This window comes from Schistocerca piceifrons, chromosome 6 (genome assembly GCF_021461385.2).
Source record: "Schistocerca piceifrons isolate TAMUIC-IGC-003096 chromosome 6, iqSchPice1.1, whole genome shotgun sequence".
NCBI lineage: Eukaryota > Metazoa > Arthropoda > Insecta > Orthoptera > Acrididae > Schistocerca > Schistocerca piceifrons.
The window spans coordinates 472355953-472932668 of NC_060143.1; the positions used below are offsets into that span (position 1 = coordinate 472355953).

A 576716-nucleotide genomic window follows, 5' to 3' on the forward strand; every position below is an offset into this window, starting at 1 on the left:
GTTTTCCACAACAGCTTACTATCTATCCGAATGACTAGGATCTTGAACTGTTCTGTCTCGCTTATGATATGCCCATTCTGTCTGATCAAAATATTGGTTCTTGTTGAATTGTGAGTTAGAAACTGTAAAAACTGAGTCTTACTGTGATTTAGCATCAAATTATGCTGCTACAACATCCTTTACCACTCAACAACTCAACATAAAAACATGAACACTTTATCCTGTGTCCAGGTAGGGCAGAATCCCAACAATACTGCACCATAGATCTTCTTCCACACAGATTCATCCTTCCAGCCCTGTGGCTTAACTGTAATCAATATTCTCCTCAGGACAGTGCTTGGGTAAGATGTTCTCCAGGGTCTGCCAACAATAGGTGCTCACTCACATCATCTGTCTCCTCAGGATGGCCATGGTCAATGTCCAGCTGACAGATAAAACCCACTGCTGCAAGCATCTCAATCAAGTACATCTTCACAAGGCTCATGTGGCCCCGACAGAAGATTTCTCCTCAACTTTTGTTTCAGATCTGGTCTGCCTAGCATCTGGGAACAACAGCCACTGACACACAGCAGTCTTGGCACTCATGGACACCAGTCTCAGCAGCTGATGAAGTCAACCGGATTAAACACTTCCTCCAGACATCAGCAGCAGTGATGCAGACATCTGATGTGCCAAGATGTGTCATCATCTTTCCTCCAGCGGAGGCAGGGGAGGCATGTTATATCTTTGTACACAAACCATTGATATAACAGTACAGTGCCATGAGTTGCATACACACAAATTCAGGGGCCATGACCATGGTACCGTAAACAAGTAAATCTGTACAAAATCATCTGTAACACCAGGTGTGAAGACAATTCAGGATACCACCAATGTGACTCGGAGCACTCACCTTGCCAGCTAGTAGCAGCAGCATTGTTTCTAGGTGGTGCAGCTAGTGTGAACCTATTTGCCTCCACTACATCACAATGCCACAAACAGTCAGCAACCAGTTCATCCACCAGCTGATACTTAAGCCAATGTGTGCCCCACATCTGGCAGCTGAAGCCAGCTTGTCAACTTGGAAATGTCATAACAGGGCTACTTGGAGCCACCAACAGACTTCTTGCTATACTGAGACTTGGCCTCTTGACACTCATCCTTCTGGACTTTGGTATCTCACTGTTGTCTCACTTTGTGGTCTTTAATACGTAGTCTTCATCAACTAGTCAATCTAGGCGAACTGTCTAGCCACTGCTTACTGTTAAACTGAGATAGTTACTCTGGCTGCTAAACTGGTTTGTGTTCTTGTTCTTTAATGCTCCAGGATGGAGAAGACTGAATTTACATTGATATTAACAAACATACTGTTTATTGTCTACCTAAGTGTAAATTCTTCCACACAAAGCCATTTCAGAGTGTGCAATGGCAGTGACCATATTTTGATAACTCGACATGCCAACAATATCATAACTCTCCACTTTCTCTACACTATCTCCCTAATTTGTAGTTATTTTAAGCAAAGTCTGTGATGGTATGGTAAGACAACATTAGCTGCAGGTATTCAAAGTTGACTGAAAATTAGGAAGGTTGTCAGTATGTTGGTGAGCTTGGCGTATTGCTATGCAAACCAGGTATAGAAGCTTGCAGCTCACTGTAGAGGCTAGAACCAGGCATAGACCATGCACAGCAGGCTCAACCATGGCATTCAAGCCCCCTTACCACAGCATTCTGATGCACTGTAATCCCTTATAGAAGATCAATGGAATAAAAAGTCAGAGAATTCAAGTTGTCTCACCATCAGTTTTGTGGGTCAGGCTTTTATTCTAATCTTCTCAATATTCCAAGTATTGCTTGCTGCAGCGTGTAATGAAGACATAATTACTTCTCAACAATTAATAACCCATTATCTGTCGGTACGAGACATTTGTTTGATCATGTCTTTACTCTGTCCAAAACACAACTGGAGTAATACTTTTCTACAAATAAAAAAATATTCAAAAGTAAAAACTTTTAATGCCTAGACCGCAATTTTCCTATCACAATTAAAGGCCAATAACTAGCTTTGGTTGCTATCTGCAACCATCTTCAGATCTGTAACACATATAGGAAACAGAGCCTAAGAAAATGATGAACAATCAAGTGGATACAAAAACACTGGACAAAACCTGAGCAAAAATAATCGTGAGCCAATTCCAGATGTAAAAGTGGACATTTGATAAAGCCATTTAACAGTGTAGTATGTTGTTGTTGTGGTCTTCAGTCCAGAGACTGGTTTCATGCACTCTCCATGCTACTCTATCCTGTGAGTTTTGTCAGGCCTGGCTCTGCCAAGGCTGTCAGTAGTTCTAATGGAATGTTGTCTACTCCCGGGGCCTTGTTTTGACTTACGCCTTTCAATGCTCTGTCAAACTCTTCACGCAGTATCATATCTCCTATTTCATCTTCATCTACATTCTCTTCCATTTCTATAATATTGTCCTCAAGAACATCACCCTCATCTAGACCCTCTATATACTCCTTCCACCTTTCTGCTTTCGCTTCTTTGCTTAGAACTGTGTTTCCATCTGAGCTCTTGATATTCATGCAAGTGGTTCTCTTTTCTCCAAAGCTCTCTTTAATTTTCCTGTAGGCAGTACCTATCTTACCCCTAGTCATATGCACCTCTACATCCTTACATTTGTCCTCTAGCCATCCCTGCTTAGCCATTTTGCACTTCCTGTTGATCTCATTTTTGAGACGTTTGTATTTCTTTTTGCCTGCTTCATTTACTGCATTTTTATATTTTCTCCTTTCGTCAGTTAAATTCAATATCTCTTCTGTTACCCAAGGATTTCTATTAGCCCTCATCTTTTTACCTACTTGATCCTCTGCTACGTTCACTCTTTCATCTCTCAAAGCTACCCATTCTTCTTCTACTGTATTTCTTTCCCCCATTCTTGTCAATCATTCCCCAATGCTCTCGCAGAAGCTCTCTACAACCTCTGGTTCTTTCGGTTTATCCAGGTCCCCTCTCCTCAAATTCCCACCTTTTTGCAGTTTCTTCAGTTTTAATTTACAATTCATAACCAATAGATTGTGGTCAGAGTCCACAGCTGCCCCTGGAAATGTCTTACAATTTAAAACCTGGTTCCTGAATCTCTGTCTTCCCATTATATAATATATCTGAGACCTTCCAGTATCTCCGGGCTTCTTCCATGTATACAACCTTCTTTCATGATTCTTGAACCAATTGTTCGCTATGATTAAGTTATGCTCTGTGCAAAATTCAACCAGGTGGCTTCCTCTTTCATTCTTTACTCCCATTCCATATTCACCTACTACGTTTCCTTCTCTCCCTTTTCCTACTACCGAATTCCAGTCACCCGTGACTATTAAATTTTCGTTCCCTTCACTATCTGAATAATTTCTTTTATCTCATCATACATTTCATCAGTCTCTTCATCATCTACGGAGCTAGTTGGCATATAAACTTGTACTACTGTGGTAGTCATGGGCTTTGTATCTATCTTGGCCACAATAATGCGTTCACTATGCTGTTTGTAGTAACTTACCTGCATTCCTATTTTCCTATTCATTATTAAACCTACTCCTGCATTACCCCTATTTGAGTTTGTATTTATAATCCTGTATTCACCTGACCAGAAGTCTTGTTCCTCCTGCCACCGAACTTCACTAATTCCCACTATATCTAACTTTAACCTATCCATTTCCCTTTTTAAATATTCTAACCTACCTGCCCGATTAGGGGATGTGACATTCCACGCTCCGATCCGTAGAACGCCAGTTTTCTTTCTCCTGATAACAATGTCCTCCTGAGTAGTCCCTGCCTAGAGATCCAAATGGGGGACTATTTTACCTCCAGAATATTTTACCCAAGAAGACACCATCATCATTTAACCATACAGTAAAGCTGCATGCCCTCAGGAAAAATTACGGCTGTAGTTTCCCCTTGCTTTCAGCTGTTCGCAGTACCAGTAAAAATATGAACAACATACTGTAATTTTGCAGGTTGATGGTCACATAGGAAATTGTCCAGTTGCATGAGCAGATGTTGGATCAAAAGCTCATTACTTGTAATAGTATAACAGATATTATCGTGAGAGCAGTAAATACAACAGTGCCAAAAACTGTCAGCTGTTCCGTAACTGTAAATATATATGCCATACAGTTCTTAGTAATGGCTTCTTTGAATACAGGTATGGGACAGCTGACAGTTTTTAGAACCATTGCATATATTGCTCTCACAATAATACCTGTTGTACTATTGCAAGTAATGAGCTTTTGATTCAAAGTCTGCTCACACAGCGACAATCCCCTATATGACTGTCAACCTATAAAATTACCGTATGTTATACATATTTTTACTGTTATGTTGTACTTTGATGTTTTTATCATTTGACTCTCATGTATGAGCTGTCTTTTACACTGCTATTTACATTTGCCCGCACTACTCTGTACTTTGATGTTTTTATCAATTTAGTCTCACATATGATCTATCTTTTACATATGGCACGTTTCCAGTTAGCTAAAAAAGACAGCTTGTAGTTTATAACTTCATTTCCCTGTTCCTTTTATATTTTTAAAATTAGTTGGCCTTAGGTGCAAGTTTCTTGGATTTTACTCATGAATTAATGCCAGTTACATAGGATCTGCTTCCTACTAATGGCATGTTGCCTGTTCCAGACATAATAGAGATCTCTACCTTGTAATCTTAACTTTGTGTCGTGTTATCTTTATATTTTAAAATCCATTTGGAAGTAGAGTAAGCCTTTTGAGATTTCTTGTCTACAATTGTTTCGACAGGTCTACACGATGGCTTGCTCACAGTGATCTTTTCACTATGTACCGCTATGTTTTGGTACTTACAAATGAATGCTGCTGCTGCTTGACTATGGGTAATGATGCTTTCCAATGCTTATTCACCACCTTTTCATATTTTGAATGGTATATTATCTGACAAGCATTAACTTAGTTTATAATGCACTGTTCAATGGCTCTGTCAAATGTTTACTTTTACACCTAGAACTGGCTCCCCATTATTTCTGCTCATATTTTGTCCAGTGTTTTTATATTCTACTTGATTGTACATAATTTTCTTAAGCTATGTTTCCTACATGTGTTGCAGATCTGAAGAAAGTTGGATATAGTAACCAAAACTAGTTATTGATCTTTAATTGTGATAGGAAAATTATGTTCTAGGCATTACAAGTTTTCACTTTTAAAAATTTTTTATCTAATAAACCACACTAAGTCCACCGCCTCTCTCCCCTACCCATGTTAGCTTCATTGACTCTTCAGTAAAGTTAAAAAGACACCATAAACAATGAGTAAATGCACAGCATGTGGAATTTATATCAGAGCTACATTGTAACAATATAATGAAAAGAATAGTGCTACTCACCATATAGCAGAGATGCTGAGTCACAGAAAGGCACAACAAAAAGGCTGTCAGAAATTTAGCTTTTGGGCAATGAGGCCTTTGTCAAAACTAGACAACACACACACACACACACACACACACACACACACACACACACACAAATGCAACTCACACACATGGCCACAGTCTCTGGCAGCTGTAGCCAGACTACGAGCAGCAACACATTATGGGAGAGGCAACAGGATGGGGTAAGGAGGAGGCTGGGGCACGGAGGGGGAGGGTAGCAGGGTAAGGGTGGGGGACAGTAAGGATCTGCTGGGAGTGTTCCCAGGGACACGGTGGAGAGTGGGGCAGCTAAGTGCAGTCAGGAGGTTAGACGGAGGGTGGGGGAGAGAGGCGAGTGGATGGGTGGGAGGGGGGGTTAGCAGGAAAGGAGAGCATTAAAAGAACTGGGCGCATTGGTGGAATAGAGGGCTGTGTAGTGCTGGAATGGGAACAGCGAAGGAGCTAAATAGGTAAGGACACTCACTAGTGAAGGTTGAGGCCAGGAGGGTTATGGGAACGTAGGATATATTTCAGGGAGAGTTCCTACCTGCTCAATTCAGAAAAGCTGGTGTTGGTGGGAAGGATCCAGATGGCACAGGTAGTGAAGCAGTCACTGAAATAAAGGATGTCATGTTGGGCAGTGTGCTCTGCAACAGGGTGGACCAGTTGTTTCATGGTCACAGTTCATCAATGGCCGTTCATGCTTATTAGTTGTCATGCCGACTCTAGAATGCAGCACAGTGGTTGCAGCTTAGCTTGTAGATCACATGACTGGTTTCTCAAACAGCACTGCCTCTGTTGGGATAAGTGATGTCTGTGAGCAGACTGGAATAAGTGGTGGCGGGAGGATGTATGGGAGAGGTCTTGCATCATCTAATACAGGGATATGTGCCATAAGGCAAGGGATTGGGAGCAGTGGTTATGTAGGGGTGGACAAGGATATTTTGTGGGTTCAGTGAGCAGCAGAATACCACTGTATGTGAATGGGAAGGATAGTGGGTAGGATATTTCTCATTTCAGGGCACCACAAGAGGTAGTCAAAATCCTTGCGGAGAATGTAATTCAGTTGCTCCAGCAGTTCTGGGTGGTACTGAGTCACAAGGGGAATGTTTCTCTGTGGCCAGACGGTGGTGCTTTGGGAGGCATTGGATGACTAGAAAGATAAGGCATGGGAGATTTGTAAACAAAAATGGACATCTTCAGATCTCAAAGAATATTACCAAAACTTTTAGTTTTGTTATTCATGCCAGTTGTTATGCATATCATTTACATACACAGACCATTGTGCTACTCAGTATAGTGAATGATCACTTTGTCATGGACATATTTGGGAATAAGTGTAATGGAAGTAAAAATGGTTATGGAAAATACAAGATCAAAAACATGAAATATAACATGTCAGAGGTGCAACTATCTCATTGAAGAAGATGTTCTATTGTAACATTATACATTGTACAATAATACCATGATTGTGCCAAACATGCACAGAAATTTCTGTTCAATTACATTAGGCTGTAGGATATTGTCTGCTGAGTTCATGTTTACAAGTGATGGCACACTGCCGGGCAGCAGTCGAACGGGCTATTTAGTGATTAGAAGTGCCACCATGTGGCAGCAGTCTTTTACATAATAACTTAGAAACATAATAAATAAATATTTTCAATGTTTGTATAATATGTATACCAAATTGAGCATAGATTTCGAAAACTGAATGAAAGTCAAGTGTAGATTTCCAAAATCGAATGCCAAATTGGCATTTAGAATATCAAGTACCTTGAAGTTGAGGTTATGCCATCATACACATACAGGCAGTAATAAGATAGATATTTATACCAGTTCAGTAGTTTACAAATTGGAATATGGTAATTGCAAGACACTCTACATAGGGCAGACAACAGGTTAATTTTCAGTGAGATTCCATGAACATACTAACATACAAAATAAAACTGGATACAAAATACACATAAAAACTACTAAACATAAAATCATGGACCTACATCAAAAAATGAAAGTGCTAGATAAAGCTAAAAAAGGAGTGTAACAAGATCTGTTACAGAACCTGCAGATATATAGTAATAATACTCGAGCACCAGGTAAGATATAAAATGATCAAATTGAACTTAATCATGAAAGTGTTTTCAACATCTTCAACAATATTTTTCATATAACATTGGATTGCCAATGTTTTCCCTTGTTAATATGCAAATAACAGGTCAATATTACTTCCTAATGTTGTCTGCTACCTACGCCTTTTGATGTTTATAACTCATTGTTGTTATTTTTCTTGATCACAATTCCCATACTAAATATCACCTGGGCAAGGGGCTATGGTATGTATCATATTTAAAAACCAGTACAGCTTACATCTGAACTATGGCAATATATTATCCTGTATTAATGATGTAGCTATTTTTACATAATGTCAGTGTTACGCCAACCATGACCTAGACATGGGGCTACATATAATGTTGTGTGATATGGTACATCAGATTAAACTTAAATTTTTATTTTTACAGTTTTCATGTTATTATAGTACACTCTCTCAATACTGCTGTTAGTTAAACAGATATTAGTATATACCTTTGAATATTTGTAATTCTTACTGCATAGTTCATATAATGAGAGCCTATTCCAAATTAAGGCATGCATTATATAACAGAAAACATCATACGATACTCAACACACTAGGTCTTTTAAATGGCAATAATGGTAGATAGCATAACCTAGACATCGGGCTAGGTATCATATCATGCTACGTATACTCAACTTTGTACAACTGTACAATATGATCATCACTAGTTTCCTATAGAAGCAGTTACTTTTCTTATAAGTCAGTAATTGTATTTACCATGACCTAAACATGGGGCTTTCCATCATACATTTACACTGTAGCACAACAACAAAATTAAATAAAACTGTAACTTACAGTTTATATGCACTTGTTATACACCACCTCAATAATGCTGTATATGACAAGGACAGTAACATGTTTCTGGGTATTATGTAGACCTTAGTATGCAATTCATACCCCTCAGCTCAGACCTAAATCATCTATCAGATGGTATCATACCAAGCTTAATACTAATGTATGTTGTGATTATCACATAGTTCTTTACATGTAGTTTGTATTATGACCTAGACCCAGGGGATTAGTATTCTAGGTGATGGTTTGTAATATCATCTAGACCATGAGTTACAAATCATTCAGTGCTCAACAAGCAATGCTACTGTGTTGCACAAGGTAACAAAATTGCAGAATGTACATGATATAAGAGCATTTCTAATGGTTTCTTAAACGGTGTGTACTATGAAATTGGTATTTTCGATATTACAAAGATTCATTCTGACATATATTAGTGGATGTAACATTGTTACATATGTCATTAATAGTATTACATAACTAATACTCTCTATAGTTTTTGCGATTATTCTGCTTGTATAATGGTTCAACATTTTTTCAGGGTAGCTCACAACATAAGTTATAATTCGGCTGATATAATCTGTTCACAGTGTCCCACATGTGGAGCGAGGAGATTGGCCAAGTACTTCACCAGCTTGTATATTGGTGGACAAATGGTGGATACCATTTTATTCATCTGTGACTTATTGAGGGCGACGTTATGGTCAGCTTGATGTGGTGGTGTTGTTTATGAATGCGACTATCAAAGATCCTTGATCTGGTGGCCCAGTTCTGTGCAAGTGACTTGATGAAGCTATACGGGCACACTCTTATGTCTTCTTATCTTCTGTACAATGCCAAGTTTTACAATCAAATGGATAGCATTACAATGGACAGACCATTAGTTCTAGCAGTTGCAGACCTCTTCATGGAGATTTTCAAAGATATTGCCTTAGACATGTTGCCATTAAAGCCTAGTTGATTCTTTCAATAGGTTGATGAAATTTTTGTCATTTGGCCCCATGGATGTGAGAAATTTGATGAGTTCTTGGCCCACCCCAATGGCATTAACAGTAGTATGTAGTTCACTGTGGAGGTAGAAAAATACAATGCATTGCCCTTCCTTGATGTCTTTGTCTGCCACAAATAAAATGGATGCCTTGGCTATAGCATCTATAGAGAACCTACCCACACTGATCTGTACTTGCATGCCATCAGCTGTCATCACCCAGCACAGAAGCCCACTGTTTTAAAAACATTTGTGCATCATACAAGAATGATATCTGATGCTGATAACCTGCACCATGAGATGAGCCACCTATGCAATGTCTTCAGAAATGATGGCTAGAACATTCGTCAAATAAATGATGTGATTTCAAGCACGAAACCCAATAAGATCACCTACAAGGAGCAGGCAAAGAAACTTGCTTTCTTGTGATCCTGTGTCTACATGTCAAGCAAGATAAGCCAACTACTGAAAAGATACAAGATAAATATATCTTCAGCCCTCTGACAAAACTTGGTCAATTAAAGACATAGCAGGTTTCAGAACACCTGGGATCTAGAAAATACCTTGTGAATGTGCCCAGACATACATCGGACAAACATTATGCACTGTAGAACAATGCATGAGAGGTTGTATTACATATGCTACCATGAGAAATCTGCTTTGTCTGAGCATGCATAAGAAAACAGTCATCAGATGAAATTTGATGAAACCTCTGTTGTGGCTCGCATTAATGGCTTCTGGGACTGCGTAATTAAAGAAGCAATTGAAATGAAAATCACCGATAACACACTTAATAGAGATGGCAGAGTGCAGCTCAGACCAACATGACTCACTTGATAAATACCTCCCTCAGAAATGGAGTATTCCCTGACCTTTTGAAAATTACTGAAATTATACCAGTGCATAAAAAGGGATTAAAAACTGACACTAAAAACTACAGGCCAATATCATTAACCTCAGAACTAGGCAAATTGTTAGAGAGAGTAATACTAAATCAAGTTGAATCATATTTCACCAAACCCAATCTGTTAAACAACCTACAACATGGATTTAGAAAAGGGAGATCTACTACAATAGCAGTAGCATTTTTTATACATGAAATATTAAATAAGCTGGACAAAAGTGACAAGGTAATAGGCACTTTCCTAGATATGAGTAAAGCCTTTGATACTGTGAATCATACCATTTTTCAGTGTAAGCTAGAGGAGTAAAGGTTGAGAGGACTAGCGTTGAAACTACTTACCTCCTATTTGAAAGACAGGAAACAGTGTGTAAAGCTAACTTATCAAAATACTGAGCAGCTCGTAACAACCAAATCAACCTTCAGGACACTTCAATGTGGTGTGCCTCAAGGAAGCATACTAGGGCCTTTTCTGTTCCTTGTATACGTAAGTAACTTATTTGAACCCCAAAATTGCATGGTTATAAGCTATGCCGATGACATATCCTTCATCAGCTGTGGCAGTGATATGCAATCTGCAGCTAACAGCACCGAGATCAGTTTCAATACTCTGTCCGCATACCTAACAGCAAACAAGCTTCTTGTAAATAAAGACAAAACGGTAATAATGAAGTTCATCCACAGTTATAACGCTGCCATAACTGATACTGTATTTACATCGCCATTGGGTCTTGCATATGCAAATTCACATAAATTTTTGGGCATTATTGTTGATGAGACTTATCATGGAAAAACCATGTAGATAATATTTGCAAGAAAATCAGTAGAAATGTATATCTACTGAAACGGGTCTCAGCCTTCTTGGACAATGATACTTTAAGGCAAATATATTTTGGGTTAATTCATCCACACCTTCAGTATGGTATTGAGATATGGCGTGGGGCATCAGCAGTTCATATAGATAGACTTTTTAGATTACAAAAAATGGCAGTAAGAATGGTAGCCAAGGTAAAGAAGAGAGAGCCTTGTAGAGACATCTTTAGAAAATATAAAATTCTTACAGTGTACTCCATGTATATACTGCAGACAGTCATGTTTGTGAAACAAAATCCTGAATTTAATATGAGAAACAGTAATGTACACAACTATGATATACGGGGAAGGGAAAATTTTCATAGAATTGTGACCAATAAAAAGGCAACGGACCACATCCCACACAGAATGGGAGCAATTTTCTACAATGCACCACCCTGTGAACTCAAGAAAGTAAATCTAAATATGCTAAAGAATAGACTGAAGCAATTATTAATAGAGAAGTGTTGTTACTCTATAGAGGACTTCAAGTTGTAGTGCCATCTTGGAAAACAGTGTATATAGACAACGTCTCCGATCTATCAGTGGTATGAAAGAATGTAATTACACACTGTATTATGTGTACTGTACTATTATAAATATAAGCTAAATTGTGTTACACTATAGAGGAATCTACTTGTAGTGCCCTTTTGAAAAATAATGTGTATCGACATGTGTCTGATCCATATGTTGTTATGAAAGAATGTAAATATTTTACTGTATATGTGTAATGTAATCTAAATTTTCCTGACAATGTCCGAAAACTTTTTGTTATATGGACAGAAAATAAATAAATAAATAAAATTATAAAGTTAAAGCAAACAAATTGAATGCTGAGTCAACATACACCCATATATGGAGATTATACGAGCACCAATGGCGTTACAGCCGACAGCTAGTGTTTATAAGGGCATACCAGCAGCCCACTGGCAGTAATATCACTTGACAATGGCCAAGGAGTGCTTGGCCAATAGCTAGTGTAATTTTAATCACTTGATGTGGCTGGAAACCTAAGAACTTTTCATTCTATTGTATCAACTATTTCTATTGTTACTTGTACGTATGACATTTTGAGGTAATAATAGGTCATATAGCATTGAAATGGGTTACAGGTCTTAAAGACTCAATTAGTCACTTGACACACTGGGCTTTATGGCTAATTGAATTTTATTTTGAGGTTGTGCATCAGCCATGGAAATCACATGATGTTGTGGATGGACTAATTTGCAAAATACATGCCATTGAAGATGTTGAGCGAGAAGCATGGAAGAATGACACAAAGCTCAAGCCCTGACCTGGCTTGTCAGCAGTTTGCAAGGCAAGCACAATTCAGCACTGCTGACAGAGTACTGTACAAGCAAAATGAGGTGTGGTCATTGTATGGTTGTACCAGCAAGTTTGCAGAACAAGATATTGAAGCAGGCTCATAATACCATTTTGGCAAGAGATAGTGGCTGATCTGCAACAGAGTGCCCAGTTGCAGAAAATTATTGATGGAAGATGCATAAACAAGATGTAGAGGACTACAAGTATGTAATTCCTTGTGCACAAACAGTAAAGCTGAGTCATCAGTGGGTTCCATTACAAAGGTTACCCGAGACAGACCATCCCAAATGTATGATGTGGACAGTTGTGGTCCCTTTGTACAAACAGCAACAGAAAATCGCCACATTTTAACTACAATGGATCATTTTTCATGTTTTGTGGGCATGATGGTTGCAACAAATCAACAGCTAGAAAGAGTGGCCCAGCCTATGGTTAAATAGTAGATACTGAAGTTCAGAATGCCAGAGACCATGATAACTGAGCAGGACACTAACTTTGTCTTACTCAATTAGGAACCTGTGTTGACCATCACACATAAACAAGTTACAGACCAGTGCACTGCACCACAGAGGAAGATTGAGAAACTAAACAGGACAGAAAGAAGAATACAGAACTATAAATGGTAATAGTCATACTAGTGATAGGGATGCTTTACTTCACTATGTAGTAGCAGTGTATAACTAGGAGATCCATCAGAATACAGGCTTGTTTTCATATGAAGCTGTTTTTGATCACAAGGTGACTTCCTCTTTTGAAACATGCAGTCCACCTCAGGAAAAGATATATTCTCCATTCTAAATTTTGCTGAAAGATTAAAAAGGTAAATATGAGGGGTGTCCTGAAAGTAAGTTCCGATTGGTCGTGAAATGAAAAACGCAGTGAAAATCCTACGAAGCTTCACACACATGTGTTGGGCAGTGTCTCCAGTATACCTGTCAGTCACATTATGTCACTCTTTACAGTTCTGAGAGCATAATGAGCACATAAAGATGCCTCAAACAACAGTGTCTCCCACCAAGTATGGGTACCTGTTGAGAGATTTCACCTGAGTTTATCAACCCCACATAACTTACCTGTCAAGCATTTCCTTCTTCATGACAACTCTCAACCACAAATTGCAGGGGCAATGAAGACACTCCTGCAGCATTTTCACTGTGAAATGTTTGATCTCCTACCATACAGCCCAGATGTGGCTCCCTCTGATTTTCATCTCTGCTCACATAAACATGAAGATAACATTTTGGCACAGACAGTGAGCTGCAGACCAATAGCGAGAATTGGTGGAAAGCACAGGCAGCAGCCTTCTATGACGAGGCTGTGGGGAAGTCGGTTCAACACTACAGCAAATGTCTAAGTTTGCGCGGTGAGTATGTAGATAAGTAGCTACATGGTGCAGCTCTGATTTTCACTGTGGTTTCCATTCATGACCAACATGAGCTTAATTTCTAGACAACCCTCATAGAAATGTCCTAGAATGGTAGGAAGGCACCCATAACAGGAAAGCAAAATTCCCCAAGTACTATGATGGGCAGTGGTTAATGTTAACTAAACCATACATTCCAAGAAGTTCATTTCACATTGCCAAGGACCTTATCAAGTAGTCGAGATGCCATCTTCACTTAACATGAAACTGCACCTCTCAGCCTATACCACAGGTGTGCTTGCAGGACAGATTCGTCCATTTCAGTGTGCTCCAGAAGCAGTGCCTCAGTTCTGGGCAGTTTCTTTTGAAGAGGAATGAGGGCTGGCTGACAACCTTGGGGCATGAAAAGGACAGGTAGGCTAACAGAGGATTTGTTCTTCCCATAGGGAGTGGTCCAGATCCAACCCATGACTAGTTCACAGAGAACAGAGGGCAGCAGCTCTAGCTCCAGTCACTGAGTGCAAGAAAAAGGAGAATGTAAAAGCTGTTAACTGTGGTGATCCTGAGCCTGTTGGGCAGAATCAAAGTGGCAGAATCTCTTAAGGAATGTCCTTTGAATAGTGGGGTACTATTCATGGAGTAAGCAGCATAGTAACATTAGAACATTTCTGGACATTGAGGATGGACTTTAACATATGGGTAATAGAAAATGAAATTCATGAACTGGAAGCAATCTTTGGGAAATTGCAATTCAAGATGCAAGACGAAAATGAGGTTGAATGACAATCAGGGGAATATCAGTATTGCAGTCAGCCATAGTATATTTACAGGAGCAGCTACACCAGACTATGAAGTTGGTCCTGTGTGTCAGACAGAAGACGGGCTGGTTAGATTCAGGAAGCAGAATCTTGAAAACAGTATTTGGTACTGTTGATGCAGAAGACTTAGAAAAGATAAACATGTTGCTGTAACAAGTAGATGTTAAAGATAACCAGGAGAACATTGAAAAAAATGCCATGCAGCTTGTGGGTCACGCAAAAGGATGTAGTTGCTCCTAAATAAATGTAGAGCAATGCACACAGGGTCAACAGACAAAAGGTGACAGACATTAGATTAGATTAGTACTTGTTCCATAGATCATGAATACGACACTTCGTAATGATGTGGAATGTGTCAGGTTAATAAAAGGTGTCTATACAAGATATTACATTAGACAAAATATTACATCACACTCAATATATATATATTATTTATTTTCTTTTTTTTTTTGGAGGTTGGGAAATTACCCACTTACCATATCCAAAAATTCATCTAATGAGTAGAAGGGGTTGCCATTAAGAAATTCTTTTAATTTCCTTTTAAATGCTACATGGCTATCTGTGAGACTTTTGATGCTATTAGGTAAGTGACCAAAGACTTTTGTGGCAGCATAATTTACCTCCTTCTGAGCCAAAGTTAGATTTACCCTTGAGTAGTGAAGATCATCCTTTCTCCTAGTGTTGTAGCCATGTACACTGCTATTACTTTTGAATTCGTTCGGATTGTTAATAACAAATTTCATAAGTGAATATATATATATATATATATCTAAAAAGAAAGGTGATGAAACTTACCAAACAAAAGCGCTGGCAGGTCGATAGACACACAAATAAAACACAAACATACACACAAAATTCTAGCTTTCGCAACCAATGGTTGCCTCGTCAGGAAAGAGGGAAGGAGAAGGAAAGACAAAAGGATATGGGTTTTAAGGGAGAGGGTAAGGAGTCATTCCAATCCCGGGAGCGGAAAGACTTACCTTAGGGGGAAAAAAGGACAGGTATACACTCGCACACACACACATATCCATCCACACATACACAGACACAAGCAGACATTTGTAAAGGCAAGCCCAAACTCTTTGCCTTTACAAATGTCTGCTTGTGTCTGTGTATGTGTGGATGGATATGTGTGTGTGTGCGAGTGTATACCTGTCCTTTTTTCCCCCTAAGGTAAGTCTTTCCGCTCCCGGGATTGGAATGACTCCTTACCCTCTCCCTTAAAACCCATATCCTTTTGTCTTTCCTTCTCCTTCCCTCTTTCCTGACGAGGCAACCATTGGTTGCGAAAGCTAGAATTTTGTGTGTATGTTTGTGTTTTATTTGTGTGTCTATCGACCTGCCAGCGCTTTTGTTTGGTAAGTTTCATCACCTTTCTTTTTAGATATATTTTTCCCACGTGGAATGTTTCCCTCTATTATATTCATATATATATATATATATATATATATATATATATATATATATATATATATATATATATATATATATATTTTTTGTGAGGCTACAGTGAAGATTTCTAGTTCTTTAAATAAGTGTCTGCAGGATGAACTTGGATGAGCTCCAGCAATTATTCTGATTACACGCTTTTGTGCAATGAACACTATTTTACTCAATGATGAGTTACCCCAGAATATGATGCTATACGAAAGCAGAGAATGAAAATAGGTGTAGTAAGCTAATTTACTCAGATGTATATCGCCAAAATTTGCAATGACCCTAATAGCGTAAGTAGCTGAACTCAAACGTCTCAGCAGATCCTCAGTGTGTTTTTTCCAGTTCAACCCCTCATCAATGCATACAACTAGAAATTTTGAATATTCTACCTTAGCTACCAATTTCTGATTGAAGTCTATATTTATTAATGGGGTCATTCCATTTACTGTGTGGAACTGTATATACTGTGTTTTGTCAAAGAACCCTGGACCCAGATGCAAAAGTCTAGATGCATCATTGCTGGCATTTTATCAGAGAAGCGACCCGGTGGCAACCATTTATAGCTACCACCAGTGCATTTGAAGCACTGGCTGTTGTTGTGTCAGGAATGGTGTAACAGTGGCTGGCTCAGATAGTCATAGCAAGGCAGGCCAACCCAGCAGAAGATGGCAGATCTATCAAGGTTGATGTACGTGGGACCGTAGGCACTACAATTTGGAGGGTGGCAGTGAGCAGCATCAAAACCCCTTGGTGCAGTGCTGGGAGGACCTCAGTTCTTGCCTCAGACTATGAGGTGTCAACAGGAACACTGGTGTACTGTCTTGCGAAGATGGTGGCAGAGTGCTGGCAGCCTGATGGCATTTGTAGATTTGCAACCTGGCTGCAATGAAGATAGCTGTGTCGGTGGTACATTTTGAGCAATTTGCTGCAACAAAAGCATAAATATATCTTGAGCAATTTGCTGCAACAACAGCATAAATATATCTACAATTGCTTTCCTTCCCATTATGTGTTCTCCTACTTGCACCTGGAGTAAACTGTTCAGAGAGCAACTTGCCCACTCCACCCATTCTGATGCTTATTACCCACACAAATAGAACATTTGCAGAAACTTCCTTAATATTTGACCCTCACATTGTCAACTTCAACAGGCATTGCAGATCACAATTAAGAAAAAATCTCATGTGATTCAACAATTGGTAATCCATGTTATCTATGTTAGATAGGAAATTGGAAATTTGTGAGGTTAGTTCTGACGTGTGTTAGAAATGTAACAAGCTTGCTTTGTTTTAATGTGTTGTGTTGAAGCTTTGGAAGAGGAAATCTGGCCAGGTACTATGTGAGTGCATGTAAAATTGATTATAAGTTGGTCATTTAATTGAAAGAAACATGCATTATGGTGTCTGAATGTTGTTCTTGTGGGACACCAGGTAGATAGGTAGTGTCTGTTTCAGTTCGATGAAAAAGACCTGTTTCAGTTTATATAAAGTGTGTTATGTGTAACAAGGTAGTGTGTAACTTAATTCTGATTGACTCTTGTGACAAATGTTGTCATTTTCGCTGTGCTGAAATGTCAGAAAATAATCTTCCAGATGGAAAAACTGAGTGGAAGTATTATAGCTGTGCAGATACAAATGCTAAACAGGCATGTCCGAGTAACATGATGGATGAAAATGCTTGTAGACTTGCTTCACATTGAGATGCCCTGGAAGAAATAACATTATGAAAGTTATTTCAGTGTTGCAAGAGGATATTAAAGCTCTCCAGTTAGAGAACATGAAACTAAAGGAACAGGTTAGTGCTACTGATTGTAATATCAGGCATTACAAGTATACTCTTAACAGTGAAACAGCTGTTCAGACATGCAACGATGTTATGCCTTGGGAATATGTTTTGAGGAAAAGAACATTCACAGAGAAGATCAAAGACTAAGAAAGCAACTTCCCCCATTTAAAAAATAGAGTTGAAGCATTAACTAAGAATCCAGTTTTCTGAATTTAAAAAATCATGTGTCTAAGTCTGTAAGCAAACATAAAATAAGGATTCTTTCAGACAGCCGTGGTCGTAGTATATCCAATTTATTAATTTCAGTGTTGAATGACACAACCAAGTTTGAAGTTGAGGGATTTATGAAACCTGGAGCCTTTCTGAGTAATGTTGTGGGTAAAACTGAGTTCCCTGAAATGTCTTCTAAAGATTTTGTTGTTGTAATTGGAGGATCAAATGATGTTAGCAAAAATCAAGCATCTGATGCCACCTCTGCCTGCAAGAGAACATTAGCTAGACTCACACATACAAACAGCACCCTAGTGGATATACCACATGACATGACTTGACTGAAGCTTCACAAGTAAGCAAAGAAGTATCAAAAAGTAATACTAGATACAACTAAATCTGTGATCATTTTAATAATGTGACAGTAACAAATGTAAGCACTTATAAAAGAGGCTATTACACAAAATGTGGACAGCACTTTAATTAGCCTGGTAAATTAGCTTTATGCCAGACTATTGAAAAAGTTGTAAGTGATAGGTTAAAATTGCAGAAAACAATCCAAAGTCTTAAACATGAATATCTCCATCAGGGAAACTTGCAATGATGACCAAGACTTGTTCTTACAGGTCTTGGTCTAGGCCTAATAACCTTCAACCACCACCATTAACTACAAAGTTAGATTATGAGAAACCTGTGCTACAATCAAAAGAAGACTGTGATTGTCTGCCCTTCTTTCATATAAACATAAAGCAAGTGAGAAATAAGCTGCATGATCTGGAACTAGTTTTAAAAGACTTGTACTGTGATATTCTGTGCCTAAATGAGCACTGGCTTAAAGAACATGGATCCAAGATGTATAGTCCTGCTGGTTTTACATTTTTAACTGGCTATTTTAGATCAGTTATGGAAAATGGAGGAGTGTCAATACTAATGAAAAGTGATCTCAAACATACAGTTACAATTATAGATCTTAAGGATTTAGTGCATGAAGGAGAAATTGAAATTGCTGCCATTCACTTCCCTGAAAGCAAGATTGTTGTAGTATCTATGTACTGTGTCCCCAAAACTGGTGCCAAAGTTATTGTCCAACATGTAGATAATCTCTTAATGTATTTACTAAGATATAAGAATCATAAAATTTTAATATTTGGTGACATTAATATAGATGTGATGGTGCAAAATTCTAAAAGTAGATTACTACTAGATACCCTCAAGTCATACAGTTACAATTGCCTTAACTATAAACCTACCAGGCAAAACACCTGTCTAGATAATGTCATGTCAAACATTGGCAGAGATGATGTAGTCTTAAATGTTGTTAAACCAATGCTCTCTGACCAACATGGAATTTTCCTGAAATTAATGGGGTTCAAAAATATCATGCTCAACCAATAGAACCCCAGACAGTGAGGCAGATAAACCCATAAAATGTAACAAATCTCGTGCAAAGACTTTTGCCCATCGATTGGTGTAATACTGTCATGGAGAATAAGACTTAAAGTGATGCTTTTGATTATTTCTTAGATACCATTACCACTGTCTTTAATGAATATTGCCCCTCATCACTAAACACAATACACTAAATGCAAGGAGAAAACAGAAAAGTAATGTAACTGACTGGTATACACATTACTTAAATAACTTAAGAATTTTGTTAAGAATTTACTATGATAAATCTTGCTCAAATAATGAATATAGACATTCATGTGCCAAATTAAAAACGCTTTACAGAAAAGATATCATTTCTGCAAAGGAAAAGCTAACAACTATATTTCTCAGTCCAGTAATAAATGTAACACAGCATGGCAAATAATTAAAGCAGAAACAAGGTTAATTGCAGAAAATTTACCTGTCCCTCAAAGTGCAGATGAACTAAATAATAGTTTCATAAATTCTGGAGAATTAGCTATAACAGATGAAAGAAATTTAGTGGACAGTGAAGATAGACTTCCCAATTTGTGGGAAATACAGTTGCCAGTAAACTTGTTAAAACTTGCTGAATGCAGTCAAATCATTGAGCAACTCCAGAACTGAGGACGTCTATGGTTTACATAATTTTATCATAAAGAAAATAACCAACACTGTATGCAATCCACTGTCCTACTTAATCCATAGGATGTTTACAGAAGAAACATTTCCAGACTGCCTTAAACTGACTATTGTCTTGCCCATATTCAAAAAAGGAGACAGAAATTTACTCCAAAATTACAGACCCATTGCAATAGTACCTATAACATCCAAAATTATTGAAACATTAATGAAAGACCAATTAAATGATTTTCTTGAGTCTTACAATCTCCTAAACAGGGCCCAATATGGATTCCAAAGTGGTCTATCGAAATAAAGTCAGTTCAGGAGGTTGTATTATCAATATTACATGGTTTTGAAAATAGGGAACACACCTATACAACTTTAGTAGATTTAACCAAGGCATTCAACACTGTCCCACATAACATTTTAAGCCCTCAATTGCTTGCATGGATAACACTCGTCATCCACATGACTTTCACGCTCAATTTTGTCTGACAGGGCTGGATTGAGTTTGTGCCATTTTCAGTACCTTTCTGTTAACTCTCCAGCTGTTAGCTCCAGTCATTGTTGGCTTTCAGTTATAAAAGATACATTGTTTATGAAACATTATTATAGTCTGGGGAACACTGGTCATCCACGCGAGCACTGCTGCCACAATCTGAAACAAAGTAAGTCTATATTACTTTATTGCTTTCCTAGATTCAATCGATCTATGATGTGCATAAATTTAGGCTTACTCAAACTGATTGCAGTTACCTTCCATGTTACCTAGCATTCTCTTTATTTTTAGATTTTGGAAGAAATATCAAAGGCAAAAAAACCTCAGACAGAGTTTAGTAGAGATCCTCGTTATAACTTCAAGTTGAACAAATATATTTCAAGGAAGACACAATACATGAAAGTCACAGATCAAGTAAACAGAGTAAGACGTGTGTATACTTTAACAGTCAAATCATAACTGAGTCCAAGTCTAGCGGCTGCTGGCTGGCTGGCCGCTTAGGTGGTGCTGCTGCTGCATTGCTGGCAGACAGCGCCACATGTAGAGGATGCGCGTGACTGTGCGGCAGCACTTTGAAAGATCGGCGAGTCACAACACTTTTCTCCCCTTTGAAGTTTTTGCACAGGTCTTGATGGAGGTGGCCTGTAGGTTGCTAAAATCCATAGGTGTTGTCTGACTGGCTGTAAAGTGTTGAGGAGAAGGCTTCCCGTACAGACAGAAGTGTCCCCGATGATCACGGGTCAAGATGACAGGAGACATGGGGGTCGAATTTGCTGGGGCTCCGTGCACCAATCTGCCCACTGCAGCAAATCTGGTTGTTATAACAGGAGACATGGGCGATGTGTCTGCGTCCGTAGGAGAAGGAGGTGAGTAGAGTTGCTTCGACAGATGGTCATCTGGTTCCTGCATGGGCATGACTCCTGGTGGCGTCAGTTCTTGTGCTGGCACCGATATGACGGTGGGATTCCAGTATCCCGAGCGTCAGGTAGAGCCGAAGGTGGTGTAGCGGCATCCGGAACAGGCATTGCCGGCACATGAGGCCGAAGCTGGTCGAATGATGCTGTGTCCGTCTGGATTTCATACAGGCATTGGCCACGGTGTCGTAAGATGTGGCCAGGACTCCATTTTGGCCGCCAGCCATATCGCCGTACCCATACAAGGTCGTCGGCGGTGAACTGGCCAAGTGAAGACACCCGCGGCCATGAGGTGGAAGGCCGCAGAAGATGAAGTAATGTGCGTGGCTGTCGGCCATGTAAGAGCTTAGCCGGGCTGTGGTCGCCCATGGGGGTGAAATGGTAAGAAGCCAGAAATTGGAGAAGCGCATCATTAGCAGCAGAAGAAGTCAGGTGTTTCCTCATCTGAGCCTTAAATGTGCGAACCAGTCATTCAGCCTCACCGTTTGACTGTGGATGGAACGGAGGGGCCGTGACATGCATGACGCCATGACGGGCACAAAAATCTGCAAAATTGGAAGAGGCAAATCGCAGACTATTATCAGTAACAAGAGTAGAGGGAAGGCCTTCCAAAGAGAATATGAAACCTAGAGCATTGGTGGTTGCCGCGGTCGTAGGCGACGTGCAACAGACAATGAAAGGGAAGTTAGAGTAGGCGTCAGTAATGAGAAGCCAATAAGTACCTAAAAAAGGTCCCACGAAGTCAGCATGAATACGCTCCCAGGGCTTCTCAGGCGAAGGCCACGGTGACAAAGATGACTTTGGGGTGACGGCCTGTGACGCACAAGGGCCGCAGGCAGCGACAATGTGTGCGATTTCAGAGTCGATGCTGGGCCAGTACACATGACGGCGTGCCAGAGATTTTGTACGAGAGACATCCCAGTGCCCTTGGTGAAGGAGGCGCAAGGCCGAAGCACGCAAAGACACAGGTACCATAACATGCGGCAAAGCATTTTTGATGGAAAGGATAACACCATCCCTAGCCGTGAGGCGGTAACGCAAAGCATAGTAGTTCCGCAACGGATCAGAAGTCTTAGCGGACGGACGAGCTGGCCAACCCTTCTGAATACAGCGTAAAACCCGGGAGAGGGTAGGGTCAGAACCCGTAGCAGCCGCCAGCCAGTCCCCAGTCATGGGGAACCCGTCCACAACCCACTGCTCAGCAACATCCAGGTAGAAACACCAAAGTTCGTCCCTATCGAATGCCAGATCAGGACCCATGGGAAGGCGAGGCAGTGCATCAGCATTCGCATGTTGAGCCGTCGGCTGGAAATGAATCTCATAATTGAAACGAGACAAGTAAAGAGCCCAATGCTGGAGGCAGTGTGCAGCCTTGTCGGGAAGTGACGTTGATGGATGAAACAAGGAAACAAGTGGTTTGTGATCCATAACAAGATGAAATTTGGATCCATAGAGAAAAACACCAAACTTATGAAGAGCATAAATAATGGCCAAAGCTTCTTTTTCAATCTGAGAATACTTTTGTTGGGCATCTGTGAGCGTTTTGGAAGCATAAGCAGTGGGTCATTCAGAACCGTGAGAAAAACAGTGCGCAAGGACTGCGCCGACCCTGTATTGAGAGGCATCCGTGGCAAGAACAATATGTTGGCCAGGTCGATAAGTAGCCAGGCAGGGGGCCTGTTTCAGCATAGTCTTCAATTTCTGGAAAGCCGCATCGCATGATGCGGACCAGTGAAAAGGCACGTTTTTATGCAACAGGTGATGCAACAGTTGAGCCACCGAAGCAGCAGACGATAAAAACTTGTCATAGTATGCTATTTTCCCCAAGAAGGCCTGTAGTTCCTTAACAGATGTAGGGCTAGGAAGGGCATCGATCGCAGTGACAGGTTGCTGAAGTGGACGAATACCATGCCTAGAGAGTTGAAACCCCAAGTATGTGATAGATGCCTAAAAAAATTTTGATTTCTGAAGATTACACTTAAGACCAACCGTCTGTAAGACATGAAAAAGTGTGCGGAGATTTTGAAGATGTTCGTCTGTGGTGGAGCCAATGACAACAATGTCATTCTGCAAGGCCAGTGGTATTCAACACCTGACGTCCGCGCCGTTTTCGCCACTGTCAAATGGTGCCGCTGAACGATTGATCTGGACTTTCAAGTCATAGATGTTGAAGTTGAAAGAGTCGCATTCTCGGGAGGACGCGTTATTGCTCTTTTTGTCCTCGTATCGCTCTCAGCCCCGAGATGGTCGCTCGCCAGCTGAGTTGCTCCACGGTCGCCATCATCGAACCTTGATGTCTTTGCTACATTCGCCACATCAGGTTCTGTGCAGCGGCAGACACCTGCTTTTGCCCCAGGCGACGTTGTCTACCACCGCCACTATGGAGGTTCATGGCGTTGGCTCGCAGGGCGCATTCTTCGCTGCCTCAGACGCGCTATGTATCTGGTTATGGGGGCCTCTGGTGAGGTGCGTCGGCATCTCAATCAGCTGCGCCTCTGTCGTCGCACGGGTTCTGCCGCTCGCCGTCTGCTCTCAGCGACGGTGCCGTCCGGTCAGCGCCCCGAGCACCCACCTACTGGCTCGCCTCAGCCCCAGGTGTTACCGACGCTGCCTTCCATTTTGCCCCATGGCGACGCGCCTACGCCGCCGACGCTGGTTCTCCCGCCGGCGACACCCGCAGTGGACGTGTCGCTGCAGCCGCCGGGCGCCCCCCGGGTCTAGCGCCGCCGATCGCTCCCTGTGACCAGTTGTCCTCCGACATGGAACTCTTACCCGCTCCGGACCATATGTCCTCCGACATGGAACTCTTACCTGCTCCGGACCATATGTCGTCTTCACCCGTCGGGTGCCCCGGCCCGATGAAGGTCGACCCTTCGGCCCCTCCTGTCTCTCTACAGGCGCGTACACCGCATGTTGGCGTGCACCCTGGAGTATGTTTTCAGGCGTTTCCTAGCTCCCCGCGGTCCGAATGGCAGGGTGCGGGTGGCACAGACTCGCCTGTTGTTGGGCTCCCCACCTCGTCGCATACGTCAACATGGGGTCCTCCCCACAGCTGGCGGAGGCCTTATACCACAACCGTACGCCGATTTGCGGGGGAGGAATGTGGTGTCACCCCCAGACACCACACTTGCCAGGTGGTAGCCTTTAAATCGGCCGCGGTCCGTTAGTATACCCGCGTGTCGCCACTATCAGTGATTGCACACCGAGCGCCGCCACACGGCAGGTCTAGTCTAGAGAGATTCCGTAGCACTCGCCCCAGTTGTACAGCCGACTTTGCTAGCGATGGTTCACTGTATACACACGCTCTCATTTGCAGAGACGACAGTTTAGCATAGCCTTCAGCTACGTCATTTGCAACGACCTAGCAAAGCGCCATATTCAGTTACTAAAAGTCATATCTTCAAGAATGTCTTCTGAACAGATAATATTGTGACTCATGTACCGTCAGGAGCGACGTTCATCATTAATGGATTAAAGTTAAGTACCAAACTGATTACGTCCGCTTTTTGAATTCTCATGCCTTGTCATGTTCCAGACCTCACGTCAGTATAGTTCTTCCCTCCTCACGCTAGCCTGCTTGAGCCAAAACGCGTGCATTTCGGCCTCCACTCGTAACACGGTGTTGGTTTTTCTGCTAACACAAAAGTTGGTATTGATAGAGGCCGAAAGGCGTGTTACGGACCAGAAACTGCAGGGAAGTAGCGTCGAGAGGAAGTTGATGATAAGCTTCTGACAGGTCAAGTTTAGAAAAATACTGGCCTCCAGCAAGTTTAGTGAACAATTCTTCAGGTCGAGGCATAGGGTAAGTGTCGATAAGGCATTTACAGTGGCTCTGAAATCGCCACAGAGAGGAGTACCACCATTTGGCTTAGCAACGACAACGACAGGAGAGGACCACTCACTGGAAATGACAGGAAGCAAGACCCCTGAAGCAGTGAGACGATCCAGCTCCCGTTTGACCTGATCACGAAGGGCCACGGGAATGGGCCGAGCCCGAAAAAACTTTGGCTGAGCAGTAGGGTTGAGCATGATATGAACTTCAAAGTCTTTTGCACGGCCTAACCCAGGAGAAAAAAAGGACGAAAATGTCGTCGACAAGGAATCCAATTCAGCATAAGGAAAAGCATCAGAGACGATAGTGGCAAGAGTCATCTATAGAGAACCCAAAAACGCGAAAGGCATCGAAACCAAAAAAATTATCCGCGTTACTGTGGTCTACCACAAATATGGGAACAGTGCGAACGACAGATTTGTAAGATACCTCAGCATCAAATTGTCCCAAGAGAGAAATCTTCTGTTTATTGTAAGTCCGTAATTGCCTAGTGACAGGTTACAGGATTGGAGAACCCAACTGAAGATACGTCTGAGAATTGATGATAGTGGCAGCAGAACCAGTATCCACCTGCATGCGAACATCTCGACCAAGTATTTGGACAGTGAGGAATAACTTCCCTGAAAGGGAAGAAGTACAATTGACAGACAACACAGAATCAGCATCAGCATCATGTGCATGAACATCATGTATGCGGTCGGATTTGCAAACGGATGACACATGACCCTTTTTTTTTTTTTTTTTTTTTTTTTTTTTTTTTTTTTTTTTTTTTTTTTTTTTTTTGCACACGGCCCAACGTTGTGGAAAATCTTCTCGTGAATGTTTCGTAAAACACCGCGGACATGAAGAAAGTTGCCGTGGGTTTTGCTGCAGTTTCTTAGAGGTTTGTTTACGGTTAGGCCGAGGCTGCGCTTGGGAGTGTACTGCGGCCACGTCGGCCGGCGGGGACACGCCACACGCTTCGTCAACATCGCACAGAGGTTGTATGCCTCTATTTGCGCTCCAGCGGCGCGAGAAATTTCAAAAGACTGAGCGATGGATAGGACTTCATCTAGAGTCGGATTTGCCAACTGAAGGGCACGTTGCCTAACTTCTTTGTCGGGTGCCGATCGGATAATAGCATCCCGTACCATGGAATCGACGTAGGATTCTTTGTGAACTTCAGTAACAAATTGACGCTTTCTACTGAGGCCGTGAAGTTCAGCAGCCCAAGCGCGATAGGATTGATTCGGTTGTTTTCGACAACGATAAAAGGCAACACGAGAGGCTACCACATGCGTTTGCTTTTGAAAATAGACGGACAGAATTGAGCACATTTCAGCAAAGGACAAAGACGCAGGATCTTTCAAAGGAGCCAATTGCGACAACAACCGATTCATTTGAGGTGAAATCCATGAAAGGAACAGAGACTTACATGTTTGTTCGTCCGCGACATGAAATGCCAAGAAGTGCTGTCGAAGACGTTTCTCGTAATCAGACCAGTCTTCCGCCGTTTCGTCGTAAGGAGGAAAAGGAGGTAGAGACAACGACGAGAGACGCCCCGCATTTGATGCCGCAACGAAATCACGAATCGCATTTGTGAGAAGCGTTTGCTGTCCTATGAGACCTTGCAATAGTTGCTCTAAAGTAGCTATGGAAACATGTGGGTCAACGATGGAAGAGAAAAATCACTACCTCGTCGCCAGTTGTTATAACTTCAAGTAGAACAAATATGTTTCAAGGAAGACGCAAAACATGAAAGTCACAGATCAAGTAAACAGAGTAAGACGTGTGTACACTTCAACAGTCAAATCATAACTGAGTCCGAGTCTAGCGGCCGCTTAGGTGGCGCTGCTGCTGCATGGCTGGCACTTTGAAAGTTCGGCGAGTCTCAACAATCCTAATGTATGGCTGGAATGGTTCAATGAGCTGTGAGATGAAGATGCTCACAGTGACTCAGAGACTGAGGGTTGTGTTCATGAAAGTGTTCATGATTCAGGAACAGAATAATAAGTGTCAGAAAATGATGAATATATGTCATACGAAGAAGTAACTCAAGAGGATGCATTTTTTTTTTTTGGGGGGGGGGGGGGGGGAAGATGGAATAACTAAAATTTAAAGATTAAAACAGTCTTGATCGCAACTTTTTATTTTTGTTGGAGTGACCAGTTTCGATTCTGAAACTTCCTGGCAGATTAAAACTGTGTGCCGGACTGAGACTCGAACTCGGGACCTTTGCCTTTCGCGGGCAAGTGCTCTACCACACAGTTTTAATCTGCCAGGAAGTATCATATCAGCGCACACTCCGCTGCAGAGTGAAAATCTCATTCTGGAAAGATCCCCCAGGCTGTGGCTAAGCCATGTCTCCGCAATATCCTATCTTTCAGGAGTGCTAGTTCTGCAAGGTTCGCAGGAGAGCTTCTGTAAAGTTTGGAAGGTAGGAGACGAGGTACTGGCAGAAGTAAAGCTGTGAGGACGGGGCATGAGTCGTGCTTGGGTAGCCCCATTGGTAGAGCACTTGCCCGCGAAAGGCAAAGGTCCCGAGTTCGAGTCTCGGTCCTGCACACAGTTTTAATCCGCCATGAAGTTTCATATCAGCGCACACTCCGCTGCAGAGTGAAAATCTCATTCTGGAGTTTCGATTCTATTTAAGAACCGTCTTCAGACTCTAGAACGGTGGGTGGACTCCGTGGAGCAAGTTGCGCCCACCCTAGATGCTGGATGCTTATTCCACAGAGTCCACCCACCGTTCTGGAGTCTGAAGATGGTTCTTAAATAGAATCAAAACCGATCACTCCAACAAAAATAAAAAGTTGTGACCAAGACTGTCTAATCTTTAAATTTTAATTTTAATAGATCGCTGATAATGTTTTTAAAAATTTTATGCAATAACTAAATGGAGTAAAAATAAATATCCTACCAAGGTTAGAAGCAGATGTTGTAATATTATTACACATTTGCCTGGACCAAAAAATCAAGCTTGTTTAAAAAGACAGAAATAGAAATTCTGAATTTGTTCTTGGACCAAAACATAATAAGCATTATCACAACATTCATTAATATACACATCAATGCAGGTCATGTTAACTTAACTAGGGAAAGGGATGCTAAAGAAACAGGTGCAATAAGATCAGAGTTTTCATTGCTTTGTTATACCTGTGTGGATCTTTGAGATGTTCTAAGAAGAGTATATCGAAATTGTGGGATAATTCAAAGGGAAGCGGACTTGAATCATGTTATTTATGCATGAGTGAAAACCAATTCAGGTTTCTGTTCAGACGTCTGAGGCTTGATACTATCCATGAAAGAGGTCTTCGCATACAGATTATCAAGTTGGCTGCTATCAGAGAGGTACTTGAACTATTCATGAACAATTGCCAAAACTATTATTCGCTTGGTGTATATCTTACTGTTGACGAACAGCTTTTGGCATTTAGAGGAAACTGCCCATTCAAGCAATATATTCCTAACAAACCTACAAATTATGGATTAAAAGTGTTTGCTTTGGTTGATGTAAAAACAGCTTACTTAGAATTTAGAACCAAACATCAGTAAGCAGTCAGTGGGACCATATAACGCTAGTAATTCAGCTAAAAATATTGTTCTTGGAATGGTCAAACCAGTACAAGGTACAATCAGAAATACTACTGGTGACAACTGGTTTACCTGTTTGTCTTTCGTCAAGAACTTCAGACGAAGAAACTGACTGAGCTGTGGCGGCTCGCGTTGATGCCGTTTCTTCTTTGGAATTTTCTCACAATCAAGTGGCGTCTTATTGCTCCCTGAGTTACTACCATAACGAGTTGCTGACTTGCCTCCATCAGAGGTGTCAGCAGCGCTTATTGATACTAGTACTATTGTACCATCTTTGGTGTGATAGCTATATTTCTGTGTGGGGTGTATGAGGCAGTTGGTTGGTTGCGACAGAGCAGCAAGGAAGTCTCCGCTTATCGATACTAGTACTGCTGTACCATCTTTGGTGAGACCACTATATTTCCATGTGTGGTGTGTGAGGCAGTCCGTTGGTTGTGACAGAGCAGAGAGGAAGTCTCCGCAGTGCGAGGTCAGGCCGGGGTCGCTGGTAGCATGCACGCGTGGTCGGATTTATGAAGCACTAGCTGTGAGAGCTGCAAAGTTCGTCTCCCACCAAACCTGGATACTGGAGTTGAGTAATCAGTTAACCTGTTATGAAACCTCAACTGCTGTGACATCTCTTCATTCACTGCCAGTTGTTGCTTTCTGGGCCGTTTCTGCAAGCAGCAACGTATGGTGTGCTGGAGTCGGCAAAATGTTGCAGCTGTCTTCCTGTATGGTGTTTAACTATTGAATTGATTGTAACTTATTTGTGAAGTGCACCAGCGGTATCTTCTGCCTTGTGGCCGTTAACATTCCAGTTACCTGCCCTGGTAGTTAGCATAGTTTTCCAGCAGTGTGTTTTCCTCGCTATGTCGATGCTGTCCGGCACAGCGTGTAGTTCAACAGCCTTGGTGTTGTTCACTTTTTGTGTGGTTATTGTGGCTTGACTGTATTTAGATGCCAATTGAGAAGACATAGAGCTGCTGGTATCTTTGTCCTCGCTGATATTTTCGGTTGTTGTGCCATTGGTCAGGTGGATGGGAATTGATTAAGTTGTTGGTTGGTTCTTCAGCAATACCTAGGTTGTGTAGCCATCTGATTATTTAGTATTACATTTGGCTGCCTGTCTTAACTAAACTTACGTTAGAGTTTCCTCCTCAGGCCGACCCTTGGAACGCTTCAGAGCACCACTGTTCTGTTGTTTTAGACTGTGATTTTCTTTTAGTCTCAAGTATTGTGCGATGCCTTCAGCCGTGCATTAATTTGGTTTGTTTTAATGTTCAGTATGTGGCCTTCAGCTGAACTTCTACGTGAAATATTTTAAGATAAGGCCTTCAGCCGCCTTAAATTAAAAGTTGAAAGGTTATTTGTATAAAACTTTTTAAAATTTACTTGCTGAAATTCTTGTTATTCAGGCCTTAAGCCCTCAGTTCTTTTATTTTGTAACTAAGGCCTTCAGCCATGAGTATTCCTTAAGGCAATTTTAATAACTTGTGTTCTGGCCTAAAGCCATATTGTTTCTGAATTCTTTTAAGGGTATGTGTGATTAAGTGTTTTAGCAAAATAAAGTTTGTATGTTTGTGCTACTAACAGCAACTGATTGGGGTCCCTTTCCACAACCTGATCCGCTCCGTCCTGCGAAAACAGATTTCAACTGGTAGCAGGGCGTGGTTACCTTTGTGATATTGCCATTCCAGTTGCTGTTAGTTTGAATTTTATTTCTGTTAGTGTTGCACCATATTGTATTCGTTGTTGATTGTTTCAGGTGCCTTATTTGAATGGCAGTCAGGCAGTGCCCAGGGATCGGCCTGTTGAGGAACGACCACTTTGTTTATGAGTTGCCGATAAGACGCCAGCCTATTGAGGGCAGTGTTCCGGACTTCGTGGCCTGCTTCCGTGTTACCGGTTGACGTGAAGCCGGCGGTGGTGGTTGAGACAGAAGCAGCCTTGGAATATTTGTTTAAGGCTGTTAGGGGCCTTGAGCACACAATGGGTGCTTTGGAGGGCACTCAACCTAGTGACAATCAATTGGATAGGGTGCAGGCACAGTTAGTGCATTTAACCAATCGGATAGAGGATTTGGGCATATTAGGTTTGCAAGATCATCATAAGAAATTAACTGTCGAGTTGGGGTCTTTGGTTAATGCATTGAAGTTTAAGCTCACATGTCTAGAATTGGATGGCAGGAGGTCTGAAGAGCGGGACTTGCTATATCAAAGGGGAACCAAGAGCCAGCCCGGGGGTGGTGTTGTTGTATCTTCTGTGAAGTTAGACACAGTATTTGCCAAATTACCTAATCCTTGGGCGTATTTCTTTCGAGAGATTACTGAATTAGTGGTAGATCAACTTGAGCAGGTCAAACATGCTGCTGCCTTTCGTGTTCCACACCAAGTAGCGATCATGGACAGCATTGTCCGCAAAATGATAGTCAGGTCCTGCAGAAAGTGTCATCATTTCTGTCTTTAAACTGGTCGTAGGTTGTGTTCCAAAAATGAATAGCATAGAGACAGAAATGATGACACTTTCTGCAGAACCTGACCATCATTTTGCAGGACAATGCTGAAGCACATACAGAGCAAGCTGTTACTGATTTGTTTGACTGATGAGGCTGCTAAGTGCTGTACCGCTTACTGCATTCCCCTGACTTAAACGCTCGTAAGTTCAACTCGTTTTCTAAACTGAAGGAAACACTTCACGGCATTCACTTCAGAACTGCTACAAATTCGTCGGGTAATAGACCGCGCCGCTCGAACTGTCAATGCTAAGCGTATCCTGTGACTTCTACATCGCTGGCAACGGGATATACACAATGCTGGATTGTGATCTTCAGTTCAAAGACTTGTGTGATGCAGCTCTTGGTTGAAGGTCAGTAAAACTTTGAAACATGTATCTATTTTGTACGAGCTGTAAATAAGTAGTTGCCACTATTAAAGTTCCAACCCTCATATAAATCAACAGGGCGTCTTCTTCCACGTACTGATGTTGTCTCCAGTAAGGTTTGTAATTTCACTATTTGATCTGAACCATATTTTTTGGTAAATCTGGTTAAACAAATTACATAACATCCAAAATCTCCGATTTTACCAGGGCCATGTCGACTTTTCTGATTACTCCTGGTTTATGAAACAGAAAGGAGAGAATGTAGGCTCCATATTTTTTTCTTTACTACTTTGTTATAAACAAAGAAATTCTTTTGTCTGAAGATTTTAATTATATTTTTATTTCATTTTTGCCAACAGAAGAGATGCTGATGACTGCGTTCTTGATTTCTGGCAGGGAGAGATACAAAAACTTTCCTAAGGGTATTGAGTGCACACGACCTATTTTTTTTGTCTGGTCTGCCACAAATGGTCCACTATCAGTAGTTTTGTAAAAATTTTGAGGTCTCTGAAAATGTGCAAAACTTTCTGGAGATATGTTGCTGGCATTTTGTTGAATAAGAGTAAAACTAGTATGGGTCGTTACATGTTGTGTGGCTCTTTATGCAGGATTACCCTCAGGGTTAACTTGAGAATTTTCCATAGCTGTTAAATTTGTGTTTCTCATAAACTGCCTAACCCTTATTATGACTCTTACCTCATCTCCTAGCTGAGATACTGGAAGTGTCTTGTTCTAATGGAAACATCTTCTGTTTCCCGTGAAGAATTTTCTTTTGTCGAGCACAAACTCCATTGGATGACCGACATCTTCTTTCTTGTTTTTCTGGGGTGATCTTAAGGTACGGTAACCTAAGTTGTTAAATGTCTAAGATTCCGATCGCTTATCTGATAACGTATTTGTTATTGCAGCTTGTCTTTTGCTAGATGTTATTAAATGTTGCGTCTCCTTATGGAGATATTCTTCTGGTAAGTCATGGATTGCATTGGCAATTTGTGCCAAAGTTTTGTGTTTTCCGGTGAGGTCATACTGACTTTTCTCGCCGTAATCTCCCTTTAAATCATTATTTGAGGAGAACTTAGTTTCTTCCATTAAGGTTTACTCGAACTACTAAAATACTGGATGTTAATCAAAGATGATATTCAAATGAGAGTTTTGTTGTGGTTATGGTTAATAGATGTGGGGTAGCTTTCGTTTCAGAGCTTTGTAGCGTCATTGTTTGAATGTAGTGACAGCGCCATGTGTTGATTGTTTAAAAATCCCGATACTTGCTATGGACGAGTATAGGAAAATATGGTAAGGTTGAAGTGATATTAGATTTTTTTTTCGGCTAATGTCACGTACAGAAAGATGTTTGTGCATTGTGTAATACGGGCGTACATATTTTACGTGTTGTGGGAGAGTGTGTCTCAATTTATCGTAACTTTATGTTTTAAAATATGGCCAACATTTTTTGATATGTTTTATGGTATAGCTAGACAAGCAGAATTTGTTACCTTAAGTGCATTTTTGATTGTTTACAAAACACTGTATCCCCAATGTATTGGAAGTATTTTGAGGAAACTTGACATTGAGCTACGCATTAAGGGTTTGTGTTTGTTTTATACGTTATTAAGTACGAATGTCGTCATTTTGCGAGAGAGGGTTACAGAAATGTGCACTCTCTGTTTGTAGCATTTCTTTGCCCGATTAACGCATTTGGTACATGTCATTTTATTCATCCACAATGTGACAGCTGTTATGAAATAATTAATTTGTTTTACGTACGTTGATCACGCCTCTTTATATCAATAACGGATCTGTTACAACAGGCATACAAGCATAATAAACAATTTCTACAAAGTTTAAGACTTAGACCTTTATGGGAAAAAAGCATGTAACAAGGAGTTGTAATTACGCCTTTTCAGTTAGTTAAACTCGGCTATGATAGTAGTAATAATGATAATCCTAAAAAAATGAACTGAGGAAATGTGTGAGTATAGGTTAATTACTATTGTTGCCAATCGTGTCGTTCACCAACCTGCTTGGACAGATGGCGTCAAGATTACAATAATATTACCGCTGTGACATGAACCCCATATTATAGTTTACACTGAACTACAAAAATGGATTGTGATCTTTAGTTGAAAGACTTGTGTGATGCAGCTCTTGGTTGTCTATACTGTGCATGTAGCCCTGAGTAACTACTGCGACCTACATCCTTTTCAACGTACTTATGGAGTTCATATCGTGGTCTCCCCCCTATAATTTTTAACACCTGAAACTTATCTCCAGTACTAAGTTGGTGGTCCATTGATGACTCACATTATCCTATGGTTACATGATCTACCCATCAAATCTTTAGCATTTTTCTGCTGCACCATATTTCAAAAGCTTCTATTCTATTCTGTAAACGGTGTATCATCCACATTTCACTTCCATATAAGGCTACATTCCAGAGAAATAATTTCAGAAAAGCCTTCCTGATAATTAAATCTATATTCCGTGTTAACAAATTTTGGTTCTTTGGAAATATGTTTCTTGCCTTTGCCAGTCCACGATTTATATCTTCTCTACTTCAGTTGTTGTTTATTTTGCTGCTGAAATAGCAAAATTCATCTTTTACTATAGTGTCTCATTTCCTGTTCTAATTATCTTAGCATTGTTTGATTTAACAAGACTACATCGTGTTACCCTTGTTTTGCTTTTGCTGATGCTAATTTTATATCCTTCTTTCAAAACACTGTCCATTCCATTCAACTGCTGTTCCAAGTCTGTTATGGTCTCTGACAGAATTACAAAGTTGTCGGCAAATGTCACTGTTTTTAATTTCTTCTAGCCTACTTGAACCTAAATTCATCCTCCAAATTAAACTTTTGTTTAATGCTTACTGAATGTATAAAAGGAATAGGCTACAACCCTGTCTCACTCCCTTCTCAACCACTTATCTCCATTCATGCCCCTTGATCCATATAACTGCTGTCTGGGTTCTATACAAGTTCTATATAACCACACACTCCCTGTGTTTTATCCTTGCTTCCTTCAGATTTTCAACTAGAGTATTCCAGTCAACATTGTCAAAAGCTTTCTATAAATCTACAAAAGTCATAAATATAGGTTTGGCTTTCCTTAACCTATCATCTAAGAGGATGTGTAGTCTGTACTGCCTCACGTGTTTGTACATTTCTCTGAAATCTACCAGTTTTCCCATTCATCTGTAAATAATTTGTGTTAGCATTTTGCAACCATAAACTATTAAACTTATGAAATACTCATACCTCTCAGCACCAGCTTTCCCTGGAATTGGAATTATTAGAATCTTCTTGAAGTTTGCAATTATTACACTTGGGTCATTCCATGACTAAAAATGATTTGATAGCCATTGTCTCAGATTTTGATATAACTTAGCATTGTTGTTGCTTTTATGAATCTGTTTAAGGGAGCAAAATATTTCTTCTTTGTCTCATACCATGTGGATTTGGCAGTGTGCTAAAGTTTCTAGAATTTAACGAGTAATTAATAAAAGTTGCAACAATTGAGACATACAGAAAAAAAGTTAACAAAAAGTATTGTAATTATTTGTCTAGAAACAATGTACGATTAATTCCCCATCAGGAGTCAAAAAAAGAGGTCTCACCCATATTGAAAACTCTTTTAGGGCCGTATGACATATCCTTATTATTCAGAGTTTCAGATACTTCCTGGAACCAGTTTCTTATTTTTCTCCCCAGTAACAGACTCGAGCTCCATTAACATTCAGCACCTTTTTGTGAGAAAGTTTCCTCTCTCTTAAGACAGCTGTATATAATTTTTTTGCAGGTTGATTGTTTGCAGTGTAGCCTTAGAACTTAACAGATTTTACATTTTCAGTGAGTTTATGCATAGGCATACATAGTTTCCTTGGTAACTGGAAACCTCAAACATTCCAGACCCAAGTGCATAATACCCCCCCCCCCCCCCCTCCAGTAACATCCATTTAGAGAACACACTCCATGAATCAAAACACCAACAACATATTTCTGAGGGAAAATAAAAAATTCCAAAATGTGGTTAAAAAAATGTAATATGTTAAAAGGTTCATATTGTAGGTGCCTTCTGTGCCACATATAATTCACTCAAAAAGGGTATAAATTTTTTTGTGGTAAGCTTAATGTGGCCTTAACACACACAGAACTCATCATCCCCATATCAGTCACATAAACTGAGTTACATGCACACGAAAATACAAAAATTTGAAAAATTACCTGAAAAACATGGATTTTCGAAGTGTGGTAGCACAAAAGGGACAAGTGGTATCCAAGCCAAATTTCACACACTATAAGTAGACCATAATGATATATATCCCTAAATTTCAGCAAGTTGTTGCAAGACATTTGCGTGCAATGGAAGTTGACGTGTATTTGGTGATGTGGCCATTGTTCCACAACAAAATTTTGTAAAAACATATCGTAAACTGTTCTGCCTCTTCTTATCCTCTCCCACAACTGTTTAATCACTAAGCAACAACATATAGACAGATTAACACAACCTATCATTAATGTTTACTGCACCTTAACTGCTAAAAACCAGTCGATTGTGCTTCAAACGGAAGTTTTCCCACACTTATAGCTACTGTACTCTGTACATTGAGTGGCAAATTGTACTGTCTTCCTGACACTGTGATAGGAACTGGAACTGTCATAAGAATATGTTCAAAAGGAATCCAACATCTGTCCGCCAAACGTGGCCAATGAAATGATCTTGCTGGTGCCATGAAGTTCACAAATACATCACCTTCTGCTTCACAGCACTCTGCAACACATCCTAAGTACCATTTGTCATCATAAACAGCAATAACATAGCAACTTTGTTGTATGTTGCTGCTTTTGCTTCTGAATCCTGAGTCAGACACACTGTGAAGACACATGTTGTGCATGAACCTATAGTTATAACCGGACAGTCTGCTCATCTGCACATTGTCAGAGTCCACTGGAGAGAAGTGATGATGGCTCCTTGTGTCTGCAACAGTTTTAACATGTTCTAGTCTGCTTTTTAGCAACTCTTAGACTGATTTCCCCTCATCTTTCAAAACATGGAATGATTGTATGCCAGAGAAATTTTTCTGTATCCAGGTAAATAATTGAGTAGGTGTTAGAATGTGACTTTCTGTAGGGTGCTGCAGACTAGCTCGTGATGCCATGCGCTTAATGGTAGCACCAATACCATCACATACATTTTTACCATGACTTGTTGCGAAAAAATTCCATTCTGCGTGAATCTGAAAATCATGGTAATGCATGCATAAATTTTTTAGATTTTTACAGTTTTTGTACTATCTAGCTGCCCCATCACTGAAGTATTTCGCAAAATGTATGTGAGGCAGCTTGTTTTTCACATATGCCATGACAGTGCGAATGTGGGCATGAACTGCAATGGCATCATGAATTAAACAGTCACTAAAAACGCACAGGTTCATGACAGACACATCACCTGATTCACGTCTATAGTAAATCCCAAATGGCTGGAGAGTTGCTTGACTGCTGTCCCAATGATATCCTTGGATGGCATCTTGAACTATAAATGCATAATTTTCTGAAAAGTCTAGTGTTACTATAATTTCATCTTGTTTCAAATTATCCTTAACAAAACTGGAGATAAGCCAATTGTGCTGTTGCTGTGAAGCTGTGTGTGGTCAGTCTGTCCGTTTTATAACAACACATTTCAACAAAATTTTCCACTGTACTTTGCTTTGTTTCAAGACTTGTGGGATCCATGTGTGTCCTTTGTTTATAAGAAATGAGTTCATCGTCAATCATAAGGAGTTCACCATATTGTTGTTGTGGTCTTTAGTCCTGAGAGTGGTTTGATGCAGCTCTCCGTGCTACTCTATCCTGTGCAAGCCTCTTCATCTCCCAGTATACCTACTGCAACCTACATCCTTCTGAATCTGCTTGGTGTAATCATCTCTTGGTCTCCCTCTACGATTTTTACCCTCCACGCTGCCCTCCAATACTAAATTGGTGATCCCTTGATGCCTCAGAACATGTCCTACCAACCGATCCCTTCTTCTGGTCAAGTTGTGCCACAAACTTCTCTTCTCCCCAATCCTGTTCAGTACTTCCTCATTAGTTATGTAATCTACCCATCTATTCTTCAGCATTCTTCTGTAGCACCACATTTCGAAAGCTTCTATTCTATTCTTGTCCAAACTATTTATCGTCCATGTTTCACTTCTATACATGGCTACACTCCATACAAATACTTTCAGAAACGGCTTCCTGACACTTAAATCTAAACTCGATGTTAACAAATTTCTCTTCTTCAGAAACGCTTTCCTTGCCATTGCCAGTCTACATTTTATATCCTCTCTACTTCGACCATCATCAGTTATTTTGCTCCCCAAATAGCAAAACTCCTTTACTACTTTAAGTGTCTCATTTCCTCAGCATCACCCGACTTAATTCGACTACATTCCATTATCCTCGTTTTACTTTTGTTGATGTTCATCTTATATCCTCCTTTCAAGACACTGTCCATTCCATTCAACTGCTCTTCCAAGTCCTTTGCTGTCTCTGACAGAATTACAATGTCATCGGCGAACCTCAAAGTTTTTATTTCTTCTCCATGGATTTTAATACCTACTCCAAACTTTTCTTTTGTTTCCTTTACTGCTTGCTCAATATACATATTGAATAACATCAGGGAGAGGCTACAACCCTGTCTTACTCCCTTCCCAACCACAGCTTCCCTTTCATGTCCCTCGACTCTTATAACTGCCATCTGGTTTCTGTACAAATTGTAGATAGCCTTTCGCCCCCTGTATTTTACCCCTGCCACTTTTAGAATTTGAAAGAGAGTATTCCAGTCAACATTGTCAAACGCTTTCTCTAAGTCTACAAATGCTAGAAACGTTAGGTTTGCCTTTCCTTAATCTTTCTTCTAAGATAAGTCGTAAGGTCAGTATTGCCTCACGTGTTCCAGTGTTTCTACGGAATCCAAACTGATCTTCCCCGAGGTCGGCTTCTACTAGTTTTTCCATTCGTCTGTAAAGAATTTGTGTTAGTATTTTGGAGCTGTGGCTTATTAAACTGATTGTTCTGTAATTTTCACATCTGTCAACACCTGCTTTCTTTGGGATTGGAATTATTATATTCTTCTTGAAGTCTGAGGGTATTTCGCCTGTTTCATACATCTTGCTCACCAGATGGTAGAGTTTTGTCAGGACTGGCTCTCCCAAGGCCATCAGTAGTTCCAATGGAATGTTGTCTACTCTCGGGGCCTTGTTTCAACTCAGGTCTTTCAGTGCTCTGTCAAACTCTTCACGCAGTATCGTATCTCCCATTTCATCTTCATCGCCCTTGTATAGACCCTCTATATACTCCTTCCACCTTTCTGCTTTCCCTTCTTTTCTTAGAACTGGGTTTCCATCTGAGCTCTTGATATTCATACAAGTGGTTCTCTTATCTCTAAAGGTCTCTTTAATTTTCCTGTAGGCAGTATCTATCTTACCCCTAGTGAGATAAGCCTCTACATCCTTACATTTGTCCCTGCTTAGCCATTTTGCACTTCCTGTCGATATCATTTTTGAGACGTTTGTATTCCTTTTTGCCTGCTTCATTTACTACATTTTTATATTTTCTCCTTTCATCAATTAAATTCAATATTTCTTCTGTTACCCAAGGATTTCTACTAGCCCTCGTCCTTTTACCTACTTGATCCTCTGCTGCCTTCACTACTTCATCCCTCAAAGCTACCCATTCTTCTTCTACTGTATTTCTTTCCCCCATTCCTGTCAATTGTTCCCTTATGCTCTCCCTGAAACACTGTACAACCTCTGGTTCTTTCAGTTTATCTAGGTCCCATCTCCTTAAATTCCCACCTTTTTGGAGTTTTAATCTACAGGTCATAACCAATAGATTGTGGTCAGAGTCCACATCTGCCCCTGGAAATGTCTTACAATTTAAAACCTGGTTCCTAAATCTCTGTCTTACCATTATATAATCTATCTGATACCTTTTAGTATCTCCAGGGTTCTTCCATGTATACAACCTTCTTTCATGATTCTTAAACCAAGTGTTAGCTATGATTATGTTGTGCTCTGTGCAAAATTCTACCAGGCGGCTTCCTCTTTCATTTCTTAGCCCCAATCCATATTCACCTACTACGTTTCCTTCTCTCCCTTTTCCTACACTTGAATTCCAGTCACCCATGACTATTAAATTTTCGTCTCCCTTCACTATCTGAATAATTTCTTTTATTTCATCATACATTTCTTCAATTTCTTCGTCATCTGCAGAGCTAGTTGGCATATAAACTTGTACTACTGTAGTAGGTGTGGGCTTCGTATCTATCTTGGCCACAATAATGCGTTCACTATGCTGTTTGTAGTAGCTCACCTGCATTCCTATTTTCCTATTCATTATTAAACCTACTCCTGCATTACCCCTATTTGATTTGGTGTTTATAACCCTGTAGTCACCTGACCAGAAGTCTTGTTCCTCCTGCCACCGAACTTCACTAATTCCCACTATATCTGACGTTAACCTCTCCATTTCCCTTTTTAAATTTTCTAACCTACCTGCCCGATTAAGGGATCTGACATTCCACGCTCCGATCCATAGAACGCCAGTTTTCTTTCTCCTGATAACGACATCCTCTTGAGTAGTCCCCGCCCGGAGATCCGAATGGGGGACTATTTTACCTCCGGAATATTTTACCCAAGAGGACGCCATCATCATTTAATCATACAGTAAAGCTGCATGCCCTTGGGAAAAATTACGGCTGTAGTTTCCCCTTGCTTTCAGCCGTTCGCAGTACTAGCACAGCAAGGCCGTTTTGGTTATTGTAACAAGGCCAGATCAGTTAATCATCCAGACTGTTGCCCTTGCAACTACTGAAAAAGCTGCTGCCCCTCTTCAGGAACCACACGTTTGTCTGGCCTCTCAACAGATACCCCTCCATTGTGGTTGCACCTACGGTACGGCTATCTGTATCGCTGAGGCACGCAAGCCTCCCCACCAACGGCAAGGTCCATGGTTCATGGGGGGGGGGGGGGGGGAGTTCACCCTACAGTTTGTTATTCATGTGTTCTGCAAGATTTGCCTTACCAGGACACTTTTCACACCTGTGTATCATGCACTGGTAGGAACTGATTTCACACACTAGCAGCTTCATTGCACCTCTGTAATCCAGACCAGAATCCTTTATAGCAGCTTAGCATCTTATGGGTCTCACATACACAAACATTGTGTGTTCCCCTTGCACTTACAGGCACAACCCATTTTGGCCGAAGATTGAAAAAAAAGATGATAAACCTACTTTGGTATTGGGATACTTATCCTTGAATTCTATATGTAGTTCTGATATGTTGCATAGCAACAGTCTTTTTTTGCACCTGTACACGTACATTTTCACCGTTACATAGTCTTTTTTTTCCAGGCATTATTCGGCTGTAGTCATTATTTTCATAAAACTCTGACACTAGCACCTTTACTTCTGAACTCAATTGCTTACCCTGACCCTGCTGAAGTTGTGGAAGCACTCCTTGGGTTGCTTTTATTTTCCTAGCTTGCTTTACCATACATCTAGAAACATTGAATTCCTTTGTAGTGTAGTCAATAGACCAGCTGGAAGGTGCAAGGGTAAGCATAGCTACTTTTTTTTGGTGTGTGGATATGACACATTTTTCTTTCAAATCATGCACAATTTTGTCCAAATCAGAGCATATCTGGCATGATTTCTGTTCCTTTGGAGCAGATAGTTCTTCCACTTCCACCATTAGTGTTTCAGCTATTTTGTGTTTTAATTCCATTTGAGCTTTTTGTAGTTTTCTTCTACCATAACTGGGCCTGTCTCTTTTCCCAACTTTGTGGGAGACGAACCAAGAGCAGTCACTGAAGTATTTAATCGCTCATCCGCTGTGGTTGTAGGTGGCTGATACTCTTAGTCACTTTCATGTAAACTATCAGAATATTCTTCATTTTTTAGCAGTGTAACACATCTGGAACATAACTTTTGTCCTGGTGAGTCCCATGCACTGATTCACTTTCAATACTGATTTTATATCAATTTCCCTGAGGCTACACTTCACTGTCTTCTTATGAATCCGAAATGGATCAAAACAACTTCTTTGTAGGAAAGAATACTTATCCAGAAACACTCTCATGTGATGATAACAAACACTAAAGTTTCGTGGAACTGTACTTCTTGTGCCCACAGGGTGTATCCTGGATCTCCATAGCAACAAATCTAGGTCCGATTCAGCCACATCATACAGTACAAAGCGAAAGCCACATTTTGTTCCATATGTTGTTTTATGACATTTAGATGCTTGTGCTCTACCAATACTGCAACTTTTTTGGACAAAAGCACCTCTAGTACACTCTTCTGCCTCCATACTGACTTTCCACAATAGTGCTGACCAGTCTGAACTAGAATCTTGAAACATGAGTAAGCTGTAATTGTTGCTTGTTTCCTTTGTTGTTCCTGCCTAACAATGACTCATTCTGTCTCTGAAATCTACCATTGTTTAACTTTCTGTTGCCTAATGGTTCCCAACAATTGCTGCAGCTTTATGTGAAACAAGCTGTTACTTGCTAAATCACGTTAAAAGAAACGTAACCAAATACATCTCTGTCAACTTTTATTGTACACAAATGCCTTGCAATAACAAGTTGAAATTTTGCCACATATTATATTATGGTCTACTTATGCAGTGTTTGAAATTTGGCTTGGATATCACTTGTCCCTTTTGTGATACCACACTTAGAAAATCCATGTTTTAAGGTAATTTTTCAAATTTTTGTATTTTCATGTGCATGTAACTCTGTTTGTGTGACTGATATGGGCAAGATGAGTTCTGTGTGTGTTTAGGCCACATTTAGCTTACCACAAAAAAAATTATACCCTTTTTGAGTGAATTATATGTGGCATAGAAGGCACCTACAATATGTACCTTTTAACGTATTACATTTTTTTAATCACATTTTGGAATAATATGTACCTTTTAACGTATTACATTTTTTAATCACATTTTGGAATTTTTTATTTTCCCTCAGAAATATGTTGTTGGTGTTTTGATTCATGGAGTGTGTTCTCTAAATGGATGTTACTGGGTTGTAAAAATTTCACTGGACTGTGTGGAATAGTTCCAAAGTTATTAAGTCCTGAAGTTGGGTCTGAAGATATTTTGTACACGAGTGTTCCACACTTGGTAGCATTGGTGTGCTAAATTTCAGCCAAATCTGAGACTTATCAGCTGGAACATTTTCTCAAATTGATTGAATTGACATGGAATGACCCATAAGCTATTGCAAGATTAGCCAGTATACAAAAGAAGTTAAAAAATTCACAAATACACGAAAGTGGCTAGAACTGGAGCCTTGGTCCGAATTATGGTTTTCAATTTCTTTAACCCAAATGCAGAGACCCACACTAACAGTAATATCATCGAAAGGGAAAAGGATAATGGAGTAACTTTTTATTCATTCTTGTTCCAAAAGGTATAAATTAACTGGTTTTTCACTCCTTCATTGTTTATTATTTCATAGATGAAAATAATTAACAGAACCCCCTGCAGGTTCTGGGGTTAGAATAGGCCCGATGTATTCCTGCCTGTTGTAAGAGGCGATGTAAAGGAATCTCTTACTTTTCGGCCTTCAGTTTTATGGTCCCCTTTAGGGTTTGACCTCCACGCTTCTCAAATTTTTCCAAAGTGCAGGCCATTTGCAGAAGGACACCTTATGCAATGCATCACATATCCATCATGCTGTAAGGTTGTCTGCACCTATTATTGCCAAGGCTCTGCAACTCCACCCATAATCCAGCTATTTGGCCGAGGACACCTTTTGGGTGCATAATCTCCGTCTGTTGTCCACAGCACTCTTTTTGTCCCATTGACAATACTGGATTTTGATGCACCCAGTATTCAGCCCGGTAGCCAGTCAATTGTGGTGGGGCCATCATGTACCCACTTGTTGGTAGCCCTCTGACAACACTGGGATTGCACTACTGATGTCTGAGCTGCAAACTCCCCACTTATGTCAAGGAGTAGTAGCCCATCGTCTTGGGGCATCAGGACTCTGTGCAATGGCCATCATGCCAGGTGGCCTTTACTGTGGTTGGGTGGCACCCGAGGGGAGAGCCCCAGACCGGTGGGGATGGCACCTTGGCAGATGATCCAGTATGAAGCAGACCAAGTTATCTTTTGCTGGAGACTGAATGGCCCCAGCAGTCTGTAAGATAGGGGAGGTTAAATTCAGTGCTTAGAAGTATGACCCCAAATTGTTCCTGTCCCTAGCTACACCATTGGAAGAACCTAGGGTTACAGAAAGAAGAGAGCCATATTCGCCTCATTATTTAGTGTACAGCAGAACCTATGGGGACTCCTTTCTGGCTACAAAGCCTCTATTTTTTTTGTAGAATGCCTGGATGATAAGTTCGGGGAAGTGTGGCGCTGTCCAAAATGCGCAGCAGATCATTCGTGATTCAGAAAGCATCTGCAGCTCAGTCACTGTTACTCACCTGTGTTTTTGGTGTGCTCACTTCATCTGGTGCGTGTATAGGGGACCTAAAGGTAACGGGGTTGCTACCAGTGCCTCCATCTTGGCTTTTGAGGGTGATTCGTTACCTGAAAAGGTCAAAGTGATGGTCTATCAATATGATCTAAAATCTCCCACAATGGAGTGCTAAAGTCCGGAAATTCGGGCACACGTCTTCCCTGCGTACTTCCAGCCCCACATGTTGAGACCGTAGATGTCCATCCGAATACTCCATTTGCCCCCCCTCGAGGAAAATTATGGTGTAAAAGACCCTGCACCAGCTGACTTACCAAGAGGCTAATTGAAAATATGAACAGTTACACCCCATTGTCATCTTCACATACTGCAACTAGAATGACAATATCTTCGCTGGCAACAGCAGTCCCCTCGTCTCTGCCTCAGGGTCACCGACTACGGTCCACTCCATTGGTGGTTGTTCGCATTTCTTCTTCCGTTGCTCCCAAAACCATCTCTTTTTGGCAACAATTCTTCCCTAAACACCAGGGACATTGGTCCCCAACTCCTATCTGAAGAAGCAACAGCCTGCCCTGGCTCTTCTCGCATGGAAGGGGGCCCTTGGGACTCTCCCTTCCTAGGTCTCCACCAATTCAAAAGTAGATATCAACCAGTGGCTGAAGGATGAAGGAGAAATTGGTTAAGGCACATGAGACCCTGATGACCACCACTCCCTACAAGTTCCGCATCTGAGGATGAAGTGGAGATTCTACTGTCCCCAGAAGACCTAGATCTCACCAATGCCTCAGCTACAGCGGAAATGGATAGGCCTACCTGCACCCATCCAGTGACAGCAGGTGACCCTAAGGCTTAAACTGCCTCCTTGCTCCCTCCATACCTTCCCAGATCACAGAAAGTCTCATCCTCCAGCGGAACTGCAGTGGTTTTTTCCACCATCTGGCTGAGTTACAGCAACTCTTAAGCATTACAACTGCTTTCTGCAATGCCCTTCAGGAAACTTGGCGTCCAGCAATGCGTACCCTCGCCCTTCATGGCTATCAGTTGTGTTACAAAAATTTTACTGGCTGTAACAGGATGTCGGGTGGAGTATGTATATATGTCGTGACCTCTGTCTATAGAGAACCTGTGCCCCTACAAACACCTTTAGAAGTTGTTGCTGTCAGGATGAGGACAACACAGGGAAGTACCATCTGCAATATCTACCTTCCTGAGATGGTAAAGTACCGTACCATGTATTGGCTGCACTAATTTCCCAACTCCTCCCATCTTTTCTACTTCGGGGTGATTTTAATGCCCATAACCCTTTGTGGGACGGTACCAATATTACTGGATATGGTAAAGATGTCAAGAATCTACTAACTCAACTCCTAAATACAGGTTCCCACACTCATTTCATTGTGGACAAGGCACATACTCGGCCATTGATCTCTTAGTTTGCAGTCCTAGCCTTCTACCATCTATCAACTGGAGAGCTGATGACGACTTATGTGGTAGTGACCACTTTCCACTCTTACACTGTCCCTCCCCTGGCATCACTTGCCTGGACACTTGCCCAGATGGGCTCTTCCCAAGGCTGACTGGGGCAGTTTCTCCTCTGCTACCACCATTGGACCTGTTGAATGGCAGCATTGATGAGGTGATCCAGACCATTACTACTACCATGTTTCTGCAGCTGAATCGGCAATACCTTGTTCCTCAGGTTGCCCCTGGCAGAAGATGGTGCCTTGGTGGTTGTCGGAAATCGCAGCGGCCGTTAGGAATTGTAGTCGGGCCCTCCAATATCATAAGTGGCCTTATTGCCTGCAAATGGCTCCATGCCCTGGTACGTCAACTAATCAGACGATGGTAGCAGGAGTGTTGGGAACAGTATGTCTTCACCATCGGAACATGAACCTCTCCTTTGCGGGTTTGAACTAAACTGGGACACCTTTACGGGTATTGGACTCCTGCACGTATACCTGGGATTTCCACATGTGGAACTGTATATACCGATTCAGGCACAATCACAGAGCATTTTGCCAAGCATTGTATTAGAACCTCTGTGTCAGAGAGCTACCACTGCGCCTTTCACACTCGAAAAGAATGTGTGGAACACCACCACCTCTCTTTTCCTACATGCCAACCTGAGCCATATAATGCTCTGCTCAGTGCCCCTCCAGACTGTCTTGACACAGCTCCTGGGCCAGACTGCATCCTTCACCAATGGCTGAACAGCTGTCAGCGGATTACCAGCGCCGTCTTCAACCGCATCTGGAGTGGCGAGGAAGCATCATCATTCCAGTGCTAAAACCTGGTAAGAACCTCCTAGATGTGGCTAGCTATCATCCTATTAGCCTCACCTCCGTTCTGTGCAAGCTGTGCGAACTGTGGTGATCTGGCAGTTGTGTTGGCTCATCGAGGCTCGGAGGTTTTTGGCTCTGTCCCAGCCCAGTTTTTGCCAAGGTCACTCCACCACTGACAACTTAGTCTGCCTTCTGAGCAACCTCTTCCCGCCGTCATCACCTTATTGCCGTCTTTTTTGACCTGACGAAAGTCTGTGATAGCGCTTGGCAACACCACATCCTCACTCCTTTGCATGAGTGAGGTCTCTGGGGCCCGCTCCTGATTTGCATACAGAACTTTTGTCACTCCACACCTTCAGAATTCGAGTTGGTGGTTCACACAGTTTCCCCCATATCCAAGAGAATGGGATACCACAGGGCTCTGTACTGAGTGTCACACTCTTCTTAGTGGCCATTAATGGTCTCACAGCAGCAGTAGGGTTCTCTGTATCACCCTTCTTATATGCTGATGACTTTTGTATTTCCTTCTGCTCATCTATATTTGGCGTACCCAGACATCGACTGCAGCGAGGCATACGAAAGGCGCAGTCATGGGTCCTCACCCACAGCTTTCAGTTTTCAGCCGCCAAGACTTGGGTCATGCACTTCAGTCATCGTTGTTATGCACTTCTGTCATCATTGTCTGGCCTCCCACATCCAGAACTTTATCTTGGTGACTTAATGTAGTGGAGATGTATTGCTTTTTGGGACTGGTTTTTGATGCCCGCTTAACTTGGGTTCCCCATCTTCATCAGCTTAAGCAAAAGTGCTGGTGGATCTTAACATTCTCCGCTGCCCTACACTGTTGCCGCTGTACAAAGCCCTTGTACAGTCCTGTCATGAGAATGTGGCATATGGTACAACATCGCTCTCAGCACTGTGGATGCTGGACCCTTTACACCACTGTGGAGTTCGACTTGCGATGGGGGCTTACCAAACAAGCCCACTGAACAGCCTACTCATGGAAGCTGGGGTTCCTCCATTGCGGATCAGGCGACAACTGCTTGCCAATTATACTACATAATATTCACAGCTCGCATAAACATTCAAATTACCGTCTCCTTTTCCTTAGCTCGGTGATCCATCTCCCGCAGTGGCTGCCCAGATCAGGGATTCCATCTCCTTGTACCAACTTTCCTGCCGGTCCACTCACGTACATCTCCATGGTCCATGCCTCAGCCACAGCTTCGTATTGACCTATTGCAAGGCCCGAATGACTCAGTTCCTTCTGAGGCCCTCTGCTGCCAATTTTTCTCTATTCTCGGTGATTACCAGGCCTCAGTAATAGCTTGCGCTCATGGCTTGATGTTTGATGACCACATTGGCTTTGCTTATGCTCACGCTGGGTGTAATGAACAGTGCTCCTTGCCAGATGGCTGCAGTGTTTTCACTGCAGACTTGGTGGCCATCTCTTGTGCCCATGAGAATATTTCCTCCTGCGCGGGTGAGTCCTTCCTCATCTGTAGTGACTCCTTAAGGAGCCTACAAGCTCTCAACCAGTGCTTCCCTCGCCATCCTTTGGTAATAAGTATCCAGGAGTTTGTTGGTAATGATTATCCAGGAGTCTGTTTATGCCCTCAAAAACTGTAGACGTTCAGTGGCCTTCATCTGAACCCCATGCCATATTGGAATCGTGGGAAATTAACTTCCTGGCAGGCTGGCGAAACAGGCTACCGATAAAGCGACCCTGGAGGATTGACACACCGGAGACTGGTCTCCAATCGGTCTTACACCCTACAGTTTTCAGGATCTGGAATACCAAATGGCACACCCCAAGTACACCAAATAAACTACATCTTATCGAGGAGACAACAAACATGTGGAGGTCATCCACGCTAGCACTCACAGGGGCTCCATTGTCCTTTGCCGGCTCCACATCGGCCTTACTTGGCTGACTCACGGTCACCTCCTCCGTCACAAGGATTGCTGTGGTTCTCGATTGACAGTAGTCCACATTTTGCTGGACTGTCCCAATTAGCCACCCTGATACTGTCTTTTAACCTTCCAGGCATGCTACCTAAGGTGTTAGGAGACAGCACCTCAACGGTTGATCTACTTTTACATTTAATTTTAGAGGGAAGTTTTTATCACTCAATCTAAGGGTGGGTGTGCGGCTCTCTCTCCCAGACCTTCACTCTACCTAAATTTTAACTCTTTCTTGCTCCCTGTGGTGCTGTCTGTTCGTCTTCTTTCTTTTACCATTTGTATTTCTTTTGCCTTGTGCTTAAGGCTGGGAGATTTTACTGTGTTGTAGAGTGTCTGTCTCATCCTTTTTTTATCCTTGCGATCAGCCAGGATACGTGTCTGACCTTGGAAAAAGAGACTGATAACCCAGCAGTTTAGTCTTTTTACTCCCCAGACCAACCAACCAGTTAACAAAATTCACATGCATGCGTACATTGTGGTGACTTTACATTTCCTTTTGTTTAACATCTATTTTGGTTTAAAAACTTGAAAAGTGAAAGTAATATGTAATAGAAAAGTGAAAGTAATATGTAATAAAAACACGATTAAATACTTTGCTTAATGTGCAGGCAAGAAATCTATTTATGTAATGCTCTGAACTGATTGTGTATGTTGTGGCATGTGTTCTACACAGGATATTGTCTGTTGCCAGTAAACATGCTCTGCCTGTGCCTATTCATTCTAACAGATAATTTGGTGGTAGTCATGTCCATTTAAAAGGCTGAACAATGTTTATATAACAGCTGGTATATGACATGTAGCTTCACTGTTGGCTCTCCCTTTGATAATAAATGTTTTGCCAGTTACAGGGCGGGTATAGGTGGTGGTAGGAGGGTGCATAGGGCAAGTCTTAGTGAAATTTTGTTTTTCTTGATATTGGAACAGTGTGAAAGTATAGCTGTGAATGACCTATTCCAATGGACAGTTGAGCTCAGCCTCTAAATAATACAGTATACGATAATAATTGTGATTAGTGTGACCAGTTATAGAGAAGTTTTTTTTAACAGAACTTGATCAGAAACATGAGAAAAATTTGAATCTTGAAACTATAGAATTAGTAAAAATGTTTTTTCAGAATGATGAACAGCCCTCAGGGGCTCAGCATTTGTTTGCTGGGTACAGGCTTGGTGACTCCAGGATTCCTGAGCTGAGGACTGGTAAGTGTGACCAATTCTCTGTCACTGTAAACTCAAGGCTTGCGTCAGCAACCACCATGCAGTGTGGTGGTGAAACATTGTGTGTCACAGGAAACGGGGATCTTGGCTTGACTGCCCAGACGGCGAGGATGGTATAAACCTCTACAAAAGTCCCCTCAATCACAAGATGTGCTGCACACTTATGAGATGCATGGCTGTTGAGGTGGAACAGTTGTTAGTGTGCAGCATCTGGGGAACCTGCCGCACCTCAGTTGTATAGGGCTTATCTAGGCATGTAGGGCTCTGTTTATGTGGACTTTTATTTTCCTATCTGTTCATGGAACTGGGATGGACCCTTTGAAATTTTCTCTTCCTCCTCCTGTGGATAGGGTGGGCTCCTAGGTACTAACATCCAATCAAACGAGGGTTCATGTAGCCAGTCCTCCAAGCTCGAGGATTACATAGTCTCATTCAGTGTCAAGAGAGTACATGCTTGGCCACCACAGGTCCCAGCTTTTGCAGCATTACTTCCTTTTTGTGCTGCAAGCTGATACTTCCACTATCCTTTCCCCCTCTGCCTTTCCTTTACATGGTTTTCTTGGTGCATTCTCTGCTTGGATCTGGTTTATGATTGGGACTTGAGTTTCCACTGCTGGTGTTCTCTACAACATTTCTACAATATTTCATTAAACAAACACATGGTCCCCGTCAGTCGGTTTGACCTACCACCAATTTTCAAAATTATCCAGAAGTGCAGATTGTGTAGAGAAGACAGCTCAATTCGGTATATGCTCCCCCTTTGAGGCATTCCATCTTTGCTCACTTCCCTTTAATAAGGTAATACTCCTGTGTTAGATTGTTGAGTGTGTTTATATAAATTTATAGCACGTTGTCATTTTAGTATTCATAAACATTTTATTTTATCTATTATTACTTTTCTTTTGTAATTTCATGTACTGACACAGTCCATGACCATGGAGATTTTCTCCTCAATTTTGTCTTGTGGGACTAGACATGTGAAATAAAATAAATAAATAAATAAATGACTTACACTTTTAACAATTCCCAACTGTAATATTACCTAAAGTACACGAAAACAAGAGTCAAAACTGAGTAGATCCACTATCTTGATAAGATACAAGTTGCTCTTTGTCTTTTGGATTGCTGTCACCTCTTCAGACTTATCTTCGATGTGTTATGCTAAGAACTGAGGTTTGTTCATTATGTGTGTGTCTCCTGTCAACAAACTAGATACTGTCATGAGTAGACTTCGCCATGACTTTAAACGGGAATACCTATCAGCTGATTTTAGTCTTAAAAAGGTGCAACTGTAACACCAACTAGTACAGGAATTTTCCCACAAATGATCAGACCACCGCACCCTACATTGTCACTTGTAACCTTTGCCAACCTCCTCTTTCCATACCTATTGAGATACAGGCCATGCCTAGTGAAACCTGATCCGTTGATGGACTCAACTGGCACCACTGCAATGTGAGCCATGCCCTCCGCCATCAGTGATTTCTTAAGATCCATTTAACACATCTCACAGCAGCATTAAGACAAGGCCGATCATGACACTGATCAGCTGTGTGAAGTACACACCAGTCTGGGTAGCTATCTCTTCCAGGTTACTGCGTACATCATACTCCTCATCTCTATCAAGACTATTTCGAGTTCCACTCACAGTCACTACCTGGTCCTCTGTCATAAAATTAAAGTAACAATCTTCTGAACAACCCTTCACAATTTGGGGTGACCCAGTACTCCCCAACACTTTCTGCAGCTGCTGGCCTACGCCTCTGCCCTGTGAACTACCTAATACCAGAGCCTCCTTTTTTCTATTTGAAACTGCAGCTGTCTTAGGGTCCTGAAGTACTGAGGTCTGCTGCATGTTTCCTACATCTACAGCTACAAGAGCCTCCTCTCCACTAAGCTCTGACAGTTGGTCAAATCTATTGGTGACATGAGAAGTACAACTGTCTGAATATCTCCTCCTCCTATCCCCCTGCGGGTTCGGGGGTTAGAATAGGCCCGCGGTATTCCTGCCTGTCGTAGGAGGCGACTAAAAGGAGTCTCACATGTTTCGGCCTTATGTGATGGCCCCCTATCAGGTTTGACCTCCATCTTTCTAAATTATTCCGAAGAGCGAGCCAATTGGGGAAGGGCGCCTTACATGGTGCACTGTATCCGTCATGCAATTAGACCTTTAGCCGTCTTTCTCGTCGTTGCAATGGTGTCCCGCTCATTTTCGATCTCTTGGGCGATTACCACGCTGCACTCTGCAGTGTTTCTTTTAACTGCGACGACGACCTTGGCCATTTTTGCACCTAAGATCCAGCACGGTAGCCAGTCCGTTGTGGTGGGGCCGCCATGTACCCTCTTGGTTGTAGCCCCCTGACAACACAGGGATCGCTCTACTGATGCCTGCGCCGTTAACTCCCCACGTATGCCAAGGAGTAGATGCCCATCGCCCTGGGGCATCGGGACTCCCGGCAATGGCCATCCTGCCAGGTGGCCTTTGCTGTGGCTGGGTGGCGCCCGTGGGGAGGGCCCTTGGTCGGAGTAGGTGGCATCAGGGCGGATGACCCGCAATGAATCGTGGTACATCATCTCTCGCTGGCGGCCAGCCGTCAGCAGTCTCTAAGCGTTCCAAAGCTCACTTTAAGGCTAATGTGTATGACCCCAAATCGTTCCCCTCCCTGGCCACACCATGGGAGGAACGAAAGGCTGTGAATGAGAGCGAAAGATACTCGCCCCGGTATCTCGTCTGTAGCAGAGCTGACGGGGACTTGTTTGTGTCTGTGAAGCCTCAGTTCTTTGTCGAACATTTAGAGGACAAGTTCGGGGGGGTGGAGGGCTTGTCCAAGATGCGGTCTGGATCGGTGTTGATAAAAACAGCATCCTCTGCCCAGTCACGGAGGTTGCTCAATTGTGACAAGTTGGGGGATGTTTCCGTTAGCATCACGCCGCATAAGAGTCTGAACATGGTCCAGGGTATTATATTCCACCGGGATCTTCTTCTGCAGTCCGACGATGAATTACGCGCCAACCTCGAACGACGAGGTGTTCACTTCGTCTGGCGCGTCCATCGGGGTCCGAGGGATAATCAGGTCGCCACCGGTGCCTTCATCTTGGCCTTTGAGGGTGATGTCTTACCCGAAAAGGTTAAGGTGATGGTTTACCGTTGTGATGTGAAACCATATATCCCTCCTCCGATGCGGTGTTTTAAATGCTGGAAGTTCGGGCACATGTCCTCTCGCTGTACTTCCAGCATCACGTGTCGGGATTGCGGACGTCCTTCGCATCCCGATACTCCATGTGCCCCGCCTCCTATCTGTGTTAACTGCGGAGAACACCATTCCCCCTGCTCGCCGGACTGTAGGATATTGCAGAAAGAACGGAAGATAATGGAATATAAGACCTTGGACCGGCTGACCTACCCCGAGGCTAGACGGAAATATGAGCGGCTCCATCCTGTGGCAATGACATCAATCTACGCCGCTGCTGCAATGACGGTTCTCCCGTCATCACGAATCGGCTCTAAGATCGGTCAGCATCCACCGGCCCCCTTGCTTGTGGGAGGCACTTCACACCCTGTTGCTCCTGCTCCATCTTCTCCAGGAGCAACACCCTCCCAACCATCGGGGACATCAGCTCCCCCTTCCCAGCCGGAGAAGCGTAAGACTTCTTCGGCTGCTCTCGCCAGGAAGGGATCCCTTGGGGACCTCCCTTCGCAAGTTCCGACCAGTGGAAAAGCGGACGCCCGCAAGTGGTTGAAACAACCGCCAGTCCCTGGTCGTCGGGCCTCGCGGTCGTCGTCTGTCCCTGAGACTGACCCAGTGATGCCCATGCAGCCTGAACCGCCGAAGGCACAGCGTGACAAGCAGAAAAAGAAGAAAGTCCCCAAGACCAACGGTATTGCGGTGGCACCGATCCCACCGCTTCCTACAAGCTCTGCCTCTGAGGACGAGGTGGAGATTCTGGCGTCCGCTGAGGACCTCGCTCTTGCCGGTCCCTCGGACGCAATGGATGGCATTTGCACGGATGCTCCATCGGAGGCAGCAGGTGACCCAGTGGCGTAATCTGCCTTCCCAGTCCCGTCTCGCCTTTCCCAGCCATGGACAACACCATCCTCCAGTGGAACTGCAGCGGTTTCTTCCACCATCTAGCTGAGCTCCGCCAACTTATCAGCCTTCACCCTTTCTTCTGCATTGCTCTCCAGGAAACTTGGTTTCCAGCAATGCGAACCCCCGCCCTCCGTGGCTATCGGGGTTATTATAAGAACCGAGCAGCTTATGAAAGGGTGTCTGGTGGCGTCTGCATATATGTCCTTCACACTCTGCACAGCGAGTCTGTCCCTCTCCAGACAGCCTTTAGAGGCTGTCGCTGTACGCGTGTGGACGCCACAGGCTGTTACCGTCTGCAGTCTTTACATTCCACCGGATGGTGATGTCTCGCAGCATGTCCTGGCTGCACTGGTCGCCCAATTGCCGCCACCTTTCTTGCTATTGGGCGACTTCAACGCCCATAACCCTCTGTGGGGTGGGTCAGTGGCAACAGGTCGAGGCGCCATCGTTGAGCATTTATTGTCGCAGCTCGATCTCTCGCTGTTAAATGATGGTGCCTTCACACACTTCAGTGTGGCGCATGGCACCTACTCCGCCATTGACCTTTCAATCTGTAGCCATAGCCTCTTACCGTCTGTCCAATGGAGTGTGCATGACGACCTGTGTGGTAGTGACCACTTTCCGATCTTTTTGTCACTACCACAGCGCCACTCTTGTGGGTGCCCTAGCAGATGGGCTATGAATAAGGCTGACTGGGACTTGTTCTCCTCCACTGCCGCTTTTGAGCCTCTCTCTACCGATGACATTGATGCGGTGGTTCAATCGGTCACCACCGGCATCGTTACTGCCGCCGAATCTGCCATTCCCCATTCCTGTGGGTCCCCTCGGCGGAAGGCTGTGCCTTGGTGGTCGCCTGAGATCGCTGAAGCGATTAACGGTCGCCGGCGGGCGCTCCAGCGTCACAAGCGACATCCCTCCATCGACCACCTTATCGCCTTCAAACGGCTGCGTGCGCGGGCCCGCCTCCTTATCCGCTAAGGCAAGATGGAGTGCTGGGAGCGGTATGTGTCCACAATTGGCCTCCATGTCACTCCATCGCAGGTCTGGGCCAAGATTCGACGCGTCTACGGCTATCGGCCACCTGTCAGGGTCCCTGCGCTCTCACTGAATGGAGCAGTTTGTACTGACTCCGACGTCATTGCAAATCGCTTAGCAGAGCATTTTGCTATGAGTTCCGCTTCTGCGAATTACCCCCAGGCCTTCCGCTCCATTAAAGAGCGGATGGAACGTCGGAGCCTTTCGTTTCGCACCAACCACCCGGAATCTTACAATGCTCCATTTAGTGAGTGGGAATTTCGCAGTGCCCTCGCTGCTTGCCCTGATACCGCTCCTGGGCCAGATGACATCCACTGTCAGATGCTGAAACACCTTTCAGTGGACTGCCAGCGGCGCCTTCTCGATCTTTACAACCGTCTTTGGGTCAAGGGGGAGTTTCCGTCGCAATGGCGGGAAGGCATTGTCATCCCCGTTTTGAAACCTGGAAAGAACCCTCTGGAGGTGGACAGCTACCGTCCCATTAGCCTCACCAACGTTCTTTGCAAGTTGCTTGAACGGATGGTGAGCCGGCGCTTGAATTGGGTACTGGAGTCTCGGGGCCTTCTGGCTCCATCTCAGGGTGGGTTCCGTAAAGGCTGCTCCGCCGCCGACAATCTGGTGAGCCTGGAGTCGGCCATCCGTTCTGCCTGTTCCCGCCGTCAGCACCTGGTCGCTGTCTTTTTCGACATGCGGAAGGCGTACGATACGACGTGGCATCATCACATCCTTTCTACGCTTCATGGATGGGGTCTTCGGGGTCCTCTGCCGATTTTTATCCGCAATTTTCTGTCGTGTCGTACCTTCCGCGTGCAAGTCGCGGCCTCGTATAGTTCCTCCCACGTCCAGGAGAACGGTGTGCCACAGGGCTCTGTTTTAAGTGTCTGTCTGTTTTTAATAGCCATTAACGGTCTTGCTGCGGCCGTGGGAAACTCTGTCTCCGCTTCCCTGTATGCTGACGACTTCTGCCTTTACTACAGCTCTCCTGGCATTGCAGCTGTTGAACGTCAGCTACAGGGCGCTATCCGTAGGGCGCAGTCTTGGGCTGTAGCGCATGGGTTTCAGTTTTCGGCAGCCAAGACCTGCGTTATGCATTTCTGCCGGCGACGTACTGTCCACCCGGAGCCGCAGCTTTCTCTTAACGGCGAACTTCTTTCGGTGGTGGAATCACACAGGTTTTTGGGGGTGGTTTTCGATGCCCGGTTGACTTGGCTGCCTCATATCCGTCAGCTCAAACAGACGTGTTGGCAGCATCTCAATGCACTGCGATGTTTGAGCCACACCCACTCGGGAGCCGACCGCTCTACCCTGTTACGGCTCTACCAGGCATTAATCCAGTCCCGTCTGGATTATGGGTGCCTGGCATATGGCTCAGCATCCCTGTCTGCGTTGCGGGTGCTGGACCCAATTCTCCACAGCGGGATACGCCTTGCCACTGGTGCTTTCCACACCAGCCCTGTGGACAGCTTACTCGTGGAGGCAGGTGTCCCTCCACTGCGGTTCCGACGCCAACGTTTGCTGGCTGCTTATGCTGCCCATGTTCTAAGCTCGCCCGGGCATCCTAACTATCGTCTCCTGTTCCCGCAGTCAGTCGTCCATCTGCCGGAACGTCGGCCCCGGTCGGGTTGTCCGATCGCCATACGCGTCAAGGAGCTTCTCTCCGGGCTTGGGCTTGTCCCTGTTCCACCTCCTTTCCGGGCACCTCTGCGTACACTCCCGTGGTGCGTTCCTCGCCCTTGCCTTCGGCTAGACTTGGCACAGGGATCGAAGGACTCAGTCCCTCCAGAGGCCTTCCGCCGCCGCTTTTATTCCATCCTGGCCACGTATCAGGGCTCTGGCATTGTTTACACCGACGGCTCGATGGTTGCTGGTCGAGTCGGTTATGCGCTCACTCTAGGGGACCATTCCGAACAACGTTCCTTTCCGGCTGGCTGCAGCGTTTACACTGCTGAGCTGGTCGCCATCTTTCGAGCCCTAGAGTATATCCGCTCCTGCTCAGGTGAGTCCTTCGTTATCTGTAGCGATTCCCTGAGCAGTTTACGAGCACTCGACCAGTGTTTTCCTCGTTCCCGTCTGGTGATGGCTATCCATGAGTCCCTGCATACTCTTGCGCGTTGCGGCCGCTCTGCGGTCTTCGTGTGGACCCCAGGCCATGTTGGGATCCCCGGCAACGAGAATGTTGACCGGCTGGCGAAAGAGGCGACTAGTGCACCATCTCTGGACGTTGGCCTCCCGGAGACAGATTTGCGAGCGTTCCTACGCCGCAAAATTCTGGACCTTTGGGACACTGAATGGCGCGCCCTGCCTTCACGCAACAAACTTCGGGCCATCAAGAGGGCTACCGGTGTGTGGCGCTCCTCCTTGCGGGTCTCTCGCAAGGAGTCTGTTGTCCTCTGCCGGCTGCGCATTGGGCACACTCGGCTTACGCACGGCCACTTATTGCGCCGTGAGGACGCGCCTCTATGTCGCTGCGGCTCCGTTTTATCCGTGGTTCATGTTTTATTGGAGTGTCCGTTTTTAGCTGCGCTCAGGCAGTCGTTTGCACTGCCTGACTCGCTCCCTGCCCTTTTAACAGATGACTCGGCTATGGCTGACTTAGTTTTATGTTTTATTCGGGCAGGGGGCTTTTATTCTTTAATCTGAGTGTTTCTGTTTTTATCTTATTGTTTTGTGTTGATTCTGGCCTTTGGCCTCCGGTTTTAAACTGATTTTTTAATGTGTTTCAAGTGGTTGGCTTTTCCTTTTTTATTTCTCTGATCGGCCAACCACCGTCGCACTCTGTGTGCTTTTAGTTCGTTTTGTCTGGTCTTTGTCTCAGTTTTTCAGTGTCGTCTGTGCTGTATTCTGTTACTCGTTTTTTATTCTCTGTGGGTGTTTTTTAGTACTTGGACAAAGGGACCGATGACCGTAGCAGTCTGGTCCCTTTAATCCCCCAAACCAACCAACCTCCTCCTCCTAGCTGCTTTCATGTGAGCAGCCTGTTCCCATTCCCCAGCACCCTCCTCACTGTATCCAATTCCTCCTTTGCATTTTGTAACTGCACCTGAAGGCACAGATCTTATGCTCATGCTTCTCTATTAACTTATTTTTTACTTATTTGTGCTACAGAATCTACATTTCCAGGGGAAGATCTCTCGAGAATGCCCACTGGCTTCCCCACTGCAACCCCCCCCCCCCCCCTCCTCGAACGAAAATATTTTGAACAAGTCTCGCATCATAAGCCACTACTCGTAAACCTATGACAAAGCCCACCACACTTCTCACTCAAAGTAAAATGTTAACAATTACTGAAAAAAACTAAATGTCTGCATTGCCTAAGTTCAGTTACTACAGTCTTAACAACTTAAAGAACTAACAATAGTAATATTGAATTTCACTCTGTACAATGATCTAACAGTTGTCATCTTGATTTTCGCTCCGTGCCAAGAAAGCAACTACATCTATTAACATAGCTAAACCACAAGTAATACCAATACCATAAAAACTTCATACAATTTCTTGTGTAAAACCAAAAATTCAGAAAAGGTTGAAGAATAGAACTGATGTGGAAGCATTTGTTCTAGTGTTCAAGGGACCATGATCTCAAAATAATGTGAAGATAATGGTTCACTGCTGTGATGTCAAACCCTGCGTACCACCATCTATGCATCACACTGCGGGTCCGGGGGTTAGAATAGACCCGAGGTATTCCTGCCTGTCGTAAGAGGCAACTAAAGAAGTCTCACACGTTTTGGCTTTTGTGTGTTGGTCCCCTGTAGGGTTTGACCTCCATTCTTACAAATTATTCTGAAGAGGGAGCCAATTGGGGATGGGTGCCCTACATGGTGCATCGTGTCCATTATGCACTTAGACCTCTCACATCCTTCATCGAAGTGGATCTGCACTTCCTCCTGTTTTCCAGCTGTTGGGTGGGGTCACCCTCCTGGGTGCGTTTACCTCCATCCACTGTGCAGTATCGTTTTCTGTGCTGATGTCCTGTCAGGTGGCCTTTGCTGCGGCTGGGTGGCGCCTGTGGGGAGGGCCCCTGTTTGAAGTGGGTGGCATAGGGCAGATGACATGCCATGAAGTGTGGTGGTCAAACACCAGCAGTCTCTAAGTGATCAAGGTCTAACTTCAATGGTAAGAAATATGACCCCAGATTGATCCCCCCTCCCGGCCACACCATAGGAGGAATGTTAGGATAAGGATGGCAACAAAGCTTATTCACCCTGGTACCTCGTATATATGAGAGTTGATGGAGAATCTTTCTTCTCAATGAAACCTCAGTTTTTTTGTGGAACATTTAGACGACAAGTTTGGGGAGGTGGAAGGCTTGTTCGAAATGCGGTAATTGTCGGTCTTGATCAAAACAGCATGCTCTGACAAGTCATGGGCACCACTTGCCTGTGACAAGCTGGGGATCTTTCTGTTTGTCACTCCCCAGAGGAGCTTAAATATTGTCCAGGGTATCACATTTCACAGGGACCTTCTTTTGCATTTTAAACATGAGCTGTGCGCCAATTTAGAGCAGCGGCGTGTCCATTTCGCGCAGCGTGTCCACCAGGGTCCGAGGGATAATCAGGTTGCCACCGATGCCTTCATCTTGGCCTTAGAGGGTGACACATTACTCGAGAAGGTCAAGGTGATGGTCTATCGCTGAGACGTAAAGCCATATATCCCTCCCCCGATGCAGTGCTTTAAGTGCTGGAAGTTCGACCATATGTCTTTCCACTGTACTTCAAGTGTCACCTGTCAGGATTGTGGACGTCCTTCACATCCCAATGCTCCTTGTACCCTGCCTCCCATCTGTGTCAACTGCAGAGAGCACCATTCGCCTTGCTCACCACACTGCAGGATTCTCCTGAAAGAAAGAAAAATAGGGGAATACAACATCCTGGACTGACTGACCTACGCTGAGGCTAAGGGAAAATATGAGATGCTACGTCCTGTGCATGTGACGTAAACCTACGCCGCCGATACAACAAAGGTGCTACCATCTTCCATTCCACCATGTACAGTTGGCTCTCAGAGCTGTCAGACCCCACCTGCCCCCTTGGTGGTGAGGGGCACTTCCCTCCCTGTTGCTCCTGCATAACCTGCTTCAGGAGCAACACCCCTCCAACCATTGGCGACATCAGACCCCACTTCTCAGCCGGAGAAGTGTAAGTCATCTTCGGTTCCTCTTATCAGGAAGGGATCCCTTGGGTCACTCCCTTCCCAGGTTTCTACCAGTGGCAAAGCTGACACCCACCAGTGGCTGAAGAAACCCCAGGTAGCTGGCTGTAGGGCTTCACAGTCCTCCTCAATCCCTGAGACTGAATCAGTGAAGCCCTCCCAGCCGGACAAACCTAAGGAGCAGGGAGAGAAACCTAAAAAGAAAAAGACCCCCAAGAACCAAGGCACTGCGGTGACACCCACGCCACTACTACAAGTTCTGTGTCTAAGGATGAGGTGGAGATTCTGGTGTCCACTGAGAACCTAGATCTCGCTGGGCTCTCAGACACAATGGATGTCGATTGCACGGGTACTCATCTGGTGGCAGCAGGGGACCCTAAGGCATAGACTGCCTCATTGAGTGTTTCATGCCTTCCCAGTCTCACGATCATGTAATCCTCCAGTGGAATTGTGGCAGTTTTTTCCACCACCTGGCTGAGCTATGGCAACTGTTAAACTTTACACCTGCTTTCTGCGTTGCCCTCCTGGAAACCTGGTTCCCGACAATGTGGATCCCTGCCATCCGTGGCTGTAAGGGATGTTACAGGAACTGAAGCGACTATAATAGTGTGTCAGGTGGAATTTGTGTCTATGTCCTGAACTCAGTATGTAGTGAACCTGTGCCCGTTCAAACCCCTGTTGAAACTGTGGTTGTCAGAATAAGGACAATGCGGCAAATAACTGTCTGGAGTATATCTTCCTCCTGATGGTGCAGTACCCCTGAAAGTATTGGCTGCACTGATTGATCAACTTCTTAAACATTTCCTACTTTTGGGAGGTTTTAACGCATGTAACCCCTTGTGGGGTGGCGCCATGCTTATTGACGGAAGTAGGGAAGTCGAAAATTTACTGTCACAACTCGGTCTCTGCTTCTTAAATACAGGTGCCCCCTCACATTTGAGTGTGGCACATGGCACATATTTGGCTATTGATCTCTTTGATTTGCAGTCCTGGCCTTGTCCCATCTATCCACTGGAGAGCACATGACGACCTGTGTGGTAGTGATCACTTCTCCATCTTCGTGTCACTCCCCCGGCATCATGCTCACAGACACCTACCCAGGTGGGCTTTAAACAAGGCAGACTGGGAAGCCTTCTGTCACTGCTGAATCTTCCCCACATGGAGCCATCAATGTTGTTGTAGAGCAGGTCACTAAAACGATCGTTTCTGGGGTGGAAAACGCGATCCCTCGTTCTTTAGGGTGCCCCCAGCTAAAGACAGCCCCTTGGTGGTCACCAGAAGTCACTGAGGCAATTAAAGAGTGTCAGCAAGCTCTACAGCGACAAAAGCGGCAACCTTCCCTAGAGCACATAATAGCCTTTAAGCAGCTCCGTGCCTGTATTCACCAGCTTATAAAACGATGGAAGCAGGAGTTTTTGAAAGGTATGTGTCAACTGTTGGACACCGTAGGTCACCTTCCCAAGTGTGGACGAACAACAGACGTCTTTTTGGGTACCAGACCTCAACAGGTGCCCCTGCCATTAACATCAATGACGAATTATCTAACAACGCAGACGTGATTGCTGAGCACTATGCTCGAGCCTCTGCGTCGGAGAACTACCCCCAGCCTTTCACACCCTCAAATGGCGGATGGAAAGGAAAGTCCTCTCGTTCACTACATGCCACAGTGAACCCAATAACGCCCCATTTACGGAGTGAGAGCTCTTCAGCGCCCTTGCACATTGCCCCTACACAGCTGGGCTGGGTCGTATACACAGTCTGATAATTGAACTTCTCTCTTCTGACTAAAAGCCACATGTCCTCGTCATCTTCAACCTGATCTGGTGCAATGGCGTCTTTCCGTCGCAGTGGCGAGAGAGCTCCATCATTCCGGTGCTCAAACCCGGTCAAACCCCACTTGATGTGGATAGCTACCAGCCCATCAGCCTCACCAAACCTGGAACCACGTGGCCTACTGGCTCCATGTCAGGGCGGCTTCCGCCAGGGTTGCTCTATCACTTATAATCTTGTGTCCCTCGAGTCTGCCATCCGAAAAGCCTTTCCCAGGCGTCAACATCTGGTTGCAGTCTTTTTTGACTTACGTAAAGCATACAACACGACCTGTCTTTGCCACATTGTATGAGTGGGGTTCTCGGAGACCCGCTCCTGATTTTTATCCAAAACTTCCTGTCACTCCATACTTTGCATATCCAATTCAGTGCCTCCTGTAGTTTCTCCTGTATTCGGGAGAATGGCGTTCTGCAGGGCTCTGTATTGAGTGTCTCTCTATTTTTAGTGGCTATTAACGGTCTAGCAGCAGTATTGCCATCAGTCTTGCCTTCTCTGTATGTGGATGACTTCTGCTTTTCGTACTGCTCCTCCAGTACTTGTGTTGCTGAGCGGCACCTACAGGGAGCCATTCACAAGGTGCAGTCATGGGCTCTATCCCACGGCTTCCAGTTTTAAGCTGCGAAGTCGTTTGTCATGCAGTTCTGTCAGCATCTCACCAGTCATGCAGAACCAGATCTTTACCTTAATGATGATCCACTCTCTGTAGTGGAGACACATTGATTCATAGGACTGGTTTTCGAAGCCCGATTGACTTGGCTACCTCACCTTCGTCAGCTTAAGTGGAAGTGCTGGCAGCACCTCAATGCCCTCCACTGCCTGAGCAACACCAACTGGGGTGCAGATTGCTCTACGCTGCTGCAGCTCTACAGAGCCCTTGTTCAATCCCGCCTTGACTATGGGAGTCTGGTTTACGGTTCGGCGGCACCATCACCGTTGTGTTTGCTCGACACAGTGCACCAATGTGGCGTTCGCCTAGTGACAGGAGCTTTTAGAAGAGTCCAGTGACCAGTGTCCTGGTGGAAGCCAGAGTCCGTCCATTGAAGGTTAAGCACGCACAAACTGCTCGCCAGTTACATTGCACACGTTCATAGTTCTCCTGTGCATCTGAATTACCGTCTCCTTTTCCCAACTGTGGCGGTTGATCTCCCACATTGGCGGCCCTGGTCAGTGCTTATGATTGCGGTTTGTGTCTGGTCCCTTCTGCCTGAACAGGAGTCCTTCCCGTTACCACCTCTCCTCGAGGTCCATTCACGCACACCTCCATGGTGTAGACCTAGGCTGCAGATTCTTCTGGACCTTTTGCATGGCCCTAAGGACTCAGTTAACCCTCTAGCTCTCTGCTATCACTTCCTCTCGATTCTCGACATGTACCGGACCATGAAGTGGTTTACACCGATGGCTCGATGGCTGGTGGTTATATGTAGGCTTTGCGTATGTTCGTGGAGGACATATTGAACAACACTCCTTGCCAGATGGCTGCAGGGTTTTCACTGCAGAGCTGGCAGCCATATCTCGTGCACTTGAACACATCTGCTCATGCCCTGGCAAGTCATTTCTCCTATGTACTGACTCTTGAGCAGCCTACAAGCTATCGACCAGTGCTACCTTCAGCATCCTTTGGTAGCATCCATTCAGGAGTCCATCTATGTCCTGGAGTGGCCCCGTCATTCCGTTGTGTTTGTGTGGACCCCAGGACACGTCGGAATCCCAGGCAACGAACTTACCGACAGGCTGGCCAAACAGACTATGTGGAAACCACTTCTGGAGAAGGGCATCTCTGAAACTGGCCTGTGTTCTGTCATTTGCTGCAGGGTTTTTCGGCTTTGGGAGACGGAATGGCATAACAATATGCACAACAAACTGCATGTCATTAAGGAGACTAATAATGTGTGGAAGTCTTCCATGAGGTCCTCTCGCAGAGAATCATTTGTCCTCTGCCGGCTCCGCATTGGCCATACGTGAATAACGCATGGTTACCTCCTCCATCTGGGGACCCACCTCGGTGTTGCTGTTTCGCACAAATGGTGGTCGTCCACCTCTTGCTGGACTGCCCATTATTAGCAGCTCTGTGACAGACTTTTAACTTTCCTAGCACCTTACCTTCAGTGTTGGGCGACAACATCTGAATAGCAACTTTAGTTTTACATTTTATTCGTGAGGGTGGGTTTTATCATTTGATCTAAGTTTAAGCATGTGTTCTTTGCCCCTCTGTGTCCTCAACCCTAGTGCTTTTAGGGTGGAGGTTTTAATGTGCTGCAGAGTGGCTGGCTTCTCCTTTTTATTCTCATGGTCAGCCAGCCATGGTAATCTGCTCTCTTGTTATATCTCTTATACATGTTTTTTTGCGTCTCTTTGTGCTTTTCTTGTCCGATTTTGTCCATTTTAGTGTTTGTTGTCCTTCTGTCATTCTTGTGGTTTTCTCCTCTCTTCCATCTGTGTTTTCTATGTCTCGATCATTTTACTCCCACCCTTGTGGAATTATTTTAATCGGAATGAGGGACTGATGACCTAGCAGTTTGTCCCCCCCCCCCCCCCCCTTTAAACCAACCAACCAACCATCTATGCACTTTTAATTCCTGTCTCAAATGCATGTCATTTCAGTGTACCAGTCAACCTACCTGTGGCAATTGTAGGTGTACAGAACATGATTGATCTCACAAGGGGCTCACAGTTCTTTTGTTAGCTCGTGTATGGCGTACACAGTGCCTCGAGCTATTGTGTCCCATTCTTCCTTCGTGAGCTGTATTTCCTTCACCGTGCCCTTCTCCTCGTCATTGCTCCTTCCCTGCTGCCCCATCCTTCCCCTCTCTCTGTGTTCTTATTCAAGTCAACTGGCTATCCACCTGGTTCCCTGTATTCCTTGATGTTTTGTTCCTGTTGCCTGTTTTTGATTCTTTTTTGTGTTTTTGGTCCCCCCTGGGTGTTTGACTTCCACTTCTAAATTTGTTGTCTTTAGTGTGATCTGTTTGGGCAAGACCTCCTCCCTAGCATCTACGGCGTGGATTCCCCTACTCGCCCTCCTTTGCCGCCACAGCCTCCTCCTGCCTCGCTAGGTCACCAGCATGTATAGCCAGTCTGTGTGGTGGAGCTGTCATGTACCCATGTGGCTGAGCCCCATGACAACACAGGGATCACACTACTGATACCTGAGCTGTTGTCTTCCCATGTATGCCAAGGAGTGATAGCTTGTCATCCTGGAGCATCGGAACTCCTGGCAACAACTGCTGTGATTGACGGCTCTTGCTGGGGCTGGGTGGCATCCATGGGGAGAGCCCCTGATCGGATTGGGTGGTGTCAAGGTGGATGTTTGGCACATGAAGTGTATCAAGCTTAAAAAATCTGGCTGTTCTCAAAACAGTTGTCTCTTCAGGTGGTACCAGCTTATTGAATGCTGCTACGCGTAACCCTGCAGTCTTCCCTTGCTTGGCCCCACCCTGGGAAGAGGGTCAGGTGGGATGAAACATTTTCCTCACTACCGGATCTGTACTAGGACGGACGGGGACACATTCACCACCATAAAGCCATTGTTTTTTGTGGAGAATATTGAGGATGAGTTTGGTGAAGTGAAGTGTCTCAGTAAGATGTGGCTAGTCTCCCTGTTGATCAAAGCTGCTTCTGCCTCCCAGTCCGCAGCTCTTTATGCTTGTGATCATCTTGGCAATGTCCTGGTTGTATATTACACCTCAGTAGTCTCTGAATATGGCCCAGATAGTGATTTTTCTTAGGGACCTCATCCTTCAAACTGATGAATTCGAGGCTAATCTGGAGTGATGCGGCATTCATTTTGTTCGATGTGTGCAGAAGGTTCGTAAAGACAACCACACTGAAACTGGCACTTGTATTCTGGCTTTCAAGGGAGATACTCTCCCCCTTCTCCTGTGGTTTCTCTTTCCCTTTCCTCCCCCCTGGCGGATCTCACTCTTGAAGTGCCCCTCCCTGCCATTCTCAAGATAGGAAGCCTGCAACCTCGGGTCGGATGAGGGACCCATGCTCTGAGGCCCCCAAAGCTGCTCGCTCTCTGTCTGGTCCAGAAATCACTGTCACCTGTTCCCTTCCTGGTAACACCCCCACCCACCCTCCCTCCTAGGGAGGAGGAGAAGAAGAAGAAGAAGAAGAAGAAGAAGAAGAAGAAGCAGTGTAAGTCCAAGGAAGAGTCTTCCCCAGCATATCAGGAGGCTTCACCCCCTCTCTCTCACTCCAAATCAGACCCAATTTTTATGGATGTCATCCGATCCTCTTTGGTGGCGGCCACTGACCCAATGACATGACCTCCTCTCGGCTTCTTTGTATCTAACCTGGACTCTCGCCACAGGGTCAATCCAAATGAAGTGGTCCAATAAAAATTAAGTTGGTTGCTTGCCCATTTTTAAATGTTTTAATTTTTTATATGTGATTACCCTATATTTGAGAATTTCAAAACAGTTTTTTTAAAAAATTTACCTTTTACCTTTACTGAATGGCGGCCAGTTTTCATTTATAAATTGCAACAGTGTTTCAGTTTAGAGATGTTAGCAAAAATATGTTTGCACTGGGTTAAGTTACAACATTGCAATTGACATTATTGTTTTTAGAAAAGTGTCCTCTGTAACATTGTCTATTACACAAAATACCCTAAATTCAAAAATAACCAGTCAAAATGACCTCCAGAGTTTGGTATCCAAATTTTCAAAAGTCCACTTTTTAGGCCCAAAAATAACAAACGAGGAGTGATTTATGAGAGTCTATTTTTTTCCAATAGTTAGATATCATACACTACTAACCTCATATAGAGCAAGAACACTTACAAATGCTTCCTTAATTTTTTATGAATTTTTGAAATTTGAAAATTTTCATTTTTTGTTAAGTTTTGGGTTAGTCATCTCAAGTGGGACTGAATATAAAAATATGACTTTTGCACAGTTTGTACACTATATGATAGCAACACACTGTAAAAATTTCAGCATTGATATCTGACTGTGAACAATCTGATTTTAAGGCTGTTGCCTATTCATGTGTGATATATTGGTGGGATATAATCAATTATTATTGAAGTAAGGTACTGAATTATATACAAAAAGTGGAAACATCACTGACATTAACATTTATATTATTTTGACATACTTAAAATAAATATTTTCAATTAACATCCTTCTAGATGTGACTGTTCCAACATCTGGTGGTGAATGTTCAGAACACTTATTTCTTCAGAGAGCTTCTGTGATATAGAATAAGACCTCCCAGTTGCTGTGATAAGTTCAAGCAATGAAAGTTTCCTTAAAACATTTTTCATTCGTTTTCAACTTTGTCACTAGTATATTTCTTGAATGATGTTCTTGGGCTAGCAGGGTGGTAAAAATGCACAAAAACATCATTGTTTCCCAAACTTATTCTTTCAACCTCTGCAACCACCACTGTCCATCATACACACATGGCACTATGCCATTCAACGTTAAAGACAGAGATGTAATTTTACTGATACAATGATCCTCATAAATTTTGGTTTCTAATGTTACATAGCTTAGAAGTAAGTTTTCTGCAATGCAAAGGAATCTGTAGAAATGCCTTGTCCCTTTTATTGCTGTATAGTTTTCAAATCTGGTTTGAAGTGTTGTTTTCATATGCAGAACGTCTTCTTCTTTCTTGATCGGAAAATAGGTAATGCCTTTAATATTATCCTTGCAAAAGACGTACATGTCCTGTACTGTGAGAATTTGGTCAGTGGTTGGTCTTTGTAGGCTGGCTTTACTTACTTCACATTTTGTTGTACCTCCTACTCCCCTCATACGCATTTTTACCACGGCAAGATGCAAAAAAGTGCCAGTCAACCTCCAACCCAGTCTACTTTGTGGTTGCACAGATTTGAAAAATTATTTTTGTTCTTATACTGACTACCACTTCCATCTAAATAGTACCGGGTGATCAAAAAGACAGTATAAATTTGAAAACTGAATAAATCACGGAATAATGTAGACAGAGAGGTAAAAATTGACACACATGCTTGGAATGACATGGGGTTTTATTAGAACCAAAAAATACAAAAGTTCAAAAAATGTCCGACAGATGGCGCTTCATCTGATCAGAATAGCAATAATTAGCATAACACAGTAAGACAAAGCAAAGATGATGTTCTTTACAGGAAATGCTCAATATGTCCACCATCATTCCTCAACAGTAGCTGTAGTCGAGGAATAATGTTGTGAACAGCACTGTGAAGCATGTCCGGAGTTATGGTGAGGCATTGGTGTCGGAAGTTGTCTTTCAGCATCCCTAGAGATGTCGGTTGATTTTGCGACTTCTGGTAACACCAAAGCCAATAATCGCACTGAGGTCTGGGGACCCGGGAGGCCAAGCATGACGAAAGTGGCGGCTGAGCACACGAACATCACCAAACGACGCGCGCAAGAGATCTTTCAAGCGACTAGCAATATGGGGTGGAGCGCCATCCTGCATACACATTGTACGTTCCAGCAGGTGTTTATCAGCCAGGCTGGGGATGATGCGATTCTGTAACATATCGGCGTACCTCTCACCCGTCACGGTAGCAGTTTTGCTGTCCAGCGCTATCTGTCGGACATTTTGTCAACTTTTTTTTCTCCCACCTAATAAAACCCCATGTCATTCCAACCATGTGCGTCAATTTTTACCTCTCTATCTACTTATTCCGTGGTTTATTAAGTTTTCAAATTTATACTGACTTTTTGATCAACTGGTATCTCAGCTTCTCAACCTTGGGAAAAATTTTCTTTCATGTAATTTATTACGTACTTTTGAAGCACATGTACAGCCAAAGTGTTGTGCTCCAAGTAGTCATTTCGAATGCAAATTGAAGAACTGCGAACTTCATCTCTCTCATTTTTAAAGTAGAGAATAAATGGACGCACTGTTGCCTGGTCATTGACCCAGTGGTACCCTTGTATTGCATCCTGAATCACAAATGTAAAATTTTCTGCAAAATCAGCTAGCACTATGCATTCAGTTTCATGAACTTGTGCATTTTTGTCCTTCAAAAACTTACTTTGGATTTTAGAAACATAGTGGTGACTTTTGAGTTTTTGTAAGTTATCAATTGAAGAGCCCAAGGACTCTTCTTGAGATTCAACCGCTGTTACCATTTCTGCCGTGTCAGTTGTGACCCACTGTTTGAAGGTAACACTGTCTGGCATTTCCTCATCATATTCGTGAAACAATTCAGTAACGGTTTCCTTACCAGGGCATTTATTACGCAAACTCATCATGCAGTCATAACTGTTAGTGTCACAGACCATTAAATCTAGTAACTCTTTGTAGTTAAGATCACTAAGTTTTGCACCCGCAATCACCAGTTTAACATTTTGATGATATAAACAAACACATACGTAGTGTGTCCCTGAGGATCCAGCCAAAATACACCACTTAGGGTGGAGGTCACAAAATTTTGACCTTCCAATTTTGCATTCAGGATGAGAATTTTTGAAAGCTACATAAAGTTCATTTAAATTTGACAGCACTAGTCGTTTCTGCTTTGTTACTTTAACTCCATTTAAAACAACTCTTTTGCTATCTTTGCAGCCTGGGCACATTCTACTGTTCTCGTCATTACTCCTTTCCTCTTTCCTAAAGCTGGAAGAATGCCTTGCTCTTTCACTAATTTTCGGGTTAGTTTAACCAAACAATGAGAAACGTTGAATTCATGAACTATTTTTTCTCTTGACCATGAGTCAGGGAGCAAACTTAAAATTTTAACTTTTTCCTCTTTAGATGTCATTGAAATTTAATTTCTCTGTTAAGCTCAAATATTCAATGCCAGATGATGCTGGTGGTATGTTCTCTTCTTTTTTAGAAATAATGTTGGTATTTGTATTATTAAAGCATGATTCCATGTCTTTTCTCGTTTTGTCTGAAATTTGTTGTACCTTATTTTCAATAGCTGCTTTTCTTTTTCTGCTACTTAATTTTATTATTTTTGAAGCAGGAGATATGTCTAACTTAGAACAAGCAAAATCCAACATGCTAACAGTTTCCTCATTAGGAATATAAATGTCACTAACAAGGTTATATGATTCTGGTTCTGGATTCACAACAAATATTTTTGACTAACAATTTGGGCACAGGGAATTTCCAGCAATCACATTATGTTTCACTTGGGAAGCTGTTTCACTCTCACATAACAAGGACAAATGTTCAATTTTTTCCCCTCAGACCTTTAGTAATGGGCTTTTTAAGAACTTTAAGTGGATCACAGCACTTTCTTCCAAAATGTGGTTGTACTTCAGAATATATTTCTTCTGATGTTACAGAAGAACTTGCTCGAAATTTAATCAAAGTTTGTCTAACTACATCAAAGTCCTTGACATTTTTCAAGTTTTTTAAAACTGAACCGTAAACTGTTTTGTGACACACTTCACTTGCTATGTGTCCAACAGAGCACTGTTCATCCATGTTATTACATTCCAGTTAATCTCTCTAAAAATCTCTCAAAATTAATTACAAATTACACACAGAACAATGCACATTAACACATTCTACACTCTCGATGAAGTATGTACATCCACTCTAACAGAGATTTCAGAACAAACTGACTACAACAATGCCACACCCAGCAATAATGTACTTTTACAATGCCATATCCAGCTATAATTTACTTCTTTATTGACAATAAACCTAAATGTAATTGGGCATTCTTATTACCATAAAACAAAAGCAAAAGCTCCTATTGTTTAATACTTCATTATTAAAAATAATTAAACTAAATGAATACTGGGTGATGGTGTTAACTTAACATATGCCACAATTAAATTTTATTACAATGAAATAATAAACCATTTAAATAGGCAATATCGATAAGATTAGTTGTAGAGTAATGTGAATTATCTCCTCATTTTCAAAAATTCATATCTTTGTTCACAGTCAGATAACAATGTTGAAATTTTTACAGTACATTGCTATCACATAGGTGTACAAACTGCGCAAAAATCATATTTTTATATTCAGTCCCATCTGAGCTAACTTACCCCAAACTTTACAAAAAATGAAAATTTTGAAATTTCAAAAATTCATATAAAATTAAGGCAACATTTGTAAGTGTTCTTGCTCTATATGAGGCTAGTAGTGTATGAAAATAGACTCTCAGAAATCACTCCTTGTTTGTTGTTTTTGGGCCTAAAAAGTGGACTTTTGAAAATTTGGATACCAAGCTTTGGAGGTCATTTTGACTGGTTATTTTTGAATTTAGGGTATTTTGTGTAATAGACAATGTTGTAGAGGATACTTTTCTAAAAACAGTCATGTCAATTGCAATGTTGTAACTTAACACAGTGCAGAGAGATTCAAATTTTCACTAATGTCTCCAGACTGAAAAATCGTTGCGCGCCTGCAAATAAAAATGGCTGCCATCCAGTAAAGGCGCAAGATAATTATTTTAAAAGTCTATCACACATTAAAAAATTAAAATATTTAAAAATGGTCAAACAACCATCACTGGACCACTTCATATGGATTGACCCAATCTGTTGAGAGTTTCAGTATGCAGATTGAATTTTGTTTTGAAATTTGGCACAATAATTTTCAGCACACTCGATCTGTCCTACGATATCTTTACCATCTACAGCACCTTCCTTTTCTCGAAAATGTGTACCTTATGGTTTCACCATGAAGCAGTGTTTTAAGAACTGGGGTATTTTTTCAACAAGTTCTTCAAATGCTTCAGAGGCAGTGTTTTTCTTCAGAACTTTCTCAATTTTTCGATCAATGATTTTCTCAGCTTTCCAAACAAACCACGTCATTTGTATTATCTGTTAAGGAATTAAGCTGACTGAGCAGATTCCTGATACCACAACTACCACTAGATGCAGATTTCATTTTTGGGATTGCATGTAAATGTAGTGATTTGTTGTAATGATGTATTTGTAATCTCCTTCTTATACAAAGCAGAATTAATGGAAATAAACAATGTAGCACCATAAAGATCCATGGTATGCTCATACATAGACACAACACTGATTAATCAGAACAGGGAACAATTCTATCATTCCCCTGACACCACGAGGCAGACAGGCCTCATGTTTTGCATTCTGCAGAGCCAGTTGGCCTTTATATAGGTCTGTTGTGCATTTCGACACCTCTCCCGCAGATTGCATTGAGACAGTCATGCAAGAAGTCTCTGACACAATTCTTCATGCTGCTGGCACTGTAATACCTGTCCCCATCATCGTTGACCAGTACCTTGGTGGACCTCAGACATAGCAGTCGCTATCCAGAATCACCGATGGCTGCTGCAATGATTTAAATGCCACCCTTCACTCACTAACGGTTGGTTTGTGGGGGGGGGGGGGGGGGGGGGGGTTGAAGGGACCAGACTGCAAAGACCATCGGTGCCTGTTTCCATGACCATGAGACACCCACAAGAAATAAAAACAGGCAATGGAGATGACAAGGAACTACACAGAACAAGAAATACACAGACAAAGACCAGACAAAAGGAAATAAAAGCTTATAGGGTTACAGTGGTTGGTGAACCGTGGAAACAAAAAAAGGAAAAGCCAACCACCAAGAGACACACTAAAAACCCCAATCCAAAATTGTAGGCCAAAGGCCAGACACAACACTAAAAAGAGGCAAACCCTCCTATCAAGCGATAAAAGCTCCCCTGCTCGAATAAAACTCAAAACTATGCCTGTCATTGCAGCACCATCCGATAAAAGGGCAGTAAGTGTGTCAGGCAGCGCAAACGTCTGCCTGAGTGCAGTTAAAAGCGGACAGTCCAACAAAATGTGGACCACTGTCAATGCTGAACCACAGCGACAGAGAGGTGGGTCCTTGTGGCGCAATAAAAAACCATGCGTTATCCAGGTGTGGCCAATGCACAGCCAGCAGAGTACAACAGAGTCCTTGCGAGAGACCCGCAAGGAGAAGTGCCACACACCTTTAGTCTTCGTGACAACTCGAAGTTTGTTGGGTGAAGGCAGGATGCGCCATTCATTACCCCAAGTACTAAGGACCTTCTGCCACAAAACTGACTGGAGATCACACTCCACAAGGCCAATCACCAAGGCTATGCACCGACAACCTGTTTGGCCAGCGTGTCAACACGTTCATTACCTGGGACTTCCGACATGACCTGGGGTCCACACAGAGACCACGGAGTGCCCGCAATGGGCAGGAGTGTGGAGGGGCTCCTGGATAGTTATCACCAGATGAAAGTGAGGAAAACACTGCTCGATAACTTGTCAACTGCTCAGGGAGTCACTACAAATAATGAAGGACTCACCTGAGCAGGATCGGATATACTGTAGGGCTCGAGAGATGGCGACGAGCTCTACAGTTAAAACACTGCAGTCATCCAGCAACGAGCGTTGTTCAGATTGTTCCCCAAGAGTAAAAGCATACCCAACTTGACCAGCAACCATCGAACCATTGGTATAGACTACAGCAGAGCCGGGAAATGTGGCAAGGATGGAAAGAAAGCATCAGCGGAGGGCCACAGGAGGGACTGAGTCTTTTGGGGCTTGTGCCAAATCCAGCCAAAGGCATGGGTGGGGCACACACCACGGAGGTATATGTAGATGGCCCCAGAAAAGAGACGGGAGAGGGAAAAACTCAAGCCCATAGAGAAGGGTCCGGACGTGAAAAGCAATCGTACACCCTGACCGGGGCCGCCATTTGGGAAGATGGATGACCGAGTTGGGGAACAGGAGATGGTAATTGGGATGCCCGGCCAAGCTACAAACATGTGCAGCATAAGTGGCCAGTAGCTGTTGGCACCGTATCCACAATGGAGGGACACCAACCTCCACAAGTATGCTGTTTACAGGGCTTGTGAGGAAAGCTCCAGTTGCGAATTGGATTCTGCAGTGAAGGATGGGGTCAAGCAACCGCAATGCGGAAGGTGATGCCGAACCGTAAACCAGGCTCCCGTCATCTAAATGGGACTGAATCAACGTCTGATATAGTCGTAGAAGGGTACACCAATTGGCACCCCAGCTGATTTGACTCAAGCAACAAAGAGTGTTAAGATGCCACCAGCACGTTTGTTTAAGCTGCCGAATATGAGGGAGCCAAGTCAGCTGGGGATCAAAAAGCAATCCCAAAAAATGATACGTCTCCACCACAGCAAGAGGTTCACCGTCAAGATAAAGCTGTGGCTTAGGGTGAACAGTGCAACGCCAGCAGAAATGCATGACGCAAGTCTTGGCGGCTGAAAACTGGAAGCCGTGCGCTACTGCCCAAGACTGTGCCTTATGGATAGCGCCCTGCAGCTGCCGTTCAGCAACTGTAATACAGACAAAAGTCACCAGTATACAAGGAAGATGATACAGACGTTCCCACTGCTGCAGAGCGAGCCAATTGGTAGCAACTAAAAAGAGGCAGATACTCAAGACAGATTCTTGCAAGACCCCATTCTCCTGGACTCGGGAGGAACTATGGGAATGGCCCTTATGGAACCCACTCTGAGACAGAGCCAGAAGGCCCTGAGACTCAAGTAGCCAACTCAATCTCTGGCTCACCATGCATTCGAGCAACTTGCAAAGAATGTTGGTGAGGCTAATGTGGCAGTAGCTGTCCACCTCCAGGGGTTCTTTCTAGGCTTCAACACTGGAACACAGGAACTCACCCCCAACCCAGATATGGTTGAAAAGGTCTAGGAGGCGTTGCTGGCAGTTCACCGAGAGGTGTTTCAGCATCTGATAGTGGATGCGATCTGGCCCGGGAGCCGTATCAGGGCAAGCGGCTAGGGCATTTTCGAATTCCCACCCACTGAAAGGAGCAGTGTAAGATTCGGGATGGAATGAAAGGCTCCGACATTCCAACTGCTCTTTCAGGGAGCGGAAGGCGAGTGGGTTATTCGTAGAAGCGGAACTCTGATCAAAATGCTCTGCAAAGAGTTCTGCAATCGTGTCTGGTTCTGCAATCGTGTCTGGTTCAGTACAGACTACTCCATTCAGGGAAAGCCCAGGGATGCTGATGGGGCTCTGAAATCCATAGAGCTGCCAAATCGTGGTCCAAACCTGCGATGGGGAGGTACGGATGCTAATGGTGGAGACATACCTTTTCCAGCACTCTACATCTACATCCATACTCCGCAAGCCACCTGACGGTGTGTGGCGGAGGCTACCTTGAGTACCTCTATCGGTTCTCCCTTCTATTCCAGTCTCGTATTATTCATGGAAAGAACGACTGTCGTTATGCCTCTGTGTGGGCTCTAATCTCTCTGATTTTATCCTCATGGTCTCTTCGCGAGATATACTGCTTGACTCCTCGGTGAAGGTATGTTCTCAAAGCTTCAAGAAAAGCCCATACCAAGCTACTGAGAGTCTCTCCTCCAGAGTCTTCCACTGCAGTTTATCTATCGTCTCTGTAACGCTTTCGCGATTATTAAATGATCCTGTAACGAAGCGCGCTGCTCTCCGTTGGATCTTCTCTATCTCTTCTATCAACCCTATCTGGTACGGATCCCACACTGCTGAGCAGTATTCAAGCAGTGGGCGAACAAGCGTACTGTAACCTACTTCTTTGTTTTCGGATTGCATTTCCTTAGGATTCTTCCAATGAATCTCTGTCTGGCATCTGCTTTACCAACGATCAACTTTATATGATCATTCCATTTTAAATCACTCCTAATGCGTACTCCCAGATAATGTATGGAATTAACTGTTCCAGTTGCTGACCTGCTATTTTGTAGCTAAATGATAAGGGATCTTTCTTTCTATGTATTCACAGCTCATTACACTTGTCTACATTGAGATTCAATTGCCATTCCCTGCATCATGCGTCAGTTCGCTGCAGATCCTCCTGCATTTCAGTACAATTTTCCATTGTTACAACTTCTCGATATACCACAGCATCATCGCAAAAAGCCTCAGTGAACTTCCGATGTCATCCACAAGGTCATTTATGTATATTGTGAACAGCAACGGTCCTACAACACTCCCCTGCAACACACCTGAAATCACTCTTACTTCGGAAGACTTCTCTCCATTGAGAATGATTTGCTGTGTTCTGTTATCTAGGAACTCTTCAATCCAATCACACAATTGGTCTGATAGTCCGTATGCTCTTACTTTGCTCATTAAACGACTGTGGGGAACTGTATCGAACGCCTTGCAGAAGTCAAGAAACGCGGCATCTAGCTGGGAACCCATGTCTATGGCCCTCTGAGTCTTGTGGACGAATAGCGCGAGCTGGGTTTCACATGATCGTCGTCTTCGAAACCCATGCTGATTCTTACAGAGTAGATTTCTAGTCTCCAGAAAAGTCATTATACTCTAACATAATACGTGTTCCAAAATTCTACAACTGATCAACGTTAGAGATATAGGTCTATAGTTCTGCACATCTGTTCGACATCCCTTCTTAAAAACGGGGATGACCTGTGCCCTTTTCCAATCCTTTGGAACGCTACACTCTTCTAGAGACCTACGGTACACCGCTGCAAGAAGGGGGGCAAGTTCCTTCGCGTACTCTGTGTAAAATCGAACTGGTATCCCATCAGGTCCAGCGGCCTTTCCCCTTTTTAGCGATTTTAATTCTTTCTCTATCCCTCTGTCGTCTATTTCGGCATCTACCATTTTGTCATCTGTGCGACAATCTAGAGAAGGAAATACAGTGCAGTCTTCCTCTGTGAAACAGCTTTGGAAAAAGACATTTAGTATTTCGGCCTTTAGTCTGTCATCCTCTGTTTCAGTACCATTTTGGTCACAGAGTGTCTGGACATTTTGTTTTGATCCACCTACCACTTTGACATAAGACCAAAATTTCTTAGGATTTTCTGCCAAGTCAGTACATAGGACTTTACTTTCGAATTCATTGAATGCCTTTTGAATTCATTGAACGCCTCTCACATAGCCCTCCTCATACTACATTTCGCTTCACGTAATTTTTGTTTTTCTGCATGGCTTCGGCTATGTTTTATGTTTGCTGTGAAGTTCCCTTTGCTTCCACAGCGAGTTTTCTAACTCAGTTGTTGTACCAAGGTGGCTCTTTTCCATCTCTTACGATCTTGCTTGGCACATACTCATTTAACGCATATTGTACGATTGTTTTAAACTTTGTCCACTGATCCTCAACACTATCTGTACTTGAGACAAAACTTTTGTGTTGAGCTGTCAGGTACTCTGAAATCTGCTTTTTGTCACTTTTGCTAAATAGAAAGATCTTCCTACCTTTCTTAATATTTCTATTTACGGCTGAAATCATCGATGCAGTAGCCGCTTTATCATCGCTGATTCCCTGTTCTGCGCTAACTGTTTCAAATAGTTCGGGTCTGTTTGTCACCAGAAGGTCTAATATGTTATTGCCACAAGTCGGTTCTCTGTTTAACTGCTCAAGGTAGTTTTCAGATAAAGCACTTAAAAAAATTTCACTGGATTCTTTGTCCCTGCCACCCGTTATGAACATTTGAGTCTCCCAGTCTATATCCGGCAAATTAAAATCTCCACCCTGAACTATAACATGGTGGGGAAATCTACTCTAAATATTTACCAAATTATCCTTCAGGTGCTCAGCCACAGCAGCTGCTGAGCCTGCTTTAACCGTGACCTTCACCCAAATTATTTCACATTTCCGATGACGAATAAGTCGGCAGGCTCGGGCATGGAGCCGTTTAAAGGCGATGAGTTGTTCCAATGATGGGTGCCGCTTTTAATGCTGGAGGCTCTGCCTGCGATCTATAATCGCCTCAGTGATCTTGGGGCACAGTCCTCCGCGGAGGGGACCCGGAAGAACAGGGAATTGCAGATTCCACGGAAGAAACGATGCCAGTGGTGATCGTGTGAACCACCACATCAATGGTGTCATGAGAAAGAGGCTCTATAGTGGCAATGGGGCGACGACAGTGACTCAGCCTGTTGCCACCAAGCCACCCCACAAAGGGTTATGGGCGTTAAAATCGCCCAGTAATAGAAAAGGTGGCGGCAGTTGGGCTATCAGTGTAGCCAATACATGCTGTGGGATATCACCATCCAGTGGAAGGTAAAGACTGCAGACGGTAACAGCCTCAGGCGTCCACACCCGAACAGCGACAGCCTCTAAAGGTGTTTGAAGAGGTACACACTCACAGTAAAGAGAGGTAAGGACGTAGATGCTGACACCACCAGATACCCTCTCATAAGCTTCCTTATTCTTATAATAACCTCGATAGCCACGGAGGGTGGGGGTTTGCATCGCCGGAAACCAAATTTCCTGTAGAGCAATGCAGAATAAAGGGTGAAGGCTGATGAGTTGTCAGAGCTCAGTAAGGTGGTGGAAAAAACTGCTGCAATTTCACTGAAGAATGACATTGTCCGTGGCCGAAAAAGGTGTGAAGGGACCGAGGAGACACTGGGTCACCTGCTGCCACCGATTGAGTACGTGTGCGTTCGACATCCATGGTGTCTGAGGGTCCGGCTAGGTCTAGGTCCTCAGCGGACTCCAGAGTCTCCGCCTCAACCTCAGATACAGAGCTTGTAGGGAGCGGTGGTACAGGTACCACTGCAAGGTCTGTATTCTTGGGTGCTGCCTTCTTTTTTTGTTTCTCTCGCTGTTTCTTGGCAGGGCTTCACCGGGTCAGTTTCAGGAACGGAGGCGGACTGCGAAGCCCTACGACCAGCTACATGTGGTTGCTTCAGCCACTGGCAGGGTGTCCCCAGGAAGGGAGTGACCCAAGGGACCTCTTCCTGGCGGGAGGATCCAAAGAAGACTTACACTTATCCTGCTGGGAAGTGGGGACTGATGTCCCCAATGGTTGGGGGGGGGGGGGGATGTTCCTGAAGCAGGTGGTGCAGGAGTAACAGGGAGGGAAATGCCCCCCACCATCAAGCGGGCAGGTGTAGTCTTACGGCTCTGAGTGCTGGCTGGAATTGGGGCAACGGATGGGGCTACAACTGTTCTTGTAGCAGCGGAGTATGAGGAGGTCATAGCCACAGGATGTAGGCGCTCATACTTACACTTAGCATCAGTGTAGGTCAGGAGGTCAAGGGTCTTATATTCCATGATCTTCCACTCTTTCTGTAAAGTCCTGCGAACAAGGAGGAGGAGGACAAGTTTATGATGCTCTCCGCAGTTGACACAGATGGGAGGCAGGGCAAATGGAGTATTGGGACGTGACGGGCTGGAAACACAGCGGGAAGACATATGGCCAAACTTCCAGCACTTAAAGTACTGCATCGGGGAGGGATAAAGGGCTTGATGTGACAGCAGTAGACCATCACCTTGACCTTCTCACGCAATGTATCGCCCTGGAAGGCCAAGATGAAGGCACCGGTGGCAACGTGATTATCCCTCGGACCCCGGTGGACATGCCAGACGAAATGAACACCGCGCCGCTCTAAATTGGCATGCAGCTAGCCATCAGACTGCAAAAGAAGGTCCCTGAGGAATGTAATACACTGGGCCATTTTTTAAACTCTTATGGGGCGTGATCATATTTAAACTGTTACGGGGCATAATGGTAACGAAAACATCCCCCAACTTGTCATAAGCGAGGAATGGCCGAGACTGGGCAGAGGGTGCTGATTTTATCAGAACTGACCCAGAGCGCATTTTGGACAAGCCCTCCACCTCCCCAAACTTGTCCTTTAAATGCTCTACAAAGAACCGAAGATTCATCGTCATGAAAGACTCCCCATCAGCTCTCGTCAAACTGGGTACCAGGGCGAATAAGTCTCACTACCATCCTTAGCCTTTTGCTCGTCCCAAGGTGTGGCCAGGGAGGGGAACGATTTGGGATCACACTTCTGCGCATTTAAGTGAGCCCTAGAATCCTTACACACTCTTGGTGGCTGGCCACCAGCAAGAGATGATGTACCACGCTTCATTGCGGGTCATCCTCCCTGATGCCACCCACTCCGACCAAGGACCCTCTCCACCAAGGGCACCACCCAGCCTCAGCAAGGGCCACCTGGCCGGATGGCCATTGCCGGGAGTCCCGATGCCCCAGGGAGATAGGCATCTACTCCTTGGCATACGTGGAGAGTTAACGGTGCAGGCATCAGCAGAGCCTACAGATGCCTGCACCATCAGGGGGCTACAACCAACAGGGTGCATGGCGGCCGTACCACAGCGGACTGGCTACTGTGCTGGATATCAGGTGCAAAGAAGTCCATGGTCATCGTCGGTGCAGAAAGCGACACTGCATAGTGCATGGGGTAAACTGCACCCAGGAATATATCCTCGCCCAAGCGATCTCTCCTCCTGAAACCAATTGGATTCAGAGATCGATACCAATCAGCAGCCTAAGTAACCACAGGCTGCGGGCTATAGAGCTGCTCGCTCATCCCGATCTTAACTTGTAAAAATCTTTGCAGACTTCAAACACTTCCAGGAGGAGGAGGACAAGTTTATGAGAAATCAAAGACTTATCCTGAGCCTTTGTTTCTGGACTAATGATGCAGGTAACTGCGATTGAAGACATAAACATGATTTGCTATCATTGTCTTCCTCGCCAGGGTGGTTATGCAGTGTAGTTGTAATGGTTACTACTGCCACCTCCCTCAGCATTGTGACTTCTGGACACATGGTGATGTAAGGAAATAAAATTCTGTGTTGCTTAATATGATGCAGCAACTCCCCAACCTTTCCTCCTCCTCCTCCTCCTCAGGAATTTTAATATGTGTAACACACTGTGGGAGAACTCCACAGACATTTTGGCATGGGCTTCCTCATTGAACAGTTTTGCTTAGTGATTTTCTGCGACAGATTCCCTGGCAATTACAGTGCGCATGGTCAATTTTCAGCCATTGGTCTTATGCTTTACCCACCCAGCGTAAGTTACTGTATTACAGTGTCCATAGTGATCCTTCTGACAGTGATCACTTTCCTGGGTCCTGTCACTCTCATTCCAACCTGGGTTTTCACTTGTGACTTGAATATTTCGACCATACTGTGTCAAAGGTAGGTCAGATGTGTTATGGGTGCCTCCTGCTGCCTGCTGAGTCCCAGGGGATACTTAACTGTCTGCTGGCCATGTCTTTTATCGTGTTTTATTTTTATCTGTATCTTTTTGATCTTTGCTATGCTTTTAGCCTTTCCTCTTTTACGTGATTGACTTCCCCTCCAACAATATAACAGGATATTGTTTATTTCATCACTGTTTCACCCCTGCTTCACATCACCTAAAGCGGTGGCAACATTACCTTTTTAGGGTTTGTTTTGTGAGCAAGGGGTTGGTGACCTAGCCGGCTCCCTTAACCTCTATGCAACCAACCCAACTGTATGATCCTGCAGAGGGCATTTTTGCATTTCACAACCACAGACTGCACTTCATCAATGTGAGATACAGATTTGCCAGTACCAGAGGTTTTTGATACATCACCCGGTTACGACTGAATCGTAGAATATTTCATTTGATAGATAGCAGATGGTACATTCTCCCGAAACCAGACAATGACATATAAAACGTGACGATATAAAGCATCCCCACCTCTCCCGAGAGATGTGGCACTCTAGTTAAGACACCACACACACATTTGGGAGGACTACTGAAATCCCCATCTGGATATCCAAATTTATGTTTACTGTTGTTTCCCAAATTAATTAGCTTAGATCCTGTGATGGATCCTATAAAGAGAAGATGGCCAATTCCCTTTCGTGTCAGGGCTTGTGTTCTGCCTCTAATGACCTCATCAGTAACAGAATGTCAAATCCTTACCTTCCTTCATTGTAAGTTCCCCAGTAGTTACAAAAGAAGCGCGTTTGACATAAACCAGCTGTATAAGAAAGAACTTGGGTCAAATGTTTAACCTGGCCTGTGCATTGTAAATGAAAGTTCCTTAGTTTCTACGTACATCTACGTGTATAATCTACAAGCCTCCTTACAGTGTGTGATGGAGGTACTCCTGTCATTACTATCACCTAGGTAATCTGAATATAAGGTGTATGGTAAGGCAGTGAATCTCTTTAATTTCAATTCTTCAATTGTGTGGCCATAGTGTCTGTAGTTGCTTTATAATTCTTGAGGGTATTTTTGGTCTGTTGTTGCAACTACAAAAATGCATGATTTTTTTCGCCAGATGCTTTTCACTTTATTGAGGTAAAGCATCATCAGTGGGCTGTAATTGAGTTATTTACATTTTGATTTGCTTTTTAGAATGAAAAACAGTTCGTTGAGAATAGGTAGATTCATACTTAATGGTGATTTTTCGGCTGATTTCTCGCTTAGATTGGGAAATGCGGTCTGCTAGCACATTTAAATTCACTTTGTCACAAGTCTTGGGGAGCAGACAGGTTGTGCCTACTATGGTTTTAATGTGGTTCTGGCTAGATTTTGGGTGCATGGTACACAGGTCAGTGAGATCTATGTATTTTGAGACAGATATGGCAGACTTCAAAGTTGTGTGAACAGTCCGAAGTGCTTTTTCAATTATCAGTAAGTTTCACAGGGAAGGCTGGCTAAACCAGGTCATTTTGTAAGCCACATTTCTCTGAGTTGTTTAACCCTTTATTCTGTTACTGTATCACTTAACAGCTGTTATTGATGGACACGAAATGTTTATTACATTTTGAGGAGATTTTCTTGCATCTTGAATTGTTACTTTCAGTAGAAAGCTCAAAATTCAAATATTATATATAAGGTGTACAACTTTGCTTCCACCATTTTTCCCCAACATTTGAGGCTTTAATGAAACAAATTGGGTATACATGTATCATTCAAAGTATTTTTCATTGCTGGCAACTACTGTCCCCCATCTTTCGGGCAGTGTACAAATCTTGCGTTGAAAAAATTGTTCATCGTCTGAAGTGATCCACGAATCGATTCAATAGGTGACTTCTTCATGAGATTTGAAGTGTTCGTCAGCCAGGCTGTGCGCCATTGATCTAAACAGGTGATAGTCAGAGGGAGCAATGTCTGGAAAATACAGCGGGTGGGGTAGGACTTCCCATTTTAACGCTTCCAAGTACATTTTGACCTCTTTCACAATGTGGGGTCGAGCATTGTCGTGCTACAAAATCACTTTATCGTGGCTCTTGCTGTATTGCGGCCGTTTGTGTTTCAATTCTCTGCTCAAATGCATTAATTGCATTCGATAACGAGCACCTGTGATTGTTTCATTTGGTTTTAACACCTGATAGTACATGACGCCAAGCGGGTCACACCAAATGCAGATCTTGGAGCCGTAAATATTAGGTTTGGCCATCAATGTGGAAGTATGGGCGAGATATCCCCATGATTGTTTGCATTTAAGGTTATTGTAATGAACCCATTTTTCATCCCCAGTAACAGTATGATGCAGAAATCCCTTCCATTTTTGCCTCTGAAGCAACTGTTCAAGCCGTTCAACGTCTCTTGGTATCAGCTCACACAGGACCCAAGTTCCTTCTTTCTGAATCATGCCCATAGCCTTGAGACATTTTGAAATGGCTTGCTGTGTCACTCCCACTAATCGTGCCAATTCTTCTTGAGTTTGACGTGTCTTCACTCAGCAATGTCTCCAACTCTGCATCTTTGAAAACATTCTCTCTTCCACCACTATGCCGCTCTATGATGTTAATATCACCGTTCTTGAAGCGTTGAAACCGCTCACGACATGTTCTTTCACTAATAGTGTTCTTATACGTACTTTAGGGCATTCAATGAGACTCAGCCGCTGTTTTCTTCATATTGAAACAAAACAGTAACACCTCCCGCAAATGACGAGAATTAGGCTCGTAAACTGACATTTTCAATCAAGAACAACTTTATGATGCAGACACAAATCGACTAATGTTTGAATGAGGTTATGTTGACTGAGGTCCAAGCTAACTGCCTGATGTCTGCGATCTGTTTCTTTTGACCACTACTTACCGTTGTCGCCACCTATCCGCAAACGGCGGAAGCAAAGTTGTATACCCTGTAATGATGATGATGATGATGATGATGATGATGATGATGATGTCGCTGTGAGAGTAAATCCGTGATTCGGTCTGCAGTTGGTAAAATGTTTAATTTTTTTGCCAGTTAATGATTATAAGCATTGCCTTTATATGTGATGAAATGAAGCTTTATTGTGGTTCACATTTCGATTAGGTCCTCTTCTAACTGATAGTGTTATCCATATCACAGGACAAAATAACATGAAAGTACTCTACTAGTAAACCACATTCATATTCAGTCTAATCTTTAGATGGAAGATAGCTTTACCAGCTCCTCCATATAGACTTTTAATGTTGACCTTTGTGTTTCTCAATTTCAGGAAAAAAGTGGATGCAAACCCAGATGAAGGATTTGTGTTTTCTGATGAAATATGGAAGAAGTACTATACAACTTCCAAAATACTCAACAACACTTTCAGATCAATTGTAGAATTTTGTTCTGAAGGTGATAGCAGCGGTGAGACAGTACAGGCTGCTAAGAGGGCTCAGAATTTAAGACAGCTATGTATAGTGTATAAAAAGAAAATTAAATGGGTAAATATAAGCTTTCAAAATTTTGAGTAAAAAGAGAATGATACTTAAGAGTGACAGAACGTTAGATTAACTTATTAAAAATTATTTGTTTCAGAAAAATCCAACTGAGCGCAGGTACCTCAACGTACTCCACCCTGTTGCGAAGTGTCCTGAAAAATCTCTTCTGGATGCTGTGCAGCATGAGGTCTATTGTTACTTGTACGACAAATTGACTCATTCCAATGCTAGATACCCTCTTACAAAAGAAGAAAATTCTCTCTTCAGTGTAAGTACTAATTGCTTATTGTCTTCGATAATTTGACTTTCAAAGGTTCCTTTAAATTAGAAATTAAATATCCAAGGACAGGGAATGATGGAAGGTTCTTACCAATTCTCTCTTTAATGGAAATACCACTTTTTTATTTTTTTTTTATTTTAAAGTCGGATGCAGATGTTTGAAAATTAGCTTCTGATATTATGAGGCACCTTTGTCATTTTACAAAGTCAAAAAAAGGAGGTTATCAAGAATTTTGTGCATGCTGCCATTGAAATGGGTTTCTGTTTTTAATTCTGGAAGAAAAATGTCAAAGATAACTTCGAACTATCCAAACCAATCACACAATCACACGCACTATTATGTACGGATGTCAATGTTTGGACAGGGGCTCCGCAGTAATCTCTGAATGTTTTTTACCTTTGCATAACCCCCCCTCCCCCAATGTGTGACAACCATCTAAGTTCATCCAAACCACCACTGCTTTCTTTTCTACAAAGTAATTTCAGTTTCTGAGTTTGTTCATAGATTCTGTAGGATTATACCTATCTTTAATTTGTTTGCCATTGGAAAATTTCCAGTCTCTAACATAGTGCTTTAGTTGTTTCCAACCACATGTGTGCAGCTGCTGAATGTCCTACTGCGTGACTTTCTCCTCAGCAAGTATGCATGCCGTTTGTCTGCCATGCGTGGCCACCCCTCCTATGCCTCATTCTTTGATGATTCCTGAGATCATCAATATGGGGCTCGTCCCTCTTCTCTGTTACCTCCTGGAGTCTGCTTTTGCCACTTGCTATGGCAGCTTAACTTCACGCTACCTGCAACTTTCTCAGTGAGTGTGGACCCTTCACCACCTTGGCTTTGTGAAGCGGCCCCTGTTAACCTTGGCCTTCATTTGCTTCCTAAGGACTCTACTCCAGCCTCGGTCTATCACCACCGGTTTCACGACCTTTGCATGGAACTTAGCTATAGTACCTTTGTATACACTGATGGCTCTCGGACTGATTTTGGGGTTGGGTGTGCCATTGTCATTGGCACCCGTGTCTTTCGATATCAGCTTCCGGCGCACTGCTTAGTATTTACAGTCGAGCTTTTCGCCTTGTTTCAGGCCAAGGAGTACATCCGGCGACACAACCTGTCCAATTGTGTCCTCTGCTCAGACTCACTCAGCGCCCTACAAAGTCTCTGTGCGCTGTACACTGCTCATCCCTTAGTGCAGTGGGTCCAGGAAAACTTTCACTTCCTCATTCTTGGTGGAGCCGATGTCATGTTTCTGTGGGTCCCTGGTCATGTCGGTCTGCCAGGAAACAAGGCTGCTGACACTGCTGCCAAGGCTGCAGTCTTCTTACCTCAGCCCGCGAGTACCTCTATTCCCTCCGATGATCTCTGCATTGCCGTCTGTCAGGAGATAGTGTCTCTTTGGCACCGCCAATGGTCCTCCCTTCACGGGAATAAGTTTCGGCCTATTAAGCCTCTCCCAGTGCCTTGGACGACCTCTTCTTGGCCCTCCCGCTGGGAGGAGATTATTTTTACTCAGCTGCGTATTGGGCACTGCCTTTTTAGTCATCGTCATTTGCTCAGTGGCGCTGCCCCACCACTTTGTATGTAAGCATTGCACCCAAAATTTTAACTGTCCGCCACTTCCTGCTGGAATGCCCCTTTTTTACCAATTTACGTTCCAGCTTGGGTTTGCCATCTGATTTATCAGCCGTTTTAGCAAATGACACGTGGACTGTCGACCGTGTTTTACTCTTTATCAGCCGAAGCAATATGGCAAAGGCCATTTAATTTTTAGCTTTGGACCTCCATTTTTTTCCCCGTGCTTTTTTAGCTGTCTCCTATTCTGTCCATTGGGATTGACATAATAGTTGTTTCCCTCATCTCTGTGTTTGTGTTCTATAGTTTTGACTTGGGCGCATATGACCGCAGTGTTTTTGTGACCAAAAACAAAACAAACGTGTGCACTAGTTAAATGCTCATCTAAATGTTTAATCATTATTTTTGATATTACATGATGTTAATGCACTATTTGTTGACGGCTTCAGTTGCTACATGTTATATACATCCGTAGTAAGCAGCAAAATATCCCACGGCATTCCCATCCCCTGCGTGGTGTGTGGTCAGTAGTACAGAATATTTTTTGGACTTGAAACTATGGTTAGACTAATGTGATTCCAAACATTTACTTAACAGATGTTACCTTTAGTCCTGCCAACAAAAATAAGAAATTTTTGTAATGTTAAAGATGATCTAGGTCTCCAAAAGCCAAGTACGCACAGTATTCCATGTAAATGTAGCATATCTCGCATGGAGCAGATGCAAGGAACATCAGTGACACACCCGCCTAAAAAAAAGGTGGGGGGTAAATCAACTGTCATCAAGCACTGTTTTGAATATGTCATGAAATGAAATGCAATGAGAGCAGTATCACGATGCAAATGCTTAGTTTTTGTAACAGCTTAATTGAGGAGTCTGTTAAACTAAAGGTGTTCGAAGGTCCAATAGGGCTAGAGGTTGGCATTTCACTTTATTAATAACTCATAGGCTGTCACATCCAGCAGAGCTGGGAAACTTTGGTTGGCGTACGCTGATTCTGTGATAACTTCATCTTGTGGTTATGATCACGTACAGGCATCATCCGCTTCCCAATATTTGTAAATAATATGCATGTGTCTTACAGTAGTCAAAATTAACTAGCAACTGGCACTGTTCTGTGCATCTAATTGGATTGGCTGTTCCAAGGAAGCTTTTAATATCAACCAAGGCCATTTGGTTTCATCGCCACAGCCACAGTGCAGGAGATTCTTAATTGTGAGTTGCGTTGATTGTAGCTATTAAGTTTGTAAATGAAGTGTTTTGTTGTTAGCTTTTGTTCTAAACAGAAGTATAGTGTGTTTCTGTTGCAGTTTTAAGATGGAAGAACATGACATGGAGAGATAGGAAGACTTGTTTGATGGAAGGGAAAACGAAAATTTTTGAGAAAGTTGAAGGTCATCGTGAAATGTATTGTACAGAGTTTAGAGATACCTGTGTCCACACGGAATACCATAGTTAAAAACAGAGATTTGATCTTGGAAAGTGTAAATAAAGATCTCCAAATGTGCAAAAGAAAAACATATACCAGTTACTCAAAATATGTAGAGCTGGAAAAATACAAAAATTGCTTTCAGATAGAAGGAATGCTTCAGACATCCTAATGAATAGCATGGTGTTACGTGGAAATGTGTTGAAGGGTGCTATTATACTTAGACATGAGAATTTCTTTGCATCTAATGAGCGGATTGAGAGTTTTAAGAAGTGGTGTAATGTGGTCTACAAAACTGTGTGTGGGGAAGAAGTATGAACTTAAAAAGACTGTTGGTGAATGGAAGACTGTAAGTTAAAAGATCTTAACAGGGCTGTGAACCTAAGGACAATTTCAACACTCTTCCAAATGAAACACTTGCTTCCAAAGGCAAAAATTACCATGGAGGGAAACGTAGTAAGGTCCACCTTACAATTAAGGTACACACCAGTGTTGATGCCTCTGGAAAGTTGAAGCACATATGTGATTGACTAATCAAAGGAACTATTTTGTTTTAAAAATGTGAAAACTTTGCTCTCGAGCTGCAATGTCAGTTATAAAGCTTGTATGATGTCAGAATTATTTGAAAAGCTGTTGCATAACCTTGCTGATAAAATGGGAGCGTACAGTAGAAAAAGTCTTCTATTTGTGGACTGCTGTCCTCCATGCCCCAAAAATGTAAATTTAGGAAATTTGGAGATAGATTTCATGCCACTGAACTGCACCAGCACCCATCTCCAACCGCTTGTGAGAAAGTGGGCTTTCCAAAACAGACAAAGATTATGGATCTTACCTACCAAATCTGTGTAGTGATATGACTGTGAAAGTCTCATCACTTCAACATGGGAAAAGGTGCAGTTAGTGCATGCAGTGCAAGATTTCCTCCATGTTAATGTCACTGTTGTAACTGTTGAAAGTGTGTCAGTGGAAGATTGGTCAGTTCTGTTATACAAGAAAAGGATGGCAGTGCAGGAAGTGATGGAAGTGTTAGTGAAAATGGCAATGGAGTGCCTTGTATTCCTGATGTACATTCAGTGGTGAGTAGTAGTATATTGCTGTTGCAGATTGGGACAGCAGCATTTTCCATTATATTTATGAAACTGAGAATCGTGTAGAAAAAATTCACTAAAATTTTTCCTAGATTTTAGTGAAAAACTGCAGATGTGTTTATTTGTCAAATTTATGTAAGAATATTGCTTTCAAATTAAAGATCAGTACAATTAAAAAAATTGCTTAGTTCTGTTTTACAGAGTACAGTAAACTCTAGATTAGCCTACCCACAAACAGACTATCTGTGGACTATTTCTCACCCACCTCCCTCCTGACCCCCTCTTTTACCCAGGAGCCAGTGAACGATAATGTCACGTTACAACATGACTGTAGTAAACGATATGTGCTTGAACACATCAAGCTTGGGACTGTATTGTTGTGGTGGATAGTGTAGTCATTTGGTTTCTGTTAGTGCCGAACAGGAAAGTGAAAATGTGCTTTGCTGGCGATACAGCGGAAACTGGAAATACTCACAAACTCGAAAAAGGCAGTATTGATAGTGGAATCTGCCATGGATTTACAATGGGGGTGAAACTACAATCTGTGATATTCTGAAAAGCAAAGACGGAATAATTCAGTTTGCTAGCAGTTCTGACTCAGCTAAAGGCTTGTCAAAGTGGAAGGCTATGAAAATGACTACATATGCAGGACTGGATAAAGCCATGTTGGAATGTTCTCAGCAGAAAAGAGCAGGAGGGCACACAAGTATGTGGTCAAATATGCACCAAACAGGTGCAGTTTTTCTTCAAAACTTTGGGGACTGAAGGAGATTTTAATGCACCTTCCGGCTGGTTAACAAGATTTAAACAGGGGAGATTGCCGTCCAAGCAGAAAATTTAAGTACAGATAATAAGGCTGCTTCTGAATTTTGTAATGATTTCCAGGAGTCTATTGCATGAGAAAATTTAGAGCTGGAGCAAATATACAATGCGGACGAAACTGGACTGTTTTGGAAGTGTCAACCAACAAAGACTTAAGCTTTTGAAGCAGAGCATAGTGCACCTGGTTATAAACCAAACAAGGAAAGGATAACTGTGTTGTGTTATGCTAATGGTATGGGATCACATAATGGTAAGCTTGGTGTAATAGATAAAGCTAAAAAATCTCACTGTTTCGCAGGAAAATAAATGCACAATTTACCAGTCCATTGTTTTCACCAGAAAGCGGCTTCAGTGGACCACACAGTATTTTAGACATGGTACCATAATTGCTTTGTGGCACAGGTGCAAGAACATTTAATGTTGAAGGGTCTACCTGCAAGGACTGGATTGTTTCTAGACAAGGTACCATCACATCCAAATGAACTTGTTCTGAAATCGGATGACGGGATGATATTTGTAAAATATTTACCCCCCCCCTTAAGTGACAGCCTCAATTCAGTTAATAGATCAGCATGCCATGGCTGCCATGAAGCAAGTTAGTTAGTTGATTGCATGTTCCATTGACCAATCACATGCTACGGTAGCCATTATGATGTGGAACGTGTCAAGTGCACAAGAAATGCACATATGAAACAAGATTTTTTGATATATATATTACAATACAGTGTTAAAGATTAATATTTCTATTATTTACCCCATTCCCTTAAATGGCACAACATGCATGTACTATATTTATAGATGTATTTATTCCTATTCAAGAATTCATCTATGGTATAGAAGGACTTGTCAAGGAGATATAATTTTAATTTATTTGTGAAGCTATTAGTGCTGTCTGTCTGACATTTTATTTCATCTGGTAATTTGTTGAAAATTTTTATAGCAGCATATTTAACCCCTTTCCGTGCCAAAGATAGGTTGCGTAAAGGATAGCGTAAGTCTTTCTTTTTTCTAGTATTATAATCATGAATGTCACTGTTGTTTTTAAACTGGTCCGTGTTGTTGAGAACAAATTTCATTAGTGAGTAAATGTACTGGCCTACAAGATGTGCGACTATTAACCCCACACATTATTCTAACCACATTCTTTTGAGTGGTGAATACTTTTTGTCTAAATGTTGTTACCCCAAAATATTATTCCGTATGACGTCAGAGAGTGAAAGTATGTAAAGTATGTTAGCTTACTAATTTCTATATCCTCAAAATTGGCAGTTATCCTGATTGCAAAAGTTGCCGAACCTAGTCACTTTAGAAGATCCAAAATATGAATTTTCCAAATACGATTCTCATCTATATGTGCACCCAAAAACTTAGAATGCTCTACCCCATCTACTGACTTCTGTTGATATGTTATATTTATTGAAGGAGCTGTACATTTTGCAGCAGAAAATTGTATGTACTGTGTTTAGAGCAAGCCCATTTGCAGAAAACCAATTAATGACTTTTCCAAAGACCTTATTTGTATCATTTCCAATTGGAGTTTCTTTTACTGGATTAATAATGATGCTTGTATCATCAGCAAACAGTGTCAGTTCAGCTTCTTGTTTCAGATAGGGAGGGAGGTCGTTCACATATATCAAGAATAGAAGGGGACCCATGATTGAACCCTGTGGAACACCTAATGTAATTTCACCGTAATTAGATGAAGTGGCAAACTTATTTAAATCACTTGACCAATATAAGGAAACTTTTTGCTTCCTGTTCTGTAGGTATGACTTAAACCACTCATATGCTATTCCATTTATACCATAGATTTGTAATTTCTGTAACATAATGTCATGGTTCACACAATCAAATGCTTTGGACAAGTCACAGAAAGTTCCTATTGGTGACATTTTACTATTTAAAGACTCTATTATGTGGACAGTGAAATTGTATATTGCTGTCTCAGTGGAACAAGATTTTTGAAATCTGAACTGTGATATACTAGGTATCCCATTAGTGTTGAGATGGCTAACTACTCTTGGGTACATTACTTTCTCGAAGATTTTTGAAAATGCTGTAAACAAGGATACTGGCCGATAATTATTGACGTACGTGGTGTCCCCCTTTCTGTAGCGAGGCCTGACAATGGCATATTTTAACCTGTCTGGGAAAATTCCTTGAGTTAGTGATGCATTACATATGTGACTCAGAACATCAGCTGTAATTGCTCCACATTGTTTTAATATCTTATTAGAGATGCCATCTACTCCAACAGAACATTTATTTTTCAAAGAATCAATAATGTAACTTATTTCACAAGAGGTCGTTAGGTGGAACTTAATCTGACTCATTTTTTCAAAACAGACTCTTCCATGTACTACCTAGCTTTTTCTTTTGAACTGTTCTCACCAATTTTTTCTCCTACACTTAAGAAATGGTTGTTAAATACATTAGCTACTTGTGTACTGTTGGTTAGGATGGTCTCGTTCTCTTTAATAGTTATACTACCTGCCCCAGTGGTTACTTTTCCTGTCTCCCTTCTAACAACATTCCATATTGATTTGATTTTATTGCTGGAGTTGTTAATTTCTTCTCTAACATACAAATTTCATGATTTCCTCACAACTTTTCTCAGTATGTTACCATAATTTTTATAGTGTAAAACTACTTCTGGCTCTTTAGTAGTTCTTGCTGTCTCATACTGTTTTCTTTTTCTTTCTGAACACACTTTAATACCTGTAGTAATCCAAGATTTCTTTGAAAAGTGTGTGGTGTTACATTTAGTAATTTTCTTTGGGAAACAATGTTCAAAAAGGGATATAAATTTATCAAGAAATGTGTTGCATTCATCATTAGCATTTGGATCAGTATATATATCTCCCCAGTTAACATTTCTTCAGCTTTTTCTGAAGTGCTATATAGATGCCGAGTTGAGTGACCTAACCCTTTACTTAATGGTTTCCAAACTGTACACCCTGTTAGGTTTTGTAAGTTAATCAGTTATGCATCATCGTCTCACAATACATTCACCACAGGGAAAGCATGTGTTTGTTTTACATACTCTTTCTGCACAAATACATTATCTATTAGTGTGCTACTGTCTTGAGCTCTTTGTGTAGGGAAATTGATCACTGATTCTAAGTTATATGTTGTTAATAACATTTCTAGTCCGCTTTTCCTATCAGAATTATCTAGAAAGTTTACACTGAAATCACCATAGATTAATAACTTCTTCTTTTTGTCTGACAGACAGCATAATAGGTGCGTTTATGAACAGCTCCCAGTCTCCTAATGGGGACCTCTACACTGTTGCTAATATCAATACTACATTATCTAGCTGAAGTTCACATGCACAAACCTCAAAGTGGTGATCATCACAAAATTTGCTTACTTCTACAGTTTTGCATTTATAACCTTGTTTTATGAAAATAGCAAATCCTCCTTTATCCATCCTAGATCTAAAAGTGTAAAATGCTAAACTACACCCACTTACACTGACACTATCCATGCTAACAAGTCTGCTCTTCGGAATCCCAAAGCGGAACGCAGGTTGTGAGCCATCCTGAAATATCCAACACATAATAAAGACGTGCCAACACTTGCCACCTAAAATGTAAACAGAATTCTTTCTCACATGTACACTGCCAGCGTTCTTTCTCCGTAGACAACTTGTAAACAAGCCTATATTTGGTTCTACCCTGATTAGGAGACCTCACTACCCGTGAGGCCATTTTCTAGGATGGCCTTCGGCTGTGCGTCTGAGGTATGACTTTTGAGGTTTTATATATTGAGGCTCTAGTAGTTATACCACAAAGGCCTATAACAACTATGCATCATTAATAATTAATAAAGTAGTCATGTATGTATATAGAATTAATGTAAGAGTAGAATGTTTGACATTGGATGATAGAGCAAATAAGAAAATATTTGAAGACCAAGGTGCTTTGGAGAAAGTTCGTATAGCCTGTAGTAATAAAATAGGTCCATTTAGTCTTAGACCTGAACGATCATCCGGAGTTCCATGGCGTAGATATAGTAGAAGAAATAGATTTAAGTTTGTAACATATTCAAAGCCTGAGACAAGTGCTGACATAGCAAAAGTAAAATCGTGGACAGATTTGGAAACAATGTCAAGCAAAAAACAAAATATTTCAAGGTATTAACCCGTTTTATATTGGATTGCAAATTGCTGGTGATGAACCTGCGAAGAATGATGTAGTTCAAAGTGAAGTTAAATATGTAACATTTGTTGTTAGAAATAGAGTGTACATGACTTTTTGTAAACGCAAGGGTACCATAACGTTCTGAATAAAGATTGTTATTTACAGCTGATGTCTGCGTTGGAATTTTTTTATGGCAACTGGGACCATATCAGAAATTACCCGGACGACCTGCGCCTCGCCTTCCTTGTTCCTACCAATCATGAAGTTTCTTTTATCCTACTTTTCTTGATTGTCATCTGTCTGGACTTTGGCTTTAACCTAGAAAACCTGTCTGCCTGAACCCATTAATCACAGGGATCACCCCTTGTGTGACTGTGGACCCCCTTACAGTTTCTGCTTATAGAGAAGCTAACTTATTTTTCCTCATCCTATTCAGGTGCAGGCCATGTGTAGTGTATCACCACCTACCAATAGCATTTACTGGAACAACACGTATGTGGGATTTTGCTGGTGTCTGGAGCATCCTGTTCAACTCAGTGTTAAAATGCCTTACAGCAATGTTTACCCAGGGCCGATCACGGCGCTGAAAGACCTCCACAAACCCCACATTTGTGTGCTCAGTTTCTGCTCCTATTTTATCCAGGTCACTCCTAATACTGTATCTTGGATTCATAGCCAGACTGTTTCCTGCGCCCCCAACTATAATTACCTGATCTTCCTTCTCAAAGTCCCTTCATAGCTGACCTAAGTTAGAAGAAATCTGGTACAAAAACTTATTGATGAGAACAGCTGTCTTCCAGCATTTTGAAACAACTGACTGTGCTATTCGCAATTAACGAATTGTCAAAATAAGGTAAAACAATCATCCTTAGCCAAGTTGCGGAAAAACATTATTAAAATTGATGAACTCAGTGATCCGATGACAAAGATAGCCTGTTAGCTGCTGTTTTGAAAAATAGTCCAGAGTGTGAAACTCTTGACAAGGAAAATATTTCTGAATGGTTAGACATTGACCACACAAAGCATGGTGCTATTGTTCATCGTGTACGAGGGAAATCCGAAGAGGAAAATGACAGTGCTGGAGATGACAACATTCCCTAGTTCCAGAAACAGTAATCAGTCATGTATCAGCACTTCAGTGGGTCGAAGGGTTACTGGACTACCTGGAACAACAAGAAGATGCTCCCCTTTCTGACAAGTTTGCATTGCGTAAAATTTGTGATGCGATGTCTAAAAGACAAGTTACCTTACTGAGATAGATATCAATGCAGGACTGGTTTGTTTCAAAGTAGTGTAGTGTTATATGAAATTGGCGTGCACAGTATTCTTTGTGTACAGTATTATCATATGTAATATGATGAATAAAGTAGAATTTATTATGAACATTAGTTAAGTGATTTTAATTATGACATTGTAATTAATTTTTGTTTTTGAACAACTCTAATACATTACCATGTACTTCAACTGTGGGTTATCCACGGAATTCAGTTATCTGTCATTTTCAAGTCCCCAATTACCATGGGTAATCAAGAGTACACTGTATACACTTAAAAAGTAATTTTCTACCTTTTACATCTTACACTATGTTTTAAAAGCCCTCAGAAAAATGTAAAAGTGGGGTTCTGCATCAGAACACTACCGGTTGAAACTTCTCTGTATTGCCAAGCGACCACACTTCTGATTGCTAACATTTTGGCCAGTTTGCTGTAGCAGTAGAAAACCATGGCCTTAAATTCCAGTAAGGGCGATATAGGTTGTGATATATTGTGGACATGGACACTGAAGCAGAGTTACAGTCCTTCAAGCCATACTTCTGTGTAAGCCGTTCAGGTAATCGCCCCACTTGGAGCATTAATTTCCCAGTATTTGTAAAAGAAAAGAAAATCCAAAGAATTAAAGAGACCAAGAGAATTTTTTCGTACTGGAGAAAAAAAGAATCCAAGGCACTATGACCTCCTGTTTTCTCAACTTCTGTTGCTTCCAATCTCAGAAAAGCTATAATTGTAGTCAGTTCTGCCATACAAAAACAGACAGTAGATATTAGCAAGAGTACATGTACATATAATAATGACCATGCTTCTAGATACGCAGCTACTTCTAAACCGTTTCCAGCAGAGGTCACTACCAAGCTGCAGAGGCAACCTTCAACTACAAAGGTAGACACACAAAGCAGTTTAACCTTATCCAAATAGCTTATATCACAACCATAAGTGGCAAAATCCACACAGTCAAAATCCAAAGAAACGTGTCAGAAAACCATCAGATAACAAGAGGTCAGTGTTATGTGATGACGATAACACTGAAATGGAACTGGATGCATATGATGACAAGCCAAAAGAAAACTCTCCTCTGATGACTTGTATATTGTGAAGAAATGTAAATAGTTTAAGAAGTAAAGCTTTTAAAGCTTGTTTTGTTCATACAAGAAACTCATCTCAAACATTCGGACAAACCTGTGTTTATGGCTTACATCACCCATTGGAAGGATGGTACAGATGATGAGACAACCAAGAGCGGAATGGCAGTATTTGTCCACTGTACATGCTGTTGTGTATGTGTCACTCCCATCACTCAATTTCCAATGTAGCATTCAATTTAATGCAACATTAAGGATAACAGTGCACTCCCAGTATCTTCCACCTCAGGAAAATGTGGATAATGTGGTCTCTAAGATCATCATAAAGAACTCGTGCGTCTCTTTCTCCTCCTCTGAAACTTCAGTATGCATCACAATTAGTGGGCCTGTACATACACCTGTCCTAAGGGTTGAGTAATGGAGGTGTTCCATCTTGTTGAATGATGTCTGCTTTCTCAGTTCAGAGGAAGTAACACATTCCAGCACTGCAAACGAATAATCCACAGTCATCGATGTGTCACTTTGCTTTTCTGCACTAGTTGATATTGTCCTTTGAGAAGCGACAGAGAAGTTGCGTGCTAGTAACCATTTTCCCTTTTGGATCTATTTGCCAGCTACATCAGCAGGTGCCACCAAAGTGCCTAAGTGAATGTTTAAAAAAGCCAACTGGATACAGCACAGCAACCTGGCTGTATTCTAACATCAATTGAGCATGCAGGTCATGATGGAATATGTGATTACCATCACTCACAAGGCTGCTGCTACTGCTTTCTTGACGTCGCCTGTTAAACTAGGCAGAGGGCCAGTCCCATGGTGGAGCAAGGAATGCCATCCATCTCGTGACAGTCTTGAAGCCTTTCATGTTGTTTGGGCAAATGTTTAGTGCGTGGTCAGTCAGAGCAAAAAGCAGTCATGGAAATAATTAGTACAGTCTGTCAACCTATTCACACCCCGAGAAGAAGGGGATGAGAAGAGTCAGTAGGAAAGATAATGCATCTTCTACAGTAGCCATAGGGGACAATGATACTGTAATCACTACATCTGAAGCTGTAGCTCATACAGTGGCAACATACTTTCAAGCAAATTATGTGTAATGTCCACACCACATTCCAATGCAAACAGGAATTAGCTGACAGGACATGATTGAACTTAAGCTTCAGTAACACTTCAGGGCACAGCAGTCTCTTGGATATGGAGGTTTTACAGCATGCACTGTCTGCAGCTCACAATGCAACAAAAGGACCAAAGTCCGCTACAATATGTTGTGATATTTGAATATTCATTTCAAGAACTGTCTCCTCACACTTTTTAACTGAATCTAGTCTGAGGGTCAATACCCTGATTCTCGGACATTTGCAATTATGATTCCCTCTCGTGAAATCTGGGAAGGATCACATCAGCCTAAATAGTTTTTACAGCCTAGTATTTTGCAATGGTACACAGAATTCACTTTAACAAATTATGAACAACTTCTTAGTATCAATTCTAGAAACCAGAAAGCTTAATAGTAGTGATGGTGTAACAATTCTAAACTTACTTTTGCAGGAGGTTGAGCAGATACAACACACACACAGAATTAGTATGTCACAGTGAAGTCTTTGAGGTAGAATACTTAGCTTCAGAAATGATCCCCATACACATAGATAACATTTATTTGTTACTGTCGATGTCATTTAACAGTTAGCGCATAGTTCTACACAGAATGAAAATCTTACATCAAGGTACAGCTGACTATAACATTGATACACTGTTCTGATTTTTAATAAAACTTGCACTGCTGGACCTGGTGTAACACAATGCTGTCATCATAAGCCATAATTGCAGACTGCACTGACTGGCACTGCACTTATGTCAGCACAAGTACTCTTACAGCAGTGGTGATGTATATAACGTCTTGAGGATGTGTCTACACCGACATCTCTCATTTGTTGTTGCTGCGTCAGCAGCGCCATTCCCTTCTTGTGATTCAATCATGGTTTGCTACGGGACCTCATTTTTTTGGGCGACACCACAAATGCTTTTCAACAAATTTTACCCAGGTGAACTATTTAATTAGAGATAGTTTGAAACAGATTTATTTTCTGCATATAAATGTGTAGTGAATTTTCGATTATTGGTATTGCATATCATCTGATGAAGCCCACTTCAGAAAGAAAATAGGCATAAGAACATGTTTGTAAAACAGAAATTGCATGAACACATGGAAGTGTCTATGCATGCCAAGGCTCTGGTGCCATATTAGCAATAGGTTGTTAAATGGTCTCTATGCATGCCCCGTAATGCAGTTTTAGGACTCAGCTGTGGGACGTAGCATCTTAGAACAAAGAAACATGTACATTTGTCTTCCAGACAGCACCTAAAGAGAAGTGAGAGGGCAAACAGACGAAGAAGAAGTCTGCTAAGAAACAAGTAACTACAGTAGCATCCACACCTTTCTCTACCAGTTTAGGGACTCAGTGTGAGATGGAAATTTTAGCACCCCCAAGAACCTCGATCTCGCTGACATCTCAACAGCGATGGTCTTAGCCACCAGCACTCAGCTGGTGGCTGCAGATGATCCTGAGGTGTATGCTGCCTCGTTGGTTCTTTCATGCCTTCCCAGACTACTGAAAGTGTCATCCCTCAGTGGAATTGTGGTGCTTATTTCCCCCATCTTGCTGAGCTACGACAACTCTTAAGCATTATATATGGTTTTTGCGTTGCCCTTTAGAAAACCTGGTTTCTAGCAGTGCAGACTCCTATCCTTTGTGGCTATCGGAGGTGTTACAAAAATCGTAATGCGTGTAACAGCATGTCAGATAGAGTATGTATCTATGTCCTTACCTCTGTACATGGCGAACCTGTGCTCCTTCAAACACCTTCAGAAGCTGTGGCTATCAAGGTAGGAAACTACCATCTGCAGCATGTAACTTCCCCCAGATGGAGAAGTACCACAAGATGTATTGGTTGCTGCACTAATTTCTCAACTCCCCCCGCCTTGTGTACCTCTGGGTGATTTTAACGTCCACAACCCTTTGTGGGGTGGAACCAAGCTTACTGGCCATGGTAGAGATGTTGAGAATCTACTAACACAACTCGACCTTTGTCTCCTAAAAACAGGTGCCCTCAGCATGGCACATGACACACACTCGGCCGTTGATCTCTCAGTTTGCAGTCGTGGCCTTCTATCGTCTAACCACTGGAGAGCTCACGACAACTTGTGTTGTAGTGACCGCTTTCTGCTCTTCCTGTCACACCCGTGGCGTCACTCACAGGACACTTGCCCAGATGGGCTCTTACCAAAGCTGACTCTGACACTTTCTCCTCTGCTATCACCATTGGGCCCCCATTGCATGGTAACATTGATGTGGTGATCCAGAATTTTACTACAAATGTTGTTTCTGCAGTTCAGTCAGTGATCCCTTAGTCCTCAGGTTGCCACCGGTGGAAGACAGTGCCTTGGTGGTCGCTGGAAATCGTTGTGCCCATTGGGGATTGTAGGCAGTCCCTACAATGTCATAAGCGCCATGCATCAATGGAGCATCACGTTGCTTTCAAACGACTCCATGCCCGGATCCGTCAACTAATCAAAACACAGAAGCAGGAGTGCTGGTAACAGTACGTCTCCACCATTGGAACACGAACCTATCCTTCCCGGGTTTGGACTAAGTTCAGACGCCTTTACGGTTATCAGACTTCTGCAGGTATACCTGGAATTTCCTCACATGGAGCTGTATAGACCGACCCAGATGCAGTCACAGAGCATTTTGCCAAGCATTATGCTCGTACCTCTACATCCGAGAGTTACTGCACTACCTTTTGTACCTTAAAACAATCTTTTACTACTGCCACCCTGAGCCATACAATGTTCCATTCAGTGAGTGGGAATTTCTCAGTGTTATTGCAGATTGTCCGGACGCAACACCTAGGCCAGATCACATCAGTCGCCAAATGATTAAACATTTGTCAGCGGGTTACCAATGCCACCTTCTTGCCATCTTCAACCACATCGGGAGCGATAGCAAATTTCTATCACAATAGCAATATTCCAGAGCTAAGACATGATAAGAACCCACATGATATGGATAGCTATCACCCTATTAACCTCACCAACATTCTGTGCAATCTGTTCGAATATACAGCGAGCCAGCAGTCGTGGTGGCTCCTTGAGTCTGGGGACCTCCTGACTCCATCCCAGGGCAGTTTTCACGAAGGTCGCTCCACCACTGACAGTTTGATTACCTGGAGTGGCAGCAACACACCCTTGATACATTGCATGAGTGGGGTCTCCAGTGGCCTCTCCCAATTTTTATACAGAAGTTTTTGGCACTCTGCACCTTCTGAGTTCCAGTCAGTGCTTCACACAGTTCCTCCCATAACCAACAGAATGGGGTCCTGCAGGGCTATGTGCTGAGCATTCCACTCTTTTTAATGGCCATTAACGGTCCCATAGCAGCCGTGGGGTCCTCAATATCACCCTTCTTATATGCCGACGACTTTTGTATTTCCTTTTGCTCATCTACTGTTGGTGTGGCTGAACGTCGACTTCAGGGAGCCATACCAAATGCACAGTCATCGGCCCTCACCCAAGGCTTTCAGTTTTCAGGTGCCAAGACTTGCGTCTTGTACTTTTGCCGACTTACTGTTCACCTGCACCCACAACTTTATCATGTTGACTATCTCCTTAACGTAGCGGACTCTTTTCACTTTTTAGGGCTGGTTTTCGACAACTGCTTAACTTGGCTTCCCCATCTTCATCAGCTCAAGCAAAAGTGCTGGTTGCACCTTTACTTTCCTCAATGTCTGAGTCACCCTGACTGAGATTCAGATCACCTTACACTGTTGCAGCTGTACAATGCCCTTGTACAGTCTCCTCTTGACTATGGAGCCTGGCGTATAGTTCAGCATCACCAGCAACATTGCAGATGCTGGATCCTGTCCACCACATTGGAGTTAAACTTTGTCCACCACATTGGAGTTTTAACTTGCAACGGGAGCTTTCCAAACGAGCCATGTAAACAGCCTACTCATGGAAGCTGGGGTTTCTCCACTGTGGATCAGGCGACAATAACTGCTTGTCAATTGTACTGCGCATATTCACAGCTCACCTAAACATCCAGGTTACTGTCTCCTTTTCCCTGACAAGGTGATCCACCTCTACATCTACATCCACATCCACATCCATACTCTGCAAGCCACCAGACGGTGTGTGGCGGAGGGTACCTTGAGTACCTCTATTGGTTCTCCCTTCTGTTCCAGTCTCGTATTGTTTGTGGAAAGAAGGATTGTCGGTATGCTTTTGTGTGGGCTCTAATCTCTCTGATTTTATCCTCACGGTCTCTTCATGAGATATACGTAGGAGGGAGCAATATACTGCTCGACTCTTCGGTGAAGGTATGTTCTCGAAACTTTAACAAAAGCCCGCACCGAGCTACTGAGCGTGTCTCCTGCAGAGTCTTCCACTGGAGTTTATCTGTCATCTCCGTAACGCTTTCGCGATTACTAAGTGATCCTGTAACGAAGCGCGCTGCTCTCCGTTGGATCTTCTCTATCACTTCTATCAACCCTATCTGGTACGGATCCCACACTGCTGAGCAGTATTCAAGCAGTGGGCGAACAAGCGTACTGTAACTGTTGTGGATTGGCAGGAGAGCCAACCCAGGAATATTAGAGGAAGCCGAAAGGCACGCGTTTTAGCTCACGCAGGCTGGCGTGAGGTCTGGAACAGGAAAGGGAAATTAGACTTTAGAAAAACGGACGTAGCTGGTGGAATACTTAACTTTAATCCATTAATGGTGAACGTCAGTCTGACGGTACATGAATTACAAGATCAATAGCAACTGATAATGGCGCCTTGCTAGGTGGTAGCAAATGACGTAGCTGAAGGCTATGCTAACTATCGTCTCGGCAAATGAGAGCGTATTTTGTCAGTGAACCATCACTAGCAAAGTTGGTTGTACAACTGGGACGAGTGCTAGGAAGTCTCTCTAGACCTGCCGTGTAGCGGCGCTCGGTCTGTAATCACTGATAGTGGCAACACGCGGGTCCGACGTATACTAACGGACCGCGGCCGATTTAAAGGCTACCACCTAGCAAGTGTGGTGTCTGGCGGTGACACCACAGTAACGAACTTCCTTTGTTTTTGGATTGCATTTCCTTAGGATTCTTCCAATGAATCTCTGTCTGGCATCTGCTTTACCAACGATCAACTTTATATGATCATTCCATTTTAAATCACTCCTAATGCGTACTCCCAGATAATTTATGGAATTAACTGTTCCAGTTGCTGACCTGCTATTTTGTAGCTAAATGATAAGGAATCTTTCTTTCTATGTATTCACAGCGCATTACACTTGTCTACATTGAGATTCAATTGCCATTCCCTGCATCATACGTCAGTTCGCTGCAGATCCTCCTGCATTTCAGTACAATTTTCCATTGTCACAACAACCACAGCATCATCTGCAAAAAGCCTCAGTGAACTTCCAATGTCATCCACCAGGTCATTTATGTATATTGTGAATAGCAATGGTCCTATGACACTCCCCTGCGGCACACCTGAAATCACTCTTACTTCGGAAGACTTCTCTCCATTGAGAATGACATGCTGCGTTCTGCTATCTAGGAACTCTTCAATCCAATCACACAATTGGTCTGGTAGTCCATATGCTCTTACCTTGTTCATTAAACGACTGTGGGGAGCTGTATCGAATGCCTTGCGGAAGTCGAGAAACACGGCATCTACCTGTGAACCCGTGTCTATGGCCCTCTGAGTCTCGTGAACGAATAGCGCGAGCTGGATTTCACACGGCCGTCTTTTTCGAAACCCATACTGATTCCTACAGAGTAGATTTCTAGTCTCCAGAAAAGTCATTATACTCGAACATAATACGTGTCCCAAAATTCTACAACTGATCGACATCAGAGATATAGGTCTATAATTTGCACATCTGTTCGACGTCCCTTCTTGAAAACGGGGATGACCTGTGCCCTTTTCCAATCCTTTGGAACGCTACGCTCTTCTAGAGACCTACGGTACACCGCTGCAAGAAGGGGGGCAAGTTCCTTCGCGTACTCTGTGTAAAATCGAACTGGTATCCCATCAGGTCCAGCGGCCTCTCCTCTTTTGAGTGATTTTAATTGTTTCTCTACCGTATTTACTCGAATCTAAGCCGCACTCGAATCTAAGCCGCACTTGAAAAATGAGACTCGAAATTAAGGGAAAAAAAAAATTTCCCGAATCTTAAGCCGCACCTGAAATTTGAGACTTGAAATTCAAGGGGAGAGAAAAGTTTTAGGCTGCATCTCCAAATCGAAACAAAGTTGGTCCATTGTAATATGAAACACAATTTAGGTCGAATGAATGATGATACAGCTACAGTAGTTTGGTTCGAATCGTAACCTTAGCAGTTAAGCTTTACCACGTAGCCATTGCTATGCGTCAGGCGCTCCATCCCTATTTATACGGGTACCCTTCCTTTTTCACGTGCTTCATCTGGTTTGAATTGATTGCTTATTTTTCTCTGATCTGATAAGTACCGTTTTCTTTGTTATAGGTGTTAACATCACTCTAAGCTCAAAATGCATTACTGTACTGTGTCATGCATTGTTTGTTGCATTCTGATAGTGCGTGTCTATGGCCTGTTGCCACTCGCGGCATTGCTTGCTTTTGTGCGCACTACCGCCGCTTACAATAAAAAAAAAAGGAGAGGAATCGTCTCATTAGCGAAACATCGGCAAGAGACTGCTATTTGTTGTTACTTACACTGCTGTTTTCTTTGATAATGAACAACAAGAACCAAATAATACACTGCGTATGATAGAAGATGTTGTGAACGAGAATTTAGCGAAATTTTTTCTCCGTTTGAAAATCTTTGCAGGCGCCTCTTTAGTACATTACATTCTGCACAGAAATTAGAGTCATCTTAGATTTAAAAATCTAGTCAATTGCTGTGCTTCATTTCTGACTGTATCACTCTTAGGCATAAGAATAATACGAATATAAACATGACACGATATGTATATTCTTACGCGTTTGCTGTTGTCTCACTCTAGTTTCGTAGTTTATTAGGCAGACAGGATTTAAATGAGATAGCAGCAAACACGAAACAATACATGGCAAAATGTTTATATTCGTATTATTCTAATGGTGAAGAGAATACTGCATGTGATTCACAATTCATAGAAGTTCCTATTAGCAACCATCTCTTCTCACAGGTATGAAGAAATTCAGAACGTAGAGTTGGCCATATTGACAAACATCGCAAACAGTCTTGCCAGTCAGATTTTCGTAGTACATTGAAATGCTGCTACATTGGATGATGAACAATACGGAATTTGTATTTACTTCGTCGGATAATGTATGAAAATGCAGTGGTCGAAATGCGGGCCGGAGGAAAAAAGCTCGTCTTCCACTTTTTTTTTTTTTTTTTTTTTTTTTTTTTTTAAATGACGCAGAGGATTTGATGCCAGTATTTATCTTTGTGCCTACAAAGCATGCCTGTGTAGTGCTACATATATTCGACGGCAGAAGTTAGTTGTGGCGGCACCCACCAACATTTTTCAGAACTTCCGCTTGCTTTGCACTCGATTCTAAGCCGCAGGCGGTTTTTTGGATTACAAAAACCGGAAAAAAAGTGCGGCTTAGATTCGAGTAAATACGGTATCCCTCTGTCGTTTATTACGATAGCTACCATTTTGTCATCTGTACGACAATCTAGAGAAGGAACTACAGTGGAGTCTTCCTCTGTGAAACAGCTTTGGAAAAAGACATTTAGTATTTCGGCCTTTAGTCTGTCATCCTCTGTTTCAGTACCATTTTGGTCACAGAGTGTCTGGACATTTTGTTTTGATCCACCTACCGCTTTGACATAAGACCAAAATTTCTTAGGATTTTCTGCCAAGTCAGTACATAGAACTTTACTTTCGAATTCATTGAACGCCTCTCGCATAGCCCTCATCACACTACATTTCGCTTCGCGTAATTTTTGTTTGTCTGCAAGGCTTTGGCTATGTTTATGTTTGCTGTGAAGTTCCCTTTCCTTTCGCAGCAGTTTTCTAAACGCATATTGTACGATGGGTTTGAACTTTGTCCACTGATCCTCAACACTATCTGTACTTGAGACAAAACTTTTGTGTTGAGCCATCAGGTACTCTGAAATATGCTTTTTGTCACTTTTGCTATACAGAAAAATCGTCCTACCTTTTTTAATATTTCTATTTACGGCTGAAATCATCGATGCAGTAACCGCTTTATCATCGCTGATTCCCTGTTGTGCGTTAACTGTTTCAAATAGTTCGGGTCTGTTTGTCACCAGAAGGTCTAATATGTTATTGCCACAAGTCGGTTCTCTGTTTAACTGCTCAAGGTAGTTTTCAGATAAAGCACTTAAAAAAATTTCACTGGATTCTTTGTCCCTGCCACCCGTTATGGACATTTGAGTCTCCCAGTCTATATCCGGCAAATTAAAATCTCCACCCAGAACTATAACATGGTGGGGAAATCTACTCGAAATATTTGCCAAATTATCCTTCAGGTGCTCAGCCACAGCAGCTGCTGAGCCAGGGGGCCTATAGAGACATCCAATTAGCATGTCTGAGCCTGCTTTAACCGTGACCATCACCCAAATTATTTCTCATTTCGGATCTCCGTCAATTTCCTTTGATACTATTGCACTTCTTATCGCTATAAACACGCCTCCCCCTTCACTGTCCAACCTGTCTCTGCGGTATACATTCCAATCTGAGTTTAGAATTTCATTACTGTTTACGTAGGGTTGCAGCCAACTTTCTGTCCCTAGTACAATATGGGCATTGTGACCATTTACTAGTGAGAGCAGTTCCGGGACCTTTCTATAGACGCTCCTGCAGTTTACTATTAGCACATTAATATTGTTATTCCCTGTTGCATTTTGCCTATTCCTACCTTACCGCGTCTTGTCGGGCCTAGGGAGGGAATTCTCTAACCTAAAAAACCCACGTGTGCACTCCACACGTACTCCGCTACCCTTGTACCTGCTTCCGGCGTGTAGTGCATGCCTGACCTATTCAGGGGGACCCGACATTTCTCCACCCGATAGCGGAGGTCGAGAAATTTGCACCCCAGATCTCCGTAGAATCGCCTGAGCCTCTGGTTTAAGCCTTCTACTTGGCTCCAAACCAGAGGACGGCAATCGGTTCTGGGAACGATACTGCAAATAATTAGCTCAGGTTCCACCCCGCGTGCGAGGCTTTCCGCCTTCACCAATTCCGCCAACCGCCTGTCGAACTGAGGATGACCTCTGAACCCAGACGGCAGGAGTCATTGGTGCCGATATGAGCAACAATTTGCAGTCGGGTGCACCCAGTGCTCTCTATCGCCGCCGGCAGGGCCTTCTCCACATCTCGGATGAGACCCCCCGGCAAGCAGAGTGAACACTGGCTTCTTCCCCGACCTTTCCGCTATTTCCCTAAGGGGCTTCATCACCCGCCTAACATTGGAGCTCCAAATAACTAATAAACCCGTCCCCCCGTGTGCCTGCTCGAACCTTGCTGAAGGAGCGGCCACATGTCCACTCACAGGAAGAGCAGGCGATGCCACACGGCGAGCCTCCACATTGACCCTCCGCCTCGTGTGCTGCAAACGCCGCTATCCCCCTGGGGAGAGGGTGGCCCAACCGCGCCTGGTACCCGCGAAGATGTCTCGACAGCAGGGACAGTGGGTGAAGCATGTAACACCTGGGGTGTACCATGCGACGCACCAGACTCCCCACTGCCGCTACACTCCGAGGCAGCAGCCTGAAGACGGCTGACCGCGCCCATCAACATGCTCAGCTGTTCGCGAACAGTAGCCAGCTCCTCCTGCGTCCGTACACAGCAGTCACACGTCCTATCCATCCTAAGAAATCAATTTACTGTAAAGAGTTAATCAACTTTTAACTAGACTGCTAATTCACTAAAGGCGGCTCATTGTTGACTAAACTGTGGTTGCTAAACACTTCTTGTAGAAAACAATGAAAAATAGTACTACCTGTCTCTGGACTGTATTGAAAACAAACACTAGCACTACTGGCACTAGGTTTGACAAAGGGACTCTCTCTGACTGTATTCAAAACAAACACGAAATCTATGGAACACTATTACTAGCACTCGACAATTAAAGCTTCCTAAAAGCAAAAACACACGGAAGAAGAAGTGACAAGTAAGAAAAATACACTTAATACTTAAATTAACGTACCTCGCTGCACAGCAGACGTGAAGCATATCAGGGATTACAATTGCAGGCTGTGTCTGGTCTCTTCTCACTGAACTCTAGTCTTTTCCCTGTACCACTTCTCCTCCAGGTCCACTCACGCCGATAACATAGATGACAAGTATAATGCTTTCCTTAAATATTTTTCATGAACCTTGAAAGTTGCTTTCCATTAGAACATTCTAAATGGGGTACTAGCAGTAAAAGGCAGCCTTGGTGGCTGACTAGTGGGGTAAGTATATCATGTAGAACAACGTGGGAATCTTATCAAAATGTTAGAAGTAACCACACTGGAGCTACAGTAGCCCATTACAGACAGTATTTTAAGGTGCTTAACACGTTGACTGCCATGGTATAGTCGGGTTACCGACCCCTAGGGGCCATTTACTTTTTTTCAATATCCTACTTTAGTTTGCGCCAAGTAAACTTGTTAAATGCAAATGAAGTGAAAATATGGCGTTTTAGTACCTTTTTTAAATTTTTTTGTGTGAGTTACATATGATTCACATGGCCGCAGAGTAAAGTTACCAGGTGTGTCATTTGCTATGTCACTAATAATTTTAGGTTTGTACTCCTGTCAGTTTTTCATTCCATAGCATTATTTGTGTACAGTTCTATTATTGCTTTCCTGCATTGTTGCTACAGTCTTTATTCATTGTTGTTTGCTCCGTAACAAAGTGATATTGTGGCAGAAGAAAATGTCTCGTAAAAATTATGAAGATGAACAAAGACATGTACAGCAGCTTTTAGATGAAGTTATGGACATAAGTGATGAAGATTCTGTGTCTTTATTTGGTGATATCCCGGACGAATTTTTACCAGAGGAGACCGGAGGTGAAACTGGAAGTTCTGATGATGGAATCACATCATTGAAGGTAGGAAGAAGAGTTTTATGTCCACATTCAGTCAAAGAACCAGATTTCACAGCTGTAAAAAACAGGCAACAAAGCATCTCTAACCGTGTTAGTGCCATAACTACTGCAGTTGATTCAGGTTCAATTGAAGTAAGTGTACTATCAAAAAGTTGTGAAGATGAAGATGACACATTTAGAACAAATTCTAGTGAGATTGTCTGGGGGCCAGTTACTGGTAAAAATATGAAAAACTCTACATTTATTCATTCCAGTTCTGGTGTAAATGCTTCTGTTGCACCAACTCTCAAAGGCAAGACACCATACGATTTCTTCAAATATTTTGTAACTGATGAAATTTTAGAATATGTGACTCAACAAACTAATTTGTACCCAAAACAAGTCTTAGAAAGTCATTCAGTAACTGTTAATTCACGACTGAAAAAGTGGACTGATGTCAGCAAAACTGAAATTGAACAATTTTTAGGATTTTTTTTATGGGTGTCACTAAATGCAAAACCGAGGATCCCAAATTAGTGGTCATGAAATATGCACTATCACAACAATGTAAAAAATGTTATGTCACACAATTTGAACTGCTTTTACGTGTGTGGCATTTTTCCGATGACAACCAGTGCCCACCGGGAAACCACTTATTCAAAATTCAACCTCTTATTGATAAATTACTGCAGAGATTTCAAAGTGAAGTTGTACTGAAGATAGAAGTTTGCATTGATGGAACACTTGTGCCATTTTGAGGAAGACTAAGTTTCATTCAGTGTATAAAGGATAAGCGCCATAAATTCGCAATTTAATTGTTCAAACTTTGTCTAAAGGGTGGCTACACCTGGAATATGAAAGTTTACTGTGGCAAGAATGCGAATCCTGGTGTGCCTCTTGCCACTTCTGTTGTTATGAGCCTTATGAGTGGATTACTAAATGAGGGCAGAATCTTATATACAGACAATATTTACACAAGTGTTCATCTAGCACACCAGCTTCTGGAACAATCAACACATTTAGTTGGTACTTCAAGATCAAACAGTAAACTGAATTCACAAGATGTTGTACAGGCAAAACTGAAGAAGCAATCTAAAGTACCACAGGTGTAGTAGTACTGAAATGGAAAGATAAGAGGGATGTTCAGATGCTGAGTATTGTTCATGGAGAAGAAGAAGCAGAAGTTCAAACCAGGAAGGGCACAAAAAAAACCAGCAATTATAATTGACTATAATCGGTCAGTCTTTCATAGATCTTTCTGACCAAATGAAGTCGTACTCGCATTGTCTAAGGCGGGGTGTGAAATGGTACTGGAAACTTGCAATTGACTTGTTGACAGGGTCAGCACTGGTAAATGCTCATGTGATTTACCAATACATCAACAACAAGAAGATCTCAATCACAGAATTGAAAGAGGAAGTGACTTTGAGACTACTCCATGCAGAAGATGCCGATGAGCCTGGGACATCTCTCACCAAAGCCACTGTGTTACATGCAGATTGTGCACTTGTGAACATGGGAGCAGCCAGACTTAGGTGTACAGTGTGCTATAAAAAAATGAAGAATGAATTTGGACGACAGCAAGTTGTCAAGAAATGCAAACAAACTGCATGGAAATGTAAGAATCGTGACTCATATTTTTGTGTAGAGTGTTTTTTCATAAAGAGCACAGTGCATACAGGTGTTAGAGAAACAAAGTGGAATGACCCAAATTTTTCAGTTTCATTGTTGTTGCAATTAGAGTTGAAGACTCAAAATAAAACTCTATTTGATTTGCAATCTACTGTGCCAGTAATATGTCAAACTAAATAATAAATAAATAATAAAAATAAGAAAAGTCCAATATGACTGAGCCATGTGAGTTATATATATCTCACGAATTCAAATGTCAATAACTACTCTTGAGCTCTTGAAAACTGTAGGCCACGAACATGATTTGTTACTGGGACCATTATCTACTATAACACCGAGTCACAGCACGCTCCTGTGAGTTACAACTGCACCACAGAGCTTTAAATGGAAAAATGTCCATGAGTTGTATTTATCGTATTTACTCGAATCTAAGCCGCACTTTTTTCCGGTTTTTGTAATCCAAAAAACCGCCTGCGGCTTAGAATCGAGTGCAAAGTAAGCGGAAGTTCTGAAAAATGTTGGTAGGTGCCGCCACAAATGACTTCTGCCGTCGAATATATGTCTGCCGTCGAATATATGTAGCGCTGCATAGGCATGCTTTGCAGCACAAAGATAAATACTAGCGCCAAAATCTCCGCGTCAGTAAATAAATTAAAAAAAAAGGGTGGAAGACAAGCCTTCTTCTCCGCCCCGAGTTTCGACCACTGCATTTTATACATTATCCAACGAAGTAAATACAAATTCCGTATCGTTCATCTTCGAATGTAGCAGCATTTCAATGTAGTACGAAAATCCGACTGGCAAGACTGTTTGGGATGTTTGTCAATATGGCCAACACTACGTTCTGAATTTATTCCTACCTGTGAGAAGAGATGGTTGCTAATAGGAACTTTTATGAATTGTGAATCACATACAGTATTCTCTTCGCCATGTGTTTGCTACTATCTCATTTAAATCCTATCTGCCGAATAAACTACGAAACTAGGGTGAGACAACAGCAAACGCGGAAGAATATACATATCATGTCATGTTTATATTCGTATTATTCTTATGCCTAATAGTGATACAGGCAGAAATGAAGCACGACAATTGACTAGATTTTTAAATCTAAGATGACTAATTTCTGTGCAGAATGTAATGTACTAAAGAGGCGCCTGCAAAGATTTTCAAACGGAGAAAAATTTTCGCTTAACTCTCGTTCAGAATGTCATCTATCAAAAGCAATATATTATTTGGTTCTTGTTGATCATTATCAAAGTAAGCAGCAGTGTAAGTAACAACAAATAGTAGTCTCTTGCCATTGTTTTGCTAATGAAACAATTCCTCTCTTTTTTAATTGTAAGCGGCGGTAGCGCGCACGAAAACAAGCCATGCCGCGAGCAGGGACAGGCCGTAAACACTCATTATCAGAATGCGACAAACAATTCATGACACAGTACAGTAATGCATTTTCAGCTTAGAGTGACGCAAACACCTATAACAAATAGAACGGCACTTACCAGATCAAAGCAAAATAAGCAATTGATTCAAACCAGACGAAGCACGCGAAAAAGGAAAGATACACGTATATGTACGGACGGAGCGCGTGACGCATAGCAATGGCTACCTAGTAAAGCTTAACTGCTAAGCTTACGACTCGAGCCTACTGTAGCTGTATCGTCATTCATTCGACCTAAATTGTGTCTCATATTACAATGGACCAACTTTGTTTCGATTTGGAGGTGCGGCCAAAACTTTTCTCTCCCCTTGAATTTCGAGTCTCAAATTTCAGGTGCGGCTTAGATTCGGGAAAATTTTTTTTTCTTGATTTCGAGTCTAATTTTTCAGGTGCGGCTTAGATTCGAGTAAATACGGTACTTCATGTGGTCCGAAGATAACACTTCCTGTGAGTTATATTTAACTCACTTTGTAGTCAAGGTGTTTTTATGAAGGCAAAGAGTACGTGGTACACAAATAGAATAGCTAATTCATAGGATGAAATTAAAACCATATGGTCAGTCATGAAGGAAGTGTCCGGTCACCAGCGCAAGGTCGACAGTATAAAGTCAATTCATAGTAAAAATATTTCTGTTACTGATAAGTCAGATTTATGTGCAGTATTTAACAATCACTTCCTGAGCATTGCTGGTGAATTAAATAAAAACTTAGTTACTACAAGGTATCATATAAATCTCTCAGAAAACGTCTTTCTGAGACTATTGTCTGAAATACTCCTCTATGATACTCACAAGGGGTAGATTGAGTCCATAATTAAATCACTGAAGACTAACGACTCACATGGATATGATTGGGTACCTAGCAGAATATTGAAGTACTGTGATGCACATGTTAGCCATGTACTTAGCCATATTTATAATTTTTTCCTTTAAGAATGATCTGCTTCCTGAATGATTACAGTATTCAGTAGTAAAGCTGGTTTATAAAAATGGAGCAAGAGATAATGTAGACAATTCTAGACCTATTTCTGTGCCATCAGTGTGTGCTAAAGTTATTGAAAAGGCTGTATATGTAAAGATAATTGATCATTTTATTTCACATAATTAGCTATCAAATGTACAGTTTGGTTTTAGAAGTGGTTTAACAACTGAAAATGCTATATTCTCTTTTCCCTGTGAGGTAGCAGATGGGTTACACAAAAGCTTGCAAACACTAGGCATCTTTTTTGATTTAACTAAGGCGTTTGATTGTTTTCATCGCAAAATATTGCTCCAAAAGTTGGACCATTATGGAATACAGGGAGTGGCTCACAATTGATTTATCTTTCACTTTAACAACAAACACCAGTAGGTCACACTATCCACAGTGTTGAGAATGGGTGTGATGTGGGGTCTGAGTGTAGCACAGTTAAATGAGGGGTGCCCCAGGGTTCGGTGCTGGCACCATTCTAGTTCTTCATTTATATAAATTATATGCCATCTAGTATTACAGGTGATTCTAAAATATTTCAGTTTGCTGATGACACTAGCTTTGTAGTAAAGGATGTGTGCAACTTTGACACTGTTATAGATAGTGCAATTCATGACATAAGTTCATGCGTTGTAGAAAATAAGCTAATGCTAAATCACAGTAAGACTCAGTTATCACAGTTTTTCACACACAGTTCTACAAAACCCGATGTTTCAACTTCGTAGAATGGGCATGTGATTCGTGAAACTGAACGTTTCAAATCTCTAGGCATTCAGAGAGATAGTAAACTATCATGGAAAGCTCATATTCAGGATCTTATTCAAAGACATAATGCTACCATTTTTACTATTGGAACGGTATCTGAAGTAAGTGATAGTAGTGAAAAGTAGACTGCTTTGGCAATCTTCATTCGCTTATGATGTATGGTATTATATTTTGGGGTAACTCTTCCCATTCTCAAAGTATATTTTTGGCCCATAAGCTGGCGGTTTGGGGAATAAATGGTGTAAGCTTGTGAACATCTTGTCGACCCGTGTTCATTAGTGTGGGTGTTCTGACATTGGCCTCTCAATATATATACATTCTTTGCTGTCATATCTTGTTGCTAATATCAGCGTATTCCCAAAAATTAGCAGTTTTCACTCAGTTAATACTAGGCAGAAATCCAATCTGCATTTGGAACCCACTTCCTAGACTCTTGTGCAGAAAGGTGTGCAGTTTACTGCTGCATCAATTTTTATTAAGGTACCACAAGAATTCAAAAATTTTAGCAGTAATCCACGCACTTTCAAATCAAAACTGAAGAGTTTTCTCATGGGTCACACCTTCTGTTTTTTGAGGAGTTCCTTGAAAAATTAAGCTGATTCCTGTGTTGCATTGTTGACTGCATTTACATCAACTTGTGGTTTGTCTTTTATTGGGTTCATAAATATTTTATTTTATCTCTTATTTTATGTTGGTATTTCATGTACTGACATGTTCCATGAACTTGGAGATTTGCTCACCAATTTGGTCCCCTGGAACTAGATGTGTAAAATTAAAACATAAAATAAAAACAACAACGAGGACTAGATTTGAACTATTCTTGCATACAAGATATGACTGTGGTGTTGTTTTTGTCCCAAGTGTACAAGCCACTCAATTAAGACACTATAAAATGGCTGAAACAAGAAAGCACTGAAAGTTCTTTTACAGAGAAGGTTAGTCTGCCTTCATACTAGAAGGAGGAAGGTATTGATGGTCTGCCTTCATACTACAATGCGGAAGTTAACGATCTTGGATGCTGTGCATTTTGCAAGAAGTGTGGGGGATTCCACACAAGAAAGCACAATCTGGAACTGCTTCAAGAAAGTTTGCTTTCATCAGATACTTACAGATGATGTCATGCCAGAGAATAAAAGATTTGTTGCTGAACAGTGGCAGCAAATATTGCGATTAGAAGAGAGCAGTGACTACTTCAGCTTCAAAGCATATGTTGAATGGTGGTGTTGCTGCCTTCTGTCTGTCCATGACAATTTATTAAGTCTTGCAGGAACAGATGACAGAAAACAAGAATAAAGGGAAGATGGGATGAACTAAAACCTTTGCCAGTTTGTACAATATCAAAAGCTATTGAAGCAATAGACACAGTTAAGCGTTAGTGTTGAGTTTTGAAGTTGACAAATAAGTGGTGAACATATTAACTAAGATGGACAAAACAATATTAAAAATAGGGTAAAATAAACAGCTATTGATATGTTTATGAAGCATCTGCGAAGTCAGGGCTGGATTCAGTATAATTAAGCTAAAATGAATGATAGATTAATAGTTGGTTAAAATGACAATCCCTATTCAGGTACCAAGTGTGATGTCCCGAACATGTTTTCGAAGGGTGCATTTTGAATTACAGTTTGTTGACATAACATGTCGGGAAGTGTGGCATTAAGAGATCACATATTTCCCAAATATGGTATCCACAATTCTGCATTTTCACTGATGAGAAAATCAAATCATTATCAAATTAGTGTCCCCCTCCCTACCACCACCACCACCACCACCACCACCACCACTGCACACTGTGATCGTCAAAATATGTGTTCCCTTCAAAAATGTGCTAACAAGACACCACTGAACAAGTATAGCAGAGAACATTAGCAAAATTTCTTTAATTGATTTTATAATAATTCCTTAAGACACAATGCTACCAATAGTAGCGCATTTGGGTGACAAATGTAAAAACTTCATCCTACATCATGATTTACACTGATAAGCCAGATCACTGTGACCACTTACTTAATAACTTGTCTGTCTGTCTTTGTAACAAAATACATAACTGATTCTGCATATCAGGGATCCAACAGTTTATTGGTAGGTTTATGGAGGTATGTGGCATCACTTGTCCATGCACAGGCCATGTAATTCGCTTAAATTATATTCTGCTTATTTGCATACGCGGTGATGGCACCCAATCGTGACCCAGATTCTAACGGTTTGGCGACAAGAGAAGCAGTGCAAAACTGGATTGTGCACTTTCCTTTTCTCTTATTACAACTGACTTACTTGAAACGTTCAGCTGATCCTCTTCTGTGGATACGTGGCTACGTCGATCTCCACAACTTCTTCTCCGAAGAAATAATGCTGGTTAGAGGGATTAAAAAAAACTCTCTCTCTCTCTCTCTCTCTCTCTCTCTCTCTCTCTCTCTCTCTCTCTCTGCTCTTGAAATAACTAGGTGCTCTCATAATACTTTCAGTTCTGTTCTGGTATATTTCCATTTCCACAAGTCTCACATAAGTATATAAATTCTTGCAAGTCAATTGCTTCTTTAACCATCAGATACAATTAAGTATATTTACAATGTGGTGAGTTTAATAACCACCAGAAATTCAAAGACAGTTCTTGCTTCTAGCAAGTCTAACACCTGAATTAAGAGTCTCTAGTCAAATCATATTTCATTTGTTCCTAACAACTACAATCATTACACCAACAAGGAATAACGCGTGCGTGCTCCTTGTACATCACATACAGCTTCTATGGCACAAGTGGCGAACACTTGTCTGCACCGATCGACCTCCACGATTCCAGTATTCTCCTGATACACGTCCATCCTGCACACACAAAAACCGTTGGCGTGGTAGACACATCTCCACTCTCCCACATTCATACTTAAAATATCGAGTATTCGAGATGGTGGAAGACCAAGTGTCTCTAGAATTTACCCCAAAATTCTCTAGGCACTACATATCCCTCCCCTTAGCTCCAACACGCGGTATTTTATACATATTCATTATGTACATTAATGTCTCCCATAATGCTAATTCACTTTTTAATCAGTGTACATTATATTTCTTTTAGTAATCATGTACTTAATATCTAGCTCTTCTTTCTTTGTTTTGAGAATAACTATCTGAGCATTTCACCTACTATTGGAGTTAGTACTTTTGTGTCTAGGAACCGTGCGGACAACATTCTTGATTTCCAATCACAAACTCCAGGTGTCATAGACACTTAATTATAATTTTCTTTATTCTACTTCTCTGTACTGCTTTTTCTTTAGTACATATTAGTTTACTTATCTACCATAGCTTGTAGTCTGGAGGAACTCTGGGAAAATGAGAGCGTTCTTTCTGACACTCATAAACATAAAACTTAACAATGCTAGTGGAATAGAGAATCCAAATTTACCAGAATAATCTCTACAAAATTTTGTGACTTTTGTTACAATACTGTCCTTTCCCCTCTAGGAACATTACCTATACCTTAACATACGAGCTGATCGTATGAGTACCCTTTCTCCTTCTGTTTTGGCAGGTATGCCCCTTTTTAATTCCTATTTTCCTATGGTGCAGGTCAATCCCCTCCTTGGTGCCCCTGTCCGCGCAGTATAGGTCAGCCTTTCTTAGGTCCGCCTACCTGCTCTTTTATATCCAATACATGCTGGGTGCGCCCTCCTTATCTTTCCTGAGTAGGTCTCATGGTTCATTACCCTCGTTTACATCTTTATGTACACTAAAATTAAATATTGTCTGGAAACTAAATCTGTTTCGCACTTAACACTCACTTCTTAATACTTCATTTAATCCCCTAGAGTCCTCCATTACGCTTCCACTCCTAGGCTTCCATTATGCACCACATATATATTATTCAATATATCATATATTTACTTATGCTATACTTGTCCCACTATCCTACAAATCGTCAGAACAATGTTCGACTGACATTCCTGAATAATTATCACAATTAGTTCCTCCCTGGCTTATGCTAATTAGTTTCTCCTTGGCTTATGCTAATTAGTTTCTCCTTGGCTTTTGCTCTCCTTAACTACTCACACTTCCTTCTTATGTATCCCTAATGTGGAATTATCATAGTATTTATATCCTTATGTACATATGTGATATAGAATCGTCATTGTTCTTATACATATATTTCCTATATATCCATATTAATAAATACCTACATGATAGTTTTCTCAAGTAACTAGGCGATGTAGAACCATCACAATAAACAGCCATGTGTGCATATTTCTCTATGTGCACATTCTTTCCCCCTACAACACTTGATGGTTCTTACATAAATTTTATCTGTACTTTCATTGTTTGCGTCTTCGTGTTTCATCGTGTGTATGCGTAAGTGTGTCTGTGTATCCTGATTCTTCGGCCTACTTATATGAAATAAGTTGAAGGTTATTGGAAACCACAGAAAATAAGGAGGACTTTAGCAACAGAAGTATATGAATATGTAAAGAGGGAAAGATAGACCGGTACTCAGATGAGAAGTAAGAAAGGAAAAAGTAGAAAAGGTTGCTAAGATTGAAGAAGAGAAAGAAGATAGCCCCAAAGACAGGAAACCCTTCCCATCCCCCTTCCCCAAGATCCCTACTTCGCTGGTACTTTAGTGAGAAGCCGGAGGAGGTATGGTGTTAAACGTCTCCTACAGAATGGAAATTCTCACCTTCACCTTTGAAGTCGCCAAAGAAAAATCTTAGCAACTCGTATGGAACGGCAAATGGTGAAGAATCAGTTACACTTGTCTATGAGGATTGTCTGAAAGATGTGGTGTGTATTTGGTGTTAGTTATGCTTGTACTTACCACCAACGTCTTCCAAAACTAATACAAACACTCCCCTTTTCATCACATTTCATAAAAGGTATAAAATGTTCTATAAAAATAGAAAATTATACACTACAATCAAATAGTTGTTCAGTTAATCACTTTACACTATATTTCATACACACATAAAATACTCTGTTCAGTTTATGTCGTCTAGACATCACTCGGTTTAACTAGTATCATCATGTTATACCTTTCACTCAAATAATATTTTATTTGTTTCATTTCATGACTAGAGATCACTGTTCATCTGTGATTCTCTTTTAAGTTTTCTACTTTACTGTCATATCCGATTTTCTATGTACTAAAATTATAGGATAGTTTAAGAATTCAAGAATAGATTACAGAATAGTTCAATTGAAGGAAATTTGGTGCAGGAAAAAATAGCACAGAAGAAACATTTAAAACAACTAGGATCTGACGGTCATCACTCTGCCCATTAACACAGAACATTAACGTCCCTGGGAGACAGAAATTTGGTGCAGGAAAAAATAGCACAGAAGAAACATCTAAAACAACTAGGATCTGACGGTCATCACTCTGCCCATTAACACAGAACGTTAACGTCCCTGGGAGACAGATGTGACTGCCCGGATCCCATGGATCTGAAATTAACCTCACTTGAGCAATTGCAAACCAGTACTTCTCGTTAAATTTTGTGTGAAAGTCTCCCCATAGCAAAACAATCACCTCTTTACTAGGTAACACAATATCAGGTAGAGTTATTCTGTTCTCTGCTCTATCCTGGATAAGTTTGAATTCTTTCCATAAATTATCTATGCCTCTCTTAGTATCATTAAGTTCGGAAGATAAAATTGGAGACACATTGTCGGAGGTTACTCTCGCGGCAACTTTTCTGTCTATCATCTCTTCTACCTGTTCATCCAGATTACTGATATTTATTATGTCTGAAGTGGCTAGTTTCTCTTTAAAATTTCTTTCTACATTATCAACTTAAATAGTGTGTTAACGCCTGCAATTTGCGATTGGACTATTGGTAATAATTTATCCTGTTTCTCAACACTCTCCTTTAAGGTGCGTAATCTATGTTTACAGCATCAAACGTAACCTTACAGCCACTTTGAAATGATCCTAGTTTTTTGCTCAATTCAGACTCTACGCTATTACATTCATGTTCAATATCAAATTCTAGTTTATTTGCCAAATCCTAAAATTGGTTACTCTGTGTCTGACTAAAGTCAGTGAACGGCTGATTGACGTGACTACTTGAAGAGCTAGTTAATTCATCCTTCAAATCTATTTTAAGATTTTCCACTTTTAGTGGTTAAAATGTCAAATTCAGTCTTCAGATTTCCCATGCCTTCACACAACTGGCTAAATTCCTTATTTTGTTTGTCTACTTTTGTACTTAACAATCATAAAGCTTTATTCTGAATGTCCAATTTATTATTTACTTGAGTATTCACTGTGTCTATTTCTCTACTTGAATTAGCCCTCTGTGCATCAAGCTTTTCACTTTAAGTGGCACTTCGTGCTTCTTGTTTTTCACTTAAACTCACACTCAGTTCATTTCTCAAAGAAGCATTTTGAGCATTTGACTCTGTTTTCTGGTCATCTAATTTAACATTCAACTCTTTTCTTAAAGAAGCAATTAGAGCGTTTACAGCTGCTGAATCTGCGTGCTGGGCTTCAATTAAATTCACTATTTCAGACATGACTGGCATTTCCCTAGTCACTTTAATAGCTGTGGCTGGTTCTGCTAGTTGCTGTTTGTGATCCATGTTCTTTCTAGTTTTAGATCTAGTGATAATTAAAAAAACACACCTCTGAGCATAATAACTATACTAACAGTCTATTATTGAACAGTGTCCTTAACTTTACATTCGAATAATTATTGTCTTTTGCTCACCCGGTGTAGAGTCTTAGGCTGCGTTAGTGAACAGGTGTGGAATCGGCGCTGGTGAACAGCATGGGTGCCGGCAGCGTCAAAGGTTAGTTTCAGCATCGGTGTCGGTGAACAGATTTGTAGTCAGCACCAGTGAGCAGCAGTTGGTATCAACTGCTGGTTACTGCATCCATGCCCCCGCGATCTGTATGAGGGCTGCTTACTCTCCACACTGGATCCTTGTTGTTGAATGGATCTTGTCGTAACTCTTCTTAGTCTAAACAGTTGAGATTTTCCTTACTTCTTCTTTTTGTCTGGTATTCATCCACTTTCACCCACTTTGCCGTTTATGCAGAATCCAACTCTGCGAAACAATTTCTCCGAACCCTATGTTCTGTGAAGAGTCGTGGATGTGCAACCATTTAGCACCTAGTGGTAGTTTCACTGTCCTTCTACATCTTTCCGTAGATACTCATGACAGTAGCATGTGAACATTCGACCAGCTTTGCCGTTTTCAAGATACTCGTTGATAGGCTCTGTGTAATAATAATCTGCCCTTTGTCAAAGTCATTTTTCTCGTTGGATTTCCCCGTTTGTGCCCATATCTTCACTAGGATGATCCCCCATCCATGTCTGTTCCACTTGCGTACTTTGTTACCGAATCATGTGGCTGCAGCCCCAGCAGGCGGCATCCAATGTCGTTGTGGGCAGTGGTCATAATGTTTTGGCTGTTCAGTGTATATATTTTCTGGAAGGCAGATTTTCGGGGCGAGAAATTGAGGAAAAAGGAATGCTGCACCCAGCACAGATTTAGAAACATTTAATCTGAAGTGCCTCAGTCATTGCTTGTCTCTTTTCTTCTAGTGAATTACATTTGCACTCCTCTATGAGTTACCCCTCTCACACATAATTCTAAATGACTTTTCATTTCTCTTGTGACAGCACCTTAAATTTTTATGTCATCTTCATTTTAACTAGAGAAGTTCTACCAAAGTGCATAAAACTTTTTGTGAGTTAATTTAGTGTCTATGTGAGCCTTTCTGTTGTGTGTAGTTAGCGCATATATGAGATATATATCTAAGAAATTATCATTTTTGCCACAGACATTGCACCAGCAGGTGTTACAAGAAAGACCTATGTTTTACAAATATGTTGAGAACATATGGCCTACACATCAAAAGAGATGCAAGAATATACATCCAGAAATAAAGAAGTATGTGGATACAGTATGGAAGGTAATGTTCATTTTATATTTTAAATTGAGAGTGTATGCATTAACATTTAGTTACTTTGAATGCTGTGCCAGACTGTTGTGCCTAAGTGTGTATTCTCCCGATATTTGTTTTCTTCAGCCTTAGATATTTCGAATTGTTAATATCATTTTAGTATATGTAGTACAAACTTTCTTTCTTTCTTTGTTTCTTTTGTGTTTCTGTCTTATTGTTGTAAATTCAGTTCTGATGATTCTGTTTCTATACATTTTTGAAATCCACCCTCTTTTGAGCTTATCCTCCATTATTCTCTATGTATTATCATTGATTCTTTAATGATATTAATTTCTTTCTTGAATCTGAAATTGTTGCTCTCTATTGTAGGTAATCTGTAATAGCCCACGTTCTTCTATTGTAATGTATTTTATGTTACACCAATTTGTTATATGTATGTCCCCGCCATAGCTCGAGAACACCTAAAACAATTTCATCTAAACAAGATGCACATACAAGGAAGTCCCCAACAAAAACAGATAGCACAGAATAAGCTCAATTTTAAAATATGGATATCTTTGCGAGTTCAGAAGTTAATGAAATTAAAGACAATAGAATCTGAAGATATGATAGAGACAATTACGACCACAGTCATAAAAAAATAGGCATTGTTTGAAAACGGTATGTCCTTCCTTATTCATGTGCAATTAGTACCGTCACCCAAAACAGAAGTTAACCTATTGTTGTACGTTCTATGCTTATTTGTCACCAATATATAAATAGGAGTTTCAGTGAAGTGAAGTGATTAAAGTAGAGAGGAGTGGAACAGTATGTGCACTGGACAAGGGCAAAAAGATTTTTTTTTTTTTTTTTTTTTACTCGCTCTGCAGCAGGCAAAAGCCACAGTGTTCTCAGTATCCAGATCATTCCCACAAGCTGTTGTCCACTCCTCCCTAGCCTTTATGCTTTCACAGAGCACCTGCTTTTGTCATAATTTCGCGAAGTTAATTTATTCTGACTTGCGGTTGGAAACTCTGGAGTGCTTGGAGTGATTAAAACTGAACGTGTTGCACATATGGCTTACTGTACAGGAAGATATGGCTTACTGTATAGGAAGAAATATTGTCATAGTAAAACACTTTTAACACCCTTAGGCCGTGTCCTAAGTGAGCAACAGAAGCGAGTGACAGCTCGCGGCAGCTTCAGGCAACAAAACACAACCGCAGGTGTAGTTACGGAAGTGTCCTATGTGAGCGGTTTCTGTGTCGCTGCATGTCTCCCCCTGCAACTTGCGATGTTTGAATTCAAATGTGTTTGAATCTTGTCACTGCAGCATGCGCGACACAGAGTGACAGCCATGTGTCTTCTTGGCAAAGCAGTGGAGCAGACACGACGGCAGCTGTGAATTACTTAACATCTGATTTTAAGAAAACAATTCAGTGAAAAAATTTGATTCTTCCGCAACCTATAGCTTGATAACCTTAAATGATAAAGGTCAGAATTTATTTTCGTTATTCATCATGGTTATGTTGCTGCACGAAATTGAGTACATGGCTCCACGAAATTTTTAAGAATTTGTAGAGATAAAATCACATTGTGTAGACTTTCCATATAGTTCATTTAAGGCCATACATTATTGCGTATGAAATGTAACCAATATATCTAAATTGTATTTAAAGTTGAGGCCGGAATGATCTCTCTTTTCATTCTTGAAATATTGGTTGTTATATCCGCGGATGAGTCGCTCGCGGCGCTTCTGAACCTTTCCTACGCTTTGGGAATCAAGTGGTCGTAAAAATCATCATATGGCATAAAAGGTTCAAGATATCGAAATGATGAATTTTGGGAATGACAGCACGCAGAAAGGACTATTTTATCATATGATTAACACTCGGTACGTTTTTGTAAACACATGAACAGAGTGAAAACAAGATTCCCTATAACTTACACCATGAGGTATTGTCCAAATTTTCATAGCCAAACAAAGGGAGAGAAACAGGTAAACGGGGTATCAAAGTGACCAGCATGAGGTCTAGTTTGGCATGAAAATATTTAACTTCTTGAAAGTAATCAGGGTAATGAACAAAAACTTTATTAATAAGCTGAGGAAAAATTGAAATATTTCACGAAAAGCTGCTGTAAATGAAGTTTCAAAAATGTCATCTGTTCAAGACCTAGCTATTTTGCACTTAAAGAGATACATTGGTGTGGTATTTGAATGTCAAAAAGACTTCCTTCGAATCAAGTACGTTAGGAAGGCAAACGAGGGGTCGGTAAGAGCATGCTTTCCGAATAATACTTGAAGTTCAAAAATGGAGGAAATCAGTCAGATATTTTATGAAATGATTTGTGTAAAAGAAATAAGTGGATCGGAGAACCGTTCCATGTGCCTTTGTATGATGCTCAAAATCATGAACAGAAAATGAGGTGCACCAAACATTTCCCTAATATTTTTTATGCCATACTTTTAGACAGATCATTACACAAAACGTTTGACTTTCTTTTCAAAAATTTTGTAAGCTTTACTTTTACAGACTATTTAGAGTAATTGAAATGCTTGGTCTTAACACTGACTGCTGATGGATTGCGTTCGCAACATCAAATATCTGTAAAATTTCATAGTTCATTGTAATTTATTAGGAATTAAATGTGTGTGATATACTGGGATAGGTGTGAAGATCAAGTTCTTTGGGAAGACCTTAAAAATATACGTAGCGATGCAGTGTAAACGGTGTACATAAAACATAGTACACAGAATCATAACTGAGTCAGTAAAAATATTAGAATGGCAGGGAATCGAACCCAGAACCTTTTCCTTACATGTAATTATTAACTGTATACGCTACCCCTACACGACAGCTAGCTACTGTCTAGTGGTATCAATCTGTGCGCTTATGTTAGTACTTAGCGTAGTCAGTCATGTAATAGTCATTCCTCCGCATTTATTGGCTGTTAAAAGTGCTTGATCATGTAAAATAGAAAAAAAAATAAGAATAAGAAAGAAAAGAAAAAACATTCATATGTAATTTATTGATGAGATAGTCGAATGCTCCTCTGCTCATTCACGTGTATTCGAAGAACTTGTCTGGTGATCTTTGTAGTTGACGATACTTATGAAATTCTCCATGGAGATTCCTCCCTTTGTAAATTTCATGCATAGCATTCCTTTTCACTTTATTTTATTAAGTAAACCTAACTCTGTAGCCTTACTCTCCAGCTACAGTAATGTACACGTTAAGGACGCCGTTTTATAGAAACAGCTGATTGGTGCGAACAGCCATCTTGTAGCGTGACATGGTCGCTCGCACACAGGACACCCAAGGTTTTCGGTCGATGTTGCTGCTTGTCGCTGGAGTGTCGCGTATCCAGAAGTGTCTCGCTTCTGTCGCTCATGTAGGACATGGTCTTAGTTGTCAGAGTTGGCGTATAAAAGTCGTAACATGTAAGCGTAACTCTTGAGTGGCTCATTGAGTGCAGTGGCACGTTGGAAGATATCGGAATCATTTTCAGGATGCATGCACGTGTGTGAGAATGAAGAGGCTGACATATTAAAATAATTGAAACCAAGCTACATACATTAGTGTTTAAACCATTGTTTTTGGGTTTGCAAGACTGTTTGGAGATAATCGTGGTGACATTTAACCCCTAGAGATGGGGCTGATAGTAGGAAAGGGGGACACTTAGCGCATAACTTTGAATACTTCTAGTAATTTCAACCATATTTGGTACAGGTATATATCTGAAAAAGAAAATTACTTGAGGCAAGGGCATCCGCAGCACACCTGAGAATGGAAATAGAAGCTTGTGACATAGAGGGATAACTCGTATCGACAGTTTTATGTTACTTGCTCAAGAGTGGGTTTACTCTAAAATTTGTTTATTCTTGTTCCTGGAGGGGAAACTGAAAATATTGCATATCATCAAGTCTCGTGTTAATTTAATATTTCAATGCATTTTTAAAAGATTTTGTTTTATAATTTATGTGCTATAGTTTTAAGTTTAAAAATGCAAATGAAAATAGTTTGTTTATTTTCTGTACATAAATTTAATTCATTTTCCTATCTACTGGCCAATGCTGGATAATCAGCTAGTTCTGATGTAAGTTACAATATAATGAAAAGGCTTCAGCTGCCAGAGACTGGTCACATGTGTGTGTGTGTGTGTGTGTGTGGGGGGGGGGGGGGTGTGGGTGTGGGTGTGTGTGGGTGGGAGGGGGGGGGGGGGCATGTGTGTGCGTGTGCATGTTGTCCATTTTTGACAAAGGCCTCGTTGGCCGAAAGCTAACATTCCGACTGTATTTTTGGTGTGCCTTTCTGCGACTCAGCAGATCCGCTATATGGTGAGTAGCAATTATGCTTTTCATTATATTGCTACATTCCAACCTGGATTTTCCATTGTCTGTTGTAAGTTACAAAGATAAGATTAAATTCTGATCTTAAATGAAGACCTTTGTTGAAAATTGAAAATACTTGTAATTTAGACTAATATAAATTCAAGGACAGTAACAAATAAACATTTCCAATAAAGCTTTCAGTAGGTTAGTTGTGGTAAAAAGAAAAGGTGCTAATTTCAGCATCAGTGTCTTAAATGAAAGCGTCTTGCACTTTGTCAAATAATTGAAATTTTGAATTGTCACTAAGCAAGTGTTCAACAAAATAATTCCACTAAAAACAAGTTTTATAAACTTGGTGAAATCCGATATCAGAGTAGCAGAGATTTCTTTGTACTAGAACAAAGTAAATCTCTTTGGGCTTTGATGTAAAGTTTGAATGACCTACAGAATTTTGAAAAGTTTTGGCAATGGACGTAGCAAATACATGATTGTCACACATACTGTGGTGGGGCCACAGTGGCAGACCGTTGTGGCTCCAAGGATGGACATGGTTCAGATGTGTTGCTACTTATTGAATCTTGTTTTGTTTATGTGTCTGTCTGCAACTGAAACTATCTGTTACACAGTGTTAATGTGTGACTACTCTTACTTCATCCGTTGTATGTATTCCATGTAGTACTTTCCAATTTTTCATAGTTTTATGTTGTACATGGAGTATAGGTGTAGTGATATTTAACTGCTTTAAAAATAACTTAGAAATGCTAATACAGCAGAGTCCTGCTAATATGAACCCCGGTAATGTGAAAATTTGGATAATCTGAACATGCAAAATGTTTGTCTAAGTATGGAAAACTGTGTGGAAAACTGCTGTACGTACACACCATTTTAATTTACACAGTACAGTAGACATGTATTAGAAAAATTGGCAAGAAAACATTAGGTTTAAACAATGCATAACAATGAAAGAAAAGCGGACATTTTATCCCTACTTTCTAGATGACAAAACCTCAGTCATTGTTTTTTGGTGTAATGAAGACAGTCTGTTATATGACGCATAGTTGCGTCATCATCTTATAAACATCAAATCAGTAGGTGTAGCAGTGGGCTATTGCTCCAGATAACGTAGCGTGAAGTCAAGGGCTTCTGCTGCATCATTGTGTGGCACCATCTCTTCGTTGTCGCTTTCAGGCTCATTGTCACTTCCGTCACAGCAGTCCACTTCTTCCTGGTCTTGAATCACAGCAGCAACTAAATCAGCATCAGTAAGGTTCTCCACACATGCCTCATCCACTACCATCCACTCATCTACGTCTCTTCACTAGCTTCTTCACATCCAGGGGATTGTCTGTACCATTTGTAGTAGATTTTCCTCTTCATTTTCAACTAGATTGTCCTAAAATTCAAAAGATGTCCACAGTTTTCTCCACGATTTTCTCAGAGTATTTTCTGCAATATTCTGCCATGCCTCAGCAGCCTGATAAACAACATCCTTCACGTTGGTCTTTTTTATTTTGTCCACTAAAGGAATGCTATCATCTTGGGTCAGCATTCTTAAAAATTGTTTTCTGTAAATCAGTTTTAATTTTTTGCAGTACGCCCTGGTCCTTCGGCTGTAGAAGTGGTGTAACATTCGGTGACAAAAACTTTACCAAAATTTCTCCATCACTTAATTCCTCAGTGCTGGGGTGAGATGGCACATTATCAATCAAAAGGACTGCACGGGGAGACAAATGATTTTCCTTAGAAAACTGTTGAACAGAGGGAACAAACTGGCCGTGAAACTATTCTTTGAACAGCTTACCATCCATCCGTTCTTTTTTCTGGTTACGATAATGTACGAGCAGGGACTTCAAGTTGCAGTTTTTTAAAGCTCTGGGCCTAGCAGATTTGCCGCTCAGCATTAAAGGCAGCTTGTGATTACTAGCAGTGTTGCTGCATGCTAATAAAGTCACATGATCTTTGCACATTTTAAAACCAGGAATTTGGTCTTGTGCTTTTGATGCCTGGCTTATTGTTGACAATGCCTTAAAATTATGGCCAGTCTCGTCAGCATTATAAATTTATCATTTCTTCAAACTCACCCAAGTATTCCTGTGCTGCATCATGGTCAGAAGAAAGCTTCTCTCAAGTAATTGTCAGCTGATGAATTCCATGGCGTTTTTTGAATCTGTCCAATTTGCATTAAAAGACTCATCACCATTCATTAACTTGTTCAGGTAAACAGCCTTCTCCTGAACCAGTGCTCCACTCAAAGGAGTTCGCCTTTCTCTTTCCTGGATAAATGAAAGGAAAAGAGTTTCATCTACTTTATCGTACTGGGACGGTTTCGAAGTCTGTCGAATTTCGAGCGTTTTTCTCAAAGACATTGCACAGGACTGTTCAAGCTTCATTTGGTTCCTCTTCCAATCATAAATGGTTGCTTTACCAACACCCAGTTCCTTTGCCAGTTTAGACATTCTCACCATTGTCTATCCGCTTCAAAGCATTCAGTTTTTCTTTGAGAGTTAACGTTGCATGTTTCCATTTACTCAAGATGAAAATACATACGCCACTACACCTGAACAAATACAATACAACTGTTACATGTGCCAGTGATCGATAAGTAACATAACCAAGCGCTTTGCGAGCCACTGATCTCAGACACTACAAAGGTCTCAACAGTGCTCAACCCCAAGGGCAGGGAGTGAGAGGGAGCCATTGCTCCCACACTTGTTCCCATTTGTTACCATGGTGTACCTACTTATTTGCTTGGTATACTTCATTCTAGAAACTCATCACCATAATTCCGACTAAACCGAACAAATCGGTAATCCGAACAAGATCCGGTCCCAATTAGTTCAGATGAATGGGACTCTACTGTACTACTTAAGAGAAAGCCCAGAAGTAGACAAAATACATTTGTTGTTAACAAATGTGAATACAACAAGTTAAACAATATTGTATTGCTATTAATCTGGACAAATAGCTCATGACAGTTCACGCACTACAAAATTAGCATTTATTGTTTCTGCTTATTAAATTACAGCGTACTTGGAACAGTTGCTAAACAGGAAACACTATTGCAATAGTCAATTGCTATATATTACAAGAATTACTTTACAAAAATCACCTACCTGTTCAAGGTGTTTTTTAGTTTCTTCAGTGCGTTTGGAAATCAAGAATATTTTGCTGAAAAAATGAATTTTAATGGTGTAATTATAACATCAAACAGTTGGTTCTAATATTGTGTAAGAAAGAAAATATGTAAGAGGAAAGGAAATTTTAAAGGTCCAAGAGGTTTGATTTTGGGTCGTTATTTTCAATTTTTAAATGACCTTTTTGACAAAGAACAAATAGATTCAGTCCCTTCTTCTAACTGTTATAGTCCACCCACATGAGCTCAAAAACATTTCAGATTGTCTCATTGTCCCTGTATTTGCATTCAGATCTAAAACACATTGTGGTTTCTACATTTTTTATTACTTCTTTTTCTTTATCAGTCTTTAACATCTCAAGCATTTCTGTTGTGTTAGTTAGTGCACATTTAGACATCTCCTTTGTTGCAGCACTTTGTGGAAAATATCATACCATTGGACATAAAGTGGACCCTTAGTTCCAGTATCTTGTGAAGTTTTGGCGTATTGCGCTTTTTCCTGCAAGCAGTACCACATGCAACTGTTACATAATCGTAGTGTGTGTCCAGATTCCAAATAGATCGTCCTGTGTGTTTGCCCTGTGTTTTATATTTTTTCCTTCATATTGTGGAACAGACCTGTTGTTTTGCATATTTTTATACACATGAAAATTTTAGATATAGACAGGCCAACATACACAACACAAAAGGTTTTGTTCCAATCTTATTTATTTTGGGTGAAATAAATAGTTTTAACAATAATTGCAATATGACAACAATAGGCTTTCATGAGTCCAGAGCTTATCATACAGTCGAAGTGCACTATGGAGTACAATGATAGATTTTGTTGACTATATTCCTTACTTAGAATAGTCTCCTCAGGTTCTGGCAGAATTGTGTAGTGGAACATTCTCAAAATTAATACAAAACACTATGAAGCCTAATTCACTAAAACTTGTTTGTGATAGTACAGAGCTGGAACAGTAATTTATAGTTTTCAGTGTATTCTCCGGAGCCATGAGATGTTGACAATTACCAGTAAGATTCTGCAAATCCTGCACCTTTCCACTGTGACAACTAAGTATGCATTTGCCATTATGCAAGACCTATTGTGCTTTTATGCTATTTTATCTAGTCGTAAGACAGAAACATCCTCGGAAAGACGCAACGAAATCATTTAGTTGTTCATTTTGTGTCCCGAATCCAAAATACCAAACACATGCATAAATGCAGGAAAGTTACTTTATCCAGTCTTGGTAAAACACACCTGTTTAGTGAGCATTTCACCACTATATTTAAAGTTGTGAAAGTCAAAAGAAATGTGTAAATAATTTGAGGAGAAAAGGTAAAAACTCACTGAATAATAGAGTCGTTGAGTTATGGAAAGGCACATAAAAAAGACTGATATCTTTGCTAACTTTTGGATGACTCCTTTTTTGACATGAGTACACATACATAACGATACTCGTACACCTGTATGGCTACATTATGCCAGCTGAGTACACTGTGCTGGACTGCCATTCTACAGCTGGACCCAGGTCAAGGGTTATATCTGGTGGAGTGGACGAGATGTGAAAGGCAGGGAGTGGGAGGGAGGATTGGGGAAGGATTGCTGACAGTTGGGAGGAAAGCAATAGGTGCATGTGATAGGAATGTGACACAAGCACCAACAACAGCACCAGTGAGGTTGGTTAGTGTGCAATGACGATGACTGGTGGAGTGGATTGGAAGGAGGAGACAGAACAGAGAAATGGGAGACTAGGGGGAAGAGGGTGTGGGTGTAAGATGCATGAAGTTAGGGCCCTGGGACAGTGTGGAGGTGGATGTGGGACAGGCTAGCAGAGTTTAAGGCCAGGATCAAAGGATGTGTTGCAAGGACATCTTCCATCTATGCAGTTTCAAGAAGTTGGTGTTGAGGGTAAAGATCCAGATGGTACAAGTCATTAAGTAGCCTTCTAAATCAAGCATGTTGTTTTGAGTAGCAGGTTTTGCCAATGGGTTGTCAACTATGCTCTTCGCCAGTTTGGCATTGGCCATACATCTGGGTGAACAGCTGGATGCTGATCATGCCCATATTAAATGCTACACAGAAATTGCAGCGGAGCTAATGTATGAGGACTGCTTTCACAGGTGGCCATGCTACTGATAGGATAGGATAGGATAGGATAGGATGGGGACAAGCCTGTGACAGGACTTAAGTAGGATGTATTGAATGGGGGGAAAAATACATGTTGACCATTTACAGGACTACAACCTACAGTACTATGAGGTTGGAAGTGTATGTGTTGTAGTGATGGATGAACATATTCCATATTGTGGATGGACAGTGGAATAATACACGGGTAAAATATTCATAATTTCTGGGCATGATAACAAGTAGTTAGCAAACAATATGGTTCAGTTGCTCCATTGCAGGATGATGAGGGAGTTGGTTCTTGGCAGTGCGTGGTGGACTGGGGTCTACACGTACGTGGTGTCCCCTGCCCTGGATAGGATACAGCTATCAAAAGGCAAGTATTGTGTTGATGGTTAGTGGGTTTGATAGGATAGTGATAGCCATCAAAGAGGTGGAGGTCAAATGCCCAAGAAGGTGCCATGCTGGGCTGAGGAGCACCAGATGAAGCAAATCAGAGGGAAAGGTGTCTTGGCCCTGCATCCATCTCATGAAGATATTATCAATGAACTTAGACCAGACAAGACATTTGGGATTTTGCATAACAAGTAAGGTTTCCTGTAGATGGCTTATATATCAGGTTGATATAATTAACGTTCAGCTACTCATGGTGGTCCAGTGCGGGCTGTATTTATCATACGGCAGCGAAATTTGGTAGATGTGCTAATGTTGAACCGGTCTGGAAAAAACTTGTTCCAGTTTTGGCCACCAGGTTCAGATCTGCCGTTGTTCGCTGTATGACGGATGACATCCATACTGCGCATCTGCTGCTTTCCTTGCAAACATCACCCACCCTTCTCAACCCTTCCTTCTCCTCCTCCTCCCCTCCCTCTGTCCCTCCCCCTCCCCTCCCTCTCCCCCTCCACCTCCCCCTCCCCCGCCGCCGCCCCACCTCCTATCTCTCCTCGCCCACTTCATCCAGCGCAACACCTCAGCTTGGTTAAACAGAAGTGCAGTTCCAATACAGTGTGTTCATCTGGCACAATGAAACCATACAGATGTGTTAGAGTGTGGCTGTGTATGTGTACTCATTGCGAAAAATGATTTGACCAAAAGCTAGCAAAGTTTTCAATCTTTTTTATTTAGGTTTCGATGAGTCAACGCCTCTACTATTCGGTGAGTTTTTACCTTTACTCCTTAAACTATTTTCATTTAATCAGAACTTTCCGTTACCATATAGCTGTTGTGAAACAACAGTGTGATTTATGATACTTGATGAGGTATTGGCTAAGCTCTGTACTTAAACATTGTATAACAGTTGTTACTATTTTTGACTTCTGAGAAAAAATACCATTTCGTCTATCTGAAATTTATACAAGTTATGTGGGTAGGCTGTGATGGATTCCTGGAAAACAGTTGTATGCAAATCAGAATCAAAAACAGAAATGAGACCACAATAGATTATGCACATATAAACAACCAACTAAGTGGCCTGAAATTTGAACAGGTACTGAGAGTTTTGGGCAGAAATTCTGCTATGTATGTTAACACCTTCGCAGAACACAGGTTTTTGAGAATAACTTCTTTTGTGATGTGGGTAAGAACCTTCAAGATATTATTTTGTGATGACTTTGTGTGGCTGTGTGATAATAGAAGGGTTTGAGGATACTAGCACTCAGCGCACGAGCGAAGGGAGACAGCATCTCCGAGGTAGTGATGAAGTGGGGATTTTCCCTTACAACCATTTCATATCAGGAATCCAGTAAAACTTCAAATCTCCAACATCCTGCAAGAACAGGACCAGTGATGACAGGAGAATCATTCAACACGACAGAAGTGCAATCCGTTCATGAATTGCTGCAGATTTCAATGCTGGGCCATCAGCAAGTGTCAGTGTGCAAACCATTGAATGAAACATCATCAATATGGGCTTTCAGAGCCGAGGGCCCACTCATGTATCCTTGATGACTGCATGACTCAAAGCTTTACGCCTCGCCTGTGCCCCTCTACACAGACATTGGACTGTTGATGACTGGAAATATGTTGCCTAATCGGACTAGTCTTGTTTCAAATTGTATTGAGCAGATGTACGTGTATAGGTATGGATACAACCCTGTGACTCCATGGACCCTGCATGTCAGCAGGGGACTGTTCAAGCTGGTGGAGGCTCTGTAATGATGTGGGGCATGTGCTGTTGGAGCAATACAGGACCCCTGATACACCTATATACATCTCTGACAGGTGTCACGTACGTAAGCATCCTGTCTGATCACTAGCATCCATTCATGTCCATTGTGCATTTTGACGATCTTGGACAATTCCAGCAGGACAATGCAATGCTCCACACATCCAGAATCACTACAGAGTGGCTCCAGGAACACTGTTCTGTGTTTAAACACTGCCTGTATACAACTGCTGGTCAATGTGGTAGCATAAAGGTCACTACAATTTCATTTAATTCGTAACTGATATCTATAATCTCTTGCAATCCACCAGTCAGCCTTAGTCATACACACATGCCATAAACATCACCTTTATCAGGTTGTGAATTTGAATATTATCCTACTGTTTCTGAGGTGTTGGGTGAAAGACCGACATTTCTTCTTTCTTGGTCTTTAAAGTGAGTGTGATATGAGTTCGCCCATTACTTTGAGTCAAAAAACCTGTCGTCTGAATTCCTTTCACAGGAGTAGTTTGTTTCGACCTTTCTTCTTTTTTCTGTTCACGGAATTCTTCGATTTCCTCTTTGGTCAAAAGAATGAGGGCTGTGGATGTGTAAGATTTCACGACCCTCATAAAATCCTCAGCATTCTGAATTGCAGCTGTATTTGGTCTGGAAATATTATATTTTGTAGCATGGTGCTTCAGCAGGCCTCCTACACCATCATAAGGCCCCTTCCCGTGACCAGTAGCACTGTATACCCAGTCAGTCGGCACAAGCAACCTGCTAACATCCTACTTATGTCTCAAGGCACCACTTTCAAATTCCCACATCCCCAAAAACTCCTTACCAACACCCCACCAAATACAGGTACAACATTCCAAGAACACTGTTGTTAACATTTCCACCAAAACATTCATTCCCACAGAAGTTTCAGTCCTATACAAAGGCCTTACCTTTAGCACTGCAACGAAATTTAACCATGCTGGACCTACTCACCCTGCCCCAATCTCTACAATGGAAACACTTCTTCGCCACCAACCCCTCCAACCAGAGTCAACAAAATCCCAAAGTTGAACCCTGCCTCTCCCAGTTTCTACCACCATCCAACAATGGTTCTCTCTCCCGCCCACCTAACCACCCCTGGTCAACTTCCATTGCTTCCTAAGAACATCAATCTTTCAGCGGAAGAAAGGATAACCGTGCATAACCTCAAAACAAATTGTCGTACTGGCAGACAAAGCTTCCACTACTGTTATTACGAATCACAGTGACTACCTGATGGAAGACCTCTGCCAGTTATTTGACTTTTCTACCTGTGAACTCTGCCAGAGTGTTCCCATCCCAAATGTCCAACATCTCCAACCCCTGCCCCTCGCAGAATCTCTCCCCTGGATCCATTCCCACACCCACACCCCCACCCCCACCCTATGACATCCCACACACAAACCAAACTGTGGCAAGAACAAGGTAGACCACCCTGTGATACAACATGCGGCAGAACATAATATGCTGATTTCAGTGGCTGCTTCACATCCTAAGCCATCTGGACCCTCCCATTGTGGTGTAACGACGTATTAGTTTTCGTTTGATATATGACCATGTGCAGACTTCGTCACCTACGTCAGTTACAACCCACTTCAAAAATGATTCATATTCTTTTTAAATTGTCATAGAATGGTTCTTGAACGAAACTGTAAAACATCAGTTGAGTCGTGTGCAGAGAATTACATCACTTGGGCCAATTGGTTTTCGTAACTTTTTCGAATTTAAATTTCGTTTGTTTCTCCTCAGAAAATTATATCGACACACGTTATCTTGATCTAATCAATATCAGAATCACACATTAAATAAACTTTTTAGATTCAAAGTTTCGGCCAACGCTGTCTGAATCAATAATCTTGTCAAATATATTATTAATCCGTTCACATAACTCTTCATAAATAAATCTTCAAGACACGTGTTTCAACTTTAGTAGCATACACTATTTTATTAGCTTCCTACACATACAGATGTGAACTTGAGCGTTGACAGACAGTGACTAACATTTCAATAAGATTAAGATCTATATGATGTCATTGTTGTACAAAAAGAGTATAAAACTTCATTTTTAATTTTTAGAAGCACGACGCAACAACTCGGTTCCAGGATCTTCTGTTGCTCCTTGGCTGTCGACCCGCGACGTATAGCGGCCAGCAATTTCCTCTCTGGTCGCGGCAACGAAGATGCTGTCCCCGTTCGTTGCGCCGACCTCTCCGTACATGAAACACATAAAAAAATACAAACTTTTAGATAATTCACATTTATTACAAATAATAAGAAAACACATAAACAAAACTAAATTAAACTTATAGTCACCTGCAAACTGGGCTGACTTTGGTGGATGGGTGACGCTTAATTTCGTCCCACTACATACCCCACCCACAAGCTCAGTTTGTCAGGTTTTAACCGGAATTAAAACTGTTCAATATACAATATTTAACTGTTAATACATTTTCCTCACATTTTACGTAACCTAGAGTCCTTGCTATTAGATAGATTTAATCCTTTTAATACGATATCATTGTGACTATTTGTCATTTACTCTTAATTGTGCTCTTATGGTAATTCGTAACCGAATATAGGGAGATTGCTCCTCTTCAGTTAATAGTTGCTAATAAATACTAATTTAGTACGTTCTTTAACGTTGTACATTAGGACAGAGCGTTCAAATTGTGATAGATTAGTTTCAGTTTCATTTATTTACTAGAGTTATTCTTTTCAAGAATGTATATTACTAATAAGTTTCTCACAATAACTAATAGTACTATTTACTTTACGTCATCCTCTTCCCTAATGCCTTATTTATGCCTGAGGTCAAGAAGAAATCAAGCAAAACTTTCTTTGGAATCTCGGCACGGCTTTCTTTACCTTCGGACACCTTGTTGGGTAATGGCCATTTATTTAGGAGAAACAAGCGAGAGAGCCCCATTTGGTGTGTTCTATATTAACACTATTACAAACCTCTATTAAAGGCACTCTGCTATGTTCTCGTGAGCCATATAGCTCTGGACGCCCATGGTCCCTAAAACTATTAACCATCCCCTTTGGTTCCTACTATCCGAGTAAATTTAAAATACGCAAAATTCCTTTAGACCTAAGAGCAAAATTTCCTCCATATAAATCCCCCTTTTGGTTATCTTTCTCTTTTTGAAGTACCAGTAGATTATTGTAGAACACATGTTTAAGCTTTCTGTCATTTATTTAAAATAACACGTAACTATCACGAAAAACTTCACATGAATAAACTATGAACGCTCTTCCGTGTGTAACATATACTAAATATTAACTTATTTAGGAATGAAGGGTTTCATTTGATCAACACTATATAATCCTTTAATTACACCTGATGAAGGTTCCATAAGAAGTAATGCTTTGGGATGTACAATCTTATGTACAACATATGGACCTTCAAAGATCAAGAAGAATTTTCTACATTCCTTACCGATCTTAGAACTTTTAGGATGAGATCGTACTAACACAAGATCTCCTACCTGAAATGAGGGTTCTATAGCCTGTTGATTATAACTTTTAATTCTCCGTTCGGCATTTTTTACAATCTGTTCGCAAACTTTTTCGTCTGGGATACATTGTTGGATCTCATTTACTGGTGGCCAAGGTAAAGCAGCTAGTAAAGGCTCACCTATAATTCGTTTGCCTAAAATTTCTATAGGTGATAATCCCGTCGTTAGGTGAGGCAATTCATTTAATATCTTTTCAAATTCAGGCATTAGTTTGGCCCACCGAGTATGTTTATGTGCACAATAAGTTCTACATAATCGTCCTAATTCTTTCATGACTCTTTCTACTAAATTACTTTGAGGGTGATATTTCGAAATTAAGATATGTTTGATTCCATATTGTCTTATCATATCTTGAAATCTTTGACTAATAAAGGCACTACCGTTGTCAGACATAAGTCGTTTAGGAATGCCCCAGTTAACAAAGTAATTTCGGGTGAGGCAGCGTATAACGCTTGCTGTATTCGCTCGTTTCAAAGTATACAGTTTCACATGTTTGGACCAACATTCCATTACAACAAACACATAGGTTAATCCTCCTGAACTCCGAGGCAGAGGGCCGAAAAAATCTAATGATAGTAGATCCCACAAACCTCGAGGAATTACAGCATATAATTTATAACGCTTGGATTTGTTATTAACTTTAACCTTTTGACAGGTTTCACAAGCCCTAATAATACTTCTCACAATACGTGACATATTTTTGAAATAATAATACTTCATTAGATGTTTAATACATTTATGAATTCCAAAATGCCCGTAACCTTCATGAATATAAGTAATTAACTCGTCCACAACAGTTTTCGGAATGCAGATTTTCCATCTCTGGTGTTCCCTCTGTGCTTTCCAATACAACAAGTCGTTAAAATATAACCACACACCCCGGGTGTTAACTGTTTTGTCCCCATTATTAAGGTTTTGTATAAGGTCCCTATATTGATCGTCATTTCTTTGATTGCATCTAACAGCAGTTACTATCCGTTTAACCTTACGTTCGTTCTCCTTAGTTAAAAGGAAATAAACATGATAATTTGTTCCTGGTTCTTCTGCAATATTAATATTCTCCATTCCTACGGGAAGCCTTGACAAAGCATCTGAAATTACATTCTGAGATCCTTTTATATACCTAATTTCGTACTGAAATTCTTGCAAGTATAATACCCAACGTAATAGCCTACGGTGAAGTAACCGGCAATTGTTCAAAAAGATTAAAGCCTGATGATCAGTATATACAATTGTTTTTCTTCCCATTAATAATCCTCTAAATCGTTGAAAACCCCATACCACTGCGAGAGCTTCCTTCTCGGATACAAAATAATTTCTTTCATGTTTATTTAAAGTTCGACTAGCGAATCCAATAGGCCGATATAATCCCTCTTCATTGGTCAGATCACCTTGGAATATTACACAAGACACACCATAATCAGAGACATCCGTACACATACCAAAGTCCTGATCGAAATCTGGGTGGTATAACATTTTGGCTTTGGTTAACGCTCCTTTTATCTTATTAAAAACTTCCTCTTCCTTTTGTCCCCAGAGCCATACTGACTTCTCTTTCAATAAATCTAGTAATGTAGGATTAACAATATCCTGCCCTGGAAGAAATCTTCTCAGAAATCCTACCATTCCTAAGAATGATTTCAATTGTTTCCGATTTCTAGGACTCGGGCATCGAGCAATAGCTTCAATACGTGCTGGGTCTGGCCTAATACCTTTACTGTCCTCTATATGCCCCAAAAATCTCACTTCCTCCTTTCCGAAGTAAGACTTAGATAATTTTAAAGTAATTCCTCTGTCAATTAAACGGTTAAACAATTCCCGTAATATCGTTACGTGTTCTTCCCACGTTTTAGTAGCTACCAAAATATCATCTACATATAAAATAATCTTTTGTAACAATTGCTGACCCAAAGCAGAATCTAATGCCCTAATGAAAGTTGACACTGATATATTAAGTCCAAAAGGTAAAACTTGGAACTGATATGATCTGCCTTCAAAAAGAAAAGCCGTATATTGCCGTGAATCCGGGTGTAATGTTACTTGATGGTAGCCGGCGGTTAAATCCATTGTACTCATATAACGAGAACCAGCAATCTTAAGAAGTACGTCCTCCATAGGAATAGGTCTGTCTCTTTCCATCTCTATAATTTTATTTAATTCACGGGCATCCAGAACCAGTCGTACCCCACCAGTAGCTTTCTTAACTACCCACAACGGACTGTTAAAAGCGCTACATGATCGTTCGATAATGTTTTGTTCTAGCATCTTACTTATTTCTCTACTAGCCGGTTCTTTGAATTGTACTGGAATGGTATAAGGTTTCTTAAAGAATGGTTTTTTATCTTTAATCTTAAGTTTACAAACGTAATCTTTAATTCTCCCCGGTTCATCTGAGAAGACGGCTCTAAATTCTAACATCAAAGATTCCAACTCTTCCTTTTCTTGCTCGGATAGACAATTCGTAGATAAACATTTTTCTTTCACTTCGGTTTCGATACTATTACTAGCCTGACATTGGTATACTGCATACCCAAGATCACTAAAATCTGTTAATAGATTCACGGTCGGTGCGTACTTAATCTGTAAGGATTCGTAGCAATTTTCAGGTACTTGACTATTAGAGAACCTCACTTTAAAAGTACATGCCTCCTTATGGATGATTAAGGAAGAATCTTTAAAATCTAATATAGCTTTATATTTACACAGCCAATCTATACCTAAAATTATGGCCACATTTAAGTTGGCTACGACGAGTACAGAGTGAGCAATTAATTGTTTAGCAATTTCAAAAGTTACATAAACTTCTTCAGTAATATTTTGACTTCTTTTACCAGTAACTCCTATAATTTTCACCCCAGTTACAGGTAAAGTCGGGAAATTCCAATATTTCCTTTTACGCTGAAATAATTCTTTGGATAAAATACTTACTTCGCTACCCGAATCAACTATAATATTTACTTCGGTATCTTTAATATAACCTTTAATAACGGGTTTATAAGTTACATTCTCCCTTATCTGATTGTCTTCCTGAAGTAAATCTTGTTGCCAGTCACCGTCCTTTTGGCAGCTTAATGATAAATTGCAATTGGGTCTTGTATAATCTTGACCAATAGTTCCCTTTAGTTGACCCGTACTAAAGGACTTCACTAGTTTTCCGAACTTTCTATGATGACGTCACCTACCACTTGCCCTTCATTAACTACTTGAGGATGATTTATCTCATGATCGTTATTGTATAATTTCCGCACTTTAGAGTTATTACCACGATTTTGTTGGCTCTCTTTATCTTTAGATTGACGTTTTATATAACAGAACCGGCTATGATTGTTGTTATTAGCTTTTCGTGGTTCTGAATTGTTATTATTATTTCGAGGATTGTCATTTCTACCAAATCTAAACTTCTTGTCTTCCCTTTCTCTATTAAGTATATCTAACTGCTCTAAATATCCTAACAATTCGCACGGCTGTGACCATTCTCTTTCTATCATTCTTTCCTTTACGTAATACAGTAACCTACTAATTAGGACTCGCATTAGATGATTTTCAATTAATTTAGCACGGTTTAAATTCCATTCAAAATAATTCCTATAACCTCCCCACCGTTTAGAATATGGAGGAGGGTCTAACAACTCTAAAGTTAAGTGTTGTTGTTTTCCTCTTGACCAATAATTTTGTTTAAACTGCTTAACAAAATCATCCCAATCCCTGAATTCATTTCTATGCAGTACTGCCCATTCCGCAGCTTCTGCTTCTAAATGTCCTATTACAAATTGAATGCGTTTTTCATTACTCCATTTAGGAGATAATGATGTTTCAAAAGCTTTTATAAAGATTATAGGGTGAAGTTCGCCTCCTGGTTTAAATACAGGAAATCGACTTGCTACATTTGAATTTGTCGTTATGTCATCCAGACATTCTGCGAGAGAAATAGTCAGATTTTGTTTAGATTGCAGAGACGGAGTTGCATCGGATTGGCTTGCCGTGATTGCTTTATTCATATTGTTGTCGTCCGAGCTAGCAAATTCGATGCGACTGTTGTCTCTGATTATGTTATTACCTCTGCTACCTGAAATGTTCTCGTTATTATCTAATTCTGATAACCGTTTAGTAATTTCCTGTATCCGCATTTCTGTATTGGATACTCGATTAGCTAATATCGATTCTTCACTGTGCTCACGATGTGAACGCTCTGTAACTTCATCAATGTTATTATCTTTGGCAGTCTCAAGATTACTGCATATTTCAGTAATTAAAAATTTCATGTTTTCGATTTCGGTATGGTCCTTTTCTACTTGATGAGTTAATGTCTCTAATTCTACATTATCTATTGAAGAAATCTCTACAGGTTTGGTAGAGACCTCTTTAATAGATTTCAATAATTCTCTGCGAACAGTTTCTGTTTGCATAGAAAATTCATCTCGTAACATATCGTTATTTTTCTGTATTTCATTTACAACTAAGATATTGACACTATCTAGTCTCTCGGATAAGTCAGTAATATCGTGTCGCATGCGAGCTTTTTCCTCGCGCGATTCCTGGATATGTTCTTCTAACCTTTTACAATTATCAGCAATCTTATTACTAAGTCCTACTAATTTTTCCTGCATTTCAACTTTAGAAGACTCTATTTTATCACTTAATTCTCGACTGGTTTCATTAAGATATTCCTGCAACCTGTCTGTTGATTTTGTTAGCTCCCCTTTAAGTCTAGCAGTATATTCCTCGTTAGACTGTTTTAATTCCTGTTTTAGTTCCTCTTTTAATCTAGCAGTAGATTCCTCGTTAGACTGTTTTAATCTAGCCATAGATTCTTCGTTAGACTGTTTTAATCTAGCAGTATATTCTTCGTTAGACTGTTTTAATTCCTGTTTTAGTTCCTCTTTTAATCTAGCAGCAGATTCTTCGTTAGACTGTTTTAATTCAGCTAGAAAATCCCCGTTAGATTGTTTTAATTTAGCGATCGCCCTAAAAAGGGATCTCATGCTCCTATCGGACATAGATTGCTCTTCGTCTGACATTTCACCTCCCGACATTATTGTAAGATATTAACTATTTACACACGCAGACTTGTAATCAACAATCCTGTAAAAGCACACTTCCTATGTACAACACTCCACTTCCAACTTGAAACAAACTCACCGGACACTAATATTGTAATTTGTAGTTCTCGATGATTAGTGTGCTGCTATGGGCTGCAGATGTAACAGCCGTCGATGCAGCCGCTGAGATGCTGCGACCCCGCTTCCGCAACCGGCAGGACGCTGAGTCGAACACCGGAAACGTCGCTAGCTGCAACCACGCCCGGCACCGCCGTAGACAGGCGAAGCCCTCAGCAACACCTCTAATACCAGCCGGAGGAACGCCCCGCAGCTGACGTACTGGGCCTATTAGTTTAGGGAGAAAAAAGGTTGTCGGGGTTTGCAGCGTTCAGCTGCTGCCCAACAGATGCGCCTTCTCGTGGAACAACTGCGTGACCGTACTGCTTGGCTGCGGCTCCGTCAGATGCCCACACCCACGAAGTCGCCGCTGGCTGGTGAAGGCTCCACGAAAACTCGCGTTGACTTCCGAAGGACTCTTGATGCTTTGTTTCGTACCTGTGTGCCTTAGTTGCACACAAGTCCTGTTTCTAAGGTCGCCACGGTTTAGTGTAACGACGCCTTAGTTTTCGTTTGATATATGACCATGTGCAGACTTCGTCACCTACGTCAGTTACAACCCACTTCAAAAATGATTCATATTCTTTTTAAATTGTCATAGAATGGTTCTTGAACGAAACTGTAAAACATCAGTTGAGTCGTGTGCAGAGAATTACATCACTTGGGCCAATTGGTTTTCGTAACTTTTTCGAATTTAAATTTCGTTTGTTTCTCCTCAGAAAATTATATCGACACACGTTATCTTGATCTAATCGATATCAGAATCACACATTAAATAAACTTTTTAGATTCAAAGTTTCGGCCAACACTGTCTGAATCAATAATCTTGTCAAATATATTATTAATCCGTTCACATAACTCTTCATAAATAAATCTTCAAGACACGTGTTTCAACTTTAGTAGCATACACTATTTTATTAGCTTCCTACACATACAGATGTGAACTTGAGCGTTGACAGACAGTGACTAACATTTCAATAAGATTAAGATCTATATGATGTCATTGTTGTACAAAAAGAGTATAAAACTTCATTTTTAATTTTTAGAAGCACGACGCAACAACTCGGTTCCAGGATCTTCTGTTGCTCCTTGGCTGTCGACCCGCGACGTATAGCGGCCAGCAATTTCCTCTCTGGTCGCGGCAACGAAGATGCTGTCCCCGTTCGTTGCGCCGACCTCTCCGTACATGAAACACATAAAAAAATACAAACTTTTAGATAATTCACATTTATTACAAATAATAAGAAAACACATAAACAAAACTAAATTAAACTTATAGTCACCTGCAAACTGGGCTGACTTTGGTGGATGGGTGACGCTTAATTTCGTCCCACTACACCATCCATCAGCTTTTCTGAAATGTGCAGACGGGAGTTATGCTTACAATACAATTCTCTGTTCCCAAAATTATCCCTATCATACCTCAACCTACGGTAACCTACTCCCCCCACACCCTCCTTCCAATACTTTCCACCCCATTTGCCATATCATCTCCTTCCTATTGATGTCCCTCACCCTCCTTGTGTGTTGCATTCAGCCGACACAACCCCGTCCCCCTCTGCCACTGCTCTGCTGCCCATCTTTCCCCTTCCCTGCTCCTTTCCTTTTCCACTCCTGCATGCCTCCCTGCCCCATAGATTCATGACAGTGTGCCTGTTGGCAGTCTTGTTATTCCCCACCCCCTCCAGATTTCTGCTTCTGGTCTGCATGACAGCTGCATCCCAATCCAATCTGCCGTAGATGGCAGTCATGTATGAGTGAGGTGTGCTTGTGTGTGTGTGTGTGTGTGTGTGTGTGTGTGTGTGTAAGTAGGCTTTGGCTGAAATCTAAATTTGTAGTAGTCTTTACATTGTGCCTGTCTGCAACTCAGCATACCATCTTTACAGTAAGTATTAATCTATCTTTTCTCTCATATTGTTGATGTTCCAACCTGGAGTTTCCATTGTTTAATATTGCAACTTAAACTATAGTATTTGTTGTAACTGCCTGCAGGCATCATTTTATGAAAATACTAGCTGTTAAAGTAGGTTTTCCAGAAATTCATTAACTAGATGGATATAAATAATTCTCATTTCTGCCATAACATATGGTGATTCAGTTTAACACTTTCTGATAGCTGTTAAAAAAATTTTGTTGCATGTATTTTACTCTTTTCTAGATACGTCTGTCTTCTGTTAATACTTATCCTCAGAAGTATTGTAATGTGAAAATGGTTCCACTGGTATTTTCTGGGAATAGCAAACTTGTCAGAGCGCTCCCAGCACCTAAGGACTCTTTTTCATCGGTAAGAGATATAGTCTGGCTTTTATAATTCATTAAAAATAAATTGCAAAGTTTTTAATTTCTGTTTTTGTTTGATTTAAGTGATGTTGTATGTTGCTATCTTATGATGGATAACATGAGGAGGTAGATCTAACAGTAATTGATATTTAGTTCAAAAAATAATTGTAGGTTGGGTGTTTCAACTCCAAAGCCCCTTCTCTTTATTGTTTTTTTTTTAAAGAAAGGATGCACAACTTTCAGAAATCAGGTCTCTGCATTTTTTTCTAAAATCATTATTTGACATATTTGGCATTTCTTTTTGTGTGTGTGTGTGTGTGTGTGTGTGTGTGTGTGTGTGTGTTCTTATTTTCTTGTGTTTAATACTATATCTATGTTCTATAATGAACCTAGGAATTGAAATTTCAGGGATAGCCAATGGCAAAATTATTTGAAAAAGTTCCAAAATTTGTTCAAATAATATGCTTTATGGAAGTGAGAGAAGAGTTTTGAAGAACATCAAAAAGCAAAGAGATGTTCATTGTAGTCACCTGGTTTAAAACAATGGTATAGTGAAATAGTGTCTAAAGATGTGAAGCAAATGATTTGATTTGTAGGTGGTGAGAATAAAATTGATATTAAGTGGTACTGAAACTTGCAGACAATGGGGCTTACCAAAGTAAAAAGTGACTGTACTCTATGATGATTGCAGAACCCCATGCCAGTTATGGCTTTGCCCTTTAGTTCTCCTCCCTATCTCAGTCTACGCCAAGTTGCATTATTGTGTAGTCCAGGGGCGGGCAGGAATCCTGCATGTGTGCGGTGCACTTGCATGTGTGCAGTTAACAGGTATTCTCCGTGCACACTGGGGCAAGTTGGTCACCCGCTTCTCTCCCCTCCCCACCATAATCTCTCTCTCTGCTCCTTCCTCTGTAATGTGTTTTGTTTCCTAGCTTGCTTTATTGAATGAAGGAATAATGTTAGTAGGAGTGCTTGAAAGAAATCATGGTTTGAAAGAGTACCTATTACCTACGATACGTTTTATTTAATTATCACAGCTGGAGTTTACAATATGTTTAATGTCTGGAACAAAATTTCTACATACAGACAAATGCAAACAGTTACGTAAATTTTCGTTACTGATGTTTGCTCTTAACCGAGACTTATTAATTTTCATGACAGAAAAAAAATCTCTCACAAACGTATGTCGAGCCAAACATTGACATTATCTTCGCGGCTTCACGATGGAGACAAGGAAACTCTTGCTGTGGAAAGTCATGATAAAAGTCTTTTACACATTTTGTCAAAAGGGACTTGTCTCTCAGATGAGAATTACACTGTAGATCTATTAATTCCATTTGCACACTGGGATGAATATCATCTACAGAAAGAGCAAATGGTCTCGAGAAACGTTCAAAAGCTTGGGATAAATATTTCCCCAAATCACTTGAGAAATTTCTCTTTTATTGCACTAAGTACGGAAACATATTCTTTGCAATTCTGTTCTCGCACAGTAGACAGAGTAGGGAAATGTGCTGCATTACCCGATGAGAGCTGTCGTTCCCACAGCTCAAGCTTGCTAGTGAAAGCATGTACCTTTTCAGCCATTTCACAAATTAGCTGATTTTCTCCTTGCGAACTTGTGTTCAATGCATTCATGTGTCCAGTGTTCAATGCATTCATGTGTCCGGTAATGTCCACTAAAAATGCGAGATCGGCAACCCTCTCTGGATCTTCTAACTTGGGGTCATACCTTCCCTTGTCCTTTAAAAACTGTTTTATTGGTATTCTCAGCTCAAAAAAATCTTTTGAGTGCATTACCACGGCTAAGCCAGCGGACTTCACTGTGGTATGGTATGTCCCTGCACTCTTCCCCAATTTTAGCTAAATATGTGTGAAACTGTCTGTGTCTAAGCCCATAGGATCTCAAATAATTAACTGCCCAACTAACCACTTGCATGACGTCCCCCAGTTTTGCTGCTTTTGCACAGAGTACTTCTTTGTGCAAAATGCAGTGGATGCTGTACAATGATTCTTCTGTATGCTGTAGGTTTTTTCTTAATAATACAACAAATCCCATTTGTTCCGCTTTCATTGCAGGTGGTCCGTCTGTTGTCACTGACACCAAACGTTCCCAGTTTAATCCAGCTGAATCGACAGCTTCTTCAACGGCTTTTAGGATGTCCACACCGGTGGTCGTGCTTTTTAAAGATATCATATCTAAAAAGTCCTCGGTTATGTGCAGAGCAGTGTCCACGCCACAGACATAAATCACTAATTGTGTGGTGTTTGAAATATCTGTGGACTCATCAAGTACAATGGAAAAAATCAAACTCCTCCACTGCACTCCTTAATTGACAGTAAACGTCACCTGCCATGGCACTTTTACGACGACTTACAGTATGTCGAGAAAGAGTGATAGCTCGAAACTGATTTGCATTCAGTGGGCAAAGTAAATCAGCAGCGTCATTGATACACTTCTTTATAAACTCACCTTCAGCAAATGGTTTTCCAGCTCTTGCTATATTAAGCGCAATCTTATAACTTGCACGTACCACTGGACTATCATTGTTGTCATCCTGAAAAATTGAAAACAGTGCTCCATAAAATGTTAAATCAATTAGATGAGAGACACGACGAAAGAAAGTCGCAGATCTCTCTTGACAACAGCAACTTACGTCGAATTCATGTAGTATCGTCAGATCGCTCTTCTTAAGCTCAGTCAGTTTCACCATCCGCTCAGAATGCGACGACAAAATGGTACTTGTACATTTCAAATTTATTAAACATTTCGAATTTTCATGTTTTTGCACAAAGAAAAAATGATTCTCCCGTTCCTTTTTAAAAGATAGCAGATCTCCACTTCTCCGTTTCCTTGATTCACTCTGCATTTTCCGTTTCTTGAAATACAACGTTCACTATGTAGTGGTCGCTTCTCATCAACTTCCGCAGCTTAGCCTGGTATTACACTGCCGCAACCTGCCGGCTGTTGCCACTGCCCCGGTCAACAATTGCACATGAGCAGCACACATGTAGCGCTGTGTGCTCATGAGCCGTGTGCAACGTTTGCCCGCCCCTGGTGTAGTCATTAGTTCACTTGGTTTTTTCTAAGGCACCACCACTAGAAAGTCTAGCCAGGTGTTCAGTCTCATTGTTACTGTTTCTTAGATGAGCCGAATATTTTACCTGAAAGAATTAAAAGAGAAATCGAAGGAGTGCCGTGAAATTGTAGTCAGTCACTTTTTGTTAAGAAAATGGTGTCTGATGTTCAGTGATGCAGCACATATAACAGATAATATTATTACAAATAACATGAAAGAAAGAGTTCATAAATGATTCATAAGTACATGCATCTTACATTGGATTGATCACGTAAGTTAAGGTTAGCTTATTTCATCAGAATGTTACAGGATTGAGTAATTAGGTAGAAGAGCTTCTCGTCTGTTCAAAAAAATTATAGGGGTCTGAAAAGATAGACATCCTGTGTCCATCTGAGCACCACATACCTGCAGGGCTACATAAATTACATATAAAAGATTTCACTCTAGTAGCTCACTCATGCAGAACTTAATATGGAAAAAAGAGGACTTGTTACATATACTAAGACAGAATACAGGTTCCAACAGATAGAGACAAGCAGATTCTTTAGTGTTCAGCACATAGAAGTGTGTGCTTGTGAATTAATATTGAAAAATAGTTCATTTTTAACTGTAACTGTATATAGATCCACGCTTGAGATTTTGAACTGTTTGAGAAATCTGGATTTCTTGCTATGCTATCTGACAGGCAGCAGCAAGTAGTTTATAATCTGTGGTGACTTCAGTGTAGACACGCACTCACGGCACTAAAAACAAACATCAGATGTTGACAGACGTATTGTTATGAATAAAATGTTTTCTCTCAGAAGAAATTAAAGAAATCACCAGCTCCCATGCCTTGTCCAGTTGAAAGCCATCATCATGATTTATAAGACCTTGTGCTAGACATATTTCCACAGATTCTTTAATTACTGGCTCCCAAAAGGATCTTGCCGGGGTCAAGATTTTTGTGGCAGAATAATCCATAGTGTGTGCTATGGTAATATACGGCACCCAGTCCATGCCTGAAAGAGAGGAAGGATACTTGCATGTGTATAATTTAAGCTGGTTGTTGTATATGGCATTTGTAACTGATATGACAGTTAAACCAAATGAGTTAAACATAGAACTTCAAGGAGAAAACCGAACTGTCATAACTTTTGTGTCTTCTATAAAGTTTTTCATGCAAAAAGTTGACCCTCAGATAGCACAGTTACAGAAATTAAATGTGAAACACTTTCCTCAAATACAGTCAGAACTATTGAATCAACAAATGTCATAGGGCAAGCGATTCCAAAGAACTATTCAGCCAACCTGACAGCACTGAAGGCAGTGGAACCTTCATAACTCATCCCTTCCAAAAAGTGGATGTGGAAGATATTTCAAGCAAACTGAACACTCTTTTCCTCTTTTGGTGAAACTGAATTTGAAGAGGAAATAATTTGACTTCAGAATGACATTTCCATAAAGTCCGAATACAATGAAGACAACTTCTGGAAATTAACGAGTGAAAAACCTACTCTGTGGTTTACCAGGGACTTTATATGTTCTGTATTTTTTGGCAGAATGGTCCTTTCAGAGAAATGCCACACTAGTTGGATGTGCTGCGTCATTTGTGCAACTTTGCTGGTATCAGTGGTCATGTGAACATTACACACCTGTGGGCAAGGTTCTGGATGTCGATGCAGCCCAGACACCTGTCAGTATCATCATATTGTAAGGGCATCAGTGGCAGACGGTACAGCTACCACAGCACAGATGAGAGGGCTTGTGAGCCGCGATATGTCAACATAAACTGTTGCGAACCAGTTATTAACAGTAGCACTGTGGACACACACACCTGTAGCCTTTCTTCCACTCACCCCACACTACAGTATCCACAGCATGATTGGTGCTGTCAAATGGTCACTTGAAAGATGGATTGGCGTGCTGTGATCTTCAGTGACAAAAGCAGTCTGCCTGCATGCAAGTGATGATCGTTTGCGCATACACCATAGACCTGGTGAGCATAGTCTATAGAGTGCATTTGTTCAAGACACACTGGTCTCTCCCCAGGCCTTATGGTCCAGGGTGCGATAAGCTATAAGTCTCATTCACCTTTAGTGTTTCTGGAGGGAACACTAACTGGCATCAGTACATGCAGAATGTTTCTTTTGCTGTTCTTGCAACGGGAAGGTTATGTGTTGTTCCGACAGGATAAAGCTTGCCCAGACACTGCCTGTGAAACTCACTCTGCTTTACAAGATGTGCAGCGATATCCCAGGCCAGAACGATCTCCTGACTTGTCTCGTATTAAACACCCGTGGGATATGTGACTCGCCAACCAACAACTCTTATGGAACTATGCAAACAGGTTGAGACGGGGTGGAGTAACATTTCCCAGGATAGTATTCGCCATTTGTATGTTTGACTGGATGGCAGAGTCACCACCTGCATTGCTGCCTGTGGAAGCTACGCCACGTACTAATATGGGTGTTTTAGCATGGGTTGATACCTGGTACCTTGTAACCACTCTGTAAATGTAATCCTTTCATGTATTCCATATGCACTGTTGCAACAATAAATCTTGAGTGAATTGGAAATATCTAAATGGGAGAAAAATTGATCCTTTGATTGTTTTGTCCTTTAGTTTCTCTGTATGGTGAATTGACTGAGTATCTACTTCAGATTGGCCACTTACTTTGAATCTGAAATTGTCTTGCCCTCTTTATGATCCATTGGGCTTGCGAATCATGACTTAAAGATTTGGAGTGTTGGCTTGGTAAAATTGGAGTGACGACTTCACGCAGTACGTATAGCAAACTTTTTAGACCCCACAGGGAGCTCACATCTCTTTTGTGAGTACGTAATTGGCCACTAAAGGGCTCCAGCCTTTGCAGCTCCACTTCGCTTTCTGTGCTGCAAGTCTATCCTTCTACTACAAGGTGCTACCCAGAATATCCTAGACTTTCATTGTACCCATCAAACCAGTAAAAGTACACCACTCTGCTGCTAGCTGTCTGAGGTACACATTTTAGCTACTGTTAGCTTCATCTTTGGTGTATGCAACAGTGAGTTGTAGTTTGTGTCTGGGAACATGTTTCAATGCTTCTGCAAATTGTGAAATGGATAACGTGAAGGAGCAATGGATTTGCATCAATTTCTATTTCAAATTGAGGAAAACTGCAGTTCCAATCTAACACAGTTTGCATGAGGTGACTGCTTTGAAGGGGATAGAGGACATTAGGACGCATGTGTAGTTCTTCTGAGTTTTACCGTGAAATTCTCGGGTATTGTGGGTAGCACCTCGTATTTTTTTCCCTCTCTGCCATTCCATTGGATGGTCTTCTTGATACTGATTGTGCTTGGATTTGGTTTGTGATTTTGTACATTCGTTTTGTTCCCTTCTGCCATTCATCAACTTTTTGTTCTTAACGATATGGTCCCCCATTGTTGCATTTCACCTGCTCTCTCTTTTCCAGATTTTACTTAATGGCAGATTGTGCAGTGAAGGTCACCCAACACAACATATGTTCCACCCTTTGTTCCTTTCTCTCTTAGCTTCCTTCCTTTCTTGTAGCGCTACTATGCCCACAACACAGCAGTCATTCCATTGTGTGTGTGTGGGGGGGGGGGGGGGGGGGGGCTGTTGGTCCAGTTACCTGCTGGCACGGTCCAAGCACCTGTACGGTGTTAGCACTCTGACCAAGCAGGGGTCGCAGTGTTAGCACCTGAGCTGGAAACTCCCCATGTAAGCCAAGAAGTATTTGATCATTATTGATTGTGCATGGGGTCTCTAGGCAACAGTTTACTGCCTAAGTAGCTGCTGTTGTGACCGGGTGGTACCACAGTGGAATATCCTCACATGAAGTGTTGTGGCTAGGAATCTTGCATACTCGGTTCACCAGACAAACAATGAAACAACTTGTATTAATAGTTTTATTGCAACTAGATGATTACAAATATTGAACTTTGATACATGTGCCGCAAGCAGAGGGCAACATACAAAATAATCAGCCTTTTCCGAATAGACAAATGCAAGTCTGAACTACATAGAGATTACTAATGATGGAGGCTACGATGCTTAGGCTAACGAAGTGGCTGTCCAAGTGGGCTGCCACCAGTCGGCTTCGGCACTGATGTCCTCTTCACCCAGGGGCTGTTGCTGTCACTTTGTCATCCTGGAGGGAGGCCGGTCAGCGTGTGATCAGCTGACCTATTCTCAGAGTCGTCTCTTCTTTGTCGCTCTCAACTGGCGTACCAGCACTGACTTCTTTACACCTTAACATTCCCTTCCAAAACGACAGACTGTCGTCATATGTGGAGCACTGCAATTGGGGGTGGGGGGGGGGGGGTAGGAGCATGGCGGAAGCTGTGGCTGCAGGGAGTGTCACACTTGCGTTCATACCTTGCCATCCAGCCTTCGCTCTGATGGAAATGTCTCCTGGAGAATACCCAGAAGGGTATGTGTCCATCTCCTGAGGCCCATACCCTGTTGCAGAAGGTGTCAGCCATGGGGCACGGGCGGGTCCTGCTCCATCAGTAGGATGAGAGTAGGCAGAGGAGGTGAAGGCTCCGTCTGCATGGGGTTGTTCCACAGTGATGGCATGACACCTTGTGGTGGCTACTGTGGTCGCGCTGTCCTCAGGATCCATGAATCTGGGGGAAGTGATACAGAAGGACCACCAAACACGTGACAGGGACGAATCTGATAGTGATGTCAGCACTGCAATCCATCTGGGCCTGAAATGAGATACATGCATGCACCATGTCGACAAAGGATCTCGCCTTGTGCCCCCAGTCTGCTGCCACTAAAAACTCTGAAAAACACAATATCATGCGGTGCAATTCGATACTTGCACCCTTCCTTTGGTGCTGGCTGCTGAGGAGGGTGGAGCAGTGCCCATTGGCAGCAGCCGCAAAGCAGTTCCGCCGGCGATGGTCCATCTCCTGGATGTGAACAATAGGAGGTGAGAAACAGTTGCAATGCTTGATCGCCGGTGTGTGCAGTGCAACGTTTGGCCATCTGCTGCTTGAAGGTTCTGACAAAATGTTCTGCTTTGCCGTTGAACTGTGGATGGAATGATGCAATAGTTAGATGCTGTATGCCACGTCATTCACAGTATGTTTCATTGTCCGACACTATGACTTCAGGCAAACCTTTGGGGTAAAAAATAGAGGACAACGCCTGAACTGTGCTACGTGCCGTTGTCGAGTTCATCAGCACAGGGAAAGGAAACTTGCTATAAGAATCTACCACAATTAACCAATGAATGTTCCAAAAAGGTCCCACAAAGTCTATGTGCACGCGTTGCAATGGTGATTGTGACTTAAGCCAAGCAGAGAATTTTTGTGGTGGGGTGGACTGATTTTCCACACATGCATGACACTGCGACATCATCTGTTCTGTTAGGATGTCCAGACCCTGCCAAGTACAGTGTCAGCGTGCTGACTGGTTTGTACGAACAATTCCCTGATGTCCTTGGTGAAGTAACTGCAACACTTTTTTTGCAATGCTTTGGGGACCAGCACACATGACTGTCCACTTTCATTTTGAACAAGAATCATATCTTCCTATCTAGCGTGGCTATGCTGATGTGCAAAGTGTCGGCGCACTATAGCATTCTTAATGCTGTGCAATGAGCGAGGCCAAGATGTGCGAATGTATTTTAGTAAAATGTCCAAATCGGAATCAGCTTCTGTGGCATGTGCAATTTTCCTATAGTTCAGAGGAAATGATTGAAGCAATTCAGAATCGTGAACATCAATGTGACAACAAGATGCAGCAGAAGTGCCAAAGTCTGTATCAGGGCCAATCAGAAGACGTGAAAGTGTGTCCGCATTACCATGTTGGGCGATACACAATCTCGTACTGGTGTTGAGACAACAACAATGCCCGCCTTTGCAATTTTTGGGCAATTCATACAGGAACCGGCTTTATCGGATGAAACAAGGACTGCAATTGCAATGGTTTAAGATACGTTGCTAAGTAGAGTTTTCCACCATACTAATAGTAGTGGAATTTGGTGACACCATACACAATAGCCAATGCCTCTTTCTATATTTGTGAATAGTTACTCTGAGCTTTAGACAGACTTTTGATTTGACAGCAATTGGCCGTCTTTATTGTCAAATCTGTGCGAAAACACTGTACCGATTCTGTAAGAAGAAGCATCAGTTTTCAACACAACTGGTTTGTCAGGATCAAAGTGAACCAAGTATAAGTTTTCGAAAAAGATTCTTGGCGCACAACTGTCCAAACAAAGGGGACGTTCTTGCAACGCAAGCAATGGAATGGAGTTGCGATTTGTGCAGCATTCAGTTGTTGTTGCTGTGGTCTTCAGTCCTGAGACTGGTTTGAAGCAGCTCTCCATGCTGCTCTATCCTGTGCAAGGTTCTTCATCTCCTAGTACCTACTGCAACCTACATCCTTCTGAATCTGTTTAGTGTATTCATCTCTTGGTCTCCCTCTGCGATTTTTACCCTCCACGCTGCCCTCCAATACTAAATTGGTGATCCCTTGATGCCTCAGAATATGGCCTACCAACCGATCCCCTCTTCTAGTCAAGTTGTGCCACAAATTCATCTTCTCTCCAATTCTATTCAATACCTCCTCATTAGTTATGTGATCTACCCATCTAATCTTCAGCATTCTTCTGTAGCACCACATTTCGAAAGCTTCTATTCTCTTCTTGCCTAAACTATTTATCATCCATATTTCACTTCCTTACATGGCTACACTCCATACAAATACTTTCAGAAATGACTTCCTGACACTTAAATCTATACTCAATGTTAACAAATTTCGCTTCTTCAGAAACGCTTTCCTTGCCATTGCCAGTCCACATTTTATATACACTCTACTTCGACCATCATCAGTTATTTTGCTCCCCAAATAGCAAAACTCCTTTACTACTTTAAGTGTCTCATTTCCTAATCTGATTCCTGCAGCATCACCTGATTTAATTCGACTACATTCCATTATTCTAGTTTTGCTTTTGTTGATGTTCATCTTATATCGTCGTTTCAAGACACTGTCCATTCCATTCAACTGCACTCCCAGGTCCTTTGCTGTCTCTGACAGAATTACAATGTCATTGGTGAACCTCAAAGTTTTAATTTATTCTTCATGGATTTTGAGTCCTACTCCAAATTTTTCTTTTGTTTCCTTTACTGCTTGCTCAATATACAGATTGAATAACATCGGGGAGAGGCTGCAACTCTGTCTCACTCCCTTCCCAACCACCGCTTCCCTTTCATGCCGCTGGACTCTTATAACTGCCATCTGGTTTCTGTACAAATTGTAAGTAGCCTTTCGCTCCCTGTATTTTACCCCTGCCACCTTTAGAATTTGAAAGAGAGTGTTCCAGTCAACATTGTCAAAAGCTTTCTCTAAGTCTACAAATGCTAGAAATGTAAGTTTGCCTTTCCTTAATCAATTTTCTAAGATAAGTCGTAGGGTAAGTATTGCTTCACGTGTTCCAACATTTCTACGGAATCCAAACTGATCTTTGCCGAGGTTGACTTCTACCAGTTTTTCCATTCGTCTGTAAAGAATTTGGGTTAGTATTTTGCAGCTGTGACTTATTAAACTGATAGTTCGGTAATTTTCACATCTGTCAACACCTGCTTTTTTTGGGATTGGAATTATTATATTCTTCTTGAAGTCTGAGGGTATTTCGCCTGTCTCATACATCTTGCTCACCAGATGGTAGAGTTTTGTCAGGACTGGCTCTCCCAAGGCTGTCAGTAGTTCTAATGGAATGTTGTCTACTCCCGAGGCCTTGTTTTGACTTAGGTCTTTCAGTGCTCTGTCAAACTCTTCACGCAGATCATATCTCCCATTTCATCTTCATCTACATTCTCTTCCATTTCTATAATATTGTCCTCAAGAACATCGCCCTTGTATAGACCCTCTATATACTCCTTCCAGCTTTCTGCTTTCCCTTCTTTGCTTAGAACTGGGTTTCCATCTGAGCTCTTGATATTCATGCAAGTGGCTTTCTTTTCTCCAAAGGTCTCTATAATTTTTCTGTAGGCAGTATCTATCTTACCCCTAGTGAGATAAGCCTCTACATTCTTACATCTGTCCTCTAGCGATGGCTGCTTAGCCATTTTGCACTTCCTGTCGATCTCATTTTTGAGACGTTTGTATTCCTTTTTGCCTGCTTCATTTACTGCATTTTTATATTTTCTCCTTTCATCAATTAAATTCAATATTTCTTCTGTTACCCAAGGATTTCTATTAGCCCTCGTCTTTTTACCTTCTTGATCCTCTGCTGCCTTCACTATTTCGTCTCTCAAAGCTACCCATTCTTCTTCTACTGTATTTCTTTCCCCCATTCTTGTCAATCGTTCCCTAATGGTCTCCCTGAAGCTCTCTACAACCTCTGGTTCTTTCAGTTATTCCAGGTCCCATCCCCTCAAATTCCCACCTTTTTCCAGTTTCTTCAGTTTTAATCTACAGTTCATAACCAATAGATTGTGGCCAGAATCCACACCTGCCCCTGGAAAAGTCTTACAATTTAAAACCTGGTTCCTGGATCTCTGTCTTACCATTATATAATCTATCTGGAACCTGTCAGTAACTCCAGGCTTCTTCCATGTATACAACCTTCTTTTATGATTCTTGAACCAAGTGTTAGCTATGATTAAGTTATGCCGTGTGCAAAATTCTACCAGGCGGCTTCCTCTTTCATTTCTTAGCCCCAATCCATATTCACCTACTATGTTTCCTTCTCTCCCTTTTCCTACTATCGAATTCCAGTCACCCATGACTATTAAATTTTCGTCTCCCTTCACTATCTGAATAATTTCTTTTATCTCATCATACATTTCATCAATCTCTTTGTCATCTGCGGAGCTAGTTGGCATATAAACTTGTACTACTGTGGTAGGTGTGGGCTTTGTATCTATCTTGGTCACTATAATGCATTCACTATGCTGTTTGTAGTAGCTTACCCACATTCCTATTTTCCTATTCATTATTAAACCTATTCCTGCATTACCCATATTTGTTTTTGTATTTATAACCCTGTATTCACCTGACCAGAAGTCTTGTTCCTCCTGCCACTGAACTTCACTCACTATTTCCCACTATATCTAACTTTAACCTATCCATTTCCCTTTTTAAATTTTCTAATGTAACTGCCCGATTAAGGGATCTGACATTCTACGCTCCGATCCCTAAAACGCCAGTTTTCTTTCTCCTGATAATGACGTCCTCTTGAGCAGTCCCTGCCCGGAGATCCGAATGGGGGACTATTTTACCTCCGGAATATTTTACCCAACAGGATGCCATCATCATTTATCCATTCAGTAAAGCTGCATGCCCTCGGGAAAAATTACGGACGTAGTTTCCTCTTGCTTTCAGCTGTTCGCAGTACCAGCACAGCAAGGCTGTTTTTGTTTGTATTACGAACCATATCAGTCAATCATCCAGACTGTTGCCCTGCAACTACTGAAAGGCTGCTGCCCCTCTTCAGGAACCACACGTTTGTCTGGCCTCTCAACAGATACCCCTCCATTGTGGTTCCACCTGCGGTACGGCTATCTGTATTGCTGAGGCTCGCAAGCCTCTCCACCAGCGGCAAGGTCTATGGATGGTTCATTGGGGGGGGGGGGGGGGGGGGCAGCATTCGGTATGAACCGAATATAATACTCATTTTCCCTAAGACTGACTGCAATTCTGTGTCATTGCAAGGAACTGGCAGGTCATACATGTATGGCCAACAAATGTGATGTGACTGAACAGGATGTACACCTTGACTGTTTATGACATGACCAAGGTACTGCAACTCAGGTTTTAAAAAATCACACTTGTCCAGTCTACACTTTAGTCCTGCATAAGATAACGTGCGAAACAAATCATGCAAATTTGCCTTGTGGTCTTCAGGTGTATGACCTGCTTCTACAATATCGTCCAAATAGTTTGAACAGTTTAGTACTTGAGCAGTCAGCTGTTCCAAAAGGCAAACACAAATGTTTAAACAAAGCCAAATGAATGTTCACAACACACACGGTTTGAGATTATTCATCTAGTGGTATTTGAAGTGCGGCCTGAAGGTTTTGGGAGCAAAGTCAGTGGACTTGCCCATTGACTAGTTTTTATGGACGCAACAGCTCGAATATCTTGCAATTCCTTAAGTTCAGCAGCCACATTGTCCCGTAATGCCCATCAAAATTTTGGCTGAGCATTGTCTTTCGCAGTAATATGTGCAACAAAATTGTTAGCCTTGCCTAAACCTTCAAAAAAGAGTTCAGGGAATTCCTTCAGCAAGCTGTCATTGGCATTGAACGCAGTCACTGACAACACATTGTCCTGAATTTGAAAACAAAACAAATCAAACAAATCTAGGCCAAATATGTTCTCACAATCGTGTGATTGTAACACTGTGGAAGTCAAAGTTTGCGTATGCAAGCAGTACATGGCAAAGAAAGTACATTTTCTGAGAATGGGAATGTCTCGTCTATTATACACCATCAGGTACATTCTAGATGTAGCCAGGTGTGGGGATCATAACAGTTATGTGTGTTACGATTCAGCAGTGTAACAGGGGCACCTGTGTCCAACTGAAATTTCGTACATTTTCCACTACGATGCAAATGAACAAAAAGTTTGTTGGACTGGCATAGCACTGAAGAAACTGTTAGCTTGCTAGTTTTGCTAATGCTTGCAGCAGGCTTTGAATACATTGCATTGATTACATGGGCCTTGTGACTAGAGCGTTGTGAGTGAGTGGAAGTCTTACGTTTGTTCTGTTGCAATCGTACGGATTGTATGTGACCTTTCTTGCCACAAGTGTAACACTGTGCTTGTCTGGAGAAGCAGTCTTGGTGTTTGCGCCGTGAGTAGCACTGGGGCATAACTTAATTCAATGCACTGATGTAGCCGCCTGTTTAGAGAACTGCTTACATGGCTTGGCTCGTGTGTGCTGTTGCTGCCTACTCGGCCAATCGTGAGCAAGGGACGACTCAACCTGACAAATTGGTGGCTGCTCAAATTTATCGGCTGCTTTGGCACCTGAATCATAGTCATCTAGAATTTGCACTACATGATGAAATGATGGATCTGACTGTTGCAAAATCTGTTCTCTAAGTTTGATATCAGGTACACGATTGCATCACGGAGCATAAAAGTACCACAAGCACATTTGAATTTATACCCTGTAGATGTGTTACCCAGTCGCAATAAGTTTGTTCTGAACTTTTCTTGCAACAAAACAATTGGTACCTAACTGCCACCACATTCACTTGTTGGTCATAATAGTTAGTTAGAACACCTAAAACCTGCTCATAGGAAAGTTCAAGGAAGTGGCATTAGGGAACAATTTCTGAGTGAGGTGAAAGACTGCACTTCCTTCTATTGTCGTAAAGTAATGTAGTTTCACAGTACCTGATACTTCGTGAGCAGTGATGTGGGCTTTGTGCTGTTGCAACCATTCGAGCCATTCCTCTTCTTTTCCTTTAAACTGGTGAAAAGGTGGTATGGCACTTAGAGCTAAAGTTGTTACATGTTGGTTGGTTGGGCACGCTGTGTTGGTCACTTGGTTGGCCAGTAACTGCTGTACCGTGCTTAGAAGGGTTGCAATCTGCTGTGTCTGAAACTGAAACATCTGCATTAGCTGCGTTGCTTCTATCACTTGCTGCTGAGGTGAAGAGCAGGGGGTGGGAGAGGTGGGTTGCTCATTTAAGAATAGGCAAATGCAATAAAGAGACAATGCAAGCAAGAAAAATAAGTACACAAGCAAAGAGCATTTCTGCAACACCCACCTGAAAACACTGAGTAGGAAAAACACTATCAGAGACACTGTTAAAACATGTAAACACACCCCACAAAGAAAAGACAAGGTAGAATTAAGGTGCCAGAAAAACACAAAAGCTGACAACGAAACAAAACAGAGACAATCAGTGGCAGCTGGTTGCTCTGGGTTCGAAAAGTTAACAGGGTGTCACTGTGTTAGTGCTCCTATATCATTGGCAACATGTTATTCAGACATCTTCGTTGCCATGTTGTGTCTATGAATCCAGCATACTCATTTCGCTAGACAATCAAACGAATCATATTAATGAGTTTTATTACAACTAGACAATTACAAATACTTACCTTTGGTATATGTGCAACAAGCAAAGGGTGACATACAAAATAATCGGTCTTCTTCAGAATAGACAAACACAAGTCTGTGCTACATAGAGATTACTAATGATAGAGGCTACGATGTGTAGGCTAAAAAGTGGATAACGTTGAAGCTGCTATCCAAGTGCGCTGCCACCAGTCGGGCGTGGCGCTTATGCCCTCTTTACCTAAGGGCAGCTGCTGGCACTTTGTCATCCTGGAGGGAGGTTGGTCAGCATGCAATAGGCTGACCAATTCTCAGAGCCGTCTCACAGCCGTCTCGTATGTCGTTTCCGACTGGCGTGTTGGCACTGACTTTACCCCATAACATGAAGCGAATTAAACTTTCTTCTGATGGTGTCCACATAGACCCAGCCGTCCCTTCTGAAGCTAAGACATATTATAAGGAGGAGAGATGTGAGCCCAATATGTTCCCCTCTGTGTCTATGCCAGGAGAGGAACCTAGGGTTGAGAGACAAGGTGTGAAATAGTCCCCCTAATACTTCATTTGTTCTAGGGCAAATGGGGATTCATTTTTGACCACAAAGTCTTTGTTCTTCATTGAACATCACGAAGACAGGTCTGCAGAAGTGACAGCGTCTTCAAATATGAAGAGTGCCTCTGTTCTGTTTAAAATGATATCACTTATGTAGTCACAAGTGCTGCTCACTTGTACATTGTACAAGTACATTGTGTCCAGTGGTGACCAAAGAATAATTGGGTGGATACTGGAGCCTTCATCTTTGCTTTTGAAGGAGGGTTGTTGCCTGAGAAGGTCAAGGTGGTGATGGGTCATGGCGGTGTCAGGCCATACGGTCCCTCTTCCCATGCACCAGCCCCATTTGTAGGATTTGTGGACGTCCATTGCACACAAATGCCCCTTATGCCCCTTCCACTGTCTATGTCATCTGTGGGAAGCACCATTGCCCCTTTTCACCAAATGGTGCCATTTTACAACAAGAAAAGAAAATTTAATAATGCAGGACTCTTGACTGACTCACATACTAAGATGACAAGAAGAAATATGATCATCCACATCCTACATGTATGACGATGACGTGCACTGTGGCAACAATGATGTCATTCTCTGTAGGGACTATACCATTGTACTCTGTGCTTTTTACATCAAGCCATTGGGCCCACTTGATTACACCTGCTCCCCAGATGACTGGGAGCCCTCCTCCTAGTGCTTCTGTCACACCCCATTTGGGAGTGTCAACTCCATACCCACTGGGCATGTCAGTTCCCAACCCTAACTGAAAAAGCAACTCCATCCTCCAGCATCCCTTACCAAAAAGGGAGCCCTCAGGACACTTCCCTCCCAGGACTGTACTGGCCTGCAGTTTGATACCATTCAGTGGTTGAAGTAGCCAGAAGTTGCGGGTCATAGGCCTTTGTGTTCCTGATCTGTCCCAGAATCTGGGGCACACAAGCCCTTGCAGAGGTTGTTCATTGAAGTAGAAGAAAGACAAGAAATGGTCCTCCAAAAAGGATATTCCTGTAACCTCCATGCAGCTGAACTCTACATGTTCTGCTTCTGTATGTGAGTTTGGGTTTGCAGTGGCCCATGTGCCTTGGACCCCTCCCACTCACTCACCCACCCACTCTCTCTCTCCCCCCCCCCCCCCCTCCCCCCCCTCTCTCTCTCTCTCTCTCTATCTATCTGAACAAATCTGTTGATGCCATATCCTTGCAACTGGTGGCAGCAGGCAGCCATGGGGCATGACCTGCGTCCTTGGACCCTTCACACCCCCACAGGAAACTGACAGAATGATCCTCCAGTATAACTGTAGTTTTTTTTTCCCACTACCTAGCTGAGCTACGAAGCGTCTTGGACGTTTCTCCTGCTTTTTGCATTCCCTCCAGGAAACTTGTTTCCCAGAAATGTGGACCATGGCTAACAGGGATATTTTAAGAATTCCATTGACCATGAAAGAGTGTTTGGCGATGTTTGGGCGCATGTTCTTGACTCTGTCTACAGCGGATACATTCCACTTTATATGAGTTTGGAGGCTGTGGCTGGTCTTGTGAAGTCATATGTGGAATTTACTATGACTTTGGAGGCTGTGGCTGGTCTTGTGAAGTCATATGTGGAATTTACCATCTGTAATGTGTATCTCCTTCCTAATGATGTAGAATTGCAGAACATTTTTTTTGCTGCACTGTTATCTCAGCTGTTCCCCCTCCCTCTTCATAGTGGGTGACTTCAATGCCCACCACTTTTTGTGGGCTAGAGCTGTGAAAACTCACTCACAGAGTTTGAACTTTACCTTTTGAATACTGGTATTCCCACACACTTCAGCACGGCACAAGAATCTTATTCGGCCATTGATCTTTCACTTGCAGCCCAGTTCTTCCTCCCTCCATTACTGCAGAGTCCATGATGACTTGTGTGACAGTGATCATGTCCTAATTGACCCTCTCACTGCATCAGTCTCCTAGGCATCCATCTAGAGGGGGCTACCTACAAAACTGATTGGGATGCTTCCACCAATGGTGTCACCTTTTGCACCCCACCACATAGAGGTATCGATGCAACTGTCCAGAGCTTACTTAGTGAACCCCTCTTCCTTGGGATCCCTCTGTCAGAAGACAGTACCTTGGTGGGCCCCTAGAATTATTGCCGTGTCCATTATAGATTGCAGATAGGCTCTCAAATGCACACAAGTGACATCAGTTGGTGGAGCTGCTCATTGCCTTTAAACCGTACCCATGTCAGCCACCACATAAAATGACAGGAACGAGAATACTGTGAACAGTATGCTGCTATCATTGGACTGAGTATACCTCATTCACAGGTTTTTGGCAAAGATTTGATGCCCTATGGACACCAGACCCCTGCAGGTGTACCTGGTATATCTGCAAATAGTCTACACTAACACTGACATTGTCACCGAAAATTTTACTTTGCATTATGTTTGAGCCTCTACATCTGAGAATTATCAGCCTGCATTTTGTGTCCACTAACAATGGAGAGACACACTTCACTTACCATTTACTACTTGTCACCTGGTGCCATGCAATGCTCCATTCAGTGAGTGGGAATTAGTTGGTGCCCATGCCCTTTGCCCTGACTTGGGTCCTGGGCCATTTTCAACCGTATCTGGAGCAAGGATGACTTCCCGTCTCAGTGGCTAGATAGCATTGTCATCCCAGTATTGAAACCAGCTTAACACCACCTTGAGATGAACAGCTATCACGCAAATAGTCTCTCTGATGTTCTCTGCAAGTTGCCCAAACATATGGTGAGTCATCAGCTCTGTTGGTACCTCGAGTCTTGGGGTATTTTGGCCACGTCCGAGGACATTTTTTGCCAAAGCTGTTCTACAGTTGACAATTTGGCCCGCCTTGGGTCTGCTAGGTGGTCGGCTTTTGCCCAGTGTCAATGTCTTATTGCTGGCTTCTTTGACTTATAAAAGGCTTATGATGTCACCATGTCCTTGCTCCCATAGACGACTGGGGCCACCGGGGCCCACTCCTGATTTTTAACCAGAACTTCTTGTTCCACTGTAATTTCTGGGTTCAGGTTGGTTCTTCTCTCACAGACACCCCCCAGCACAAAAGAGAACAGAGTCTCCCACGGCTCTGCATTGAGTTTGCCCCTTTTTCTAGTGGCTATCAGTGTTCTAGCTGCAGCTGATGGATCTAGAGTGTCACCCTTCCAGTATGCTGTCAACTTTTGCATGTACTATTGCCCCTAAACTGTGGGTGTTGCTGAACTCTGACTGGAGGATGCTGTGCGAAAGGCACAGTCCTGGATTTACACTCATTGCTTCCAGTTTTCTACTGCCAAGATACGCACCATGCACTTGTCACCATGTACTGTTCATCCTCAACCAGAACTCTACGCCTATGATGAAGTACTCAATGTGGTGGAGTCTCACCGCTTTTTGGGATTGGTCTTTGATGCCCAGCTGACATGGCCTCTCCATCTCTGACAACTTAAACAGAAATGCTGGTCACAGCTTAGTACTGTCAGCTGTCCCAGTAACACTAGCTAGGGGCACAGACTGCTCTATACTTTTGCAGCCCTACAAAGCTCTGATCCTGTCCCGTCTTGAGGAGCCTGGCATGTGGCTTGGCATCACCTTCACTCCTGTCTTCAGATCTGTCTTGACCTATCTCTTGGATCGAAAGAATCTGTAGACTCCATGGCCTTTTACTGTCTGTTGCTGGGCATCCTTGACACATTTCCAGGCTCAGATGTAGTATACACTGACAGCTGTGCAGTCGACAGACACACTAGTTATGCATACACACATACAGGGTGCGGTGGACTATGTTTCCTGCCGAACCAATGTAGTGTATTCAGTGCAGAATTGGTGGCCATTGCTCGACCCCTCAGCCACCTTCGTTCTTGCACGAGCTATATGTTTTTAGTTGGCAATTACTCCCTGTTACTACCACCAAGCTGAATGGTAGACTGTCTTTGGACCCTTGTCCAGGTATGGATTCCAGGAAACGGACTTGTTGGCCAAGTTGACTACCAGAGGGCCAACTTTGGAGGTGGAGGTACTGGAGACAGACCGTCTGTCAATGATATGCCATCAATTTATTGTTGGAGGCTTGGGAAACAGATTTGTGTACCCTGGTTTCTCTGAAGAAACTGCGAACTGTAAAGGAGACCACGACCATGTGGCAGTCTTCCCTTCCTGCTTCTTGCAAGGAATCTACTGTTTCCTGTTGGCTTCACATTGGCGAGACTTGGCTGACTCATGGCCATGTTCTCCAGTATGAAAACCTACCACACTGTTAGTATGATGCCTGTGTTATAGCGGCCCACATCTTGCCAGATTGCCGTAATTTGCTAGATTGTTCTAATTTGGCCACCTTATGGTGAAACCTTAAACTTCGTCACACGCTAGTGGGTGATACTTAAGCAGCTGATGTGGATTTACTTTTTACCCAAGAAAGTGGTTTTTACTCCTCTCTGTGATTTAGGCCACATTAGCCTCATTGCCCGTTTCAGGGATTGGAGGGGTGCCCCATCGCTTCTATGACTAAGGGGCCCCATGGCTGCCCTTGCGTGGTGGTCAGGTCTGGGTCCAGCCCTTCTCACATTTTGAATTCTTCTTATTCTTTTGCGTTTGTCATTAGTTTAGTGTCTTGTCATCATTGTTCTTTTTCCTGAGATTGTATCAGCCTGTCCGTATAGTTAGTTTTCATGTGGTAATGAAGGGTATGGAAACCATGGTCAATAGGAGTGAGTGCATCTTTAATTGCATAACGTGTCCTGGATGCCTCCAGCTGCTTTTTGGACATGCCAGCTCTACCACCTTCACCTCTTTTATGCCTCTCTCCCCTCCTCTTGCTTCTGTCTCTTGGTTTTCTTGATTCTCGGATACGGTTGGGTTCATTGGAATTTGTCCTCCCTCTCTGGGAACTGAAAGACCTGAGTCGAAACAAGGCCCCGGGAGTAGACAACATTCCATTGAACTACTGATGGCATTGGGAGAGCCAGTCCTGACAAAACTCTACCATCTGGTGAGCAAGATCTATGAGACAGGCGAAATACACTCAGACTTCAAGAAGAATATAATAATTCCAATCCCAAAGAAAGCAGTTGTTGACAGATGTGAAAATTACTGAACTATCAGTTTAATAAGTCACAGCAGCAAAATACTAATGCGAATTCTTTACAGGCGAATGGAAAAACTGGTAGAAGCCAACCTCGGCAAAGATCAGTTTGGATTCTGTAGAAATGTTGGAACACGGGAGGCAATACTGACCCTACGACTTATCTTAGAGAATAGATTAAGGAAAGGCAAACCTACGTTTCTAGCATTTGTAGACTTAGAGAAAGCTTTTGACAATGTTGACTGGAATACTCTCTTTCAAATTCTAAAGGTGGCAGGGGTAAATTACAGGGAGTGAAAGGCTATTTACAGTTTGTACAGAAACCAGATGGCAGTTATAAGAGTCGAGGGGTATGAAAGGGAAGCAGTGGTTGGGGAGTGAGACAGTGTTGTAGCCTCTCCCTGATGTTATTCAATCTGTATATTGAGCAAGCAGTAAAGGAAACAAAAGAAAAATTTGGAGTAGGAATTAAAATCCATGGAGGAGAAATAAAAACGTTGAGGTTCGCCGATGACATTGTAATTCTATCAGAGACAGCAAAGGACTTGGAAGAGCAGTTGAACGGAATGGACAGTGTCTTGAAAGGAGGATATAAGATGAACATCAACAAAAGCAAAATGACGATAATGGAATGTAGTCGAATTAAGTCGGGTGATGGTGAGGGAAATAGATTAGGAAATGAGACACTTAAAGTAGTAAAGGAGTTTTGCTATTTGGGGAGCAAAATAGCTGATGATGGCCGAAGTAGAGAGGATATGGAATGTAGACTGGCAATGGCACGGAAAGCGTTTCTGAAGAAGAGAAATTTGTTAACATCGAGTATAGATTTACGTCTCAGGAAGTCGTTTCTGAAAGTATTTGTATGGAGTGTAGCCATGTATGGAAGTGAAACATGGACGATAAATAGTTTGGACAAGAAGAGAATAGAAGCTTTCGAAATGTGGTGCTACAGAAGAATGCTGAAGATTAGATGGGTAGATCATGTAACTAATGAGGAGGTATTGAATAGAATTGGGGAGAAGAGGAGTTTGTGGCACAACTTGACAAGAAGAAGGGACTGGTTGGTAAGACATGTTCTGAGGCATCAAGGGATCACAAATTTAGCATTGGAGGGCAGTGTGGAGGGTAAAAATTGTAGAGGGAGACCAAGAGATGAATACGCTAAGCAGATTCAGAAGGATGTAGGTTGCAGTAATTACTGGGAGATGAAGACACTTGCACAGGATAGAGTAGCATGGAGAGCTGCATCAAACCAGTCTCAGGACTGAAGACAACAACATCAACTCCGGGAACTACTGCCTCCTTGACACACGAAGGATTGAGGGACCGCTGACCTTGTGGTTTGGTCCCAGCAACCCCACCAATCCATCCATCCATCCTTTTTTAGATCATTTTCCAAGGCAAGCAGGATTTATCATGGTCTATAGAAATATGAGAATGTGCAAGATTTCATTTGTAACTTTGACTTGCTGTTGACGTAAAGCTTTTCTTGTTTTCAGAAGTATGTTCCCACAAACTGTTATCCAACTTAAACTCGTATGCTAACCTTTGACTAAACAGAACCTCATTTGAACTCAGTTTCTCTTATATTCAATGGGAACTCAAATAAAACAAGAATATGGCCCTAGTCAAAATTTCCACTTACCTCGCATCTTGACAGCATTGTTGGAGATTTCTCGAAAACACTACAGCAAACAGGGTCCTGTGCTAGGAGGGAGGTGGAAAGACGGCAAATGCCTATCATTAGACCTTTGTTTCTGAGTATGGGCCCAACATTCACTTACTTCTGCCACTTTTTATATTGTACAATTTTTCTTGGGCTACAAAAGAAACTTCATAAGACATTGAAAGGGGAAAAGTTTCCTCCAGTGATAAAACTAACACTGTCAGAGTGTAAACTTGAACCTCTGTATCAGAGGCGACTACAAACACGAGGTTATGGATGAGGTTGTATAACAGCAACTAACTACTTTTTGGTATTTTGCACTACAAAATTGACCATGCTGCCTGAGACATTTAAAATCTTCCACAAATCTGAGTATTACTGACTGTCTTCTATAATTATGCCTGAGCCTGGGTGCTGCTACATGTGTTTGCATTTTGAAATCATGACTTAACATGGCATGAGTGTATTAGTACAGAATGCTACAAGGGTGTACCAGGGTTCATCTTCAGAATCAACTTGTAAATTGTCCATTATGGTCAGAAACAGTCAAAAAATCTTGTAAAGATGTTGCAGCTTACATTGTGCTGAGAAATAATTGTTAAGAAAGAAGTTCGATACATTGCATCTTTCCGAGTTAATTAGCATTGCAGTTAGCCAATCAGATTGTTGTGCATGCACATTAAAACGGCAGGTCAGATACAATTGGTGTCAGTTGTTAGATGAGAGTGCAGAAGACTGCTCAACCATTGGCTCCAGCTCGATCCTTACTACAATTCCATGTGCAATTTTTGTCCCTCTCTCTCTGGTTTTAGGGAACCAAATGAAGAACAGATTTGCTGACACCATCTCTGGCAGGCCACTTGAACTTTCTGCGCAACAGCTTGATTGGCTAACTTCGGTGTTAATTAACTTGGAAATGGTGGAATGTATCATATTTTTTCTCAAGTTATTTCGCAGCATAACCTATCCTGTAACATCCTTACAAGATTTTCAAACTGTTTCTGACCACCCAGTATAACACAACCTGTAGGTGTGCTGTGTTAGAATGATACTTTCTCTCTCCACTCCATGAAGTTAACAATCATTTACTGATAGTTTGAGGGGGCCGATAATGATAGGTTTCACTGAGAACAGTTACTGTTAAGCAAATCACGGACAGAAATGCGGACTGGCAACATTGAAAGGTGAGATATGTATCAGTGCAGAGAATTATCTTCTAAATTGGACTGGGGTTTTGAGTAATAACATGTGACTGTTGCAAAGGATGAGGATCCTGTAGAACGGGATTTTGGCCAGTCCTGATCCTCCAGCTGCTGGTATATGGGTATGTAGTTTACAGCCCAGACTGACTTCATTATTGAAAATAATTAATGTTAGCAAATGAGATCATGTTGTTAAATATGGTCTGAGGATTAGTTTCTGTTTAGAATTAAAATCAAAACCACAAATGTATAATTTACAAAGAAAGTAGGGTAGATTTGTTTGTAAATGTGTGTCAACTTTATTCACCACCTGGACCATAATCTAACTACAACTTCATAGCTGTTGTGTAGAGATTGTATGCAATTGTGTGAATCTTATTTCAAGCAATGGGCCCACAGACGCAATTTATCGATATTTAATGCTGTAATAAATAATTTTCGTGGAGCACTGAACTTTTTTTTAGTTATCAAGCCTGTCATTGACCACTACTAGAAAACTGTTTACCTATGTACTATCTTCTGTGAAACGAATCCAAGAGACATTAGGCTTGGAGGGAGGCCGCGTTAAGTTTTGGGGATACTAGTGTTATGTAGCTATCCCAAAAAATATTTCACACCGTGTGCTTTCATCCACATTGCTTAAGCATGTCTTGACTGAGTATCTAGGTGGTGCAGAAGCTATTTTAAACTCCATAAAGTGACTGCCAGATGAGGGGTTACCATATCAACTGTAAAATTGTATCAGTATCTACGGTAGGTACACATGGGTTTTTTTGTGAGTCATTGTGTAACGAAATTGTCATGGTATCTAAATCAGATCTATGTGAAAGATAATGGACTACGGTAATAAAAAAGTTAAAGAAACTGCACTGTTATTACATCTTTATTAAGAATAAAACTACCACATTTGGTAAACTGCATGATATATATTTGTGGGCTTTACAAGTTTTTGGGGAAGTGTTTATATTTAGTATCACTTCGACTCCACCTTTTTTTTGGAGGGTGTACTGGTTGTTATCTATCTCGTTTTTTGATAACTGAAAAATTGTGGAATCTTACGCGGTATATTGTGGTAGGACCACACTCTCACTACGTGTTTTTGAATGAGAATAATACGAGTAGATCCAGCACAATTTCAGCAAGACTTATTTATTAGTAGTTGCTGAAAGATTACACACTGCAGAGCTCGTTTGTGTAGGGGTTCTCGAAGTTTTGTCTGCAAAATAATCATTCCAACAAGCATGGCCTGGGTTTTCTTCCTGTTTGAAATAAACACTACCGGATCTGAAATACTTTCAGCAAAAAATTATATTTGTTTGTATTTTTTGTTAGTAACTACACCATTTTCACTATGAACATTGATACTATAAATGCATTATACTGCACTTGTCACATAAAACACATCCATCTCCCTCCAATACAGACATAGAAGTGGCAGGCAAGCCAACATGTGCCCGGAAGTTGCAGACATTCCTGCATTCTAGATTCTTTGGTCTGCTTACCTTAATAAACTCCAAAGATACATATAAATAAATACATATAAATATACAGCATTTAACATCTCAAACGAATCCATTATTTATCATAAAAGAAAATATTCATAATTAAATAAATTAAACACATTTTCTGGCAACATAATGAAATTACCTTAACTCTTTACTGTGGGCATCGTACTTTTCGCATGAGATAAACTTTATCTCTGACAGTTAATTACATTACAAGGGGGACATGCAGCACAAGATGTAATGGAGAGAGATGCAATGTTTGAAGGAGGAACTGATGGCTCCTTGATACGAAATGTGTCAGAAGAGAGAATAAATAGTGGAACAGATTTTGTGGTGTATTCATTAAATTCAAGGAAGCAGGATTTTTCAATATTAATGTCCTCTTTGCAAGTAGCAGTCTTTAGATAGACTTAATGTGTTCCATTAAGACCAAGTACATACAGAACAGGTCTCAACTTAGATTTCATCATACATCAGAGTGCTTCACTAGTCATGAACCCAACAAATAATTGTCTCATCCAGCTAATTACAGTGGGACCTAGAGTTGGATATTGAATGTAGGCCCCCCACCACCACCACCACTACCACCACCACCACCACCACCACCACCTTGTGCTTATTGTCCTCAATCTGTGGCAGTTTACCATTTCCTGATGGAATGTTCCTCTTTTAACCACTGGCATACCAATTTATCTTTGCCTTCTTAGTTATCAGCTGTTGACCACATCTTACTTTTCATCTGTCATAGCAGTATGATGAAGGACATTTAATCTTCAGTTTAGGACCTCCATTTTTCTATGTGGACCTTTCTCTGAGTACCTGCTTTTAGCTGTCTTTCCTTCTGTTGATTGGGCTTAATGTGTAGGCACTTTTAACTCCTTTTTTTGTCTTTGTGTTCTATGGTTCTGACTTAACCCTAATTGTCTTTGTGCCCAGAAATAAAACAATGTTGTGTGCCACCAGCTCTCAGCAGACAGGGTCAGACCATCAACACAGGCATGTCCACACTTGTTTTAATGCACCAGTGTTGAGTCAACACTGTAAACAAAACTGTACTTTCAGTTACATCCCTGTGAACAAGATGGTGGTTATCCCATGCTGTGGTCACATTGTGTGGTCCATCGCTCTGTATTATCATCTTCTGTCCACTGCTTCAACAAACTCATCTTTGTCATAGCAATGTGCCCTGTACGAGCCACAGTCTCACAATACGACCGTCGTGTTTCCTGAAGGCCAATCATTTTGCTCTGCTCAAACTCTTTCACATGCTGATATTGCTCTCTTTGCTTTCAACAAGGCATATTGACACTTTGTTGCATGTTTCTACTGCATTTGATGCCTCTGCACTGGCTGTGTGTGTAGTAGTATTGAGCTTGCCTGTTACATGAAAGGGGATACTCACAGGTATGTGTGTGCCATTTCTTTGAAATTGTAATCACTTATAATGGTTCACTAGTTCAACACTTCCTCCAGTTTTGGTCTGATTTAGACCATTCCCTCTGGGTGTTGCAATTTTCACAAACAGTAGAGTACTCCTCTTGTAGCCAGTTCACATTGTATTTGGTGCCATTTTCGTTTCATAATTGTTAAACATTGTTAATGTATGTTAAGAAATAGGAAACTTTCCAGTGGAATTTTTAAAAGCGTAACAGTAATTATAGCAAAACCAACAAAGGCAATATTGTATGGATGCTGTCTTATCCTAAGACAGCATCCAAAATAATTCTAAATACAGGCAAAATTCAGCAAAAGGAATGATCGACTAGTGTTTTGTGCAGACCACTTTGAGTTCAGAACTAGTACAAAAACAACAGAAGCAGTTAGGTATTCTGCTGAAAAGCAGACTAGAAAAAAAACGGATGGATCTCTTACACATTCATTGGTATGGAATGGTGTTCATTGGTGGGAGATAGGAGTTGCTTTCTACCACTGTGAAGAAAATGGGCTGTATTTAACAGAAAAAGGGTAACAAAAATATAAAACAATATTTAAGTGTGGTTGAAAAGGTAGCTAAAACCAGAAAAAGTAAGGCAGGATGTAGCAACTCACTGGTTATTAACACCTACTGCCAGTGGACATGTCAGGCCACTAAGTGAAGTGCAGTGCGTGCTCACATTTGAACAGAGTGCCTTCAGGTACCTTCTATCAGAGGCAGCACATTCATCAATGGCCTTCACCCAGTCCACCACGTTCTTGCAGCACTACAGCAGTGACACCTAATGGGAATAGTTTCTTTATAAGGACAATAAAATTGAATAACACCAATCAAATTAAGTAGGAAAAGATAAAATGATAATTAAATCGACACCCTAACTGCAAACAGGTGTTGATATACGTCATTGGGGACATGAAAATGTGTGCCCCGACCAGGACTCAAACCCGGGATCTCCTGCTTACATGGCAGACGCTTTACTGCAGATTAATCTACCAAATCCCATACGAGTTGGGGCATAGTGTGTGTGTTCGCACAAGTAGGTCAATGGCTGGGTAGCCATATTTTAACTATTTATGAAGGTAGTATCTGTTCCCAAAAGGACAGGAACCATTTATGACGGTGCAACTTCTCTGGAATGAAATGATAATTAAATCGACTCCCTAGCTACACACTGGCTCTCTTTCCCTCTACACCTACCCGAACACAGCTGTAATGCAGTAACTCTGCTACTACTAATAGTCATTTTACTTAACCTGGTAAGACTCCCAGCTGTCAGTTATTAATGTATTTGATACATGTACATTGCTTGCATTGTGTTCTTGTTGATGTTGCTTCATGGCCCTCACTACTGGCGTTGTATTCTTCTTGATGTCATTCCTTGACCCAATAAATTTGTATTTCTTTTATGGTCATGTATGTCCTTGCATTCATAGTTAGAAAACAGGGTTGTCGTGTACGTTTGTAAATCTTTAACATATGTGTTGAAGTCGTACAAACTATGAAAGAAAAAAATGGATGGATTAAAATATAGTGGAAAGATACTGTGTACTGTATTTGCTGATGACATAGCAAATAAAAGGCATGGGAGGCAATCAACAAAATCTTGTAAATGCTCCCCAAGGCATTAAAATTTCTGATGCATAAAACAACTGAGAAGAAAGTGAATGTAAATAAGAAGAAAAGTGAAGCAAGGGTAATTATGAAAAACTTTAAAGGACTGACATGGAAATAACCATGGTACTCTGAGTGAGTGAAGCTTGTTTCCTCTGATCTCTACACCCCTGTCGGTATTCATCCAAGAAAATCAGGTCACACTTTATGATGAAGATAATGTATGTTTAATGTACAACACATAAGTCAGTTGTTTACTTACAACTTAATGTCCAATCTCTTTTACTACTTATTCATTGTTGTTGTGATCAAGCTCTTTGACTCTTTTCTGTGATACCTTAAATAAATGTAATTGTGCATTCCATATGTACACTGTATTATTTATAGTGTGCATCACTCAAGATACTACTGTGGAATAAATTCTTTTGTAATGGTATACATGATATAAACTGTGTTAACATTTTTATGTGTTTGCACTTAAAAAATGTACAAATATCTCACTGGTGTAGTTCATTACTTTGTTATTTTGCAGGGAATTGCTGCCAGATATATACCACCTAATTACGGAATGGAACTAAAAGTGAACACAGACAATGACGAAATGGCAGCCGTATTTCCTCCAGAGAGCTTTGCAACAAAGACACCAGGTTAGATAAATTGACTATTAGCAGTAGCTGAGTTACTGCATTACAGCTGTGTTTGGGTAGGTGTAGGGAGAGGGCCAGTGTGTAGCTACATCTTCCTACATAATTTGATTAATATTTATTGATAACCATAACTCAGAAGTTGATACGGTGAATTAGATGAGCTGGCTGCAGACTTGATGTATAAATTGGTTGTAAATTCCTTAATATGATTTAATATATGCTCTCATTCAAGGGGAGTGTAAAAAATGAGATGACCTACATTGGTAAGAAACAGAGAATTTTCCAGTAATCTTCCACATGGTTGTTTTTCACAGCTTCGGATTTAGTAAAGTTTTTAGTGTGGTGGTGACAACAACTCGTCAATCCCTTTTGTCTGCTCAGTTGAACTTCATTCATTTGCAGGAACGTAAGGGATTGGTGCTGTGGAACATCAAACTGCCACAGTAGTGGAGTGGAAGCCTTAAAGCTGTTTTCACTCAGTGTGGATTTTAATGGGACGATCTACCAATGAAAATGTAACAAACTTATAATCTGGGTCCATTTTCTTAACGGTGTTGAGAGACTAGTGCTGGTCATAGACTGGTTTTTCTGGAAGTGTAGCTTTCATGCTATTTCCATATTTGCAGCACTTTCTTTCCTAAATTTTGGCTTGAACTATCTTGGTGTGGCCTGTAATTGAGATTTGTCCCCTCAGATCACAAATCATCAATTTCAAAGTGACATGCACATGTATCTTGTGGGTTGAAATTAATACCATTACAAGTTACTTCAGTTACTTTTCTAAACTACAATGGAGAGTAGTGTGGAATTCAGAATAGAAATTTTGCTTGGCCCTATTATGTATCCCACACCACTTTCCTTGATCTTAACGTCATCCTCACTGAGGGTTGGCCACACACTTCTGCTCACATTAAACATGCTAACAAACAACAGTACTTAAATTTTGACAGTTGCCATTCTTTCCCGTACAGCTTTGGCATTCAAGGCAAATACATTTGTGCAGTTGCAGACTCTTTTCAGCAATACACCACCACTTACATCAGTCTTTGCTTGACATATTTACCCCACCAGCCTAGTTAAGAAGCAGATTTCCTGGGATGTGACCTCCAGTATGGGTTCTGCTGATCCTTCCAAAACACAGCTTAAAAGTACACCTCTTGTCACTCAGTATTATCCTGGTCTTGGATATATTGATCAGCTACCTCGACAAGGCTGTGAATTCCTAAAATCATGCGTTTATTATGCCTGACATTTTGCTCAACACATTTAGGGTAGCTTTTCTTCACCTCCCCAGTCTCTGCAATATCCTGGTCAGACTGTATGCTGCTTCTGCTCCCACGTCCCTACCCTGTGGCCCCTACCCCAGTGACCATTCCTTCCATAAGACTTGACAAATGCACATCCCACCACCAGCTGTACCAATCCTGTAACTGGCAAAACATACTTTTGTGAAATGACACGTCATGTACCAAATGTTGCGTAAACATTGTATGGTCTTTTACATTGGTATGTCTACCACCAAGTTATTAGTCATGACGTGAATGGCTATAGAGAAAGGATACACACTGGCAACACACACTATCCTGTTGTAGAGCATGCTTTACAAAATGACAGTCATAACTTCAGTGCCTGTTTTATCACATGTGTCATCTGGATGATTGTAGGGTTAATAGCTTCACAAGTTTCATTACTAAGGAATTGCTTCTCAGAGGTAATGCTTTCCTTTTTAATGGAGTCTAGATATGGCAGCAATTGATTCTGTAGCCATTCCAACCTTTTGATGTCAGTTGAAAGGTACTGCATTCTGTCATCATTGTGAGTACGTGAACGATGTGATGTACTGCTGACATCGTGAAGTGTGTACCATTTTAACACATGCTCTATATCTTTTATAGTAGCTTCTGACGAAGTAAGATCCAAACCTTTGTTGTCAATGTGACTATTTAAGAAGCTTCAGTGCCACAATTACTTCTGGTGAAAATGTCTGCTTCACTTGCTCAACATTTATTTATCGAAGTTCGTGTGATCAGTATGTTTCCTAAAAAGAAAACTGACAGGTTTTGTAGTTTCTGAAGCTTGTAGTTGGTACAATTGTTTTCTGTATTCCTTAGAAATCATTCCCTCACCACAAAACATACTTATTTTTGGATAGAGAGACCTCAAAATCTTCAAAATGTGATACTTGTTGAAAACTGGAAACACCGGCCATTCATTTTTCTGGATGTGTCACTTAATGAGATGGTGATTTACTTTCATGCAACCTTTTCATCATAGCGCTGTTTATTTTGTGATTGTCTGTTACCAACCATGGCACAAAAAAACCCACATTGTTCTATTTCATGAATCACAGACAAGTAAGCTTATGCAGCTGTGTATCAGAAAGCTGCTTAATGAAGAAACACATTGCTGGTAGCCTGAACTTGGCTGTAAGGCTGCTTATCATGAAGCACAACACACAGTTGGCTAGAATTCGTAATTTCCTTTGCACATGTTGTTGTGACTTGCTACCATTCTCAAGCTGCTACAACTGCACTGGATCTTGTTCTCCAAAAAATACATCCAGTTTTCTGCGATACTGAAGTTGCGTAATTGACATCTCATCAATTTGCTACACTACAAAGCGACTCCACCTTTTCTAGATAGCTAGCTTCTGCTCCCAATCTTGATTTTGTGTAGGGTGTAATGTGTGATGAATGGCAGCTAGCTCTAAATGTGGGAAAATGTTAGCTAATGCTGATGAGTGGGACTAGCAAACCTGTAATGTTCGGATTCAGTATTACTGGTGTCCTACTTGAAACAGTCAAGTTGTTTAAATATCTGGCCATAATTATCCAAAGCTACATGAAATTGAACAAGCATGTGGAAACTGTGATAGGGAAGGTGAATGGTTGACTTTGGTTAATTGGCAGAATTTTAGGAAAAGATCGGCTCACCTTTAAACGAGACTGCATATAGGACACTGGTGCAACCTATTATTCTTGAGTACTGCTTGAGTGTTTGGGATCCATACCAGGCCACATTGAAGGAAGACATTGAGGCACTTCACAGGCAAACTGCAGATTTGTTACTCGTAAGTTCGAACAGCACGTAAGTGTTATGGAAATGCATCGGCAGCTCAAATGGGATTCGCTGAAGGGAAGGCAATGTTCTTTTCTAGAAACACTATTGAGAAAATTTGGAGAACCAGCACTTGAAGCTGACTGCCAAGCAATTCTACTGCCACCAATATACATTGCGCGTGAAGACCACGAGGATAAGATACCAGAAAATAGGTTGACACGCAGGCATATAGATAGTTGTTTTACCCTCGCTCTATTTGTGAGTGGAACAGGAAAGAAAATGGCTAGTAGTGGTACAGGGCACCCTCCGCTACGCACCATATAGTGGCTTGTGGAGTAGATTTAGATCTACTGGGTAAGTTCAGCATAGAATCTCTATCATATTTGTAACCTTTGGGAGAGTAATATTACCATATGACGCACTGTTGTATTACTTCACTCCAGTGAGACAAATCTTTTTTTTTGGCTCCAGTAAGAATTCTGTTTTAGACATGTTATTTTCTTCTGATATTAATGATTCCAGGTTTTAATGATGATTGGTTTTATTTTCATACTGTGCAAGTTGTTCTGACAGCATGTGAATGTTACATTCCTGGCTCTTTAGTTTGTCATTTAGTCTCCATGTTTTAGTTTTTTTATCCTCTTGGTCCCTTTTCCAAAGCTTTAAGTTTGGAAAGCACATCATCTTCTGTTTGAACTGAAGCTTCCGTGAATGCATGTAATGGGACACTAGTGCTGGCTTTTTGTGCAGGGCTTGCACTTTTTTTACGTTTACTTCACACCTGGTTATTTGGAGACTGCTTTTCAATTTGTTGCCTGGCTAATGCTGTTACTGGAATTTTATTGAGAGGATAATTTGGAAATCTGCTGGGAATACTACCTGTTCTCAAAATCTTTCTCCTGTAACCAGATTTATAGTCTGCCTTCGGTAAAATGTTGACTGCAAACTATTGATGAACTTGACAATGAATTTGGCATGAAGTTGTCTCGAGAAATCACTTGTAACCCCACATTTTGTATGTTATTATCAATCGGAAATTTTTGGTAACTTATGCCACTAGTTTTCCTTTTTTGTTCTTATAGAGCGGCACACAACTGTAAAGCATCTGGAGGGAATAATGAATGTATTTCAGATTCCATAGAAATGAAGTATTTACATACTTCTATTGCAGATTTCCAACACTGTCAGCAACTCGCGTAACAGTAGTACAAATGCAAATACTACAGCAATATTTTCAGCATTATATGCTTTCTGTATTGCTTGCCTTTATTAAAAGCGGACTGCAGTTAATCTCCAAACACGATAAAATCATTTAATCATATATTACATATTCACTATTCACAGTCTACACAAGCACATGAGATTTTGACACTAACAGTTCCACAGTCCAGGAGTGCCTGGCCATAGCCAGCTAGCATACTGGCATGCAGGCTATGGATGGGGAACAGTCAGTGTGTGGAGCCAGGCGCAAGAGAAGTTCCAAACTCCATAGACATGCTGAGTCCCATTTGATCTCGCAAAGCGCTAAGGCTGTTAGAGCGGGCTATGCTGTAATGAACAGTGTACTGAGTTCTGTTACTGAAAAACTCTTTGGGACACTCGTATGTCTGGGAATCTACTCCATATGCTCACACCTTCATTAACAGACTGCAGTGGGCATTGTGTTGAAGATTTTCTGGAAATTCAGAAATATGGGATCTACCTGTTGCCCTTTGCTCATGATTCACCAGATATCGTGTGAGAAATGGACAAGTTAAGATTCACACAAGCGCTGCTTTCTAAATCTGTGTTGATTTGTGAACAAAAGCATTTCTACATCAAGGAAATTTATTATATTCAGATTGAGAATATGTTCAACAATTCTGCAGTAAATGACATTAAGAATATGGATTTGTGATTCCTTTCTACATACAGGAGCCACTTGTGCTTTTTTCCTGTCCTTGGATCTTTGTGCTAGGTGAGAGGTTTGCAATAAATCCAAGCAAAGTAAGGGGCCAGTGCTGTAGAGTAATCTAAAGAGTTGTAAAAGTGAATTGGGATTCCATCCGGACAAAGTGACATTTTTTCCCACTTATTCTTTTGTTTCTCTACTCCAGGAATGCCTTTTACTTTATTCTCCATACGGGAGTCTGTATGATGGTTACATGACAGTAAGTTTGTACAATTCACCTGCATGAATGATTTATTACTTGTAGATGACTGAAGGGATCACATTGTTAAAAAGAATTTAAAAGATACCAGTCATTGTACAAGAGGTGGGGTTCTTCCTACACATCGGTCAGGGGCCTGAAGATGGCATAAAAAAATTGAAATACAGTTGGCTAAAGGTGTGTTTGATTTGAACCTTTATATTGAACAGCTGAGACTCCACAACCATCCTTTTTTAAAGATGGGCTTACAGAGAGCCAGGAAGAACAGAACTTTTGGTGAGGTTTCCATAGGGTTATCAGTACACATATTGCGGGGTATGACATTCACTTTGTCAATAATTCGCTCTTTTAACTCTGGTAGGGTGTGTGGGCGGATTTTGAAAACCTTTTCCTTCAGATATCCCCAAAGAAAGTAGTCACAAATGCTCAAATCTGGTGACCGCGCGGGCCACCCGACATCACTCCTCAAAGAGATGAGGTGTCCCGGAAACATTTCTTTCAAAACATCAAGTGAAATTCAAGCTGTGTGAGCGGTAGCTCCAACCTGTTGGAACCTCAAGTCCCCCAATCCATGTTCTTCAACAATCTCATCCATTCTGGGTTGCAGAAAATTTTGCAATATTGAAACATAACGTGTAGAATTCACTGTCACAGTCACTCCTTGCTCCTCAAAAAAGTAAGGGCCTACCACGCCAAATTATGTTGTGGCACACCACTCTGTCACTTTAGGAGAATGTTGCAGGCTTTCATGAATAATTCGGGGGTTATTTTCAGCCCAGTAGTGAAAATTTTGCTTATTTATGCACGCATTAAAGATGAAAATGTGCCTCGTCACTACTGAAGAAAGCTGCATTCGGAGGGATCTGAGCAAGCATTTGCTCTCACAGATTTTGACGGTTTGCATAGTCTGTGGGGCTTTATTCTTGAGAAATCATTATTTTGAAAGGATGGAACTTCAAATCGCATTGCAGAATCCGTCTCAAACTGCGGTCTGAAATCCCCAATGCAATAGCATGCCGTCGAGCAGAACGTTGCAGCGATGGTTGAACTGCTGTACTCATCCGCTGCACATTTTCTGGTGTTCTGATGGATCTACATTGGCCATGTGTATCTATTCTTAGTGTGCTACCAGTTTCCTGCAACTGCCGAACCCAGGACTGAATTGTGTTTGCATTAGGAATGGCATTGTTGCATGGAATGTTGAACTGTCGCGGAAAAGCATATTATGTAGCTATCACAGACCTGTCATTTTCATAATAAGCGCGAACGGCAAAACCACGATGTGCACTGGTCCAGACCATGTTGGCTACTGAAATGGGGACAACAACTGAACAAAGGCAGACCACGTGCAACTGCCTACCCCCACCACAGCCCCAGCGGTAATCGATAGATACTGCTTAGTCGGTTCTGCTGCACCCTGTATTTGCAACAGACTTCTCTAAAGTCATTAGCTTAGACAATGGCCCCAATTGTGATCCCAAACATTTTCAGACTCCTCTGCCCTCAGTGGTATATGACATCTTCTTACGATTCCCATCCATTTTTCTTCCAATGGTCCAGTAGAATATCTGTTGTGAACATTCAAGACACACACATGGCTCAGAATGTACAGGAGAAGAATTAGGTGACACTGTCAACCATGAGAATGCAGGCTTTCTCGGCGAATCTCGATGATAAGATCTTATCACTATGGACCATATTTTTAAGTATATACTGTACTATACTCATCAACAAAGAAGCTCAGCTGAATTGTTTCATGGTAGACGACCAAGGAGAGCACCTATAGCCAATTGCCAACCATTACCAAAAGTCAAGCATTTATTCAGAGAACAGTTCTTGTTTATGGATAGAGGGGTCAAACTTGTTGGCTCCTGGGCACCGACAACAAGCTCTAGGTTACAGCGATGGATTAGTGACACGTGAACCACATGTGCTGTGAGGGTTTCCTTGTGTGATATTCATCATCACTGCCAGCAACAGTGCAACGATGACCACCACAAGCAGAACTGTGCCCAGAAGACAGTGCATCAGCCCTAGCACGTTGGAATTTTTTACGTGCCCAAATGTGTAAAAGGCAGAAGCAGCCACACCAGTTTAGTCGCCATCCCCAGCATAAGATGCGTAAATACTATCACTGGGGAAACCAGCAGCTGCATGAATACCAGTATCTCCAGACACTAAGCCATGTCAACCACATGCAAGAGGATGAGGCATGCATTCCAGCTGTACTCAGTGTCTTTGGGAAACAGGGAATTTATATATCTGCAATTGATAGGCAGAGAACATGGACATTGTATGTTAATTCACTCTGCAGAGCAGGCGAAAGCCAGCTCTCTTGGACAGCCACCTGAAGCAGATCATCACTAACTACACCAAACCTGTATTCTCACTGTCACTGCCACTCCACACACACACACACACACACACACACACACACACACACGGGTTACTGAACAACAAACACTACCACAGGAATGTAGTATTCATTATGCTTTTCAGAATATGTGCCCTTGGTCCCATGCAGCTTTTCCAGCATAAAAAATCATAATAGTATGAGGTCGTAGCAACATCGTTGAAAGGGACAGCAGGAGGTCCTGTGGGGTGGAGACCTGAGCAGGAGGTGGTCGTCCAACCCGACCTTACTACCATCTGTTGATACCCTCAGGTATTATCCATTCATGACCTTTCTGGACACCAAGACTCTGAGAGGTCAACCATATTTCTCTCAATGGTCAGCCACATTGGATTCTTAGGAAGTGAACTCTCAAATCAGTTAGCCATGAGGGCTACCAATATGGATGCTGTGTAGATAGGTATACTGGGTTACTTACAAATTATGTATGCCAATAATTGCTAGTGTCATAAAGTATGGAGTGGTGTGCTATAGCAGTCATAACAATCAATTTACCACAAAGGGTTCTATAACACTATGAATGTCTTCATGCTGAACATCTCATCAAGATTCTACAGTTCTTTGGTGACTCCACATTCATATCATTAGAATGATTCTTAAATATATTCATAAAAAAGTACCTATGCTTACTGCCATTAACCAGTGGTGCTCATATTAGAAGAGTGCCCACTGTTACCACAGTAAGGATAACTCTGAAGTTAACAAACTCAGTACCCTCACTTTAGCCCTGACAGCTGAGTAGTGAACTTTATTTTACATTCTCTCTCACACTGTGGCTTGTTTGATTGTATCTGAAGTTCAGAAATAAGGTCTTGTCACTCTCTGGGTTAGGGTGCCTGGTCATCATCTGCTGCGTCTCACAAGGGGACCACATGCCAATCAGATTTTTGTATGTGAAGTATGAAATTTAAATACCGGCCTACCAAAACGATTCTCAACAATTCACAAGAAAACTAACTAAGAAGTTTTCTAGGTGCATTTAATACCTTAAACTAAGGCGATTTTTCAACAGGCATTGTGGCTCAGTAGCAGAGTCCTTATCTGTCACTTTGATGTATCACATGAAGATTTTCATGAAGTGTAAAGTATGTGAATAAAAACAAAAAAATAAATTTGCAAGTTTTTAAGTTCAAACAGTCTTTTCTAAAGGATTTGTAACTAAGAATTTCTGTTTACAATGAAAACTATATTTTTGTGTGTGAAATGTAATTTGAAATAAGACAGCTCCCATTTTGATAAAAATGAGAATTATATATTTGTTAATTAGCATATATTTGATGACTTCTGTATTTAAATGGTGTAGGTATTCGAATGGAATGGGGGAGGGGAGTGAGAGGCTGACTGAAACAAGACACAATCCAGCAGTTACCAATTTCAAGCTCTAGTGGAATTCTGGAAATTTTTTTAATCACTCAAGTAGGCTTATGATATGAATAATCTTGGGTTGCCCCAGTTTCTGAATGGAGCTTCGGCTGTGATAAAAAGAAAACTTACCAAAATTTCAGACTACTTCTAGTTGTTTTGAGATTTTTTCCAAAACTAAGTGTTCAATTGAAAAATCCAAGTTAACCAAAAATGTAGAGTGTTAAATTTTGCTTTGTTTGAGTGACAAAACTTTCCTAATTAATTAAATTTTTCCTATAGGAAAGTTATTTGCATTTTTATCATATCTACATCATCAAACATAAAGGATACGGGGACAAATCATCAAACATAAAGGATATGGGGACAGATCGTACTGAAAACAATGCCGAAATCTTCTTTAGACTTTTTGTTCCATTTTTCATAGGGGTGATTTTGACATACATTGTTATTTTAGACGACGTATACTTTAGAGTTAGGACTTATTTCTGTGAAATTTCACTCTTTGATGCTTTACAACTTTTCTCCCATAAAATGTTGCATGACATTGACTGATTCTTAGACGTTGCAGGTCTTACGCTTTTTTATAGGAAAATTTAATCAAATAGTAAAGTCTTTGTATTCAGTCATTGCAAAATTTAATGATTTACATTTCTGGTAACCTTGGCATTTTCAATTAAACGCTTAGTTTCGGAGGAATTTCGGGAAAAAAGAAAAAGTTAAAAATTTTGATCCCCCCCCCAAACCACCAAGACCACCACCACCACAGCTGAAGCTCCACTCAGAAATTGAGGCAAACTCAGGCTATTCATGTTGGAGGTCTACTTCAGTGATCAAAATACCTTCCAGAGTTCTGTTGATTTTTGGGAGGGAGAACTGTCATTTTTTGGCCTATGTGTCATATGAATTGTTGGTGTGTTTTTGTAGAAATGTAACTAAACTATATTACAGATTGCCATACTCATTCTATCCCAGTATAAATTCATATTCTTGAGGGAAAAAAAAACCTTGTTTCACAAAGCGACTAGCTTCCAGCGCACGTAAGTCTATCGATTATTCAAATGACTTTGAAACGCATCCCTGTCGGTTTTTTTTAACATTTTTGAACACATTCTAAGTTGATTTTTGAATGAATCCTAAGTTGATTTGGGAATGTGTGCATAGCATACATGATGTCTCTGTCAAGGGAACCCTCGTCACATGTAGAAACAAACTTTCCTACAGACAAAAGCAGCTATACGAGCTGACCGAGTAAAGTCGAACGGCTGAATGCCAACCGCTGTCAGATTGTCTGGTTGATTGGGTTTGCGAATGATGAGCATTGTTACAATTATTAGCGAAATCCATAGATTCAGACTACAGGAGTGGAAATAAACAAATAACAGGTAAGAAAGATTACGTATTACCTTCTCGGTGTCGAAGAAAATGAAATTTTGCCGGAAAAGTTTTGGCCAGATCGCTGTACTAGTAAGGGCCAGTTGTACAGTCCCCATCTAGCAGCCGCTTTAAGTTCTATTCTGGAAGAAGCGCGGAAAACGCGTTGTATGAACATGTAACAACGCCTAACCGGAGAATGACCGCGGGATAACTAAACCGGGGATTCTGCAGAGTTAGTGAAGTTAACCTGTGTATAAGCTTTGACATTGGCAGGAATATAGTTACAGAATTAGTGATAACAAGACTGTTTGTTAGAATGAGGAAGGAGAAGAAACGGGGATATCACACAAATTATGGAACAATATGACGATTCCAAGTTTGTATAAAAATTTCGTACTACTACTCTTCGATCTCATGCTTGAGAAACTGGAGCATATGAATGAAGTGTGAAACTATTCCCTAATGTAAAGCTTTTTGCTTGCAGTAAGCCTAATAGGCATTTGATATTGGTGCTTTGTGAATTATATTCTGTCGTTAGAAAAAAGACCGTTTGTGCCAAAACAGTCGCATTTATTTAGTGTGTGTTACAATTGTTGCAGTATTAGAAAGGCTCAGTTTGTTTTATCTAGCAGACAGTGACAAAATAGACGTATTCAGGTTGGGAAACCACACCAGTCTTGGACCCTATTTGTATTAACAGCTTTTTCAGTATTAGACAGCGCCATTTCGATTTTTCATGTAGCAAAACGTTTCACGAACTTTCGCAGAAAGGAAAGTACATCATGTAAAGTTGTAGCAAGACCAGAGAGAAAAAAATTCTAGGAGCTAAGGATTGAATAAATGTGCATTGTCTTGCTTGTCTCACGTCTTAACTGGGTCTATGTATCCTATATTTAATTTTATGTCACACAAAGCAGCAAGTTGTTAGCTGATAGGGAATAAAGAGTGCATATTTTCTGAAGAGTCCTTTTTTTTTAATAAAAAAATAGGGACAGGATGTCAAACCGGCAGACTGTAAGCAGGAGAGGCACCACAGGACATTTTAATTTCCATTGTCCTGAATACAGTTTGATGGCATCCATTGCAAAATATACACGTTTCAATTCCACATAGCGAAATACAGTGATGTGCGATAGAAGAAGCTGTGTGAAGAGGCGAGGCACTGCACTTTGGCGCACTTACGACCAAATAACATGTTTTACATTTACTTGAACACACGTTTTAGGCATCAGACTCTTTAGAAAACTGTGTGCTACTATATATATATATATATATATATATATATATATGGTTATAATAGAGGGAAACATTCCACGTAGGACGGGTATTAAAACCCACTTCCTTTCGTCTTTCCCTTTCCTTCCCTCTTTCCTGATGAGGCAACAGTTTGTTGCGAAAGCTGCCAGCGCTTTCGTATGGTAAGTCACATCATCTTTGTTTTTAAATATATTTTTCCCGCGTGGAATGTTTCCCTCTATTATATATCCAAAGGCCTTACCTTCAGCCCCACTCCCAGGTTCAACCAAACAGCCCTCGTCAAAGATTTACTGTCCTACACTCGTACTCTCTGCTGGAAATATCACTTTGCCACGAAGAAAAATGATCCTAATCCTACTCCTAATGATCCAACTCCCCAAGACACCATCCAAATTGAACCCTGCCTGGAACAGTTCCGTCTTCTGTCACAGCGAGACCCACCTCCTCTTTCTCAAAATCACCCTCTCCAAACCTTCTAGGAATTTCTGACTTCCAGCCTTGCATCTCAATCCTTCTTAAAAAACCTTAATCCTACACCCAACATCACCACTGCTGAAGCCCAGGCTACCCGTGATCTGAAGGCTGACCGATCCATCGTCATTCTTCCGGCGGACAAGGGTTCCACGACCGTGGTACTTGATCGTCGGGAGTATGTGGCTGAGGGACTGTGTCAGCTTTCAGACAACACCACATACAAAGTTTGCCAAGGTAACCCCATTCCCGATGTCCAGGCGGAGCTTCAAGGAATCCTCAGAACCTTAGGCCCCCTGCAAAACCTTTCACCTGACTCCATCAACCTCCTGACCCCACCGACACCCCGCACCCCTATCTTCTACCTTCTTCCTAAAATCCACAAACCCAATCATCCCGGCCGCCCCGTTGTAGCTGGTTACCAATCCCCCACAGAACGTATCTCTGCCTACGTAGATCAACACCTTCAACCCATTACATGCAGTCTCCCATCCTTCATCAAAGACACCAACCACTTCCTTGAACGCCTGGAATCCTTACCCAATCTGTAACCCCCGGAAACCATCCTTGTAAACCATTGATGCCACGTCCTTATACACAAATATTCCGCACGTCCAGGGCCTCGCTGCGATGGAGCATTTCCTTTCACGCCGATCACCTGCCACCCTACCTAAAACCTCTTTCCTCATTACCTTAGCCAGCTTCATCTTGACCCACAACTTCTTCACTTTTGAAGGCCAGACATACCAACAATTAAAGGGAACAGCCATGGGTACCAGGATGGCCCCCTCGTACGCCAACCTATTCATGGGTCACTTAGAGGAAGCCTTCTTGGTTACCCAAGTCTGCCAACCCAAAGTTTGCTACAGATTTATTGATGACATCTTCATGATCTGGACTCACAGTGAAGAAGAACTCCAGAATTTCGTCTCCAACCTCAACTCCTTTGGTTCCATCAGATTCACCTGGTCCTACTCCAAATCCCATGCCACTTTCCTTGACATTGACCTCCACCTGTCCAATGGCCAACTTCACACGTCCGTCCACATCAAACCCACCAACAAGCAACAGTACCTCCATTATGACAGCTGCCACCCATTCCACATCAAATGGTCCCTTCCCTACAGCCTAGGTCTTCGTGGCAAACGAATCTGCTCCAGTCCGGAATCCCTGAATCATTACACCAACAACCTGACAACAGCTTTCGCATCCCGCAACTACCCTCCTGACCTGGTACAGGAGCAAATAACCAGAGCCACTCCCTCATCCCCTCAAACCCAGAATCCCCCACAGAAGAACCACAAAAGTGCCCCACTTGTGACAGGATACTTTCCGGGACTGGGCCAGACTCTGAATGTGGCTCTCCAGCAGGGATACGACTTCCTCAAATCCTGCCCTGAAATGAGATCCATCCTTCATGAAATCCTCCCCACTCCGCCAAGAGTGTCTTTCCGCCGTCCACCTAACCTTCGTAACCTGTTAGTTCATCCTTATGAAATCCCCAAACCACCTTCCCTACCCTCTAGCTCTTATCCTTGTAACCGTCCCCGATGCAAAACCTGTCCCATGCACCCTCCCACCACCACCTACTCCAGTCCTGTAACCCGGAAGGTGTACACGATCAAAGGCAGAGCCACGTGTGAAAGCACCCACGTGATTTACCAACTGACCTGCCTACACTGTGATGCATTCTATGTGGGAATGACCAGCAACAAACTGTCCATTCGCATGAATGGACACAGGCAGACAGTGTTTGTTGGTAATGAGGATCACCCTGTGGCTAAACATGCCTTGGTGCACAGCCAGCACATCTTGGCACAGTGTTACATCGTCCGGGTTATCTGGATACTTCCCACCAACACCAACCTATCTGAACTCCGGAGATGGGAACTTGCCCTTCAGTATATCCTCTCTTCTTGTTATCCGCCAGGCCTCAATCTCCGCTAATTTCAAGTTGCCGCCACTCATACCTCACCTGTCTTTCAACAACTTCTTTGCCTCTACACTTCTGCCTCGACTGACATCTCTGACCAAACTCTTTGTCTTTAAATATGTCTGCTTGTGTCTGTATGTGTGGATGGATATGTGTGTGTGTGCGCGCGAGTGTATACCTGTCCTTTTTTCCCCCTAAGGTAAGTCTTTCCGCTCCCGGGATTGGAATGACTCCTTACCCTCTCCCTTAAAACCCACTTCCTTTCGTCTTTCCCTCTCCTTCCCTCTTTCCTGATGAGGCAACAGTTTGTTGCGAAAGCTTGAATTTTGTGTGTATGTTTGTGTTTGTTTGTGTGTCTATCGACCTGCCAGCGCTTTCGTTCGTTAAGCCACCTCGTCTTTGTTTTTATATATAATTTTTCCCACGTGGAATGTTTCCCTCTATTATATTGATATCATTAATTTGAATCCAACAATTACGTTTGTTATTGTCACTGTTGCATTTCGAAATCTTTTGTGTCGTCTTATTTTCCTCTTTCTGTTTTTGCCAGTAGTTTCACTTTGTATTCACCTTCTCCTTTTTACTGTAATCTGCTATACTATTTTATCCCGCCTATATATACTCAATAATACGTAACCCACTTCCAAACCATAACCAAAAAAAATTTTTTTGCCGCTTTCAGCACTACCGCCGCTATAATATCCACCGTTTCTAGTTCACAAACAGTTCCTTTCACCTTTTAAACAACCATTTCGGCCAGTTCTAATAACTTTCGCTTTATTTCCTTTTCCGTTTTTCCCACATCACTTATAATTTTTAGCCGCTTCCCACAGGTTTTAACGTCATTATTTCTCCGTCAGACAATTGTTAGCCCCATTTTCATAATCTGCCACCACAATACCACTCTTTTCAATATACTACACGCAGTTTTTATGAAATTTTCCAGAATTTCTCCGTCCTTTAACGTGTTTTGGCGGCAACACAACCACCTAACCTTTATGCACATCGTTGTCTACCAACCCAAGTCCAACATAGCCCAGCTGTAACCAACACCTTTTCGCCTTTTTTCATTCCAGATCTCCAGTTACTTTCCGGTTCACCTTTATCTCTCCCCATATATTTTTATTTTCATTTTCATTTCACCTCATGTTACACTTAATACCATGTCACCCTCACAACACCCCCACAACGACCCCATTTAGTTTTATTTACATTCCCTCCGCAAACATGCCTTTGCCCTAGCCAGATTACGCTCCCATATTCTATTTTCTCAGGCTTGTCTGACATTTGGCATTACCCCCAAAGGCCTCACACTTAAAGTTCCCGTCTCTGACTGCAACCCTTCCTTCCATCAGTCCCTATACCAGTTCCAAACTGAACAATCCATTGCCCTCACCCACCTAATCCTTCACCTACACATCAACTCAGCCAATGAACACACCCGTCAACTCCTATCCTTAATAAAAGTCCTTAATCTTTCCTCTCCCACATCCACACCGGCTGTTCAGAGCATCCTCCTACAGGCCAACCGTAAATTAGAACAGCATGCCACCCTCCACCTCAAAAAACTATCCAATCTCCTGGTTTCCCACCTCCGGAAAGGCAACTCACTCACCCTTCACAACCTTTCCAGCAAACCTCAACCCCCCTCATTGCACACAAACCCAGTCTCTCCCATCTACTCAATCTCCCACTTCCAGCTCCACTCCCTCCAAAACCTCAAAATTCCGATCAACACAATCTGGAACCACAACACCTTCATTCAGTAGTTAACCTTTCCTCCAAACCTCTCTCCCAATCCGAAACCTCTGTCCTATCCAAAGGCCTCACCTTCAGCCCCACTCCCAGGTTCAACCAAACAGCCCTCGTCAAAGATTTACTGTCCTACACTCGTACTCTCTGCTGGAAATATCACTTTGCCACGAAGAAAAATGATCCTAATCCTACTCCTAATGATCCAACTCCCCAAGACACCATCCAAATTGAACCCTGCCTGGAACAGTTCCGTCCTCCGTCACAGCGGGACCCACCTCCTCTTCCTCAAAATCACCCTCTCCAAACCTTCCAGGAATTTCTGACTTCCAGTCTTGCATCTCAATCCTTCTTAAAAAACCTTAATCCTACACCCAACATCACCACTGCTGAAGCCCAGGCTACCCGTGATCTGAAGGCTGACCGATCCATCGTCATTCTTCCGGCGGACAAGGGTTCCACGACCGTGGTACTTGATCATCGGGAGTATGTGGCTGAGGGACTCTGTCAGCTTTCAGACAACACCACATACAAAGTTTGCCAAGGTAACCCCATTCCCGATGTCCAGGCGGAGCATCAAGGAATCAGCAGAACCTTAGCCCCCCTGCAAAACCTTTCACCTGACTCCATCAACCTCCTGACCCCACTGACACCCCGCACCCCTACCTTCTACCTTCTTCCTAAAATCCACTAACCCAGTCATCCCGGCCACCCCATTATAGCTGGTTACCAAGCCCCCACAGAACGTATCTCTGCCTACGTAGATCAACACCTTCAACCCATTACATGCAGTCTCCCATCCTTCATCAAAGACACCAACCACTTCCTTGAATGCCTGGAATCCTTACCCAATCTGTAACCCCCGGAAACCATCCTTGTAACCGTTGATGTCACGTCCTTATACACAAATATTCCGCACGTCCAGGGCCTCGCTGCGATGGAGCATTTCCTTTCACGCCGATCACCTGCCACCCTACCTAAAACCTCTTTCCTCATTACCTTAGCCAGCTTCATCCTGACCCACAACTTCTTCACTTTTGAAGGCCAGACATACCAACTATTAAAGGGAACAGCCATGGGTACCAGGATGGCCCCCTCGTACGCCAACCTATTCATGGGTCACTTAGAGGAAGCCTTCTTGGTTACCCAAGTCTTCCAACCCAAAGTTTGGTACAGATTTATTGATGACATCTTCATGATCTGGACTCACAGTGAAGAAGAACTCCAGAATTTCCTCTCCAACCTCAACTCCTTTGGTTCCATCAGATTCACCTGGTCCTACTCCAAATCCCATGCCACTTTCCTTGACGTTGACCTCCACCTGTCCAATGGCCAACTTCACACGTCCGTCCACATCAAACCCACCAACAAGCAACAGTACCTCCATTATGACAGCTGCCACCCATTCCACATCAAACGGTCCCTTCCCTACAGCCTAGGTCTTCGTGGCAAACGAATCTGCTCCAGTCCGGAATCCCTGAATCATTACACCAACAACCTGACAACAGCTTTCGCATCCCGCAACTACCCTCCTGACCTGGTACAGAAGCAAATAACCAGAGCCACTCCCTCATCCCCTCAAACCCAGAATCCCCCACAGAAGAACCACAAAAGTGCCCCACTTGTGACAGGATACTTTCCGGGACTGGACCAGACTCTGAATGTGGCTCTCCAGCAGGGATACGACTTCCTCAAATCCTGCCCTGAAATGAGATCCATCCTTCATGAAATCCTCCCCACTCCGCCAAGAGTGTCTTTCCACCGTCTACCTAACCTTCGTAACCTGTTAAGTTCATCCCTATGAAATCCCCAATCCACCTTCCCTACCCTCTGGCTCCTATCCTTGTAACCGCCCCCGATGCAAAACCTGTCCCATGCACTCTCCCACCACCACCTACTCCAGTCCTGTAACCCGGAAGGTGTACACGATCAAAGGCAGAGCCACGTGTGAAAGCACCCACGTGATTTACCAACTGACCTGCCTACACTGTGATGCATTCTATGTGGGAATGACCAGCAACAAACTGTCCATTCGCATGAATGGACACAGGCAGACAGTGTTTGTTGGTAATGAGGATCACCCGGTGGCTAAACATGCCTTGGTGCACGGCCAGCACATCTTATCACAGTGTTACACCGTCCGGGTTATCTGGATACTTCCCACCAACACCAACCTATCCGAACTCCGGAAATGGGAACTTGCTCTTCAATATATCCTCTCTTCCCGTTACCCACCAGGCCTCAATCTCCGCTAATTTCAAGTTGCCGCCACTCATACCTCACCTGTCATTCAACATCATCTCTGCCTTTGCACTTCCGCCTCGACTGACATCTCTGCCCAAACTCTTTGTCTTTAAATATGTCTACTTGTGTCTGTATATGTGTGGATGGATATGTGTGTGTGTGCGAGTGTATACCCGTCCTTTTTTCCCCCTAAGGTAAGTCTTTCCGCTCTCGGGATTGGAATGACTCCTTACCCTCTCCCTTAAAACCCACTTCCTTTCGTCTTTCCCTCTCCTTCCCTCTTTCCTGATGAGGCAACAGTTTGTTGCGAAAGCTAGAATTTTGTGTGTATGTTTGTGTTTGTTTGTGTGTCTGTCGACCTGCCAGCATTTTCATTTGGTAAGTCACATCATCTTTGTGTACCACAGAGGTCTGTATCTACCCTGTCGAAAGTCAAATAATCGCTGGGTGCACCTAATACCATTTGGCATAAATGCAAATTCTCTATATGCTTGTCTAAACTGTTCAATTAATTCTTCCAAGTTGGGTTTGTAAAACCAAAGTTCTTCAAGAACAATTACAGTCGCTGAATAATTAATTTTATTGCCATAAAATGTTAGGGCAAGATAGTCGATACGCTGCTGATTGGTAGGTACCAGGAAGGCCAGGCGCAGGTCGTCAGGATAATTACGGATGTGCTCCCAATTTGAATAAAAAAACTCCAACGCAGACATGAGCTGTAACAATAAGCTTTATTTAGAACGTCACCGTTCCCTTCCGTTTACAAAACGTCATATACACTCTATTACGTACAATATATGTTACATATTTTACTTCAGATTGAACGACATCATTCTTAGCAGGTTCGTCTCCTGCAATTTATACACCAATATAAAATGGATTAATGCCTTGAAATAACTTATTCTTACATTTACACTGGTTTTCTAAATCTACCCATGACTTGACCTTTCCAATTTCTGCACTACATTCTGGTTTGGAATAAGTAACAAATTTAAAGGCATTACGTCTACCATATTTCCTCCATGGTACACCGGATGACCTGTCCGGTTTCAAACTAAACGGTCCAAGTTTATTGGTACAAGCTAATCTAACTTTTTCTAACGCACCTTGGTCTTCGAATATTTTCTTGTTAGCCCTATCATCTAATGTCAGTCGCTCCACTCTTACGTTAATGCGATAAACATAAGTAACAATTTTATTAATAATAACAGCATCATACTTGTTAGCAAAGAACTTAAATTCGTCTGTTATATCATAATGTTTAAATGTGGAAAAGTTGTGTGCATTCTCATCATATTTGTCCGTCGCTCCCATCTTTCCATATTCAAACCTAACGCCGTCCGGTTGTGTATACTCTGTACGCCATCTACACATACGACCGAAATACGGTCTAGTCACGGTGTTCCGTCGGCAAATCCATCGCCTCGGACGTGCACGGCGATACCGACGGATCATCTTCATCCGACGATATGCATACAACGTCCTCTTCGGCCTCAACGTCCGACGCCATCTCCTCCTTAACATTCAAACGCCATATGCATCTATATTGAAAAGAATTGTTGAAGGGCACCCTGTTACTGTGAACGTTAAGAATAAGTCGGGATTGACTATTAAACATCGTGGACTTGTCATATTTGTGTCAAACGAGTTTAATGTAGGTGATGAAGCATTAATATCGAGACTCCATGTAGTACATGCCGATTGCCATATAGTGCATTGTTTGAATGTTAAGGAGGAGATGGCGTCGGACGTTGAGGCCGAAGAGGACGTTGTATGCATATCGTCGGATGAAGATGATCCATCGGTATCGCCGTGCACGTCCGAGGCGATGGATTCGCTGACGGAACACCATGACTAGACCGTATTTCGGTCGTATGTGTAGATGGCGTACAGAGTATACACAACCGGACAGCGTTAGGTTTGAATATGGAAAGATGGGAGCGACGGACAAATATGATGAGAATGCACACAACTTTTCCACATTTAAACATTATGATATAACTGACGAATTTAAGTTCTTTGCTAACAAGTATGATGCTGTTATTATTAACAAAATTGTTACTTATGTCTATTGCATTAACGTAAGAGTGGAGCGACTGACATTAGATGATAGGGCTAACAAGAAAATATTCGAAGACCAAGGTGCGTTAGAAAAAGTTAAATTAGCTTGTACCAATAAACTGGGACCGTTTAGTTTAAAACCGGACAGGTCATCCGGTGTACCATGGAGGAAATTTGGTAAACGTAATGCCTTTAAATTTGTTACTTATTCCAAACCAGAATGTAGTGCAGAAATTGGAAAGGTCAAGTCATGGGTAGATTTAGAAAACCATTGTAAATGTAAGAATAAGTTATTTCAAGGCATTAATCCATTTTATATTGGTGTAGAAATTGCAGGAGACGAACCTGCTAAGAATGATGTCGTTCAATCTGAAGTAAAATATGTAACATATATTGTATGTAATAGAGTGTATATGACGTTTTGTAAACGGAAGGGAACGGTGACGTTCTAAATAAAGCTTATTGTTACAGCTCATGTCTGCGTTGGAGTTTTTTTATTCAAATTGGGAGCACATCCGTAATTATCCTGACGACCTGCGCCTGGCCTTCCTGGTACCTACCAATCAGCGGCGTATCGACGATCTTGCCCTAACATTTTATGGCAATAAAATTAATTATTCAGCGTCCTATCTCAAATGCTCGAGGGTTTGGAAATATTGTAGACCCTGGGCTGATGCGCAGAGCAGTCTGAGTTATAGTGGGGAAGTGGGTAGTCTCCACGAGACCCGTGTTTACGTTTAGTGATTTTGCTGTTTCCTCTTCGTTTACTGCTCTCATGTCAAATGAAAACAAAACAGATTTCTGTAGCCGGGAGCTATCAAGTGAATTAAAATACATTCACATAATTATGGAAGGCTAAAATGTGTTGTTAGTTGCAGATTTTATTTTATTTCCACCTTTCTGACCGTCATGCATTAATTGCCTTGCAGAGCAATGAAGTTATTTTTGTCGGTTTGCTAAAGAAATTTACTTTTATTAATCTTTTCCACTTATGCAGACAAAATATTTGAAACAAAGTGTTTAATTCCACACACTGTTTGCTGCATTTCAAGTGCGTGTTTTCAACTTTTAGCACGTGTGGCATTATGCCTTAATAAACAACCAGACATGAGGTAACACAGTATTGGTACTCCTAGAAAATTTACATCTCGAAAATCGCATTGATAAGCTTAATATCAGGTCGTGGCTTACTTTACTGGGAATCTGGACATACGAATGTGCACTTTAAATTTGCACATTTTAGTATGGGTCACGAAATTCCGATGTTCGTGGAGTATCCTCTGATGTCTTGTTTCTTTTATGACATAATGTAAGATCTGTTAATGTTTTACATGTACGAACATATGAGCTCCCTACGGCATCGTAGCTGTGCAAGCGCGGTGATGCCTGTCATCTGGCACTCTCTGGCAACTGCAGAAACGAACCTATTTCTGACAGGTCGGGGGAAAATATTCCGAATGGTGGTTTGAAAAGCGTTACTATCAAAGCAAATTTCCTTTTACGCAAGTTGAACTATGTGCGAGAATGTATGATGAATTTCTTAAATCACAGAGCGTTTGACTCTCATTTAAAAATCAACTCTTTGACGACGAGCCATTTAGATGAATTTCAAGCCCAGAAGATCAGACATTTATGTCGTTATTAAAAATTTTACTGGCACATTTGTGTGATATATCGTAAATTGCAATACGCGCGTAAAAGACCAACATTATATGTGAAAGCGTAGCTTCTCTTTCAGCGTATTAATCTTATAAACCAATATTATATGTGAATGCTTTTTGTTTCGTGTAGCATCATTATGTATATTAATTTAAACCATTAACTTTTTCTGTTTGTGTGTTTGCGCTACTTAACAGTGATGTTGCTATTGGCTGACTACATCAAATGGCCTAAGCTCTGAATACCCGCTGTCATCGGCTGGCAAGATCACGTGACATGAGCTATGACTGGCTTACAAAAGCGCATCGCAATATCGATCTCAGTGCTTCGGAAAGTAACATGCGGTGTGTGGTGGAATTCGAATTAATACCTTCGTAATACGAAAATATGCAGCTTACATGTTCCTGCACATCAAAGATCTTTCTGATATGTGTTTTTTTACCTGTGTTTAGTTTTCTAAAGCGCCGGGAAATTCTATACCCGTGTATAAAATCATAATCATTCAAACGACTGATAAGTTAGACAGTTCTGAGAGAAAATATACTGTCAGTTAACAGGGGAAAAAAGTATGTTTTCACCCGGGAGAAAGTGTATTTTTAACCGGGAAATCCTGCAGAAATCTGGGATTTTTTTTTCCTTGTCCTCGTATACACCCTGATTGTGATCCATCTGTTATTTGTAGTGACCCCATATGTGTTAAATTGGTAAAGTATTCATTAAATTTTCTGTTTTGTTCCACGACAGTTCTCCTGCATTAATACAATTCTGTTCAAATTTGATGACATTCTGAGCAGTGGTTCTCTTTCTACAGCAGTTTGAAATTGGTGCTTTAATTATGTACACCCTGGATGATGTGATCAACAAGAGTCCCAACTCACTTCCATGGAGCACACCCAAAGTTACTTCTGCATCTATCAATGACTCTCCATTCAAGATACCATGCTGCATCCTTCGTATAAAAATAAATCCTCAGCCCAGCCACAAATTTTGCTTGGTACCCCCATATGACCATGCTTTTGATAATAAGCATAGATGTGATACTGAATCAAATGCTTTTTGGAAATCAAGGAATACTGCATCTGTCTGACTGCCTTGATCCAAAGCTTTCAGTATGTCATGTGAGAAAAGTGCGAGTTTGGTATCACATGATCGATGTTTTCAGAATCCATGTTGGTTGGATTGAAAGAGGTCATTCTGTTCACCTTGTTACGTTCGAGCTCAGAATATATTGTGAGATTATGTAACAAATCAATGTCATGGTTTCTAATGGTAGATTTGTAAATCACTACTACCACTCTTTTTGTAAACTGGTGCGATCTGTGCCTTTTTCCAACTATTGGACATGGTTTTTTGTTCAAGGGTTCTACAGTAGGTTATAGTTAAAAGAGGTGCTTCAAATTAAGTATAATAACTGATAGAGATTTCTTTGGGCCCAGAAGCTTTGTCAGTTTTAATGGTTTCAACTGTTCCTCAGTGCCAATGACACTACCGCTTATTTCCCTTGTCTCTTCAGTGGTACGAGGATTAAATTCAGATCATTCTCCTGGGTTTTTAATTGTAAACTAACATTTAGAAATGGGGTTAGAAATTTTTGCTTTTGCTTTTTGCGGTTCCTGCCTCATCTGCAAGTGACTGAACATTAACTTTAGTCCCACTGACAGCCTTTCCATATGACCAGAATTTCTTTGGGTTTTGTGAAAGATGATTTAAAATTATTCTGCTATGGTTCTCACTGAAGTCTTCATGCCTTGCTCTCTTGACAATCGAAAGTGTTCCATTCAGCTTCTCTCTATCTATAGCTCTATACTTGGTTTTACATGTATTAAAAATAGTCTGTTTCTTTACAGTCCCTGTATACCATGGTGGTCCCTCCCATTATGAACTGTTCTTCAGGATACATCCTTGATGAAAGTTTAAAGTTCCTCATTGAGATATGATTCTACTGCTTTTTTATCTAGTTTATTGAACATGCATAGCTTTCTGTTTGTTTTAGTTTTGTTTTGCACTCTGGTAATCATTGTTGCCACAGCTGTCTCTTGGTCACTAATACCAGTTTCAGTGTGGCCATCCCCCAAAGAGGTCAGGTATATTTCTTGCCATTAGATATATTTCCATCATGAGTGGGGTTCCAAGCTGTGTTCTAGGGAGTTTTCAGAGAATGATTTTAGTAATATTTTACAGGATTTCGTGGCATGCCACCTATTAATGAAACTGTAATTTTTCCAATTCACTGTTAGGTGATTATAGTCTCTACCAATGATTACAGTATGGTTTGTGAACTTGCATTCAAACCAACTGTGTTTCTCTGTTACAGTTTTCAGTTACAACAGGAGATTAAGTCTGTTGGCTGATTTGCTTCAGTTTCCCTCTCAGTGGATTTGAGTTTCTTGTGTACTGCGACAGATACACTACCTCCATTTCCTATTAGACTGTTCTTTCTACACACACTTAAATTTTCCCCACAAATCTCACTGCTCTCAACTTAAGCTTTCTGTATCTTAACTTTCTGTACCTTGTATTTTGTGAGCTTCACTGCTTTTCAGGTGCACTATTGGCTTGTGGTCAGTAATTGTTGTTTATGTAATGAGTGTATATTTCTCACTGCCCGTAATCACTACTGTCCATTTTATTTGCAGTGAGCAGAGACAAAACAGCTCAGAATATCGTCTCTGGTTGTGGACCTGATGTGGTCATATCAATGAGTGGTTTGAAATGCATTATGGACAATTTCTCCCCAGAATATGATACAGAATGGGACATCCCTGTTGTTGTAAGAGAAGAGAAATCATGTAAGTATGTTGAAAGTATAACTACAGATTACTGTGATGACAGTGTTATAAAAAGTATATATTGCTACTCACCATATAGTGGAGATGTTGAATCAACATCTGCTCTGTATGGTTAGTGGCAATGTATTCTTCTTATAATGTGGCAATGTATTCTTCTTATAATGTTGACGTTATCCCATCCAGGATTTTCCATTGTTTGAACAACCATTATGTGAGATCCGTATAGAAAGAAACCCAACAAAATGTGGGTCAGTTAAGTGAATGTGTTACTTTAACATAGATTATTTTTTGGTACTTAAAATATTGCCATATTTACGAAATGAAAACCAGTGATAAAATGAATGGATAGTGGTAGTGTGAAGGTAAGTGTAGACTTAACAGCAGACCTGGAAATACATGTTATTTATATGACAAAAGCAGGAGTATGTTTTGTAATGTCATGACACCAAATATTCATAATTACAGTTGAGCTCTATCTTTTCGAATTCATTCATTCTCACATTGTGTTCTGTGGAGCTCATTATGAGAGTAAACAGTAAGGGGTTAGACAAGCCGTACTGTACCTGTCATCAGGAACCAGAAAATGTAGCATCTATTTTCGTCATAATTTGCATCTATTTATTTGTTTGTGAATGATTAGAAGCACCAATTTAAAAGATTGTCATGGTACATTAGTGAAGACAACAAAGCTATAGTTCTTTGAAACTGGCTGTTAAAAAAATGCTGACTGGGAACATTTTGAGTAGAACGTTTGCATTTGCGGAAACTGCAACAACTTTCCTTTTCCAAAATTGCCTTTGTTTTCTTCATTTGAGTGTTCTAAGCTTTCTGGAATGTAATGTGTCTCTGATTTAACATGTTTCTGCAACTTTCTTTGCCTTTTCGTGAACAATTCAATTAATTTCTGCCTTGTGTGGGTGTTCATAGTAGTGCGACCCATGCTTGACAATGCTACAGGTAGAACTGACAAGGCACTTAGCGTAGAAGTTGAACTGAAAGTAACTCTATTTGAATGTTAGGGGAAGAATTATGGGGTGCAGTCAAAAAACAGGATAGATGTTGTTTCCAACTGCTATAGAGCACAGTGCACACACAATGTAGTGGCCGTTGGCTGCGAGCGTAAACAAACTAGAATTTTGACTGCCCAAGGGGAGAGGACAGTCAGTGTTGCCAACTAACTTGGGAAATGAAAATACACCAACTCTTTTTCTAAAATTCACCAAAAAAGCACTAGAACTAACAAGCACGGTTATCATTGAATACTTCTCTCGCCATGTAACGAATGTGGACAGAACAGAAAAACTAGTTATATAAGATGTGAAATTTGAAACTTGAAAGGTGAAGTAACTAAAATGGCCCTAGAGGCAATGTTAAATTGTTGAATATTATTGTGTACAGTTACGAAAGTTACATGTATTGTACTCACTTTAAAAAATTCCCTGTTCGTCAAAATCTGCCACAAAAACTGCATTATCCTTTGATGATGATGATGATGATGATGGTGATTCTGGCAGGTGCAGCCAACATTTCTCTGCACTTACAAGGCCAAATCTGATTGCCAAAATGGATTTCACAGTTCTCACTTTCTGTCTGTTTCACTGTTTTGTTTTGATTATATTTATTTGGCTGAAGACTCAACATCTGATTCAGATGTGGAAAGAAATGGGTGGGAGTTGCAGTTTTCACTATTTCAGCAATGGGTTTTCACCACTAGAATTTCTGTATGAAGCAACTTCATTACAAAATTTTACCATGTCTTTTACTTCAGTACATTTAATGTAGTGTAAATTTTTAAGACTGATTACACAGGCCAACAGAACATTTTTTTTGAGAAACTTTTTTTACTTTGATAGCTGATCTTTGTAGATTTTTATGAGCTGAATCCAAATCTAGCCTTAGTTTCTTTGTGTGACCCATAGCTTTGAGCAATGTGCTTTTTATTATATAAAGATCCTATGCTATACAGTAAACAGGGAAATTAATGAAATGCTTTGTTACAACATAAGCATGGTTTATTTTTACAGTAAGCTATTTAAAACAATGATATGTGTTAAAAAGGTTTCACTTGTCAGCTGGACTTGGTTTGTATTTTCTTTCCCTTTTTTCTTTGAAGCTTGTGTAGCTTTTTCTACGATGAGTCACTTGCTGAACTTCCCGGTGAAGTGACCGACAGTAGTCCCCCGATCATGTTGGTGTTCCAGTGGCCTTGGTAGTGTTTTTCCATCACTTTAATGTACTGGTCATAACGCTCTCCTTGCTCCTCACTTACATCTTCCATATTGTCTGGGAAGTAATCTAGGTGACTGTTCAAAAAAGTGAAATTTTCAGGCTCATTAAACTCTCTGAAGTTTTAAACTTATTTAATATTATATTCTGGGACTTTTCCGTGTACTAAGAAGTTTGTAATGACCTGCTTGAATAATACCCATGCTTCTTTCTCATTTAAGGTCATTGTGGATTCAAAGTTAGCATCAAACATCAATTTTCTAGTGTCAGTTCTGACAAAGGCACCTTCTTTTAATTTAGCTTCTGAAAGGTGTGGAAACTTTTGGCAGAGATATTTAAAACATGGTCCATTTTTAGGCAAAGGCCTGACTTTATATGTAGAGGTGGTTGTTGTTGTCTTCAGTCCTGAGACTGGTTTGATGCAGCTCTCCATGCTACTCTATCCTGTGCAAGCTTCATCATCTCCCAGTACTTACTGCAACCTACATTCTTCTGAATCTGCTTAGTGTATTCATCTCTTGGTCTCCCTCTACGATTTTTACCCTCCACACTGCCCTCCAATGCTAAATTTGTGATCCCTTGATGCCTCAGAACGTGTCCTACCAACCGGTCCCTTCTTCTTGTCAAGTTGTGCCACAAACTCCTTTTCTCCCCAATTCTATTCAACACCTCCTCATTAGTTATGTGATCTACCCATCTAATCTTCAGCATTCTTCTGTAGCACCACATTTCAAAAGCTTCTATTCTAATCTAATTGTCCATGTTTCACTTCCATACATGGCTACACTCCATACAAATACTTTCAGAAACGACTTCCTGACACTTAAATCTATACTCGATTTTAACAAATTTCTCTTCTTGAGAAACGCTTTCCTTGCCATTGCCAGTCTACATTTTATATCCTCTGTACTTCGACCATCATCAGTTATTTTGCTCCCCAAATAGCAAAACTCCTTTATTACTTTAAGTGTCTCATTTCCTAATCTAATTCCCTCAGCATCAGCTGACTTAATTCGACTACATTCCATTATCCTCGTTTTGCTTTTGTTGATGTTCATCCACACCGTCCATTCTGTTCAACTGCTCTTCCAAGTCCTTTGCTGTCTCTGACAGAATTACAATGTCATCGGCGAACCTCAAAGTTTTTATTTCTTCTCCATGGATTTTAATACCTACTCTGAATTTTTCTTTTGTTTCCTTTACTGCTTGCTCAATATACAGATTGGATAACATCGGGGAGAGGCTACAACCCTGTCTCACTCCCTTCCCAACGGCTGCTTCCCTTTCATGCCCCTCGACTCTTATAACTGCCATCTGGTTTCTGTACAAATTGTAAATAGCCTTTCGCTCCCTGTATTTTACCCCTGCCATCTTTAGAATTTGAAAGGGAGTATTCCAGTCAACATTGTCGAAAGCTTTCTCTAAGTCTACAAATGCTAGAAATGTAGGTTTGCCTTTCCTTAATCTAGCTTCTAAGATAAGCCATAGGGTCAGTATTGCCCCACGTGTTCCAACATTTCTACGGAATCCAAACTGATCTTTGCCGAGGTCGGCTTCTACCAGTTTTTCCATTCGTCTGTAAAGAATTCGCGTTAGTATTTTGCAGCTGTGACTTATTAAACTGATAGTTCGGTAATTTTCACTTCCTTTGGGATTGGAATTATTATATTCTTCTTGAAGTCTGAGGGTATTTCGCCTGTCTCATACATCTTGCTCACCAGATGGTAGAGTTTTGTCAGGACTGGCTTTCCCAAGGCCGTCAGTAGTTCCAATGGAATGTTGTCTACTCCTGGGGCCTTGCTTCGACTCAGGTCTTTCAGTGCTCTGTCAGACTCTTCACGCAGTATCGTATCTCCCATTTCATCTTCATCTACATCCTCTTCCATTTCCATAATATTGTCCTGAAGTACATCGCCCTTTTATAGACCCTCTGTATACTCCTTCCACCTTTCTGCTTTCCGTTCTTTGCTTAGAACTGGGTTTCCATCTGAGCTCTTGATATTCATACAAGTTGCTCTCTTTTCTCCAAGGTTCTTTAATTTTCCTGTAGGCAGTATCTATCTTACCCCTAGAGAGATAAGCCTCTACGTCCTTACATTTGTCCTCTAGCCATCCCTGCTTAGCCAATTTGCACTTCCTGTCGATCTCATTTTTGAGACGTTTGTATTCCTTTTTGCCTTCTTCATTTACTGCGTTTTTATATTTTCTCCTTTCATCAATTAAATTCAATATTTCTTCTGTTACCCAAGGATTTCTACAAGCCCTTGTCTTTTTACCTACTTGATCCTCTGCCGCCTTCACTACTTCATCCCTCAGACCTACCCATTCTTCTTCTTCTTCTTCTGTATTCCCCCCCCCCCCCCCCATTCCTGTCAATTGTTCCCTGATGCTCTCCCTGAAGCTCTGTACAACCTCTGGTTTAGTCAGTTTATCCAGGTCCCATCTCCTTAAATTCTCGCCTTTTTGCAGTTTCTTCAGTTTTAATCTACAGTTCATAACCAATAGATTGTGGTCAGAGTCCACATCTGCCCCTGGAAATGTCTTACAATTTAAAACCTGGTTCCTAAATCTCTGTCTTACCATTATATAATCTATCTGATCCTTATAGTATCTTCAGGCTTCTTCCATGTATACAACCTTCTTTTATGATTCTTGAACCAAGTGTTAGCTATGATTAAGTTATGCTCTGTGGAAAATTCTACCATACGGCTTCCTCTTTCATTTCTCTCCCCCAATCCCTATTCACCCACTATGTTTCCTTCTCTCCCTTTTCCTACTCTCGAATTCCAATCACCCATGACTATTAAATTTTCATCTCCCTTCACTACTTGAATAATTTCTTTTATCTCATCATACATTTCATCAATTTCTTCATCATCTGCAGAGCCAGTTGACATATAAACTTGTACTACTGTAGTAGGCATGGGCTTCGTGTCTATCTTGGCCACAATAATGCGTTCACTATGCTGTTTGTAGTAGCTTACCCGTACCCCTATTTTTTTATTCATTATTAAACCTACTCCTGCATTACCCCTATTTGATTTTGTATTTATAACCCTGTATACACATGACCAAAGGTCTTGTTCCTCCTGCCACCGAATTTCACCAATTCCCACTATATCTAACTTCAACCTATCCATTTCCCTTTTTAAATTTTCTAACCTACCTGCCCGATTAAGGGATCTGACATTCCATGCTCCGATCCGTAGAGGTGGTAGGAGTATGTTTTTTGGATCTACAAGGTTTTTGCGTGGAATGTTCTTCTCACCAGGTTTTTAAGACTCCCTCACAGGCGATTTCTTTCTGCACCAGTGTTGATGCCTAGCCCTACTGTCCCATTGACACAAGAAACATGGAAATTTGGTAAAGCCACCTTGCTAACCAAGGAACATGTATGTTACTTTAAGATTGCCACATATCATCCAACTATGGGCAGAATAACCTATTTTATTTAGCACTATTTCTAAGTTTTCCTAGTTTTCTTTCATATGTACAGAATGTCCAAGAGGTAAAGATGCATACATGTTACCATTGTGTAATAAAACAGCCTTTAAACAAGTTTGGATGAATCAGTAAACAGCCTCCAGTCTTCCTTTTTATATTAAATATGAAACTCATTCATCAGACCGGGAATGTCTGATCAGTACACTGAATCAGCTTCTTCTTGGAAAAACTTGAAAAATTGCTGCTCTCTCTTTCTATACGTGTATGTGCTGGTTCCAACTGCCAATAAGTTCTTTTCTTTTAGTCTAGAGCCAAGCAATTCAGCTTTTTCTTTTGTCAAGCCAATATCCCTAACCAAATTATTAAGCTCGGTTTGAGTAAACAGTTTCTGTATTACACTGGAATTCGTCATCATCTGGATCATCTAAATCTTATTGTACATCAGAAAATACTTCTGTTGGAATAGAATTTAAAACATGTGGTGGTTCAGGAAATGGCAAATCTACACCATGCCCTACTGGTCAGGTGGCGGATGGATGGTTATGGTAGCTTATTGCCTTCTTGTTTTTCAAATTATGACCAGTAATATCAACACTGCAAAAGTAGTAGTCATCGGAACGATTTCTTGGCTTCCTCCATATCATAGGAACAGTAAATGTGAAGGCTCTTTTCTTTTTTTTGACCATTTTCTCAGATCTTCAACACACACATAACATACCTTATGCGTCGCTCAAGATTTATCTTGATCATCAAGTTTAGATCAAAAGTATGATAGATATATCTTTTTCACAAAGTTTCTTTTGTGTTTTTAATCGCAAATTCACCACAAATATAACAAAAACTGTCAGCAGAGTTTTTACAACCACAATTAGACATTGTACTGAGCACACATACAGGAAACGGGAAAGTGAGGTTAGGTTGACAGTAAACAAAACACCATGTGTTAACACAAAAATAGAATCAACCTTTTTTGCTAGCAAATGTTTTCAGCAATGCTACCAACATCATCTACATTCATTACACCTTACCATTGCAGGCGTTACTGCGTTGAATACCTTGTCTGCTAATTCAGCTACCTTGTCCAAGGCAATGTTGGCTTGCAATGCAGTAAATTGCTTTCACTTGAGGTGGTAGATGACTGCTCCACAAGATACATAGTATGCTATTGCGACTGTATCAGTATCAACTTTACTGCACATATCCCTAATGTGTTGTGAGAGCCTCCTGTCACTAATGTTCTTGCGTTAAAACTTGCCGAACACATTCCTCTAGCGAGGTAGACACCTCATGGATCAGTTCTCCATTGTTTCATAAGTATCTGTCACAGGTGGGGCTGTGATTACATCTTTAATTATGCACCGGATTTGTGGTCTGCTGGCTTATCAGTAGGGTCTGCCACAATTCTTGCTTAGAGAATGCTGGCCTCCTCTTGTGTGAACTACAGTGCTGGTTTGTGCAGCCAGAAAGGTGGTAAATGCACAGGAAGCCAAGAGAGTGAGGGTACAGTTTTGATAAGTGATTCAGTCGTGTTAAATCTTTTCTTACAATGTGTAATATGAATAAATAAAGTCAGGGTCACCAGTTTCGGAGCTTCTAGAAGATTAGCTGTCCTAAAAATATTAGTCTGTGTTCTTGAAATTTAGTCATACCTCAAACACAAATACTAACGTCATGGGAAGGAGAGAATGTTATTTAATGCACAAGGAAGAACAATTAGTATTTCTTATCAACTGAGAAGTTAACAGAAGTATGTGAAAAAAAAAGAAAGAAAGAAAGAAAGAAAATCTGGAATGAATCGGTCTCTAAGAACAACAGCCATGGAAAGTCATAATCAGGGAGTGCTAAACCAACGGAAACACAGCACGCCCTGCAGATGGCTCATGAACTCTTTTGACAACTAACATGTGTATATCAGCTGAAGACAACTAGCAATTTTGACATTACATGTATATTGCAGTGAATTTCACCGTGGTATCAAACCAAAATATTCTGCAACAAACACTCATACTGTTTTTAGTAATGCATGTCTCTGAAAGATCAGTTTTGAAGGGAGACGATGCTACAAGAAAGTTATTAGTACATTGGATGACTAGGAAACAAGTATTGACATTTCATAGTAATGATATGCACAGTAAAGTTATTTATTTATTCATGTTTCATGTAAAATATGTATAATAGCTTTCAGTCTGATGGGAGAATTTGTATATAATGAAGCTTTTGCGTACCTTTTAAACTAAATTTGAGCCCAGAGTAACAATAGTAGTATTTAAAATAAAAAATAAAGAAGAATATTAGCTTTCACTTACTACACACTTAAAGTTATAAAGATTGCTTTTTACACTTTTTCAACTTACCATTATTAAAATTCAGAAATGTGTGCTATTTTAAATATTTACAGAAACTTCTATCTGTTTTTCAGCAAATGGCTCATATTTCAGCAAAAAAGTTGTTTATATTGATAAACCGTTGCCACCAAGGAGCATGAGTATTATGGATAAAAATAAATGGTATCACAAATACGGTATCAGAGCTCTTCTGTGTCGCCCACGAAGCCAAGGGGTTTTGAAGTAAGTCTAGCATCAGCAGTCATGAAATTAATAATATTGTTCATTGTTCCTCAGCATGCTCTTGTCCTTCTCCTCCTCCTCCTCCTCCTCCTCCTTCTTTAAAAAAATAAAAATAAGAGGCGGAGACAGCCGGGAATGTCCTTGGACTCCTATCTCAAGGTGGCACCTCACTTCACTTTGGATGTCTAATGTGTGATAGTGTGGTTCAGAGGATGCTTCTGTATTAATTGAGGACAGTGTCCTCACAACCAGTTGTCTACTCCTCCACTATGGAACCTTCTAAGATCACTAGTGTCTTCAGAAGAGTGCTGAAGCAGTAGTTCAGTTCCTCAAAGCTAACAAACTTATGCATCCAAGAACTTCGTTACTGGATTCCACTTCTCCCGGAATTTCACGTGACACTGAAATGTATGTAGAAAATACCAGCTTTTTCCGTTTTCAAGAGCAGACCAGGCACTCAGCCTTAAGATGTGGCAGTGCTCTTACACCACTTGCAAGTCTTTAAAATGCCTGACATGTTTGCATTTTATGTTACACATACTAAACACGTATGTTGCTCATTGAACATGTTTGTGAACAGCTCAGTAAATGTAATTTTCAATAGCAGCTAATATAATAGATTTGGAAAACCATTTGCAACAGTCAAAGCATAATCTTTTTTAGAAGTAAGTTTGGTAACTTGTCTTTTCCATTTATTTAAAAAATACTAACCATAGACTTGATTGATTCCATAGATATGGCTTTGGTGTCATGGTAATTATACAAACATAACTGTAATGCTCATGTAATTCCACAGAAATATCAATAGTTAAGATACAAATTTACAACAGATTTTTTATTTACTTGTATACAGATGAGTATGGGAGCTTAAAACAAAATTCTGTCCAATGCAGAGGTTTTAAAAAAAGTTAATGGAAATAAATGTTGGCAAGAGGTGCAGGGTGTATACGACCTGGGACAACGGAAATCCGGGAAAAACCCGGGAATTTTTTCATCCGGGAAAAACCCGGGAATTTTTCGGAATTCCGGGAATTTTTCATTGTTTTAGCTTTCAGTTAAATTTTTGTAATTTTGACTGCAGAATTGATCTCTAGCAGCAATAAAATATAAACGAGAGGGAAAAAAATAAAACTTTAGTGGCAAAAGTAATGTGCGATTTACAACAACAAAAAAGTGCACACACAAGCGTCTGCAAATAGCAAAAACATGTCAAAGACCATAGGGCGCAGACTGTAATTCTTCGTAACAATAAACTGCTTGTTATGAGCTTGACGTCACAACTGTTCACATTAGGTTCGTTTGACCAGTTGCCAGCGGTCTGTTGCGCATGCGCATTTGACTCGCGTATAAGCAGTACCTTCTCCCGCTTCCCCTCTACTTGAAGCTATATAGCAACCTTGACTTGAGGTTTGACTGTTAGCTGTATCAGTAGTAGCAGCAAGCAGCCAGATGCAAACGAGAAAAATTTTGCTCGCGCCCTCTAGCTGTCAGATTCGCGCTTGCACAGAGTTGTCTGAGTTGCAGTGGGGAGGGGGTTAGTCTCCACGTGACCCGTGTTTACGTTAAGTGATTTCGCTGCTTCTCTTCGTGTACAGCTCCCACGTCAAATGAAAACAAAACGGATTTCTGTGGCCGGAAGCTATCAAGTGAATTAAAATACATTCACATAATTATGGAGGGCAAAAATATATTATTAATTTCAGTTTTCTAATTTTATTTTATTTCTAAGTTAGTAGCAGTCAAGCATTAATCGTCTTGCAGAACAATGAAGTTATTTTTGCAAGTTTGTTAAAGAAATTTGGCTTTATTAATGTTTCCGCTGAGGCAATCATTTTATTGGAAACGAAGTGTTTCATTCTACAGTATTGGCTATTTCCAACTGTTCGCTGAATTTCAAATGCACGTTGTCATCTTCTGCCATGTGTGGCATTATGCCATAATAAAGAACCAAAAATAAGATCGTAGAGTACTGGTACTCCAAGAAAATTTACATCCCAAAAAACCACACTGAAAAGCTTAATATCAGATGGGACCTACTTCATTGTGAATCTGGAAAATGCCAATTTGCACTTCCAAGCCGAATTATGCATTTTAGTATGGTTTACGAAATTCTAATGCTCTTTGAAGTATCCTCTGATGCCCTGTTTCTTTTATGGTATAATGTAAGCTCTCTTAGTGCTTTATGCACACGAACATGCGGGCTTCCTACACCACGCTGCAGTTGCACACGCACAATAATTCCTGTTTTCTAGCTCTCTCCGGCAACTGGTAAATTGAACCTATTTTTAACAGCCTCCGGATAGTACTGCGAACAGTGGTTAGAAAAGCGTTACTTTTAAAGTAAATTTCTTTTTACATAGGATGAAATATGTTACGTGTGATAAAGTGGGATGGATATCTAAATCACAGAGCGTTCGAAACTGAACAGTTTGAGAACCAGCCACTTACAAGAATTTTGAGCCAAGACATTTACGTCATAATTTTAAATTTACTGGCACATTTGTGTGACGTATCTTAAAGCATAACACACGCAAAAAAAGATCAATATTACATGTGAAAGCTTAGCTTCTGTTGTAGCGTGTTAATCTTAGAGACCAATATTATATGTGAAAGCTTAGCTTTTCTTGTAGATATACGGTACTGTTTACATTAATGTAAACCGTTAACTTTTCCTCTTGTGTGTTCGCGCTATGTAACCAGTGATCTTGCTATTGGCTGACTATAACACGTGTCCTAAGCTCTGAATAGCTGCTGTCATCGGCTGGCGAGATCTCGTGGCTTGAGACATGACTCGCTTACAAAAGGACATCGCAAACTCGGTTTCAACGCTCCGGAAACTAACGCACTGTGTTTGGTGCAATTCGAATTTATACTTTCGTAATACAAAAATATGCAGCGTATATGTTACTGCAAATCAAAGGTCTTTCGAAAACTTCTCTCCTTTTTTTAAATTAAAAGTCTCTCCTAAATCCTAAACCTCCCCCCCCCTCCCCCACCACCACCGAGGATGGCCTCGGAACCCAAGCAGCAGGCGTCATCTGTCGTGCCAACATGTGCCACTACTTGCAGCTGGTTGCACTCAGTGCATTCAATAGCTGCCGGCAGGGCCGCCTCTACGTCGCGGATGAGACCTCCCGGCAAACATACCGAATGCACACTGGAATTCTTTCCCACGTTGCCTGCTATCTCCCTGAGGGGCTCCATCACCCACTTAACATTGGAGCTCCCAGTGACAAGCATACCCACCCTCTGTACTTGTCCAGACTGGGCAGGAAAATTGATCACTGGACCAACAGGAGAGGCATTCCGTGCTGCCTCAGAGTTATCATCCACACTGGGTAACACCTCATACCGGTTGCTGAGGTGTAGGGAGCTAGCTGCTCGCCCTGCTCCCTCTTTTGCCTTCCACCCAGTGACATGCGAACCCAACACTGCCTGCCACCCACTCTGGAGTGAGGTGGACCAGATAGATGTTGCATATCAGAAGCCGCAGCAACGTCCAGGTCACCAGGGGAGTCCAGTGGCACAAAGGGTGTCGCAGGTCTCGTCACTGGTGACTCAACGTCACCGCAACTTCAAGCATTAGGTAGAAGCTTGTCGACAGTATTCAACGCAGCTTACAGCTGTTTTCGGACAGCAGCCAACTCTCCTTGTGTCCACTCACAACAACCACAGTTCGTAGTCATGTTGTACTGTGTATAAAATAGATATAAGATCTCAAATAGCGCTACTGAGTTTGAAATGTATATAAAATATACCAAAGGGGAATAAAGTAACACTAAAAGTTTCTGTGCAGATTTCGCACTGTGCTCTGAGACCGCAAGCTATTAAACAGAAATAAATTTTTCTACTGAAGTTGACGCATTTTCAGATACCTCTAATCCTGTTTACCGAAAAGTTACTGCACGAGATAAATATTCAAACTAGAATGCACTGAACCGAACGGTATGCTGTCTACTAGCACAAAATTAAAACTTTGTGGTATGACTAATTTTCTGACGATGGGAAAATTTATACTAGGAAGCTGCCTTACACAAGGATATTCACAAGACTAACACAAAAACAAAAACTGTGATCAATTTTCTAACCACTAGTCTACACAGTAAAATAGACACGTATGGTTCACTTCTTTGCAGAAGCAAGTGAAAAACTAAACAAGACTACATTAATTTACTGCTTATTAGACAAGTGGTGGTGGTGGTGGTGGTGCTGCGCATCCTCTAGGCTTGGCGACTGCCAGTTTCTTACTACACTCGTAGAACTCAACTTGAGTTATACATTTACTGTAGTATTTCAAAAGTCTGTCGCACATGTTATCAAAAGAGAGTGAAGGCAGATCCTGCAGGGGGATAGTTGGCAAAGGAGTTGATACATGTATGGTTATAACCAAGACAAAAAGAAAGTGTGGCATAAGGTAACATCAGTCAATCCAAATGTATGAAAGTACTTCCACAACCATTTTTCGTAAGCTCCCCAATCTTTGACAGACTCATCGTAAGCCATAAACAGCAGAATAAACGACCAGGGTATTGACAGACAAACCAGGATGTGCAAGGGGTGTCGCGGCAGGCAGTGTAGATTGAGACAGACCCGAACTGACCAAAACAGAGGCAAGCGTTTGCAATACATGGGTTTGATTGTGTTGTGTTATGGCAAATGCCTGCTGTTGTTGACTGAGATGCTGCAATGCCACTGTAAGAGCCCCTTGCTGATCAACTATTCAACATAAAAATTCATCAATAGCACCGTCAGACATCGTAGATGCAATGGAGGGCCAACCAGAGACTAAAAACCACATGGAAAATAATCCTACACTCGTCGTCACTTTGGTTATAATTTGGGCACATGACACAACCAAGAATGTTAGTACACCTTTATTAGTGTGTGGCATGTACACCAACCACTGTAACATACATTGAACACAATAAGATAAGGCAAATGTATGCAAACAGTAATAACATGATAATTGGGCACGAGCGTAGTACGGCAGTGTTTAAATAGGCACTCATCCATGCTGGGCTGTTTTGGAAGTACACAGTATTGCTGTTTTGGGGTACACTCTCACGGATGATAACACACTGCTATGCTAACTGCTAATGCATGTGCGGCTTTCAAGTGTGTGCGCATGACTTCAATTTCTCATCCTTTATGTCCATGATACCCATTAATTTTCAAAGGCTTTTGGTGCTAGATCACTAGACACTCTCTTTTTGTGCAAACAGCCACTGGATCTGTGAACTTCCTTTATACCACAAACAAGTAGCAAAGGATAAACAGTGCTGACACCACGATTCTGTCGAACTGAAGAAAGTCGTGCCGACTAAAAAATGCTGTATCAAATCCCGAAAGAAATAGTGTCTTATCGCACTGCTAAATGAAATGTCGTGCTGAACTGAGGAGGACCAGACAAAGTAAAGACAGATGAAGTAGTGCCAATACAGGCAGTGCCTGAGACTGCATGTTTGCAGCTCTTTAGGCACATATGGAATTTTGTACTTCACAGCCGACCCTACCATAAAGAGAGTTTTACATAAATCTCTAGGTTTGCATCCAGACACGATTCTATTGGCCCGCTTTTGCAGCTTGAATGTGTTGATAGCTGATTTAGAGTTCCCCCAAAATGTGACCCCATATTTAAGGTGATAATGAAAGTGTGCATGATATGCACTCTTTACTGTTTTCTCACTGCAATGGGATTTTAATGAGCAAAGAAGGTAGCAGGTCTTGTACCATTTTGTGTTAAGCTATTTTATATGCTTGTTGCATTTTACGTTGCTCTGCAGCCGTAAACCTAAGAATTTGATTTCTCTACTGTTACTAACTGTTCCGTCATTGATAGAGGTGAATGGGTTATACATATCCTTGAGTTTAGAGCATTGTAAAATTATATTACGACAGTTTTTTTTTTTAATACTTATTACGAGCTGATTATGCTGTGCCCAGCTGCTACTCTTTTTGGTGACAGTGTTTACTGATTGTTATAATTCTTCAGTACTTCCTGCTTGTAAATGAATTGTGGTGTCATCTGCAAATATGATTTTTTTTTTTTTTTTTAAGCATCCACCGTTAAGCTTAGATCGATAATGCACAGAAGGAACAATAGTGGTCTGATTACATGTCCTTTTATTACACCAGACTTTATTACATTATATTCCAACAATCATTAAGAAATAGTTTTAAGGTTCACCACCTGATATTCATGCCCTGCTTACAACTGCTCAGGGAGGATCTGATCCATCTGTTGGATGAATATCAAATATCACATTTTCCAAACTTGGACAGGAGAATCTAATGATCTACCATGTCAGAAGCTTACAGTTGGTCAATAAATACTTGTGTTGATACTTGTTTCTTGCACTACAGGTTTTGTATACAATTTATATTCTCACAAATGGCAGTACTGTTGACCACTTATTTCTGAATCCTTGATGTTCATTATGTAAGATTTTGTTTGTACTTATAAATTCCGTAAGTTTGTCATACATAACATTTTCCACTATTTTGAGAAATTGCATGCATCTCCTATGGTGTGTTCCCTATCCTCAGATCTGCCTTGACCTCTCCTGTGGACCGAAAGACTTAATAGATGCTATGGTTCTTCGCTGCCTGTTCCTGGGTGTTCTTGACGCATTTCCTGCTCAGGTGTGGCATACACTGACAGCCCTACAGTCAGTGAATGAACCAGTTTTGCTCACTCACAGGCAAAATGCAGTGAACTGCACTCCCTGCCAAACGGATACAGTGTATTCGATGCAGAATTGGTGACCATTATTCAAGCCCACATCCAACTTCGTTCTTCCGCTGACCAGTCATTCTAAATCAGCAGTGACTCCTTGAGTAGTCTTCAGGCTGTCAACCAGTGCTTCCGTGACACCCATTGGTTGTGACTATCCAGGGACTCCTGTATGACCTCCACCATACTGGATGGTTGTTCATCCTTGTATGGACCTCTGGTCAAATTTGGATCCCATGGAATGAACATGCTGACAAGTTGGGCAGGAGGGGTACCAGAATGCCGACTTTGGAGTCGGGATACTGGAGCCAGACTCTATGCTGATAGTTGTTGGTGTTGTATCTTGCCTATGTGTCGAATATGGGGTGCCAAGGAAACCTGCTTTCTCGGAACGCTAGACAACAATTCAAGCAAATCATATTAATGAAGTTTATTACAAAAGGAATGATTACGATACTTAACTTTGTGAAATATTGATGTATCATGAGCAAAGGATGACAGACAAAATAAGTAATCTCTTCAGTGTAGCCAATGCTACATAGTAGAAGCGAAATGACTAGTCTTGATGCTATTTTTGAACTCGCTGCTGTAGAACTTGAGGAACTTGCTAGTCTTCAACTCGGCCATGACCAGGGAACGTGGCGCCTATGTCCTCTTTGTCTCAAGGGCACTGATGTCGGGTTGTCGTCCTATAGAGAAGTCGGTCCGCGCACAATTGGCTGACGTGTTCTTCACAGTCCTCTCTGGTCTAACATTTCGGACCAGCGTGCCGGCACTTGACTTTATGCCAGAACATTCCTCCTCCCAAAGCGACAGACTATCATTGTATAAGGAGATCAACAAATGGAGGGCAGGTAGGATCATGGACACTGCGCTGGGCCGAAAGCTGTAGCTGCAGGATACGTCAAGCTTCTGGTCGTACCGTGCCACCCGGCCTTTGCTCTGGCAGAAATGTCCCCTGGAAAATGACCAGAAGGGTACGCATCCAACTCCTGAGGCCCACAGCCTTCTGAGGCCCATAACAAGATTTAGTTGGCATTGGCTGCTGTGGTGTGGGTGGGTTCAGCTCCTTTGGTAGGAGGAGAGGAGGCGAAGGCTCTGTCTCCATGGGGTCATCTTGCGGTGTCATGACGACACCCTCTGGCAGCTGCTGTGGCTGCGCCGTCCTCAGGATCCGTGAATCTGGGGGAAGAGACACGGAAGGATCATCGTGCACATGACAGTGGCGAATTTGATTTTGATGTTTGCTCTGCAGTCTGTCCGGGCTTGAAATGAGATACATGCGTGCTCCAAGTCAACGAAGGATCTCGCCTCGCGACCACTGTCTGCTGCAGTTAAAAACCCTGTAAAACACAGTATCATGTGATGCCAAGCAATACTTGTGGCCTTTCTTTGGCGCCGGATGCTGAGTTAGTTGGAGCAGTGTCTGATGGCAGTGGCCGTGAAGCAATTCCGCCGGCGATGGTCCATCTCGTATTTTAGCAATATGTTCAAATCTGAATCAGCGTCTGTGGCCTGTACAGTTTTCTGATAGTTCAGAGGAAAGGATTGAAGCAATTCAGAATACTGAGCATTGATGTGACAAGATGGAGCAGAAGCGTGAAAGTCTGTATCAGGGCCAATCAGATACATGAAAGTGCGTCTGCATTACCATGTTGAGCTGTCGGATGATACACAATCTCGTACTGATATTGAGACAACAACAAAACCCATCTTTGTAATTTTTGGGCAGTTCGTACAGGAACCAGCTTCATCGGATGAAACAAGGACAGGAATGGGTTGTGATCCATTACTAACTAGAATTTTCTGCCATACAATTAGTGGTGGAATTTGATGACACCATACACAATAGCCAATGCCTCTTTCTCTATTTGTGAATAGGTACACTGAGCTTTGAACAACACTTTCACTGCAAAAGCAATAGGCCTGTCTTTATCGTCAAATTTGTGAGGAAGCACTGCACCAATTCTGTAAGAAGCAGCGTCAACTTGCAACGCAACTGGTTTGTCAGGATCAAAGTGAATCAAGCATCGATCAGTGAGCAATGCATCTATAAGTTTTTTAAAAGCTTCTTGACACTCATTTGTCCAAACAAAGAGGACATTCTTGTGAAACAGGTGATGCAATGGAGCTTTGATTAGTGCAGCATTCGGTATGAACCGAATATGATATTTCATTTTTTTCTAAGACTGATTGCAATTCTATGACATTGCGAGGAACTGGCAGGTCACATATGGCTAACAAATGTGACTGAAGAGGACATACACCTTGACCTGCCCTTCCAACTTTTAAAATCTTCTTATTGTTTTACACCTGTTGTAAGTTGACAGACTTGTCGTCATTGTACTCTTTTGTAAGGTTTTATCTTATCCGTGTAGCTAATTTTCTTGTGGTAATGGGGGTGTGGAAGCATCAGTTGAATGCAGAGGTTGTGTCTGCGGTTGCATAGCATGTCCCAGGGGTATCGAACTGCTTTCTTGGCAGGGAAACTCTCCCACCTTCACCTCTCTCACATCTGCTTACTTCTTTCTTTTGGCATTCTTAATTCTTGCATACAATAAAGTCCATTGGGATTTGTCTTCTGTTTGTTTCCTCTCTGAGGACTACTCCAAGTTCGACACATAAAGGATTTAGGGACTGAGGACCTCGTAGTTTGGTCACTTTAACCCCAACCAATATTTTGAAATGCAAGACAAAATTGTGATGGACCTGAAGTTATTTACATTACCTCTTGAAATATATTTGTTGTGGATATGTTCTCTTCCTTTGAATTCAATTATTTTTCGCCATATTGATTTGCGTCTGAGCTATAATTATATCTAGATTGTGACTGTGCAGGTGTTTTGAACTTCTTTCCTTGATGGTCCTGAATAATATTGGAAGTGAAATTCAACATAACATTAAATTCTTATACATTAATATGAAGAGTTTCTTCAGCAACATTCTCCATACGAAACTTTCTTAATACATGGGCCTCACATATATACTTCTCTCAAAGCCTGCATATGAGTCATATAAATCACATTTTACATTCTTCTGCTGTTCTTATTAGGATCATTTGCAGCATTGTTACAGCTGAGTGCATTTATTCCAAGCTTGCCATGCTACTACAACCTGGGACAATGATACATCGTATGTGCACAAATGCCCATGGAGGTACTTCTTCTTGTGGAGTTATTGTAATCGCCTCCTCACCTTGAAGGCATCCAGCTTCCCGCAGTATACTAGTCACATGAAGAAATATGTAACAAAACTGCACAACACATGTGCTAAATATTAAATCATTACATCTGACTGATACGTGGTACATAGAAAAATGCTACAGAAAAAGTATCCACACTAGTTCTCGAGTTTATCCACACTAGCTATCGAGCTCTTGCTCTTTCTCTTGCGAAAGTACACACATTCACACACTCAACTAAACAGACACCCAAACGCACACCACAGCTGCTGCAGCAAGACTGACTGTTGATTGTTGAGAGCAGTTGCCAGGGTTGATGGAGGTGGGAAGGAAGTATGCTCAGGGTGAGGAGAAGGTAGTGGGGCAGTGGGAGGCTGGTCTTTCAAAAGATGACTTAGTGCTTGCACTACAGAGCATATAAGAGGGTTTTTTTGGGAGGGGGGGCAGAAAGGAAATAGAGATGAGAGAGAAATACATAGGGGGAAGGGGGGGGGGGAAGAGAGAGAGAGAGAGAGAGAGAGAGAGAGAGAGAGAGAGAGAGAGAGAGAGAGAGAGCAGTATATGCTGGGGAGAAAATTCTCACTTGTGTAGTTAGTTTAAGAGAAAGTAGGGCTGGAAATGAGTATTCAGATGGTTCACATAATCAAACAGCTGTTGAAGTTGCTTGTGTCTTGGAGAGCAGCATGTTCGGCAACTGGGTGGTCAGTCTGTCAGAGTGGAAGTGGATGTTCAAGCAAGTCGACTGGTGGTTACTTGCGATGCCTAAACAGAATGCTGCACAGCAATTGCAGCATTGCTATATAGAGCATGATTGCTTTCACGCATGACCCTGTTGTCTTTTTTTAAGGCAGGAAATGCCTGTGACTGGGCTGCTGTAGGAGTTGTGGGTAGGTGTATGAGACAGGCCTTGCACCTGGATCAGCCATGAGGAAATGGCCCTTGGGGTGTAGGTTTGACAGCAGGATAGCAGTAGGGATGGACAAGGAAACTATAGGTTGTGTGGGCAATGGCTCACAACTTTCGGGATGTGGGTAGGATTTTGCTAGGATATCCCTCATCTCGGGGCTTGATGAGACGTAGTCGAAGACATGGTGCAGGATGTGGTTGAGTTTTTCAAGGCCAGGGTGATACTGGGTAATCAGTGCAGTTTTGGTCAGTTATTGGTTAACAGGTTTACTTGTCTCAGAGGAGGAGATGACAAGGGAGATATATTTATGGGTGATCTGGATAGGATACAGTCTGTCAATCAAAGCTCTGGTAAGGCTATCGGTATATTTCTACAGCTTCTAATGTTCCACTGCAAGTGTGGCATCCATGGACTTAGGGCTGTAAGGAGAAGACTTTTTGACATGAAGTAGATGACAGCTGTCACATTGGTGGTACTGTTGGTGGTGGTTGATGCACTTGATATGAACAGATGTATTTATGGAGCCACCTGAGAGGTGGGGTTCAACGTGCAGGAAGGCAGCTTGTTGAATTGAGAAAGACCAGATGAAGTCAGTTTGGGAGTAAGTGTTGAGCTTATGGAGGAAAAAGCAAAGGTTGTCCCTACTAGGAGTGCAGATCATGAAAATGTCATCTGTGAGTCAGAACCAGACAAGGGCTTTTAGGTGTTGTCAGGATAGGAATAATTCCTTCAGATGGTCCATAAATAAGTTGCTGTAGGATGGTGCCATGTAAGTACCCATTACAGTGCCACAGATATGTTTATAGAATTGGCTTTTGAAAGTGAAATAATTGTGGGTCAGGATGTGATTGGCGAGGGGGTCTAGGAAATAATTTGTGGATTTGGTGTCAGAATTATGTTGGGAAATGTTAGTGTTTCATGGCCACAAAGCCATCGACATGGGGGATGTTGATGTATAGGGACATCTCATTCACAGTGATCATCAAGGCATCTGGAAGTAATGGGGTGGGAACTTTGGAAAGGTGGTGAAGGGAATGAGCAGTGTCTTCAGTGTGGGGTGGGAAGTTGTGGACAGTGGGTTGGAGGTGTTGGTCAACAATGGCAGTGGTTCGTTCTGTAGGATCATTATTCCCAGCCACAATGGGATGACAATTAGGTAAATCTGTGGGGTTGGGGAGTATGTAAAGGAGTAGTGCAGGAAGTTGCTGGTAGGAGGAAGGAGATGGATTCAGGCTTTGAGACAGACCCCTATGGCCTTGAGGAGCTGCTGTAGTCCTGTTGGGCTTCTGAGATGGAATCAGAGTTGTAAGGTTTGTACGCTAAGGTGTCGGAAAGTTGGCAGAGACCCCCAGCTGCATGATTATTACAATTAATAATGACTGTTCAGGAACCTTTGTTCACAGAAAGAATGATATGGTCAGGATTGGTTTACAGGTTACAGATAGCTGTGTGTTTCATACGAGCAACGTAGAGCTCATTGGGGAGGGAATTAGGACAGGAAGGTGAGGCCAGGTTAGATGCCAGGAATTCCTGAAAGGTTATCGGGGGTGACTGGTTGGAAGGGGAGTTAGGTCACAGTTGGAGAGTGGTTGAAACTGTTTTAAACAAAGTTCTGTGCAGGTTTTGTTTGGCTCTTGCCAGTGCTGTGTGTGGCAAAGAAATGTTTCAACTGTAGAGAATGAATAGGGGAAGACGGTCCTTTACAAATCTAGTATGGCTGAACCTAGGTTTTGGGCTAAAGGTGAGGCATTTAGAAAGTACTCAGACTTCTGCAGATGTCAGGGTTTTGGCAGAAAATTTTCTGTTGCAGTAATAGCACTCATCCCATTCAGGCATAGGAGAGAATTGGTAGGACTGCTTCCTCAGATGGTGCAGGGGATGGTATTCCAGCAGTTGAAGGGTAACAGTTTCTATTGTAGTGATAGCACTCAGAAAGCTGTGGTCATAAATACACTTGTGTCTCGTTTTGCAGCCGCTGCGTCATCTGTCTCACACTAACCCCTTCATGCCTCGAGCATTCATCTCTATCTCCTCCCCACCTCAGTCTACCCTGGCAACTGCTCTCTATAATTGATAATCAGCTATTAGTCCTGCTGCTGCAGCTGTTGTGTGCATTTGGTTGTTTGTGTGTGTGTGTGTGTGTGTGTGTGTGTGTGTGTGTGTGAGTGTGTGTGAGTGTGTACTTCTGCTAGAGAGAGAGCAACAGGCCAAAAGCTAATGTGAAAACTTTCGTGTTGCTTGTTTTTATGCTTCACACATTAGTCAGCTACACCTGAGGGGTTACCTTTCCTTTATTTTACATATTAAACCATTCAGCAGTTTGCATTGTGGTTATACGTGATGATTCGACTCTTTTCCATCCCATTCCCTTTCACCTTTCTTACTACCATTCTTTACTTACCTACAACTCATTTGTCCATTATTTATTCTTTAATATGTCTGTGCTTTCTTGTCCTCTACAGTACACACACACACACACACACACACACACACACACACACACACACACTAGCCATCCTTTTTTGCCTAATTTGAATGCTGCTGTTTTAACTGTTCAACATTCTAGTAAGTCCTCAGTCCGCACAGGCCTCGAAAAGCCCAGTGGTACTGACTGGCCAGCATGTCATCCTCAGTTGATAGGCATCACTGGATGTGTATGTGGAGGGGCATGTGGTCAGCACACTATTCTCCCTGCGTTGTCAGGTTACGTAACCGGGTGCTAGTAAGTGCTGTACTAGAAATCTTTGCTTCCACAGCAATGCCTCCTTTTTGATCATGTAATTCTAGTGCCATTTTCTAACACATTACCCACTAGCAACTTGTGCTGTCCAGCTTGATCGTTAATAGATCATGCATGTTAATTTACTATTGCACTGTATGATAGTGCACATGTATTTACTATCACACGTCAATGTGTGATCGATCTTATGCGCCTTTCTTTGTATTCAGTCAATCATTTTGTATCCTGACCATCCAGCCATGAATCCTGCTCATCTGCCTCTGCCAATACTGAAAACTCTTCCTTGTCCTAACAAAACTACAGTTGCATATTCTCTTTCTGAAAGCTTGGCTGACACATGGTGTCCCACCTAATCACCTTACTTTTAAAATTGGCCTCTTGCACTGTTGTCTATACTACTGCAGGACCCTTTCTTTTTCCAATTCCATCAGTCTCACAATTTTGATCCATCACAATCATATAATACGAGCTCAAATCATACCTGACAACCTCTGCGCCTTTCGTAAAATCCTCCTACTGTGTGACCACAAGTTACTGAATGCTATCCCTGCAGTAGAAACTCTTGCACTTCAACTAAGGGAACAGTCAGCACCATCCGAGGAAGATGTTTTAGCTACTCCTGTCCTATGACCACATGAGATTATCTATAGCCATGAAAGAATCTATCTTTGTCAACCTTTCTGCCAGAACTCTGACCTCTGCAAAAGTTTGAGTACTTTCTGAAGACCTTGCCATTAGCCCAAAATCCTACATTCAAGACACTACTCATTACCTTCATCACTCTTCCACAGTTCCTGTCCCATTACCTCCAGACACCTTGTTGGTCACTGTGGATGTGACGTCTCTGTACATCAGCATCCTCCATGCCGATGGCCTTGTGGCCATGGAACAGTAACCTTTCCCAACATTGCCCTGATACCAAACCCATCAACTTTTTCCTAATCCCCCTTTCCAACTACACCCTAAGCCACAATTATTTCACTTTCAAATATCAGTTCTATAACATGTCTGTGGTACTGCAATGGGCACTATCCTATGCCAACTTAGTGGAGCATCTGGAGGAATCCTTCTTATCCAATCAAGATGTAAATCCCCTTGTCTGATTCCAGATCACTGATGACATTTTCGTGATCTGGACTCAGCAGGGACAATCTTTGCTTTTTCCTCCATAACCTTGACACCTAGTCCGAAACTCACATCACCTGGTCCTTTTCAACTCAACGAGACACCTTCCTAGATGTCAATCTTTTGACAGATAGTATCTTATCCAGATCACCTGTAAACAGATCTCCCTTGTCATCTCCTCCTCTGACACATTGACCAGAACTACTCTGATCACCCACTATCACCCTATCCTTGAAAAACATAACCACAGTCTTCACCTGGGCAACTACCTCTTGTTGAGCCCTAAAATGAGGGGTATCTTATCCAAAACCCTACCCACATCACGCAAAGTACTATTGCACTGCCAGCCTAGCCTACAGAATATCCTTGTCCATCCTTGCTTTCAATCTTGCACCCTGTGGGTCATTCCCTTGTGTCCTATACACGCACCCACACCACCTGCCGCAGTCCAGTTGCAGGTATTTCCTGTCGCTTAAAAGGTAGGGCCACCTGAGTGTTATATATCAGCTATGCCGTAATTACTGTGCAGAATTCTATGTGGTTATGACAAGTAAACAACTGTCTGTTTGCACAAGTAGCCATTGCCAAGCTGTGGGAAACTGCAAACTTGACCATCCACTTGGAAAACATGCTACTCTCCATGACAGAAATGACTTCAGCAGCTGCGTCGCTACGCAAGCCATGTGGATGCTCGCTTCAAATTCTGGCTTTTTGGAACTACATGAGTGGGAACCGTCCTTCCAGGATATCCTGCTCTCTCACAATCCCCTGGCCTTAACCACTGCTAACCTATTTTTGACTGCCTGATGTTACCTTTTCCCTTCTCTGTACTGTCCACATCAATTCTTTTCCTCATCCAGATCATGTACTGCCATCTGCTATCACTCTACCCCCCCCCCCCCAACCCCCTCACCCCCCCTCCCCGTTTCCGTGTGAGCATTCCCCACCCTTCTCTCTCTTTCCTCACTGTCCCCCCTTCATTTCCACTTCCCTCTCGTTTCCTCTCCCCTCCTCATCCTTCTATCTTTGATATGCTCTGCCCTCTGAACTTTCGTCTTGTTATGCAGTCGCTGAGTCATTTGAAAGACCTGCCTCATACTATCCCACTACTCCCTCCTCACTTCGTGCGTTCTTCCCTACCTCCTCCCCACCACCATCTGCCCTGACAACTGCTTTCAATAATTGATCATGAAGTCACATTGTGGCAGCTGGTGTGTGTGTTTGGGTTTCTGTGTGCTTGTGTATGTACGTTTGTGTACTCTTTCTGGAGAAAGAGCGTGCTTGAAAGCCAGAACGGATACTTTTATTGTTGAATGTTTCTATGTGCTAAACATCATGAAGCTAAAGATGAGTAGAAGTCTTTCCTGTGTTGTACACATTATACCATACAGGAATTTGTAATGCTGTTAAATCATTACATCTTTCATAGTATGTGAGCTTCATTCATTGGCAACGTTACTCATCTCTCTGCCGGAGTAATTCTTAACACCATACTCTCCTACCTTTTTTGTATACATTAAGGAAAAAAAAGGGATGCACCATGAAGGAATTATCCAAATGAGGTGGAATTCAGTAGATTGGATATACATTTACAGAATAACAAATGATTACAATTTTAGGAAAAATGGATGATTTATTCAAGCGAAAGAGCTTCACAAGTTCAACAAGTAAATAATGCATCAGTCCACCGATGGCCCTTATGCAAGCAGTTATCTGACTTGGCATTGATTGATAGTTATTGGTTATCCTTCTGAGGGATATCATGCCAAATTCTGTCCAATTGGTGGGATCGATCAGCAAAATCCTGTGATGGTTGGGAGGCCCTTCCCATAATACTCCAAACATTTTAAGTTGGGAAGAGATCCAGAACCCTTGATAGCCAAGGTAGTATCTGACAGGCACACAGACAAGCAGTAGAAACTTTCGCCACGTGCGGTCAGGTATTATCTTACTGAATTGTAAGCCCAGAATGTCTTGACATGAAGGGGAACAAAAGGGGCATAGAAAATCATCGATGTATTGCTGTGCTGTAAGTTGCCCTGGATGACAATCAAAGGGTTCCTGCTATCAGTAGAAGTGGCGCTCCAGACCTGCACTCAAGTTGTCGAAGCGTATGGCAGCCTCCAGTGAGGTTGGTACCCAAACGCTGTGTGAGGTGTTTCCAGACAAGTCTTTGATGTGGAACCTCGTTGACTGGAGTAGAATTGTGTTCACTTATGGGTCCCGCTTTGAACTGAGCCCCAGTGACCAGCAAAGACATGTCTGGAGACATCCCAGACCCTGGTGGGATACTGACCTGACTTTTGCATGTCATACCGCCAAACAACCCTCTGGACCCTTGGACACAGCAGTATGTTGACGATATTCTACTCCCCATTTTGTTGTCCTTGATGTCATGCCATCCAGGGCTTAAATTTCAGCAGGATGATACATACCTGCACACGGTGAGATCCATCCTCAATTGAGAAGATTTGGAGCATTGTAGGCAGGACCCTGCAATCATCTCGGAATTTTGATGATCCAATGCACCAGTTGGACAGAATTTGTCACGATATCCCTCAGGAGGATATCCAACAACTTTATCAATCAATGCCAAGCCGCATAACTGCTTCCATAAGGGCAAGAGGTGGACCAGTGCATGATTAATGTGCACAGTTTGTGAAGCTCTTTCTTGTCAATAAATCATCCTATTTATCTGCAATTGTAATAATTTGTCCATCTGTACATGTGCATCACACATACTGATTTCAACCTCATTTGGACAATTCCTTCATTGTGAATCTTTTTGTCCCTTAGAGTGTATTTGCATAACCTGAGATATTTTCAGTTCATCAGGGGAAGCACCTGCTTGAAATGAGCAGTCAATAAATGTGTAAGTAAATCAACTATGTTTGGAGCACTCTTTTTTAAGATTGCTTGAAGGACCTACTTGAAATGAGCAGTCACATAAGTGTGTAAGTAGATCAGCTATGTTTGGAGCTGTCCTTTTTAAGATTGTTTGAAGGATACCATCAATCCCTGCTGTGTTGGAGATCTTTTCAGCCCTTTCATTGCTTTTGCAACATCATCCTGCCAGACAGTACTGATGTAGATGTGTTTATATATATATTTTTTGTATTAGGTGATGTTATTTATGTTTAGTTTTATCATATTATCTGCAACACCTTTGAAAAGTTGTTAAATATGTTCGCTACTTCTGAGGCAATTGTTACATTTTTCTTGTGATAGTTTCACCACTTTCAGTTTTGTAACACCCCACATGGCTTTCGCTTTATTAGTTGAATCATAAATGAATTTATCATTATGCATTATTTTGCAACTGTTATTACTTTTCTTGGTATTTGGAATATTTTTTTCCAATATATGTATAATTCCGGTGAAGAAGAGCCTACCCAAGATCATTTTGCAGACATTTACTACCTGTCTCAGTTCAGTAGCAATAACAATAGCAATGGGCATAGCTACAACAGTAGCAGAAAGATTGTTCTTCGCTAATGTGGGTTAAATGTAACTTTGACACAGAAAGGGTTTAATTATGCCACCACAAAAATCTCTGGTTGCTTAGCAAATAACATCAGAAGTCTGACAGATAGGCAACCAGCTTTTGGAAGCAGATTAAAAGAATTTCTGAATGACAACTAATCCTACTCAGTAGATGAAATTGTATATATAAATTAGTAATAACATAGTTAAAGAAACATTAAATTATGTCATGTAAAGAATCTTTTGTTAAACTGACATGTTCCATGTCAATTTATAGTGTTGTACTTATAATCTGTTGAACAAGTATTAATATAATATAATCCAAACTTGAAGTTACACTTTTTATGTAGTAGTCTCATTCTTCTGGAATGAAACCCGTATTCCCTGTGTGAACCATCAGTTTGTTCTAGAGTTCCCCCTTTTCATTACAGTTGTATGTTGAAAAGCAATTTGAAGGTGAAGGATTAATAAGAGTACATCAATGAAGGTGTTAAATTTTTCATTTAGGACATTTTATTATATACAGTGCATGTTTGACCATCAGCTGCTCTTTTTATTTAAAATCCAAATTTGACCGAATTCATTCGCAGACCATCTTCACGAATTCTATCCAAAAAAAGTAGTATACAGGAAATGTTACAAAATCTTTTCCAAGGAAGTGCAAAATGTACATGAATACTTACAGGGTTTAGTCCCAACATGACATTTGTCATTACCTAAACAGTGGCCATGTCTCATATGTAGAGCATGTCATGAATTCCAGTGGCATAGTCCATATCAGTTCAGGCATGCTAGGAAAAAATCATACCTTGATAGTCTCAGATGTTATTGAATTTAGCATATGTTAATATGAAGGACAAAGTAAGGAACATGTATGTTTTTGTTCTCTCCAAAAAAGATTCTGCTCTGAGATACAGCTCTCCAAAGATGACACTGTGCATACCATTTTGAAGATGTGAATTTTGGAAAATATTTTAAAATACTGTATCTCTGGAACAGTTCTAGATATTTTGTTGGCTTTTTTTATTTGAAAGATAATTGCTTTATGATTACAAAAAAATTCTCCATTTGGACTTACTGTAAAAGTTCTTTTAGTATAGCGTTCTGAACTATTTTTATAATTTATGGAATTATTTTTTTTTTTCCTTCAAAAATTCCAATCCGTAAAATTTTGATATACCATATAGTTCTGCATTCCCTGAAATGGAGAGCTTCCACTTTCAGATTGAACAGGTATTATAAACAGTTGAATTTTTTGCCATACATAAAACCTGTTTTATTACCACATTATCAAATAACAGGCTCATAAAAATCAAAACCTAGCCTTATTTAACATAATTTTAATTTTGAAAGATCAATAAGATACTCATTTTTCAAGCCTTTTAAATGGTTCCAAAATGTTTGTGAAAGGTCCAAAGACTTAAAGGTTTCAATTTTAACAGCTTCTGTGCACTCTGTTTTGTACTGAAATTAGCCAGTCATTGAACTAAAAATGTGTCCCACTGTTTCAGTATCTTCCTTTGATATAAGAGTGATGCTTTCCTATTGAACCAATAGGAACTGGAGCACTTATCAATCTTCAAAATATTGTGAACAGAAAGTGAGTGCTGATGGCATTGTTGCTGTCCTTCAGATGGAAACCTATATCCAGCAGCTGGTCCTTGCAGTTAGCATAAAGTTCACTACAATTTTGTCTAACTCATAACCGGATTCTATAGTCTTTGCAATCCACCAGTCACAGTCACACACACACACACACACACACACACACACACACACACACACACATCCCCCTTGTCAGGTTGTGAATCTGAATATTATCCTACTGTTTCTGAGGTGTTGGCCAAACGAAAGAAATTTCTTCTTTCGTGCTCTTTAAAGTGCGTGCAGCATGAGTTCACCCATCACTTTGAGCCCAAAAATGTGTCTTCTGAATCTTTTCACAGGAGTAGTTTGTTTGGACCATTCTTTTTTTCTGCTTACTTCCTCTTTGGACAAAAGAATGAGGATTGTGGACGTGTAAGATTTCATGACTCTCGTAAAATCCTCAGCATTCTGAATCACAGCTGTATTTGGTTTGGAAAGATTATGTTTTGTAGCATGGTGCGGCAGCAGGCCTCCTACACCATCACAAAGCCCCTTCCCATGACCAGTAGCATTGTATACCCAGCCAGTTGGCACAAGTGACTTACTCAATTCAAACAGCTGGTAATGGTTTTTAAAATGACTAGGAACACCATAAGAAACAATGATGATCTTCTCTGCCCCTGTTCGCAGTTGAAGGATTTCGTGCATTGCTAGTAAAGCATGTTCTGAGCCATTTCCTGTGTTACCACTTATAACTGCAACACTTGTGGTCTCATTTTGAAAATATGTAACTCCCGTAAAAACTGAAACCTGCTCATTACTCCAAAGATATCCTTGTAATTCTTGTGGAATAATTAGAGATCAGTTCTCAGCAAAATTGCAGTGAAGCACTAAACATAGTTCTTCTGCCTGTACAAACCCTTTCTTTTCTGCAATGTGTTATTGCAATTTCTTCAGATGCTGGTGTGTTACTGCTTTCACTGACCATTTACCAACTTCATCAATGAAACTGTCAAAGGCAACAGTTTTCTTAATTACATGTCACATGTGTAATTTCTGCAGAGTTACCTGCTACATTTTCCAGGCCAAGTGCCTGTAAAGACAGTCCTCCCTTTCCAGGGCAGTCACCACATTTTTGAAACAAACGAGTCTCTTGCTTTACTTCACAGACTACAATGAATTCACACACCCAACCAAGGTATCATATGTCATGCGATCCTGTAAGTTCTTCAAAGTTACCATACAAAGCTCAAAATACGCACAGTACACACATAAACAGACATCTCTAGGTGGGTGTGAAAATACCCACTTAGGTCATAGTGCATAAAATTTTTATCTTCCAATACATGAAGTTGTATGGTAGCTCTTATAAATTGCAAAAGTTTCTTTAACACTGCAAGTCATGCACCTCTTCAATTTCACAACTTTTTGACCTACAACTGTTACAGTTATAGTGTCTTTTTTGTTGGCACTCTGGTGAGAGCAGTCCAACTGATGGAATGTGGTTCAAAATTGTTTTCTTTGAAAATGTCTCTGGAATAATAGTTTAAACTTGCATCTTTTCTCTGTAGGATGCACAATATTCAACAGCTGAATTGATATTTGTGAAAAATTCCTTGCAAGGGTGCTTTGGTTCAGTTTCTTCTGAAGATGGAATTTCTACTTTGAAAAGTGTGGTCAGTTTTACTGTAGCATATTCATCCATAGTTTTAGTAATTTCTCTGCACTTTCTTGATGCACAGAGCTTATGACTTGACTTCTCTGACCACGGTTTCTTAATGGGACTAACACCTACCTCTGTAGTTGACTGATTCAGGGTATTTAATTCTTCCTCTATTGATGCAAAGTCTGCAGCATCTACACCATGGGAGGCTTCACCTTGTTCAGGTATTATCATTGTTGTTATTCTGTCAAAACATTTAGAACACAAAAAGTCATCACTGGAAACATCTTCACTTTGAAGCAGAATCTTCAAATGAGAATACTTATTCCCAAACCTGGACAAAGTCTGTTTTTTGTTTGTCTTAGATATCACTCTTTTATGGATATGCAAATAGTCAGCACACTTTATTCTGTTGTGGCCCCAGTCAGATGACATTTCAAACAGTCCTTTTCACAAAACACACTGCAACTGTGTCTACTGGCAAATTCCTCACGAAAACATAGAACTCACTGGATGGTGTCAGATTTCTTAAAAGCCTCATCAGTAAACCAAATTAGCACTGTACAACTACAATACAGAAGCCAGCAATGAACAATCATTACAAAGAAACTGCAACAAAGTGAAAAGAAATAACTGCAACAAAGAAAGTGAAAAGAAATAACTGCAACAAAGAAAATAATAAGAAATAACTGCAACAAAGACAATAGAAATAAACATTGTAACAAAGAAATCAGTAAGAAACAACTTCAGTGAAGACATACATTACCCTTGAATGTGTGTGTAAAAAAAAAAAAAAAAAAAAAAAAAAAACCTGTCCAACGTAAAAGTGGTAAAAGTGAAAGCTCTCCTTTAGAGAATATAGTAGTACATGGGACTTTCTGTCAACAGAAAAAAAATCTAACGTTTATGGATTGGCATTTTTGAAAAAAAATAAATAAATAAATAAACAAATAACATCAAAAGGCAACAGTAAAATAGCTTTGAAAGATATGTCCAAAAGGAGGATATCATTGTAATCATAGAGCAGTTATCTTTCAAATAAAAAAAAAACTCGTAACAAAATATTTAGAACTGTTACAGAGATACAGAATTTTAAATTTTTTTCCAAAATTCACACCTTCAAAATGGTGTTCGCAGTGTCATCTTTGGAGGCCTGTATCTTGGGGCAGGAAATTTTTAGAGAAAACAAAAAAAAGATACATGTTTCTTACTTACTCCTGAATTTTAACATATGTTAAATTCAATAACATCGAAGACTATGAAGGTAACCCCCCCGGCCTGAAGTGATACAGATCATGCTCAATACAATACACAGGACTTTTAAAGGCAAAGATACTAATAACATGCGTAAACAGAAGCAGTACTGAAGAGACGATCAGAGATATAAGTTCTCCAATTGTACAAAATATTGAGGAGCTGGTCAAAGATCTTTACAAAGAATTTTCATCATATGGTACAATAATATCTCGATGATAAGTTTCTTGCGGAATGCAGGGTACTGGACAGTGGTATAATTTCACATGCAAACAGAAAAACAAAGTTGTTATCCCCAAACACAAATAACATCGATCTTACAGTATAAGGTAGAAATCGTTATAAAACTCTAACGTTAAACAGTAGCATAATCATTGTGTATGCTCTATGAGATGTATATAAAGAAACGTTAATTACATCATAAACATAATAGAAGTAGTATCTGTAACATAAAAACGAGTTAAAATGTAGTGTTCAGTAGTAGGTTGAAATGTCACCCTGCGTTCATATGAACCTAAGTTACAATAATGAATCAGTATTGTAAAATATGGACTACATTTAGAGAGAAACATCATATGTAAATAAAGTTTATTTAAAGTGCTTAAATAAAAGCCTAGTATATCAGTAATAATAATACCATAAAAGAGGAGGGGGAGGGGTTAATAACCACAGCATAACTAACCATGTGCCCAGATTTGGCTTTAAAGAATGTTGGTAACACAGGTATATAATAGTGATAATGATGAATAACTTTCTTTGTCAAACTTTAGGTAAAAGACATTAGGTGCTTAGTCACTAAGAATATATTTTCGAGAGGCAAGTAGATTTTTTTTTCTGGGGTGGGGGTGGGGTGGGGGGCTAATCCAGGCAAGTGATTGCTAAACAAAATATGTACTTGTGTATGTAAAGATTAAAAGACTTTAAATTGAATGTAGACTGTAGGCTACAGATGATTTATCTAACACAAGGGCGAAATGTAGACCTTAGGCTAACAGATGACAAATCTAACATATATTACATAATGTCCGTATCAAGGATTTGTTATGAAATGACAAACACTTTAATGAAGAATATGTAATTGCCAAATTTACATATTGTCTACAGTGAACGTGTATTCACATGATGTCATGTGTATACGCAACTGGAGTCAATATGTGAAGATTATGCACGTAACAGCACTTGACAATAACACTTTTATTTGAAAAAGAAACCTATGACTCATTGAACATTACAATGAGAACTACATCATGAGAGTAAGAACATACTTCATACAAAAGGCAGCTTATTGACCAGAAGTTCATGTCAAATATAATAAAGTTAAAAATAGTATTGCTGAGTGTTTTAACATACTATATGTAAAATAACAGGAAAGAAGTTACATACATTTCGCATAATATGATCTACGAGGGTGGTTTGAAAAGTTCTTGGAACGGAGTAGGAAAAAAGTACTTACATCACAGAAACTTTTTTTTTTATTTTTCAATGTAGTCTCCTTGTTGATTAATGCCCTTGGTCCAACGATGTTCCGGTGCCTTGATCCCATTTCCAAAATGAGTTTCCTCCAGGCACTTAAAATAGTTGTCAACTCCGGCTATCAATTCTTCGCTTGATGTGAATCTTCATGCACCAAAATAATTTTCAGTTTTGGGAAGAGAGGCAAGTTTGACGGAGGCATACCAGGTGAATAAGGCGGGTCTGGCAACAATTCATACCCTAGTTCATGTAATTTTGCCACAGTGACGGCATGTGTGCGGGTGCGCATCAAGAGTTGCGGCACCCATCTTGGAGATAATTTTTTCATTTCTAATTCTTCAGTTAAAATGTGATATACCCTTTAGGACAACATCTGGCAAGCGTGAGCAATTTTACGCACTTTCAATCGTCGTACCTCCGTGATCATTTTGCGCACTTTTGGAGTGATGTCTGGAGTAATGACACATCTTGGCCGACCACTGCACGGGTCATCACCTAAGCTCTCCCATCCATATTTAAATTAATTTGTCCATTTGGCAGCAGTTGAATATGAAGGAGCAGAGTCCCCAGTGTATTCTGGAAATCGGCATGAATGTCCTTTTTCATAGCTTTCTTTACAAAGTACTTAATCACTGCTTGAATCTTGATTTTTTTCCTAACTTCACAAATTACTACGCGGGAACAACAGAACCACATCACCACCACAGCTCTCTTCCAAGAGCACTGACGTGGCCCGTGCTTACAGGAAACAGTCCAATGAATATCACACAAACAATTCGGTGGGCTAGTTCTGACCTCTTGTGATGATTCCGAGAACTTTTCAAACCACCCTCATAATTAAGTGGAAGCTGCTGTAATTTTTCCCTGTAATAAAACATTGACTCACAAGACCATGAGTTAAAAATAACTCTTGAAACTGCTGAGTGCTGTACAACAGATTCACAATGAAAGCTAACTTCTTAAATACATTACAGTGAAAGCAAGAAATTAATACTATGCTACTTTTTAACACTTGAGACCTATATAATAATATTAATAGCGTACACATATACATACCTGTGTAATAAACTGAAGGGGGGAAGATCATTAAAAGAACAATGAAGGAGTAGGTAGGGTACATTAATAGTGAGCTTGATAGTAAAAAATTTATGTGATGTAACATTGTATTATTTGGAGATATGACAACCCCCTCACCCTAATACGTACATACATATCCATGACTAGTAAATCATTTGGATATTAAGTATCATTTTATGGTGAACAGCAGTAATTACTTAGGATGTGAATAACAAACCATAATACAATCCATGTTTAGTGCAGTTGCATATTGAAGAAACATAACAGGGAGTATAGGAAAATCATGTATAATAAAAGTGTCATTAACATCACGTGTTGCCATTGAAACATTAGATAAAACTTGTCACCTGTATGTAAGGCAATCTCTCTATATTATAAAACAACTAAGCCATAAGCTTTATCATGAAGACAAGCCTATTGGAATTTGGGGGGGGGGGGGGGGGGGAGTAGTGATAGAATTCGAGAACATGAGTAATGAAATAAAACCAGGAGCGAAAGACATCAGAAAAATACTGTAAGGGGGCTTTATTTTTCAAATCTTTTTGTTCATTGAGAACATCATTAGGATGTTTTTTTAAAGTTACAAAAGATTTCTATTTCCTCCAGAAGGTTCATACTAAATCTGTTTTTTGCTTGCTGCAGTATTTTCATATTTAATCAGTGGTGCATATTGTATGGTTACAAGCTTTAAGATGGAAGCCTAGAGCTGAAGTGTGTGATTGTTGTGTGTGTTTCTGAAACATTGACTTCAGTTTCCTCCCAGTTTGACCTATGTAAAACTTTTCACATTGTTGACAGTTAATTCTGCAGACACCTGGTTGGTCATATATTGACTTTTTTACACCTAAGTCCTTTGTAGTATTATTGCAGTTTTTCAGTTTGAAAAGCTAACATCACATTACTTTTCTTAAATACATTGTTTATTTTGTCTGAGATACTACATATGTATCGAAAACTTATGTATCTGGTTTTTTAATACTTTTGTCTTTTGATTCACCCTATATGCTTTACCTTTTTTCTTTTTCTGTAAGATATTGTCAACTAGCATACAATCTTTATTTTGTCTGAGATACTACATACGTATCGAAAACTTATGTATCTGGTTTTTTAATACTTTTGTCTTTTGATTCACCCTATATGCTTTAGCTTTTTTCTATTTCTGTAAGATATTGTCAACTAGGTGTTCTTAATATCCAACAATGGAAAATCCCAGATGGAATGCAACAATATTATGAAAACAAAAGGCATTACTCACCATATAGCGAAGATGCTGAGTCACAGTTGGGCTGTCACAAATAAAGCTTTCGGCCATTAAGACCTTCGTCAACAATAGACAACACACACACACACACACAGCTTTCGGCCATTAAGGCCTTCATCAACAATAGACAGCACACGCACACACACACACACACACACACACACACACACACACACACACACACACACACACACACTCATATGTGAGTTGCTTTGTGTGTGTGTGTGTGTGTGTGTGTGTGTGCGTCTCGTCTATTCTTGACGAAGGCCTTAATGGCCGAAAGCTTTATTAGTGATAGTCTTTTTGTTGTGCCCATCTGCACTCATCATCTCCGCTACATGGTAAGTAGCATCTTTCCTTTTCATAATATTGTTCTTAGCATCCATTACTTAGAGCTACCGATTTCAATGTATTTACTTCATTGTTAAAGTTACCAGCAGAAATGGGTGTTCTTAGCACCCTGTCATGCTATGGAAGTATGCATGCTTATATCTTACGAGGTGGCAGAATGTTTCATGAATGGGGAGCTTGCTTTCTGTTTATGTTAAAGACTAGTTTGTTACCTGCTTTAGAAGTTAGTTTTACTATTGTTTTCTCTTTCTGTGGTGAATTTTATATTTGGATGATCATTATTAAACAGATTGTAGATCTCATTGACTACTTCATCACTACCATTGACTACTATAATGGTGTTTATAGGAACTACTCATTTCCTAAACCTCACCAGTCCTTTTCCTTCACCTCTTTTCCTACCCCTGTAGCCCTTCTGCCAGGAGGAGGAGTCACTGGCTCCAAAAGCATGCAATGTGTGTTCTCCTGCCACTGCATCGTGAGTAGAATTTTTTAACTATCCAGTTGCATTATATTTTCAAAAATTGATTATTTTCATTGATATATTTTTACAATTTCTTTCATATGTCTCCTATCACTGACTGCATCTTTTATCACTTGGTGCTTTTGTGTGTGGTTCTTGGAAGTTTTGACTTTGGCACATCAAATGTAACTTTTTCTAACAATGTTCACTTTTTGACACTCGATTTCAACTTTTGTTCTGAGCCAGTCACTGGAATATTGTTACTGTAAGAAATGACAATAAATTTGGTCATATTCACAAACCTTGTTTATTTTAGGTGACATTTTTGCGCTTTTTTCCATTTTGATGATTTTTAGCTTTGTCTTCTGGCAGTTCATGCATGGTTTGCTTCAACCTTAGAAACACTTTTGTGTGCTGTAGGCAGTTATTTTCTCTCCTTAGAACCATTGACTACACACTAATTTTCACTAATTAATTTTTGCAATTTTGACATCAACCTATTTGACTGCATCACTGTAATTCAATTTTTCATTAAAATCACATACATCTATACTCCTATCATTAAATTTATTGTAAAACACATTCGAAGGTGTGAACTGTTGAAGTTCCATTGGAGAGATAGGAACTGACTTCTACTCAGAGTGACATTCAATATAGCAGTGCAAGTGATGACTGAGGCAGGATTAGGAGTGGCAAGGAAGACATATGAAGAGGGTTGAGAACATATAAAGGAGCATGGAACACAACAAAAAACATGAAAGAATGTAAGAGAGATGAGCCTCAAGCAATGATAGGAAACAATAATATGAGCATTGATATGGATGAATTTATATTCAAAAAGAGCCGTCTCATGAATGCTTGTATTTGGAGGAACCAAACAATGGAAAGTCTGAGGTGGAATAATGGTATGAAATGGGATGGATTACTGCCCATCATACAGAGAGGAGGCATTGAGAAGCAGACAGGGACATTACACTTTTAAATATGTCTGTCTGCTGCTCAGCTGTTGAGTAACAATCTATCCTAATTCGCATTGTATTAAGAGGAACCACCGGATACCCAGTGAGGAGCCTGCAGGGAGGATCGCTTCATTATAGATACATGTGATGTGAGTGACTGAAACACAATGATACTCTTTGTTCACACAATAAATATGAGGTGGCTCATCATATTAGTGCACAGTTGGCTTTTGACATTGAAGTTGTGTCTTTATCCGTTGACAAGTTATCTGGGTGGCCAGATGGAGATTACAAGTACTGTCCTGTGAGTCTGCTGTCTCAACGTTGTTCTGTGCCGTGCAGTCTATTTCACGAGAGAGGAAGGCCCAGGCTTTTGACATTTCTATTTCATCTTTTTCTCCTTCTCCCATTCCCCCTCCTTTTTCATCTCCCCCCTCCTTTTCCATCTCCACACTTTCCCCACTCACCCAACTCCTACCGAGCGAGGTGGCGCAGTGGTTAGACACTGGACTCGCATTCGGGAGGACGACGGTTCAACCCCGCGTCCGGCCATCCTGATTTAGGTTTTCCGTGATTTCCCTAATTCATTCCAGGCAAATGCCGGGATGGCTCCTCTGAAAGGGCACGGCCGACTTCCTTCCCCATCCTTCCCTAAATCCGATGAGACCAATGACCACGCTGTCTGGTCTCCTTCCCCAAAACAACCAACCAACCAACCCAACTCCTCCTCAAACTCCCCCACCCTCTCATCCTGTTCCCTGTACTTCAACTCCTCTCACCCTCTCCCCCAGAGGTGCTTTAGCAAAATCTTTAAATATAATGCATTATTATCCGTTTACCAAGATATTTTTAGTTATATTTTGTCATTGATTGTATGTAATAAAAGCTATGAAGCTTACTGGCACACAATTTTAATCTGCCAGGAAGTTTCACACCAGTGTACACTCCACTGTAGAGTGAAAATTTCATTCTAAAACCTGCTGTTTTTAGCATCATTTTGATTGACATGTTTTGAGGAAATCATGATTTGTGATTATTAATTTCCAGGCCCACAGTTACTGCATCTGTAGGCAGTAAAAGTGCATCACCAACAAAATCTGCACAAAATACATCAGCAGAGAAAGCTGAAAATGAGTTGCAAAGCAAAAGTCCTGAACTCATATGTAAAAAGGATGGCGCAGAAAGTGAAAATGAAAATGACGAAAAACTTTTGGAGTCATCAGAGGAAGATGATCAGTGTCCTTCAGATTCATCAACTGAAAGACTCTTCATTGCTTGTAGTGATGATGACAGCACCAGAGAACATCACACACAGAAGAAAAAGAAGGTGACACGTCAGTCAGTTCCAAAACTAAATCGAACTAGGAATCCAGAAGAAAGAAGAAAATCACAGTGTTCTGATAGAAGTGAAATTGAGTCATGTGATAACAAGACATGTGATAATAAGAACGCAAGTGCAAGTGTTAATAAGAATGCAAGTGCAAGTGTTCAAAAACAAATAAAAACCTATGGAAAACAGTCAAAGCATAATATGTTGAATGTTTCTGCTACTGCAAGCAGTGCAGCACATGAACTAGAGAAATCGAGTCCCAGTACCAATGGAAACATATCCGAAGAAGAAAAACACACGTCAGAAGACCATAGTAAGAGAACTAATTTGATGTTAAACTTCAGTGTATCTTACAGACTGTGGAAGTTGATGCTTGAGAAAGACAGCCAAGAGGAAACAAGAGCCAATTTTCTGAAAAGTGAAAGCGGCTACAGGCCCATAGTGATGCTTGTGCGAAGCAAGCAAGATTCTGTGAGGGTTTGTAGAACATCATTTTTATAACTTTTTCTTTATAAATCTTTTCCCTAGAAAATTGTTGGTGAGAGTATGCTATGTCAGGCAACTGAGAAACCAAGGAAAAGTAGAACTGGAAAACAAGAAACATTATTGATTAAATTTTTGTTGAATATATGTTCCTGTCCTGTAGTATTTTCAGTCTTGTTTATTTCCTGTCTACCATCTTATCCCTCAACTATATGGCAAGAGTGCTTACCATTACTCCTTGCATTATTTACAGTGTGTGGCATTAAATGCATTCATACACTCCTGGAAATTGAAATAAGAACACCGTGAATTCATTGTCCCAGGAAAGGGAAACTTTATTGACACATTCCTGGGGTCAGATACATCACATGATCACACTGACAGAACCACAGGCACATAGACACAGGCAACAGAGCATGCACAATGTCGGCACTAGTACAGTGTATATCCACCTTTCGCAGCAATGCAGGCTGCTATTCTCCCATGGAGACGATCGTAGAGATGCTGGATGTAGTCCTGTGGAACGGCTTGCCATGCCATTTCCACCTGGCGCCTCAGTTGGACCAGCGTTCGTGCTGGACGTGCAGACCACGTGAGACGACGCTTCATCCAGTCCCAAACATGCCCAATGGGGGACAGATCCGGAGATCTTGCTGGCCAGGGTAGTTGACTTACACCTTCTAGAGCACGTTGGGTGGCACGGGATACATGCGGACGTGCATTGTCCTGTTGGAACAGCAAGTTCCCTTGCCGGTCTAGGAATGGTAGAACGATGGGTTCGATGACGGTTTGGATTCAGTGTCCCCTCGACGATCACCAGTGGTGTACGGCCAGTGTAGGAGATCGCTCCCCACACCATGTTGCCGGGTGTTGGCCCTGTGTGCCTCGGTCGTATGCAGTCCTGATTGTGGCACTCACCTGCACGGCGCCAAACACGCATACGACCATCATTGGCACCAAGGCAGAAGCGACTCTCATCGCTGAAGACGACACGTCTCCATTCGTCCCTCCATTCACGCCTGTCGCGACACCACTGGAGGCGGGCTGCACGATGTTGGGGCGTGAGCGGAAGACGGCCTAACGGTGTGCGGGACCGTAGCCCAGCTTCATGGAGACGGTTGTGAATGGTCCTCGCCGATACCCCAGGAGCAACAGTGTCCCTAATTTGCTGGGAAGTGGCGGTGCGGTCCCCTACGGCACTGCGTAGGATCCTACGGTCTTGGCGTGCATCCGTGCGTCGCTGTGGTCCGGTCCCAGGTCGACGGGCAAGTGCACCTTCCGCCGACCACTGGCGGCAACATCGATGTACTGTGGAGACCTCACGCCCCACGTGTTGAGCAAGTCGGCGGTACGTCCACCCGGCCTCCCGCATGCCCACTATACGCCCTCGTTCAAAGTCCGTCAACTGCACATATGGTTCACGTCCACGCTGTCGCGGCATGCTACCAGTGTTAAAGACTGCGATGGAGCTCCGTATGCCACGGCAAACTGGCTGACACTGACGGCGGCGGTGCACAAATGCTGCGCAGCTAGCGCCATTCGACGCCCAACACCGCGGTTCCTGGTGTGTCCGCTGTGCCGTGCGTGTGATCATTGCTTGTACAGCCCTCTCACAGTGTCCGGAGCAAGTATGGTGGGTCTGACACACCGGTGTCAATGTGTTCTTTTTTCCATTTCCAGGAGTGTATTTTGCCACAAGATTATGGTAATCATAAATAACCACTGCAGTATCTTTTTAATTCGATTATATGACTGTTCTAAATTATGTCTTCTTAATAATGCAGGAAAAAGGTAAATTGGACCTATTTGCATAATTATCATTCAGATTAGATCTGGTACAAATTTAGGTATGCTTCTTTGTGGACATTTTGAGGCTGCAACCTTTTTCTATTATTCTTGCTACCAACCCTTTGGTATAGTTCTGTGCTGATCATCTGACTGCTTGACAGTATACTGTTGTGTTTCATGCTGTTTATGAATATCACAGCATGCATTCAAGACATAGAAATGACAGTGTTAACAATAAGTAACAAAATGTAATTTATTTTGAAGCTTCTCCCACTCAATTGCTGTATTTATCACAGTCATTGCTTTCAAATAATTAATATTATGTTGAGAATCAGTGGGTCTCTATTAGGAGGATATTTAATTCAGAGCGGCACTCTTATCATGACTATACGCTAATATCAGGACCTAGTAATTAGATGATGGTCACCATATTGAGAACATTGAATTTTAAAAAGTAAAAATCTAAATCAATACTTCAATTAGACTTCTAATAATCCTATATGTTTTGATTCAATCACTAAGAATTAGGAGCAACTGCAGGAGATGCTTAATGTTTTTTAGTCAGAGACTTGAGATAGACCACCCAAAAATGATTCCGTTAGCACAGTACAGCTTTTTTACTGGAAGTATCCATATCCCTTTGTTACTTTACAGTTGAATAGTTTCAGCATGATGTTAGGTAGAACTCCGCTCACAGCTGGTAAAGTAGTTGTTTATTAAAACACTACCGGCTTCATGGCTTTAAGCCGCATCATCAGGTGAACAATGTAAGAACTCCACTCACAGCTGGTAAAATTGTTTTAATAAAAACATGACTAGTTTTGTGGCTTTAAGCTGCATCATCCGGTGAACAGTGTAAAAAGATCATAGGCATATCCATCGCTCCTAGTCAAAATTTACTATTCAGAGAATATTATCAATACTGTGGCGAGTGGAAGGTAAAGAGGTAGTGCCCCATTCTTTAAAATTTGCTTGCGTTAGTATGACAGCAGGGCTGCCCAGTGCAGGACAAGGCAAAAGCAGCCTGCAAGAACGATAAAGAAACACTCTCTCTCGTTTGTGCAGGCCACTTTTGCCGTGCCCTGCACTGATCTGCTAGTGCTGTCATAGTGATCAGGCAAATTTTTTAAGAATATGGCACTTCTTTACCCTTCGCTCGCCATAGTATTGATGATATTCTCTGAATAGTAAATTTTGACTAGGAAGCAATGGGTATCCTATGATCTTTTAACATTGTTCACCTGATGATGTGGCTTTAAGCCATGAAACTATTTGTGTTTTAATAAACAACAGTTTTACCAGCTGTGAACAGAATTCTTCCTAACATCATGCCTTTCAACAGCTGCGGTTGCCCGGAATATAAAATAATATGTGGATAGTTTAAGCATTCCTGACCCAAGCTTTCTGTGCTACAATGCCCTCTTCTGCCAAAGTAAATAGATCAAGTGTCGTCGTCGTCATCCCCCCCCCCCCCCCACACACACACACACATACACACACACTCTACAAATACTGCAGATAGACATAATTTAAAAACATAAAAAAAATCTATTGTTGCTCTTGAGCCTCTTAATTGGGGAAAATAGAAGTACAGGTTGGGGATGGGTAGGAAGAATGACAGGGTATTCAGACCCCCACTTGGAAAGGAAACAAACATGAAAGGGAAGGTGTCAAGAAGTGTAAGAGATCAAGGGTACTACAGTGGTAACCATTTTGTCAACTTCAGCATAGATATTATTACTGATTCATGGGTAAAGATGAAATAAAGAAGAAGGAAATGAGAAGTGTATTGAGTAGTAGGTTTAAGAATTAGAAGGAAAGCACAGAGATGTGCAAGTCCCAGCAATACATCTCAGTCCTTCCTGAAGTATATCACCAAAACCCCAAACATTATTCAAGCCAATCCTCAGCTACCCTTTACCTGAAGGCAGACCACTCACTGCCATCCTCCTTGCATACTGAGGCACCACTGTTGTGGTGCTTGTCTGTGGGAAGTGTGTGTCAGAGGGGCTGTGTCAGCTCTCACACGCATGAACATACAAAATTGCTACTGATGACCCCCATTCCTTCCTCCCAATTGAAATGTATAAATCGTAAAAACCCGAGACCACTCACAAAAACTCGCTAGAGCCTCCATAGGATCCTTGCCCCTCATGAGCTGTGTACTTCTATCTTCTCCCTACTTTCAGAAATTGCTAAAATAACCACCCCGACTGTCTCGTTGCAGGAGGCTTCAAAGCTTCTATGAAATGCATCTGAACACTGTAAGACTAGCACCTCCAACCCATCATGCAGAGCCTTCCATTGTACATAAAAGACACCAGCCACATCGTGGAATTCTCAGATTCTTTCTCATGCATCTATCTTCTGTCTATCAGCCGGAATACTCCTTGTAATTATCAATTTGACTTCACCTATGCAGACATCCAACATAAGTATGGTATCTCAGCCCTAGAATGTTGCTTCTCCCTATACTCACCTCAAAGTCCAAAACCAAAGAATGGAAATTCCAGGCAGAAATATCAACAATGTAGGAAAAGATACTACAGCTTACTGTAAAGATAACAATCTAAGTTGCAGATAGGCACAGTTAAAAGATACTTACACATAAGCTTTCATCCTCAGCCTTCGTCGGAAAAAGAGAAACATACACCATTCATTCACACATGTAAGCATACCTCATGCACACAACCCCAACAGCTCAGGCCAGAATACGCAGGCTTTCCTCACCCTCAACTATCTCTTGCATCATGTCCACAAACAAATCTACTGTGCAGCCCCCTCCTGTCACCCTCCAGCAAATACAGATTCCACTTCTTCTTCTTCTTTCAAAGAGTACCTGGAAGCATCTCCCTTGTTACCCAATACCAACCACACCTCAGTCACCATCAAGCAAGGCTGCAACTTCCTGAAGTTAAGCCCTGAAACAATTTCCTCTCTCCCTGATATCCTTCCCACACCACTCTCTTGTCACCTTCCATTTCTCTCCTAATCTTTGTAACGTCCATGTTAAATTATATGACATTCCTGGACCATCATTCTTAAGCCAAGTTTCCTTGTCCAACAATACTTCCTTCTGTAAAACCTGACAAGTATGGGTTTTCATATTGGAGTGGCCACCAGTAGACTGGTTGAGTGCTTGAATGGACTCAGAACTGTGTGCCTGTGGTCACCCAGTACCTATTTTCTGGACCTGTTTTACAGCATGGCTCATGGGACTTTAGTAACTGCTATATGACACAGAACATTTGGATTCTCCCACTGTGTATTAGTTTTTCTGAACTCAGGACATAAGAACTTCCTCCTTTTGTGACCCTCTGGATGTACCCTCCTTTAATGTACTCCCTCCACCTTCAATTTATTTTTTAATTATAAATTCTTCCCAGTTCTCTTTTCCTCTCATTTCAGCTTTACCTTACATCTCTCATATCATCTCTGGTCTGAAGCTGGCACACTACTTACCAATGTACTATCTTTGACATCGTGTACCCTCTTTCATATCCCTTTTCATCTTTATCTCCAGTCATCCTCACAACAAGTGACCTGCCTCTTTATTTCATACCACCCCAACATACTGTTTTCTCTCTGAGGAAGGGACTAACAGTTTCAAAGAGTAAGATCATTTGCCTTGCTTTTTTGTGTGTGTATCTGTTGGCAGTATGTAGAATTTCACCTCCTTGAGGTATGTAATGGCTGGGCATTCTGTTTTCACACATTTTTTTACTTCTCTCAAGTGAATTTTCCTTTTAAGTCATGCAGAAGCATGAAGATCAGTATGTGTGCTGCATTCTGATGCAGGCAATCATGCATCAAAATTAAGACAGCAAAACCTCATATCAAAAAAAAAAAAAAAAATTATGTTAAAAACCACCTTTCAAATACACACAGTTTATACAAGTCATACCACTGTAAAGAGATTATGAGACATAAACTAAAGTAACAGTATCTGCTTCATATATCATTCGGCAGTTTTATGATGTTTATGACCTTATTTAACAAGATAAAAGGTTTTACAACAAAGCAAAGCAAATGATCTTACCTTTTGGAACTCTTAAATGCCTTCCTCAGAGATAAAAGGCTAGGTTGGGGAAGATACAAAATGAGGGGCAGGTTACCTGTTGTAAGGATGATAGCAAATAGAGATGAAAGGGGAGGTGTAAGAAGGAAAAGGAGATTAAAGGTAACACAGTTGTAAGTACTGTGCCTGCTTTCAATCTGAAATGGTAGGAGGACAGTATATGAGTTGAAGCTAGAGTAACAAACAGAAGATAGGAGTTCTGCATTAAAATATTTTTTAATGTTTGTAAGAGAACTGAGCATGCAGCACATAAAACAAATTTAATTTGAATTTAAAGTCTTTTCACACAACTAATGGACAAGGAAAAGTCCTTCATGTTTTTCCCACAGTTCACATCATCCTATTTTTTTAAGAGGACCTTCATAAAAAGGACAATAATCTCTTGGAATGACTGATTTTTGAGATGTTGAATTATGATACTTTTTTGTGAAAATTGCAAGCGGTCAAGTGTACAGATTTTTTTATATTCTTGGTGACTGTATTGGGACATCTGGGAAGTAATTTCCAGTCCTCTTCCTAATCCAGTTTTTAGTGAACACCCACAGGTGGATTATACTTCAGAGCCAATAACATCCGTCACACACCAGTCTCGTAGTTTATTCCTATTCCTGTGTTCAATTATGAAATTTACCCTATCACATTCTATTTGGGCATGTCCTTCAAGTAAATATTTCTGAATGTCTTGCCACTTGCTGTGCTCCAATGTTGTAAAATATTGGAGGGAAGAACATTTTGGTTCTGTGCATAATACCCAGCATTATAAAATGTCTTGGTTATTCTTTTACAAATTATTTAGGAATAAAGGGCGTGACTCGCTGAAAGGCAAAAGCGCTGTGTCATCTATAGGTGCACAGGCAAAAGGTACAGACTTAGGTAGCGTTCGGAATGAAATTTCTTTTTCACACTTGTAGGAGAGACTTGCACACAAACACACACATGCACATGCCTGTGTGTGTTTGAGTGCACGTCTCTCCTACAAGCATTAAAGGAATTACATTCTGAAAGCTAGCTAAGTTTGTACCTTTTGTTTGTTCACCTGTCAGTGAGCCAGCACTTCTGCTTTTCAGTGGGTCTTCTCCTTTATTCCTAAATAATTCGGAGTTCTTAACCAGAACTTTCCGTACATTATTAGTTTTTCTTTTATCGCAGTCTTTTATCTTTGTGCCTAAAAAATCTGTAATGAAAGTTACAAATACGGTAACCCTAGCCAATGCAAATTATAACTCACCACTGGAAGTTCTGCTAAATTATTAACTATGAAATATTGACATTCCAGCTTCTGTTTAAAATGAAGCTAACTGGTCTGGGTTGCATGCGCTAACTGCCCTACCTTTACATCCTTAGTAAATACACAATATGTTGCAGCTTCAGGTGCCTTTTTATCACCTGATTTCTTCTATATTGCCCTCTTTCTACTTCTGGTAAGGATTTTACTGACACTTGTAAATATTATGTAACTCGTAAGAGAAACAGAGATCCAGTTATCTTTCTTTGGCCCTCAGGGGCTCAGCATTAATTTTCTGGGTATGGGCTTGGTGACCCCAGTGTTCCTGAGCTGGAGACTGGTAGTGCCACCAGTTCTCTGTCATCGTAAGCTCTGGGCATGCTTTAGTGACCACTTTATGACCCAGCAGTGGAACATTATGTGGCAGACGGAACGGGGAACTAGGCTGGACTGCCCACATTGCAAAGCTGGTAAAATCCTTTATATAGAAAAACCTCAATCTGAAAGTATGCTGCCTGACAATGGGATATGTGACAGTTGAGGCAGAACAGTCATTAGCAGGCAACCTCTGAGGAAAATGCTACACCTCTGTTGTATAAGGCAGGCGATGCTCTGTCTGCATCAATCCAAATTTCCCTAGCTGCTTATGGGGCTGAGATTAACCCCTCAAAATTTTCTTCTCCTGCCAGTGGAACGCACACTCAGCTGGGAAAGTGTGGGGACTGTGGCAGTGGTGGAGGGTTGCCCAGAGCGCTGTAGGGGAAATTCTGTTCTAAACTGAAGCCTGCACTCGCATTTTTGGTAAATATTAAGCAGGGCCCCCATGCCCACCCTTGCATGGTGACCATTCAAAATTATCTGTCACCTATTCTATGGTTGGCAACTAAAAAGATTTCCATGAAAAATGCAGTAATTTATTTTCACCTGGTTTGTCAGCCATTTGTAACTTTAAGAGAAGAGTCATGAATGGGGAATTTTGAGTAAAACCTACACATTTCCCTTGCTACCATGTTAAAATGTGCTTCTTTTGCCAAAACTCAACGGAATTTACACAATCTCACCTCACTAACATGTTGTGCAGACACAATTATGAGAGAATTATGTAACAGTGGTTTATTAAGTGAGGAAATGAGGAAAAGTAAGGTCAGTATCTTATGAAAAAGCACATCCTCAGTACAAAATAAACGTGTAATGATTTCACTCATGTTGTCCCAAAAACCACAGCGTTTCTCGTTTCACCAGCTATCAACAGCCTTTAAAAATGACATTCTTTCATAGGAAAAGTCTGTAGTTGGTGGAATAACATGGTAGATAATGAAGTTTTTTTGTGTGCCACCATTTGCCAAAACCTCATTTCAGTATCACAAGAACTGTTTATGAAATATGAGGAATGTTGTGGATATTTCACTCTGGCTTTATTGCAGGCGCTGTGCAATCACAAATGATTGCACTATATCAGATCAATTTTTTCAAGGTTGGTGAAAGGTAGAGACCACCAACCAAGTCTGAAGAAAAATTCAGTATGTTAGCTACATTTCATACGCAGCAACACGTTATGTAATATATACCAGATGCAAAATCAAAGCGACCCCTGTTTTTCATTGCAAACTTTTTTGAATTTTGCATAGTATCTTACTTCCATGTAAATATCACAATAAGTATGACCATTAACAAAATGATGGGCACATCATAATTAACCTGACATATAAAGCTTCAAGTAAAGGGAAAATGAAATTTTATTACTGAATAAATAGTTCCTGTAAAATCGTTTGAGAAAGATAGTGGGGTGTATGCGTTGATTCTGTCATTGCTGATCAGCCAAATGGTGGAAAATGCTTGTTGGCATCGCCTTCTGAACAAACAAATGAACTCGCCCAGCTCTTTGTATGAAATCTGGTCACTGCACATTGGCCACCATATCCTGCGTGACCTATAATTCAGTAATTTGAAGCAGACTGCTTGCTGCAGATCAGAATGAATTTTTGATAGTCAAAAGTAGATATGAAATATTTGAGAAAGGCTCCCCATTTTACATTCAAAAGGGTGTAGAGGGAATTACATGTACATTAAAATAGGTTAAGCAGTTGCTCATTGGAGCACTGTTCGTCAAAACTTGTAGTTCCCAACAGGCAATGAACCAGCTAAAAATGAAAAGCCTTGGGTAATATGCCATTGGAAATGAGCCCACACCAAGTTGAATTACAGCAAAGGTGTTGTGAGATGCGGGGATCTGGTGGACATTCTCAAAGAATAACTGAATTTTGAGCAGGTCCAAGAGAGAATTGTTGACGTGCAGAATATCATGAAAAGGGTGAATGGCGATATGATCAAATCAGACTCCATTACATTGACTTTCAACAGCCTGAAACTTCCAGAGCATGTCAACGCAGGTTTCCCCTGCTTCAGCGTGCAGCCATGTGTCACTAACCAAGTGTGCCGTTTTAAACACCAGCACTTTTTGCACATTACTCTTGGTTGTAAAGGAGAAAGAAGCCACTTGGAGCAAATGTGGTAAGGCTGCCCAGGAAGATCTCGGTTGTTCATCTCCTCTGAAGAGTGTATTGCTCTGGGGATCACCGTATCTGGATAGGGACTGCACTGTCTTTCTTGAAGGAATGAAGATACAGGAGATTAAAATAGCTTAGGTGAGGCGAAGATGATTTGTAAGAGTGTGCAGGCCCTAATCCCCTCCCCCCTTCGTCCACATTTGCCACCTCCTTTGCTTCTGTCTTTTAAACAGTCAGTTCAGAATACCGCGATGCTGCTACACAAATGGATGTTGTTAGTGTCAGCACTGGTACCTGCTTTACCAAGTGAGGTAGCGCATTGTTTAGCACACTGGATTCACATTCAGGAGGACGATGGTTCAAACCCTTGTCCGGCCATCCTGGTTTAGGTTTTCTGTGATTCCCTGAATCACTTCAGGCAAATGCTGGGGTGGTTCCTTTGAAAGGGCACAGCCGACTTCCTTCCCCATCCCTCCCTAATCCGATGTGACCGAAGACCATGCTATCTGGTTCCCTCCTCCATATCAGTCAACAAGTACCTGCTTTTGTCAATGCACGTGGGGTACTGCAGTTACTTTGAAGCCCATACCTCCTCCCAGAATGTCAGAAAAAGCTGATGTTGTGGAGATTCCTGCTCCTCCAAAGGTTCAGTCTGGTCCACCATCTAGTGCTGACATACCACCCCTGTAATTATAGCTCCAAAGCCTCCCCTGTCAAAAAATTCAGTCATATTTCCCCAGAGGTATGAAATATTTTACTACATTTCTCCTCAGATGTTGAAGAATGAATTCTCTTGTTCCTTGATTTGCAACAGAATTTCAGTGGGCGTCATGGCCCTATTTTCCGAGGTTCTCTTGTTAGTTCTATTTATTCTCCTTTTTTATTATCCACAGTACACTTAGATTCTTTGCCTTTCATTCTAGAAATTTTAGCTGCATTCCTTTTCCATTCAGAAGGATCTGCTTTGCCTTTTGTAGCACACTTCATTGTTATTTCATTTTCCTTCATCCAATGGATCTGGCTCCACATTATTCAGGATGTTTACATGTACAAGATAGCTTTTCCCTTGATTCTTATTATCTAATACACTTTGTTTTCAGCAGCTGCAACTGATTGTAAATTGCCATATTATTATTATTATTATTATTATTATTATTAGTATTATTACTATTTGGATCATCTAATTCTGGGCATTCAGTTACCTCTGATGCTGTAGATTCACACTTCTTACGTTATTAGACACCGAAGGTTTGTGTACTGATGAGAATGATGCTTGCTGTACACTTGCAACTTCTGAGGAGGAACTGTCAGATAATTGTAGGGCTATCTTCGGTCTCAAGTTCCCCTTGATTCATAATTATGTATCTGCATTTGAGTTTTCTGCAGTATCAAAAGAAAGCATCAGAAAATTTGCTGATTGACTGTAAAATTAATATACTACCCACTTCAGGACCATTACGTATAATTATTATAGACCTGTAGCATGATATTACTATTTACATACACAGAGAAGTATCTGCAAAATGAAAGTTAAGCTTTCATGAAGTAACATTATTTCTGTTGGAGAATTTGCTTTCTTACAGAAAATAAAATACTTCATTGTTTGTGTACTTACTGTTTTTGGATAGTCTGTTTAATTTTCTACACACATAACAATAATTAATTGTGTATTAATCACTGTGCTATAACACTGTTTAAGTTCCACAAAGAATGTTATACATATATTGCCAACAAACTCAATGTAAGTATTGCATTGGCAAAACAATGAAGAAAGTGCTGTAAATTTCCAAACACAAATATTCTTCTGATGTGTGAGGTTTCATACCTTATGATTTGGATGTTACAAGATACAAGTTTTTTATACTCTGCTAAAGAAGAGCTAAGCATGCTTGTATTGAGGTACAGGGTTTTTATCTTATGTGGGACACAGTTCTTAACATGTACAAATATGTAACTCAAAATTAACAATTTTTGAGTACCAGACGGTAACAAAGTTGTGCTATCTTAATGGCAATATGCTTGTTTCTGTACATCAAGTGACCACATCTCTCATGCTGCTACAAGCAATTACCAATGCTTTTTACACTAGAAGCTTTTACGTAAGGGGTATCTCCCACCAGGTGATGAGGGTTTGGATGTGAAAAAGCACAGCAAATCAGTTAAAGCCCACATGACTGACAGAAAGTTATATTTTATTATTAGTTGAAGCTGTCGCAACACAGCCAATAGTGGATAAGCAGGTGACTGACAAGTGCATAAAACGTAAGTCAGTGCGTGCATTTGCCCCTCCCCCCCCCCCCCCCCCCCACACACAGAGAGAGAGAGAGAGAGAGAGAGAGAGAGAGAGAGAGAGAGAGAGAGATTGGGGGGGGGGGGGCAGTCAGATGGTGAAATGATCTGCTTTTTATCAAAAATCTTAAACAATAGGACATTTGTGTCCTCAGTTATGTATCCATTATTTAGATTTTCCCTTTCTTTTCTCCAACGTCTTATGAACTCGCATTTCTTGAATAGTCAGTTAGCCAGGCATGTTCATTTTCATCCTGCTGACACTGGCTGTTCTATTATTCAGCTGTTTAAAAAGTTCACAACAGCCATTTCCATGCTCATGTGTGGTGATTTATTCAGGATCTTTCACATTTAGGCAGCAGTTTTGTCCACTACTTAAACAGATGCTCCCAATGAGTCTTACGTAACTAGTTAGTTTTACCATTATTTACCCTGCAGGATTCTCTTATGGTTGGTGTTTCGAGAAAGCAATGTATTTCATGTTTTCACTTGCCAAGAACTTGTTAAAAAAAGTCGTTTTACATGCAAGACCATTGACTGACAAAAATATTTGGGATTTTTTTTTTTAAATTGAAAAAAAGAAAAAATGCGAAACTCTCAAACACCTGATGATAGTATGCACCATGGTTAATTTGGTTTTTATAATCAAAGATGTTTTGACCAATATTCAATAACTGTTGGAATGCATTCTTCCCCACCTTCTAATGTTGGATAGTGGACCATAGAAATCGGAGACCATTGAGCCACACAGGGCTCTTGCCGCTACTCTATATAATTAATATGTAAGTGTTTTATTGTCCATGTTCACTTTTTAATGTGTCACAAGTCTTAAACACAGTTTTAACCTGCACACGCCTATTTTTAAAGCAATTAAATTTTATTGTGGCGCATTGCTTATGTTATTGGTATACATTCCAAACCAGTCTTTCCCTTTCCCTAATAGGGTCTACATATCCTCTAGTTCATATACACCTCAATCAAAATAACAAGATTATTAACAGTCGAGCAAGGGAGGTAGACCACGCTATTGTTTATTTTTGTCTGCATACACAAAATGGCTGCTGCAGCAACAGCTGTCCATTTCTTTTCTGGGTATACTCGTGTGTGTTCCCGGCTATTGTCAAGTATCGAGTTCCGTTAGCAGGATGACAACACCCTTATCACTATACTCACAACTCGTTTAGGTTATTCTGTTATATAGAATAATCATAGCACAAAGTGGAACAAGCAAAGAGTGGGAACAAACCAAAATTATTATATTACCTGCCACAAGCATTGTTTGCAGCTGACTAAGGCAACTGGCACCTGATGTGGTAGAGCAGTGGTAGTCAACTTGGTCTCACATGTTAGTGGGTGCTCCAACTTGCACAGTGGGTGTTAGGCAGTAAGGATTTCAAGAACATCTTCGTTGGGTTTTCATAAAATTTTGATAAAAGTATTTGATAAGTAATTATTATTTTAAGCTTTAGCTTGCTCTAACTCTCCTTTATATATTTTATAAAGTAGAGTTCTTCCCGACTTTATGAATCATGATTACTATAGAATTGGTATGTGCTTAGAAAATTTTCCTGCTAACCAAGATACCAAAGTGTGTGGTAGGTAGAAATGTTGACTGTCCCAGTGGCAGAGGAATATGACAACTGAGAACAAAACAGAAGGCACGACCAAGATTAATCTCCGATTGGTTGTTGCTGTGTGAGCTGTCTTGTAAACAACTAGCTGTCATTCACTTGGTTGTTCTGACCCAGGTATAGTTGCCTTTATGATTTAGTCTTCCAATACAAAACTCCATCATGCTGTAACTGGCTGTCCATTCTAGCTGTTGATGCTAGTAATTTGGCAGCATCACAGTTTTCGTTTTATTGTGAGATGCACTAAATCCTGCACACCACAATTGTGAACCTTTTACTTTAGAAACTTACCTTGAAACTAACTTTCTTGACCATATTTGCTTATTCCTTCATCTTCTGCTCGAAACAAGATAATGGATATGGCACTTGACTTTCCATTCCTTTCATATAATGAATTTCAAATTTGGAAATATAATCCATCTTAAAAAGTAAGTGTCGGTAGTGAAAGTTGTTGTTTTTTTGTCCCATTAGCAGATATGAAAACTTTTGTTTACCTGCACTATACTTTATGCATCAGTTTGTTAAACTCGTGCACGTCCCTTAGCATAGTTCTCCATGTACATATAAAATAATAAACCTTTACCATGTTTGTGCTGTCCTATGCAACATTTTGTTTTATAGTTTTTGGTTCATGAGTGTTATTCACTGATGAGAACATGCTTAGCACGGTGCCTGTTGGGAATAGCAAGAGGTGTGTCATGCCCCTGCATTAGGATTTCTGTGGCGGGAGGGAAAGTGAGAGGAAGGCAGCACCAACTCCTTCCTGCAGTGCTGGCACCATTATTCGTATTTTTTTCTTACATTAAAGCAGAAGTGACACATGTGGAAATATTGGCAATGGTTGGATAGAAATGAATAGCTTCATATTAGTGCTGATTTTCTCTGTTACTGGAAGCACAGAAGAAAGGGCCAACGTATCGCAGCCAAACTGTAGTTCATCTTGATTCACAGTTGATTAGCTGATGAGTTAATTTTCTGACGCTTGGTCTTTCCATTGGTTTAGATTAACTACCATTTCTTTACAGAACAGCTATTAACCATAATTGAGCTCCATTTGCAGTTGATTATTTGAAGTTTTTGACATGAAAAATCTAGACAAATAACACATAAATGATAGTTGAGCCCACAACAATGTGATAGTTGCGGGCAGTATTTGTATTGCCTGTGATGTCACCCTATCATTGTAGGCTCATGTGCATGGTTGTTATGAATTAGCTTTGTGTAAAGTTATAAGTTAGTATAATGTGGGAATGCATTTGGCAAGGACATTGATTTGGGTGTCACTGTGAAGAGCACATGGAGAATTACGAGGATCCAGAGTGATACAATATAAATATTCGCTACGATGTAAGTGAGAATCGATATTAAAATTACAAAATAATGAAAGATGTCATCTCAAATGACTTGTAAACATGCGTAAAAATATATAAAATGTAAGCCAGAGGAAAACTTTTGTTGAAAGCAATCCAAAAACCCTAAAAAGTCAATAGCCAAGTAAATATGAAAACTATGAAAGTGAAAAAGGAAATGAAAAAATAACATAAAGCCACTCACACATACAGTCCCCAGCAACAGTCAAAACATCTGCAGTCTTGTTGGAACATAATACAGAAAACATTGATAATATACACTGAGATGGCAGCGTCACAGCACAACACAAGTATGTATCGCATCTACCAAGTAGTTTCATGTTATCAGCCAATGCTACATGTGATATTTTATTCCAATGTTTTCATGAAAAATTCGCAACGCAGGTACCAACTGTGTGCACAGGAATTTTTATTTTGCCTTTAAAATATGTGGATTTTTGGTTAATTTTGTTCAGAGACAGATGAAAGGACATTTTCATTTCAAGATTCCTTAATGTCTTTTGTTATTTGAACCGCTCATCCTAGTAGCTTGTGAATATGTTTTTTTTTTTTTTTTTTTTTTTTCAAATCTTAGTATTTTCAGTTATCAGGTGAGTATGACAATTCAAATTTGATATTAAATTACTGTGGACAGAACCACATTGCAGTAATTACACAAATTACCTCATTGCAGTAATTACACAAATTATCTTGAGGGAGCAGGGAAAGCACCTAAGACGGGGATCACCCAAGACATTCCTACTAGTAGGGGACTGACAAGGGTCCGTCATATATGGTTGTAGCAGTGAGAGTGTGTCTGTGAGACAGCTTTGCCATAATGCATTGAAAAATGTGTGAATTTGCTGCAGTCAAAAGTACATGCAGTTTGTTTTATGGAAAGAACTAACTGCTCTTTTTGCTCAATTAAATTCATGGCATCTCTTCATCAATCTGTAAACACCAGGGACTATGGAGTCAGGGTAAGATGAAATGTATGCTGTTATCAAACAATGCATGATGTAAAGGTGATACGTCATTCATTTGTAACTAAAAGTTAGGTTTTTATGAATCCAGCAGCCAATAAAAGTGGTAGTGTATAATATTCATTTTCCAGAATAAAATCTGAATTTTTTTGAGTTAAAAAAATTCTGGTTATTGAAAGTCTCATGGCAGAGGGCAGTTGGATGTTGTGCCAATATCTCTTCTTGGTAGTTGTATGACAATATATGTGTTTCTATAATACAGAGTCTGCCAGAAAAAGTATACACTCTTTGTCAGGCTCTATCAAGATGTCAATATTGTCGTTCGATCTGAGTTATGAGTGTGTTGTAGTGTTGTCTTTGGTTCAACAGATGTTAGTACTTCCATCTCGGTATCCAGAAAAGAAGGCTGGAGCATGCTTAACATTCCAGCAATGAAAATGTATTGTGAAGTGGTTTTTCAAGTTTGATAATACTGTTGAAGTGCAACATCAGTGGAGGCGGGAATTTGAAACAGAACTGCCAACCCACCTAACAATTATCATTGACAAGTTTGAATTGCATGGAACAATTTGTGGTAGTCACATAGGAAGATCAGGAAGACAACGTACAACTACAAGTCCTGCTTCATCGGCTCTCGTGTTGGAAAAGTTTGTTAATCCTCCACAGAAGTCTGCTACGCAATGTGCACATTAAGTGGAGTTTCACAGCACAAGTGTATGAAGAATTCTGAAAGTTGTGAAGTGGAAAGTTTACATTCCACGATTACTGCACATGATTAATGATGATGATCCTGATTGCCAAATGAAATTTTTCGAATGGTGTCGGCAAATGGTAACATAAGACGAACTATTTGTGATTAAGGTAGTGCGGAGTGACGAGACACAATTTAAAATTAATGGAACCATGAATTGGTATAACACTGTGTGCTGGGCCCTGGATAATCTGCATGTTTATGTGGATAATGTTGTCAAAATAGCTGGGTTCATGTGTGGTGTGGACGATCATCTAGGAGATTAGGAGGACCTTTTTTCTTTTATGCTATTGTCACTGGAGAATTGTACCTGTAAATGTCATGCATATTACCTGGAAATGTCATGCATATCAATTTTGCCAGGTATATGCATGCTTTCTGGTGGTCTTTTACCGACAGGACTGGGGGCCACCACACTACCACCTAGCCATACGAGCTTTCCTGAATGACAACCTTCTGGGGCACTGGATTGGACGAAGAGGGCCCATTGAGTTCCCTCTACGGTCGCAAGTTCTAACACTTATGGACTTTTACTTGCGGGGAACTGTGAAAGATAATGTCTATCGACATAAGCCACGCATGCTGGAGGAACGTCACCAGGAGATTGCAGCGGCATGTGCAGCAATCTCCACTGTAACATTGACTGACATAGTTTCGGTGACGGTTCATCGTTCTGTTATGTGTATACCTACCAATGGTGAACATCTTGAACATTTAAAGTAACCATGTGCTAAACTGAAGGTTGTACAAGATGTATGCTCAATAATGAAATGTAAAATAAACACATAAGTAATACTTTTCATTCCTTAAAATAGGAATACATTTTTCTGGCAGACTCTGTTTAATTGGGCAGATTTAAAAAATCTGTGCACCAAGCGATGCCAGGAGGAATCACACATCAACGTTCCAGAAATGTGCAAGCTTTTGGAGCCAGTTGCTGCTCTTTCTAGCAGAAGAGTTGAAAGGGAAGGGAGAGGGATGAAGGAAAAGGGCTCGTGAGGTTTAAGAAATGGGCGGAGTTTGGAAAAGATGCCTATAACCCTGGGTCAGGGAAGACATAGTACATAGGATGAAATGAAAAGACTGATTGTTGGGAACTGCACCAGATGAGATTTTGAAACCTGAAACCTTAAAGGTGAAAGATAGATAAATAAGCAAGACAGAGATTACTGAAAAACACCGTGCAAGAGTTAATAAGAGCTGAAAGCTAAGTGTGGTATATGTGGTAGAAGTGGGAGGGGGGGGGGGGGCACTGAAGAAAGGAACAGCTAGTGAGAGTAAATGATGAGACAAGAAAATTAAAGAAAATGATTCACTTAAATTAAGGCCAGGTGGGTGACAAGAACCAGAGAGATGTTGTAATTCCAGATTCTACCTGCGGAGTTCTGAGAAACTGGTGTCTGTGGAATAATCCATATGGCAGTTGTGGTGAAACAGCCACCAAGGTAACGACTGTTATGCTGCAGAGCATGCTCTGCAACAAGATATTGTGAGTCACCACTATACATCATACATCTACGTCATTCATCCTAACTGATAACCAATGTGTTTCTCTTTTTTTTGTAGAAACTCATTAGTTTTGTTACATTTAAAATGATCCAGTTACCATTACATGATATTATGGTATGTCATATGTCATATGTTTTTGCAGTAAGTTGTAAAGTGGTCACCATGTCTATGAATATTTCATTATGTATGTTGATGAAAATTCAGTACAGGTTTTTGTACCAGTGTGTTTTCAATAATATGTGAATAAACATATATTCTTCTTTCTTATAGATAGCTAATGGTGAAGTTCATCCTGTCTGTCTGGCATCAAAACTTGAGTATCAGTCAGAGTATGGTATGGAACTTCCAGCCATGTCGGAGGTCTGCAGGCAGTGGATCTCCCTGTATTTCAGGGATAAATGCAATTTGGTTAGAGGTGAGTTAACTGTTAAAAGTTACCACATGAAACATCTCACACTATTGTGGAAAGGATACTTGCACTCACCATATAGAGGAGATGCTGAGTCACAGACTGGCCTCAGCAGCCAGACACTGTGGTCATGTGTGTGTGAGTTGCGTTTGCATGAATGTGTGCGTGCATGTCGTATATTTTCAATGAAGGTGGTGTTGGCTGAAGCTCACTTTCTGACAGTCTTTTTGTTGTGCCTATCTGTGACTCAGCATCTTTGTTATATGGTGAGCAGCAATAATATTGTTACATTCCATGATTTCACATGAAATATTTCTATGCCGTGCATTGTGCAGACAGAATTCTTAGCAGATAGTGTTCAGTTTTCTCTTTCTTTAAAGGATGATCATTCCACTTGGGACGTGTGGAAGGTGCATTGGCTTATTTGTTTTAGTTGCAAATATTTGTCATGTATTATTGTTTTCTGACATGTTCTACAGCCTGGAGGACCTCCTCACTACGGATCAATTGGAGTGAAAGTAAATCTAATGTAATGTAATATTTTTGCGATCAATTAACTCAAGTTCTTTGAGAAACTCCTTTGGTAGCACAGGTGACACATTACTCATGCCAGCTTCTTAGTGTTTTAAATTCATGTTCCGCATTTTTTTACCGTACACTATAACTACTACAAAATGTGCTGTAGTTTGATGAATTACAAATAATATTTAAAATAAAGAGCTAGGAATGGCAATTAGTGGTCAATAATTTGGTGTTGTAGTGAATGTTATATAACATGAGGGTGTGAGCATGCAGGTTCTGTATATTTGGGATAGTTCAATAAGGAAATAGCCCATCTTATGACTGTGTGGAGCTTGGTAGAAATCCAGCCTTGTCATCGCTGGTGTCTTCCGTGTATCTACTTGAATCGCACAAGGTGAATTATGAAAGTGCTCTTCTAAGAACATAAGAGCTGCTGATTTTTGGTACTTAACTGAGTTTGTGTTGATAATTATCGCTTTGTCTCTGTAGAGTATTAAGTGCTTATGAGGGAATGACAGGAACAGAAATGATAAAAAGTATTCCTATCGAATAGAAAAAGACACCTCAATTTGTGAGATTCCAGCTCACAATTTTAAAACACTATTTGTGTGATAGAAGTACGCTGATAAGCTAAAACATTATGGCCACTGCCCACAATAATACTAATCACCACCTGGTGGCATTGTGGGCACTTTACGTAGTAAGGAAAGCAGAGACAAATGGGGAATCATTCTAGTGATGACACAAAGTACATATGGGGAAATCCATTGACATAAGCAATTTTTTTAAAGAAAGGGCTATTGTTATGGCCCAGTATCTGGGAATGAGCATCTCGGAAAAGGAGAAGCTTCATGGGCTACTGTTGTAAGCATCCATGGAAAGTGGTTGAAGCTGATGAAGCCACAAGTTGACTACAGTGTTGGACATCAATAACTCATCACATAACATGGAGGTCAGAGACTTACCCATTCAGTAAAGTGAGACAGGTGGCCGATCTGATGACAGAATACAGTGCTGGTGATGGCACAACTCTTTGGAGCACACTGTTCACCTCATATTGTTGAACATGGATCTCCACTGCAGACCATCCCTATATGCTTCCATGTAGACCCAATGACATTGTCAGTTACTACACCAGTAGCCACAGGATTAAGATTAGACTGTAGATCAGTGGAAAATTACACACATCAGTGGTCAGGCCTGGATACCTTATCATCCAGGTGAACGGCCACTCAAAACATGCACTACACCTTAGAAGCAAGCTTTTGGGGCAAGCATTATGCTACAGGGGACAGTCACATGGGCTTCAATGGCTCCTGTGGCAGTGATTGAAGGGGCCATGATAGCTGTGAAATCATGAACATTATTACCGACCACCTGCATGAAGTCTCCTTGATGGCAATGGCATCTGCCAGCAGGATAACTTTCATTATCATGAGGCCATAATTGTGCTATAGTGGTTTGAGGCATGATAGCAAACTGGGGTTGATGTCTCAGCCACCAAATTCGCCTGACCGGAACCCAGTAAACACATCTGGGGCACTATCAGATGCCAAAGCTACACCCACAAAGCACCAACTCATAATTTGAGAATTTCGGTGCCACGTACCTCTGGACACCTATAAACAATTTGCCAAATCTATGTCAGGCACAGTTGCTGCTGTACTGTGTTCTAAAGGTGAACCAACATTTATTAAGCAGGTAGTCATAATGTTTCGGCTCACTGGTGTGTGTGTGTGTGTGTGTGTGTGTGTGTGTGTGTGTCACTATTCTTCAGTTTTTGTCGCCTTGCATTTTTGTTTTACTTTCACTCAATTGCTTAATGTAGGATCTCCAAGATAAAAATGTGAATAATACACACATTCTTTCATAGAACAACAATTTTAGTTAAAAGCAGAAATAATTTTTTAAAACTACAACATATGTTGAAAATGGTTGCTCTGTTCCTCTATGCATTTTAGTTCTTGTAAAATCACATTTAAACTTCTTTTATATAGAACTGTAATTTAAATTGTTTCAATATTCATGTGTTGCTTTACTTTAGTTGGTCTGGTATTTTAGGGTTATGTAAATTTCCGAATAGACTCACAACCAGACAAGTTCAGTGAATGAGTAAGTTACAAAGCTTTGCTTATTCTGCATTCTTTTACAAAAGCTTTTCGAATACGAAACAGGGATTGATTGAAATGTGTGGTACTTAGTTGGAATTTTCATGAAAGCAAAAATTTTCAAAAATTTGAAGAAAATGTCTTTATTGACAGTGGTTTCAAAGAACTTCATGTCAATAATTCAACTACCAGAAACCATGCATTTCAGTCCAGTTTTTCTTTTTGCGAAGACAGATTTTATGCACAGAATTAGGATTGTCAGTGAACCAGAGGTGGTTAGTCCAGCTACTCACATGGCCAGAAATGTGACACGAAGCTCCGTCACTAATAAAATATTTTATAGTATCAAATTTGCGATCTACAATCTTCTTAAGCAACCACTCGCAACACTTCACCCTCTTTTATTTGTCAGTTGGAAGTCATGGCTGTACACATGAAATGCAGTTGGGTTTCAGGCATAAAGACTTCAGTCCAAGATTACAAAATGTATGTTTAGTTAAATGAGACCATTAACTGAAAAGAGAAGCACTGAGCTGTCAATAGGCACACACGAAAGAAAGAAAACTTGCTAGGTTTCAGAGTTATTCTTTGATGAACTAGAAGAAAATACATATCATACAGAAAACACACATCCACACACTTGTGCCTGTGCCCCTATATGGTGCCGGCTGGACTAATAGTGCCAATTGCTTTATTTCTTGGCAGGTGGACCGTTGTGGTGGAGGTAGTGTCAGGTGGGAGAGGAAGGCAGGGAGAAGCACTGGAGGTGGGAGACCAGGGGCTTACAGGGAGGGGTCAGTGCAAGGGGTGGCAGGTATTATAGGCTAGGCATGTGTTGCTGGGGTCAGTGGGGAGCAGCACACACTGAAGGTGATGTGGGGATGTGAATTGGGATGGTGACGGGACAGAGGAAGGGGAAACCACTGTGTGGAGGGTTCAGGGACAGCAGGTGCTCTGAGATTGAGGTAAGGACAATTACGGAGTGCAGGATGTGTTGTAAGAATAACTCCCATCTGCGTAGTTAAGAGAAGATGACGGTGAAGGGAAGGATACAGGTGCTCAGATTCTAAAGCAGCCATTGCACCAGAGAGCCAACTTTGTTCTCGACAACAGTTTGACAGTGGCCATTCATTGTGATTGACAGCTCATTGGTAGTCATACTGACATAAAAGGCTGTGCAGTGTTTGCAGCAGACTTGCTGTATGACGTAGCTGCTGTCACAGGTGGCCTGACCCTTGACTGGGTAGGGTAAGCCTGTGGCAAGAGTAGGAGATGCTGGATGAGTGGATTGGGTAGGTCGTGCACATAGTCTGCACATTGACATGAACCCTGTGGCTAAAGGTTCGGAGTGACAGTGGCATAGTGATACATTAGGACATTGTGTGGGTTGGGTGGGATGGAACACCACTTTAGAATGGATGGGAAGGATCTTGGGTAGGATGTCCCTCATTTCAGGGCAGGATGAGAGATAATCAAAACTCTAGTGAAGGATATGGTTCATTATAATGAAATGAACACCCTTAGCTGCTTACAGACGTTGACATACGTCAACGGGGACAGATGAAAATATGTGCCCCGACCGGGACTCGAACCCGGGATCTCCTGCTTACATGTCAGACGCTCTGTCCATCTGAGCCACCGAGGACACAGAGGATAGCGCGACTGCAGGGATTTATCTCTGGCAAGCCTCCCGTGAAACCCACATTCTCAACGTATTGTCCCACACTACATTCGTAGTGCCTCAGCCCATTATACTCCCGTAAGAGTTCGGGCACTGTTTGTGCATTCACACATGTCCGAAAGAACAGATACCATCTTAGTATAAATGGGTATGGTTCAGTTGTTGCAATCGGGTGGGATTGGATTGGATTAGGTGGGGGGTACTCTTTTGTAGCTGATTCTTGGGAGGGGTTTAGGATTGGAGGTGTGTAAGGATATTGTATGGGAAATTTGTCTGTGGATGAGGGAGGGGGGGGGGGGGGGAGGGGTGTATTGCCCGTCTATGAAAGCCTTTGTGAGACCTTCAGCATACTGGGCAAGGGAGTTCTTGTCACTGAAGATACATCATCCACAAGTGACAAGGCTGTATGGGAGGGATTTTCTAATGGGGAAAGGATGGCAGCTGTTGAAATAAGGTACTGTTTATTGTTGGTGTGTTTAATGCGGATAGGGGAGTGAATATAGCCATGAGAGAGGAGAAGGTTAATGTCCAGGAATGTGGCACATTGGATAGAGGAGGAACAGGTGAAGCAAATGAAAAAGATGATGATGAGATTGTGAATGAATGTGGGTATGGTGTCTTGGCCATGGGTCCAAATTATGAAGGTATGTCTACAATCCTGTACCAGACTAGGCAGTGGGAGTTCTGAGAGGCCATGGTTTCCTCTAGATGGTCCATAAACAGGTTGGCATAGGAAGGTGCCATATAGATGCCCACGGCTGAGCCACAGATTTATTTGTGTACGTTTCCTTCAAAGGGGAAGTAGTTTTGAATTAGGATGTAGTTGGTAAGATGTATAAGGAGTGAGGTGGTGGGTTTGGAGTCTGAAGAACATTGGGAGAGGTAGTGGTCCATAGTGGCAAGACCATGGGCTTGTGGAACGTTGGTACATAGAGAGGTGGGTATGGTAGAACATGTGTCGTTGGTTGGAGGTGTTGGTCAACAAGAGCAGAAATTCCTTCAGTGGTAGCAAAATAGCCAGCTACAATGGGACATCCAGGATTGTTTGGTTTATGGATTCTGGGGAGCGTGTAGAAGATGGGTCTGCCAGGTGTTGTTCGGAGGAGGAGGGATATGCACTAAGGTGAGAGATTCTGGGAAGAGCCTGTGGATTTTGGTAGGAATTGGAGGTTATGTTGGACTTCTGGGGTGAGATCACTGTGCCAGAGCTTGTAGGTGGAGTCTTACAGTTTGCAGAGGCTTTCTGTCGGGTAGTCACTGTGACTCCTCATTGCAATGGTGGAGCGTGTGTCTGCAGGGAGTATGATTAGATGAAGATCTGTTTTCAGGTTGTGTATGACTGCCTTTTCTTCTGCTGAAAAGTAGAGACCTGGGGAAGGATGGTGAGGCCAGTTTTGGGGGTAAGGGATTCCTGGAAGATGAGCAAGGGATCATTAGGTGTAAGGAGAGGAGGTCCATGCTTGGGTGATAACATGAACTGGGAGAGGCAAGGTTAAATGTTGGGATTAGGTTGGCATTGGTTAGAGAGATTGGTGACCAAGTATTTCCACTGTAGGAACAGAGGAGGAGAATAGGTCTGTGGTAAGTTCCACATGGTTAAAGTTGGGTGCAGGACTGAATGTGGGGCCTTTGGATAAGACTGAAACTTCTGGGGGACTGAGGTTCTTGATGGAAAAGTTAACAACGTTTTTTTGGGTTTGCTTGAGTTCTGCATTTTGTGGGAGGGAATTTTGGAGGAATGGTAAATTGAAGATATCATCTAGCCAGGGTCTGGAGGTTATGAGGGGTTGACAAGGAGTTCACTGTGAATAGCATGAGTGTTGATGGATAGTGATGTCCCAAGGTGGGAATAGGATGTCAACAGGTTGGGCAGTTTATAGAGATGGTACCTGGAATCCTCCTCCAGTTGTTGGAGTGCAATGGTTTCTATTTTGGAAATGTTGTGTACATAGTAAGGATGGCACAGTAATAGTACCGTGTGGAGAGAGTAAAGGTAGTTGTGGGATACCTGTGCCATGGAGAGGTGTTTCTGCGATACCAGGTTTGTTAGGTACAGGGACTTGAAGAATCTGAAAACATCAAGGTCATTATGAAAGGAAGGGGATCCAGAGAATGGGATTTTTATGGTTAGGCCCTTGGGAGGGGAGTCTGTAGTTAAGACAGCATTTAAAGAACAGGATGTGGGACTGGGTTTTAGCCATGGAAATGGATACTTTTCTGTACTGGTTCAGAAAGATGGAGCAGGGGTACACTAGTGCAGGGATGCTGTTAGGAAATGGGAAATGACGCTGGAAATGGACAAATGAAAGCATTAGGCAGTTATAAGGGGAACTGGACAGTATAACGTGAGTTCATAATGTGAAAAGAACAGGAGAAATTTGGCTGAGGCTGTCAGATGATTTTGTGGTGTGAAGATGTTTGATCACATCTAAGTTATCATCACACATAGGAAAAAAGAGAGATGGAAACTTTATGACGGGAGCAATGTGTGAGGAGGGATGTGTGAACTCAGTGGTTAAATGTAGTGGTTAGTTGCTGGAAGGTGTTAAAACTGTGATCCGGTGGCGGTGTGCCACTTGCAGCAGCTTTTGATAGGGAGGCAGGGAGAAGCACTGGGGGTGGGTGGCTAGTGGCTCGGAGGGAGGGGATTGGTTAGCCAGCTAGGAATGCAGGCGTGAGGGGTGACAGGTATATAGGCTAGGCACGTAATGCCGGGGTTGATATGAAGGTGACATGGGGATGTGAATTTGCATGGTGCCAGGACACAGGAAGGGGATACTGTTGGGTGGAGGGTGCAGGGGCAGTGAGTGACATGAGTGTTGGGTGGAGGGTGCAGGGGCAGTGGGTGACATGAGGTTGAGGTCAGGACAATTACAGGAATGGAGGATGTGTTGCAAGGATAACTCCCACCTATGTGGTTCAGAGAAGATGGTGTTTGATGAAAGAATTCAGATGACACAGGTTGTGAGGCAACCATAGTATTGAGCGTGTTATGCTCAGCTGCATGTTGTGCCACCAGGGAGTTAACTTGGTTCTTGGCAACAGTTTGGTGGTGGCCATCCATCCTGATGGACAGCAGGTTGGTAGACATATCAACATGAAAGGCTGTGCAGTGTTTACAGTGCTCTTACTGTATGACATGGCTGCTTTCACAGGTGGGCCGACCTCTGATGGGGTAGGATAAGCTTGTGACAGGAGTAGAAGGAGCTGGGTGGATGGGTTGGGCAAATCTTGCACCTTAGTTTGCACAGGAATATAATCCCTATGACAAGGGGCTGGGAGTGAGAGTGGCATAGTGATGGACTAGGAGGTTGTGTAGGTTGGGTGGGGACGGAACACCACCTTAGGAGGGATGGGAAGGATCTTCGGTAGGATGTCCCTCATTTCAGGGCAGGGGAGAGATCAAAACTCTGGCAAAGGATATGGTTCAGTTGTCTCAATCCAGGGTGGTATTGGATTATGAGGGAGCCACTCTCTTGCAGTTGATTCTTGGGGGAGGGAAGGGGTGGGGGGGGGGGCGGTTAAGCCTTCGTGAGGCCTTACTGGGTAAGAGAGTTCTCTTCACTATAGATACATTATTCATGAGTGCCACGACTATATAGGAGATATTTCCTGATGTGGAAAGAAAGACAGGTGTAAAAATGTAAGTATGTTGGTGGTTAGTGGGTTTAATGGGGACAGAGATGTGGATGGCAACATCAGAGAGGTGGAGGCCAATGACTATGAAGGTGGTGCGGTTGGGTGGAGGAAGACCAGGTGAAGCAGATCGAGGAGATGTTAAAGTTGTGAAGGAATCTGGACAGTGTGTTCATATCATGAACATCTAACATTTGTCTGTCCTGAATGCTGCCTAACTGATTTTTTCAGGATAGTAGAATTTTCTACAAAATGCTGATGGGCTTCTGGAATTTATTCTGAAAGCTTCTGATTATGTTTACAGTTAAAGTCATCCCCGCTGGATTTCCGTTTTGTTATCAGCTGATGTATGCTCCTTTTTTCAGGAGTACTGGAGTTCTAGGATTTCTGCTGAAAATGTTCATGAATCTTCTTGAATAGACAAGTACAGATGCAAATTTGAACTATACATACAATTTTATTCACATAATGCGACATATTTTAGTTGAATAAGTAGAACAACAAAATAAACACCTACAGCACTTTCAGGCAGTAAGCAACAACAAGCTCTGTAGGAATCAGCATGGGTTTTGAAAAAGACGGCCGTGTGAAACCCAGCTCGCGCTATTCGTCCACGAGACTCAGAGGGCCATAGACACGGGTTCCCAGGAAGATGCCGTGATTCTTTACTTCCACAAGGCGTTTGATACAGTTCCCCACAGTCTTTTAATGAACAAAGTAAGAGCATATGGACTATCAGACAAATTGTGTGATTGGATTGAAGAGTTCCTAGATAACAGAACGCAGCATGTCGTTCTCAATGGAGAGAAGTCTTCCGAAGTAAGAGTGATTTCAGGTGTGCCGCAGGGGAGTGTCATAGGACCGTTGCTATTCACAATATACATAAATGACCTTGTGGATGACATCGGAAGTTCACTGAGGCTTTTTGCAGATGATGCTGTGGTGTATCGAGAGGCTGTAACAATGGAAAATTGTACTAAAATGCAGGAGGATCTGCAGCGAATTGACACATGGTGCAGGGAATGGCAATTCAATCTCAATGTAGACAACTGTAATGTGCTGTGAATACATAGAAAGATAGATCCTTTATCATTTAGCTACAAAATAGCAGGTCAGCAACTGGAAGCAGTTAATTCCATAAAATATCTGGGAGTACGCATTAGGAGTGATTTAAAATGGAATGATCATATAAAGTTGATCGTCGGTAAAGCAGATGCCAGACTTGAGATTCATTTCTGAGCTCTGTTATTGATTCTAGTTTTATATGCCTCAGTGTACTAATGGTCAATGTTTATATAATAGTATATAATTATGCTACTTGTTGTATATATTCATTACATTTATGTCACGATATCTTTGCAAATGTACAAAAACTGACAGTGTCCAAGACTAAAGTTATTTTGGATAAATAATAATAGTAATTATTATTATTATTATTATTGGTACGGAATCAAATTAGGGAGAAATAAACAACACAACTTTACTAAAAGAAGGGATCAGCTTGCAGGTCATTACTCATTCACCAAGGACAAGTTAATTTGGAATAGATTGTAAAAATTGGAGATGGAGACCAGTGAATAAATATAGAGTGTCCAGGTTAAACGTATAGTAATGTAAAATGTAATGACTTCAGACATAATTGTGAGAGTTATTGATAATTCAAAATTATTTTAGTTTTGCGTGCGGCAGTTTATACCGCATGGTAGGGGCGGGAAAAACCGACACACATTTTATTTCAGAATGCCTAGTATTTTTTGGTATTTATGTGGTCTCTGTTAGAACAGGGGTTTTTATTTTTTACTAATAACGGGATAAAAAGACCGAAATATCAGTTTAGCCATAGCAGCAGTGCAAATTTTTTGTTTTTAAATAAACCTTTTTTAAGGAATGAGGAATTCTGATTTGCATTGCTTTGGAATATTACGTTATTACAGAAAATTGGAAAAGGAAACTGCGTTATTTTAATAGCAACGTCGACAGAAACAAGTAACAAACACATGGGATAAGGATTGGTAGAGCACTGATGCGACAGTAACGTACGTGTTACCATGTGGTGTGGCCTATTAGCTGTACATGCAGTGTGCAAGGCTTGCTTTGTCTGGGGTATATGATAGTTTCACATTATCATTGTTGGACATCAGTTGTATTACAGAATAGGACAATCCGTAGTCCAAAAGTAATTTTATGAAACACCGTGTCAGTGAAGTACAGTGCTCCATTTGCTTTAAAAGATTGAAAATAGGAGGAGCCACAACCAAAATGTGACACAATATAAGGAGAAAATGTAAAACTTAACAGTTCACTCATAGTTTACAATAAAAATAGAAAGCAGCCAGTGTCCACATAATATGGCTTTATGCTTGTAGCCCTGGAAAATTGACAAATATCACAAAAAATAGTGTTCTCCAGTCTCTGTTTTCACCCTTTAGGACTGACTATTCTTGATTTCCAGATAGTAGTATGATTTCCTGTTTTGCAGTCATGTAATCATACAATAATGGGTCTTTCTGCCTATTTATGTGCAATATGTTACATTTGTGTGCGTTGAGGGTCAGCTGCCAATTCCTGCTCCAAGGTTTGATCCTGTGCAGGTCATCATGCATGTAGACTACTCTCTAAACTACAGCATCATCCATGAAAGTCTTATGGTATTTCATACTTAATCCACTAAGTCATTCATATATATTGTGCAAAGTAATGGTTCCATAACACTCTCTTGTTGTACATTCAAAGGCACTTTTGCATCTGAAGTCTTCTCTCCATTGAGAATGAAAATGCTGTGTTCTGTTTGCTAGGTGGTCTGATGCTCTGTGCACTTGTATTTTGTTCATTAGGTGGCAGTGCAGAACTGTACCCAATGCCTTATGGAAGTCAAGGAAAGTGGCTTCTATCTGGGTGTCATTATCTACTGCCTTCTGGGTCTCTTGATCGAACAGAGTGAGCTGGGTTTTGCCCAGTTGTTGTTTTTGGAATCCGTGTTGATTCCTGCAGAGGAGATATTCAGTCTCCTGACATATCATAATATGTGAGCATAAAAGATGTTCCAAATTCTACAAATGACCAACATCAGAGGTATAGCCCTATAGTTTTGTGCATATGTTCGCCAACCCTTCCTGAAAACGGGAATGACTTACACTTTTTCCCAGTTATTAGGAACACATCTCTCGACCAGTGACTCTGATACAGTGGTTTTAGAAAAGGAGTAAATTCCTTAACATACTTTGTGTAGAATCATGTTGGTATCCTGTCAGGTCCTTTGGACGTCCTTGTGTTGAGCAATTCCAGTTGCTGTTCTAGCACAGGATCACTTATTTCAATATCTCATTTTTCTGATAGTGTAACAATTTAAAGGAGTAACTACAGTGTGAACCTTGCAGGGAAACAGTTTGGGAAAAATCATTTAGTATTTCAGCCTTTCCTCTGTAATCACCTCTGTCATTATGGTCACAGAATATCTAGACTGATGGCTTCGATCGGTTTATTGATGTAACATAAGATCAAAGCTTCTTTGGTCTTTTTGCCTAGTCGGCAGATAGAATTTTACTTCTGAATTCATTGAACATTTCACACGTCTCTCCTTTCACTGTTTTTGGTTTCTTTCAGCTTTTATTTGTTTATGAGGCTTTGGCTGTGTTGAAAAGTGCAGTGCTGCTTTCTTTGCTTTCGTAGCAGCTGTCTAACATGACATTTGGCCCTTTCCCATGTCTCACAATATTGCTTTTCACGTTCCTGGCTAAAATGTATTGTACAGTAATCTTGAACTTTGCATATCAGTGCTTAACATTGTCAGTGCTGAAGGTGAAATTTCCATGTTGACTGCTCAGGTAATCTGGTATGTTCCTTATCCCTCTTGCTTAGCAGAAATATCTATGTACTTTTCTGTACGTTATTTACAGCCATATTCAGTGATGTTATAGCCTTTTCCTTGTTCTGCACTGAGTCAGAAAGTTTGGGCTGTTGGTGACAAGGAGATACTTTCTCTGATTAGTTGCTGAAGGTAATTTTCAAAAGAGGCATCTAGAACAATTCAACAAAGCTCACTGTCCTTACTGCCCACCTTAACACATTGAGCCTCGCTGAAGCCAGTGGGCTTGGGTAAATAGCTGCATCAAACCCATCTTCAGCAGCAGGAGCAGCAACAACAACAACAACAAGTTTTTAATGTTTTAAAGGAGGGTGTAACATTTTGTTGCATGAAAAATGGAGGTTGGAACATTTAGTGAGCTGGGTAATGTGGTAGAGACTATTACAGCACATAATGTGGTAGTGGTTACTACTTTCACGTTTTCAATAATTAAATGGTAATTATATTTATCTGAGTACAGAAAGTAAGCAGCTAAACATAGCTATTAACATTTTAAAATAACTGTGTTTAGATGTTTACTTTCTGTACTCAGATAAATATAATTACCATTGACTCAGGTTCAACACATGTACAGCAACTCTCTGTGGATAATAATGGACTGTGTGTATGTTTCTTATATTTTTGTAGCAAGGATTGACGCACCATCTCAGAAACTGCTCTTAGTTGAGGACAAAAAGATGGAAGATCTGGCTCGAGAATGGTTTGACCAGCGAATTCGTTCCTCCTTGCTGTCCATCTTGTACAGTATACTGCTTGGTCTGCTGGATGTGGAACCAGGGAATTATCTGCTGTCTCACAGGAAGAAAATGGGTGCATTTGCATCACTAATGAAAGCCACTGACAGGTAATATTTCTTTACGTACCAGTGAGTTAGAACATTAAAGGTGCTTGCAAGTATACCGGAATAGTTGTTTTGTTTTGCAAAAGCAGCAGTCAGCATCTACGTTTATCCTGTGCAAACCACTGTGAAGTGCATGGTAGAGGCTGCTTCTGTTGTACCACAAAGTAATGTTCACCCGTGTTCAACATCCATATGGAGTGCAGGAAGAATCCCTCTGTGCACATTGTAAGCAGTCTGATCTTGTCTTCACATTGGTGGCTGTAGAATATTTTTAGATTATTTACTTAATATTGGTTTGTGTAACTTAATAAACAGGCTTTCGTGAGGTGATTGCCACCTTATTTTCAGACCCCTTTCTTTTTCATGTTTTTCAGTGTTGCCAGCATGCTCTCCCATGGATCAAACAAACTAATCACTGTTTGTGCTGTTCTTTTTTTGTGCGCATTCAAGCATTCAAAATCTTCACAAACTTCTAAGCAATTTCTAGAATTGATAGCACGAAAGTTTTGTAAGCTACCTGCTTTGTATATTGATTGCATTTTTCCAGTATCCTATCATTGAACCACGTCTGCCATCTGCATTTCCTATAACTGAGCGTATGTGAGTATCCCACTTCGTTTTTGTTGTTGTGGTTTTTGTTGTTGTTGTCTTCAGTCCAAAGACTGGTTTGATGCAGTCGCCAGACTACTCTCTCCTGAGCAAGTCTCTTAATCTTTTGCATAACTACTGCAGCCTACATCCATTTGAACTTGCTTAGTATCTACGACACTATGTATCAGTTTTTGGTATACCATGTGGCCCAAGCCACCACCTTTTTTCATGGAGATTTGCACATCAAGTGAACATCACCTGCCATCTCCCTCCACAGTAAACAGAATCTTGAGATAAATCTCTTTGAGATCTTCATGAAAACAGCGTAGTTCCCCTCTGCCATATCTCTACAACACAAATATATTATCCATGTAACAGAATAACATATTTGGTTTTTTTGTTGGTAGTTCGTAATGCTGGTTCGTGAGATTTTTTATGAAGAAATTTAGTATCACTGGGCATCAAGAACTCCCTGCAACCACACCATCCATCTGTTCATAAAACTTATCTTTCCATTTGAAACGTGGGATCACGAGACAATATTTAAACAGTTCTCCAACATCGTCACGAAAAATGTGATTCAGCTCTTCCAGTGCCTCATTGTGGAACTATGTTAAACAGTGTTACCATATCAAAACTGATTAATATGTCCTCCATCTGGACCACTTTGCTATTTAATTTACACGGAATAAAATGTGCCCAAATTTTTAATGTAAAAGGCCACCTATTCGATTCCCGAGTTCTTGATAACACAAGAATTGAGGCTCATTTTATCAGTTAATTAAATGACATAGTGGTCAAGCCAGAGTATGTAATACTCATTTTTGATGATGTAGCACTGATTACCATGATTTTGTGTAATGAGATGATGTGGACAACTGAATCAGATTTTTCCTGCAGATATTGCAGAACTATTTAAATACTCTCTCATGGTCACAAACTTCAATTGGAAAGCAGAGTTTTATAAAAAAGATGATTGGTGTGGCTATAGGGAGCCCCTTTAAGCCTGGCGATAGCAAATTTCTTCAGAGAAAAATTTGAAGCACATGCTTTCAGAACACTAACAAAAAGCCAAAAATATGGTTCCTTTACAGGGATGATAGATTTGTGTTGTGGAGATGTGGCACAGAGAAACTAGGTCATTTTATCTTAAAGAGATTAACCAGAAGATTTAGTTTAATGTGCCGGAGGAGGTACATCGCAGATTACATTCCCTTGATGTGCAAGTCTCCAAGAATGAATATGGTAGCTTGGACCACACGGTATACTGAAAATCGACACATGGTCCATTACTTAAGCCAGGACACAAATTGACACCCATGACAAAAGTGAGGTGCTATAGAAATGGTAGCAAATATACCGAGGAATATCTACTCAACACGGAATTGGAATATCTCACTAAAGCATTGCTAAAGAGTGGATATTCACCCAGTGAGAACAAAAGAGCATTAAGACAATCATGCTAAGATCATAGCCATACAGGCATCTGTGACATTCAAGATTATCCTGTCATTCATTAAAGAGGTAACTGACCACATAGGAAGAAAGATGCTGATGAAACATAGTATTGTTGAAATCTTCAAATACATCCGAAAGGTATGAAAACACCTAAAGTCGGCCAAGGATGTTTGCAAATTGGTGGAAAAAAGCAAGAATATACTCAATTTCATGTAGTTGCATTGATGTTTAAGTGGATACTAATAAAACAAGTGAAACAATGGCCAGAACACAAGGGCTAAACACCCCAATAATTGCAATCAGAGGGAGGTGATGCGCGGGGGGGGCGGGGATTAATGGTATCTTGATTTCGGTGTTGAAAAAAATGTGGACTAGTATTTCACTATAGGTGATAGTGATTGTGAACCACAGTAACCAACAGTTTTCTGTCTCTTCTGGCCATGAGTATTTATATTTTGAAATCAACTTTCACACTTTTGATGAGAGACCACCAATCTGCCCACTGATTTGTGTGCTGTTTCATTTCTGGTATGATGGGTGGAACTTATCCACAGAAATTAAAGTGACTGAAATATGGTCTATACAATAAATAAATAAAATATGGTCACTACTATAAATTTAAAAAGGGAAATGTATAGGTTAAAGTTACATGTAGTGGGAAGTTCGGTGGCAGGAGGAACAAGACTTCTGCTCAGGTGAATACATGGTCATAAATACAAAATCAAATGGAGGTAATGCAGGAGTAGGTTTAATAGTGAATTAAAAAAAATAAGAATGTGTATAAGCTACTACTTGGTTTAAAAATCATGAAAGGAGGTTGTATATATGGAAGAGGCCTGGAGACACTGGAAAGTTTCAGATAGGTTATATGAGAGTCACTCCAAAAGAAATGCACACTATCTTTGTAAAAATGCAGTTTTCAGTCTGCATGTGTCAAAGTTTTACAGTGTGTAGATAAATCGTTCCCACTTGTTTTCAAGCTTAGATCAACCTGTTCCTGTGAGTGGTGCCGTCACAGCATGTCTTCAAGATGGCTGCTACACTTGACGTTTGTCAGAAGCAAAGTGCTGTCATAGAATTCCTTTGCTGTGAAAATGAGACAGCGGGAAACGTCCACAAGAGGTTGAAAAAGGTGTATGGAGATGCTGCTTTCAATCGCAGGTTACGTGATGATAGTGGGCATGGCAATATTGAGGATTGTCCTTGCAGCGGCAGGCCTCCTACTTCACACACTCCAGACAATGTGTAGAGAGTTATCGAGTTGGTGACTGCTGACAGACGCATCACAGTGAATGAATTGTTACGCTACGTTGGGATAGGGGAAGGAAGTGTTTGCAGAATACTGAAAGTGTTGGCGTTAAAAAAGGTTTGTGCCAGCTGTGTTCCTAGGATGTTGACAGTGGCTCACAAAGAAACAAGAAAAACGGTATGCAGCAAACTTTTGGAACGGTACGAGAATGGTAGAGATGAATTTCTTGGAAGAATTGTGACAGGTGATGAAAGATGGCTCCATCATTTTTCACCAGAGATGAAGAGGCAATCAGTGGAGTGGCATCATGCAAATTCACCAAAAAAAAAAAAAAAAAAAAAAAAAAAAAAAACCCTTCTGCTGGAAAAGTTATGGCTACGGTGTTTCTCATTTCTGAAGGACCCTTGCTTGTGGACATCATGCCAAGTGGAACCGCCATAAATTCTGATGCATATGTGACGACACTGAAGAAACTTCAAGCTCGACTGAGTCGTGTTCGACCAAATCAGCAAAAGCAGGATGTTTAGCTGTTGCATGTCAGTGCACTGCCACATGTCAGTCAAAAAACCATGGAAGCGATCGCAAAACTCAGGTGGACAACACTGAAACACCTGCCTTACAGTCCTGTCCTGTCTCCATGTGACTATCATCTCTTTGGGAAACTGAAAGACTCTCTTCGTGGAACAAGGTTTGAAGATGACGACTCCCTTGTGCACACTGTCAAACAGTGGTTCCAACAGGTTGGTCCAGAATCTTACCATGCGGATATACAGAGGCTGGTTCCAAGATGGCATAAGGCAGTTCAGAGGGATGGAAATTATGCAAAGAAATGAAAATATTGTTCCTAAACGATGTATCTACACACTGTAAAACTTTCAGACATGTAGAATAAAAGATGGATTTAAAAAAAAAGAAGTGTGCATTTCTTTTAGAGTGACCCTCGTATAATGATAAGACAGATATTTAGGACCAGGTTTTAAATTGTAAGACATTTCCAGGGGCAGATGTGGATTCTGACCACAATTTATTGGTTATGAACTGTAGATTAAAACTGAAGAAACTGCAAAAAGATAGAAATACAGTAGAAGAAGAATGGGTAGCTTTGAGAGGTGAAATAGTACAATCAGCAGAGGATCAAGTAGGTAAAAAGATGAGGGCTAGTAGAAATCCTTGGGTAATAGAAGAGAGATTGAATTTAATTGATGAAAAGAGAAAATATAAAAAAGCAGGAACTTAAGCAGGCAAAAAGAAATACAAATGTCTCAAAAATGAAATCAATAGGAAGAGCAAAATGGCTAAGCAGGGATGGCTAGAGGACAAATGTAAGGATGTAGAAAATTAGAGAGACATTTGGAGACAAGAGAACCACCTATATGAATATCAAGAGCTCCGATGGAAAACCCATTCTAAGCAAAGAAGGGAAAGCAGAAAGGTGGATAGAATATCTATATATAGCAGAAAGGTGGAAAGAATATCTATAGAGTCTACAAGGGTGATGTACTTGAGCGGAGTATTATGGAAATGGAAGAGGATGTATATGAAAATGAAATGGGAGATATCTGACACAGCACTGAAAGACCTAGGTCGAAACAAGGCCCCGGGAGTAGATGACATTCCGTTAGAACTTGGGAGAGCCAGCCATGACAAAACTCTTCCATCTGGTGAGCAAGATATAGGAGACAGGCAAAATACCCTCAGACTTCAAGAAGAATATAATAATTCCAATCCTAAAGAAACCACATATTGACAGCTGTGGAAATTACCAAACTATCAGTTTAATAATTCATGGTTGCAAAATACTATCACGAATTCTTTACAGATGAATGAAAAAATTGGTAGAAGCCGACCTTGGGGAATATTGGTTTGGATTCCGTAGAAATGTTGGAACACGCAAGGCAATTCTGACGTAACGACTTATCTTAGAAGATAGATTTAGGAAAGGCAAACCTATGTTTCTAGTATTTGTAGACTTAGAGAAAGCTTTTGACAATGTCGACTGGAATAATCTCTTTCAAATTCTGAGGGTGGCAGGAGTCAAATACAGGGAGGGAAAGGCTATTTAGAATTTGTACAGAAACCTGATGGCAGTTATAAGAGTCGAGGGGCATAAAACGAAAGCAGTGCTTGAGAAGGGAGTGAGACTGGGTTGTAGCCTATCCCCAATGTTATTCAATCTGTATATTGAGCAAGCAGTAAAGGAAGCAAAAGAAAAATATGGAGTAGGAATTAAAATCCATGGAGAAGAAATAAAAACTTGAGGTTCGCTGACGACTTCGTAACTCTGTCAGAGACAGCAAAGGACTGGAAGAACAGCTGAACGGAATGGACAGTGTCTAGAAAGGAGGATATAAGATGAACATCAACAAAACCAAAACAAGGATAATGGAATGTAGTTGAATTAAATCAGATGGCGCTGAGGGTATTAGATTAGGAAATGAGACACTTAAAGTAGTAAATGAGTTTTACTATTTGGGGAGCAAAATAACTGATGATGGCCAAAGTAGAGAGGATATAAAATGTAGACTCCCTATAGCAAAGAAAGCATTTCTGAAGATGAGAAGTTTGTTTACATTGAATATAGGTTTAAGTTTCAGGAAGTCTTTTCTTGAAAGTATTTGTATGGTATGTAGCGATGTATAGAAGTGAAACATAGGTGATAAACAGTTTAAACAAGAAGATAATATAAGCTTTCGAAATGTGGTGCTAGAGAAGAATGCTGAAGATTTGATGTGTAGATCATGTAACTAATGAGGTGGTGCTGAATAGAATTAGAGATAAGAGGAATTTGTGGCACAACTTGACTAGAAGAAGGGATCGGTTGGTAGGACACATTCCGAGGCAGCAAGAGATCGCTAGTTTAGTACCGGAGGGAAGTGTGGAGGGTAAAAATCATAGAGGGAGACCAAGAGATGAATACACTAAACAGATTCAGAATGATGCGGGTTGCAGTAGTTGCTTGGAGATGAAGAGGCTTGCACAGGATAGAGTAGCATGAATGGAGAGCTGCATCAAACCAATCTCTTGACTGAAGACAACAACAACAACAACATAGACATATAATCATAAAAATTAGCTCTGTGCTCTTAAACTTCAATTATATATATTATGCCTCCATGTTTTTGCACATATTTATTATTTTCCATCATTAAGAATATAAATGGAATACTGCCTCATAAATTCGCAACCAAACTATAACATTTCAGTCCAACGTAGGCAGGCCTTGGGGAGCACTACAGATAAGTGTGCCGCCACAATTAAGGTTTGTATTCACATTTGCTGGCTTTGTTACCTCATAACTAAATTGTACTCTTAGCAGTTTTCAATCAGACATAAGTCACAAAATCAAAGAAACTCATTCTTCAGCAAGCACATTCATGTATATTTATGTAGTAAGAAGATACAAGAATCTGTTACAAACAAGAAGGAAAAATTATGTATTAGTATATATCCGGACATGAACGTACTACCTTCCGCTACAGATTACATCATCTCTAAACACAGAGTCTTTGTGACTGAAGCAGCTTAACACAATGTCGTTGTTCATATTACGATATGCTGAAGGCTTTCACTGCTGATGTGTTGTTAACTGATGTTGAATTATAAGAAATCATACCTAGGGTGATGAGTTTGTGATAAATCTCAATATGCCACCACATTGAAGTGGCATACTGCTGTAAAAGGCAAGCTATAATTCAAAAAATGCAGTATGGCATCTCTAAAGTTGTCAACTTCCAACATCGCATCAAGTGACATGTCATTTTGACACCAGTATCGAATAAGTCGAGCATGTTATGAACCATACACCCTTGCAGTGGCAAGACATAACTCCATGGCTCTGCAGCAAGGAGATTAGTATCTATTCTCACCTCCTGCACCACATAGACACTGTCACCCCTCCCTTCCCCCCCCCCCCCCCCCCCCCCCCCCCCGCCCCCCTCCCCTCCCCATCAGTAAGGTACTGTTAATTGTTTTTCTGGATTGATTGGAGAAAGTTATAACAGAAGTAATAGCACTTGTTAAGTATTGGTGCTGAGCAAAATGTAACATTGATTTTACCAAAATATATTATACATTGAAACTTCCTTTGGAGGTGGGGGGGTTTTAGGCACAAGTGCTTTGCCAACTGAGCTACCGAAGCATGACTCATGACCTGTCCTCATAGCTTTACTTCTGCCAGTACCTCGTCTCGTACCTTCCAAACTTAAGAGAAGCGCTCCTCGAAAATTATATTATACTTAACTATTTTCAAAGTAGCCATGAAAAAGAGACTGCAACTGAATCTTTTTCTGGGTTAGCTGGCTTCTCATTTGTAGTTGGAATGAAACTGGCTTCTCATTTGTAGTTGGAATGAAACTGGCTTTGAAATTGGACAAGTACTCTACAGTAGTATAGATTTCTGCAGGAGAGGGCCTGGCAACATACTTATGTGTTTCATGGAGCAATGTTGTCAACACTTGCTCTGATGGTATGATGGGAATGAAAAGTAGTGTGTCATCTGTCACATCTGTGCAGCCAGTTAGAGAGCAATTGGCAGATGACTTGTTCGGAAGCCAGAGACAAAGGAAACTATTCTTACATTTTCACATCAGTATAGATGTGGAATCTGCTATGTATTCAGATAAAACAGCTGTGTCCCACCATAACCACAACCTTGGAAATTGCAATATATTCTGAAGGAGGAGCAAAATTACTGTGAGAGCTGAGATTATTAATTAATTGCTGCTTGTATATAGATGCTGCTGCTGCTGGTGGTGGTGGTGGTGGTGGTGGTGCCACTGCCTCTGCTGCTGCTGCTGCTGCTGCTGCTAACGATGATGATGATTAAAAATAATAAACAGATGACTGGCTTAGATAGTAAGCAAAGAAGAAAATGAAGATAAAATCAGTGGAAATCATTATCTTTTTCTCCTTCCAAAATGTAGACAGTCAGTAAATTGCATAGGTTTAGAACAGGTATGGTGTTAACTCTGTTAGGCAGATAATTTAACAGTGAACCAGTTCGTAATGTTAATTAGAATATGTTAAAAATAAAATTTTCTCGAAGAGCCGCTTAAAAAAAAAAAGGGGGAGGGGGCAACGCCATACACCCAGGTAAATACGGTATGCATCAAACAGCTACTTAGAGAATTTAAAACTATATTTCAGCGATGCAAATGCATCTCACTCCTAGCCCCCCACAAAAGCTTCATCCTGTCCTCTTACATTTCCACTGGTCAACAAGTAATTAATTCATTTATTTTATTTTTATGTTATTTATTTGTTTTTTCTTCTTCATACTTCTGTTCCTTCTTATCCTACTGACTTTTGTTGATCCACTGAATAAACTGTTGTACGCTCTGTGAAGCAGATTACCTATGAATTGATGTGCTCTATGCCATATAGTTTCTTTTCATACTTTGTAGGTGGATGCTTGTGAACTCTACTGATAGGTGCTTCTTTCATATTAATGCTCATTAGTTGTTCATCATTTAAAACTTAAGAAGAATTATCTGTTACATTTTTAATGCTAATGATGATTTAATTTTTATAGGGATAGTTCTTTGGACCTGAAACAGATGTATGAAAGTGTTGATGCTGAAGCACCAGAAATTGTAACCGAGATTCAGTGGCCACCGCTTGATGTCAACTTGCAGACACCGAACCAGTACAAACTACATCGAGTCCCATGCCTTTTTGAACCCTGTACCATTAGTCACAATACCACTTGTAAGTAGATGCCACAATATACTACTTCTGGCAGTTTTTAACTTTTTCCTTGATTATGACAAAGTTATCAAATATCATCATTCATTATACGCTTTTGCAGTGTGTGATGTTAAAATAAGCTGTAGTGTAAATAAAGAGTCTCATGACAGTTTTCAAATCAAGATTTATGTACAATGACACAGGGGGTGCATTAATTATTATTTTCATATTTATTATGCTTTAAATCACGGGTGCTGACAAAGGATAACAACTCTTACACACTATCTTACAATATACTAAACATTTGTCTGTGCTTTCTTTTTCCAGATAAAACCCAAAATAAGTTTAAACCTAATAAAAAGAAGAAAAAGAAGAAGAAAAAACCCATCCAAGAAAAAAATAAACATTCTGAAGGACAGACTAGTCACACGATCCAGTGCTGCTGATCACCTATGTAGCAGCAGGCAGAGATAAAAGTGTTAAGTACCTCTTTCCAACAGAATTGCGTACTAAAGCTTAATATTCCTGTAGCAGAAGTTGGAAAAGCTGGGGAAATTATTGTGCTGTATTTGTTCTCGAAAATTAATATTTATTGTAGATAACAGAGTTTAATCATTTTCAGTTTTGTTTTGTTTTGTCATCTGTTCAACTCACTCTGCGTAATCTGTCAGTGTATAGATTCCTGTGAAAATAGCTCCATAGTGTTCCTGGCCATACATGTAAATCAAGGGAGCCGCACATGAGCACAGCCTATTGATTGCACCTCACGTTTGCCTCCAATATGACATGTCCCAACATGATGACTCATGATGCACAGAATGCTTGTTGTGTTCTGTTTCTCATTATAGCTAGCCAGAATAATCATTTGCTAGATGCTGTGAATGCTCCAACATGTCATTAAAAGAAAAATTAAATCCTTATTTTATGATAATTGTTGTTAGGATAAATATATCTTTGGATTACCTTTACAGATGCATTCTGTTATGCAAACTTTTTCTGTAAATGACTTTTCATTTTTTGGGGACTAAGAAAAAGAATACTATATGTGAGAACTTACAGTGTATTTCATCTTGTGATGCTATCCTTAATGAAATGCCTTGTGTTCACTCACATTTCTATAACAATCAAATCTAAGATCAAAATAAATTCATATTATTATTCATAAATAAATTTTAGTGAAATCAAATTTGACATTTATCTATCATCAGTAATAGCAAAGCTTAATAATGGTACACAGTCTGATGCATCTGTTTAGTTTCTTGTACATGTTAAGCCCTTCTGTTCTTATTAATAAGCACCAAAGCAATTATCGAACATAGAAATACCAAATATTCAGTATGTTGATCAATGTTCCAGCGGATCTTTATCTGTTCTACACTCACATTTCCTCTCCTTGTCATTATTGGTGGCACTTCATTCTACATATGCAGATTACACATGTGCTACTCGCCTGTGGGTAATGCATCTCGTTTTGCATATTGTTTCTAGATTTGAGTCCTATTGTTGATTGGATAACTCATTTTTCATTTTCACATTTTAAGCATCCAGCCATTACTCATGGATGTACCTCTGTAGGTACCCATGCTAAAGTATTTTCTTTTCAGAGAGAGAGAGAGAGAGAGAGAGAGAGAGAGAGAGAGAGAGAGAGAGAGAGAGCTAGTTTGCTCTGTATTGGAAAGTGATCTTTCCTCACAAATTGGTAAATGCATTAGTTTATATAATCTATTTACTCAAAGAAGTCTGTTTACAAATAAGTTGAACATCCTGGATGGTGTATAATTGTGTATATCATTGATCATGAAACTGGAGAGAAACTGAACAGCAGAGTGGACATAGAAAATAACAACTTGGATCAAACCTCATAGTGGTTCACATTGTAAACCTCCAGCATATAATTTGAGAAAACTGTATGTCTGTTAAGGAACATTTACAGCTTTCAAACATGTATGTTTAATACATAGTTTCTCTGTTTTGTTGACTTTCTGTACAAACAAACTGTATTTCAATGGTTTTGTAAGATTTTGTGGTGAACTTTGTTTATCTTCTGGTGCAGCGTGGTCAATTATTGCCAGACAAATAGTGGAGATTCACGAACTTCAGCACAGAAGCTGCCTATGGGGCTGGGCCTTTTAGGTGCCTGTGTGGGAAAGCAGCTATGGAACAGTGATAGAGAATGGTTTAATTAGGAAGTAAAGTGTGCTGGTGAATTTGCCTTTCAAAAAATTAACATTTTCTTCAAAAGACATTTTTATTTTCCAGGAAGCTCATAACTTTCTGTTCACAGCTTCTGCAGTTATAGATAAGGTAGTCTCAATCCCAGATATCTTTCAAAAATTCAAAATTTTGAAAAGGTTACTTTGTTACATGTGATAATTTGTAATTACAATTACTGACTACTTTAGCATTTAAACCAATAAAAACATTAACCCTTTGATGGCCACTAAGGGCGAGCATCCAGCTGCCCAACAGGCTAAGAGGGCAAAGGTATTGAGCAGCTGGCCGGCGGACAGCTGGCACAGCCCTACGACTGCTGCATATTTCAGCCACTGTTGGGTAATCACACATTCTAGCATGCATACAATCCCTTATAATAATAATCTTCATAAAAGTAGTGTAACACTGCACAGTCACAGTGTTTGCAGTTGTTGATAACCACAAAAGAGAACTTCAAATCCAATACAAGCTTTCTGTTGAAAGTTTATCCTGGGCTGAGGAAAATGATACAAACTTTTTTACTTGTTACTGGAAAACTCTGTAACATATTTACACCAGTGATATACATGTCTGTTACTTATTATTAATATTGGACCAAGGTTTTAAAGTGAACAGTTCCTAGCAAAGACACCCAAAATTCAAGACAGTCTTCTCCTCCATGCGACAATGTGTGTTGCTAAGAAACTGCAAGTATTTGATACACTCCTCATCTTTTGAAATACCTGATATGTCATTTTTGCATACCAATTCGTGCCCTCTGACATTATATATGTTTGTACCATGTGTATGTTGTTGATTAGGTAACCAAATTGTATCTATTCGATTGACTCATAAGCAGAAAGGGACCAGGAGCACATGAAAGCTGTATGCTTTACTAACGTTACAAAGAAGAGCAGATAACGACGACATTGGCAGGAATGTTGAAATGTGGACAACTGTGTGTCGCCATTCTATTGTGCATGTTTACCTGGTACCACGCCCAGCTGTCAGGCCATTCTACCTGCTGGGCATAAATGTATGTCCATAGCCACAGAAGGGTTAAATACTTGAAACCTAATAGAAAACATAAAGATTATAAACAACTAACTTTTTTTGAAATTTCACTAAAACAAAGTTATCCTGAACACAGTGATTATTAAGTAATTAGAACTTGAATTCTCTCTCCCCCCCTTCTCCCCCTTCTCTCTCTCTCTCTCTCTCTCTCTCTCTCTCTCTCTCTCTCTCTCGAAAACTTTTAGAGAATAATATCTTTTTTTCCTTTTGGGCTGAAGACTTTTGGGTCATTCCATACTGTCATCCAGGGTCCTACACCCACCTGTCACAGATGTTTATGAAAATTTATATTTGAATTGTATGCATAGAGACAAGAAAATATTCAAAGTTTCATCCAATTCTAACAAGTAGTTTCTGAATTATCACCGTTTAAAGTTTTAGGCTAATTGTACTTCCAAGGGTGATTAAGACATAACTAAAGCATGCATGCTTTTACAAAATTTGAAGCAAAATTGTTAGTTTTGAAGCCAGAGCCTTGAAATTTTCACTATTTTGTTCTAAATTAAACACTGAAACTGGCAGATCTACAAAATTCTGATTTATAACATTAGTTTATACTGAGAAACTGTACTGAAACTCAAAATATTGTTAATTTCAAAATTGTGGTCTAGGCGTAGAAAATTATGAATAGCTAAAAAATCTCTCTCCAAATAAACCAATACAACCATATATTTTTGAAAACAGCATAAAATTGCCTTTTAAGTGGTGCAAAAATAATGGTGAGGTTCTGAGTTGCAACAATTTTATAACAAATTGAAGTCAAATTTTGTAATTTACTTTGTAAAATACATGTTTGATACAGTAATTAAATATTTGAGTCGATACAGCTGTGAAAATACCAGATGAACTGAAGTTATGCGTATCAGTTATTTTTAAATAAAAGATTCATACATTGAGAATTTTACAGAATAGGTTTACTTACATTTGAATACATGAGTTGGCAGTTTTGCTTCAGATTCTGTAAAAGCATGCACACTTTAGTTACGTCTTAATTGCCCTCGGAAATACAGTCAGCCTAAAACTTTAAACAATGATAATTCAGAAACTACTTGTTAGAATTGGATGAAACTTTGGATATTTTCTTATCTTTGTGCATACATTTCAGATATAAATTTTGGGACAAATCCAAAAACCTTGGGTTTTATATCTACTTTTGGCTGGATGATTTGGCGTGGAATGACCCTTTTGAGTTACTTACTACATCTTGGGGACTTGAGTATACATGTTTTAAGGTGGTGGTCAGTGTCCTTACTTTGTCGTGATCCTTGCTTAAAGACTTCTAAATAATGGATTGGAATAAGTCAGGTTGTGTTGTGTGATTTATTTCCAAGTTTTTAATTGTCTCTGCACAGAGCCATTCTTGCACTGTGGTGAAAGATACATGAAGAGAAAACTAATTATCTTAGTGCAACTGTCAGGCACTAATGACAATATAAAACTGTCAAAGGATAAAACCCTCACTAATATTTTGAAGTGAACCATGACTTAGGTATTAGCTCAGTACTTCACTTCTTTTTTCATTTGCTGACATGGGGGGGGGGGCACTGCTTTTTGTCGCAGAACCTCATGGTGCAGTGAGGCTTCTGCTATATTTATTCACCCTTTAGTGTTAAGCCAGTGGTTGAGTGAAAGCACTGCATCAAGGCTCAAAATAATTCAAAGTTCATCTACTCACTGATAATACAAGAAATTGCTTCTCATGGGTTCAGTTCTGTACTGTGAGGATCTGTTAATGGCCTAAATAATTGATTTACAGAATCATACCTTTCTGTCATATTCTATAATCTCTCTGGGTTTTAGATACGGTTTAACTATAATCTATATGTATTAGAAGATACACGTCTCTTCTAACACTTGTATTCCCTATGCCAGTCACATCTTTGATTGGTACACAGGCCAGTTACTGGGAACACAGGATCTCTCTCCCCGTCCCCTCTCCCTCCCAAAGCCCCATATTGAAATCCTCACACATTAAATTTTCATTGGAACCTACATCCTGTCGGATATCGCTTAATCAGGTACCATGCCTCCTTCTTCATGTAAAATCTATAGTGATAGGGTGTATAGGCCCCAGGTAAAACACAAAAACGTGGAAATTTTTTCATCTGGGAAATATCCAAGAATTTTTTAGGATTCTGTGAGTTTTTCATTATTTTTGTTTTCATTTAAATTTCTGTAATTTTGACTAGTAAGAACTGATACTCAGACAAAGAATTTGACTTTAGCCCACTAGTGTAGAATAATATTGCAGCAGTAAAGCACAACCGAGAGAATAAGACCAAAATAAAACTTCAGTTGCAAAGACAGTGCTCTATTGACAATAACAAAACACAGTGCATTTGCGAACGTCTGCTGACAGCAAAGTGTGTCAAAGGCTTGAGGACAAAGGCTATGCACATACTTTAGTTACCAAAACAGGAGGCACTATATACCAATCATTGTGCATTTACAGCATGACTATTGTAGACACTTACTGTAGCCTTTGAAGTTATCCTGGAAACAAACAGATGGCACTTGCATTCACTCACAGCCAAATTAATGATGAGAGAGTGAAGTAGGAAAAAAATGAAAATCGTGTGTGTGTGTGTGTGTGTGTGTGTGTGTGTGTGTGTGTCCATAATGTCCCATGTGCCTCCCTTTTTTCGTGGGTTTTTTACCTCTCAGTGGAAAAAAAAATCAGAAAATGTATTGACCCAAGCATTTCAAGAAAAGTAGTAAAACTGTTTGTATTATTGATTGTTCAAAATCTTACAGATCAGTAACCTGCATGCCCAATGAAACAAGGTATCATTCCTAAAACTGTGTTCAGAAACATGACTCTAAAATTTATCACAATTAAAATTAAGTGCATATAGGCTAAAGAGTGAGAACATATAGAAGGAGAATTAGTCTTTAACTGAATCTAACCAGATACAAAACATGTAGTAAGTCTGTTATATGAAAGCACGCTGAAAAGTGATGCCTCGGAATTTTTTGTTGCTCTCAATATTGGTTGTTGTATTAAATGTCATGCATATTACTCGGCAGACTTTCTTTCTTCGCTGACTCAAGTTGCAACACTCTGCCACTAGGGGGCTCTGAATTGTAGTATATAACATGGCAGTATGTAAAGTAATAATGTCGATGCGGGCGAAACAGTGTGCACATTTGCAGCACTAAAAATTAAAAATAAAATACAAAATCATAACTCAAATCAATGACATACTATTCCATTAAACTTGTCTATTTAGACATACTGTAGTGCAGTCACACTGTAGACTAATAATACAAGAATTGTTTGAGTAAGTTGGATTGTAGGTAGTCATCAATAGAATAAGTGAGATTTTTTTTTTTTTTTTTTGCTTTATTCCAAAATGCGCTTCTATTTTCCTTAACTGTTAGGGATAATTTATTGTAAAGCCCATTGCCCCTGTTTCTCACAGAAGGAAGCTTTTGCTTACTGTTTGACAGAACTAGAATGAGTATTATGATAGTGAATAGACTTTTTGGTCTCAAACAAATGTAAATTCTTATTAACGAACACCACAGTTTCTAAGATACAAATGCAGAGAACCGGCAGTATTTTCAGTTCTCTGAAGTGAAGGTACACGGAGATGCCTACATCATTACCTTTAAAAGCCTACATCATAAAAATTTTTCCAAATGCTGACTCTCAAAATGCGACTCCATAAGCCAGTGTTTTTCAAACTGTGGGTCACAACTCCCTGGGGGGTCGCAAAGCCTTGCTCAAGGGATCGCGATTGCAGGAGAAAGCAGTTGCAGCATAGCCGGTAATGTATGTTTCATGACAATCATCTACTGTGGTATAAATGTCACACGGAAGTGACAAGGTTTTGTGAAAGCACCTTTCAGATTCGCTGATGTTCAGATCTGGTACTTATTTGTGATAATGAATACAAATTTAATTTTAACTTGTTGAAGAGTTCAAATACGCAGACACTTGCAGCAGTGAAAACTCACCCGATGTCTGTCGATCTCTTCCCACTTCTGTGGAATGGAACTAGGGCATCGAGAGTCACTAAGTCTTGTACAGATAGTATTTACCTCTGAGAGGTTTGCAGGGAGAGGGAAAGGACCATATCAACTTTCGGGCTGGAATGGTGGCGCAGTGGCAGTGTCTCGTGTATTACTGACAACTTAGTTTACATGCCAATCATCTGCTGTGATAAAAATATCACATGGACCGAGAACAGTTTATGAAAGTGCATCTAGAATATGCTCACGTTCAAATGTAATACAAAATGGCTGCAACAACACACACACAGCTCATGTGCAAGATTTGGCACCATGTTTACTAGAATGCTTTTCAGTAACAAGCTTTGAACTAAACATTGGATTGCTAGGATTGGTAGCAGTGAGACAAGATATGAAGTACAGCAACTTCTACCAAGCGGATCTAGGATGCCTAACCTAACTCAGACTTTAATTCGCACACTGCATGTTGACATTGTTTCTGTTTTCCTAGTTCTGTGGCTTTATTGGGAAACCCACAAAATCGTCGTTGCTCATCACCTGGTTAATTTCTCATTTCTTTCGTGTAGTTAATTGTGGTGATTACCATGAAGTGAATCACTGTTTTTTTGAAAGTGCTATATAAAGGAGTTATAAAATATCATACGAAAAACTAGTACCATCATTTGTAAAAATATATACTACATATTCTCGGAATTAATTAAAAAGAAATGTTGTCTTTTTTTGAAACTGATTGAAAGTAGATGAAATAACCATCCTGCCACATGTCTCAAAACTAGGGGTTCTGTAAACAAAAACATAGGCCTATGGAAAACAATATTTATTTTTTATTAAAATACGATAATTCCTTGTTTAACATTAATTCTGAATTGAGCATAATGTAAATTGTTTTATAATAAATACACCGTGTTAATGATAAATAAATGCGAAACTGGAAAAGTGGTTTCAGGAAGCAATCGATAACTAAATGAAGAAGATCCAATACGTAACTGTGAGAAATTTGAAAAAAGATCTACTTGTTTATAAATTAATTATACAATGTAATGCATTCCATTCTGAAAAAAGTACTAAAACAGTTTATAAAATGTACATCCTTTTTTACAAGAAGTTGTCTGAAGACATTTGTTTTTACCTTCTCTTCAAAATGAGTCATAAACACGGAAGATGGCTAGCTGAATGAAACATCTGCCTATGTATTGGTTTGTATAGAGATATTTCAAGGCCATGAAGTAACATGAATCTTGCTTGCAACACTGTCACAGAGAATTTGGTAAAATCTTCTAGGAGACCCGAGCGGAGGTGTCTGTTACAATAATTGCGAAGTTGAGGGGTGTTGCTAACAGTACAGCTGAATACCTTAGAATCTTGTAAGAACATTAACAATTCACCTTTTAGTTCCAAAACTCGTGTCAATACCTTTCCTTTGGAAAGCCACCTGACCTCTGTGTCATGAAGGTGGTTTTGATGGAGTGAACCCATGTCTTCACAAATGATCTTAAACGGTTGAGTTTGCAGTGCATTACCTTTAATAGAGTTTATGACTTTGATCACCTCTTTAAGCAAATCATTTAAATCAGAAGTTAAAATTGTGGCTGCCAGAGCTTCTTGATGAAGAAAGCACTGTGTCCACGAAAAATATGGCATTATTGATTTTAATTTCACGACGAGCCCACTTTTACTGACAGCCATAGCTTTAGCACCATCACTACAAATGGTGATTAGATTAGATTAGGTTTCGTTCCATAGATCCGTGCTGAGGAGATCCTCGTGGATGTGGAACATGTATTTTTTTTTTTTTTAAAGCTGACATAACAATATTAATAGTATGAATATATACAATACATCATTTGTTTCTATTAAAAAATTCGTCAATGGAGTAGAAGGAGTTGGCCACTAGTAAGTCTTTCAGGCTCCTTTTAAACTGATCTTTATTTGTAACTAAATTTTTTATGTTTGCTGGCAAATGATTGAAGATGAGTGTTCCTGAGTAGTGGACCCCTTTTTGAACTAAAGTAAGTGCTTTTAAGTCCTTGTGCAGATCATTTTTGTTCCTGGTATTGTATGTATGAACTGAGCTGTTAGTTGGAAAAAGAGATATATTATTTAGGACAAATTTCATTAAGGAGTAAATATATTGAGAGGCAGTAGTTAGTATACCCAGTTCTTTGAAGAGGTTTCTACAGGACGTCCGTGAATTTACTCCACAAATAATACGTATTACACGCTTTTGGACTCTGAAAACTTTTGTTTGACTTGAAGAGTTACCCCAAAATATTATACCACATGACATTATGGAATGAAAGTAGGCAAAGTAAACAAGCTTTTTCATTTTTATGTTGCCTATGTCTGCTAACACTCGAATTGCAAATACAGATTTGTTAAGGCATTTCTGCAGTTCTGTGGTGTGCTCCTCCCAATTTTATTTATTATCAAGTTGTAATCTCAGGAATTTAAGACTGTCAACCTCTTCTATCTGCTCTTCTTCATACTTTATGCATATTCTGGGTGGAAACCTCTTACAAATTCTGAATTGCATATAGTGAGTCTTTTCAAAGTTTAATGTCAGTGAGTTGGCTTTAAACCATTTATTAATAACCATGAAAATATCATTAGCAGATCTTTCTAGAACTACACTTGACATATTATTTATTGCAATACTTGTGTCATCTGCAAACAAAACGAACTCTGCTTCTGGCAGTGTAACTGATGAGATATCATTAGTGTACACAAGAAAAAGCAATGGCCCTAAGATAGATCCCTTTGGGACACCACATGTAATTTCTTCCCATTCTCATGATGACTGATGACTTAATTCACTAGTCCCTTGAACTGACACCCATTGTTTCCTGTTAGTGAGGTATGACTTGAACCATTTTGCAGCACTGCCTGTGCCTCCATAGAATTCTAATTTATTTAAAAGGATGTTGTGGTTCACATAATTGAATGCCTTTGACAAATCACAGAAAATACCTGCTGCTTGAAACTTGTTATTTAATGAATTAAGTACATTTTCACTGTAGGTGTAAATAGCCTTCTCGATATCAGAACCCTTCAGAAATCCAAACTGTGTTCTTGATAATATGTTATTTGTGGTCAGATGGTTGAGAAGCTGCCTGTACATTACTTTTTCTAAAATTTTTGAGAATGCTGGCAAAAGTGAGATTGGTCTTTAGTTTGATGGTAGCACTTTATCCCCTTTCTTGAATAGAGGCTTAACATCTGCATATTTTAGCCAGTCAGGAAATGTCCCAGTTATAATTGACTGGTTTCACAATTAACTTAGAATTGTACTAAACTTACAAAAACATGCCTTAATTAACTTTGTTGATATTTCATCGTAACCACTAGAATGCTTTGTTTTTCGATTTTATTATGGAAGTTATTTCTTTTGGTGGAGTGAGTGACATATTCATGTACCTGAAGCTATTTGTAAAGGCTAGTTTAAGATATTCGAGGGCATTATTTACTGATCCTGACAATCCCATTCTATCAGCAACGGGTATAAAGTACTTGTTAAATAGATTTGCCACACTATGCCCATTGGTTGCTAATGTGTCATCTACCCTTAGTGCTATTTGCTCCTGTTCCTTTCTGGTTCTACCAGTCTCCTCTTTCACTATATCCCATATTGTTTTTATTTTGTTCCCTGACATTGCTATCTTCTTCTCGTAGTTCATTTGTTTAGATGTCTGAATTACTTTTTTTAATATTTTACAGTATTCCTTGTATTTAGCTAAATCATCAGCATTGGAGCTATTCTTGGTTGACAGATACATTTTCCTTTTTGTCTTACAGGAAATCCTTATTCCTTGTATAATCTATGGTTTTATTATGACTTCTGTTTAATTTGACTAACTTTTAGAGGAAAACAGTTTTCAAACATGATACTGACATTGTTCATGAACGTGTTATATTTTTCATTCATGTCATGAGCACTATAAACATCTTTCCAGTTCATATCTTTGAGCAATTTTCTAAAACACTCAATTTTTGGTTGATTGACTACTCTCCTGTACTCAAATTTAGCAATCTTAATAATCTGCTTAGAATTTACATCTAAAACAAGGAGCTGCATGTCATGCTCTGATAGTCCATTTATTACAGGTTTTATAATATGATTTTGCTCCTTTGAGTTGTCTATAAAAATGTTATCAATGGCTGTCCTTGAGTATTTAGTGATCCTAGTTGCAACGTTTACAATGTGAGTTGGATTGAAAGACAACATTACTAACTGCAGTAAATGTTTACTGGAAGATTGATACTTGGTCCAATCACTCTCATAGTTGCGAGTGTTTTCTAAAAACATGTCATACAAACACTGGCCAGTAGTGTTTGCAGGGAGTGCTTTGCAAAATAAAATGTCTTCCATGATACTTTCATGTGCCTCAAAGCACACAAATACTATAAATTGTGCACAATCTGAAGCATCAGTAGATTCATCAAACTGCAAAGCAAAATGTGGTCTCTTGTTTAATTTTTCGACTAACTGTTCTCAAATGCCACTGCCATATCATTTATTCTGCATTCATTAGTATTATCAGGAAGTTGTTTGCTTTTTAGCTTGTTTGCCTCTTGCTTACGCAATGTAATTTCAACTATATCCAGGGCTGCTGCCAAAATAAGATTCTGCGCATCTGTATGCGGCTTCCCTGCTTTAGTGACTTGGAATGTGACTCAGTAGCTAGCTAGTAATGCTTTCTCGTTGACACTGAATACCTAAAATCAGACAATAAATATTGTTAAATCAGAAAAATGAATAAAAAATCAGAAACATTGATACTATTTTTAAATAAACAAATAACATTATTATTTTATTACCTGAATCATAGTAGTTTGCTGCTGGTTAAGTGTTTTCAGTTTCCTTTTGAAGAAATCCAACAGTTTATCAGCTTCCTTGGAATGTTTAGTTGAGAAGTGATGCAGAAGCTTTGATGGTTTCATAATCACACGTGACAGTACTTTACCACGAATTACGCATCGAGGTTTGTGTTCATAACGGTAAAACAATACTTCAGATAACTGTCATGATAAAGTCTTTTTTTCGATTTGATTCGCTTCTGCCCCTGCCACTTGTATCAGATGTGGAGGGCAGCATAGATCTTTTAAGAAACTCCAAACAGAGTGAAGCGCAAAGACAATAATCACGTCCGTACTTGCTGACACATTCGGACAACTGATCTCAAAAACATAGCACAGACTGCTCAGTTTCTTTAGTACTTTTGTCTGTGAATAATTCATTACAAGTTATTGTCTATCCATAGTTGAAGAAATTTAATCTCATTGACTTGCTCTATTGTTTCATCATCAGTTACTATGGGCCTCATGTAAATAGGGTGATGTTTGGAGACACTGAAAAGCATATGAGCAGTTTGTTTTTAATATGTTTGTTCACGTGACCATCTTCCACAGGAGCTGTTAACATCTGTTACTTTAGATTATCCGTCTTGAGCTGATTGCAATCGAATTGAAAAGAATTACACCAGATACGACTCGCTTTTATTTACAAAGTGTCTTCCATGGTTATTCTATAAATTGGATGCATACGTTTGTACTTTCTTCAGTTGTTTTAGGTTAAAAACAGGGTTTTCTATATAAAGTTGGTCTGCAAGCTACTTACGGTGTTTCTTTAGATAATCTGCTCCTTCCCTTCTTGTTGGCAGTGGTTGTTGTCGACAGGCTTCATTTCACATCTGCACTTGGCCGTTTTTGGCATTCTGCAGTATTTCTTGCGCTGCACTATTTGCAATTGACTTTCTTAACTGTTTTTCATTCTGCAATGCCACAGTGTTTATGCCTATTTGTTTGTTTTTGTTCATTTTTGTGAGTGTTCTTGCCAACATATGAAACAATTTTGTGTGCGCGTGAGAGAGAGAGAGAGAGAGAGAGAGAGAGAGAGAGAGGAGTAGGGTTGTTATTCCCCCCCCTCTCTCTCTCTCTCACCCTCCCCTCTCCCTCCCTCCCTCCGTCCCTCTTCCCCCCCCCCCCGTATCTCTCTCTCTCTCTCTCTCTCTCTCTCTCACTCACACACACACACACACACACACACACACACACACACACTCAATCGTTTCATAAGTTGGCAACACTCACAATGTAAACAAAAACAAGTGCATAGGCATAAACACTGCGGCAGTAGAGAATGAAAAACAGTTAAGAAAGTTAATTGTACATAGTGCTGTGCAGGAAATACTGCAGAATGCCAAAAACTGCAAACGGCTGATGTGAAATGGAGCCTGTCGACACCAGTCACTGCTAGCATGAAGAGAAGAAGCAATTTATATAAAGAAACACCATAAGTAGCTTGCAGATCAACTTTCTATAGAAAACCTGTTTTTAAACTTAATCAATCGAAGAATGTACAAACGTATGTACCCTTTGTCGCCTGCACCATTACTGTTTCTGTAACTATCCCACGCAATGCAAGGTTTCTAAATAATAAGGTTGGGCAATAAGCGCTCTGCTCTCCCATTGGCTGACGTTGTGACATCAGCATTGAAGCAGGTGCTCACAGGCAGATGACAGGGCATGCGTGTTAACGTTAAGTTTCTGATGAAAGTTTTTGTTTGTACCAGGATTTAGATGTCTAAACTGCTTTTCTGCAGCTAAAATATTGCAGTTAAAACTGATAAGTTATTTTCTGTCGCAGCTTATGCATTACACATTGGTAAAATATCAGATCACAACCAAACTGACACACACTTGAAATGCGAAATGTTGAATCAAATAAATCAGAAACTATTAATTTAATCACATCGAAATAAATTTACGTAATTTATGATTATATAAATAAAAAACAAGGTTAATTACCACTTCTCATCCGCGGTGAAGATGTGAAGCAGTGTTATAAATATGCAAAAACATTCGTAAGATCAGTCTGGTAACATTGTGACAAAATTCGGGAGATATTTACAAACACAGTATCACATGCAACTACACTCTATATACAATAGTTCTGTCAAAAATGTATGTACCTATATACACAACTTTTATTTTAAAAACAGACTATGTACTGAATTGATAATTGTGTAGACATATGCCATGTTCTCTCTTTTTTTCGATGAGCTGTCTCAGAATTCTTGCTCTGTTTTTTTTAATGAAAGCCAGTGCAAACGAATAAATGTGCGAATTGTAGCATAAATTCTAATTATCTCTTAGTGTCTATTGGGAAAACGTTCACCAAGTGTTGCAAGTAACTTACTAATGATGTCACTGCCATGAATCTGAGCAAAATTCAGCCCCAGTTGGCTTATTGTCTCAAGCCATGTTTCCAAAGACATAAGTAGACTTCTCCTAGGAATCATGCACAACCAGATCATAGGGGTTTCTCCTGGGATTGACATTAGCTCTTCAGTAGGTGTGGCTAATGTTCTGTCATACTGCCTGTACCGATGAGCAATCTATGTGGCAGGGTACCAAAATCCCTCCACACTAAAGTCGGAACCCCCGGATGCTGAGGAACTCTCATAAATTTCAGATGTCAGTTGTATCCCCTCAGTTTCTCTCCACTCTTCAACCATTGACAGTGCTTCGGACATATCAGGAAAAACGCTACTGAACACTGCTGCAGTCACAAATGTTCCTCCCTCATCAGGTTCAACAAAAGAAGCATTTGATATAGGGATATCGAAAGCATTCGCACTTAACAATAATAGCCTTATTCTATTTTTTACATCTACAGGAATTGGATGGCCGTAAAAATGTCCCAGGCCCCTTATGAGAGGAAAGAAGATTTCTAGACAGTCCTGATTCAGCGTGGCAATAAGTATATATTTGACATTGTATTCTGTTCAGCCACTGGATAGACCTAAAAGTGACCGAATACATTTCATGAATCTTTTCTGAAAAGGTAACAAATGTCTTGGTGATCCAATGTGCTTGCTCTCACATCGTTTGTAGAAATTGCGCAGACATTGTTCTTGTGCTTCAAAATGAATTCTGAATCAACATGCCAGAGGTTTCTTACTTTCCAAGGTCCTTGAATTGAGGACATCTAAGAAGTCACTAGTGTGTCCTCCTTCTGGCATTAAATACCGAACGGCCTGAGAAGTTGTATTACAGCAATTTTGCTGCTGAACAAACTATCTGTCAGTCTCTGCCCTTAACAGTGATGTGTTGGGCACATTTTCATCTCGCCACTGTCTAAAGTCAAAAGTGTCTCAAACACGTATTTTGTCACTGCCTTATTTTCTACAATAATGCCTTCATCCAGCAAATGATTCCGTAACAGCTTAAGCAAATGTGGACATTAGCGAACACCCACACATTTCCGTGTATTGCTGGGATGGGGGAAACAACTGTTTATGTGCATCAAGCCAATCTCGTTCCAAACAGAAATGTTTTTTGCTCCCATGTAAGCTGCGCGAGTTACAACCTGATGCGAATTACTGGCTAAGGCGACAATAATTTCATTCAGCTAAGGCGACAATAATTTCATTCATGAGGACAGCTGTCCTGTGAATGTCAAAATCTGAATAAACGGGTTGTTTCCAACTTGCAAATATCCCACCTATCACCCTGTCCTCTTGTTGATCATATCAAATCTTGCTGTAAGTGTTCATTTTGTCAAAGAACAAAACACAAACGTTTTCTCTGTCGGTGAATGTTTTAGCCTGAATATTCATCATAATTGAAACATCTTTCAAAATGCCAGTACTGCAGCTAAAAGACCGGTTTGTCCAGGCCCTCAACGTCAACACTGCTGGGACACCTTCAACATCATTTGTTTACACACCAGAAAACAAAACTATCAATGTTGCGTATCAAAAGGTATTACAATAAATGCTACCTAGCAATAAAATTTGACACTGCTTCACTGATCACCACAAAAGTTGACAGATATATATGAGTTTTCATAGATAGATGAAGAGGAGGTGAACTGAGGTGGCGGAGTCCAACAGAGAGAGGACGAGGAGAAGAATAGAGGGTGGGGGGAGATGTACCAATGGTTGAGGAAGGGGGGAGGGGTAGGTGAACAGAGAGATAGTGGGAGAGGAATAAATGGATAGAGAGAAAACAGGGGAGGGAAGATGGACTATGAGAGTAAGGAATAAATAAATGCCCAGGCAACGCCGGGTTTTCAGCTAGTTGTCAAATATAAAAGGATTTCTTCAAGACATCACAATCTCTCGATACTGGATATTCTCAATTCGAACCACCATCAGATCACATCTCAAACAGGTTTTAGTGTTTTTTTGTTTTAGTGGAACGCAATGCAGTGTGTGTTGCAGTTTTCAACGCTGAAACAGATGGATATTTGTACTAAAGAAGTGAACCTCCACCCCCCAAAAAGAAGATTGGTCCCCTCCCCAGAATAATAAATTATCTACGGCCCTGATAACCACTGTACTGCAATGAGAACCAAATTAAGATTTTGGAAGTCTAGATTCTTTAACTTCAGTGTGTTTCAGCCAAGTATGACACCAGTTACACAGATATTTAACTACTTTTCCAGGATGTATTTTACTGGTTCTGTTAATTCATTCGAAGTTGGGAAAATCATTCTAAATTGCCAAAATGCATTTTAACAAAATCGAAGCACTTGTTTCGTATCCAGTTCATCTAAAAACTATAGTACTGGAATACAATGGCGACTCTGAGCCATTTTTCGCGGTACCTACGTTTGCGTCATGAGAGTCCACACTTGTAGTCTAGGTCTGCGTCATGAGGAATCATAGTTCGGACCCTCATGATGCAGACTTAGACGACGAGTGTTTACTTGCATGGTGCAAACCTAAACGACGACTGTAGACCCTCATAACACAGACCTAAACGACAAATCTGAACCCTCATGGCGCAGACGTAGACGCTGTGGAGAGTGGTTCAGAGTTTCCATTATATTCCTACTACAATACATTCGTGGAAAAAGACGCTATTCATTTTAAAAGCATTTGTAGTGTCTAGGTCTTAAGCATCTTGACCCTGCTTGTGGGATTCCCCTTAATATAGAAATACAGGAATAAAATTACATTTCACAATGTGTGTGGAACTCAACAAAATAAATTGAAATTTAAACTCATAATGTGTATCGTATTAATCCACAAATGAATATTTTATTTTGCAGAACACTTTTCAATATAAAATATTTACAAATTTTCTTTCAGTTCCCCTGAAAGTATTATTTAGGCCAAACCAGATACTCCGAAAAATATTTGGCTACTTTTGCAAACACAAGTAACAGAAAATGGTTTACAAACAATAATAAATGTCACTTGGGAGGATTGAAATCAAAAAGTTAAGTCTAAAATAAAAATGAACTGTATGCATTACATAATTTCTATCTCAGAAATTGACGCCCAGGAAGCACAAGAAAGGAAACTGCAATCTTAATTAGTAAATTTGCACTCAAACTCACAATTTCCTGTTTAATGTTCTACTGTATTCTTAATGTGTCTGCTGATTAGTGTTTGAATTAATTATGACAAGATCGGTCTGCATTAAGACGTGGTCGTTTTTCGCTACTTAGGTTTCCAGCGCAATTAAAAATTCTCTCACTAGTGGCTGGTATATTTAATATTTTTCTTGCCACACACGCAAGTCGAGGAAGTCGTTGGGAGTTATTTTTCCACCACTGTAGAATATCTCCCTCGTTCACACAGTGTTCTTGCAAATACCTGCTGACTTCATCATGTAGGAGAGGAGACTCTTCTGCCCAGTCCTCAGATTTCGCCATTTTGTACGGTCCTGGATTTGTTTCTTGGGTGCTGTGATTGGGCACTGGTACTGAAACTATACAGGTGCCAATTAATTTTTGCAGAATAATGTGAAGATCGTACTACACATAGTTGAAATTATAATAGTTTTTAGTTTATCATCCAGTAAAGTCACCAGAAGATCAAAACTAACTGCATGACGATTTAAATAAGATATATATTTTTGGTGTGAAAATTATCAGTTGGCAATAAATAATGAAAAGAGCGAGGTTATCTATGTGTGTACTAAACTAAGTCCGCTAAACTTCGTTTACAAGATCAACCAGTCAAATCTAAAGGCTGTAGATTCTACTTAATACCTCTGATTACAATTACGACCTACTTAAATAGGAATGGATACTCAGAAAGTGTTGTAGGCGTTTTAATGACAAAACACTTTTGGAGCATTCCTACGCAGTGGGAGAGCCTTTTCTGGTACGATTGATGGAGGAGGTCGAAAGTCTAAAGAAGGGCAGCTCGTTTGGTATTCTCGTGAAACAGGGGAGTGTCGCGGAAATTATACAGGAGTTGGGGTGGGAATCATTACAACAATGGCGTTTTTTGACGTGGCACGATCTATATATGAAATTTCGATCACCAACTTACACCTCCGAATTCGAAGGTATATTATTGAGTCCCATCTACATTGGAAGAAATTATTGTCAGAATAAAATACACTGTCGTACTGCTTGGTGAACATCAATTTTTTCATCCTCGGTTAACTTTCTTAATGTGCACCATAAACTTTGCAATTTTATGCAACATACTAATGCACATTTTCTGTTCTAGGAAGGCACCGGCGGCTTGTTTCACAGGTTTCATGTCCTGAAAATACATTTTATCAACATACATATTTCACAAGTGGTTCTATAATATTCAGATGGAATAAAATTACAAACCTCTTCATCGTTAGTCCGGAGCCGCGCGACTGCCACGGTCGCAGGTTCGAATCCTGCCTCGGGCATGGATGTGTGTGATGTCCTTAGGTTAGTTAGGTTTAAGTAGTTCTAAGTTCTAGTGGACTGATGACCATAGATGTTAAGTCCCATAGTGCTCAGAGCCATCTGAACCATCTTCATCGTTATCCCGTACGGTACAGTGAGCTTTTAAGGCATAAAACCACGGTAGAACTAAATGTAGGGTTGGCTCCTTGTCACCCTCTAGATCAACTGTGGCTTCTTTAAACGGCTTACGAAATGCTATAAGCTGGCCAGTTATATGGTGGTCATAACCCAGCGTATTATCAGAGGCACCTTCCTTATGTAAGACAGCCTTCACTGAATCAATCTGAGAATGGACTGATAACAAGCATGTCAAAATAACTATTCCAACGAGTTGAAGCCCACTGCTTTAAAGATCAGTTCAGTCTCACACAAGAGACCTCTTCTCTTGAAGTAGGGAACCGTAGCCCACACTGTATTAAGAGTGGCTAATATATTTGGAACATTTTTTTTCAAAAACTGTTCGTTCAGAACATGTTTCAAGACTGTGTTTATACTATGAGCCATGCATTGAAGACGCTGATATATTTCGAGAGCTTTGTCAATGTTACTGCCCCGGTCTGTGACAAACGTAATTTTGGCAATGTCTTCACGAGAAACACCCATAGTTTCTAAGCGATCTTCCAACTTGTTTCGAATATTCGAGCCAGTTTTTGGTCAGTCAGGAAACGCAGAGCACATCAGTACGTATTTATTCAAACGTCAGTCTGAATTTATGTAATGCATTGTCACGGACGTGTAATGCCCTCCTTTGTAATTGTCTGTCCATAGATCAATTGTACTGGCACATATACCAGAACGAATCGCATACACTATATCTGGGAGCATTTTGCTGTGCACTTTATCAGCTAAGGTTTGAACTTTCCTAGCTACTGTCACTCGGGAAGGCATATTATTCTTAATATCAACTGAGCCATATTTTCTACCTATATCGATCAGTGTCTGCCCTAAATTAAGAAATCCTTCTCCCTCTATACTGCTAAATGGTCTCAGGTCCTTAGCACACATTTCGACGCACTTTTCGGTCACTAAATCTTTGTCCTCTTTCAAGATATTTACGGAGTGAGGGAACTGCTTCTCAAATTTGCACACATGTCGTAACGTACTCGAGGTTCCCGGTTAAGTACTTATGAGCTTTTTACATAGTTTACATTGAGATACACCTACCGATTTATTTGAAGCGGTCTCATAAACACACGAAAATGTTTCCCATGTGGCACTTGTGCTCTGTTTCGTTACCAGCATGTATTCGCCAGTTGTCAATTTTTTTTGCCAGTTGTCAATTTTTTTTTTGCCAGTTGTCAATTTTTTTTCAACCTCACTAAAGTTCGACCTATTCATTGTGCTGCCCCCACCGTTGCGATAAAGGAACTGCGGGCTAACTACCTGGCTACTCTAGTCACGGTAGCTTGACAACGCAACCTGTTGTCAGGCGCAGCAAGCTGAGCGGGTCCCTTGAAGCTTGGCAGGCCTGCGGCAACCCAGGTAGCCCGGGCTTGCGGCAGCCCAAGTCGGTGGCATTACCCACTATGCCTCAGTTCTTGTGTTTACGCCGCGGCAGGCTGACCTGCATGAATGGTTGCAGAGGAGCTAGGGGCAAGCAGGCTGCAAGGGGAATTTGTACACCTCTAGGCATCATTGCTCTTATGGCTACTGTGGCCATCTATTATTAGCAGTATTTTTTCTTCTTTTGTTGGCTTCACTGTGGAAATGAAGTGTTGCAGCCATTCCACAAATAATTCTGCCGTCATGTAACTAGCTTCATTGTACAGACGCTGGGTATCCAACGGAGCTTCATCATAAAGCGTTGGATTCAGCTTCTTTCGAGGAAATAGTAATGCAGGAGGAAAGCACTGTCCACTGGAACTGCAACACACTATGACAGTCACATGAATTCCACACTCAGAACTCGTTATAGAACCGACCTGTTTTTTCTCCTATTTCATCAAAAATTCTTGGAGGTTCCTGAACTGTTGTGAGAGCTGATTTGCCGTATTATAAATTCGTGTTGGCAGTATATTATGGTCCTTGACCACTTTTTCAAGCAGAGAGAAAAATGGTAAGACTTGTGGCTTATTGAAAGCCTGTGCACATGCTGCAGAGGTTTGTTCTGGCTGCCGTAGTCTTATCTCAGGGTTACGATTTTCGAAAACCTATCAACCAGTCTTTGCCTGCCATTTGACTGTCAGTATTAAAATGAGGAGCAGTGCCCAGTCTTTGAGACAGCTCATATGCTAGGCGTCGAATATCACTACAGGTTAACCCAAAACGTTGCGATTCCAGGTCAAAAATATGTTGAACTAGCAGCTTTTTAATCTTGTGATCTAATACAGTATGAAATCAACAAAGTGTCTTCTTGCTCTCTTTTGCCATCTTATTTCTTTTCTACAACAGTGTCGTCTTAGCGTAGCCTGAGGTACATTGTTCAGTAAAGGGCTTTAAGCCATCCCATGTTACTCTCCCTAATGGCAGCAATGACAGATTTCAGTCTGTAAAATAGGCTTTTTATAAACAGACATACTGCATTTCAGCAATCAATAAGCTATGTAATAGAGCAGGGCAAAATGACACTCCTGTGTCATTTTGCCCTCTTCAACACAAGCATAACTTTGGCCATAACCTCGAAAATTAATAAACACACCATCAAAATATTGCCACAGATTTAAAGACTTACCTTTATAAGATTCTTTCCTGATAGTAAATTTTCCACACCAATAATCAACACCGCAAAAATTTGAAAGTTTGCCGATAGAAATATTGGTTTCGTTACTTCAAAAATGGCTTCCTGCATTTCACGTCACCATATGGAAGCAGGCAAAGATTAATGGCTTGTGGCCAAAGTGTAGCCACCACAAGCTATCAAGCAAACCAAAGATTATGATCCTGTCAGCTGCCAAATTGAAAAAAAAAAAAGGGCCACTGTGTTGTTTTGCCCCACTATCTCATTTTGGGCGTCTCCCCCTATTTGAGGAGCTGGGTGCTGAACACACTCAGTCGCTCTTTTTTTAGTAATGCTCAATGGCTTTCAAGGGGGGTAAAGTATTGAAAAGAATGTTTGAACTGTGGAATGAAGTATTCTGTTTTTTAAAGGAGACTGTTTCAACAATGGAGGATTTTTATTTAAAATGGCTTACCTCACTGATATTTGAAGGGTACGGGGAAATACGTATAATGGTAACCCACATTAGCTATGAATGGAGGTATTCAATTGGAAAAGCTTAAAAAATATTTCGTACATAAGTTATTAATATTTTATTATTTGTGCAACTGGTAGTCACTGTACAACATCTCGCACACAAATCAATGGAAAAAATACAAACTTTTTGTTAATAATGTCCAAAACTCTTATGTTTTCCTAGCTGTACCGAACATATTATGTGGCATACCATTGTTTTCCCGCAACAAACACAGGAGAGCTGAAAATTCTCACATTTCATCAGCAGACGCATCCACATATCCTCATTTGTAGATGTTTTATTGTTTTGTAGAATTTGTGATAAATAGGTGGTAATACAGTTCAGTACAGATATGAGGTCTTTTTTCTTGTTCGAGTCAATTGGAACTGACCCAGAATACTTCTTTTGAAGACTGATTCCTTCTATGGTTGTACGGTGACCTTGTGTAAACTGACTTTCTGCCAGTCTTCCCCATGATATGTATTTGATACAAACAAGATTCCTGGGTCATTGCACCGAGGAGGAGTCGTACAGTATCTCGCAATAACACCTTGTGCCCTTCTACTGAGATATTCTTTTTAGATCTCACGTAACTGATGCATACAAAATCTTCTGATGACACAACATGGACACAAAATGGTCACTATTGGCCACACTTCTTCAAGATGTCCACCCAGTCGTTAGGGGCATATACAAACTGCACATGTCAGCGAACATACTGCTCCACAACAGGAAAATATCGATCACTTGGCAATATGGAATGTCCAGGAAGTGGGAAGTGGTGCTCGGTGGTGGAAAATCTTCCTTTTGCTATAAGCAGCATCCAAACAAAGACAATGTCCCAGTTTTTGTTTTGCCCAGAGCAGTTGTCTGAAATTGCAATCAACTTATTCCCTAGTATATTGTGATCTTCAAAATACATCAGTAAGCAGCTTCCCTGAACTCCTTGATGCTACTGTTTCGTCCCAAACAAAGAAATGACCTGGTGGCAAATTACAGCAATGAATGCTGGAGTTATATGTTCACTTCCACTTATAGACCTGTAGAGAGTTTAGGAGTGAGCAATGCCCATTGTAGATCGAAAGTTATTACATGAATGTCTTTATCAAAAACTGCCTTCTCTGTTTACACTTTTATATTATTATGACCTGGCTGGGCTTTTCTGAGATGTAACTCCTTGTGTGTATTTATTTCTCTTAATTTTCCGGGATGGTTTTTTGCTTCAGTCAGTTGAATTTCATTTGAATCGCATGTTGGGCAAGTATCTGAATTTAGTAGTTTGAATGAAATATTGAAATCTCGAATGAAAATGCGATGATACTTACGAAAAGATACAGGCTGCGCTTTGATATCAGGGCAGTATTCATCTTTATAATGGTTGTAGCAACTTTGTATAGAATATTCGTTCGACACAGAATTTTTCACCATTCTCTTTGCTACTGTAGTGACTTTTGTATTTTTGAATACCTTCTATGTGTTTTTTGACTAATTGCGCGTCTTCCTCTGAGTAGGCATGTGGTCTATTCTTGTGTTTGCCTCTTCTATCTTCTGGTGGAGTAGTAGCCCCTGTTCGCATTTTGGATTGTATGTTTTCTACTCTATATCTGTTTTGCTGCAAACCATGAATGCTTAAAAACACAACTTTATAGACATCGCTGCTTCTGCCATCTTTCATAACACTGTATCATACAGTATTGTTATGCTTGCTAACTTCATTGCTTGTATATCTTCTTTTTATGGGTTCTAGCAGCATGGAACCAAACAAATAAGCATTTTGTCCATTCAAGTCCCCAATGTTCCAGAATGATGTGTTTATACTCTGTATAAGCTTCTCCACAATCCATTCAAAACATTTTTTAGAACATTTACAGGAAGCTCCAACTAAATTTCGTGCCTGGATCACTGTACCTTCTTTTGTGGTATATTCAAGACCACTATTCCTTGCAAGTTTCTTCTGTTGTTGTTTGTTTACTAGCTTGTTTCTTTTCTCAGTGTTTTCATGTCTTTATTCCCAGGGTCAGTTCTGTTGCAATCCTCTTCATTCTATTAAAAAATGTAATATTAAAAAAGTGCTGTTAACCAATAAAATGGCAACCTCATCAATGATAAGTTGAAGAAATTATGTGAATATTGATTTTTGTAGACATCCCATGATATAGAGAGCACAAGTAGTTGCATTAAAAGATGTGTCGCTCTATCTTCATATCAAGATCTTGTAAAAAATTTGAATATAAAAATAAAATATGTAGCCTAACTAGCTAGCACAAAGGTAATCGTAACCAGCAAATAACAACATGATGAGGAAAACAAAACTTACTTGACTTGCAGTAGAATTAATATGAGTAGAATCTTCCATCTCCTCATTCAAATTGAAGTCAGGATCATTAATGCCATCATCAAAACAGTCAGAATCACTGGATTCACCACACAGTTCACTTAAAATTACAAAAATATCACAACTTCCCTCACTGCAACCTGATGCTGCCTCCATTTTGAATTTGTGGGTTACCGTCATTTCTCATCAGCGTATTTGGGTTCCCACAGAAACAAATCGAAATTATGCTGCCATCTATCATCAATAAGATGAACTCATTACACCACCTAACATAGATCAGGGTTACCGTTGTCTTACTGTACTTGATTTGAAAAATTCAAATTTGAGAGTTAACCAATGTCTTTCCCTATACCCTTCATTTTTGAGCAACTAAATATTCTTAAACTTCACTGCAAGTTAATCAGGCAACTGTACTGTCTTGGAATGAAAAAGTGAAGGCGTTCAAAAAGAAATTAGAGTTGTGGCAATACCAAATGTAAAGTGGCATACTAGATATGTTCCCTACTATAGCGTCACTGTTAAAGGATACAGATAATTCGATACTTCCAATGGCGATAAAAGCTTGCCTTCATCATCATCTTGCAACATTAAAAATTCACTTCGAGAAATATTTCAGCAATGATTTTGACAAATTTAATTGGATTAAAAATCCATTCATAAATGCTCCTGTACCATCATCTCTAAATGTAGAAGAGCAAGAAAACGTATTGATCTCACTTATACTTCTCGCGTCCGTTGGCCGTCGTAATTTAATATATTATTTATTGGTAATGTTGATTGTTGCCAACTTAATGTGGTGGGCCTTAATCAAAATGATACTTCATTCAATTTTGATTTACAATTAAATGTTTTTGTGAAGTTCTCTCTTTTAACAATATTAATCTTCAGTATACATTATTTGTTATGTTAATGAACGTTAGACTCGCTGAATCTTAAAACGTGAGCGTATAAGTTGAACAATGGAATAAACTTTTCATATTAATTTCCTCGGCTAGTCAGCTCACTTTAAAGCAAAAAATCTTTAGTTATTAATTACAATTGCGGCCCACACATGCGCGAGAGTATTTTTTCTTACCTCCGTTAACCATTGCGTTGTATTCGGGAGTCCTGGCTCTGGCTCTCGGCTGTTGTATTGAAAATAAGAATCTTAAAGCTACGTATTGTCTGCAGCGTTGGGCGGTTGTGGTGAAAAAGGTATATTATGTAAATAGCGGGCAAGTTTTTCGCTTCTGCTAAATTTTATAAGTTAATATCGCTATGTAATGGCGTCGTTGGCTGCATGAGCCGCTGTGATTGTTGCACTGTAAATTACTCGAATGTAGGCTAATTCAAGGAAGGCGGACATGAAATCGGGATCACCTCTTACAAATTAAAAGTGAACAATAATATTAAATCAATATATTATCTGCTTAATTAGTACAAATATGCTTACATTTGCCAGCACTCGCAAGATGTCCGTCTACACGCAACCAAGACAAGAGAAGAAGAGAAGACGACTTAAAAACTAACAAAAGAGCGTATCTTGTCGTCTCTTTAGATCATTTTGTTCTATTTCTTTGCCCTCGAAACTTAAACAGAGAAATTATTATAATACGGATACATGAGAAAAATATATATTATTCAATTTTTAAATGTCTCTTCTTTATAAATACTGTTTTTAAGTCTTTTCTTATTATTTCACTGGGGACGCTATATACTTCACTGAACAGTAAACTGAATGAAGTGTCTTTGTTGGAGTTTTGGATACATATTAGCAGGGACTTCCCAACACTAAGCCAAAATGCAATGTAGATTCTGATTCCTTTTGCAACTGCATACTTGTGTGCGACTGGATTTTCAGCTTTGTTAGCTATGAAGTCGAACTACTGTTCTAACCTAAATGTGAACAAAGAACTTTGAGTGGCTCTTTCTGCTATTCCTCCAAGTCTTGAGAAATTTTGTTCTCAAAAGCAATCTCATTCATAACACTGAACTTTTTAATTTAAATTTTTATTGCTCTTGTAATTCTTGTTTGCTTAATTGTAAATAATGTTCATGTTTTAGTTTTTGTATAAATGAAAACATGATAAAGATTTTAAAAAATTGTTCCATATTTTCGTTATAATAAGCCACGTTATTTTTTGTTTCTGCTGCATAAAATACTTTTAAATTGAGTTTGGTAAACATAATAAAAAGAAATATAAAATACGACTATTTTTATTAACAACAGTAGGCTGGGGGAGGCTGATACTATTTTTCCTAGTGAAGGGGGTCCCCAAGGAAAAACGTTTGAGAACCATTGGTCTATGCCCCTGGCATATTGCTATTTCAGCACTTGAAAGCTAATTCACAACAACACTGCACTGACTTTGCTCTCAACACAAACTTTTATCATCAAAGAATCAAGGCAACTATATGTCCGATCATGACAAACAAGAACAATATTAGCGCAAGACGCAGTGGTCAGCACTGTGCAAAGCAATGGACTGCCCTCTGGAGTTTTGACACTAATTGCAACTCTGGCTCGGGGCTCATGTGACTAATTATGTGGCCATGATGAAGTAATAAGTGAGTGTGTGATATCCTATAAATGTTTCCTTTCCTTTTTAAAACCCTGAAAACTGTAATTAAATATTTTGAGATTATCATTACAGTGTACCTATTATATCTTATACAGTAAAGAAGCTAAATTCTAAATTTTCATGGTCAATAGTTATGAGATAAGCTGGAGCCAAAATTTAGTAGCGTTAAATATTTTTAAAGAAAATAACTTCAACATCAAAAAAGCTAAATTGGCAGCAATGTTTACCTAGATTTACCCAGGTTTCAGTTGGGATAACCCAACCTTCTTCAGAATAAAAGGAATTACGATTTGTCCATAATGGACAACATCAAAAACTATAATAAAGCAATACGTCATCATATTGCAATAACTTATCTGGGGAACAGCCTCGGCCCCACTTCGCGACCGCAGTACGGCAGCAACGGATGTTGTTCCAGTACAACATCCGTTGCTGCTGTAATCTGTAAATATTGTAGGAAAATATCTTCGACACAGGACATCCAGGGTGTCGCCGTCTAAATTTGTCTACAGCTTTGTTCCAATAAACTTTGAGTGCTCAGAATAAACTTTTATCCAGGGGTTGCAGCTCATGGGGGCAATGAGCAGGCAGATGGAGAATTTCGACGTTGGATTTTTCCGCTATATTCAAGACTGCTTCGTCCAAATGGCTTTTGTGCCCATCCAGAATGAGCAGTGCTTTTCCTAGCAGTCTGTGGCGCTTAGTTCCATGAATCTGCAGAATGAATCGACAGTGATGTACCCTTTTGGTGTCATTTCAAATATCGAGCCTGGTGGCAACCCATCACCCCAAATATCCTTCCTATTCTTTCACTTGTATAGAATCATGGTGGAAGGGGGGGGGGGATGAAATTTGTTCCAGTGGCATCGACACAAGCCAAGACTGTCACAGTTTCTCCCTTTTCCCCATGTGTTGCCACGAGCTAAAATTTTCTCCTGTGGATTAAGAGTGAGTTGCAATCCTGTTTCATCCATATTGTAGATCAGCTGTGGGGTAGATGAAAGATTCATGGCATCATAAACTTTTCCCAGAAGATTATAAAACTGGGATACTCTTTCAGCATTAAAACGCATCAATCTTCCGTAACTCAAGCTTTCTCCTTTTCTGAAAACTATTTCAGGGTGGCGTGCACGAAATCCTTGAAACCAAAATTTCCCTCCATGGTCATTTCTAAACATATTTGGGATATTTCTCTTTGCACAATATTCAAATACCATCGTCTGTACTTTTTCTTTTGTAATCCCAAATCCCACAGCCTGGAGACTGATGATGTGGGTAACAAGTTCATTTTCTTGATCCACTGAAAGAGTTGGTGGCCTGCCGAACATCTTTCTTGGTGATCTGCTACCAGCACGTTTTCCTGAGAATTCCATACAATTTGGCGGCAGCATGCACAGGTTGTCCATTGCAAACAGCTGTAACAGCACTTTTTAAATCCGCTTCTTTCCATTTACCGTACAGACCCTTCAATTGTCCAACCAATTTCCTGGAAAGTCAATAGAGAACGCCAATTTAGCCAATTTTAAACAGGGTAACAGAATATGAAATGTTCATCAACTTCTAATTTCCCCCAAAATTATTGTCAACATTATAATCTATGAATAATAATAAACATTAATTAAGTAGTCAAAGGAAAAATTCTCATATTATTACGTAAGGTAGCTCTTCTACAATAATCTCTTTTATTGTACACGAGTCTATTCTAATAAATGTTGATGTATGGCGTTAGACGAGAACGGGAGGGAAATTCGCCACACCAGAGTTGCCGTTGCATAATATGTAAAGCCGCTATCCGGTGTTAAAAAATCTTGTAGATACGTAAAATAACGGTCGCTAAAAATCCACTAGATGTCGCTAAACTTTCTTAAGGGCAAAGATATGTCGGAGGGGGGGGGGAATGATTATATTTATTTTCAGCTCTTGAGTATTGCCAGACCATAATGTACTACAACGCCTACAACATATTTTTAGTGGTCCTACTTTGCTTTTATTCCAGCGATATTTTAGAAACTTGGTATGAAACACTACAAATCACATTAATTTATTGATTAATGGTACTGAAAGTTTATTATTTTCAACAACAAAATTAGTCTAACATATGCACAGTTAGAAAAATCTGAAAAAAATTTAATTTGTAAACGAAGCCATTAAATGTTCCACTCAGTCGAAATTAGTCATGTCTCAAGCTTCCGATCTGCAAAGACAAAATGAAAAGTATGCTTTTAGCTATTAAAATTCTGTAGTTGTAGCAATGTACATGAGATTATTAATAAAATAAAAGACATACACTGTGACATTCTCAACATGTTACATTGAAAGCCCAAATAATGTAGCTACTCATAACTCCAACTTTTATTATGGGACAAACCATGAAATCGCGGAAAAAGTCGGCTGTTTCACATAAAAAGACCAATGCAACTCAAAAAATATATGGAATAGCTATTTTTTTTGCGATTTCACGGCTGGTCTCGTAGCAGAAGTTGTTCGCAATGTTGAGTAACTTCGATTCGACTTTTGATGCAACATGTCACGATGTATGTATTACGCTGCACTTTCATGAAAGAAAATATAATTATTAGCTGAATACTTTTACCTAAATTTCAAAATCATGTAAGAAGTCTCCAGGCTCATCAATTGCGGTAACTGAAGAAGAAGTTGAAGCCTCTCCAGTTTCTTTTAGTCTTCCTTTGCTGGCTTGGTTAATAACATCTTCTGGGAGATCATAAGTCGTGGAAAAAATAGAACAGCAATAGCGAAATCACTTAAATCCTTGAAGGTGTTTATTCCAATCACATTTTTATATTTGGCTATTTTAGCCTAAAAGCTAATAGTGTCCCCGTTTAATGGATTCCAATCAACAAAGTGAATAATTTGCCACTGTTGCAAGATTTTGTCAATTTTTTCGTCAGGGTATCCCATTTCCTTTACAAGATTGGTTAATGATGTGTCTTTTGATTGTTTCAAAGTTTCTTCCTCACTCAAGAGTGTCATTTTTTCTAAAGCTTTGTAGTTGGCTGGAAGTCTTTTTTGGATTTCTTCTCCTAACTTTACGTTAAAATCAATACACTGTTTTTTTTATTCCTGCAATACTAACATTATGATTTACTGGAAGCTTCTGCACATGTGACTCAAAAAGATATCCGAGGTAGGGTTTTATTTTGAGATCTATGTAGTCTTGGTCGGTTGTTTACTGCCGTCGGCAACAGAATTCTTTGGCAGACTGAACGTAGCAACAACTTAACAGTTTTACAGGGTTTACTTTTTCACTCTCAAAGATATTGATTGTCTGTTGCACCTCACCAAGAATTGTTTTCAATAAGTACATATAGAGTTGATTCCGTTCATCTGAGTACATATTATAAAGCATCTCCGCTATGTAACATCGATCTTTAGTAGTCTTAAAATGCAATATTAATTCATCTCACTGGGATAAAATTCTTGCTATAGCCGGTTCGATAGATAGCCTTTGTGTGTCACACGCTTTCAGTATTTTTAACGGTGCATCACCGCAATTAATTAGCTGAAAAATATTTTTATACTCAATTTGGCGCTTTGACGAGTGTGAGAACCAGGTGTTTGACCAGTGTGAGAACCAGGTGTAGGTTTCACGGACCAGAAACTCTATGTTTTGTGGCAAAGTGATTTCTGAGCGTTACTGCCAACTGTAATGAGAGACATACTCAAGGTATCAAAATGAGACGTGGAAGATTGTGTTGCGTTTTCAGAATTGTCATAAGAGCTGCATTATCGGTTCCTATTGCAATTAAATTTTGTAGTTTGAGGCCCTCAGCTTTTTAAACACTGTAAAAGTGCCGATACCATTCCAACGGCATCAGAACTCTCCAGGGTCTACAAAGCTAAAAAAGCAGACACAACTTTTTTTTACTTAAACTAAAATATCTTACGACGATCCCGAGATATTTCCTGATGCTTATATCTGTTGATTCATCTAATAATAAACTATATTTTTGGTCACCTATGTCACTTTAAAGTTCCTTTTTGAAATGAGGTGCTAGTATATAATTTATTAGCTCCGTACATATGGTTCTATGTAATTTCATGACGTTTGTTGATTTCGAATCCTTAAAACATTTTTTACACACGCCAGTCAAATGATCAATGTTGGAAATTGAGCCATGTTCAACAATGTACAGCGCTAACGTACACTCAGCTCTTGTACATGAATTACATGTTTTCACTGGTACTGCAGAAAATGTCAGTTATTTATTTTGAGAAATTAGATCATATTTTGCTCTTATGTTTTTTCGTTTCCAAATACCTTTTCAAATCGTTAATTTTTGCATAAATTTCGGACTGACAATAGCTACAATAGGCTTTCGTTGAGTTACCTGGCACAGGCTTCAAGCAATGTTTGAACGCCATGCAGTTTTCCCACTCTTTTCTATAACTCTGGCTGTAGACCTTTCTTTTAGGCGGCACTTCCATGATTTTTTTTTTTTTTATAACTGCGTTAATTCCACAGAACTACTATCGTTACACACTCAAAACCTATAATTTGTAAACAACTGGTAAGAACTAAGACACTGCAACACATCGATACAACTAAAATGAATATGACATTCCAAACAGTCCCGTTCCAATACCGTATTCTTGTTCTCACTCATTGTCGAGTCACGAAGTTGCTAGTTTTTCTGCAGGTTCGCTACCGCAGTGCCGCCAAGCGGCTGTTCTGTACAAACGCTGCGAAACGATTGTGCGTTTTGTAAGTGAAGTGCAAAAGCACATTCAAAATAAAAATGCGGTCGTATTTCGGACTTATTATGCCACTACAAATTGCAGCAGCTTACAAAACTGTCACTTTTTCGATTTCCAAAGAATGCTGTGAGGAATGTGAATAATTATTATAGGAATTTTTAAAAAAATGCCCATTTTAACGTACTTGCACTTTTAGGCTTCCGAGAAAATATTTACATTTTCTATTCACTCGTTTGGCATCAGAACTTTTGACACTTAACGAGACTGGCAAAAATCTCTTTATCACCTTTTCATGATGTTACTACTGTGTAAATGCGTGACCGTTTCTCGGATACAAATTAGCTTTTCAGTTGACAATTTTTCCAATCTGTACCTATTAATATACTAGTATTTGGTTTCATACTGCAACACTGCGCCACACTAATGACGAAATTACCTCCAGAAGCACGCTTTATTATACAATAATATATCACAGCATTGTTAAGCAATTTAAAATTAATTCTTTGTCGTTTCACTCGCAGCACATGTTTATACACTTTAGCAGCCAAAATAATAATTTATTTATACATACAGTAGCGAAAACGGATCTCAAATGGTGGAGATGGAAAAAATGTCCCCGTGTCAGCACAGATATTAGACTGTGGTGTCAGTCTTCTGACGAAGTGTGTTCCACTACAGTTTGTGAGGACAATACGTAATTTTTGTGCTACCACTAGATAGCAACATAGAAGGGGCATGCTTTGAATCAGTTTCTCTCGTGATCGCCAACAGATGGCAGTGAATGCTAACAGATCTGTTGCAATAGAAACGCAAATACGGCGAACTTCACTCCCTGGCGAACAACCCTCCCTCTACCCTACAAGTTCAGATTAAAAAAAAAATTGATAAATAATAATTGGTGCAATTCACACACATGGTTTATTTTCTCGTACCTACGCACTTTCACTTTGTTCCTTCACAGTTTATTCGCATACTCTAGCGTTCATGCTTACACTCACAGCACAGGACAAGAAAAAAGAAATACGCAACTCCCGTGTTAAAAGTGGGAAACACAGACCGACAGCAGGGTATGGAGATGAACTAAAATATGTTAATATTGCAGGTTGCACCCCCCCCCCCCTACCCCCACCCCCTAGTTTACCTACATTGTAGGTTCCTAGTTTTCTTTTAATTCTATTACCGTATTTTTCTGGGCGTGCCGTGTAATTATTTTGGCTGGCATCATTATAAAATAATAGAAATACAAAAAAAATTGGCTCTGAGCACTATGGCACTTAACATCTGAGGTCATCAGTCCCCTATAACTTAGAACTACTTAAACCTGAACCTAAGGACATCACACATATCCATGCCTGAGGCAGGATTCAAACCTGCAACCATAGTGGTTGCGCGGTTTGAAACACAGCTATAGCACACTGTACTGCAGCAGAGAGAAACCTATTCAGTAATATTTTCAGTCTATTTTTGACGTTTGCATCTGACAGATAAGAAAACATGATAAGAGCAGCGACTGTCAGGCGCAAACGTCAAAAATATACTTTTAAATTGACATGCTTATATTGTTATCTATCAACATGTAAAAGCTCCAGCATGTTTTATGGTTCATAAGAACTAGATGCAACACTTGAAACTGAGAGTAAGTCAAAACAAGTTTGTAGTGTAAATAACAATGTAGCGGCTAAACTGGACTACAATTATTCCTGAATAATGTCATAATTTTTACGTCATACAAGCTGCTGGATCAGTGGAGAAAAAAGGCCTATTATTAAGAGTATAAGCAGCAGTTAAAGAGGTTCAATTAAGAAATATTTATCACAGTATTAATTAATGAAGAATTCTAAAATTTGTTACAACTATGTTTCAGGACTATAAGTTCTGAGTAACTGTCCAGCAAACTTGCACTACTGACCATTAATTTCTTAAAAAGGTTCCTACATCTTACTACTGTTAATACTTCAACACAAAAAAGCAAACATCAATATCAAGTACCAAAAGCAGGAAAGGTGGATAAAAACAGTGAAATGAAAACAGTGAATTGAAAACAAAACTTACTTTTTATTACTCAAGCACACAAGACAAATTTTCTTTTAACTGTTATAAAGCTTTAAACCGTTTACTGAATTTGTCTTTAACAATATCAAGTCTTCTATTACTGATGGTGAGTTTCCAGTCTTTCACATACTTGTAAAGCAATAGAGGTACACATTGTCTTAAAATATACTGTTCAGAAAAATGGGCCTTGCAAAATGTTATTTCCTCTGGAAACTTAAACAGTGAATAGAATGTATTCTCCAATTGTTCCTGGTGTCCACATTTATCTAAGAATGCATACTACTGACTACGAACATTTGCTGCAAAGGACATTAAGCTGTCACTAGCATACAATAATTTTGGGTTTAAACCATCATAATCTTTGAAACTTGTAAATAAATGATGCTCTGTGGGTTTTGTTGAGAACAGAGTTGTTTTACAGTTACTACAGTTCGTTTCAGGTGTTACCCCCATTTTTCACAGAATGTAACCAGCTACATATGCTGGTGTTTGTCATTTCTTACATCAGCCCTACCACTACCAGCAGCAGCTTCATTATCAGCAAGGGCACAATATAAAGCACTTTGATCCATAATGGAATGGTCTGTAGTCGAGTCAAGAAAGTTGTCATCACTAGCTCCCAAAAATTTCCTTAAATTGCTTAATGGCATGCATCTATCATCCTCACAATTACCTAGTGAATTTGTAGGTAAGGACATGTTATTGACTATAACTATTTTCAATGCTGCTTTGAACTAAAAGCATATTGGGTTGATGATTGCAAAACCATGCTGCCTCACACAACAATATACATTCTCCACTGGGTCTTGATTGAAAGCCCTCATGATTAACAAATTAAAGCCATTTGTTTAATCTGTTCCAAATGAACATCAGTGATCTTATTGTAGTTTCCCACCCACTTATGAAACTGAACATATTTGTCTTATCTCTCCCTGTGCCTAACTCCAACACTTTCCAATTTTTCATTTTCTTTATCAGACTGTACCACATTTCAATATGCGGGGACTCGGCAGAGAGGGCACACTTATAAGACTTGCCATCTTGTGGATAACAATAGGAACTGTTCAGTGAATCAAATAAACAATCCATCTTTTAAACAAATTCTGCAGTGTATATTGCCTCAGCAGGTAAGATGTTAAATGCCGCATAAGTTTCAATAACTGCAGCAACTGTATGACTAAGCTGGGCTGTAGCTACCTTGACTTTCATTTTAGTAAAAGAATCCTTTAATTCAAAATGATTCCTATGTAGTTTTGGCAATGTCTTAAACATCTTCTGCTGATCCAGAAGGAAAGCCCTGTGAATATATTCAAAACTGGCCTCTTTTTTAAACACAAACTGTATTTTATTTCCCAGCAGAGCATTTCTAGTATTTTTTTAATAGATGTGGGACATCATAAACGACTGCAATAGGTTCATCTCTGACTACAAAACGAAATGGACAGGACTCAGTAGATTTCTCACAGCAGAGTTCCTTCAGTGCTCTCTGGTTGGTTGCACCCTGGTCACAAACTGTACAAACTACCTTTAGCCCTATTTCTTGCAATTGCCTTATGACATAGGTAATAAGACTTTTTAAAGTGATACTTGAAACTGAGTTGTGAGTGAAATAATAAGCAACAACGTGCTACCAGCTTTTATGTATGCCTCTAACCATGAAAACTAATGCATGATTTACATGAACATTTGACCTCCCTAAATGCCCTAAATCTTGAAACCCTTGTTTGCTTGCATTATAATACAACCCTCTTTCTAAAGACATTTCACCAAATAACAAAGCACAATATTTGTCACTGTTGTTCATTACTTCAACTTCTGCTTTCATTACATTCATGACCGGAGTATTCAATCCTGGTTCAAAAGGTATAGAAGACGACAGACATTTCAGATACCTCACAGAAGGAAGATAAAAATGAACTAACAAATATTTGTATAGGCGAGGACTTTGTTTGTATAAGGATAAAGCAAATAATTTGTCCAAGGGTGTCCATTGCCTTGCATTTGCTGATCGATGAGTATTTCGTAATTGGCTGTTTATGAAATCTTTGGCAACAGAGTTTAAATTAGATTCTATGAAAGAGAAAGTATTGCTGTCATATAAATCTTTAAGTGCTTTCAATTCTGATTTTTCATGATGTAGCTTTGCTTTCAGTTTTGATAGCCTTGTTAGAGTATTCCTATGAATCTTCTACATTTTTTATTTTGTTGGGGTTAAGTCTGCTTTTGAAACCCCTGTACCTAAAACCCCACTTTCCTCATTACAAAATGTTTCAGAATGTGTACTCACTATCTGCAGATTCATTTTGAGGGGAGATAAGAAATTTAAGAGGTGTATCACTCAATGAATTATTCTGCTCAGCACAACTATATTAGTGTCTGTACCTCTTATATGTATTCTGCTATGTGCAATACGCACCACTGTCATCTCTCATCACACACCACCTTTTTTTATATTTTGCCTATATATCCTATATGTATTCTGCTATGTGAGTTATGTACCACTATTGTCATCTCTCATCGTATACCATCTTAACATAATTTTCAAATTGACTTGTCCTATATCATGATGTGCTTTGCTGTACAAATTGTATGATCTACAGGACCAATAATAAATCAAATCAAATCAGTGTTAGGTAATTCTCTAACACCAGTTTCGCCTCTGGTATTGGAACCTGTATAATAAAGAATTTCCATGGTACCACTATTAACACCAGTTTCACCTGATCCGCTTCTGGTACAAACACCTACATGAGAACTACTTGCCACAGCACAACTAAGCCTTTGTAGTTCATTAACACCAGTTTCACTTCTGGTATTAGCAGCTGTAAAATGAACAGTTGCCACAACACCACTAGTGCTTGGTAGCCCGAATTCACTATTAACAACAGTGTCACCTGATTCACTACCGATTTTGGCAATTTCACAAGGAACACCTGTACATGTTATGGAAACACGCCCCTGTTTAGGCTATGCTACTTTTATTCATAAAATCTTCTTTGAAAAAATGATCTTCACCAACAAAATAAGAAGCACAGTTCACATCTGGTGACAGTTTACAAACACTCTTCCACTTTAGAAACAACTCTTGAGGTTGTTTTGGAAACCTGTAGAAATGCTTGTTGCAAATATCCTCCGTAGAACCTACATAATAGCCAGATGAACAGCCGGGGAACTTGCTTGGAGTATTTCAACGTCAGTCTGTTGTGTTGAATATTCCGGGAAAAGAAAAAAAAACAACATAAAAGTCTTCATTAAATAAAACTACCACAGACATATCAAAGTTATTTAAATAAACAAACAGAAACCACACTGCTTAATTCACGATAGAAGAGAGTACATTTCATTTATAGGCTACGAGATTATTTGATGAAAAATTAAATGTCTTACCTTACAATTAATTGTGGACTTTTTCAGCAGAAAATCTCTTCAGTTCCACTGTGAACTTTATGAATTTAAAGTAAAAAATCTGTTTATAATGAAGATGAGTAGTATGTAAATAAGATACAAATACCATTTAACCGAGGACCACAGACTTCAGTGCAAAGCAAGATGATAGAGTATTTCTATGAAAGAGAAAGTATTGCTGTCATATAAATCTTTAAGTGCTTTCAATTCTGAGTTTTCATGATTTAGCTTTGCTTTCAGTTTTGATAGGCTTGTTAGAGTATTCCTATGAATCTTGTACATTTTTTCTTTTATTTATTTATTTATTTATTTTCTTTCTTTCGAATAACCCATTTGGAGGGCACGATGAATCAACTTTGGCTACTTTTCATTGTATTAGATTTCTTCAGTTTCCAAATTTCCTTCGTCCTTTTAGAGTGTTGTTCCCTTTCTTCTTGAGTCCACTTTTGTCTAGTTATTTTCTTTCTCTCCTGAAATTCTGCCTTTTGAACTGCCTTTGTGAAATGTGTTCTGTTTTCTATTGTGTCTATTGTAACTCCAGCATTTTCAATGTCCTTTTCAGTCTCTATGAACCATGCTGGCTTGGATTTGTAGCTATTGAGTAATGTGAATATCCGCTTGGTTAGTCTGTTGTTATCCATTCTGAATATATCTCCAAAAACTGTAGTCTCCTCTTTTGCATTACATCAGTTAGTTTCTCCGTTTTCAGATATAGCTCTCTGTTTGGTCTTAACCTGTATTCAGCATTATCGTTTCTTTTAGCTCCCAGTATTTTCCTTAAAATTCTTCTTTCGACCTTCTCTAGTTTCTCAAGATCTCCATTTCTTGTTAGTTTAAGTGTTTCTGCCGCATAGAGAGCTTCAGGTCTGCCCACTGTTTGGTAGTGTCTTAATTTCGTGTTCCAGGACAAGGATTTTTTATTATAAACGTTTTTGGTCATATGAAACACTCTTTCCATTTTGTCCACTCTAGTTTCTATAGCTATCTTTTCTTTGGCATTGTATGTAATCCACTCTCCTAGGTATTTAAAGGAATCTGTTTTGTGTATTGTGTTGTTGTCAACAGCAATATTTTGAGGAGCATCACAGATGTTTGTGATAATCTTTGTTTTTTCACAGGATATTTGTAGTCCTACTTTGGCTGCTTGTTTTTGTAGTTCTCTTATTTGTTCTTGGGCATTGTCTAGTGAATCTGTAATCAATGCCATGTCATCTGCGAAGGCTAAACAGTCGACAGTGATCTTGTTTGGATTTCTCCCTAGTTGAATCCCTTTAGTATTGATGGCCTTACTCCATTCTCGAACTACCTTCTCCAAGACACAATTGAAAAGCAGAGGTGACAGACCATCTCCCTGTCGAACACCTGACTTTATTTCAAACGATTTTGAGAGCTCTCCCCTAAATTTTACTTTCGATTTTGTATTTGTCAAAGTACCTTTAATTATTGCAGTTGTTTTAGCATCGAGTCCCAATTCTTTTAAGATATCAAGCAGTGTATTTCTGTCAATTGAATCATAAGCTTTTTTAAAATCCACAAAAGTAATTACATATTTTAAGTTCCTGATTTTCCTCATTTCTATTATGTTCTTTAAATTTAGTATTTGTTCTGCACATGACCTTCCCTTCCTAAATCCAGCCTGATACTCTCCTAGCTGTTTGTCAAGTATCTCTTCTGTTCTTTTTAAAAGCGCCTTAGACAAGATCTTATAGGTCACTGGTAAGAGGGAGATTCCCCTATAATTTCTAGGATCTGTTTTCTTCCCTTTTTTATGTAGTGGATGTATTAATGCAGATGTCCAGTCTGGTGGTAATCTGTGTGTTGTCCAGATTTCTTTTAGTATTTCTGATAGACACTGTATCATGTTGTCACTAGAGTACTTCCATAGTTCAGCAACTATATTATCCTCTCCAGGGGCTTTATTATTTTTAAGCTCTTTTATGATTTCTTTTATTTCTTCTGTGGTTGGCGGCTTGGAGTCTGGTGGTGTTGGGTTTACAATATTGAAATTAAATTTTTCTTTCGGTGGATAACAGTTATGTAGTTCTTCAAAATATTCAGCGAGTATTCTACAGTTCTCTATGCTATTGTATGCAGTTTTCTGCGTTTTTGGGTCCGTGAAAAATAGACTAGGAGGAGAGTATTTCTTTAAGTTACTTTTGAAGGTTTTGTAAAAGTCCCTAGCATTGTTCTGTTTGAATTTGGAGTCTATTGATGCTAGTTGGTCTTTTATGTATTGAACTTGGATCTTTTTAAGGCCTTTTGAAGCTTGCTTCTGGGCTTCTTTTAGGGAGTTCCTATTTTTATAATTTTTGTTGGCATTCCAAATGTTCCAAGCTCGTTGTCTTGTTAGGATTAGTTTGTCACACTCATCATTCCACCAGGCATGTTTCCATTTTTTGGTAAGGAGAATGGTTTCTTCTGCTGTCTGTACTATATGTTTTTGAAGTTGTTCCCATGTTTTAGGTGTTTTCTTTTCCAAAAGTGTCCTGAAATTGTGTTCCTTGGTTAATTTCTGAGTGTCAAACTTTTTAGGTTGATATTCGCTCTTTCTTTTATATATTGGTCTAATTTTGAATTTAACGACAGATAGATAGTGATCTGAATCTAACCTTGCACTCTTAGCAACTTTTACATTGAGTATCTCTGATGCAGACAGTCTGCTTATAACATGGTCAAGTTGTTTCTCCCCACAGACTGGATTCGGGGATACCCATGTAGTTTGTTTTCTAGGGAGTTCTTTGAAATATGTAGACTTTAGAACTATGTCATGTTCTCTGCATAAACTAATAAGTCTTTCTCCATTTGCATTTGTTCTTTTATGTGCAGGGAATTTGCCTACTATGGATTGGTGATGACGTTCTTTGCCGATTTGAGCATTAAAGTCTCCCAACAATATTATTGTGTTTTTGGATGAAATCTGGTCTAAGGTGTTTGACAGTTCCTGCCACAAAATTTCTGTTTGTTCTTTTTGTGTTCTGTTTTTCTCATTTGTTGGTGCATGTGAGTTTACTATGGTATACAGTTTGTTTACTGATTTGAAGGTTAATGTTGAAAGCCTTTCATTGACAGATTTAAATTCTACTATCGAGTTTAATATATTTTGATTTACAATGAATCCTGTTCCAAATTGGGGTATATTCTTCATAACTCTTTTTCCTGGCTTCCCTTTGAAGATTCTGAATCCCTCTGAATCAAATGAATGTTCATCAGTGTACCTTGTTTCTTGGAGTGCAGTTATCATTATATTTTTCTGTTTTATAAAATTTATTAACGTTTTAAGTTTTCTTGTTTTTAGAAGTGAGTTTACGTTGAATGTTGCCAAGTAGTTTATATTTTTGTGTTTAATTTTATTTGTTGCTTGCTTAAGGCAGGTTTCAGGATGCTCCGACTCATCCTTCGCACATTGCTGTAGGCCCCCAGAATCCGAATGCCTACTTTTAATTTCCTTAGAAATTGGAGATTGGTTACTCCCTGGGATAAAATCTCCTACAAGGTGTGTATCCTTTGTTGATTGTTTGTTGGGTTAGGGGAACAAGTCCCCTAAGGAATCTACTCGAGGTTATTAGCTCCAAGGAATGGTTTTCAGCCGCACCACTGGTGGACAGACGCTGACCACTCAGCCGCTTGTTTCAAGACAGACGCCAAGTGGATTTTTTTTCTTTGGTTGCCTCTTCCGCTAGTTCCGCCGTACCGAGAACTATTCCCTCCACCTTCACTACCATTGAGGTCTTCACTGTAGTCCTAGCAAGGAGCCCTTACGAGGTGCTATCACCCAGGCCAGGTGAACCTTGGTTTTTTAACGAGGTTGTTACTCCTCCCCCTCCTCCTTCCTCACCTCTTGTATGGTGAGGCCCCGGGCTTGGGACTGGCGTAGCGGAGTTATTTTTTTATTTTGTTGGGGTTAAGTCTGCTTGTGAAACCCCTGTACCTAAAACCCCACTTTCCTCATTACAAAATGTTTCAGAATGTGTACTCACTATCTGCAGATTCATTTTGAGAGAAGATAAGAAATTTAAGAGGTGTATCACTCAATGAATTATTCCGCTCAGCACAACTATATTAGTGTCTGTATCTCTTATATGTATTCTGCTATGTGCAATACGCACCACTGTCATCTCTCATCACACACCACCTTTTTTATATTTTGTCTATATATCCTGTATGTATTCTGCTATGTGAGTTATGTACCACTACTGTCATCTCTCATCGTATACCATCTTAACATAATTTTCAAATTGACTTGTCCTATATATGATGTGCATTGCTGTACAAATTTTTCCTGTATGTATTCTGCTATGAGAGTTATGTACCACTACTGTCATCTCTCATCGTATACCATCTTAACATAATTTTCAAATTGACTTGTCCTATATCATGATGTGCTTTGCTGTACAAATTGTATGATCTACAAGACCAATAATAAATCATATCAAATCAGTGTTAGGTAATTCTCTAACACCAGTTTCGCCTCTGGTATTGGCACCTGAATAATAAAGATTTTCCATGGTACCACTATTAACACCAGTTTCACCTGATCCGCTTCTGGTACAAACACCTACATGAGAACTACTTGCCACAGCACAACTAAGCCTTTGTAGTTCATTAACACCAGTTTCACTTCTGGTATTAGCAGCTGTAAAATGAACAGTTGCCACAACACCACTAGTGCTTGGTAGGCCGAATTCACTATTAACAACAGTGTCACCTGATTCACTACCGATTTTGGCAATTTCACAAGGAACACCTGTCACATGTTATGGAAACACACCCCTATTTAGGCTATGCTACTTTTGTTCATAAAATCTTCTTTGAAAAAATGATCTTCACCAACAAAATAAGAAGCACAGTTCACATCTGGTGACAGTTTACAAACACTCTTCCACTTTAGAAACAACTCTTGAGGTTGTTTTGGAAACCTGTAGAAATGCTTGTTGCAAATATCCTCCGTTGAACCTACATAATAGCCAGATGAACAGCCGGGGAACTTGCAGGAGTATTTCAACGTCAGTCTGTTGTGTTGAATATTCTGGGGGAAAAAAAAAAAACCATGAAAGTCTTCATTAAATAAAACTACCGCAGACATATCAAAGTTATTTAAATAAACAAACGGAAACCACACTGCTTAATTCACGATAGAAGAGAATACATTTCATTTATAGGCTACGAGATTATTTAATGAAAAATTAAATGTCTTACCTTACAATTAATTGTGGACATTTTTCAGCTGGAAATCTCTTCAGTTCCACTGTGAACTTTATGAATTTAAAGTAAAAAATCTGTTTATAATGAAGATGAGTAGTATGTAAATATGAAACAAATACAAATTAACCGAGGACCACAGACTTCAGTGCAAAGCAAGGCGATAGAATATTTCAAAACAACCACCATTGGAGTTTAGACAGTTCTCATAGGTCAATTACAGCTTCGTTTGACCCCTAGCGCCTCTAGTGGTCTGGAATGGAACTACGTGGCTTGTTGCCTATTCGCCCATATAGCTTTCACCCGTGTGACTCACAGCACTTTGCCGCTCCGAAGTTACCACCGCCATGGACAACGACCAAAAGCCCCACTTTCAAGCTCATATCCCCAGTCCTGAGTCGGGTCACATGACACTACATTAATCAAAATAATTCGTAAAAAAACAAAACAGGTGTTTTATTACTTTATTACTATATCTTCATCATTTACCAGCCATGGCTGGAGAGAGACTGCGTCACAAATACAATGTTTATCAACTAACATTTATACAACACCATATACAAAATTTATATTACAAATAAAAGAAAATATTTGTGCAGTGCACAAAAACACATAGAACATAGAGAAAATTAAATATAACTAAACAGGAAAGTAAAACTTCATAGCAGCAAATGAAAATACCATAAAGCAAAATGTTTACAAAACCAGTAGATCACACAAATAAAGTTTCGTTTTGGCAAAATATGTACTTTAAGTAAAACACAGAATTAAATGTGCAGTTAACTGAGAACATAAAAAGAAGATTTAATTTAGGCAAAATTATATATAAAACATAACAATATTTATTATTTTGTCCATCTACTAAAACCACTGTTGAAAAACTCTGCCAAGGAATATAGTGGATGTTGTTTCAAGTCCTGAGCAATTTTTTTTTTCCAAAAAAAATCAGGTGGCAGGGATTTCACTTCTGGAGGCAGTTGATTGTACATTTTTAGGGCGACTGTTGGAAAGCTGTCTTGTGTACTAGATAGGCAACACCGTGGCACTTCAATGTTCCTCTTACAGCGAGTGTCATGATTATGTATTTCTTGTCTTATGCTAAAATTCCTTTGATTTTCTTTTATATAAATGAGGCAGAAAAACACATACTGGCTAAAAACAGTCATTATGCCTAGCCTGGTGAAAATAGGCTTACAGTGGTCAGTCTTTTGCTAGAGGATATGATCCTGATGGCTTTTTTTTCCTCTTCAGCTTCCTCAGGAGGTATATCACATGAGAAAGTTTGGTGCATACATATGCAGTGTGATCATTCATGGAGAGTTTGCTGTCAATCTTGAAGCCCAGTAGTCTGACAGTCTCCATGTTTTCTTGCCCTTCAATGTTGGTTAGACTGCATATCAAATGTTGGGTTTTTTCTTCATTGATCTTCATTTTATTTATGATGAACCATTCTTTTATTTCTTCAAACATCAAAATTGATGCACCAAGAGTTTCTGCGGCTGTATGTCCTTTGGCAATAAGGGTAGTGTCATCTGCAAACTGCAACTTTTGACTATTACAACTCGTATCATTGACATATATGAGGAATAAGAGAGGTCATAGGACTGATCCTTGGGGCACTCCATGTTCCAGTTTTTGTTCAAGAGAAGTTACTCCATGCACTGATACTACCCGCTTTCGGTTTTCCAAATAAGATTGGAGTATTGATAGAACAACACCTCCAACACCATAGCATCTTAACTTGGCTATTAGTGTTGTGTGTGAGGTGCAGTCAAAGGCTTTGCTGATGTCACAGAGTGTCAGTGCCACACACACTCTCTCTCTCTCTCTCTCTTCAAAACTCTGTCAAATCATTTTTAATAAGTCCAGTGTGGCTGTCACTGTTGATCTCCCTTTGTGGAATCCGTGCTGTGTGTTTTGGAATAAGTTGTTTTCCTCAAAGTAATTCAGTACCTGGCAGTGCTTGTTCACAAAGAGAAGAGCAAATTCTGAGGGGGGGAGGGGGGGGGTGCAGAGTATAGAGGAGGTAAGCTCCGCCCACCAGCACACAGCATATTGGCAGGGTAATAAGTCGCGCTTAACGTTACGCAGTGCTGACAACACTCTGGCATCCACATAAAAGTTGTGCTCCAAGCGGTATACACAGTGCCATCTATTAGCCGCAGCAGCAACTGTTAATGTTGCACATATACTAGCGCAAAAGCGGACAACGGCATAATAAAAGATTGCAGGATACGTGAAATTATTTATGTGTAAAACCCAATATTACAATTTCGACGGTTGGCCGTTATGAAGTGAGATTGAAAGTTTCATACTGAATGGTACTGCCTATTGTTATTAATTTCGTAACAATTCTCTTGGACAATTTGGCATTATGCAGAATTAGTAGAAAAACTTGCATTGTGGCAATAAAAAGAGAAGGAATAAATTTGGAAAATTCTATCTTCGAATACATTGCTCAGAATCACTTTCATTGTACTCCTATTCTGTGTGTGCTTCATGTTCGTTGCTACTGTCCGTTTCGGCAGTGTTAATAATGATATCGTCTATTGCTAGTTCAATAACACCATCACGCCTCCAATATTCTTCTTCTGGTTGTTGGACCTTCCTGCAGAACCCTTCCCAGTCATCGGCACGTACAGACAAAAGGGATTCACTTGCTGTCGCAAAAAGTTTAACTTTCGACATGTCCCCTGAAATGTTGCGCTCCCTAAACAACCGTTTTAATTTCGCCCATGCCAGTTCTACCGCACTTAAATCACAATTGTAGGGAGGCAAGCGTACAACCATGTGGCCTTTCTCTTTTGCCATTTCGTCAATAACGTATGTTTTTTTAGCAGGTCTGTGCTCTTGTATTAAAGTGAACAGAACCTGCTTTTACCGACTTCGGAGGAAGTTTCGGGAGCACCATGCTTGAAAACCACCTTTCAAAATTTCCTGAATTCATCTGACTATGGTAGTCACCTTTAATTGATTTAGCCCAAAATTTTAGTTCGGCTTCCCTGACAAATCCCTTCCTTGATCCAACACCTCCAATAATCAGCCTTTTGTAGGACGTTCCCCAACCCACAACGCCGACAATAACTCTTCTACCAACATTTACCTACTGTCATATTACTGTCGATCCACATTTCATCCAAATAGAATATTTCTGTGGCTGCTTCCCTCGGATGTTTCATTTGCACAATGAAACGCGACCGCCAATCAACAGTGTCACCACGCTCTAGCAGTAAAGACCGCTTATTTTGTACTTTCTGCCATATGAATCCGATGGATAACAAAATATTCCGCAGTGAAGTAATATCTCACGTCCAGCCGATCTTCTCTTGTTGTACAGGATGAAGTGTTCTCAGACTGTGAGCACTCTTCTGTACCATATCAAAATCTTCGATTGTTTGTTTTACGACAGTCCTGTCGAAATTATCCAACTGGATTTTTCCAGTAGATCTTGTCCTAAATAAAAGAGAATTTAAAATAAAGGTTAGAGAGTCAGACTGTAAGAATGTGTAGTTAGAAGTATCTAGGAGACGTTTCCAGGTGAAGAATCTACTTTTTTAAAACACTTACAGAGTAGTGTAGTAGGTTATGGTCCCTGGTGTCGTACTATGCAGTCACATTTAACTGAATTGACTGAAAATGATTATAACAGTCCTTGCTATTAATATTTAAAAAATTGCGGTGTAACAGGATTTGTGCCTGGCAATTTTTTTTTTTTTTTTTCCTCATTTTGTTCGTTGTTGATCGTTGTGTCCCATGACATCTCTTCTAGTTCGTTTGTTGATCCTTCCACTCAGTTTTTTTTTTTTACAGAGGCCAACCGGCTTTCTGACCGAACACCTTGAGCTACTGTGCTGGCTGTTTTAGTTCATTGCATCTGCTCGGGGCGGACGTCGCAAGTCACCCGTTTCAGTTCGTCATTGATCCATTAACCCTTTCGTGGTTTTTACTCATTTTTTAAAATTTATTAAGGTACCTCAGCTGTTACAGAGTCTTATTTGGGTCAGAATTACAAATATGCCTTTGAATAATTTTTAACTTAAACAATTTTCTCAAAAAAAAAAAAAAAAAAAAAAAAAAAAAAAAAAAAAAAAAAAAAGACGACGCATACGTCCCACTGGCCATTTCTGGAACCGATTTTCCTCACAATGAAGTTACTACAAATTAGTGTAAAATTTATGAACAAGGCTTATTTGCACCAGTATTTAACATTAATGTATTGGAAATTACATGTAACTCATTTTTGTCAATATGCAAACATGTGGTATACTTTATTATTTCCGACAAAAAATACATTTTGATACTTAGTGAATATTACTTACATTACGTGAAATTTTGGAAAGCAAGGTGAAATACAAAGTGGCACATTACAGGGTGAACAAACATATTTTGTTCGGTTTTCAGTGTCTTTTGTGCTACAAACCCTACACTGCCTCCTGGTCTTTTGCTCCTTGGGAATATGAGACCCAATGTTCATAAGCCTTACTTCCTGTGGCACTGCAGTGACACCTCTTTTGCTAGAACAGAAAGCAGGTGATGGGCCCTTCTTTATTCTTGATGAAAATCCATTTATCAACTGCCTTCCTAGTCTCATTCGAAATGACAGCTGGTTTGCGTTTCGTCTTGACAGTCAAAATAGTGCATAAGAGTTAACGATGGCTAAGTCAACAAAAAAATAAAATAGTCGGTGCCACCATTTTACTGATCGCCTGCCAACCATATACCTTTTTCGTAGCTGGTCAAAACGATCTAGGGGAGAGTTAGGTTAATTGGGCCACATTTTTTAAAATTGGTCTGAATCAATTTCTGTACAACTTATCAGTGTTTAATTTTATGGGAAGCCTAGGATACATGTTTTCTTTGCAATGTAGTGTTCAAGGACACTGTATTACTTCCAGTTTGTGTGAAATCTGAGGTAATAAACTTCTTCGCAAAATGACCACTTAACCTAACCGGTAAGGTTAACTGGTCCGTGGTGGTATGGTTAACTGGTCCAGGTAGTAAAATCAATAGAAATATAGTAAATACATTTAATTTTGAGTTTTACAATGTTTTAAAGTATATTTCACCAACATTTAGTTTTTATTACATTACATGTCAAATGTACTGATTGAAATTTTAAATAAAAGCAGTATTAGTGAAGGCTGTATTCATATAAATCGACATTGAAATAAATCATGTCTTCAGATCTTTGACGGAAGTCTTTTAAGGGGCTGGGGTTGTTTCATAATAATGTCTGCAGTGGCAACAAATGTATTTTCATCTGTTATGGAAAATCTGTTAGACGGTTTGTGCTGCTTATAGAAAATCCATGGACTTTAACAAACACTAACCTCCTCCTCCTTTAACAATTAAGAAATCACCAGCTTTAATTTCTGAAATATCCTCATCTGCTTCAATGTCTTCATCCCATGAACAATAGGATTCTTCTAAAACCAAGTGATTGCTGTCTTCTGATAATGAATCTGGTTCTTGTGGAGTAGGTTTCTTTTTTGTATTCATTTTATTCTTCTTTTCATCTCTGGCAGAGGCTTCTTCTTCCAGGTGAGCCTTCACTGGTGAACTTGTAAGAATAAGAGATTCTCCTTTCTTTCAACCACGATTATCTCTTTTTCGGGAACCACACTTTGGAAATGGAAGCAAGGCTTCTGGAGCCACAAACAGTTCTGCTTTGAATTTTTGTTCTTGAGGACAATGAGGAATGAGATTATCAGCAGAAGTTGAAGGAACTGGATGAGAAGCAGATGCAGGAGGAGGTGGAGGAACTGAACCTGGAACTGTATGAGGAACATTACTTTCTGAAACAACTTCATTCACAGTTGGCTCAAATGATCGGTCTGTCACAGATGAACACAAAAAATCTGCATGACTAAATGTTTCATCATTGAAAGGCATTATTCCTGTAGCTTTGAAACCTTTGCTGATATTAGACGGAGTGAAAACAGATGGAAATGCTACATCATAGATACGCAGTGTCTGACCAGGATGATTTAGTAGCCATCTGTCACAAGCTTTGTTGTAAAAGGACGTGAAAGGCCCAAAAACGGCAACATCCAGAGACTGCAGCTTATGGCTGCAGTGTGATGGTATTGTTAACAAAACTATGCCATTTTGCGGTAGTGTTCTCGCTTCCCACGCCCGGGTTCCCGGGTTCGATTCCCGGCGGGGTCAGGGATTTTCTCTGCCTCGTGATGGCTGGGTGTTGTGTGCTGTCCTTAGGTTAGTTAGGTTTAAGTAGTTCTAAGTTCTAGGGGACTTATAACCACAGCAGTTGAGTCCCATAGTGCTCAGAGCCATATGCCATTTTCTTTGGCAAGTGTTATTTCCCTTATGGACATGTGGCTTTCATGATTGTCAATGACAAGAAGTTTTGGCTTTTATTTGCTGGGTCATTCATGTTTGACAAAATGTGCCAATACGTCCATAAATATGTCCCCGGTCATCCATTGTGAGGTGTGAGCCGCCCCTGCACTTCCAGGAGGTTGTGCATTGTGGAGCATGTGATCATGAAAATGGACACATGGGAACACAAAAACTGGAGGAACAGCTTTTCCAGTGCTCCCAATTATGCCACACATGGTTACAAGCGTGCCTCTCTCTGCAAAAGTTATCTTCCCCACTTGCTTCTGGCCACATGGAGACTACCTTTCCAGGCTTCTGTACTGTTGTGAGGCCAGTCTCATCAAGGTTGTAGACGTCTTCTGGACCAAATTTGAAGTTTCTATATGCTTCCTTCAAATTGGTATAAAATTTACCAACATTTGACTTATTGAAACTAGAAGCATGACTGAGACTAGTAGCTTCGGGTTGTCTAAGAGAGAGCTGATGCCTCTTCATAAAAGAACGAAGCCACTCCTTCCCAGCCATATTTTGTTGTTGCCAGTTTGCCAGAAGTTCCTTCTTGTTAGCTGCAGCAAACTCATATGCTAACTTCCTCGTATCTGTGAATGATAAACCGCAATGCATACCAGCAATTTCTTTCAAGTAGGAACACAAAGAAAGCTCCTCTGCTGGTATAAACACCCTTTTGTGCTCATTTGATGGCCTGAAGTTTACTTCATGGTCATCAGCAGATTTGCAGACATAACGTTTTAGCGTTGCTCGAGGAATCTGAAACCGATTAGATGCTGCACAAATACTAGTTCCTTCTTTGATAGCTGTCACTGCTAGTTTTAAGATCTACAACTGAATACAACCGGTGGTTCGTTGTACGAATACGAACTCATGGCAAATGAAAGAAAAACTTATACCTCAGCTAAAACAGGCCTTAAGTACAGTTCATCACTATTCTAACTAAATATTACGTGTAATATTTTGAAATTAAAAGCTGAGTAAGTTACAAATGTAAATAGTTATGTTGGGGTTAACTGGACCGGTCCACCTAACCTAACTGTCTTGGTGTCCAGTTAACATAACTACACATTTTTCTTTTAATGTCGCTAAAACAACTGCTAAACTAACGTTAGTCAAAAACAGAACCATCTGCTGTAAAGGGTAAACACTTACAATTGCAATGGTGTATTTGACTTCTCCAAAACTCTTCCTGAAGTCACAAATAAACAACAAACAATATGAGCGGGAAAAAAATGTGGGACCTCGGAAACAAAGAAAGCCACACAAAACAGTTGTTTATTGCTTTTCAACTGTTACTGGTAGCTGAAGATCTTTGGCCTGAGTAGTTTCTTGAGCCATGTCCTGGAAGACACAGAAAACAGATTCTGATACAATTTACAAGCAAGGACCAGTTGACCTGATCTGTCCAGTGAATCTAACTCTCCCCTACATACCCTGTGTCAAAGACACATAGAAACAAAAGGCCAAAAATATAAATTCAGAATGTGGGCTATCATAAATCCACTACCACAGATTTTTTTAACTGATAATGTCTCTTGCAGCCTTACTCAACACATAATGGTCTGTTACAAGGCACCATTAAGCTGAGTATACAGGTTCATGTGACAACCTCATTTTAATAATTACCCACAATAACAGCTGTGATAGCTGCATAACTGACAAACTATATTCTGCAAATAAGCAAAAAAGAGCAGACTATCTATTTACCTTCTCTCTTGCAGAACCTGCACTGCCTCATAATTAAGAAATATTGTCAATATCGTATTCCATTATTCAATACATCATAAAATAAGAGACTTTTTTAAAGGTAGGAACAGCAGCAGATTCTGCACAAGTAGTTAAAAACAGTTTATATTCCTACAAATAACATCTTCATATAATAAAACAGGAGTATGAAATATGCTCACTAATTTTATATACTTGAATTTAGCACATTTCGTGACAGTACTCACTTTTTCGTGAAATGTTTATAAGATGATATTTGATTTTTTTGTTTTGGCTTCAGTCGTCTAGTGAAAGTATGATTCCATAATGCTGTTTCGTCGGCTGCAGAAATGTCCTGGTTCAATGCGTTTGCCTCATTTATGGTGCTTCAAATACCATTTCTCCGAATGTGCTTCCTTCTTGATGTTTGTATAAAAAAGTAGTAGAATAACTCATTTTTGCTGGTCACTTGCAAATTATTATAACGGGGACCTGTACATTGTTCCACCGTCACACACCGAGAGTTCACTGCCAACTGACTACGGTCAAAGACGACTCCAGCGTCAAAGACATTTTACACAACACACAAGCTTCCACTTGTAACCAGTCTCTTTGATATTCTTTATCACATCTACTAATATTAATCAATATGCTGTCACTCTCGAACATATAAGCAAATTAGCATAAAATAAGGTAAATTACAATTCACAAAAAATATTCTGACAAAAATATAAGAAAACATTTACAACCTCCCTCATTAGATTTGGTATCGACAAATCCGGTAGAAAATAACAGATCTCCCAGATCCATTACAAGTACATAAATAAAATTGCAAGGAACATCCCAAAATTTCTATCAGACAAAAAGGCAGAAGGCTTCTTAAAAGGCATCAAGACACCTCGGTGCAGTCTTTTTCAGTACTTTGAATACATCCACATTTTTTGCCATTATTTTCAATACAAGACTTTGTACAAAAAATTGCAGAACCAGTAATCCTCAAGGTTTACACACAACAAAATAGAGCACAATATGAACATGCACCAGGTATTGGAGACCTTGATACATAATTTTAAGTGACTGTAACAGCTGTTTCTGTTAACAGAGAGACATGGCCAATAAATTTTTAATCTTAAAAGTTTTCAGACATATTGGTAGACAAGCAGAAGATTTCCCCAATGAACTTACAATTCAAGAAGCTGGCATTTGCCATTCGGCCTCCCTCCTCCAAATTGCTAAGTATATCACAAATAAGTGGTAAAGGACATTGTTAATGATTGCATAACAGGTGCCTTAAGTTACTATGGCTCACAACTTCATTAAACTAAAATATTCCATGCTGAACCTAGTATATAATACATTAGCTGGTAAGTTTACCTTACCTGATCTATATAATATATTCCATGCTGAACCAGAATACCAATAATTCATAATGAAAATCCTACACATCCATCTTCACAATAAATGCACAAATCAGGAAGAAATGAAGACATGCAAGTATTTATAAGGAATGTCCTGGCTTGCTGCTGTGTGATATTATTATTATTATTATTATTATTATTATTCGTTACAGTCAACTTTGGACTACGCTAAGCATCAGTCATTTCTTGTGCTTTTTCTTGCGTTCTTCCCAGTACTTCTTCATTTTTTCTGAGTGGGCTTCTTTACGTTCTTGCGACCAGGTTGTTCCCGTCTTCTTTGATTGCGTTCGGTCTTTGAATCCCTGTATTTTGTTGATGGCATTCCTATATTCCATTCTGTTGTAAACTGTCTCTGGTATAATGTTCATTTCTGCAATGTCTTCTTTTACTTCTTTCAGCCAGTTAATTTGTGTCTTTCTGCTTTCCATGTATTCCAGGATTTTCTTTGCCGTTCTTTCTGGTGCCATTCTTTTGACATACCCATAGAAACTCAGTCTTCTCTTTTTAAAGGATGTTGTCAGTTTTTCAATTTTCTCGTATAACTCTTTATTGGATCGCAATTTATAATCCTGTCCATCCTTTTTAGGTCCTAAGATCTTTCTCAGTATTTTTCTCTCTTTTATTTCCAATTTCTCCAACAGACGTTTTCTGTTCAGTGGGATGCATTCAATCGCATACAAACTTTCTGGTTTTATTACCGCATTGTAGTGCCTGAGCTTGGCATTGATGGAGATCGACTTTTTATTGTATACATTTCGGCATAGCTGGTATGCCGTTTCCATCTTTGTTGCTCTTTCCTGTAGTGAAACATTTGGTAACCCTGTCGGTGTAATCCATTCCCCTAGATACTTAAATTTATGAACTCTCTTAATTATTCCATATTTAGTTTGCAATGTCTGTGTTGGGTCTGTTTTGTCCTGTATCATCAGTTCTGTCTTTTCATACGATATTTGTAGACCTGTCTTCTCAGCGATCTCATGCAGCATTTCTATCTGAATCTTTGCTGTTTCGATGTCATCTGCCAATATTGCCATGTCATCAGCAAATGCCAGACATTCAATTTTTGTTTTATTTCTTCCTAACGTTATCCCATTTTTCACTCCAGCTTCTGCCATCTTCTTTCTCCATTCCCTGACCACTTTTTCAAGGACAATGTTAAACAACAGCGGGGAGAGCCCATCCCCTTGTCTAACACCTGTTCCAATTACAAACGGTTGTGACAATCTACCCAAAAACTTCACTTGCGATTTTGTTCCCGTAAGGGTTTCCTGGATTAGACTTCTGCTTTTATCATCAATCCCAAATTCTTCTAATGTGTTAATCAGAGTTGGTCTATCAATAGAATCATATGCTTTTTTGAAGTCTATGAATGTAATTACTAGATTTTTCGATGTGTGTGCGCGAAGTTGTATTATGGAGAGTAGACTGAATATCTGTTCACTGTGTGATATTAATTTTATTTCTTTAACTTTCACAGCGAAAGAAATAAAATTAATATCACACAGCAGTCAGTCTTGGACAGTGCTTATAAATATGTCATTTGCTGACTTACACTATGCTGTTGACCTTATGGAATGTAAGTATGCCACTATGCTAAGCAGATTATTCATGAAACAGTTGACAGCACGTAGAAAAGGTGTAAAATATTTTTTCAGCTTTTGAACTTGTGCTCTTCAGAAAAGCATAAACAACTGACTCAAACACACACATTTATTTCTGTAATGTCAACAGCATACTTGCAGAGATTACTGTAGCCTTTCTTGCATATTAACAACCATTACTTAGAGAAAACATTTGTGGTAAAGAAATTGTGGATGCATTTTTATCCTAAATTCTCCTGTCATCATTCTGTATGCTGTGTTCATGTAAGTGCTGCCCAGTGCCTTCCTCCTTATGATAACTAACCCGTTTATCCACTCAGACCCTAAACATCATGTGTTGTTTCCCAACTCCATCTGTCTGGTGCCTTCTCCTTTCAGTTTCTGAAACCGTGAATAAAGTCTCAGTCAGCCAGGATAGTTCACTGTTTATATGTATCTCATCACTGCACAGAGTTAACGGTAGTGATTGTGTTCTTTTTCTAGTTATACCAATGCAGAAGTGTACCTTTATCTCAGTAAAGATAGGTGCTATGCAAAAAGCAGTTTAAGATGAATAAAACTGTTATTCATTGATTGGATTAGATCATTGAATAGTACTGTTTCACCAGTCCATTATAGATCTTATGATTTCAAGAGTTAAAAATGGATGTGTGACATAATGAAAAGTGAAATTATTGTCCTTATGTTACCATAGTGGCTAAGTGATGCAAAGATGCTGAACTGCAACTTTATATTGCATTTTAGGGAAAAACTTAACAGCATGTTTATATAATATGTAATTAATATAATGGAAGGAAACATTCCACGTGGGAAAAATTATATATAAAAACAAAGATGAGGTGACTTACCGAACAAAAGCGCTGGCAGGTCGATAGACACACAAACAAACACAAACATACACACAAAATTCAAGCTTTCGCAACAAACTGTTGCCTCATCAGGAAAGAGGGGAAGACGAAAGGAAGTGGGTTTTAAGGGAGAGGGTAAGGAGTCATTCCAATCCCGGGAGCGGAAAGACTTACCTTAGGGGGAAAAAAGGACAGGTATACACTCGCACACACGCACATATCCATCCACACATACAGACACAAGCAGACATATTTAAAGTCTTTAAATATGTCTGCTTGTGTCTGTATGTGTGGATGGATATGTGCGTGTGTGCGAGTGTATACCTGTCCTTTTTTCCCACTAAGGTAAGTCTTTCCGCTCCCGGGATTGGAATGACTCCTTACCCTCTCCCTTAAAACCCACTTCCTTTCGTCTTCCCCTCTCTTTCCCTCTTTCCTGATGAGGCAACAGTTTGTTGCGAAAGCTTGAATTTTGTGTGTATGTTTGTGTTTGTTTGTGTGTCTATCGACCTGCCAGCGCTTTTGTTCGGTAAGTCACCTCATCTTTGTTTTTATATATAATATGTAATTAAAATAGAAGAAGGCTTTTGAGCACTGTCTCTCAACAAAAGGTATTCATATGTGGCAAACAGTTACCTTAATTGTTACTCAGTCATGTACATTTGTGGAAAGATCCGTGTGTGTGAAGATGGACAGGATTATTTTTCTAAGGCAACTTATGTGTAAAAATGTAGACTGTTAACAGATGACAAACAAGCGAAACTGTTTTTTAAACATGAATTTGTTTTTAGGAGGATATTACAGCCACTAATGTAACATATGAGATTCCTTTTGCTTGAAATTGTCATAAAAGAATTTATATACATTGTGGAAACTTTGTCATAAATAATAATTTCCATACTGTGTGAAGGCTCATAATATATACTTCCTCTGAAAGTGTAATTTTGTTGTAATTTTGGGCTGATTATAATAAATGTATGGTTTTAATAAAAATAAACAGTATTTAGTAAAGGCAAGTGAGCTATTAATGAATATTTGTACACCTTCAGACTACATACACAGCTGTGAAGTAAGTTGGTAGGCTACCAAATGCTTTGAAAGAACTAGTTCTTTCCAGTGATTAACTGTTGAGAGCTGTCTAAAGGTGTAAGCAATTTTGTCCATGTTTTTATATGGAAATGCTATACATTTTACATAACTGGTTCACTTGAATCTGTCAGCCCCTCACTCCCCATATCACCCTCGATTCTTCTGTGTTGCACACTTAGTGCAGTACTTAACTAGCAAAATATGATTTAGGATATGTTACCTAAAAATAGAGTTTTGCACTTTATCCTGCTTCATAGTCCAGAGTTTCGTGTGTGATGTAAAACTTACCTGCTGCCACACAGGTGTGGGAGAGAATAAGAAAAATAAATATTGGGCTTAGAAGTAGGAAGACAACAAATTACTGGGTGCCTTTATTTTTTGAGATGAGAAGGGGGTGGTTAACAGATACTGCGTGCCAAAATTTCTTGTGACTAGGTCATGGTTGTATTCTATATGAGTCAACAGAACCTTGCTTGAAAAATCTCTGATTCAGGGCTACTTGGAAAGTATAAGATTCGTCACTGTAATTTACTAAACCATTCTGTGCACAGAAGTTATAGCAGGTATGCCATCACATTATAAACCATACTATATGCAGCATCTAAGAAGACTCTCGATAAGATAGTCAATGGTAACCGATGAATCAGTAGGAACTTGAGTGCCGTTAACAGGTAGTGACTCCTTTCCAATAACTACCGACTAAGGCTGTCAGGCAGTACTGTGTGTAATAGCTGTACCATGTCAGTAAATAAAATGAATTCTGTAACTTCTAATACTTCAGTGATTGTTAACTCTATATGTCGTTTCTGCTTCCAAAGATATGGATTCTGTAGGCACACTAAACAATGTTGTCTGCTCACATGAGCAACCAGCATAAGTCAGTCAATATTGGTTGATGTAATTTAATTTTTACTACTTCAAGTACTTCCATCAGTCATCTTGCCAAAAGTCTTCTTCTAATGCACACGTAGCAGTTACCTGCCTTCGTACCGACTATTCAGGCAATTGCAAAGAGCTTGTATGCAATGCATTCATTTGGTATTGGGTCATATCAAACTTGTAATAGACAGAAAGACAGGCAGAATTATGTCAAGAAGAATTGGACCCCTTTCCACATTTATTATTAAAATGGCTTTAGCTACATTTAAACACTGGGGAAGATAGCAAGTATTGTGCGACATCACGATTGTAGCTGCGAGCTTTACTTTTATACTATTCCAAAAAAGCAGTACAGTTTAAAGAATTTTGTATATCTTCATTTTACATGTACATTCATACTCTGTAAACCATTGTGAAGTGAATGGCAGAGGGTATTTCCCATTGTACCACATATTACAGTTTCTTCCAGTTTCATTCATGTATGGCACGTAGGAACAATACTGGTGAAATGTATCTCTGTGAACTGTAATTTGTGTAATCTTGTCTTCATGGTCTGTACAGAAGTGATACATAGGAGGTTGTTGTGTATTCCTATATTCTTCACTTAATACTGTTCCTTGAAATCTTGTAAGTAGGCTTCTGCGGGGTAGTTAGTATGACTGCCAGTTTAGGTTTATCAGCATTTCTGTGACACTAACTATCTCACAGATCAAAAAACCTGTCACTGTTTGTGCTGCCCTTCTGTGTATATATCCAATATCACCAGTTATTTTTTTTTGTTTTATTTTGTGAGAGGTCTGTGGATAAGATTTTTGTATGGTAGTCATTGAAAACTTCAACCCATTACCCTTTTGACAGCCAAGTATGTTTCTCATAGTGTCACTCTGTCTATACTCCTAAGCTGTATTTTACATCTATTGTGTAATTGTATTTTGTTGATAGATAGTGTATACCTTGGAATGTCCCTCCTACTGCAGACTATTGTACTACATACATACCTATCCAGTGCTTGGTCAGTTATTCTCCTAAACATGAGCCATAGTTCTTCTGTGTGCTCATGTCCAGAGCTAAGTGTTTCAAATTACTCCTAGAGATATGACGTAGTGCCTGTTTCTGAGCACGCAAATCTTTCTACTTGTTTTAGTTGTCCTCTGTACTTTGGTAATCAGTGTTGTTGCAACACATCACATCATTATCACAGAAACTGGTCAGGTGTATTTGTTGCCATTATATTTAATATATTTCCAATATGATTGGGTTCCAAGCAAGCTGTTCCAAGAAGTTTTCAGAGAAAGCATTTATTACTAGTTTGCAGGCTACCTTAGATACACCACTTACAAAAAATTAACTATCCTAATAAATGTTCTCCCAGGTCGACAGTATGATTAGGAAGTGTATGTAAGTTTTTGGTTACATCTGGGGGTGAGTCTGGTGGTTGATAGAAGGGCCCATTTATAAGTTTATGCCCACCTCTGATACTGATGGTGACCAAAGTCTTGTCTTGTCTTGTCTATTTCAGTGGAAACATCACATACATTTTTCATGACTCCATGCTTTCAATATACATGTAGATATACCCTAAGAATGACATTGTTGCCACTTAAAGAGTTTTACCCAAGCTTTTGTATCAAGTAATAAATGAGCTCAACTGCTTTTTTAGGGATGTTTCTAATTCTGCGACTTTATTCTGAATGGATTGGCTATTGATCACTAGGCTTTTAACGGTCTCACTTTTGAGGTGTATTTGCTCCAGTGTAAAGTTAAGCACCGGCACGTCGGCCAGGAACGTTATAGCAGAGAGGGCTGTGAAGACAATGTCAGCCAATAATACGCTGACCCATCCCTATCTAGGACGGCACTGAGACAGCAGTGACCTCTATGTGAAGAGAACTTAAGTGCCGCGCCGCCTGGCCGTGGCCCGAGCAGAAAACAAGCCATCCTACGAACGCTACAGCAGTGACTCTTATGAACTGTATTATTTTGCTGCTATTGGATTTGTATATACTGAAGAACATTGATTGATTGCATGTAGCCATTTGCTTACGACACACCTTTGAGAATACACATAGTCAAGCATTGTCATTTATCTTACTGTAGTAAACTTCATTAATACGGTTTGCTTGAATTGTTGTCTAGCGATCTTAGAAAGCAGGTTTCCTAGGCACAAGTGGGCAAAACACAACAGAATTTCTTTGGATCTTGAAGTCAAATGAAAACAAGACAGATGGAAAAAGTAAATAAATTGTTTATTATTTGAAAAGTTAATTGTGTAACTGTAAATATATTTATCCCACAGTGCGACAAGAGTGTCAATGCGTGCATGCAAAAATGTTTTTGGTTACCTGTGAAATCATGATTGTACCAAAGAATGCACCTCTTCATCTGAAGCAAATCAACAGTCATGAATATCTTTCTTCAGGGCTCCAAAAAACAACGAAAATCACATGGGGAGAGGTCAGGACTGTGTGGAGAATGGTAAAGGCTTCCCAGTGAAACTTTTGTAGGGAACTTGAAATTAATTTGCTGATTGTGAATTTCTTGACATCACCTGTGTTGTGTATAGATTTACTATCTAATTGTGACACATGAAAGTTTGTGCTGGACAGGAACTGGAACTTGGATTTCCTGCTTATCACATGCAGTGCCCCTAAACACTTCGACTATCTTTAAAACTTCCCAGACCAACATAAACTTCCATATGTCACACTGTCTGCATGCAAACATCATAATCAAAATTCATCACCTAATGCTCGCAACATTACTTGGTTTCTAGCAACAGGAAGAGGGAGGAATCAAGCCCAGTGTTGTTATTGTTGTATTCCTGCATAGGCTTATAATATTTAGGAGCATGTCTGCAAGAATAAACACTTAATGATTAATAGATGTACAGAATCCTTCAAAATTAATTTGCTGACTGCAAATTCGTTGACATAGTGGTATTGGGTGCAAACTACTATCTAATAGCAACATATGAAAATTTGTGCCTGACCTTTGTCATTCACGTTAAGTATTACAAGCCTTGATGGGCACACAATGATAACAATGTCGTTTTCAATTCCTCATTGCCTCATTCTCCGTGTAGCACAAAACCAAGTAATGTTGCGAGAATTATCGGATGAATTTAGTGGACCACTATACAGGGTGGACGGAAATTCCCATCACAGACTTCTAGGACACGTAGAGGGGAGTGAGTACATCGTATTTTGAATAGGAACCCATGTCCGGAAATGTCATCCAATGAGACTACAGACTGCCAAGTTATAGGTGCGGGCGTCTGTAAATGTACGTATACACGGGGTGATTCCATGATGATGTTATAGACTTTCTAGGGTGACGGAGAACGATAAACGTATTAATGTGAAGTAAGGATCCCTGTACCGGAAACAAATGAGTCGAAAGTTATAAACAAAATCCACATTCACCTCTGGGGACAATGCTGCAGACTTAGTTTCGCTGAAACTGTGTGAGCAAGGCCTGTTTCTTCCATCTTCTGTATCAGGCACTGTAAAGAACTGATCTCAGAGACCAGGCAATGGTACTGTTTGTTCCAGCATGTGCCACAATCTGCAGTTAGCCACTGGAACAGCCACTATGCCTCTAGGCATAGACACTGAGTGTAGAAACTGATACTTCCTATCCCTTGCTTTGTTTCCACAAAGGGAGTTATTTGCCATGCATTTGAACTGCATATGATTAACAGACACCTAAATTCTTGTGCTTGTTTCTGTAATAACTTCAAGTTGAACAAATATATTTCAAGGAAGACACAATACATGAAAGTCACAGATCAAGTAAACAGAGTAAGACGTGTGTACACTTTAACAGTCAAATCATAACTGAGTCCAAGTCTAGCGGCCCCTGGCTGGCTGGCCGCTTAGGTGGCGCTGCTGCTGCTTGGCTGGCAGACAGCGCCGCATGTAGAGGATGTATGTAACTGCACGGCGGCACTTTGAAAGATCGGCGAGTCACAACACTTTTCCCCCCTTTGAATTTTTTTCACAGGTCTTGATGGAGGTGGCCTGTAGATTGCTAACGTCCATAGGTGTTGTTTCACTGGCCGTAAAGTCTCGAGGAGGAGGCTTCCCGTATGGACGGAAGTGTCCCCGATGATAACGGGTCGAGATGAAAGGAGACATGAGGGTTGAATCTGCTGGGGCCCCGTACACCAATCTGCCTGTTGCGGCAAGTCCGGTTGTTATAACAGGAGACATGGGCGATGTGTCTGCGTCCGTAGGAGAAGGAGGCGAGTAGAGTTGCTCCGACAGATGATGGTCAACTGGTTCCTGCATGGGCACGTCTCCTTGTGGCGTCAGTTCTTGTGCTGGCACCGATATGATGGTGAGAGGACTGCGTTGTGAGTAATGAGAGATTCCAGTATCCCGAGCGTCAGGTAGATCCGAAGGTGGTGTAGCGGCATCCGGAACAGGCGTTGCCGGCACACGAGGCCGAAGCTGGTCTGAATGATGCACTGCAACACCCGTGTCCGTCTGGATTTCATACAGGCGTTGGCCACGGTGTCGTAAGATGCGGCCAGGACTCCATTTTGGCCGCCTGCCATATCCTCGTACCCATACAAGGTCGTTGGCGGTGAACCGGCCAAGCGAAGGCACCGACGGCCGTGAGGTGGAAGGCCGCAGAAGATTAAGTAGCAAGCGGGGCTGTCGGCAATGTAAGAACTCAGCCGGGCTGTGGTCACCCATGGGGGTGAAACGGTAAGAAGCCAGAAATTGGCGAAGCTTATCAACAGCAGAAGAAGTCAGGAGTTTCCTCATCTGAGCCTTAAATGTGCAGACCAGTAGTTCAGCCTCACCGTTTGACTGTGTATGGAACGGAGGGGCCGTGACATGCATGATGAAGTGACGGGCACAAAAATCCGCAAAATCGGAAGAGGCAAATTGCGGACCATTATCAGTAACAAGAGTAGAGGGAAGGCCTTCCAAAGAGAAAATGCGAGCTAGACCATTGGTGGTTGCCGTGGTGGTAGGTGACATGCAACGGACAATGAAAGGAAAGTTAGAGTAGGCGTTAATAACGAGAAGCCAATAAGTAACTGAAAAAGGCCCCGCGAAGTCAGCATGAATACGCTCCCAGGGCTTCTCAGGCGAAGACCACGGTGACAAAGATGACTTCGGGGCAGCAGCCTGTGATGCACAAGGGCCGCAGGCAGCGACCATGTGTGCGATTTCAGAGTTGATGCTGGGCCAGTACACATGACAGCACGCCAGATATTTTGTGCGAGAGACACCCCAGTGCCCTAGATGAAGGAGGTGGAAGACCGAAGCATGCAAAGACGCAGGTACCCCAACATGCGGCGAAGCATTTTCGGTGGAAAGGAAGATAACACCATCCCTAGCCGTGAGGCGGTAACGCAAAGCGCAGTAGTTCCGCAACGGATCAGAAGTCTTAGCGGATGGACCATCTGGCAAACCCTTCTGAATACAGCGTAAAACCTGGGAGAGGGTAGGGTCAGAACCCGTAGCAGCCGCCAGCTGGTCCCCAGTGATGGGGAACCCGTCCACAACCTGCTGCTCAGCAGCATTCAGGTGGAAACACAAAAGTTCATCCCTATCGAATGGCTGATCAGGACCCATGGGAAGGCAAGACAGTGCATCAGCATTCGCATGTTGAGCCGTCGGCTGGAAATGAATCTCATAATTGAAACGAGACAAGTAAAGAGCCCAACACTGGAGGCGGTGTGCAGCCTTGTTGGGAAGTGACGTTGATGGATGAAACAAGGGAACAAGTGGTTTGTGATCCGTAACAAGATGAAATTTGGATCCATAAAAAAAAACACCAAACGTATGAAGAGCATAAATAATGGCCAAAGCTTCTTTTTCAATTTGAGAATACTTTTGTTGGGCATCCATGAGCAGTTTGGAGGCATAAGCAATGAGTTGTTCAGAACCGTCAGAAAAACGGTGCGCAAGGACTGCATCGACCCCGTATTGAGAGGCGTCTGTGACAAGAAAAAGATGTTGGCCAGGTCGATAAGTAGCCAGGCACATGGCCTGTTTCAGCATAGTCTTCAATTTCTGGAAAGCCGCATCGCATGACGCGGACCAGTGAAAAGGCATGTTTTTATGCAACAGGCAATGCAACGGCTGAGCCACCGAAGCCGCAGATGGTAAAAACTTGTGATAGTATGCTATTTTCCCCAAGAAGGCCTGCAGTTCCTTAACAGATGTAGGGCGAGGAAGGGCATCGATCGTAGCGACAGTTTGCTGAAGTGGACAAATACCATCCTGACAGAGGAGAGAGTTGAAACCCCAAGTATGTGATAGATGCCTGAAAAAATTTTGATTTCTGAAGATTTCACTAAAGACCGGCAGTCTGTACATGAAAAAGTGTGCAGAGATTTTGAAGATGTTCGTCAGTGGTGGAGCCAGTGACAACAATGTCGTCCTGGTAATTTATACACCCAGGGACAGTGAGCAATAATTGTTCCAAGAATTGCTGAAAGAGAGCAGGGGTGCTGGAAACCCCGAATGGCAATCGTTGGTATTGACAGAGGCCGAAAGGCATGTTAAGGACCAGAAACTGCCGTGAAGCAGCGTCGAGAGGAAGTTGATGATAAGCTTCTGACAGGTCAAGTTTAGAAAAATACTGGCCTCCAGCAAGTTTAATGAACAATTCGTCAGTTTGAGGCATAGAGTAAGTGTCGATAAGGCATTGAGCATATACAGTGGCTTTGAAATCGCCACAGAGGCGAATATCACCATTTGACGAATATCACCATTTGGCTTAGCAACGACAACGACAGGAGAGGACCACTCACTGGAAGTGACAGGAAGCAAGACCGCTGAAGCACTGAGACAATCCAGCTCCCGTTTGACCTGATCATGAAGGGCCAAAGGATTTAGCCGAGCCCAAAAAAACTTAGGCCAAGCAGTGGGTTTCAGCGTGATATGAGCTTCAAAGTCGTTTGCACGACCTAACCCAGGAGAAAAAAGGGATGAATATGTCGTCGACAAGGAATCCAGTTGAGCATAAGGAATAGCATCAGAGACAATATTGACAGAGTCATCTATGGAGAACCCAAAAACGCGAAAGGCATCGAAACCAAAAAGATTCTCAATGTTACTATGGTCGACCACAAATATGGGAACAGTGCGAATGAGAGATTTGTAAGATACCTCAGCATCAAATTGTCCCAAGAGAGATATCTTCTGTTTATTGTTAAGTCCGTAATTGCCTAGTGACAGGTGACAGGATTGGAGAACCCAACTGAAGATACGTCTGAGAATTGATTATAGTGGCAGCAGAACCAGTATCCACCTGCATGTGAACATCTCAGCCAAGTATTTGGACGGTGAGGAATAACTTCCCTGAAAGGGAAGAAGTACAATTGACAGACAACACAGAATCAGAATAAGTGTCATGTTCATGAACATCATGTATGCGGTTGGATTTGCAAACAGAAGACACATGTCCCTTTTTTTTTTTTTTGCATTTTTGACACACGGCCCAACGCTGTGGACAATCTTCTCGTGAATGCTTCATAAAACACCACGGACATGAAGGAAGTTGCCGTGGGTTTTGCTGCAGTTCCTTAGAGGTTTGTTTACGGTTAGGCTGAGGCTGCACTTGGGAGCGTACTGCGGCCACGTCGGCCGTTGGGGACACGCCACATGCTTCCTCAACATCGCACAGAGGTTGTATTTCCCCGACGTCTCTATTTGCACTCCAGCAGCGTGAGAAATTTCAAAAGACTGAGCGATGGATAGGACTTCATCTAGAGTTGGATTTGCGAACTGAAGGGCCCATTGCCTAACTTCTTTGTCGGGCGCTGATCGGATAATAGCATCCAGTACCATGGAATTGGCGTAGGATTCTTTGTGAACTTAAGGAACAAATTGACACTTTCTACTGAGGCATGAAGTTCAGCAGCCCAAGCGTGATAGGATTGATTCCGTTGTTTTTGACAATGATAAAAGGCAACACGAGAGGCTACCACATGCGTTTGCTTTTCAAAATAGACATCAGCCGGAGTGGCCGAGCGGTTCTAGGCACTACAGTCCGGAACTGCGCTACCGCTACGGTCGCAGGTTCGAATCCTGCCTCGGGCATGGATGTGTGTGATGTCCTTAGTTAGTTAGTCCCATAGTGCTCAGAGTCATGTGAACCATTTTTTTAAAAAATAGACAGACAGACAGAAGTGAGCACATTTCACCAAAGGACAAAGACACAGGATCTTTCAGAGGAGCCAGTTGCGACAACAACCGATACATTTGAGGTGAAATCCATGAAAGGAACAGAGACTTACATGTTTGTTCGTCCGCAACATGAAATGCCAAGAAGTGCTGTCGAAGACGTTTTTCGTAATCAGACCAGTCTTCCGCCGTCTCATCATAAGAGGAAAAGTAGGTAGAGACAATGACGAGAGACACCCCGCATTTGCTGCCATGACAAAATCACGAATCACATTTGTGAGAAGCGTTTGCTGTTCTATGAGACTTTGCAGTAGTTGCTCTAAAGTAGCCATGAAAACATGTGGGTCAACAATGGAAAAGAAAAATCGCAACCTCGTCGCCAATTTTAATAACTTCAAGTTGAACAAATATATTTCAAGGAAGACGCAATACATGAAAGTCACAGATCAAGTAAACAGAGTAAGATGTGTGTACACCGCTTAGGTGGCACTGCTGCTGCTTGGCTGGCAGACAGCCCCGCATGTAGAGGACGCACGTAACTGCACGGCGGCAGTCTGAAAGGTCGGCGAGGCACAACAGTTTCCCTCTGACACAGGACATGGGATACTGTTGAGTCTATGCCGAGACACTGAATCTTTGGAAAGCAGTCCTACAGCTTTGTGTAAGTGCCAGACATCCAATGTTAACAGTTGATAGTACTGTATGTTTAGAATGATTTGCAGGATCTACAGTCACCCTTTGCTATTCAGTTACTTACTCAGACCTTACATTTTAACCACTTCTGGAATGATGGATTGAAAGGTATCTTAGTATATACTAGGAAACTAACTCTCATGTGTAGAGATGTGACAGACAGAAATATGTTTAACATAAACCAAATTGTCTCTTTACACTGGTTGTAAGGAAGAGACATAAGCTTTGGTTTTACATTATTTTAAATCATTGTCAAACACTGAAAATAGTATTGCTGTGTGATTTTTGAATCGATATCTCTTTATTACAGAGCAACTTTTATAGGGGGCCTTCTTCAAATGGATTTGCAGAATTAGATCCAAGTACAAAGGTACTGGATTAGATGGAGAATGGTACAAGTTTTAAGTTCACCATGCTTCAATTTCCAAAACACTCTTCAAACTTTCCACCAGATGTACCAAACAATCATATTCTGATTATATTTCTCAGGGCAGGGAGGAGAACTTCCCCTCTTTCATATCACTAATGAAATGAAATGTCGTGTAGCTAGGGCCTCCCGTCAGGTAGACCTGTCACCTAGTGCAAGTCTTTTTAGTTAACACCACTTCGGAGACTTGCGTATCAGTGGGGATGAGATGATGATGATGATGATGAAGACAACACAACACCCAATCTCGTGAGTGGAGAATCGAACCTGGGCCCCTTTGCATGGCATTCCAGTGCGCTGACCACTCAGCTAGGTGGACATGTCAGTAATGGTCTCAATGTTGATTGAGTGTTAGAATCTTGGTCATCAGGTGCCAGCACAACACATTGTGCTTGTATAATGTTCTTTGATAGGAATTAAATGCTAGAAGTTAACAATAGCATTCCAAGGCTGGAGAGATTTACAATCTAGCTGTCACCTATGCCAATTTGACTAGAGAGATATGATGCAGTCAGACTGATCCACATTTTTCCTGTGAAAAGAAAATAAACCACAATTCACTATTATGTAGCATACTGTTTTTGGTTGTCATATTCAGACTGAAAACATCAGAGAACTCGTACATATCTTCCTAACCAAAAGCTGTGCACCTATACTTCTAGGTAGCCTAAACATAAATACATTGTAAAATTCCAATGATAATAGGGATTTTCTTAACTCAATGCAAAAATATGGCTTCAGTGATACAATATCAAATCCAACATGCACAGCTGCAAACACCTGTACACAAATAGACCATACATTCACAAATCTATGTGACTTTCAGTACAAAAGTGAAGTCATAGAAACAGCTCTGTCAGACCATTATGCAGTCAAAATATGCTTAAATAGTATCACTGAAAAAGAAAAGGTACAAGAAAATGAGAAAATAATGCTTAAATGAACGAAACTTAACAGCACTTAGGCTAAAACTCAAGAATGAAGGATGGACAATACTGGAATAAGATTCTTTGCTGGATCATAAAATGTTACATTTTAGAAATGCCTTTTCCTTCTACCTCATTTTAACATGCCCAGTAAAGAATACTGATGCAAACCTAACAATAACACCAAAAAATTTGCACACAAAAGGTATTTTGGTCTCTAGGAACAATGTATAAATAGTGCACAGGATGTACAAAACTAGCAATGATGAAAACTTTAAAGGGTATTATAGAAAATGTATGGAAGTTCTGGTTTAATGTAGGGGCTTAGGTGTTATCACAAAAGCTAGTAAGTTTCCCTCTTTCTGTGTGTGCCTATCAACGGGTCAATGCTTCTGTTTTCAGATTGTGGTCCTAACTTAGGAAATATGAAAGAATTTTTGCCAAAGTATTGCAAACAGCCAAACAGCTAGATGCAAAAAATTACATAATTAGTGCTGACAATAAAAGCAAGGGTTGCTGATCCATTATAAATACAAATCATACACCATCATAGGCACAGAAACATAGCAAAATACAGTTTAATGTTAGCAAATAAAAGTAAAGAAAAATAGAATAATATCATAAATCTCTTATGCCACAGTTGGCCAAAAACTAAAAGAAAAAGCAAATATTAGTACAATAACACAAGGAAAACATTTATTAGCTCCCACAAAAAATCTAGGGCACTGTTTCAGATGATAGATGAACAAAAAACACATATAAGAAAGACCTAAAACATACAAAATCATGTGGAACTGACAAAATATCATCTATAGAAATCAAATACTGTGTGCAGGAACTCAAGAAACTTCACACAGCTAATCAACACATCGTCCTATAAGTAATTAATCCAGATTACTTAGAGACAGTATTGTTAAAGCCAGTACATCAAAAGGGAAATGACTATGAACCAGAAAATTATAGACTTATAGCTCTTCTACCAATTACAGGAGGAACAGGCCTAGAACTTTGTCTGACAGCTTCGTGGTGAATGTGGAAAATAGATTTGACCTGTTGCTTTAGTTGGAAGCTGGTGAGCCTCAAGCAGTTGCAGGTGTAGATAGGGCACAACAAACTTTCGGCAGTAAATTGAAAAGAATGTAGGGAAATCAGTAAAGAGAAAGAAAGTTAGGTAGTTTCCATGGAAGAGGTGTTGGCCAACTTTTGCAGGATGAACTAGGGTCAGAATACCAGGTCACCAATTTTTTTAAACCTAGTGCTGGTCTGGAGCAGGTGACAGAGGATTTAGGATCACTTTGCAAAGATTTCACTAAGGGAGATGCCGTGGTTATAGTGGGCGGGGCAGTAATAGTATTGACAGAGATTCTTGGTACAGTATAGAGTGTGACCTGGCAAAGATTGCATCAGCAGCGAAGCATACTAGTGTTGAGTTTGTTCTTGGGCGCCATGACTGACTGTCAAGAGAGTTAATTTGGAGTTGGAACGGCTGCTTATGTCGGGTGCAGGGTCACACATTGGTGTGGTTCCTGTTGATTCTCTCAATAGGTGGGATTAACTAGGCATGGCCTTCACCTCAACAGGAAGGGGAAGGGTAAACTGGCAGGGAAAATAGCAGGAAAGTTAAAGGGGGGAGGCACTGTCATGAGTGATAAAATACCAGTGGTTAAAGGATTAAGAAAAGACCCTTTTTAGGGTAGTGAGGACAGAAAGAAAACAAATTTTGAGATAGGTTAGGACTGAGACAAACCTTCAGTTTGAGAAAGAAACCAAAACACACAATTCTAGCTTATTACATCATCATAAATAGCTATTGGTTAAGAATTTACAACAGTCAGCAGATATTTTAACTCCACCCAATTTTAACTCAGTCACTGTGAAATGTCAGCTATCTTTATTGCATCAAAATATTCGAGGACTGAGAAATAAAATTAATGAATTAATTATCTGCATAGATGAATTAGAGTCTTCAAACCCAGCTGATATAATCTGCCTCTCTGAGCATCATGTGACCACTGGTATAGAACTTTTAAGTGTTACAGGGTTTAGGTTAGCATTACACTTTTGTAGATCAGAAATGGAGAAAGGAGGAGTTGCCACATTCGTGAGGAACTGTCATAAATTTAAGAACATAGATATTCATAAATTTTGCCTAGAACAGCATATGGAAGCATGTGCAACAGAAGTAGAATTTCACAAAAATCCTTCATAATATTAAGTGTATATTGAGCACCTGCAGGTAACTTTAATCTGTTCGTAAACCACCTTGAAGCTGTGCTGGCCCATTTAACAACCAAAAACAAAGAAACAGTGGTTGCTGGTGATTTCAATTTAGATTTCCTTAAAGACTCTTCCAATAAGAACTTATTTGAGTTAGTAACACTATCATTCGACTTAATTCCCACTGTAAAGTTCCCCACTAGGGTAGCCAATTGCTCACAAACAGCCATTGATAATATCTTTATAGAAAAGTCCAATGAACAAAATCATATTACAAAACCAATAGCCTCTCAGACCATGACGTGCAGTTCCTTATGTTAAATGTTAATACTGAACAGGATATAAAATCTGTTAAATCTGAGCTCAAGAGGGTAATCAATAAGCCAAAAATTGATTATTTTAGGACACTCCTCAGAGACATTCACTCGACTGAAGTTTACAGTGCTCATGGCATGAATGAAAAATATAACACTTTTGCTAATAAAGTGCTTACCTTATTCAAACACTGTTTTCCCCCAAAACTTACCAAGGTTAGAGCAAAGTCTACAAAGAAGCCATAGATTACTCAAGGAATAGGGGTATCTTGTAAAACAAAAAGAAAACTGTATCTGTCAATCCGAAACAGTTCCGATGTTGATGCTATAGCACATTACAAGAAATACTGCAAAATATTAAAGACTGTAATATGGACATCAAAGCAAATATATTACAAGGAAATGATAGTCATATCAGATAACAAAATAAAGATAGTGAAGGAGGAGACTGGCAGAACCAGACATGAAGAGGGACAAATAGCATTAAGAGTAAATGATACATTGGTGTCAGATGTGTATAGTGTTGCAGAACTTTTTAACAAACATTTTATAACTGTTATTGACAAGATGGGGTTGTTAGGTTCTGTAGATGCTGCTATGGAATACCTCAAACCAGACATTTCAAGTAACTTCCATAATATGAATTTGACCCTCACTACCCCAGCAGAAATAATATCCATCATAAAATCATTAAAATCAAAAACATCTAGTGGGTATGATGAAATATCAACAAAGTTAATTAAAGAATGTGATTCTGAGCTAAGTAACATATTAAGCTATCTGTGTAACCAGTCATTTATCAGTGGAATATTTCCTGAATGGTTGAAATATGCTGAAGATATGCCACTGTTTAAGAAGGGAGATAAAGAAATAGCATCAAATTTCCGCCCAATTTCACTTTTGCCAGCATTCTCAAAAATTTAAAAAAAAAAGTAATGTACAAATCGGCTTCATAACCATCTTATCACAAATAACATACTGTCAAAGTCACAGTTTGGATTTCTTAAGGGTTCTGATATTGAGAAGGCTATCTACACTTACAGTGAAAATGTGCTTAATTCATTAGACAAAAAATTGCAGGCAACTGGTATATTTTGTGATCTGTCAAAGGCATTTGACTGTGTAAATCACAATATCCTTTTAAGTAAATTAAAATATTATAATGTAACAGGAAATGCTGCAAAATGGTTCAAATCTTATATCTATGGCAGGAAACAAAGGGTGTTATTAGGAAAGAGACATGTATCAAGCTATCAGGCATCATCCGACTGGGAATTAATTACATGTGGGGTCCCACAAGGTTCCATTTTAGGGCCCTTACTTTTTCTTGTGTATATCAATGACCTTTCATCAGTAACATTACCAGAAGCCAAGTTCGTTTTGTTTGCCAATGATACAAACATTGCAATAAATAGCAAATCAAGTGTAGTCTGAGAAAGGTCAGCTAATAAAATATTTGTGGACATTAATCACTGGTTCCTAGCCAATTCTTTGTCACAAAACTTTGAAAAAACACACTACATGCAGTTCAGAACTTGTAAGGGGTGTCCCACGAGCATATGTCTAACATACGATGACAAGCAGATAGAAGAAGTGGACAGTGTTAAATTCTTGGGATTACAGCTTGATAATAAATTCAACTGGGAGGAGCACACCACAGAACTGCTGAAGCGTCTTAACAAATCTCTATTTGCAATGCCAATTGTGTCAGACATAGAGGATATAAAAATGAAAAAGCTGGCATACTATGCTTACTTTCATTCCATAATGTCATATAGGATTATTTTTTGGGGCAATTCATCAAGCCAAGCTAAAGTTTTCCGGGCACAGAAATGTGCGGTAAGAGTTATATGTGGTGTGAACTCAAGAACATCTTGCAGAAGACTGTTTAGGAAACTAGGGATACTAACTACTGCTTCCCAATATATTTATTCCTTAATGAAATTTGTCATTAAAAATATATCACTTTTTTCAAACCAACAGCTCAGTTAATGGAATCAACACTAGAAATAAAAATAATCTTCACAAGGATTTAAAGTCACCTAGTCTTGTACAAAAAGGTGTGCATTATTCAGGAACACACATTTTCAATAACTTACCAGCAGCCATAAAAAGCTTAAAAACCAATGAAATTCAGTTCAAGAGAAGCCTAAAGGATTTATTGGTGGCCAACTCCTTCTACTCCATTGATGAATTTCTCAGTAGAACCAAGCAGACATATTTAAAGACAAAGAGTTTGGGCAGAGGTGTCAGTCGAGGCAGAAGTGTAGAGGCACAGCCAGCACATCTTGGCACAGTGTTACACCGTCCGGGTTATCTGGATACTTCCCACCAACACCAACCTATCCGAACTCCGGAGATGGGAACTTTCCCTTCAGTATATCCTCTCTTCTCGTCATCCGCCAGACCTCAATCTCCGCTAATTTCAAGTTGCCGCCACTCATACCTCACCTGTCTTTCAACAACTTCTTTGCCTCTACACTTCTGCCTCGACTGACATCTCTGCCCAAACTCTTTGTCTTTAAATATGTCTGCTTGTGTCTGTATGTGTGGATGGATATGTGCGTGTGTGCGAGTGTATACCTGTCCTTTTTTCCCCCTAAGGTAAGTCTTTCCGCTCCCGGGATTGGAATGACTCCTTACCCTCTCCCTTAAAACCCACTTCCTTTCGTCTTCCCCTCTCCTTCCCTCTTTCCTGATGAGGCAACAGTTTGTTGCGAAAGCTTGAATTTTGTGTGTATGTTTGTGTTTGTTTGTGTGTCTATCGACCTGCCAGCGCTTTTGTTCGGTAAGTCACCTCATCTTTGTTTTTATATATAATTTTTCCCACGTGGAATGTTTCCTTCCATTATATTGATATCATTAATTTGAATCCAACAATTACGTTTGTTATTGCCACTGTTGCATTTCGAAATCTTTTCTGTCGTCTTATTTTCCTCTTTCTGTTTTTGCCAGTAGTTTCACTTTGTATCCACCTTCTCCTTTTTACCGTAATCTGCTATACTATTTTATCCCGCCTATATATATACTCAATAATACGTAACCCACTTCCAAACCATAACCAAAAAAATATTTTTTTGCCGCTTTCAGCACTACCGCCGCTATAATATCCACCGTTTCTAGTTCACAAACAGCTCCTTTCACCTTTTTAACAACCATTTCGGCCAGTTCTAATAACTTTCGCTTTATTTCCATTTCCGTTTTTCCCACATCACTGATCATTTTTTGCCGCTTCCCACAGGTTTTAACGCCATTATTTCTTCGTCAGACAATTGTTAGCCGCATTTTCATAATCTGCCACCACAATACCACTCCTTTTAATATACTACACGCAGTTTTTTCGAAATTTTCCCGAATTTCTCCGTCCTTTAACGTGTTTTGGCGGCAACACAACCACCTAACCTTTATGCACATCGTTGTTTACCAACCCAAGTCCAACATAGCCCAGCTGCAACCAACACCTTTTCGCCTTTTTTCATTGCAGATCTCCAGTTTCTTTCCGGCTCACCTTTATCTCTCCCCATATATTTTAATTTTCATTTTCATTTCACCTCATGTTACACTTTCCACCTTCTAATACCATGTCACCCTCACAACACCCCCACAATGACCCCATTAAGTTGTATTTACATTCCCTGGGCAAACATGCCTTCGCCCTAGCCAGATTACGCTCGCATATTTTATTTTCTCAGGCTTGTCTGACATTTGGCATTACCCCCAAAGGCCTCACACTCAAAGTTCCCATCTCTGGCTGCAACCCTTCCTTCCATCAGTCCCTATACCAGTTCCAAACTGAACAATCCATTGCCCTCACCCACCTAATCCTTCACCTACACATCAACTCAGCCAATGAACACACCCGTCAACTCCTATCCTTAATAAAAGTCCTTAATCTTTCCTCTCCCACATCCACACCGGCTGTTCAGAGCATCCTCCTACAGGCCAACCGTAAATTAGAACAGCATGCCACCCTCCACCTCAAAAAACTATCCAATCTCCTGGTTTCCCACCTCCGGAAAGGCAACTCACTCACCCTTCACAACCTTTCCAGCAAACCTCAACCCCCCTCATTGCACACAAACCCAGTCTCTCCCATCTACTCAATCTCCCACTTCCAGCTCCACTCCCTCCAAAACCTCAAAATTCCGATCAACACAATCTGGAACCACAACACCCTAATTCAGTAGTTAACCTTTCCTCCAAACCTCTCTCCCAATCCGAAACCTCTGTCCTATCCAAAGGCCTCACCTTCAGCCCCACTCCCAGATTCAACCAAACAGCCCTCGTCAAAGATTTACTGTCCTACACTCGTACTCTCTGCTGGAAGTATCACTTTGCCACGAAGAAAAATTATCCTAATCCTACTCCTAATGATCCGACTCCTCAAGACACCATCCAAATTGAACCCTGCCTGGAACAGTTCCGTCCTCCGTCACAGCGGGACCCACCTCCTCTTCCTCAAAATCACCCTCTCCAAACTTTCCAGGAATTTCTGACTTCCAGCCTTGCGTCTCAATCCTTCTTAAAAAACCTTAATCCTACACCCAACATCACCACTGCTGAAGCCCAGGCTATCCGTGATCTGAAGGCTGACCGATCCATCGTCATTCTTCCGGCGGACAAGGGTTCCACGACCGTGGTACTTGATCGTCAGGAGTATGTGGCTGAGGGACTGCGTCAGCTTTCAGACAACACCACATACAAAGTTTGCCAAGGTAACCCCATTCCCGATGTCCAGGCGGAGCTTCAAGGAATCCTCAGAACCTTAGGCCCCCTGCAAAACCTTTCACCTGACTCCATCAACCTCCTGACCCCACCGACACCCCGCACCCCTACCTTCTACCTTCTTCCTAAAATCCACAAACCCAATCATCCCGGCCGCCCCATTGTAGCTGGTTACCAAGCCCCCACTGAACGTATCTCTGCCTACGTAGATCAACACCTTCAACCCATTACATGCAGTCTCCCATCCTTCATCAAGGACACCAACCACTTCCTTGAACGCCTGGAATCCTTACCCAATCTGTTACCCCCGGAAACCATCCTTGTAACCATTGATGCCACGTCCTTATACACAAATATTCCGCACGTCCAGGGCCTCGCTGCGATGGAGTATTTCCTTTCACGCCGATCACCTGCCACCCTACCTAAAACCTCTTTCCTCATCACCTTAGCCAGCTTCATCCTGACCCACAACTTCTTCACTTTTGAGGGCCAGACATACCAACAATTAAAGGGAACAGCCATGGGCACCAGGATGGCCCCCTCGTACGCCAACCTATTCATGGGTCGCTTAGAGGAAGCCTTCTTGGTTACCCAAGTCTGCCAACCCAAAGTTTGGTACAGATTTATTCATGACATCTTCATGATCTGGACTCACAGTGAAGAAGAACTCCAGAATTTCCTCTCCAACCTCAACTCCTTTGGTTCCATCAGTTTCACCTGGTCCTACTCCAAATCCCATGCCACTTTCCTTGACGTTGACCTCCACCTGTCCAATGGCCAACTTCACACGTCCGTCCACATCAAACCCACCAACAAGCAACAGTACCTCCATTATGACAGCTGCCACCCATTCCACATCAAACGGTCCCTTCCCTACAGCCTAGGTCTTCGTGGCAAACGAATCTGCTCCAGTCCGGAATCCCTGAATCATTACACCAACAACCTGAAAACAGCTTTCGCATCCCGCAACTACCCTCCCGACCTGGTACAGAAGCAAATAACCAGAGCCACTTCCTCGTCCCCTCAAACCCAGAACCCCCACAGAAGAACCACAAAAGTGCCCCACTTGTGACAGGATACTTTCCGGGACTGGACCAGACTCTGAATGTGGCTCTCCAGCAGGGATACGACTTCCTCAAATCCTGCCCTGAAATGAGATCCATCCTTCATGAAATCCTCCCCACTCCGCCAAGAGTGTCTTTCCGCCGTCCACCTAACCTTCGTAACCTGTTAGTTCATCCCTATGAAATCCCCAAACCACCTTCCCTACCCTCTGGCTCCTATCCTTGTAACCGCCCCCGATGCAAAACCTGTCCCATGCACCCTCCCACCACCACCTACTCCAGTCCTGTAACCCGGAAGGTGTACACGATCAGAGGCAGAGCCACGTGTGAAAGCACCCACGTGATTTACCAACTGACCTGCCTACACTGTGATGCATTCTATGTGGGAATGACCAGCAACAAACTGTCCATTCGCATGAATGGACACAGGCAGACAGTGTTTGTTGGTAATGAGGATCACCCTGTGGCTAAACATGCCTTGGTGCACAGCCAGCACATCTTGGCACAGTGTTACACCGTCCGGGTTATCTGGATACTTCCCACCAACACCAACCTATCCGAACTCCGGAGATGGGAACTTTCCCTTCAGTATATCCTCTCTTCTCGTCATCCGCCAGGCCTCAATCTCCGCTAATTTCAAGTTGCCGCCACTCATACCTCACCTGTCTTTCAACAACTTCTTTGCCTCTACACTTCTGCCTCGACTGACATCTCTGCCCAAACTCTTTGTCTTTAAATATGTCTGCTTGTGTCTGTATGTGTGGATGGATATGTGCGTGTGTGCGAGTGTATACCTGTCCTTTTTTCCCCCCTAAGGTAAGTCTTTCCGCTCCCGGGATTGGAATGACTCCTTACCCTCTCCCTTAAAACCCACTTCCTTTCGTCTTCCCCTCTCCTTCCCTCTTTCCTGATGAGGCAACAGTTTGTTGCGAAAGCTTGAATTTTGTGTGTATGTTTGTGTTTGTTTGTGTGTCTATCGACCTGCCAGCGCTTTTGTTCGGTAAGTCACCTCATCTTTGTTTTTATATATAATTTATCCCACGTGGAATGTTTCCTTCCATATTTTTATATATATATATATATATATATATATATATATATATATATATATATATATATATATATATATATATATATATATATATATATATATATATATATATATATATATATATATATATATATATATATATATATATATATATATATATATATATATATATATATATATCAAAAATAGATAACAGACACACACTCACACATACGCAACTTACACATACATGTCTGCAGTCTGTAGCAACTGAAGCCACATACTGAGTGTGGCTTCAGTTGCCACAGACTGCAGTCGTGTGTGAGTTGCATTTGCATAAATATTATGGAATGATATACTATGCACTAATCTATTTGACATTAAGTTAGGGCATAGTTTAATTGGGAGGCACCTTCGAAACAAACATTAATAGAGTATTGAAATTGCAAAAAAGGGCACTAAGAATGACAGCCAATCTTATATGGAGAGAATTGTGTAGGGCAAAATTTAAAGCCCTTCAGTCTTAATACCACCCAGCAGATATCTATACAAATTCCTGTGTTGCACAAGATTCAGGTATGTTTCTGTTACTCAAGATAACAAGACACAACACAAGGGAACCAAACCTCTTCCATGAATCCATGAAATACAAAACAAATCCATGATATGGAGGACCAAAAGCCCTTGAAAAACTGCCTTGAAACTTCAAAGAGATAAACAATAAAAATGTTTCAAAAAAAATCTCTCAAAATGTATTTGATTGAAAACTATCATTACAGTACTGATGATTTTATGTACAGTTTAGTTATAAGACAAATTGCAGTGCAGTTACTGTGTCAAAAATAAATGTTACTTACATGTACAAGTACAAATAGAATAAATGGTGAAACAATAATTGTAAATACTATGAATTGGGCGTAGAATATTAAATATAAAAAAGCATAATGTGCTAAATGCTTAGTAAACAATGTATACTTACCAGTGCATATAATACAATTTTACCCCAACCATACAATGTATTTTGTCTAAGAATACAATATATAAATTTAAAAGATGTATAGATTACGATTCATGTGAGTGGTAATAAGTTTGAGACATACCTTCTATTTCATGAATGGCAGTTATAGGCACTTTAATGTTTCTTTATGGTGTCAAAAAGTTTGCACAAATCAGTGAGAAATTGGTATACCAGCTTTCATCTGGTTGCTTTTGGGAAGTGATAAGCACATGGAATTTGTAAGTTTAAAATCTAGTCAGTTGGTACTGAATGCTTCCTTTCACTTTCTTCTTGTGTGTGTGTGTTTTTCTGTTGTTTATTATTGATCTTTTATGGATGCTGCCCATCTGTCAAAAATGTGCACATCAAAGATTTAGAAATAATTCAAATGCCAAGATTGCTTAAATACTGTTTACTGGATAACCGGTTTCAACACACTAAAGGTGCCATCATCGGATCTGAATGTAGATTAACATTAATAAACCATTTGGATAAAGTGATACATGAGGCAGACCGGCTGATATAACATCATTGTCACAAAAAATAAAAAATAACTACTCTCATGGTCATTCCTTTCCATAAGATATGTAAAACCAAAGTCACAAGATAAAAACTATTTGGTATTGATTAACTATCAATCTCCGGATAGATGTATCTGTGAAATGTGTTTTGTAGGAGCAGGCATCTTGTAATAAGCCTCTTTGGTCTGTAAGCTTATATTAGGGTAAAATGTACATCAATTGCAATTAATTTTTAAACTGTACTTAATCAGTATAATACTGTATAAAATAACATTGTAAGAGAAAAAGTATCAAAGATTATGTGAAAACTCATTTTCTTTGTAATGAGGAATTTCATTATGGTTAATGGGTTGCAACTAAAAAATATTTTTGTTCTTGTGCAGGATAAAAATTCATTTATTTTTGAAATCACTACCCTTGTCACAATTAGTCATTGATGAATTAACAATAACTTGACTAGAGGTCATGACTATACACTTACCATCTCAGTTGATGTACTGACAAAAAGGACTGTTGCAAGATTTTTTCATCAAAAAATACTGTAGCCATTGTTACAAAAGTGTGCTCTGCTGGAGTTTTTTTTATTTTCAGCCAAAACTATACCAGTGGAACATCACCTCAAGAGAAGAGGTAAGCTGACATTTTTGTTTTATAGATACATAATTTTTTTTGTCACCCTTAACCATCATGATGTATCATGGTCTGTCCAAGACAATGAAATGTATTGGAATGCACTACACACAATATAAGATTTATTTGCAACCAATCACTGTGTCGTTATTTTGAGGCATTTACAAATATCTTCACTACAACACATTGGCACATTAATAAGTCAATTGCCATGGCACTGATGATCAATTCACATATTTCTCTTAATTGCTTTACACAGTTTGCTTGAGCTTGGAATTCTTTTGATTCATTATTCCAGGTACTATGTAATGATGATAAAACAATCTTACAAATTCTTAACTCCACACCAGTGTTTTAGTCTTTTCACAACTGGAATTTGTGCCATTAACACCCTACTCTCATTCGGGAGGACGACGGTTAAATCCCGTCTCCAGCCATCCTGATTTAGGTTTCCCGTGATTTCCCTAAATCGTTTCAGGCAACTGCCAGGATGGTTCCTTTGAAAGGGCATGGCCGATTTCCTTCCCAATCCTTCCCTAACCCGAGCTTGCGCTCCGTCTCTAATGACCTCGTTGTCAACGGGACGTTAAACACTAACCACCACCACCATTAACACCCTCATCCACTGAATGCACATAATTAGCAGCAGTCCCTTCCAGTAGTAATGTATTGTTTATCAACGGGACATAAAATATCAAGACAGTTGTGAACGAAAGTGTTATAAAATTACTATCATTAAAATAAAAATGTTATGAGAAGGATAAACTACTACTCACAATATAATGGATATGTTGAGTCACAGAGAGGCACAACAGAAAGACTACGAAATACACAAGCTTTTGGCCAGATGGCCTTCTTCTGAAATCAACAAAACACACACACACACACTCACACAAATGCAGCTCACACGCACACTTGAGCACAGTCTCTGGCTGCTGGGGCTGCCTAATGATAGTCGCCATGTGTGTTGGTGCTGTGTTTGCACGAATGTGTGTTTGTATATTGTCTCTTTCAGAAGAAGGCCTTCAGGCTGAAAGCTTATGTGTTTAGTAGTATCTGTGTTGGACCTGTCTGTGGCTCAACATCTTTGCTATATGGTGAGTATTGTTCTACCCCTTTTAATAATATTTTCATTATCGCATCCTGGATTTTCCATGGTTTAAAATAAAAATGTGTGACATGTAAACTCAGTCATTTTAGAGATTTGTATAGCCAATTCCTGTACAGGGAAATGGACATGATTAAATGAAGCTCACTGGGCATCTGATAGTAATGGCAGAACTGATGACTCTCCAATGTGTGGCACCTGTGGTGTACAGGTCACTGTGCACCACATTTTATTGGACTGCGTTTTATTTTTTGACCATTGGGCCACGGCTGATTTGCTGACAGATCTACAGTCTACTTTAGATAACATTCAAATGAATGTGGTTAAGAGTTTTAAAGTTTTGTGAATTGTCCAAGGTTTTTTCCAAATTTTAGGGAGATGGTTTTAATGTGTTAACATTGTGATTGGGTCTCCCATATTTTTCGCAAGTGGTCAGCCAGTGACGTTTTCCTGTGCCTTCCTTTTAGCTCCTTTGTTGTTTTACTTGTGTTTTAGTCTCCTGTATAGCATCTTTTATTCTTTCCCATTGTCTTGGTGTGTATGATCACATTTTAGTAATTTTATACACTTTTAATGTGTGTGAGAGTGCTGACAACCTCACCATTGAATGCCCAGAAGAACACACAGTTTTCAAAGCAATAAAGCAATTACTCCAGGCGTCATAGAGTGCTCGTTTCTGTTTTAGTTAAGAGTTGAGCATGCAAAAAATGTATATGAAGTGGTAATATGCGGGGATCACTGCTTTACACTCAGTCATGCAATTAGACGGCTTTACTGCCACACCCATGTGCTAAGTTTGAGGAGGAAGCTGTGGTGATGGGAATTGAGAAAGAGCATGTTTCTTGAAATACAAATTTATTCGTCACAAATTGTTACACAGCCAACTGACAATTGAGTTCTGTTTGTAAATGTCAGTGCACTGGCTATCATGTGGATGCAGTAAATGCCATTAGCACTAACAGTTACACCTGTTACATACTGCAGGCTTCAAGCACTGGTCCTGAAGGATGTGCACTCCCCAGTGTTAAGAGCGCATCGCCTGACCATACCCTTGGGAAAACTATGCTCTTGAGTCCCCCTGCCAAAAGTGACTCATGTTCTGTTCAACCTGCAGGGCATTGTGTCTTTTGAGCACACAAGAAAATGAAACAAATGGCACCGAATTAATGTACTGTGCATGTTGGCAGGTACTTGTAGTGAGCTCAACTCACATGGTCCGCAGCTTGCAGATCAGCTACGGAATTCATTTTGCTTAACACTTGGTCTGCCAGAATGTCAACAGGATGACACCTCTACAAACTGAGGCCAACTTAGAGATGCCATAGTAGCAACAACTCAGGAGACAACCATCAGTAGAGCTAAGGGGAATCAGCACCCTTAGTGGTCCAGCAAATGTGATGATGCTATAGAGGCCAGATGATTAGCATGGGTCAAATGGAATCAGCACAAGAATGAAGCCAACCTACAAGCCATTATTACACAAAGGTAGACCATAAGAGAGGCAAAGAGGAAGTACAACAAACAACTGATTCAGTAGGAGGAGAACTTTAAAAGAAACAACTCTAGAGACCTATTAAAGGTCCTCAAGCAACAGACAACCCAGTTCATGCCTCCTATTTTACATCTCCAGTGATTAGATGGATCACATTGCCTTAATGATAGCAAATGCACTAAAACTGTAAATGACTACTTCCAGAAACTTCTAAATACCAATAAACTTCTCCAACAACTCCCTTTTAGAGAATCTCCTAATCTCAATACTCAGCAAGCCCCTCCTCCCACATTCAAGGAAGTCAAACCAGTCATAAATATCTTCACAAACAACAAAGGCTCTGGGGAAGGGGATAGTGGCATCGAACGAAACATAACGAGATAGCCAGACAATGATTTACAGGAATATCAAGCAAGTTTCAGATCATCGAGATCCTGTACTGAACGAATACGACACCCCAGGACCATCTTCCAATAGAGCAAGGAATGAGCCAGGCTGACTTCCAAAAGGCATTTGCCACCATGAACAGAACCGCTATCTTTGGAATACTAAGAGAATGGGAGTCAACAAAAACAACTCACTAGTTTGATGCAGGCCATACTGTACAACACCAAATCTAAAGTAAAGATTAGAAGACAACTCTCAGCTTTCTAGTCAATAAAGATGTGAAAAAATGAGACAGTATTTCATGTATATAGTTTAACTGTGTCTTGAAAAAAAAAAAAAAAAAAATCATCTGGGAATGGACCAGATGTCTACCAGTGATTATCAGATTAAGGATGGGGACCAAAGTGTATAAAACCTAAGATTCCATGCCTGGTCTGTGCTGATGACCTGACATTACTAGTGACATCCAAGAGGCTTCCATGCAATTTTAGGCACTGCATTTAATAGCAGAGAAAACAGTTCAGTTGATGAAGATCGGAAAGACCATATTCATTACCAATACTAAAGACACCCCTAGAATGATCAGAATCAGTGCTGCCAAGCATATCAAGATAGCCAAAACCTTAAAGTACCTTGTAGAATGAGTCTCAGATGATCTCAGTGAAACTGCAGTTCTTCAAACAAAGGAAAATCATTCATTCTGAAGTACATTCTTATACATTTCAATCCATTCATTGATGGTGAGGATCAGAAAATCTGGTCTGACTGTTGCACTGGGCAGAACAACAAATGGCAGAAGATTTACCTTTCACAAAATTTTATCATCTGTAAATACACCGATGAAAAAAAATCACAGCACCAATAAGAAGTTGTGCAACATAAACAAAAGTTGATAGCCATGTTTCTACATCGGACAGATGTCTATTCAAATTTCACACCAGTCACATAATAGTAGCGCTATGAGTGCTACTGTGAGGATGCGAATCAGTTTTGCTTTAAAATACAAGCTGTAATGGTTGTGAGTGTTAGTTACCTTTGAGAATAGACATGGTGAGTTGTTGATAGTTAAGAATGTACAGTTGCAAGAAGACCGGGTTTAGGACAGTCATGTGGAACTACCAAGAGGGAATACCATTGTGTTTAGTGTACGGCTCTGTCACATCGTACTGCATCTGCTGCAGCAAACTGAGCAGCAGTTGGCACCACAGTCACACAACAAACTGTTGCCAATTTCTTATTTCAAGGACAGCTCTGAGCCAGATGCACTGCAGCATGCATTCCACCGACCCCAAACCATAATAATTTGAATCTTCAGTGGTGTCCAGGAAGGGCTCACTGGAGGGCAGGGTGGAGGTCTGTTGTGTTTTCTGACAAAAGATGGTCCTGCCTCAGTACCAGTGATGGCCGTTTGTAGGTTAGAAAGAGGCCAGTTGAGATCTGCTGTCAATCTCTCTGCACTCTATAGTTCAATTCTTTTATCTTGGCGGCTCGCGCATGCCCGCCCAGACGCGGGAGATTGCTGCGTTGCCAGTTGCACACGACGCACGCGCCAATAGAAGCAGCGCCATAGTATAGCATAGTTCACAAGCTTACGTTTAGAGGGGAGCGCGCAGTTCATGAAGTAAAGCAACCACGGCCGCATTAACCCTTCCGCTGCTACAAAGACGTGCTCCCTGCATTCCGCGCTGTGCGCGATTTTGTCACTGCACTGCTTGCCTGTGCAGACACATCATGTTCCGACTGCTTTGACACTCTTATCATTCGATTCCACAAAAACTATTTGGCTCAAAAATTAGATTTTTGCACATATTCTTGACTGATACCTTCCCCCCATAAATGACTTAATTTTGTTTCGATGTTGAACGCAGTTATTATGCAGCATTAAATATAGTAAACCATTGCACGAAATTTTGAAGAGTTTGCAGAGGTAATAGTCCATAGAGTATACTTTCCGTATGATCGATTTTAGTTGCCACAATGTTGAGAATGAAATGTGGACAAGATACCTAAATTTCATATAAAATTTACTGTATAACAATATCTCATTTAAGTACCACATAGGTGTCATATGTTATATTGAGAAATATTTCGTCTTTCGCGACTGTAACAAAAGTTTTATTTACACAGAGCACATTTCGCTTTATTTTAAAGCACTTCAATCAATCAAAAGGAAGTAGACAAAATACATTAAACAAAACTGTGGACTTACTAAAACATTAGGACTTGAATATCCCATCTATCAGTGAAATGCTCTGAGCTATGTCAAATATAATTTTTCTGTGTGGCACACACAAACATCATTTATTTGCTAAAACACTAATCAGCCAACACAAACGTTGAATATTGTGTTACCGCAGCACAAAACTACGAAAGGTGACTTGGCAATGGAGGAGACAAAATACTGTCCACTGAAGATGCTTCAAAAGAGAGAAACGCGTCTGGTATAAATAAGTCGCTTATTGCAGTTGCAGAAGAGGAATATATTTCAGTACCATTGGTAAAACTGTGACTGTGGAACAATAAGAAGAAAGAGAACATGAGTACCATTGTGTATGTGCCATACCTTTCATTGATTGAAGTCCTTTAAAATAAATCCAAACGCATCCGGTGTAAATAAAACTTTTATTACAGTCGTGAAAGACAGAATATTTCTCAATATTACATACGACACCTATGTGGTACTTAAATCAAATGAGATATTGTTATACAGTAAATTTTATATGAAATTTAGGTATCTTGTCCACATTTCATTCTCAACATTGTGGCAACTAAAATCGACCATACAGAAAGTATACGCTATAGACTTTTACCTCTGGAAACTCTTTAAAATTTCGTGCAATGGTTTACTACATTTAATGCTGCATAATAACTGCGTTGAACATCGAACCAAAATTAAGTCATTTATGGGGGAAAGGTATCAGTCAAGAAGACGTGTAAAAATCAAATTTTTGGGCCAAATAGTTTTTGTGAAATCGAATAATAAGTGTGTCAAAGCAGTGGGAACATCATGTGTCTGCACAGGCGAGCAGTGCAGTGATGACAAAATCGCGCACAGCACAGAATGCGGAGAGCACGTGTTTGCAACAGCGAAAGGGTTAATGAAGAGACAAAGCACTAGAAATTTCAAAAAATTGCATTCAAACGAATATAATTCGTGATGAAAGGCACTTCGATATTGTTTTTAAATAATATTAATTAATATTGTTTTTAAATAATGAACTGCACGAGGTTTGAACTCATAACCTTTCGCGTAGTAGCCCAACACCTTAACCATTACACTATCGCAACTCGTCTGACTACAGAATGCCATGAGGCCTCTAACACGTCACGCAAAATATTGACAAACACTGTTGGTATGACTATGAATTACTCACGTTTTGTCGAAGTACAATAGGAAATAAACAATTACCGCTGTTCTTTAATGCGAAAAAGTGGTTCGTGAGATTGATACCAACACCTTTCCTTGCTATCGCCTGAATTAGGAGTCTTATTGCTTGTTCGGTTTAATTAATTAATAGAATATGAAGCAATTGGTATAAAGAATGCTTTTTCCAAACTTTCTATAAAAGAAAGTCTGCTATCAAGACATTGCTTTTGTTCCATTACTTTATTTATGACTTAACGTTTCTAAAAGTGAAGACACTCGTCCATGCTCTGCACTGCAGCCGAGATCTGGCAACGTCGTTCTCTGTTCATTGGCTGACTGTGTTTTGTGACGACAGATGCGCAGAACGAACCTAAACTCGGCCGCCAACATTAATGACGCACACTTTAGACACACTGGACCTACATCTAGAGTTATCGTTTGGTGACTGATTTTGTATGACAGTAAGAGCACTCTATTGAATAACTGATGCACCCTGACTGCAAAATTGTACAAGATTGTGGTAATTTGACCTGTCATGCTGCCACGTGAACAGCATTTCAGGAGATGTTTTCCAACAGGATAACACTCATTCACATACCATTGTAGTAACCCAACGTGCTCTACAGAATGTCAACATGTTGCCTTGGCTTTCTTGATCATCAGCTCTGTCTCCAATCGAGCACATATGGGATATCATCAGATGACAATTCCAGTGTCCTCCACAAACAGCATTAATTATCCCTGTATTGAGTGACCTAGTGCAACAGCATGGAACTCAGTCCCACAAACTGACATCTGGCTCCTGTATAACACAGTGGACATATGTTTGCATGCTTGCATTCAACAGCCAGGCAATTATACCGTTAACAATGTACCAGCATTTCACATTTACAATGGCTTATTTCATACATACATTAACTTGTGACCTTGCAATGTCAATCTCTTATTTATGCTGTTTAGACAAATGTATTCTTGAACTTGTATTACTCTACATTAATTATTTTATGGTGTTGCAATTTTCTTTCCATCAGTGTATTTCACTGCTGTAGTCCAATTCTAAAAAGATCAGTCACTGAAGTTAGACAGACAAATGCTATCTATCTAACTAACTCGGTAAGGAAGAGTACTGTGAAAAAAATCTTGAGCAGAAGAAGAAATAATGATACTTCAACTGATCAACGAAAGAAGAAAGTGCAAACTGGTCAGGGAAAGATAGGAATACAGCAATGTAGGTCACTTAAGAATGAAATATATAGGAAGCATAGCAAAGCCAAGGCAAAATATCTGAACAAGAATATAAGGAAATCAAAAATGAAATGGTCATTGGAAGGACTGGTTCAGTGTATAAGAAAATCAAAACAAACTTCTATGAAGTTAAAAAGCAAGGTTGTCATCATTAAGAGTGCAGTAGGAATTCCACTGTTAAACACAGAGCAGAGAGTACACCGGCAGAAAGACTACACTGAAGATCACTTCAGGGCAGAGGAACTATCTACGAAGTAATAGAAGAAATGGGAGTTGATATGGAAGATGTAAGGAATCCAGTATTAGAGTCAGAGTTTAGTAGAGCTTTGGAAGATGGTGATCATATAAGGCATAATAAATAGACAAATGGCAGTCCTTCAGAATTCTTAAATATTTGGAGAAAGTGACAATCAAGTGAGTACTTAAGTTGCTGTGTAGAATCTAGGAGTCTGGAGACATACCATCAGACTTTCAGAAAAATATCATCTGCAGGATGCTGAAGACAGCAAGGGCTGAGAATTGTGAGAACTATTGCACAATCAGTTTAACAGCCCACTCATCCACATTGCCAACAAGAATAATATACAGAAGAAAGGAAACAAAAACGGGGACCAGTTAGATGATGACCAGTCTGGCATTAGGAAAGATAGGGCACCAGAGATTCTGACATTTTAATTGATAATGGAAGCAAGGCTTAGGAAAAATCAAGACATATTCATAGGATTTGTCAACCTAGAGCAAGTGGTCAACAATATACAATCGTGCAAGATGTTCAAAATTCAGAGAAGAATAGGAGATATTCTGGTTCGAGCTGTGGTCATTTGTGTGCGAGGAGTACCTGCTCGTGTGAATGAATGTGTGTGTGTGTTTCCTTTTCTGACACAAAGGCTTTGGCTGAAAGCTAACACATAAATGCCTCTACATTGGGCCTGTCTGCAACTTAATGTGTCACATTTACAGTGAGTAGCAATCTATCTTTTCCTTTTACTGTTGAAGAACAGGAGTAAGCTATACGAAAAAACAGGTAATATACAAGTGGGAAAAGTAAGAGTGGAAGACCAAGAATGAAAAGCTCAAGACTAAAAAGATTGTAAGACTGGGATGCAGTCTTTTGCCCTATTGTTCAGTCTGTACATCAGAGAGGCAACAACTGAAATAAAAGAAAGGTTTGAGAGTTGGATTAAAATTCAGGGTGAAAGTACATCAATGATAAATTTGTTGATGACATTGTTATCCTCAGTGGAAGTGAGGAAGAATTACGGGATGGAATGAACAGTCTAATAAGGAAAGAATATGGATTGAGAGTAAAAGAAAATGAGGGGTAGTAGAAATGAGATTAGTGATAAACTTGACATCAAAATTAGTGATCAGGAAGTAGAAATAGTTAAGGAATTTTGAAACATTCCTTTTGTCTATGCCTTAGAGGTTCTGTAGCATTGCACAAAGTCACACTTGTGACCATCGCCAGAATCCACTTACTTTTGGTGATGTGTGCAATGTGAGACAAATTATGTGAGATACTGCTCCATAGATTTTATTGGAAATGTTTATTGGTAGATGTGGGATAGCTCTCTTCATTGTTGCAGTCGTAAAATCAGTCTAAAAAAAGTCACCAGCCTTGCTTTGACCTACAAGACAGGGTTAAACTTCTTACAACTCCGAAGTCAATAACTGAAAGTGGTTTGTGGCTATCCAACTTCTTTCATAAACGTTCTTAGATCTGACCACCACCCACTGGACTGGAATATGTTCACCGATAACAGATTACACACCCCTATAAGTGGTTTTTAAAAACTCCTTTCCATAATATCCACACTATAAACTAGCCATGCAGTTCAAAGTCAGTAAGGTGAGAGCCACACAAAACACCCCTCCAAACTTTCTACGACAAAACAGAATTTATTGACATGAATTAACCCTAACCACATCTGTCACTTTTATGCAACACCATATCCAGCTTGCTAATGGCTCCATACCTTACTCTTATGTTTCTCTTGTTATCAAACAAATCCTCACTCACTAATCGGCAAACTTGTGTCAAAAAACAAGAAGGCCCTGGGCAGAATACTACTACTACACCCAGGAACAAAGTTCAGATTCTGAATGTCTTCCATACTGCAGTTAGTAACTTGGTTAATCACCACAGACCTCCTACTTCCGACTTCAGAAATAAATAACAAGAGCATTCTCTCCGCTCAAGGAGGCACATGACTTATTCACCCCACAAGGGCTGCTGACCAACTCCTTGGTTATGGGAACTCCAGCCTGCTCCACAAAATCATTAAACCTATAGGCCTTTCAGCCAGTGGAGTCAGGAGAAGAGTGTAGGCACTGTTATTGACAACTTCCTGCTTCTGTTTACAGTGCTTCTGTGAGGTGCTGCCTTTTGATAGGATTTTAAAAACTTTTTCTGCAGCTGATGCTGGAAACACTGGCTGCCATGGGGGAATTATTCTTCCTGCAAGCCAGCCATGTTGGCTCTGGCTGCAACCCATTTAGAGGACTGGGGAAGGCCATCAACTCCAGGCAGAAGAAAAACCCACTTGAAACTTTCTGGCAGATTAAAATTGTGTGCCAGACCAGGACTTGAACACTAGACTTTCGCCCTTCAGTGGCAAGTGGCCTACCAGCTGAGCCACTCAAGCACATGCCCATGAAAAGCAAAGGTCCCATGTTCGAGCCATGGCCTAGCAGACACTTGTAATTGGCCAGAAAGTTTCATATCAGTGCACATTCTGCTGCAGAGTGCAAAATTCATTTTGAAAACCCCCTTGCCTCTGTAATCAGATATTGACCCATGTGACTGCAAAACCGAATACAACTGGCATATATGGGCCCGCTATTAAATAATATGTAACAATTCTACTACTGTGGAAGCAAAATAACACAAGATGAACAAAGCAAGGAAGACATAAAAAGTAGACTAACACAAAAAAAGGTTGTTTCTGTAAAAAGAAGGTTATAAGTACTTAAACATAGGTCTTAATTTGAGGAACAAACTTCTGAGAACATACATCTGGAGAACAGCATTGTGTGGAATTATGGATTGTGGGAAAACTGGAAAAGAAGAGAATCAATGCATTTGACATGTGGTGCTATAGAAGGCTGTTGAAAATTAGGTGGATGGATAAGATAAGGAACCAAGAGGTACTTCACAGACTCTGCAAAGAAAGGATCATATGGAAAACATCAGAAAATAACTTCCATGGTATCAGAATGTAAAAACTGTAAGTGAAGACATTCAACAAACAATTGAGGATGTAGGCTGCAATTGCTGCTCAGATATGAAGAGGTGGGTGGAAGATAGAAATTTGTGGCAGGCTACATCAAACCAGTCAAAATACTGATGACTCAAAAAGACCAGAAATTCCTCATTTCAGGGCATAGTTTCCTAACATGTGATAGGAATTTTGTCCATATAGAGAGTGACAAAAGAGCATTAATTCATGTATATGAACAAAGCATCTGGATACCAGTCATTGTGACAGCCAAGGACAGTCTGTAAGATGGAACCAGAGATTTTCAGGGAACATAGTGCACTAGAGCAATTGTTGCATAGAGGATCATTCAAATTAACTTGAGTATTTCTGGCTGCTAATTTCAACTGACAGTCCTACATCACTAAGAGGGAAAAAAGTTATCCTGCAACCTTGCACTTCTCACAGTTATGGAAAGAAGCTGAAAACTGAGGTATACTGGGAAGAGAGATCTCCCACCAGCAAACATTTCAGTTTTCTCAGCCTTGTATGATAAACATTTTCCAATCAGAACTGCCAAAAACAAAGACTTACTGCACATGTGTCAAATATCCCAGCTCTCAGCAACTACCAAGTAAATAATGGATTTGCGTGTCTGTTTGTCAAAACCCATTGACTGAGGACTGAACATGTAATGATGAATGTACACATTTAGTGTAATTGCAACAAGAATACTAGTAAATTTTCCAGTATCTTCTGGCACTGCTCGTGTAGATTTATACTGTAGTAAACATTATTGGTTTTGACCTGTGTTGTACTTTTTCTCAGTAGGATATTTATTTTTTCAATAAGTTGTTATAACGTCAAGTTTAACACATGTATTTCAGAATGACACAACACATATAAGTCACAGAGTAAGTTGACAAGCAAGACATGTGCACACGATAGCATGAGTCCCAGTCTAGTGGCTGCTGCTCGGCTGGCCGCTTAGGTGGCACAGCTGCTGTATGGCTGGCAGACAGCGCCGCACGTAGAGGACGCGTGTAATTGCGCGGCAGCGCTTTGAATGATCGGCGAGTCACAACACTTTTCCCCCCTTTGAAATTGTTGCACTGGTCTTGATGGAGGTGTCCTGGAGAGGGCTAATGTCCATAGGCGTTGTTTGACTCGCCGTAAAGTCTCGAGGAGGAGGCTTCCCGTACGGACGGAAGTGTCCCCGATGATAACGGGTCGAGATGACAGGAGACGTAGGGGTCGAATCTGCTGGGGCCACATGCACCAATCTGCCCATTGCAGCAAGTCCAGTTGATATGACAGGAGACATGGGCGATGTGTCGGTGTCTGTTGGAGGAGGAGGCGAGTAGATTTGCTCTGACAGAGGATGGTCATCTGGTTCCTGCATGGGCATGTCTCCTGGTAGCGTCCATTCTTGTGCTGGCATCGCGATGACGGTGAGAGGGCTGCTTTGTGAGTCTTGAGAGATTCCAAGATCCCGAGCGTCAGGTTGAGCCGAAGGTGGTGTAGCGGCATTCAGAACAGGCGTTGCCGGCACACGAGGCCGAAGCTGGTCCGAATGGCGCACAGTAACACCCGTGTCCGTCTGGATTTCATACAGGCGTCTGCCACGGTGTCGTAAGATGTGGCCCGGGCTACATTTTGGCCGCCTGCCATATCCCCGTACCCAGACGAGGTCGTCGGCAGTGAACCGGCCAAGTGAAGGCACCCGCGGCCGTGAGGTGGAAGGCCGCAGAAGATGAAGTAGCGTGCGGGGCTGTCGGCCATGTAAGAGCTCAGCCGGGCTGTGGTCGCCCATGGGGGTGAAACGGTAAGACGCCAGAAACTGGAGAAGCACATCATCAGCAGCAGAAGAAGTCAGAAGTTTCCGCATCTGAGCCTTAAATGTGCAGACCAGTCGTTCACCCTCATCGTTGGATTGTGGATGGAATGGCTGGGCCGTGACCTGCATAACGCCATGATGAGCACAAAAATCCGCAATTTCGGAAGAGGCAAATTGCGGACCATTGTCAGTAACAAGAGTAGAGGCGAGGCCTTCCAAAGAAAAAATGCGGGCGAGAGCACTGGTGGTTGCCGCAGTGGTAGGCGACGTGCAACGGACAATGAAAGGAAAATTAGAGTAGGCGTCAATTACGAAGAGCTAATAAGTACCTAAAAAGGGTCCCGCAAAGTCAGCATGAATGCGGTCCCAGAGCTTCTCAGGCAAAGGCCACGGTGACAAAGATGACTTCGGGGCAGCGGCCTGTGACGCACAAGGGCCGCAGGCAGCAACCATGTGTGCTATTTCAGAGTTGATGCCAGGCCAGTACACATGACGGCACGCTAGAGATTTTGTGCGAGACACACCCCAGTGCCCTTGGTGAAGGAGGCGCAAGACCGAAGCACGCAAAGACGCAGGTACCACAACACGCGGTGTAGCATTGTCAGTGGAAAGGAGGATAACACCACCCCTAGCCGTGAGGCGGTAGCGCAAAGCGTAGTAGTTCCACAACGGATCAGAAGTCTTAGTGGACGGACAATCTGGCCAACCCTTCTGAATACAGCATAAAACCCGGGAGAGGGTAGGGTCAGAACCCGTAGCAGCCGCCAGCCAGTCCCCAGTGATGGGGAACCCATCCACAACCCGCTGCTCAGCAACATCCAGGTGGAAACACAAAAGTTCCTCCCTATCGAATGCCTGATCAGGACCCATGGGAAGGCGAGACAGATTATCAGCATTTGCATGTTGAGCCGTTGGCTGGAAATGAATCTCATAATCGAAACGAGACAAGTAAAGAGCCCAACACTAGAGGCGGTGTGCAGCCTTGTCGGAAGTGACGTTGATGGATGAAACAAGGAAACAAGTGGTTTGTGATCCGTAACAAGATGAAATTTTGAGCCATAGAGAAAAACATCAAACTTATGAAGAGCATAAATAATGGCCAAAGCTTCTTTCTCAATTTGAGAATACTTTTGTTGGGCATCCGTGAGCGTTTTGGAAGCATAAGCAATGGGTTGTTCCGAACCGTCAGAAAAACGGTGCGCAAGGACTGCACCGACCCCGTATTGAGAGGCGTCTGTGGCAAGAAAAAGATGTTGGCCAGGTCGATAAGTAGCCAGGCACATGGCCTGTTTCAGCATAGTCTTCAATTTCTGGAAAGCCGCATCGCATGACGCGGACCAGTGAAAAGGCATGTTTTTATGCAACAGGCAATGCAACGGCTGAGCCACCGAAGCCGCAGATGGTAAAAACTTGTGATAGTATGCTATTTTCCCCAAGAAGGCCTGCAGTTCCTTAACAGATATAGGGCGAGGAAGGGCATCGATCGCAGCGACAGTTTGCTGAAGTGGACGAATTCCATCCCGAGAGAGTTGAAACCCCAAGTACGTGACAGATACCTGAAAAAATTGTGATTTCCGAAGATTACACTTAAGACCGACAGTGTGTAAGACATGAAAAAGTGTGCAGAGATTTTGAAGATGTTCGTCAGTGGTGGAGTCAGTGACAACAATGTCGTCCATGTAATTGATACACCCAGGGACAGGGAGCAATAATTGTTCCAAGAATCGCTGAAAGAGAGCAGGGGTGCTAGCAACCCTGAATGGCAAGCATTGGTATTGATAGAGGCCAAAAGGCGTGTTAAGGACCAGAAACTGCCGCTAAGCAGCGTCGAGAGGAAGTTGATGATAAGCTTCCGACAGGTCAATTTTAGAAAAATACTGGCCTCCAGCAAGTTTAGTGAACAATTCATCAGTTTGAGGCATAGGGTAAGTGTCAATAAGGCATTGAGCATTTACAGTGGCTTTGAAATCGCCACAGAGACGAATATCACCATTTGGCGTAGCAACGACAACAACAGGAGAGGACCACTCACTGGAAGTGACAGGAAGCAAGACCCCTGAAGTAGTGAGACGATCCAACTCCCGTTTTACCCGTTCACGGGCACAGGAATGGGCCGAGCCCGAAAAAACTAAGGCCGAACAGTAGGTTTGAGCATGATATGAGAAAAGAGGGACGAAAATGTCGTCGACAAGGAATCCAGTTGATCATAAGGAATAGCATCGGAGACAATATTGACAGAGTCATCTATGGAGAACCCAAAAACGCGAAAGGCATCGAAACCATAAAGATTCTCCATATTACTATGGTCGACCACAAATATGTGAACAGTGCGAACGACAGATTTGTAAGATACCTCAGCATGAAATTGTCCCAAGAGAGAAATCTTCTGTTTATTGTAAGTCCGTAATTGCCTAGTGACAGGTGACAGGATTGGAGAACCCAACTGAAGATATGTCTGAGAATTGATTATAGTGGTAGCAGAACCAGTATCCACCTGCATGTGAACATCTCAACCAAGTATTTGGACAGTGAGGAATAACTTCCCTGAAAGGGAAGAAGTACAATTGACAGACAACACAGAATCAGAATAAGTGTCATGTTCATGAACATCATGTATGCGGTTGGATTTGCAAACGAATGATACATGTCCCTTTTTTTGCATTTTTGACACACAGCCCAACGTTGGGGACAATCCTCACGTGAATGTTTCGTAAAACACTGCGGACATGAAGGAAGTTGCCGGGGGTTTTGCTGCAGTTTCTTAGCGGGTTGTTTACGGTTAGGCCGAGGCTGTGCGTGGGAGCGCACTGCGGTCACGTCGGCCGGCGGGGACGCACCGCACGCGTCATCAACAGCGCACAGAGGTTGTATTTCCCCGACATCACCCCATGCCTCTATTTGTGCCCCAATGGCGCGAGAAATTTCAAAAGACTGCGCAATGGAGAGAAATTCATCTAGAGTCAGATTTGCCAACTGAAGGGCCCATTGCCAAACTTCTTTGTCGGGCGCCGACCCGATAATAGCATCCCGTACCATGGAATCAGCACAGGATTCTTTGTGAACGTCAGTAACAAATTGACACTTTCGACTGAGGCTGTGAAGCTCAGCAGCCAAAGCGCAATAGGATTGATGTTTTTGACAACGATAAAAGGCAACACGAGAGGCTACCACATGCGTTTGCTTTTGAAAATAGACAGACAGAAGTGAGCACATTTCAGCAAAGGACAAAGACGCAGGAACCTTCAGAGGAGCCAATTGGGACAGCAACCGATACATTTGAGGTGAAATCCAGGAAAGGAACAGAGACTTAAATGGTTGTTCGTCCGTGACATGAAATGCCAAGAAGTGCTGTTGAAGATGTTTTTCATAATCAGACCAGTCTTCCGCCATCTCGTCGTAAGGAGGAAAAGGAGGTATAGCCAACGACGAGAAATGCCCCGTCTTTGACGCCGCGACGAAATCGCGAATCACCGCTGTTAGAAGCGTTTGCTGTTCAAGGAGATTTTGCAATAGTTGCTCGACAGTAGCCATGGAAACCTGTGGGTCAACGGTGAAAAGGAAAAATCCACTACCTCGTCGCCAATTGTTATAATGTCAAGTTTAACACATATATTTCAGAACGACACAACACATATAAGTCACAGAATAAGTTGACAAGCAAGACATGTGTACACGTTAGCATTCGAATGAGCACTGAGTCCCAGTCTAGCGGCCGCTGCTCGGCTGGCCGCTTAGGTGGCGCAGCTGCTGCATGGCTGGCAGACAGCACCGCACGTAGAGGACGCGTGTAATTGCGCGGCGGCGTTTTGAATGATCGGCGAGTCACAACATAAGTCACACAGAAATACCAGTGTGTTTCATAGTACAATGTTGTAACAGTGTGGCTAAAGCATTGTGCATTCAGAAAAATTAAAATACGGCTATTTTTCAAAGATAACATAAACAGTTGTTTTTTCTGTCATTACAAAAATATGCAGAATGTATTTTACCTCACATACAGTGCCTGCATCAAGAAAGCCATTGGAGGTACACATAAAAATAGTTGTTTTTCCTGTATATTTGCTTTTTGTTAGTTACAACATTGTTCATGTGAATTATCCAAATGATAAAGCAGTAGTCAATGTCCCTGACCCCAACTTCAACTGTTTTGAGGTAAGGAATCCTTGGTCGCCACTGCATCATTGCAGAATAACTCTTCTTATTTGGTACCTCTACTGAGGTTATCTGCACACTAGAGTAAATGTTTATGTCACAGGATGTTTGTTGTGACTGTAAAGAAAATGCTTCCACATCATTCTCAGGTTGAATTCTGGAAATGGTAAGATGTTATAATATGTACAGGAATGGATAACAAATATTTGCAAAACTGTTGCAACAATGTGTCCTTATAGGAGTTGTTCAAAGCATCAACTATCATAATCATGACAGATTGTACTATGATACATTATGTACTGTCTTTATCATGTACTGCCTAGGAGACAAGTAGGCCACTCTTGTACAATTGCTCGCATAATAAAAACACTGCTGGAAGCAAAAGCTTAGAAAAAACCAAACAGTGTACAAATGCAGTCTGAGGTCAAAGAACTGAGGTTACATGTTTTTTGCAAATATATTTGTAATTCCTCATTATAATATTAAAGAGGAACTCACGAAGGGGCAGCAGAAGAAAATACCTATAAAAGTTTAGGAAATATCCAAGCTTTCAGAGCCAGTAGCTCATTCTGCAGCCAGATGGGTTTAAGGGGAGGGAAGAGGGATGAAGAAAAAGGATTCACAATGTTTGGAAAAAGGGGAGCATTACAGAAAAGTCACCCAGAACCCCTGCTCAAGGGAGATCTACCAGATGGGATGTGAAGGAAAGACTGATAGTTGGGGACTGCACCAGATGAGGTTTGAAAACATGGAAACTTAAAGTTGGAAGACAGGGCAATAAGCAGACAGAGATTAATGACAAAAATCATCTAAGAGTTAACAGGAGTGAAAAAGTAAGTGCATTATATATGGCAAGGAAGGAGGGGGAGGAGGCAGGAAAAATTGACAGATCAGAAAATGAAAAATATAGAAAACTGTGCATGTCAAAAAAAGTTTTGCATCACCCTGGTTCCCAGAATTTCTGAAGATAGACATTGACTGTGGAAATTGTATCACAGACACAGTCCCTTTCACTGTTCAGAGATGTCACTAAACCCACCCAAAGATGTAAACAACCATGCATGAGCAGCACCTATTAGATGAAAGGGATCCGACAGCTGATCAGTTCTACTACTACTACTACATACATACTCTGCAATCCACCATACGGTGCGTGGTGGAGGGTACCTCATACCACAACTAGCGTCTTCTCTCCCTGTTCCACTCCCAAACAGAATGAGGGGAAAAATGACTGCCTATTGCCTCTGTACAAGCCCTAGTCTCTCTTATCTTATCTTTGTGGTCTTTCTGCGAAATGTAAGTTGGCGGCAGTAAAATTGTACTGCAGTCAGCCTCAAATGCTGGTTCTCTAAATTTCCTCAGTAGCGATTCATGAAAAGAATGCCTGCTTTCCTCTAGAGGCTCCCACCCGAGTTCCTGAAGCATTTCCGTAACACTCGTGTGATGATCAAACCTACCAGTAACAAATCTAGCAGCCCACCTCTGAATTCCTTCTATGTCCTCCCTCAATCCAACCCGATAGGGATCCCAAATGCTCGAGCAGTACTCAAGAATAGGTCGTATTAGTGTTTTATAAGCAGTCTCCTTTACAGACGAACCACAACTTCTCAAAATTCTACCAATGAACCAAAGACGACTATCCGCCTTCCCCACAACTGACATTACATGCTTGTCCCACTTCATATCACTCTGCAATGTTACGCCTAAATATTTAATCGACGTGACTGTGTCAAGTGCTACACTACTAATGGAGTATTCAAACATTACAGGATTCTTTTCCCTATTCATCTACATTAATTTAAATTTATCTATATTTAGAGTTAGCTGCCATTCTTTATACCAATAACAAATCCTGTCCAAGTCATCTTGTATCCTCCTACAGTCACTCAACGATGACACCTTCCCGTACACCACAGCATCATCAGCAAACAGCAACACATTGCTATCCACCCTATCCAAAAGATCATTTATGCAGATAGAAAACAACAACGAACCTACCACACTTCCCTGGGGCACTCCAGATGATACCCTCACCTCCGATGAACACTCACCATCGAGGACAACATACTGGGTTCTATTACTTAAGAAGTCTTCGAGCCACTCACATACCTGGGAACCAATCCCATATGCTCGTACCTTAGTTAGGAGTCTGCAGTGGGGCACCAAGTCAAACGCTTTCTGGAAGTCAAGGAATATGGCATCCGTCTGATACCCTTCATCCACAGTTCGCAAGATATCATGTGAAAAAAGGGTGAGTTGCGTTTTGCAGGAGCAATGCTTTCTAAAGCTGTGCTGATGCATGGACAGCAACTTCTGTGTCTCAAGGAAATTCATTATATTCAAACTGAGAATATGTTCAAGAATCCTGCAACAAACCGATGTTAAGGATATTGGTCTGTAATTTTGAGGATCCGTCCTTCTACCCTTCTTATATACAAGCGTCACCTGCAGTTTTTTTCCAGTCGCTCAGGGCTTTACTTTGGGCAAGAGATTCACGATAAATGCAAGCTAAGTAAGGAGCCAATGCAGTAGAGTACTCTCTGTAAAACCGAATTGGAATCCCATCAGGACCTGGCGAATTATTTATTTTCAACCCATTCAGCTGCTTCGCAACCCCAGGGATGTCTATCACTATGTCCTCCATACGGGAATCTGTACGAGACTCAAAATGTGGTATGTTTGTACGATCCTCCTGCATGAAAGATTTCTCAAATGCTAAATTTAAAATTTCAGCTTTCGTTTTGCTGTCTTCCATTGCCAGGCCAGACTGATCAGTGAGTGACTGGATGGAAGCCTTCGACCCGCTTACCGATTTTACGTAAGACCAGAATTTCCTTGGGTTTTCAGCAAGATCTTTTGCTAAGGTATGACGGTGGTAGTGGTTGAATGCTTCACGCATCACTCTTTTTACAGCAGCACGAATCTGTACTAACTCTTGCCTGTCCTCATTCTCCCGATCTTCCTTGTACTGCGAGTGCAACTGCCTTTGCTTCCTGAGCATTCTCTGAATTGTGCTGTTAAACCACGGTGGGTCTTTTCCATCAGTAACCCACTTTTTCGGCACATACTTGTCCAATGCGTGATTTACAAAGTGTTTAAAATTTGCCCATAATTCTTCCACGTCCATCGTACCGGAAGTAAATGAAGTCGATTCATTTACTAAGTTGGATGCTAACAACTGCTTATCTGCTCTTTCTAGTAAGAATACTTCCCTAGCCTCCTTGACTGACTTTTTAACTTTCATAACCATAGTCGTAATGACAACATCATGATCACTAATCCCTGTCTCAACACTGACACCGTCGATGAGGTCTGGTCTGTTCGTGGCTACCAGATCTAAAATATTTCCATTACGCATTGGCTGTAGATTTAGCCACTCAAGACAATTTTCGGATAATGTGTTCAAAAGTAATACACACAACGGCTTGTCTGTACCACCTGTAATGAATCCATAGACATCCAAGGCTATACTAGGTAGGATGAAGTTGCCTCCGACTAATATAGCGTGATCCGGGTACTTCTGCGATACAGAATGTAGACTCCCTTTGAATGATTCTATAACTGTTGCAGCAGAACCTGGTGGCCGATAATAACACCCCACAATTAAATTTATTTCCCCTAGCCCTGTTAAACATGTCCAGATAACTTCACAATCACGCTCTACTTCGACCTCAGTAGACACAATATTTTTGTCAACTGCAATGAAGACACCACGTCCTACGGTGTCTAATCTGTCTTTCTGATACACGTTCCAACCCTCACTAAATATTTCAGAACTTCCTATCTCAGGATTCAGCCAGGTCTCAGTCCCGAGAATAATTTGCATGCCACATGCTTCCTGGAGGGCAGTAAATTCAGGAACTTTATTCGGAACACACTGAAAATTTACTGCTAATATCTTGATAGCTAAAGTGTCTTTACACTGTGAGCATCCTGATTTCCCTGCCTGCACGCCGACTGGTGAATGTTCATCAAGACACCCCGCACTACTGTGTAGTCTAAAAAAACCCATTTGCCCACTCATTCCACCAGGAAAGAGGTACATGGCTCATGTTGTCTGTAGTTCAACCATGCCTAGATGGTCAATATCATGGTTGGGCTCGTGTCCGCATTGTTACTTGGTGCCAGGAAGGGCTCTCAAAAAGAAAAGTGTCCAGGCATCTTGGAGTGAAGCAAAGCGATGTTGTTCGTATATGGAGGAGATATAGAGAGACAGGAACTGTTGATGACATGCCTTGCTCAGGCCACCCAAGGGCAGAGGATGACCGCTACCTACGGATTATGGCTCAGAGGAACACTTAGAGCAATGCCACCATGTTGAATAATGCTTTTCGTGCAGCCACAGGATATTGTGTTACGGCTCAAACTGTGCGCAATAGGCTGCATGATGCGCAACTTCACTCCTGACGTCCATGGCGAGATCATCTTTGCTACCATGACACCATGCAGTGTGGTACAGATGAGCCCAACAACATGCCAAATGGGCTGCTCAGGATTGGCATCATGTTCTCTTCACCGATGAGAGTCGCATATGTCTTCAACCACACAGTCGTCGGAGATGTGTTTGGAGGCAACCCAGTCAGGTTGGACGCATTAGAGACATTGTCCAGCGAGTGCAGCTAGGTGGATGTTCCCTACTGTTCTGGGGTGGCATTATGTGGGGCCAACGTACGTCGCTGGTGGTCATGGAAGGCGCTGTAATGGCTGTACAATAAGTGAATTCCATCCTCCAACTGATAGGCAACCACATTGGCAGCATATTTGGGAAGACATTCGTCTTCATGGACGACAATTTGTGCTGCCATCGTGCACATCTTGTGAATGACTTCCTTCAGGATAACGACATCGCTCGACTAGAGTGGCCATCATGTTCTCCAGAGGTGATCCTTATTGAACATGCCTGGGATAAATTGAAAAGGGTTATTAAAAAAATATGGATGACGTGACCCAACAACCACTCTGAGGGATCTATGCTGAATCGCCATTGAGGAGTGGGACAATCTGTACCAACAGTGCCTTGATGAACTTGTGGATAGTATGCCACAATGTTTACAGGCATGCATAAATGCAAGAGGACATGCTACTGGGTATTAGAGGTACCTGTGTGTACAGCAATCTGGACCACCACCTCTGTAGGTCTTGCTGTATGGTGGTAAAACATGCAATGTATGGTTTTTGTGAGCAATAAAAAGAGCGGAAATAATGTTTATGTTTATCTTTATTCCAGTTTTCTGTACAGGTTCTGGAACTCTCGGAACCGAGGTGACGCAAAGCTTTTTTTGTTGTGTGTAAAAGGGAGTGAAGAAATAAATAGTAACAGAGAAGAAATACTGCAGCCACAGAAATTAATGTAAATTAAGGCCATGTAGGTGGTGAGAACCAAGGACATGTTATAATACAGTTCTCACCTGCGGAGTTCTAAGAATCTGATGTCAGGGGGAAGAATCCAGATGGCATGTGTGGTGAAACTGGCACCGAGGTAACAGCTATCAAGTTGTAGAACATGTATTGCAACAGGGTATTGTGTACTAACAATATACACCATCTGCCAATGCCAATTCATCCTAACTGATAACTTAGTGGTAGTCATACCAATGTAGGGCTGAACAGTGTGTACATAAAAACTGGTGTATGCATGTGTCTTTTCACGGGTTACTCCCCCTTTGCTAGCATATTTTGCCAGTTACAGTGCTGGTATATGTAGTGGTAGGAGGGTGCATAGGGAAAGTTGTACTGAAGGCACGGTCACTAGGGTTGGGGCCGTAGGGCAGGGATATGTGCGCAGGAGCATTGGGTCTGATTAGGACACTGTGTAGATTGAGGTGGTGATGAAAAGCTAAAAAAAAGATGGCATAGGAAGGAGGAGATTAGTGTTTAACATCCTTTTGACAGGCACAGGAAGGAGGCATCCTGCTACCTATGGCCATACCCCTGATCTTTTTGTATGCCTGTCCCTCAAAGATAAAGTAGTTGTTCATAGGTGTAAAGTTGATTAAGGTGGACAGGAGGGATGTCACAGGCTCGGTAGAGGTGATATTCAGCAGCAAGTAAACCATGTACATGGTGGATATTGTTATTGAGGGAGGTGGCATCAATGGCGACAAGCAAAGATATGTGATGGGAGTGAGATAAGGACAGATTTTCGATGATCTGGGAAATGGTTGGTAGTTTTAAATATAGCAGGGGACTCTTTGTACTACAGGTTGCAGTGAGTTCTTTGAAGCCAGTGTCTATGAGACAGTCTGGGTGACTGGGTTTGTCAATCTTAGGAGGAAGATAAAAGGTGAGAGTGCATGGTTTGGGTGGAGTAAGAAGTTTTGTGGATAGAGGTGTTAGTCTTGTGAGCGACCTGTGGCTTTAACCCTATCACGTACATGGGACACATTTGTCCCACATATAAATCCCCTTACTAATTGGACTGTAATCACAGTTGATGTGCTGAAAATGCTCTGCTTGAAGCAGAGATATTTGTTTTCTTTAATATCATACATCTTTGGTGGCAACAATTACTATAACTACCATTAGTCGTCGGTTATTGTTGGTGGTTCTCACTTCGAGCAGACACACAAGTTTATTCACTTATTGTGTGCATATTGTGTACTGTGCCTTACTGTCAAAGCTTGAAAGTATATTCAAGTAAGTTTCTCTTTTACTTTAGACCATTCATTTAGAAAGTAACTGTATTTCATCAGTGGAAATCTTTATTTTCATTCTTTGGGACATAGTTGTCCCAATGTACCACAATGGTAATTTGTGTACTTGTTTTTGAATGTCATGAAATCGTTACTATTATGAAAAAAAAAAACGAGCAGAATGGTATTTAAAATTCAGTTGAAAATATATTATCTTTAATTTTATTAAATAAGTGGAAAAAATTTGTACTGGTATAATTTCAAATCTGCTTTTAGGTCATGTGCTCCAGAAAAAGATAATTTTTCATCACTGATGAAAGTGTTATGCAGATTTTGGAAGCTTGCAGTAGTGATGACGAAGACAATCTGTTACTGGATGAAGAAGATAAAATTTTTCTTGGAGATATGGAAGATGAAAGAGAAAATGTTGTTATAGAAGATACTGAAAAAGAAATACGTAGCCCACCTAGCAAAAGAGGGCATACATACGAAATATCAGAACCAAATGCTGAGATACCTGATTCCCTTCCAGATTTACTGGAATTTAAATAGTCTAGAACATACCAACCAAGACAGTTCGTGATAACATGAATCATGAATTTGGGAAAGTGCATTTGTTTAGTGTCAGTGAAAATTGTGAAATGCCACAGCCATTTGAAATTTTTTCTTCCACTATTGGCCTAAAAGATTTGGTGCATGATATATTAATTCCTGAAAGTATTAAGTATGCAGAACAATCAGGCAATGCATTCAGCACAAATGAAGATGAAATCAAGGCATTTCTTGGTATGAACCTGGTAATGGGGTACCATATTTTGCCTACATTTAGAAGCTACTGGGCAACTGAACCCGATTTAGGTGTTCCTTATATAGCTCAGATTATGCCACCACATCGGTTTGAAGAGATTCGAAAGTACTTACATTTTTCCAACAATGCAGATCAGTGAATAAAGGAAGACCGCACATACAAAGTGAGACCTGTAATTACCCATTTGAACAAAACCTTCCAGGAATCTCTTAGTGCAACTAGGGCTCAATCTGTAGATGAGCATATGATCAGATCCAAAGGACATAATATTATGTGACATTATGTCAAAAATAAGCCAGTTAAATGGGGTTTCAAAATGTGGTGCAGATGTGATTTGGAAACTGGCTACCTATTTGAGTGTGATTTATACACTGGCAAAAAAAAAAAAAAAAAAAAAAAAAAAAAAAAAAAATACACACACTCAGTTCCTGAAGTAGGGTTGGTGAGTCAGTAGTCCTGCAACTGACAAAATCAATATCCAGAGACTGGGATGTGAAATTTACATATATAACTTTTTTAACTCTCCAGCTTTGCAGTATTACCTTGGTTTACAAAATATCATATCATGTGGAACAGTGCGCACCAATCGTAAAAACATCCCAAAGACATTCCCTCCAGGCAAGGAAATGAAAAGAGGTGATTCATACAGTCTCAGTAGCAATGATCTGACAATTCTCAAATGGATGGATAACAAGTCAGTTTTTCTAATGACTAATTTTATTTCCCCAGTACCATGTACGACAGTGAAGAGGCGTCAGTCTGGTTCTTCTGAAAAGATCAATGTTCAGTGTCCTCTTGTGATAAGAAAGTACAACAAGTCAATGGGAGGGGTGGACCTTACGGACCAGAAGAAAGTGACTTATGAGATCAACAGGAAGGCAAAGATTAAGTATTACCTGAGAATTTTCGTTGATCTTCTTGACATTGGTGTAAACAATGCATGTGTAATATATTCAAAATTGGCAGAAGAATCAGGATTCAAATCAACACTATCATCCCTAGGGTTCAGACAATGCATTGCGAGAAATCTAATTTGAAATTATTCAAGTCAACAAAGGAATTTATCAACAGTAGTGAAAACATCAAGAACGTTGCATACCAGTTGCAATCCAAAGAGTCCAGAGCACCATATGATAAAATCAGATGTAAGGAAGAGATGTGTTCATTGTGCTTCAGAGTGTGTTGAAAATCACACTTACAATATTTGTGAGCAGTGTGGTGTTAATTTACGCTTTACTTCAAGCAGAAACTGTTTTGCAGAATTTCACATCAAATAGACAACATATACACAGACTCTGTAATTTTGCGATGTATTAAGTATAATGTGTTCTGTAACTGTCCTTTAAGGACCACAGGGACAAATACGTCCCAGCTTTTTTTTTAGCAGTACAAATAAAAATGTTTGAAATAATAACATATTTTGTTTATAAAACCTCCAGTTACCACGGAGATACAAAAATACTGGAAGGGTTAAGGAAGAACTGTAGATCAGTTTGTATCACAGGGATGGGATCTTGATGGCAGCTGTATGTAGAGATGTTGCACAGCTGTTGTAAACCCTCATTTACGTAGTACATAGTTTGGTCTGTCAAGAACCCTGGTGGTGGATCCATTGTCTAGTGGGGGGGTGATGGATCATCAATTTTAGGGAATGTTTTCCCCAATGATTTCCTCTTTTTGCTTGTGCTATTTTTAAGTTCCTGTCCATTTTCACACCCACTCATTATCTGTTGTAAACCTTGTCCAGTACCATGATTTCCACGCAAATTTTTCTACATTTTTCTGATTTTTCCATGCTTGTCTTCCTTTTTCCTCTCATTTCCCTCCCTTTACTACTTTTTTGTCACTCCCATCATCTATAATATGCCAAACCCTTCTCTCTTTCCCTGATGAATCCCACCAGACATTATATTCAGTCATTTTGAAAACACACTTTTGCGCAGTCTAAACTAAGGTCCCTCATTCTGTTTATTGAAACCTTCTTGTCCCCAGCATATCCCCAACTTCCTAACGCTGATAGTCTCTGTTTCTGAATGTAATCCTGCTCTACACCAGCCCCTTTTACAGTTCAAATACAGCAATCTCCTGCTAATACCTGGCTAAACTGTGATCTATATGCCTCATTTGCCATTTTACACTCTGCCAGACTTCTCTCTTTCTACAAAATCCTACAGTCATCTGCCCCTCATGTTTCCTTTGATGATACCACCTGCCAAGCAAACTTCTGTAACAGCAGGCCAGATTTCACCTCAGAAAACTATCCTACCTTTTACCAAACGTCAAGTGGTGTGTCCCTTCCTGTCCTCCTCTAGTTCCCTAAGCAGCCACAACTATCAATCACCACTCCTCTGCCACAAACTAAGCTTGGACAACCTTCTTATCATCCTCCAGAAGTCACTAGTGCATCCCAGAGCAATGGTAATTCATGATCACAACAACAGTAGTGTTCTTAACCTCTCATCTAATGCAGCCTCCCCTCTTGAATGATCTGTAGTCTTCAAGGGTCTCACTTTCAGCCATAAATCTGCATTTAATCATGCTGCTTTGGTGAACGATCCACTTTCCTTCACACATGATGTCAACTGGAAATATCATTTTCCAACCAAATTCCAAGACCTCTCCAACAGTATCTGTCACATTGAACACTGCCATGAACAGTTCTGAGTATGATCCCACTATATCAAAATCACCCCTTAAAAGCCTTCCAAGAATTCCTAAGATCCAGCATTGCTTCACAACCATTTCTTAGGTCCCTCCAATGTGACCGTAACCTGATAGACAGGAAGCCAACAGGCACCACAAAACTACAAGTCTATATGAATATTAGCTCTACAGATGATGTGATAAAATAATTGTCAAGATAGTTAAGGGAGATGAAAATTTAATTATGATGGGGGACTTCAATTATGTAGCAGGAAAAGGAAGAGAAGGAAAACAAGCAGGGGAACATGGACTGGTGGAGAGGAATGAAAGGGGGAGCTATCTGCTGGAATGATTCACAGAGCATAGCTTCACCGTTTCCCAACACTTAATTTATGAATAGTGTAAGAAGGCTCTATACATGACAGAGAGCTGGAGACTCAAGCCTGTTTGAGACAGATTATGTAAAGGTAAGACAAAGAATTTGAAACAAGATTTTAAACTAAAAAACATTTCCTGTGGAAGATGTGAACTCTGACCATAATTTATTAGTTATGAAATACAGATTAAAATGGAAGAAGTTACAGAAAGATCTAGATTTAAGAGATTGGGGTAAATTGAAAGCCCCATAGGTTGTTGGAAGTTTCAAAGGAGGCATTAGGTAACGACTGGCCGCAAGAGGGAAAAGAATATGGAGAAAGGCAACTGTAACCTGTCCTCTCCAGGCTCCTAAGAACTGATGACTCCATTATTATCCTACTGGCAAACTGCATTACTTGACTGGCAGGAGAATGTAGGTGAGGTTTTGCGCCAGCTGTTAACACCTCTACATACAGCATCTGCTGTCAAGATCCCATCCCTATGATATAAATTGACCTACAGTCTCTCCTTAAAACCTCAGGTCCCTCACAAGAACTAACACCTCAACCCACAGAACTTCTTACTGCACCCAAACCTCACATTTTACCTCCCTCCTGAGATCCACAGACCCAATTACTCTGGCTGTCTGATAACACTGGGCAAAAAAAAAAAAAAAAAAAAAAAAAAAAAAAAAAAAAAAAAAAAAAAAAAAAAAAAAAAAAAAAAAATAATAATAATAATAATAATAATAATAATTTTTGAATGTTTCGAGCACTTCATGAGGCAGTTCCTACTAATTTTGGGTTGAGAAAAACAAATATGACAATGAAAAGTTTTTATTAGCTCTAGTTTCTATGATATACACAAGGTGGAAGTATTACATATTAACGGATCGAGAGAAAAAGGATACATTTTAATTACATACATGCTAACAACAATGAAAGTGCATTTGGTTTTTTTAACTGGTAATTACATGCTAAGAGTTCTAAATTGCTGGAAAAATACTTCGCAGATGGTCGTGTCTGAAGAGAATCATGTGGTGGCCTATTGACTTCGTCGTCTTTTAGCTTGCCTCTTGTAATGGAGTTCCGCAGAATCCCTACACAAAGACCAACAGTAATCCACAAGCATTACTTCATTCCAACGGCCCTGTTATCTTTGTTCCATAACAGAAATCTCCTGATGGAATCTCTCACCATGTTCATTACTAACAGCTCCACAACTAGGAGGGAAAAAGTCTAGGTGGGAGTGGAGAAAATGGATCTTAAGGGACGTGTTGCATCCATGGTTATGGTATTTTTGCAGGAGCACTGTCACCAAATGCTTGTAGTTGTCATCGCTTTTGTTGCCTAAAAATCCATGAACACCACTCTTGAAGGCTTCCCAAGCTTCCTTTTATTTTCCCTCCAAAACTTGGTCAAATGCAAGATCCTTTACAAGTTCTCTTATTTGTGGTCCGGCAGAAATGCCTTCCTTAACTTTTGCATCACTTAATTTTGAAAATTTCTCTCTTATGTACTTAAAGGCCCATTTTTCTTGGTTCATAGCTTTTACAGAGTTTTTCATCAAACCCAGCTTGATATGCGGAGGTGGAAGAAGAACGTCTTTTGGGTCCACAAGAGGCTTGGCAATGACATTTTTCTCACTAGGGTGAAGATTTCTTGCAGGCCAGTCTTATTTAATATAATGCAATTTCCTATCTCTACTGTCTCACATATATAAGAAGCAGTATTGCTTTGTGTAACTCAGTTGCATTCCTAAGAGTATGGCAATGACTTTTAGATCACCACAGATTTTCCATTTGTGTTCATATATTTAATTGAGTCCAAGAGAGCTGTCATATTTGCGTACGTCTCCTTCATGTGAACAGCATGACCAACAGGAATAGATGAAAAAAGGTTCCTGTTGTGAAGTAACACAGCTTTCAAACTAAGCTTGGAGGAGTATATGAATAGCCTCCATTCAGTTGGCTCATGGTTCAAATTCAAAGATTTCATCAAGCCATTAATGTCGCAGCAAACAACAAGATTATTTTTCTTCTCAGAAAAGGGAAGCAGTTCCATGTGACGCTTTCTGTACTGTGAGATTCTCACATCACTTTGGAGAAGATTCCATTGCTGTAGTCGAGAAACAAGAATTTCTGCATTCTTGACAGGCCAAGGTCTCTAATGAGCTCACTCAATTCCGCTTGACTCAGTCTGTGCGGTTTATCATCTTTTCCCTCAAGATCAGGGTCATGGGATGTGGAAGGCTTGTTGGGTTCTTCTTGTTCCACGATGTCTTCATTTTCAACTTCAAACACATAATTTACGGGTGGAGTAGGAACTGGTAAACTATCCGAATGTGGAATGGGTCGAATAGCAGATGGAAGATTCGGGTACTGAACTGTTCTTCTTTTCTTCATAGACAATCCTGCCTTTATAGGTGGAGTCAGGCAGAAATAGCAATCATCTGTATGGTTTGTAGGCTCCCGCCAAATCATAGGCACAGTGAAAGCCATAGATCGTTTCTTCTTTTTCAGCCATTCTTCCAGTGTAACTGAACATGCGTTGCAACATTTATGTGGAGCCCCAGTCTTATACGGGCCCCCTACTTTCATACTGAAATAATACTGATAGGCAGTCTTTACAAGAGGCGTCAGATTGCGTTTATGTGAGGAAAATGTTATTTTACCACAAATATAACAAAAGTTATTCACCATATTTACACATTTTCGTGGCATTTTTACAAATTTTACACTAAAAAAGCACTTGTGAACCAGAAATTTTGCATTAATTGGAGTAGAAACTACATTTAATTCACAGTCACAGCAACAGTATCTATGTTTATGACTTACAAACAGCTGAAGAGCTTGGTGTGCCAACTTCAAAAAAAAAAATTCCCCCAAATTTAAAATCTTCATTCTAAAAAATGGAATGTCACTTTATCTTCAAAAGAAGAGCTAATCTGTCATTTTATGATGATTTTTTAATTCAGCAGATGGAAATACATGTAAATTTACTATTGTTAAGCCTGAAACATTTTCATTGTTGCCCAGTGTAACTGCTGGCTTCAAAGCACTCATTGAATGTATATCTGTCATATTGATCAAAACCTGCATCCTGTAGTACAAAGATTCCCCTCCAATTTTTAAAAACACCAACCATTTCCTAGATCATTGGAAATCTGTCCTAATCCCACTCCCACTACTCACCTTGCTTGTCACCACTGGTGCCACCACCCTCTCTATACCAACATCCCCCATGTTCATGGTCTACCTGCTGCTGAACATCACCTCAACCAGCACCCACCTGATTCCAAGCCTGGGACATCTTTCCTGCTCACCTTAATCAATTTTACATGTATGAACAACTACTTTGCCTTTGAGGGGCACTGTACAAACAGATCAGTGGCAGGGCCATGGGAATCAGAATGGCTCCTTCCTATGCCAACTTTCTCAAGGGTCACTTGGAGAGGGTTTCTTGGGATCCATAAGCTTTCAGGCCCTGATTTGGTTTAGATACACTGACGACATCTTTGCCATGTGGACTCATGATGAGGCTGACCTCTTAAAATTTTTGGAATACATTCTCCCAATTAAATTTCACACAGTCCTATTCAGAATCCTATGCCCATGTTAACCTTATCCACACTGAGGGTCAGCTATTCACTTTATACCTTCTAACAAACAACAGTACTTATATTTTGACATTTGACATAATTTCCATGTTAAGCTTGCTGTCCCATACAGCCTTGGTATTCAAGACAAACATATTTGTTCAGATGCAGACTCTTTATAGCAATACACCACCATTCTCACCTCAGCCTTCACTGGACATAAATACCCCACCAGCTTAGTTTAAAAATAGGTATCCTAGGCCATCACATGCAGCACTTGTACTGCTGATCTTGGGAGCACACCTCTTGTAACTCTTTACTATCCTGGACTGGAACGTATTAATCAGCTACTTTGACAAGGCTATTACTTCTTAAAAATAATGCCTTGAAATGTGGTCCATTCTGTCTGCCCAGCACACCAAAAATAAAGACTCCTATGAACTGTCTCATCTTGCAAATGTGTGCTACATGCTCTCACATGAACTTATTTACAACTGTGCAATACTTGGCTATTTTCTGGACACTGATTTGGACTCTGTTTTTCTGTTCTTCATTCGACCAAATGTACTGACTATGAGTGGACCAACAGCTTGTGCATACATCAAGAGAGTGGTTTGTATTAGAGTAATTTACAGCCTGACAAAGTTACAATGCTAACATTTGAGGCATTCAGTAAATCCCCAGAGTATTTAATTGCGAAGAGGTGCCCATCTGTCAGACCCTTTGTTTATGTTTGGTTAAAGAAGAGTTAGGATTTATTATTTCCCGTGATTTATTTGTACTTAATTGGTGGCAAATAAAACCTGTGTTGTTGAAAGACTTACAATTCACTAATCTTCATTATTCCTCTGTAGCACTACATTTCAAAAGCTTCTATTTTTTCTGAACTATTTATTTTCCACATATCAGTTTCATACAAGGGTACACTCCTGACATATACCGTGGAAGAAAATACTTCTTAACACTTAAATCTGTGCTAGACAAAAAGTTCCTATTTTCAGAAATGCTTTTCTTTCTATTGCAAGGCTGCCTTTTATAACCCCTCTGCTTCAGCAGTCAGTTAACTTGTGCCAGAATAGCAAAACTCTACAACAACTTTCAATATTCCATTTCTTAATCTGATTATCTCCACATTGAGTGATTTAATTCAACTATATACCATTATACTTCTTTTACTTTTGTTTATGTCAATCGTATAACCTCTTTTTGAGATACAATCCATTCCACTCCATTGATTTCCCATGTCCTTTGTTGTCTCTGACAGAATTAAAATGTCACAGGCAGACCTCAAAGTTATCACTTCTTCTACCTGAACTTTATTCCCTTTCCATGTCGCACTCCCTTTTCAACTTCTGCTTCCATTTCATGCCCTTCAACTCTTTTAGCTGCAACCTGGCTTCTGTACAAGTTGTAGATATCCTTTTCACTCCCTGTATTTTATCCCTCCTACCTTCAGAATTTTAAAGCATGTTTTCAAAAGATTTCTCTATATCTTCAAATGCTATAAACATGGATCTGCATTTCTTCAACCTATCTTCTAAGAAAAGCTGTAAGGCCAATATTGCCTCACCTGTTGCCCTTATGTACACCCTCCATGTATTCTCTCCATGTTTCACCCTTCCCTTCTTTGCTTAGTATGAGCTTCCCATATGAACTTTTAACATTCCCACAGCTGCTTCTCTTTTCTTCAAAGGTCTCTCTAATTTTCCTGTTGGCGACATCTGTTTTCCCCCTAATTATGCATTCTTTCAGTCTTGCATTTGCCCTCTATTCATTCCTTGCACTTTCTACCAATCTCATATTTTAGACACATGCATCCCCTTTTTCCTGCTTTATTGCCTCCATTTTTACATTTCCTCCTTTCAGTTAAATTCAGTATCCTATGTATTAGCCAACAATTTATATTTGGTGGTTTCTTTTGAATCCTCTGTGGCTTTCATTGTTTCATCTCCCAGTGCTACCCATTTGTCTTTTGTCATATTCTTTCCCCTCTTGCAGCCAGTCATTACCTAATGCTTCCTTTGAAGCTTCCAACAACCTATGCGACTTTCAATTTACCACCATCTCTTAAGTCCAGATCTTTCTGTAACTTCTTCCATTTTAATCTGTAGTTCATAACCAATAAATTATGGTCAGCGTTCACATCTTCCACAGGAAATCTTTTTTAGTTTAAAATCTTGTTTCAGATTTTTTGTCTTACCTTTACATAATCTGTCTCAAACAGGCTTGAGTCTCCAGCTCTCTTTCCATGTATACAGCCTTCTTTCACTATTCATATACTAAGTGTTGGGAAATGGTGAAGCTATGCTCTGTGAATCATTCCAGTAGATAGCTTCCCCTTTCATTCCTCTCCACCAGTCCATGTTCCCCTCCTTTTTTTCCTTCTCTTCCTTTTCCTGCTACATAATTCAAGTCCCCCGTCATAATTAAATTCATCTCCCTTAACTATCGTGACAATTTATTTTATCACGTCATCTGTGGAGCTAGTATTCATATAGACTTGTAGTTTTGTGCATCTGTTGGCTTCCTGTCTATCTTGGCTAATATAATGCATTTACTTTGTTGTTCATACTGACTTACCTGCACTCTTGTTTCCTTCTTTACTTTTAGACCTACTGCTGCATTATTTGTATTTGATTTTGTATTTATAACCTTATACTCATGTGAACAGAAGTCCTATTCTTCCTGCCACCGCACTTCACTAATTTCTGCTATATCTAACTTCACTCTACCTGTGTCCATTTTTAAATACTCTAACCTACTTAACTTGTTAAGAGATCTAACATTCCATGCTATGACCCATACAATGCCAGTTTTGTTTTTCCTGATGACATTATCTTCCCGCCTAATCCCCAGTCAGAGATCTGAATGGGGATTGCTTTACCTCAAGAATATTTTATCCAAGAGAATACCACCATTAAGTCATACAAAAGAAAATTACATCTGTAGTTTTCCTTTGCTTTCAGCTGTCTGCAGAACCAACATAACAAGGTCACGTTACCTTGCGTTACAAAGCCAGATTTGTCAATCATCCAGACTGTTACCCAGCAACTCTCCACATACACCACTCTGCCGTGGTTGCAGCTATGGTAGGGCTACCCATATCAATGAAGCAAATAAACAAGCCAACTCTCATCAGAAAGGTCTATGGTTAATGGGAGGGAATTTATTGCAGTCTGGAACAATATCCACTGGTTGAAAGGGTCAGAGATGGGATATATGCCACATGGGCTGGTACTGGAACTGAGCTGCAGATGTGGTAATCTCTACATATGTTTCCAGACTCCTGTGTATGTATGAACGTCTAGCATACTGTAGTAATTGTAGGTCAGCAACTTCTGTTAATTAGTACAATGAAAAACCACAAAAAGTTGCAAATTTTAGTTTTTTTATTTACTCAATAACTACTTTTGGGCCAGGACTCATTTTCAAATCGTTGTAACAGATAGTCAAAATGGTATTTCTGAAAATTCAAGAATTTTGCATATTTTGAGTGAATAAAGAAGTGAAATTTGCTACTTTGCTGGTTTTTTTGTTGTACTCCTGTGTTTGGATGACACCAGATCTCAACACAATAATAATAAAAAAGTGAATAATATAAAATGGCAAAGTTAATAAATTTTATAGGTCACAGAATGTTCTAAATACACAAATGATGCTGAAATTAAAGTAAGAATTCAGGCTCTCTCTCTCTCTCTCTCTCTCTCTCTCTCTCTCTCTCTCTCTCTCTCTCTCTCTCTCTCTGTAATCCAATGTCATATCTGAAACTCAGCTTTTTAGGAAAACTCTATCTCTGCCAGTGTTACTTTATGACTGTCAAAATTCAAGTACTTGTAAGCAGTACCTCAACCATCTGCTAGTTTTAAAGGAAAATCTTGACGAAAATCTATTGTCCAGCCCAAAAGTCAGCAACTGGTAAATGGAGAAGATAGCATAATACAGAGATGGAACATCTACCTGAGAAACCATATGTTATTGAATTGACAAAAGTCAGAAGATGGTAGAGTCTGAAAGCTGAAAGCACTAAGAGATAATAGTGCTTGAGGATTGCAACAGATATCATTTTGTTGGGGAAGTGACCATTTTTCTAGGAAGAAGTGACAGGATTGATTGAAAGAAGGCATGTAGTAACTGTGCATTGGAAGATTGGGGAAAACCCATAGAATAAGTTCAGTGGAGAAGCTTAGGGGCAGCATAGCCTAATACACTAAGTCTAATCACACAAAATAAAATAAAAGTATGTAGTAGGATATGACCTGATGTTAACATGGATATAGCGTAACATAGTAACACATTAACATAAGACACTTTGCTGTCATAATCTACCACAACACATATGGAATGTATCTGAACATTGTCTGACATAGATAAAATGTACAATTACTTATACCTATAATGTGATTATAGATGTAAATGACCCACAATAGTATCTAAACAGCAGGGTAAATGTCTGCACCACTAAGTATGAGGTCTGTTCAAAAAATTCCTGAACCTTCGTAATTCTGCGTCAATGGTATGTTGGAGTGAAATGCAGTTGGCATCCTTGCACATGCCTGTGTTAAATGTGTAGCTGCCGGAAGTTTCATTGTTGTATATCTGTTAGTTATTGTTCAGTGCTATATTGAGTAGAAAATTGCATCGTACAGTGTGCAAATTTTGAAATGACAGAGTTGAGGAGCAACGCATCTGCATTAAATTTTGCATGAAGTTCACATGGTTTAAAAATGGTTGAGCAGAAGTTGAAGATGACCCTCATTCAGGATGCCCTTTGATGTCTACCAACAATGCTCATATCAGGAATGTCACTAAAATTGTGCATGCCAATCAAAGAATGATTGTCCAACAGATTGCAGAAGAATATAACATTTCAGTTGGATCATGTCATGAAATCCTGACACAGAATCTTGGAATGCATCATGTTGCTGCCAAGTTCATCCCACATCTCATGAGTCAAGACCACAAATTGTGGGGCGAAGGTCTTTCTGGAGAGCTTTTGGATTGTGGAAATGAGAACAAGATGTTTCTTAAGAGAATCACAACTGTTGGTGAGATGTGGGTCTATGGTTATGATGTTGAGACACAGGTTCAGTCTTCACATGGGTTGGGAAAGGTTCTCCAAGACCAAAAATACCTCTTCATGTCCGGTCAAATGTCAGAGCCATACTGTGGTTTTCTTTGACTTTGATGGAGTACTTCATCATGAATTCGTGCCACAAGGACAAACTCTTGATCGATGGTACTATCGGGACATGTTGTGATGCCTGCAAGAAAATGTAAGAAGGAAACGGCCTGAAATGTGATGAGACAATTCATGACTCTTATATGGTGTGTGACTGTTGCAGAAAAAATGAAATCACTGTGCTGCCTTATCCTCTGTGCTCTCAAGACCTGGCCCCTGTGGAGTTTTTATTTTTTTTTTATTTTTTTATTTTCATAGTTGAAAACCTTGTCGAAATGATGATGATTTGCAACAATAGACAAGATAAAAGAAAATTCACTTCGCACGATCCAGCAAGAGGCATGCCAAGACTGCTTGCGGAAGTGGAAATGGCCTGGGAGCAGTGTGTCAATTGTGGGGAGAGTATTTCGAAGGAGTAAACCTAGAAAAATTCTGTGGATAAAGTTCTGAAATTTTTTGACCATACCTCGTAAATAATAAATAATACTGAAGAATGACTCTTCAAGCCTACAGTAGAGTGAAACTTACCTGGCAACACTATGTGTTGAATTGGTCAGTGACTGAAAATTGCTCATGAAAGCCAATGGTTCAAGATTAGCATATAACTGTAATCTTACAAAGTTTAGAACTGTAGTTGCCTGTCTGGATCTGCTTTCATCCTGCCTGAACTGTTCAGAATTCTGTTGAATGTGTCAATTCAGAGATTCAGAAATCACTCGACAGAGTCAGGTGATCTCACACGGGTGTGACTGATGCATCACACCATACACAGCATGATGTACATCTGAATGTTTCTGGTAAGAGATTATGTGCACAACTATTTTCCAGAAGCATTCATTGTAGGCAGTCTTTGTGACTTCCAGTATTTTGACAAGACCATTTTAGGGTAAATTTGTTTGAAAGACAGTTGTAACAATCACTGCAGAAACATAATACAGCAGCTTGGACATCACAGAGGGTAACAATAATAATAGAAAAAACAATTCCATCTGAGTGTTATAAGCTCGTTAAAGAAGAAAGTAGATTTGCCATATCATCACATGAAACTGAAAAATCCTACGGTGTTTCTACAATGAGCTAAGCATAACAGATCAACATTTGAAAACCAAGCATAACAGACAACATTTGAAAACCACAGAAGTTAAGCAGATGCATCTAACTGTATATTTGTTATTATCACATCACTTTAGATTTAATATAAGGGAAGGGGGTATGGCTATATACATAAAAATGGAATAATGTCCCAGGCCATAGACAAAAGTGAGTACTATAGGGAACAGCTGTTTTAGTGATGTACTTCGGTAAATTCTTGGGAACATACAATATATCAGTTCTGTCTGTTTACAGTTTCCAACAGCAAATGTTTTAAACTCTGTTAGGCAATAAGACAGGGTACTAATAAGGTTTAGTAGGAGTAATTAATGAGTAATTGTATATAGAGATATCAATGCTGATTTCATCTCCGGCACGTCTGATTGAGAACACCTGTTGATATCAAACTTTGGTTTAATCCCCAAAGCAATATCTCCAATAAGAATGGAAATGAGACAGTCCAAACAGAAACTGGTAATTTGTTAAAAATCCAATGGTGTTTCATGAAATAAATGTGAGTCCCATGATAAATGATTTATCTAATCATGATGGTCAAATGGAAGCAAGAAAGCACCCACCTTTACTACATTGGGAAACATAGTTCACAGAATGATAAATGATGACTCAGTTATGCTATTCAAAGTGACTTTGCAGGATGAACACTGTGAAGATGTTTACCAAAGATAAACAATAGATGAAAATTTAATTATTTCGAAAAAATACAGGGTGTACATAAAAGTCTGGGAACACTTTCAATTATTTATTGCACAAGACTCAAACATAGTACAGATATCATAAATAAGTCATTTTGAAGAGAAATCCTAAAAGTTTTTTTTTTTTTTAATGTATACCGGCACAGCGTGGTTTGGTAATTTGCAAAAAGTCAGCACTAAACGCAAACATTGCGAGTTCAGGTGTGGAGCGAGCCTTCTGTGTGTTGGATTTTGACAAGAACAAGTGTGCTACAGCTGTTCAACGGAGGTGTAGAACCAAGTACGGTAAGAAGCCATCAACAAGGAAGGCCATTTACCACTGGCACAAAAAATTTGTTACAACAGGTTGCTTGTGCTCGGCAAAGAGAAGCGGACGTCATAGTGTGAATGAAGTGAATGTGGAGTGGGTACAAGAGACAGTCATAAGGAGTCCAAATGAATCGGTGCATTGTGCATCCCATGAACTCAAAATGGGTCCAAGGGCAGTGTGGAAAGTCCTGTGACACAAGCTGTCTATGAAACCATTCAAATTGGAGCTAGTGCAGAAGCTCAATGATGACAACAAAGACAAGTGTTTTGAGTTTTGTTCACAGTTGCAGCAATTGAATGAGGATGGGGATGACATTGGTGATCACTTAATTTTTAGTGACAAAGCCACTTTTCACACTAATGGGAAAGTGAACAGGCATAATTGTCGATTCTGGGGTGCAAAGCATCCTCACGAATGCATTGAATTTGAGCGTGGTTCCCCAAAGGTAAATTTTTTTGTGCCTTGTCACGTCGAAAACTGTATGGGCCATTCTCCTTCCCCGAGAGCACTGTCACTGGATATTCCTGCTTGGACATGTGGCAGTAATAGCTGATGCTTCCAATGCAATCAGACTCTCCATTCATCTTTCAGCAGGATGGGACTCAACCCCATTTTCATCGTGGAGTTCCTGGGTACCTGAACACAGAGCTGCTGCATCGATGGATTGGCTGTGCTACAGAAGGGGGACAGCTGTTTCACAAAATGGCCCTCACAATCGCCAGATCTCACTCCATGTGACTTTTTTTCTGCGGGGACACATTAAAGATCTCATGTACATACTGCCTCTACCACGAGATGTAGCAGAGCTCCAGGAGAGAATACGGGAAGCGACTGCCACAGTTGATGTTGCCATGCTGGGATGGGTATGGCAAGAATTCGATTACCATATTGACATCTGCCGGGTCACTCATGGTTCGCATATCGAACGTTTGTAAGAAAAAACTTTCAGAGTTTCTCTTCAAAATGCAATGTGTATGACATCTGTACAATATTTAGTTCTTGTGAAATAAATAATTTACAGTCTTCCTAGCACTACAAATCTAGCTATCCAGTTTACAGTCAGGGAGCAGTGTTAAACTGCCATGAAATTTCAGTGAGTGTCATACTTACCATCTTGTGACAAAATGTCAGGATATGCAGATTCATATAGATGAACATTTTGCCAACAATCAGTATAGTACAAATCTAATTTTCCTTTACAGCAAATCAGAACCAATTACACTGAAACTGAGAGAAAGAAGGTTAACAACTGAAAGAAAAGTATATTGTGCCAGGAAGAGAAGGTTTCATTTAATACAGAGAGCTTAGCTGCAATCAAAAATTAGAGATGCAGTACAAGGAGTAGAGCAAAATTCTTTATTGTATCATGGAAAAAGGAGAAAACCATGTACTACATACAAAAGATTCAGAATTACAAGAATAAATCAAAGACAGTATGGAGCATCATCAAGCATGAAACAAATGAATTTGATACAGCAAATGATATTCAAGTCATTAATGACAGTAACAGCGAGACAGATAAAATTAAATACCAGTCATTGGCTTATAAATTCAATGAATTCTTCATAATAGTCAGAAAAAGGGAAAAAATAGGCCATCAAAAGCAAACCTATTACACTTACTTTGACAGCCATTGCATATTATACCACCAGATATCAGTTTGGCAAGATCATCTTTTACAGAGACCAAAAAAATCTATAAGCCACTGAAAAAGGAGGATTTCGACCAAAGCACTAAAATCTTGTACTAACTTGGAACCCAGAAAGACTCATTTAAGAAACTGGAAATAACCAGTGACCTCTAATTACAGGTCCATCGCCATTTTTCCTATATTCTCAGAAAATTTTGAGGAAGTAGCTTACGACAGAACCTCCTTTCTGAGAATAATTTTTTAACTGCAGCTCAGTCTGGATTTAATAAGGGCTCTTTTACTGTAAATGCAAAATGTGGGCCAAGGCCTTTGATTGGGTGGATCATATAAGTCCATTATGGAAACTAAGTAGGGTGGCATTAAAGGCATTCCCCTTGCAAGAATGGAGTTATACTACAACAATAGAAAACTGAGGATCACTGTAACAAATGATAGGACATACTACAACAATAGAAAACTGGGGATCACTGTAACAAATGATAGGACAGGAATAACAGTAAATCTGGAATGAGAGAAATGTCAAATATATTGGCCCATAAAGTTCAGTGCTTGCTCTCCTCCTGTTATCAGCCTACATAAATGATTTGTCTGGGCCATTGGAGTACTCTTCAAAAACCGCAACGTTTGCTGGTGAGACCAGTATACTGATAAAGATCCCAAACACATAAATACCTGACACAGCCATGAGAATAATGAAACAGGGTTACAGGTGGTTTACAGCAAACAGCTTAACTATGAATTTTATGTACTCTCATATTATGCAGTTACAGACAAATCAAAATGCCTTACGGGTACCACAAGCTTAGATTAATGAGCGTGCACTGGGTTACATTCAATATACAAAGTTCCTAGGTGGTAGTAGTACATAGATAAATAAGCCAAATAGCAAAGTTTTGCATTACTTGCATTTAAAAATCTCTCTCATTTTGTCATTCTGTTGACGTTCAGATTCTTAGCATACTTTCGCTCTATAAATATTGCCCTATGGGATAACCTTTTGGGGTAATGCATGTAAGGTGTAAAATGTATGTATTCTTCTGAAGTATGTATTAAGAATACAGGTAAATTTGATAATTGAATATCTTGCAGAAGTCTCGTCAACTGTTACGCTATTGTGTTCAACATATACTCTCTGTTGATATTGGTAGTTAATAACAATAATGAATTTAGGCCAAACTGTACTATTCATAACCACAATAGAAGTAAAAATAATTTTCATTTGGACTAAGTATCTCTAACTTGTGTTCAGATTTAAAGTTTTATAACCTAGTTCAAAAGTCCGTAATGTGTTGCCAGTAGTGGTCAGGCAGGGAACAGGAAATTCTCCAGGTATTTAAAAACAAAGTAAAAGAATACCTCACTAGCCACTTGTACAATTTATCAAAAAACAGGGATGTAAAGTCCACCCAACTCTACATTAAACTGATCTTGATTTCCCCAGTGTATCTGGTAGAGATCTACGTAAAGTTACATAAATACTTTCTTCAAAGCCTGAGATACAAACAGCAGGTGAGCCGTAAAAGAGGACGAGCAGTAGTTTTCTTCGAAGCAGCTGTTTTCTCCTGATATATGCGAAAACATATAAAGTAATGCCCATAATTATCACTATGTGTAGAGCAGTGCATGCTGTGATTTGTTGTTAGTATACTTTGCACAAGTATGCTGCATCTGGTGTTAACATATAACAACTCATTCCACATCCCAGAAGGGTCTTTTTCACAACGAGTTTCATGAAACTCGGTTTGCGATTGCAGAGGCAGTTAAGGTCACACATATCTGGTAATAACTATGAATTATGAGCCCATATTTAGCAGTATGTACTGTGGTATACTTTTTTAGTGTTTTTATTCCTTCATATGTGTAGATAATATTATAGGTTTTATACAACTGTGCCCAATATAATCACAAAGAGATGCAATGCATTATGATTTTTTGACCCATTACCTGACCAAAATAAAAAATATTAGTCCAGGTACAAATCTGCTTCTTGCAGTTTGCATGTATTCATTCCATTCACATAATAAGGAAAAATCACTTTTTATATAAGTCAGTAGTGAAATATTTTGTGACTCTCTCCAATAAGTAATTAGTCTGAAGTTTTGTGTCTGTCTCCAATAAGTAGTTAGTCTAAAGATGGCTATGCAGTAATTTGTCAAGCCTGGCAGACTGGAGATGATTCAACCCCAGATCATTCAGAGTCACTTCTACTGGTCAGCCTCAATGTTGTTTTTAGGTGGTAACTCTTATTCATTGAGGTACTGGTGACCTGGATAAGTGTTTCCACCTCAACCCTTACATAAACATAAATATCATAAAACATATATTTACACTGCCTGACAAAAATGTGACATGGTCATATCTCAATGTAACTTCACACACATACACACGATCAGTGGGTATGTAAATGATTACAGTTGCAATTCTACCTGACAGGCAGGACAGCCACCAGAGTGCATTAGTGTTGTTCATGTTTAGTGTCGTCAGGAGGCCCGGTATGATGTATAAGCGTTTCGAACAGCCTCAGATGTTGAGTGATCACTGCGAAGGACTCGGGGATGTGGCGTGTTTCTCAGAGACAGCGTTATCAGCACCTAATAGAGTTGGAGAGAGCCTATCGTGGTTCTCCATTTGGCTGGCTCATCGAATCGTGCAATATTCAGATTTATGTGCTATTTGGACACAAAAGTGACACAATGTTGGACTGTATGGGAATGGGAGGGCAGGCATACTCGTCATCAAGGTTCAGATTGACACATCTCACCACCACAATGGAGGATCGGCACATTGTGAGTCTAGCACATTGTAACCCCTTCACACCTGCACCTGCCATCTGAGAACAAGTAAGGGGCTCCCTGCAATAGTCTGTGACATCCTGCACCATTGGTGGATCAAAGCAGTAGCTGGACAAGTAACTGCCGTCTCGTGTGCAGGCAGCTGATGACACCACAACACAAATGCCTGTGTTTGAAGCGGTGTTATTTCCTGGAAGTGTGGACTGCTGATGAATGGTGTCGCAATGTGTTCAGCAGTGAATCGTGGATTTGTTCTACCCCAGATAATGATCATTAGCGAATATGGTGGCAGTCTGGGGAGAAGCCCCATTCTTTCAATGTTTTGGAGAGGCATAGTGGTGTTACTCTTGGAATCATGACGTGAGGAGCCATAGGGTATGACTTAAGATTGCATGTGGTTGTGAGTGAGGGAACTCTGATGGCACAACAGTACATCCCCGACTCCTGTGTTCTCACGTATAACCAATCATGTGACAGTACTGTGGTGCATTCCCATTTTTGAACAGTACAATGCTCATCCACACATGGCATGTGGAAGAATTCGTCTGAGAAAGTTGGCATACGCTGTGCTGTTTAGACTACCATTGAAGAAATAAGGGCCAATAGTTGTAGTACCAAACATCCTACACCAAACATTAACCCTCCACTGATGCTGATGTTCCACCTGTCTAAGCCATTGTGGGTTGTCGCTGGACCAATAATGCATGTTCCTTGTATTTACCTGTCCTTTGTTTGAGAAGGAACATTCATCAGTAAATAGGACACTGGAGAAGGATTTGCTGCTATGCCGAATGACAGAACTGTACACGATTCTGGAAATCATTCCCATGCAATTCTTGATGTAGGTGTACATGGTAAGGATGGAACCGGTGACGTGTAAGAATACAATGTACACTGGTTTTAAGAATGCCAATCTCATGTTCAAGCTGTCGTGTGCTCACACGTGGATTCATAGCAACGGAAGCGAGAACAGTAACTTCGGCAGCTTCTTTTGTGCCAGTGCTACGACGATTGCGTTGTCGAGGGTTGAAACTTTCCTGAAGCGTCGCAACCTGACGAGAAAACATCCGTCGGGAAGGTGGTTTCTTGTCAGGATATCGCTCTCTGTACGGTTCCGGTGCCTGCGTAGCATTTCGCCTACCTTCAACAACAACAATAAAAGAAACGTTATGTCGATGCAGTTTGTAAGAAGGACAGCCTTTACTGTATGCCTACTCTACACAACAGTATTTAAAAGGAATGAACTACTGTGCTAAATGTACCCGTACATAAGAAAACAGTATTGCAATTACTGTTCTGCTAACTTACATTCCCCATAGATGAGTAGCATTTCTACCTTCTCTTCGTTGGTGTACATTCTACTCACACAACTTTTCAACTGGCTATGGTTGACGGAATGACGGGTGTGCATTCTGCTTATGTTTACATCTGTCCTCTGTCAACGTCAGCACGCGGATGTGTTCCATTACCCCGAGTACCTGCACTAAGCGCTGGGAGCGTCAACGTAAATGTTGTGTTATGTAATTAATTACGTTGTGTTTCAGTGAATGGTACACTGTGACGCATTTTTGAATAGCTCTTTAGGAGAGTAAATGAATTACCGAATAAAAAATACAGGGTTCCATTTAAAAAAATTCATACCGCTGTTCATATCTTGTAAAACACAAAGCTACAACAAAGGCAATCATGCTGATTGATGTCCTCCTGACGACTAAAGAACATTTGCTTGAAACATTTTGTAATTTGCATCTGGACAAACAGTTATTTAGGGTGGTCAAGATAAATGGGGCACCCTGTATATATATCTTCAGAACTAATGTGTGGGCAAGGCACATCTTCTGCCATTCCTGAGAGCTACTGCGCAAATGTCAACTTATTGTGGACACATATTTCGTTCTTAACTGATGACATAACGCATCTTAATCAACTTTTATCTTTATTTTATCTCATTCTTGCACTGAAATCAATGGGAAGGATGAGGCTGCATCTTCAGCAACAGTTCTTCAGATTTCGATACAACACTGGAAATTGAGTCCAGCATCTCTTTCTCGTCATACATCCGTGATTTATATTTCACGTTGATGACTGCCAATGTTGAAAAGCCAACTTCACATACGTAGGATGATGCAAAAAGTGTAAAAACTCGTACGGCCTTGCCAACTTGCGGATATTTCTGCTTCACCAAGCTCCAAAACTCAAACAGTGATTAGGAAACAAACTTCGATTTCAATGTTGAGTCTGAAGAAACTTCAAAAATTGCTCTTCACTTTCATTGGTAAGTGTTAACTGAATGGATCTTTCATCTAGATGAGTTGATCAGCTTGTTACATACTGATACTAAAGAAAGTAATCACTGAATTAAGTTAAATGATCCACAAACGTAGACTTCAAGTCTTCACCAACTGAAAGTAGTCGTCTTCTAAAACTGTGTGAAGAGCTGGTAAAACTTAATGTTCATTATTACTATCCACCTTTTTTCCACAGCATTAGTTTCTTTCTGAAGACAGAAATTTGTCTCTTGTTATGAAGTGTGGATTCCTGCAATTTGCTGCCTGGTAGGCAACTTCATAAGACGAAAGAAGAACTTTTGTAGGAATCGCAGCTTGTTTAGTGAAAGGTTTTCCGTGATTTTCGCCAAATCGCATCAAGCAAATGCCGGGATGGTTCCTTTGTAAAGGATGCGACAGATTTCCTTACCCATCCTTTCTCTATCCGAATTTGCACTCCTTCACTAATGATCTCGTTTTCTTGAGACCGAGAAGCTTATATCCACAAATCAGCATGGTTTGGCAAAGCATTGCTCTTGCCTTTTTCTCACATGATATACTGCGAACTATGGACGAAGGGCAACAAGAGATTCTATATTTCTAGATTTCCAGGAGGCATTTGACACAGTGACCCATTACAAATGATTAAAGAAGATACAAGCATATGGAATAGGTTCCCAGATATATGAGTGGCTGAAGACTTCTTACATAACAGAACCCTGCACGTTGTCTGTGATGGCGAGTTTCATCAGAGGCAAGGGTTTCGTGAGGAATGTCACAGGGAACTGTGATAGGACGACTGTTATTCGCTATGTACGAGGTGTGACAATAAAGTAATGAGACTGATTTTCTTTGCAAGATGTGGCAACCCTGAAGGCTTGCGTAGACACAATACCTTTGACCTTGGTCTATAAGCTGCTTCTAGTCCAAGCGGCACATCGATGGAACTCCTCAGTCGTGAGTTGTGCTGTAATAAGTTAAAACGTGTCTCTCGTCACGGAAATAGAACCGCATAATATTGCGCAACGGTATGCTATTTCTTTTTGCGTTAAATTGGGTGAAAACGCGACGACACCTTATAAGCTTCAGAAGGCTTTTGGAGAGGAGGTTATGTCAAGAGCTCAAGTATTTCGTTGGCATTAAATGTTTAGCGAAGGCAGAACGAATATTGAAGATGAAGACCAAAGTGGGCGACCATCAACCTCACGGACAGATGTCAAATTGGCCAGGATGCGTGAATTCGTATGATCTGATTGAAGATTATCCATGAAAATGATTGCAGAAGAACTGAACATCAATCGAGAAACGGTTCGTCTAATAATAACTGAAGATCATGGTATGAGAAAGATTTGTGCAAAAATGGTCCCCAAAAATCTCACACCACAACAGCGAGAATCACGCAAAAATGTGGCAACCGATCTGTTAGAGCAAATGGAGATCAATCCAGAATTGTTAAGCCATGTTATCACTGGTGATGAAAGTTTTTTTTTTTTTTCAGTACGATTCAGAGACAAAACGCCAAAGTTCGCAATGGTGCTCAAAGGGATCACCCAGACCAAAGAAAGCTCACATGTCAAAGTCAAAAGTGAAAGGCATGCTTGTGTGCTTCTTTGATTCCAAGGGAATTGTTCATAAAGAGTGGGTGCCTCCTGGACAAACAGTTAACCAATATTACTACAAACAAATTATAGAAAGACTTCGTAAAAGAGTTCTTCGTGTCCATGCCAACATTGCTGACAATTGGATTCTGCGTCATGATAATGCGCCATCCCATACTGCTCTGCCCGTACAGCAATTTTTAACCTCAAAACAAATTTCAGTACTACCACAGCCACCTTATTCACCAGATATCGCTCCGTGGTACATTTTTCTATTGCCAAGAGTCAAAACGGCGGTCAAGGGACGCCGTTTTCAAACAACACAAGATGTCCAAAAAGCTGTGACGAGGGTCTTGGAGGATATTACAGAAAATGAGTTCCAGAAATGTTACCATCAATGGCAGAAGTGTGTGAAATCAGAAGGGAACTACTTTGAAGGAGACACTAAACTTGACTAAAACGGTAAGCAACATTTTTTTTTCACATCAGTCTCATTACTTTATTGTCGCACCTCATACATAAAGGATCTGGCAGACATGGTGGGTAGCAGTCAGCAGTTGTTTGCTGATGACGCTGTGGCGTACGGGAAGGCGTCGAAGTTGAGTCACTGGAAGGATGCAAGATGACTTAGACAAAACTTCTATTTGGTGTGGTGAAGGGCAGCTAGCTCTAAACGTATAAATGTGGAAGTTAATGCGGATGAGTAGAACAAACAAACGCGTAATGTTCTGGTAGAGCTTTCGTAGTGTCCTGCTTGACACAGACACGTGGTTTAAATATCTGGGCGTAATGTTGCAAAACGATATGAAATGGAATGAGCAGGAGTGTGGTAGGGAAAGCGATGCTCTCCTTCGGTTTATTGGGAAAATTTTGGTAATGTGTGGTTCATGTGTAAAGGAGACCACAATAGGACGCTAGTACGACCTATTCTTGCCGCGCGGAGTGGCCGCGTGGTTTAAGGCGCCATGTCACGGAGTCCTCCCTCAGGCATGGGTGCGTGTGTGATGTTCTTAGCATAAGTTAGTTTTAAGTAGTGTGAAAGTTTAGGGACCGATGATGTCAGCAGTTTGGTCCCTTAGGAATTCACGCACATTTGAACATTTTTTTTGTTACGGAAATGCTTTGGGAACTCAAATGGTAATCCCTGCAGGGAAGGTGAAGTTATTTTCGAGGAACACTATTTAGAAAACCGACATTTGAAGCTGACTGTAGAACGATTGTACCGACACCAACATACATTTCGCAGCCGACCCCTGTGGCCGAGCGGTTGTAGGAGCTTCAGTCCGGAACTGCGCTGCTGCTACGGCCACAGTTTCGAATCCTTCTTCGGGCATGGATGTGTGTGATGTCCTTAGGTTAGTTAGGTTTAAGTAGTTCTAAGTTCTAGGGGACTGATGACAGATGTTAAGTCCCATAGTGCTCAGAGCCATTTGAGCCATACATTTCGCGAAGGACGACGAAGATACGAGATGTTAGGGCTCATATGGAGACATATAGATAGTCGTTTTTTCCTCGCCCTATTTACGAGTGGGACGCAAAGGAAACGACTGATAGTGGTACAGGGTACCCTCCGCCACGCACCATACGGTAGCTTACGTGGTGTGTATGTAGATGTAGAAGTAGATGTGACGTTAAACCCTAATCTACGTGTTCATTTCTGAAAGCGCCGTTCGTAATAAGTCATATACAGCTGCAAAATCCATACTCTAAGACTTCAAGGCCATAGGTGGTGTATTAATTTTTTCTAATGGCTTATACGAATCTGAAAAGACTAAGATTTTGTTAGACCTATTGCTACATTTTGTTCGTTTCATTTCTTACTCTGACGAATTATTTTTGCGAAACCCTTAAGAATGTCAGTGACTCCCTAAGCGTACAGATGGTTTCTTAACTACCGGGCCAAGGCACTGAGTGTTGTCTTTGAGGTTAAGTTGTAAATATCGGGAGAACAAGCTTTTAAACCCTAACGCCGTAGCATGGTGTAACCAAATAATTTGTAGGTGTTCTCACCCGTTTCTTGATCAATCTGTTACTCCTGCACTGTTTTTAAGAACTAATTTAAATTGTGACTTGATCCTATTTTGCACACCCTTGTATAAGCACGACTCATGGCCGATTCTCCATCTTAACCTTGGCCAAAACACTCACATCTAATCCCTCTCGTTGTGTATATTAAGTTAACTGATGTTCGTATCCGAAATCAGATGTATATTTAAGCTGGATGAAGGAGGTAAATGATTCGCCTATTTTTACATCACAATGATTTTCAGACCAATATTTTATTATTTTAACATAGCGAAAGACTTCTCTTGACCGATCGATTTTACTAAATTTTTCAATTTGCCGTACGATTTTAATTTTTCCTTTTTTAGCACGTGGTCTTCCATTAATTCCAGAGGCATCTTATCCTTGAGCGCATTGTTCGGTCGTCCCAACTTTGTTATATGCCACTAGTATTATTGCTGGAGAGTTTTCTTTATTGTGCGCTTATTATCTTTCTGCAAATCCTCTCACAGTAAACAACAACCAGCGAAAAATACTCCTGTCGGAGCACAAAAGGAGGAACAGGTGATTATGTTCCTCCTTAAAAGACTCTGAGAGAAAAGTGGGGAACCAGCCGCCTGAATTCTCATTCCGCCTTTGTCACCAAAGTGTGGAGTCGGAAGGGTACGTATGACTTCGGACTGTAATTTCCTTGTTTCCAGTTGCTACCAATCATACAGTAAAGCTTCGACTTTAGTTTAAAGAATCGAATTCCCATGTCCAAAACGGCTTCAATCTACTGACTGCTTACAAATGAGTTAATATGTTAGTTAAATGTCTGGCGCTAAGCATGTAAGCGAGAAAAAGTGTAAAAATATATGAAATTATCTTTGAAGTTTGTTGGGAGTCGTAAGGCTCTCGTTGTCAAACACTGGATGAGTATAGTCTGTATAATTTGCGGCCCCTTTTATGCAAATCCGGTTTTTCAGGCGTCTCAAAGTTTGTGACGTCATATTCCCCGAACTTTGTGTGGTACAGTTATATAATTACGCTGGTTCATAAAGCGGTATATGTTGACGCCATCTGGAAAATATGTTATTAATAGAGGTAGTAATAAGGAAATAATTAATTATAACGTCATGCCTGATGAGGCAGTTGTACTGCATAAACAACGAAAATGTAGTAAGCGATCAGCTTTTTTTATTCTTTCATCGTTTTCTGAGGACTGTCAGCGATAAAAAGTTTCATGAAGTTTAGAAATTAAGTGTAAAGTACATCACAAAGCACTAACTGCTCTCATTCTCAAATACTGGATGAATAAAATCTGGCTATTTGCCTGCGTTGAGTTATACACAGTTTGTAACCGTAATACTTCTCTTTTAGCGTTAAACCTTTAACGTGAAAATACACATGGGGCATTCAAATGAAACCCGGCCACTAGTGTAAAGCAACGGTAACGATTTTATTAATTCCAAAATGTAGTTATACGCAGTACACATACTCAAAAATGGTCTCCAAAACTGTTGACACATTTATCCAATTGCAACAGTAGCCCGTCGATTCCAGCCTTGAAGAAGCTAGTAGGCTGCTGTCGGATCCAGGCATGGACCCAGTCACACACTTCGTATCCCGTTGCAAATCGATGTCCGCGAAAAGCTTGTTTTGGAGGTCCAAACACATGAAAGTCACACGATGGAAGGTCGGGACTGTACGGTGGACGAGCCTGTGCAGGACGAGCATCGTCTTCCAGTGGCTCGCGTCCCTCAGGGAATCGTTTGCGCCATTCCACAAAACTTCAACGACTCAGACTGTACTTACGGTACACAGCCTTCACACGTCGGTACATTTCACGGCCTCCAACTCCCTCTGCTGCCAAAAATCGAATCACTCCTCGTTATTCCTGTTTGCTGGCGTGCATGTTCGGTAGTGGACGATAACTTCTTCTCTTCGGCATGAAACCACACTGGCGCTATGCAACACCATACGGTGCGCACGCGTCAGTCTCTGTACCAATAGATGGCGCCACCATTTCCGCAGCCCGCAGTTACGGGGTGCCACCTTACGTGTAAGGCAATTACCTGGTTCCATTTGAATGAACCTCATACATCTTAATGAGTAGATGATAACAGCCTTTTAAATTCGGTGAATAATCATTCGAAATATTGATTTATTTTTATTTTTATTTTTTTTCTTTGCCGCTGGAATACGTTAGATAGGCAACACGGAATATGAGCAATGACACATGAACCGTAAACAAGGAAATAGGCGGTCAGTATTGTGTGTAAAGAGTATCAACATTGATCGATTTAATAAATTGAAAACATTTCAGATTGAGTTGTATAAAACATTTCTGTGGTTTTTACGAGTAATTCCGCGTGTTACATTTGCTTTCGTTTACAAGAATATAGACGCACTGATAACAGCATCATCTGGTAGCCAATATTGCTAAATGATTCCGTATAGCTACGTCACAATTATTTTCGACATCAGCGTTCAGTGTTTTAAAAGAGGGAAAAACTCCACTTGACTAACTGATTACCCCTTGCGGGTCTGGGGGTTAGAATAGGCCTGAGGTATTCCTGCCTGTCTTAAGAGTCGACTAGGAGTCTCACACTTTTCGGCCCTATAAGTTCAGCTCCCATTTTATGGTTTGACCTGCCACTTTCCAAATTCTGCAGAAGTGCGGGCCATATGGGGAAGGATGCCTTACATGGTGCCCAGTTATCCACAGTGCCATGAGATACGATCTCCTGAACCTCTTCTTGACATGGCTTTGCATCTCCACCTACAATTCAACAATTGGGTGAGCACACTTTCCAGGGTACGTCATCTTCTTCAGTTGTCTCCTGTCCTCATCCCCTCATGACATTGTTGGATTTCTCTGTGCCCAATATCCAGCACAGTACCCAGTCTGTTGTGGTGGGGCCATCATGTACCCATTTGGTGGTTGCCCCCTGACAGCGCAGGGATCGCACTGCTGATGCCTGATCTGTAAACTCCCCACGTATGCCAAGGAGTAGATGCCTGTCTTCTTGGGGCATCGGGACTCCCGACAATGACCATCATACCAGGTGGCCTTTGCTGTGGCTGGGTGGCACCTGTGGGAGAGCCCCTGTTCAGAGCGGGTGGCATCAGGGTGGATGACCCACAATGGAGTGGAGTAAGTCATCTTTTGCTGGGGACCGAATGGCCCCAGCAGTCTCTAAGAAAGGTAAGATTGATTTTCAAGCTACCAGCTATGACTGTAAATCGTTCCCCTCCCTGGCAACATCTTGGGAGGAATGTAGGGCTTCAGAGCGACAGGATCCATATTAGCCACATTACTTAGTGTGCAGCAGATCTGATGTGTACTCCTTTCGGGAAACAAAGCCTCTGTTTTTGGTTGAGCACCTGGAGCATAAGTTTGAGGAAGTGATAGGCTGTCCAAAATGTGCAATGGGTCGGTTTTGATCCAGACGGCATCCCCAACCCAATCCCAGGCGTTAATCGCCTTTGACAAGCTGGGTGATATTCCTGTTTCAGGCACTCCCCACAAAAGCCTCAATATGGTCCACTGAAAAATTTTTCATCGTGACCTCCTGTTACAGTGCGAGGACGAGCTACAATTTAGAATTGTATGGTGTTCATTTCGTCCAGTGCGTTTGCAGGGGACCCAAAGACAATAGCATTGCCACCTGTACCTTCATATTGGCCTTTGAGGGTGATTCATTGCCTGAAAATGTCAAAGTGATGGTTTACCGATGTGATGTCAAACCCTATGTCCCTCCTCCTATACGGTGCTTTAAGTGCTGGAAATTTGGGCACATGTCCTCCTGATGCCCTTCCAGCACCACATGTAGAGAGTGCGGTCGTTCACTGCATCCAAATACTTCATGTGCTCCTCCTCCCACCTGTGTGAACTGTAGTCAACATCACTCCCCCTGCTCGCCGGACTTCCTGGTACTCCTAAAGGAGTGGAAAATTATGGAGTACAGGACCCTGGACAGCATGTCTTACTGCGAAGCTAAACTCACCACAAAGCTAAATTCAGATATGAAAGACTACATCCTGCTCCTATGCTATCTTCTTATGCTGCTGTCACAACGACTTCGCCATCGATGACACCATTAATTCCATCATCTAAGGTTCCTCCAGTGAGCCCTCAGGGCCAGCCATCTTCCTACCCCCTTCAATTGGATGGGGGCACATCTTCTTCTGTTGCTCCCAAAACTTCTACTTTGGGAGTATCACTCCCCAAAATCCCCTTGCTCCAGCTGGAGAAGCAATGGCCTCCTACAGCTCCCCTTACATGGAAGGCGTCCCTTCGGACTCTACCTTCCACAGTCCCCCAGTGGTCCAGTGGACACCAGCCAGTAGTTGAAAGAGCCACTGGCTGCTGGTCGAAGGGCTTCAAGGTCTTCCTCTGTCCCTGAAGCTACTTCCAAGAAGCCCTCCCAGCCGTACCCTAAGGAGTGTCTAGAGGGCAAAACTTCCATAAAGAAGTCCACTAAGAAATGGGAGCCTCTGATGCCCCCTGCACCAGCACTTCCCCATGGTTCTGTATCTGAGGATGAGGTGAAGATTCTGGTGTCCCCTGAGGACCTGCATCTCACCGACACCTCAGATACAATGATACTGGATCCCAACACTCAGCCAATCGCGACAGGTGATGCTGAGGCCTAATTTGCCTCCTTGGTCACTCCATGCCACCCCAGACGACAGAAAGTGTCATTCTCCAGTGGACCTGCAGCGGTTTTTTCTCCCACCTGGCTGAGTTACATCAACTTTCAAGCAGTGCACCTGCTTTTCGCATTGTCCTTCAAGAGACATGGTTTCCCACAATGAGGACCCCTGCCCTTCATGGCTATCAGGGGTACTACAAAAATCGTCCTGCCTGTGACAGACTGTCAGGTGGAGTGTGTATTTTTGTCCTTACCGCTGTCTGTAGCGAACCTGCGCCCCTTCAAACACCTTTAGAAGCTGTGGCTGTCAGGGTGAGGACAACACAGGAAATTACCATCTGTAACATCTACCTCCCTCCTGATGGTGAAGCGCCACCCCATGTTTTGGCTGCACTCATTCCGCAACTTCCCCCACCTTTTCTCCTTCTGGATGATTTTAATGCCCATAACCCTTTGTGGGGTGAAGCCAAGGTTAATGACCGTGGCAAAGATGTTGAGGACCTGTTCACTCACCTCAACCTTTGCCTCCTAAATACAGGTGCCCCCACACATTTCAGTGTGGCTCATGGCACATATTTGGCCATTGATCTCTCGGTTTGCAGTCCTGGCCTTCTCCTGTCTGTCCACTGGAGAGGGATCACACTGCTGATAGTGATAGTGACCACTTCCCTATCTTCCTGTCACTCCCGCGGCGTCATACCCACGGCCGCCTACCCAGATGGGCTTGAATCAAGGCAGACTGGCAAGCCTTCACCTCTGCTGTCACTGCTGGCTCTCCCCCACATGGTGCCATGGATGTGATGGTTGAGCAGGTCACTACAACGATCATTCCTGCGGCGGAAAACGCGATCCCTTGTTCCTTAGGATGCCCCAGGCGCAAGGCAGTACCTTAGTGGTCGCTGGAAATTGCTGAGGCCCTTAAAGAGCGTAAGCAGGCTCTACAGCGACATAAATGGCACCCTTCGCTGGGGCACCTAATAGCTTGTAAACGGCTCCGTTCTCACGTTCACCAGATTATAAAAAGACGGAAACAGGAGTGTTGGGAGAGGAACATCTCGACCATTGGGTGCCATACGTCACCTTCCCAAGTCTGGACGAAGATCGGACGTGTTTTCCAGTTCCAGACCCCAATAGGTGTCCCTGGCGTTAACATCAGTGGCATGTTATCTACTGACGCAAACGCGATTGCCGAGCACTTTGCTGAGCACTATGCTCGAGACTCTGCGATGGAGAATTACCCCCCATCCTTTCGCACCCTCAAATAGCGGATGTAAAGGAAAGTCTTCTCGTTCACTACATGCCACGGTGAACCCTATAACACCCCATTTACAGAGTGGGAGCTCCTCAGCGCCCTTGCACATTGCCACGATACAGATCCTGTGCCAGATCGGATCCACAGTCAGATGATTAAACATCTCTTGTCTGACTACAAGCTACATCTCCTCATCATCTTCCACTGGATCTGGTGCGATGGTGTCTTTCCATCGCAGTGGCGGGAGAGCACCATTATTCTGGTGCTCAAACCTGGTAAAAACCCACTTGATGGCCCATCAGCCTCACCTATGTTCTTTGTAAGCTGCTGGATGTGTGGTGTATCAGGGGTTGGGTTGGGCCCAGGAGTCACGTGGCCTACTGGCTCCATGCCAGGGCTGTTTCCGCCAGGGTTGCTCTACCACTGAGAATCTTGTGTCCCTCGAGTCTCCCATCCAAACAGCTTTTTCCAGCTGCCAACACCTGGTTGCCGTCTTTTTTTATTTGTGAAAAGCTTATGACACAACCTGGCGACGTCATATCCTTGCCACATTTTATGAGTGGGGTCTCAGGGGCTCACTACAGTTTCTTATCCAAAATTTTCTGTCGTTCCATATTTTCCATGTCCAAGCCAGTGCCTCCCATAGTCCCCGCCTTATCCAGGAGAATGAGGTCTCACAGAGCTCTGTATAGAGTGTATCTCTATTTTTAGTGGCCATTAACGGTCTAGCAGCAGCTGTATGGCCGTCTGTCTCACCTTCTCTGTATGCAGACGACTCCTGCATTTTATACTGCTCCTCCAGTACTGGTGTTGCTGAGTGGCACCTACAGGGGGCTATCCATAAGGTGCAGTCATGGGCTCTTGCCCACGGCTTCCAGTTTTCAGCTGCAAAGTCGTGTGTCATGCACTTCTGTCAGCGTTGTACCGTTCATCCAGAACCAGAACTTTCCCTTCCACTCACTGTAATGGAGACATATCGACTCTTAGGACTGGTTTTCGACGCATGATTGACTTGGCTGCCTCACCTTCGTCAGCTTAAACGGAAGTGCTGGCAGCACCTCAACGCCCTCCACTGCCTGAGCAATGCCAACTGGGATGCAGATCGTTCTATGCTGCTACACCTCTACAGAGCCCTTGTTCAGTCCTGCCATGACTATGGGAGTTTGATTTATGGTTCAGCGGCACCCTCAGCATTGCGTTTACTCGACCCAGTGCTCCACTGTGGTGTTCAACTAGCGACGGGAGCTTTTGGGACGAGTCCGTTCACCAGCATCCTGGTGGAGGCCAGAGTCCCTCCAATGAAGGTTAGGCATGCACAACTGCCTGCCAGTCACGTTGCACCCATTCGTAGTTCTCCTGAGCATCCTAATTACTGTCTCCTATTCACAAAAATGGCGGTTCATCTCCCATATCGGTAGCCCAGGTCAGGGCTTACGATTGCGGTTCGTATCTGGTCCCTTCTGTCTGAACTGGAGTCTTTCCCTTTACCACCTATCCCCGAGGTACATTCATGTACACCTCCATGGTGTAAACCTAGGCCGCAGCTTCACCTGGACCTTTCACATTGCCCTAAGGACTCAGTTAACCCTGCAGCTCTCCACTGTCACTTCCTCTCGATTCTTGACCTGTACTGGGGCCATTAAGTGGTTTACACTGATGGCTTGATTGCTGATGGTCAGGTTGGCTTCACATATGTTCATGGAGGACACAATGAACAGCTGTCCTTGCCAGATGGGTGCAGTGTTTTCACTGCAGAGTTGGTGGCCATTTCTCATGCTCTTGAGCGCATCTGCTCATGCCCTGTGGAGTTGTTTCTTCTGTGTACTGACTCCTTGAGCAGCTTACAAGCTATTGACCAGTGCTACCCTCGTTATCCTTTGGTAGCGACCATCTAGGAGTCCATCTATGCCCTGGAACGGTCCAGTCGGTCAGTGGTGTTTGTCTGCACCCCAGGTCACGTCGCAATCCTAGGCAATGAACTTGCCGACAGGCTGGCCAAACAGGCTACACGGAAACCGCTTATGGAGATCGGCATTCCAATAACTGACCTGCATTCATTATTACGCCGCAAGGTTTTTCGGCTCTGGGAGGCGCAATGGCATAATCTCAGTACACACAACAAACTACGTGCCATTAAGGAGACTACGAATGTGTGGAAGTCCTCCATGCAGGCCCCTCGCAGGGACTCTGTGGTTCTTTGCCGGCCGCTTGGGCGACCCACGGCTACCTCCTGTGCCGTGAAGACCTACCTCAGTGTCGATGTGGCTATTCTTTTGCATTGTCTCCTTTGGCTGTCCTGAGACATTATCTTTGGTTTCTGAACTCGTTATCATTAATTTTAGCAGACAACGCCTCATCGGCTGATTTGGTTTTATGTTTTGTAAGTGAGGTTGGGTTTTATCATTTGATCTAAATTTTAGCGGCTGTCCTTTGTCCTTCTGTGTCCTCCACCCTAGTGCTTTTAGGATGGAAGTTTTAATCCTTTTATTTTCGTGGTCAGCCAGCCATGGTAATCTGCTCGCCTGTTTTACTCTCTTCTACCAGTTTCTTGCGTCTCTCTGTGTTTTTCTTGTCTTGTTATGTTCCTTGTAGTATTTGTTGCTCTTCTGTCGTTCTTGAGGTTTTTCCTTCCTCTCGGTATTGTGCTGTATGTCTCGTTTGTTTTATTCTTTCCATTGTGGAATTGTTACAATAGCAACAAGGGAGCGATGACCAAGCAGTCTGTTCCCTTTCCCTCCGTTTAAACCAACCAACCAACTAACTGATTTTAATAATTGTTCTATTTTAATTTCTCCTTTTTTCTCGGGCGCCAGGCGCCCCTGCCGTAAAGGAAAACTCGAATGAGTGACAGGATCGCAAAACGAGCACTAAGTAAGCTAGCTAATTGCTAATCATAACTCACACGAATAACTGTTAGATTTTGAGTTTCCCGGTTCTCCGTCTGTTTCACTTAGCGATCTATGTCGTTTAGTGTGAGGATAATAGGTAAACCATTTTTAGGCGAGATTGGTTAACAAAAAATGTAAAGCGAAAATATCTGTCGACAATGTTTTTACGCGAGGTCTTAAGAGTGCACAGGAGAGTAGAGCCCAACAGATAATGCAAATAAAACTCTTGCGCAAATCTGATATACGTAAAATATCGTTTATATAATTAGAGTCACCACGAATGTATTCAAACACTTAAAATGCACACAATTGCACGTGAATAATTTATTATTCCCAATGATTTAAAATCATGAACCATCATACGTGCATTATCCTAAACGGAATTACAATTTTCAGTTCAAAATTGGTTACTTTCACCCCGAAAAACTAGGCAATGTAACTGCCTACGGTGTCCATAACAGCGCCATATCGGATGAATCGCTTGTGTAAATGGATGAAGTACAAGCAGAACTAAACGGCTGCACAGACTTACAGATATTTCAACAAAAACTAGCGATCTGCCCCGGATTGGCGCGAGTAGCACTAAGTATCTATTGACGGAAGACTGTTTCTAATATGTAGTGATATATACAAACGTTCCCTTGAATCAATCTATTAATGAAAACCGTATCAAAAGTCTGTACAACGGTTCCTGAGATTAGCCTTCACATACAGTCAGAAAAACGAGGAAGGGAACTTTAATTTATAATCCGTATAGATACTCACGCAGTGCACTAGCTTATACAACTATTCAAAGCACAGAGTTAAAGACATTTTCGCTGGATTCGAATTTTAAATAAACTGTGTCTGCCTCTAAATTAGGGACCGGAAAGTTATAATCGAAAACTGTCAGACGCACACTCTCGTGGAGGACTAATGCAGAGCCTTTGTTGGGCGTAATTTATCCCAGTAACGGGGAGCACTCGATGACTCGTACGAGCTGTGCTTAAAAAATACGGCAAAAAAATTATTTATTCGTCTGCATTAATACAGACATCCCAAATTAGATATTATAGACTTAACGCCAAACCCTGAAGCACTGCTGGAACTCGGTTTTCCGGATAGCTTTGAGCTCTTCAACGATGTGTTTTAAATCTTGTCAATACTTGTAGAACGGCTGTCCATCTTTGCTTGTGGGAAAAGAACATGGGAGCACTTCTTTCAAATATGGAGGCTGGGTCGTCATTACAGTATGGCTTCCATCCAAAAATTGATGGACAGGCAATTAAGTGTGAGCAGGTGCATTATCATTACGCAAAACTCATGAGTAGCTTCGCCACAAATCACGAGCGTTGTTTTTTATTTTCTTTCTGGTTTGCTTCAAGCAAACCTCGTTGAATTTGTAAATAGTGCTGGTTATTGACTGTTCAACCTTGTGCAATACACCGTTAAAATAGAAGAACACAGTGAACACAATCTTCATATTTAACTGCACCTATCGAACTTTCTTCGGTCTTGGCGATCCAGAATACTCCCATTTGGATGACTGAGCCTTAGTTCCGATGCCACTTCCGTAAACCTGTGTTCCATCAACCTGTTTTGACACGTTTCTGTAGTTCCCCATCGTTATTAGCATCATCTAGCCACTCCTGAGTAACTTGTAATCGCCGATGTTTTTGTTTGTAACTCAATACTTTTGGAATAAATTTTGCTGCCACACGTTACACACTCAAAACATAAAAAAGTTTCGTAGCATGAACCATTTGAAACACCAACATCATCGACGCCTTGACTGACTGTAATTTGGCAGTCCTTCAAATGTTTTCTTTCACTAGTCCCACTAGTCCCACGATTCCATCGATGATGTGCTGTGACGCCTAGAGCGGTTTTCAACTTTCACCGCCTACATGGCCTCCGACGAAATTTTTAAATCACTCGTAAAACCTAGTTTTACTCATAACAGAACCACCAAAAAACATATTTAATACAAATTCTCGATCCAATTTCATACAAAATAAATATGCGCAAATACTTGCAAAACGCATGTAATCTTTTTGACAGCTGACAATCCGATATGGCCCAGCCATGTTCACCAACACATCAACGAAATAATCGCGTGAATCGGACTAAGACGACACGCGAAATTACACAATTCTCCCTGCTTCTTGGACACAGCTGACTCACCGAAAGCAGTATTTTACATTTCTAAAACTCTGTTGCACTTTATTCCGCTCTTACAGCAAAATTTAATGCAAAGTCTGTGCTCTAGTTTCATTCAAAAAAAAATAACCGCCGATACTAACAAAGCGCACGTAATCGTTTTAACAGCTGACAATCCGATATGGCCCAGCCATGTTTACCAACACAACAACGAAATAATCGTGCGAATCAGACTAAAACAACACGCGAAATTACAAAATTCCCCTTACTTTCTGAACAAACGTCTTACACGGTTCCCACGACAACAGACGCTGCTTAAATCACATCGGCATCAACCAGCGATCTCACCATCTGCTACAGCCACAGTGCTGCAGCGCAGAAACTGCTGCGCGCGGAAGTGTGGCCTACAATCGATATAACCGCGGTCGACAGGGCTCGCGTACACCGCCGCGAGGACGCTCGCACCTGCAGGTAGAATACTCGCGAGGTGGCGAACCAGTCCAAGGCGACGCGGCGTGGCGCTGCTACCGCGGCCGCGCCAAATTAGGCGCTATCGACGTCGCGGCCATATACAGAGGAATGAGAGCACCAAGCCTCCACTCCACGCTTTCCCAGGACTGCTGACTGCCGCCGGTGTACTAAACACTACGATATCCATATGTAATACACTACTGGTCATTAAAATTGCTACACCAGGAAGATAACGTGCTACAGACGCGAAATTTAACCGACAGGAAGAAGATGCTGAGATATGCAAATGATTAGCTTTTCAGATCATTCACACAATGTTAGCGCCGATGGCGACACCTACAACATGCTGACATAAGGAAAGTTTCCAACCGATTTCTCATACACAAACAGCAGTTGACCGGCGTTGCCTGGTGAATCATTGTTGTGATGCCTCGTGTAAGGAGGACAAATGCGTACCATCACGTTTCCGACTTTGATACAGGTCGGTTTGTAGCCTGTCGCGATTGCGTTTTATCGTATCACAACATTGCTGCTCGCGTTGGTCGAGATCCAATGACTGTTAGCAGAATACGGAATCGGTGGGTTCAGGAGGGTAATACGAAACGCCGTGCTGGATCCCAACGGCCTCGTATCACTAGCAGTCGAGATGACAGGCATCTTATCCGCATGGCTGTAACGGATCGTGCAGCCACGTCTCGATCCCTGAGTCAACGGATGGTGACGTTTGCAAGACAATAACCACCTGCACGAACAGTTCGACGACGTTTGAAGCAGCATGGACTATCAGCTCGGAGACCGTGGCTGCGGTTACTCTTGACGCTGCATCACAGACAGGAGCGCCTGCGATGGTGTACTCAACGACGAACCTGGTTGCACGAATGGCAAAACGTCATTTTTTCAGGTGAATCCACGTTCTGTTTACAGCATCATGATGGTCGCATCCGTGTTTGGCGACATCGCGGTGAACGCACATTGGAAGCGTGTATTCGTCATCGCCATACTGGCGTATCACCCGCCGTGATGGTATGGGGTGCCATTGGTTACACGTCTCGGTCACCTCTTGTTCGCATTGACGGCACTTTGAACAGTGGACGTTACATTTCAACTGTGTTACGACCCGTGGCTCTACCCTTCATTCGATCCCTGTGTAATTTTTCCTCCTATCTATGTAATTATGTAGTTCTCAATTCGTTCGAGCAATCAACCATTAATAATAGGAAACACAGTCATAGCTCAGTCACTCAAAATGATTCAGAAATTTTACTTGTTAGAATGAAATCAGGCGATGATTCTTCTTATCTGCAGGCTCGTGCTTTGCGGCAGTCTGCTAATCTGTACAAATAAAATGCCTCGTATTTTTGGGAGCGTTGTATAATCAGTCGGGAAACCTCAGATCAAGCGGATATTTGGCTTTGATGAAGTTCAAGCTTCCGAAGAAGTAATGGAGCTCTTGGATTATTAAATGCAGGTTCGTATCCAGCCTTTCGGAAGTTCCCTTCTGATTAACAACTACGCAATATATCGCTGAATATAATTAATTCTCAAATGTCAAATACACTCCTTTTGTATGAAGGAGCAATATATATTTCCCTTTTAATCGTACAATTTCGTCTCAGTTATCTTTTGTCATAAATCTCAATATTCAGATTACAATTCTTCAAACCAAGCTCAGGCTAATCGGCACGAAGACAATCTCGGAAGCATTTTTCTTCTGACAACCACCAGCGAGAGTACTACAAAGAATAATTATCCGCTCATGGCATAGCTATTATGTGAAACTACTTTGCGCATGGATTCTGCGAGTATGAAGATAGAAAATTAGTAAACGTCATTCAAAGGTAGAATTGTATCAGAATAATTCATCGAATATAAAGAGATATTACACCTGTGAAACCCTACATTTCAGCAGGATAATGCACGACTGTATGTTGCAGGTCCTGTACGGGCCTTTCTGGATACACAAAATTTTCGACTGTTGCCCTGGCCATCACATTCTCCAGCTGTCTCACCAATTGAAAACGCCTGGTCAATGGTGGCCGAGCAACTGGCTCGTCACAATACGCCAGTTACTACTCTTGATGAACTGTGGTATCGTGTTGAAGCTGCATGGGCAGCTGTACCTGTACACGCCATCCAAGCTCTGTTTGACTCAATGCCCAGGCGTATCAAGACCGTTATTATTATGGCCAGAGGTGGTTGTTCTGGGTGCTGATTTCTCAGGATCTTTGCACCCAAATTGCGTGAAAACGTAATCACATTCAGTTATAGTATAATATATTTGTCCAATGAATACGCGTTAGCAATTTTAATGGCCAGTAGTGTATGACTGGCGGGCTTGGTTCCTCTTGTTACCCTTTCATTAGCGGTACCCGTAACTGCCAAGGAAAATACTAAGCCACTTTGATGTAAAGCATAACGAGAATTTGCTAACAAAACAATGTCATCATCATTTACTTGAGGCTTTATTCCCGCGGCAACGCGGGGTCGGCCTTGTTATTATTGATTTGGCAGTGTTTGTTGCAGAGGGTGGCCGGATGCCCTTCCTGCCGCCACCCCGAACCCACCGGGACGGAATTAGTGTACCCCAGCTGTCTGCGTCTAGTGTAAGCCATGGAAGAGTGCGAACGTGTTACAAATGTCTTGCAGACAAAACAATGTAAAGAGAACGAATTGTTAGTGCCTGCTCAGGTCTTACTCAGAACATCACAGACAGAAGAAACTTCGGTGGGAGTTAAGTGATCTCAGAAAGAAATTAATATAACAGGAATGACATTTTCCTTTCAGGCGAGACACCAATACAGTGTGCTGTTCCTCAGGGTTCAATCCTAGACCAGTTATTATTTATGAAGTAAACCTCTTTAACATGTAAATGCAAAACATACAGATGAACGAGAAGTTATTTTCATAAGTAATCAATCAGATGATATCCACAGTTCTTGTCCAGAAGGAATCGCAAGATTTAAACATCTGGATCAGAAATGACAGAGTGGTATGTAGGCCGCTCAGAAACGTGAAGTGTCTACTTGATGTGAAATTTTCTCAGGTGCCACTCCTCTTTCAAATGGTTCAAATGGCTCTGAGCACTATGGGACTTAACATGCAGAGGTCATCAGTCCCCTAGAACTTAGAACTACGTAAACCTAACTAACCTAAGGACATCACACACATCCAAGCCCGAGGCAGATACGAACCTGCGACAGTAGCAATCGCGCGGTTCCGGACTGAAGCGCCTAGAACCGCTCGGCCACCGCAGCCGGCTGCCACTCCTCTTTCATCTTATCACTATGCATTTTCTTCCTTTCTTCCGACCAAGTTGTTCTTGTCTTGTATTTTTTGACCTCTTGGCTCATTTTACACTTGATTATTTCGTAGATGAACGTTTTCTGTATTGTATATCTGAGCCTATTATGGCAGCGTGCTTGTCTTTTCTGACTTCGGTGATCCACTTCATGCTCTTAGGGCTTTCTCTGTAGTCCAAGGTCTGTTTAGTTTTTTGGGTGTCCGGCATTTTCTTGATATGCCCATAAATGTCTGTCAACGTTTCTTCATACCGTGTACTATTTGAGATATCTGTTCGCTTTCTGTCTACTCCACAATTAGTAGCCTTCTTATGTTTTACTGGACCCTTGAATTTTTCTGATGATTCTTCTCTCTAGTTTTTTATATTTTCTGCTTCAACTTTCAGATTCGTGACGAAAGTTTCTGTTGCATATAATGCGTATAACGTTTCCGGCGTGATGAAAATATATACAAGGTGGTCCATTGATCGTGACCGGGCCAAATATCCCACGAAATAAGCGACAAACGAAAAAACTACAAAGAACGAAACTTGTCTAGCTTGAAGGGGGAAAACAAATGGCGCTATGGTTGGCCCGTTGTTGCAGGTCGTGGTTGACGTTTCACATATGGCTGAACACTTCCTGTTTCCTTAAATAACGTAACTATCCGGCGAACGATCCGGACACTTGGATGATGTCCAGGATACCGAGCAGCCCGCATCTCGTGGTCGTGCGGTAGCGTTCTCGCTTCCCACGCCCGGGTTCCCGGGTTCGATTCCCGGCGGGGTCAGGGATTTTCTCTGCCTCGTGATGGCTGGGTGTTGTGTGCTGTCCTTAGGTTAGTTAGGTTTAAGTAGTTCTAAGTTCTAGGGGACTGATGACCATAGATGTTAAGTCCCATAGTGCTCAGAGCCATTTGAACCATTTGATACCGAGCAGCATACATAGTACGCGCTCGTTGAGCATTTTGATCACAATAGCCGTACATCAACACGATATCGACCTTTCCCGCAATTGGTAAACGGTCCATTTTAACACGGGTAATGTATCACGGAGCAAATACCGTCCGCACTGGCTGAATGTTACGTGGTACCACGTACTTATACGTTTGTGACTATTACAGCGCCATCTATCACAAAGCGAAAAAAGTGGTCCAACTAAAACATTCATATTTCTTTACGTAGTACACGAATATGTAATAAAAATGGCGGTTCCTTTTTGAAAAAATGCAGTTGATATCCGTTTGACCTATGGCAGCGCCATCTAGCGGGCCAACCATAGTGCCATCTGGTTTCCCCCTTCAAACTAGACAAGTTTTGTTCTTTGTACTTTTTTCGTTTGACGCTTATTTCGTGAGATATTTGGCCCGGTCACGATCAATGGACCACCTTGTATATACCGGATGTCTCTCCTAAGAGTCGTCATGCGCTTTTTCTCTGGTGTTTCGGCTGGAGATATTTGCAATTCCACTTTTGCAATATGTAGCTGTAGCCAGTCCAAACACATATTGCTCATTGAGTTCCAAAAGAAATCCGATGGAATTCGATTACTCGATAAATAGTACAATTCTCAAGGCTGTCAATTCAACTAAGTACCTGGGTGTTAAAATTACGAACAACTTCAGTTGGAAAGACCACACAGATAACATTGTGGGGAAGGCGAGCCAAAGGTTGCGTTTCATTGGCAGGACACTTAGAAGATGCAACAAGTCCACTAAAGAGACAGCTTACACTACACTCGTTCGTCCTCTGTTAGAATACATCTGCGCGGTGTGGGATCCTTACCAGGTGGGATTGACGGAGGACATCGAAAGGGGAGAGAGTGTGGCAGATATGATACGCGAGTCGGGATGGAAGTCATTAAAGCAAAGACGTTTTTCGTCGCGGCGAGATCTATTTGCGAAATTTCAGTCACCAACTTTCTCTTCCGAATGCGAAAATATTTTGTTGAGCCCAACCTACATAGGTAGGAATGATCAGCAATATAAAATAAGAGAAATCAGAGCTCGAACAGAAAGGTTTAGGTGTTCGTTTTTCCCGCGCGCTGTTCGGGAGTGGAATGGTAGGGAGATAGTATGATTGTGGTTCGATGAACCCTCTGCCAAGCACTGAAATGTGAATTGCAGGGTAATCATGTAGATGTAGATGTAGACGTCTTTCGTACGATACCCAGTGTCAATGTAAAGCGATGGTTTGTTTACCGTTACAAACAAAATGATTTCTCAAGCGTAATTATATGAGCCCATTTGATAGAGCGGTCCAAAATTAGCCTAGTGCGATGTATCTTTTATCGGTATGCATTAATAGGGGCTGTGAAACATAATCGGTACTCAAGCAGCGACAGTACCGCTGCGGTCCTCGATGACTGTTACCGCCAAGAAAGTGCTGTTCAGCAGCTGGCTATGCTTTCTGTTTTACTGTCCCTGTTAATGCACATCGATGAAACAAATATCGCACTAGACTAATTTAGGGCCGCTCTATCGAATGGGCAACTAATATTCCGCTTAAAAAATCATTTTGTTTGTAACAGGAAACAAACTGACACTTTCCGTCGACAATGGGCACCGCGTAATAACAGCTGAATGGTGTTTGTTTGGGTTGACTCCAGCTGCACATTTCAAACATTAAATAGCATATATCTGCCGAAATACACGAGAAAATGGTCTTGACGACTCTTAGGAGTGACATCCTGTGCAAGGGGCAGTCAGATGAAAACAAGACAGATGGGAAAAAATAAGTAAACTATATATTATTTGAAAAGTAATCGGTATAACTATTAATACATTTATCCACTGTGAGAAATGGTTCAAATGGTTCTGAGCACTATGGGACTTAACATCTGTGGTCATCAGTCTCCTAGAACTTAGAGCTACTTAAACCTAACTAACCTAAGGACATCACACACATCCATGTCCGAGGCAGGATTCGAACCTGCGACCGTAGCAGTCGCGCGGTTCCGGACTGGGCGCCTAGAACCGCTAGACCACCGCGGCCGGTTCCACTGTGAGAGAAGATGGTTAATGTCTTCAAGGCCAAATGTTTGCGGTTGCCTACAGAGTCCGCGATTGTACCCAGGCATGCACTTCTTCGTCTGAAGCAAATCGACGGCTGCGAATGTCTTTCCTCAGGGCTCCAAAAATGTGGAAATCGCATGGAGAGAGATTGGGACTCTATGAGGGGATGTGTCAGGGCTTCCCAGCGAAACGTCTGCAGCAGTTGCGTCTAGTGCTACCCTTGGTTCCCCCATTGTAGGTGGCAGCTGTTGTTGCCGTAGAGATGTGACTGAAATGGTCACCATCGCATGCTGGTCACCACGACATCTTCTGTCTCCTCTGCATCAAGGGCAAAAAATTCGGGATTGTTATATAATGTTCTCGAGCTTTTACGAATATTCTCGGATGTTAACTAATGTTTTCGAATATTCTACAATATTTTCGAACGTTTTAGAATATAACTTCGAAACGGCTGCTTATCGCGTTGTTCCACACTCTTGCAAAATCGTCTTTACCGGTGAGTTGTGCAACATAGTAAAGACGAAGAAACAACTCGTGAAAGAAATGTATCCGCTTATAGAGAGAACCTAATAAACAATAAAAGACTGTGTCAGCGAACAATTTTGGGAACAAAAAAATGACCTAGTTTAACGAACAAATCAGCGAATACAGAATATGAAACTAGAGAGGAAAATTTATTTAAATCCATTGATAGAATAATGAACTAAGATGAAAGTGTAAAATTTGCAACAGAATCCGTAAATTCACTCAATATTCTCGGTATACCTTCGCAAAAAAGTTTCTAACAACGTAGTACGAGGGCAGTTTGAGAACGTCGCGAATCACCACCAGATGTCAGCACTAACGCGTTAACAACGGGTCATATTTGAAGAGTAAACACGCAACGCGTCAGTGCGCTGGGTAGACATTTGTAGTGCGGACGTCTCTTCGTAGTTGTTTCCGTTTAGTGATTTGTGAAGATTGAAAAAAATCGCGATTCTAGCAGCGATTAAGTACCTCGGAAAGAAAGGTTTGAAAGCAGAGGAAATTCGTGCTAATTTTCAGAAAACAATGTGGGACTCTGCTCATTCATATTCAACTGTCGCCAAGTGGACAAACGATTTTAAATTTGATCGGGTCAGCTTAGATGATGATCCGCGTAGTGGTCGAGCAAGGCGTACCACTAATCCAGATATTATTGAAAAAAATGCATAAAACGATCATGGAGGATAGCCAACTGAAAGTGTGAGAAATAGCTGAAGGGATGTCATTTGAACGGGCGTATCACACGTTAACAGTGAAACTGGATATGACAAAATTATCTGCTAGATGGGTGCTACGACTCTTAATGCAGGATCGGAAACACATCAGAATGGAAATCCCCGAACAATATTTGACCCGTTTTAGAACAATCGACAATATTTTTTGCGCCAGTTTGTGACCACAGATGAAACTTCGGTCCACTACTATACTCCAGAGACAAAACAACAGTCAAAGCAATGGAAACATGTTGATTCATCACCACCTAAGAAAGCAATGGCAATAAGGGCCAGAAAGTCATGGCATCAGTTTTCTGGGATTCTGCTGACAGATTATCTTCTTACTGGTCAAACATTTACGGGACAATACAACGCTAACCTCCTCGACCAACTACATCGAAAGACAAGCGAATAAAGACCAGGTTTGACAAGGAAGAAGTCATCTGTCATCAAGACAATGTGCATGCTCACACAAGTATCATTGCCGTAGCAGAAACCCATGAACTGAGAGACGAATTGTTGTCATATTCACCTGATCTGCCTCTATCAGACTTTCATCTCTTCCCCTATCTCAGAATTTTTCTCGGTGAATGAATATTCTCTTAAAACGAAGGACTGACAGCTGGGTATTTTGCAGGCTTGGAGGAATCTAATTTTCGAGACGGGATCTAGGCACTGGAACATCGTAAGACGAAATGCATTATTGTACAGAGAGAGCGGAGTTTCACCTAGGTAAGTCGTTACTTTCTATTCCATTGTGAGAACTTTTCAAACTACCCTCTCATAAGTGACTATATTAACCACAAGAAGACAAGTCATAATACATACCACGAAATCCGCTCGTTTTGGCAAACAATCAAATGTCATGGAGTGAATTTCAAGCGTCGTGTTTCTCGCACGGATGACTATACACAACGTGTTCATGTGTTGGACAACCACATAACTTATTCAGCTTTCCACCTGAAAGTGAAACACCAAATGTAGTTTCTAAGAATACTAGCTATTTATAGTTGAATATCCAGTGTTGTGCGGGAATGTATTTATACCCATCTTCTTTAGTCCATTTCCTCCTTACCCTGGCCCCTCTGTCCATCTCCACCTCCCTCTCTGTCTATCTCCTCCTTTTTCCTTTCTCTGTCCCTCTCACCCTCTTTACTTCCTCTCTTCATCTCCTCTCTCTGTCCACCTCTTTGTCTTGCCTTTCTGTCCGTTTCCCCCTCTATCTGTCCATCCCTTCCTCTCTCCCCCCCTTCTATCTGTGTCCATTTCCTCCTTCCCCTCTTTGTCTTTTCATCTCCTCCTCCCCTTCTCTCTGTACGTTATCACCTCCACGCCAATAGGAGGTTGCTGGTACTTACCCACCCCCCAGTATTCTTTTCCTACCCACCCCCAGTATTCTTTTCCAGATGGACCAGTTTGGTTGAAATCGATGCACGCCAATAGGAGGTTGCTGGTACTTACCCACCCCCAGTATTCTTTTCCTACCCACCCCCAGTATTCTTTTCCAGATGGACCAGTTTGGTTGAAATCGATGCAGAGGTTAAGGATGAGCTTTTTACTCGTGGCTTTGCCAATATATGTGCACATCACACATGTTTCACATACATTTAACACATTGCTCACATATCTGTATACATATTTCACTTGTATCTCTGGCGAATTTCGCCCAGCCCTGGGGCGTGTGCAGTTGAAGTGATATGAGACCCCTGATACGTCTAGATACGACTCTGATAAGTGTCACATACCTACTAACAAGGGAACCTCCCCATCGCATCCCCCTCAGATTTAGTTATAAGTTGTCACAGTGGATAGACCTTGAAAAACTGAACACAGATCAATCGAGAAAACAGGAAGAAGTTGTGTGGAACTATGAAAAAAATTAGCAAATTATACAAACTGAGTAGTCCATGAGCAAGATAAGCAACATAAAGGATAGCGTGAGTTCAGAAGCGCCGTGGTCCCGTGGTGAGCGTGAGCAGCTGCGGAACGAGAAGTCCTTGGTTCAAGTCTTCCCTCGAGTGAAAAGTTTTCTTTCTTTATTTTCGCAAAGTTATGATCTGTCCGTTCGTTCATTGACGTCTCTGTTCACTGTAATAAGTTTAGCGACTGTGTTTTGCGACAGCACCGCAAAACCGTGCGATTAGTAGACGAAAGGACATGCCTCTCCAATGGGAACCGAAAACATTTGATCGCAAGGTCATAGGTCAACCGATACCTCCACAGGAAAACACGTCTGATATATTCTATACGACACTGGTGACGGCATGTGCGTCACATGACAGGAATATGTTGTCGACCCACCTAACTTGTACACTTGGCGAATGGGTAAACAGATTCTTCTACCTTGCCCGATTTAGGTTTTCTTGTGGATGTGATAATCACTCCCAAAAAAGTGATGAAAACATAAGAGTTTGTCACATAAACTGCAACAAATGAATGCAACAGTTTCTCAGTCGCACCGTTTTCCCTGTGCTCTGTCAAAACATATGTTTTTAACGCTTTCAAATTTTTCCGTGTGTAGACCGTCAAATCCTGCATATGTCCAAGAAAATCTGAACATGTCCTGGAATTTTGGAGAGCGAGGTTGATTATGTGTGAGTGCCTTTGATAATTGACACATGATCACGTAAACAATACTGCACTGTGTACCTGTGCAACTTCGCAAAACCATAGAATCTTTTCACAAAGTATTTCACTTGCCGGAAACCTCGCAACGGACGGACAGATAATAATTGTCTGAAAATAAAACATTAAACTCATCAGTCGAGGGAAGACTTGAACCAAGGACCTCTCGTTCCGCAGCTGCTCATTCTAACCACGGTACCACAGCGCTCCTTAGCTCAGACTGTCCTTGATGTTGCTTATCTTGTGCATGGACTACTCAGTTTGTATATTTTGCTTACTTTTTTCATAGTTCCACATAACTTCTCCCTGGTTTCTCGATTGATCTGTGTTCAGTTTTTCAAGGCCTATCCACTGTGACAACTTATAACTAAATCTGGGGGGGGGGGGGGGGTGCGATGGGGAGTTTTCCTTGTAAGTATCCTCTTTGATCACGTGCATTAATTCAAGTCCATTGTGCATTCCGACAGACTTGGGCAATTCCAACAGGACAAGATGACACCCCACACGTCCAGAATTGCTACAGGAACACTCTTCTTAGTTTAAACACTTCCGCTGGCCACCAAACTCCCAAGACATGAACATTATTGAGCGCATCTGGGATGCCTTGCAACGTGCTGTTCAGAAGAGATTTCCACCACGTCGTAATCTTACAGATTTATGGACAGCCCTGCAGGATTCATGGAGTTAATTACCTCCAGCACTACTTGAGACATTAGTCGAATCCATGCCAAGTCATGTTACCGCACTTCTGCGTGCTGGCGGGGGCCTTACATGAAATTAGAGAGGTGTACCAGCTTCTTTGGCTCTTCAGTGTATATGTATGTACGTATGTAAGTATATATATATGTATGTTCCAGTCTCTTCCTAAACCAATGGACCAATTTCAACCAAACATGGTACACACAACCCTTATTGTTATTGTTGTTGTTCTATTATGGTATAAATAATACAGAGTTAGAAATAATCAACTCTTATCAAAATGTTGTTGTTGTTGTGGTCTTCAGTCCAAAGACTGGTTTGATGCAACTCTCCATGCTACTCTATCCTGTGCAGGCTTCTTCATCTCCGAGTAACTACTGCAAACTACTTCCTTCTTAATCTGCTTAGTGTATTCATCTCTTGGTCTCCCGCTACGATTTCTAGCGCCCACGCTTCCCTCCAGTACTAAATAGGTGATCCTTGATGCCTCAGACTGTGTGTTACCAACCGATCTCTTCTTCTAGTCAGGTTGTACCACGAAATTCTCTTTCTCCCAATACTATTCAGTACCTTCTCATTAGTTACGTGATCTACCCATCTAATCTTCAGTATTCTTCTGTAGCACCACATATCAAAAGCTTCTACTCTCTTCTTGCCTAAATTATTTATCGTCCATGTTTCACTTCCATACATGGCTACACTCCATAAAAATACTTTCAGAAAGGACTCCCTGACGCTTAAATCTATATTGGATGTTAACAAATTTCTCTTCTTCTGAAACGCTTTTCTTGCGATTGCCAGTCTACCTTTTATATCCTCCCTACTTCGACCATCATCAGTTATTTTGCTTCTCAAATAGCAAAACTCATCGACTACTTTAAGTGTCTCATTTCCTAAACTAATTCCCTTAGCATCATCCGATTTAATTCGACTACATTCCATTATCCTCGTTTTGCCTTTGTTGATGTCCATCCTTGCAAGACACTGTCCATTCCATTCAACTGTCTTCCAAATCCTTTGTTGTCTCTGACAGAATTACAGTGGCCCCGCAAACGTCAAAGTTTTTATTTCCTCTCCCTGGACTTCAATTTCTACTCCAAATTTTTGTTTTGTTTCCCTTACTGATTGCTCAATATATAGACTAAATAACATCAGGGATAGGCTACAACACCGTCTCACTGGCTTCTCAATCACTGCTTCCCTATTGTGCCGCTCGGCTCTTGTAACTGCCATCTGGTTCTGTACAAATTGTAAATAGCCTTTCGCTCCCTGTATTTTACGCCTGCCACCTTTAGAATTCGGAAGAGAGCTTTCCAGTCAACTTTGTCGAAATCTTTCTCTAAGTCTACAAATGCTATAAACGTGTGTTTATCTTTCCTTAACTTATCTTCTATGAGAAGTCGTAGGGTCAGTATTGCCTCACGTGTTCCTACATCTCTACGGAATCCAAACTGATCTTCCCCGATGTCGGCTTCCACCGGTTTTTCCATGCTACTTTAAATAATTCGTGTTAGTATTTTTCAACCGTGACTCATTAAACTGATAGTTTGGTAATTTTCATACCTGTCATCACCTCCTTTCTTTGGAATTGGAATTATTATATTGTTCTTGAAGTCTGCGGGTTCTTCACCTGTCTAATACATCTTGCTCATCAGTTGGAAGAGTTTCGTCATGGCTGGCTCTCCCAAGGCTATTAGTAGCTTTAACAGAATGTTGTCTGCTCCTGGGGCCTTGTTTCGGCTTATGTCTTTCGGTGCCTTGTCAAATTCTTCACGCAGTATCGTATTTCCCTTTCTCATTTTCATCTACGTCCTCTTCCATTTCCATAATATTGCCCTCAAGTACATCTCCCTTGTATAGACTCTCTACATACTCCTTCCACCTTTCTATTTTCCGTTCTTTGCTTAGGACTGGTTTACCATCTCAGCTCTCGATATTCATACAGCTGCTTCTCTTCTCCCCAAAGGTCTCTTTAATTTTCCTGTAGGTTGTACCTATCTTAGCCCTGGTTATACATGCTTCTATGTCCTTAAATTTGTCCTCTAGCCATTCCTGCTTGGCCATTTTGCACTTCCTATCGATATCATTTTTTTAGACATTTGTATTCACTTTCGGGTGCCTCATTTATTGCACTTTTATGTTTTCTCCTTTCATCGATTAAATTCATCATCTCTCGTGTTACCCAAGGATTTCTACTAGCCCTCGACATTTTACCTATTTGGTCCTCTGCTGCATTCACTATTCCGTCTGTCAAAGCTACCCATTCTACTTCTACTGTATTCCTTTCCCCTGTTCTTGTCAGTAGTTCCCTAATGTTCCCTCTGAAACTCTCTACAACCTCCGGTTCTTTCAGTTTATCCAGGTCCCATCTCCTTAAATCCCGCCTTTTTGCAGTTTCTTCAGTTTTACTCTGAAATTCATACCAATAGCTTGTGGTCAGAGTCCACATCTGCCCCTGGAAATGTCTTACAATTATAAAACCTGGTTCCTAAATCTCTGTCTTACCATTATATAATCTATCTGATACCTTCTAGTATCTCCAGGCTTCTTCCACGTATACGGCCTTCTTTCATGATTCTTAAACCAAGTGTCAGCTGTGATTAAATTATGCTCTGTTCAAAATTCTACCAGACGGCTTCCTCTTTCGTTCCTTTCCCCCAGTCCATATTCACCTATTACAATTCACTCACTTTCTTTTCCTACTATCGAATTCCAGTCCTCCATGACTATTAAATGTTCGTCTCCCTTAATTATCGAAATAATTTCTTTTATCTCATCATAAATTTCCTCAATGTCCTCCTCATTTGCGGAGCGGAGTTAGTTGACAGAAACTTGTACTACTGTAGTGGGTGTGGGCTTGGTGTCTATCTTGGCTACAATAATGCGTTCACTGCACCGTTTCTAGTAACTTACCCGTGTTCCTATTTTGTTATTCGTTATTCCTGCATTACCCCTGTTTGATTTTGTATTTATAATCCTTATTCTCCTGACCAAAAGTCTTGTTCCTCCTGCCACCTAACTTGACTAACTCCCAGTATATCTAGCGCCAGCCTATCCATTTCTCTTTTTAAATTTTCTAACCTACCTGCCGATTAAGGGATCTGACATTCCACGCTCAGAACCCATAGAACGCCAGTTTTGTTTCTCCTGATAACGACATCCTCCTGAGTAGTCCCTGCCAGAGATTCGAATGTGGGACTATTTCACCTCCGGAGTATTTTTCCCAAGAGGATGTCATCATCATACAGTAGAGCTGCATGCCCTCGCGAAAAATTACGGCTGTAGTTTCCCCTTGCTTTCGGCCGTTCGCAGTACCAGCACAACAAGGCCGTTTCGGTTGATGTTACAAGGCCAGATCGGCCATTCATCCATACTGTTGCCCCTGCAACTACTGAAAAGGCTGCTGCCCCTCTTCAGGAACCACAAGTTTCTCTGGCCTCTCAACAGATGCCCCTCCGTTGTGGCTGCACCTACGGTACGACTATGTGTATCACTGAGGCACGCAAGCCTTGGCACCAACGGCAAGGTCCATGGTTTCTGAGGTGGGGGGACACATATCACTTAGTGTCTAGAAATCACCATACTGTATAGAGGAGGGATGACAAGTAGTGTAGGCCATGACCCGCGAATATCCATACTTAGTCATCCAGTATTTGAGAATGAGAGCACTTAGTGACTTGGAACGAACTTAACACGTAATTTCAAATATTTACGAAACTTTTTGTTGCTGACAACCGCCACAAAATAATGAAAGGAAAAAGGTTTATCGCTTACAACATTTTCGCTTATTCAGTAAAACTGTCGCATGGAGCATAACATTTTAATTTTTTCTTCTTTGCTACTAACTTTTTTCGCTATACATTTTCCAAAAAGTACTCACATATACACTGAATGTGTAAGCAAGATTATATCAGTGGATGACAAATAGTTCAGGAGATAAAATGGTTAAAATGGCTCTAAGCACTATGGGACTTAACATCTGGGGTCATCAGTACCCTAGACTAAAAACTACTTAAACCTAACTAACCTAAGGACATCACACACATCCATGCCCGAGGCAGGATTCGAACCTGCGACCGTAACAGCAACGCGGTTCCGGACTGAAGCGCCTAGAACCGCTCGGCCACACTGGCCGGCCTCAGGAGATATGATGTCAAATACTGAGATACGTGAAAAACTGCGACATCTTGTTTGGAGTTTTAATTTATTACTTCTTTGCTACTAACTCTATTCGCAACACATTTCGCACACAGTATCCACAAGTGCCTTAAAAAATATTTTACGAATATGGTTATGAGATACGACGTCATAAACATTGAGTTGTGTGAAAAACTGCCCGTCATGCATGACGTTTCAGTTTATTATTCCTTTAATACTAAGACTATTCACAACACATTTCTCAGATAGTAGCCGTATATACCATTGGATGCACCCGGAAAATTATATCATCGTACAACATGTAGTTCAGGACAAACGACTTCATAAATATCAAGCTGCATGAAAATAAAATTGCAGGGAGAAATTCACTAGAGATACATGTGAAATATGTGTACAGATATAAGTGAAATACACTACTGGCCATTAAAATTGCTACACCAAGAAGAAATGCAGATGATAAACGGGTATTCATTGGACAAATATATTATACTAGAACTGACATGTGATTACATTTTCACGCAATTTGGGTACATAGATCCTGAGAAATCAGTACCCAAAACAAACACCTCTGGCCGCAATAACGGCCTTCATACGCCTGGGTATTGAGTCAAACAGAGCTTGGATGGTGTGTACAGGTACAGCTGCCCATGCAGCTTCAACACGATACCACAGTTCATCAAGAGTAGTGACTGGCGTTTTGTGACGAGCCAGTTGCTCGGCCACCATTGACCAGACGTTTTCAATTGGTGAGAGATCTGTAGAATGTGCTGGCCAGGGCATTAGTCGAACATTTTCTGTATCCAGAAAGGCCCGTACAGGACCTGCAACGTGCGATCGTGCATTATCCTGCTGAAATGTAGGGTTTCGCAGGGATCGAATGAAGGGTAGAGCCATGGGTCGTAACACATCTGAAATGTAACATTTACTGTTCAAAGTGCCGTCAATGCGAACAAGAGGTGACCGAGACGTGTAACCAATGGCACCCCATACCATCACGCCAGGTGATATGCCAGTATGGCGATAACGGATACAAGCTTCCAATGTGCGTATATCGCGATGTCGCCAAACACGGATGCGACCATCATGATGCTGTAAACAGAACCTGAATTCATCCGAAAAAATGACTTTTGCCATTCTTGCACCCAGATTCGTCGCTGAGTACACCATCGCAGGCGCTCCTGTCTGTGATGCAGCGTCAAGGGTAACCGCAGCCATGGTCTCCGAGCTGATAGTCCATGCTGCTGCAAACGTAGTCGAACTGTTCGTGCAGAAGTTGTTGTCTTGCAAACGTCCCTATCTGTTGACTCAGGGATCGAGACGTGGCTGCACGATCCGTTACAGCCATGCGGTTAAGATGCCTCTCATATCGACTGCTAGTGATACGAGCCCGTTGGGATCCAGTGCGGCGTTCCGTATTACCCTCCTGAACCCACCGATTCCATAGTCTGCTAACAGTCATTGGATCTCGACCAACGCGAGCAGCAATGTCGCGATACGATAAATCGCAATCGCGATAGGCTACAATCCGACCTTTATCAAAGTTGGAAACGTGATGGTACGCATTTCTCCTCCTTACACGAGGCATCACAACATTTCACCAGGAAACGCCAGTAAACTGCTGTTTCTGTAAGAGAAATCGGTTGGAATCTTTTCTTATGTCAACACGTTGTAGGTGTCGCCAGCGGCGCCAACCTTGTGTGAATGCTCTGAAAAGCTAATCATTTGCATATCACAGCATCTTCTTCCTGTCGCTTAAATTTCGCGTCTGTAGCACGTCATCATCGTGGTGTAGCAATTTTAATGGCCAGTAGTGTATATTAATATATGCGAAATATATTTGACATGTGCGTATGGGGCAGAGCCGCGGGTATAAAGTTCATTCTACAACACTGGAACAATTTCAACCAAATTTGGTTCACATATTAGTTACGATCTGGAAAGAAATACTGTGGGGGTAAGAACCACCAGCGTTGTGATAACGTGGAGAGAGAGTGTGGATGAGGAGATCTACAGAGAGGGAGGGGGAGGGAGGACGTGGATACAGGTAGGGGGAAGGAGGAGATGAACAGAGAGAGGGGAAAGAAACAAATGGCCAGAGACAGGGGGAAGAAGAGGTAGGCAGAGAGATGGGGGTAGGCGGAGATGAAAACAAAGAGGAAGAGGAGGAAATAGATAGAGAGAGGGAAGATGTCGAGATGGACAGAGAGAGGGATGAAGAGGAGATAGAGAAAGGAAATAGGCAATGAATCGGCGGGGAGAGGGGGGGGGGTAGGTGATGAACAGAGTGAGAGAGAGAGGGGGGGGGGTGGAAGGAGCAGATGGGCATATAGAAGACTGGAATAAATACGTATTTGGGCAACGCTGGGTACTCAGCAAGTATAGGATAAATGGTGTGTGTCAAAAATTTTACCGTGTCCTTCATCTCGCTCTAAAGTTACTCACAGAAGCTCAGAAGTAAATGCATGAAAATGTAAATTTCTTCTCTGCATTCTGAGGATTTCAAATCGCAGGAGTCCAAAGAAATTTATACAGGGATTGTGGGGGCTGAAGAAAGACACTGAATCGAAGTGTGTGGGTATTATGTAACTAATAAAATGTCTATACTCCAAATTCCAAGTGTTGAGAAGGGTGACGGAGGGGGAGGGGGAGTGCCCCCTCTTCCACTGTGGATGCTTATGCTCCAAACATATAAAAACATATGTAACTTGTAAAAGAAACAAGGTCTGAGAATATTAAGATGTTCTCTACATAGTTCAGAGAGATGTTTATGCACAGTTCCGTTCACTGATTCGCCATGTAACTATTTTACGGCGGGCATTCAACGCAACTGGAGACTCCCTATTCATCCCTGATATTTCGCTAGGAAGTAGAACAGTTTCTGTGTAAAAATAAAATCCCCTTGAATGTTCTTCAGGATTTATGTGCATCATTCATCAACTGTATTGCCTATTTGCTAGATCGAATATAACTTTACATATTATTTGGCGATCCTTAGTACAAATTTACCAAGCCCATTTCAGTACTTCGATCTAAGTTTGCCCATGTCATCGAATCATATTATAGGCCTACACAACGTTGTCAATAGCGAGCAATACAAACGTCATGTGTGAAGCATGTACGCATTGATTAGACAAAACATAGTGCAAAGAGATAAAATAGTTGAATGTAGTATAGTGGTCAGAAGACTTCAGCAAAAGCGATCCGTCTTTTCAATATCTGTGAATAGCCCCTTTCCATTAGGACGCTGAGGTTCTTTCACAGAAATTACTCTTTTCATTCATGCTGAAACTATGTAGTCCACATGTCATTGACTGAGTCTCTTGGCCTTATATGAACTCGCTGAAAAATTCACCCATTCTGGTCGTGCATGAACTGTGCTTCCAAAGGATTGCTGAGCGAATGATTGCAGCCAGGACGAAGTGGACTACTTTAGTGTATCTGTTGGCCCGAACATAGAAAAAAACGTCATACACAAATATGAAACCAGCATCAGCTCGCAAATTGTACAGTAAATAAATCAGATGCAGGACGGAAGATTGTGTGTATAAAATTAAATCTATCCACGAGACCGAAGCAGTCAGTTTACTGACTTTTTTTTACCAAGGAGCTTCTTTCCACTTCTTTTGCCTTCAATGTGCGACTGCAAGATCGCAGGTGTCGAGCATTGCTCCGTGTGATGGGTCTTCACTATCTTCACTGTCCCAGGAAGCGAGTGAACACCTCCCAGTCATGTTGTACGAGGGTCACTCCAAAAGAAATGCGCACTATTTTTGTAAAAATACAGTTTTCATTCTGCATGAGTGAAAGCTTAACAGTGTGCAGATACATCCTTCCCGCTTTTTTTAAAACTTAGTTCAACCTGTTCCCGTGAGTGGCGCCGTCACAGCATGTCTTCAAGATGGCTGCTGCACTTGACGTTCGTCAGAAGCAACGTGCTGTCATAGAATTCCTGTACTATGAAAACGAGACAATGGGAAACATCCACAAGAGGCTGAAAAAGGTGTATGGAGATGCTGCTGTCGATCGCAGTACAGTTAGTCGGTGAGCAAGCAGGTTACGTGATGAAAGCGGGCACGGCAATATTGAGGATTGTCCTCCCAGCAGCAGGCCTCGTACTACACACACTCCAGTCAATGTGCAGAGAGTTAACGAATTGGTGACTGCTGACAGACGCATTCCAGTGAACGAATTGTCACGCTACGTTGGGATAGGGGAAGGAAGCGTTTGCAGAATACTGAAAGTGTTGGCGTTAAAAAAGGTTTGTGCCAGGTGGGTCCCCAGGATGTAGACAGTGGCTCAAAAAAAAAAAAAAAAAATCCGGTATGCAGCGAACTTTTGGAACAGTATGAGAATGGTGGAGATGAATTTCTTGGAAGAATTGTGACAGGTGATGAAACATGGCTCCATTATTTTTTTACCAGAGACGAGGAGGCAATCAATGGAGTGGCATCATGCAAATTCACCCAAGGAAAAAAAAAATTCAAAACCACATCTTCTGCTGGAAAAGTTATGGCTACGGTATTTTATGATTCCGAAGGACTCTTGCTTGTAGACATCATGCCAAGTGGAACCACCATAAATTCAGATGCATATGTGATGACACAGAAGAAACTTCAAGCTCGACTGAGTCGTGTTCGACCACATCGGCAAAAGCAGGACGTTTTGCTATTGCACGACAATGCACGGCCACACGTCAGTCAAAAAACCATGGAAGCGATCACAAAACTCGGATGGACAACACTGAAATACCTGCCATACAGTCCTGTCCTGGCTCCATGTGACTATCATCTCTTTGGGAAACTGAAAGACTCTCTTTGTGGAACAAGGTTTGAAGATGACGACTCCCTTGTGCACGCTGCCAAACAGTGGCTCCAACAGGTTGGTCCAGAATTTTACTGTGCGCATATACAGGCGCTGGTTCCAAGATGGCCTGAGGCAGTTGAGAGGGATGAAAATTATGTGGAGAAATTAATATTGTTCGTACAGGTTGTATCTACACACTGTAAAACTTTCAAACATGTAGAATAAAGGATGGATTTAAAAAAATTGTGTGCATTTCTTTTGGAGCGGCCGTCGCATGTATAGCCTGGATCGCATGTCGCCGACTCATCCTGTAAGACTTTGCATGTTGTCTGTTTCACTTTCTGCCCAAAGTATCAGATGATGGCAATAATGGAGAAGCATGTGATATTGCGAAGCTTTTCCGGACTTTAATCGTAGCTAGAGCAATCCTAACTGCTACCAGCTCTGATGAAGCTAGTTCGTCGGTGCGCTGATACATGAGCCAGGCGAAATACTATCCCACTTAGAATAATGTAATAATCCCCATATCAAAGAGTTCAGGTGCTGACAAGTGCGAATATCTGTTTAATACGTGATTGTTGCACGTCACTAACACTTATTATTTCCGTAAGTTGGGAAAGATTGTTGAAAGCCGACTTCAGGGAAGATCAGTTTGGGTTCGAGAGACATGTATGAACACGTAAGGCAATACTAATCCTATAAATATCTTAGAAGATAGTTGAAGCAGGGCAGACATTAATAGTATTTGTAGTTTTAGGGAAAGATTTTGACACGTTGACTGGAATAAACCTTTTAAAATTTTGAACATAATAAGGAAATGTTATATACAACTCGTACAGAAACTAGAGTATTGTTATAATAACTGAAGGATATGTAAGTTATACAGCATTTGAAAAAAGAATAAGACAAGGTTGTAGCCTCTCCCCTATGTTATTCAGTCTGTACATTGAGCAAACAATAAAGGAGACCGGGAAGAAATTTAGAAAGGGAATTAAAAGTCAGGGATAAGAAACTGAAACTTGTGGATTTTCCGACGACATTGTAAATCTGTCAGAGAAATTATGTGAAGGAATTAGACTAGGAAAAAGACACTAAAAGTAATTTAAGAGTTCTGCTATTTGGGTAGCAAGGTAACTGGCAATGGCCGAACTAGAAAGGATATAAAAGGCAGAATTACATCGTGAAGCAAGCGTTTCTGAAAAAGATAATTTTGTTAGTATTTGCTATAAACTTAAGTGTTAGGAAGTCTTTTCCGAAGGTTTTTACAGTGCAGCCTTGCGTGAAAGTGAAACGTGGATAATAAGCAATTCATGCAAGAAGAGAAGAAAAGTTTTGAAATATAGTGCTATAACAGATTGCTGAAGATTAGATGGGTAGATCAGGTAACTAGCGAAGAAAAGAATTATTTGGAACAGTTTTCTTTAAGGGAATCGTTTGATAGGACACATCCTGAGGTATCAAAGTCTGTTTGGTAATGTAGGGAAGATTGTGCGTGCGTGTGCGTGCGCGCGCGCGCGTGCGTGCGTGCGTGCGTGTGTGTGTGTGTGTGTGTGTGTGTGTATTTATGTGTGTGTGTGTGTGTGTAAGAGGAGGGGATAAAACTGACGAGTGTGACCAAGGCTTGAATACAATAAACAGATGCAAGCGTCTGTGAGTTGCCATAGTTGTGGAGAGATGAAGAAGGTCCACAGGATAGAGTAGCGTAGAGAGCTGGAACAAATCTGACTTCGGACTGAAGACCACAACAACAACGTCCGTCTGTGCTTCTATCAGGTAGCGCGCTGCTCTTATACGTGTAAGTGGAACCGACTTGACTCCTCCCACTTGGAGACGAAACCACTGTTCTCCATGTGGTACTACCGTAACATGAGTCAGGTAGACCTATCGAGTGAAGTGACGCGTTGGTTGGCACAATGGACTCGCATTCGGGAGGAAAGCGGTTCACATCCGTGTCCAGAATCCAGATGCAGATCTCCCGTGATTTCTCTAAATCGTTCCAGGGAAATGTCGGGATGGTACCCCTGAAATAATCCGAGCTTGTGCTCTGTCTTTAATTATCTCGATGTCGACGGGAAATTAAATCCTAATACAAGGCGCGACAATAAAGTAATGAGACTGATTTTCTTTGCAGGATGTGTCAACCCTGCAGGCTTGTGTAGGCACAATATCTTTGACCTTGGTCTATAAGCTGCTTCTAGTTCAAGCGGCACATCGATGCAACTGCTCAGTCGTGAGTTGTGCTGTAATAAGTTAAAACCTGTTTGTGTCTCTCGTCACGGAAATGGAACCGCATAATATTGCGCAACGGTATGCCATTTTTTGCGTTAAATCGGGTGAAAACGTGACGACAACTAATGGTAAGCTTCAGAAGGCTTTTGGAGAGGAGGTTATGTCAAGAACTCAAGTTTTTCGTTGGCATAAAATGTTTAGTGAAGACAGAACGAATGTTGAAGATGTAGACCGCAGTGGACGACCATCAACCTCACAGACGGATGTCAACTTGGCCATGGTGCGTGAATTCGTACGATCTGATCGAAGATTATCCGTGAAAATGATTGCAGAAGAACTGAACATCATCCGAGAAACGGTTCGTCTAATAGTAACTGAAGATCTTGGTATGGCAAAGATTTGTGCAAAAATGGTCCCCAAAAATCTCACACTACAACAGCGAGAAACAAGGAAAAATGTGGCAGCCGATCTGTTAGAGAATGAAAATCAATCCAGAACTGTTGAGCCGTGTTATCACTGGTGATGAAAGTTGGTTTTTTCGTACGATCCAGAGACAAAACGCCAAAGTTCGCAGTGGTGCTCAAAGGGATCACCCAGACCAAAAAAAGCTCGCATGGCAAGGTCAAAAGTGAAATTCATACTTGTTTGCTTCTTTGATTCCAAGGGAATTGTCCATAACGAATGGGTGCCTCCTGGACAAACAGTTAATCAATATTACTACAAAGAAATTTTAGAAAGACTTCGTAAAAGAGTTCTTCGTGTCCGTGCCAACATTGCTGATAATTGGATTCTGCATCACGATAATGCACCATCCCATGCTGCTCTGTCAGTACAGCAATTTTTAGCATTAAAACAAATTTCAGTACTACCACAGCTACCTTATTCACCGAATATCGCTCCGTGCGACTTTTTTCTATTTCTAAGAGTCAAAACGGCGGTCAAGGGACACCATTTTCAAACAACGCGAGATGTCCAAAAAGCTGTGACACGGGTCTTGGCGGATATTACAGAAGATGAGTTCCAGAAATGTTACCATCAATGGCAGAGGCGCTGGAAAAAGTGTGTGCAATCAGAAGGGAACTACTTTGAAGGAGACAACACTAAACTTGACTAAAACGGTAAACAACATTTTTTTTCACATCAGTCTCATTACTTTATTGTCGCACCTCGTATGTCTTCCTTCCTTTATGTAGACCTTGTAGTTCATTAGTTAATTTTTATTTTCATCTTTTTTGTTTTGTTTTCCTGTGTGGCTTCTTCATGGGATCAGTTCGTGACTGTCGTCACTGGTTCAAATCCTAGTCGAGAGAGGAAGCACAGTGATGAAAACACTGAAGCTGCATTTGTGACTAACAGGGTTCAAATCTTCGTTCGCCCACAATAATTTTGATTTTCTGCTGTTTCCTACTAATATTATGCTTTCAAGCATTCTGTGCTCAGTCGTAAGGAGGTATCTCGAACAGTATGAATTCCGGACACATCGGACTTGCGAAACCCAATTCGCACGTTTTTCAAGTATCCTGAAAGCCATGGATCAAGGTAACCAGACAGTTGTAGTATTTCTTGACTTCTGAAAAGCATTTGATTCATTTCTGCAGGAACTCATATTAACGCATTTACAATCATATGGGTTATCAAACAAAGTTTGAGACTGCATCGATAGGGAGAACGCGACAAGGTTGGAGAGTCATCGACAGGTATGGAAATAACTTGAATCGTGCACCAGGGAAGTCTGTTGGGACGCTCGCTGATCATGTCGTGTATTCATGATCTGACAGAGAGGATTCACAGTTACCCCAGGGGGTTTACCGATGAGGCATTTAGCTGTAACGAAATTCTGTCTGAAAAAAAGCTCCAAAAATATCATATCAGGTCTTTATAATATTTCAAAGTGGTGCAAAGATTGGTACCTTGTTTCAGATTTTCAGAAATGTGTAATTGTGCTCTTTAGAAAAACCAAAAATGTAGTATCCTGTGACTAAAAAATCAGTGAGTCACAAATGGAATCAGTCAGCTCATACAAATACCTGGGTGTATCGATCTGTAGAAATATGAAACGGAATATCACAAAATATTTTATACTCCGTGCAAAGGTAGCTGTTGAAAAGCATGATGTTAGGAAGAACTCCGCTTACAACTGGTAAAATTGTTGTTTATTAAAAGGCGACCGCTTTCGCGTCTTAAAGTCGCATCACAAGGTACAATGTACACGGTGAAAAGAAAAATACCGTCTCATCAAATTATTAATTTTAATATCCACTTCTCTTACAAAATAGATTAAGGAAAGGCAAATCTACGTTTCTCGCATTTGTAGACTTAGAGAAAGCTTTTGACAATGTTGACTGGAATATTCTCTTTCAAATTCTGAAGGTGGCAGGGGTAAAATACAGGGAGCGAAAGGCTATTTACAATTTGTACAGAAACCAGATGGCAGTTATGAGTCGAGGGGCATGAAAGGGAAGCAGTGGTTGGGAAGGGAGTGAGACAGGGTTATAGCCTCTCCCCGATGTTATTCAATCTGTATATTGAGCAAGCAGTAAAGGAAACAAAAGAAAAATTCGGAGTAGGCATTAAAATCCATGGAGAAGAAACAAAAACTTTGAGGTTCGCCGATGACACTGTAATTCTGTCAGAGACAGCAAAGGACCTGGAAGAGCAGCTGAACGGAATGGACAGTGTCTTAAAAGGAGGATATAAGATGAACACCAACAAAAGCAAAACGAGGATAATGGACTGTAGTCGAATTAAATCGGATGATGCTGCGGGAATTCGATTAGGAAATGAGACACTTAAAGTAGTAGATGAGTTTTGCTATTTGGGGAGCAAAATAACTGATGGTCGGAGTAGAGTGGATATAAAATGTAGACTGGCAATGGCAAGGAAAGCGTTTCTGAAGAAGAGAAATTTGTTAACATCGAGTATAGATTTAAGTGTCAGGAAGTCGTTTCGGAAAGTATTTGTATGGAGAGTAGCCATGAATGGAAGTGAAACGTGGACGATAAATAGTTTAGACAAGAAGAGAATAGAAGCTTTCGAAATGTGGTGTTGCAGAAGAATGCTGAAGATTAACTAATGAGGAGGTATTGAACAGAGTTAGAGAGAAGAGAAATTTGTGGCGCATCTTAACTAGAAGAATGGATCGGTTGGTAGGACATATTCTGAGGCATCAAGGGATCACCAATTTAGTATTGGATGGCAGCGTGGGGGGTAAAAATCGTAGAGGGAGACGAAGAGATGAATACACTAAACAGATTCAGAAGGATGTGCGTTGCAGTAAGTACTGGAAGAAGAAGAAGCTTGCACAGGATAGAGTAGCATGGAGATCTGCATCAAACCAGTCTATGGACCGAAGACCACAACAACAACATCCGCAAAAAGTGGTGACACTGTACTTTGCTATTTACCGTGCAGGTTGCACCTGATGATGCGGCTTTAAGCCGCGAAAGCAGTCGCCTATTAATAAAAAACAATTTTACCAGCTGTAAGCGGAGCTCTTCCCAACCCCATGAAACATGCTCAGTCTTGGGCTAAGCGGGCGATGAAATGCGATCTATTGGTACGATATCGGGAAAAAGAAACCAGTCTACAAAGGAAATTGCATACAGAACACTCGTTTCGACCATCTTAGGATAGTTTTGAAGGGTATGAGAACCAGACTGCTAGGACTAACTGGGGTCACTGGAATTGTACAAAGAACAGCAGCACGAATAGTCACAGATTTTTGTGACTCATAAAAGAGCTTCACGGAGATACTGATAAATCTGAACTTGAAGACATGTGAAGACTGACGTCGCCTATCCCGCGAGAACAGTTTCATGGTACAGTATAAAGTGATGAATCTAGGAATATACTACTACTCTGTACATCGCTCCGATAGAGACAGGAAGGCAAAAGTAGACTAATTACGGTGCGCACAGAGACATTTAAGTAATCATTCTTCCCATGCTCCAAACACGAATGGAAAGGGAAGGTACTTTAATATGTGGTCAATGAAAGTTCATCAGCCATTGACTTCACAATGGTTTTCTCAATACAGATGTAGTGTAGCTGCAGTTGTAGAATGTCGTAACTGATTCTTAAGCCGTGGAATTCCTTTACCATCTGTGTCCATCTCTAATGCTCCGACTCTAAAGACGAAATGTTGCTCTGTAACACTCCTCTTTATTTCACGATTATAAATTAGCTATTGTCGGCCGTTGCGCCACTGACAGACCTAGTGTATTAAGAAATAACAAATTTCTACATAGTTCCAGAAAAGCAATGCTTCGGCCTGTGGCACCCATGTCCAGACTCCGTCGTGTTCTCTTGAAGCAGCTTAACTCATGTTCTTGCGCACGCGTAAATTAGGCCATTTCTGGAGCGTTCTGGAAACTGCTACATCGGGTGCATAAAGCAACCACCTCGTCTTTCCCAGCAGTCAGAAGTTTTCATTCCTGAGACGGTGGCGGTGACAGCTGTCGAAATCAGTATAATATTATCTCAGTTGCTTCGGTATGAAAAGCGAGAACAGTTTATCTTCATGTAGAGCGGTAATATGCTCATACAGTTTCTGCTTTCTTGTCCTCCAAACAGACAGTTTTTATCTTCATGCGTGACAGCTAGAAGGGGAACCGAAGATGACTGTGTGATAAATGTCAAATCTGTAAGCCATGTGAGTAAAAAGTACAATCCAGAAGACATGCAAAAATGAAATCAGAGACCTAATGAGACCTAATGAGTCTGTAAAATGCACGGTCTGTAGAATTAGCAGATGCGGTTAGATAAAAATCATCAATGAAGCTTTAATGTCGGTTAGGGGGACGGGGGTGCGGGTTGCGGGGGCGGTTCAAAATGGTTCAAATGGCTGAGCTCTAAGGGACTGACCATCTATGGTCATCAGTCCCCTAGAACTTAGAACTACTTAAACCTAACTCACCTAAGGACATCACACAACACCCAGTCATCACGAGGCAGAGAAAATCCCTGACCCCGCCGGGAATCGAATTCGGGAACCCGGGCGGCGGGGGGTGGGGGTGGGGGTGGGGGAGAGTTGTTCTGAACCTTTTTGACGGAATAAATTTTCGGCAGCAGTAGCTGACAACTCGAGGATAGGCAATGATGAACTGTTTCTGATTACAACGATGTGCGCCATTTGTTGAATAACAATCCATTATTGAAGGGGTCGACAGAAGAAAATGGTACCACACAAGAGTGTATTTGGAGATATTGTGTTTATATGTTTAGTCTCCCCCCCCCCTCCATGAACCATGGACCTTGCCGTTGGTGGGGAGGCTTGCGTGCCTCAGCGATACAGATAGCCGTACCGTAGGTGCAACCACAACGGAGGGGTATCTGTTGAGAGGCCAGACAAACGTGTGGTTCCTGAAGAGGGGCAGCAGCCTTTTCAGTAGTTGCAAGGGCAACAGTCTGGATGATTGACTGATCTGGCCTTGTAACAATAACCAAAACGGCCTTGCTGTGCTGGTACTGCGAACGGCTGAAAGCAAGGGGAAACTACAGCCGTAATTTTTCACGAGGGCATGCAGCTTTACTGTATGATTAAATGATGATGGCATCCTCTTGGGTAAAATATTCCGGAGGTAAAATAGTCCCCCATTCGGATCTCCGGGCGGGGACTTCTCAAGAAGATGTCGTTATCAGGAGAAAGAAAACTGGCGTTCTACGGATCGGAGCGTGGAATGTCAGATCCCTTAATCGTGCAGGTAGGTTAGAAAATTTAAAAAGGGAAATGGATAGGTTAAAGTTAGATATAGTGGGAATCAGTGAAGTTCGGTGGCAGGAGGAACAAGACTTCTGGTCAGGTGACTACAGGGTTACAAACACAAAATCAAATAGGGGTAATGCAGGAGTAGGTTTAATAATGAATAGGAAAATAGGAATGCGGGTAAGCTACTACAAACAGCATAGTGAACGCATTATTGCGGCCAAGATAGATACGAAGCCCACACCTACTACAGTAGTACAAGTTTATATGCCAACTAGCTCTGCAGATGACGAAGAAATTGAAGAAATGTATGATGAAATAAAAGAAATTATTCAGATAGTGAAGGGAGACGAAAATTTAATAGTCATGGGTGACTGGAATTCGAGAGTAGGAAAAGGGAGAGAAGGAAACATAGTAGGTGAATATGGATTGGGGCTAAGAAATGAAAGAGGAAGCCGCCTTGTAGAATTTTGCACAGAGCACAACATAATCATAACTAACACTTGGTTTAAGAACCATGAAAGAAGGTTATATACATGGAAGAACCCTGGAGATACTAAAAGGTATCAGATAGATTATATAAAGGTAAGACAGAGATTTAGGAACCAGGTTTTAAATTGTAAGACATTTCCAGGGGCAGATGTGGACTCTGACCACAATCTATTGGTTATGACCTGTAGATTAAAACTGAAGAAACTGCAAAAAGGTGGGAATTTAAGGAGATGGGACCTGGATAAACTGAAAGAACCAGAGGTTGTACAGAGTTTCAGGGAGAGCCTAAGGGAACAATTGACAGGAATGGGGGAAAGAAATACAGTAGAAGAAGAATGGGTAGCTTTGAGGGATGAAGTAGTGAAGGCAGCAGAGGATCAAGTAGGTAAATAGACGAGGACTAGTTGAAATCCTTGGGTAACAGAAGAAACATTGAATTTAATTGATGAAAGGAGAAAATATAAAAATGCAGTAAATGAAGCAGGCAAAAAGGAATACAAACGTCTCAAAAATGAGATCGACAGGAAGTGCAAAATGGCTAAGCAGGGATGGCTAGCGGACATATGTAAGGATGTAGAGACTTATCTCACTAGGGGTAAGATAGATAATGCCTACAGGAAAATTAAAGAGACCTTTGGAGATAAGAGAACGACTTGTATGAATATCAAGAGCTCAGATGGAAACCCAGTTCTAAGCAAAGAAGGGAAAGCAGAAAGGTGGAAGGAGTATATAGAGGGTCAATACAAGGGCGATGTACTTGAGGACAATATTATGGAAATAGAAGAGGATGTAGATGAAGATGAAATGGGAGATACGATACTGCGTGAAGAGTTTGACAGAGCTCTGAAAGACATGAGTCGAAACAAGGCCCCGGGAGTAGACAACATTCCATTGGAACTACTGACGGCCTTGGGAGAGCCAATCCTGACAAAACTCTACCATCTGGTGAGCAAGATGTATGAAACAGGCGAAATACCCTCAGACTTCAAGAAGAATAGAATAATTCCAATCCCAATGAAAGCAGGTGTTGACAGATGTGAAAATTGCCGAACAATCAGTTTAATAAGCCACAGCTGCAAAATACTAACACGAATTCTTTACAGACGAATGGAAAAACTAGTAGAAGCCGACCTCGGGGAAGATCAGTTTGGATTCCGTAGAAACACTGGAACACGTGAGGCAATACTGACCTTACGACTTATCCTAGAAGAAAGATTAAGGAAAGGCAAACCTACGTTTCTAGCATTTGTAGACTTAGAGAAAGCTTTTGACAATGTTGACTGGAATACTCTCTTTCAAACTCTAAAGGTGGCAGGGGTAAAATACAGGGAGCGAAAGGCTATTTACAATTTGTACAGAAACCAGATGGCAGTTATAAGAGTCGAGGGACATGAAAGGGAAGCTGTGGTTGGGAAGGGAGTAAGACAGGGTTGTAGTCTCTCCCCGATGTTATTCAATCTGTATATTGAGCAAGCAGTAAAGGAAACAAAAGAAAAATTCAGAGTAGGTATTAAAATCAATGGAGAAGAAATAAAAACTTTGAGGTTCGCCGATGACATTGTAATTCTGTCAGAGACAGCAAAGGACTTGGAAGAGCAGTTGAATGGAATGGACAGTGTCTTGAAAGGAGGATACAAGATGAACATCAACAAAAGCAAAACGAGGTTAATGGAATGTAGTCGTATTAAGTCGGGTGATGCTGAGGGAATTAGATTAGGAAATGAGACACTTAAAGTAGTAAAGTAGTTTTGCTATTTGGGGAGCAAAATAACTGATGATGGTCGAAGTAGAGAGGATATAAAATGTAGACTGGCAATGGCAAGGAAAGCGTTTCTGAAGAAGAGAAATTTGTTAACATCGAGTATAGATTTAAGTGTCAGGAAGTCATTTCTGAAAGTATTTGTATGGAGTGTAGCCATGTATGGAAGTGAAACATGGACGATAAATAGTTTGGACAAGAAGAGAATAGAAGCTTTCGAAATGTGGTGCTACAGAAGAATGCTGAAGATTAGATGGGTAGATCACATAACTAATGAGGAAGTATTGAATAGGATTGGGGAGAAGAGAAGTTTGTGGCACAACTTGACCAGAAGAAGGGATCGGTTGGTAGGACATGTTCTGAGGCATCAAGGGATCACCAATTTAGTATTGGAGGGCAGCGTGGAGGGTAAATATCGTAGAGGGAGACCAAGAGATGAATACACTAAGCAGATTCAGAAGGATGTAGGTTGCAGTAGGTACTGGGAGATGAAGAGGCTTGCACAGGATAGAATTGCATGGAGAGCTGCATCAAACCAGTCTCAGGACTGAAGACCACAACAACAACATGTTTAGTCATGTTAAAAGGCAAGTACGTAAATACAATAACACCGTAGAATTTATAGTGTAGGCAGTGCTTTACAACGATGGGTAGGGAACTACTACGTTCTAATGTGTTGTGAATTTAGTGATCGGCCTAGCAATGACTACATTGATGGTTAGCATTTTCTTCCGCTGACCCCTTCGATTCTCCATAGTGTCTTATGAAAGTGCGTGGCACTATAGATTACGTTCATCCAGTGGATGGGACGATAAGCTCGGCCGTTTTCTTGGCGCTGAAATTTTGTTTCGTCTGCTATTTGAAATAGTGAAGTTTATTTTAATAAGAGTTGCCCCTTTCATTGCCCTTATTAAGGGTAGGTGAGCAAGCAGTAAAGGAAACAAAAGAAAAATTCGGAGTAGGAATTAAAATCCATGGAGAGAAATTAAAATTTTGAGGTTCGTTGATGACATTGTAATTCTGTCAGAGACAGCAAAGGACCTGGAAGAGCAGCTGAACGGGATGGAGGATATGAGATGAACATCAACAAAAGCAAAACGAGGATAATGGAATGTAATCGAATTAAATCGGGTGATGCTGAGGGCATTAGATTAGCAAATGAGACGCTTAAAGTAGTAAATGAGTTTTGTTGATTGGCGACTCCATGGAGTGAACATTGAGTTATTGTGATCGCTTATCAGTTTTGGTTATTGATAACTTGATACCAGTGTCTGAGTTTAATTTCTACAGCACTGAAGATGATCACTATGTGATCGAAAATCGATTATGCTATCAATAAAACATCAATATTACGGCCAACGCTGACATTCCTTTTAATTTAAATGAGTTTTGCTATTTGGGGAGCAAAATAACTCACGATGGTCGAAGTAGAGAGGATATAAAATGTAGACTGGCAATGGAAAGGAAAGCGTTTCTGAAGAAGAGAAATTTGTGAACACCGAGTGTAGGTTTAAGTGTCAGGACGTCTTTTCTGAAAGTATTTGTATGGAGTGTAGCCATGTTTGGTAGTGAAACGTGGACGATAATTAGTTTAGACAAGCACAGAATAGAAGCTTTCGAAATGTGGTGCTACAGAAGAATGCTGAAGATTAGAGTAGATCACGTAACTAATGATGAGGTATTTAATAGAATTGGGGTGAAGAGAAATTTGCGGCACAAATTCTGAGGTATCAAGGGATCACGAATTTAGTATTGGAGGGCAGCGCGGAGGGTAAAAGTCGTAGAGGGAGACCAACAGATGAATACACTAAACAGATTCAGAAGGATGGTGGTTGCAGTAGGTACTGGGAGATGAAGAAGCTTGCACGGGATAGAGTAGCATGGAGAGCTGCATCAAACCAGTTCAAAATGGTTCAAATGGCTCTGAGCACTATGGGACTCAACTTCTGAGGTCATTAGTCCCCTAGAACTTAGAACTAGTTAAACCTAACTAACCTAAGGACATCACACACATCCATGCCCCAGGCAGGATTCGAACTTGCGACCGTAGCGGTCTCGTGGTTCCAGACTGCAGCGCCTAGAACCGCACGGCCACTTCGGCCGGCGATCAAACCAATCTCTGGACTGAAGACCATAACAACAACAGTAAGGGTAACTGATTGTAAAACAGTTTTTGGGTCGGAAAGTTTGTCTTATCTGCTATTTGAAACCATTGAAGTTTATTTTAGTAAGAGTTACCCTTTTCACTGCAGTTATTATGAGAAAGCATTTGTTAAACATTTTTCGGCATTGAAAGTTTGTTTGGTCTGCTAGCAGAAATGGCGAAGTTTATTTTAATAAGAGCTATTCTTTCCATTGCAATTTTTTGCGGAAATGATTTGGTAAAATAATTTTGGAGTATTAAATCCTTTTCTTGCCGGCTACTACTGTAATTTTTATGTCACGCAGTTGTTAAGGACTGTATACCTCATTGTAATTCTGAGTTGCATGTATTGATAGTTTGCTTATTACCATACGTAGTTATTGGGTATATGTTTTATCAATTTGTGTTGGGCTTGCAAGTCATGGTGTCCTTCCTTTCTTGTAAAACAGCGCATTGTTCCCAGAATGATATTTTCACTCTGCAGCGGAGTGTGCGCTGATATGACACTTCCTGGCAGATTAAAACTGTGTGCCGGACCGAGACTCGAACTCGGGACCTTTGCCTTTCGCGGGCAAGTGCTCTACCAACCGAGCTACCCAAGCACGACTCACGCCACGTCCTCACAGCTTTACTTCTGCCAGTACCTCGTCTCCTACCTTCCAAACTTTACAGAAGCTCTCCTGCGAACCTTGCAGAACTAGCACTCCTGAAAGAAAGGATATTGCGGAGACATGGCTTAACCAGAGCCTAGGGGATGTTTCCAGAATGATATTTTTACTCTGCAGCGGAGTGTGCGCTGATATGAAACTTCCTGGCAGATTAAAACTGTGTGCCTGACCGAGACTCGAACTCGGGACCTTTGCCTTTCGCGGGCAAGTGCTAGGAGACGAGGTAGTGGCAGAAGTAAAGCTGTGAGGACGGGACGTGAGTCGTGCTTGGGTAGCTCAGTTGGTAGAGCACTTGCCCGCGAAAGGCAAAGGTCCCGAGTTCGAGTCTCGGTCCGGCACACAGTTTTAATCTGCCAGGAAGTTTCTGCGCATTGTTTTTAATATTTAAGATTGGTTTTTCGTCTGTTGTATGGGACGCGTCCATCTTCCAGTACTGCTGTGGGCGGCAAGTCTACGCTGCCCGCCCCGTCCCGTCCGCTGGATTAGCGATGTTTGAATGGTATTCAGATTACTTCGCTTTAGTCTAAACTTAGGTCACCAATGGGCGTAACGCATATTTTATGTATTTACTATCAGTTTGTGGTGGATTTTAATGGTGTCCAAAGTCAATTAAAGGAATTCTGAAGTCTTGGAAAAAAAAAGGAATTTTCTGTCATGAGTTAAGTTTTATGAATACTTTCCAGACGGTTGTAACCAAGTGGCATAAAACAAAATTGTAAACACAGTGTTTACTTATATTTATCAAACTACTGCCTTTAAGATGTACGGAGTTCTGATATTACATGTAACTAACACAAAAAATGTGCTAGTAGTGACACATTCTGAGCTATTAATTCTGCAATAAATTCTTCGACTATGTAGGAGTTGTCTGATAATAAATCCTTCACAGTCCTTTTAAACTGCGTAGCTAAACGCTTATGGTAGCTGACGAGCTATTGAAAAAATATATACACACATCAAAAAAAATTTTTGCATCACCTCGGTTCTGAGAGTTCCGGAACCTGTACAGAAAAGTGGAATACAGATCAACATAAACATCATTTATGCCCTTTTTACTGCTCATGAAAACCACACATTGCATGTTGTATTACGATACAGCGAGATCTTCAGAGGCGGTGGTCCAGATTGCTGTACACACCGGTACCTCTAATACCCAGTAACACATCCTCTTGTATTTATGCATGCCTGTATTCTTCGTGGCATACTACCTATAATTTCATCAAGATACTGTTGGTCCACGTTGTCCCACTCCTCAACGGCGATTCGGGGGTCACGTCGTCCATAAACAGCCCTTTTCAATCTATCCCAGGAATGTTCGATAGGGTTCATGTATGGAGAACATGCTGGCCACTCTAGTCGAGCGATGACGTTATCCTGAAGGAAGTCATTCACAAGATGTGCACGATAGGACGCGAATTGTTGTCCATGAAGACGCATGCCTCGCCAATATGCTGCCGATATGGTTGCACTATCGGTCGGAGGATGGCATTCATGTATCGCACAGCCGTTACGCCGCCTTCCATGACCACCAGCGGCGTAACTCGGCCCCACGTAATGCCACCACAGAACAGCAGGAAACCTCCACTTTGCTGCACGCTGCACTCACTGGACAGTGTGTCTAAGGCGTTTAGCCTGACCGGGTTGCCTCAAAACACGTCTCCGACGATTGTCTGGTTGAACGCATATGCGACACTCATCGTTGAAGGGAACGTGATGCCAATCCTGAGCGGTCCATTCGGCATGTCGTTGGACCCATCTGTACTGCGCTGTATGGTATCGTGGTAGCAAAGATGGACATCGGCATTAACGTCGGGAGTGATGTTGCGCATAATACAGCCTATTGCGCACAGTTTGAGTCGTAACACGACATCCCGTGGCTGCACAAAAGCATTATTCAACATCGTAGCGTTGCTGTCAAGGTTCCTCCGAGACATATTCCGTAGGTAGCGGTCATCCACTGGAGTAGTAGCCCTTGGGCAGCCTGAGCTAGGCATGTCATCGACAGTTCCTGTCTATCTGTATCTCCTCCATGTCCGAACAGCATCGCTTTGGTTCAAACCGAGACGCCAGGACACTTCCCTTGTTGAGAGCCCTTCCTGACACAAATTAATAATGCGGACACTATCGAACCACGGTATTGACCATCTAGGAGTGGTTGAACTACAGACAACACGAGCCGTGTTCCTCCTTCCTGGTGGAATGACTGGAACTGATCGGCTGTCGGACCCCCTCCGTCTAATAGGCGCTGCTCATGCATGGTTGTTTACGTCTTTGGGCGGGTTTAGTGATATCTCTGAACAGTCAAAGGGACTGTATCTGTGATACAATATACACAGTCAACGTCTATCTTCAGGAGTTGTGGGAACCAGGAGTTCTGGGAACAGGGGTGGTGCAAAACTTTCTTTGATGTGTGAATATTAAAACGAACGCAATGGGCATCTTTCGACTTCATGGACATCTAGTTCGTAGTACTGATTTGCAGCCTGAACTGTTGATAGGAAATAGGAATATATTATACGACAAATTTCAATAAAGATAAGTGTACTGAGAAACACTAGTTCATATTCCTGATTCTTTCAGTAGGTGTTCCAGGACACTAAAAATAAAACATATTGTACGCATTTGAATTGCAAAAGCTTTCCACGAGTAGTTGCAACAGAATGTGGTCACATATAACATTGCAGGAAACGAACTTGGCGATCATATATTATGAATATGACTTGGCACGTATGGCATTATGACAGCAACTTGATAGAGCAATGGAAGAATTAAGTCGAAAAAAAGCACCTGGAAGAGTCGACACTCCCTCAGAATTATTGAGATTCTTGGGAGAACAACCATAACAAAAACTTATTCCACCTGCTATGCAATGGGGATATGAGTATATTGGTCAACGAAATAATCTCATATTTACAGAAGAATATAACAATCCCAGTTCGAAAGAAATCAGGAGCTGACAGATGTGAATATTAGTTTAAAAAGTGTCAGTTACAAAACACAAACACGATTATTTACAGTAGAATCGAAAGACTGGTAAAAACCGATTTCGGGGAATATCATATTGGGTTTCGGAGTTATTTAGGAGGTAATACTGACCCTAAGAGTCATAATATAGTTTATTTATTTCGTTTGTATACTTAGAGAAAGTGTTTGATAATATTGAATGGAATATACTCTTCGAAATTCTGAAGATAGCAGGTATAAGATATGGGGAGCGAAAGATTATTTACAACTTGTACAGAAATCAGACTGAAGCTACGAGACTGAAGCTACGAGAGTCAAAGGGCAGGAACGGGAAGCAGTAATTCTGAAGGGAGAGAGACAGAATTGTGGCCTATCTCGAATGTTCAACCTCTAAACTGAGCAGACCTTAAAGAAAATCAGGGAGAAATCTGGAAAGGAATTAACAATCAGGGAGAAGAAATAGGAACATTGAGAAATGCCGATGACGCTGTAATTCTGTCGCAAACGGGGAAAATGAACCGCTGAATGGAGCGGATAGTGTCTGAAAAGAAAGTAAAATATTACCATTAAAAAAAAATAAACCAAGGGTAAAACTGTATAACAGAATTAAATCAGGTGATGCTGAAGGAATTTCATCAGGAAATAAGACAGTAAAAGTTGTAGATGAGGTTCGCTTTTTTCGCAGCCAAATACTGACGTCGGGCGAAATCGAAAGGATGTAAAATTCATACTGGAAACAGCAATAAAAGCAGTTCTGAAAAAGAGGAATACGTTTATGTCGGATGTAATTTTAAATGTTAGGAAGGTTTTTCCTGAAGATATTTTTCTAGTGTATAGCCTTGTACGGAGATGAAATGTGGACGATAAACATTTCAGGCAAGAAGAGTACAGAAGCTTTCGAGCTGTGATGATAAACAAGAATGCTGAAGTTTAGATGGATAAACCGAATGACTGATGAAGGGGTACTGAATTAAATTGGGGAGAAAAGAAATTTGCGGCACAATCTGACTAAAATAAGGGATTCGTTATCAGGACACATCCTGAAGCATCAAGGCAGTGATAAGAAATCAGTGTGGTGGGAGGGGGGAGGGGAGGGGTTTAAAATTAGACGGAGAGACCAACGCTTCAGTGTAGTAAACAGTTTTAAGAGGATATAATTTGCAGTGGTTGTGCGGAGCTGAAGAATCTTGCAGATAGTAATCTAGCGTTCTGAGATGTATCACCACAACGACAACATTAGACTACATTAGGAAAGTAAAGTAGGCACATTATACTGACGATTTTATTTTTATATCCCTGTGCCTGACAAAGTTCACAATGCCGAAATGTTGCAATATATCTAGCGATGGGCACTGATACCGTATTCTGAAAATGTTGTACCACTACCCTTCATTTCATAGCACAATGAAGGTACACATCACGGTCTTCCACATCATACTCATACCCACTCGACGCTTCAGTGAGAGGCCAGAAAAAGGCGTCTGCGGTACACCTCCACTAGGACGTCGTCAAGAAAGCGGCGTGAGATTCTTATCTCGCTACCGTGCTTACCACTGTGTATGAGAATTGCTACTTTATCACTACTTTCCAGACATTATGTCAGTAGGACCGACTGACCGCGCGGTGTGTTACTAAGTAGGTAGCTAACTGTAACCAGGAGAAATTATATGCAAAGAGCAGAAAGTGTGTGTAAAGCGTATAAAGTGGCACGTGCCACGCCTCAGGGCGCCTAGAGAAATTTAGCAGTTGAGAGGGGTCGTATCACAGGCAAACACAACGTCAGATCTGCACCCAAATTTATACTCTGCAAACCACTGTGAAGAGCAGACAGTCAGTACCTTCCATTGTACCACCTATTAACGAGTCCTCCTGTTCCTTTCACGACTGGAGCGCGCGGGGAATGACTGTGTAAATGCCTCATTGAACGCCGTAAATAGCCCCATCTTGTCTTCGCGATGCTTACGGATCGATACGTAGCGTAGTGAAGTCAGAGATGTACAAATTCACTCTCCAGCCATCTGCCCCTATCTCCGCCGCAACCATTAAAGCAGCTAAACCTGCCGCAACGCCCGACCTCTGTGACCAATCGGTTCTATGCGCTTCAGTCCGGAACCGAGCTGCTGCTACGGTCGCAGGTTCGAATCCTGCCCCGGGCATGGATGTGTGTGATGTCCTTAGGTTAGTTAGGTTTAAGTAGATCTAAGTCTAGGGGACTGATGACCTCTGATGTTAAGTCCCATAGTGCTTAGAGCCATTTGAACAATTTTCTGCCGCAACGGGGACATAAGAATACATATGTACTAAAGCACAGTGGTAAAAGCAGGTGAGTTTGGGTTTCCGCAAGCCTGGAAAGCTTCACAGAACCCGTTCAGCTAACTGCATCTGACAACAGAGTGCGCTGTCATTCCAACGTGACAAGCCGGGTACATGTTTGCGCAGGCAGTTCGGTTGGTTCTGAGCACTATGGGACTTAACATCTGAGATCATCATTCCCCTAGAACTTAGAACTACTTAAACCGACCTAACCTAAGGACATCACACACATCCATGCCCGAGGTAGGATTCGAACCTGCGATCGTAGCGGTCGCGCGGTTCCAAACTGAAGCGCCTAGAACCGCTCGGTTACACCGGCCGGAGAAGAAAGCTTAAGATGAAAGTAAAGCTTCTTATTTCAGACATGTACTTTTTAGAGTAACATAATACGATAAATAGATTTCCTTGTGCTAAAATGTATTTGCGGAAATTAGAATGAACTGTTTTGTCCACTTACAGTAGAATGAATTCAGCGAACCCACAATACACATCCTGCAAAAAGTAATTGAAACTAGTATAACTGGAGTCATATTAGGCTGGAAAGCACTAAGATTACAGAAGCTAGACTTACAAAACCTTACTTTAGTTTGCGCTGGAGTGCAATACACATCTTCAGGTTGTTGGGAGCAAAGGGCCTCCACTTGCAGAGATAGTTCAATTTACTATGGAAAACATGTACAATCATGTTCGGAAAAAACAGAACACCTTGAACGATGAGAGGTAAGACGTTCATATTCGCAGGACATGTACGTTAGTATGTTCTGCAGAAATGGTTTCACATTTCAGTCACGTTGGTTCAGCATGTGTGCCTAGTAGGCACAGGTTCCGCCAAGAGCCCTGGTAACTTGTTCCATGCGTGACGGCGTCGAAGCGTACAAGGCGCGAATAGCGTCCTGTAGTACAGCCATCCACGCTGCATTCACCTGGTTCCAAAGTTCGTCTGTTGTGTTTGGCATTGGGTCACAGCACTGCAACCGTGGTTTGACCACATCCCACAAATTTTAAATTGGCGACAAGTCTGGCGGCCCAGGGAAAAAGGCTGACATCCTGTGACACCAAGAAGGCACGTGTTCCTGCAGCAACATGTGGTTGTGCATTGTGTTGCTGAATAATGGCGTCTGGGGTGCTGCGCAGGGAGTGTATGGCTAAGGGTCGCAGGATATCATTCACGTAGATCACACTAGTCATAGTGACCTGGACACTCACCAACTGTGATTTGTGGTTGTACTTAAAAGCACCCCGCACCATAAGGCCTTGAGTTGGGGCTGTATGTCTTGTGCGAATGCAGTCACTGCGATACCGCTCCCCCTATCTGCGGCGAAACAAAATGCAGCCATCATTTTCAATCAAACACAACTTGGATTCATCCGAAAACACTATCTGATGCCATTCATGTCCCCACTGACGTCGTTCCATTTCCCATTGCCGTCTAGTACGTTTATGCACATTCGTCAAAATTAGGTAGAGAAGTGGACGACGCACACGTAACCCACGCTGTAATATACGGTGACGGACTGTCACTCCTGGTAGTGTACGATGTGCACCATTGTTCCATTGTTCCGCCACCGAGGAGAACGCAGATCTGTCCTGCAATGGCATTAGGATGAGGTGTCAATATTATCGTGGGGTGGTCTGGATGGTGCGACCTGGCACTTCTCATCGTATTCTACGGCCTTCCGTGAACCATTCTGCAAACACCTGTTGCACTGCCGAAACACGGCGTCCTAAAAATGGTTCAAATGGCTCTGAGCACTATGGGACTTAACATCTGAGGTCATCAGTCCCCTAGAACTTAGAACTACTTAAACCTAACTAACTTAACTACATCACACACATGCATGCCCGAGGCAGGATTCGAACCTGACCCGTAGCGGTCGCGCGGTTCCAGACTGAAGCGCCTAGAACCGATCGGCTAGAACCGGCAGGCTACTTCGTCCTACACGAGCAGTAATTTCCCTGATGGATCCATCACATTGTCTCATGCCAAAAATGCACCCTCTTTCAAACGCATTGATTCGTTGGTACAAGTAGCCTATGCTTGTGTGAGGCATTCTGCACATCTGCTCAACTCACGCTGATCCATTACCTTCGGTTTATAGGGTTTACAGCGAAAACGAGAGCTGCAGGCACATTTTACCAGTAGGTGGTGTTGCTCCGCGATATCGATGTTGACTTTGAACCTGCGAACCGACGTGGTTCAAACGCTAATCATTTCTGCAGAACATATTAATGTACATGTCCTGTGAATATGAACGTCCCGTCTCTAGTCGTTCAAGGTGTTCTGTTTTTTTTCTGAACATGAGTGTATTATTGGTGACCTGATGATGGTTCGAATGGAGAATAGCCAGTACTAGTTGAAAGAGGGCGAGGTTTCAGAGAAAACTGTTCATATCCGAATAAATAAATATGCACGAAATACGCTGAAAAGGGAAAAATGGACAAATAAAATCCACCGTACAGAATAAACTGCTACGTAGCGTAGCACAGCGGGAAGACCGGCAGGCAAGCAAGACTTCTTTGCCTGCTTGGGTTGGGCACAGCTTCGCTCGGAGGGGACTAAACCAGCGGCCGGCCCGGGTGGCCGAGCGGTTCTAGGCGCTACAGTCTGGAACCGCGCGAACGCTACGGTCGCATGTTCGAATCCTGCCTCGGGCATGGATGTGTGTGATGTCCTTAGGTTAGTTAGGTTTAAGTAGTTCTAAGTTCTAGGAGACTGATGACCATAGATGTTAAGTCCCATAGTGCTCAGAGCCGTTTGAACCATTTTTTTGAAGTAGGCAAGCGAAATGTGTCCACCTCTCCGGTGAAGTAGACCATCTGTTCAAAAGTACACGGACACCTCTGTGTAATGAAGGTGTGACCACTAGCTGTAGCAAGAGCCGGATCCACCGGTATAAAAGGCGACGGGGAATGTTGTGTTGTCATTAGACAAGCAGTAACAGAAGAATGGGGCGACCAGGACACCTCAGTGACTTCGAATATGAGTAGTTAGTGGATATCAGCAGAGCAGCAAATCCGTCAAGGACATTTCAACCTTTCTACAGCAGCTCAAGGCCACTGTTGGTGATGTAATTGTGAAGTGGAAACGCGAAGGGACAGCCACGGCTAACGCAAGATCAGACGGACATCACGCTCTGATGGGCAGTGCAACGGAACTGCGCAGCACAACTCATTTTTCGTGAAGTAGATCACGATACAACAGACACTAAAGTAATTACGTTCCTGTTATATCCTTAATATAATACCTATATGCTGACGGTGTTTTGCTGGCAAACGAACACCGTGAAGATCTCCAGGACCAGACGAGCGATGAAATCTACGACTTGCCAAATTTGGCCTCCGACTGAATATCAAGAAGACAGAATACATGGAGTGTGGTATTCAGATCGATGGGAGCCTCAAAGTCGGTGGAGAAGACCTGAAGAAAGTGGAGCTCACTCATATGCAGTGAAGGTGAAAGTCTACCGGATGTCCGTGCCCGTGTCAACACAGTCTGGATGAAATGGCGTAGGTGACCGGCTTCCTCCTGTAGTATGCCCAGTCGCATTTTATAAGTGGGAGCGTTGGCCAACGATAACGAAGCATGATCCGGCTCTCCAAAAGGAAATGCGTATGCTCCGATGGTCCTTTCGGCTTGCCTGATTTGACCATGGAACAAATATCGACGTTCGACGGCGACTTGGAGTTGCACCGGTCTGCGACAAACTACGAGAAAGCAGGTTAAGATGGTAAGGACACGTCATGTGCAGTAAAGCAGAAAGCAGACTCGGCGGCAAAAACTGCTATGCACCTGGACATAAATGGCCGACGATTTCGTGGCAGACACAAGACACGATGGATGGATCGTATCAAGAAGGATGTGGAATTCGCCAATGGCACCTATGAAGCTGCCAATGACAAACCCAAATGGGTCCACAAGCTGACTGCAAGCGGGGGATAAACGCGAAGAAGAAGAATAGCTATTGTTTCCTGTATTTAATGAAAAAGATAAAATTCATAAAAAACATGCTTTTGTTAATTAAATGTTAAATTTATGTATATCTCTTGGAAGAAACTTCGATTATATCAGTATGCATATCTTTGTATGCGAACTTTTGATATCTCGTTGGAATTGTGACCAAGTAGTTGCTTTCTATCTGTTGATTGCTGAGTAGTGAGACGCAAGTAGGCATGAGGTGCTAGACAGATGATTTTATTGAACTGTGAACATGTATTTTGACTAATAAGCAATGAAAAATTTAGCGTTCATTAAAAAGTTGACGTGCATACAACATCCTACTTCACAGTATTGTTATGGAGTATATATATTCAAGGAACAAACCAGTGCCCGCCCGGATAGTCGCGCGACCTAACACGCTGCTTCCAGAGCGGGAGTGCGTGCCGGTCCCCGGCACGAATCCGCCCGGCGGATGAGTCCGATGTGCCGGCCAGCCTGTGGCTGGTTTTTAAGGCGGTTTTCCATCTGCCTCGGCGGATGCGGGCTGGTTCCCCTCATTCCGCCTCAGTTACACTATGTCAACATTTGGGGTTACACTCGTCTGGTACGAGACGTTCCCGGTGGGGCCCACTGGGGGCCGAACCACACAATAACTTGGTTCGGTGTGGGGCGGCAGTGGCGTGGGTGGACTGCTGTGGCCTGTTGTGGAGCTGTGAACCACTGAGGGCTACGGCGGGACGAAGCCTCTCTGTCGTTTCCAGGACTGGGGTTTGCTCACAGGTTCGGACAAAACAACCATGTTTCATCCTGAGTAATGACGTCGTCAAAACACTATTTCCACTCTTCTGTAAAGGTCTTCATGAGACCCTCGCACACATTATTCCTCATCGTTTTCATTTCTCTTGTCAATAATATAGGCACCCAACGTGGTTCAAATGGCTCTGAGCACTATGCGACTTAACTTCTGAGGTCATCAGTCGCCTAGAACTTAGAACTAATTAAACCTAACTAACCTAAGGACATCACACACATCCATGCCCTAGGCAGGATTCGAACCTGCGACCGTAGCGGTTGCGCGGTTCCAGACTGTAGCGCCCAGAACCGCACGGCCACTCCGGCCGGCTGCACCCAACGTGCACAGATTTTTCTGTACCCTAGTGACTACCAGCGATACCACACTACCCAATGACAAACGAGTCATTTGAGAAAGCTGTCGTGTCGTCACACATCTGTCATTTTGGATGATTTGATCAATGGTCTCCTTATTCACATCACTCACTGCCGTCGAACTGTGTTCTAAGATAGATAGCTGTCAATGAGATTGGACAGTAGCTTCGTGGATCACTTCTGCTACTTTTAGTGTAGACGGATGTCACCTGTGCTTTCTTCCAACTGCTGGTAATAGCTTTTTGCTCAAGACGTTTACGATATTTTATGGTTAAAACAGGAGCACACGAAACCGCAAAATCTGTATAAAGTCTGACAGAGTTTCCACCGGACACTGGGTACTTGTTCAGTTGCCTTGACTAGATGAATAGTAATGAAAAGTGGACATCTCTCATAAATCCTACGTCACGGAAAGAATGAGGTAAATGTTAAATTATATAATCATGTCCATGATAATCATAAATTTGAGAGCTGCCGCAACTGTCGAAATATGAAGTAAAAGTATATCTGGCAATGCGGCAAAATTTGTTAGACTGATGTAAATGAAATTTTGTGATAGCGTCAGCTGAGAATGTAAGGTTGCTCAGTAAATAAAAGAATAACACAGCGGTAGTTTGGAAAGCCCAGTCCCATGAAAACCTTTATTTATACCAGTAGCCACCGAACACAAGGAACTATATATCCGACCCTCATAAAACATAAATCTGTCTCTGAATGCGCGTTATTCCACAGTTAGTTGCCACTTGTCACAGCGTCCTAAGTCTCAGTGACTTGGTCACTGCTCTCCCATGTTTATACCGCAACCGTTTCCTCGTTATATGAGGGAAAGAATGGATACGCTTAATAATATACTGTTACTGCATTCCAGTTTCAAATACATGCAGGAAACGTTGTGAAATGTAAATGCAATGGAATTCACGATGTTGTGAATGCAAAAACGGTTTGAATCACTATTTTTTATGCAAAATGAGGCCGTTTGAACCTCCTGAGAAGACCGGTGACCTGTGTATCGGATTAGATTCTAAAAATCAATGTTTTGGTCACACAATATGTTACAGAAACTGATGATTGCTTTCGTCTTTGTAGTCACCATCTGATCTAAAAATTTAGCAGTGTCACGTAGATGCATAGTTAGTACTGATGTACTGACTACGCACCTACTCTTGTCGCTGCTAAATTTTTAGATCGGATGGTGGCCGCAAAGTTGGAACGGGTAATCAATTTTAATGAAATATTGTCTGACCAAGACAATGACTTTTATAACGTAACATTGTTGTTTAAAATTAATGGTGACTGGTTTCGTTCTGACTAGTAGATCATATTCAGATCTGGTGCTGCAAAGTCAGATAGAAGCCGGTCATCATTAATTTAAAAAATAATGAACGAGACAGAGTTTTTTATTCATTACACCGATGGAGAGTACGGTTTCCTGAGACATGCCGTCAGTTACGGGATTTACGATATTTGAGTATGAACTTATCAGAAGTATGTGATGAGACAACATCAGTAATACGAGACACATAAAATCAGGCAAAACGACACTGTTCGAAAGAAGGAATCTTCTATTCAGACTAGTATAACTAACGGTCTGAAAGTGTAAGTAGGCTGTTTAGGTTTTTATATTGGTAACGCCACGTAGCGCTCTGTTTGAAAATCACTGGCTGTGCTGTGTGCAGTCTGTGGCTGGTTGGCATTGTTGTAATATTCGCTATTGTAGTGTTGGGCAGCTGGATGTTAACAGCGCGTAGCGTTGCGCAGTTGGAGGTCAGCCGCCAGCAGTGGCGGATGAGATGGCGAAGTTTTGAGAGCGGATGATCTGGACGTGTGTCCATCAGAGACAGTAAATTTCTAAGACTGGATGTCATGAACTGATATATAAATACATTGTTTGTTCTTTGTCAAAATCTTTCATTTGCTAACTATGCCTATCAGTAGTTAGTGACTTCAGTAGTTAAAATCTTTTATTTACCTGGCAGTCGCTGTATTGCAGTAGTTCGAGTAACGAAGATTTTTGTGAGGTAAGTGATTTGTGAAAGGTACAGGTTAATGTTAGTCAGGACCATTCTTTTGTAGGGATTATTGAAAGTCAGATTGCGTTAAGCTAAAAATATTGTGTGTCAGTTTAGTGTTGATCAGAATAGGTTCAGTTCTGCTCACCTGTTTGAAAATCAAATAATGTAAGAGGTTTATCAGCCGAGTAATTCATTAATTTTTCTAAGGGGACGTTTCAAAAGCAAGATGAAATCTAACGTTTTATAAAGTTGCTTCAGGACAATGAACGGGGTCATGACTTAGGAAAAGTCTCTTACACAACTTAAAAATATAAAATTGTGTATTCTTTGCCTTGAGTCTCATTCTAGTCGAGTGGATTAAGTTACACGCTATCTGTGAGTACCAACGTAATTCCGTAATTCCACGAAGCAGAAATGGCGTCGAAGCTGCAGATGGCGCACTCACTTCCAGAAAAAATACCAATGCTGCTCTCATTTACTGCCTATGAATGCTCATTTACATACGTGTTCCATAAGCCACTGTGCAGTGCAGGCGGTGGGCATGTCGTATGTCTACGAATGTTATCGGTCTTCTCTCCTATTTCATTCGCGTATCGAACGAAGAACAAATAACAGTGTGAATGCCTCTACACGCGCCCTAATGTTTATTCTCTTGTTCTCATGATCCCTACGCGAGATATATGACGATATCAGAGGAATGGTCCACAATCTTCTTCGAATACAGGTTTTCTAAAATTACCGAACAGGATTTCACGAAAACTGTGTCGTTTTTATCCCAAAGATTCCCATAAAATTTCTGTTACACATTCGCGTGGGAAATATCGTCCTGTCACGATGCTAAAAGCGCGTCTCTGTCTCTTACTTCGTTCCACATTTTCTGTTAAACCTACTTGATAACGGTCCAAACGCTATAACAATAGAATCTGTCACACTAACGTCTTCTACGTGATTACTTTTACAGATTCATTATTTTTTCCCGGAACCCTACCAAAAAATCTGTCTTCCTATCGCCTTCCTAATAATGATCTTACCTGATCGTCCCATTTTCTATCTCTTCTTAGCACTATTTCTAAATACTTATTCGTTGTGTCAATGGCCTTGACGCAGTGGTAACACCGGTTACCGTCAAGTCACCGAAGTTAAGTGCTGTCTGTCTTGGCTTACACCTGGATGGGTGACCGTCCGGATCTGCCAAGCGCTGTCAGCAAACAGGGTGCACTCAGCCCTTGCGAGGTCAACTGAGGTGTTAGTTGACTCAGAAGTAGCGGCTTTGGTCACGAAAACTGACAACGACGAGAGAGCGGTGCCCTGACCACATGCCTCTTCATATCCGCATCCCGTGACGTCTATGGACTAAGGATGACGCGGCGGTCGGTCGGTACCGTTCGATCTTCAAGCCCTGTTCGCACGGTGAGAGAGGGACTTATTCGATGTGGTGCTTAAGATGTACATCAGTTATCTTGAGGTCGGGTACTATCATGTTCTTTCATTACCTAACATCCATCCACATTTAATGAGAACTGCCACTGGTTACACGAAGTGGAATGTTTGTTTCGCTCTGCGTTTCCTAACGATTGCCGGAGTATACAAGGTTGTGATTTAACTTTCGCAACTTCAGCCAGTGTAGAAGTGAAAATATTTACCGTATGGGTACCTAACTTCACAGGAATGATGTTCACATTGTGCGCTACAGGATTTTGCGTAGTTGGTGGTGTTAGAGCCACGACTTGCCGTTAGGAACGTCGACGTGGGGTGGAAACACAGGCATCAATCTTCATTACAGTTGCAGACAGTCGGTATGAGTCTGGACAAGGTGATCAGGGAGTTTCTCTTAAAGAAGTTTTATCAAAACAACAGCAGCAGTGCTGCTGCTCTTCGCCAGTATCGACGCATTAAAGGAATACGGAGAGATGCTCTTTCCATACCGGGGTTGAAGAACATGATTCGGGAGTTAGAATTAACTGGCGGCATTGAGAACTGCTCCTGGGAGAAGCCCACGGCCAATTGCGCCACAGATTGTTGAAGAATTGACTGTTGCCATGATGGAGAAGCCTGGACGCAATGTACCATCGCCAAGCAGTGCACGAGCTGTGTCGTGACAGCTGGACATTCCATAGTCCACCGAAAAGCGCTGCGAACAACTATGAAATGGCATCTCTAGTGCGGTTCCAGGCTGTCGTGGATGCAGACAGTCTTAACATTGAGACAATGTTTGTAGCCTGGAACGTAAACCTGGTACGCAATTAACAAATATTACCCTCTCATGTGGTAATTAAAATGTTTCTATTTCAATGGTTTATTGGTTATCTCTCTTCCGCATGTCCTTACAAATGTTCCCACAAAGTTCCAGTGCCCTGTGATCAGTCGTCATGGGACCCTCTCAAGTAGCGAAAGTTTAATTATAACGGCCCTGTACTTTCCTGTAGATTGCAGACTAGCGCGAAGAACTGTATGTGAAACGAGTATTCGACTGCTTTTCTTAATAACAACAAAAACGTAGAAATGAAGGCGGATTCTGGAATCTTCTGTCTATCGTACAGAACAAATGACCATGATGGCTTAAACTAAAGCTCTCCTCCGTCTGAATGTTGGTTTTAACGCAGTAGTGCTTTACCTCCTATTGGGCGTGATATGCCTTTGCTTTCTTCCGACCTTTGTAATGGCTCACTCAGGGCAACGTCTGAAAATCACCACTTTGCCGGCCGGTCGGAGTGGCCGTGCGGTTCTAGGCGCTACAGTCTGGAACCGAGCGACCGCTACGGTCGCAGGTTCGAATCCTGCCTCGGGCATGGATGTGTGTGATGTTCTTAGGTTAGTTAGGTTTAATTAGTTCTGAGTTCTAGGTGACTGAAGACCTCAGAAGTTACGTCGCATAGTGCTCAGAGCCATTTGAATCACTTTGCCATCGATCACAGAAAGGAAAGTACCACCGTTATGGCCTCAGACGTCCGAGCGACTGCCGTGTCATTCTCAACCAATGACGTCATCGGGATGCGGTTTGGAAGGGCGGGGGTCAGCGTACTACTTCTTCCGGCTGTTGGCAAGTTAGCAGACCTGGTATGATACTTCTTATTCAAGCAGCTCTTCAACTGTAAGCGCAGGATTGACTGGATACTATTCCAGTCCTACCACCACGCGAAAATCCCAGTCAGTACCGGGAGTCGAAACCAGGTCGTCTGCATGGCAGCCAGCCGCGCTGACCGCACAGTTATGGAGGCGGACACGGAGCAGAGAAGCTGCATAATGCACAGGCGTAGATAGGAAAAAATGTCACAATGGGCTTACACCGCATTCACAGTAGCACCGACAGCGGTCGTCAGATGTCACCCGATAACATCGGGCCGACAGCTTGGTCTACTGCGTCCGGTCTCTTTCGTTAGTTTTTGGCGGAGTGAAGGAGTTTAGTATAGAATATACCCTATCAAGGAGATAAGAATCTATTTTAATGTGCGTTTTGCTATTACAAAGACGCCGAATTCATGTGAATGGGCTGTGTTTGAATAGAAGAGAGTACTTTGGCCTTTAGCTGGCAAATGCTTATCCTTTCGTCCAGAAGTTCTTGTCCTGAAAAGTATTCACGAGGACTTCGGAGAAAATTGGAAGGTAGGAGAAAAGTACTGACGGAAGTGCAGATGTGAGGCTAGGTCGTAAGTCGTGGCAGGATGCTACATTAGTCGGTAAAGCATTTGTTCACGACAGGCGAAGTTTCCGGGTTCGAATCCCGGCCCGACACACATTTCTAATCTGCCAGGAAGTTTTCAATATAGAACAGTTTACATTAATCAGCATCGCTTTATATTTAACTGATTTGCTGTGGACGAAAAACTGGTCACTTGTTGCGATTAAAGTGTTCCCTCACTCCTTGCATTTCTTTGAAACATACCAGCAGTCTTCTGCAAATTTTTCTCGTTTATTCGTGAATCATCCTTCTCAGGATTCTCTTTACTTTCTCTAGTCATAGTTTTTTTCTGTCCTAAGCTTAAAACGCTCAAACTTAGGTGCCATTTGCTTTTGTGATTTTTTTTCTTTTTGATTTACTTTCATATATTACAGTCCGATTTTTCTTGAAAAATGGTATTTTTTATATTTATTATATTCGATAGTGGTTTTTCTTAACTCATCTAAAAGAAAGCTGAGCTAAAGGATTTTTTTTTGTGATATTTTGCTGTCACAGATACTACTGGCCAGGCCTTAACTACATTTCTGTTAAATTTCTCCTCCAAAGGTAACATTGATTTGCAAGATAAGCACAGTCAAGATTACGACAATGGCGCGAATATGAGAGTAAAAATATAGGTCTTCAGAAAAGAATAGTAGACCTTACCACACGTGCATTTTACATCCCTTGCGCTGCGCACAGTCTCAATTTAGCAGTGAACGATGCTGCTAGAAGTTCACTAGAAATCAGCTTTTTTTCTATGGTTCAAGAACTCTATGTTTTCTGCCGCGTCCGCAGCACACTGGCAAACACTTCTTAGAAAAGTATCTACTTTGACTTTAAAGGCCCTATGGGGGAGCAGAGTCGAAACCTTGAAAGCACTTCATTTCAACTAAGGAAAGATCTAGGATGCTTTATATAAAATTTACTCTGATGATCACAGAGATACTGAAAGTAGGAATATGGCCAATTCTTTAATAGCGAAGTTAAAGTCATTTAAATTAATCTGCTCCGTAGTTATATGGTACGACAAACTGTCCAAAATTCATATTGTCAGCAAAGCTTTGCAAAAACCAACCGTTGTTCTTCCAGAAGCGGACAGCAAAGTGATATTTCAAATTAAAAACGAATTACTTGCAATTCGGACTCAATCCACGTTCAGAGAAACGATCAGTAATGCAAAAGAAGTAGGTGAAGAGGTTGATGCCGAGACAAAATTTCCAAGGAAAAAAAAAAGATTTATCTACCATAGTACAGATGGAACAATAACAGACCCAGAAACGTATTTCGAAACACCTTTTTACTATTATTTGTGGACACCACTATAACAACTGGACGAAAGTTTCGAACTTTTAAATGAAAACCACGCAGCTTTCTCCTTTCTGCAGAACTTACGTATTGAAAAAAATTAGGGAAGAAAGAAAGAGGCTCTGTTCAAGTTTAGAAAATAAACTGGGAAGCGACTTAAATTCTGATATTGATGAAAAACTTCTGTTTATTGAAGCGCGACTTTTACCGTTATTCGTAGCTGATTGCACATCTCAATTGCACATATTAATTTATTTATTTTCGAACAGTTTAATTCCAATATATCAACGTTGAAATCAGTCAATTTGTCAAGCATTTTGCAAATACAAAAGCCCGGAAAGTGGATTTTCTGTAGATTTCTCTTTTAATTTTCTTTTTAAATTGAATGAGCAATTCTATTTTTGTTTTTTACGTTCGATAATAAATGAAGATTCAATAATACGTGTTATTTTTCCTAAATACTAAAACAAAATACACACATCAAAAATGCTTTACATCACGTCGGTTCCGAGAGGTCCGGAACCTGTACAGAAAATTGGAATCAACTTAAACATTTCCGCCCTTTTTATTGCTCATGAAAACCACAAATTGCTTGTTTTACCACCATACAGCGAGACCATCAGAGGTTGGCTAAATGGTTCAAATGGATCTGAGCACTATGCGACTTAACTTCTGAGGTCATCAGTCGCGTAGAACTTAGAACTAATTAAACCTAACTAACCTAAGGACATCACACACATCCATGCCCGAGGCAGAATTCGAACCTGCGACCGTAGCGGTCGGTCGGTTCCAGATTGTAGCGCCTAGAACCGCACGGCCAGCCGGCCGGCCCATCAGAGGTGATAGTCCAGATTACTGTATACACCGGTACCTCTAATACCCAGCAGCATGTCCTCTTGCATTGATGCATGCCTGTATTCGTCGTGGCATACTATCCACAAGTTCATCAAAGCACTGTTGGTCCAGATTGTCCGATCGATTCCCCGTAGATCCCTCAGAGTGTTTGGTCATGTCATCCATAAAAAACAGTTTTCAATCCATCCCAGCTATGTGCATAGGGTTCATGTGAGGAGAACGTGCTGGCCACTCTAATCGAGCGATGTCGTTATCCTGAAGGAAGTCATTCATAAGATGTGCACGATGAGGGCACGAATTGTCGTCCATGAAGACGGATGCCTCGCCAGCATGCTGCCGATATGGTTGCACTATCGGTCGGAGGATGGCAGTCACTAATCGTACAGCCGTTACGGCGCAATTCATGACCACCAGCGGTGTACGTCGGCCCCATATAATGCCACCCCAAAACAACAGGGAAACTCCACCTTACTGCACTCGCTGGACAGTGTGTCGAAAGCGTTCAGCCTAACCGGATTGCCTCCAAGCACGTCTCCGACGATTGTCTGGTTGGAGGCATATGCGACACTCATCAGTGAAGAGAACATGATGCCAATCCTGAGCGGTCCATTCGTCATGTTGTTGGGCCCATCTGCAGCGCGCTGCATGGTGTCGTGGTTGCGAAGATGGACCTCGCTATGGACGTCGAGAGTAAAGTTGCGTATCATGCAGCTTATTGCGCACAGTTTGAGTCGTAACACGACGTCCTGTGGCTGCGCGAAAAGCATTACTCAACATGGTGTTCTTGCTGTCACGGTTCCTCCGAGCCATAATCCGTAGGTAGCGGTCATCTACTGCAGTAGTAGCCCTTGGGCGGCCTGAGCGAGGCATGTCATCGACAGTTACTGTCTCTCTGTATCTCCTCCATGTCCGAACAACATCGCTTTGGTTCACTGCGAGACGCCTGGACATTTCTTGAGAGCCCTTCCTGGCACCAAGTAACAATGCGGACGCAATCTAACCACGGTGTTGGCCACCTAGGCATGGTTGAACTACAGACAAGACGAGCCGTGTACCTCCTACCTGATGGAATGACTGGAACTGAGAGGCTGTCGGACCCCCTACGTCTAACAGGCGCTGCTCATGCATGGTTGTTTACATCTTTGGACGGGTTTAGTGACATCTCTGAACAGTCAAAGGGAATGTATTTGTGATACAATATCCACAGTCATCGTCTATCTTCAGGAGTTCTGGGAACCGGGGTGATGCAAAACTTTTTTTTGATGTGTGTAATACCAATAAATTTTTGAACAATAGGAGTGAATTAGTAGCCCCGCTCCCCGCTAGTAAACTTTACCATCTGGAGGAGGATGGCGGGGGGGGGGGGGGGGGGGGAGGAGCCAAGTTAATGCTCGCACCCCGGCCTCCGAATACATCAGTACGTGCGCGATTGCAGTACCAACGATCTCAACTCCCGAGCGTACAGACAATGGACGACGTTCGATGGAATCGGGCGACGCTCCCACACACAAAACACGGATTGTAAGAAATGTTAAGCGCAGTACAAGAAAGTAGTTTGCCGCATCCTGAGTACGAGAAAGATAATAACAGGGAGATGTGGCGGAATCGATGGTCTGAGATCACTAATTTATTGGAAACCGCAAGTTTTGAAAAACCTGAAACTTTAATAATAATTTTTTGAGCATTACCTTGTATTACATTGTGAATGTTCTGTGGCTGTCAAGCCATTTCAGCCTCATGTCTGTTCTTAATGCAGTATCTCATCTACAACACATACAAAATCGCTATTGTAAATTTTAGGCCTAGATTATAACCTCAAAAAATTACGTGCCAAATGAGAAAGGTGGCGTATATGCATTTTGATGTTTAAAGTTTCTGTCGTGGGCACTAGCTGTCAACAAATTATTATTGCTGCCCACTGGCGTTTTGACGTCAGTACAGTGGTGATTCCGTTATATGCAGTGCTTCACGAATATGGTGTACGTGTTTCCACTTTCAGATCTTCAGCGTATCTAAAGTATCTAAAATTTATATTTTTCTTTCAGACGTATTTTTAATGACAGTCATTGATTGTTAATTGACATATATATGTTTTGCTGAATGTATTTGTGTTGCACAACGAATCATCTCGAGTACGTCATAGAAAGTTTCTCTTTTCATCTTATACATTTGTAAAACTTGACTGCTTAATCCAACAACCGTGGAAAGAGTGGACAGTACGCCACCGCAGAGTAGAAATTCACTCAGGATGTGCCATATTTGCTTGATTTATTTTTATATGTATTACTAGTGAACGCCGTGTGTGAAAGAAATGTCCAATCCCCGAATAATCGCGCACTGGTTTTGTTTTATTCGTAAGCATAGGCAGATTATTATGAAACAAGCGTGGCGGAAGATTAAAGGTAGGCCCCTACCCTCCGCAATTACGGGCTGAAAGCAGTTGGTCTCGTTTAGTGTGTGACTGCCCGCTTCCCAAGGAAGTGCCGCCTTCACGGGCCACGACAGCTGGAAGGGTTATGGCAATTAGGTGGACTCGCTACCTTCTGTTCCGTGCCCGGAGCTATTAATTAGGCGCAGCGAGCGTGCTTGTTTTCGGACAACCAGGCTAATTGGCAGCTAGGAGCTGCTGGGAGCGGTCAAGCGCAAGGACCGTCGCCAGAATAGCTACACGCGTTTTGTTCGTTTCCATCTCTGTTGAGGGAAGTATTGAACACCTGTGGGTACTACCTGTCTGCTTTGAACCGTGACATCAGTGGACCGCCACGGAAAGGAACGGCTGCGCCAAATGAAGGTTTGTTCAGACTAGACGGGACGTCAGTACAACGCCTCGTTGCTCAGAGCAGTACTGAACGATGATACTAAGGTTATGAGTGGCCGTTCATCTTACAGGAAGTCGGAATATTGTATTACCGTTAAGGGACTAGCTATGATATTAGACACTGTTAGCAAATCAAAATTCATCACAGATGTTCTGGCCAAAGAGAGTATACTAAATTTCTCACAACTGAGAAGTGAGGCAATAGGAAGTCTCATCTTTCTTTTTTTTTCCTTTATTGATTTTCAATTCCCCCCCGAAGGGGGCGGGCTGGCAGCAGCTTAGTACGCTGCTCTACAGCTTACAGACTTTTTTTTATTAAAAACGGAAGAAGAAAAGAAACAAGAAAAACAGGCGATAAAACGGTGACTTAAAGTGTAAAATGGCGGAAAAATGCGGAAAGTTAAAACAGAAAGCAAAAGGGGTTGGCAATGTTAATAAAAGACACAGGAATCAGACAAGTAACACAGTACACACACAATTAAAAAACATGGCGACAGTCTGGTTTCTGTTCACAAGAGATAAAAAGCACACCCAGCGACAGTATGATGGCCATTTGCAACACTTCCCAAAAAACACAACACGGAACACTCACTATAAAACACTGCACGAAAATGGCGGCACAAAGATGACACTCCCAAGCCAAAGGCAGATGGGGGGGGGGGACTTGGAGGAGGGGGAAGAACAAGGAGGGAGGAAGGGAAAAAACGAAAAGGGGGGAACCAAGTAGGGGGAGGACTAATAAAGGGGGAGAGGGGCAGCGCAGATGCGAGAGGGAATGAGAGGAGGCAGAGGAGGGAAATGCAAAAGGACTCGGGGGAGAGAAGGGGGCAGAGAGAGGGGAGGTGGGGAAAAAAGAGGATGGAAGGGGGGGGGGAGAGGGAGCCCGGGAAAAGGACAGAGGAAAGGAGGGGGAGTGAGGATCAGAGTTTATAGGAGGGATAAATGGAGAGAGAGAGTGCATCATCTGGGACGGGGAGTTGATGGAAGCCACCTTGGGAAAGGAGATGAAGGGTGTAGAGATGGAGGGTAGGGGGGACACAACAGTGGAGACGTTGCAGGGGGCGATGATGGGAGAGGAGAGAAGCAACCAGGGGGTGAGGAGGATAAAGGCGGCGGGAGGTGTAGAGGATGCGGATATGTTCAAGGAATAGGAGCAGATGGGGGAAAGGAATGAGATCATAGAGGATCCGTGTGGGGGACAGGAGGTGTATACGGAAGGCGAGGCGGAGTGCATGACGCTCAAGGATCTGGAGGGACTTATAGAATTTGGGGGGGGGGGCAGATATCCAGGCTGGACTGGCATAACAGAGGATGGGACGGATTAAGGATTTGTAGGTGTGGAGGATGGTAGAGGGGTGCAACCCCCATGTCCAGCCAGAGAGGAGTTTGAGGAGTCGGAGGCGGTTGTGGGCTTTGGATTGGATGGAGCAGAGATGAGGGATCCAGGTGAGGTGACGGCCAATGGTGAGGCCAAGGTAGGTGAGGGTGGGGATGAGGCAGACAGGACGGGCGCAGACAGTAAGGGAGAAATCCAGGAGCCGGAAGGAATGAGTGGTACGACCTACGATGATTGCCTGGGTCTTGGAAGGATTGATTTTCAGGAGCCACTGGTTACACCATGCAGCAAAAAGGTCAAGGTGATTCTGGAGAAGGTGGTGGAACTGTTGAAGGGTAGGAGCGAGGGCGAGGAATGCGGTGTCATCAGCATATTGAAAGAGGTGTACTGGAGGGGGGGGGGTTGGGGCATATCTGTCGTGTACAGGAGGTAGAGGAGAGGGGAGAGGACAGAGCCCTGGGGCACACCTGCAGAGGGGTAGAAGGTGTGAGAATTGGCATTATGGATGGTAACATAGGAGGGGTGGCGGGAGAGGAAGGAGGCCATCAGACGGATGTAGTTGATAGGAAGGACGTAAGTTTGGAGTTTAAACAGGAGACCGGAATGCCAGACACAGTCGTAGGTCTTTTGGAGGTCAAGGGAGACAAAAATGGTGGAGTGACGGGAGTTAAGCTGGAGGGAGAGGAGATGAGTGAGGCGGAGGAGTTGGTCATCAGCAGAGGAGGAAGGTCGAAAGCCACATTGGGTGTTGGGGAGGATGTGGTTTTGGCGGAGGTGGTGATGGATGCGCCGGGAAAGGATGGATTCCAAGAGCTTGCTGAACACCGATGTGAGATAGATAGGACAATAGGAAGAGGCATCAGATGGAGGCTTAATGGGTTTGGAGAACATCAGGATACGGGAGGTTTTCCACAGGTTGGGATAGAAGCCAGTGGCAAGGATGACATTGTAGAGAGTGGCAAGGACTGAAAAGAAGGAGGGAGGGCAGTGTTTGAGGTGGTGGTAGGTAATGCAGTCATGGCCGGAGCAGTGTTGCATTTAGTGTGGAGTGTGAGGCTGATGTCCTGTGTAGTGATGGGTCTGTTAAGTTCAGATGGTGGTGTGTAGCCCAAGTACTGGAAGCTTGGAGCAAGGGGAGGAACAGAGGTATTCGTATGGTCCATGACATCAGGGAAGAGGGATTAATAAAGTGGGGATCATCTGGGATGGAAAAAACATCTGAGAGGTGAGAGGCAAAGTGGTTGTCCTTACTGAGGTTGTCAGGAAAGGGACGGTCATTAAGGAGGAGAGGGTATTGACGGGTGGGGTGGTTCCCAGTAAGGTGATGGAAAGCAGACCAATACTTGGAAGAGTTTATGGGGAGCGTGGTTTTGAGTTGTGTACATGTCTGGCGCCAGGCATGGCATTTCTTCACAGTAAGCAGGTTGCGGATGTGTCATTGTAATTGCCGGTGGCGGGTAAGTGTATCCCGGTCACGAGTGTGGAGAAAAGAGCAGTAAAGGCAGCGGGACTCTCGAAGGAGAAGGACGGCCTGTGGAGGCAGGGCGGGGCGGTGAGGGTGGATGGCTTTGGTGGGGATATGGGTGGCGATGGCGTCAGGCAAGGTCTGGTGCAGGAAGGCAGCAGTGCGAGAGACGTCATCAGGAGATTGGAGGGTAAGGTCGTGGCCATCAACCTGGGTGTGAATGGAGTCCCGGTAGGCATCCCAGTTGGCACAGGAGTAATCATGGACAAGTTTAGGAGGGACGTCGGGGCGAGGAGCGTTGCGGGGATGGCGACCATTAGAGATAGTGAGGAGAACAGGAGCATGGTCACTGCCAATGAGGTCAAGGACATCTGCGGTGACGCGCCCAAGGAGGTTGGGAGAGGCAAGGACCACATTGGGAGTGGTGTTGGTTTCGGGTCGGGTGTGCTGAGGCAGGGGAACCAGGTCTCCCTGGAGGGTGGTGAGAAACTGATGCCACTGCTGGAGGTCGGCAGGATCACGGCTGTGGATACTGAGGTCGACGGCAATCACATAGGTGGAGAAGGTGCGGTCAATGTGGGCCAGGAAATCGTATGAGATGGGGGTGTGAGGGCGGACATAAATGGTGGCACAGGTGATGGTAAGGGTGGGGAAGAAGAGGCTGAAGGTGAGGTGGTCGGCAGGATTGTTGAGGAGAGGTTGGGGATGGACAGGGAGGTGCTTGAGGTGGCCTATAGCAACTCCGCCATGCACCAGAGGGTACGGGTTATTGGTGCGGTGAAGGGTGTAAGGAGCCATGGAGATGGGGATACGGGGTTGAAGGAAGATTTCATTTAGGACGAAGGCATCCACGCAGTGCTGATGGAGGGTGTGGAGGAAGAGGAGTTTCCGGGTGGGCAGGGAGCGAATGTTGTGGTACAGGATATGGTAGGGTTGTTGTACCATGGGAGGGGAGAGTTAGATGAGGGTGGTGGGGGGGGTGAAGGTGAAGTGGGCCTGGTTGTGGGAGTATGTGGCATAGGTGGTAAGATGGAAGATGGAATGGGCAGGAAGGGCGATTTGGGAATGAGTGTGGGAGCGCTGGAAGGGGTGGATGTTTTGGAGCACAATAGTGATGAAACGGATGATGACCTCTACAGTAGGTGGAGGGCGGAGCGAGTTGTTGGGGTGGATGAGGTCATCAATAGGATGGACAGGGACGGTGAGCTCAGGGGTAACTGGAGGAGGTTTCGCTTTACACTTCGAGGAGTAGGTAGGATGTGGTTTGTTACAAGTGTTGCAGGAGGGGGGAGAGGTGAGGTTGGGGCAATTCTTGAGGAAGTGTAAAGCTTTGCAGTGGGGACAAGTACGGGGGTTCTTGCAGGCAGAGGTAACGTGGTCATTGTATGTGAGATAGCGTTGGCAGCAGTAGGATTGGACTGGGGAAGGGGAGGGGTCTACCTTATAACGATGATTGTAGATGAGGGCTCTCTCGGTGAGGAGGTGGTCAATGGAGGAGGAGGATTCGGTGAATATCCGCATGAGAAAAGTCAGCCCGGCATCATTGAAGATGCAACGGGCCGAGCAGATTTCAATGTCGGGCTGGGAGTCGAGTTCCGCCAACACCTCAGCCTCTGCAATCATGGGGCTAAGCTTCGTGATCACAGTGGTGAAGGTTGGCGGACGTCGGGGAGGTTGAGGCTGACGGGGAGAGAACGGGGTGTGGTAGGGGGTAAGGGTTGCACATTGGCCAAATTGGATATGGGGGATGCGGGAGAGGAGATCGGTGTGGAAGGAAGCATTGGGGGATTTAATGAGGACCGAGACCTCGCGAGGAACCAGAAGGGAGATGGGGGCATTGGGGTAGTATTTCCGGATGGCGAGGGTGAGGGAGCGGGCATCAAGAAATTGAGGGTCAGGATTGGAGAGGACAAAGGTGTGGGTGGCAGGCGTGGCGGGGGTGGGGGTCGGGGTCGCGTCCATGGGGGTGGGTGGGTCACGGGGATCGGGGAATTTCTTGGAGGAGATTTCGGGGGAAGGGTCGACATTCGGGCACTTTGAAGGTTTCGTGGTCATGACCGGATGGAGTAGGGGCTGGGGGATGGGTTGCAGGGGGAGATGGCGGGGGGGGGGCAGTACCACCCTGAGCAATGGATGACACAGAGGGAGGGGGCGTGGGTGTCACAGAGACTGTGGAACGTCGAACCGAAATCCATGCTGGCTTGGAGCCCATCGGAGGCGGTGCAGGGAGCAGCGGAAAGTCAGTAGCTGTCGATGGGGATAAGTGATAGGGGAGGGGGAGTTGGGGGTGGTTACAGCCGAAAGTGGCGCAGGGGTGGGGTGGACAGGGAGAGAAGGAAGGATGGGAATGGGGGTGGAGGATGAGCTCCATGTGATGGTGGTTGGAGCAGCGGAGGGAAACGTGAAAATGATAGTGGTGGTGGGTTGGGACATGTTGGCGGCGCGCGAGAAGGGCGGCGGCAGCGGCGGCGACAGACGACGGCGGCGGCGGCGAGCACCGTCAGGCGGCGACCGAGCGGCGGCGGCGACGCGGCGGCAGGCGGCGGCGGGTCGGCCGTAGGCCGCGACGACGGCGGCGGCGGCGACCAGGCGGCGGCAGCAGGCAGCGACCGAACGGCGGCGGCGGCGGCAAGCACCGGCAGGCGGCGGCGGCGGCGGCGGCGGCGAGGAGGACCGGACGGCGAGCAGTAGTGACGGCGAGCAGACGTCACGGCAAGGAAATGGTGGGGCTCTTCCATGTCGAAGATACACCCTGAGAGTAGCCCAGACAGTGCGAGTCCTCAATGAAGAAGTGAGGGAATCCAACCCTCGAATGGAAGTCTCATCCCAACATTAAAAAACATCGACATATATTCGGTCGAGAAAATACACAAACACGCCAGCCAATACTTGGATGTTAATTTTTAATTTATTCTTCGCACATCGTTTTCTGTCTTATTAGCCACAAACTATTTTTCTTCGCAAATAGAGCAAATTTTTTTGGTTGTTCGAATAATTTTTATTAAAAACTTAGTATTTGTTGTGTACATAGTTCAGCGTAGTCAGCACGTACACAACTTTCCCACTAGAGCGCGCCCCGCTAAGCACAACAGCGCAGGCGCAGCGCTCGTCCGTCTCCGCTCTACGAGATGGCGCTGCCATAAAGATGGACCAAATTTTGCTTCCGCCGATCCGCGTATTAATATGTCACGCAGCCAATTAGATTGCTGCTAACGTAGAACCTTTTCTCCTCACGGATCACACTCGCGCAGTGATACCTGAACGCTCGAGGTATTATAAAGAGTGTACAGACCCCCGATTAGTCAGTCTGTGTTAGTCTGCATCAGTCTGCATTAGTCTATAGTCAAGCTTCAGTCTGCGCCTAATAAGATTATCATATTCCTGTACATAGCCATGAAGAGAGATGTATAGACACTTTGTCAAATATCAGAGATATGTGAGAATAAGATTAACGTACCAAGACTAAAGGAACTTCAGATTGTCAATTGTAAACAGCATCCAGAATTAAGTTACGTAATGTCTATCCTTTTTATTATTTTAATAAATGTGTGTGAAAATTAATCAAGTTCTGTTTAAAGTTGGTCATCGTCAGTCTGCTACTCTAAGCTTGCAAGTGGCATTTCTATCGTCTTACCTAACGGCAGAAGATAAACACCCCACGATAAGACCACGAGACATATTACTGACACTTGCCTACTTTGTTAGAGCAACAAGGCAAATAATCTGATGGTGTCTGTACCGAAGGTCTTAAAGTATGTACACCACAGTATTACAGGGTGCATTAATGTCTTTTTTGTGCATTGGTATGTGTCCATTCGCAACCGCGCTGTCGTTGAAATGGGGGGCAGGGGGGGAGGTCAGCCTGAGTTGATATGGCCCACCACAATTTGTTATCCTGTCCCAACCTCATCATCTCAGAGCATTACTTGCACGCAACATCCTCAGTTATATATTGTGTATATTCCAACCTCTGACTTTCCCTGAAATAATTGCTCCCAATGGCTCCTTCCAGTACCACGGAATTTATTCCCTGATTTCTTAATGCATCTGCTATCATCAGTAGTAGGGTTCAAATGGCTCTGAGCACTATGGGACTTAACAGCTGAGGTCATCAGTCCTCTAGAACTTAGAAGTACTTAAACCTAACTAACCTAAGGACATCATACACATCCATCCCCGAGGCAGGATTCGAACCTGCGACCGTAGCGGTCTCGCAGCTCCAGACTGAAGTGCCTACAACTGCTCGGCCACACCAGCTGGCCTCAGTAGTAGGCCAAAGGGACTCTGAGGCCACTTTTGATATCAGTTTGATACAAAATTAATTATGCATGTCAATTAAATGACCAGGTTAATTACCCTCACCCTGGCTGGCGTAATGGGTCTTCCTCAGCCGGCACTTGGGTTCCCCTCAGGGATCTCCCAGCCCCCTTCCTTCTCTTCCACCCCCATCCCCTCCCACAACATAATCGAAGATTGCAGCCTGGGGAAAAAGATGAGAAATTCATTCAGTTTGTGCCGACTGCTGGACTGGCAAAACCAAACGTTACCCTCTCCTTAAAATGTCAGGAAATTGAAATTTTGACAGGAAATTCAAAAAATTCATGGGAAATTCAAATTTATTGGTGGGAATATCAAATTTTTGTGTTCACTTTGCGGTCTGGAGATCAACTGACCTAGTTCACGAAACTACCACCAGAGGGCGCTGTTTGCCATCCCCATCTCCACCATGACCCACCCCAACTACCCCTCCTCTCCTCCACTTGTAAGGAAGCTTCAGTCTGTGCTGAGCCTTTGGATGTGACAGATGTTTACTATTTTGTACATAGTGCGGAATATTGTTTGTTTAAAGAAACTGTACTGCCATTGATCAAGCAAAAGACAATAGTTCCTCCCAGTTTTGTCAATTATTCCTTGATGTGGAGTGGATTTTTCGCCATTAGTCTAGCATGGAAGCGTTGCTCCAGCCAGTCTAGCCAATAGCCCTATATGGGAAGGACAGGTGGTAATGATAACAAAAATAATAACCCAGTCAGAATTAGAAAACAGTAAACAACAAGTACAACAAATACTGGAACAAAATAATAATAATAATAATAATAATAATAATAATAATAATAATAATAATGCCCGGGAAAAGAATAGGCCTCCGGTAAGTTCTGCCAGCCGTAAAAGGCGACGAAAAGAACAAACCAGTAATAGGGCTAACCCCCCCTTTTAGTGTGATTAGTTGGTTCAGGACAGAACTAATGAAGTCTCGGACAAGCGCTGTCATGGTTGGGGACGACGCTTGAACCCTATGCCCGTCCACAATGGTAATGACACAACTAGCCACACGGTAAACGATTTAAATCCAAATACAGTTGTTTCCTGAACCACTCTAGAAGGAAAACAAAGACGGAGGATGAGATGGTCAGATGAAGTTAACCGGCACCTCATGTTCTATTATTACGAAGCAATAAACTTAGGAACCAACACAACTGGATACAGATCACAAGTATACACAACATTTATTACCAGATACTGAGAATTAAAATTTTTAACAGAACAACGACTAGCTGATCAGATTCGTGTAATAATCAAAAATAACAGGATACCCCAGTCAGAATTAGAAAACATCAAACAACAAGTACAACAAATACTGGAACAAAATAATGTGCAATCAGAAGAAGAATAAAATACAGTAATGGACTGAAACATCCCAGAGCAAACAAACAAAGATCAACACGCATCAATTAAACAATCCGAGGAAAACGAAATCTTAAGACAGCCACCAGAACAAGCACAAATAGAACATGAAGTGACACACATGTTAGATATCGAAGAAAAATTTTAGTTGACATATATAGAATACAAAGACACAAATACAGACATTAGACCATTCTTGCATAGACCACCAAATAAACAATAACAACTATCAACACAATCATACACAACAAAATAAATGAAAATACAACTATGGAAGAGTTACAACTACTGGTTTATGTAGGAGCACTCACTACACTAAATATACACACTAGGCAGAGATCAGAACCAACCAACACACAGAAGAAGCCCACAAAACCAGCACGGCAACACAGGCTACAGATCAGATAGGAAAAACTGAGAAAAGACATCGGACAGCTAACACAATTTATAAGAAATGAAATATCAGACAAAAAACGAAAAAGGTTAGGTAAAATCTCACAACAAGAAGCAATAGAGCAATTAGATGAAAAGAAGCAGAAATTACAAGCATTGGCCAAACGACTTAGAAGATACAAAAAAAGTGAAAATAGAAGGAAACAAAACCAAACATTCAACACAAAACAAAAGAAATTTTACCAGACAATAGATAACACACACATTAAAATAGACAATCCACCAAACATAACAGACATGGAACACTTCTGGAGCAACATATGGTCAAACCCGGTACAACATAACAGAAATGCATGGTGGATACAAGCAGAAACAGACTCATACAATAGGATACCACAAATTCCTGAAGTGATAATTTTGCAACATGAAGTCACCCGAGCAATTAATTCTATGCACAATTGGAAAGCCCCTGGAAATGATAAAATAGCAAATTTCTGGATAAAGAAGTTCACCTCAACACATTCACATCTAACTAAATTATTTAACAATTACATTGCAGACCCATACACAGTCCCTGATACACTTACACAAGGAATAACTTATCTGAAACATAAAGATCAAGCAGACACAGCAAACCCAGCAAAATATCGCCCCATAACATGCCTACCAACAATCTACAAAACATTAACTTCAGTCATTACACAGAAATTAATGACAAATACAACACAGAACAAAATTATAAATGAAGAACAAAACGGCTCCTGCAAAGAAGCACGAGGATGTAAAGAGCAACTGATAATAGATACAGAGGTGACATATCAAGCTAAAACTAAACAAAGGTCGCTGCACTACGCATACATTGATTTGGAAAAAGCTTTTGATAGTGTACCCCACTCATGGTTACTACAGATATTGGAAATATACAAAGTAGATCCTGAATTAATACAGTTCCTAAACATAGTAATGAAAAATTGGAAAACCACACTTAATATCCAAACAAATTCAGATAATATCACATCACAGCCAATACAGATTAAGTGTGAAATATACCAAGGAGACTCATTAAGTCCTTTCTGGTTCTGCCTTGCTCTGAACCCACTATCCAACATGCTAAATAATACTAATTATGGCTATAATATTACTGGAACATACCCACACAAAATAACACATTTGCTATACATGGATGATCTAAAACTACTGGCAGCAACAAATCAACAACTCAACCAATTACTAAAGATAACAGAAGTATTTAGCAGTGATATAAATATGGCTTTTGGAACAGACAAATGTAAGAAAAATAGCATAGTCATGGGAAAACACACTAAACAAGAAGATTACATGTTGGATAACCACAGCGACTGTATAGAAGCGATGGAAAAAACAGATGCCTATAAATATTTAGTATACAGACAAAAAATAGGAATAGATAACACAAATATTAAAGTAGAACTAAAAGAAAAATTTAGACGAAGACTAACAAAAATACTGAAAACAGAATTGACAGCAAGAAACAAGACAAAAGCTATAAATACTTATGCTATACCAATATTGACCTACTCATTTGGAGTAGTGAAATGGAGTAACACAGACCTAGAAGCACTCAATATGCTTACACGATCACAATGCCACAAATATAGAATACATCACATACATTCAGCAACAGAAAGATTCACATTAAGCAGAAAGGAAGGATGAAGGCGTTTATCGACATAAAAAACCTACATTGTGGACAGGTAGAGAATTTAAGAAAATTCATTATAGAAGGAGCAGAAACTAGCAAAATACACAAAGCAATCACTCACATAAATACATCGGCTACACCATTGCAATTTCATAACCACTTCTACAACCCTTTAGATCACATAACATCAACAGATACGAAGAAAGTAAATTGGAAAAAGAAAACACTACATGGTAAGCACCCATATCATCTAACACAGCCATGCATTGATCAAGATGCATCCAACGCATGGCTAAGAAAAGGCAATATATACAGTGAGACGGAAAGATTCATGATTGCAATACAGGATCAAACAATAAACACCAGATATTACAGCAAACATATTATTAAAGGTCCCAATACCACAACAGATAAATGCAGACTTTGCAAACAACAAATAGAAACAGTAGACCACATCACAAGCGGATGTACAATACTAGCAAATACAGAATACCCCAGAAGACATGACAATGTACCAAAAGTAATACATCAACAGCTTGCCATACAACATAAACTAATAAAACAACACGTTCCCACATACAAGTATGCACCACAAAGTGTACTGGAGAATGATGAATACAAATTATACTGGAACAGAACCATTATAACAGATAAAACAACACCACATAACAAACCTGACATCATACTCACCAATAAAAAGAAGAAATTAACACAACTAATCGAAATATCCATACCCAATACAACAAATATACAGAAGAAAACAGGAGAAAAAATTGAAAAATACATCCAACTGGCTGAGGAAGTCAAGGACATGTGGCATCAGGATAAAGTTGACATTGTACCAATTATACTACCAACTACATGAATCATACCACACAGTATCCACCAGCACATCCACGCTACATCCAAACATATATATACAACTACAGAAATCTGTAACTATTGATACATGTTCAATTACCCAAAAATTCCTAAATGCAATGTAACATATACTGTACTGTTAAAAGGAAGTCACGCTTGATCAAGGTCCACGTCTCTTTCCATTTTTAACCAGACATAAAGTCTGAGAAAGGAAAGAAATAATAATGATAATAATAATAATAATAATAATAATAATAGGACAGCAAGCTATCACTGAGGTACAGGGGAGCAGCCATCTGCCGATCTACAAGTGAATAGCTGCTGCTGGGGGGAACATAAAGATGGGTAATAACAATATTAGAACAGCATCCCACTGTCACACATCGCTAGTAACATCCTTCCCCTGTATACAGGACTGCTGTAGCAACATCATTTGCGATTGAAACACGCTTACACCTATTTATGAGTCGCAAGTCACATTGTAGCCAACAGAAATATGCACATTAACTTAACTGAACATGGTGCCCCAAGAGGAAAAAGAAAACTGACCAGTCTCCTCCAGTCTAGTCCAGCACCATCTATCGAGTGTATTGTGTACCTGAGGAGCCATTCAGACAGAAAACCGTGGCTCGCAACAGCCTTCTTACGCCTCTGCTTATGGCCTCTCCTGCCACTGACTATGGCAAAATGTGGTGCGACTCATACTAATTGCAGCTCAACCCCTGACATAGATTTCTCAGTGCAAAAAATCCGACACAGGGACATTCTTTTGTCAATGCACATAGAATTTCTCACGTGAAATGTAAATTCCTGCCTTTTACACGACGTATTACCGAATATAAAAGAAATTGGACCATACACGCGTCTCCGCATCGCTAAAGTATCATTAGTTAATGTTGAAATCTTGTACAGTGCTACTGCATAGGCTATATTTCCTCTAAGTATTCTCTCATCAGGTAGACAAATCGATTCATACCTGCCATGTTTCGTATCACAGGACTAGAATGTTGAGCTCATTTTTGGCTCATGATGGAGTGCTAAGTGTATGCTCTACCTCGGTCGCAGGATGCCTCCTCACCTTCGAACTCCCTTAAAGTAAACGATATCTCGTCACACCCACATTCTCTCAAGGTAACAGCACGATGAAATCGTAAAAATCAGGTTAATGGGACGAAAAAACGCCTGATTAACGCTCCAAACCTTGAATTATATCCGTGGTACTCTCATCCTCCCTTCCCGCCGCTCGGCGCCATGTCATTGATATCAAATTGATAGGCTAATTAATTAAACTGACCATGAGAGCTCCTTTGCGTGATGAGTAATGTTTTCTTCCTGCAGTCAGATTACACTCGCCAGGTAACCGTTACAGATGCTTCCGTGACGCTTCCTACAGGTTAGATAGCCACTTCCTCTGGTACCAAAATGGGTGGTAACCGTCGTCAAATAGCTGAAGACATCCAACGCTAGTTGCGCTCTGTCTCTCGGTTGTCTTGTCTTGCTACTGGAAGTATCTCACTTACAATTCGAGCATACTGCTCCTGAACTGATCCTGCTGCAACCTGTCTATCTATGGAGGGTTTGTAGGAAGTTCCACTCTCTTCTCCACCTGCTCCACGGCTCTGGCACCAGATTGCATATCTACAACGGCCGCTGGGTTGTAACCGCCGCCCATGCGTCGGGGCTGTACTGTTTGCTGCCTACAACCCTCCGCTCGCCGAGCCGAACTGCTGTTAATGATTCCAGGCTCATAAAAACTGTCCCATCCTTCTCAGAAGGACTGTGCGCTTAAAGTCGATGTGGTAAATACTGAGATATTGAATAACATACTTCCCATCATCCCTCCTGCAAACCAAAGCATTCTGGGATGTATTTTCGAAATGTCCTAGAAAGGTTGACGCAGTGAGCACTTACAAAACACCTATCTACGTTTCGCCACATCCCAAATGTGCGAGATTCTGCAGTCTTTGGTGATCCTCAAATACAGCACTGTCAAAGTGTTCCTCTTGGCACCCACCAAATTAGTGGGTCGATGCTTCGAGAACTCAAATGGGAATTCCTATAGGGAAGACCGAGTTCTTGTCGAGGAACGACATTTGAAGCTGCCAACAGAAGAATTTTGCTGCCACCAACGTACATTTGGCATAAGTACCATGAAGATAAGATACGAGAAATTAATGCTCATATGGAAGCATATAGCTAGGTACTGTTTTTCCCTTGTTCCATATTGAGTGGAATAGGAAAAGAAATGACTAGCAGTGGCACTGCGTGCTCTCCACCAAAAACCGCACAGTGGTTTGTTAAGTAAGCATATAGATGTAAATGTACTTTAGTCCACCTGTAAAGATGTCAGTCCTTGCATTTATAAGTACACAAATCTCACAGAAGAATGTTATCTCTTTTTTACAAAGAAAAAAAAAATCAGGACAAAACATCTGCTCGTCTCTCAGTAGCAACTATCGAATTAGCCTCTAATTTTCTTATTGCAGTCACCTTGAAAGGGATATGTGAGAGGTTCTAATATGTTTGCCTACAATACTTAGAAGAAACGATATAGAGCTCACCTCTCAACTCCCCTTTCGTCAGAGTATCACCTGCCTGTCTTATTCTCACGAATCTCCCAGTGTTCGATATGTAGCATTTGAATCCACCTGATTTCGACGAGAAAGAGATGTCCCCTACGAAGTTACAGATCCCTGAAAATTGTCTCAAAATTCCATCAAGTACTGACAACACTGCTCCGCTAGTTAGAAGCCTCACAGGTAGAGCGCTATCACAATGAGGAAAATAGGATATTAATCTGCAGGAGGAAATTCACACCATGCAAAGTATATGTGAACGGCACACAGAAATTCAGAAGCATAACACCTACAATTTATCTATATCGAATAACTGTCTATTTAAATCACCCTGTACATGTGCTAATCTCCGTTATCTTGTAACTATGATTACCTCACCAGAAATACAAAAACGTAGTGGTGAGTAAGTCTTCGCTGACAGCACAGCCTCTCTCTCTCTCTTTCCCCTTGTTATTTTCGTAACATCCAACAGAGTAAAACAACAAACTATAAAAACTTTGCTGAAGTTGCCTGGTAGAGAAGTCAATAAGATTTTACCTCTGTGTGGTGACATCGACCATATGTGGTGATCCCACTAAATATACACATATTGGCCTACTGGAGCAGGCCACCAATGATTGAAGTCACTTCAACGGACCTGTATAAACTCTTGTCACTTGTACTGGGGGAAGACCATACCGGCTATCAGTCACAAGAAGAGCATTTTTGTGTTGTTGTTTCATAAGCGGTTTGATACATTGTTTTATGCTGTAACACATCAAAGCAGTGTATGACTACAGCCGTATACGCAGCCGTACATTTTGTTTCCTACCATGACTTCAAGGTCTGTGTCAGGTGCTAACTCGACATTAACACGCTTCAATCCATTGGCTCTCACAGAAAGCTGGACTTAGCAGGGTGTAAACTATACTGCTCTCACAACACACAGGATGGTGGAAATAAAAGACAGAAGTAGTGTTTCTTATTGACAAAGATCTGGAAGACATAGCAACACATGGAAACTGGAAGAGCTTGCAGCATTAACGAGCATAGCTGTCCGTTGTGACCCTATATCTAAACTCATCTTCCATGGTGAAGGGGTATCAGATGTCTCAGTGTTCCACTTTGAAGAGACCAAGAGCATTGATTCCCCTTATTGCAGACATGTTCACAATCACTGTTTCGGTGCTGCCTATCCCCAGAAGGTGTTGCTCCCACCAGGACTCTCTCCATCTCAAAGAAGTCGTGTCCGTCAATCGTTATATGGTAATCAACAGTGTGTCATTGGACAGATGGAAACGCCACATTGAATGGGGCGATATACTCTAATAAGCACCACACTTGATAGCGTGATCAGTTTTAGCAATTTTACCAGCTTTTCCGTAATTTCAACGCCAACCAATGACACAGCTGCATGCTTCCCAATATCTGTACCATCGCTAAACTACCCCTTTGCTACTTATATGTATCATATGTTATATTACGAATGTAGATAGATGACTATGTAGTACCTCCATTCATGTTTAATTCTCAGACATATACACCAAAGTATACCAGACAGTGCCCTATGGCGATACACTTAGTTTATCTAAGTATTTATAGCACTTGGAGCATATTGCAGAATTTATAATTGTGTTTGGTCATCTTTCCCTATGTGGATGGCAGTCATAGAGTTTCTCGCTTTCATAGAATAAAGTTGAATTTTGGAAGATCTAAAATTGTCTTTGATCAAAACTCCCTGCAACCCTGTCGTCAATTTAATTTGCAGCTGCCAACAGTAGGAGGGTACTATACCCACTACATTCTACGTCTCATGAAGGCACAGACAGAGCTGAATCTGTAACTACTGTTCAGTGAAGACTGTTCCGCACCAAACTTACTCATGGCACCCACCCGAGTGTACAAGATCTCTCCCGATCCGTGCATGTCAAGGAGGTTAGCACCCCGTATTGGTATTTTGTAGATATTGGAATGGTTTTTTGGTGATCTAACGGAATGCTACAATGAAGGTACATGTGGTTTATACATGATGGAGCTCCAGATGGAGATTGAAGCACTTTATGTAAATCAACTGTACTATCAATTCTGAAGTAGTGTTCTGTGTCTGAGGTCAGTACCAAGACGGTATTGGCAAGTGAGAAATGATCACAGAACATAAACACAACCCTCTGCAAAGGGTACGTCGTTCTGCACTTAAACACGATAGAATGTTAAAGTCATGTGGTTTTCGAAATGTTAGTCATGTGGACAGCAACGCTCTCAGTACTCCAATGCAGGACGTATATTTCCAACATCTGATACACATCCACGCTGCAAGTTTTCTGTCTCACCCACGAAGGTGACAAATTTCAAGATGATAAAACTACTTCCTTCTACACCAAAGAAAAGCGTAGATTCTTTGTGATACGTGCACAATATACATTACAGAGGTTTATAGCGCCCAGTGCTCACAACCGATTACAGTCCAGATATTATGCTAGGCGTATGTGCGTATCAGCCCTACAAAATCATCGCCAGCAATGGAAAACGCAGCTGACGAGGAAACAGACAAATGCATAGCAGCGGTGCTTGTCATGTGAAATTACACATCATGATGTGCTGTTTCCATAAACAGGACAACTGTCAAGCAAATATAAAGACACACATGCACGCACGCACGCACACACACACACACACACACACACACACACACATACAAGTTTTGCAAAACCTCACAATTTCTGTCGGTGACTTAGAAAAGGAGTTTCAAACATTTTACGTAAACCACTTGTGCCAGCAATTCTGAGGTATTGTTCTGGTGTTTTGTGCCCATACCAAGTAGAGCTCAGCAAAAGAGAAATGATCGTGGAACATTAACACATTCCAAGGGCTACGCGGCGCTGCATTTAAACGTTTCACAATTCTAAAGCTGTGCTGTTTCTGACCTATTAGTTATTGTGTAATGCAATTCTGCTAATATTTCCATGTAAGAGATGTATTTACAACGCATGACGTACATCCTATCCTCAAGTTTCTCTCCGATTAATTATGGTTACAAACTGTAAGGTGATAAAACAACTACCTTGCACACCAAAGAAAACATCTCTTCTTTGTAACACAAAAATTACATAGTTTTCTGGAGGTGTGTGACACCTGCAATTTATGAAGGTCAAGCCCAATTATTGTTCGGAAATTATGATATGTTCACAACAGGCCTATAAAATTATCATTGGTAGCCGAAAATGTGTGCGAATAAACAGATCATCTTATGACGAAATAAAAAGCGCTATTACTGGCCAAAGGAGATGTAACAGTCTTATTACTGTTTACCTCCAGTGCTGGTAACCTTCCTCTTGCTAACAGAAGTCTTCGTAGATGTTACATCTACATCTATACTCCGCGAGCCACCTTACGGTGTGTGGCGGAGGGTACTTATTGTACCACTATCTGATCCCCCCTTCCCCGTTCCATTCACGAATTGTGCGTGGGAAGAACGACTGCTTGTAAGTCTCCGTATTTGCTCTAATTTCTCGGATCTTTTCGTTGTGATCATTACGCGAGATATATGTGGGCGGTAGTAATATGTTGCCCATCTCTTCCCGGAATGTGCTCTCTCGTAATTTCGATAATAAACCTCTCCGTATTGCGTAACGCCTTTCTTGAAGTGTCCGCCACTGGAGCTTGTTCAGCATCTCCGTAACGCTCTCGCGCTGACTAAATGTCCCCATGACGAATCGCGCTGCTTTTCGCTGGATCATGTCTATCTCTTCTATTAATCCAACCTGGTAAGGGTCCCATACTGATGAGCAATACTCAAGAATCGGACGAACAAGCGTTTTGTAAGCTACTTCTTTCGTCGATGAGTCACATTTTCTTAGAATTCTTCCTATGAATCTCAACCTGGCGCCTGCTTTTCCCACTATTTGTTTTATGTGATCATTCCACTTCAGATCGCTCCGGATAGTAACTCCTAAGTATTTTACGGTCGTTACCGCTTCCAATGATTTACCACCTATGGAATAATCGTACTGGAATGGATTTCTGCCCCTATGTATGCGCATTATATTACATTTATCTACGTTTAGGGAAAGCTGCCAGCTGTCGCACCATGCATTAATCCTCTGCAGGTCCTCCTGGAGTACGTACGAGTCTTCTGATGTTGCTACTTTCTTGTAGACAACCGTGTCATCTGCAAATAGCCTCACGGAGCTACCGATGTTGTCAACTAAGTCATTTATGTATATTGTAAACAATAAAGGTCCTATCACGCTTCCCTGCGGTACTCCCGAAATTACCTCTACATCTGCAGATTTTGAACCGTTAAGAATGACATGTTGTGTACTTTCTTCTAGGAAATCCTGAATCCAATCACAAACCTGGTCCGATATTCCGTAAGCTCGTATTTTTTTCACTAAACGTAAGTGCGGAACCGTATCAAATGCCTTCCTGAAGTCCAGGAATACGGCATCAATCTGCCCGCCAGTGTCTACGGCACTGTTAATTTCTTGGGCAAATAGGGCGAGCTGAGTTTCACATGATCTCTGTTTGCGGAATCCATGTTGGTTATGATGAAGGAGATTTGTATTATCTAAGAACGTCATAATACGAGAACACAAAACATGTTCCATTATTCTACAACAGATTGACGTAAGCGAAATAGGCCTATAATTATTCGCATCTGATTTATGACCCTTCTTGAAAATGGGAACGACCTGCGCTTTCTTCCAGTCGCTAGGTACTTAACGTTCTTCCAGCGATCTACGATAAATTGCTGATAGAAAGGGGGCAAGTTCTTTAGCATAATCACTGTAGAATCTTAAGGGTATCTCGTCTGGTCCGGATGCTTTTCCGCTACTAAGTGATAGCAGTTGTTTTTCAATTCCGATATCGTTTATTTCAATATTTTCCATTTTGGCGTCCGTGCGACGGCTGAAGTCAGGGACCGTGTTACGATTTTCCGCAGTGAAACAGTTTCGGAACACTGAATTCAGTATTTCTGCCTTTCTTCGGTCGTCCTCTGTTTCGGTGCCATCGTGGTCAACGAGTGACTGAATAGGGGATTTAGATCCGCTTACCGATTTTACATATGACCAAAACTTTTTAGGGTTCTTGTTTAGATTGTTTGCCAATGTTTTATGTTCGAATTCGTTGAATGCTTCTCTCATTGCTCTCTTTACGCTCTTTTTCGCTTCGTTCAGCTTTTCCTTATCAGCTATGATTCGACTACTCTTAAACCTATGATGAAGCTTTCTTTGTTTCCGTAGTACCTTTCGCACATGATTGTTATACCACGGTGGATCTTTCCCCTCGCTTTGGACCTTAGTCGGTACGAACTTATCTAAGGCGTACTGGACGATGTTTCTGAATTTTTTCCATTTTTGTTCCACATCCTCTTCCTCAGAAATGAACGTTTGATGGTGGTCACTCAGATATTCTGCGATTTGTGCCCTATCACTCTTGTTAAGCAAATATATTTTCCTTCCTTTCTTGGCATTTCTTATTACACTTGTAGTCATTGATGCAACCACTGACTTATGATCACTGATACCCTCTTCTACATTCACGGAGTCGAAAAGTTCCGGTCTATTTGTTGCTATGAGGTCTAAAACGTTAGCTTCACGAGTTGGTTCTCTAACTATCTGCTCGAAGTAATTCTCGGACAAGGCAGTCAGGATAATGTCACAAGAGTCTCTGTCCCTGGCTCCAGTTCTGATTGTGTGACTATCCCATTCTATACCTGGTAGATTGAAGTCTCCCCCTATTACAATAGTATGATCACGAAACTTCTTCACGACGTTCTGCAGGTTCTCTCTGAGGCGCTCAACTACTACGGTTGCTGATGCAGGTGGTCTATAGAAGCATCCGACTATCATATCTGACCCACCTTTGATACTTAACTTAACCCAGATTATTTCACATTCGCATTCGCTAATAACTTCACTGGATATTATTGAATTCTTTACTGCTATAAATACTCCTCCACCATTGGCGTTTATCCTATCCTTGCGGTATATATTCCATTCTGTGTCTAGGATTTCGGTACTGTTCACTTCCGGTTTTAACCAACTTTCCGTTCCTAATACTATGTGCGCACTATTTCCTTCAATAAGAGATACTAATTCAGGAACCTTGCCCTGGATACTCCTGCAGTTTACCAATATTACGTTGACTTTTCCTGTTTTTGGTCTCTGAGGACGGACGTTCTTTATCAACGATGATAATGTCCTCTCTGGTAAGCCGTCAGGTATTTTATCGTTTCGCCCAAGGGGGGTCCCTCTAACCTAAAAAACCCCCGTGTGCACGCCACACGTACTCTGCTACCCTAGTAGCTGCTTCCGGTGTGTAGTGCACGCCTGACCTGTCTAGGGGGGCCCTACAGTTCTCCACCCAATAACGGAGGTCGATGAATTTGCAACCATTATAGTCGCAGAGTCGTCTGAGCCTCTGGTTTAGACCCTCCACACGGCTCCAAACCAGAGGACCGCGATCGACTCTGGGCACTATGCTGCAGATATTAAGCTCAGCTTGCACTCCGCGTGCGATGCTGGTTGTCTTCACCAAATCAGCCAGCCGCCGGAAGGAACCAAGGATGGCCTCAGAACCCAAGCGGCAGGCGTCATTCGTTCCGACATGTGCTACTATCTGCAGCCGGTCACACCCAGTGCGTTCAATAGCTGCCGGAAGGGCCTCCTCCACATTACGGACGAGACCCCCCGGCAAGCACACCGAGTGCACACTGGCATTCTTCCCCGACCTACCCGCTATTTTCCTAAGGGGCTCCATAACCCGCCTAACGTTGGAGCTCCCTATAACTAATAGGCCCGCCCTCTGTGACTGTCGGGACCTTGCCGGAGAATCGGCCACTGGCCCAACAGGCGAGGCATCCTGTGGTGGCTCGGAAACGATGTCATCACCACTAGGAAGCACCCCGTACCTGTTGGAAAGGGGTAAGGCAGCTGCCACGCGGCCAGATCCCACCTTCGCCTTTCGGCCAGGCACGCGCGAGCCCACCACTGTCCGCCATTCACCCTGGAGTGATGGCTGACCGGTAAGATGCTCACTGCCGGAAGACGCAGCGACATCAGGGGTTCCATGCGATTCCAAGGCCACCGAAGTAGGCATAGGTCTCACCACAGTTGCCCCAACGCCACTACGAGCCGACGCCTGCGCCTCGAGCTCGATGAGCCTAACAGACAAAGCCTCCACCTGCCCCCGAAGAGTGGCCAATTCTCCTTGCGTCCGCTCACAACAACCACAGTCCCTACACATGACTATGTTTACCCTACAAGCGAACGGTGTACTCGCCTTATTAGCAGCAGGAAATCGAAGTGCTCTCACACTGACGGTCTAACCGACACTGAGCTGTTCTAACCAAACAAACAAAAGCCTGTACGATACGAGGGTCAGTAGCAACGGCGATACTGTACACTACACTGTTATTGAAATAAAAGATTGTGTCTAGTAGGCACTCAAACACGCAAGAAATTACAAAAATAAAGTAGTAACTACCCAGATAACTGAAAATAAGTTGTACCTGTTTGAAGCTCGTAAAAATGTGTAACAAGCGAACGGTGTACTCGCCTTATTAGCAGCAGGAAATCGAAGTTGTATTGCTTATGTCGAGGATAATGTTGCTGTTTCCCATTGACACCACGTCTCTAGAATGCCTTCTCTTTCCACTATTAAGGTTTGTATATGTAGCATCAGTCCATTCTCATCCTCCAGAACACGCAATTTTATTGATTTCGTGTAGTACTCAATTCATGATATGGTCTCTAACTTTATGTATTCTTGGTCAGCCTCCATTATTTTACTTGATTTTCGCGATTTTATATATTTCATCACATTTCCCTCACTTTTTACGTGTTTCACATCATTTTTTCGTGATTAAATCAGGTTTTTCTCGTATTTTATCGGTTTTATGACATTTTCTATATTTTCGAAAATTTTCCATATTTATGTAGTCATATTGCTGACATACCCGTGTGTTATCAGATTTTCTACGAGAACATTTGCGTATCTTGTACACCAACCTACTAAAAAATCCTACGATTTCCCTTTTTCCTGGTGATCCACATGCATGCATTTTGAATAGGACGATTATGAAAAGAGTAATAACAGTCGCTTTGTACCTATGTGAGACTCAACGAGTGGTGCATATGATGGATGCATTGGAATATGAAGGTTTGGAAAGACTTCCGTGTATTGCTCCAACCCATCAGAGAGCCTGTCTGCAGACTGAAATATTGCTGCACTTGATGGAAACGTAGAGACTGGAATCAGTTCAAATGGTTCAAATGGCTCTGAGCACTATGAGACTTAACTTCTAAGTTCATCAGTCCCCTAGAACTTAGAACTACTTAAACCTAACTAACCTGCCCGAGGCAGGATTAGAACCTGCGACCGTAGCGGTCGCGCGGTTCCAGACTGTAGTGTCTACAACCGCTCGGCCAGCACGGCCGGCCTGGAATCAGTTCTACACATTCATTTGACTTCCACTCCACTGCGTAGGGGTCTGCAATAGGAATTTGATATGTGTACAGAGTTGATTTCTGTTGCTGCTGAGATATTTTTTCAATAAGTATATGCTTTTATTGTTTACCAGATGTGCTTCGTTATTTCTGTTCGTTCCTTCCAACTGTGATTGTACTCACAACCCTACCAGTCTATCTAAAAACTATAGATTTTGGGTGTTTATTTTTGTTACCCCAACTGCAGCTAGAATCTTGGGCCGTAAGAGTTTTCCTTCTTCCTACTTACAGGAGGCGTCTCCTCAGTAGTGTCTTTATAGACGACCAGTTGGCATCCATACTGCAACCATCCACCGCTGACAACTATACGCACATACACGTAGAGATGGTGCATGTATATTAACAATCGCGATGTCTCGATTTCAACCACTTGTACGTTATTTTCCACATTGCTACAGCTCTGCAAATAGCGAAATGCTCTTCACAAAACTATTCTGCTTTGGTTGCGAGCATATTTAAATTCGTCCTGCTAAAGAACATAAAATCTTTGGTATAATTTATATTGCCACTATTTGTAAAAAGATTATATAGATCTTCCAGCAAATAACAATTATTTAAGGCGTTCCAGAGCGCTTCACAAACCAAACATCATCATCATCATCATCATCATCAAGGCGTTTCATTGCGCCTATCACACCTCTTTTTATACTCTAAAGATCCATGATGACGGTACATGATCACCCCACTGATGCTATTTTGTGTGCTAGATGTCCATTGGCTGGACGGAGATAGTCCTTCGTATCATTCTTATGTACGAGATAGAACAGCACATTAGTCGGACAGTGTGGTATGGCTCCCATGACCGAGTCCCCCAGCTGAGGAATCTCCAGACGTAAGGCATGATGGATCCACCTTTGAACCCTATTGTGGACATAAACGCATTGTGGGTCCATCTCTAGACACCTTTCCGGATATAACACATTGTGGATCCACCTTCGAAAACTATCTCAGATGTAGCATATTGTTGATTCGCCTCGGAAAATCACTCCCTATCCCAGATGTAGCGTGTTGTGGATCTGCCTCTGAAAATCGTTCCGGATGTAATGTGTGGTGGATCCACACTCGAACACTAACTCGCGTCTGCTATGAGTCATGGGAGCTATCCGCATCACAGACATAGAGAAAATAGTGCAAATGCACTGCAGCTGTGGAATATGTGGCTGGAAATGACTGGATACATTCAAGTACAGTAGTATACTGAACCATCCGACTGATGCTCTGTCTCATACATAAGAATGATACTTACGAAGGACGGTCTTCCTCCATCCAATGGACATATAGCGCACAAAACAGCGTGATTGTGGTGATCATGCGCCGTCATCGTGGGTCTATACAATACAAAAGTAGGTGTGATAGGCACAATGGGACGCAGTCGATGGTTGTTATTACTGGAGAATCTAGACAACCTTGTCACAAATATTGGTGATATAAATTATATCAAAGATTTTTATGTTCTTTAGCAAGATGAATTTAAATGAGCTCGCAATCCATGCACAACAGTTTTGTGAAGAGTATTTCGCTATTTGCATAGCTGTAGCACTGTCGAAAATAACGTACAAGTGGTTGAAATCGGGACTTGCTGATTGTTAATACGTATGCACAGTCTCTATGTGTATGTGTGTAGAGTTGTCAGCGGTGGATGGTTGCGGTATGGATGCATAAATTGCTAACTGGTCGTCTATAAGGACACTGCCGGGGAGACGCACTCTCTACTCGTAAGTAGGAAGAAGGAAAACTTTTATGGCCCAAAATTCTAACTGCAGTCGACACAGTATCAACTAACGAATAATTTATTGCTGGGATAACAAAAATAGATACCCAAAATCAATAGTTTGTAGACAGCCTGATGGGGTTGTGGGTATAATCACAATTGAATGGAATGAACAGAAATAGCGAAGCACATCTGGTAAACAATAAGAGCATATACTTATGGAAAAAATATCTCAGCAGCAACAGAAATCAACTCTGTACACATATCAAATTCCTGTTGCAGACCCTACGCAGTGCAGTGGAAGTCAAATTACCGTGTGCGACTGATTCCAGTCTGCGACTGATTCCAGTCTTTAAGTTTCCATCAAGTGCAGCACTACATCAGTCTGCAGACAGGCTCTCTGATGGGTTGGAGCAATACACGGAAGTCATTCCAGACCTTCAGATTCCAATGCATCCATCATCTGCACCACTCGTTGAGTCTCACATAGGTACAAAACGACTGTTATTACCCTTTTCATAATCGTCCTATTCAAAATGCATGCATGTGGATCACCAGGAAAAAGGGAAGTCAGGATTTTTTAGTAGGTTGGTGTACAAGATACGCAAATGTTCTCGTAGAAAATATGATAACACACGGGTATGTCAGCAATATGACTACATATATATGGAAAACTTTCGAAAATATAGAAAATGACATAAAACCGATAAAATACGAGAAAAACCTGATTTAATCACGAAAAAATGATGTGAAATACGTAAAAAGTGAGGGAAATGTGATGAAATATATAAAATCGCGAAAATCAAGTAAAATAATAGAGACCGACCAAGAATACATAAAATTAGAGAACATATCATAAATTGAGTTCTGAACGAAATCAATAAAATTGCGTGTTCTGGAGGATGAGACTGGACTGATGCTATATATACAAACCTTAATAGTGGAAAGAGAAGGCATTCTAGAGACGTGGTGTCAATGGGAAACAGCAACATTATCCTCGACATAAGCAATACAACGTAACATCTACGAAGACTTCTGTTAGCAAGAGGAAGGTTACCAGCACTGGAGGTAAACAGTGATAAGACTGTTACATCTCCTTTGGCCACTAATGGCGCTTTTTATTTCGTCATAAGATGATCTGTTTATTCGCACACATTTTCGGCTACAAATGATAATTTTATAGGCCTGTTGTGAACATATCATAATTTCCGAACAATAATTGGGCTTGACCTTCATAAATTGCAGGTGTCACACACCTCCAGAAAACTATGTAATGTTTGTGTTACAAAGGAGAGATGTTTTCTTTGGTGTGCAAGGTAGTTGTTTGATCACCTTACAGTTTGTAACCATAATTAATCGGAGAGAAACTTGCGGATAGGATGTACGTCATGCGTTGTAAATACATCTCTTACATGGAAATATTAGCAGAGTTGCATTACACAACAACTAATAGGTCAGAAACAGCACAGCTTTAGAATTGTGAAACGTTTAAATGCAGCACCGCGTAGCCCTTGGAATGTGTTAATGTTCCACGATCATTTCTATTTTTCTGAGCTCTTCTTGGTGTGGGCACAAAACACCAGAACAATACCTCAGAATTGGTAGCACAAGTGATTTACGTAAAATGTTTGAAACTCCTTTTCTAAGTCACTGACAGAAATTAGGAGGTTTTGCAAAACTTGTATGTGTGTGTGTGTGTGTGTGTGTGTGTGTGTGTGTGTGTGTGTGCGTGTGTACGTGTGCGTGCATGTGTGTCTTTATATTTGCTTGACAGTTGTCCTGTTTATGGAGACAGTACAGCATGATGTGTAATTTCACACGTCAAACACCGCTGCTATGCATTTGTCTGTTCCCTCATCAGATGCGTTTTCCATTGCTGGCGATTACTCTGTAGGACTGATTGCACATACGCCTATCATAATATCTGGACTGTAATCGGGTGTGAGCAAGGGCGCTGTACACCTCTGGAAAGTATATTGTGTACGTATCACAAAGAGTCTGTGATTTTCTTTGGTGTAGAAGGAAGTGGTTTTATCATCTTAAAGTCTGTTACCTTCGTGAGTGAAACAGAAAACTTGCAGCGTGGATATGTATCAGATGTTGGAAATATACGTCGTGTATTAGAGTATTGAGAGCGTTGCACTCCACATAACTAATATTTCGAAAACCACATGACTTTAACATTCTATCGTGTTTAAGTGCAGAACCATGTAGCCTTTGGAGTGCGTTGTGTTTGTGTTCTGTGATCATTTCTCTCTTGCCAATACCGTCTTGGTACTGTCCTCACACACAGAACAATACTTCAGAATTGATAGTACATTTGATTTACATAAAGTGCTTCAATCTCCATCTGGAGCTCCATCATGCAAAAAGCACATGTATCTTCATTGTAGATCACCACAGCACTCCTATGTCTACAAAATACCAATACTGGGTGCGAACCCCCTTGACATGCACGGATCTGGAGAGATCTTGTGCATTTGGGTGGGTGCGATGAGTAGGTTTGGTGCGGAACAGTCTTTAGTGAACAGCAGTTATACACTCAGCTCTGTCTGTTCCTTCATGAGACGTAGAATGCTACCTCTGGTCAGTTGCAGGGGGAGGGTTCATCAAAGACAGTGTAGGGAAATCATTCAAAATTCAACTTTGTTCTATGAAATCGATAAACTCTATGACAGCCATCCACATAGGAAAAGAGGGCCAATCGCAACTGTAAATTCTGCACTATGCTCGAAGTGCTAGAAACACTTAGATAAACTAAGTGCATCGCCATAGGGCACTGTCTGGTATACTTTGGTGTATATGTCTGAGAATTAAAAATGATTGGAGGTACTACATAGTCATCTATCTACATTCGTAATATAGTATATGATACATGTCAAGTAGTAAAGGGGTAGTTTAGCGATGGTACAGATACTGGGAAGCATGCAGCTGTGTCATCGGTTGGCGTTGAAATTACGGAAAAGCTGGTAAAATTGCTAAAACTGTTCACGCTATCAAGTGTGGTGCTTATTACAGTATACCTCCCCATTCAATGTGTCGTTTCCCTCTGTCCAATAACACACTGTTGATTACCATATAATGATTGACGGACACGACTTCTTTGAGATGGAGAGAGTCCTGGTGGGAGCAACACCTTCTGGGGTAGGCAGCACCGAAACAGTGATTGTGAACATGTCTGCAATAAGGGGAATCAATGCTCTTGGTCTCTTCAAAGTGGAACACTGAGACATCTGATACCCCTTCACCATGGAAGATGAGTTTAGATATAGGGTCACAACGGACAGCTATGCTCGTTAATGCTGCAAGCTCTTCCAGTTTCCATGTGTTGCTATGTCTTCCAGATCTTTGTCAATAAGAAACACTACTTCTGTCTTTTATTTCCACCATCCTGTGTGTTGTGAGAGCAGTATAGTTTACACCCTGCTAAGTCCAGCTTTCTGTGAGAGCCAATGGATTGAAACGTGTTAATGTCGAGTTAGCACCTGACACAGACCTTGAAGTCATTTTAGGGAACAAAATGTACGGCTGCGTATACAGCTGTAGTCATACACTGCTTTGATGTGTTGCAGCATAAAACAACGTATCAAACTGCTTATGAAACAACAACACAAAAACGCTCTCCTTGTGACTGATAGCTGGTACAGTCTTCCTCCAGTACAGATCCGTTGAAGTGACTTCAATCACTGGTCGCCTTCTTCAGGAGACCAATACATGTATATTTAGTCAGATCACCACATATGGTCGATGTCAACACGGAGACGGTATTTGTTTCACCTACATATCAGAAAGAGAGATGCGTTAAAATCTTAGTGAGGTCTCTACCAGACAACGTTAGTGAAGTTTTTATAGTTCGTAGTTTTTCTCTATTGTGTGTGTGTGTGTGTGTGTGTGTGTGTGTGTGTGTGTGTGAGAGAGATAGAGAGAGAGAGAGAGAGACTGTGCTGTCAGCAAAGGCTCGGTCACCATTACGTTTTTGTATTTCTGGTGAGGTAATCATAGTTACACGATAAAGGAGATTACCACATGTACAGGGTGATTTAAATAGACACTTATTCGATATCGATAAATTGTAGGTTTTATGCTTCTGAATTTCTGTGTCGTTCACATATACTTTGCATGGTGGGAATTTCCTCCTGTAGATTAATATCCTATTTTCCTCATTGTGATAGCTCTCTACCTGTGAGGCTTCTAACTAGCGGAGCAGTGTTGTCAGTACTTGATGGAATTTTGAGACAATTTTCAGGGATCTGTAACTTCGTAGGGGACATCTCTTACTCGTCGAAATCAGGTGGATTCAAATGCTACATATCGAACACTGGGAGATTCGTGAGAATAAGACAGGCAGGTGATACTCTGACGAAAGGGGAGTTGAGAGGTGAGCTCTATACCGTTTCTTCTAAGTATTGTAGGCAAACATATTAGAACCTCTCACATATCTCTTTCAAGGTGACTGCAATAAGAAAATTAGAGGCTAATTCGATAGTTGCTACTGAGAGACGTGCAGATGTTCTGTCCTGCTTTTTTTTCTTTGTAAAAAAGAGATAACATTCTTCTGTGAGATTTGTGTGCTTATAAATGCAAGGACTGACATCTTAACAGGTGGACTAAAGTACATTTACATCTATCTGCTTACTTAACAAACCACTGTGCGGTGTTTGGTGGAGAGCACGCAGTGCCACTACTAGTCATTTCTTTTCCTATTCCACTCAATATGGAACAAGGGGAAAACAGTACCTAGCTATATGCTTCCATATGAGCATTAATTTCTCGTATCTTATCTTCATGGTACTTACGCCAAATGTACGTTGGTGGCATCAAAATTCTTCTGTTGGCAGCTTCAAATGTCGTTCCTCAACAAGAACACGGTCTTCCCTTTCGGAATTCCCATTTGAGTTCTCGAGGCATCCATCCACTAATTTGGTGGGTGAAAAGAGCAGCACTTTGATAGTGCTGTATTCTGAGGGTCACCAAAGGCTGTCTACTTTCGCACATTTTGGATGTGCCGATACGTAGACAGCTGTTTTGTAACTGCTCACTGCGTCTGCCTTTTCAGGACATTTCGAAAATACATCCGAGAATGTTTAGGTTTGCTGGAGGGATGATGGGAAGCATATTGTTCAACATCCCGGTGTTTACCACAGCGACTTAAAGCGCCCGGTCGTTCTGAGAAGGATAGCATAATTTTTATGAGTCTGGAATCATTAACAGCAGTCGAGCACAGCGAGCGGTGGATTGTCGACAGCAAACAGTACAGCCCCGACGCATGGGCGGCGGTTAGCAAGTCAGCGGCTGCTGTTGACATGCAATCCGGTGGCAGAGGCGTCGAGCGGGTGGAGAAGAGAGTGGAACTTCCTACAACCCCTCCATAGATAGACAGGTTGCAGCAAGATTAGTTCAGGAGCAGTATGCGCGAATTGTAGGTGACATACTTCTAGTAGCATGACAGGACAACTGAGAAACAGAGCGCAGTTAGTGTCGGAAGTCTTCAGCTGTTTGACGATCGTTACCACCCATTTTGGTACCAGAGGAAGTGGGTACCTAGCCTGTGGGAAGCCTACAGAGACGCCACGGAAGCATCTGTAACCTTACTGCAGGAAGAAAACATTACTCACCATGCAAAGGAGCTCTCATGGTCAGTTTAATTAATTAGCCTATCAATTTGATATCAATGAGATGGCGCCGAGCGGCGGGAAGGGAGGATGAGAGTACCACGGATATAATTCAGAGTTTGGAGCGTTAATCACGCGTTTTTCGTCGTGATGAGATCTTTTAAAGGAATTTTAATCTCCCATCTACACAGAGACGGATGATTATCGTAATAAAATTTTCTATGTTATCGAATTTACAAGGTGATACGTAGCATTAACCTGATATTTACGACTTTTCCGCGCTGTTACCTTGAGAGAGTATGCATGTGACGAGACGTTGTTTACTTGAAGGGAGTTCGAAAGTGAGGAGACATCCTCTGACCGAGGCTGAACATACTCTTAGTACTGCATCATGAGCCAAAAATGAGTTCCACATTCTAGTCCTGTGATACAAAACATAGCAGATATGATCAGATTTGTCTACCTGATGAGAGAATACTTAGAGGAAATATAGCCTGTGCAGTAGCATTGTACAAGATTTCCACTTTAACTAACTATACTTTTGCGATGTGAAAACGCTTGTATGGTCCGATTTCTCTTATATTCGATAATATCTCGTGTAAAAGGGAGGAATGTGCATTTCACGTGAGAAATTATAGGTGTATTGAGAAAAGAACGTCACTGTACCGGATTTTTTGAACTGAGAAATCTATGTCAGGGGTTGGGCTGCAGTTAGTATGAGTCGCACCACATTTTGCCATAGTCAGTGGCAGGAGAGGCTATAAGTAGAGGCCTAAGAAGGCTGTTGAGAGCCCCGGTTTTCTGTCTGACCGGCTCTTCAGGTACACAATACACTCGGTAGATGGCGCTGGACTGGGATGTAGGTGACAGGTCAGTTTCCTTTTTTGTCTTGAGACACAGTGTTCAGTTAAGGTAATGAGCACTAGATTCGTAAAAAATATTGTACAATATATCTGCCACATTTCTGTTGACTAGTATGCGACTTGTGGCTCATAAATAATTATAAGTCTATTCCATTCCCAAGTAATGTCTGACAGGAGTCTTGTATGTTGGGAAAGAAATGTTACTGGTGTAGTGGGATATTGGGTTGCTGTTTTAATATTATTATTACCCATCGTTACGTTCTCCTCAGTAGCAGCTAGACATTTATAGGTCGGCAGGAGGCTACACCCCTGTACTTCAGTGATAGCTTGCTGTCGTATCATCATTACCCATACAGAGCTTTTGGTTAGCCTGGCTGGAGCAACTCTCTAGTGATAGACTAATAGCGAAAATATCCTCCGCACATGCAGCAGTCACTGACAAAACTGAAAGGAGCTACTGTCTGTTGCTCAATCAATGGCAGTTCAGATTGCTGAAATAAACAATATTTCGCACTGTGTACAAAATAATAAACGCTTATGTCCATCATGTCCAAATGCTCAGCACAGACTGAATCTCCCTCACAAGTGGAGGGGTATTGGAGTGGGTGGGGATGGCAAACAGCGTCCTCTGGTGGTGATTTCGTGAACTAGGTCAGATGGTCTCTGAACTTCAGGATTAACACACAAAACTGATATTCCCGTCAAAAATTCGAATTTTCCTCCATTTCAAGCAGAGGGGAACGTGTTGGCCCTCCCAGTCCAACAGCTCAATACAGACGAATCGAATTTATCACCATTTTTTACTCAGGCCACCATCTTGGATTATGTCGAGGGAGGGGATGGGGAGGGTTAGGGGTGGGGATGGGGGCGGGGGAGGGTGCTGGGAGTTACCTGAGAGGGCCCCATATGCTGGGTGGGGGTAATTAATTGATGAATTAAATTAATTTGCATATTTAACTTGATATATTAACTGATATCAAAAATGGTCTCCGAGCACAGTTGCCCTACTACTATCTTCCTGTTCCTTCTACTAAGTGATGTTTCTGACACATTCGTTTCCTCGCCGGTCTTGCGGAATTCCACATTTCTTATCTTATGGGTCCACTTAATTTTCGGTGTCCTTCTGTAACACTACATCTCAAACGCTTCGATTCTCTTCTTTTCCGCTTTTCTTGCAGTCCACTTGCGTAGTATGCTGTATTGCCTAAGTGCGGTAGATTCTGAGAAACTTCTTTCTCAAATAAGGTTTATTTTTGATACTAGAAGATTTCTTTGAGCGAGGAATGTTTGCTTTTTCCAGTCTGCTTTTTAAATCTTCTTTGCTTTGTCCGTCCCGCGTTATTTAGCTTGCAAGGCAGCAGAATTCCTTTACTTCGTCTTCTTCATGGTCCCCAATTTTGATGCAAAACTTGTCGCTAATCTCATTTCTGCTCTTCAGTACTTTCGTCTTTTTTCGGTTTCGTTTCTCAGTCCATATTCTGTGGTCATAACAGTCTCTGTTCTTCTTACTCACTTTCACGGAGTATAGAAATGTCATCAGCGAACATTATCATTGAAAGCATCTCTGTCGAATTTTAATCCCACTTTTGAAGCTTTCTCGCAGTTTCTTCACAAAATACCGGTGGAGCAGTAGAAGACAAAGATTGAATTCTATCTTAGGTCTTTTTTAATCCGAACACGACGCTCTTGGTTGACCTTTCTTGCTTTTCTCTCACGCAACATCTGCAAGAGGTGGACTAAAATATAGAAACACCAAAAATACGACACATTAAAATGCCTAACAAAACTGTTGGCAACAAAACGTCTTCCAGCCGTCACGGAATCGGTAAATGCGGCTCCTGTCTGATTTTCAAGGGAATCTTACAACATTCTTCCTCCAAAATAGTGGCAAGTTCAGGTAATGATAATGTAGGTGGACAGAGACCACCCACAAAGACTCAGTAATTTTGAGATCTGTTGACTGTGGTGCCTAGGCGAAATGCGAAAGTTCTTTCTAGTGCTTACAAACCAGTCCTTGACGATGCGAGCTAAATGAACAGGGCGCTGTCGTCTTTTTAAAGTACGGCATCATTATTTGGGGAACAACCGTTGTACCGTGGGATGGATCTGATCAGCCAGAATGGTCATATAATCCTTGACATTAATGCGACCTTGGACAGTAACCACGGAGCCTACGGAATACCACGGTATGATTGCCCAAATCATCACCGAATCCCCATCATGTTTCATTCTTGCGACGTACACTCGGCCAGATGCTGGAAATAGTGTGAAATAAGACTCATTCGACCAAATTACTTTCTTCGAATGCTCTACAGTCCAAGTTTTATGGCCTTGGCATCACGTTTTCCGATTACGTGCATTTGCATGATGAAACAACGCTCTGGTGGGCGGTTTGCGGGTTTAAATCACCTCGGGGTATGACCATAGGGTGCATTTGACCTGCAGTCGTCGCGCGGTGGCGCTGACAGCAGTCCACATACGCGGAGGTGTGTTGGTGCATGTCAGAGTGCGGTGCAGCGGGTAAGTGTGCAGACGTTTTCAGACGTGCTAATGGTGACTGTGTGTTGAAAATGGCTCAAAGAACACATATTTATGACGTTATGAGGGGCAGAATACTAGGGCGACTGGAGGCCAGACAAACACAGCAGGTCGTAGCACGGGCCCTCCATATGCCACAAAGTGTGATCTCAACATTGTGGCAACGATTCCAGCAGACAGGACACGTGTCCAGGTGCTACAGTACGGGACGTCCACAGAGTAGAACACCACTAGAAGACCGATATCTCACCATCAGTGCAGCAGACGGCCACGAAGTCCTGCAGGTAGCCTTGCTCGGGACCTTACCGAAGCCACTGGAATAGTTGTCTCCAGACACACAGTCTACAGGCAACTGAACAGACAGGTAGCCTTGCTCGGGACCTTACCGAAGCCACTGGAATAGTTGTCTCCAGACACACGGTCTACAGGCAACTGAACAGACATAGTTTATTCACCTGGAGGTCTGCAAGGTGCATTCCACTGACCCTTGGTCACAGGAGAGCCCGTATCGCCTGGTGTCAAGAACACAGTACATAATCATAGGAACAGTGACCCAGGTTATGTTCACGGACGAGTCCAGGTATAAACAGTGATTCTCGCAGGGTTTTTATCTGGCGTGAACGAGGAACCAGATACCAGCCCCTTAATGTCCTTGAAAGGGACCTGTATGGAGGTCGTGGTTTGATGGTGTGGGGTGGGATTATGAACGGTGCACGTACAGCCCTGCATGTTTTTGACAGAGGAACTGCAACAGGTCAGGTGTATCTGAACGTCATTTTGCACCAGTATGTCCGCGTTTTCAGGGGTGTAGAGGGTCCCACCTTCCTCCTGATGGATGAAAATGCACGGCCCCATCGAGATGCCATCGTGGAGGAGTACCTTGAAACAGAAGATATCAGGCGAATGGAGTGGCCTGCCTGTTCTCCAGATCTAAACCCCATCGAGCACGTCTGGGATGCTCTCGGTCGACGTATCGATGCACGTTTTAAAACCCTTAGGACACTTCAGGAGCTCCGATAGGCACTGGTGCAAGAATGGGAGGCTATACCCCAGCAGCTGCTCGACCACTTGATCCAGAGTATGCCAACCAGTTGTCTGACCTGTGTACGTACGTGTGTGCATGGTGATCATATCCGATATTGAAGTTGGGGTACATGCGCAGGAAACAGTGGCGTTTTGTAGCTCATGTGTTTTGAGATGGTTTTCTCAACTTAACACCAATACCGTGGACTTACAGATCTGTGTCATGTGTATTCCCTATGTGCCTATGCTATTAGCGCCAGTTTTGTGTACTGACGCGTTGTGTGGCACCACATTCTGCAATTATCCTTAATTTATGAGCCTGAGTGTTGATCTCTTATTCCCCTGCGTAAATCCTGGATTATGTTGTGTATTGTATCCATAAATAACTTCAAGAGGATGCCGTGATAGTTCACTGCAGTGGCCACGGCCGTCTAGCTCGCTACGCTTGTCCAACACAAACATGTACTCATTATCCAAAATATTACAACCGGAGTGAATGCCGCCTGGTGGCTCTGCGACATGCTAAGGAAGGTATATAAGCAGAGAAGAGGCGAATGAGGAATCATTATAGCGATGATATGGGCTGCTAATGGTAAAATTACACCGACATAAGCGACTTTGACGAAGTGGGGATCGTCACGGCCTCGCCGCCTCTGAACGGGCATCTCGGAAATGGTGAAGCTGGTCAGCTTTTCACATGCCACTGTCGTGACGATCTATGGAAAGCGGTTGAAGGACGGTGAAGTCACTAGTAGGTGACCAGGTGTTGGACGTACAAGCCTCATCACGGAACATGGAGATCAGAGGTTTGCCCGCTTTGAAAAGCAGGATAGGTGGATTGAGGACAGAGTACAGTGTTCGGGCAGGAACAAATGTTCTGGAGGACACCGTTCACCGCACACTGTTGGACAAGGAGCTTACTTACTCTTCTCATGTTGACCCAACAACATCATCACTTACGACTGCAGTGGGTACGGGATCATCGACATTGGACAATGCATCAATAGAAATGCTTCGCCTGGTCAGATGAATCATGTTTCTTGGTGCACAAGGTCTTTAACATTGTCTGGATGCGCCGTCATTTAAGCGAACGGTTGTTCGAAACAAGCACCCCGCTACGGACATGGGGCGGTATTATGTTATGGGGGACGTTCACCTGCGCTTCCATGGGAACTGTGGTGGCAATCGAAGGTACCAAGACAGCCGTGGACTACTGGTACGTCAGTCTGGATCCCTCTGCACTTGATGTCTTCCCCGAAAGCGATGGCATATTCGAGCAGGCGAACAGTTTCTGTCACAGAGCCAGCTACAGTGGTTTCAGGAGTATGATATTGAACTCATCTTGATGTCTTGGCCACTGATCATAAATCCGATGGAAAGCAGCTGGGACGCTATCAGGCGCGAGCTACGCGCCCACTAACTTCCGGCTCGTAATTTACGGGAATTGAGTGACGTAGGCGTAAACATCTGGTGTCACAAACCTCTCGAAACTTACCAAGGACATGTCGAATGCATGCCACGTAGAATCGTTGCTTTATTGCGTTTCAAAGGTGTACCAACAATCTATTGAATAGGTGGTCATAATGTTTTGGCTCATCGGTGTCGATACTTCGCAAGCTACTATAGGCTGTATGGCGAAACGTACTTTCTACCAATACCAGCGCTTTTCCGTCTTAATAGATTCGCTTATTGGTAGGTAGAACGATGACTATATGCCTTGCACGTCCCAGAATCTGCCATTTCTTATTTTTATGATATTCCATGCACTAGTGATAGAAATGTCCCACAGTCTTCCTTGATGACCAGTTTCTCAAATTTTAGGGGTATCGTGAGAATAACGTCGTCTTTCACTGAAAGATTCCCATTTTCGTTCCTCGGGCGTCTTTGTTACACTTTCGTACAGGCTATACCCAGCGCTAAATATCAAAAAGGCATTACAAGCTCCACGTGTTATCATCTAAATCGCGTACTATCCGATTTCCGATTCCTTCTCTTTGTTACAGGCATTATCTGCCCCAACGATATTGACGTCGAGAATGTGTAACTCTTAGGTCCTTCCGTCTTGTTTTGTAAGTATTGCACATTCTTCCCGCCATCCCACAGAATCTCTACATTCACATGCCATCCCATGTACTTTTAAAACAGTTATTCCGTATCCAAGTGAGTGGCAGGAAACGGCAGATACCGCCTCTCCTTCCTCCTAACAAGCCCTAGAGGAAAAAAAAAAAAAACGCAAATTGAATTCGCATCCTCCTTCGACAAACAGACAACTCAGTATCAGTTTGAAAAAAGAGAGAATATGCAATATCGACTGGTCCAAAGAAGAGCGGCAAGATTCGTGAGTGGTACGTTTGGCTATCGCGAGAGCGTTACAGATCTCATAGAAAGTTTGAAGTGGGACACACTTGCAGATAGACGGTGCGCTAAACGGAAGGGGCTGCTCACTAAATTCCGAAATCCGATCTTCAGCGAGGATGTAGAGCATATATTATTACCACCAACTTTCAAATCGCGCAATGATCACCATTCAAAGATAAGGAAATTAGATCTCGTACTAAGGCGTTCAAACAGTCATTTTTCCCTCGCACGATCCGCGAGTGGAACAGAGGGGGGAATATGACTTTAGTGCGAATTGTGCCCTCCATGCCCTCCGCCACACCCCGCTTGGTGACTAGCAGAGTATATATGTAGATGTATATGTAGATGTAGCAAGTGCACTGGGAACCACTTGCCGTGAAATCTATATTACTGAACAACCAAACTGGTCACAAAGTTCCTGTTGCAGGATTTCTATCCAGTGACTTCCAGGGCCAATAAAAATTTGATTTTCCTTCTTTCGTGTATAACTACTGACCGAATTTAAAAACTTGAAATGCTATGATAATTTATTCTTTAAGAGGTATAATCTTACGTTAAAGTTTTAACACAGTGTGTGAAACACTGAAATGGCTCTGAGCACTATGAGACTTAACATCTGAGGTCATCAGTCCCCTAGAACTTAGAACTACTTAAGCCCAACTAACCTATGGACATCACACACATCCATGCCCGAGGCAGGATTCGAACCTGCGACCGTAGCGGTCGCGCGGTTCCAGACTGAATCGCCTAGAACCGCTCGGCCACACCGGCCGGCGTCAAACACTTAAGTTAGCAACTGTTTGTACATCTAAGTTGGAGTCTTTTGTGAATCAAGAGTGGGCGGGCGCTACTGGTTTAAAAACTATTTCGTCAGTAACAGGAGCTGTTGACCCTCTTCCCCCTAGCTCAGGTCCAGGGTAAGCTCTTGCACTCACCCACGTCATTCATTCTTTTCATAAATTATTTTTAGCAGTGCTCAATATTTGCAAGCGCTCAGTAATTCGTACTGACACAACTTAGCATTTCAGTAGATAATGCAACAGGGAGTTAATAATAACAATGAAATGTTAAATATTCTGTCTGGGTGTATTTCGTGTGTAGGTATGTTACCTGGAACTGGCACTGGTTGACTATGCAGTATAATACAAGCCAAGCACAGTTCCTTCCAGAACGGGGTATCTTCTTGTTGAACGTAAGTTTCCAGCTTCGTGGAATCGCTGGGTCATTGACTAGTCATCATTCCATACAGCGGACAAATAGTTGAGAACACGAAGTTATTATACGAGTAATTATATGTCTTAGCAACGAATGAATGTTGTAATACTGTAATACTTATGTGTGAAAAGGAAAAGACAAACACACAAGACATCGACAGCGAGATTAATAGATTCCTGACAATAACCAGTGCAGAAACAGAACTTCACAGTTATGAGATATTTTCTCGGGACTGAATCAGAGGAATTTAAAGAACACAAGAAAAGTATAAACTAAAATGTAGGGGCCACCATTCTCTTTACAACCGATCGCCTAGGAACATGAGAGATGCTACACGATTCCCCCCTCCCACAGCCCCACCACTCTTACGAGTGCAAGTTGATCGGTACTCCCACCAACGAGTATATCGACTCTGGAAACTATGGATTCGGTACTAATATCGACCATTATGAAATACTTTTACATGTCGCGTCTTCTCACACCCACCCCACACCTAGGGGTGAAAAGATTAGTTTTTTACGAATAATTTAACAAATAATGAGTCATATACATACAAAATTTGGTTGAAACTGTGTAACCTCCCCACAGTAAAAGAATATAAATAATATTCGCATTTAGTGTAACCTCCCAAAAAATAAATTGCGTAACCTATCAATAATAAAATGTGACTAATTTGTCAATAAAAATTGTCGCTCACTTATAACCTTTCAATAATGACTGTGAATTTAAACTGGTAAATTTAGGACGTCAGCAGTGCAGTCTGCGTCATGGCCCTGAAAATTCATTCTGAATAAATTGAAAAATCTTACCTCAATTAGGTCTCCGGATAACGCGTATATATCTGCTCCTATAAGAAATTTTTCTGGCGCAGCTCAGTGCAATGCTGGCCGATAGATTTGTCATGTATAAAAAGAAACAACTGATATTTCTTTTCAATAATCGGATGACCAAGGATTGGAGAAATTAGTAAATTCTTTAAATTGACATGAATGATTGTCAAAAGTTACTTTTTATCAGAAAGATTATTATTAAGAGATTTGTTTAGGCACATTTACATGGGACTTGATATAACAATACTACATATGCGCGAGGCTGCTTTTACCTTATACTACAACGCTCAGGCTCCGCCATCGCTCCACCACGACCGGCCCAGCCAACACGATACACCAGACTGCTAGCTACTACTTACTGCTACTAATACACAGTTCCTACAGCATACAACACTGCTCTTTGGTCTGAGATTCTCTTATAGCTCACATATCGTAGGCAGCGCGTGAGCAATCCATCGAAATTACATCTGCTCGAATGCGCTAACAACAAATTCCTTAATCATGGACCTCTTACATAACCCTCCACTGGGGGGGCAAAAATTTGGCAGCGATGGTGAGTCAATTGGACTTGCCATGAGCAACAAATTTTTCTATAATCTATTTAGTTTACTAAGGCTACAGCACAGAGTATATACATTATTGATAAGTGCAGAACATATTAAGAAATGAAATAGTGTATACGCAATGAGTACAAAATATATTAACAAATGACATAAAGTGCACACGCACTGTATAAGTCTTTAGCATTTTCTACAAGAACTGAAAACATTAACAAATGAAATAAAGTGCACACACACTGTAAAAGTCTTTAGCATTTTTTACAAAAACTGAATACATTAACAAATGAAATAAAGTGCACACACACACTGTAAAAGTCTTTAACATTTTACAAGAACTGGATAGATTAAGAAAAGAAATAAAGTGCACACACACTGTAAAAGTCTTTAGCATATTTAGGACAACTGATCATATTAACAAATTAAATGAAGTGCACACGCACTGTAAAAGTCTATCATTTTTAAGAGAACTAGGAAAGGAATGGGAAGGATAGCATCATGGTTGTAGCACAGTAGGTTGCATGTAGCTGCACTGAAAGTCCATATCTTTCTACAGAAGCACAACACCAAGTGAGACAATCTGAACTTCTCTTCCCTGAAGTATTTATCAGTGTAGCCAAGACACTGAAATATTGCATTAATATCGTATGTTATCATTTTGGTAGTACATTAGGTACACCAAACAGTAGGCCATAATAACATCTCCATCGTTCAAGGTGGTGGACAGCTTGATATGTCAGCACCACATTCTTGTAGAATCCATTATCTTACATCAACGTAGAATTAGTGCAAAAACCAAATATAGTGCTCCATGATCATGAGGATGGACAGGACAAACGGATATTGCAGTAATTGCTGGGAATTAGGTCAGAAGGTGAAGAATACATTAAGTCTTATGCTAGTCATCATTCAGAATTACACTAGTGTATCAACCGATTTGAGTAATTGTTGGCACTCATTGGCTAGTTACTAAACATTTCTATGTATGTATGGAGTATTACAGAACATTATTCATAAGTCACCTTATTACAGTAATTATTGGCATAGTATTTATGTATAAGTCATCTCATTACAGTAAGCAGTGGCATTCATTTATGCATATGTCATCTTGTTACAGTAATCAGTGGCATTCATTTGCCAGTTACTAAACATGTAGCAAGTATTGAGTATTACGAAACACTATTCATAACTCATCTGATTGCAGTAATTATTGGCACTCATTGGCCATTTACAAAGTATTCATATAGTTTTACAAAAGATTATTCAGTATTATTCACAAGTCTTCATTCAAAACAGGAGCTATTGAGTGTAGCATCAAGCTACTGGTGTTTATATATGATATCATGTAAGTGACATAAGACATATTTAAAATGTAAGACATTGGAACTATTACTCAAGGTCGGTAGTCCAATAATACAAAACATAATGGAATCAATACACAGAAAAATTTGCATTATATTTAAGACTAGAAATATATCTTAAACTGGTAACATTATTTAGTTATATACTGGTAGTAGCTGGGACTGGTAATAAATTTTTTTTGCTAGCAATGCATTGCGTTGGGATCGATAATTAATTGCTGGCGCATGAAAATATTTGCTTTTGACTTATTGCTGGAAATAAGGATTAATAACGTCATTCGTGATGAGTCAGCTGTACCAGGGTTATCAAACAAGTAGAGTATATGTGATCACATTCATGAATGATACACAACTGGGTAAAGAAAATGCAAGTACTAGAACAGGTTTAATAACTAAATGCTTATAGCATATTAATATCATGAAAAGCATCTCCTGGAAAAAAATACAAAATGGATTATTGCCCTGAAAGAAAAAATGTATATTATGCTGAAAAGTAGTAAACTTCAAATTAACAGGTAATGAAACGTGTACTTAATATGTATGTACTCTAGCTGTCTTTCCAAAAACATTCAGTCATTATACTATGCGACATAAGACATACTGTCAAAAGGAACTGCAACAAATACTTAAATAACTACATAGCATCTCTTAACTTCATCATTATCATCGTCTGCAAAGAAAACCTTCATTATTCATATTACCATAACTTCATCATTATCATCATCTGCAAATAAATTGACATTTCATTATTCATTATTCATATTACCATTTACTTCATACAACTACTCATAGTATAGAGTTTCTTACTTCTAGCATATTTCATCACTAAAATTAACATGTGTAGTTCTGTCTGACAACTTGCTCAATCGCCTCATATTCTGAAAGAAAAATAATTAGTCAAGACTGCTATCATACGATGTGTATAGTATATTCCTGTTAATGCTTGTTAATTCTCATCTATTTACTCTTCATGACACAGTATCGCATTTTCTTTCGTTCATTCCGATGGTGAAATTTCCATTTCAGAGTAAACCACTGTGGTTTGTTTAATTTATATCATGTACACGTTATTGCTTTCTGAAAATGATGAATAAGGATTAATATTTTGCATCTAAATCACATACTCATTAAATGAAAACTTGTTTCTAGTGATATAATTAAGCATACAACATAGCATGACAGAAAACGTATTAGGTCAAAAATATAGACAGTTTTCAAGTGCAAAAAATGTACACACAGTATTATAATGTAGTAGCAAAAAATGTAAAATACTCACGATGTTGAGATATCATAAGGCAAAATGTCAATGTCAACTGGTGTTTGTTACATCTTAAAGATTTCATAGTGCATACAGAGAAAAATTCTACTTTCGATAGGAAAACAATCATACATACACAAAAAAATAGAAAATGTGCACGGTCTGATGTCTAACGACAAGAAAAGCGACCTGCTAACCATACCTTGCCGGGCACTTGCCAGGAAAAAATACGATCATTATCAGTAAGTAGTCACATAAATATAATTGCATAAGTGGCCATATAAATATCAGCAAATGGCATTACAGTGTGATAAATCATAAATTATGTTCATTCAATAAAAGGTTTAATATTGGAGACATGGTGATTGCCCATGTTTATTCTGGTTCTCAAAGTTTTGACGTGCAGTACATTAGGGTGAGGAATGCTGCGAATTCTATATGGACCTGCGTATAGAAGCTCAAATTTACTGGATCTACTTTTTTCCTCTGTTGGATAAATAGTGTGTGCGTACTAATATCTTCTGTCCAATGTGAAAATCACGGGCACACAAACCTGTTTTTGCTGTCTTCTCCGGCGCTCTGCGGCACGTTTGATGTTGCTGAGCGCAATGTCAATTATTTCATGGTGGCGTTGTCAACGAGATGTAGGAAAAGATACTAATTCTTTAATTTTGTTAGGTGGTTCAACATTTTTCAATATAACAGTCGGAGATAGCATAGTAGATTCATTTGGTATGGAGTTAATTACATCCTGGAATGAGAGTATATGTGTGTCCCAATCAATATGTTTTTTATGGCAGTATATTCTACATAGTTTACCAATTTCTTTCATTAGTCGTTCAGAAGGGTTCAAAGAAACGTGATACCTGAATATATAGATCGGAGAAATGTTTCTTGCTCGTAACATACGTGTCCATATCGCAGATCGAAATTGTGGCCCATTGTCGGAAATTACTTTCAATACATGTCCTACATGAAATAAAAAATGTTTTACAAATGCATTCGAAACATATTTAGCAGTAGCTTTGCGTAACGGAGTGAAGGTAACAAATTTCGAAGTGAGTTCAACAGTGACAAAGATGTAACAAAAACCTCTGTTAGATCTGGGAATCGGACCAAAAATGTCTACAGCGGCCATGTGTCTCAATTTAACGGGTACAATGGGATGTAACGGAGGAATATGTGAAGTCGTGTCTGATTTAGCTTTCTGGCAGATTTTACATGACGCTAAAACTCGTCGAATACGTTTCTCCATGTTCGCAAAATAACAGTTCTGTCTCAGTATAAGAAAACATTTTCTGGCTCCATAATGTGCTTAACTCAAATGAGTATACCAAATTAATTTGTTAACAAGTTCGTCAGGAATGCATAATAACCAGTTGTTGCTGTCAGGGTGAGAGCGGCGGAACAGAATGTTATTGCGTACAGTGTAATGGTTTCTAATGGTATCGTTATTGATATCTTGCCAAAGGTGTTTAAATTCTTTCCACACGTTGTCTTTACTCTGCTCTTGTGCTATGTCTTGTAATGACGCCGAAATGAAAATTTCAAGTGCACCTTGTTGAATATACATGACGCTAGAATTTGCTTGACAGAAGTTGGTTGCGATGTCTTGCTGATTGTTGCTGAGAGAGCGCGATAGAGAGTCTGCTACAATATTTTGTGTACCGGGAATGTGAACAATTGTAAAATTAAATTCCTGTAAATAAAGTTTCCATCTGCTTAATCTGTCATGTGTAAATTTAGCGGAAAGTAAAAACTGTATAGCTCTATGATCTGTGTAAACGGTGGTATGTCTTCCATAAAGAAAATCCCTAAATCTGGTAAATGCCCGTACAACACACAATGTTTCAAGTTCTGTGACAGAATAATTGCGTTCAGCAGGTGACAGAATGCGACTTGCAAAGGCGATGTTTTTAATTACTGTAGTGCCGTCTTCTTCAATTTCCTGAAAAATGTGTACGCCTAAAGCGGTGTTAGAACTGTCGGTGGCAATGGAAAAATTTCTAGTAAGATCTGGGTGTGATAAAAGAGGTGCATTCAACAAGGCATGTTTCAAATTAACAAATTCAGAATGTGCTTGGCTATCCCAGGACCAAATAGCGTTTTTACCGTCAATTGGCACAATCTAGGGGTGTCTAAAGCAGAGTAATGAATAAATTTACGGAAAAAGCTGCTTAGTTGCTTCTTCATCGTAGAAACTGTAATGTCACGTAAAGCTTGAAGTTTTTCCGAGTCAGGCGCAATGCCTTCTGCTGAAATTACATGTCCAAGAAATTTTATAGAAGTTTTGCCAAAGTGCGATTTGTTAAGATTAACTGTGAGTCCTTGTGCACGAAAAGTTTGCAACAGTTGTTCCAGAATCAGATTATGTTCAGACCAGTTAGCTTCTGCGATAAGGATGTCGTCTACATATGTTGTGATTCTGTCTTTAAGTTCTGTCGGAAGTATACTATTCAAACCGCGAATAAATGCTGCTGAAGAAATTGTTAAACCGGACGGTAATTTGCAAATCTGATAACAGTCACCAAAACAGAGAAATTCGGATGGAGCTGAATTTGCCAAAATCCCGATTTCAAATCTAATGTGGAATAAACAGCAGTACCATGAAATTTTTATAGAAGTTCTTCAAGTGTCTGTGGGCGATCTGTTTCATTATTAATAATTTCGTTGACATGACGCGAATCAAGTACGAGGCGAAGTGATCCATCCTTTTTCTTAATAATATGGAGCGGGTTTATGTACGGACTAACTGCCGGTTCAATAATTCCTTGGTCTAGCATAGCTTGTAATTCTTTCCTAACTTGCTCTCTGTGAATATATGGAATGGGATAATGTTTGGCTTTAAACGTGTCATGCTGTTTAACTTGAAATTCATACATAAAACCGGACATAGTACCAGGGATGTTGTCAAAAACCAGAGCTTGCTGTAAAAGAATTTTGCATAGCTCTGTACGTTCGTCGTCTGTATTTGCACTGCTTTGCTTTACTTTCTCAGAAATCATTTGCATAACGTCATAGTCAGCTTCGTCTGGTGTATTGTAGCTGTGTACGTATGTATCTGTGAACAATGTGGAATGACAGTCCGTGTTACGCGATGTAGAAATGACCTCTGTTCGATTAATTGCCTGTTCATCTGCAGATAAAGCGTGCTGAAATTCTAATGCCAGTTGTACATTCTCATCCTTTAACATTAAACAGGAATTTTGAAAGTCAATAACTGCGTCGTGTTGTACCAAAAAATTCGTACCTAAAATAACGTCTCTTGTCAATAACGGAACAATCCAAAAATTTGAGTGGAACGTATGACCTGCAATACAAAATGATAAGTGTGTCTGTAATTTTACATATATTCCTTTACCAGATACTGCTCCTTTTACTTTAGTTTTGCCTAATGGTAGCGTAGGATAAATATTCTCTTTGTTACATTCGTTGAAGGTTTCCTCATTTATAACTGACATAGGTGATCCAGAATCGATTACTGCTGAAAATGTGTATGATCCAATCTATACTTCAATAACAGGGTGAGAAATGTCTTTTTTTTGTATAACTTGTTTTTCATGCAAAAGTGTGTCTCGGATGTCGTCAAAAGTAATAACATTTTCGTGAACAAGATTCTGTGTGTCAAAAGTATTGCCTACGTTGCTGGAAGATTCAATCTGTACTGTATCTAGTCAAATTCTTTCTGACGTGCTGTTATTTGCGGGAGGATGCTGTGGCGTTTCAACTATTTGCACTGTTCTGTTATTTCTTCCTGACGTATTAGGTTCGGGATGATACCGACTGTCTGGTTCATTCATAATAATCTGTTGTTGTGGTTGACTCTATTGCTGATAAGACCGACTGTTACGCTGAAAACTGTGCTCATTACTATTACGTCTGTCATAATAATCGTTGCTATACTGCGCATTGCGATATGAGTTGAAATGGTGTGCTTTCTGTACGTAGTGATTTCCTTGTTGCTGTGTGTTACTATTTGGTGGAGCCGACGCTATACGTGTAGGCGGCGAAACATTAAAGCCTGGTTGACCTTGCAGACTACATTGTTGGTTAGGTATGCTAACCGACTGGTTTTGTTGCTGTTGTGGGGAAAAACCTGTTGTTACCAAAATGTGTCTGAGAAAGGATAGTAAAAGAGTAGGCAGCAGTGCAGAAAACTAAAGAAGAAATAGCACTACTAAGGCTCGGGGCCCTGTGAACGCTACGGCACATATTCATCGAAGTGTAATGAATCCCCTGAGGTCAATTACGCGCTGCAAATAAATTTTAGTTTCTGCGTTACAGGCCAAGCCGGTGGAAACGCAAAAGCAAATCGTTGTATCCAGTCCAAAGAGTGTACCTGTGTTCTGTCATTCTTAAATACCTTAAATTTTCTCAGCGATAGAAACTGTTTGTAATCAAAATTGTCGTCTCTGAGTGTCTGAACATGTTCAGGATTGTATGATAATCTGTTTGTCTGTGACTGTTCGGAATCTAAGTCACGTACTCTCTGTAAATTACCTAAATTATACTGGCTGTGTGAGTGTGAGAAATGTTCGGAGAGTGGTGTATGCTGTGACGTGTTAAAGGCTGTAACATTTTTCATTTCAGTCATTTCCTGCTGTAAAGATGACAATTTTCTACGCAGTGTATTATTGGACGAACTTATCTCACTGATTGTCTGCTGTAAATTTTGGAATTCGGATGTTTGATTGAAAGAAATTGGTGACGTATCGTCTGATTTGATATCATTGTTATTTTCGATAACGTCAATACGACTGGCCAATTCATCAAATTTTTCAGTCAGTGCTTTTACGTGGTCATCGTTTTTAGTGTCACAAGCATTAATTTGTTTTTGTATTTTACGTGTGGTTTTGTTCAATTTCTTAACGTCTGCTTTGATGGCATCAGATTCCTGTATTAATTCTAATTGTTCAAGTCTGTTGGTCACTGTCTGAAAGGCTACTGTGTGTGCGTCTGTTTTTGTTTTAAGATCGGAGATTTCATCATGCAGTTCGGTGTTCAGCTGTTTGATTTCATCTGATACTGTAGCAATATTGTTGTCTACGTATGTTTTTGCCTTCGTAAACATTTTACGCTTATCTTCCTGTCTCTGTGCAGTAATTGTTTCCATGACTTGTTTCTTTACTTTGTTCTGTTCCTGTATGAATTTACGGTAACGCATTTCACTGTTTTGTAGGTGGTGATTAAAACGGTCGTCAATTAGGCTGTTTTGTTGTTCAAATTTCTTGTCGACTTTCGCGTCCAGCGTGTGTGAAAGATCTGCTGACATTAATTTAAACTCGTCGCGTAACTGTGTTGCGTTTTCAGAACATTGTTTAGCGACTGCACTAATTTCATCTCTAAGTAATTTCGTTGTGGCTGCATGTGTATTGCGTATCTCTTCACTATTATTCCTGGCACAGGCCTTAATTTCCTCACGTAATCGTTTTTTAGTTTCACTACATTGCTCCGCAACGGCTGTAATCTGTTCAGTAAGCTGTTCAATAGAGGTGTCAAGTTTTTCATTAATTTGTTTGAACGACCTGTCGTGTTTTTCATTCGACTGTTTGAGATTTTCATTAAGTTGTTGTTTGAAATTTTCATTAATTTGTTGTTTGAGATTTTCATTAAGTTGTAGCAATAATGCCATAACTCGATCCATGCCAAAATTAGCTGCTGTATTCTCTGTGCTGTGTGATGGTGTATCCGCATGTGTCACGTTTTGTGTACCGGTAACCATTTGGTCATTGTCTGATTCACAAAAAGGTTTGCCAATCGGATGTGCACTGTTGGTCACTACATCGGAATCAAATAAATTTGACGAATTTTGTGTACATTGTTCACCTTCGTTAGAAATATTTATCTGTCCACCATGTAAATTTTGCAAATCAGGTGTGTTAAACTGGGCAACGTTCATTGTAACGGAAAGTGCCGCGTCATCAATTGTCGTTAAATTTACAGTGGACACAATTGAATTTGTTTGCTCATCATTTAGATTAGAATCATTACTAGTGATCGGCACGCACTGCTTATCTGTAATTAGAGGATTATCACTATTACACTGAGTATCGCTAGTATTATCGGTCAAATTACTCGAATCGGCTTTTTTACTCATTGCACATCGCGATGAACTGTTAGCAGATTTTCGCGTTATTTTCACAGGTCAAAGCTAAGCACAAAATCAAACAAAGACAAAGCAAAATGGAAGAAATTCAATTACAACAAAGAGCAATAAATTGGCGATGATCTCTGAAAGAAAGAATGACAAGTTAGTAAATGCGTTGCGCCAGATGCAAACTACCGTTAACAATAGTGTAAATAAAAGCAGATATATAACTGACTACTTCTCATAAATTCACAAAAATACGATCCTGGTCGGTTGTCGCCAAGTGTAACCTCCCCACAGTAAAATAATATAAATAATATTCTCACTTAGTGTAACCTCCCAAAAAATAAATTGCGTAACCTATCAATAATAAAATGTGACTAATTTGTCAATAAAAAATTGTCACTCCCTTATAACCTTTCAATAATGACTGTGAATTTAAACTGGTAAATTTAGGACGTCAGCAGTGCTGCGTCATGGCCCTGAAAATTCATTCTGAATAAATTGAAAAATCTTACCTCAATTAGGTCTCTGGATAACGCGTATATATCCGCTCCTATAAGAAATTTTTCTGGCGCAGCTCAGTGCAATGCTGGCCGATAGATTAGTCATGTATAAAAAGAAACAACTGATTTTTCTTTTCAATAATCGGGATGACCAAGGATTGGAGAAATTAGTAAATTCTTAAAATTGATATGAATGATTGTCAAAAGTTACTTTTTATCAGAAAGATTATTATTAAGAGATTTTTTTAGACACATTTACATGGCACTTGATATACCAATACTACATATGCGCGAGGCTGCTTTTACCTTATACTACAACGCTCAGGCTCCGCCATCGCTCCACCACGACCGGCTCAGCCAACACGATACACCAGACCGCTAGCTACTACTTACTGCTACTAACACACAGTTCCTACAGCATACAACACTGCTCTTTGGTCTGAGATTCTCTTATAGCTCACATATCGCAGGCAGCGCGTGAGCAATCCATCGAAATTACATCTGCTCGAATGCGCTAACAACAAATTCCTTAATCATAGACCTCTTACAACTGCTCCAGACCTTGCCTTAGTTGTGCTACTATGTCACCCTCTTTTTACCCCCACTCTCACCCCTCCCCCCGTCCCCCAAGGGCGCGCGCAACATCTCACCGAAGCTACGTCGCAATCGATGAAATGTACAGGAACGCACAGAAAACGAATACACAAGCAAACAAATATTCATTTTTATATAATATATTAGGTTTACTTGGCAGGTATCCACACAAACCGAAGGTATTTGGCGAGGGAACGAGTCAATACATATTTTACAGAATGCTACGAGAAAATTTGCAAGCGAAATAAACTAAAGAATTAATAAAGTACGAAAATCCCTGTGAGAGATGTTCTAAGATATAACACATTACAGAGAAAAGTTGTCAGCTGCTCAATGGAACCATTGTACAGAAGAGAAGTTTGCCAGATTTGAACACTTGGGATTTGTCACCCTTTTTTGGTTCAGTTTTTCTGGAACCCGACTGAAAATGAAACATGCTGAATAGTGCACACCATTTCGTACAATGCTTTAGGAAGTATTACCGCCGGCCAGTGTGGCCGTGCGGTTCTAGGCGCTTCAGTCTGGAACCGCGAGACCGCTACCGTCGGAGGTTCGAATCCTGCCTCGGGCATGGATGTGTGTGATGTCCTTAGGTTAGTTAGGTTTAAGTAGTTCTAAGTTCTAGGGGACTGATGACCTCAGATGTTAAGTCCCATAGTGCTCAGAACCACTTGAACCATTTGAAGTATTACCGAAGTCCAAATCGTTTTTCCGTGTAGTGGTCACTGAATGAACGTTTGGCTTTTCTTCAGTATGAGTCACTACTGTCAACAACGAATCCAGTGACTGAGTGTACGTACAATGAAGACAGAGTTAGAATTCTGAAGCTTCTGAACGACGTCCAACGTAAAGCCTGTGAAATGGCACAGCAAGTTTTCCTGGCCGCTCTTTCCTGGGTTAAGAATATTGTTGGCAAGTACATAGACTTGCCCCAAAACGTGATACCGTAGGAGGAAGTAAAGTGAAAGTGAGCGAATTAAACAAGCTTTCGCGTCTTACAGGGGTACCATCAGACCTGTTAGTCACGGATTTTGAAGAGTCTTAGGTATGTTGTAGTGAGATCTTTCCTGACAAGGTAAACTCGTTCAATGTTTTCTATGGTTTTGTAGACTGTTGTGCGCGTACGACGGTACCTCCTGTAGGGCATGTTGGCGGCGTTCAATGCAGTTGCCTGTGCAGCAGCAAAACGCGGACTGAGAGTAGCGCGAGAGCGCGCTCGCTTATATAGTGTGAGGTATCGTCGTACCCGCACAACTGTCTACAAAACCATAGAAAACATTGAATTTACCACAACATCAGGAGACAAGAAGAATCGTATTCCAATTAAGAGTGTTGCAGCCCACGCCCTCGTCGATGGACCATGTGTATTTCTTGGATGTTCTCCTAATTTTAGTTTGGATATAAACGACACTTTCTCACATGGAAATGGATGGCTCACCGTTGCCATAGCCCGTCAAAAACAGAACATACCTGTACAAGCATGAAAAAAGGAAGAAGGTGTACTGAATTGTGAAGAAATAAGCAAAACAGTGAACGGTCCAAGCTGAAGACGTGCCTCACTGAGTGAATTAAAGAACCGCGGCGTCGGGGTTGCGTGGTCACGGTGTAGGACTGCAAAGCGGGAGATTCGTATTCAAACCTGCCTTGTGCCTTTTTTTTTTCACTAAATTGTGAACTTTCCGTCTGAGCTTTCTTCCTGGTCATTGACGTATCTGTTCTCCTTCTGCAGTCTTGGCACTTGTCGTACTTCCGGTATACATTGATCGTACAGCATGAGTCATGTGGTAAGAATACAGTGCCGTCACAAGTAAATGTGGTGAATAGGGAGAGCAGGCGAGATGCCGCATAGATCTCTCACAGACATGAAAACAAAAAATAAACAGGTGAGAACTATTTTACAACAAAAGAATTCAAGAGTCAAAACTTCCAAAATGGAACGCCAGAGTCATAATATGTGCTAATTGTGTACAACAAATAGGATGTATGTACTTCTGGAGGCCCCTTCCTTGCATCTCGCTGTTGCAAACGGATGTTACACCACGACACAGACACAAATTTGAATATAGCGAACAGACACGTCAATGATCGCCCCGACAGTTCATAATTTCGTCACAAGAGAGATAAGGTTAGGTTAGGTTAGGTAAGGTTAGGTTACAGATCTTTCCCATCCCAGGTCAGCGCCATGACCACATAACCACAATTCCACGGCTGCTCAGATTTGCTCGATGTTGCACATCTTGAGCTTAGACCGTTCACTATTTCTGTTTTGTTTCTTTTTTCACAGTTCAGTGCATCTACTTCCTGTATTCAAGCTTGATCTGTGTTCAGTTTTCGACGGGCAACCTTACCACTAAATCAGGGTGGCGTGCGATGGGGAGTTCCCCATGTGAGTACCTGGCTAACGGCTTTTCACGCGATGGCACCTATTCCGACTGCTGCGTACGTAGTTCCGCGTAGTCAGCGCGTACCCAACTTTCCCACTAGAGCGCGCCCCGCTAAGCGCAACAGTGCAGGCGCAGCGCTCGTCCATATCCACACTACAAGATGGCGCTACCTAAGAGACGGACCAAATTCTGCTTCCGCCGATCCGCGTATTAATATGTAACGCAGCCAATGAGATTGCTGCTAACGTAGAACCTTTTCTCCTCGCAGATCACACTCGCGCAGTGATACCTGAACGCGCGAGGTATTATAACAAGTGTACAGACCTCCGATTAGTCAGTCTGCATTAGTCTGCATTTGTCTGCAGTCAAGTTTCAGTCTGCGCCTAATAAGATTATCATATTCCTGTACATAGCCATGAAGAGAAATGTATAGACACTTTGTCAAGTATCAGAGATATGTGATAATAAGATTAATGTACCAAGACCAAAGGAATTTCAGATTGTCAATTGTAAATAGCATCCAGAATCAAGTCAAGTATTTTCTATGATTTTTATTATTTTAATAAATGTGTGTGAAAATTAATCAAGTTCTGTTTAAAGTTGGTCACCGTCAATCTGCTACTCTAAGTGTGCAAGTGGCATTTCTATCGTCTGACCTAACGGCAGAAGATGAACACGCCATGATAAGACCATGAGACATGTTGCTGACACTCGCGTACTTCATTAGAGCGACAAGTCAAATTATCTGATGGTGTGTATACTGAAGGTCTTACAGTACGCTCACCACACCGACGAAATCAATATTCAAGTTTTATGCATAACCCCTTTTCCTGGAACGTTAGGTATGTTTCGACCTCACGGAAGTAGCGCAGCAGCTAAGATTCCTGGCTGTCATGCTGGCGATACAGGTTCAAATCCTGCCCGTGTTTTCTTTTTTTACTTACACTGAACAGAATATTATTAAATAGTATACTTTATGCAAAATTAGTGAAAAATAGTCATTTCGCCTTAGTTATTTCTTTTGTAAATCAATAATTACTGCAAACTTTCTTCACATGCGTATTCCGTTTGTTACAGAATCCCCTTACTCGCTGTTGCTTGCATCGCTTGCTGTGCTAGAACAGAATTCTGGAAGGTATTTGACGTAGAAGTTAACTCGTACAGCACCACGCAGGTTTAATGGAAGCTAATGCCTTGCAGGCACACGGATTTTTCAGAAGCGATACTAGAAGACACAGTTCGTTTAAATTCAAAATGATTGTGCTTTAATCGATAAATTTCGATGCGAACCACGTATATTTGATCATTCCTGTAAAAATAGGTCACTAACCTCAAGCAGAATTAGCGACTGTAGTTTTACGGAATCTTCACTAGAAGTATTATCCTATAACTCTTTAGCAAGTTGGGTGCGTTTTGAATTCTTTTTTCGTGAAAACTTTAACCTGTCTGCAAAGATAAACATCACAGGGTTGTCAAAGTAGAGCACGTTTCGTCGTGATAATTTTTATGATCCAGATCCATGCTTTTCTTTCACCTACAAAGATCTGATTGTAAAATGTCTGATCAGTCTGTCCACCTCGCGAATCAAGCGAACGTTGACCAAATATTTGTAATTTTAACTATGAATCACAAACGGAATACATATTTGAAGAAAGTCTGCTGTAATAATTGATATATTTGTAAGCCGAAAATGTCTTGTTTTCAATAATTTTGAATGACATATACTACTTAATAATATTCTGTACGACGAAACTGAAAGAAAAAGAAGTACACGGGCAGGATTACAACCTATACCGCCAGCTTGACACCTAGGAACCTTAAACGCTGCGTTGCTTACGCGAGGTCGAAATTACAGTTGTGATAAAATATCGACATATCGACTTATTTCCAAAGGAATATCTGCGGCCGAGCGGTTCTAGGCGCTTCAGTCCGGAACCGCGCTGCTGCTATGGACGCAGGTTCGAATCCTGCCTCGGGCATGGATGTGTGTGATGTCCTTAGGTTAGTTAGGTGTAAGTAGTTCTAAGTCTAGGGGACTGATGACCTCAGATGTTAAGTCCCATAGTGCTTAGAGCCATTTGAACCAAAAGAATATATCGGTGACCTACTAGTCAGAGATATAGCGATAAATCGATATCGAAATGACACGGGGAGTGTCGATATTTTTATTTTATGTTAGATTTTTTCGCAATTTCGGTAAATATTTGAAATAGTTCCTTTCTGTTTGACTGTGCGAAGCAAGTATAGGTGGCACAAAGAAGAAGTCGTATTACACTGAGGAGTGGCGGTGTGAATGGAATAACACGAGATTCCGATGTGAAGAAATAGCACACCAGTTGAATAAAAATGTTTTAATGAAACTAGTGTGCTATTTCTCCACATCGGCGTTCTTCAAAAACAGTTGCTGGAAATGATGAACAGAAATGTAAATAACAAGATTGGCCTTCGAGGTGGGCAGGGACGTGATCGGCGCTCGGCTCTACCAGCAGAAACTGCAACGTTTAACTTCACCACGCAAATTTGACACTACAGCTGTTAGGTCGCTGGCGTTTGCAGAAATGAAAAAACAGGGAAGTCGACGTGAAGTGTTTCGGACATATCCGATATGTGACGAAACCGAACGACGGACCCATCGGACAGCCTTTTTTGTGCCACTTACATGCGAGTACCATTGTTAGCATAGTGGTCATCGCTAAGCGTAAACATGCATAGTTTTCCATTCAATTCTTGCTCTAGTTGGGATATGCAGGCTGATAGCTTGTTGATGTACACAATATCTAATATAAATCGATATACTTAAATATACAATTCTAAAACCAGCAGTATATTTACAATGCGCAGCCGATATTTTTATAGGCCAGTACGTGGTTATTTTTGCCAGTATGATATCAAGTGTGTGTGAAATCTCATGGGACTTAACTGCTAAGGCCATCAGTCCCTAAGCTTACACACTACTTAACCTAAATTATCCTAAGGACAAACACACACACCCATGCCCGAGGAAGGACTCGAACCTCCGCCGGTATCAGCCGCACAGCCCATGACGATGTGATATCGATACTACATTTCGACATATTGAATGTCGACTATGACTCTTTCTAAAAGTCGATATATCGATATTTGTAAAGTATTTTTAAAAATATCAACAGTCCTAGTTGAAACATACCTGATGTTCTAGCAATAAAACTTCAAGATCGATTATCTCGGAAACTATGGGCTGACGCATGAAAAGCCGCTAGGGAGGCACGGTACTCAGTACAGGCCCTGTACGCAGCACTTAAGAGTCGTCGAAATCCATTCTTAACAGGCTTCATGGCCTCCTTGTTAGTATCAGAGACTGGAATATTCTTTCGTATTGAAGGCTGCAACATTCAATTTTCGCACAAGATCTCGAACGTGGCAATTTCAAGAAAGTTTTTAATATCCCATCAGTCCTGTTATTTTAAAATGGTTGACGCACCGACTTTTTGACCAGCTTTGGACAATAAAACACAGCTTTTACAAGTTGCATGTCAGAAACTTCGTGCATTGCGTTTAATTGCACGTAAGCAAGAGATCTGTTCCCTGAAAACCGCATTCTGATGTTACCAGCAACATTATTAGCTATATCATTCACATTACATTCCACGTCTTTCACAACAGTACTTTCCTCATCTACAAAGAGAATTTTTTTTAATCATCTGTCGCATTTAGTGATAGCTTATTGATAAACTGTATACCAAGAAATTTCCAGAACAAAATCCAGTGGCATCCCTCATTAGCAAGACGAGAACGAAACTGATGCGATTTAACTTTGCTATCTTTTCCTACTCGGTTTGTAAATGTGTGTGTAATGTTTCCGTTCATTCGTCTGTCATTATGCTATTATCAGATTAGATTAGATTAGATTAGATTAATACTAGTTCCATGGATCATGAATACGATATTTCGTAATGATGTGGAACGAGTCGAATTTTCCAATACATGACATAATTAGGTTAATTTAACAACATACTTAAGTTAATATAACAACTTTATTTTTTGTGTTTTTTGTTTTTCTTTATTTTTTATTTTATTTTTTTATTTATTTTTTTATTTTATTTTATTTTTTTATTTTTTTTCTTAATTTATATCCAAAAATTCCTCTATGGAGTAGAAGGAGTTGTCATTCAGAAATTCTTTTAATTTCTTCTTAAATACTTGTTGGTTATCTGTTAGACTTTTGATACTATTTGGTAAGTGACCAAAGACTTTAGTGCCAGTATAATTCACCCCTTTCTGTGCCAAAGTTAGATTTAATCTTGAATAGTGAAGATCGTCCTTTCTCCTAGTATTGTAGTTATGCACACTGCTATTACTTTTGAATTGGGTTTGGTTGTTAATAACAAATTTCATAAGAGAGTATATATACTGAGAAGCTACTGTGAATATCCCTAGATGCTTAAATAAATGTCTGCAGGATGATCTTGGGTGGACTCCAGCTATTATTCTGATTACACGCTTTTGTGCAATAATTACTTTATTCCTCAGTGATGAGTTACCCCAAAATATGATGCCATATGAAAGCAATGAGTGAAAATAGGCGTAGTAAGCTAATTTACTAAGATGTTTATCACCAAAATTAGCAATGACCCTTATTGCATAAGTAGCTGAACTCAAACGTTTCAGCAGATCATCAATGTGTTTCTTCCAATTTAATCTCTCATCAATGGACATACCTAAAAATTTGGAATATTCTACCTTAGCTATATGCTTCTGATTAAGGTCTATATTTATTAATGGTGTCATACCATTCACTGTACGGAACTGTATGTATTGTGTCTTATCAAAATTCAGTGAGAGTCCGTTTACAAGGAACCACTTAGTAATTTTCTGAAAGACAGTATTGACAATTTCATCAGTTAATTCTTGTTTCTCAGGTGTGATTACTATACTTGTATCATCAGCGAAGAGAACTAACTTTGCCTCTTCATGAATATAGAATGGCAAGTCATTAATATATAATAAGAACAACAAAGGACCCAAGACTGACCCTTGTGGAACCCCATTCTTGATAGTTCCCCAGTTTGAGGAATGTGCTGATCTTTGCATGTTACGAGAACTACTTATTTCAACTTTCTGCACTCTTCCAGTTAGGTACGAATTAAACCATTTGTGCACTGTCCCACTCATGCCACAATACTTGAGCTTGTCTGGCAGAATTTCATGATTTACACAATCAAAAGCCTTTGAGAGATCACAAAAAATCCCAATGGGTGGTGTTCGGTTATTCAGATCATTCAAAATTTGACTGGTGAAAGCATATATGGCATTTTCTGTTGAAAACCCTTTCTGGAAACCAAACTGACATTTTGTTAGTACTTCATTTTTACAGATATGTGAAGCTACTCTTGAATCTAATTTGAGACATTTTCTTCTTAGCTCGATGGGACACTTCGCACCTACCCGTGGAGAATTGTTTGTATCACAAACACTATAACACTAACAGAACTTCCCCTCCTCCCCAAAAAAGCAAGTATATCTGAAATACAAATTATTATCAGGAACACGTCTGAACTATGACTATTAATATAGTCTTAGGCATTATTTAGCTTGTCATGCACCTGCTACTAGTCACTGAATGTATTTAGTGAATCTTTGAAAATGGTTTCCAAAGCAATCTAGTACTACCGTAATGTTTATCTACATCTAAATCTACATGCATAGCCCGTGAGCCACCTTGCGGCGCGAGGAGGAAGGTACCTTTTACCACTACTAGTCATTTCCTTTCCTATTCCGTCCACAAATAGAGCGAGGGAAAACTGACTGTCTGCATCCTTCCACACGAATCCTAAATAGTCTTATCGTCATGATCCTTATAACGAAATGTAAATTGATGGCAGTAGAATCGTTCTCCAGTCGGCCTCATATGCCGGTTCTCTGAATTTCTTCAATAGTGTTTCACCAAAAGAACGTTATCTTCCTTGCACGGATTCCGTAATACTCACGTGTTGATTGAACCTACCGGTAACAGATGTACGAACCCGCCTCTGAATTGCTTCTACATACATCAATAACAGTTTTACATCACCTCTGTTCCGAGAGTTCCGGAAACTGTACAGAAAATTGGGAACAGAGATCAACATAAACGTCATTTCCGCCCTTTTTATTGCTCATGAAAACCACACATTGCATGTTGTACCACCATACAGCGAGACTTTCACAGGTGGTGGTCCACATTGATGTACACACCGATACTTCTAATACCCAGTAGCCCGTCCTCTTGCATTGATGCGTGCATGTATTAGTCGTGGCATACTATCCACAAGTTCATCAAGGCACTGTTGGTCCGCATTGTCCCACTCCTCAACGGCGATTCAGAGTAGACCCCTTAGAGTGGTCGGTGGGTCACATCGTCCGTGAACAGCCCATTTTAATCCATCCCAGGCATGTTTGGTGGGATTCATGTCTGGAGAACAAGCTGGCCACTCTAATCGATCGATGTCGTTATCCTCAAGGAAGTCATTCACAAGATTTGCACGATGGGAGCGCGAATTGTCGTCCATGAAGACGAATGCCTCGCCAATATGCTGCCGATATAGTTGCACTATCGGTCGGAGGATGGCATTCACGTATCGTACAGCCGTTACAGCGCCTTCCGTGACCACCAACGGCGTACGTCGGCCCCACATAAAGTCACCCCAAAATAACAGGGAATCTCTACCTTGCTGCACTAGCTGGACAGTATGTCTACGGCGTTCAGCCTGACTGGGTTGCCTCGAAACACGTCTCCGACGATTGTGTGGTTGAAGGTATATGTGACTTCCATCGATGAAGAGAACATGATGCCAATCCTGAGCGGTCCATTCGGCATGTTGTTGGGCCAATCTGTACCGTGCTGTATGGTGTCGTGGTTGCAAAGATGGACCTCGCCATGGACGTCGGGAGTGAAGTTGCGCATCATGCAGCCTATTGCGCACAGTTTGACTCGTAACACGACGCCCTGTGGCTGCACAAAAAGCTTTTTTCAAAAGGGTGGTGTTGCTCTCAGGGTTCCTTCGAGCCATAATTCGTAGGTATCAGTCATCCACTGCAGCCTGAGCGAGGCATGTGGGCGAACGTTTCTGTTTCTCTGTATGTCCTCCATGTCCGAACAGCATCGCTTTGGTTCACTCTAAGACGCCTGGACACTTTCCTTGTTGAGAGCCCTTCCTGGCACAAAGTAACAATTGGGACGCGATCGAAACGTGGTATTGACCGTCTAGGCATTGACTACAGACAACACGAGCCGTGTACCACCTTCCTGGTAGAATAACTAGAACTTATCGGCTGGCGGACCTCCTCCGTCTAATAGGCGCTGTTCGTGCATGATTATTTACATCTTTGGGCTAAACAGCCTACTTACATAGCCCCCATGCTCCCCACAAAAAATTTTACAAATTGTTTTGGGCACTGGCCAATACAGATTTGAAAAAAAATTTCATAATTACAGTAAGAAAGATATCAAATGCACACACTTATTAATACAATGTTGGTCAAAAGCTAAAATTTTCTCACAGTCCATAAAGACAGTCCTGATCATTCATCACAGTAAAACTGCCGTTTCTTTTCTCAAAGTCTGAGCAGTAAAAGACAATGCACACTGAAGTAGTGGATTTCCATGCAGTCTTCAAGAAGTAGTGTTGTCCTTCCAATGGAAAGACAGTGCTGACTCTTGACATGCTGACAGGTAATGGGCCACAACAGAGCAAACCCACAGCAGAGTCATTCGATGTTTTGAAGAATATTGGTAGGTAGGTCATCACAGGGCAGACCCACTGTAGTCCTGGTAGGGATTACGGTACTGGTGGGCCACCAGAGGTGCAGACCCACGGCAGTCCTTGTAGAAATAATGGTATTGTTGTGTCATCAAAGATGCAGACCCACTGTAGTCCTTGTAGAGATGGCCAGCAGCCATCTGTTGTGACTGTGCAGGTGCACAATCACCATTGAAGAGTCTTGCGGATAATATAGCAAGTCCATAACCACTACTTGTGCACTCACAAAGTTTTTGGAATTGTCCTTAGAACCAGCAACGCTGTTATCCAGTCCCTTGCTGAATTATTAACACATGTGCAAACACTAACAGTCCCTACTTCTCACATATTGTCCATATACTATGACCAACAGAAACGTATGCATTGAAATGGAACTTACAAGTTAATAATATGATGAACTGGTGTCAATTACAATTTTATAACATAAGAATACAATTACAAAGGTACAAAATACATCATTAAAGAACATAACAATACAGATAACATTTGTAGTACAGGCTTTATAAAAGAATCGAAATAACATATACATCAGTGTTAGAGGAATTATGACATGAGTGCATACATAAAAGATCAGAATAACTTTCAAAACATCAACTTCACACATGAGCATTAAAACAGAACAGAATAAATAATGTCTAAACGTCTTTACAAAGAAAATAACATATTATCAGAAAAATTCTATAACATAACTCTTATTAGCTAAACACATTAAGACAGGAAAAACACAAATTCACATAGTGTAATAACACAAAAAAATACAGGACAGGGTTTGTTTTCAGTCTGACATTTGGTACTGCAGTCCACCCCAAAACATCATTCCATATATCTTTCCTCTTATTTCAACATTTGTTTCCACCAAAAAAATTTTATCCAAGCATGCTTTCTGTATTTATATGTTCACACATTTCTTACCTCATTATTTATTTTCCATTATCTTACCTCATCATTTATTTCCAAGAAAATTCTACCTAAATCTGTTGTCCCTAAACCCTACTTTTTTGGTTCATGTCCTCTTTCAAAATACTTTTTTGGCCAAACCATTTTCTTATAGCTTCTCAATGTATTTCTTCCAATTCATCACAACTTGTTCTCTTATATGGCCTACCCCATTTTAAGCTAACTTAAATCTACTGAGCTCAGATGCTAAACTAAGGGACGAGGCAATGCAGCAGCACAAAACAATTAACACAAACAGCAATGACAAAAAAAATGGAAAATTGCAAAGCAAGTGACAGTAAATCTAAATTACCAAGCAATGCAACATTACAACTAATATGAGCCAATGTGCAGCAACAAGAAAAATAAATCAGTAGTAAAACTAGCTTAACAGAGTAATACAAAGTGAAATTTAGTAGCACTGTGCCTGGCAAACAGCAGCAGAAAATGCAATAACTTATATCTGAACATGACATAGCTCAAGCAGAAAAAATATTACATTAAAGATGGCCATGTCTAATATCTATGTCACATCTTAGTGTCCATGTAATTAAAGTGGTGCACCACAAGATGTTATTCTACCAAAAAAATTACCAAGTAGTTGAGAAGAAAATTCCACATGCAATTCCTGTGAAGGGAAATGTCTTTTTATGCTCCTTCGTTTTTTTGAATAGATCATAAAATTATTTACTGGATCTGTAGGCATAAAATATTTATATTAGTACATCTATTAAATTTTATTTTAACCAATGCTGCTGCAGCTAGAAACTTGATATTAAACAAAATGAGTAAATAAATACATAAAGCAAGCCTTATGGCATTTCTCTCAACTAGCAAGACAATAGCCGTGAAATGTTTCTCATCGTTTCATTAGGCATTTTAGTAAATATCATAAATTAAGAGCTCCACAGTATAATCATATGTTTTCAAGTTTGAGCGTGTCGTATTTGCGATGCTTTCTACAAAGGAATGTCAATAGCGAGGATAATGGCCTCCCTTTTTTTTCTATCTGTGCCACTGAAAAGGCACACACAAACGGCTTTTTTCCAGGCGACTGACGCCCAGCTGGGTGCCCATGACTCATTACATGAAGGTGGTCACTTAACTTTCTTACTGAAATATTTACGACACCAGTTTGCATTACAGTGACAGTCTCATATAAAAAATTTCACAGGTCGAGAATTTGCGTTGCAAATGTGTAGAAACAAAATCCTATGAATATAACAGTGTTCAAAAAGTTTTCGTCGGCATTGTGATACATTCACGCATTTACACACATTTCATAACTCTTAAAGTACGATTCTTGGTTTCCAACATCCTTCTCCACAAATCAGAGTTCCTAACCACTACTCATTATTCATATACGTATTCGTCAACACTTCTTCAATATTTCATCATAATAAATACGTAGCATAATCAAATTCCTCATATACCATCAGCTTATTGATCTTAAACATACCGCAACAGCGTAATACACATCGTCATCATAACATCATAAAACCTCAGCCAAATCTCAAAAAAGGCGTAGCTTTCTGCAAAAAACCTAAAAAAATTCTCTGCTCATTTCAATAGTGTCATCTACCTCAAACGTACTTTAAAAATCATGCTCCCTTACCAAATACATCATTCAAAGCTCTCATAGTATCACAATTGTTCCAAAAAAGTATGAACAGTTCACAAAGTACAGACAAATACAATTTAATAAGTGTGAAATTATCCAACTGTGTAATTACATAAACATGTGTCACTGACATAGTAAAAAAAAAATGTTTATCTCTCAGTTAAAAGATCAGATAGCTGTGTAATTTGTGTGTTAGAGAAATATGGTACCGATGTGTAAAGTTGTATAAGCAAGTACCATATTAGCTAGGGATCCTTGTGCTTGCCACACACATGGTACACAAAGTAAGTGTGTACCCTCCTGAGGATTAATGTAATTATACCCTCAGGTGTTACGGGTTACAGCAATGGAATGAAATGTATCACGGAAAACCTTTGTATCATTGTAATTCAAATATCTTTAAAAATAAATGTTTTAAGTACAAAATTAATCACTCAAATGCGTGTCCTATAGCGCTAAATGTGCGTCTTGCTGTAAGATAATCTCTGTGGAAGTGTCGTAGTTATCGTCCTCTGAAAGCTAAGTTCTGCAGAAGTCAATGTACTTACCTCATGATAAACAAAAGTGAAATGCTTTGTGTATAGATATCGTAGTTATTACGCTTATAGTTGTGATGAAGAAAGTACTGTACTGTAACGTATTGTTGTGCTACGTAAAAGGCTGTCTCATTGTAGCTATACCACAAAAGTTACTACTAAAACATGTTTTATTTTCCAAACTAAAACAGAAAACTGTGCAGATATAAAACAGAAACATTGCAAAAGCAACATTGTAAATTGTCACTCATTAGTAGCGTCGTGATAAAATCGTGTAGCTGTCACATAAACTAACCACTATGTCATCTGGTATCTCACTGAAAGTACTTTAAATCCAGAATGTATTTTCAAGTAAACGAAAATGTTGCATTAAAATCTCATTAGCAGTACCAGTATATGTCCTAAGTATGTAAGCCTGATAGTCGTTACGTAATCGTGCAACTAACAAGCAAGAATGTACAAATACAACACTGTGTCACCTGTTCACTATAACAATGCATTCGTAATTTCTGTTTAAAAATGTTCCCTAGGTTCTAGACTGGATATTTAACTTCAAACATTGTTGCATGTTAACAGTTTCTTAAGTCTGACAAAGCATACTGGTAATGTAAAGTGAGAAGTTATATGGCAAAGACAAAGTTAAAAGGCAGATTATCTTTCAATAAACGGTTTTACATGTGAAATTTGGTGTAAACCTTTACTCTTCCTAGTACGCAGAGTTTCAACTTCAACGCAATTATCATGTGGTATACGTCGGATTCTGTAAGGTCCATTGTAAACTAGAAAGAATTTGTGACTCAAGTGTTTCTTCTTATGTGACAATGAATGAGCTTTAATGAGAACTTTCTGACCAATATATAATTTCTTTGCATTTGCTTTACCGTGTAGTTTTCTCCTTTTGTCTGCTGCAGATTTTATATTTTTAGTAGCCAAATCAATTATGTCCTTGTGTCGAAGTTTACATGTATTCGGGAAAGGTACAAGCTATCTGATTCTGTTCGGTGGTTCTTCATTCTTCAGTACAAGAGTAGGTGGTAAAGCAGTGGAATCATGAGGCATTTCATTCAGCATATTTTGAAATAAGTGTAAATATCTGTCCCAATGCTGATGCTTTCTGTGACAATAAAGTCTGCAAAGCTTATTGATTTCTTTCATAATCCTTTCAGACGGGTTACAATGTGGTGAGTACAATGAAATAAAAACGGGTTTAATTTTATGATTCCGAAGCATGCGTGACCAAACAGCAGATCTGAATTGTGGTCCGTTATCTGAAATGACTTTACTAACGTGTCCAACTTCACGTAAGAAATTTTTAACAAAGGCGTTGGATAGAGACCGTCCAGTGGCTTTACGTAACGGAGTGAAACAAACAAATTTTGAAGTAAGTTCAACAACGACTAGAACGTACGAAAATCCATTAGATGTTCTGACAAGCGGTCCCAAGAGATCAACTGCAGCAAATTCTTTTAATTTAGAAGGAATGATAGGAAACAGTGGAGCACGATGGGAGATAGTAGATGGTTTCGCCTTTTGACAAAGTTTACAAATAGACAAGACTCTTCGAATTCTCTTTTCCATATTGTTAAAATAACAAGTCGTCCGAAGAATATGATAACATTTTCGTGGGCCAAAATGTGCGTAGCTGAAATGAATGTACCAAATGAGCTTATTAACAAAATCATCTGGAATGCAAAGTACCCACAGCTTGTCAGCAACAGTGCAGCGTTTGAACAGTATGTTGTTTCTAACCAGATAATAATGCCGAATCTGTGTGTGTGTCTTTTCATGCCATTTGCTCTTGATGTCTTTCCAAATCGGATCTTTATCTTGTTCATGAGCAATGAGCAATGTCCTTTAAAGATGTGGTGATGAAGTTTTCAAAGGCGACTTTCTGAATGTAAAGAATACTGAAATTTTTCTCGAGGTTGCCTTCTGTGTTACTTTTTTCAAGCCCAGCCGGTGCGCGTGACAGTGCGTCTGCAACGATGTTCTCCTTGCCGGGAATGTAGACTATTGTGAAGTGGAATTCTTGCAGAAACAATGCCCAACGTTTTAACCTGTCATGATTTAATTTTGAAGACATAAGAAATTGTAATGCACGATGATCACTGTATACTTTTACGTGCTTACCAGAAAGAAAGAAACGCAATTTGTTAAATGCCCAAACGATAGCTAAAGCTTCTAATTCAGTAACGGAATAATTTTTTTTTCAGATTTTGTTAGCACTCGGCTAGCAAAAGCAATGGTTTTCTGAATGGTAGTGTCATTTTCTATGGCTTCTTGAAATAAATGGGCACCAAGACTGACTTTAGAAGAATCCGTGCTAAGGCAGAAATCTTGTGACAGATCTGGATGAGTTAGTATTGGCGCGTTAAGTAGCGATTCTTTCAATGAATTGAATTCCAACTGTGCTTGTTCGTCCCAGTTCCAAATAGTATTTTTTCCAGTGAGAGAACAAAGTTTTGGTGTAACAAGAATTTGCATATTCAGAAAACGACGGTAAAAATTTACGAGACCTAGAAAACTGCGGACTTGTTTTTTTGTGGATGGAACTGGAATGGCTCTGATTGCTTCTAACTTTTCAGGATCCGGCTGAATGCCTTCAGAAGAAATAATATGTCCCAAAAACCTCACCTTTGACCTACTGAATTCAGACTTTTCCAAGTTAACTGTAATTCCAGATTCTGCAAAAATACGTAACAAACTGTTGAGGATGCGATTATGTTGTTCCCATGAAGCTTCTGCTATCAGAATATCGTCCACATATAAGGTGATGTGACGTTTTAAGAACTCAGGTAATATGGAATTTAGCCCGCAAATGAATGCTGCTGAAGAAATGTTCAAACCAAAAGGAAGTTTCTCAAACTGATAACAAACGCCGAAACAAAGGAAAGCTGTGTATTTTCTACATTCTGGATGAATTTCGATCTGATAAAAGCTGGATCTGAGATCAATGGAAGACAACACTTTTACACCATTAAAATTTTGAAGAAGTTATTCCAACGTTTGCAGCCTGTCTGTTTCAGGAATAATGATAGTATTGATTTGTCTCGAATCTAAGGCAAGTCTGATCGATCCATTTTTCTTCTAAACAACATGTAATGGATTGTTGTATGAGCTTACTGCAGTCTCAATAATGCCCTCATTAAGCATAGATTGTATTTCTGTTCTAACATGGTCCCTATAATGTGCTAGAATTACATATGGTCTAACACAAAATTTAGTATGCTCACGAACACGAAATTGGTATTGAAATCCCTTGATTTTTCCTGTTTTGTGAGTAAAAACTGTGGAATGTGCTTGTAAAATCTCAAAAAGGTCTTGCCTATCAGTGTCATTACAATTCTCAATTGTTCGAATTTTATTCTGAATTAACTCATTAGTATCAAATATGTCGTCGATATCATCCCTGTCAGTACTTGCAGAGTGATTGTTAGTGTCTAGTTCCCTAGAAAATTCCGAACTGTTGTCTAACAGAAGGTAAAGCCGATTAATTTCCTCGTCATGGTTTGAGAGCCAATCTTCAAATTTCAAAGCTATTGATTTACCTTCTTTCTCTAAACTTATTTCAGCATCGTGAAAGTTTAAGATTGCTTTGTATTCATTCAAAAAGTCTACTCCCAATATAATTTCCGTCGACAATAATGGAACAATGAGAAAGTTCATAGAGAAGCTGTGGCTTTGACAAAAGAATTCTAAGTTGGTTTGTTGGCGTACATCTACCTTTTTCCGAAGATTGCACCTTGTAATTTAATCTTACGTAACGGAAGTGTGGGGCAATCGTTCGATTTGTTACATTTGCTAAAGGCTGTTTCACTAATTACTGAAATGGGACTGCCAGAGTCAAGTACTGCCGTAAATTTTACGTCATTTACTGTAATGTGAATCACAGGATATGCAATGTTGTTATGTTTTATGTCGTGTTCCTGGAGTAAGATGTCCCTAATGTCTTCCATTTTTACGTAATTACTAGCTACGGCAGCTGCGTCGTCAGTTTCATACGTACGTTTTGTGGCTGCCAGCGGTATGAGTCATTGCCTATTGTCTCTTTGTTGGCGCGCGTCGTTATAGGGATTTGGAGACCTAACTTCTACAAATTAACCTTGTCGACAGTGCCCTGCTCTGTTTGAATCCCGCCAGTTCTGATGGAATTCAGGTCTGTCGTTTTGTCGGTAGTTTACATAGTTTCTTGTTTGTCGGTCATGTGGTGGAGAATTTCTCCCGGAATCGTAACTGCACGCTGAACTGTTGCGTCTTAAGTTATTCTGTCTCCCTTGATAATAATTGTTTTTGTTCCCATATTGTCTGTTTCTATGGTAATCTCTGTCATATTCATTACTACGGAAATGCGATCTTTCTCTGTAACTATTATTACTCAGCCAGTGGTTGTCATATGGGTGGTGTCTGTTTTGGTCACGATTTGCGTTGTAAGAATAGACTTGTCGTGTCCAGTTATTGTTTCTGTCGTCACGGATGTGACCTGTAGTGATTGTTTTCCTGTTTTCGCATCCCGCGACTGTCTGTGTCAATTTCTAATTCTTGTAAGAGTCCCTGAAAAGCTTCAATGTCGTCTTTGCAACGTCCTGCCAAAATAATATTTCTTAAATGTTCAGGCAATTTCAGTAAGCAAATGCAGATGAGTTCTGAAGGGCTGTATGGGTTTGAAAGATATTGATTCTTATGCAACAAGTCTTCAAAATATTTGACAAGACTGGAAAATTCAGATTATTAAAAGTGTTTCATCATCATGATGCTATGTTTTACTCTGTCTTGTGTAGCTTGAGACCAATACGCTGAGAGGAAGGCATGATAAAATTCTCTTTCACTGTGACAATCGTGAATGATCGATCGCATTCTTACAGCTGGTTCATTTTCTAAATAGCCACACATAAATTCTAATCTGTGCTGCAATGACCAGTTGGGAGGAAAACAATGAGAGAATTGATGGAGCCATGCTTGTGGATGAATGTCGTTGCCAGAATTCTTAAATGTTTTGAATTTACGTGTAGTAATGAACAGCTTATAGTTAAAATCATCATGTCGGGGAGTCGCATGTCGGTCATTGTTACGTCGTGTCGACGGTTCCATCTCAAAATTCGATGCACATTGCCAATTTCTTTCATAACTTCCGAAATGCCCTGTGTTATTATTTTGTGGCTGTTCCGTATTTCTATGTCCCTCTTCCCGTATTGGGGCGCGAGTGTTCTCTGAAATACGTAATTCTTGTATTACCTGTGTCAGCTGATCTTGTACTTCCCGGATTTCTCTTTGGTTTGCGTATTAATTTGATTCTGATTTTGTTTGAATTTCCTAATTTGTTCGCACTCTTCTGTGTCATTAAAGACTACCGGTTTTGTGTCGTTCAGATTATCATCTACCTTCGTAGATAAATTATTTAGCTGATCCGAAAGTTCAACTACTTTCTCTGATAATGAACTAATTTCCTCCATGTGTCTTTCTACTGTGTCCTTTAAGTTTTCCTGAGTTTTTGCAAGTTGCGTAACCGAATCAGTAGCTGCAACTGAGTCAATTTTAGCTTGCAAGGTCTCATGATTTTCATGAACAATAGTTTGCAGTTCTTTTATGGCTGCTTCGTGATTCTGTAATGCATTTTCATGCCGTGAAAAAATAGGTTGAAAATGCTCACAAATTTGTGTTTTTACGTCGTTACAGACTTTTTGACATTTCGATTAGATTTTATGCAACTCAGTAGTTAAATCTTCACGTGTTTGTTGAAGCGTGGTGTGAAGATTTTGTTCCATTGCGTCCAACTGTTGCTGTGTTTGTCTCTGGTGTTGTTCCATTGTGTCTAACTTTTGAAGATTTAGTTCCATTGTGTCTAACTTTTGAAGCTTTTGCTGTGTTTGTCTCTGATTTTGTTCCATTTGTTGCATTAGCTGTAATAACAATGCATTACTGTCTGGAATCTGTTCCTCTACGCTTTTCGGCAGTGCATTTGCACCGGCAACATTCACATTTTGACAAGCAGAAAATGTGTCTTGACTTATTTAAGAAAACGGTGAGGACACAAAACCTGAATCTACAGTATTTGCAAAATTGTGTCCTGTCATTCCGGATTCCTGAGGCGAGCTGTTGCCGACCTATCGATCGATAATGCTTCCCTGTTCACTACCTGTTTCACTGTCTACACCATTATTTGACGCCCGCTCCATTTCCCTATGCACAGTTACCAAATTACTACTTTGAATGTCTGTTAATTCATTACACAGCGGTGCTGGTAAGCTACGCTCGCCGTCACTATTATTTCTCTGTTTACTTTGGAGCCTAGTGTTACGTTTTTCGCACGCCATTATTGTCACAATATTTCACACGATAACAAAGAAAATAAGAGAACACATTAACATAGCGCTGAAAATAATATCTAGTTAATTGCAAGCTGCGAAATACTTGGTGCAAATTTACATGCGTGCCACACCTGTTTTACTGTACAACAATGAAAGACTGCAACTACAAAGGAGATTCTCTCTACAATTACGCGCTAGCAATAAACAAAATCTACACTAATTACACAAACTACAAGAAAAAATCAGAAGATTCCAGTGAGGTATCCTCGGCTAATGGTCGACATATGAAACGTCCCCTTTGAACAATTATACATGACTGTGTTTAAACTGACACATAATATTTTTAGCGCAACGCAATCTGACTTTCAATAATCCCTACAAAAGAATGGCCCTGACTAACATTAACCTATACCTTTCACAAATCACTTACCTCACAAAAATCTTCGTTACTCGAACTACTGCAATACAGCGAGCGCCACTACTGCCAGCTAAATAAAAGATTCAAACTACGGAAGGCACTAACTACTGATAGGCATAGTTAGCAAATGAAAGATTTTGATAGAGAACAAACAATATATTTACCTCAATAGTGTTCAAAAGTCATAATGTATATGTCAGTTCATGACATCCAGTCTTACAAATTTCGAAACTCCGCCATCTCTCTCCCCACATTCACCACTGCTGGCGGCTCACCTCCAACTGCGCAACGCTACGCGCTGTTCACAGCCAACTGCCCAACACTACAATGGCAGACAACAATGCAAACTAGCCACAGACTGCACACAGCACAGCCAGTGATTTTCATACAGAGCGTTACGTAACGTTGCCAATAAGAAAACATAAACAAAAGAAGGTTTTCCGTGATACATTTCATTCCATTGCTGTAATCTGTAACACCTGAGGGTATAATTACATTAATCCTCAGGGGGTACATGCCTACTTTGTGTACCATGTGTTTGGCAAGCACAAGGAGCCCTAGCTAATATGGTATTCGCTTATACAACTTTACACATTGGTACCATACTTCTCTAACACATAAATTACACAGCTATCTGATTATTTAACTGAGAGAAACAAACATTCTTTTTACTTCGTCATTGACAGGTGTTTACGTAATTACACAGTTGGATAACTTCACACTTATGAAATTGTATTTTGTCTGTTCTTTGTGAAATGTTCATATTTTTTGGGACCGTTGTGATACTATGTGAGCTTTGAATGATGTATTTGGTATGGGATCACGATTTTTAAAGTACGTTTGAGGCAGATGACACTTTTGACATGAGCAGAGAATTTTTTTTTTAATTATTGGAGGAAGCTACGACGATTTTGAGAGTTGACTGAGGTGTTATGATGTTATTATTACGATGACTATGTGTATTATGCTGTTGCGGTATGTTTATGATCAATAAGCTGATGCTATATGAGTTATTTGATTATGCTACGTATCTGTTATGATGAAATTTTGAAGAAGTGTCGACGAATAAGGTAAGGAATAATGAGAAGTGGTTAGGGACTCTGGTTTGTGAAAAAGGTTGTTGGAAACCAAGAATCGTACTTTCAGAGTTATGAAATGTATGTAAATGCGTGAATGTATTACAATGCCGACGAAAATTTTTTGGACACTGTTATATCAATAGCATTTTGTTTCTACAGATTTGTAACGCAAATTCTTGACCTGTGAAATATTTTTATATGAGACTGTCACTGTAGCGGAAACTGCTGTCATAAATATTTCGGTAAGAAAGTTAAGTGACCACCTTCACGTAATGCGTCGTGGGCACCCAGCTGCGTGTCAGACGCCCGGAAAAAAAGCCATTAGTGTGTGCCTTTCAGAGGCACAGGTGGAGAAAAAAAAAGAGGCCATAATCCTCGCTGTTGACATTCCTTTGTAGAAAGCATCGTAAATACGACACCCTCAAACTTGAAAACATGATTACACTGTAGAGTTCTTAATTTATGATATTTACTGAAATGAAATGATGAGAAACATTTCATGTCTTGCTAGTTGAAAGATTGTTTACTGCATTATGAAATGCCATATGGCTAGTGAATGACGTTTCATGCCTTGCTTTGCCTATTTTGTTTAATATCTATTTCCTAGCTGCACTGCAGCATTGGTTAAAATAAAATTTTATAGATGTACTAATATAAATATTTTATGCCTGCAGATTCAGTAAAAAATAACTTTATGATGGATGTACTCCAAAAAAATGAGGGAGCACAAAAAGACATTTCCACTTCACAGGAATTGCATACATAATTTTTGTCAGTGACTTGGTAACTTGTCTGCTAGAGCAAGTTACAGTGATGCATCACTCTAGTGTTAAGATGTGACATAGGTATTAAAAATGGCCATTTTTTCTGCTTGAGCTTTGTCATGTTTAGATATAAGTTATTGCATTTGCTGCTGCTGTTTGCCAGGCATAATGTTACTGAATTTGACTTTGTATTACGCTGTTAACCTAGTTTTACTACGGATTTATTTTTCTTGTTTGCTGCACAGTGCCATATATTAGTTGTAATATTGCGATTGCTTTGTCAATTTCCATTTTTTAGTCATTGCTGTTTGTGTTAATTGTTTTGTGCTGCTGCATTGCCTCGTCTCTTAGTTTATGCATCTGAGCTCAGTAGATTTAAGTTAGCTTAAGAGGGGGTAGCCTATAAGAGAATGAGTTGCGATGATTTTGAAGAAATGCACTGAGAGGTTATACGAGAAAAGTACAGAAAGCAGGTATAGATACGACTTTTTGGAAATAATGAAGAACGAAGGGAGATCTCCGAGAAGTAAAGAAAGTTTTGTTTGCAAAATACTGCAGTAAAACAAACCCTGTCCTTTCCTTGTGTTATCCCACTATGTGGTTGTGTACCCTTCTATATTTATGTTCTTCCTGTCTTTATATGTTTATCTGATAAGACTTATGTTGTAGAATTTTTCTAATACTCAGCTACATGACTATGATGAGGAATACTGTTATCCCCAAATATAATTTGCATTAATAATATGTTATTTACTTTGTAAAGATGTTAGACATTATTAATTCTGTTCTGTTTTAATGCTCATGTGTGAAGTTGATGTTTCAATAATTATTCCGATCTTTTATGTATTTACTTATGTCATAATTCCTGCAACACTGATGTATATGTTTATTTCTATTGTTTTGTAAAGCCTGTATTACTACAAATGTTATCTGTATTATTATGTTTTAATGATGTGTTTTGTATCTTTGTTATTGTATTCTAATGTTACAAAATTGTAATTGACAGCAGTTCATAAAATTAAGTAACTTGTAAGTTCCATTTCACTGCACACGTTTTTGTTGGTCATACTATATGGACAATATGTGAGAAGTAGGGACTGTTAGTGTTTGCGCGTGTGTTAATAATTCAGCAAGGGACTGGATAACAGCATTGCTGGTTCTAAGGACAATTCCAAAAACTGTGTGAGTGCACAAGTGGTGGTTATGGACTTGCTATATTATCCGCAAGACTCTTCAATGGTGATTGTGCACCTGCACAGTCACAACAGATGGCTGCTGGCCATCTCTACAAGGACTACAGTGGGTCTGCATCTTTGATGACCCAACAATACCATTATTTCTACAAGGACTACAGTGGATCTACACCTTTGCTGACTCACCAGTACCATTATTTCTACAAGGACTGCAGTGGGTCTGCACCTCTGGTGGCCCACCAATACCACAATCTCTACCAGGATTACAGTGGGTCTACTCTGTGATGACCTCCCTACCAATATTCTTCAAAATGTCGAATGACTCTGCTGTGGGTTTCCTCTGTTGTGGCCCATTACCTGTCTGCATGTCAACAGTCAGCACTGTCTTTCTGTTGGAAGGACAACACTACTTCTTCAAGACTGCATGGAATTCCACTACATCCGTGTGCATTTTCTTTTACTGCTCAGACTTTGAGAAAAAAACTGCAGTTTTACTGTGATGTATGATCAGGACTGTCTTTATGGGCTGTGAGAAAATTTTAGCTTTTGACCAATATTATATCAATAAGTGTGTGCATTTGATATCTTTGTTATTGTAATTATGAAAAATTTTATCAAATAATTATTGACCACTGCCCAAAACAATTTGTAAAATTTTTTGTGGGGAGCATGGGGTCTGTGTAAGTAGGCTGTTTATGTTTTCTTATTGGCAACGTTACGTAGCGCTCTGTATGAAAATCACTGGCTGTGTTGTGTGCAGTCTGTGGCTAGTTTGCATTGTTGTCTGCCATTGTAGTGTTGGGCAGTTGGCTGTGAACAGCGCGTAGCGTTGCGCAGTTGGATTTTTGTGAGGTAAGTGATTTGTGAAAGGTATAGGTTAATGTTAGTCAGGGCCATTCTTTTGTAGGGATTATTGAAAGTCAGATTGCGTTCCGCTAAAAATATTGTGTGTCAGTTTAAACAGTCATGTATAATTGTTCAAAGGGGACGTTTCAGTGTGTATATCTTCCTTTACCCGATCTGACAAGTTTCCCAAAATCTCGAGCAGTACTCAGCAATGAGTTGCACTAGTGTTCTATACGCGGTCTGTGTCACAGACGGGTTCGATTCCCGGCGGGGTCAGGGATTTTCTGTGTCTCGTGATGACTGGGTGTTGTGTGCTGCCCTTAGGTTAGTTAGGTTTAAGTAGTTCTAAGTTCTAGGGGACTGATGACCACCGATGTTAAGTCCCATAGTGCTCAGAGCCATTTTTGTGTCACAGATGAACCGCGCTTTCCTACAATTCTCACAATAAACTGAAGTCGACCATTCGCCTTAATTACTACAGTTCTTACGTGCTCGTTCCACTTCATACTTGCAACTCTAGGACTAGATATTTAATCTGTATGACTGTGTTAGGCAACACACTACTAATGCTGTATTCAAAAATTACGGTATTGTTTCTGTTACTCATCTTCATCAACTTACATTTTTCTACACTTAGAGCAAGCTGCCATTCATCACAGAAACTAGAAATTTTGACTAAATCGTATTCTCCTACAGTCAACAACGACACATCCCCGTACGCGGCAGCACCGTCGGGGAACAGCCATAGATTGCTGCTCATCCTGTTCAGCAGATCAGTTACGTATACAGAGAACAATAACTGTCCTATCACGCTTCCATAGGGTACTCCTGACGATACCTTTGTCACTGACGAACACTCACTATCGAGGGCGACGTACTGGGTTCTGTTACTTAACAAGTCTTCGAGCCACTTACATATCAGGGCCCTATTCCGTAGCTCGTAACTTCATTAACAGTCTGCAGTGGGATACCTTGTGAAATGCTTTCCGAAGAAGAAGGAATATGGAATCTACCTGTTTACTTACATCCATAATACATGAGAGAAGGGCAAGTTAAGTAAAGAACTAGCATTGCAAGTTAAATAAAGAACTAACATTGCTTTCTAAATCCGTGCTAATTTATGACAGAAGCTTTTCGGTCTCAAGGAAATTTATTACATCCGATTTAAGAGTATGTTCAAGAATTTTGCATGAAACCGATGTTAAGCATATTGGTTTGTAATTTGGCGGTCTGTTCTTTTATCCTTCTCCTATAAAGATGTCACCTGTAAGCTTCCAAGTCCCTCGGGACTTTGCGAGAGATTCGCGATAACTGCAATCTAAGTAAGGGGCAATGCTGTAGAGTACTCTCTATAAAGCCAAATTGGGATTCCACCCGGACCTGACGAGGTATTTGTTTTCGACTTTTTCAGACGCTATTCAGCGCCAGGGATGGCTGTTACTATGTCCTCCGTACAGGAATCTGCGCGATGGTCAAACGACCGTATGTTTGTAAAGTCATCCTGCGTAAGTTATTTATTGAAGGAGACAATTAAAACGTCTGCTTTCTTTTTGCTGTCTTTTATTGCGACAACAGACTAGTCGACGTGGGTCTGAATTCACTACTGGCCATTAAAATTGCTACACGAAGAAGAAATGTAGATGATAAACGGGTATTCATTGGACAAATATATTATACTAGAACCGACATGTGATTTTCACGCAATTTGGCTGCATAGATCCTGAGACATCAGTACCCAGAACAACCACGTCTGGCCGTAATAACGGCGTTGATACGCCTGGGCATTGAGTCAAACAGAGCTTGGATGGCGTGTACAGGTACAGTTGCCCATTCAGCTTCAACACGATACCGCAGTTCATCAAGAGTAATGACTGACGTATTGCGACGAGCCAGTTGCTCGGCCACCATTGACCAGACGTTTTCAATTGGTGAGAGATCTGGAGAATGTGCTGGCCAGGGCAGCAGTCGAACATTTTCTGTAACCAGAAAGGCCCGTACAGGACCTGCAACATGTGGTCGTGCATTATCCTGCTGAAATGTAGGGTTTCGCAGGGATCCAATGAAGGGTAGAGCAACGGGTCGTAACACATCTTAAATGTAACGTCCACTGTTCAAAGTTCCGTCAATGCGAACAAGAGGATACCATCACGCCGGGTGATACGCCAGTATGGCGATGACGAATATACGCTTCCAATGTGCATTCACCGCGATGTCGCCAAACACGGATGCGACCATCGCGATGCTGTAAACAGAACCTGGATTCATCCGAACAAATGACGTTTTGCCATTCTTGCACCCAGGTTCGTTGTTGAGTAGACCATCGCAGGCGCTCCTGTCTGTGATGCAGCGTCAAGGGTAACCGCAGCCATGGTCTCCGAGCTGATAGTCCATGCTGCTGCAAACGTCGTCGAACTGTTCGTGCAGATGGTTGTTGTCTTGCAAACGTCCCCATCTGTTGACTCAGGGATCGAGACGTGGCTGCACGATCCGTTACAGCTATGCGGATAAGATGCCTTTCATCTCGACTGCTAGTAATACGAGGCCCTTGGGTTCCATCACGGCGTTCCGTATTAGCCTCCTGAACCCACCGATTCCATATTCTGCCAACAGCCATTGGATCTCGACCAACGCGAGCAGCAATGTCGCGATACAATAAACCGCAATCACGATAGGCTACAATCCGACCTTTATCAAAGTCGGGAACGTGATGGTACGTATTTCTCCTCCTTACACGAGGCATCACAACAACGTTTCACCAGGCAACGCCGGTCAACTGCTGTTTGTGTATGAGAAATCGGCTGGAAACGTTCCTCATGTCAGCATGTTGTAGGTGTCGCCACCGGCGCCAACCTTGTGTGAATGCTCTGAAAACCTAATCATTTGCATATCACAGCATCTTCTTCCTGTCGGTTACATTTAGCGTCTGTAGCACGTCATCTTCGTGTTGTAGCAATTGTAATGGCCAGTAGTGTAGAAGCCTTGACCCGCTTAGCGATTTTACGTAGAACCATAATTTTCTCGGGTTCGGGTGCAGTGCTGCATCAAGTTTCATTTGCGATCTAGTAGGAAGAAAATCGCATGGTATTCTATTTTGCGATCGTCCATACATGCCCGTTAGTCTTCCAATGTGTAGATTAGCGTTTATAAATGCCGAAATTCATCCTTATGTTCATGAAATCACGGCCGAACAAAGTTAGCGGTGTAAAGCAGGCCATTGTCTTCTTAAAAGAAGGCGTCCTTGCTGCGGAACATCTGTGGCGCAGGACGTACCCTCTCGCATAAAATGTCCACAGACACACACCCAATGGCCGTGTTTCGTCCTTGCAGACAAGTACCAGTGCCGGCAGAAAGTCATCAAACAGCAGCACACAGCGTCGCAGTTGAAAGTAGGCCATCCGATGCATAAGCTTGTTCGCACGACTGCCGCACGTACAGAGCGGACTTTCGTAGTTAACAAGATGAAGGGCAAACCTCGGACCATTTGGCTCCCTTCCAGTCGTTTTTAATGGTCTCGGCATCACGCGCACAGAGCTAGCTTGTTCGCGATGGTGATCTGAGATTTGCAGCACGCTCCTCGATCGTGGATGCAGAGGTCGTGCATCATGCGTCGATCCGCACTTGTTTCTCCAGATTGTCAGTTAAGTTCTGGCATCACTATCGTAGTATGATTCTTTGCGATAAAGTACTTCTGTTTTCGGTGACCTCAATCAGTATCTTGAGTCCTATACGTGTCACCAACCAAGCCAATACGTATAGAAAGAAAGGAAGAGTGTGTCGTAACATCTCGTTTACGACGAGACCATTAAGGATACCAAACACGAGCGACGGATAGCAGCGACCCGTCGCATTCAATACTGCTGTAATTTATCGCTCGTCTAGACCCCAGCACACTCGAGAAGAGAAATTTGCCAAGCAATTTCAGCCAGTATAACGAACGCCACTGTCTCCAGAACTTTCGCTATTGAAAATGAAGTGCTACGTTTAGCAACAGTCAGTGTTCTGACAAATACATGAAAAATGTTAACATAAATCAAAAGACCAAAAACACGGGAATTGTAATTTACTATTCTTATTTTGTAATGCGTTTCTTGGGAACAGAAGGTTACTTTAAGGACTATATTACATTTTTCAATGACGCCAAGTGGATTGTATACATCTATCCAGTCTGCTAATGCAATTGGTTTTCGCTTATTTGTCCTCAATTCCTTCTTCGTTTTTATATTTCAAGTATTTACGCAATTTGTTCTGCAGTCTCATTGTGTCTATAGAAATGTTGTCAATATAGGAGCACTACTAATTACAATAACTCTTGCTCTAAATTGTACGAGGGAGAGTTAGACTATATGACATGACAAGTCACTTCAATATAGAATGAGATTTTCACTCTGCAGCGGAGTGTGCGCTGATATGAAACTTCCTGGCAGATTAGAACTGTGTGCCGGACCAAGACTCGAACTCGGGACCTTTGCCTTTCGCGGGCAAGTGCTCTACCAACTGAGCTACCCAAGCACGACTCACGCCCCGTCCTCACAGCTTTACTTCTGCCAGTACCTCGCACTCCTACCTTCCAGACTTTACAGAAGCTCTTCTGCGAACCTTGCAGAAGTAGCACTCCTGACAGAAAGGATATTGCGGAGACTTGGCTTAGCCACAGCCTGGGGGATTTTTCCAGAATGACATTTTCACTCTGCAGCGGAGTGTGTGCTGATATGAAACTTCCTGGCAGATTAAAACTGCAAGGTTCGCAGGAGAGCTTCTGTAAAGTTTGGAAGGTAGGAGACGAGATACCGACAGAAGTATGGCTGTGAGGACGGGGAGTGAGTCGCGCTTGGGTAACTCAGTTGGTAGAGCGCTTGCTGGCGAAAGGCAAAGGTCCCGAGTTCGAATCTCGGTCCGGCACACAGTTTTAATTTGCCAGGAAGTTTCACACTTCAATATAGCTGTATAATAGATTTTCCCTGAACATTTAAATCAAAATGTCCATTTAATACTATGGTGTCTCAGTCTTTTTGGGTGTTAAAAACTTTAATAAAGTGTGTAGTTGTTTCGTACGTAATTCAGAATCACCAGATGGAGCCCAGTGTACGGTGACTGTTACTGTGAAATTCCCATGTATTCTACTTCTGTAGCCGGTCTCGTTAGCCGAGCGGTTCTAGGCGCTTCAGTCCGGAACCACGCGGCTGCTACGGTCGCAGGTTCGAATCCTGCCCTTGGCATGGTTGTGTGTCATGTCCTTAGGTTTAAGTAGTTCTAAGTCTAGGGGACTGATGACCTCCAATGTTAAGTCCCATAGTGCCTAGAGCCATTTGAACCAATCTACATCAGTAACACAAACTTCAAAAATGTTAATCACTGCAAAATCGGACGGTTTATTTTCTATTACTTCTTAATATAAATGGAAACTACGGCCCACGCATCTATTTTCAGAGTAGTTCGTGGCCTCTGAATAACTATAAATAGAAAATTTAGTTCGTACTCAATGTTGGCAAAGCGAAACGAAACAAAACAGCACAACCGCACATAATAGTTAGAGAAGAGAGTCGATACAATATTGCCACACTTCGCTACTAACCACCCTGGCAGCCATATTGAATACACAAACCGCTGGCGATCCATCAGATTGTGATTTCCATGCGATCAGTGACCGATCACTGCGATTTGCCCACATACTTATGATCTACAAAGCGATCAGTCGCCCATATGTATCTTCTACAATTTCTTTGGTTAACAACTCTTAGAAATTAAATATCTGACAGACAGATTACTACATTTAAAATCGTTTCTGCTGTCTGTCAGATGTTTCATATCTACCAGCAACTGCGCAAAGAATTTTATTGCCGTACATTTCATTCCTTTCTGCACCCAAACTAGATTCACTCGGAGAACGTGAAGATGTACTATCATACCCAAACGTATTCGAACGACCTGAATTTCGTTTCGCCTGTTTTGCATGGATCGCACTAATTTAGCTATCTTTGCAGGTCCTCTAATCTCTTCGCAGTTCAGTCTTTTGACAATACAAAATGGATACCAAAGAGATCACTAGAGCACACTTTTCCTTAAAGTAATCAGTCCAGATGTAAATAAGCACCGCGATGTTGCAAACACTAGGAAACACGCCATTAGAGATGAGACAGTCCTTAGTGCTTGTAAATTCAATTTTATAACAGTAAGTGAAACCTTTTTTGTTGTAGCAGAAACATGCAGAGGGGCATTATCTTGTGGAAACATTAGATTTTCGTCCCCTAGGTCCTCATACATTCTAGTGCATTTTGTCTATAGCATCCCAGTGTACATCCTAGAGTTTATTCTAGCGTTCACCCAAGCAATGCGCGATTTACCTTTTGTGCAAAAAGGCTGCCCAAAACGTAACACTTCCAGCGCCAAGATTTTTGCTCATTCCTCCCTGCTCCTCTGTTTTCAGATCATGCCAGTCATATTGCAATCCATCGGGACCATCTATATTAAACTTCCTCTCTTCCCTGAAGAGCACTTTATCCCATTCTCAAATCCGTGACTTACGCTTTTCAGCAAATTCCGTTCTATCCTGTTTATACGTCTGGGTGTCAGAGAAGGTTCCTGTAGTCTTTTCTCGAATGCAAGATGTTTTCATTTCACAACACTTCTCGTACACGTCTGGCACTTACTGGCGGCTGCGAATTAGCAACAAGTTGAGAAGAATAACGGTTTGTGGCCCTTGCTTTACGCAAAAGTAACCACTTCGATGTTTCAAATATTCTTCTACTTTGCCAACATTTTCTGTTCTGTCCATATCGTGCGCCCAGTCCAACGAAATTATAAATCGCTGTACTTGGACGTTTCAGCTTTTTGGCTATTTGACAATTAGTGTGTCCCATTTCGTTCTAGCGCGGATTTTTGCTTCTTCGTCACACGATAGCTATTTTCCACTTGGAACTGTCACAATCATGGTTTATGTACACAAAACGCAGTGTCGCCAATGGCGTCTGTTTCCTATCTGCAGGAAGGCACGTACACACGCACTAACACTACACAGAGCCGACTGACTTTATGCCGTGTTCCACCCTCTACCACCTGAAGCCTTCGTGTCTTGTTATATACAGGGTGATTCAAAAAGAATACCACAACTTTAAAAATGTGTATTTAATGAAAGAAACATAATATAACCTTCTGTTATTCATCATTACAAAGAGTATTTAAAAAGGTTTTTTTCACTCAAAAACAAGTTCAGAGCAATATCAACCCGATACTCCAACTCGTTCCACACTCTCTGTAGCATATCAGGCGGAACAGTTTGGATAGCTGCTGTTATTTCTCGTTTCAAATCATCAATGGTGGCTGGTAGAGGTGGCCGAAACACCATATCCTTAACATACCCCCATGAGAAAAAATCGCAGGGGGTAAGATCAGGGCTTCTTGGAGGCCAGTGATGACGTGCTCCGCCACGGGCTGCCTGGCGGCCGATCCATCGCCTCGGGTAGTTGACGTTCAGGTGGTTACGGACAGATAAGTGCCAATGTGGTGGCGCTCCATCCTGCTGAAATATGAATTGTTGTGCTTCTTGTTCGAGCTGAGGGAACAGCCAATTCTCTAACATCTCCAGATACTGTAGTCCAGTTACAGTAGCACCTTCGAAGAAAAAGGGACCAAAAACTTTATTGGCTGAAATGGCACAGAAAACGTTCACCTTAGGCGAGTCACGTTCATACTGAGTTGTTTCCCGCGGATTCTCAGTGCCCCATATACAGACATTGTGACGGTTGACTTTCGTCGATTCACTTCTGCCGTACTCAATAACACAAAAAGCTTTCTGTTGAGCGGTCGCCATCTTTGCATCAACTGACGCTGTCGCCTAGTCAACAGCGCCTCAAGCGAACAAATGTACAACTAAATGAAACTTTATAGCTCCCTTAATTCGCCAACAGATAGTGCTTAGCTCTGCCTTTTGTCGTTGCAGAGTTTTAAACTCCTAAAGTTGTGGTATTCTTTTTGAATCACCCTGTACTATACCACTGACATCAAATGCGATACCATTTCATTGCATTCATCAGTAAACTGGATCCCATACTATTGCATATACACCGTGCGCAACTATTCCAACCGACAATGTTAATTTTCCTACAAATAATCATGCTTTTATACTGATTACCACCACTGTAGTATGACAGATGTTACTGAAAGACACTGCACCAATGCAGTGTATAACGTTGGTGGTTGAACCAGTTTGTACTTATATTCTTGAATTACATAAACGTGCTGTTTCAAAGAACTCGCGAGAGTTACGAAGAACTAATATCTTGGGAAGCATCAACAGTTGTCTGTATGACTTCGTTTCCCTCCTCCTCAGAATGCAGGCAGGGTCGTGCGTCGAGTCATGGCGCGACCTCGACCATGAACTACTTGCACGACCACTTGCGAGGCGTCCCTGCAGTACGGCAAGGCTACGCGGCTGCCGCTTCACGACCACGCTGCACCTGGCGGGAATGACAGCACAGCGGCCGCATCACACGCCACACGCCTCCACCGCTGGATCACCAGCCCGCAAATCTCACAAACGATTAGCGAGGGTAATCACTCTGGGTTAGCATTACAGACAGCCTTGTCGAATAGAGTATTTGCTGCGTGTAAACCACCTTCAGAAGGGCGGCTCGTGCACTTGGAGAGAGAGAGGGACCCCAGAACACTTCTACATTGCTGAAAGACTAAAACGTTCAACCCAGTCCTAGTCACAGGTTGCCTATCTAACAGCTAGCAGGGGTAACAAAACTTTGATCCTCAATATTTCACATAATTATCGACCGAATTAAAAAAGTGAAAATGCTGTCAAAATATACTTATTTAGGGTGGTGCATTGATCGTGACCGGGCCAAATATCTCACGAAATAAGCGTCAAACGAAAAAACTACGAAGAACGAAACTTGTCTTGCTTGAAGGGGGAAACCAGATGGCGCTATGGTTGGCCAGCTAGATGCGCTACCATAAGTCAAACGGATATCAACTGCATTTTTTTTACATAGGAACCCCCATTTTTTATTACATATTCGTGTAGTACGTAAAGAAATACGAATATTTTAGTTGGACCACTTTTTTTCGCTTTGTGATAGATGGCGCTGTAATACTCACAAACATATGGCTCACAATTTTAGTCGAACAGTTGGGAACAGGTAGGTTTTTTTAAATTAAAATACAGAACGTAGGTACGTTTGAAAATTTTATTTCAGTTGTTCCAATGTACCTTTGTGAACTTATCATTTCTGAGAACGCATGCTGTTACAGCGTGATTATCTGTAAACACCACATTAATGCAATAAATGCTCAAAATGATGTCCGTCAACCTCAATGCATTTGGCAGTACGTGTAACGACATTCCTCTCAACAGCGAGTAGTTGGCCTTCCGTAATGTTCGCACATGCATTGACAATGCGCTGACGCATGTTGTCAGGCGTTGTGGGTGGATCACGATAGCAAATGTCCTTCAACTTTCCCCACAAAAAGAAATCCGGGGACGTCAGATCCGGTGAACTTGCGGGCCATGGTATGGTGCTTCGACGACCAATCCACGTGGCATGAAATACGCTATTCAATACCGCTTCAACCGCACGCGAGCTATGTGCCGGACATCCATTATGTTGGAAGTACATTGTCATTCTGTCATGCAGTGAAACATCTTGTAGTAACATCGGTAGAACATTACGTAGGAAATCAGCATACACTGCACCATTTAGATTGCCATCGATAAAATGGGGGCCAATTATCCTTCCTCCCATAGTGCCGCACCATACATTAACCCACCAAGGTCGCTGATGTTCAACTTGTCGCATCCATCGTGGATTTTCCGTTGCCCAATAATGTATATTACGTCGGTTTACGTTACCGCTGTTGGTGAATGATGCTTCGTCGCTAAATAGGAGGCGTGCAAAAAATCTGTCGTCGTCCCGTAATTTGCCGGCCGAAGTGGCCGTGCGGTTCTAGGCGCTGCAGTCTGGAACCGCGGGACCGCTACGGTCGCAGGTTCGAATCCTGCCTCGGGCATTGGTGTGTGTGATGTCCTTAGGTTAGTTAGGCTTAACTAGTTCTAAGTTCTAGGGGACTAATGACCTCAGAAGTTGAGTCTCATAGTGCTCAGAGCCATTTGAACCATTTTGAACCGTCCCGTAATTTCTCTTGTGCCCATTGGCAGAACTGTACACGACGTTCAAAGTCGTCGCCATGCAATTCCTGGTGCACAGAAATATGGTACGGGTGCAGTCGATGTTCTAGGCGCTTCAGTCCGGGACCGCGCGACTGCTACGGTCGCAGGTTCGAATCCTGCCTCGGTTATGGATATGTGGGATGTCCTTAGGTTAGTTAGGTTTAAGTAGTTCTAAGTTCTAGGGGACTAATGACCTCAGATGTTAAGTCCCATAGTGCTCAGAGCCATTTGAATTTTTGCATTCGATGTTGATGTAGCATTCTCAACACCGACATTTTTGAGATTCCCGATTCTCGCGCAATTTGTCTGCTACTGATGTGTGAATTAGCTGCGACAGCAGCCGAACCATCTACTTGGGCATCATCATTTGTTGCAGGTCGTGGTTGACGTTTCACATGTGGCTGAACTCTTCCTGTTTCCTTAAATAACGTAACTATCCGGCGAACGGTCCAGACACTTGGATGATGTCGTCCAGGATACCGAGCAGCATACATAGCACACGCTCGTTGGGCATTTTGATGACAATAGCCATACATCAACACGATATCGACCATTTCCGCAATTGGTAAACGGTCCGTTTTAACACGGGTAATGTATCACGAAGCAAATACCGTCCGCACTGGCGGAATGTTACGTGATACCACGTACTTATACGTTTGTGACTATTACAGCGTCATCTATCACAAAGCGAAAAAAGTGTTCCAACTAAAACATTCATATTTATTTACGTACAACACGACTATGTAATAAAAATGGGGGGTCCTATTTTAAAAAACGCAGTTGATATCCGTTTGACCTATGGCAGCGCCATCTAGCAGGCCAACCACAGCGCCATCTGGTTTCCCCCTTCAAGCTAGACGAGTTTCGTTCTTTGTAGTTTTTTCTTTTGATGCTTATTTCGTGAGATATTTGGCCCGGTCACTATCAATGGATCACCCTGTATATGAAAAACCCTTTTGGAGCGTACGATAAATCAACTTTGGTTTTGCTTCTTTGTGTTCAATTTTCCTTGTCCCAGACTTCCTTCATCCTTCGAGAGTGTCCCTCTCCGGGAATCCTGTTTTTCTATTGGTTTCCTAAAAGGTATTCTGTTATCTATTATATCCATTCTAATTCCTCTGTTTTTCGTATCTTTGTCACTTTTGGTGAACTACGTGGGTTAATTTAAAGCTGTTTACTAAGTTGAAGCTCTGCTTGGTTAGCCTGTTATTATTCATTCGTTACATGTGGGCTTAAAACCGTAGTCTTCTTTTCGTCATTATGTTAGTTAGCTTATCCATTTTCAAACAGAGTTCTCTGTTTGATCTTAATCTGTATTCAAGATTACTATTACTTCTAGGTTTAGAATTCTTCTTGCAACTTTTTGCAGTTTCTCAAGATCCCGAAATCTTGTTAGCTTCAGTATTCCATTCATTACAAGCTATAATTTTACTTTAAAAGCCTAACACAATTAACCAAGTATTTAAGTTAAAAATTAATTGATAACAGGTCAGTAAATGAACGATCCGTTTTCGGATACAGTCTACAGAACAAAATTAGTAACTTTCATTTGCTATGTGCACCAATCAGCTGTGCACTATAGCTGACATTTATATGCTAGTTGGGGCTTACCCTCAATCTTTCCCACTCAACATTCTATTTCTTCTTTTCTTTTATATTAAGCTGGTTCTTGACATCACTACCGAACACCGTGGACAAAATTTCGGATGTTTTTCAGAGATGTTTTCTGAGTATCTGGTACAACAGACCCGTCATTTCTCGTGCTTTACGTTCTGAGAATAAAAGAAAGTGTCATTCAGCAAAAGGACAGTAAATCACAAGCATCTGTTCAAAATGTGTTCGTAAAAGAAACAGAGTAAATTTTACATACCGGTAATACATCCAGTATCGCACGTAATGGCGCACCATAAACTGACAAAACGGTAAATTTCTGTACAGTCTGTAACAACAACCATGTAAACACTACTGAAGTGAACTGCAAGCGGATGGACTAATCTGACACATTAGAAGTGTTGTGGCGTAACAAGCTAGCTACGCCACACTGGGAAGGGAGCCGAAAGAAAGGCACGCGTACACACACGCCGACTGGCGTCAAGTCTGGAACAGGATACGTTATGACTGCTATAAAGAAAATACGTAGCTTTGGAATATACTTAACTTTATTCTTTGTTGGTTTACACGTTCTTCTTAAGACATGTATACGATAACTCTCAAACTAGGTAAGGCTAATGGCGCCTTGCTAGGTCGTAGCCATGGACTCAGCAGAAGGCTATTCTAACTGTCTCTCGGCAAATGAGAGGAAGGCTTCGTCCGTATTGTCGCTAGCAATGTCGTCCGTACAACTTGGCCAGTGCTAGTCCGTATCTCGAGACCTGCCTTGTGGTGGCGCTCGGTCTGCGATCACACAGTGGCGACACGCGGGTCCGACATGTACTAAATGGACCGCGGCCGATTTAAGCTACCACCTAGCAAGTGTGGTGTCTGGCGGTGACACCACATTCCTCCCCCGCAAATCGGCGAACGGTCGTGTTATAAGGCTTCCACCCGCCGTGGGGAGGACCCCATGTTGACGTATGCGATGAGGTGGGGAGCCTAACAACAGGCGAGGCTGTGCCACCCGCACCCGGCCATTCGGTCCGAGGGGAGCTAGGAAACGCCTGAAAACCTAGTCCAGGGTGCACGTCAACATGCGGTGTATGCGCCCGTAAAGAGACAGGAGGGGCCGAAGGGTCGACCTCCATTGAGTCGGGGTACCCGACGCGCGATGACGTCATGTGGTCCGGAGCGGGCAAGAGTTCCATGGCGGAGGACGGCTGGTCACGGGAAGCGATCGGCGGCGCGTGACCCAGGGAGGCGCTAGGCGGCTGCATACAGAATCACTTGCTAATGGACGTGATTTCCGGCGACGTCGACGCACAATTTTTGTGGGACGAACACAGTCACTGTTAGAGAAAGTGGCACTGGACGAAGCGGAATTAACTACATGAATGTCCATGGGCGAAGGTCCACGAGCCTGAGTGTCCTTGGTTCGATTCCGGCGCGAAGCAAAGGGCCTGGAATGATTGTGATTGTCTGATCTGAGCTTTTTCTGGCAAACACTTTGAACATGTCCTTTCCTATTGCAGAAAAAGCAAATAGCTTGGCGTAACGGGCAATGTTCACGCGAATGTCTAGTTGCACACCGCGGGCATGATTTTAGCACTGTATTTGCTCGCTTTCGCGGGACACGTGGTTGTGCGGACGTGCGCGAAGGCTGTTTACAGTTCCTTGCAGCGCGCCCGGCGGGCCGGTTAATGCGACACACAGCTGGCGAAATGATTCCTGAGCAAAGTCAAGTGTGTCTTGTCTATCCAATATGTCTATCACTTGTTGAAGGGAGGGATTAACCAGTTTCAAAATTTGCTCGCGTATGCGAACATCAGAAACGTTCTGTGCAATTGCATCACGAACCACTGTATCTGAATAAGAAAGGCCACAGTCACAGTCAAAGGCACAGTCCCTAGTAAGTCCTTGCAATGTTGCTACCCACTCCCTATTAGTTTGACCGGCCGTACGTTTTGTACGAAAGAAAGTATACCTTTTTGCAACTACATTAACTGTTTCTTTGAAATAGGCGTCCAATGCCGACAAAATTTCTTCGTAGGACAGAGTTGCTACGTCGCGTCGGGGAAACAATTTCACTATCACACGGTACGTTTGCACGCCGACACACGAAAGCAAAAACGGCTGCCGCTCATTACCTTGAATTCTGTAGGCGGCGAGATGAAATCCAAACTGGCGTGACCATTCAGTCCAGGTCTCGTCCTGTGCATCAAAATTGCGAAACTGCGGTGCAACTGCATGTTGTGGCTGCGGGAGCGGTGAAGCGGCGGCTGCCGCATCGGTGTGAATGGCACGTTGACCCTGGACGAGCTGTCCAAGGGCATCCAATAACGCCTGCGTCTGCTGATTCTGCAAGCGATAAAATTCGGACAGTACATCTGGCGAAGCCATGACACAAGTAAATGTAAGCAATCAGAAAGAACACTTCTCTCGTTGCCAATCTGTTGTGGCGTAACAAGCTTGCTACGCCACACTGGGAAGGGAGCCGAAAGAAAGGCACGCGTACACACACGCCGACTGGCGTCAAGTCTGGAACAGGATACGTTATGACTGCTATAAAGAAAATACGTAGCTTTGGAATATACTTAACTTTATTCTTTGTTGGTTTACACGTTCTTCTTAAGACATGTATACGATAACTCTCAAACTAGGTAAGGCTAATGGCGCCTTGCTAGGTCGTAGCCATGGACTCAGCAGAAGGCTATTCTAACTGTCTCTCGGCAAATGAGAGGAAGGCTTCGTCCGTATTGTCGCTAGCAATGTCGTCCGTACAACTGGGCGAGTGCTAGTCCTATCTCGAGACCTGCCTTGTGGTGGCGCTCGGTCTGCGATCACACAGTGGCGACACGCGGGTCCGACATGTACTAAATGGACCGCGGCCGATTTAAGCTACCACCTAGCAAGTGTGGTGTCTGGCGGTGACACCACAAGAAGTACATGCTTCTCAACGATTCATATGGTGCATAAGTTCGTAGTGTTTTTCCACAAGTGTAATAAACACAACAGATATACGTAACAGAGACTGTAGCCATCATTCTGTTTCAGTATTTACAAGTCTGCCAACGCTGGGGTAACTTTTCGGATAAGATGAAAATCTGAGGGCAGAAGGTCAGGTGAATAAGGTGATTGTGGAATAACTTCCCACCCCAACGCCTGTAGCGTGTTTTTTGTCAGTCCAGCAAAATGCGGGCGGGCATTACCGTGGAGTAGCATGGCTTCACGCAGTCTTGCTGGTCGTTGTACTTGGATTGCGTCTGGAAGACGTTTCAGTTGTTGACAATAAATGCCAACAGAGATGGTTACACCTCGGAGAGCCAGTTCGTTGTACACCACACCGTCTTTGTACGGGGAGTTTCTGCTTTGTTTGGGGACAACCATTCCTTCCTTTTCCTAATGTAAATATAAGGACGCCATTTCTCGTCACCAGTAACAATACATGATAGGTATGTTCGGTGGTGTTCACGAGGTAACTGATGACGAGCAAACAAAGATCCACATATGGCCACCAGATGATTTTTATGATTTCAGCTTTGAACCTTCCCCCATTACAAGTAAATGTCGCACAATCGTGGAACGATCACAGTTCATCAGATTTGTCAGTTCTCTAGTACATTGAAGTAGATCATTGCGGTTTAATGCGTTTAAATGATCTTCATCAAACGCCGAAAGCCTTCCTGAACGCGAGGAGTCACTAATTTCAAAAAGATCCTCCTTAAAAAGAGAAAACCATTTTCTCGGCATGCTCTGTCCAGTGGCATTATCCCCATACATGGAGCAAATGTTTGTGGCTACCTCCACTGCTTACACCCCTATATTGAACTCAAACAGGAGAATATGTCGGAAACGTTCCTGTTTCTCCACTTGGCACTCCATTTCCTAGCGTCCACATCGTCACTCACTATCTCCAAATGACAAAATGACAATACGTAAATGCCCGCATCTCGTGGTCGTGCGGTAGCGTTCTCGCTTCCCACGCCCGGGTCCCCGGGTTCGATTCCCGGCGGGGTCAGGGATTTTCTCTGCCTCGTGATGGCTGGGTGTTGTGTGCTGTCCTTAGGTTAGTTACGTTTAAGTAGTTCTAAGTTCTAGGGGACTAATGACCTCAGCAGTTGAGTCCCATAGTGCTCAGAGCCATTTGAACCATTTGAACCAATACGTAAATGCAACAGCAGCAGCTAACCACAAATAAAAAAAATAGCAGTCTATAAATAAACCGATAGCAATCAGAATACCAATATCCAAAGCAAAAACGCTACGAACTTAGGCATCAACGTAATACAATGAGGATTTTCCTTAGCAAACAACCCTGTACCGGATATTACATGACGTCTTTTGTGGCTTAATCAAACATATTACAGTTAGTGAGTATTTAATGTATGTAATTTGGTTAATAGGAGATGTGACCAACGGAGACATACCTGCACCTCTCGTAGACCGTCTCGTACAATTGTGAGCATTTATTGCAAAGACCGGAAAGGACAAAAATAACAGAAAGGACAGAAACATGTCTCCATTGTATCTCGACTACTGCTTCTGTTATATGTACAAGGACAATCAACAACATGAAATAAGAGTTCAGAGCATGAGTAAATCTACAGGGGAACTACTTATTGAAGTTAAACCTCGCACATGGCATTGTTATTCTGGTTGAAAGTAAAAAACACTCGTCCTTTCGATTATTATATGTAGTTGATAAATCGCTAGGCAGATAAATTTAGATAAATAATAGCCAGATTGTGAACTTCCGCAGCAGTGTGAAATAACATTACAAACGTAAAAATGGGAAAATAGTGAAACTATTCTTTTAAGCAGCCATAATTAATGTGTATAATGGTGAAAGGGAGGCAGGTTTAATGACAAGGAAAGGTGCAATTCATGCTAAGCTACGAAGCACCTGTGTAACTAGAAAACCAAAGAGTGGTAAGCAGAAATATAGCAGTACTATGTAAATATGTTACAAGAGAAAATGAAATGAGCGTATGGCATCGTTGGCTGGGAGGCCCCTATTCGGGGAAGTTCGGCCGCCAAGTGCAAATCTTATTTCATTCGACGTCACGTTGGGTGACTTGCGTGCCGTGATGAGGGTGAAATGATGATGAGGACAACACAACACCCAGTCCACGAGTGGATAAAATCTCCAACGCGGACGGGAATGGAAACCGGGCACACTTGCAGGAGAGGCGAGCATGTTGCCACCCAGCTAAGCAGGCGGACATGTTACAAGTTTATCGATTAGACAAGCAGAGATGAATATTTAGCGTTGGATAGAAATGGGTGAGAGAAGGTATTCGAAACACTGAAGACTGATTACGATGTAAAAATACACAGTTAGTGGACACTTGCATGAACTTTAAAATGTCGTACCGGATGATAAAGGTGTTCTTAATAGTCTGGTTTACCAGTACTTGTTGCTTCCATTGTGTGTCTCATAGTGCATCTCTCAGAAATTAATAATGTTGATAATTTTTTATGTTCTTCGTTAAGGTATTACGTTCTCTATTCAATTCTTCTAGCAGGGTACACGCTCCCAGCTATTAGGGAGAGTGAAATGAAAACGAGACAGATGGAGAAAAACTGTTTATTATTTTAAAAGCAATCGCCGTAGCTGTTAATACGTACGTAAGAGAAGACGGTCGGCGCCTTCATGGAAAAATGTTTGCCTTTGCCTACGGAACTATGATTGTACCCGGGTGTGCAGCATTTCGTCCGAAGCAAATCGACGGCCACGAATGCCATTCTCCAGGGCTCCAAAAAAATATGGAAAGTGCATGCAGGGAGATAGGGACTGTACGGAGGATGTGAAAGGGCTTCCCAGCGAAACTTGTGCAGCGTACTTGAAACAACCTTCGCAACATGTGGGCCCGCCTGGGTACAATCATGGTTCCGTAGGTAAACGCAAACATTTTTCCACGAAGGCACTGACCGTCTCGTCAAACAGTGGGATAAATGTATTAACAGTTATGACGATTGCTTTTGAAATAATAAACAGTTTACTTACTTATTTTCCTTTGACTGCTACTTATACATGAGTGCTGAATCGATGTAGCTGAGTGCAAGGACAATGCAGAATCAGTACGGATATGCAGCATAGATCAGCAGTCTTTGAATAACCAGTCAGGATGCGTGGGAGAGAGGCCATGTGACTGCAGGGAGGCTCTCGCAAATCTGTCTCGTGTTTTCAGTTCTGCTCTAGGGCAGATGGGTTAAGTCATCCACCTCAGACTGGATATTCTGGTTTGGTTCTGCTCCAGGACTTTGCCAGTCTGCCAGTGCTCTCTCTCACTGTTATTTTTCCTTCGTGCTAAGAATGTCATTTGTCTTCGAAATATCTTCAACGCTCGTCATCAGGCACGCGCACACACACACACACACACACACACACACACACACACACACACACACACGTGTTTCCCAGAAGACTAGCGTTCAGGTTAAGCCCGTGTTTCCTGGAGGCGGTAACCTGTACACTGCAATAAACGGTGACGTCTTTTGATTCTATTTACGTCTCTTGATCGCCCCTGCCACAATGGCCTGCGCCGTCCTGCCAACCCGCTACTCCAAAACCGTAAAAGAACACAAGCGCTCACTAAATACAGATTATGGCGTCACCGCAAGCCACGAGTAATGCTGTTGACAATATACGGCTAAACAATCGTTTAGTAGAAGAAGGTAAGAACGATTTATTCGGTCGAATTTTAATGTTGTTATTTACTATTGGCTCTTGGAATAGGATGAAACAATTAATGCTGTCAAAACCTATTTAATACGACACATGGGAAATTACGAATTAAGGTACCTGAATTCTTCAATAGCGAAATAGTCCCAAGCGTCCGTAGTGAGTCCCATGTATGAGGAATATCTGTAAAACAGTTGGAGTGGCCAATAAAATGTATTCGTGTTCAGGGAGGTCAATACCAAACCCCATCTAAACAAAACTGTTTAGGTCTCGTCTGGTTCCGATAAATCACTACGGTGGGCACTGGAATAGCACCAGCTTCAAACGGTTCTATCTCAAATTCTGCCTATGGAAGAGCCCGGTTAACTTTACGTAGACTGTATACGCCCCTAAGTTGAACGTCATTCTCTAAGTCAGTGTCTGAGTTGGTTGTTTATTATATTTGAGATTCTGGTCACTTCTAAATCCGTCGTAGATCTTCCAGTTTGCAGTGCAGTCACTGACCTCCCAGATTGAAAATGTGGTATCTGTGTTTGTTGCCACGCCTGCGCTGTTTTGGGACGTAGAAGGGTTAAAAATATATTCATGACAGTAGTTGTTGTAAAGCATGTTGAATGCAGTTCAGTCTTTCTTCAGTTACTCTGCTGTGCCACAGTGCTGATATCACAGTAGCATTAGCGAAATTGTGTCTGTTCTGTTGACTCTCTATTGCTGTTGTTTTTAACTTTTCTACATGTGGCTGTATCTCCCGACTGTAGTCAAAATATTCATTGGTTATACAGAACTTTCTTATGCCATTCCTTGTTTATAAAGCCGCCGCGCGTTCCCCGCATAGGCTCAAAATGGCTCTGAGCACTATGGGACTTAACTTCGGAGGTCATCAGTCCCCTAGAACTTAGAACTACTTAAACCTAACCAACCTAAGGACATCACACACAACCATGCCCGAGGCAGGATTCGAACCTGCGACCGTAGCGGTCGCGCGGTTCCTGACCGTAGCGCCTAGAACCGCTCGGCCACCCCGGCCAGTTTCCCCACATAGTTGATGCATTTTTGTCCCTATTGTGTTGTTATCCGGCACCGCAATGGAGGCCATTGGCTGATGCTAGACGTCATTGAATGAGGGCCTGATGCTAGATATCTGTTGCAGCTGGCATGAGATACTGCCCGTTTCTGGAATATGGCTTATGGCGTAGGTCCAACTTGTCTAACACTTTCGCCATTTCTTGCCTCACCAAAGAACTGCGCATTGCATTTCTCTGATCGATTTTAAACGTTTTTATATATTCAATTATCGTTAGGGTGAAAATTATTGCGTGCGAGTGTTACGGGTGCCGACTGAGCATGTACTGTGGAACCTATCTAGTCTTCGACCATGAGCGATTCGGCCATTTGATATCACTACTCCATGTATAGACGGTCGATATTGAGTGCCTTCTGCGTCCTCCTAAAGACGACGTCAAGTAAAGTCTGTAGTTCTGCTGTATCTGTAGGCAATTGCTGAGTTGAATTTGGATCGACTTCCTCAATCACAGGAAAACTTATGGTGTAGCACTTTGGCTGAATGTGCCTAAGCATGTATCTTATTGCTGTGGTTAAAGAATGCATATCCTCACGCATATCCACTCATTTAACTAATCTCATTGCGTTTTCATCCCTTTTGTAAATAAGCCGCGACAGACCAGAAACTTGTTCCATTTCTGATATCAGGTCGATGTCTTTTTATATTCTGCTCGGAATTCCCATTGTCATCTACTCTACTATGAAGAAAGGAAGCCAGATTAGAGCTGAACGTCCCGTCGACAGCGTCGTCATTAGAGGCGAAGCACAAGCTCTGATCACGAAAGGACGGAGAACGAACTCGGCCGTGCCCTTCCCGAAGGAACCCTTCTGGCATTTGCTTGGAGCGATTTAAGGAAATCCCGGAAAACTTTAATCTTGATGGCCGGACGGGAATTTGAAGCGTCGTCCTCCCGAATGCAAAGTCCATCGAACTAACCACTGCGCCACCTCGCCCGTTGGTTCTCCTGTGATCTGTGTGTTTACATAACCTGATTCTGTTAGCTGTTGCTCCGCTGCTATAAGGTGTTACGTACTGTCACACCTTGCATTCATCACACTTTCCACTTCTTCTGAATTTGAGAGGATGCTACTCTTTAAGTCCTCTTTGTCTGAATTATAGTCTTTCTGTCCGTCTCTTGTATTCCTTTCTTATTAGCCACCTCTAGAAATTCCATTGCTTCTCTCTGTTATCATTATTACTGCCCATTCTCATTATCGCCATATAGCTCAGCCACGTTTTCGAATTGTGCGGATGTATCTCTTCTCGCTTTATTCTTCACACTGGACCACTGTCTTTTGACTCTTTCTGTAGCCGGTTTTCTTTCGACAGATGTTGTCGTCCCTTGCAAAGATAACAGGTAATTTCATTAATCGTTCCACCAAAGCGATCGGGTTTAGTTTCTTTCCCGTGCAGGGCTGCATCTTCTTTTACTGTCGACCTGGTATTTATTATGTTTGCAGTTCGCACATGATTTTATGTGACGCTCGTTAAGATTACTCAGCTTTTCAGAAAGCATAATGTTTCAATTTCCCACTTCGCGGACATTTGGCACATCCCACAATCTTCACCCCATTGGCTGCAAGGTGCCTTTCTTTTTGCACATGGGATGCACACTGCTGCTTGACTGCTATTTTTACAGTTCTTTGTCGATGGTTCAGATTCTCCAGCGGAGGAAAGACTGTATTTATCAAGGAACAAAATGCCCTCTTAGACCAAAAAAAAAAAAAATCTCAACACGAAGGAATTATCCGAATGCGACATAAATCGATAGATGTTATAGTATAAACAAATGATTACAGTTTCAGAAAAATTGGATGATTTACTCAGGAGAAAGAGCTTCACAAATTGAGCAAGTCAATAGTGAGTAGGTCCACATCTGGCCCTTATGAAGCAATTATTCGGCTTGGTACAGGTTGACAGAGGGATATCGTACTAAATTCTGTCCAACTGGAGCGTTAGATCGTCAACATATCGGGCTGGTTGGAGGACTCTGCCCGTACTCATCCAGACGTCCTCAGTTGGGGAGAGATCCGGTGACCTTGATCGCCCAGTTAGGGTTTGGTAATCACGAAGACAAGCAGTAAATACTCTTGCCGTGTGCGGGCGGGAGTTACCTTCCTGACATGTGAGTCCAGGATAGCATGACGTGAAGGGCATCAAAACGGGGCGTAGAACGCTGTCGACGTACCGCTGTCCAATAAGGGCGCCGCGGTTGACACTCAAAGGGGTCCTCCTATGAAAAGCAATGGCACCCCACGCCATCAGTTCTGATTGTCGGGCCGTATGGCGGGCAACAATCACTCTGGTATTCCACCGCTGTCTACGGCGTCTTCAGACACGTCTTTTGCCTGGAACCTCACTGATTGGAGTATAATTGTCTTCAGTGATGAAACGCACTTAGAACTGAACGCCGATGACCATCGAATACGCCTTGGACAGCGGTGGGATGGCAACGTCCGTACATCCCGACAACCAGGTGTGATAGTCTCCAGTGCCGTTTCTTCTCATACTAGGGCCCCTTTTGTTGCACTCCGCACCACCCTGACAGCACAGCAGCACGTTGACGATATGCTACGCTTCGTTTTGTTGCCCTTCAGGGCAAGATATCCTGGGCTTACATTTCAGCAAGGCAATGCCTGCCTGTACATGGTGACAGTTTCTACTGCTTGCCTTCGTGTTTGTGAAATCTGCCTTGGCCAGCAAGATCGCCGGATCTCCTCCCAATTGAGAATGTGTGTAGCACTATGGGCAGGGCCCTCCAACTATCTCTGGATTTTGAAGAGCCAACGCGCCAAACGATAGAATTTGGTACGATATTCCTCTGCAGTACATTCAGCAACTCTCTCCATTAACGCCAAACCGAATAACTGCTTACTCGAAGTGCCAGAGATGGACCAAAGCGTTATTGACATTCTCAATTTGTGAAGCTCTTTCTCGTGAATAAATCGTCCAGTTTTTCTGAAACTGTAATCATTTGATTATCTGTGCAAGTACATATCATCTACCGGTTTCCGTCCCATCCTGGCAATTCTTTCCTGGTGCTTTCTTTTTTGCATACATGTATCAGTGCCAGAAAACGCTAGAGTCACACTCAGTCGCAAAGGATCCAGTTGGTAAAGCCGAAACAGGCGAGACCAGTAATCGTGTACTCAAATACTAACAGAACGTAAATGCCGTCGGCAAAGTTCAGAGGCAAACGTCGAGAAGTAGACGAGTCGGTCGAAGCCAAGGGCCCGGTTACAGCTCTGTGCTAGGCAGCGGAAAGTGTGTATCTCTTGTGCCTCTGCTCTGCAGACAGTTTATACGGTTCTCCTGTTGCGTTATATTAAAACGTAATACAAGCCCCTAACGTCTGTTGTGGTGCACTTCAGTCAGTTCGCAGCCACTCATAAAGCCAGTCCACGGGAACAGACACTGAAATCAATGCAGTCCTGGGCTGCTTCAACTACATCTACATTTATATGACGATTCGGCAATTCACACTTAAGCGCCTGGCAAGGAGTTTCTCGAACCAGGAACCACTTGCACACTAATTCTCTACCGTTCCACTCTCTAACAGCGCGAAACACTTAAATCTTTTTGTAGCCTCGGATTTCTCTCATTTTATTACGATAATCATTCCTCCCTATGTAGGTGGGCGTGAATAGAACATTTTCGCATGCAGAGGAGACAAAAAATGGCTCTGAGTACTATGGGACTTAACTTCTGTGGTCATCAGTCCTCTAGAACTTAGAACTACTTAAACGTAACTAACCTAAGGACATCACACACATCCTTACCATAGGCAGGATTCGAACCTGCGACCGTAACGGCCGCGCGGTTACAGACTGTAGCGCCTAGAACCGCTCGGCCACCCCGGCCGGCGTAGAGGAGATAATTTGTGATTGAAATTTCGTGGTAAGATCTCATCGCAACGAAAAATGCCTTTGTTTCAATGATTCCTTACCAAATGTGTGGCACTCTCTACCCTGTTTCGATATAGTACAAAAACGAGCTTTTTCTATGTTCTCCCTCTATCCTATCTATTAAGGATCACATACCACACAGGAGTACTCTAGCAGAGGACGAAAAGCCTAGTGTATGCCGTCTCTCTAGTGCATTTGTCGCGTCTTTTAAGTGTTCCGCCAATAAAAGCATCTATGTGACCGTTCCAGTTTACATTGTTCGTAATTGTAATTCCTAGGTATTTAGTTGAATTGACAGCCTTTAGATTTGTGTGATTTATCGTGTAACCGAAATTTAACCCCTTAATACCTGAATAAATTAGTAGATAAAAGATAATAATCAAAAATCATGCCACTATGTAGTACCCTAAACACTCAGGAAAATGCAGCACTTGTCAGAAGCGTTGGTAGCTTCATTCAGAACCAGCACCTACTGGCACTGGATCCCAAAAACAGTTAACCTCCTAGTTATTAGCTCAGCACTGGTATGATGGGAATTCGCGACATGTGGCATTAAGGATTAACAGATCCCCTTCATTACTCATGTGGATGACCTCACACTTTTTATTTTTTGGGATCAATACCCACTTTTCACACCATACATACATACCGTCTAAATCATTCTGCAATTGTTTAGAATTTCTGATGACTTTACTAGACTGTAAATTGGCAGCCTTTAGATTTGTGTAATTTATCGTGTAACCGAAATTTGCAAGCAATCTAAGAGAACTGCTGAGATTGTCTCCCAAATCATTTATATACACTCCTGGAAATTGAAATAAGAACACCATGAATTCATTGTCCCAGGAAGGGGAAACTTTATTGACACATTCCTGGGGTCAGATACATCACATGATCACACTGACAGAACCACAGGCACATAGACACAGGCAACAGAGCATGCACAATGTCGGCACTAGTACAGTGTATATCCACCTTTCGCAGCAATGCAGGCTGCTATTCTCCCATGGAGACGATCGTAGAGATGCTGGATGTAGTCCTGTGGAACGGCTTGCCATGCCATTTCCACCTGGCGCCTCAGTTGGACCAGCGTTCGTGCTGGACGTGCAGACCGCGTGAGACGACGCTTCATCCAGTCCCAAACATGCTCAATGGGGGACAGATCCGGAGATCTTGCTGGCCAGGGTAGTTGACTTACACCTTCTAGAGCACGTTGGGTGGCACGAGATACATGCGGACGTGCATTGTCCTGTTGGAACAGCAACTTCCCTTGCCGGTCTAGGAATGGTAGAACGATGGGTTCGATGACGGTTTGGATGTACCGTGCACTATTCAGTGTCCCCTCGACGATCACCAGTGGTGTACGGCCAGTGTAGGAGATCGCTCCCCACACCATGATGCCGGGTGTTGGCCCTGTGTGCCTCGGTCGTATGCAGTCCTGATTGTGGCGCTCACCTGCACGGCGCCAAACACGCATACGACCATCATTGGCACCAAGGCAGAAGCGACTCTCATCGCTGAAGACGACACGTCTCCATTCGTCCCTCCATTCACGCCTGTCGCGACTCCACTGGAGGCGGGCTGCACGATGTTGGGGCGTGAGCGGAAGACGGCCTAACGGTGTGCGGGACCGTAGCCCAGCTTCATGGAGACGGTTGCGAATGGTCCTCGCCGATATCCCAGGAGCAACAGTGTCCCTAATTTGCTGGGAAGTGGCGGTGCGGTCCCGTACGGCACTGCGTAGGATCCTACGGTCTTGGCGTGCATCCGTGCGTCGCTGCGGTCCGGTCCCAGGTCGACGGGCACGTGCACCTTCCGCCGACCACCGGCGACAACATCGATGTACTGTGGAGACCTCACGCCCCACGTGTTGGGCAATTCGGCGGTACATCCACCCGGCCTCCCGCATGCCCACTATACGCCCTCGCTCAAAGTCCGTCTACTGCACATACGGTTCACGTCCACGCTGTCGCGGCATGCTACCAGTGTTAAAGACTGCGATGGAGCTCCGTATGCCACGGCAAACTGGCTGACGCTGACGGCGGCGGTGCACAAATGCTGCGCAGCTAGCGCCATTCGACGGCCAACACCGCGGTTCCTGGTGTGTCCGCTGTGCCGTGCGTGTGATCATTGCTTGTACAGCCCTCTCGCAGTGTCCGGAGCAAGTATGGTGGGTCTGACACACCGGTGTCAATGTGTTCTTTTTTCCATTTCTAGGAGTCTATATTACGAACAGCAGAGGGTCTATAATACTTCCTTGGGGAATATCAGATACCAATTCTGTGTGATGACTTTCCGTCAGCTACTATGAACTTTGAACTTTCTGGGAGAAAAACACGAATCCGTTCGCCAAATTCAGACGATTCTCAATACGTACACTATTTAACTAGAGTAGCTTGTGAGCAGTGGTATGAAGAGCCTTCTGGAACTCTATAAATATTGAATCAATTTGAGAGCCGTTGTCGGTAGCACTCACTACTTCGTATGAATAAAGAGCCAGTTGTGTTTCACAGGAACGATATTTTTTGGACCTGTGCTATGTCTCAATAGACCATTAACTTCAGGGTTAATTTATAATGTTCGAACACAGTACATGTTCCCAAATGCTACTGAAAATCGACGTCAGTTATAGGGGTCTGTAATTCAGCGGATTACTCCTGTTTTCTGTCTTGTATATTGGTGTGACCTTTGCAGGTTTCCAGTCTTTAAGTACGGATATTTCGTCGAGCGAACGGTTGTATGTGATTGCTAATTATGGAGCTATTACATCAGTATAGTCTGGAACCGCGAGACCGCTACGGTCGCAGGTTCGAATCCTGCCTCGGGCATGGATGTGTGATGTCCTTAGGTTAGTTAGGTTTAAGTAGTTCTAAGTTCTAGGGGACTGATGACCTCAGAAGTTGAGTCCCATAGTGCTCAGAGCCATTTGAACCATATATCAGTATATTCTGACCTAATTAGTGTAATGCTTGGACCAGAAGTCTTGTCTTTATTAAGTGATTTGAGTTGCTTCTATACATCGAAGATATACACTTCTAGGTTACTCATGTTGACAGCTGTTCTTCATCCGAAATCTGGAATATTCAATTCGTCTTCTTCGGTGAAGGAATTTCGAAAAACAATTTTCAGTTATGTGGCATATTGTTGATATCAGCAGCATTTTTCTCGAAATAAAATTGGACTTAATACTTTGTTTTTCATTGATAGCTATTCACAGCGGCTGAATACCACATTCTGTAATTTATTTTACACATACTTTCATGATTACAAAAGGGCTAAGCAAGCAAATTAAATATGAGTGCTACAACCTAACAGCAAAAGCTATGCACCCTAATCGAGCACAAAGGAAATAGCAAACTCTAAAACTCTTGCGAGTCTCCATAGATGTTGCAAGTACCTGATGTTCTTGTCGGCCTCTAGGCCATTTATACGCCGCAGCCTGATACACTGGTCGATCGGCAGCGAGCCATCCAGTTATATCACACAGTCCTGTGGGTGGTCCCGTGACCTTACTCTCACATCTTTATTGGCTCTTGCAAATGCTGAATTTTGTTTGTCCAAAAGAAGCAAACCTATTACCCTTAGTTAATCAGCCCTATTCGCATTCCCTCCGCAACACGTATACCTGGTCTACCGTGAGCCATTAAGAGGGTTTTCTGGTCTAGAGGTCAGATTTTTACCTCATTTTCAACATTTTTTTAAGGTGAAATAAAAAGATGAATCAAACAATGTTTGTATCCCTTTATTCATCTATCTTTCACCTGCATTAAATTTCTTTTGTCCAGAAATACACTCCTGGAAATTGAAATAAGAACACCGTGAATTCATTGTCCCAGGAAGGGGAAACTTTATTGACACATTCCTGGGGTCAGATACATCACATGATCACACTGACAGAACCACAGGCACATAGACACAGGCAACAGAGCATGCACAATGTCGGCACTAGTACAGTGTATATCCACCTTTCGCAGCAATGCAGGCTGCTATTCTCCCATGGAGACGATCGTAGAGATGCTGGATGTAGTCCTGTGGAACGGCTTGCCATGCCATTTCCACCTGGCGCCTCAGTTGGACCAGCGTTCGTGCTGGACGTGCAGACCGCGTGAGACGACGCTTCATCCAGTCCCAAACATGCTCAATGGGGGACAGATCCGGAGATCTTGCTGGCCAGGGTAGTTGACGTACACCTTCTAGAGCACGTTGGGTGGCACGGGATACATGCGGACGTGCATTGTCCTGTTGGAACAGCAAGTTCCCTTGCCGGTCTAGGAATGGTAGAACGATGGGTTCGATGACGGTTTGGATGTACCGTGCACTATTCAGTGTCCCCTCGACGATCACCAGTGGTGTACGGCCAGTGTAGGAGATCGCTCCCCACACCATGATGCCGGGTGTTGGCCCTGTGTGCCTCGGTCGTATGCAGTCCTGATTGTGGCGCTCACCTGCACGGCGCCAAACACGCATACGACCATCATTGGCACCAAGGCAGAAGCGACTCTCATCGCTGAAGACGACACGTCTCCATTCGTCCCTCCATTCACGCCTGTCGCGACACCACTGGAGGCGGGCTGCACGATGTTGGGGCGTGAGCGGAAGACGGCCTAACGGTGTGCGGGACCGTAGCCCAGCTTCATGGAGACGGTTGCGAATGGTCCTCGCCGATACCCCAGGAACAACAGTGTCCCTAATTTGCTGGGAAGTGGCGGTGCGGTCCCGTACGGCACTGCGTAGGATCCTACGGTCTTGGCGTGCATCCGTGCGTCGCTGCGGTCCAGTCCCAGGTCGACGGGCACGTGCACCTTCCGCCGACCACTGGCGACAACATCGATGTACTGTGGAGACCTCACGCCCCACGTGTTGAGCAATTCGGCGGTACGTCCACCCGGCCTCCCGCATGCCCACTATACGCCCTCGCTCAAAGTCCGTCAACTGCACATACGGTTCACGTCCACGCTGTCGCGGCATGCTACCAGTGTTAAAGACTGCGATAGAGCTCCATATGCCACGGCAAACTGGCTGACGCTGACGGCGGCGGTGCACAAATGCTGCGCAGCTAGCGCCATTCGACGGCCAACACCGCGGTTCCTGGTGTGTCCGCTGTGCCGTGCGTGTGATCATTGCTTGTACAGCCCTCTCGCAGTGTCCGGAGCAAGTATGGTGGGTCTGACACACCGGTGTCAATGTGTTCTTTTTTCCATTTCCAGGAGTGTATTAAGGGGTTATTAAACAAAATGACGCCGATGATCATAATGCACGCCGTGCACCGGTAGGCGGGTGAACTTGGTTCAGGTAACTCAGTGGTCTGAAAGAGACCAGACCAAAAAATTACTAAAGTATAGGAGTGTAGCTATGGTTGGAATCTCTGAAAAGTGAAGTCATTTTTTCACAAAATGGCAGCTATTGGAAAAATAAGTAAGAAAATCGACTTCGATTGGACATTCAAACGTACATAAAAAATCTGTATTTTGAAAATTGATTAACATTTAGAGGTTCCGACCACAGCCAGTTCAATTCTCTACAAAAATAGCTATGCGGCATCAAAAGCGGCCTAGTAGTTTTTCGGCAATCCAAACGCCCGGCAAAAGAAAGTGTCTTTTAGAAACTCGCGTTTAAAGTTTTGGAAAGGGTTTTCGTCGGTTTTTTGGGACTTATCATCAGTATGCCTGAAGCATATAATAGGCCTTCCTCCTCCCGGAGCCGTCCGGGGTGGTCGAGCGGTTCTAGGCGTTACAGTCTGGAACTGCGCGACCGCTACGGTCACAGGTTCGAGTCCTGCCTCGGGCATGGATGTGTATGATGTTCTTAGCTTAGTTAGGTTTAAGTTGTTCTAAGTTCTAGGGGACTGATGACCCCAGCAGTTAAGTCCCATAGTGCTCAGAGCCATTTGAACCTCCTTCAGGGCTGCAGATCTGGTTTCTTTACTAGTCGTAGAAGCGCGGTGCTTTCACCGTACAAAGGCGGTCCGCGTTGCGCTTTCTGCAAAATTCGAATGCCGTGTTGCCAAACTGAATGTCCATGACGTTCATTGTCTGTGCGAATCCCGTGAAGCCGTCATTGAAGATATCTGTAGCCAAATTGTTTGCAACTGCAACTACTTTTCTGGAATATATGTGTTTTGGGAAAGAGTCCAAATCAGCGAATTTATCGACTCGTTACAGTTTTCAGTGTTCGCGCCAGCACATCTTCTCAGTAAATTGTTATTCAATAGCTCTTCTTATACAGGTCTGATGGTACCCGAGCGCCGTCCGTAGGCGCTCGTCGAGGTGGGACTGCCAGTCCGATGATCGTGTATTTCGACTAGAAGCAATAGTTTACGGATATAACGGTTTCTCCCACATTTCTCGATAATACAAGGTATCGAACTATAAAATAAAAAATTGATTTTTTTAAACTTCTAGGTCAGAAAACTCCCTTAACTCTATCATTACCAACGGGGGAGGGGGGCTTCGTAGCTCTGACTCAGTATTTATATATTGTAACCACGTCCTTTGATATGTGAACTTGAAACAATTGAGTGAATACAGAATTTGTTAATTAAAATTCATTTGTTTGATTTTATTCTCCATAGGCTTTAGAAGCTCTCCACGTCGGTAATACCAGGTAATTTCTCGTGGTTGAGACTTTGGTTTTAAATATTTAAAAAGCAACGAATTTTTGCAGTTATCTTCAAACATATTTTTATGAAGTCGACGGTCTTTATTTCTTCTGCTGTTGAATAAGTAACACGAATAGACAACGTTTATTTGATCGTAATATGAAAAGAGAGCTTGAAGAAGTCTTGAAAGAATCAGCTTTAGCTGAAATTGAAGTGGATGATGATGTGGAAGAAGTAGGAACTGATTCATCGTCTGAGAATGAAGATGAGGTTCAGCCCAACTCACCAGATGCTAATAAAATCAACTGTGATAAATTCAGCTCCAAAACTGGGCCCGAGTATATTATGGAGCCATCTCGAGAATATCGGCGTTCTATGCAAAATATAGCGCGAGAAAGATCGGGCCGAAGACAAGGAGAAACTGAGTCTCCGAAAGAGATTATAGAGCTCTTTTTTACACCTCGTGATATGAATCTAATAAAATTCCACTGAAATGAAAAGGCTTCTCGTCTATGTATTCATCACAACGACGAAGATAAGTTTGTTGTTATACAGGGCTCTTGCTAATCATGGGATCAAATCATGACAATAAGAAATCTGTCCAAGATTGATGGTCTATGCTTCGGGCTGACAAATGTACTATGGATCAAGGAATCGAACCCGGTTTTTCAAACTGACTAAAATATTGAGGCTTGTTGATAAGAATATAAGAGAAATTCATCGCCAGACTGACAAGTCTGCTTCAGTGATGGAAATGTTTGAAAGCTTAAATTTTCATTTCCGTTGTATTTCATTCCTGGTCTACACACCACAGAGGTGGTGGCCATTCAAGGTATTTCTAAAGGAAAATCCTGGAAAATACCGCGTTCTAATTAGAATGCTGTCTGATTCTGAGACTAGATATATGATCAGCGTGTCCGTCTATACAGGAAAGTCTAGAAATGCACAGCATCTAAATGGGCCAGTGGGTATTGTAGAGACTAATAAAAACCATCGAGAAGTCAGGCCGCAATGTTACCACGGATCGGTGCTGCACTTCAGTGGAGCTTCTTGAGACTCTATGAAATGATTTGCGCTCGGACAGACGACACACACACCTGAAGAGCTGAAGATTGCAACTGACCGCAGTGTATGCTCATCCATCTTTGCATGTACTGACCCTCAGACACAAAGGCCACCAGTTACTCTCGCATCAATTCTAATCCGTGAGAAACCAAAGTGACTGCTATTGATGCTTTCGACTTATCACGCAGAATGGGTGATCAGTGAAGCCTCAAAAAACACTAATACAAATCTTTTTTTATATTGCTACAAAGGGAGGCATGGACACCACAGGCCACATGGGCAGACATTACAGCACGAAAACAGGAACAAGAAGATGGTATATGTCACTCTTCAACACACTCATTGATACAGCAGCAGTAAATGCATATTCAGTCTTCCTTCTGAACTCTCCAAATTGGAAAGAGGTTTCGCTAAGTCACAGAAGTTCTTTTGTCACTAACTTAGGTCTTGAACTAATAAGGTTTCGTGTAGATAAATGGGCCCGAAAGCCGGTAATAATGGCAATGGAAAGCATCACTCAACGGATGCTTGGCTGCACTACGCAATCTTCACCATCAACAGCGGAGCCAGGAACAAGTGGACGGTGCCACCTATGCTGCCAACAAGCTGCTTCTAAAAAGATAAAGTACGACAAGTTTGGAAAATCAACTGATACCTGCTCTCTGTGCCACAAACACGTCTGTGGAAAACACAGTGTTGTGTGAAATATGTGTTTCAGAATGGGACAGTAAATTCTGTTTGCTTCATGTGGTGGACTGAAGTGGAATAGTTGTTTTCATAAGACAGCCCAATTGTGAACATTACTGGAAAAAAATGTACAATGTGAATTTTATGATTTGTTGATTTTGTTCCTATTGAAATTTAATTTATTATTGTTCAGTACACAAAAACAATGTGTAAATAAACTTGAATTATGACAAATTAAATTGCCACTTTCTTTCTGGGAATGTGATGCCCCTCCCTTACCTCCCTGTTGGTTAACAACAATTACCTTCGTAATGCTAGGGTCAATAAAGGTTCTAAGCAATATCTACTTGCATCTACGTCTACTTGATTACTCTGCAATTCACAGTCAAGTGCCTGGCAGAGAGTTCATCGAACCACCTTCAAGCTATTTCACTTCTGTTCCCCTCTCGAACAATGCGCGGGAAAAACGAACACATAAATTTTTTCCGTGCGAGCTCTGATTTCTCTTACTTTATTACTATGATCATTTCTCGCCACATAGGTGGGTATCAACAAAATATTTTCGCATTCGGAGGAGGACGTTGGTGATTTGAACTTCTTGAAAAGATCTCGTCGCAACGAAAAACGCCTTTCTTTTAGTGATCTTCACCCCAACTAGTGTATCATATTGCAATTCGCCTTCTTCGTTTCTTCTTAATGTTTCTGATTATTTCGCCAGCCGGTCCAGTTATTTGGAAAATGGGTTTAGTTATAAAATCGCGTAATAAATCTCGACGTAAAGCAGCGTTGCGACAACAGCAATATACACAAGTGGAAACTGTGCTATAGAATATTAATAAAATATAATATTTAGCAGCAGACTGAGTAGATTGGCTGCAACAATGAGAAAAGGCACGTACATTCGCGAGTGAATGGGCTGTCTAATAACTAGTGCATTTGCGGACGATGATAAGAAATAATAATTACTGTAAAAGTCACTCACATATGACGAACATACGGGAGAGGCAGACGCAAGTATTTCCTTAGATTTAGTTTTCCTTGTGGCCTGGTTGAAATGAATATCGGTTATGACGGAAATAAGAATCAAATAAAAGTTATGACAAAAGAAATCGGACTTCGTTGGAAAAAGAGAAATGATGAAGATTGCAGATATTAGTGTCGCGGCAAATGAACAAATTAAAAAAAATGAAAATGGCGGCTATAAAGGAAGAAAAGGGCATGTTCAGCTACCTCCATTTTTGTACTGCGCCGTCGCGTTGATCGCCGCTTTCTAACTGTATCCATCTCGTATAAATAATAACAATACTGGTCTCGGAGAATGTTTTATTAGGCTCCCATAAATAACGATGAATCCGGAGATTTTCTTTTGGCTTAAACCGGTGATTATTCAAATAAACTTTCATACATATACTATCAGGTTTCACGTACGCGCCTTCACTTTGTGACGAACGAGAACAGAACACAAGACTACTACTAAAGCTTATAATTGAAGAGCATAATTATGTCGTTGTCTCTCAGTCTATCAGTACTCTTACTTATCTTTGATTGGCCGATCGATATCTGGCAAATATTTTACATTTTGGTTTATCAAGAAATATTGAAAAAGCATCTTCACAATATCCGTAACATCCTCTCCCCATTTCGCGATAATGCAAAACGATCTGTCCTTCTTTAAACTTTTTCTGTCCTCCGTTAATCCTATCTGACATGGACCCCATATCGCGCAGCAAGACTCAAGAAGAGGTCGGACAGGTGTAGTGTAGGCAGTCGCTTCAGTAGACCTGTTGCATTTTCTAAGGCTTCTGCCAATAAAATGTAGTATTTGGTCCGCTTTCGGTTTAACTTAGTCTATGTGATCGTGAATAAAATAACTTCCAGTCAAGGCCGGAGGTAGAACGTGTTCAGTCCGTTCACCTGTTCTTGCTAACACTTCTTTATTTCATCCATTGCGTGTCGATCTTTGCAGTGACGACGCATTGAGTGGGGTCTGGCAGACAAAAAGAGACAGGATACGCATCATACCTTTACCCAAAGGCACGGGATGGGAATTTGTGTACGTCACGCACGCAGACTGATAGACTGAAAGGCGTTCGTCAAGAGGAAGGAGATGAGGGATAACTGAAGGTGGGGAACGGGAAGGAGATCATCAAGGCAGGTAGTGACGAGGTGTTACCGAGCAGCTGCGAAGCCAATAGCCTCACGTACTGTGTTCCGAAACATGTTAGAATACACAAAAGTTTATAATTTTGCGTGGTGTTTCTTTAGAATGATTAAAACGAAACGTGTAGCACGTTAGACAGAGGTTCGCAATGTGAGTTTCGAAAACAATTAAAGACTGCTCTTCTTGCATCTTCATTAACAGGTCCACTATTGGGGCTGGAAATGCTTCGCACCAGTTTGCTTCCTTTTAGATTGTAGATGCATTGGACATTGATACGACAGTCCAATTATTCAATTTTAGTTGAAACATAATGAACATTTAATAATTTTTCCACAGAATCTGAACACAACTGCCTTTCGTGCTGAAAACGGACTCTAACACTGATTCAACACGGAGTATGGGCTCGACTGCGCTCCCTAAATATTTTTTAAACAATCAAAATATTGCAAAGTACTGTTGATATTATAATTTTATAATAGTTATAATTACAGAGATAAATTGTAATTGACGTAGGATACGCCTTGGTGTACATATTGAAGAATAAAACACTGGTTACATAGAAGGACAAAATATTTAACATTAAGTGTTTAACATTCACAGCATCATTACGGTACTTTTAACAATTGTGAGTCATCAAATCAGAAAGAAACGTGTAATAAGGGTTTTGATTCCTTTGCTTATAATTACAGTATAATACAATTCTGGGTATTTTCATATAATATACTAATTTTCATCAGAAGCTGCGTTTTAAGTAGAAAATATGACAATGTTTATAAGGCAAGCTGATACGACATTTATATATTTGAGAAAATATAACATCATTTGTGTTTAAGAACGACATACCATAAATTATCCCTGATGAATAAAATCATGAGTTTGAATTTTTACGATTCGTAATTATATTTTCGTTACCGTTACAAGTGTTTCTGGATAACTTATTTCGTAGCAAATCAGCGTTTGTGATTCACAGTTACTGCCAGAAATAGGTCACTCCGAATTCAATTGTATATCAACGACGCAAATAAACGCGCATTTTTGAGAATTTTCGGAAGTTACCATGCCCATGTACATAGTTTAGTTTATAGTAAATCGGCATTTGTGATTTAGTTACTGTAGCAGATATTCTAACTAACGTATTACGACACAACTACTTTTCACTTAAAGAGAAGTATATATTATCTACATTTATCGCAAATTTATTTTCGAGTTTGCTAATAACTATAATTAACCCCAAAAAGTTTCAGGCAAAAGTAATTTTTAACACATAATTTTCTATTACCTTAACACAAATCTCGTTTTGTGTATTTGCTTCAATAGTTATAGGAAATTAGTAATTTTTGTGGTATAGATATAAAAGATATCAGCAGGCTTAGTTTAAAGTTATTTGTTCACTGTCCTGTAATACAACCAAAATGCAACCCAACTGTGGACGCTGTTCTCAAACACGAGATGAGTTGGTTCACGTTCGTAAGCAGCTCAAAATCGCCCTTAGTACTGTCAAGCGACTGGAAGCTGCTGTAAATCAGTGTGATAGAAGAGCTCTCGACGGTCGTGTTCCTGTGGTATCGTAAGTAATATTCTCTCCTGTGGACCCTGTCTCCTCTGTACGAAGTACAGTATCTGCCATTGCTCGTCCAACTGACTGCGAGTGTAGTTTCACTGGTGGATCTGTAAAGGGTGGAAGGGGACAAGGGAGGGCTCAGGATGTTATACCGATCCCAACAACCAGAAAGTTACAGGTGCTGTCTTTCACTGAAACTGAAATGGAGGCAGAGGAACCCAGTTCGTCTGTTTTGGAAACATGTTTTGTGCGGTGTCAAGAGAAGACAAACGCAAAAGGATAGGGGTCTATTAACAGTCGACAATTCAAACGTATGGTGAAAGATGGTACCCCTTATGAAAATGGCAGCTAGAGACAAAAAAGGTTTCCAGGTGCACTCAATGTGTATGCCTGGGGGCCTCATTCAACATGTTGAAGAGGCTATTCCGGCGGCCATTGAGGGAATAGGGTACAAGCGGCGCCTTTCCTCTAGGCTTCGAGGTCATACTTGGATCGTTCCAGGGACTGACAGATAAGGTTGAGGAGACCAGCCTTGCGCATGTAGTTTCAACGAAGATGACAATTTGCAGCCTTAATCCCAGAATGATCATGGCTCCTTGATTCTGAGTCGAGTGGAAGGACGGGATACCGGTTCGATTCTACACAGAGTACGCGAAAGAACTTGCCCCCCTTCTCACAGCCGTGTAACGCAAGTCTCTAGAGGAACGGAAGGTTCCAAATGATTGGAAAAGAGCACAGATAGTCCCAGTCTTCAAGAAGGGTCGTCGAGCAGATGCGCAAAACTATAGACCTATATCTCTGACGTCGATCTGTTGTAGAATTTTAGAACATGTTTTCTGCTCGCGTATCATGTCATTTTTGGAAACCCAGAATCTACTCTGTAGGAATCAACATGGATTCCGGAAACAGCGATCGTGTGAGACCCAACTCGCTTTATTTGTTCATGATACCCAGAAAATATTAGATACAGGGTCGCAGGTAGATGCCATTTTCCTTGACTTCCGGAAGGCGTTCGATACAGTTCCGCACTGTCGCCTGATAAACAAAGTAAGAGCCTACGGAATATCAGACCAGCTGTGTGGCTGGATTGAAGAGTTTTTAGCAAACAGAACACAGCATGTTGTTCTCAATGGAGAGACGTCTACAAACGTTAAAGTAACCTCTGGCGTGCCACAGGGGAGTGTTACGGGACCATTTCTTTTCACAATATATATAAATGACCTAGTAGGTAGTGTCGGAAGTTCCATGCGGCTTTTCGCGGATGATGCTGTAGTATATAGAGAAGTTGCAGCATTAGAAAATTGTAGCGAAATGCAGGAAGATCTGCAGCGGATAGGCACTTGGTGCAGGGAGTGGCAACTGACCCTTAACATAGACAAATGTTATGTATTGCGAATGCATATAAACAAGTATCCTTTATTGTATGATTATATGATAGCGGAACAAACACTGGTAGCAGTTACTTCTGTAAAATATGCGTACGGAACGATTTGAAATGGAGTGATCATACAAAATTAATTGTTGGTAAGGCGGGTGCCAGGTTGAGATTCATTGGGAGAGTCCTTAGAAAATGTAGTCCATCAACAAAGGAGGTGGCTTACAAAACACTCGTTCGACCTATACTTGAGTATTGCTCATCAGTGTCAGGTCGGGTTAACAGAGGAGATAGAGAAGATCCAAAGAAGAGCGGCGCGTTTCGTCACAGGGTTATTTGGTAAGCGTGATAGCGTTACGGAGACGTTTAGCAAACTCAAATGGC

At 41.2% G+C, this 576716-nt stretch overlaps 1 protein-coding gene across 2 annotated transcripts; it reads left to right on the forward strand.

Annotated features, from left to right (window-relative positions):
- The first annotated feature begins 32903 nt into the window (after window positions 1-32903).
- Window positions 32904-276215, forward strand: LOC124803036 (little elongation complex subunit 2-like). 2 transcript variants are annotated; one of them, XM_047264150.1, is made up of 13 exons: window positions 32904-33011; window positions 83857-84070; window positions 84165-84335; window positions 120394-120525; window positions 143092-143217; window positions 171892-172006; window positions 196382-196534; window positions 204624-204771; window positions 234076-234835; window positions 253222-253366; window positions 265800-266016; window positions 274842-275017; window positions 275324-276212. In XM_047264150.1, the coding sequence occupies exons 1-13, from the start codon at window positions 32989-32991 to the stop codon at window positions 275440-275442; spliced, it is 2499 nt and encodes an 832-aa protein (XP_047120106.1). In that variant the 5' UTR covers window positions 32904-32988; the 3' UTR covers window positions 275443-276212. The 2 variants fall into 2 exon arrangements, with proteins under 2 accessions (XP_047120106.1, XP_047120107.1); XM_047264151.1 differs by lacking the exons at window positions 83857-84070; window positions 84165-84335 and having other exon boundaries at window positions 32940-33011; window positions 275324-276215.
- Window positions 276216-576716: the final 300501 nt, after the last annotated feature.

Excerpts from the sequence above, each read along its gene's own strand:
- LOC124803036 (XM_047264150.1), top strand. The coding sequence starts at position 32,989 with ATGGACGAGTATAGGAAAATATG. Across the intron at positions 84,071-84,164 it reads ATAAAAAGAAAATTAAATGG|AAAAATCCAACTGAGCGCAG; the intron begins GTAAATATAAGC and ends TATTTGTTTCAG. Across the intron at positions 275,018-275,323 it reads CATTAGTCACAATACCACTT|ATAAAACCCAAAATAAGTTT; the intron begins GTAAGTAGATGC and ends TTCTTTTTCCAG.